Raw genomic sequence first — 576,716 nt, 5'->3', positions numbered from 1 at the left:
GGAATGTCTAAATTCAGTCACTGGGCAAATATCAAAAACCTTCTTTTGCCAAATACGAAAGATTTTCCATTGTCTTCTTGGCAAAATATGAGAGTACAGAGGATTAGACTGCAAATATAATATATTAAAAAACTAATGGTGTATGGACCTCTAATCTTTTCTTTCTAGGTGGAAGAGTTTCCAGTGACTGTTTCTCCTCTCTGTTCTTAATCTTGTGTTTGAGATGAAGATGTTTCTCAGATCTTTTCAGAGGGCTGTGCAAATCTCTCGCACCACCCCAACAGTTTTTGACTGGGCATTTATTGAAAAATAAAAGTTTTGCTTGGATTCAACTACATTTTAGCATTCATCTCCAAGCATTGGGGTGTGTTGGAGGACAGTAGCACTAAAAAGCAAAGAACAAATGTGGAACAAGATGGATGGAATAGAGAGCATCATATTTTATTTGAGATCTCTTGAGTTAAAATATTATGGCATGTGGAAAACCTGGGTCCAGTTCTCCCCTCTGCTTCCCAGCACTCTGATTCCAAGGCATTCTAGAAAAAAAAAAAGTATTTTTTATCTCATCTGGACAGTGTTATGCCTCAGATGAGCAGAGATTCACTGGAGTAATGACTAGCACTTTGAAGCCACCATTGCAAGAAAATTGCTTTGTCTTTCAGATATTATTTTTGCAGATAGGGACAAATGCACCTGTAAGCAAAGCAAGCATCTCTTACACAGAATCTTATTACTGGTTCTCAGGTTAGGATGCTAACCTGGAACATGTACACTGTCACCAAATTTAGATTTAGTCTAAGGGAGACATTTAAGTTTTTTGTTTGGCATTCTTGTCTCCAGACTGGATGAAGTCGGGAATCTTTCTAAATCAGTTACGGTGAATGTAAGGAGAGCTTGTGAAAAATCCATTCTCAGAACACCATTTACACTGGTTATTCAGGTTGCCTGTTAACAGATGGGAAATGATTGTTCAGAATCTCCTTAGGAAAAGCAGGAATTGAGTCTGGATGAGGTCGTATGTGTTTCTCACACTAGGGTGCGGGGAAGAAAGGATGTTCCTTCTTCCACACCTTTATCTGCCAAATACATTTTATTTGTTGTGAAATTGCTTCAACACATCCCAAACTACATTATTTGTAGGTTAATTAACTGTTAAAAAATTATGCGGTCCGAGCTGCTAGTTTACGGCCCTCTCTATCTAAATAAATATATATAATCTCCATTTTACTATTACATAAATAGTACTAGAAAAGAGGACCCTACCGTTCTGTTTCTTTGATATTTGAGTTAGCAGCACATGAACTGAGTCATGTTAGCTTCAGTATGCACATGCTTAGCTGCAGCAACACAGCGATTTAATCAAGCCTTCAAAGAAAGAGCCGAAAACATCCAGATGGATCATTATCTCAGTGAACAAAAGTGACTGTGAAATGGCTCCTTATGGTCAGTTGAAGAGATTTTTTTGCAGTTGTGTATATGAGTAAGTGGATATGTCTGAAGACTGTGAAGACTGTACAGTGAGAAAGCTAAATCACAGAGACGACTCCTGGGTTTATTGCTGAATCTGCTAAGTCTGGAGGTCAAGCTGACTGGTTGCTGCACCTGTGTAGTCACAAGACAGGCAGGAGGTAAACCCGTTCTTCAACCCGTTCTGTAACGGGCTGGGAGGCACCAGTCTGAGCAGCTAGTTGTTCATGCTTTTTAGAAATGCAATTCGGGCTCAGTCATGTATATTCTGAATTTCACAGTCAGGATAATTTGTTCTCCCATGCTCACTATGTAAGGACAATGGACTCTGTTTAAGAATTGAGCTTTTTCACATAAAATCAAAATAAGTAATAGTAAAAGATTGCATACAGCTGTTGTTTCACCTATGATGACAAAGTGTATGAACAGTTTGCTGGTGCAATGAGACACCAAAGAAAAAGAGAGTAAAAGCTATTATTTTCAATTCTGAAGTATATGCCTGAATGCTAAGAGCTAAGCAAAATTTCACTGTTACAGAAAAACAGTACTATTATTTTATTTTATTTATTATTATGTTATCTGCTAATTGTAATTCTCCATTGCTTCACAATACTTATTGCATTTAGGCAATCAAAATTTGTCTGACTTCTCTTAAACTGGATTCAAATAGAAAACCGAGAAATAAGCAAATGATTAAATGAGATCAATGAGAGAGATTTCTGAAAATTTTGGTTTTGATCTTGTCTTGAAAAGTTTCTGAGAGCATTACTCTGTTAAGCTGCTAGAGTCTTCATTAAAAATTACTCAATCTAAAAGGAAAACAAATATGCTATATTAACTAGTTATGATCATAAGAGCATTACATGGATGTCAAAAACTGGCATGTTTATGTCTTAAATTAAGCTCCATTAATCATTTTTCTTAAAATATTCTGGAAATAGAAAACACTGATTAGTATTTACTAAGACAAAGCTTTCTAATTCTGTGATAGGTCTGTTTATAACAAAATTAAATATTGAGATACAGTGATGTTACAAGTCAAGACTAATTTCTCACTGTGATAACATCACGCATTTATCCTTGGTAAGGTGGATTGATTTGCTAATTACAGATTAACCAGCTATGCCCTGGACATACATTATTAGTATGTTGCTTTTTTACATTAATATTGAATTTGACGACATTCTGATGTTGCATAGAAGGAGTGAGAACAAAATTTTCTGCCGTAGAATGCTATCAGAACTTCTTTCAGGGCAACTTTGGATACAATAGATAAGGCCTTCTAACTACGTTGTTTTTGCGCTGCACTGCCTTCCCCAACTTTATTCAATAGTTCAACTAATTGTGCATCTTTCTGCTTTTCCATGTAAGACAAGTTAGACAAATAGTCTAACACTGTTTTCTAACTTCTGATTTGGTCTTAACTAATCACTCCTGTAAACCAATTCAATTTAGAAATGAAAATCAATAAATATGGTGTATTATACTTTCTCATTTATTTCTACTTTTCAAACTACTCTTATTTTGGGGAAGTTACTATAATAAGTTAATGTTGCAAAAGAAAGAATCACAGAATCGTTATGGTTGGAGAAGACCTTCAAGATCATTGAGTCCAACCATAACCCCCTCAAACCATGCTTGTTCAACTATGTCCCTAAGTGCCTCATCTATGTTTCTTGAACATTACTAGGGATGTGTGGCTACCCACCACTTCCTTCGACAGCCGTTTCCAATGCTTGACTACTCTTTCTGTGTAGATTTTTTTCCTGATATCTAACCTGTGTCTTTTATCAGAGCTTCTCATAAATTTTAAAACGCTTCATTATATAACTCCTGAAATACATTTCAATATTTCCTTTATAATTCTAATTTCACTTCTTATCCTTATGTTCCTTGCTTCTGCTAAATATCTACTGATGTCAGTTACATATTATCTGCAAGAGGATTGTAGGTGAGATTCTCAGTGGAGTTGCTATTAAAGTTCTGTTTTGATTGCCTAAATCTTAATGAAATTCATAATTTCTAGGTCGAACAAGAAGCCATAGTACTACACGTATTTTAAAAGTCTAAAAAGAGTTGTTGGTAATTTAGGTCTGTTTCTCTAGGGTGAAGGAAGTACTGACTGCAGATGTAAGAACATTGGGTAAGTCACTAGAGCCTCCACCACCTCACCTTCCTGGTCTGTCCTTCCTGAAATGCCTAAAGCCATCCATGGCCACGTTCCAGTCATGAGAGCTGTCCCACCATGTTTCAGTAATTGCAATGAGATTACAGTCTTGCAACCACACACACATCTCCAGTCCCCCATGCTGCGTGCATTTACATAGAGGCATTTGAGCCGGGCTCCCGATGTGCCTCTTTCTAGCTGGGGCAGCTGTTAACTTGGCTATTGGAGCCTTCAGCAGTTCTCATATTTTGCTCTTTTCCCTCTCGAGGCTTCAGGCCTCCTTTGCTGGCTCTGGAGCTGGGCTGCTGCGAGTGGCGTGGCCATCCCCTACCTTGTCACCAGCTCCCCTGATGATTCTCCCCTCCCCTGTTGGACCCAGTTTAGAACCTTCTCGGTGAGCTAGCTCATGACCAAGCACCCTCTTCCCCCTTGGGAAAGACGAATCCCATCCGATGCCAGCATGCTTGGTGCCATGTAAGGCTTCCTAGTGCCAAAAAATCCAAAGTTGTGGCAATGACACTAGCCACGGAATCACGTGTTAATGGACGGTGTCCTCCTGTTTCTTTCCATATGGCCGTCAGCACCGGTGAGAATGGAGGAAAAGAAGACCTGCATGCCAAGTTCCTGATGGTGTGACCCAGTTCCCTGCAGTCCCTTTTGATAGCCTTCAGGCTATGCGTTGCCACTTCTTCTCCCCTCACATGTTGGTCTGTGGGTCAAATGAGGCTGGGAAGTTACCTGGTGACATCCTTAACCCAGGGCCCAGGAAGGCAGCAGACTTCCCTTCGAGGAGGGTCCCGGCTATGTATCGGACTGTTCCGATGTCAAGGAATCCCGCAGGACTATAACCCGCCTTTTCTTCCTCCTGCTGGTGGTCACAATGCAGGAGGTTTGCCTTTCAGACTATACTGATGTCTATGGAGGAGAGGAACTCCCACCATCGACTGCCCTTCATCCTCCAGGGCCTCGTACCTGTTCAATAGGGGTTCCTGGTAGGGTGAGAGGGGAAGAGGATTTCTCTCGCCACCTCGAGCCTGCACTTTTTTTCGTTCTTTGTCATCCTGGTTTCTTCTCCCCTGTGTTGGCTGGGTGAAGGAGTCTATATTTTCTTTTTGGTGCTGAGGGCTTCCCAGTGCCCGCTTGTGTTTTCAAAGGCCAGAGCCTGGCAGCACCAGCCCATCTACCTCCCGGACTTGCAGATACTCCTCGGCTCTTCAGCCTCCTCTCTAGCTCTGATTCCATATCGCACAGATCCCTCACAGGGCTGGAGTGTTCAACCAGAGCAGGCGTGAGGCTCCGGCACAGCCCGACACCTGACGACGGCCTTCTCCACGGCCCGCTCCACGGCCTGCTCCGTGTGGGTGCCTGCCTCCGCCTAGGCCTGCGGCCTATGCAGCCCCGCGGCCAGCGGCTGCTATGGTGCGTGCTTGAGGAGCCAGCCCCTTCACCCCACACGCTCCTTCCTTCATCCCACGCGCTCCTCCCTTCATCCCGCGCGCTCCTTCCTTCATCCTGCACGCTCCTTCCTTCGCCGTGCGCGCTCCTTCCTTCATCCCACGCGCTCCTTCCTTCATCCCGCGCGCTCCTTCCTTCACCCCGCGCGCTCCTCCCTTCATCCCGTGCGCTCCTCCCTTCATCCCGCGCGCTCCTTCCTTCACCCCGTGCGCTCCTTCACCCCACGCGCTCCTTCCTTCACCCCACGCGCTCCTTCCTTCACCCCGCGCACACCTTCCTTAACCCCGCGCGCTCCTCCCTTCATCCCGCGCGCTCCTTCCTTCACCCCGCGCGCTCCTTCCTTCACCCCACACGCTCCTTCCTTCACCCCGCGCGCTCCTCCCTTCATCCCGCGCGCTCCTTCCTTCGCCCCGCGCGCTCCTTCCTTCACCCCGTGTGCACCTTCCTTCGCCCCGTGCGCTCCTTCCTTCACCCCGCGCGCTCCTTCCTTCACCCCGCGCGCTCCTTCCTTCACTCCGCGCGCTCCTCCCTTCACCCCGCGCGCTCCTTCCTTCACCCCGTGTGCACCTTCCTTCATCCCGCGCGCTCCTTCCTTCACCCCGTGTGCACCTTCCTTCGCCCCGCGCGCTCCTCCCTTCATCCCGTGCGCTCCTTCCTTCACCCCGCACGCTCCTTCCTTCACCCCGCGCGCTCCTTCCTTCATCCCACGCGCTCCTTCCTTCGCCCCACGCGCTCCTTCCTTCACCCTGCGCGCTCCTTCCTTCATCCCGCGCGCTCCTTCCTTCACCCCGCGCGCTCCTTCCTTCGCCCCGAGCGCTCCTCCCTTCATCCCGCGCGCTCCTTCCTTCACCCCGCGCGCTCCTTCCTTCACCCCGCGTGCACCTTCCTTCATCCCGCGTGCTCCTTCCTTCACCCCGTGTGCACCTTCCTTCGCCCCGCGCGCTCCTCCCTTCATCCCGTGCGCTCCTCCCTTCATCCCGCGCGCTCCTTCCTTCACCCCGCGTGCACCTTCCTTCATCCCGCGTGCTCCTTCCTTCACCCCACGCGCTCCTCCCTTCATCCCGCGCGCTCCTTCCTTCGCCCCACGCGCTCCTTCCTTCACCCCGCGTGCTCCTCCCTTCATCCCACGTGCTCCTTCCTTCACCCCACGCGCTCCTTCCTTCACCCCACGCGCTCCTTCCTTCATCCTGCACGCTCCTTCCTTCACCCCACACGCTCCTTCCTTCATCCCACGCGCTCCTTCCTTCATCCTGCGCGCTCCTTCCTTTACCCCGCGCGCTCCTTCCTTCGCCCCACGCGCTCCTTCCTTCACCCCACGCGTGCTCCTTCCTTCATCCCACGCGCTCCTTCATCCCGCGCGCTCCTTCCTTCACCCCTCGCGTGCTCCTTCCTTCATCCCACGCGCTCCTTCCTTCGCCCCGCGCGCTCCTTCCTTCGCCCCGCGCCCTCCTTCCTTCATCCCACGCGCTCCTTCCTTCACCCCACACACTCCTTCCTTCATCCCGCGCGCTCCTTCCTTCGCCCCACGCACTCCTTCCTTCGCCCCGCGCGCTCCTTCCTTCGCCCCGCGCCCTTCCTTCACCCCGCGCGCTCCTTCCTTCGCCCCGCGCGCTCCTTCCTTCATCCCACGCGCTCCTTCCTTCATCCCGCGCGCTCCTTCCTTCACCCCGCGCGCTCCTTCCTTCACCCCACGCGCTCCTTCCTTCATCCCGCGCGCTCCTTCCTTCACCCCGCGCGCTCCTTCCTTCACCCCACACGCTCCTCCCTTCATCCCACGCGCTCCTTCCTTCACCCCACGCGCTCCTTCCTTCGCCCCACGCGCTCCTTCCTTCGCCCCGCGCCCTTCCTTCGCCCCGCGCGCTCCTTCCTTCGCCCCGCGCGCTCCTTCCTTCATCCCACGCGCTCCTTCCTTCACCCCGCGCGCTCCTTCCTTCGCCCCGCGCCCTTCCTTCGCCCCGCGCGCTCCTTCCTTCGCCCCGCGCGCTCCTTCCTTCATCCCACGCGCTCCTTCCTTCACCCCGCGTGCTCCTCCCTTCACCCCGCGCGCTCCTTCCTTCATCCCGCGCGCTCCTTCCTTCATCCCACACGCTCCTTCCTTCACCCCGCGCGCTCCTCCCTTCACCCCGCGCGCTCCTCCCTTCATCCCGCGCGCTCCTTCCTTCGCCCCGCGCGCTCCTTCCTTCGCCCCGCGCGCTCCTTCCTTCATCCCACGCGCTCCTTCCTTCACCCCGCGCGCTCCTCCCTTCATCCCGCGCGCTCCTTCCTTCGCCCCGCGCGCTCCTTCCTTCATCCCACGCGCTCCTTCCTTTACCCCGCGCGCTCCTTCCTTCGCCCCACGCGCTCCTTCCTTCACCCCGCGCGCTCCTTCCTTCATCCCACGCGCTCCTTCCTTCACCCCTCGCGTGCTCCTTCCTTCATCCCACGCGCTCCTTCATCCCGCGCGCTCCTTCCTTCACCCCTCGCGTGCTCCTTCCTTCACCCCACGCGCTCCTTCCTTCATCCCACGCGCTCCTTCCTTCACCCCTCGCGTGCTCCTTCCTTCACCCCACGCGCTCCTTCCTTCATCCCACGTGCTCCTTCCTTCGCCCCGCGCGCTCCTTCCTTCGCCCCGCGCCCTCCTTCCTTCATCCCACGCGCTCCTTCCTTCACCCCACGCACTCCTTCCTTCATCCCGCGCGCTCCTTCCTTCGCCCCACGCGCTCCTTCCTTCGCCCCGCGCGCTCCTTCCTTCGCCCCGCGCCCTTCCTTCACCCCGCGCGCTCCTTCCTTCGCCCCGCGCGCTCCTTCCTTCATCCCGCGCGCTCCCTCCTTCATCCCACGCGCTCCTTCCTTCACCCCACGCGCTCCTTCCTTCGCCCCGCGCCCTCCTTCCTTCATCCCGCGCGCTCCTTCCTTCGCCCCGCGCCCTTCCTTCACCCCGCGCGCTCCTTCCTTCGCCCCGCGCGCTCCTTCCTTCATCCCGCGCGCTCCTTCCTTCACCCCGCGCGCTCCTTCCTTCGCCCCGCGCGCTCCTTCCTTCATCCCACGCGCTCCTTCCTTCACCCCACGCGCTCCTTCCTTCGCCCCGCGTGCTCCTTCCTTCACCCCACGCGCTCCTTCCTTCATCCCACGTGCTCCTTCCTTCACCCCGCGCACACCTTCCTTAACCCCGCGCGCTCCTCCCTTCATCCCGCGCGCTCCTTCCTTCACCCCACACGCTCCTTCCTTCACCCCGCGCGCTCCTCCCTTCATCCCGCGCGCTCCTTCCTTCGCCCCGCGCGCTCCTTCCTTCACCCCGTGTGCACCTTCCTTCGCCCCGTGCGCTCCTTCCTTCACCCCGCGCGCACCTTCCTTCACCCCGCGCGCTCCTTCCTTCACTCCGCGCGCTCCTCCCTTCACCCCGCGCGCTCCTTCCTTCACCCCGTGTGCACCTTCCTTCATCCCGCGCGCTCCTTCCTTCACCCCGTGTGCACCTTCCTTCGCCCCGCGCGCTCCTCCCTTCATCCCGTGCGCTCCTTCCTTCACCCCGCACGCTCCTTCCTTCACCCCGCGCGCTCCTTCCTTCATCCCACGCGCTCCTTCCTTCGCCCCACGCGCTCCTTCCTTCACCCTGCGCGCTCCTTCCTTCATCCCGCGCGCTCCTTCCTTCACCCCGCGCGCTCCTTCCTTCGCCCCGAGCGCTCCTCCCTTCATCCCGCGCGCTCCTTCCTTCACCCCGCGCGCTCCTTCCTTCACCCCGCGTGCACCTTCCTTCATCCCGCGTGCTCCTTCCTTCACCCCGTGTGCACCTTCCTTCGCCCCGCGCGCTCCTCCCTTCATCCCGTGCGCTCCTCCCTTCATCCCGCGCGCTCCTTCCTTCACCCCGCGTGCACCTTCCTTCATCCCGCGTGCTCCTTCCTTCACCCCACGCGCTCCTCCCTTCATCCCGCGCGCTCCTTCCTTCGCCCCACGCGCTCCTTCCTTCACCCCGCGTGCTCCTCCCTTCATCCCACGTGCTCCTTCCTTCACCCCACGCGCTCCTTCCTTCACCCCACGCGCTCCTTCCTTCATCCTGCACGCTCCTTCCTTCACCCCACACGCTCCTTCCTTCATCCCACGCGCTCCTTCCTTCATCCTGCGCGCTCCTTCCTTTACCCCGCGCGCTCCTTCCTTCGCCCCACGCGCTCCTTCCTTCACCCCACGCGTGCTCCTTCCTTCATCCCACGCGCTCCTTCATCCCGCGCGCTCCTTCCTTCACCCCTCGCGTGCTCCTTCCTTCATCCCACGCGCTCCTTCCTTCGCCCCGCGCGCTCCTTCCTTCGCCCCGCGCCCTCCTTCCTTCATCCCACGCGCTCCTTCCTTCACCCCACACACTCCTTCCTTCATCCCGCGCGCTCCTTCCTTCGCCCCACGCACTCCTTCCTTCGCCCCGCGCGCTCCTTCCTTCGCCCCGCGCCCTTCCTTCACCCCGCGCGCTCCTTCCTTCGCCCCGCGCGCTCCTTCCTTCATCCCACGCGCTCCTTCCTTCATCCCGCGCGCTCCTTCCTTCACCCCGCGCGCTCCTTCCTTCACCCCACGCGCTCCTTCCTTCATCCCGCGCGCTCCTTCCTTCACCCCGCGCGCTCCTTCCTTCACCCCACACGCTCCTCCCTTCATCCCACGCGCTCCTTCCTTCACCCCACGCGCTCCTTCCTTCGCCCCACGCGCTCCTTCCTTCGCCCCGCGCCCTTCCTTCGCCCCGCGCGCTCCTTCCTTCGCCCCGCGCGCTCCTTCCTTCATCCCACGCGCTCCTTCCTTCACCCCGCGCGCTCCTTCCTTCGCCCCGCGCCCTTCCTTCGCCCCGCGCGCTCCTTCCTTCGCCCCGCGCGCTCCTTCCTTCATCCCACGCGCTCCTTCCTTCACCCCGCGTGCTCCTCCCTTCACCCCGCGCGCTCCTTCCTTCATCCCGCGCGCTCCTCCCTTCATCCCGCGCGCTCCTTCCTTCGCCCCGCGCGCTCCTTCCTTCGCCCCGCGCGCTCCTTCCTTCATCCCACGCGCTCCTTCCTTCACCCCGCGCGCTCCTCCCTTCATCCCGCGCGCTCCTTCCTTCGCCCCGCGCGCTCCTTCCTTCATCCCACGCGCTCCTTCCTTTACCCCGCGCGCTCCTTCCTTCGCCCCACGCGCTCCTTCCTTCACCCCGCGCGCTCCTTCCTTCATCCCACGCGCTCCTTCCTTCACCCCTCGCGTGCTCCTTCCTTCATCCCACGCGCTCCTTCATCCCGCGCGCTCCTTCCTTCACCCCTCGCGTGCTCCTTCCTTCACCCCACGCGCTCCTTCCTTCATCCCACGCGCTCCTTCCTTCACCCCTCGCGTGCTCCTTCCTTCACCCCACGCGCTCCTTCCTTCATCCCACGTGCTCCTTCCTTCGCCCCGCGCGCTCCTTCCTTCGCCCCGCGCCCTCCTTCCTTCATCCCACGCGCTCCTTCCTTCACCCCACGCACTCCTTCCTTCATCCCGCGCGCTCCTTCCTTCGCCCCACGCGCTCCTTCCTTCGCCCCGCGCGCTCCTTCCTTCGCCCCGCGCCCTTCCTTCACCCCGCGCGCTCCTTCCTTCGCCCCGCGCGCTCCTTCCTTCATCCCGCGCGCTCCCTCCTTCATCCCACGCGCTCCTTCCTTCACCCCACGCGCTCCTTCCTTCGCCCCGCGCCCTCCTTCCTTCATCCCGCGCGCTCCTTCCTTCGCCCCGCGCCCTTCCTTCACCCCGCGCGCTCCTTCCTTCGCCCCGCGCGCTCCTTCCTTCATCCCGCGCGCTCCTTCCTTCATCCCGCGCGCTCCTTCCTTCACCCCGCGCGCTCCTTCCTTCGCCCCGCGCGCTCCTTCCTTCATCCCACGCGCTCCTTCCTTCACCCCACGCGCTCCTTCCTTCGCCCCGCGTGCTCCTTCCTTCACCCCACGCGCTCCTTCCTTCATCCCACGTGCTCCTTCCTTCGCCCCGCGCGCTCCTTCCTTCACCCCGCGCGCTCCTTCCTTCATCCCGCGCGCTCCTTCCTTCACCCCACGCGCTCCTTCCTTCACCCCGCGCGCTCCTTCCTTCACCCCGCGCGCTCCTTCCTTCACCCCACGCGCTCCTTCCTTCATCCCGCGCGCTCCTTCCTTCACCCCACGCACTCCTCCCTTCATCCCACGCGCTCCTTCCTTCACCCCACGCGCTCCTTCCTTCGCCCCACGCGCTCCTTCCTTCGCCCCGCGCCCTTCCTTCACCCCTCGCGCGCTCCTTCCTTCGCCCCGCGCGCTCCTTCCTTCACCCCGCGCGCTCCTTCCTTCACCCCACGCACTCCTCCCTTCATCCCACGCGCTCCTTCCTTCACCCCGCGCGCTCCTTCCTTCATCCCGCGCGCTCCCTCCTTCATCCCGCGCGCTCCTTCCTTCACCCCGCGCGCTCCTTCCTTCACCCCGCGCGCTCGTTCCTTCGCCCCGCGCGCTCCTCCCTTCATCCCTCTCACATAGCGCCTCTCACACAGTTCCCCAGCACGAGCCTCCGCTCCGAGCCATTTTCTATGAGAGCTCATCTGAAGAGGTGGTTTCACGGCCCCTTTCCTGCTGCCTCTGCCCCCACTGCATTTAAGAAGAGTTTTTTTTTTTTTTCCAACATTTAAATGAAAATAAAATCAGTTATTTTTCTGCCTTCATTTTCTGCATCACCAACGCCCTTTAAGCAAACTGAAGCTCTAATGCAGCTGGACTAATCTTTCTTGTTCAATTATATACATTATAGACAGGGTTGATTTAGAACTGAAATTGGCTTAAAAAGGAGGACTTGCATTATGTGATTCTCAGAATGAAAGGTCAGGCTGCAGGCAGGCAGTTTTGTTTTCTGCCTTCTCTTATTATTCTGATAGCTGGAAGTTACTCGGTAAATTGTGCTGCAAAGCATCTTGCTAATTATAATGCTTAGAACCATTTTGTTCAGATTGCTTTCAGAGAGAGAATGAGTAACCACTGCTGTAGTATCATCCTTCTGACAGGTCATTTATCATGATTTTGGGGACTTGTTCATAATGTGCAAGGGTGCATATATCTCCATATGTAAGTGTTTGATAATTAATCTGCCAATAAAGAAACTTAGAATACTTGTGCCAGGAAGAATCAACTCAGAAGCTGCAAGGGAGATGGGTGATTAGAGTCAGGGATATCATAGCAATCTCACACCTGCATGCGGCAGCATCAGAGCACCAAATAAACAATAAGAAAGGAATGTATAAACATGAGCAAAAGTAAGAACTGAGTGGGCACGTGGTTCCTCTGTCTCGTTTGCACTGGTGGCCTCCAGAGTGAATGTTGTGCCATGGACCATGTGCCCATCACAGGCAGCGCTCCCGTCCCTACGGTGCTTTGAGAGCGTTCTGCTAAGCACAGCACCAAGAGGGCGTCCTCGGGGCTGCGGCCGCTGCCCGGAGAGGATTCGGAAAGCGGCACCAGGGGAGCAGTAAATCGGAAGCGGCCTCTTGGCGTTTATCACGTCGCACTCATTTCTCTTTGCTGCACATTTTAGCATGTCTGGGAATGTAGAGGATTATTTGAAATATAAATGTTATTTAAGGATGTTACCACAGGGACTTGGATTCTGGAGTGTTCAGACTCTCATTATCCCAGTCAAGCCAGCTCATTCACTCAGTGGTGCAGCTGATGATGCCACACTGATAGGGTCAGCAGAAAATTGTTCAATTTAGCACGTGTAAATATTATAAAGATGCATTTATCAAACAGAATGATTATGACTGTTTTTAATGCAGTGATATTTTCTTATTCTTTCAGTTTCCCATATCTGGTTACTGCAAGGCAAACTGCTGCCTCTGTGTGCACCTGGACTATGAAATATTCACTTGGATGCACAGATAAAACTTATACAGGCTGATTGCATGGCTTCCTTTAGGAAGTTCAGGGATGGACATGGCATAACTATTGACAAACTTTTCATAGACTGGCCTCTACAGTGATTTAGAGCTATTTTGCAGAATTTAGTTTAACATTTTGTCCATATTCATTTAGCCATTGAATCTTTCACTGACAGCAGTGTTCAGGTGACAGCAGTGAATTAAACCTGATAAGTAAGTCACACTTTTAATTAAATAAAATGGTCTAGTGTTGCAGTAGGTATGCATCCAAATGCAAACTGGCTGCCATGCCCAAAGGAACTGCAGGTGGGTTGCTGTTATCTAGTAGCTACTGTAAGATCATACAGAATTATGTTGCTTGGAAGAGACCTGCAGAGCTCATCTAGTTCATTATCTAAACAGGTCTAGTTAGAGAAGGGAGTTCAGAGTTTTGTACAATCAGGACTGGAATATCTCCAAGAAGGGAGATTCTTCGACATTTCTGGGCAGCCTGTCCCAATGTTTGTCCACTGTCATAGCAAAAACTTGTAAACTTGTATTTTCTTTTTTCCCTCCTTACATATATTTGGATTTTACCACATTCCATCTTGCATTTGTTGCCTCTTATCCTTACACTGTGTGTCTCTGAGAATAGCCTGGCTCCATCTTCTCTGCTTTCTGCCACTAGGTAGTTGTAGGCAGAAACAATCTCCCCAGAGCCTTTTCTTCTTTAAAGTGAGCAGATCCAGGTTTCCCAGGCTCTGCTTGGAGGTACACCGCTGACTCACATTTATGTTAAGAAGCACATTGATGTATCATAAACATTGATATATCATAAACGTACTACTGTATATGTGCAGAACTTGCTTGAATTATTTAAAAGGGAGGGTGCTGTTTTATTGGCTAGCTTTACTCAGCATCATTTGAAGCCCATTCGCACAGAAAACTTTCCGATTACGTCCATTTCTCTACCTACCTTATTCCATCCTCGATATGGTATTCTTTATCAATATTAAACATATTTTAGGATTAAAAATGCAATAAAATCCACTTACCTAATCATAGATTTAGAGCAGAACCAGATACCTTAGAAGAGGAAGACCCCTTTCACACATGCCAGATGATAAAATGATGATGCAGTGAAGGTCACACTTGTCTTTATAGCATGTTAAGTGATACCTAATTAAATGTTTATTCATCATTTCTTCAATTTTTTTCTTAGGGTGCTTCGTCTGCAACTTGAGGAAGCCAAATTTTGTAATTGCATTTGCTTTCTCTCCTCGATGCAATAACGTGAGTCAGCTGAAGCCTTTCCAACAGTGTAACTGATGTACAACATTCCTCCAACAGTGTAACTGATGTACAACATTCCCGGAGTAGCCGCAGGTCGCTGACCGTCTGACTGAGATTCTCAAAGCTGTTATTATTTGCCATTTACCGTGGAGGATAACTACAGTTTAAATGGTTGAAGTATATGATCAGCTGACTGATAGTGATGGACACTATTGCTTCCCATAGCTAGGTATTAGAAAAAGTAGTTTAGTTCAGTAATGCTATAGTTATTGTCTACCGCAGGAAAGACGGGTTGAGAGAGACATGTTGCTCAGAAGCACATACTTACAGATTGAGAAGTATCTCCAAATCAAATGTAAGTGTATTTCTTTCTCATATGATTATGTGAAAGTTTATTCTCACTTGTGGATTCAGTGAAGATGCAGTCATAGTGTAGTACGTGAAATTTCTGGGGTTCATGGTAGAGAAATACCATGTCCTTTCCTATATGTTTCTAAAATGCAAATAGTTTTGGACCAGAGCGAACATCTCCAACTATGCTGGGGTCTTTTTTTATAAATTCCTTTTCAGAAATGGCTGCAATTCTGATTAAGTGTGGCAGCTGTTAGTCGTTTGTGATAAACATAAATTGTTCTTGTATACACTCAGATAATTAAAGTAAAATAACCACTGCCACATAAAGCACAGGCATAGGTGGATGAAACCATTTCTGTAGGTGATACTCTTCTTGTTGCAGCCCAGGGGAAAAAGGGAGGCAGAAGTGAAAAACCTCAGGAATACTGGAGACATCAAGAATTCCCCACAGAGGCAATGGCAGTATAGGGCCAAAAAGAAAAACCAACCAAGCAACCAAAACACTGGCCGGGATGGGGGGAGAAGGAAGCGCTTTAGCATATAAAGGCAGTGATTTAGGGTTATAAGGAAGGAACTTGCATTGTGATTTTTGGTTTTGATATGTTCAGGAAAAACAGGACACCGTGTGCTATTTTGAAATAAATAGAACTGCTTCATAGATGTCTGACACCAGCAATTTCTCCTTGGTAACAGAAGAAAGATCAGCTTGCCTCTACGTTTTGGCTAAGAGCCCAGGATAGAAAAGAGAAGTTGCGTTTTATTCGGTCACCCTGGAGAAGATATACAAGCTGTGAGGCACACCTTTGAGGCGTAACAAATGGGCTCCGGTGAATTACTGTGCAAAGTGAATTCCAAAATGAAAGAGGCATCCCAACACTGCCAACAGCACCATCTCATTTAGGCTGAATAATCTCTCGCTTAGATGTCTTGGATGATCCTAACTGGGCCAAGGAATTTTAAGATAGATGATGTTCACATAACAAAATGTCTTGGGCTTTATAGATTGAGAGCAGCAGTGCGCTGTATATAAAGCAAAATCATGTTAGCTTGGAGGGAGTGGGAGAAGAATCTAAAGCCAAAAAATTTAAGAAATGAATATTCATGTAGTTAAATTCCAGCTGTTTCATCCAGCTGGATGATATTTTGTTTCAATACAACTGAAGATAAAGAGAGGACAAAACCTTCAAGTTGAGCTCATTCCATGAGAACGGATCCACTCCAGTTGAGGTTGAGGGCAGTGGGCTGTACAGAGAAGGCCACTTTCTTCTAATTCAATTCTGAATGACAGTTTGTAGGTAGGAAAAATGGTGTAAGAGGAAAAGGCAATCAGGCAGAACAGACAATCTGGATTTTCAAAGGAAAAACATTCTAGAAACTAAAAACCTATATTTTCAAAATCATTTTTTTTTCTCAGCCATAGATATGCAAATAATAAGTGAAATGTTCATGTAGGCCACGTCTAGGGTCTGTTTGTTTTAAAAATAATTTGATATCTCTCTGGCTAACTGGATCTTGCTGACCTCGAGTTAACAAAAGCATGACAAAAACAGCAACTTCCTTATTGCTCATTATTGCTTATACTGCCCAATCTGAGCAGGAAATGGGCATCCTGCTTCTCCTATCCGACCACAGCAAGTGGAGGGTGGAACGGCCCACACTGGGTCATGTACAACCACAGTGCAGCTTTGGCACAGCTTGTGTCAGCTTTCAATTTTTCCACATAAAAGTGAGACGAATAATACATTCTTATATGGAGTTCTAATTGCATTCAGGTGTGATCCTTCAAAAATGGTTCCCTCGTTGAGTTTTAATGCAAATTCCTTATTAATTCCACCAGAAATCTGCTACCCTTCTTTCCCCCTGCCTGCTCCACTCTGCCCAGTTGTTGTGATCTGCACTGCAGAAATGTTTCCTGTCCCTGATTTAGAGGTGCTGCAAAGATGATTCAATTTAATGGCAATGGGAAATATCCCAGCTGATGCTCATTATAATGCTTTCCATTATAGCTCTCTTTCTAATTACTAATGACTAATTTAGGTTAATCAGGCTAAAATGTTCCATGTAGTATCTCTTGTTGAACGTATAGTTCTAGTGGGTTTTAGGGAGGAGAGGAAAAGTAAAAGTCGTATTTAAGGTATGAATCTTGTATGAAAATTTGTAATTATATTATTAGACTATATCATGAAGCACATTCAAGATAGAAATAGCTATATGGAATTTAAGAATTTGGCAAAGAATTTGGATTATAAATATAAATAATATGTTAATATATCTTTTTGATGGAGCGTATGTTGCTTATGAAATTAATTTGATACAGGAATCTTGTAGATCTATTCTTTCGAGTTTGGTCATGAGAAGAGTATTTGGGGGAAGGATTGTATATGTGTATTTATATATGTATGGAAAAAGAGAGAGGTATTGTAAGTACTAAAATGGTGAGATCAATATGGATGAATAACAGGAATTTAAAAAGGAATTTAAATTTCCCCGTTTTTTATGACTCAAGTAAGAAAGGCAATATCAAATTTAATGTGAAGATAAAATATATTAACTGGATTTCAGTGCAGGTAGAGTGAGATTACTATGATTAGGATGGAGAGATATAGGAGATGTGTTTAACGTCAAAATATTAGATGTAGGAAAGGCAAGATGAAAACTCATTTGAACTGATGTGATGCTTTTTATGCAAAGTTAAACAAATGTTACCAGAAATGATTTTTACAGGTAAGGTAATTGAGGAAATGTCATATTAAAAATACTGTAAATAAAGAATTTGAGATCACATAGTATTCCTGGCTGGTAAAGCAGAGATTACAATTCACCGTTTTGCTCCAGTATTGTAAGGAAAAGGAATAAAAATAATGAATAAATAATCTGCTTACATAAAATGATTTATTTAATTCTTTTTTTAGTTCAATAATTTCAATTCATCCTTATATAATTAGTAGATGGGATCCTAAATCAAAATAACCAGATAGTTCAAGAGATATTTCTGCCCCAGGCCTGTAGTGACTAGGTTGCTTTCTGACAGATTTTTAGTGTTGAGGTTTAAAATATTAAATATGATTATCTTACTTGTTAAGTGTGCTATTTATTTCTGTTCTAATCCACTTTTTCATTCCATAGCTTGTAGCTCAGAAGTTGCAGAGGACACCATTGCCGAATCAGTAAATCAGAAACGTGTGCCTCCTTGAAGTATATGCATTTTTCTTCATGCAAAAACATTGTTTGTTAGCAGTTAAATGCCGTTTTGTAAAGCATTCAGCTGTCAGCTTTGGAATTTTATAAATATTTTAATATCTAAACTTGCCCTCTTTGCATTTTCTGTTGGCAATTTGCTTGAGAAAACAGGCCCCGGTATCCGTACCGCTTTGTTCTGCATTCTAAGGGGATGGTTGACAGATGTCATGAAGTGAAGTCAAAACAAGATCTCAGGCCTTTATGACCTTGCTGACATTTGGAAGGTGACTTAAATGCTCAGTGCTCATCACACACACACAGATTTGGGAGGGGGTGAGAAAAAACAGTTCTTAGGTTTCTTACAGTTCAGCAACGGATCTCTAAAACTCCATTTCATGTGAATTTTGTAAGTCTGTTAACATGGTTGAGCTTTTGTGGCCAGCTAATGTCCCTTTGCTGGAGGAATGTAAGAGAAAAGTGATTGGCTTTCCTATGTCAAAGATGATCCTTTAGAGAAGTATCTCTGCTTAGAAGTTGCATGTTTTCTTCCCTAATTTTAAAATGTTCATCCAAATTAATTCAAGTCTAGCGTTGTTCTTGTTGTTAAAATTAATCCAATCATTTCAGAACAAATGAACTTCTAAGTGATTTTGTTCTACAGTGAGATTCTTTTTATGTAGAAGACACAGGTATTAGATTCAGTCTCCAAACAAAGTTCACATTCACTCCCTGGTGGCGTAGTCAGAAGAGAAGAAAAAGGTATTATGGAGTGGAGTATGGGCCAAGGAATAAAGGGCACGCTTGGTGAGGAAATTATCTTCATTAATTCCACTATTCACAGAAAACTTATTTATATCGTGTAAAAAGAATAGCCCCAAGTGCTGCTTATGTAATTCAGCAAAAACACATTCCTTGTTGATATACTTCATTTCTTTGGAGAATTAGCATGAACGCTGCAGTCAGTAAAACTCCTTTGCTGATACAAGCCTGACCTAAATAGGGATTGCTGTACTGGTATATCTGTTTCTTGGAATTCTTTCCTTGGGTAAACTGGACTTAAGTAACTTGAGAACTAATCAGATTTCAAATAATTAGTCCTCTTCTATTTATCTCATATGAAACATTTGTCTCCTGAGTACGCATGCTATTTTTTACATAGCATTACTTTGGTATAGATTATATGCTTTAATAGACTGGGCAGGAATTTTAAATTTCATATACTTTTTCAGAAGAAATTAAAAATATTGTTAAAGATAATATAATGAAAATTTATCTACTGCAACTTTGCATGCCCACAATAGAAAGTTTGAAGCTTTGGGCTCTGTCCCAGTGTGTACATATACACATCCAAGTTGTTCTTTTTTAAGGTCACTTGCTGTCCTACTTCGTGACAGTAAGTGATGCCCTCAGCTCTTTTTGGTGAAGATTTTCTGTCGAGATAGTAGTCATCCAAAAACATGCTTGTTACCTTCTGGCTAAATTGTGACCGTGCACGATAGGAATTTTAAAATTTTAATTATTGAGTTTTTTTCTTTGGCATGCCTATACTCAGTATTTAAGTTGTATCAGAGTCTTAATTCTCCCTGGAAAGTTTGATTTCCTCCCTCCCCATCCTCCTCACCAGCACAAGCATGTCTAAATAAGTTTTTTAGAAATGTCATATGTAGTTTTTGATCTTGATTTTATCTTTTATCACAGCAAAGTTTGCTAAAGAACGTCTGTAGTCCTTTTGTCTCCTTACTGTCCCTCTCTCTGGAATGCAATCCCCGGTGTTAGAAAGGGGTACCACGTTGTGCGTACATAAAATGTGATGTAGAACTTCACTTTCCTCATTTCATAGCCAAATTCAGTCAAATCTCATATCAAATAGTTCACTCAAAAATGTTTATTCGATAACCAAGGATGTTGTGCATCATCCTGTTCTTCTTACTAAATGGTGTTCTCTGGTCCACTTCACTATTCCAAATAGTAGCAAAATATAGTGTAAAAATGAAACAGCATGTTTGGTACTTAGCTGCAGTACAAAGGTATATGATAGAATTCATCTCAGTGAATTTTATTACTTTATACTTGCACACTATTGCATAAGTGCAGGGATTATGTCATTGAAGATTGCTTGGCTAAGGAGGATGTACTGAAATGAATGTACAGAAACCCTCCTGATATTTCTTTCAAATTGTGATTACAATCATAGTAGGCAAAGTAATTAGGTGTACCTTTTGCGTAATTCTATCTCTTTCTATTTCTTTCCTAGTCTTAAAGTTTTTTCTAACATATCTGAGTGGTTCAATTTTTTTTTCCATAAAATTTCATCTTTAGATTTAAGAAAATAAAAAATATTTTTGAAAATAAAATTGTGAGTTTTTTCAGTCAAGAATAAAGCCCATATTCGCAGTATATCACATTGGAGAGGTATTGATTGGAATTCTGGACCCTTGTGTTCCCTTTACAAGAGCATTAGGAGGAAGCAGCGCTGCTGAGTTACACTTCTGGGGTGCTGAGGTAACAGCCACATATTCAACACTCGAGGGCCTTATTTCCATTGGCCTGTGTGTTTTAAACTCCCTTAAAAGCTGACCATAAGCATCAGCAAAAATTACCTTTATCATGGCCCTTGCTTTCCCAATCTCCTCAACCTCTTTTTCTCCGGGAGTATTGGTAACATGGCACAAAACTCACTATATTTCTCTCTGAAAGATTCCCTGTCCTTTGACAGGCAGTGACTCGTTTCCTCCTTTCTTTCCCCTGTCAGCAGACAGCATCCCTTCCTCCCACCCCTCATCCTGCCCAAAAGGATGACCTACCTCGTTCCCTTGTTTTCTAATCCAGGGGCTCTTCCTGCCCCGCTCTGTCCCTGCCCTCATTCTCGGCTCAGTCTCTCTTGGCTTTTCCTGATCACTCTGAAAATTGCTGTCATCATTCTATGGTTGTGCAGAAGAGACTAAAGCTACTGCTTTGCTCTCCAGCAAATGCTCTACCAAAACATAGATTTCCTTCGCAAATTCCTGACAAAATGCTCAACTTGTTTTTCTTTCTTTTTTTCTTTTTTCCCTCAGCACAATCTAACAACCTTTATTGATCCTGGTCAATTGGTCCTTATTATTAATCAGTAAGAATTGTAGGAAGAAATAATCAGCATAGAGAAACAGGTGAAACCTTGCTTTATTCACAAAAGTAAACTACCCCGGCCACTGTCTTGATACTGCAACTATGTTTATTAGTGCTTTTTAGCAAGTCCTGTATTAAATTTCCTGGTACTTTTTCTTTCCTGAGGTATGCATTCTCTTAAGTCTATCTGATGAGCTACAGAGCCCTGTACTAACCCAGAAATAGGATTTATGCATGTAAGTGCTGCCCATCTGCCAGCATCAGTCCTTACATCCCAAATACCCGTCTCCCAAATCTGCTCAGCAGCAGTTGTCCCTGGAGGCTCCTGGATTCAGGTGCTTGGAAAGTGACTCCAAGCATGACCAGGACATCCCACATTCCAGCAGGAATGATGCTGGCCCGTTTAACTCAGCTAAGTGTCCTTGGAGGACACCTACAATCCCCTGCAGTTCAAGTCTGGACCTTGGTGTTACTGTGATAGAATCTTTCATCAAAATGTAAGGAATCCAGATTTAGCAATGTTTCATCCTGATGGAATACATATTGCATCTGCCATATGTTCTTAATATATTTTAAGAAGGACTGTCTTCAATGTTTTAGGTGGACTGAAGCAGTAATTATATATTCACTGAAGAGTAATTATATATTCACTTAAGGCCTTATAAAGAGTGTGCAGGCTTGATTTCATAGTTTAACCAGTTGTCTGGGAAGGGTTTATAATCTGCTGAGATAGGAAAAGTTATGAGATTTTAAAAAATACATAAGTTGCATTTTAGGAAAGTGAACTTTAGAAAGTAAAAAGAGGTGAACTACAGTTCTGCTTCAAATAGTGTCCCTGGTTTGTCACTTTTTATTTTTTTCCCCTGTAGTTCTCATTCTTATTCCCAATTATCCCATTTAGTGTCCTTGATAATAATCAGCCTTTGCAGACCTAAGATCTCAGTTGCTTGAATTATAGAAAGTGGAAAACAAACCAAACTCACTGCTCTCCTTCAGCAAGGCCTTGAAGTTTGTGTTGATTTCAAAACATGAACCACTCACAGTATCCAACTTGTTTAACTTTATAAATCTGGGCAGGAGCGTGAGGGTTTATTTTGTCAGAATAGTGGGGAATCCAAGGGTTTTTTTGCCTAAATTTAGCTTCATTTATGATCATTTCAATTCCCAGGCCTCTTCCTGCTATGCTATGTACATCATCATCTTGGGATGCTCAATAGATCGCTGGCTTTCTAATGCTGATACAGCTGGCTGGCCACTAAACAATATTTTTATTATTTTCCGACCCATATGCCTTTTTTTCTATGATGGAAGGATTTTTAAAAGGAATGAAACCTGCTTAGGGAGATCTCACTTGAAAATAGAGAAAAAAGGAGAAGACAGTTCCGCAATGGTTTCTCTCTAACAGATAGAGAAATTGTTTTCTCTTGTTCTAATTGAAAAAAAAAAGTATTTGAAAATTATTGTAATTATTAAGCTAACTTTTTCTAATGCATTTTTTTCTCTTTTGAAACAGTTGAGAGTTTCTGATAAATACATATTTTTAAAGAACAAAGAATTAAGGTTATTGCTTGATAATAGACTGGTCATTCATTTGTACACAAAGTGCTTTTATTCTTGCTCAGAATTTGCATCTAATAAGTATTATACTACTGCTTATACTAATAAGTATACTATAGTATAAGTACCGTTCTTTTAAAAAGAGAGCACCCAATCTTTCCAGATATATCAATTAAAAAGCTGTGACATTAATATTATGTGAAGCCACAGGAGGATTGGATTCTTTACAGCATAAGGATGGCTGTCTGTTCAAAAAGAACATACACGAGTATTTACAAAATAGGCAAATTAAAGCAAACAGGCTTCATGTTAAAATAATGTCATTGGGAAGGATTTGTATAGACATAGAAGGCAAGAAGAAGAGGGGAAATTACAAAAATCTTCATTTGCATCTAAACATATTGCATTTTGAAACATTTATATTTGCATGCAAATTGAATATTCAATTAAAAAGCTTTAAGAAAATGAAAGTATGAGCTATATTGGGCATTAAGAGAAAATCTAGAAAGCTGAAACATCTTTTTTTTCTCTGCTATTCCCATTGGCATATGTGTTGTGATCTTTACTATTCTTCTTCTATTAAAGAATTATAAAAGAGTTTAGTTTTGATTTGAGAAGGTCATATACTGCATTGCATCACAATATTATTACAAGAGAGATATTTGAATTAATAATTATGTATATATTCTCCTTGATAAAATAACCAGAAAGATAAAAGAGGCAAATTTACTTGAAGATCATGGTCAGTTAAAATAAAAACTGCTTTTGAAAAGAGGGAAAAATATGGAAAATTGCTGCATAAATAGCACTTACATTTGGTTTTAAATTCATTTGCAAAATTATAACAGATAAATTACTTTGCCCCTGGAAATTGCATAATGAGAGCTGTTATGCAAGAGAATGCCTGTATTACCATATCGAAATAATCAGACTGATATGGCAGTCTGTCTGCTTTTATCTGTCTATCATTAAAATTTATATCTATTGACTAAACCATTGTTCATGAAAAATAACCTTATTTTTGCATAAAGAAATAATTTATTGCAAACTGTGATTCTTTTAATGATGTTACTGGGCTATTTCTCTGTTAAATCTATGGGAAATTCTTGCTGGCAAGTATTGGAAAATGCTTGAATACAAAAATAAATAAATCCTTCCAGAAAAAAAAAGAAGGTTTCCACACATTTATATCTATTTGTCTATAGGTATATGTCTTATGTAAAACGGCTTTATTATTATCAGGAAGGGATATACATGTCTAGGGAAAAACAAACTTCTAGTTGCGAATTTTAGGATTAATAAACTATCAGATGTCCCAGAAATATCAATGATTTACTGTTTATTAGCCTGTGCTTTAATTGTTGTAGAAACATCATGGATATCTCAAAATGTCCACTGGTTTTATGTAACTCCCACGCTTTTATCTCATGGCTTTAATTTATTTTTGACTGCTCCTTTGCAGCCTCAAGTACAACTGCACTAAAAAGAAATAGGATTGGGATGTTAAGAAAATAAAAGAAGCAATCAGAAAAAAAAGGGAACTATGGGCAAGATTTCAAATATGCATTCAGTGTTGATGTTATATTGAAATACAATAGACTTCCAAGCAGAATTAGGTTGTTCTTGTCACTGAGTTTGTAGAAGTTGCCCGCCGATGTCTGCGGTCTTGCAGCTCTCTGAGTGCAGGGTATGGAGACACACAAATGCCTGTGTCCGGTTTTACAGAACCCTGGTGATTTCCATGGATTTATGAAATAGCAGGAGGATGCTCCTGTAAAATGCTAAGAAAAGCAAATTCCGAAAGCAAAGAGGGAAAGTCCTGAAGCTTTGTCTAGCAGATTTGATGTATGGAGCTGACAAGGAAGCACCCAAGGAGAAACTAGCAAGGAGATCTAATCAATAAATGGAACTGAAAAATATCTGTGGCATTATCACTTCAACACTTAAACAGTTTCTTCTCTTGGTGTTATATTTCCTTTAACAAGAAACCTGAAAATAATGGCTGTCTATTAAGACCTTCCATATCTGGATATTTACTGTAAGATTCCTATGAACAACTTTACACTTTTGTCTAGAACTCTGACTCAAAAAAGCTGTTTTTTTACACAGATAGTAAAACCAATTGTTAATGTTGCTAGAATACAAGTGTATGGCAAATAAGATATTTATGTACTGAAAAATGTGCAATAAGAGATTGCATATTAAAATATGCAATAAGCCACACACGCTGAATACTACTTTAGAGACTTGAAGGAAGAGTTATCTGATTTTTAAGCAAGTGGAGATGTATACTTTCAAATTCATTTAATTACTTTCTAGTTCTTTCACTCTTGAAATTCCCCAGATATCCATTATCCTTTTTATATGTTCACATGTATTGTAATCATTGTAGTGATTACTTATGTTTGTATACAATTTTAAATATGGTGCTGTGACTACTTAGTCATTACTGAAATACCCCATTGTCAAAGTTTATTCCTTTTGTGCTGTAAGGAAGCATTTTTGACACCCCAACAAGCTCTCGTTTACTAAGTAGAATGTTAGTTGTAAAGATCCTTGCCTTAACTTGAACTTATCTTCCATGTTACTAACCAGTCTTTTCTGCAAAAAATAGTAATAATGCAAAAAATGGATTTTTCCACAGTCACAGCAAGATAATGTGTTGTGTCTTTCTGTAACACTCCAGAGGCAGTAGTGTAGAATACAGCATGAAATTTGATATTTTCTAACCGTTTTCCTGGGTGTCCTCTTTTTTTGAAAACTAACTTAGCATCTTTCAGCAAAATCTCCATTGAAAACCCTTAGCTCTTCTATTTTGGTATGTATTTGGAAGCTATTGTAGCCATTTCTGACAGTGTCACGTGTCTCTAGAGTCTCCTAGTGACTGCTAACGTTGACATTGGTGGCGGTTAGACCGGCCGTTGCCTGCGTGGAGCTGGTTCAACGATGCCTCCATCCAGATCCCCCCGTTCCTCGCGGCGTTGGGCGCAGAGCCCCTGTCCCTGCCCCTCCAGGTCGTTCTGCCCTGGACATTATGAGCAATGACCATCAAACGAGCAGGTCCCTCCAGCCGTGCCGTGTTCCCGAGCGCAGGACGAGCCCGCCGCCTCTGCTAGGCCACAGGTTGTGATTCTCCACAACTAGCTTTTTTCCAACAAGAATTCTGTTTTGTTAGTTTTATGTATTTATGGTAATTAATTCAGGAAAATACTGGGGGCAGAAGAGATTATGAGCCCTTTAGGGAACCTCCTTTGCTTATATTTTTATGCTTTACCCTGCAGCTCCAAAACCTGAATGCTATTAGGATATATAAAGACTGTAGTAGTTTTTAACATGTTTATTGGTATCTAGGTGTTCTCAAATGTATACTGTTGCACTCCAGATTCTTTTCTTATCTAAAGATAAAAGAGAAGTAATCAATAAAGTATATTTGTAAACTTTTTTTTAAGTAATATTTAGCAGAGTAATGAAAAATAGAATTGAAGATTTCGAAGATTATTTCTGAGTGGCACCTAGTGAGAAGAGCAAATGCTTAGTTGGAATTTTGAGTAAGGATTATGCTTTATGATACAGGAAGCGAGACATTATATAGAATTTCGAAAGGCTGCTTTAACACTGGTATCAAACCTTATGTGAGTAGGTGTATGCTTGCCTTTAAAATTATCCAGTTATTGTTCATTTATACCTATTCTACACTTATTTTCTTCCAAATGAGATGATAGATACGGTGTTGGTGCTTTTAAAGAGCCTGTGACTGACGTCTAGCCAACGTCAGTCCTGATATTCTGGCAGTTAGGAAAAGTAGCAGATTCTCTTGCAGGAGACAAGAACTGCCCGAGTGCACCCTAGGGTAGGAGAAACACCATCCGGTGTTCATGGTTCTTCTCATGGCTTTTTCTTTGCCATCTTCTGTCAGTGAAGTGAAGTGTACGTGGAATGAGAAACTCACTTTTATGGGGACTACAGAACCACAGTGTCGTAGAGCCCTCATACGTCCTTCACCTTGGTTTCCCAGACAAGGGGTAGCTCAGCTGCAGCTGCAGGCTGCAGGATTCCTGTGGGGCTACATGGAGGGTTTATGGAGGCAGGGAAGAGTCATTATTCTCACATATTCCTGGCCCATCTGCTCGGTGTCTCCTCTGCTCTTGACCAGTCCCGGCCCATTGCTTACCCAGAGCCTGCAAAACCATGAAAGGCAGCTATTGGCTTTTGTGCACTGTCTCAGCTATTGAGCAGGACATATTGCTCATTACTTTCAAACTTTAAGTAAAATTACCATTCAGTAAAAAAGAAAAGGTATTTAAACTGAGGATTTTGCTTTTTTTTTTTTTTTTTCTCTTTTTTTCCACATCTGCTGTGCATTATAATAATTACAAAAATTAAGATCCAGGACTGTAAAGCTGTTGCCAATAAAAAGTTATAAAATTTTCCTTCCCTTGCTGCCTCTGTGTCTCTCTGGGGTGTCAGTCTCCAGCTCTCCCCATGACACCCGCTCCTCGTTTCGGGGTCAGTCGCTCCTCCATCCCGTCCCCCCTACGGGCAGCAGGACCCAAGGTCTCTGCCTTCCTCTTCCTGCCTCCCTTCCCGCACAGCAGCGGCTTCCAGATGACTCTGCTCTGTCTTAGGTTGATGAGACCCTCGAGAAGGAGCTTCATCAACCTTTAATGAAGAATAAAAGGCTTCTGCTTCCCCCTCCCCAACACCCTGCCCCTTCACAGCTGTCAGGATCTGGGGGAAAAAAAAAAAGAAAGAAAAAGAAAGAGAAACGAAAGAAAAAAACATGAAAGGAGAATTCAATAAAACGAACACTCCTGAACTCCTCCTGTAGTGGGGCTACCCTTTCTTCTTTTTACTTTGTCTTTTCTGGCCTATTAACATTCCAATGAAACACACTCAAGAGCACCACAGCTGCCTTTGACCTGGGTTTGATTCATTGGAGCAGTCAAGTACTTCAGGAACTCAGACGAAGAAAGATTTTCTTTTTCTATTTCAGGAAGGCCGTGTGAAGTCTAATACAAAAATACGCATTTTGGCAGTTCCAGTAGTTCCATTTAATAACAAGAGACAATTTCTATAGCAATCACTATTTTTGGTAGTACCCTTCCTCTTCTTCTTTTTTTTTTCCTGTTTTCTTTCCCTTCCCTTGCCTTCCCTTGCCTTCCCTCTCCTCCACCTCCTTGAAAAGTCCTGTGATTAACCTTTCCAGACTGAACATCTAATGGTTTTAATAAAAGCATTGAAATCAGGAGTTGTAAAAACACATTCAATAACTCTAGGGATGTGATAAATTTTCACTTAAGTCTTTAAAATCAATATAGAATGTATTTGTAAAAGATACAAAGGAGGTTTTTATTACTGTTCTTGCTGCTCGACGCAGTCAGTATGACGATGAAGTTGGGTCTTTGAGTGATGCAGAAACATCAAACATAAATTGTCGTAATTCTCTCGACCTTAGAAAGCCGTGAAGTTCTTCACGGCGCTTCTCAGCTTCATCCTGCCTGGTTATATTAGACTATTTTCAGCCCTTTTTAGGTCAGAGATGTGGACCTTTATATGGCATCTTTAGGTTAGTTTTCTGACCACATATGAAAATACCAGTTAATGAGCATATACTGTTTTTTTTTTTTTTTTGAATCTTGGTTTTACTAGATTCTTCACTGATGTTTAGTACAAATGCTTTGAGTCCTCATATAACTTCTGAGTATTGCTAAGTTTTCCCTTTGAGAGACCATTATTTTCAGTTGACTAATAAAGTATAAAATCTCAAGATTTATGTTAGATATTGAGGTTTTTAAGATTTCCCTGCTGTCCTGAATAGTTTTTTTTTTAAGGAAAAATATATTTTTCTCTTGTTTTCTCTTTTTTAGGTGTTCTCTATTCAGACATTATAGTGTTTATTGGACTTGCTGATTTTGGAGAAATAAGTCTGTCTTTTGAAAGGTTGTGTGCTTACTGTAGCACACAACCATGACTTACAAGAGAGGCCAAAAAATCTCTTGCCTCTTACTAGTATATTCTGACAAGGCAGAACACCTTCCTGTTTTTTGAAAGAGGAAAAACCTAATCTATGAATCTAGTGGAGAAGAGAAAAGTTCCACTGTGTGCATCTATATTGACACTTGCCTACGCTTGCTTCCTAGCCTCTTTTTTTCTAGTATGGCTTTAAACTGTGAAGAATTATTACAGTTCTGTGCAAGCTGCCAAATCGGTTACTTCTAAAATAATATTTTACACTTGATTTGACTTTTAAGAACCTTTTTTTTTTTCTTCAAATTATTAAAACGTATGTGATGAGAATTCTCACGGGGAGCAGTAAATCTCATCTTTCCTCAATGACCTGCCTCTTAAACACTTTTCTTGTGCATCCGCTGCCCTTTTATTCATCTACTCAGCTGAAGTGCAGGGGAAATCTAGGGATTCATGTCTTGATTTTGATGGTCCTGCTTGCTAATATATTTTTTGTATTCTCAGCTAAACGCAAACTGAACAAGTAAATCCAAACTGATAACCAATTTCAGGAAAGTATTTTCCAGTACATCCTCCTGCTAGGCAAAGACCAGGCTCCTGAAGCATAGCTGCCTGGACTTTTACAATTTAATAGTTAATGCTATTTTAAGAGCATACATATATTCATCACACGGTGACTTGGATGGCTGCAGATGAACTCTATTGGCCACCCAAAGGTGCCAACTCAGCAGAATTCTGTGACTGATGCCAAGAAGATCTGCTGAGTCATCAAACAGGATTCACTCATTCATTCCCTGTGGGGCAAAAATACATCCCTGAAGCCAGCTGGATTCCTTAAAGTTTTTGTTTGTTTGTTTTTAACCTTTTCCCTGCTTGCAAGAGTAAATAAATAAATACAAAATTAACAAATTGTTTTTCCATGTTATTCAATAAACCACTAACACAAAGCCAACATGAAATGGTATATTTTCAGATTCGCCTGTTCCTCACATCTGTTCTATAGAATTTAGTCCGATATTTGTGAAGAAAGAAGGCTAATTCCCTCATTATTTTTCTATTTCCCTTTGCATTTTCTTTACAACCTTGTTTATATATGTTCGCATGTATGAAACAAATGCCAAACTCAGTTTTATGATCTTTTTCTTTTATTATCATTTCCTTTTGGAAGTGGCAGGATACACAATTCCCACTTTATGCAGTACTCCTTCCTTATTATATTTTAACAGGAAGAAAAAAGTAAATAAAACATCTCATATCTCCTTTCCCCAAACTAAAAGTTTTATCCCTAGAAGGAAATCCCTTGGATTAAGTACTCATAATACATGCAGGAAAGCAGATTTTTATAATGCAGTCTTATCATTTTTATCAATTCTTTTGGTGTATATTTTTCTATATAATGTATCCTGCAAGGTTTTATCACAGGTTAGATTGCATCATGGAAATAAATATAACTCATTTTCCCCAGTACTGTTTTGTCACTTTCTTTTTCCCGCTGTCTTGGGAATTCCTAAATGGTTTAGGATCTGATTCTGCAGGTTGAGTTTCACAGGCAAACTTCTCTGATTCCAGCATGGATTATGCTGTCCAATGAAGAATCAGGTGTAAAATATATTGGTGTTCTGTCTACAAATTAAGATGAAGGAGTTTTGTAATGGGAGGTAACGCTCAGAGAGACTGGAACGTGCCTGACTGTTTAACACCCAAAACACATGAACATAACATACGTACACACAAACACATAAAGAGACTTCTTAAAGGTTAATAATCCAGTTTCTGGAAACAAAATAATTCACCAAAAGTGGGATCATTGCACTGGAACCATTCGGCTTCCCCGGAGTTTTTCAGACAAGTTTCCTGTGTCCCAGAGGAAAGAAAGAACTGGCAAAATAGATGGATTTTTAACTCCTGTTCATTTGGTTTCCAAACATCAGGGAGATGAGATGATAGGTGAAGTTCATTGGCAATTTCAGGAAGAAGGAGCATGGGAGAAGGAGCTTGAGAAGGATCCTTGCATCAGCAGGGGTGCAGTCATCAGGCAGGACAGCTAAAAAAACCACCTCTCATATACTGGAACAAACAGGGGGAAGATGTTCAGCAACACACAGTGCTCTTGGCCGTTTCTGTTCTCCTAAGATTCCCCTGAATTACAGTGGTCTTATAAAAGCTGCATTTTTGTGACTTTTCCAGTCAAGTTTATACTTTCAAATAATTTTATCCCATTTCTAATAGAACTTGAGGGTTAAACTCTTACACTGCTTTCAGTAGGAAGTAGAAACAAAACAAAAACAAGGTGTAAAAGTCATGTCATCATTTCATCTCAAGGGCATCTGCTACATCATTTCTGTGAACTCTTTCTCACTGTAGTTTCACTCAAAGCAGTGTAACAGATGGTGCGTTAACCACCTCATAAAGAACTCGGAGTCTTCTTTGGTTTATAGGAATTATTAAATATTCTCTCCATAGATCATCGTTAACTACATATTCTGTAGAAAAAAAAGCAATAAAGTAGATTGAGTAGTCTTAAAAATTAATAATATGCATCCTTATGTTTTCCCTTACTTTATATAGCCTCCAAATAAAAGTTTCCCTAAAGTAACAGGAAAGAGTATCAGAGTATGAAATGACTAAAGAGACCGAAAATTAAAATTTTCACAAATAAAGAAAAATATTTTTGAACTCAATTTCAGTTTATCCTGTAAGAAGATGACTGCTTTAGAAACAAACATCACTCTGTGGTGAAACTGAGCTTTACGTATGACTTTATGTGTCCTGTTATCTTTGCAGAAAGAGACCTGCAAATTAATATACTGCCAGGGATGGATGCTGGAGGAAGGAACTGTAAAAGCCAATATGGAATATTGATTGTAAATTCTCCTTGAGTCTTTGCCCTCTGATATTTAATGGGGAAGTTGTTCTGTATTATGCATGATGCAGGTGGAGGGAGAGAAATAAATAAGTTACAGAGAGATTCCGAGGTGCAAAATTGGTCCCTGGTCTCGTCCCGTCGCGTTCTGGAGGAGCCCGTATTCCCAAACCATTGCGAGCCCCAGGACACAGGCTGGCTGGGATCAGCTGGTATTGCTGATATTCCAGAAGGAATTCTGCTGAGCCAAGCCAGAAATGGGAACAACATCGTGTGTCAGCTCTGTGCAGGCAAATCTGCATCAGCCCAAAGTCTGCATCAATGCTCTTGTTTGATTATGTCATATAATTGTGACACGTAATACACAGAGTAATCATTACATGAGTTTAGCATTTATAGTGCTGAATAACAAAAAATACCTGTAAATAGTGACTGAACTGAGTGACGGTATTCGCTTCTGATCCAAGAGGCCTGTTTGTTTGGTGTGCTGTTTGGTCTGTTTTATTTACATGTGGCTATCAACAACTGCTGGGGCTCCAATCAAACAGGCGTGATAGAGTTTTTAAATTGGTACTTTTAGGATCTTGTTGCTAGGGAAAGCATTTAGAATATGTAATATTATGGAGAAGGTTTTACACATGTTTGTGGACACAAAATCAAATCCCATTTGATAATTCCAGTGATGAGATTGCACACTGAAATAATTTCTGTAAAAGAGCTGTGCACAACCTCATTTAGATTAACGTATTCTGAGCATTAGAAGTAGATGAGTTCAGAAGAAAAACATCCAGAGGGCAAGGGACACAGTGCAGCAGGCTCTGAACGTTAATGTGTTAGTTGTTTTTTAACATGTAATAATGTGTTTTTAGGCTGGAGGTGTTTTTTGAAAACATAATACATAAAAGTGGATTTTTAAAGATGCCAAATTAAACAGTAAACTATCTGTTAGACTCCAGGAGATGATCTGCGAATAAAAAAATACATATTTACTGAAGAATTAAGAGAGTGTCTGTAGTTTTTCTGTCTGAGCATTGGTCACAGGTGCCAAAGTTTCTAAAAAATGAGTCCTTTTCATGCCAGTGACCTAAACTCCACTAAAGACACATGGAGAGAGCACAAGTAACATGCGACAGACAGGACTCTATGCAGAGGGTGCTGCTTTGCGTCCTGAGGTGAAACAAGATGAGGAACAGCACAAAGGCTGGAGGGTGAAGCTGAACTGAAAGAGCTCAACTGAATCTAATGGAAACTTTGCTGTTAACTTGAGGCAGATCCATGATTTTCTCTACTCTTCCCATTTGCGGCGCAGAAATGGAAAATCAAACTGAAGTTGTCATATGGATAGAGGAATCTTCCTTTAGACAAACACTTTCACATTTTCCTAACAGTAGCTTCTTCCATCATATTCCCCCCTTGATCCTACAGTATGTGTTAGAACAACTAACAAACCAGCCTGCTTGAATTTTGACTTACTGGGCCAAATAATAATGTGTTAACGTGATTTCTCTCATTCTTTCAATTAGGGGTTTTCAGAAAATTAGTCAAGTGGAAACTGAGAAGATTCTAAGGTCAGCTGTGCTGGGAAAAATGCTAGATTCAACTGCAGGAGTTTAAACTTGCAATACACTTTGATGATTATTCATGTTTGTCCCCATGTTTTCCTTCAGGAAAACAATTTTATCCAATAATAAAGTCAATAAGTAGAATGTTGACAGCAGAATTTCTTCCATTTTCTTTCAAAAACAGAGACATATAAACATGAAAATTGAGTCCAATACATGAAAATTGCTTAGTTGTACCAACATGCATCATTTACTCCTGAAAGCACTGATCTGCTTAGAAAATTTGTCATAATAAAGACAGTTTTCTTCACACTTAAAGAGCATTTGACTAAAATACACCTTTCACTTGTTTCTTTTCTTTTGTCGTCATGACATTTCTTTCTTTTGTTATTTACTCCTTCTACTTGTCATTCTGCTGCTCATTCTCTTTTGCAATATCCTATTTTAGACACATGATTAAAGCTGTGATTCTTACATAGGCCTATACTGTACTTTTGAAGACTAATGGTATGTCTACATAATCTTGTTATTCTGAAATCAATTTCAGCACCCCATTCAAGGATATGTAATCAAACCCCCTGAATATAACAGTTGCTGTTAAAATAAACAAAAATACTCATAAGTAATTTCTGTCCTGTTTTAAAACCAGGTGGTTTAAATAAACTCACTTTAAATTAACTTTGGTAAGAACTAAATTAGGATTGAGATATCTGCATGCTTTATTACCACCCTCATATACTACAGGAAATGCTTATATTTATATCTATGTTTATAACAGCAATATACAAAAGCTGCTGTTATGCAGAAATCTTGAATTTCTGCGTTTTATCACCACACAATTCCTTTTATGCAAACCTGTGACAAGGTGGTGGAAAACTTTCACTCCTTAAGTGCCAAAGCATAATATGCTAATTGATCTCAAATGTGCAGACTAACCAGACTACACTGCTCACAGAGGACGCTGCAATCAATCATATTTTAGGAAAAAAAAACCCATACTCTCATATTTACCTATGTCTATCGTTTGTAGAAAATAAGAAGCTGGTTCCTGATCTTAAATTTTAGCACAGCTTTCCTATCCACTGAAAGGAATTCTGCTTTTCTATGTAGCTTTCATGACTTCTAATATAGACCCTCAGTTCAGAAAATCCTTCTCCAAGGCTGTTCCGTTGTCTCCTCTGAGTGTTTGTTGAACCTAAAACAACCACTGAATAAAACAGAGATTTGTTGAATGATTTTCAATCTGAAAGATAAAAGGATGAAGACAGTAAGTATTCATAATATATTCAAGGAACATTCCTAATGAGGATATTGTTGCAGTGTGTCCTTAAAACGATTTAACCATGTGCCAAAGTCTTGGTTGGAGTATCCAGGTTAGGTATGTTCCTCTCTGAAGGCTGAAGCAAGACTATGTCTGTACACTGGAGGAGTAGGGGTTGAATTCATTTGAGTTCATGTTTTTGTGTCTATTGTAACTGCTTCTTTGTATTGAAAGTCTTATTTGATTTAGCCACAAGGATCAAAACATCTAACCAAGACTATCTAGAATATCCTTTTTTTTTTTTCCTCTATGCATAATGATGCTTACTGACAAAACAGCTCAGTTTGAAAGGCTCTGATTTATCACACTGAAACTTGTAAATGGAAACAACTAGCCCTAGGGCAAAGAGTAGCAGGAAAAAAAAGTGATTCCTCTGAGAACGGAGTGCCATGTAATGGCATTTGTTTTCCATCCTGCAATATTTTCATTTCCATTCTTTAATAATTGCAAGTATATGTAGCTAGGCTTAGACTTCTCATGGCTTTGGATTGCTGATGGCTACCATGTCAACAGAAATCTCATGTGACACATTCCCAAAAATGTGTTTTCACAGATGCTTTTTTGTAATCATTTGCATTTATTTATGCACAGCAGAAAGCCATCTTAAAAAATCATGTAAAAATGTCTGTCAAATGGATCCGACCCATGGCTCATGAAGCGCCACGAGTGATGATACTGCAAAGCTGAACGTGCATTTTGAGGAGAATGTCTCACCCTGCTTGTTTAGTGTTCCCTGAACACTCGTCTGGCAGCTGTAGATGGGATACGGGATTGAACAGTCCGGTCTGGCACAACATGTCCACTGTTACAGCCCAAAGTCACAGGAGAAGCAAATCCTCAGCTCACAGCTCCTAATTTGACGAAGAACCTAGAGTTCAGAACCAAACAGGAGCAACAGATTGCAGTTTCAGACTGGGCTTCTGTGTAACTCAAGGAATATTTTTATTTTCATCAAGCTGCTTGTGAGTATTAGCTGAAAAAGGGAGAAGAGCTCGGTGTTTTACCAATGCTCAAAGAAAAAGTAAAGTGAACCCTTTGAGGCAGCCCTGTGGGTGTGCCTGCATTAGAAATGTGCTTCCAAAGCTTTGGTTTGCATCACAAAATGGTGTGGGAGCGTACAAACTGCATTGCTTTTCGATTAAACTGATTTGGAAGCTGCATTCCTGCTCCTAGTGGGTTAGTGTGTTAGCTTTGGGCTGGGCCAGCATTAGTGCTTTGTAAAACCCTTCAAAGTGCACATTATGTGGGCAACATCCATTTCACTCGACAGATGTGCTCTTGGCCAATACTTGCCCCTTTAGATAGAGCCATATGACACCTTGTGCCTGAAAAAAAGTGCCTGAATCTACAATAACATAACTAAGCTTGACCCAAATGTAAGATCTTGCATCCAGAAAGCCTTTACTTCTCACATATTCAAGATTTTTTTCTCCCTTTCTGTTATTTCATACAAGAAAAGGTGGTCTGTATAGAAATATTGCCAAATGGCGCAGAATGCAGAGGCATATGCTTTAACTGGATTTATTGGTTTCACATGAGAAGAGAAATTGTGTTTGTTAGGTTGGTTTAAAGCACAAGTTCTAGTTCAGCAGTGGTCAAAAAGAAAAACAAAAACCAACAAGCGAAAAAAAACACAAAGAATCTACAAACCTGCTGTGATCAGAGACCTTGGCCAGTAAGTGTCACGATAAGGGAATGAATGCTGAAGGTGCAATTTCCCCAAAAAAGTAAGCCAGTATTGAAATTAAATGCTGTAAAAAAAAAGAAAGGAAATGATACAGTTTAAATAGTCACGCTATTGTTATCCCTCATTGTCTGTTTTCTCTGTTTCACTGCAAGTATATGCACTTCAAGGAAATGTGCTTCCCCATAGCTGAAGTGCTTCACTTTTATAGGGCTGAATTAATCTTACTGCTACTTTGCCAGTTGTCCAAGCTTTCAAGAAAGACTGGGAAAATGGTTGCTTAGTGTCTATTGTAAAATAAGAGGATGCACTCGAAATATAATCTATGCTAGTCTATGCTTTATGAATCAGAGAGAAGAGAAAGAGTAGAGGCTGATTCTGGTCCTCTTCCTAGCTAAAATCCAACTGCAGATTAAAAATGTGTTTAAAGCTACTGTTTCATATTGCTCTAAAACTGTATTTCTTTCTCTACAGAAAATTAAGATTGCTGCTTGAAATCTTTCTGCTGAAAGCAGAGGAGATCTGGGTCTCATTTGTTGGAAAATGACTTTGAAAAGCAAAAAGAGGACTTAATATCTTATATATTTCTAATATTTGGTATTCCTTTTGCCTTGGGTCGTATGAGACTGCACTTTGTCACCTAGTTCAATTTCGCGTGTGATAGAAAAGTGCGTAATAAAACTTACTGGATCTGGTGCTTAATGGAAGAGGCGTTCGCTGGAGGATGAGACGGTCACTTGCACCGTGCCACCTTGAGCTCCTGAAAAGAACTTTGGCCTAACCACAGATCTTGTTAAGAAGATGTCATGAAAGAAGAGCTCCTTAGATCCCACTTAGCAGAATGGTACAGGCAGAATGGGGCTTTTCATCCCCTCTCTGCCCACCTGTATGGATCAACAGAAAAGGGATCAGATAAAACTGCAGCCCTGATCGCATGAAGCCTCCTTGCTTGGCTTGCCGAGTTTACCACAATCATTTCCAAATGGCTGTCAGGTCTACCACTATTTTACCCCATAATGCTTCAATTCAGCTGCCACAGAGGTCAATGTTGTGATAACATGTTGGTATGAAGTATGCATAATTTGGCAGAGGAGCGTGTTTGGAACATAGCTGCGAAGATTGAATCTAATGATGGAAAATGTGATGTTGAGTAGTGCCAACTAAACGCATTCTGAGATTTGGAAATTGAGCGGGATTCCATTGTAATTGCAATAAAAGCAATTGAACAAAAAAGCAGATTTCTCATAATTCAAAAAACGTCCAAACGCTGCAGAGCAGTGCTATACGTGTGGGTATGAAAGGGGCACAAAGACCTGACAGTCTCTGTGGGTTTGCTCAAGGTCCCAAACAAGCTGGATAAAAATGCACGTGTAAGGAGGGAAGTGACTGACTTGAGTTCATGACTCAAAGCCTCGGAGGCTGTTCTTCCTATTGTAGCACTTCCCAGTGGCTACAAATCCAGAGTTCTCATCCCTTGAACCCCTCTGAGCTGCAGGTTTTCCAATACCTTCTCCTTTCTAAACAAACCTGACAGAACTTGCTTGTTTTCTCCAAGCGTATCTGTTGTTCCCCCTTTTCAGGTTGGTTCCTCCAGGTCTGGCTCTCCCGTATGAGCACACAGCCCACCTCGGGGCTCCCCAACCCTGTTCTTTTCCCAACAGCCCCTCTATCCCAGGATTTTCACTCCTGCTTAAGCTCTCGCGTATCCCAGCCTTGTTTTGCTTCCCCATTTCTCTCCCACCTCTTGCTGATGGCACTAGAACCCCGGCAAATGCAGGTTTTCCCTTTCTCCATATGCCTCTTCAAAAACCCTGGCTTTTGTTTCTAGCAGGGATTTAAGACAGCTTAACAAATATCCTCAATAGGATTCTGAAGGAAGAGAAAGAGGAAAAATAGACTTATGGCAGCCTAAAAATTTCAGCAGAAATCAAAATCCTTTCTGAGAACAGAGTATGCTTGTTCCGAGATGCTGTCTCAGCCTGTTTCTTCTCCATTATCCGAATTCTCTGGCTCCAGGGAAGTTTACAGAAAAGTAATTTTGTGAACTAATTACTAATGCTATCCGGCCAAATACAGCGCTTTCTTTTAACCACAGTGCAGGGGTGCTCTCTTTTAGCTTCTGGAAGCTCCGAACGGCTGCTCCTATCCCGGGATGCTGCTGTTCTATGGGATGGTCCTGGCTGTTCTCCCGGTAAACCCCACGCTCACGCTCTACACAATCAGAAATCTTTAGTGTCAGGGTTGTGCTGGGTTTTCTTTTTTCTGGTCTATTTTCAAAATGTAAGTTTTAATTTTCTTTTGTTTAGTTCATATGCTGAGATTTTATTTCATTTATTTTTATCAGAGTTTAATACAAGTTGAGTCTGTTTCATATAATTATTAATTTTTATATAAAGCCATTATTTAGCTTTAAAATAACTTAGCCAGTAAAGAAACTGTTCTTCCCTTCAAGAGTCTGAGGAGAGGCAGTTCTGTATTTTTGAGCTAAACAAAAGGATTTTCTAAAGCACTGCCAGATGCCTGGTATGGTTTTCAATTATTATAAATATTCTGAACTCATATAGCTTCTTATACTACAGTTGAACTAAGGTCATTTGATTCCATAATGATGGAATATTATTGCTTATGCAGTAATAGCATTACTATATAGCTGTATGTTCTAAAACTGTTAACCATTAAACCCCAGTCATTAATCCATAGCTAGGCTTTGGTTCCCCTTTAATGAGCCAAATTTACAAACTCATCAGCTCTTTAAAATACAAGAATAATCCACTGCAACACTTTTTCAAGAAAAACAAACACCAAAGTGCCAGTCTAGAGGCTAGCTCATGCTAAAAAAAAACAAATAAATAATCCCCTGAAAAAGAAGCTAATGTTCTTTAACATAGATTAGGAAAAAACAGAGTTTTCATAGGAACTTCCATAATGTCAGTGAACAAAATAAGCAATGCTTATATATTTTCCATTGTTCGTACTACACTGAATTACCTTGTCCCTGATATTCCACTTTCTTCCCTTACCGACCCATTGTAGCACCTCATGGAAGTCATGCCAAGATTCATCATGGTTCATGAAGCCCAGGCTTGGCTTGAAGAAAGGATTTAAAGTACCCAAATTGCTAGTTTTCACGTCTGAGATACTTTAATTGTGGTTGCTTTTTAATTCTTTTAATATATCAATGTATATTAATTGACATTTTATGTGTTAAAACATTAGAACTTTAAAGGTGAACCAATATAAGAGTTTATTCCTCATTGCCAAAGCAGCAAGACCATATTTTCTAATATTGATCTCGTGTCCAAACTATGAATAGGAGTGACCTACTATGAATAGAAGTGACCTAAGTTACTTTAGTGTTTTTATTTATTATTTCTCACTTTTAACATCAGTCTTTTCCAGTACGTAGCTTATATGAAATGGAAAGAGGTGAGTAATTTAATAGTGGGCTTTCCAGATAGGTCTGAGAAGTGCGTGTGCTTTATCAGATTGCAAGCAAAGTGGAGACTTTTTATTACTTTTCTATATTTATGGATGCTACTGCTATACAAGAAACCAAGATTCACTAAAAGGATAAAAAGAAACTCAGGAAACTGTAGCTGTAGTAAATTTGATTAAAAGAAACTCTACCAGTCTCATACGCTGCCTTTGAATATTCTGGGAACCTTTACTTGAGTCAGAGGTATGTGACCAAGGGCTAAGGAACACGGCTTTTACTGACATGCAGAATCCTTCATTCCTTCTGCTTCCAGCATTTCCTTCTCTGCAAAGAACCAGGATCTCTTTCTGGAACGTTACATGGGTTTGGACTTTTTAAATTTTTTCGTAATTACTTCTCATTTAGTATCACCTTCTCTCTTTCCCTTCCTGCCCAAACTGCTTTGTTTATCACTAGCTTTGAGACCTGTAACTTTTTTCTGAAAAAAAAACCCAACACGAAACAAAAAGCCCTGTTGTTACTGATAAGTTTACTCAGTTTCCCATGAACAATAAAGCTTTCCTGTACTTTTTGGCATCTGCTCAGACAGTCATGCAGACCATGTATTAAAATAGATTCCATTTCAAATCCTTTGGTTGGAAGGAAAGTGTCCAATTAAGCTTTGCTATGGATTAGCACCTAAAGCTCTATGGTTAAAAAAAAAAATACCCGTAAGTGGATAGGATACTTAAACGTGAATCCAGGAGGATACACCCTCCCAGGAGTCAAAACAACAACATTTCATGATGTGGATGTGAATGTGTTTAAATGAGATATTGGAAGAATGTTTTTAATCACTAATCTTCCAATGGGAAGAGCATGGGGCAAGCAATCGGAATTGTTTTAAGACAAAAAAAGGATAAATCTGTGAACAAGCAGCATATGAAAAGCTGCAGGAAATAACCCACTAAATTCTCTCTCTTCCAGTTGTGCACACCAACATCTTTTCCTATTCTTGGAACAAAGTACTGGGCTTCTACCTGTCAGCTCAGATTGGTTTCCATTGACTTGCAGTCCAGGGCACTGCTCTCAGCAGCAGCCACCGTTTGGTTGTGGAGCTGTGGGCAGAATTGGATCAGGAAAAAAAAAGATAAGGAGAGAGGGAGAGATGAGCTCAATATAACCCCCCCCCGCTGATCAGAACTTGCAAAACAGAAAAAATCAAAACAACAACAAAAACATACTTATCTGCAACTTAAAATGAAAAAAAAAAACTAATAAAATGAAAACAGTTGAAAACTGGATTTTAGTGATGTTAAGGAAAAGAAGATCAAGACATTTGGCTGCTGCTGTGCATCAATATACCAACAAGCCATTTTAAATTGCTGACAAGAGTATTACCATCCACTATCTTTCTTTCTTTCTTTCTTTCTTTCTTTCTTTCTTTTTTTTTTTTTTTAACCAAAGGACTAAATATTAAACTGAAAGACAAAACATTGATTGTAGAGATATAGGAAAATTACAAGTCATATAAAACATTGAAAACATCATTTTGAAGCTTTTGCATTGGAGCAGATTGTGACGAGAGATAAACCATCTCACAGCTACAAAATTACTTTTTCATGTAAAGTGGGTTTAACTGGATTCTATTTTTCAAGAAAAAGCCATGAGAAAAAAAAGGCAGTTTACTAATAGCAAGCTATGTTTTATTGCTTATTTTCTCAATAGATGCTGAGAATTTAGGAGATCTGGAAGAACTGAGGCTGATGAAGTAACTCTGCATCCTTTGAAACTATATCCATGAATGAATTCTAATTGAAAATCATGTTCTGTGATTTGATAAAATAGTATCAAAGTTTATTTGCTCTTATAATTTGCTTGCAGATTTGCTCATGTTTTATGGCCCAGCAGTGCTGCCTTTTTTAACCAGACCGCAGAAGTTGTGCTGTAATTTTCCAAGGAGATACAACGAGGAGCTGAGGAAATGGGTGTGCAGCTCATTGACAGTGGGAAGGAATGGATCACTACGTCACTCTTAGCAAGCCTTTCTTCTATTTCTTTTTTTTATATATATTCTGGCTGGTTTATGTCCACCTCTGTTAAGCACAGTGTAGAAGATCTCATGATTTTCTGTTGCTTCTGAATTATACATAAATTTATGCCCATGCTCAAAGTAAATTCATGAAAAAACAAAAGCTTTCTTTTTTTTTCTCACTGATGTAAATATTATGCTAAATACTAAATGCTTAGTATGCTTAAATTTACACTAGAACTACACAACTATTCTGTAAAATTCCAGAAAGCAAGGTCATTTTCTGGATATGCACACATACAACACTGAGCACGTCCTATGAAGCCTGCAGTTCCCCACAACTTATCCCAGGAGCAATAAAAACAACTGCAAAAAGGGACGGAAAATGTTATTCCATGCACTCCTTGCAGGTGAGGGGGAAAGACGGGATTTCTGTCCCCTGTTAAGGGTCATTCACAGAAATGGGAGGTTATTCCTTACGTAGAGTTTACCTGGAAAGTTCTCAGAAGCAAAGAAGGTTTGACACTTGAAGAGGCAGAGGCCATACGGATGGGTAAAAGTCCGTGGTCATATGTGGAAACTGGAAGCATTTCATAAATCTTATAATCAGTGTAAAGAAGTTTAACTGTAGTGAACAGCCTAGTTTCCAGCCAAATATTATACCCCAATATATACCCAGATATTCAGGGGGGATGGATAAAAGAGATTTGTTTTAATAGGGACTTTAGACTTAAAAAAAACACACGTGAGAGCAATACATCTATTTACTCTAAACACAACCTATTCAGCCATTTATAAACGCCGTATGTCCCAAAGTGACACCATAACCAGCAACGCTCTCAAGTGACTCAGAAGGTGCTTTGAAGTACTATGATTTTGGGGTTTTTTTTTGTCTTTAAACATCAATGGTCAAAATAACTGAATTACAAACAATTTATTTTGTCATGTATACCACAAAAAGTGGCTTGGTTTGTTTTGTTTTGGTCAGAAGAATGCCAATAAATGTTGCTTGGAATAGGAATTCTTACTTACGATGCGTATCCTCTGTCCTTCATGTCTGTTCAAAGAAACTGTTACAGTTTAGCGTATGATTTTGAAAATATGTATTGCACAAACAAATATAATCACATTTAAATGATTTTCAGTAAAGTGAGATTTTCAAGCTGAGCCCAAAACTGCCAAAGATAGGAATGGTCACAATTTGCTTTAGGTAAAATCTTTTCAGTGTCAGCCCTATTCAGAAGAAGCAACAACTCAGTGCAATATTCAGATGGGAAAAGAATAACTCTTTGACTGTGTCTGTGCTTTTGTGTATGCTTGTTTCTGTATAAGCCAGTACAGATTTTGGCAGAACGAAATCACCTTCATTTGCAATATTTTGTTACTATAAATATATTACAGCCTGCATGCACATGATTGCCTCTATGGTGTAAGAAGGTGAATTCTGCATTTGTGAGGAGTGTCTCTGATTGCTAATATTTGCAGCAGGTTATGTATTTCTAGAAACAGTCTCATGTTTATTGTGAGATAACCCATCCATCCTTCACAGCTTTAAGTTATGACGGTCTTTTGGATGCTCTCCTGGATTAGAAGTGCCTGACTGCTGTCCCTTGGTAGGGCATGGTTTTGTCAGATCAGTCTCCCCTGCCCTTGGGTCTCTTGTTTATGCTGGGAATAGACAAATTTTGAGATGTTTGGTTGTTCTTCTGGTCTCTCAAAACATGGAAGATTAGTGAATTCAGGGGTTAAGGAATCTACCGTAGATTGGGTAGCTGGGATTGAGGCTATAACTGCTGCTCTACATAATGACTGCAGGAGCATAGATTTAGTTCTTCATGATAAAACTATATTGCTCATAAAAATGTTGGGGTTCACTGCTGTTCTAAGAAATCTTTCTTGCTGTATATCTTGGAATTTTACACATTGAAATTTACACTTGGATCTTGAGGGAAAAAAGCGCCATTGCACTGTGCATGTTTTACAGACTAAATTAAAAATAGAGCTGTCTCCAAAATCATTGAGGATGAAATAGCTGCATTCACATAATTTGGTGCACCCTGCAAGCACTTCTGAGATTAGAGACAGTGTTTCACAGGACTTCTTATCACGTTTTTATAAGGAATGTGCATCAGTAATGACACAAGTTCAAGGGACAGTGAGAGTTATTAAGGATGTCATATGTGCATGCATACCTTAGCTAGGCAGGAGGATGTAAAAGAGTAATTGACAGCAAATGTTTGTGTTTCTTCCCTGATTATGTTTGATGATAGAGCAACTGTATGTTTTTTATACAGTTTGTATATTTAGTTAGAAAAAAGTAGAATTCTTGGGGGACAGAACTGTCAAGAGAAGTTTTGAGAATTCTGTCCCTATTTAATTTCCTGGCCTTTGTAGGATATAGATTTTCTTGAGTTATATGTGCTGTTTTGCCAGTTACCATTTTTCAATAAAATTTCCTGTTCTTGTGAGTCCTGACCCTTGGAAAACTCACAATTTAATCTTCAGATTGATTTGGCCTTCTGACACATTAATAAAAACCTTCCTGCATAAACATGTCTATGTTCTTCCATACAAGAAACTTGACAGCAACTTGTATTGCCCACAAAAAACCCCAGCTGATTAAACTAAAAGGTATCATGTGGAAAAATGAAACAGCTCTTTGTTAATGACTGCTGTAACGTTGTGCTTTTGAATGTGACTGGTGATGCCAGATGAAACATATAAGCACAGAGACAGGGATAAGGACTTTCCTTCCACACCTCAAAATAACCCCTAAATGTAATATTGTTTGTTGCCTATGGTGCTTCTTTTTGTTTTCCTTCCCCTTCCATTGGATGAATCACATGTTTTGCAGGGCTGTTTAACACATGAAAAGAACATATGGGGTATGGTAAACATAAAAATAAAAACAGTTACATTTCATATAGGCATTAAAATTCTTTTTAGAATCAATTATGGAATTTCAGTTTAGCTTGCTCTGTGGTCAATTATTCTGCTACAAATGCATGAATAAACATTGCAACCCCTTATGGGAAGAGCAAAATGATTCACGGAAATTCCAGTGCTAACTGAAGCCAAAACTGACTCAGTGATTGTGACAGTCCCCACAGCTTGTGGCCCAGCATGGCCAAAAGCAGTTGTTGCCTGATGCCATCTCAGGATCACAAACAGATTCTCAAGGAATTCCTTGCACATGCTTCTTGGAAGAGCTTGATTAATCACGTATTCGTCAGAGTGACTATGCTCCTAGTATTCTTTCTCAAAATCTTACACTTAATTCACTTTAATTTCCCCATAATTCTTTTTTTGAGGCTCGTATATGCTCTTCCTACCTCATTGAATCGGGTATTTTATCACCCCTTTCTATAACTTCTCCCACAGACAGCCAACATTTACTTCGTGTTTCCTCCTATTTGGGGCAGGCTTCAGACTGCCTCACTGTGTTTTCATGATCACCAAAATCAGCTAAATGCAGGTACCTAATACTTTGTTCCAAGGTCAGCTTTTTTTCCATTCCTTGTCTTTCTTGGCTACTTTCCTGGTTCTGTAGTTTTGATGTGTACAACACTGTCCGAATAACAGCATCTCACAGTGCAACTTGTGGCACGCTGCAAAATATTTTAGGAATATCTCTTTACATTTAAGTCTTGTGGTACATAACCTGTTTGATCCATATTGAGCACTAGAGGACAGCCTGTTGACCAGTCCAAGGTATAGCTGATTTTTTTGAGATATGATTGTATTAATACATATTCTTCATTCTCTAGATAAAATTACGGTTTGAGAATGTGTCCTCAAGATGTTCCATTCTTTATGTGCCTTTCGTGGTTATTTCTGTTACTTGACAGAGCTCGACAGTTGTATTTTCAGAGCCTAGGACAGTGTACAGTGAAATGAACAGATAATCTAAAAAAAATGGTTGCATACCAATGGGAGCCTTTTACTTCTTATTTCTTAGATATCCACAGAATCATAAGTTGTGAAAACTCGAATGGAATCTGCAGAAATTCTAATAATAAATAAATACACGTAAATGCCAAACTATGAGTACAGAAAAACACTCTATTTCTATATTAAATTTTTTTTCCTCAGCCATTTATTCAGGATCAATGTGTTTGCATTGCCAGTATTTGTGAACTGTATTTTTTCTTATATTTGGAAATCTTAGCGGGCAGATGGCAGACATCAGTTGATTTCAATTGATTCAGCTCACAATCTCTGTTTTCCTTTTGATGTTGCTGGGATTTTTTTAAGTGTCCTAATAAAGAGCTGAAACAGTCACAATCAGGTAGAAACTTTCCACCAGTGCTCAGTGTATTTGTGCTAGGTGCATATGCCCTGACCCTCTGTCTGCGCTGCAATCACAGTGGAATGATCTATCGTGATGAGTCATTTTCCTTTCAGATTAGCAGCATAAGAAGCCAACATTTTCATCTTTAACTCCCTTTCTTTCTTCAACATGAACTTCATAAGGTTCAGACCTTATTCATGTTGCTTTTTTATGAGCAGAGATATTTTAAAACTATTAGTTCGTTGGGTCATATTTTATAGTGCTCAGGTCCTAAATGGAGACTACCACATTGCTCATTTTCCTTCTCCCAGTATATAGGATATATAAATATAGGAGCTATAAATAAAAATCTTGAATAGTTCTCATGTCAGTTTTGAGTTGCATCTCCAAAAGATTTCTTCAGTTATTTACTCATTGATTGATTGATTGATTTTAATCTGACTGTTATTTAAGAGATAAACCTCCACACACTTCTGTCATCTCCAAGTATATTTAATGGAAGACAGCGAGGAGCTAGTGGGGTTTTTATCAGAGGTAGATGTGATATTTCCATCATTGCACACAATCTCTGAAAGGGCTGCCTACCAGGAACGTGTTGACAAGAGCAATTTGCTTAGCTTAATTGCCTGTCTTCCATATCAGCACAGGTAACTACATTGTCTACCGTATGTCTGAAGCCACGGCCCTTGCAGAAGACTTGATAGTGCCAAGGGATGCACTTGATACAAAGGCTACAGCAAATAATCTTCTTCAGGATTTACATCTCCTTTTTATCCTTCATGGACTGGTAGTTTTCAGAGCAGGCAAAGACAACCTCTTAAAAAGGCAGCAGTGACTGATGCTTATGTGGCTGCAGCTGAAGACTCATAAATTCTCCTCAGTAAACACTTTGCTTTTCTGATCTTCCTGGTTTGCTAGGATGATACCTCTTCAGAGGAAATGAAAACCTATTTGCCCCATAGAGGTATGGTTCATCTCTCTTATATTGTGGGAGAATTTCTTGAAAAGGGAGAATTTAGAGGAGAACCAGGGCCTAGCAGCAGTTCCGTCCTTGCAGACGCTCGCTGGGTCGATCTGCAGCTGCCGCTTCCAGGATGGCTGGTGCGCACGGGCTCAGCTCCTCCACGGCTCCCTGGGCAGCACAACCGGCCTCCTGGCAGCTGCCGAGGGCAGGAACGGAGGCTGCAGCGGAGCCAAGACCCCGCGGCCCAGCTCTGCTGCGCTCCCTGCGCTGGGCCCTGAGGAGCCGCACAGCAGCTGCCCACGGGGAGAGACACGGGAACGTGGCCGGGGCTGAGCCGGCACGGGGGGCAGAGCACTCCTGTGGGGTGAACTTTGCTCCAACTTTGCTCCTTAGAATGGCAAAACACACCTGCATCCCCAAAGTCACCCGCCTCCGAGGTACGACCGCTCCTCACCGAGCACGCGCTCTGGATTTGCGATTGACTGGGCCTTTAGATGAAAGCGAGAAACTTTTTCACCAATCAATAACAATATTAAGTAGGACTCTAGGCACTCAAGCTCCACCTGAATGTAAGGAAAAGTCTAAAAGGTGAACTAAGGCTGAAGAGGAGGGAAGAATCCATCGTAACTCCCGGGTCAGTCGATGGCTGATCCCCCTTCCCTCCCCTCGGACTGGAACGCTGCCTGAGGAGACCAAGGAGTGAGAGGGAAGATTCCATGGTAAATTCTGGATCGGTCAATGCGCTGATCCCCCTTCCCTCCCCTCGGGTTGGGACGCCGCCTGAGGAGACTCCAGACCGAGAGCCCTCTCCCATCTTCTGGGTGAGTGATGACTGCACATTTGTACGTCAGGGCTAGCTAAAAACCCCACGCTCTAGTAGAGAATTTCCTTTACTGACATCCGGAACCTGCTTTGTAAATGTTGCATTTGAATCAATCCTACTGTTTGTGAACTCAACTGCTTGTTTGGGGGGAGGCGATCGGGCCTGCGATCCATGGACTGTTCATGAATCCGATACTGCCGGGATCGGGTGTACGGCTAACATTGATATCTCCTTCCCTCCCGCTCCCCATGGCTTTCCAATTGCAACACATACAACTTCACAGATGTTTCTCCACTCTTTGCAATAAGCAAAACTATAAACAACTGCAGGATCTTTCAGAATTTACTGGTGTCACTCACTCCTTTTACAGAGTGATTTATATATGTTACTAATAGGAAAGAAAAAAGAGTGCTGCTTGTAATTGCTGCATTTAATGTGAGAGGCTGTTCTTTAACTGCCTTATTTGAGCTGAGAGGCTTCCACAAATGGAAGGGTCTCTCCGGGAGCAGATTTGGCTCCTGATTAAGTGACTGTAGTGGGACATAGTGCCTCTGCAAATGTACTGTACAGAAAAATTAATGGGTTTGGTTCATAAAAGCAATGCTGTTCTGCAATTTTAGGGTAATAAAATGTAGATGGAAAATTATATGATACTTGCTTTAAACCTCATTTTATTAACAGGATATGTAATACTCTAAAGTAACTTCATTTGTTCCTTTCCTTAGTTATAGCCCTATTTCTGAGCTATAAAATGGAAAAAATACACATTCATATATCACAGAAAGGAAAGTGTGATGCTGTCACAGTGCAAGTGTTTACATTGTGCCAGCAAGAAAATGCATCACATCATAAATGTAAAAACATCAGTGTTTCTAAGGTGGTGTGATACATCTACAGCAACCTCAGTAATTATTCATAAATCATTTGAAAATAGTTTGTTCTATTGGCAGTCTACCATTAGGACTCAGAGACCTTATTACAACAGTTATAAGTGCTTATTATAATATTTATTATAGGTCTGAGTAGGTCATATAATCTTTATATTAATAACCAGAGCAATGAAAATCTGCAAAACTGACAGAAACGGGATCAGTGTAAATTATTTGAAAACTTAAGGTAAGGGAAACGCATATGCATCTATAGATATCTTTTCCAGATTGCTCATTGGATTCGGAGTTAATTAATGCAGTAGGAAAACACGTGCAGTAAGAAGGTTGGACTGTAGTAAGAAATTCTATCATTTAAAATGAGGTTTTAGCTCATTAATTTTTATTCTGTTGCTAATAGCACATTTATGAAGTTGAGAGTGAAATTTCAAATTGTCCACGTCTTGTCTTGATTTACACTGTTTGCATGGGAATCTGGAAAAATAATTGATATTTTTCTAAACTGTTGTTTTGATCAACCAGTAAAGTGCTCTGAAAGCCACATACTTGCTTTCTTCCAGGAATTTGCCCTATTGCTCAGTTCTCCATTAGAAAATGGAGTACTATGCAAACTAGATTATTTCATATTATCTCAACACAATTCTGTCTTTAAAGACTCCTGACTTGTTTGTTTGTTTCTTTTTTTTTTTTTTTTGAATCACAAGTTTTATACCTACTGATATCCAAACTACTAAATAAAATAATGTGCACTGCAGGAACCTGTATCTATTTCTTTTATAACAAGTGGAGTAGTGGTTAATAAGCTATCATTCATAAGATCTGTTTTTGATAACCACTTTAGAATAAAATGCACTGCACACTAGCAGTCTAGACATCTTGCTAGAATGCAAGTCTTGGAAATTAGGCAAGACAAATTCTGGCTTGTATTTTACATATAATATATGCTTACACATGCATGCGTATGTATGTACTTTCTAAAATGAAAAGAAAAAAAATCCTTTCTTCTAGTATGCCATGAGGTCAGGATCAGAGCTTTTCATTGCATATGTAACTGAACCCCTTGTGCATTCACATTCTGAGCTGCATTCATCTATTTCTACCTTTTGCATCCAGTATGAAGAGAACAGTCATGAAGTTACAGGTGAAAGACAGTTTTCTTTAGGTCCTTCTTTTCCTTCCCAAAATGTTTTATTTTTTTTTCCAGAAATGTAGAATAGAAATAAAACACTTATGTCATTATTGAGCTTTCTAACATGGTGGAATTTCATACATAGTCAGAAGGAAAGGGATGCTTAACTAGCAAAAGATGAGGTGTTTCTGTTTACACAGTTTTCAACCAGCCATGAAGGGCTGCTTTGCAGAACTTCTTGTTTTTCCCTCTCTTCTCTCCCTCTCTTTCATTCCATTTGCAAGTGTCAGAGTCCAGGTCTTTCTGACCAGGCTCTTTAAGAAATTCCACACACAGAGCGTGCAATGTTTAATACAACAGTTCACTTCTGAACTATTTTTTGAACTACTTTTGATGTAACCAGGGATTTTTGATTTCGGAGAGTGAGACACTTCTGATAGTCTTTGCTTTACGTTCCTGGGTGGAGATATATTCATTGAGGGATGTAGCTTTATTTGTGTAGTTTTTCCTTATGTCTTTTAGTAAATAAAATTATTTTGCTCTTAAACATGACCCAAATCTTTTATCATGAAAATAATTAATATCTTTCTTAAGATGCTTGCAAAAGCTTCCTTATTTGAAAACGTTCTAAAGAGAATATATTTATATTAAAGGCAACATGAATTCTGGTTTCCAAACTTTGAGTACCTTCTCTCTCCACTGTTACTATTTTTCAAATCGTAATGTTGCAAATCAATATTTCGTTTTTAATTTATATTCAGCATTGTACCAATACATGGAAATCTACTTTTAAATCACTGACATGTTATGTATAAACATTGTTATTCAGAATTATTCAGAATAATTTGGTGGCACTGGAAGATGTATGTGCTTAGGTATTCAGTTACACTAAAAATAAAGTTCAACTCTCTCCATAAATGTTTCAAAGTTCCAAAGTGCTTCCATAAATGGTATAAAAAAATTGCACTCTGCTGTCCCAACAGATGCCTGTCAGGTTTACATTTATTTTCCTTTTATTTTTTTTTCTGAGATTTTATTTCCCAGGTAGTGTATGAACAATGTGTCTTTTCTTAGAGATTGGACAATTAAAATTGTATTTACAAATGACCATGAAGATTGATTCAATATCCTCATCATTAAATAGATACCTACACATATAGATACATAAAACAGTAGATATAGACACATTAAAAAACCCTGCATTTTTCCCCCAAGTTCATAGAAATGCTGGCTCTTAACTCTCAGTGGCTTTGAAATAACCCTAATTTTTATATGGCATTTGCTTTCAGTAGTAATTCAGTTTAAATACCATCAGATAAAGTGATTATTAGGTATAAATAAATAAATAAATAAATAAAGTGGGTACCAGAAACAACAAAGAATATACATACTCTTATTATCTTCCAGTCCAGATTCCTAAATCCTAGTGAAAATAAAATAAATTTCTAGTGCAGTGATTATGGCTGAAAGGGAGTATAGAATCTACAATGAATTCCTGGATCACACTAAAATTTCAAAATATTCTTTGTTAACTTGAATTTGTATTGGCATTGAATATAGCTGGCTTTGTTTTCTTTCTTGTAATGAAATGACACTTGGTTTCTAAAGCAACAATCGTCCCACAGAGGAGCAGGTTGTTGGGCCTCTCTCTTAGAACTGCTCATTACTCTCCATAGGGCCAAGGAAAATGCACATCAAACAGAATAAGAAGCTCAAATATTAGGAATATCATCACAATACCTGGATTCATTTTTGATCAGCTGGGTTACAGATTTTATGAGTTTCATAGTACAAGGGTGTAGATAAATATAACATCTTTTCAATGCAATATTAAGTGATGTAACCCCAATAGCATTTGGCAAATTTAGGCTCAAATCTCATTTATTTCTATAAGTAAAATTTTTCCACTCAAAGGGAAGTTCTTCTGTTGGCTCATGGAATTATTTGTAACAGTGTCAAACAGATAGTATTCAGTCTCACTGTCTGGATTTTAGTGATAAATACACTACTATTATCAGCACATGTAGGTGTCGTTGCTACAGTAAGTCGTAAAGTAATGATACGGCCAATTAAAGTGCTAAAAAAAGGTCGTCTATGTTTAGTAAGGTATTTGTTCAATTTATTTCATTATACAATCACCAAGATATGCTCTTCTTTAAATTTCTCATAGTGAATCAGATAACAGCTACTGGCAAAAGGAATGGACAGTAGTCTAGATTATTACTTGAGTCACAAATTAACTTCAATATGTGCTGCAAAGCAAATAGAAGGAAAAATCATTGTTGTGATGCCTCAAATGTTCTGCTTCTTGTCCTATGGAATGCAGTAATTTATTATGTTTCAGTGATAGCATTTTTTTTGCAGCTATAATCAACCAGGCAGTCAAAAAGAAAAAGAAAAAAAAAAGAAGAAAAGGATCCTATTCCCACAGAAAGTCTTATTCTAAATATAAACACCATAAAATGTTATAGTTATGCATTACTTTCCTGCATTGTATTATTTGGAAGCCACGCAAAGCAGAATAGATCATAGAAACAGGAAATCATGATCATAGAAACATGAAATCATTCCGTAAGTAGGAAGTAAGTTTACCAAACTGGTCCCACACACACATAGAGGAATCACACATCCAAAAGCTGCTGATGACATATGCATGTGTTCTAAATGTAAAAGGCACATCAGTGAAAACAGTGTCCTGTAGTGCCTGTACGCTGCTTATTAACTTCACAAACACAGCACTTGTCTGTGTCATGGTAACACCCCTCACTTCTGTCGACATGGCATTCTCTTCTTGTAAGTTAAAGATTGCGCACTTAATTCATTTTTATAATAACTATGATAAAAATGACAAGGTCTTTCAATCAATAAGGTGTTAATTGTAATATCTTCAGCCAGATGCCATCCAGCATGCTTTCACTGACAAAAGAGATGCGTTTTTTTCTACATGTCCCTATTCCGTTCCCATTTTAAACAAAGTATAAAAGTCATTGCAGTGGATTATCTCTAATCTTGGAAGCAAATCTGACCCCACAGAAAATACTCTGTAATATTTGGTAGCACAAAGACTGTTCCCAAAGTATTTTAAAAGTTTGAATTTTTTTTGGTTCATTGTTTGGTTACAGTTGCAAAACTGCTTTAGCTAAAATATACTAAATTATTGCATTCTTCCAAATAAGAAGTGGAACATTTGAGCTACCATAGACATGACAGTGGCAGTTCTCCTTCACCTTCCTTTGCTGCCCATAAATTTACTATTTGGTGAGAGGTAGAAGACCTCTCTCCTATCCCTTTTAAACACAGTGAGTCATAAATATGTCAAGGTTGTTTTACAATTTTTGCTGTTAAGGACTCACGGTTACTCAGACTCTGAGAATATTAAACACCTTTCTGGATGTATTTGTTACTGATCTTAAGTTTTCAGAAGGAAAGGATAGTCCATAAATCCAAGCTAATATCATTTCTGATATTGTTTTTCAACGTCTGGCAAAAATGAGCCGAGAATATAAGCAATAGTTTCCAGATTAATTCTAAAAGCGCATCTATCTTTCCCCAGTAACACTTCATTTCTCAGTATCTACTCTTTTTATATAACTGTTGATTTAATAGTGTCTACCACTGTAAGGAGCAAAAGGTAGGAAACAACGATCATGCAAAAGATCCGGTGCTTACATTTAATTCACCCTTGAATTATCTATGTATTGATCTTATGTATATATATAGATACAAATACGTATGTATCTATGTACTGGTTTTAACAACAGCAAAAAAAAAAGTCTTTCAAAACTCTTTGCAAGTAGTTGAAAGGTTAAATGCAGTGAGACATTTTTTATTAGCTTATGATTCCTGTTTTTTGAAGGCACCATAGAAGGGGAAAAGTTTTAGCTTATTTTGAAAGATGACAATATTCTGTTTTACTTGATGCTTTTACCAAAGCAAAGGCAGACTGGGAGAAAGTAGGACAAAGCTTATTAAAAAAGAAAACAATTAGGCAATGAAAGTTGGCATCATGGGGCAAACAGGATATCACGACAATAAATAAGAAATACAGGATATCTCCTGTATGGGGCATACGATTGAGAAATGAAGTAAAGTGACTGTAACAGCGAGAGGGATGTGACAGAGAGGGAGAAATCAGTGAAGGAAAAGAAAAGAACTGGAATTATCAGCAAAGTTATGGATAAGGAAAATTTTTGCACCGGCATGCTGAACTAAAATGAACCGGGCAGGAGATATGAATGCAAAGACAGCAATAAAAGAGAACTTTCACCAAAGAGAAGAAAATTATGCTTTGAATTTTTATTTAAATAACTGCAGACAGCTGCATTAAACAGAAAAAATCAGTGGAGTAAAACTTAACATCCGCTGTCTTGCACCTCACAAATCGGAGGATGTAAATTTGATCAAACTTCCCTTTCAGCAGTTGCTCATGCTTATAGTATGTCTGGTCTTGTTTCATGGTGTTTCAGGAGAAATCATCAACTAATTAAGCCCTTTGGATCTAAATACTTAGTACTATAAGGAAAGCACAGTATTTCTCTGCAGAACTTCCAATTATTATTCTGCAGCTACTTTATCCCTGGTAGCACCACTGTGATTGCAAAGGAAGCTGTTTCACAAAAGCACTCATATTATTAACATTTTTTGTCTGAATTAGAATACATTGGCCCAGCAGAGATGCCTGTCAATCACCACTCAAAATCTGAATGGAAATTTTATTACTTTTATCAACAATATGTAATATTTCTTTATTAGTAATAAAACTCTATGAAAGGGCAAATCTTGGCTGGATGATGGGTTTCAGAAATACTTTAAGGTAAAGAAGCTAAGAGAAAAAGGATCATCCTGTTAGAAGTTTTGAGAACATTTCTCTTAACTCTCAGTGGAAGTGTTGATAAAATATTTAGTAGATGATCCTTTCATACCAAAAGTTGTCTGAAAGAAGTTTCTACATGTAATATTGAAATATCAGCGATGACAGATTCTGCGGTGAAATGCACTAGTAATAAAAACAACTGATAGAAAGGCCCCTTGAACACACTAGTACTCAGTCAGTTTGAACAAGCACAAATGAACACAGTAAAAATAGCAAAATTTGCATCTGTCACCCTTCCCACCAGGAAAGCTTACCATTACCATGTACAGATAGATCAATTAAATAGATGTGGTAGTACCCACTTGTAATGTTTTTGTATTATCCTCAGATATTTCATATAGAAATTCAAATGCACGTTTGTCATTTCTGCTGGAAAAATAGCTGTTTCTCATGGTACTGTGATCGCTAAAATGCTTATGAATAGTTTGATACTGTTTTCCTAGGACTACTACAGGAAAACTACACTAAAATACAAGATTATTCTTTCTTAAGCCCCACTTCAGTTTCCATTAAGGTCTTTCTGCTTGACACTTTCTCTCCTTGGAGCTCAACAAGAGTAGAAGAATGTAGTCGTTAATTCTGCCCCTGCCCGCCAAATTACACCTGTAGAATTTCAGGCATTCAAAATGTATGCAAATTACTGTTAAGCAACACTCATTTGGCATCACTAGTCAACCTGATGCTTTGTCAGTTCTGGTGTGGAAAAGCAGCTAAATAATTGGAGTCCTTCCTGGCTTTCTCACCGAAGCAGAACTTCCCACTGCTTTTGCCTCTTTTATCCAGCAACTTTGAAGACCCTGTTGAAATGTGCACAGAACTTCCCCAAAAGAAACACAACAGCTATATTGACACAGAACCTCATAATTAGTGGCATAAATTGATGACAAAGATGGCAAGAAACTTTCCAACAATACTCCATGGGAGTCTTCATGTTAAGAATGGATTTAGTAGATTAGCGGTAGAGACAGAGAGTCTTAAGGACATTGTGGCGAAACCCAGATTGTTAATGACCCTATTACAAATAAAGCAGAAGTGCCTCTACTCTTTGTAAATTATCTGTAACACATTTCTCCTATTCACTATTCTCAGCTCACAAATGAACCAATTTGCCAAAGGAAGATGTAAAAGCTTTAAAGTGTTAGTATTCAGTCAAAACAGAGGTGTATTCTTCTATTCAAGCGAATTTCTTCAGAAATCTTTTCTTAATCTTTTCAAAGCTGTGTGGTACTTAGGCGTTCTTTGAAATGCATGTGTTGACTTTGTACAGTGTACAATTTTAAGAAATAAGAACATCACTGGCATAATGAATTAAAGACAGGAGACCAATTTTGTGATCAATGTGGGAGAATCATACATCTAGGAGGGAAAAGCTCCTCTGACATCCTCAGACTATGCAACACATAGGAAACCAGTGAAAGATCCATCATTACTGAATTGAGGAAAACCTCAGCTGCACATAAAAATATAAAAAACAATTAAGAGTTTACTGCTCTAGCTAAGAGCAAAGTACTAGCTACTACAGTAGGCTTTGCTGGACCAGACGTACTTTTACAGCAAAACTCCAGGCACCATCATTCAGGATACTTCCACAGAATGGGAACTGATGGGTTTGGCATATGAATGATAAAGTCAACTGAGCCCAACGGAGCTAAAGAGCTTTCAGTATGTCCGTAGGGAAAAATCAAACAGAAAAAAGCAATCATAAATGTTCAGCCAGGCAGGAAATAAAACATAGGGGAGAGGAGGAATTTTGAATTTGATTCATGATTTGATTTGCAGCTGCATAAACTCAAAAATGATTTGTCTATGCGTTCTGTACAGTTATTTGCTTCTACAAACTACCCAAAATATTCATGGTATTGCATTAAAATCTGCAAAGTGAGAAATAATGGAAAGGTGCTTATGCTATTTTAATTACCATACAGATGTTATGTGACAAAAAAAAAAAAAAAAAAGGACAAGATTTCCACATTTAGGCTAGTGGTCCTCTCTAAAAGCAGGGATAATGGGAATGCAAAGAAAGCTGCAGTTATGGGATTATCCACTGCCAGCAGACACTTCCTGCATTGTAACTATTAGATCCTCTCTAATATAATAGGTGTCAGTGCAGTACGTTGCTGAAGAATTCATTGTAATGCTGACAAGTTCGCTTTATGTCTTTTTTAAAATGTTTGAATCATTCATCACTGCTGAGATTATAATCTTTCGGACAGAAAAAATATTCCAGAAATATTGACAAATACCAAAGCTAAAATTAAAAGTTTGTTATACTCATTTACCAGCTTTTAAAACTATGCACATTTTTGATAACCACATAGTCTTATTTTGTGGAGTTAATATAAAAGTTGCTATAAAAGTTGCATATAATTAGCTTGCACCTTTATGATTACGTTGTTCCCATACTGATTTTATTCACAGCAAAGTCTCACCTCAGGTTTTAAAAACCATATATATCTTTCAGCTCATGAGTATTTCTTTGAAAGGAAGCCCATACATGCTTGATTTGTAATCTGAGCTAGGCTATTCTGTTTTTTGCTTTTTGTTTTTAGTTTGCTTTCTTTTTTAATGTAAATGAAAAGAGTATTTTAACAAAACAGGGTGTTATGTATACTATTCATATAAAAGTGTCATTCACTCCACTGACATTTAGGAATTCCCCTTGTTTACCAAAGGCCCATGTCAACCAATATTGGATGAGCAGTGAGGTACTGCCTTCCCAGCAGAGACTCCACGGCCTTTCTGGGCAGCAGGTCCAGGGTTATGGTTATGGTTATCCTCACCATAAAAATGTTTTTCGTCACATTCACATAGGGCTCCCTGTGTTTCGGTTTGTGCCATGGCCTCTGTTCCGTCACTGGGCAGCACTGAGGCCCAGTCCTCTTTACACCCTTCCTCCATATGCTCCCTCGTTCCCCCTCCAGTTTTCCCCAGGCTGTAGAATCCCGGGTGTCCCCGGCGTTCCTCCGGTGGGAGATGCTTCTGGAATGATCTTGGCAGCCCATTGTGGCCTGTCTGTGGTAGCCCCGTGTCCCTCTTGCGGCGCTCAGCGCTGGGCCCAGCGCCCCAGGAGCGGCGTCCCCAGGGCTGCGGCCAGGGGAAGGATCCCCTTCCTCACGGACAGCGGGAAATGCTCCTCCTGGCGCTGCCCGGGACACCCCCGGCCTTCTCGGAGACAAGGCCACATTTGCCACGTGGCTTCATGGCACTCAGAACCTCCCGTGCTTGTCCCACCTGTGCCGCAGCAGGAGGGTGCAATGGGGACATGACAAGTCTCGGTTCAAGGTGGAACTGAAATGATTCTCTGCTCCTCTCCCCAGGTGTTTCTCCAACCATGTGACTTTACCTCTGGTCAAATAATCCTACCTTTCCTCTCTATTTTTTTTTCAGAGCCCACTGTTTCATTTTTCTTTTTTTCTTTCATTGTTCCTATTCATGCCAGTCTTGTCTAACCCCTGAAGTCTTAACTCGAACTCCTTCTCCCTGAAATAATCACAAAGATACCAATATCCTGGCTCACGCATCCAGAATAGTGAGTTTAAAAACTGCTTGCACTGTAATAATGTGATATGGCAATCAAAATGAGCAAGACCAATCACACCGACAAGTCGCACAGCGCAGGAAGCGTGCAGGCAGACGCTATTTCAGCTTTTCTTTTTTTTTTTTCTTTTGAATTTTCAGTTGAATCATGTGCAGGCATGCTCCTTAACATTTTATTTAAGCAATACAGATTATTTTGTAATTTCACGTATAGCCTAGAGCTAAGAAAACATGCAAAAGAAGCACATCATGCAAGTGGAGTGCAGTAGAGTATCCTACTGCTCTCAAAGAAGAAGAAGAGGAGGAGGAGGCCGTCAGTCCCATGAGGAAAGCCATTTGTCTCAGTGCAGGAGGGGAACATTCACCCTGCACTCGCTAGTGGAATTCCTGGCATTTTACCTCTTCAGCTCCTTGAAGGATGGTCCAGAGGTCCCATCAGTCTTCGTAAGAAGAATCAACATGTGATAGCTGCCATAATCTGTGAAGCTACTTACTATTTCCTTAATTTTTGTCTTTTACACAATGCTCAGAATTCCTACCATTCAGAATTCTCTCCACAGTTTAATATCGTTACAGCATAGTGAGGCTGTCACATCAATCACCTCCAACCCAGAGTGCTTTCTGGCCCCCTGTAAGATATTGGAAATCAAAGGGAATTTGTCGCACACACTTCTGCCTAAAGTCCAGAACATGCAAATAATATTTCTGTAAGTAAGTGATTTTTGGTATTTTGTAGCAGAAGTTTTAAATATTTACCAAATCCATGCAATAAAGAAGAAGCATATGTTCTGCCTGACCAGAACAGCTAAGCACCATAGAATTCAAATATTCATTTGTAAAACAGTTTAGGAAAAAAAAATGTTTACAATAAAAGTGTAGAAAAATACATGCTGCTAACATTTTTGTTTTATTTATATGGTCATAAAAATCTGTGTGCATTTAAAGAAATAGGAATGTATTTCTATAATCAACTTTATAGCCCCAAAATAAATGCAATGTTTGGGGGCTAATAGTGTTTCTGTGAAGCGGAATCAATAAATGGTTTGGAACATTATGCTGCTAGGGAGAAAACGTACCAAGAAAATGTTGGGCATTATTCTGGAGCAAATAGGAAACATGTTTTGTCAGCACTCGAGTCCCAAACAGTACTGAATACTGGAGAAGGTTGTGTTTGCCTGCATACATGCTTAAAATTGTCTTAACGAATAAGGAATATAACTTTGTGAGTGTGTTGTGTTCATCAAAAGCATTGTATTTAAAATATGAACAATGAAATTACCTCTACTTTCTTTTTTTTTCCTTTTAATTCTTAGTGCTGCTATTGATCATTGTTTTCTATGTCATCTCCTTTTCTTTCACTTCTTCTTCCTTTCCATTCCCTTCCCCTCTTTGTTTCCTTTTCAGTTCTGTAACGAAAAAAAAAAACACACACAAAAAAACAACCTGGTGGACTCATTATTTAAACATATATATGCACCGAACCTAAAAGTACATGATCAAATAGTATCTTTCCCAGAAATAGGAAACTATCAATGATGTTTAGATTTTGAGCAGCATTTACTGAAGGTAAAGCAGTGAACAAATTATCTTCAAAGTAAAATGCTATGATTGAACTGAAACGTAACCCCTCTCATTTTATTTTGCATAGCTTATGTTGCCTTGTTTGGAACCTATATGTATGTGCACATATATATGCATATATATATATATATATACACATGTGTAGGTTTAAACTCCGTTGAGATTTTTTTTCCAAGCATATTTTTGTTTATGGCTCTAGAATGTGACTGCCCATTTCTTGTATATATTTCCACTGAAATCAGTTATGGGAGGTTTTACCTACTGTTTATCAACCTCCCAAATCACGCTTCCCATTTATGAAAAAACAAAACAGCAGTCACTTCCAGTTTTCCAATAATTTTGAAGACCTTATGTCAGCAACAAGTAACATTGATTTTTCATTCCATGAAACACAAGCTTCACTTAAGTTTCAACTATAGCTTAAAACTAGTCATCAGACATGTAGAATAATATTATATTTTGGAATAAAGTAGATATTATTCCTTTGAATCAATATTTTTAGATATAACCTGCTATAGTATCTAATTTTGGAAGTGGTTGATCTTTGAAGTCCTTAAAATCTTGTTTGTTATTTGAAGGATTTTTTTCTGAAGTTTTCTAAAATTAGGAATCTGGAAATCTATTTCAGAATGAGATATAGTGATTTGGATATAAGACCGTCACAGGGGACTCATACAGAAAATTTCCTAGCTGTTTGTATTAATCAACATAGTTAATTATCTGCTGCTAAAAAGTCTTCCCTATATATGAGGATGTGGAATTTGACAGGTGATTTTTTTTCTCCTCTCCTTTCTTTCCAGTTGGATTATCTTTAGAACGGAAATTTGACGGAAGGAGGGAAAAGGAGGAGGTGGAAAAGCAACACAAAACAGGTAACTCTTATCTTGAACAACATTTTATTTGGTCTGTAACCTCCAAAACAAGCTCAAAACAAAGCTGAAGAAAATACTTTCTGCATGGCTTACATAACATACATACCTTTATATATATTAGATGTGCTTATATATGTAACTGTGTGTATATGTATTTAATAAATAGTGTGTATATATGTGGATGTGTATATATATGTTCGTATATCATACGTATGTTAAATGAGAGAAGTAAACAAAGTTGTTTAGGGACTGAATGTTATTCAATTTATGGCACTCAGCTGTTTTTCCAATGATTTTCTTTTCTGATTAAACTGTGCTAGAAATCTGAAAATTCTGGAAAACTTTTCCACCTGCCTGTAGAATTCCTGGCATGATTTATATTCTGTAGTGAAGTCTACTTATCTACAAGAACAAATTAGTCATTACTGTGTGGCATTCAGAAACCCTGGGCTCTAAAACTGGCTATTTCTACCTGAGGAGACAAATGAGCAAGGAATGATGCCAGTAAAGAAAAGTGTGTTGCAGCTTTGAACAGAAATAGATATAAAAATAGCTTATAAGCATTAACTTTTGAGATGTGCCTCCGCCCGGAATGTATTTGGTCAGTCGCATCCTCAAGCAGCTTCAAGTTGTTTATCTCCAAGAGCAGGATCTGAAGGGTGAGTTTAGTTGCCCATGCCAGACCCTTCACGGAGTTCTGAAGGGCAGCCCTGGATATCAGCCAATAGTCCAGCTTTATAGCCAGAATCATTTCAAGCATCTTCTGACAATGTTATCTAAGCTGCAGGAACCCCCAGACACACAAAGGAAAAAAGGACCACAAAGGAAAAAAGAAAAAGAAAAAGAAAAAAGGAAAAAAAAATAAAAACACTTTAATTCCAGTATTGCCTCTGTCTACTAAGCACACTGCAAACTAGCATACCATATCTCTTCAGTAGCTTGAGTTTAAAATATTTCTTTTAACCAGGGACTGCAGTGAAAATTCTTCTTTTATTATGAACAGGTGCGAGTTTTGGGCTGTGTTTCCTGAACAGGAGTCCTCTTTTCTTCCCTGTGTCCTCCTAAAAAGGACTAAAAAGTACAGTCGGTTCAACTCTCCAAATCTTTCTTGATTTACAATACCCATTCTAAAAAAATATATTTATGAGGTCATTAACTGAACATTCTCTGAATGGATAGTATATTTGTGTGTACCCACTATACATTTGTTTGAATCTATGTTTTTCTGAGTGGAGCTGGTGTGTTTTTCCCCAAACGACTTAATAATCACTTGAGAAAACAGACCATCAGCACAGGGAAGGGAAAGGGGGTCATTTGAATATTTCTACTTGGTCATTTATCTTACACAAGTGACTAACAAAAGACTTATTTTAACTGCTGTATAAATATAAAAACATGATTCAGCCATGAAATGTTACTATCTAACTATTAGACAAGAAATAACAGGGGGAAAAGGAGTAGCCCATAGAAACTCCCTCAGCTCCCGGGCAGGTTGGCTGTAGCTGCTCTGGATGTAACAGACCTCTGTACATGCTCCCTGGAAAATTTGTGAAGTCTAGTGGATATACACAAGCTGGTTTATTTTGTTGTTTTTAATGCTGGGATCACTAGATGGTCTTAGAAGAAGATTCTGGATACTGAATAAAAAGGCAGTGGTTGTATATGGAGCTCTCTGACCTGGCCTCTAGAAAAGGCTAGGCACAAGGAAGGAAGCAAGGTACATTATAATGAATGCATCAATGTACACAAATTAGTTACATTAAGTTTCCATACTAGTTAACTGTGAGACAGCTGCAGCTGTAAGTGAACAGATAAGTTGAATCCCTTTAGGTATTTTTAAGCAAATGTTTGCAGTTTGAGTTTTTTAATATTGTAAGTTTGGACTACCTCCAAAATAAAAGAGCTTTTAATATGTTGTACAGGTGCACCCACAGAATAATATTTGAGAAAATGAAGCTTCTCTTTAGGGAGTCCAAAACTCAGGTTATATTGGCATAATTTTACCTTTGCCTAAAAGTGATCCTAAATTGCATGCTCAAACAAGGAAAATGTATGCACAAGTTTGCATAAGCAGGTACACATTTTGGGAGAATATATGCCTATAACCAGGGCATGTTCCTGGTGGCACATTCCTCTGCTCTAGTGAGTTGATAGAACGTTTATCACTTACCCATCAGTTAGTCTTCCTACTAATCCATCAGCGTAAGAGTTCATCTGAGCCTGCTGTAATTCTGTGCAGGCTGAGGAACAAAAGGAAAACCACATTGTGCAGCAGGTACTGATATACCTTGTACCCGTCTGCTGTCCTTTACGGTCAGTTTTCCCTTTTAGAGAACATCCTCACCAATTCCTCTATGCTGCTGGAGAAGAGCAAGTTGAGACAAAAGGCTGCACTTATAATATCTAGTGTGTGGTTAAATAACTGAAAGAAATGAGTTAGATTGAATTTACAGCATAGCAAATAAATTAAGTAAATTATTTTAAACTCTTTCATCATAGTAACAAAATATAATGAAAAAGATAAAAACAAGGATTTTTCACCCTCCCCTTTGATTCAAAATGCATTCAATAGACTATACATCCCACTTTTGGAAATCTCCTAGGTTTCCTCAAATCTGACAATCATACTAACTTAAGGTAATTCTGAGAAATTAAAACTGGCTGTGCTACTCCTTTGAGCTGTGTTTTATTCAAGACCAGGAGATATTAATCATTTGGATTTGCAGAACAGGTGAATCTCATTAACACAGCACATGGGAACAATTTAAGCTACTGATTTTTTATGCACTAGGGATTTCTCTATGAAGCCATTATTCTTGTTCCTTGTAGTGGTTCCGTTAACTTGTTTATAGATTAGGGGTTGCCTGGATGTTACAGATGTGGCTTGTGGTCTAGAAAGGTTGAGTTTTCTAATACAAAAAAATATGTTTAAGTCTTTTAAGACTTATTTTAAATGTTCATTAGGAAATTCCCACAGAAGAAGTATAAAAGAAAATAAGAAAGGGCATTGTGTCACTATTCTATAAGCAACCAAACATGTGTGTTAGGACAAGAACATGATTTTTGGAAGCAGAAGAATCTGGTATGCCTGGGGGGTAGAACTTCTTTGCCATTCAAATTAGTTAATTGAAGGAGATATAAATATTTAGCTTCAGTAAGTTTATAGGACTATTTAACTAATTTGATGTTTTTATGATGGTCTTGCGTTCTTTGTACAGCTTGAAACCACCACACAAAGTGTAAAGTAGCTGGAATATGGATTGATAATGTAATTACCTTCTAACTCTTTCCAAAGCTAAGCAGTTGTATTTGTTGGCTTACTTTTTCTACAGAGATGATTTCTGAACAATTTAATGTGCATTCACAAAAGAGTACTTTTTCTTCTATTTTCTGTTTTCAAATAGGGTAATAACTCATAGACTTCACTCTCTAAATTTTACTATTGCTCCAAATACTTTAATCCAGTGTCAGAAATAATGAATAGCTTCCTCCTCCACTCCTTTTCAGGGTATTTATCTTAACTGGAATGTTTCATAAGCAAAGCAATGTCTTTTAATACAAGTACACCAACCTGTCTGACACTAATTTCAATAAAAATAAGTATTAGTCTGTTTTCTGATATACTTAGAACAAGTTAGTTATTCTTTTGCTCTTTCACAACACGGAGGAGGGGCTAAATGCAAGGATGTAGACATTCCCGGGAGCTTAACAAATCCACTGATTCATGCAAAAGCTTTTCTGGATTTGTGCTAGAGAGGGAAGCAGAGACAGTGCAATGTCTGAGGAGGCTACGCAGGGGGGGCAAATCAAGCAGCCTGAAATGTGCATCTTGACTGTAAATATCCGTGTCAAAATAAGGAAGAAGAAGAAATAATAATAATAAATTGGGAATTAAAGTAGAAACTTGAGCCAGATATTTCAGAAGGGACTACAGTGTTGTTTTTTTTTTCCTAGTTCAAGGGTTTGTTTTTTCTGTTCAATATAGCAGTTAATAATCATTGTCCATCTAGCTTGGAAGACCTTGAGAACTAGAAATTTAATTAAGTTTATTAGTATAAAGTGCAAGGTCAGGCAGTTTGGGAATAATCAGAATAACTTGCTGTAAACTAGGGGATTAATTGCTGAAAGAGGGAGAGACAGGTATATTAATCAAGAAGCCTCTGCTGCCATTATGCTATAGCTGGGGGAATAGACATAAAAACTTGTTAAGATGACCATGGGAAGGAAGTGTTTTTCATAAAAGGGGAAAGAGAAAGAATGTTTTTACCTGCGTGTGCAGGGGGTTGGACTAGATGATCTCTAGAGGTCCCTTCCAACCTTCAGCATTCTGTGATTCTGTGATTCTAATCATATGTCAAAGTAAAGTAGACTATCCATGTTTGCTTCCTGTGCATATACTAGGAAGACCTCCTAGAGAAATCTACTTAAATAGAATTATTATGTCCTGATCATCTTTATGCCTGCTGTTCTGCAAGTTTATACACACACACTAATATGCATATACTCATATACATGCCTATTTTAGTGTACACTGTCTTTCCAACTTTGTGTGCTTCAAACAAGGTAGTCTCATCTGATTATAGTAATCTGTGAGTAATAGTGATAGCCTTGGCACTGACAAATTTGATTTGGAGCCAACAGTGTTTTTACAAATATATTTGCTATTTTTAAGACCTTTTTCTATTTCCCCCCTGCTTCTAGTTGTACTTAAGACATACAGAGATTGTGCAAACTCAAAAATTTGATAAACTCTGTGGGAATATTTTTAGTATCTAACACAATGTTCCAAGTTTGAAAATGTTTTTTTTTTTCTTTCAAGTTATTTATCCAATATTCATTTAAATGAGAATTAAGTGATGGATCTCTGTTGCAGTGGAATTCTGGGATGAAACTTGCTTTATTGACTACAGGGCAAGCTGCACTACCTGCAAATGCTGTTTAATAAGAAATATCCATTGAATTATTTGGGATGTAAAGTTAATAACATGGGACTGAATCAGAAATTGTGTGAAGGAGGGCAGGAATTTATATGTATTATTATGCATTATGTGCCTAAACAGTAAGTTGTCTGTCACTGTGATCATCGCATGCTGTCATACCGAAGGAAATGCTGCTGCATAAAGTCATGGCATTTCTTTCTCAGTTTCTTCCAGACTGTCACATTCAGAACATTTTTACAAACTTCTTGATACTGAATTAGATTTTTGGGGAATATTTGCAGAAATCTTTTTGAAGTTAGTACTTCAGGATCAAAACATGTGGATTTTGTCCCCTTCTGGCCACGACGATGCTGGACAGGGTTGGCACTATTGTGTGACAGCGCCTGTGACATTAGTGGCAGTGAGGTGGCTGGACAGCGTTTTCCTCAATGATGAAGTTCACAAAAGAAGCAGAGCATTTGGGGTGAAGCTGGGGAAAAAAAAAAAAAACAAGCAAAACTGGCCAGTTCCACCAGCAAGGAGGCTGTTCCCTGCTTGCACTGCCCCCCGTTCCTGATGCCGTTACCTAAGAGGAAGAAGGCTTGAAAGGACCAAAGATCCCATCCCTTCTACAGGGATAAGGAAAAAATCATTGGAGTGACAGCGCGAGGGGCTCTGTACCTGCAAAAAGTAAAATGGACATAAGATTTTACCTCAACTCAGAAAAACAATTTGAGTAGCGAGTACTCTTGAAGAGCTTAGAAGGAAATAATACATTTTTAGAATAATTTAGTGACATAGTAATATCATCTGATGCTTGCAAACTGAACAGTGAGGGGAAAAACAGTAAAGTCACTATTAACTGAATGTTATCTACCTGCTGTACTGAACCATATATTTTAATTATGGAATAAAGTGTGCAGTTTAATGTTTATGTACAAGACTCTTAAGACTATATTTTTTCTGTGTGGTACATTTAACAACCTTAAATGTTCTCTTAAGCTTTCCTGTGTGTAACTTGATGCATAACCTAAAATGAACTTCTACAGATCCGAATAAATACGGGCACTTGAATCAAGCTCCTTTTGTACTTCTACCTATCACTGCTTACTTGATGTGTCTAAATGTGGAACAAGAGGAATATTATCTAGACAGCTAAAGTTCTTACAGTAAGAAGCTGGCATGCAGCTGACAAGTGTAGCTTTAAATATAGCATTATAGATAATATGATATCTTCCAATCTATTATCATCTTTTACTTAAAATGCCCAATTTGCATAATATTTTTGAATATGTACAAATAATTATTTTTTAAGCAATGAGAAAGATCAGAATTTAGTCTTCTGTCCTGTCCAAGACAGCTTTATCATTGCTGCACTCGGAATTCCTTGACATACTTGTCAAAAGATAACGATACATTGTATTAAGTGAAAATATTCTTGGCAATAAAATGAATTAGAATTCATCCTCTTTAGATTCACTGTGAAAAACAATGCTTTTTTTTTTTTTTGTATGCACAAAGCTGTATCCCTCTCTAGCTCTACCTTGGCAAACCGTATCGGTCATGACTGACATGATCAAAACACATATCGACCTACCTAGATAAGATGCATTTATAGGTAATAATTGCATTAAATTATGATTTTTTTTTGCTTTCTTAACCCACAATGCATATAGCAGCACATTTCAGCAAACCCCCTAACGTTAGAGCTGTCACAGGGCCGTGTGTTTAAGAGCTTCTCTCTCTTGTGACTGTGATGCTGTTAGCCAGCTCCATGTGAGGTCATGAAGAATTTCTTCAGCACGCCTTTGAATCAGGTGAAACTCAAGGGCTACAACGTGTGGATATGTACTTGTCCCTTAAAACTTAAATCCATTATGGACCCGGGAGAAAGCAAACAGCACTCCAGCCTTCAAAAGAGCAAGAAGAAAAACCCAGGGAAATGCAGGCAGTGAGACTACTGCACCTCAATCCCTGGAAAAACGATGGGACATCTCCCGAATGCAGCTTTCAGAAACAAGAGGAATACAAAGGTGATCAGAGTGATCTTACCATCCTACCTCTTTTCTGCATATTATTTATAAAATCACTGGATGCGAGGTAATGTCCTATTTCTGTTTAAGTGATTTAGAATTCAAAATTGTCTTGGGAATGATTAACACCATTAACTTAGTGTCTTCAAGGATTTTTTTTTCCCTAGAAAAATAGGTATACAAGAGAGCAATAGGTATAGCAAGACATGCAGTATCTTGTGAACGCAGAGTAAGTTCAGCCTTTTTGGTGCTCCTGTTTTGTTCCTGTGTATCTTTATCTTCAGGGATTGATGGATATAAGGTTTAAATCTTTGTACCTCCATGGCTAGCTAAATTCTGGCTACTACACGCATAGCAGAAAATGCCATTGAACAAACTGAGTCTCAGAGCAGGAGTCAATCTCTAACAACTGGCCAAGGGTCTGGATAAGTTAGTAGAAGGCTGTGATGTTTGATGAGATTATGATACTATTTGTGTATGCTGAGAATTAAAATTGCTAGTTACAAATGTCAATACCTTGTTCCGAGTGACATGAAACTGCTTTTTAAGTTGTTTTCAAGAACGCTGTTTCGCTGCGGCCCCTGAAGAGGACATGTGCCCTGAAGTGAATGCTGGGCAGAGACAGCTCTGTGGCAGCGTGACTCTGTGCCAACCTCTCCAATGACCCTGGATTGAAGGGAGCTGGGAAGCAGGCACGCTTGGCTGGAATGCCCTGCTGCTGGGCTCGTCGTAGGCAGAACCAGAGAGGCTCAAACAGGCCCAGCAATACTGGAAGTTATAACGGGCCCAGACAACTCCGATCTTGTAATACACAAACCCTTCCTGTCCTTTCATTGACTCTACAAAAGCTTTAGAAAACATTCATCCAACTCGGATCATCCAATACTTAATTAAAATAATAGATCAGTTAATTGAAAGCTTATTTACTGTTTTTATCTCTTTTCTCAAGAAACTTAATTTTCCTGGACTTCCAGAGCAAAAGTAATAGCTTTTCTGCAGTAGTCTTTTGTTTACATCTTCAAATGCATTGCCTTTAGAGGCAATAATTCAGGCGGTCCAACATAACTGCTATAAATCCTCACTACACATCCACAAACTAAATTCCCAGAAAAATTAACATACTTGTAAATTATGTCCTTAGCACAAAGGAGATTGATGCTAACTCCAGGAAATTCTCCTGGTCGATATGGGTCTGTCCTGCTTGCAGTCTGGTAGATACAGGAAAGGAGCGAGGGGAGCTCCTGTATGAGCTGACTCACACACCAGGCGTATGACTTAGCCACAGGGTTCTGGAGTTTGACCTTTATGGTACATTTGCTTGAATATATTAAAAAATCATGTTTGCTCTTATATGTAAATATCTAAAAGTTGATCAAATGATATTGGATTTAGCATTGAAAAGACATGAGATTATTTTTCTATAAAGTATTTCCTCTCTCCAGACTTTTTGGAAAAACCCAGTTGGAATAACCTAGGCTGTTTTAACCATCTCGTGTTACTGGTTATTTTCACACATATTCTCAATTTTGCTGACTTTTGAGTCGCAGCGGACTCAAATTCCTGCCCAGTCACCCCCCTGCTCGACCTACAACAGCTCTAGCACGAGCCAGGGAAATTTTCCGTCTGTCACAAGATCCAGCTGTGAACTGCTGGTTTGGGCTTTTAAATCGTCATGGGAATATTTTTGCCTGGGTGTGATTATCTTTCTGAATTCTCCTCCACTTTACAGCTAACTGAAGAAAAACGTAACCAATTGCTGCAAGAACCAAAAGTCTGTGGGTGCATTGCCCATAGTTGACTGTTAAACTGTAGAAAAATTCAGACTAAAGTTTTTGTTTCCATGTGTTTATTACTTTATTTTCAGTATAGTCAAGTCTTGAAGGGGAACATATATGTTACTATGGTTTATATCAAGTGCGGTTAGAGAATTTTTTTTGAAAGATGATACTTTTCAACAGTTCATGCAAATTATAAATTTATTTTCAATAGGAGTCAAATCCTTTTCATAATGTTTTTACAGTAAGAGAAGATTGTTGGTGTGATTAATTTACGTCTATCCTTGGTTCTGTTTCTGGCATTCTTTGAAGATTTGACATAATACATGTTTTTCCGTGACTCTGATGAGTTCTGCTGAAGAAGACAGTAATATTATTTTGAGCTTCTTAATATTAATTTATTCTTGTAAAATATCTTGACAACCTTTCTCCTTTTATTCCCTCAATTTATCCACAGTAAAAACTTGCTGGATAAAACAGGGATGACTACAGAAACTTTGTCAATAGATTTTTTTTCCCATTATATTGTTGTATTTTAATTTTAAAAAAAGATTTATCTATAACTAAATGAGAATCCTTAGTTGTCACTGATGCCACTCTGAATCACCATAAGCTAATGATAATTCAAATGTATGAATTTATTCCCTAGTGATTTGGAATTCCAGGCCACATTAGTCACTTCTCTGTGCATTTCTATATAATCATTTCTCCTTTAGGTGACACGCAGAAAAGAGGATTGCAAGTCATATCCATATTTTCAGTTTCTCAAGATCATAACTCTTTATTTCTCATCCGTCTGAGTGAGTCTCCAAAATAGAAGTTGAATGCAAAAAAATAATATTAATTCAAATAAATAATTCTGGGAAAATAAGTGATTTGAAGCTGCTCTTAAAGCAAGCATCTCCTGCTAATTTGTAAGTAAATAAAATAGCAAGCACCAGGTCATATTTCAGGAGTGTAATATCTGTGTTTCAATCTGTAAGCTTTTTTTGTGGAAAAAATAGAGAAAGAAAAGAGAGAAAAAGGGAGGGAGGGAGGGAGGGAGGGAGGGAAGGAAGGAAGGGAGGAAGGAAGGAAGGAAGGAAGGAAGGAAGGAAGGAAGGAAGGAAGGAAGGAAGGAAGGAAGGAAGGAAGGAAGGAAGGAAGGAAGGAAGGAAGGAAGGAAGGAAGGAAGGAAGGAAGGAAGGAAGGAAGGAAGGAAGGAAGGAAGGAAGGAAGGGAGTGGAAATGAATGGGAATGGGAATGAAAATGTAGCAGTATATTTTTGAGGAACTGTACAATGACAGAAAATGACATGTTCTTATCTCAGTGAATACTAAAACATAGGAATTGCTATACTGAACTACAGAAAAAATAATCTAGCAAACTTAAAAGTCCCAAGTTTCACACAAAGCTTGTACCTTTGACCTTTCTGTGTATCCGTTATATCATATATTCAGAAATATTAAGAAAGATTATTCTTTTTTTATATGTGTTTGTTTAAAGTTTGCTAAATAATATTTTAAAGCTGTTTATGTTTTCTGTAGAAGATTATTCATTTGAAAGACCTGCTACTGCTATGGCAGGTTTTGGTTAAGTGCAATGAGTTGGAATAAAATCTGCAACCCAACTGTTCTCTCATTGAGGATACTGAATAGTAATATAGCTCTAAAAATACTTCTTTCAGTCTTTGTAAAAAAGGCAGCCACTTTCGCTGTAATGCAAGAAAGTAGCAGACCCAATTCTAGCAGAATTGGCTTGACACAATCAAAGGGGGACTTTATTTCTCTGTAACTTCTTTGTTACTGGGTTTCATCCTAAATCTCCTCTCCACTCCTAATATTTCTGTATATGCAGCTACCATAACTGATACTCTGCTCATTTGGGCTAGGTTGTACATATTCACACATACACTGTTACTGGTCTCTTCGAGGTTTCGGTTTATAGTCTGATTTTTTTTGCCTGATTTTTTTCTTAACAGCAAAAAAGTGGTTAAAACAATGCAAAGCAGCCATATATTATAACATTTTTCTGTTCCAAACTATCAAAGTTTCTTGAATGCAGCTTAGCCATATTTCAGTGCACCGTGTTTTGTTTTGTGTATACATTTTGTCAGTAAATTTCTTGTTGAGCATTTTATACTTCAGAGGCCACACTTTCAGTTTGGCCAAAACCATTAAATAAACTCACAATGAAAAATGTTGCTGAAAAATACCAGAAACAAAAATATTTTAGAAATTTAGAAGGCTTTATTTCTTAGGAAAAAAATACTAAACATTTTGGAACTAGATTGCAGGTCTGTTATTAATTCAAGAAAAGAAAAATGTATTATTAACTCATCCTTACTAGCAAGACATGGAACTGTCTTGTTTTCATTGATCAGTGGCTTCCTGTATGTAAGTATCTTTGCATTTTCCACACTTAGGATTCTAAACAAGCAAGTTTTATTCCCTACCTGGTTTTACAGTCTCTCTGGTGGGAACGTATAGACAGAAGATCAAAGAAATCTCTTCTATCCTGGATGCATATGTGTAACTCCCATAAACTTAAAGGGAATTTGCATACTGTGTGAAAACTGTCCCCATGGAGCAGTAAAAGAGAGATTAGTAAGCTCATTGGAGAAGGAAAAATCAGTCCCTCACATATGAAGAGATTTGAAATGTCTGTATTAAAAATAGAAGCAGAAAAAAAATCTGTCACATCTTAAAGCATATTGTGGGTTTTGCATTAATTCATAGCTCCATGTGTTATTCTCTCAGCAATGATTTCCTCATAGTGTCTTTTCTCTGCAAATTCACTGGAGGAGGTAATTTGTATTTTGACTTTACATGTAAATCTCCACATTACAGCAAATGGGGCCATGAATTGTTCAGTGCCATCAATTTTATGCATATTCTACTTCTGCGGGGTTCTGGCATTTTCCACTCTCCAGTAAGTCACTCACCAGTCACAGCAGTCGTAATAATATACCTAGTTTTTCAGTATGTGAAGCCTCCTATCTGAAGGTAAGCTATTTCAGGAGGTATTATGTTTGAAATGCTTGCAATATGTAAGACTTCATTAGAGAATGTAGAAACCTTAGAAATAATTTTTAATAAATACCTATCTTCTGGGTTATCAGTTATTTTTTGGTGAAAATATCTTTTTTGTTGTTACTTTTCTTTTCCTTTTCATCATATTCCACATAATTACTGATTCCTTTTCATGGTATTTTTTTATAATACAAACTGTAATTGGCAAACCACATTTGAGTAGCTCTGCAATGAAAGAGACCATCCAAATCACCGATGCTCATGGACGTCTTTCAGGAACTAAATTAAAGGCTGTTTTCTGTATGCCAGTGGTGTCACTCAGTGAGGAATGGGGACTCCAGGGTATATTTAAATCACCAGTTCCCACCCTGCATCACAGTTTAATGTGAGCAGTGTTACCAGCACCCCCTCAGACAGTCGTGCTGAGAACGTTGCACAGGAGCACATGCACAGCTTTCCGAAGATAGTTCCTCCAGTGGAATCTTCAGCATAATCATTACCAGTTTGGTTCAACAAAGCATAGGAGACATTTTGTAGACAGAAAAGACATTTGGTTGCAGGATAACTATGCTGCTTCTGTTGTCCACGTGGGAGAAGCACCGAGGTGTACCAATAATGTCTCAGTTATTGTGTATAAAGACCTTTTATACTAAGTTGGGCATCATTTTGCAGGGTACCTCTTGCTACTCAGTACTCAAGACACTGCAGTAGCACAGATGAGGACCACACCAAGGGGCTGATGCAGAGGGAGGCCAGGCCCTGCTGCTCAGAGCTCTTCCTGACGCAGCTCTTCTTCACACCAACTGGGACTGAAACAAATCCATAACGTTCTTCAGTTTCTACACAACTGCAGTGTTCTAGTGCAGTTCAGGCAGGCAAGGGTGCAGGAAATGTTAGATATTTTTGTAGTGCTTGTTACCAAGAGATAGTGCTAAATGATGTGGGACAAAATATGCACCTATATTTTTGAAATGAAGAAGGAAGAACATTTCTGTGAAGTCATCTGTGAAGTCAAACCTGAATATTCTTACACAAAAAATGGAGAAAAAGGACATTCAAAATTTCACAAGTTAGTAATTAGATAGTAAGTTAATCTGCTATGAGGAAATCTTGTTTGTCAAATTGTCTTATAAGGAGAATGTTGTTTTTGCATATTTTTCATGCATCAAATAACAGGTACAAACCAAATACAACACTTGCTGAAGATGCTGATTACTCAATGATCAAACTCAGGTTCATGATGGAATATTCTGCCCAGAAAGATGAGGATTTGACTGCACTCTGTTTGCATACCAACAGACTTCTCTTTTTTTTTTTCTGAAATTGTGGAAACTTCAGCCAGGTTTATTTTCAAGGATTATTGAAGTTCATGCCATCCACATACCTGTAAAAAAGGAAGAGGTGATATAAATGAATAAATTTTTCAACACATTTATGAACCAAAGGACAAAGCTGACTGCAGCCAGCCTCAGCCATGCAAGAACTCTGCCATGTGTCAGCCTTGCAAACTCCCAGACAGCAATTCTGAGAACGTTCATGCCACATGAACCTCTTGTGGTCAGGCCTGTAATTTATTGCTATATAGCAGATACTAGAGGAAATTTAGAAATTTGTATCCAAGACACAATTATCAGCTCCAAAACCTGCTCTGGGCTTCAATAATTGCAGTGCTGTTTCTGCCAGGGCACTGAATGTAAAATATTCATTTGGCATGTATGCAAAGCTGTTACTGTGGAAAAGCTGATGACCTTTGCCAATTATAAGACTGATGAAAAGCAGAATGGTGTGAAATTTTAATTTGGTGAAAAGTTGGAGATGGATGTTGATGTCTGAAGTCATAAACTCTATTAAGACAATGTAACATCTAATGTGAAAGCATTGAAAAGAAAAATATGAAACTATTCAGTTGATAATGCATTTAGATAATTGATAAAGTTGTACGTTTACTAATTCCTTTATGATCAATAATGAAATGAAATTTGTGTAATGCAAACTTATATTAGTACCTAGACTATTTTCTACGTATAGACTAGCTGTCATAAGAAGTGCCCCATCATTAATATTTTATATTATCCATAAGTTTTTATTTAGATATTGTTACATTTGAGAATTATTGCTAAAATTTGCCACTTCAGGTGGTAGAACAGCTAAATTCCTCACCTTATTCCATGACTACTTTTCTTTACGGAATAGCAGCAGCAGAAAAAAATGGTCTCCTTGTTGTCCTTTTCTACTAGCACTCTTCTTCTTACTGTCCTCCAGATTACCTCCACCAGGGCAGAGTTCCTAGTTTCTGGAACTTACTCCATGCTGTCCAAACTGCCTCCATTAGTGGTAAGGGGCCGTATCAGAGAGAAAAGGCTCAAAATCTTTAGGTATTCTTGCTTTCTGCTGTTTAAAGTTAATTTTTTTTTTTGAGATTTGCAGTCAATCTTTGCAGACAAAGCCACTTGAAATAAAATATCATCACAGGATCCCAGGATGGTTGAGGTTGGCAGGGAGCTCTAGGGATCCCCCAGTCCAGCCCTGCTCCAGCAGGGACACCCAGAGCAGGGGCACAGGGTCCATCCAGGCGGGTTTGGAGATCTCCAGAGCAGGAGCCTCCACAGCCTCTCTGGGCAGCCTGTGCCAGGGCTCTGGCACCCTCACACCAAAGAAGTTCTTCCTCACATGGACATGGAGCTGCCTGGGGTTCAGCTTGTGCCCGTTACCCCTTGTCCTGTCACCGGCCACCATGGAGAAGAGCCTGGCCCCATCCTCCCTACACTCTCCCCTCAGGTACTTGCACATGTTGCTCAGGTCCCTCTCGGCCTTCTCTTCTCCAGGCTGACCAGGCCCCGCTCGCTCCCTCTCTCCTCACACGACGGCTGCTCCAGGCCCTTCAGCATCTTCGTGGCCCTGCGCTGGCCCCTCTCGAGCAGCTCCAGGTCCCTCTTGTCCTGGGGAGCCCAGAGCTGCCCCCGATGCTCCAGGTGCCTCCCCAGGGCTGAGCAGAGGGGCAGGATCCCCTCCTGGCCCTGCTGCCAACGCTCCTCCTGCTGCAGCCAGGAGCCCATGGGCCTTCTTGGCCACGAGGGCACCCTGCTGCCTCGTGGGGAACCTGCTGTCACCCAGGACTCCCCGATCCCTCTCTGCGGAGCCGCTTTCCAGCAGGTCAACCCCTAATCTGTGCTGGTGCCTGGGGTTGTTCCTGCCCAGGTGCAGGATCTTGTCCTTGTTGACCCTCAGGAGGTTCCTCTGTGCCCAACTCTCCATCCTGTCCAGGTCCCCTGAATGGCAGCGCAGCCCTGGGCAGTGTCGGCCGCTCCTCCCAGGTTGGTGTCACCTGCAAACCTGCTCAGGGGCCCTCTGTGCCCTCGCCCAAGTCACTGCTGGACAAGTTGAACAGCACCGGGCCCAGCACTGACCCTGCGGGACCCCATGGCCACAGGCCTCCAACTGGACTCGGCCCCATTTATCACCACCCTCTGGGCTCTGCCATCCAGCCAGTCCTCAATCCACTTCACTGTGCACTCATCCAGTCCACACTTCCAGAGCTTCCCTATGAGGATGTTTTGGGAGACGGTGTCGAAAGCCTTGCTGAAGTTGAGGTAGGAAACATCCACAGCTCTCCCATCGTCCATCCAGCCACTCACTTCATCGTAGAAGGCAATCAGGTTCGTCAGACACGACTTTCCCTTGGTGGATCCATGCTGACTACTCCTGATCACCTTCTTTTCCTTGACATGCCTAGAGATGGTCTCTAGAATGAGCCGCTCCATCACCTTTCCAGGGATGGAGGTGAGGCTGACCGCCCTGTAGTTTCCTGGGTCTTCCCTCTTGTCTTTTTTGAAGACTGGGGTGACCTCCCCCATTCTCCATGACCTCGTGAAGATTATAGAGAGCGGCTGAGCAAAAACCCCTGCCAGTTCCCTCAGCTCTCTTGGGTGCATCCCATCTGGTCCCATAGATTTATGTGTGTGCAGTTTGCCTAAATAATCCCTACCCCAATCCTCCTCAACAAGCAGAAAGTCCTCCTCTATCCCGGTTATCTCGCCTAGCTGGCTCATCAAACACCTGCATCAAGAAGTTATCTGCAATGTTCTGCAGGAACTCCTGGACTGGCTGTTCCCAGCTGTGTGATTATCCCAGCAGACATCAGGGTGGTTGAAGTCCCCCATAATGGCCAGGGCCTGGGATTGTGAGTCTTCTTGCAGCTGCCTGTAGAAGGCCTCATCCACTTCCTCTCCCTGGTCAGAAGGCCTGTAGTAAACACGCACCACGGTGTTGCCCTTGTTGGCCTGTCCTTTAATCATCACCCACAGGCTCTCGACCCGTCCTCCCCTATACTGAGCTCCATACATTCCAGTTTCGCGCTCATGTAAAGAGCAACTCCACGACCTTGCCTTCCCAGCCTGTCCTTTCTGAAAAGCCTAAAGCCATCCATGGCCATGTTGCAGTCATGAGAGCTGTCCCACCATGCCTCAGTAACTGCGATGAGATCATGGCCCTGCATGTACACGCATCTGCAGTTCGGCTTGTCTATTCCCCATGCCGCGTTCATTTACATAGAGGCATTTGAGTTGGGCACCCAAGGTGCCTCTCTGTCTAGCTGGGGCAGCTGGAACGTGACCGTGCGGCCTTCAGAAGGTCTCTTGTTTTCCCATCTTGCCTCTTCAGTCTTAGGGCGCCCTTCACAGGCTATGGGGTTAGGCGGCTGTGAGCAGCATGGCAGGCCATGGCCTACCCCATAACCTGCTTCCCCGATGATACCACCCCCCGCCTCGAGTCTAGTTTAAAGCCCTCTCGATGAGCCCTGCTAGCTCGTGTCCCAGGGCTCTCTTTCCCCTTTGAGAAAGATGGATCCTTTTAGAGTCCATCATGCGTGGTGCCATGCAAGTCTTCCTGTTACCGAAGAAACCTAAATTGTGACGATGACACCAGCCACAGAGCCACGTGTTAATGGAGCATTTCCTCCTATTTCTTTCTATATTGCTGCCAGCACTGGGAAGAATGGAAGAGAACATGACCTGCGCCCTTGAGTTCCTAATTGTCTGCCTCAATTCCCTAAAGTCCATCAATTCCCTAAATTCCCTAAATTCAACACCCTCAGGCTACGTGTTGATGCTTCTTCTCCTCCCACGTGTAGGACCATCAGTGGATCATAGTCAGTGGGTCCAACCAGGCTGGGAAGTTTCCGGGTGACATCCTTAACCCGGGCCCCAGGAAGGCAGCAGACCTCTCTTAAAGGAGGGTCAGACCTACATATCGGACCCTCCGTTCCCTGAATTGAGGAATCGCCCACAACTAATAGTATAATACTATAACTCGCCTTTCTCCCTCCTGCCTGTGGTAACAATACGTGGGGTTTGTCTTTTTGACCGCATTACTATTTTTGGAGGAGAGGGACTCTCGCTAACACTATCTACTGATGGCCCTTCCTCCTCCAGGGCCTCGTACCTGTTGGCTAGGGGCGCCTGGTAGGGTAAGATGGGAGAAGGTTTCCTCCTGCCACCGCGAGCCGGGACTTTTATCCATACATTACTGTGCCGGTTCCTTCCCCCTTGTGTTATCTGGGGGATGGAGTCTGTAATAACATGTTGCTGGGCATTCCTTGGTGCCTGCCCCTGTTTCTCCCCTTCTGACTTAGATACTTGCGTATTTCAGTTAGTACGTTGTTTTATTTATTTATTTATTTATTTATTGTTTTATGGGCAGATAAGAGGTAGAGTAGGGAATTTATTTTCTATTCCAGGAGTTTTATAATTATTGTAAGGAGCAAAAATACAAAATACATTACAGTGTCTTGAAAATATCTTCTTATCTGAAAGCGTTAATGTTAACTATACCAACAGTAAACCAACCAGAATATTTTTGATAACCAATTTTATCAATTGGTTATTTTATCAGAACAATTTCATAAAGACATTAAGTATCCTTGCTTTGGCTTTTCCGTTTTGCTGGTTTAACAAGTGAGTTAGCAATCAAATATTCATAACGTTGTTAACTCACACATCTTTATACTTAGTATAGGAGTATACAGAAATCCTTAGGATGGCTCCAACCTAATTTAATTATTCTGATTTAAATAGTATTGTATTTGGCAATAGTACAGTTTGTCACTCATTAAAAGTCTGTATTTTGCAGCATGATTTTCAGGGTATTTTGCTTTAGATTTTCTTTTGCTGGGATGGCTCAGTTATATATTAGGCAATATAACTTATACATTTATTTTTGTACAGGTCTGTGGTGGAATTCATGGAAAAGGAGTTATCGATATTCATACATCTCTAATCACAGAGTATTAGTAGATGAATTATTGTATGTTTCTAATATATATTAGATGCAAAAGATATCCTGACTTAAGTAAAGAGTTGTCACATCTGTAACACCGATATAAAATCAAGTTTTCAAAGAAGTCTGCCCAGAATGCTTAAAGAGTTGTGTAGCAGAACTGAAGAAACAGATTTTTGAAAGATTTGGTTATTTATGAACAATTCTGAAACTGCAAACTAGCAAAGAGAGTGTTTTTGTAGCAGTTTAGACATATCAGTGAGCTTTATCTAGACAAACCACCTGACAATCTGGGCAATTTAGAGATTATGGGTTATATTCTCTGACCTAGATATGGGCTCTCTGTGCCACTCAGATGTTCCTAACGTGTGCGTGATACAACAAAAAACCAGTCAGCAGAGAAGATCCCGGATAAGAGGCAAACTCAGCATTGATGGCTCCAGGACGCCTGGGAGAGCCGGAGGTGGAAGAAGGATTGAGTGGCTGCTACTGTTTCTCCATCCTTCTTGGTAATGGAAAATCTGCTAATCTGCTGCTGAAAAACAGTTCATTAGGGATCCTGCAATGATTGAACCTGCTGAATAAGAGCTCTAAATGGTGTAGCATCACAGAGGGAGAATTTGCTCCTGGATTTTCCACTCTGCCCCCAGCTCTAAGCACAAGGAACAGTCCTGTTACCGTTCAATAACTGCTGGACTTTGTGGCTCAAGCACATTGAACACTGCTCTGCCCCTGGAGCAGGATTCCCAGCTGATTAGCTGCTAATGTCTCTTCTTGACACGCCATATATGCTGCACCTGAATGCCTTACACAAGCTCTATCACTTTCCTCTCAAATAGGTACAGGACCAGAGTGGGTTTTTTTCTTTAAATAAATATTGCTGCGACTACTGCAGTGCTGCACTGCATATACACATCTAGTCTGTTCTCCCTGCCCTTTCTCAAATGGCAACGTATGGATTTCTTACTGATGGTCCTGAACAGATAGAAGCTTTTCAAAGCTTCCCAGTATCTCAGTGAATGCACTAGCCTAGTTTTCTGTGGGCTTTTGGTTTTTATCCTGTTGTGTGTGTGTGTGTGTGTGGTGGGGAAGGAGGTGAAGTGCCAGGATAACTGGAGATGATTCTCTCTTTGCACAGGCTGTTTCAACAAGCCTGCTGTCCCTGGGTCGTACCTGACCCTCTGTGCACAGAAGGGAACACACCAGAGCCAATGCTGGCGTGCTGTCGGCTATTTCCTATTGGCCTCTCTATTGCCTGTGGCTGCAAATCCTGAGTCTGACAGCTGGCATTACAATCTTTTCTTCTAACAGCTGTCATTAAAATCTTGAGAATTTCCCTTAGTAGTTCCAAACATCTTGTCTTGACTGTATTCAGAAGTCACATTAGCTTGCTGGGAAGTTATTTTAAAATAATTTTGTTAAACATCTGCAAAGCCTTGCTATATTTAAGACAGATTTACAATATTGATTTTCCTAAAATCAAACTAAATTATATTGAAATGAGCTGGATTTGTATTGAATTGGAATGTCTATGTGGGATTTTCATGTGGTTTAACAGTGCATTTCTAATCTAAAGAGTAAATGTATATAACTTTAATCATACAGGAAGCACAATATAAAGACATATCTGCACTGAAGTCTGAGTTCTTTGTTAGTCTTCATCTTTGATGATATACTAGCATATTCTTTAAACCATTATTTGATTTTACACAGTGAACATTAAGCATGTATATCATAAGCAGATTCTTAAAAAGAATTTCAGACAAAGAAGGGACTAAGAAAGTGAATCACTGTGAAAGAATCCTAGAGTGTATGGCAAAAATAAACTAATAGTTTTCCAAATAAATTATCGCATAAACCTCTACAATCTGAACATTAAATTATTTTTGTAATTTCTCTATTCTACAGAATTATATTAAATTCTACAAGAAGATTATTAGTCAGAAAATGCTAATTTGAAATAAATATTTCCATTAGGACAAAAATATCTTAAATGATTTACAGTGTTTAGCAAGTGCTGGGAATTAGCAGTCCTGTTTATCTTACTGCAAGTTGCTGTTATATTTTTTGGGTTAAGCTGTTCTCTCTGTCCAAGTAGTTATCCATGAAAGAAAAACAAAGAAGAAACAGAATTAGGATACACTGAGTAATGCAATTAAAAAAAAAAAAAAGATTAATTTCCATGTTGAGAAACCCTCATGAATTTGGATCCCTGTCACTTTTTACAAAATACAGTATTTGTGTCCCTTAGTGCTGCATGGTATAAAACCAGTAATTTTTGGAGTCTCATGTTATAAAACAAGTTCATTATTATCACATGGTTGATTTTTCCTTGCCTTTCCTGAGCCCCATCTCAACAGATAATATAGATATAAAGGATAAATATATAAACATTATTCCCAGAAGGTGGAGAGATCAGGGATGAGATGTTACAGGCAGACAGGCTATAATCAAAAAAGAGTAGTTTCATTCCCATGATTTCACTGCTGGCCTTTGAAATGTTCTGGCTGTTGCATCACTGTTTTTGTGCCTGAGTCTATTTTTTCCCAGTCAGGGAATAGAGAAGGAGGAGAGGGAGGAACCCAAGTGCAGAACCTCAGTTAATGCTGCAAATAATGCCGAGACTGCGGGAGCGTGGAATGATGTCTAAAATCTCAAATGCCTTCAGTGAGAATAATACACCATGAAGACATTAAAGCAGCTTTTACTGCATAGTGCTTGGGTGTGCAGAAAGAACATGATCTTACTGGGAAAATTATTACTGTGCAAGTAACTTTGCTATGAGGATAGGGCTGGCTTCAGAATGAATTATTGTCACAATAGCTCACAGCAAAATAATACCTGATTTGCTGTGTATTATTGGCATTAACAACAATTCTGAGGATTTAGTGGTAACGCAGTCATAAATCCTATACAATGATGGAAATGCTGCAGAACGATCGCCTGCTGTCAGTGTAATGGCTGATGTCTAATAAGTCACACAATTTGTTTGAGTCTATTAGGGCTGTTGGAGTCCATTAGGTTCATTGTGGATGTCCATAATCTACTCAGCCTAGAACTTGACTTGAAGATTAGAGAAACCCATTGTGCAGTGTACTATAAATACACCATATTAAATATATGAGACAAAGTGTTTAAAACCAGATTTACTGAAAACGCCTGCAGTTCTGCTGTTCTGCTCTCATGCTGCCAGAGTTAGGAACTATACCGGATTGGTTCTGGTCATTGTGTAAATAGGAAACCTAACCGAAAATGAGGAGTTATGACAATCTTAAAACAAGGTATTGTACACTGTGCAATGGGATGCAGCTGTGAGCAATTGATTTTCTTTAGATGAGATCTAACTGGTGACTGATATGATATATTACGTTTGTTTCTTCATCTCTCTTCCCTCTTTTTTATTTCTTTTTCCCATTCACAGACTCCACAAAAATTGGAGATTTTAATCCAGTCATTTTTCCCCAAATTTTCATTTTGGAAAAGATGCTCTTCCTAGCTAATATTTTTTCCCGTGGGCTCAGCTGGGTGCAGCACTAAGTAGAAGCCTGCTTTGCTTATTAGTGGGTAATGTTCTGTGCACTTAAACTGCTTTGTTCTACTTGTAGCCACATGCTAGTATGGGCAAAATGGTGTTTTTTGAAGAGGCTTCCTTTTAGCAGGAAAATAAAATAACAGCAGGTCTTCTCATCCTAGTAATTAAGGTTCTCTCTGTATTCCCATTGCTAAAGAACTGCTGACTATCCAAAGAACATCTTGAAAGCAAAGTTCTCTGCCCTCTTAAATTCTTCGGTGATTTCCCCACTTTCTTCAGTATATCCTATTTGTCAGTGGATATGCAAGCAACAGTTACAGCTCACTTTAACAGATCAAAAAGTTAATTATAGTTGCAACTAAACCTGGGCTAAAAAGAGAGAAAGCTGTAGAAATAAGGAAAAAACACTGGACTGCACCAGTCTGAAAAGACAAAGTTTGTGCTGCAGTAGGCTGGAAAGCATGAACCATAAAATAGATATATAGGTGAGCAAATAGGTATCAAAAATGTATGAACGACTTGCACTTTTCCATGTAAAGATAAATATGAAACACTATAGCTTCATGCATTCTTCCTGCTAATTTCTGCATTACTGGTCTGATCACTAGCTGGGTAAACTGCGTTTAACTGAGTCTTGGGCACTCTCCCTACAGCACAGCCTGCTGAAAGAGGTTTAGGCTAGTGCTGGACCACAACCAAAGCTATGTGAGCTTTTCACGTTTGTTTTGTTACTAAATTTGTGGTCATCTCTTCTGTTTGCAGCCTAAATGACCACGTTTCCTTGCAGGCGCATTTCTGGATAAAAGCTTAGATGACATTTCACATCTTGTGTCTTTCTCCCACCTCTCCTAACTCAAAGCGAGCACGGAGGAGGGCAGGAGCTCCTCCAGTTGTGTCTCTTCTTCTAAGCAGTTGTGTGGCCTCTATTCCAGCAGCTCCTGTGAGCTGGATGCTTGTCACAAATGAGGTGGTGTGTGAAACCATCATCAATATTTATTTCCATCCAGTCTGCGTCACGACAGATCCTTGGAATGCCAAACTTTCTCACAGCATCTCCCATTTGTAAATGTCTGGAATGTTTCATCACTATTTTGCTGAAGTACAGAGAAATAAGTAAATTGCCCTAGCAGCACTATGTTATCACTAGCAAAGTTTTATATTTTTCTACTTTATGTAAGCTTTTCTTGTGATTTCAATTTGTTTTAATTGCATCATTTTTTGCAACTGTTTCACTAGCCACAATTGTCTTGTATAGAAAGATATTGAATTTTTTACATTGCACCCACATTTCTTAACTCTTCTGTTTGTATTAAAGAATTGGTTATATTATCAACACTGCTGTCCTCTTATTATACAGTATTGATTTTCTTTCACAGAATAGAGAAAGTTCAATAACCCTTGTCACTGTTTAAAACTTAGATTCCTCCAAATAAAGCACTTCATTGAACCAGGCAAAGTAGAAGGGCAGCTCTATTTGTGATAGGATAGATATGTCATAAGAAAATACTGTGTAAGAGTATGCAAGAAATAAGCATAAAACTCCTTTCTGTAAGTGTTTTTCCCTCTCCTTCAGGTGCTATATTCATGTCTGCTTCCTGTGCAAGAGGAGAATGGCAAACTGATCAAACCTGTGGTAGGGGTATTCTGTGCTGCTTAAACAGTTTGAGGTGACACCGAGAGCAAACCCTTAACACCATCACATAAACTAAATGGTGCAAGAATTTCTAACATCTAGAGACTTCAAGGACATTTGGAGACCAGAAAACAAGAAGCTAAAATTCTCAATAGTCGGAGGTTTTTTGTTTTGCTTTGTTTTTTAGCTATTGAACATTTTTCTGTCCATCCACACATATGTTGTCCCCTACAGAACTTCACTTTTGCATACTATGCAGGCTATAGCATGCACACTGTACTTCAGTTTCTATACTATGCAGTAGCTCACACAGAACATACAATGCACAAACACAGATTTCATATTGCAATTTTTATGGTTAGAGGCATAGAACTTGTCAAAAAGTGAATAGGCATTTTTTTTTTGCACTCGAGAGATGAAGCCTCTCTCCTCTTTCAGCACGAAGCTGAAAAAGCTTGGAGCTTGAACATCCATGTGTTGGTGACTCAGCTTGACGGCCTCTTGCAAGGGAGTGAATGACCTTCAGTGAAGTTGGAAAGTGTTCTCATTAACAAGAAAACAAACCAAAAAAAATACAAAAGCACTTACCAAAATAAAACAGTCACACATGAAACCTGAATGACCCCCCTAACAAGGGAAATGTGATCTCTGTTCATCTAGAGATTTAGTACTAAAGTAAATATTGCAGCTTGTATCTTACATGTTAGGATGCATGCTAAAAGAAGTTAAGACCAGCAAAATAGTCTAGAATCTATCATCTGCTCTGATTTGGAATATCTGAAATAAATCGATCATACAAATTATCATTGTACACAGTGGAATAAAAAAGAATACACTAAAAACACTAAAAGCATTGAATTATTTTTACTTGGATTGACATGAATCTCCTACTGCAAGTTGTTGTTCCTTTTCACTGGTGAGACAGTGTACAGCCCATCTCATGTCATGTCTCTCCTGTGTAGACTCTGTGGGGTTTATTAGGCAGTTCAGAAGCACTTGGTGCATGTTCCTCCTGCGTGAGGAGTGGACGCGGTGAGCACAGCGATGATGCCCAGGTGCAGCAGCCGGGAGAGCCAGGACTGCTGGTGTCCCGGTGCTGCGCTGCGGAGCGCTCTGTGTGCTGCAAAAGGAATCCAAAAAAACAAAGCTTGCTCCTCTTTCCGTATCAATAACAACAAAAAATTGAACAGATTTTAAGGTAGGTGAAAATGCTAAGTGGTTATGGGTCAGTAATGAATATCTCCTAGGACAGCTTCTAAAACTGCAGTCTTCCAAAATTCTTCTGAGTGTCAAGGTAGAACTGTGAAGTCAATCATGTTGTTTCATTATGGTATAGCTATCTGTAACTACTAATCTCTATGCCATATGCTTAACAGAACAAATTTAGAAAAAAAAAAAGTAAAAGCTCTTCAGAGGACCTTTTTCTTCTTTTTAGTTTTCACAATTGGATGAATAGGATGAATTTAGTTTGTATTCACGGGTATTTTCCCATAGATGTCAGTAAAGTTAACAGATAAGCAGCAGAAAATTCTGCCATGTCTTGCTCTCATTCTTTTTTCTGGTAAGTATTCTGCTTTGAATTAAATACTTTAGGCAAAACAGGTGAGAGAAGGAATCATCCTTGCCAGGTTACTGGCAAGTATGTAGTACTTGCTTGAGATAACACCTAATTATTTAAACATAATATAATACGGTCAAGAAAAGAGGCTGCATCTGTATCTGAGCAGGGTATCTATTGCGACTATTTCTTTCATGAGATTTGTGGTTCAAGTATTCCTGCAAAGCAGAGAGAACTGATTACAGATTTTCTCTGTCTGCTATATAGGTACTCAGATGAAAAGTGAGAAAACCACGTGAGACTTGGGAAACTTGTTTTTCTCATAAAAACTAGTTGGTAAATACCTACCAAATTCACAAATTTGTGATGACTAAAGCAAGCTTTTTCAAGAAAGTTGTTACTGAGCTCCTCTAGAATAACCTATCTGTAATTATAGGTCATCTTGTTAGCATTACTGCGCCACTCGAAGAAACCCTGATTGCAGAGAAGCTGATCATGAACAGATGTAGACTGTAACTAGTTTGTTATACAAAGTATGTAGCATGCATTATAGAAAATGTAGAAAACAGTGATGTTTGCTGTAATAAATATTATTTAAGATTATTGGGTTAGATTTATGCGTTAGGATTTTAGTAAGCTATTCAAGAAGTTTTATTATAGTGTCCTTCTAAAGGATATTTGAAAGCTCTTTTATTACTGTAATAAAGCATTATGTAAAAACAATACATACAGCTAGAAGATAAACAAGATTCTGCCAATTAGGTAAGCATATGATAACAATATACGTAAGGATTAAATTGCTCATTTAAGTTTAGAACCAGCTAACAATTAACATCTGTACTAGACTCTGTCAGATTTTTTTTTGTAATGTTATTCCTTAGCTATAAACATAAATTTATGATGTTGCATATGAACAGACAGCATACTTACTTATACTTGTATGCAATTATTGATATGAATCGGTGGCTATAGTTTGCTTCCTTTAAGCTGAAAATTCATGAACAACCTATTTCAAATTCCTATTGTATTAGAATGGGTTTTGTATGAATGAGAATAAAAGATTTTAAACTTCCCACAGAAAGCAATTATGAAAATCATGAACAAGAATATTTTTGAAAATATTAGTTCCCAGTAAAAAGTTCTCCAGATCAGGTCACTGCTCTTTGAAAAGAACACGTTTCTGAGTTTAACTGGGGAACTCTCTGCGTCCTGAACGCAGTGGGATAGTGGGCTGTTTTCAAGCCATGATATATGGGCACCCTAGTTGGCTGCCAAGCAGCTGTGCCACAGAAATCCTTGAAAGGATGGGGTTTCTGCTCTGCAGATAGGGAATGCAGGAACTGATTGAGGTTTCCATGGAAATCTTCTTTTAATGTTGGCAGATATCTCAAATTCGATGAATATTTCAGGGGTTACATACTCTTCTTCCCAAAGTTAACAAGCAGTAACTGCGACATCGAAGCATCCCTGGATGAGCTAGTCTTCTTCAGAGAATGGTGTCTGTCATGGGGAAAACCAAATAAACGGAAAACAAAGGGACCTGGAGCTGCTAGAGAGGGGCCAGCGCAGGGCCACGAAGATGCTGAAGGGCCTGGAGCAGCCGTCGTGTGAGGAGAGAGGGAGCGAGCGGGGCCTGCTCAGCCTGGAGAAGAGAAGGCCGAGAGGGACCTGAGCAACATGTGCAAGTACCTGAGGGGAGAGTGTAGGGAGGATGGGGCCAGGCTCTTCTCCATGGTGGCCGGTGACAGGACAAGGGGTAACGGGCACAAGCTGAACCCCAGGCAGCTCCATGTCCATGTGAGGAAGAACTTCTTTGGTGTGAGGGTGCCAGAGCCCTGGCACAGGCTGCCCAGAGAGGCTGTGGAGGCTCCTGCTCTGGAGATCTCCAAACCCGCCTGGATGGACCCTGTGCCCCTGCTCTGGGTGTCCCTGCTGGAGCAGGGCTGGACTGGATGTCCCTTCCAACCTTAACCGTTCTGTGATTCTGTGAGATAGTGAGACAGTGATTTTTTTCTATATTGATGAGAGTGGTTTTCTAAGGATTAAAGAATAATGAGATCTTGCAAAATGCATTTTGCTTTCATTCCTTGGCTCCATAATTTTAAAATGAATATCATAATAAAATACCTCCCTTTATATAAAATAATCATAAATATATATATAAATATATAAAATAATCATAAAATTATGATTTGTAGTTGAATAGCATTACAGAGATGCTAATTTGCAACTGGAGTAAATAATATTTGAAGTTCGTACTGCTGGAGTTGTCTTCCTACTTTCTCTTTGCTTCATCATAACCTTGGTGTGATCATCCAAGTTCTGCATCTGGTTTTTGGCAAAACAAAATTCATCACATTATGACAACAGTCATAAATATGCTTGGCCATATATTATAATAGGTTATGGAAGGGCATTTCTGGTTCTCCATAAGATGGCTTTTCATGTTCAAAAAGTAACATTTTTATTTATATACATTTTTCATAACTATAATTTAATGTGCTTCACCTTTACTTTCAACAGAGACAATTCTTTGAAAGTGTAACTCAGTTATTGTTCATAATGTGACTTCATGTTCATAATTCTGGTGAGTGAAATAAGATTTAGAGTATTAGTAATAATGGATTACCTAAACTGTGCCTTAGTAGATCATCAATCTTCGGTCTTACAGAGGAATAACAATCTATAAATTTTTCAATAATTACTGGTTAGCATAAAATGCCCAAACCCCCAAAGGTTAGCTATCTAAATTATTCACTAGCCTGCCTGAGTCAGTTTTCAGTTGTACCACTCATTTGTGGTGTGTTTCTTGTACTTTTCATTCTTCATAATGAATTTAATCTTTAGTAGCTGACGATGTAGCTTATTTATAGCAGGGAAAATAGCATGTCATATCCAAACTCATTTTGGTTTCTAACATCAAAATGACTGCTTCTCTTTTTAAAAAACTCAAGTTATTTTGGAACAAATTTGTATTGGATGACTCATTTCTGGATTTTATCTTATGTGAGATGCAACGCTTGCAAAGAGAATGTGTAATTATACATACATAATTTTCTTAACCCATTTTCTATTAATTTCTTCCCCACGCTTCTCCCCTCTTTAAATGAACACTGATATTTTTACATTGTAAGTTATGCGAGAATTAATAAGGGTTATATTGCACTAACTTCTTATTTTGTTAGAAATTGGATATAACTTTAATCACTTTAGGCTTGAAATTTTGGAACAAACGAACTTAGTAAAGATTTATTAAAAAAGAAAAATTCTCCAAAATAGGAGACTCCAGGACCTCTCTGGGCAGTCTGTGCCAAAACTCCACCACTGTAAAAGTGAAGTTTTCCATTATATTGAGGTAGAGCTTCTTGTGTTTCAGTTTATGCCCATTATCTCTTGTCCTGTCACTGGGTACCACTGAAAAAAATCTGTCTGTTTCTTTTATATATACCCCATGTACATATTTGTGTGCATTGATAAGATACCCCAGAGCCCTCCTTTCTTCAGGCTGAAGAGTCCCAGCTCTTTTCTTAGCACCATATATTACAGTTAGCATGTTGTCAGACATCCGAAGCTCATGACAATAACACTATGATGACCAGTTACAGCCTACTACTTATTCTTAAATCCATGGCTGGAAGATATCACAAAGTTCACAAAGAACAGGGTGCAGATTATCTCTTTGCATTGCTTACTACTTTAATATAATCAAGAAAATCTCTGCACAATTTAGTTTTGCACTGCAGAAGCATTTTGTTGAAGCAAGTGCAAAGTCTTCATAATTTCCTCACATATTTTATGTTGCAGTCTCTTGCTACATGCATAAGGTCTTCATGACTCAGCAACAGTTAGATAATTTCTGTTCTTTATATCTCAGTCTATCATGTTTGTGACTATGAAATCCCTTGCGGGATTTCAGAGTCAATATGCTATAAGGGAACAGAAAGAGAGTTTTCCTGCCCATTCTTTGGGAAGACATAGACGTCTGTTTTCAGTGTAATGCCAAGGTGATGGTTGTTGATACAGATTAGGAAATATTGGGTTGATAGCATTTTCTTTGATTGTGGTATTTGCAAAATTTGTCGCACCTTAAGTACACCTTCTTCTGAGACAGAGCTCATTTGTAAAAAATGTTTGGTATGTATTTTGGGGAGATGTTATTGTGTATTTACAAAGCACTTTGGTAGTGGAGGGTTCAGATGTGGCTACTGCTCATCCTTCCGAATTGAAGGAGAGAGAACTATTCCACAACATTCAAGCAGCTGGTCTGGGAGCAAGCTGTGACACACTCCCCATCTCCTTCTGAGGGAATGAGGAGTTGGAAGTACTCTATATAGGGAATTATTATAGGGAAATATTTTTTTTCCACTCTACATACAGCATTTCTAAGAGCATTTCATCCTTCTCTTATTCTCCCCTGCTTTTCTGTGCTCCCTAGTTTCCTCTAATTTTTATTCCACAATTATGTTCTTTAGGAGGGTGCAATAGCCATTCTTAATCTCTAATATACTCTGGGGTGTGTGACTATGTACATACATATATTTGTACATATGCATATATGTATATATATATATGTTTAAAAATAAACTTGACATAGGCATGCATATTATCTATTATATTATGCTGGCTCTCATTCCTACTAAGGCTTACCCCTAACATCTCTCTCAAGTGCTTACTACTATTTCAAAGTTTAAATTATTTTGTAGATTTTGTAACATGATAAATTCTTCTTCCATGTCTTTCTAGCCATAAGTACCTGTATAACATTTCCTACCATGTCCTCATCAAGATTTCCAGTGTCCCCAGGCCAGTTGCTTGACTCATGCATTTCTGGAGCCTCCAACAGGACATTTCCATCTCTAATTTTCTGTGTTGCTGAATTGCCCATTTTCTTTCTCCTTCTCTAGTACCAAGAAAAAAAAAAAAGGTACTTTTAAGGTACTTTTCTCCTATGTATCTATACAGAGGAACAAAAACATAACTATTATTTGAATTATTTTTGATATACTGAAAAGCTGACTAAATTTCTCTGTGTGTTTGTGAGTCGGTACAAACATGCAAACTATATCTTAAGCCCCTCTTTTATATTTTCAAATGCATAAAATTATTAAATGAAGTGTTCTTAACAATTGCTGATACAATCCACAGTTCTTCTATAGGAAATTATTGAAATATTTCATGAAGTATTATTTTGCTTTTTAAAACATTTTATCAGCTATAAATGAACAAAATGACAAGATCACATCTTAGTTTCTATATTGCATATTTCTGGAATAATTCAGATAACATTCAATAATATGTAATATTATTTATAATACATTTATATTTAATAATATATATATTCAATAAAAATGAATTCTATTTTTTCACACTTTGTCTTTATTTCTATTTAATTCTACTTTTCCATTAGTTACAGTACGTAGTTCATGTATTGGACTTGCATGCATCAACTGTGAGGACAAGGAAGGACAATTGTACATAGAAATGAACAGGGTAGGTCATGTTCAAAGCATTCTCAGTAAGACATTCCACTGTAGAGGCGTAGAAGCTGAACTATAACTCCACCTTTTCTTTTAAGTAATTTTTTATTTCAGTTTTTTTCTTACCACTGTTTGTATGCCTACCCTTTTCTTTTAAGCAGTTTTTATTTCAGATTTTTCTTTTCCTTTCTTTTCAATGTTTGTATGTATGTAATCTTCTGGATGTATTCTGGTCTATCAGTTTAGAAAGATTAAATATAAGGGTGTAATTTATCGAACATAAGAATGTTAGAATGTGATTCTTCTTTGGAGGGGTTGTTTTTATTATCTCTCCAGTTGATATCAGTACAATTTAACAGCTCAAATATGACCTAGAGAAATGGGGATTTCAGCTGATAGTTAATGATCTTCTGTGAAACTTTGACTTGAGGAAACCTTCTATGCCATCCCCTTGACAACTCTTTGGCTTGAACTAAGGATGGAATTGGTATGTGTTTTGGAAAAAAAATGCTTTAAATCATTCACTGCAGCTGTGGAAGGGTTAATTTTACACCTCTTTTTCTGCTTATTGACTACTGGTCAAAATCTGTCTGTCATGCCCAGTGGCACATTCCTCTGAGAATCTAGGTTAAGTGTTAGAGGGAAGATTATAACATGGAGTTAGCTCAGTAACTGGAGCGAGTAAGGCTGCAACCTGAATAGGAAATATAAGAACAAGCAAAACTGCCAGTCCTTCAAAACTCAGTGTTCTCTCTTACTGGAGAAGAATCACCTCCTTATCATCAAAAGGCCAGACTTTTTGTGTTTTCTGTGTACAACATAGAAAGGGACCACATCCGAGGCCTGGAATGACTGGAATATCCTAGTACATAATTAAAGTAACTGCTCACAGAGCTTTGTAAAGCCTTCAAATAAGAAGAAAATGGATTATAATGACTTGAGAGAGTTTAGGAGGAAGGCAGGAATCAGAATTTTGTGGAATTATTTCATAAGACTGCAATTAACTCAGAGAAATTGGGAAGGACAGAGTTGAGGCAAATACCTGCTCAGAACATTAGCTCTGCTTTTGCTCTCTGCAAGAGAGCAAATACCCGCAAAGAGTGTTTCAAGAGGCATTAAACAAGAATCCTCAGATCATTCAGCTTTAAACAAATAACTTAAATACTTAATTACTATAACAGTGAAATAAATTTAGACTTTTAAACTACAGTGCGATGATACCATTTACAGAATTTCTAATGAAGTAGGATATTGCACCTTAATTTCTTAATTTACATGTAAGTTCTTAACAACCTCTATTTTAGATATGTATTTAGAAAATAACCAGACTTACCAAAATCTAGTAACATCTTTCTGCTGCATAATTTAATGACTTAAGTCTTTGAGCTCTGAAGAATACCATGATATAAATTTTTCTGATTGTCGTATACAAAGTAATCTGGCCTGACAATGTTGACAATATGTCTTCTAATATTTAAGTGTAACTGCACTTTTTCTTCTTTTATGCTACCTAATTGTGTCTTATTCTCCATATAGGGTTCCACAGTGCTGTCAGTAGTTCTTCAATCCATTCCATTTATAAAACAGTAAAAGTCATTTGTAATAGCATCATACTGCAGAGTAAAGATTCAGCTTATTTGATCTGATCATTTGGTTGTAGGTTCTGCAATTCCCATTGATAGGTTAGTTTGAAGGGGTTTTCTGTTTGTTTTTAATCTCAAGAAAGATGTCTTTTTGGCATATTGGCATGTATGATTGCATGGTACATGTTTATGGGCTTAAATTCTTAACCCACTGGTTTATGTATTTACGGTTACAAGGTCGATTATCAAGCATTTGAAAGGAAAACTGTTGCTGAAGGGCACAGAGGAAAATAGTATGCTTCCCTGGACCAGGTAGTTCCACCAAAGCAGATGTACCCCCCCTTTTGGGGCTCTGAGTCTTAATCCTTTCAAATACAGTTAGAATCAGATCAAGATCACAGCTGCATTTATAGGTATCTGTGGAGGTCTAGGAGGGAATGTGCGTGCACAAAACCAAAATTTTGTTTTCTTTTTCCTTTCTTTTTTTATTAAGGTTGGAAGGGACCTCTCGAGGTCATCTAGTCCAACCCCCTGCACACGCAGGGTCACCTAGAGCACGTGGCACAGGACTGCGTCCAAGCGGGTTTGAAGATCTCCAGAGAAGGAGACTCCACAACCTCTCTGGGCAGCCTGTTCCAGTGCTCTGGCACCCTCACTGGGAAGAAATTTTTCCTTAAGTTCCTGTGGAACTTTTGGTGCTTCAGTTTGTGGCCATTACCTCTAGTTCTGTCAGTGGCCACCAGTGCAAAGAGGCCGGCCCCATCCTCCTCACTGCCTCCCTTGAGGTACTTCTAGACACTGCTCAGGTCCCCTCTCAGCCTTCTCTTCTCCAGCTGAACAGGCCCAGCTCCCTCAGCCTCTCCTCATAGGGCAGATGTTCCAGGCCCCTGATCATCCTTGTGGCCCTGCGCTGGACTCTCTCCAGCAGCTCCACATCCCTCTTGTCCTGTGGAGCCCAGAACAGGACACAATACTCCAGATGTGGCCTCACCAGGGCTGAGTAGAGGGGCAGGATCCCCTCCCTCGACCTACTGGAGACGCTCTTCTTAACCCCCCCCCAGGATCCCATTGGCCTTCTTGGCCACGAGGGCAACTGCTGCCTCATGGTCAACTTATCATCCACCATGACACCCAGGTCTTTCTCTGCAGAGCTGCTCTCCAGAAGGTCGGTCCCCAGCCTGTCCTGGTGTCTGGGGTTATTCCTCCCCAGGTGCAGGACCTTGCACTTGGCCTTGTTGAATTGCATGAGGTTTTTCACCGCCCAGTTGTTCAGTCTGTCCAGGTCCCTCTGGATGGCAGCACAGCCCTCTGGGGTATCGGCTACTCCTCCCAGTTTGGTATCATCAGCAAACTTGCTGAGGGAGCACTCTGTGCCTTCATCCAGGTCATGGAGGAATAAATTGAACAGGACTGGACCAAGGACTGACCCCTGGGGGACCCCGCTAGCTACAGGCCTCCAACTAGACTCTGCACCGCTGATCACCACCCTCTGAGCTCTGCCATCCAGACGGTTCCTAATCCACCTCACTGTGCACTCATCTATCCCACGCTTCCGGAGCTTGCCCAGGAGGATGTTGTGAGGGACGGTGTCAAAAGTCTTGGTGAAGTCGAGATAGACGACATCCACCGCTCTCCCCTCATCTATCCAGCCGGTCATTTCATCATAGAAGGCTATCAGGTTAGTCAGGCAAGATTTCCCCTTGGTGAATCCATGCTGACTACTCTTGAGCACCTTCTTGTCCTCCATGTGCCTGGAGACAACAGCCAGTATGAGCCGTTCCATCACTTTTCCAGGGACGGAGGTGAGGCTGACTGGCCTGTAGTTGTCTGGGTCCTCCTTCTTGCCTTTTTTGAAGACTGGCGTGACATTGGCCTTCTTCCAGTCTTCCGGCACCTCCCCCGTTCTCCAGGATCTTTCAAAGATGATGGAGAGCGGCTTAGCTATCGCATCTGCCAGCTCCCGCAGCACTCTGGGGTGCATCCCATCAGGGCCCATGGATTTGTGGGTATCGAGGTTCCTTAGGTGCTCTCTGACCCAATCTTCCTCTACCCAGGGCAAGTCTTCCTCTCCACCCGCTTCTTCTCTTGTCCCTAGAGCCTGGGGTTCTAAAGGGCTGCCCTTGGTAAACACCGAAGCAAAGAAGGCATTGAGCAACTCTGCTTTTTCTGTGTTATTTGTAACCAGGGTGCCCATCTCGTCCGCCAGCGGATCCACGTTTTCCCTGATCTTCCTTTTACCATTGTCATATTTGAAAAAACTCTTATTATTATTTTTAACATCTCTTGCCAGATTTAATTCCAATTGTGCCTGAGCTTTCCTTGTCGCATCTCTGCATTCCCTGACTACGTTCCTGTATTTCTCCCAGGGGACCTGTCCTGTTTTCCACATTCTGTATACCGCTGCCTTCTGCTTGAGCATTGCCACAAGCTCCCGGCTCATCCACGCAGGTCGCCTGCCCCCTCTGCCTCCCTTCCTACACACAGGGATGCACTGTTGCTGGACGTGGAGGAAGTGCCGCTTGAAAACTAACCAGCTCTCTTGGGCCCCCCTGCCTTCTAGAGCTCTAGCCCATGGGATTCTTCCGAGGAGGTCTCTGAAGAGACTAAAGTTGGCCCTCCTGAAGTCCATCGTTGCAAGGCTACTTACAGCCCTGCCTCCTCCTCGTTGAATCCTGAACTCCACCAACTCATGGTCACTGCAGCTGAGGGTACCCCCCACCTCCAGATCTCCTACTAGGCCCTCCCTATTTGATAGCACGAGGTCCAGTAGCCCACCTCTCCTCGTCGGCTCCTCCACAACCTGCGTCAAAAAGTTATCGTCGACGCTCTGCAGGAACCTCCAGGACTGTTTGTGCCTGGCTGTGTTGTCCTCCCAGTTGATGTCGGGGTAGTTGAAGTCCCCCATGAGAACCAGGGCCTGTGACCGTGAGGCAACATCCAGCTGCCTATAGAAGGCCTCATCAACCTCCTCGTCTTGGTCAGGTGGCCGGTAGCAGACACCCACCACAGTGTCTCCCACATTAGCCTGCCCTTTAACCCTTACCCACAAGCTCTCAACTCGCTCATCCTCCACTCCCAGGTTGAGCTCCATGCATTCCAGTTGCTCTCTCACATAAAGAGCAACTCCACCACCTCGCCTTCCCAGCCTGTCCTTCCTAAAGAGCACATAGCCTTCCATGGCAGCGCTCCAGTCGTGTGAGCTATCCTACCAAATATTTGGTGTTGTCACCAAGTATTTCTCTCTATAGATATGTCTCTCTTCTACCACTCTCTACATACTAACGCAGACACAACCTAAATGTGTCCATAAAGTCAACTGGCATAGAACAGTCCACTTCAGTGGACTGCTTTACCCTTCAAAACAGTTCCTCTAAACTAATTCCTACTAGCTCCCAAATAGGATTTCTATGAGGAGTGCAAGTTAATTGCACTCAAAATTGTATCAATGACAATTCTAACAATAGCAGAGAAAATTGAGACCCCTTGCCAGTAAAAGTTCTCTAGCAAAATGTTAATTTATATTTTGTTATATTTTTTGTTTATTTTGTTAATATTAGAATTACTATATGCAAAGGTCTAATACAGAGTGTTACATTTTATATGCATTGACTGGGAATGATTCCAAAAGATTGTACCCTCTTATGCCCAAATCAAATACACAATTGCCAATTTTTAAAAATATTACTGAAGTGTTTGTTTTATTTTAATCAAAATTTTTCTTCAGACAACAGGGAAACTTGTGCTGACTTTTCTTTCCTGCTCTGTTTTTGATTAGCTTTGCAATTTTGTGCTTTGTGCATCTGATTCTTTGTGACTTTGTCTTTTCATTCTTTCTCTGGCTATGTTACATGCTTTTCTGAGCAATGTTTTCCCCAATATCTGCACATGAAATATCTATTATTGTAAGGGTGTGATTTGAGGGAGATTTTACGGCAGTCATGCTCATGTTAAATAATGCAGTGTGGAGGAGAGAACAAAGAACGGAGACGTGCCTCAAAAACGACTATTTGTCAAAAAACATGTGAGGGGATGCAAAATCATGTCCAGAGTAATTCTTATTTACACAATGACAGCATTCACAAGAAAATAGGGAAAATTCAGGTTCTTGATTCAAGCTATGCTATGATGTGACAGTCAAGGGAAGGTAAGGGACAGAAGATTCTGATATTTTCAGCATTCATTTTTTTTTTTTTTTGTACAAAGGGCACTTTGAGAGATGGGTAACACAACCTTGGCTAAATTAATGGTGTGTGTGAGACTTTTAGCATGAGACATTTTAAATTTGCCCCTCTGCTCCCTTCTCCTTCTTCCTGCAATCTACAGAGAAAGGAAATCCCTTCAGTTCCACGCACGGTGATGTGAACCCAGTGACACCTCCTGCAATGGGGGCTGCTGCCCCTGCTCCATTCCCAGGTGATCCTGGCAGAGTCACTGTCTGATTCACTTCCTTGGCTCTGGAACAATTGACTGGCACTTGTAGCAAAACCCTTTTATCCCAGGCTTTTTCCTCTGGCATGTGATTTGGCCCAGAGAGGAAATGGTCTAGTTTAACTCTGACCTACTTGTAATTAAGTTGACAGCTTGTTCTTTGCATAGGCTTTTTATTAAAATCAAAGACCGCCCTCAAGCCACTAAGATTTGAACTAGCCCCTAAAGCTGTTTTAATATCCCTGATGGAATTACGGGGCAACTGCAGATATCCAGCATTTCTAAAGTGTTTTGAATGAGGGCAAACTGCAGCCAACTGAAACAGCCAATATGCATATCATAAATATTAATATAGAAGTAATTCTCTATGGAAGAATATTCTCTGTAAGAACATCAATATAAAATTTGTTGTAATCTTTCTTTTCAATGCAGAGTTAGGAAATATGCTTAATTAACATGGATTATTTTTCTCATAGTAAGCATGACTTTGAGAGTTTTTAGTACTGTTCTCCATCACAAAACTAACTAGTCTTTTCGAACTAATTTTACTTTCAATCTTGCTTCAAAAATATCATATATGATGATTTTCTTATTTTTAAGTATTTACTTGTAGCTTTTTTCTTTTTTATGTCTTTTGGTCTCCATGCCCTTCTCCCCGGAGCAAAGTCTGTATAGGAAATTTTAATTGCAAAAGAAAACTGAGTGCATCAAAAATCACTGTATAATGACCAGGATGTATAGTGTAAGTATATTTTCCTTATGTGTCTGGGTTTTCATTGTATAAATTAGAAGATTTTTGAATGGAGATTGATTGATTGCCAGGAAATTTTCTTTAATCTGCTTAGCCCTTTCTATTAGTTTTATCCTATAGCCAATACAATTGTATATTCATCCTCCTGTCAAGCAGACAGAAAAACATTTTCTTAGTGTTTTTTTTCTTAAGGTCACTATCTCAGATAAAATTGAATACTGCGGTGTCTCGGGGCTAAGTCAAGAGAAGCTCTTGCCTGTACATTGTATGACACCTATCACTGTATTTCTCTGACCTCTTTCCAGTAATATATTAAGCTTCATAAAAGTATCCCATCTACATGATTATTCCTTTATGCTCTTCTGTAGAAACAAAAAGGAAATAATATAAGTACTATGGTTCTGGAAGCAAGAGTTTCCTTTATAGATGCTTCCATATAGTTAGGTGGGAGAGGAAAGGAGATGACAGAGATGCTCTACCCTGAAAATGGTGAGGTCCTTAATTTCCAGGGAGATTAATTAACTGGTCTTGCATTTGACCAAGAAATTCCCTTTTTGCCTGTTGAAAAAGCACTCCCGTCTTGCAAAGTCCCCTTGGGAACAGAGGAGTGTAATGGCTTTAGCCTGGAGCACTGCTGGGTCTTCCAGGCCATCTGCATTTAAAAGCCTTTCTGAGCCTTGGTTCCTGCTCTGGCATCTCCCAACAAATTCAGGGTTTGCTGTCACATTGTCTGCTCTCTCTGAGACGTGTTTCTGTGTAACGCATACTTTGAGTCAGAGTAAAATGTGTGGTTAGTTCTTGTGTTGTACAAATATCCTGCCACTATAATGAATTAGAGAGTAGGAGTTTGAAAGCAGATGCATGCATCACACAGAGAGAATGCAAGGCAGGTAACTTAAAACCTTTCCCTAAAGGAATCAGGAATGTTTTAGCTTCTAATAAACTATAATTTACCTCAGCCGGGATGCAACTATTGTAACCTATTCCAACATTCCTGAGTTCATCATCCATCCTTATTTCAACAGTTCTTTTGCCCATTTGGAAACATTGAAGAGAGGCCATTGAGACTTTTTGACATTTGTCAGGACTCGCAGACTGTTAAGAAATATTTAGGTTCAAGTTGGGACAAAAGAGGAGGAAGATCATGTATTTCTTGTTTATTTTATTTTATTTTATTTTATTTTATTTTATTATTTTATTTTTAATTTTTTGCTTTTAACAGCCAGTAATATAGTGATGACAATAGTGTCAGAAACCATGGAGGATATTGCAGCAATACCTGTGCTATTGGAGGACTAAGCAGTAAATAGATGCAAAAATGTTTCAAATATCCTTTTCATTTTTGTTTTTTCCTTGCAAATTCCACTTCCAGGTTTTGCGAGTATGGAAATGGTTGCCTTTTATTGTGCCATCTGTTCATGACAAGGGACAGGAAGGATTTGAGGATGCTGAGCTCTTGCTGTAAGCGTCAGCCTAATGCTGCCTTGGGGAGAAATAATTTGGAAGTATCCCTGAAGTTACCTTGATAGACCAATCTTGTAACAAGGGGAAGGTTACATGAAAGAATTGACAGGTTGATGACTTGTTTTACTGAAATAACCATGATCAGAGAAGCTATTTTCAGTGGTTAATTTAACTTTTCTGACTTAAAGTATGAAAAAGTATAGGCTCTGAATAATCCAAGGTCAAATACTGGTAAAAATTTGTGATGATCCACCAGCAATTAGAGATCAAGCTCTAATTTCTTTCTCTTCCACTGATAACTGTCTCACGTTAGTAGATTCCGTGAATTTTCTGGATTTACTGTGGAGCTGCACATGAACCTTGTAGAGCCACTCATCCATCTAGCAAGCCGGGACTGACATTTGCTGTGAGACACTTTTACAGTATTTCCAAAACCACTCTATTATCCTTGAAAAAGAAGTAATTAATTTTCTCTGATTTTTTTAATGAATGTTATGTGGAGGGAAGGGGGGCTTTCCATTGCCTTTTTCGTTGCCTTTTTTTTTTTTTTTTGATCTTGTCCCCCTGCCCCTCCTTTTCTACATACCAGTGCCTCCCGCTCCAGGACAACATGTGCCAGTGCCATCTCTGCTCACCATCCTCCTCGAGCAGGACCACACGTAGCCTGGCATTCGGACTGGCTTCATGAATACTGAGGAATATGTTTCTTTCTCCTAGTTCTCTCTTTCCTCTGTCTTCTGCCCCTTTTTATTCTTTATCTTTCAGTGCAATCTCTGCCTGGGAGATCCCAGTCTGACCTTTTCTCTTCCTGAGATTCCTTGTGTCAAAATCATTAACTTTCAGATGAATTTGCTGAAAAGTTTTCATTTGGGATTTTTTTTTAAGTTATATTTGAAAAGAGGTGTTGACAGTGGTATTGCCCTGTGCTTTATTTACAAAGCTCTGCCTCTGTAGGAGATAAGAAATAAAACCAGGAGGATCAAAGTCTTCATCATCTGTCTGCAAACCCGTGAGTTCTGCGAGTTTGTTTTTTCTCTCAATTTCACCTCTTGGATTACAATTCCAAGAATTATAGAGGTTCAAAGGCACTGCAGGTTTTGAAGCAAGTTCAGCCGTTACCTAAAAGGGCCGATACTTTATGATGTAACAGAACATTACAATGCATCTGAATTTAAACAAATGTCGGTTAAAAATTTTGTTCACAATTCACTTGTTCATTAGCAAAACCCTGAATGTTTTTTAAGCTTTACTAGACATCTATCAGGAGTGTGGGAATGGCATTCCATGAAATCTGAGCTGAAGACCCTGTGCAAGGTTCCAGGATAATTCTCCTCAAGGCTTTACACAAACAAACGAAAAGAACAAAAACTGGGTGGGAAATGGCTCTTTGTTGTCCTTTATGCCCATGTAACAAATTGATATCAGTTGTGACATAGGGTATGTTAAGGTTTTTTTCCCTCCTCTCAGCATTTCCTAAGCTGATGCACGTATCACGGATGCCACATAGATGAACCTTTCGATAAGGTTGCTTCTTAGTCCAGGATTAGAAGAGGCGGGAGTTCATTGAGAAGTTATCATCTGACACATATCATGCCTACAAAACACAGGTGTGGGGAGATGGATGACACAAAAGCGCATTCGTGCTTTTTTTTTTTTTTCCCCCCCTTGGATTTGACCCCAAATTCTACTTAGCAAATTCCAGCTGAGGACTGCAAGACATTTAGGAGTAAAAGCCCAGGGGAATGTTATTAGCACTATAGTCTTCATCTGATGTATGAGAATCAAAACAGATTATACTGAGTCAGTGCTAAAAACTCAGGGAAAGCTCCATCAGTAAGCTGCCTCGAGCCTGCATATATGTTAAAATAAATCGGGTTTCAAGTACAATTCTTTCTTCTAGGTAAGAAACAACTACTGCTAAGGCTGTATTGCTAAACCACTGATGCTGGTTTTACCTCTTCACATTGATTCAGATTCAAAAGAAGATTGTGCTGCAGGGTTCAATTACAGAACATCTTTGGGTCTCTAATTAAATTATTTCTATTATAATTATACATCTTTTGATAATAAATCCTTCAGTTGTCTTTGAACATCTGGGAAGAGTTCAATAGTTTATTAGTGGGTAGGCTTCAAATTATTACAGAATCTTGACATTAGGAACTACATGTGGCTTATAATAGTAGATTAATAATAGTAGATAATAATAGTAGATTAATAGTAGATTATAGTAGATTATCTATATTTGATACTGTGGTAGGAAATTGATTGCATTATAATGCTTTTCTTTCTCATATTTATTGCATTGTCAAGATGGTTCATTTCAGTGGTGACTTGACCACAGTTTATCATATATTCAGGCAGAAAGTAGCGCTTTCATGGGATACCTTAATCTAAAAGACAGGCGTATTGCATCCAGTGACTAAAATTTTAAAGCTAGTAATACTTGTCAAACCATTTAAAAAATGGCAAAACAAAAAGCAAAATAATTCCACATATTATATGTCAGAAAAAGAATAATTTATTCTAGTGTCTTGTCTCTGCCCACAGTCTACAGCCAACATTTTTTTGCAGAATACTCTAAGCATGTAGTGGAACCTTTCCAGTCTTTCTATTTAATAGCGTTCCTTCCTTCCTTCCTTCCTTCCTTCCCTCCTTCCTTCCTTCCTTCCTTCCTTCCTTCCTTCCTTCCTTCCTTCCTTCCTTCCTTCCTTCCTTCCTTCCTTCCTTCCTTCCTTCCTTCCTTCCTTCTTTCCTTCTTTCCTTCTTTCCTTCTTTCCTTCTTCCTTCTTCCTTTCCTTTTCCTTCCTTTCCTTTCCTTTCCTTTCCTTTCCTTTCCTTTCCTTTCCTTTCCTTTCCTTTCCTTTCCTTTCCTTTCCTTTCCTTTCCTTTCCTTTCCTTTCCTTTCCTTTCCTTTCCTTTCCTTTCCTTTCCTTTCCTTTCCTTTCCTTTCTTCCTTTCCTTTCCTTTCCTTTCCTTTCCTTTCCTTTCCTTTCCTTTCCCATCCCTTCTCCATTAGGAATTTATCTTGTTGAATTTTTAGACATTTTGATGCAATTGATGCACTTTCAGTAGTGGAATATTCCTCACTAACCATTTGCCAATCCTCTTGTTTCATTTCAGTTTTTAGTGTGAAGTTTGCACTTCACAATTAGTAGTTTGGCTATTTTATTTCTCGCTTCATCAAGAACTCCTGACAAACATCTAATGGCCCTAGTGATTTGTCACTGTTCATTTTATCAGTTTACTCTACAGGCTCTTCTGCTGAAATTTCAATCATCTGACACATATCTGACACATACTTGCTTGGCACTCCTGCAAATGAAAGCTTCTGGCACGGAAAACTCTCCAAATGTTTGCAGAGAAAATAAGGAAGCAAATGTTGCTTTAATTTTCCTTTTTAGCCTTATCTGCTCTGATTTTTTCCTTACACCTTAATCATATATTGGCTTGAAGACTAGATTTTCTGCTTCAAGTGCATTTTGTGGAGGATTTATTATTTTTATTGCTTTCCTATAGGCTGTTCATCTTGATGATTAGCTATGCTGACAGTTTTTGGTGTGAAGTCTTTTTCTGAGACACATGTGATCTATTTGCCCTATATCATCATAGCATTTTAAAACAGCATCTCATCAGTCTGGCAACATTTTATCCTCGTTGCTGCCACTTTGCTTCCAGAAAGGTTCTCTGCTTTTATGTCTTTAAAATAAGGCTGCTGAAGCTACTGCTTTGGCTCCCGAAAGGATGGTGAACCGCAATGGCAATTCCTAGTGGAGAACTTCAGGATATTTTCTTCTTTTTTCAGGAATTTCCTCAGTCAGGAATTGCTGCTCTTCCGCTGGTTGTCTGACTAGTTGCTCAAGGAAGCAGCCATTCATAGTCCTTGCAGCCTAAAGACCATGTACAGCTTGCTCGTTGATAAATGAATCCCTGATGCGATTTACTAAGGAACACCGTTGATTTTTTCCTCATTATTATTATCCTTTATCAAGACTGTATTTCCATAAGAGATATAACAGAAATGCCCTAATTTAACCCCACAAAACTCTCTGAAAGTTTAGCAGTTTCTCAAAAAGTCAGAGTGCCTCATATTGGCTGCTTTTCATTTTTTTTTTTGCTGTGTAAAAAAGGGTGTTATCATAAATACCAGAACAGAGTTTGAATACAAGAAATCTTGGTTTGTGGCATCTTTTAGGATTGCCATGGGATCATGGGAAAATTCTAGCTGGAGAAGACTACAGGAGGTCCTTAATCCAACCTGTTATTCAAAGGAGCTATGAAGGAACCCAGGTCGCTGCAGGCTCCATCTAGTCAGGTCTTGAAGAGCCCCGAGGATGGAGGCTGCACAAGACCTGTGAACAGTCTGTTCCTTTGCCCAGATGTCCTCAGGTTGGGTGTTTTCCCTCATTTCCAGTCTGAAACTCCTCTGCTCCAGCTTGTGGACTCTCCTCCTACCACCATGCACAACAGTGAACAGCCGGGCTGCATTTTCTTGATGAAGCTTTGCAGCTAGAACTCCTTTCCTAGTTCTCTGTACAATACTGTGAATGTCTAGAGCCATTTTCTTGCCCAGGCATTAACCATCCTTATTCCAGGTGTTATCCTTTCCTTGTACTTTTCTGGTTTAGCATCCAATATTGTTTTGTTTTTATAAAATAGGTAGGAAAAAAATAGAATAGGTTACATTCTCATTTTTATCATACTTCCTCCACTTCACCTTCTTTGGGGGTTACATTGTTTTTGGTTTTCTAGATCTTTTACTTGATGTCTTTCTGTTTCTTCTTCCAAATTGCATCAGCTCTGGAACTGACTGGAACCAACTCTGAAAATAGTATGACTATAGCATGGATTGACTTTGCCACAGTTGACATGGGTTAAATAAAACTCTGCTTTATTTAATGGATCACTTTGGGTAGAATATGCACTTGGTGTGTGGAATTAGGCATAAAAATTGTGGAAAAAATTGTGCGGAAAATACTTTTTCACTGAATATAGAATGTACTTAGGAGTAACATCATACAATAGTAGTACAAAGAAAATTATTTGAAGATAATGACATTTACAAGTACTTGCTACCCTTAGACTGCTGTTTGACTTGATAGTTTGTTGCTTGCCAAGAGTAAATGCTTGAAAAATTGCAGAAGAGACACACCTGTAACCCTAGTTTGAGTCCAGTGAGAACCTGTCTTCTTGCTGAGTTGTGTTTTCTCTGTAGATGCATAGGTGAAACAAGTCTATAGATACAAACACATGCTCTGTATTTATATAGTCATGCACTGATGTTCATTTTGACCATCTTTTCTTCATTGAACTTTTGTAGATTAAGCAATAAATGGCAATAACCATTTAGGTTATCCTGTTCATAGCATTAAACACAATAGCTCTTGAATTACTTTACTGCCGAATATTTTCTTGGGCATGAAAATATCTTCAATTAAATCATAATGATATTGAGGAGATAAAGGTGACTTTTTTCCACCCTTCTTCATTTTAGTTATAGTTTATTATACAAGCATAGCTTAAAAGCTTGAACAAAGTATAGTAGATTTAAAGATACATTTTCAGATTTGATTTCTTTCTTACTGATATTTAATGGATGCTATTAGAACAGAGAAGAAGGACTTGAATAATATGTATAGCAAATGCTTTATAACACTACTCGATACACAATAATGCTAAATTATTTATAAATGATTCCATTAATTTAATCAGTGATTGGCATCCAAAGTACATTCTAATACAGACTCTCCAGTATATTGCCCTCCTGATAATCGATGGTCTCTAGATTCATGACCATTGAGTCATGTCCCACTGGCAGTCTGCGCAGTGGTTCCTCCTCTGTTATTTAGTGTCTTTTAACTCACAGGTTTGGCAAAAGGCACAGTTCTGCCAGAATTTCTACACTGCAATATGTAATTGTATAGAAATACTGTTGTTTTTCTTAGATTCACTCTTATCAATATTTTACAAATAGTATTTCTAATCTTTATAAACTGCTTTTCTTGCTGCATTTGACATGCTTAGGTATAAGAAGACTTGCATTGTTTTATTACTTGAATATAGATCTTTATATAGTTTTTTCCATATGCATTTTATTTTATTATAAAGGAGAGTCTAAAACCAATGCATTATTTATAACAAATCAACATTTGTTACAAATAGTGCCAGACAAAACATTGGTCCTGTAGAAACAAGATTACTCTCTTATTTTCCTATTCCTTCTTCAATTTCAGTCCTTGTCATCTGGTAAGCAGTTTAACTTCTGCTTGTGAAAGGAAAGTTATAACTGAATAATCAAAATGCAATATATTTAATTTGCTAAGAAGAAAATATAAGTATGAGAAGAAAATTCAACATTGCTGGCAAAGATTTTTCATAGTAAAGAAGGCATTATTCGAATGGTTTTGCTGTTAGGTATCCTTGGATTAGTGTAGTTTTTTCAAGGAGGTGTGAGGATAGTTTGAAACCTTTCTGAGATGGGCAAACATTCTTGTTCCTCTTTATTTAGATTAAAAATAAGAAAAGAATTGGCTGTTTTTTTTTTTTGAATAGATGATAAAGCCACTGAAGACCATAACACTCAAAAACTGTAGTATTAAACGCTGCTCCAACTGTGTGGTCCTGCTAACAGTGTAAACATCCTTTTATTTACTTCTTTATTGTACTGGCTCTTCTTTCTCCACCTGTCCCAAATTTTGCTAATGCCTGGAACTTAGGTGGCAGGTAGAACGTTTCCAGCCTTGTCAATTCTCTTTGGAATGATCCCAGTTTGGCTTAGCCTCCTCTCAGTGTTCCCGACAGTGGGATGTATCTGTTGGCACTGGCTGTTCTTCAGGGTGTTCTGGACACTCCGGTTTGAGGTGCGTGCACAAAGGCCTGGGCTGGGCAGGACGGGTGCTCCTGTCCCCATTCCTGCCATTCCCCGTGATGTCTGCAGGCACAGTAGTGTGGGGGGCAGACCTCTCTTCTCTCAGTTTATGAGATTTTGCTTTTATTTGGTTGATATTTTTCACTTGGTTAGACGCTAGTCCCACTGTTACGTAGTGGATTTGGGGTCTCCAGTGGGGTGGACGTTTGTCATTAAGCGATAGACGTCGCTTTCTTTTTCTCTTCTGTTTTTTTTCAGATGAGCTGGATGGAAGTTTGAAAGGGATGAATGAACCAAGCCCAGCTTAAAATAATTAATTCCAACTTTTCCTGTAGTCTAGTGAAATAGTGATTCGGTTCCTGGCGCTCATGTGACACTGAACACTCTACCTTTAAAAGAAGCAAGTTCCGGAAAGAGAAGGAAATCCATGAATGAAAATCACTGCATTAACAATGTAACCACCCTACTTTTCCTGCTTAGCGTGGAATGACACTTCTTATCTTGTATCTCCATTAACTTCATTTTTTTCTTTTTTTTCTTAACTCACATTTAATTTCTAATTAACTATAGAACTGGAGTTACTTTGAACCCAGATCCTAGAGCTAATCCCAGTTTTCTAGTGCAAGTTCACAGCTGATGTAAAATATTTGAAAAATCGTGGCCTGTCATTTTCTTCAGTCCTTGTTCATACACATGCATTTTTTAAAATAAACTTTCCTTCTGCTGAGACCACAAAAATCAGACAGGGAAAATTCAAAGCCAAAATTCCATTTTCCTAGCTTGTCTATTAACAAAACAAATCTGTTTTTTTTTTTCCTTCATAATTTATGAAGTTAAGAATACTTTTAAGTATTTTAGGTATAGTTATCCTGATTCTCATTTGGTATTAGTAACTTCCCCTCCTTCACACTTGTAGGATTGTGGTTACTTACTGCTGTTTTACTTGTGTCTCTTTTCTTCTTGTTTCTGCCTCAGTCAAAAGGAGTAATCCACCAGCCCCTGTTGTTTATTGCTGTTTTTTTGTACAGGTGGTTCTTTTCCTTTATTTTTAATTTAAAAAAATAGATAATCCTCTACTTTGTTCAGTTACATTTTTATTGTAAACTCAGTTCTTCTTCAGGTTCAAAATTATATATCCTATATCTCCAAGGAGATATGGAGGCAATTGTATACTTGTTATTCTGTATACATGGCTTAATATTGTTTGTACGGAAGATAATTTGTTACCTTCTCTGTTTTGAAGTAGTTTATGTAAAAGTCTACTTATAAATTTTGCCAGTGTCTAATGAAAGGTGCTAAGTGTTCACAATAGGTGCTCCACAGCTTTCTGGTCTGCTGTTCTTTTATTTACTTTAAGAAAAGGAACATATATATATAATGAAAAACTGAGTTATATACAGTCATATATGAATTAAATTTTCACAATTCTGTACCAATGTTTTCATGTGAAGATAGACAAAAATTGACAAAATATAAACAAATATTCAATAAACAAAAATCTAGGTGATTTCACAGCCATGCTCTTATTGCCTTTGATCAATTAGGTCATTGATTCTAGCTTCTTTATTATGTAAAATTCAAGTAGGTGAGGCTTATGTATACATAAACTAGTTGTATACTGTGAACACTTAGAGCTCCAGCTGGCACCTGAGCAGAATGTTTTGTGCTAGTCTGGTGCACAACATGTTCAGGGGCTGTAAATAGCAAATAAACTGCCTCAGGATGGGGTTGCTGGTGTTGATAATATTGGTGTGCCTGAAGGAATTAGCATCCTCGCTTAGATTCTGGCCCAATATGTTTTTATCCATGGGAGTAACATTTTCTCATTGGAGTATGGTAATCATCAAGTCTTTTCATGGCAGTAAAAATAACAAAAACAACTAAGGTTTTGCAAGAAAGAAAAGCCTTTGTTGAGAATTCTAATAGTGAAGAAATCATTTTCAATGTGGTTCTCTACAGACCAGACTACACAATCATGTTTTCTCTTTCTGTTTGTGTCTGTGGGTATTTTTTTTCCTTACAGTTTTAAATCCATTGCCTATATTGATTGAAATAAGCAAAACCCAGTAGAAAATCGACTAATAAGGCTGAGTGATGGGTGACACGATGACTAATGAGGCTGACAGTGTCCTGACAACAAGAAAAGCCCTGGTTGGCACCTGCTTAATAGGCACCTACAAGCCAGTAATTGGATGCAATGACAGTTGCAAATATAACATACATGAAGAATGCCAATTGTCTGTATTGTGTTTTTACTTTGTTTTCAATCTCTCTTCATTTGTGGTAGTTGTTCTAAACTTAAACTACTCTGTGCTTTTACAGTGCAGCAGGTAATCATTTAGTTGCAGCTAACAGCAAATAACTTTTATAAATGCTCTTATGATATATTGCTTTAGTTCAGAATAGGAGTCTGATTTATCTTGCCATCATGACACTTATCATATTCCTGAGAGCCTGAAACAATGTCTTTTGAAACTAATTTAGCAGCTACTGGAATTCTTTTGCTCCTACTGTGATATGCTGTTATTTTTAAAAGCATTTCCCATTGCTTTGCTTCAAAACAGACATACAGCAGCTCATTAGATGTAAGAATAGCTATTTGTCATATACATTTCTTAGCATTTAGATTCCAAAAAACATTGAACTTTGTTTTTGATTCCTTTCAAAAGAATCAGGAAAAGAAATGAAAGGACACGGTTCCATCTGTGCATTGGCAGCAATCTTAAGAGAGGAAGACAGACATTTTGTAGGCCAAGGAATGATGCTCTTCGACCTTGTGTTTTCATTTCCCTCATTCCAATAAGGGAACAAAATAAAAAGATGCTAAAACAACAATCACTGCAAATATTGTTAGTACAGTACAAAAGTTAAAAGAAGGCCAGGAGACCGTTTGCCCCTTCAGGATCTCCTGCCTATAGCCTGTTCTTGTTAACAAGTTATCTAAGTATCAGCTTCTCATTTTCTTTCATTTCCAGCGGTGTTCATCATGCCTGAATTTGCTGCCCATCTCCTTTCAATCCATTGCAGTTTTTCTGCAGTCTTTCTCCCTCCTACCACCACTTTTTATTCTACTTTTTTTCTTCACAGTTCTAGCTAATATCGTTTCATGTTTCCTTATGCAGTCTTTTATTTTGTCCCTTATTATTGCTGCAGCATTTCACAATCTGAAGTTTGTTTGTTTTTCTCTTGATGTAAATCTTTATCTCTGAGGTCTCTGGACTTTGGATGCAAGTCCACATCTGTCATAATGAGTACAGTAATTACAGATAAGGTTCAGGAATCCCAGGTAAATCAAAACTTTAGCAAAAGGAAACCTCTTTTGCAATGTGAGGAGATCTCTGTCTTTCCAAAGCATCACAGTTCTGTACAAATGTTCTTACTCTATTTTGCTGTATTAGCTTACTTATTTTCATTTTGTTTTGAGTATGTTATGTCAAATAATAATAGTTTGTCTTTCTGCTGCTCTTGTCTTCCTTACACCCCGATTTCCAGCTGATGTGGATTCAGGGTATAAAAAGAAAGATCCTGATACACTAACATATTAGGATATTCTTAGCAATTCCCAGGTCTGTATTCTCCCTTGTGTGCAGGTGTTTATGTCCAGGGATTTGAGGCCAGGGATGCCCAAGCGCTAAATGTTCAACAAATCCACACTCAGCTGTGGACACACAATATCAAAGGTCTAACGCAGGGTTACATTTCTCCTTGACACTGAGTTAAGTATGTGCAATTAATAAGCCTTGCTATGCACGCACAGAGTACTCCAACAGAGCCATTGCACAAACTAGCTGTTTTGATAATTAATGACCTATTTGGCCATTTAATGGACGTGCATATGAATATCCAGGTAACCCTGGATTCTTGCAACATCTTGGATTCTGTTCAGTAATATTTAAAAGTACAGTGCTGAGAACTGAGGATTGAAAATGCATTATGAAAAAGGCAGTACCCTCAACATAAAAATTCATAACCATATGTATGGCTCAGCTACATCTGAATGACTTCTCACTATTAAAAAACATCAGCTTTGGAAAACAAAGAGGGAGAGGGGTTATGTTTTATTACAGTATGTCACTCAAATGCCAGGCTTCAGAATAGACAGACCATACAAAAACAACTGATCTCTACCTCTGCTTTCCACACTGTGTTAAAATCCTGCCTCTTGTATTAAAAAATCTTGTCCAATTGTTTCTCTCTTAGTCTCTAATTCTCCTTTGCACCAATCTTTAGGATTAAATTTCAGCAATTCTCTGATCCATTCATATGTGTACTGACTATAATCAGGATGATATTGACTAAATTCCTCATCTTAAATTCAGTCTATTGTTAGTAGATTGAGCAGTAGAAGAGCAGAACACAGAAACAGAGATAGGGGTAAACCTTCTGCATTTTTCTTTCATTCACATTGGACAAGAATTAAATGGACATATGGACAAGAATTAAATGTCATATGGACAAGAATTAAAGTATCACATTTCCCATTTATTTTTAGAGAATATTGCTGTTTATTGTTAATTATTTATTATATATTAATATATCTCCATATGTTTAATTTATTCATAGAAGCTAAAAAAAATCCAAAACCATCAATAAAAAGGAAATGACTTTGTTTAAAATACTCAGAGAAAATTCAACTTCAGTGTGTGTATAAAGAACATGTCTTAGTTTGAATTTTTTATTGTAGCATATTACTTTTAAAATAAATGCAATGAAGTATAAATTCTGCAGTATAAATTGCTGTAGAGTCTTTAACTCTTTTCTGATGAAGTTCAGATTTTCTGAACTTCAAATCAGCTGAACAAAAGGCACAGAGTTTTTGCCTTTTTTTTTTTTTTTTTTGCTTCTCTAGTGTTAGGTATTTCAAAATATTTTAGCTGTCATTTATAATAATAAAAAAGAAGAAAAAAAGTGTATGTGGGTATTGATTTTTTTTTCTTGACATCCCTGTTCCTTTTCTCTAGGACAAATACGAAAAAATACTTATTTTTTTCACTAGGCTTCTTTTAGGGTGACTCCACTAACCTCACATTTATTAGCTGACCGAAATGTTGGTCCTTGCAGTTGCAAACGTGCTTTAAAAGCTGCATGTACTTTCCCTAAAATTTTGTATTGGAGATGCTATTTTTCTTTTCCCTTTTGATATTTACTTCGGTGAGAGGGAGAGAGTAGCTGTCCTTAATATTTCTTGCAAGACACAGGTAAAGGAACTAATAGCTCTGCTCAGACGTTAGGGGCTTAGTCTCTAGGAAGATAAATGTTCCTTTGTTCTTGTGTCATTTCTCAGCATTTTTGGGGTAATGGGACAATCTCCAGCTGATATGTCTGACAGGCACAAGATTTAGGAAAGAAACAGTGGTTAATTAGGAGGGATAGTGAACAACCATTAGACTGCCTTAGAGAGAAATGGGGCTCTTGTCTGTAAGGAGAACCAGAGTTATTGTTAGACCAGGATCAAAGGTTTAGAAACAATCGACTTAATTAAAGTGCCGTTTTCTGAAGGATCTTTTTTGATGTCAAATGCCAAAGTCTGCCCAGGTACTTTCCAAGCAGGGGATAAACTAGGCCATTTCAAGAAGCTTATGTTCAAAAGCCTTCTATTCAGCAAAACACTTAATCATGCACTCACCACTGAACAAATGCCAAGACTGAAACAAAAGTAACTCCTTTTTTTTTTTAATCTAAAATTCAGGATAAAAACATGTAGAGAAGAATGCATTGGAATGAAAGTCGGAAAGGATGCAGAAAAGTTAACTATGAATTTTATCATTTCCATTACATCGAGTCTTGCAATATGAAGTATCTTTTATGACACTAAAATGCCTACCAACTCTTTGGCTCTGTTTTGCAACTAACTGCAGTGATAAATTTGGACAAGGCACTAAGTGACTTTTCTATGAAGAATGGATTCAGTAACTGTTGCCCAATGTTCTTTTTTTCTCACTGCCATAGAAGTATAGGATTTTGTCTGTGATCTTACGTAAAGCAGATATATTTGTGTCTCCTGAAAATATGTTTGGTGCTGAATTTACATAATAACTTTTCAGAATTGAACTGTTAACTAAGTTCTTTTTTGAGAAATCTCCTTTTGCTTGGTGTAAAAGCAAACCACTATTTTTGAGAGCTACATTTAGGTGTTATACAGAACATAGAATCATTATGGTTGGAAAAGACCTTCAAGATCGAGTCCAATGTAGGCCTCTCAACACCATACCTGTTAAACCATAGAATCATACAATGCTCAAGGTTGGAAGGGACCTCTAGAGATCATCTAGTCCAATCCCTGCACACGCAGGGTCACCTAGAGCACGTGGCACAGGACTGCGTCCAAGCGGGTTTGAAGATCTCCAGAGAAGGAGACTCCACAACCTCTCTGGGCAGCCTGTTCCAGTGCTCTGGCACCCTCACTGGCAAGAAATTTTTCCTTAAGTTCCTGTGGAACTTTTGGTGTTTCAGTTTCCGGCCATTTCCTCTAGTTCTGTCAGTGGCCACCAGTGAAAAGAGGCCGGCCCCATCCTCCTCACTGCCTCCCTTGAGGTACTTCTAGACACTGCTCAGGTCCCCTCTCAGCCTTCTCTTCTCCAGCTGAACAGGCCCAGCTCCCTCAGCCTCTCCTCACAGGGCAGATGTTCCAGGCCCCTGATCATCCTCGTAGCCCTGGGCTATGTGGGAGCTATATCAATTAATTAGCAAATGTATCCTGTTTGTATAGGGCTAACGCCTGTATCTTTGGGCTTTTTGTTGCTGTAGTGATAAAGAATAAATAAGATCTTCAAAGAGAAAAAAAGAGGGGGAGCAGGTCAAAAGTACACCATGAATGTATTTATGGGAGTGACATATTCCTTGTAGCATGTCATGAAACTGAACTGAGCAAACAGTTCTTCCTAGGCAAACTTATTCACACTTAAACAAACAAACGAAACATAAATGGTCCAAAAAATGTTAATGTCATTGAGAGGCAGAGAAAAAACTGGCTGCCAGTTTTTTCTCTGCCTCTCAATGACATTAACATTTTTTGGACCATTTATGTTTCGTTTGTTTGTTTAAGTGTGAAAAGTTGCCTAGGAAGAACTGGTTGCTCAGTTCAGTTCAGGACATGCTACAAATTGAAATGTTTAAAGGAAAGAACAGAATCAATGAAAATATACTTGCTTTTTCTACCATATTTCTTCACTCCCTTCCTCTGCCCTCAAAAAGTGATGAGCATAAAGAAAAACTCATGTCGAAGAAACTGGGAGCACTGAAAGGAAGAGGAAGAGGAGAGAAGGCAAGGAACGAAATGGTGTGATGGTTCCTGACAGGACCCTTCGTGCGTCTCATCTTGGATGGCAGTGGGCAAGCTGTGGTCTCCATCACTGCTGTGTGCACTGGTGGGTCATCCATGTGCCCAAGAGTCACCACAGATGGGGCAGCCCCCAGGCCCCCCTGCGGGAAGGGGACAGCCTACAGGACTGATTTTCAGTGGTGATTGATTGTATCACTTAAACTGTACAAATCACTCTCCTAAGAAACACATTGGTATTTTATTTGATTTCAGGGCTGATGCTAGGGCACCAGGGTATTCGAGGAAATTAGTAGAGCTAAAGAGGTTGCTAAATTCATATGTGTGTTGTCTTAAGGATTAGTTGAATCTGCTCATTGAGGTGAATGTCTCGATTTAAAATCGAACAGACTTTAAGTTTAGTGTGAGCTTAAATAAGGAACAGGGCTGCTTGCTCAGAAGGGCCATTTGCCAAAGGAGTCCAGAAACCTTAATAACTTGGTGAGTTTTAAGCCTGGGTCTGAAAGCTTTTTTGCAGCAGAGAAGTCAAGAGAGTCGTATTGTAACAGTGTATATTGACAGAAAACGGGGATGCAACTTAATAGGTTATCTGTGAAGATTTGTAAAGATCGAGGACCTGCAAATCCTTAATTAGCTCTTACATTCTTCAATGACTTCTCTATCCTTTCAAAACTTTGTCATCGAATGCTCTTCTTTTTTTTTTTTTTGCCTTTTTTTTTCTTTTTTTTTCTTTTTTTCTTTCAGGAATTAACAGTAACTGTCCTTTGTTGGAAAGGCGAAAGGCTGATCTTGAGGGAAGTCTCTCAGAACAGCATGAAGTTGTTTCGTGGCTATTTTAATCTATGAATTATGGGAGTTGTGTGAGTTATTACAGACCACCTGTTTCTGTAAGACTTCCTGCTGCAGACAGATTTTATGGACACACACAATAGAACTTCTGCTTTCATGAACTTGTGACTGACCACATAAGGAGCCAAATGGTTGAGCTCATGTTCATATGCATTGAAACTGGATAATACATAGCTATGAAATCTGACAGCATATTCAAGGCAACATACATAAAATACACTGGTGGCATTTAAACTGACATTATAAGGGAATGCTTTTCCATTTGTCCTATTCCTACACATTCCATCACAAAGAATCTCAAGGTCCTGTTTTTCTTTAACATGGTGCCTACCTCTTATGCTCAGTGTTTTTCTGTGAGAAGCTGATTGGAAGTGCAGAACTGTTAATTGAGCAAGATTAAAATTGAGGATCATCTAACAAAAATCAGTTTTACTTTCCAAGAAGATAACAAGAGCATTATTTTTTCTAGAACAGTCTTTTCTAATGATTTATAACAGACAATATGTCAATAAGAATACTGGTATTTTCCAGTTGCTCACTTTGTCAGAGCTGTAATTACAGGCAAAATGAATGATCCTATGTCAAGAATTTTATGGCACTTTCATCAAGATGCTTAGGATTCCTCTGCATTCCTGCATCTTGGGAGAGGAGAAAGTGAAGCAATGTTATCAGGAACACAGCGTTCAGGTTAGGAAGTATTTGGCCACTAGCTGCCAATTCCTGCAGTCAGTTACCACTGGAAGGGCATTTGCTATTTGGCGTGCTGCCTTTTAACAGATTATAAATAACCAGAAACTCCATCTTGTAGGGTCCTTGTAGGTACACATTAAATAAAGCTGGAATTAGCATCCCTGATTTGAGTGGCAGCAGGAAGGGAGTGGTATAAGAGAGTATTAGCATGAGAAATGAAAACAACCTTTTCCCAATTTACAACAGATTTCTTGGACAATATAACCAAACACTGAAAACCTATTGCAAGTAATGTGGGAGCTACAGATCTCATTAAACAGGCAACCTTCCTTCCTTCCTTCCTTCCTTCCTTCCTTCCTTCCTTCCTTCCTTCCTTCCTTCCTTCCTTCCTTCCTTCCTTCCTTCCTTCCTTCCTTCCTTCCTTCCTTCCTTCCTTCCTTCCTTCCTTCCTTCCTTCCTTTTCCTTCCTTCCTTCCTTCCTTCCTTCCTTCCTTTTCCTTCCTTCCTTCCTTCCTCTCTTCCTGTCTTTCTTCCTGTCTTTCTTCCTGTCTTCCTTTCCTCCTTCCTTTCCTCCTTCCTTTGTCTCTCAATAGGGAACTGAAATAAGACATGTCTTACAAAAAGATACTGCTGTATTTTAACATTTAAAGATTAACCTTAGTTCTTCATTTCTTCTCTTCCTTTCTCTCTCACACACACAAACAGACATGGACAAATTCCTTGTTAATGATCAAACAATATTTGTGCATTCTTTAGTGTTACCTGTTCTCCTCCAGATGAGAATTTCTCCTCATCTGAGGAAAAGAGATATACAATTTATTTTGAAGAAAGAATATAGATTTTTCTTCCTGGCCTGTTAATATTTATAACACCTGTCAAACAGATTATATCTTCCAAGTTTACATGTCAAAGGATCAGATTTCCACATATTCCAAGAAACCTAGTTAAGGCATTGATGGTGTTATTCATGGTAATTATCTCTCCAAATATCAAGGGCCAGTCGGTCTGTGGTGGTGCAGGGGGATGGAAATTATCAGACACCTTCGGCAGCTGCTGTGCCGTGGAAATATTAAACTTTCCAGAGGCTGGAAGTGCCATTTTACAAGACCTGGGGCAAATGCGCTGCACGTCAGAGCGTGGAGCAGTATTTTGATTCTGAACTGCATATTGGATGCACAGGTTTTCTCTACTCTGCAATAGCGATTGTTTTTTCTACCACGGTTACCTAAGTTAATAATTTTCTTGAGCGCAATCTTGGCCCAAATTGTTTCTTTATTTCTATTGTCTGAAGACAATGGTAGAACACTTGTGTCAGAAGCACAGAAAGTTAGTTCTTTGAATTGCATATTCAGTTTTTCTAATTTAGCTTTGCCATGTTTTGAATACTTTCTGAGTGTGCATTTAGGAAGGGAATAACACATTTCAGGACTTAATCTCTGAAATGAATTCTGAAAACTACTAATAGTTATTGACTGATGAGTTATAATTAAACTAAATGGAACAAATTGCAGTTAGAATGGTTATGAAAACACTGCAGAAGGTCAATGAAAAATTAGTGCCTGCTTCTTTCTTAGGGACATTTCTTCTTTAATTTTTCTTGGAAAAAGCAAGGTTCTGCAAATTATTTCTCTGTTGCATTTAATTTGAAGTTTTGTGGCAGAAAGATCAAATTCTGACAGATTTGAGATGTATGCAGTTAAATAGAAAATAATGGTTCTCTTTGGGAGAAAAATAAAAGATAAGATTTATCATAGGGCGTCCTTGCAGTGTTTAACCTAGTAACATTTCTGTGTAACATAACTGTCCCAATATTTCATAGAATCATAGAATCATTATGGTTGGAAAAGACCTTCAAGATCACGGAGCCCAACCCTAAAGCCTCCAACCCCGTGTCTGCTCAGCCCTGTCCCTAGGTGCCTCAGCTGCAGTTTCTTGAACAACGAAAAAATGTCTATTTATTTCAAACAGTGTCTGAGTTCATTGCAGAAGAATTATACTAGGCATTAATTTATTTTTTATACTAATAGGTTTAAGAACTTGCACACTTGCACATGCTGTGTCCACCTCAACATTTTTTTTCTTTTTTTTATAAATCTAAAAATATTTTTAATAAAGCTTTTTTCCAAGTTTAATGAAAGTTTCAGGACTAACAAAATTTTTAATGAATAGATTGACAATTAACAAAAAGATATTAGAGGCCTTTTGCTGTTCCTATTTCACAACTGTAACCTTGTTTATTCATGGAATTCCTTGAGAACAGGGCAGGTTTTTGTTCCAGTGTTAGTCTGTTTTTATCCTTTATGGCTTTTCATCAAATTGAATTCTCAATCATTATCTCCAATCACTCAAAAAATCACCTATGGCCTCACTATTTCCCCCTCTTTTTCTTTTTTACTTGTTTTCTTGTTTCTGAGAATGCTGGTAAGATTTTTGATTACAATAATGAGTTTGAGACTACCTGCTGCTCACTTTTGGTCGTATGGGAGCGTTCCAAGTTTTGAAAGACACCTTTTGTTTTTGTCTCTACAGGTTTAATCATTAACTCTCCTGTTAAGTCTCTCAGTGCACCCAGTGATTTGGATTCTCAAAGCAGTCTGAGCGCCACTAGAATTTCAGCAGTTTGGTTCCTTCGGCACCCCCTAAAAGCCTCTATCCTGACCAGTTTTTGGCATTAGAGAAGCTTAGTTCCTGTGAGGAGCTTTCACATTTTCCCTCTCTCGGCACTTGTCTTGCAGAGCAGGAGCTTTCCCAGGGACACCTGCATCTCGTTTCTGTTCTGCTGTGAATTTCACACCTCGCTCTACTCACACTAGGTTTTTTTGTTTGTTCCTGTGTTTGTTTTCTCACACTCCTTTATGGTGTTATTGGAACAAACTTCATAAAATACAACTGTATTTACAAGTGTAGGATTGTTTGAGTTTATAAAAACATTATGATGGCTTTCAGAATTAGGCAATGAAATATGCATTCATTTCAATTATGTGATAATATATTTCAGGTTTTGCTGTCAAGTAATTCATGTAGGCACATTTTCACTTGAATCCACATTGAAAGTGTGACCTTAGTTCTCGGTTTTTCCCAGGATGTGCAATACAGCACTGCCAGGATACTGCAAAGATCACTCGGGTTTCCTGGGCTTCTTTTATCTTGGGTTGATTCATGGTTGATTCCTGGCTGCCGCTCATCTGCAATGACCACCTCGACATGCAGGGCCACCTCACTGCGATCTCACTAGACATCAGCTTTGTCCCTGCACCGCGACACAACCCAGACGATGCAGGACGCCCCGTGAAGCCCCTGCGCTGGTTTCACTGGCCGTAGCGCCCGCTGCTGCCTCCCCAGGGGGTCAGGGAAACCCCAGCCCCAGGCCTGGGGCTGCAGCTCACACACCCCGCGGGGATGCTCATAGCACAGGCAGAAAGGAGCTGGCAGGACGATGGTTCCAGCTGAATGAGGCTGGGCGTTTAAATCCGCTCCTCCAAGGTGGGAATTCCTGCTCTAGTTACAAATCTTCCACACTGGCCTTTAAACACTTCCTTTATTATGCAGGACGACAAGGTTTAACTAACTCCCACTCCTGTTAGCTGCGAATCTTCAGAATTCAGTGTCGTAAACAGAGTTTACTTTGTTTCCTCAACTACTTTGATGGGCCTCCTCTATTAGAAGGAATACTAGAGGTATTTCCTCTACTAAAAAGACTCCTGCACTTACCCTAGATAGGTTTGATTTTTTTTTGACTTCAGGCCTGCATCAGACAGCACTGAAAATTATGATATAAATATATTCCTGGTTAATATTGATCAAAACAGAGAATTTCACCTTTGCACTCCATCATAGAGACTGGGCAATGCAAACACGGTAAATAAATGCTCAGAAAAGGAACAATTTTGCCTGGATACAAGCTTTGTACAAAATTTGTTAAATGCAATTGAGCTTAGCCAGTTTATAGTTTGGAAGTCTGGGCTCCGTACGTTTCCTTTTCTTCAAAATCTAAATGATCTTTAGAGAGTACCACTTATAAGGATTTCTGTTTCAAATATTTACTTATACTACTAAAATAAATACCATAAACAATATTCAAGATTCTGATTTTGTGTACTGCTGACTTATGGATCAAATTAAATGATGAACTTATGCTCTGGTATGACTTATTTAATAAAGAACAAAGGTTCGCCCCTGCTAGCAAGGTTGCTTGCAAGTGAATATGACCTGTACGTGTTTTATTCATTGGTAGCTTATATAGACAACTTGCAACATATGGGTTATCCAGAAATGTTTTGTTTTGGAAATTTATGACTCGTTTTATGTGTAATTGATAGGCATTACTTCTACACCCGTGTTGATAACTGAAACATTTAGAAGACGGGAACAAGAGCAGCAGCAACAACAAGGATTTGTATGTTGCAGCTCAGCAGTGAGCTGATACGAGCTGGGTACCCAATTCTCTGCAGATTCCTTGCAATAAGGTGCACGTCGCCTGCACCCCCTCCAGGGCTGTGCTTCGTTAGTGCTAATCTGCATGCACAGCCAGAGCTCCCAGCGAGGCGCAGAGCAGGAGCTGCCCAATCTGCAGAGCACCCAGGAGCTCACGAGGGCCTGATCCGAGGGGTAGGATAAGATAGATAAGGTGAGTACACAGTGTCTGGTATGATGACGTTAGAATGGCCAAGACAGCAAACCAGCACGAAACACGACAGGAGAAAGTTAAATGTTCAGTCATTTCTAACATGTTTGAAGCAGTTTAGAGCACTGAAGCAAAATCAGTGTTTTGGGCAGATCTGAGAGAATTAAGGCTGGATTTTTTCTGAAGAAAAGATAAATAATGTGGCTTTTAAGGGTCAGATTGTCAAAATCTAAATTCTTTTACTTTAATTGCCTTATGATAAAACAGTTCTGGGTATTTTTAAGAACTCCCTTTCTAAAACACTCATATGGTGATAGCAGGCAGACACTTTTATAGAGGAGAAGTTCAGTGATGATAAGATACGATGCCAAGCACTTTATTTACCAGCACGAAGATTGCGGTATCGGGGCTAGCCTGGTGGACAGAGCACTGCAGACGAATCAAGAAGATCAGTCTCTTTCAATACTTCATTTGGGACATCATTCCTACTATGTGTATATATGTATATACTTGCAAACCTTCTGTGATGTTCAAAGCATGAAAAGTTAAACAAAAAGTTTTTTATTAGGCCAACTGATATAGATAGGAAAAAAAAAAGTATAGTCTTTCATGACTTTAAAAGGATATTTGTCTCTGTAATTCTTCTTTTTTCTTTGTTTTGTTTTCCCAACTCTGTCATTAATTCAGGTGGCATCGAAAGCAGTTAAAACACTCTTATGTGTGCTATTAGCCTCCCATTTTCTAGAGTATGTTATGTAATGAGCTTACTGAACTTGGCATTATGTCTTTGAGCAATAGCCCCCCACAAATTTTTCTTCTATAAACGTCTCTGGTTGCTTTTTGAACTCTTGTGAAGGCTCAGCATCCACACCGCTTTTGGTCAAAGAGATCCACAGATTACCTAAGAGCTGCATGAAGGAATATTACTGCTTTGTTTGGTGCCTTTTTACACAGAGCCAACAGGGAGTTTCAGGAGATGCCCCGAGTATTTCCTTTGATTGAACTAGCCCTTACTTTTTCACCTTGTCATTGCTATTCATTACTTTATAATCTTTTTCTTTTTTTACCTGTTGTTACTTTTTTTCCCCAAAACTACCTGTGATTATTCTCCATGCTTTTCTTGCATGCTCCCTTTTTGAGTTAGAGATACGGATGGTGCAAATTGCCCTGAAAACTTGAGCTGGTTTCGTACAATATTGTACAATACCATAGTCTTTTCTGTTTACTTTTCTCTCCTACTTTTTTAGGCTTCGAATTTCTTTTTTTTACTGCTTCTGAGTATTCAGGTGACATTTTCATTGAGCTATTTATTATAAGGCCGTTCATAAGATTTCATTCCTGAGTGACAAATATAATCTCAGAGCTCATATCTTTGTATGTAACATTAGGATTGCTTTTTCTCTTGTACTTCACTATACATTTGCCTGCACTGATTTCATCTGCCATTTCATTATCACTTTATTTTTTATGCAGTTTGATTTTTCTTTTTGTTATTACCTTGAAAAAATGAGTATTACCAGCAAATTTAATCCATTCACTGTTCCCTCCTCCTCTTTTCAAGATGATTTATGAATGTGTTGAATAGTAGCAGAGCAGCAAATATCCAGTATGACTTCCCTTGTGACTTTCCTGATGAAAATTATCAGTAAAAAAAAAAAAAAAAAAAAAACACTAAAAACACTCAATATTTTTCCTTCCAGTCATTTTCTCCTTGGTGAATATTATGATACTTACTTTGAGATATTTGATTGAGAAGATAAATAAGAGCCCGATATAGAAAATCATGTATATCATATGTTTTGAAGGTAAAATATCACTGTTTCAGATCACAAAGAGCAGGTTCCCACATGAAAAGCCGATGGAATATAGTGGCACAATCAGGCATAACGTAATGAAGCAGAGTGAAAAAATTAGAGAATGCAGAATAAAAAATAATTTCCAACTTTCTTTCACTTCCTGGTGAAGTGAAAGTAATTTCTCATGACTCATAAAAGCTTAATATGTATTAATTATATTTGTATTTTTCTACTATTCTTTGCCAGACAAAACTGTAAAATCATAAATGTTCCATTTCTTTCCAATTTCCTTCTTTTTTTGCTGTTCAATATTTTGCTAAGTGACAGTAGCAAAGCAAAAAGTAAAAATTAGTGCACAAGCAGTGTGTTTTTCTCAAATATAGAATAAAATGCACATTCATTATACCATTCCCCACAGAAAAACTTTTAAAAATTCATTTCAAACTTTAGGTTTTGGTTTTTTTTTTTACCTTTCTAACTTTTAGGGGAGAGAGGAAAGAGGAAGGTAGACGCCCCAGGTGAGTTCTGCCTTCAGTCAGGCTAATGAAGTATTATGCCTTAAAAAAGAAGTGAGCTTTAGGTAAATCTAAGAGGGTATTAATCCTGAACTAGACAAATAGGTATTATCTGATTCTGCTTCATATTTCTTTATGCTGTTTATTATTTGGAAAGTATTTACAAGATGCTCTGCCTTTGGCTGTGGTACACAGCATTAAGAACTGCTCTTACCTTCTGCCACTCATTCAAAGCAAAATTATCTAGGTTTAAAATTACCCCTTTTTATAGCTTATTACTGTTCTTTAGAGTGTAGCTCATGAGCATTGCAATAAAGAAGGAGATTATGGACTGTACCGGAGCAGCAGCTTTACAGACCCCGGTGCTCCAAGAGGGCCAGAATCCGCGTGGATGCAGCAGGAAATCCCAGGAGCTGCTGGCTCCGACTCGAGAAGGCTCCAGGGGCTGCCGCCGGGTTGGAGGATGCAGGAGGGCGGCTGCAACAGAGGACGGTGGTGCAGGGAATTTCCCGGAGGAGCTCGTATACTAAGACACAGTGATATATTTTCAAAAGCTTAACTGTAAGAGGATCATCTTCTTCCTGGTTAAGTCCTTTCTTTGCTATTTATTAGCGTTTTGGTGTTGACAACGTATGTGAATTGTGATGAAATTGTTTTTTCAGTTAGTGTCCTTCTTGCTCACAAAGAGACCATCAAATTAATGTAGCATAGAGAAGGAATCACATTTCTCAACACTGTCAGTGTGGTATTTTTCATAAGTATTTAATACCTTTTCACTTAAAAATAACCCCTTTAACTTGAAAAATGCACTCATGATCGGGATCATGATATAGTTCACGATCCTGATTGATTGATAATTTTTATTGATAGGGATTTTCTCAGCACAGATAAAATGTTCAACATTTCTACTATAATTATCCAGTGTCAGACTTGGAGATAACTCTTATAGTATTTTACTGCTTATACTGCTTAAACACAGAGATTTGTTTTTAAATATATATATATATATATGTTTTTTTTTCCTAAATAAGTATTTTGAAAAAGAGGTAGAATATTTTCATCCTTTATGGAGATACATATTTTATCTTTACATGACCAGTTTGGTTTTTATAAAGCAAACTGAATACAATGTGGAACAGCCTTTTCTTTGCATCATACAGAATTGAACAAATGCCTTTACAAAGTACTCAACACCAGAATAAATATGGAGTTTGTTGGTAACCATAATTGAGATTGAAATGTATTTTTAAATAACTTTTAGGACCACAGCATCCACTTTTGAAAGTATTCAAATTGCAGTAGGGAGAAACCTATAGAATTGACTAATTTGTAACATAAACATAGAATACTCATAACATGAGACTGCGCAACAGAGGACTGCAGCTAGGCAGCCAATAGAGACTATGAGGAAAGTGCATCTCACAATATTGACCAGTTAGCACCAATCGGTAAGAAGGAGATCTCAGAATATAGTAAATGAAAATTTTATAGACTAATTTAAGAGAAAGGATCTTACTGTTTTCTTTAGCGCCTTTTAAGAACTGAATGTTTGTATTTGTTTTTTAAACCCTGTAACTAGTCATTTTAGTGTTCTGACATGTCCCCATTATATGACTAGATAGACATGATATTTAGATACAGGTTTCCTCTAGAACCACGGAATCCTAATATGCAACTTGCTTTTGGTACTTTTGTAATCAAATTAATCTAACTCCAGATGCCTGCTTACCTCTTCTTGTCTTCCAGGATGATTTCAGTTCCCCTGTTGTATTCTTGGAAAATTTTTACAGTTTTCCCTTTTGCCATGCTCGGGGAGGAAGCCTACAAATGTCTTCCAGCCACAACTGGAAATTCACCTGACCAGTGCCTAAGTAAGTGTATATTTTTTATATATTAAGTTTTCCATGGGAAAACCAGTGGAGTATTTGTTACTTTTGTCACCTCAATCAACTATATAAAATTTTAAATGAATATGTGGGGTTGGATATCATGATTTTGGGGAATGGAGTGGGAGGTATTTGGGGTTTTTTAGTCAACTTCACACTGGAATAACCTAAAGTCTGGCTAAACAAGGCAAGGATTCAAATTACACAGAAATGCATGGAGAACTCGGGCCTAATAATTTACATCAACAACCCTGGTTACCAAGTTCTTAACTAGCAATTATGAGCAAGCACTTTTATGTTTATTTTTATACAAACCTAACAGCCGTATTGTTGATATAACTAGTTATATTGCCTTGGAAAGCTGAAGGCCTTAGCTGGCAGTGACAGCAGTTAATAAGTCCAAGCATGCTACACAAGATATAGGCATTTTGGAATTTATTTTAGACCATCAAGTTGATCCTTCTGCTGTGGGTTTTAGTGACATTGAAAAGATTTCTAAATGTACTTAATGCAAGTCCATGGTGAATCCTTTGCCTTAAAACAGCAATCTGTTCCCTTCTAGGTTCATCTTCAAATATAGAATCCCACATGTCTGCCTTGTCACAATGATAAAATGCAAAATAAATATAAATTGCATTAGACCCAAGCATAAAACAATTCTGCTCTCTTCTATAAAGCCAGCTGTTGGGTAGTATTTCCTGTGGTGTGACAATCTAATGTAATTTAGAGGGCACATTTCTTTTAGAGTAAAATATCGAGAAAAAACCTCAGAACATACCAACAAAGAATTTTTGGTACATTCAGTAGGCATTACTAATCAATTCCTTAATTATACAAAATTTTTCTTAATTACACTACTAATTTTAAAGTCAAATTGACTGTCAGATTTTGCAGTAGAAAAGTTAGAAAGAAAACATAGTTTTTGGGGAAATAGCTAATATGTCTTTTCTTCATATTGATATTTCACTTTTGTGCTTTGATTGCTGGCTTTTTTGTGACATTTTTAGGGATGCTGAGAAGTCTTATCTGCAATTTAAGACATGTTTATTTTATTGGAGCATATAATGAGTTAAACCCAGCTTCACCTTGAGGTTTCCTTAGAAAGTGATCTGAGCATGTGAGCTTACTTATTTTAGGACACTCTGCCTTCATGTACCCCAGAATTGTACAAATGGTTCCTATATAGAATTCAATCAGTAATGATGAAGACAAAGGGATTACATAGATGCCAATGCACAGATAATCATATGTATAGATGCTTACTTTGGTCTTGATTAAATTAGTGTCCAGGTAGCTGACATATACAAGAGATCACAAGATACACTGTCATTAAAATTACATGTTGCTATAAAAAGAGTACTCTTCAGTAACAAAAAAAAAAAAAAAAAATCCTGGTATCGGCGAATCAGAGTATGACTGAGATCCGAAGGACCTTTGGAGATGATCTAGCCCACACAGTGTTACCTAGAGCACATTGCCAAGGATTGTGTCCAGATTGCTTTTGAATATCGCCAAGAACGGATACTCCATAGTTGGGTTGATCCCAACCTTTCTGTGTTCAACCTTCCTTGCTTTTCAGTACGAGGTTCAGCAGAGCGCCTCTCCTCGCTGGCTCCTCCTTCAAGAAGTCATCATTTGGGCTCCCCAGGAACCTCCGGATTGATTGTGCCCAAATATGAGGCTACTTCCAGCTGTCTGTAGAAGGCTTTATGTCCTTCTGCTTGATCAACTGACCTGTGAAAAGCAGCCACAACAGTGTCACCTGTGTTAGTCTGCTCCTTCATCCACGCCCATAGGCTCTCAGTCAGCCCATTGCCCACCTGTAGGCCAAGCTCCACTCATTCCAGCTACTGTCCCACAGAAAAGGCTAATCCTTCTCCTCCCCTTCTTGATTTCTCCTTCCTACGGTGCATGAAGCAACCCACGGCAGCATTCAGTCACGCCACATCCCACCACAGCTCCGTAATTGCCATGAGATCCCAGGCTTGCACCTGCACACAGGTCTCTAATTCCTCCTGTTTTATTCCCCATGACGCATGAACTTGTGTATAGGCTCTTCAAAGAGATATCTAAGCATGTTAAAATTCCCTAGAAGGGATCTAAGAGGCTTCCCCATAGTATCGTCCTGTACGCATTTCCTTGTCTGTTTGTAAGTGCTTGAAGTACCCCCACCTGAGCCCTGCTTCTTCACTGCGTATTCTCCATAACCCTCTTTTCCCATCTTTTCTAGTTTGAAGCCCGTCTTTCCAGATTAGCTAGCCTGTTGGCAGCGGATTGCAAACACTCTCTGCAATGTTTCATTTAGAAGCAAAAATATGCGACTGCTTTGGGATCTGCCACTCGAGGATGTGTAATTGCTTTTGCCTTCAGGCTGTGCTGGAGGCCATACCAGTTAGGGCAGACAGTCACAGAAATACTCTTTTTCTTATTGTGGGTGCTAAATTAATGTTTTTATTTATTTTTTTAAAGAAATCTAACATGAATTTTTAAGATTAATATTCATAAATTATTCCTCAACATTGATAAACACTATATGTGGTGCACTGTATTTTCGGTTCATTTTTAATCTAGTCGCTTACTTACAAAAGATGACCCATGCTTTAAGTCATGAATGGAAGATTTCCAAGACTTTTGTGACAAAAAAAATGATAACAGAGCTTTGAATCAGGTCAGACACTATTTGTGAAATGCCTCTTATGTCGGAAAAGTACATTTTCTACTGCTTATTTTTAAAACTTGATTGAGCACTGACTTAAAATGAATTGTCAACTCATCAAACAAAAGTTACCGCTATCTCCTGAATAATTTGAAAAACAGTATTCAACCAGATAAAATTATTCAAACAGCAAAACAGTTGTCAAGCTCAACAATAAAGTATTTTTTTATCTTAAGTAGTATGCAAAACTTTTTCTTCTATTTCAAGTGTTTTGCTATGCAGATAAAAGGGACCTTGAATTTAAAATTTGCAAAAAGGGATTCTTGACAGTTGAACTGTTACTTTTAACTTCAGAAGGTCTCAGATTACTAGTACTTCTCCATTCAAATGTACTCAATTTGAATGTTATTACTTTATTTTATTAAAGCAGGACTGTAAAAAAGCATTAACATATGTATTTGCTATTATGTACACTGTAAATCTTCATTCAAATTTTCAGGGAGTAGCTCATCAGAGTTCTATGTAAGTTGAAAAGTGCTATGTGTATGGTTTGGGATAAAGACTGCAAAATAGCTACTGTAAGAAATATAAATTGCATGGCGCCTTTAATGGTAGTAATAAAGCAGCAGCTTTTTTTTCTGCTTACCCATGGTTCCAGCATTTGAGATTTCCTGTTGTTCATATAATTTTGGGGAAGGTTTGAAGTCATGTGTGATTTAGGTCAGATTTCTTTTGGATATAAATGTTAATGGATAGGCGTGAGACACAGTTGAAACTTCATGCTGTATATGTTTATTCATTAGGTAAAAATGGAAAATCTTGTGACTGCTACAGCAAGTTTTCATACAGACCTACATTTCTTTAGTCATTTGCCTAGAGTCAATATTTAACCCACACATAGCCAGTATTTGATTTGGTGTGTATGATAAGCTAATATGTGTCTTGGAGCCCAATGCTTGCATTTTTAAATATACTTTTATATAACTATAAATAAGGACCAAGGCGCTTGGTTTGATCGCAGTGTTGAGCCTTAACCCCATTTGGGGAATTTTCAACTCAGGATCACTGATGTCAGAACCATAGCCCATGTTTAGACTGCATGGAGATACATGGGGCAAGAAACCTTAACATCCCGGTTTGTTGGCCACCACCCTGAGAAAAGCCTCCTGAAGGTCCCTGTCAATGTGACTGATTCTCAGTAGGAGGCTGGGTGGGAGGGCTGGAAGGGATCCAGCCCTTCAGCTGCTCTAGGTTAGGCAATGCTGGGAGGAGAGGTCTACCTCGTACCCAGCAGGGCAGCAGAAATGCGGGGATAGAGTATTTAGGACTTGCTTAGGTTCTAGATAAACTGAATTGTCCAAGCTAATGTCACTAATGATCTGGTTAGCAGTCCTTTTTCCAGTAATTCTGTAGTCATATAGAATGGGTTTATAAACAGAAAATCCCAATTTGTGGGATTGACATAGACTTGATGGCTAGTCTCCACTTTGCTGATGTACGTTGCAACAGATCTGTCTGACCAGTGCTGACATATGGAGATGCTGAGGGATGAATCATGGAGGAAGCATATGGATTAAAAATTTATGACATTAAAATTCTCGCAGAAGCAGAAGGTGGCCTATAGGAACAATTCATAAATAGCCCCCAAGATATCCTCATTTCACTCTACCGAGTCTCTTTGCAAGCTCACCACTGATATCATGCAGTTTTTAAAAGGCCATGATAAGAACACTTGGGAAAAGAGCTGGTGACCTGGCAATTAGGGTGCAGAATTAGCTTGTTTATCCTATCACACTCCTACAAAACATGCTGATCAAACTGCCCATCTTTCTCAGGCAATTCTGTGTTAAGCTACCAAGGCTATTTTGTACACAACAAGTCTACAAAACTATGTACACTTCCTGAGCTGCAGTTTTATTACCAACTCCACACAGCTTCTGCCCATTTAATTTTTTTCATGTCTCTTAATATCTCTCATTAAAAAGCACAAAGCTGTGCAAGTGGCAATCGCATGAGAAGCACATGAGGACCCTGCAGTGGAACCTGCAGACAGTGCGAGCGGGTAAGTCAGTGCAGTGCAAACCCGTGCAGTTAGGGCAGCAGTTTGTCACGCAGGGAGCAGCCTGCACAGGGCACCGGCTCCTGCCGCTCTGGGGTGGCCGGGCGAGAAACCAGCGCGGAGGAGCACGCGGGGAGCGCCCACGGGGCCCCATCCGCTCCCCACGGCGCTGCTGCCGCTGCCGTCGTTGCCGCTGCTGCTGCTGCTGCTGCCGCTGCTGCTGCCGCTGCTGCCGCTGCTGCTGGCGCTGCTGCTGCTGCCGCTGCTGCTGCTGCTGCTACCGCTACTGCTGCTGCTGCTGCTGCTGCCGCTGCTGCCGCTGCTGCTGCTGCTACTGCTGCTGCTGCCGCTGCTGCCGCTGCTGCCGCTGCTGCTGCTGCTGCTACCGCTGCTGCTGCCGCTGCTGCTGCCGCTGCTGCCGCTGCTGCTGGCGCTGCTGCTGCTGCCGCTGCTGCTGCTGCTGCTACCGCTACTGCTGCTGCTGCTGCTGCTGCCGCTGCTGCTGCCGCTGCTGCCGCTGCTGCTGCTGCTGCCGCTGCCGTTGCTGGCGCTGCTGCTGCTGCTGCCGCTGCCGCTGCTGCTGCTGCTGCCACTGCTGCGGGGCCGGCACCGCGCGCCCCACAAGAGCAGGCCGTAAGCGGCTCCAAATTGAAACCTTCTCTGCAGAAAACTGGGCAGCTTCTGGTATTGCAGCTCCTTGGCAACTTTGTAGGAAGAGTGCATTAATTCAGCAGCCATTTCCCCTCAGCTTTGACAAAAATCATAGTTGATGAATATAAATATCAAAATGATTATTACCTCAGTATTCTACGAGAGTTCTTTTATGTGCGCATGATCTGTACGTAGTACATACTGTGTGCATGTGCAGGTACATGCATGCCTCACAATTCAGTCACATCTCATGATCCACTTTCATTATATACAGAGAGATGCATTCACCACAATTCAGCTTCCATTTTTTTCTTCAAACTACTTTTTTGGTGTTTTCAGTTACAGACATTGCTTTAAACAACAAGTCTGTTATCTGAAAATTCTGGAGGGTATAAAATATTTAGAAATTTTTGGTTAATTTGTTTGGGAAAAAAAGAAATTTTTAGAATTCATTGACTTGTTCAATGTGTATTTGGTGAGATATGATTTTGATGCTGTAACTTTTGTCTTTTGCTTTTTTTCATATAATTTAAAAATTATTTTTCCCCTCTTCTTTTCCCTCCCCTCTCCCAATTGTTCAGCAAAACAAAAAAAATTTGAATTGAATGACATAAAATATTTGGGGTTGACAGCAATTAATTTCAATACCACCCCCTGTCTGATTTTGGTTTGCCTGCAACAAACTGTTTCTCATAGTTTTTAATCCCTTCCCCCAAATCCATTTTCCAGCACCATCTCCAAGGCACGAGCTCAATACTGAACATGTAGTAATGACAATTCATCTCTGTTAAAACACGCTTCCAAATCCTTCTAGTCTTATAATTTTTACCCTTGAACTTTTCTTCACCTATATTTGGGCACATAGGTAATGATATTATTAAAATAAAACTAATGTCAACTACCTTTTGTGAAAACTTTCTTCTCTGTCAATATATTCCCTTAAACTATTTTTAACACTTTTTATTTATTTAGATCCTTATTGGGTAGGGAAGAGCTCCTTTTATTTAGGGAAGAACGATAGGTAACAAGGCAGCAATGTCTAGACCACATAGGCGTACACACTGTGAATTGTCAGCTCCCGATTGTAACTCTTTTGGAAGTATGATGGTACGTCAGTACCTTATTTTATATTAATTTATTCGTGTTTGATCTCCTGTCCCTGGATAGCTGTTGCAAAGCAGAATTTTCCCTACATGGATGAGAAATCCATTCGATTCCATATCAGAATTCCAGGGAGCCAACAAGGGAGCAGCTGGGGCTGCTGCTGTGCTCCAGGTGACGATCCTGGGAAGGAAGCTGTTCTACATAAAGGGAGGGAATAAAACAAGACCGGAGGCAGGGACAGGAACATTTCCCTGGCTGGAGCGCCCAGCACGGACTCGACCCCCAGGGCCTCTGCCCTGTTTTCCTGCCCCTCTCAGCGCCCGCATCGCTCTGCTGCTTCTTCTTACCTGCTTTTCTGCAACAGAACTTCCTGATCCCTGCCAGGACCCCAACAGAGTTCTTCAAACTCCATCGATATCTTATTTCATCCCTCTTATTTCCCATGATTGCAGTAAACTGAATTCTGCCTGCACGGCTTCAGCACTTGGGGCAGCCCTCAGCATACCAACCCAGGATGGGAAAACTGCTATGCTGTGCAATTGATCCACGTTTGTGTTTTGACATTTTAAAACCTCCCTCTGAAGTGTTACACTGAGGTTGCTTGGTTTGTTCTGTGCATTAGCAAACGGCTCCTGCTTTCACGTGCAGTTAGACCTAAACTGCCTCCCCACTGGAACCACTGAGTTTGCAGCTGAACCAAATGTCTGTCCACCCATAAAGTGGGAGCAGAGTAAGTGAGTTATGATCAGCATTTGATTACCTTGGACCCATACCTAATCACACTAAAGTAACACAACCAGTGACAATGTACAAGCAGTGTAAAATACTGGAATGCTACTAATATCATTTTGTATCACAATTAAGCACAAATCTATAAATAATAATCCTAACTGCAAGTGGGCAAACATAGACCTATACAACTGTAGCTGTACAGGTGAAGTGCAGGAAAGCATTTGCCAGTGGAAAACTATGGATGTAGAACAGGTGTGAAAGATATCTAGTAAAACTGAAATACTCTTGCAGAGCAGGCAGAAAAAGTGCTTGATGGAACCAAAATAATCCTGCAGAATAAGCAAGAAACATATTGGCAAAACCAGGGCATGTCCTGAACTGAAAAATAATCTGAGCTATATCAGGAGTACTGTGTATCCGTCTCCTTTTCCTTTGGGGAAGGGAGCAAGTAACACAAAATAACAGTGAGGAGCAAGTTGGGGAGGGAAAACCCTCCCTCTCAAAGGCCTCTCAACACCTTGAGATCAGGGACCAAGCCTAGCAAGGACAGTAGCCAGAATCAGCCTGATGATATGGGAGACTCACAGCTAATGTAGGGTAAGCTAGTTAAGGACTGTTTGTTTGAATATAAATAGTAATACTGATTGGAAACCAGTAAGAACTTATTAGCATTAACATAACTTTAACATAACATTAGTACAACGTTAATCATTAACACAAGCATTAACAGTGCTTACTGCTAGTGGATGTCAACTCAGCAAGGCTGTTTTGAAGCCTGAAACTGGCCTAATTTGTCATTTTTTTAAAGCAATCACTGATTAGAGATCACAGAGATCTCTAATTCTTTTAATTAAGGTGTATATGGTTATGTATATATATTTATATGTATTTTCAATTGCAGTGAGTTCAAGACCTCTGTGATTAGGGACCACAATAATAAAATTTGCAAAGGGAGAGGGCCTGCAAGGCTGAATTTAACACCCTGCTGATGTTAAGCCCAGCTTCTCTTAATCAGGAATGCAGGAAAAATGAGGTTGTACTTGTGCTTATAAAAGATGCTTGTATCTTACACTGGTATCAAACAGCAGTGGATGCATTGCAGGAACAGGGCACTTTCTACGTCAGTCCATGACATGTCAAATGTATAATAATGTAATACATCTGTATACCTCCAAAAAAGGCATAAATAACAATCAAATAGACATGATTTAAATATACTTTGTGTTTTCTATTTGTCTGAATAAAATGATAGACTAATAAACCTATCAAAAGAAGCAAACCAGCAGAAATCTACACAAGCATAGTTTTTGTTGTAGCTCCTTTGGATAAATCCAGGTCTGTTTTTTAATTAGATTCATTCTTCTAAACAGAATGACACTTAAGAACATTATGGTGCATAGAAAATAATAGAAATAAAGAAAATATTTTTGAGAAATAAAAGAAACCATTTATAACTAGAATGTTCTTCATTAGAAGCACATAACTTTCTAACAATCAATTTTGTTTTGTTTTTGTACCTTAAATCCTTTTGCTTGAAAGGAGAGCTCTTCAAACTCTTTGGAAAACAAATTCTACTCTTAACAATAGTCTCTATGCTGTCTAATTCACAGAATTTCTAAATATTTATAAGTAGCTATTATTGGTCATGTACTGTATTGCATCTTTTTTTTTCTGTAATGACATGTTATTTTTAACATTAGAGATTATTAGAGTCATAGTACAATAAAAAAAAAAAAAACTTTTGCAAGTATCTCAGAAAATGCATCCAACTTCAATGCCTTTTAAGTTTCCCAAGGAAATATTTTAAGTTCCAGTCATGTAAAAACGCTATTACTAATCCTAAACACTTTAAGCAATAAATGCATTAATATAGTCAACAAGTCCTTTATGAGCAATACTGAGTTCAATATAGTTTAGAAGAAGATACTTTTGAAATGTTCTGAGTCAAAGCTATTAGTAAACAGCTTGATTTGAATTGACAGGGAAAATATTCATGTAAAACAGTGCAACTGTGTCCACATTTTTAGGGTTTTTCATTCTGAGATTTCAGTAATGTCAACTAGCCATATTTGAAGTTACACCATTTATGTAGATGTTAATATAATATGACCTGACTTACAGATAACCAGACTGGTCGCCAAGTGTCTTTCATGTGTGGCTTCTGGGAAAGAAACACTTCTCATATGTTGTCTGCATGGATTAGGAACATTCACTTGAAACATTCATACTATTGTTGAACAGATGTTTTTAATCTTACAGAATCAGAGTTCATTGGAGAATACTTTCAAAGAAGGAAAAAATGGAGGCAATAATAAATGTGGCTGGCAAGGTATTCACTTTAGGAAAATGTGAGTATTGATAAGAATATAGCCCCTGATATTCTGCTCTGCTTTCCTACAAATACAAAGCACCCAGACAGAACATGAAGCATATGTGATACTGTCACAATTTTATATCATATGACCTCCAGTCACTGATGAAATCCAAGTCATAATCTAGCTCTCTGATGATAAAAACCATGTATAAGTCATAAAACTGCCCATAAAATGTTCATTTTGGTATGATGTTCTCACTTCTACTAGGTGAAATACAGGAATTCATCTCTCCTTTCAGAAGGTCAAGTCAACTCTAATGGCAATTCTTTGCCATCCTGTTCTGATGCACTTCTGCAATTATGGATTAAAATTTATGTTCTCTGAGTGGCATAATCATAAAAAATCACTAACACAACAATAATAAAATAATAGATGTGAATATAAAACTAGGAATGCACTAAACATTGTGAATTAATTTTCAGTTTGGCAGTAAAAATGCCTCTCTGAATCTTTCATTAAACATTAGCTCTACGTACAAAACAGTTTTTTTAGAATTAGTATGACTAACATTTAATAGAAATATATGATTTTTTTTTCATGTGACAGTCTATTTGCTTGCATGCTACCTTGATTTTCGTGTTCAAAATGTAAACAAAAACAGAACCACAAGGACCAGTAAACTCAGTAAACTATTAAAGCCATGAAATCTGAGAGAATGTAGCCAGCTATCAAGAACTGCATATACAAATGCATACGAAGACATGCATGAAGACATTTGTCATCATTAAACGGGCACTTTCACATGGAAAGAAGCAAACAACCTGGCATTAGCTCTAATCTCTCTGGCTTTAGTGAGCAGTGGGGGTGGCACAGACACAACCCACACAGCACCCCTGTCGTGTTCGAATTACTACAACTGGACTGAAAGTGAATGCAAAGCACTGGGCTTTCTTCAGCTTACTTCAAATTGCAGTAGATGCGATTCAGGGTTTCCTAAGAGAATACAGTAACTAAACAGAGGGTTCCTTATAGTCTTTTGTAATTGCCCTTTTTTTTAACATTCATTTCACTACAGAAGGCACTTGGTAGCTCACCAGGCATGGTTTTATAATGGGCTATTGTTCTCACTGTGCATCTTCCTCACTTGGAAGTAGTACTAGTGGAATCTGGTTTCTGATTGATTTTTTTGTATCATGGTTGACAGACTTTTGTAATTGAATTTTGCAAAGCGTGTGACATCAGTTTGGTTAGCGTAGCCTCAGATAAGAGCTGGCTGTTTGTGTCTCTTTTCTTTATTCACTCCTGTATTCAATGTTTAGCTGACTATTCTTTCCCTGAGCATATTTTGAGGAAAATCCATTAATACTGTGAAATATTCTCATTTTAAAGTGATGAATGCCAAGCTTTAAACATTTTACCTTGGTATAGCTAAAGGTGAATGAAAACTGCATTATTGAAATCTTTTAATATGACATTTTACTTGTTCACTCAAAGTATATATATACTAAAAATCCTCTTCAATTAAATGCCTAATACTTTACTACTGCTTGGTAGACTATATATGCTGTTATTTTATATAGGTGCAGCTACACCTCAAGGCTACACCTAGAGATCAGTAATAAAGAACTAGTTTCTTTCATCTTGAAAGGTTTAGAATCTAGGTAATATTTCAGAGGAGCAGAGGTCTAAACATCTTGGCCTTGTTCCAGGCTCCTGGCTGCCCTATAAAGCAAAGCTCCACCAAGACATCCAGCAGGATTTCACCTACATAAATTCATCCTTTCTCTTCTTTCAGCCATCCCAACATCTACATTTGTTGCCTTCTCTCCAGACTCCTGAAAATTCAATACAAAATGGTATCATTATTTATATCTAGGTGTTTCCATTCTAGCTTCTTGATGCTTCACTTGGAGGTTGAATTTTCTCCAGTGATAGTCCATATCTTCAGGAGTGAAGAATTACTTTATCACCATCTTTACTGAAGTTCCAAGTCCGTAATTCTAAGCAGCACTGTATGATATAACCTTACTGGACATCAAGGGAAGCAGTTACAAATAAATGCATTTCAATACTGTTACAAAACAAGCAAAAAAGAAAAATATAAAAAGAAGTTCTTTGTCTGAAAGTCCTGTCTGCCTGCGTGAGAATGAATTTTAACGTTAATTTGTAGTCCTCCCACTACAGTAAAAGATATATAATGGACATGTTAGCAAATTGTCACATTTAATCATATGTAGTACTTTGATTACAATTCCCTCTTCCCCCTGCAAAAGCAAACAAACCAGAAAAATAGGCCTCGAACTGAATTGCATCTACTGCAATTTCAAATAAACCAGGAGAAAGGAATCTCTAGGAAAGTTTATTTATTTATTTATTTATTGTTAACTACATAGACAGCTATATATTTCCTCACTGAAAAGAAGCCATCACCTGCTTGCTGTATGATCAGTAACGAAGGCAATATCGAGACTGTTGCAGTCCTCCTGCACCAGGAACGTGGTGTGATTTGCAGCAGCAAGGATGGCAAGAAAGCACAACCCTGTGGGCTGGAGAGAACACCTGAGAGAGTATCTCTATTTTATTTAGTCGGTTTATGAGAAGGAGAATCCTTGGCTATGCCTACTGGGAGACAGGTAAACTGGGAGCTCGTACTCTTCACTGAAGCAGCGATACTGCAAGTGTCACAGAAAAAAAAAGAAGAGTTTGCTCTTCTCATGCAGGGTGCATGAAGAAAAAACACCTTCAATATCCAGCTTAAAAAAAAAAAAAAACTTCAAACTCCAGCTATACAGAGGATGTGGATGGTACATGTGTGAAGTGTTGCAGTTTGAAAGCCAGAGTGCTGGTGGTAGCGGAGGAAGGAGATATCAAATCAGTATTGGATTCACAAACAGTCTGTGGATCACAGGCCCGACCGCCTCCCCCCAAACAAGCAGTCGAGTTCACAAACAGTAGGATTGATTCAAATGCAACATTTACAAAGCAGGTTCTGGATGTCAGTACAGGAAATTCTCTACTAGAGCGTGGGGTTTTTAGCTAGCCCTGACGTACAAATGTGCAGTCATCACTCATCCAGAAGATGGGAGAGGGCTCTTGGTCTGGAGTCTCCTCAGGCGGCGTCCCAACCCGGGGGAGGGAAGGGGGATCAGCGCATCGACCGATCCTGAATTTACCATGGAATCTTCCCTCTCACTCCTTGGTCTCCTCAGGCAGCGTTCCAGTCCGAGGGGAGGGAAGGGGGATCAGCCATCGACTGATCCAGAATTTACCATGGAATCTTCCCTCTCACTCCTTAGTCTCCTCAGGCGGCGTTCCAGTCCGAGGGGAGGGAAGGGGGATCAGCCATCGACTGACCCAGGAGTTACAATGGATTCTTCCCTCCTTTTCATCCTTAGTTCACCTTTTATACTTTTACTTACATTCAGGTGGAGCTTGAGTGCCTAGAGTCCTACTTAATATTGTTATTGATGGGTGAAAAAGTTTCTCTCTTCCATCTAAAGGCCCAGTCAATCGCAAATCCAGAGCGCGTGCTCGGTGAGGAGCGGCCGTACCTCGGAGGCGGGTGACTTTGGGGATGGAGGTGTGTTTTGCCATTCTAACGAGCAAAGTTGGAGCAAAGTTCACCCCACAGGAGTGCTCTGCCCCCCGTGCCGGCTCAGCCCCGGCCACGTTCCCGTGTCTCTCCCCGTGGGCAGCTGCTGTGCGGCTCCTCAGGGCCCAGCGCAGGGAGCGCAGCAGAGCTGGGCCGCGGGGTCTTGGCTCCGCTGCAGCCTCCGTTCCTGCCCTCGGCAGCTGCCAGGAGGCCGGTTGTGCTGCCCAGGGAGCCGTGGAGGAGCTGAGCCCGTGCGCACCAGCCATCCTGGAAGCGGCAGCTGCGGATCGACCCAGCGAGCGTCTGCAAGGACGGAACTGCTGCTAGGCCCTGGTTCTCCTCTCAGCTCCTCCTTTCAAACAATTTTTCCATAACATGAAAGGCAAAACTGTCGCCTAAGCCTTCCTTGCAATGCTCAGAAAGCTGCAGACGCTGGTCCTTGGCTTTGGAGCATCCAGGCTTCCACTGGACTACAGACCTTGCTCACCCCGGGCTTTTCAGCTTGACCGTGGGTTTGTCCAAGGAGACAGGTCACCGTGCGCTGGCAGCTATTGGGCTAGGGCAGACCCTGCTTCGTGTCACCAGAGCTGTTCGTCCCATCTCCTTTGGGCACTGTGAGGCTGCACCCACGTCAGGAAGGGCCCTGTGCCCCCGCGGCGCCCGCTGCACCTGGGGCCGCTCACCCTGCTGCTCCCTCCACTTGACGCAGTCGAGGTGTGCCCCTACCGTATTGTTGAGTTGTGTTAAGTGTGACTTGGTTCTTATTGGGAGGACAGGCTTTCCTCACTTCTTTCTCTTCCTTGACAACTTGCCCGCCCCAGTTGTTTTGTAATATTGGTTGAATAACGGTACCTCCCACTGAGTCTGTAAAATGCACTTCAACTTGTGTTTTGCCATAAAAATCTTTTGGGGAATTTTTATCCACCTTGCCACCACGATTCCTTGCTTTTGAACTTCTGAACTTCCATAGGACATGTTATTACTGGAACTGTCTTTGAAGATGGGCCAAGACTGCTCTTAGAAGCTGTCATCTCAGAATTATGTCCTTGATGAAGACAATAAGCATTTTCTATAGTTAGTCCTTCACACAGATTATAAGTAGAACGAACACAACTTCCAGAAATTTCTGAATTTTGAAAGGATTCATCTGTTAGACACAGGTAAGTGAGCTGATCCCATGAGGATAGAATGATGGGCTATATATGAAGGGAAGGTAGAAATTAGAAGTGTTGGAAAAGAGAAATGATGTGAATGGAGCAGCAACATGAAAATCTTGGTTTTCTTCCTTAACACTGCAAGCAAAACACTGAAATTAGGGTGGGCCAATACTCAAAATCTGCCAAAGAGTCAAGGTGTAACCAGACTATTCCTCAGAAATCCTTCAACACTGCAAGGTGTTGTATCCTGTGAGAAACCTGTAGGTTTTTCACCTCATTTTACAGCTAGACATCTGTCATGATATGGACTGACAAGGAATTTGCAGCTGTGGGTGCACAGCCAAGATTCAAACAATATCATACATACATTATGCATTTGATTGCTACCATTTGATTACACATTTGAATATTAACATTATACATTTGATAAGGATAGGTCCTGCATGAGAGGCTTATACTTTAATATATATGGAAAGCATATCCTCCTCAAAATAAACTTAGCAATTGTTCTTCTAGAGCACCTTTTACAAGTGCCCGAGACCTTCTGTATCTGGAAGTTAAATTCTACATTTTTGTTCTTAGAGTAAGAGTGATTGTTTTGTTCGGTTGGTTAAATTCTATTACGTATTTGGCTTTAGAATTTCAGCTGAATTGCTGAGCCTTTTTTTCCACATGGACAGAATGGTGGTAGTAGGGAGGGGAATAAATAACTTTCCTACAGCAAGATCTGTGTGATTGAGTATGGAAGAGCAGGGCACTGTAACTGCTGTTTATTGCCTGTACCATTAAATAGCAGTTAGTGTTTTTTTTTTTCTTTGTACTTTATTGAATAGATGGGATTCATTGATCTGCTTTCTCTCCTAATTTGCCCCTTTCTCATATTACATCCCCTTCTATTTGGCTTCTCTGTGAAGAGTACAGATTTACTTTATGTTTTCATGACCTTGAAGGTTTCCTGAGGTCACTAGTCAGGTTCCATCTTCTATTGTATCCCCTTGGAAGGACACATTCCACAGTTTTGCCTTTGTATCTACGGTCAGATTTAACTCTGCATTGAAGATAGCTGTGGGAAATATCTTGTATTTCTTTCAGATGTCAAAACTGCTCGGTGATAAAGCTTTCGGGGGTTACAGGTGTAAGTGGCCTTGTTTCTGGGATACTGTTGTCTTGACAGCTGTGGCAGACTAGTACCTGAACAAAAACAAAAACAAATGTTGTCCAAAAGATGTCCTCATGAGAAGAATATTCTGAATGAAATAAAATCATGTGCTAAAATTGGAGACAAGGCTAGAGAGAATGACTTTGCTTGAAGTTAGAAAATTTGTGCTACTGTTATGAAGAAAATGGCCATATGTACTGAATGCCACAAAACTGGACTTCTGCTGATTGGCTTCTGTGTACAAATAAAGGAACTGAAGGCTTAAGTGGTTGAAATAATATATACAGGATTCCCACTAAGAAATTCCGTCGTTTTAGTCTGAATACACACATTTTGATTCATATTTTCTGATGCCCTGCATGGTGTCTGATGCATATATTAAAAGGGCACCTTCCTCCATGTACTCCTAGCATTTTTCAAATAAAGAAAAAATTAAGATGTAATTTTTAGGAAATTCACAATGAAGCTAGAAAGCCAGAAGAACGCCCCATGCATCTGATTGCCACTTAAATGCCGATGCAGTTCTTTGTTGAAAAGAACTAACTGAACTGTTTCCAAAAAGGGACTGTTTTGTGGTGGAGGTAACGAATATGAAAATTTAAAAGAACAATATAAATAGTAAGTGATAGGGTATATAATGTATCTTCCATAAGTTTTAAGTTTCAAAAAGATGTTCTTTAGTTGTTATTTGGGTCTTCTCTGTACATTTCTTATCCTTTTTCCACATTATTTTAGTATGTTTATAATGCTTAAAACTCAAAAAATTTTAGATGCCTTTTTGAGGAAAGAAGGAGAAGAAAGTAAGGGGGTAAGTATGAGAAGGGAGAAAGTTTACCTTAAATTAGAGACAACATAAACTGTATTTATAAATTTAGAAGAATATGCTTTCCTAGGCATTTATTCTGTTGTTTGGGGGGAAACAGATGATTATGTAAATAGAACAAAGCTGTTCTCCTAACTAGAGATTCATTAAAACATGCACATGTCCATAATCACTGGCATGATTTATTACTGCATAAAGTATCACTTCAGCTGTTAACTGCAGAGTGGTTCTCAGGCATCACAAATAAACCGAGCAATAAAAATCTGAAACATATTTTTTTACTTGATAACGATACCATAGTGTTGTCTCTTCACAAGTGGGAGAGCAAAATTGATATGAGAACAAATTCTATGGACACCAGCGGATTATCAATGGCTACCAGGAAGGGTTGTTATCGATACTTATCTACCAGTGTCAATGCCTGTCGATATTGATACCTATTGGTAGATATGGAAGTGGATAAGAATTAATGGCTGTTGAGATTGAGAGGTGTCAGTGCCTTTTGACAGTGATTGATATTGATAGATATTGATACCTACTGATAGCAATTCCTATTTATAGGTATGGAAATTGACAGGCATTTATAGAGATTGAGATGGCACCAGTGGAAGGGTTGTGTACAGCCCCGTATAGACCAGGGATGCCAAGGGCACGCCAAAGGAGATGCGTAGCTGTGGCCTGCTTGCTCCCAGGACAACTCTGTCTTCAACGCTGCTCATGGGGCCAAGCTCAGGGCCACCCCTGTCACTAGTGCTGGCGCTAGGGTTAGGATTCCCACAAAGCCCACGGCAACAGTCGGAGCTGGGCTGCCAAGGGCAAGCCCAGGGAAACGCGGGGCTGCAGCCACCCTGCTCCCGGGGCAGCTTTGTCTTTAACACTGCTCACGGGTCCGTGTTTAGGGCGCCCGTCCCATACATTGTAGGGTTAGTGTTACCTTTAGGGTTAGGATCCTCATTAAAAAAAAAAAAAAAAAAATCCTGGGAGCAAGCTGGCTGCAGCCCCATATTTCCTTTTGCATGCCCTCTGCAGTCCCACTTTCCCTGGTGCTGTAGTCTTAGAATCCCAATCCTCACCCTAAATATTGGTGTAATTAGAGTGTTAACTGAGTTTGACCCCATTACGCCCCCACCAATCTTAAATGTTTTTTTGGGAGGAAGGTCTTTGCAGCTCTGTTTTTCCTTCAGCATACTCTTTCAATATATCTATCTCACTCACCCTCTATTTATCCCTCCTCTAACCCTAATCATACCCCTAGCCTCTCCTCAGATGCACAATTGGGCCTATAGGAAAGGCTTAAAGAATTTGTTTTTACTTATCATTATCTATCTGTCTTGGTAGGCACATATAGGTTGTAATCTGCTGTCAAAGTCAAGAGGTATCTATTTTGATTCACAGCGATCATTATCTATAGATATCCTTCCCATCGTGTATACATTAAATTTATTTTCATTCAACCATTTTATATTAAAATTGCTCACTGTTGATCACCATGCGGGCATACTGATATCAGAATTCTGAGAGCTGAATTTGTAGGAAATCAAATTTTAGTATTAAAACTTCACTGCATAGATTCTGCTATTCACATTTTTAAAGCATGTTGTGAGATTTGGAGCTATATTAGTTTTTTACTCATAGACTGTGTCCTTAACCTTGGAACTTTAGTCCTTGTTGAGTCTAAAAATAAGCACAAATATAACATCTTTGTATAATTCTATCATCTGTGGTTTTTAATCATAGAAATGTATGTCCAGACATACTTCACCTACTCTTTTATTATTTTTTGTCTTCAACTTTGCCTTCTACTACTTTTTGTCTTTTTGTCTTTTGTCTTGTTCAGGACACAAGAGACAGGTAGTCCTGTCAGTTCTCTACATTGACCTCAGGAATAATGTTTGTTCTACCTTAATAAGGACTCACCTTTTTGCTCATTTAACCCTACAATGTTTCAGCTCTTTAACCCCGCTGTGTTTCTCACCAATTTTTAATGGAAAAACAGCCATGGGCCATGGACCATTTCAGGTTCCATCTCTTCATCCCATAGTCTTCCCCCTATCACTGCTTTTCTTGGATACTTGACTGCAGAGCCACACATGGTGCCCTTTTAAATCACATGTCCTGATATATAGGAAGGACAGTCGTGAGCCACAGAAAGGAAAATTCTCTAGGTTTGGTCAGTACATGATCTTTATTTCCCATTATCTCTTTAAGTTAAAAACACTTTTTGAGCTTTGCATTAGGCCCACATTGGTTAGACTGAGGTTGAAGACTGTCTTTTTAGGCACAGAACACTTTTATGTTTCTTCTTTTGTTGCTCATGTTGATTTTTGTGAGTGAAATATAGGCAAATCAAAATCAAAGGAGGAAGGCAATGACAGATTATGACCTGCAGAACAGGTGTAAAATGCCAAATTTTGTTAACATTACTTACATTTCTAATATTACTTAAAAGTCTCTAGAAAGATTGCTTTTTAAAGTTAATTTTACAGGCAGCTATTCTGCCTAATTAATTTCTATTTATTCAGTAGCCAAAATGCCAGGCTGTTTGGCTGGATAGATGCTAGTAAACATGACAGCACACTGTTTACGCTTTAATTATCAAACTCTTGGTATCTATAGCAACAGAAGGACATGCATTACATAAAAATAAGAAGTTGCACATTTATTCCAAAGCTAAAATATATCTAATTAAGATGTAAGCTCCCAAACATTGGACTAAATCAAATCAAAGTTTCAGCAATGGGACTACAGATTATATTTGTATGGAATGTCACCCTTAAGTGTTTTGGTTTATTTTCCCATAAGTATCTTTCTAGCTTTAAATCAAAAGGCAGGATTACACCTTAGAAAATTTAAAAATTCTCCCATTGATTTGACGGTGCAAGAATTTCCTATATTTGGCAATTTGTGAGTTAGTTCCTAATTATGTCTCCTATGGGTGAAGGAGATCTCAGTGAAAACCTCCTATTGAAAGTCATACTATTGTATGACCTATTCTATGTTTAGTGATTCTAAGATCAAAGTGTTAACTGTTATTTTGTAAAATCGAATAGCCTTTACTCAGCCTAGAAAACCTGACAAGCAATTCAATTATCAAAGCAGACAAATCAGCTGTACATTGCACAGCTTTCCTGGAGAAAGCTTCGTTGGCTGCCACCTCATGTCCAAGCTTGCGTGCATGCGAACAAGGACAGCAGGGGTTTGCAGTGAAGCATTTCCCTTTTATAGCAAGAACTTCAGATAATCACTGCTGATGAATTTGCATGGAAAAGAAAACATTAATAAAGCAGTAAAGAGACATAAAAGTAATAAAGAGTAGTAAGTTTACAGGTTAAAAGCAATACTTTAAAAGGCATCCAAAAGCCAACTGGAAGTGAAGCTGTAGGCAGTATGCAGAACACTTTTGTTAATATGCAAAAGGACAGGCCTTTTTCACACTTGGTGAAGTCAGTGGCCAAGATCTAATGCTATAGGCTCCATAAGAAGATTTTAAAAAAAAACATGTTGAGAGGAGGAAAAGTGTCCCTTAAGCAACAGAGAATAGAGATGAAAAAGAACAGCTGCACTTTCTTGACTACATGGAAATGTTATCTTACTGTGGGCTACTGAGATAGGTCCTAATTCAATAAGTTACTCTGTGAATTAAAGCTTGGCCCTTTCAAGTTTGGAATTGACTTAGACACAAAATCTCACTCAGTAGTTTTACAAGCACTCCCTTAAAAAAAAAGAAAAAGAAAAAAAAAAAAAGAGAGAATTAGAGGTCTGGAGTCTTGGATACCTGGGTAATGATATTCCTGCTCCAAAACATTTGATTTCCCTGCTAGCTGCCAGTCTCTTCTGGGGTCCCTTCTAAATGGTGATGTTATCCAGGCTTAGCTGGGCTGAGTCCTGAGCATCAGCTTCCAGCCCAGGTGCAGCCTTGCCTGGGTCTTGTTGAGCTCTTGTTGAGTCCACTCCATCCTTTCCATGGAGTTATAAAACTGTGTCAGCCACGTATTCCCACAGCCCGCCAGAAAGATCTGAAAGGAAAAGTAGCAAAAGTCGGGATTGTTTAGAAGGCTGAAGTGTCCAGAAGATGATTTTCTTTCAGAGATTCCCTTCAAAATATAGAGGTCCCAGACAGGAAGAGGCAAACCGAAAATAGTTCACAGTCGATTTCTTCTCATGGGAACAGTTTTAGTGGGAATCGTTAGGGGAATTAACCTAATCCGTTCTCCTAATGAACTGAAGATTGTAATCAATGTATTCTTTTCTAAGTGCTGGAGCTTTTAAGTCTACCAGTTTGAATTAAAAAGGGAAGGTGCTTATGCTTTTGTTCATAATCTCCACACATTCTTTCTGGGACCAATGTGACATGATGGCCATGCTATTTTGCACTGGTTAATGGCATGTTACTTTTTGATGTGCTGAGTATCTTTGCATCATATGTAACTGGACAAATCTCTGGTTAATGATCTGCCATTTCCATAAATATTTCATTAAAAATCCTTTATTAGAGTTATATTCTTGCTCAGTTTGGTTGTTGCTTACACTATAATTTCCCCTCCCTGCTTATCCTATAAATGATAGAATCTGTCCTATAATGGTTTTTTACTGGCATAAAGTGAGAAATTAAAAATTGGATTTACATCCCTCTTGCATAATCAGCTCTCTGGTTATCCTTTTATAAAATTAATATTTTTGATACCACTACTCTCTATTAAATTTCAAAATTCTTCTTCATTAATTGAGCACAGCTTCAATCTTTTTTTTTCTTGTTTTGTTTTTGCTGCTTTTGAGGTTGATGTCTCTAAGATTAAAAGAAACTTGGAAAAAATAAGCTTTAAAAGAGCTTTGATCTCCTAAGGTGAAGCATATTTTTGGGCAAGACTTTTTCCTCTGAGGCGTGTTAGCGGTTGAATTGATCTGGAGGGAAAAGAAAAAAGAAAAAAAGGCGAGTGAGAAAATGAAGCGGAAGGAAATGTGGGAACTTATAATGGAAATTAGACTTCTGGTAGTATTCAGGATGAATTAACAGCCTTTTAAAACATATAAGGAATTCAGGAAGAGTCCCTTGTTCTCAATTCTCTGAAGAAAGGTTGCCAATTTCCTGAGCAGTAGAATAAGAATTTGGCATGACAAAGCTTTTTCTTCGCTTTGATGTAAGAAAATACTCTAAAATGAGTCACTCCTAAGATCACAAACTAACCAACAATTCAGAGAAATGGAGAAAACATATGCTGGATACTCATCCAAACAAATTCCTGATTTTTTAGAGACGAGTTAAATTCTTCAAATGTTTGTTTATAGTCTAGCGACACATAGCAACCTTAACCTAACAATAAGACATTTCCTTCTAGGCATTGTGCACTTGCATACTAGGATTAGCTTCTGTTCCAAAGACTTTACTATGAAAATTTAGAAGAAGATCAAAGGGTAGAGTTAGACAAAAGAGCTCAGTGGTAACCTGACAGAGGCAGTAAACTGTCAAGGTTAGTATAAGGAGCAGCATTTTTCACAACAATCTTTTTAGAAGCCATTATAAACTACTGTATTTGTAATTCAGCAAGAAAAAAATTGAGAAAGGATTTGAAAACAGTTGTTGCTTCATGAGTTTTTTTTTAATGTATTTATTATTGCTGTTGTTGTTTTTTTTTTTCCTTAGGGAACTTCCTGTGCATGACAGATATCAATTTTTTGCTTGCTTACTAGAAGATAAAGTCTTGGAATTATGTTTATCACATATCACAGCTTTGCTTTTAATGTTGATGATAATTAATTACATAGGTTCAAAAGGAGTTACATATATGACTGTCCTTTGTGCCTTTGAAAATCTCACCTTCTATAAATGGTTTAATGAATACCAATTAATTTTGTTAGAGATATTGAAATAAATTTGCATTAGCAGGAAGGGACTGTTAGTTTTTTATTTCTTTTCTCTGCTTTATGAGAAGTTAAAATCATATTTTTCTATCACAGAATGACAGACTGTTTGATGTGAGAAGGGACGTTTCGAGATCACCTGGTCCAAAACCCCACCATCATTGCCTCGAGGAGGATGACCTACAGTGCAGACCCATGTGCAGATGGCTCTTAAACATCTCCATGGATGCAGACTCCACAACCTCTCTGAACAACCTACTCCAGGGCTCAGCCACCCTCACAGTGGAGAAGTTTTCTCATATATTCAGATGGAAATGACTGTGCCCGTTGCATCTCATCCTGTCACTGCTGACCACTGAAAAGACTGTGTCTCTGTTTTTCTGATGTCCTCCCTCCAACTACTATACACATTGATATGATCCCCCTGAAGCCTTCTTTTCTGCAGTCTAAATGGTCCAGGCTCCTGCAACCTTTTCTCAAAGGAGGGCTGCTCCAGTCCCTTCATCATCTTAGTACGTCTTTGCTGAACTTGCTCAAGCAGCTCCATTTCTCTCCTGTACTGTGAGGTCCAGAACTGGACATCGTACTCCAGGTGCAACTTCAGCATGTCTCGGTAGAGGGGGAGGATCACCTCCCTCACCCTGCTAGCAACACTCTTCCTAATTCACTCCAGGTTCCCACTGGCCTTCTTGGCCATAAGGGCACATTGATGGCGTATGCTCAACTTGTTGTCCACCAGGTCTCCCAGGTTCTTCTCTGCAGAGCTGCTCTCCAGATGGCCAATCTCACCTGTCCTGATGCCTGGGGTTAGTCCTCCCTGGGTGCAGGACCCTGCGTTTGCATCTGTTGAACTTTATGAGGTTCCTCTGTGCCCAGCTCTCCAGCCTGTTGCAGTCCCTCTGAATGGCAGGATAGCCTTCTCGCACATCAGTCACTCTGCCTGGTTTTGGGTCATGAATAGACTTGTTGAAGGTGCACTCTGTCTTTTCATGCAGGACATTGATGAATGAACTGAACATAACTGGACTCGATATTGAGCCCTAGGGGACACCACAGGCTCCAACTAGACTTTGTGCTGCCGATCACAACCCTCTGACCTCTTCCATTCGGACAGTTCTCAGTCCACCTCGCTGTACCTCCATCTAGTCCATGCTTTCTGAGCTTCCTGTGGTGATGTTGTGGCAGAGAGCGTTGAAAGGCTTCCTGAACACAAAGGAGACCCCGTCCATCTCTCTCCCTACATCGACCAAGTCAGTTATTTCACTGTAGAAGGCTATCATGATTTCCCCTGTGTGAATCCATTCTGACTACTACCCATCACCTTCTTCAGAGAAGGGTATGTTTAGAGTGGATAAAGAGAATTTTGATTTTTTTTTTTTAGTTCTGTAGTAAGTAATGGAATACTTTCATTCTATAGCTCAAGGTAAAATTAGTGGAGTTTTCTTTTGCTTTGCTTTGTTTTGTTTTTCCCATAACTTAGACCTGGGAAGTTAATGCAACCTCAATGTGTCTGGCAATAAAAGGAGAATCTAGACATGGATTCATTTAGAGCTGATAACAAACTTTTTTAGGCTTTCTGTCATTGACACTTGCTAGGGCAGAATAGCTCCTGTTCCTTTCATATGGCACAGTCCATAAAGTTTCACAGGCCTCTTAAATTAAACTGGGACAATGTCTCAGGCTGACCCATTCCAGTGATTCTTAATATTGCATTTATTGGAAGAATAATGGCAATAGAAGGAGAAGATCTGGACAATTTCCAGAAAGAAAAAAAAATAGTCTAAGTGAAGCAAATCAATATACAAATAATATTACCAGTCTTTGTGGCTGCAGACTCAAAAAATGTGCAGTCAGAAATCTGAAAGACTAGAAATCTAAAAAGTCCCCTTCTCAAAGCTGTAATTTGTTAAAATTATGTGTCTCGAGAGCTTGATTCTTGACTCTCAAAGGCCTGGAGATGATGTTACTGCAGTAGTTATCAATCTCAAAGCCCATCAAATGTCCTTTGGAAGGCACAGGGATAAGGTGACAGTGACTGACTAAGATTGTCATCTCCTCTTACTGCATGGACACAGAAGAAGTCTTCTCTTTTGTTCAGAGGAACTGTAATTGGAAGGGCTGGAGCTGATGCATGTTACCTGATGCATGTTACTCTGGCTCCTTCTTTCCAAAGAGGAGAGGGGGTCTCAGGAAACTACTTGCTGCTGAGTAAAGCTTTATGGCAGGCAAGTGTTAGTTGGGCTGATGCCATATCATTTTCCCAAACTAAAAGAAGGCTGCATTATAAGAAAATAATAAAATTTTTACTAAAGTGAAGACCAAATTGGAGATAGAAGCAAAAGAATAGATGAATGGGCTCCTGGCTGCAGCAGGAGGAGCGTTGGCAGCAGGGCCAGGAGGGGATCCTGCCCCTCTGCTCAGCCCTGGGGAGGCACCTGGAGCATCGGGGGCAGCTCTGGGCTCCCCAGGACAAGAGGGACCTGGAGCTGCTCGAGAGGGGCCAGCGCAGGGCCACGAAGATGCTGAAGGGCCTGGAGCAGCCGTCGGGTGAGGAGAGAGGGAGCGAGCGGGGCCTGGTCAGCCTGGAGAAGAGAAGGCCGAGAGGGACCTGAGCAACATGTGCAAGTACCTGAGGGGAGAGTGTAGGGAGGATGGGGCCAGGCTCTTCTCCATGGTGGCCGGTGACAGGACAAGGGGTAACGGGCACAAGCTGAACCCCAGGCAGCTCCATGTCCATGTGAGGAAGAACTTCTTTGGTGTGAGGGTGCCAGAGCCCTGGCACAGGCTGCCCAGAGAGGCTGTGGAGGCTCCTGCTCTGGAGATCTCCAAACCCGCCTGGATGGACCCTGTGCCCCTGCTCTGGGTGTCCCTGCTGGAGCAGGGCTGGACTGGGGGATCCCTAGAGCTCCCTGCCAACCCCAACCGTTCTGGGATTCTGTGTGATTCTATGAAATCTGATCTGCACGTGTGATCTTTGCTGACGCTGGCCTTATCTGAGAATGAACCACTTATCAGATATTATTAGTTATCTTTGTAGCTAATTAAACATATTTCTCTCTCCCTTAATCCCAAGAAAGGCATAATTTAAAAATGAATCCAGGAAATATATTGTAGAAATATTATTTGACTGACAATTGGCAATTTAATTTTGTAGCAACCAGCAGAGAGCAGTGCCACTTAGCAGTCCAGATATGATTGTATTACTATCCTGGAAGTTTTTTCTGCATAAACTTAGAAAAAAATCTAGCTAAGTCATTTGTAATTTATAAGAGTTATGATCATATGCCTGTTACAAATTTATGGTTGTTTACCTTGGAAATTAAGCAGGTGCAACTGGAAGCATTTTGGATTGTCTGAACAAATTTGTTCAGGGTGAGACCCAGCAGGTTTGATCTTTGCAGGATATTCTATACTGTACTTAAATCTGGAGTAACTTCATGGCACGTGGTGTACATGGCCATAAATAACAGGTTGCCAAATTAATCTGACTGAGCAGATTAAGTACACTATATGTACTTAAGAAAAAAATGCAGGTTGTGTTATTAATCATGTCTGCCACCTGAATGTTCACATCGAGTGGCTGCAGCTTTCAGGCCTGTGCTGTGAACATACCCGAGTCCAGTGATGGCTCATTCTGTTCCTTGTCCTTCTGATAGTTTGCCATGGTAATCTGTGGCATGCCATGAATACGCTTCCAGAGGAATGACAAGTTATAGATTTTAAAAGTGGCATCCCCACTGTAAAAGAGTAAGACCCTACTAAAGTGGTGGCTGGACTATAACACACGCATTTTACTGGGTTAGCTAGTACAGACTTCAGCTGCTGTGAGCTCAAGCCGTAAGTTCTTTTTCTGTACCTGGCTGTAAGTTAACTTCCCAGGAAGCACATACTCTTACAGTTGATGCTCAAAGCCAATAAAGTAACGTTGTGGAATATCTACTGTTACTAATGGATGCAGAATTAGGGTCTTGGGGACTACCTAAATGTACAAAAAGGACTTTTGTATGAATTAATGTCAAAGCTGTACTGTTTGCTCCCATATCATGCAGTTAACCCTAAATACCTAATATCTTATTAACCATTAACATTTCTGAGGAATTGAAAGGTTGCTTCAAGAAGATGCATGTTTCCATGCAATAACAGCAGTCTTTTTAAAAATCTTTTCTAATCCTTTTTAATTCATGTACAGAGTTCGATAATATAGATTGGAATTATGAAACAAATCTGCTTCTAATGAAACATCTTCTGGCAGGTATATGACATAAAAGGTCCTAATACATCATTCTCATAAAATCCAAGTTGCATGTAGCAACCCCTGGACAAATGAGGTATTTCTCCGTAAATGATTCATTAAACCGATCAGTGGCACTGACCTGGAAATAGTCAAAAAAAAGTTACTATGCAGTACTTCAAAGGGAAGCACCTAACATTTGGATTAGATGCCTGCTGCCTGATAGTGTGTGATCTTAAGTGCACCTAGAGAGATCAAAGCTCTGAACAGAGAAACTGTTAAATCATTTGCCATGTTTTGTGAAGTGACTGGCTTATGTAAAGCTGTGCAACCTTCTTTGTTATCTTAAGCGATCTCTGTAGCATAGCTGGTAATGTTTTATTTTTCTGATAATTGCTGCATATAATATAGCTCTGCACGGGACTATGAAACGACACGGTGGTCCGGGGAGAGTGTAAGCCAAGGTCAGTCGTAGTCACCCTCCTGCAGCTGTAAACCTTTAGGAATTGAATGGATCGAGGACGTTGATGAGGCATAAAGTTGTAAGAAAAAAGCAATCCGATTCAGGATATAGACTCTTGCTGCCATCTTAGCAGTGAAGTTTGAGCTGTGTTCTGCAGCCTGACCTGAGTGTTAGACTGAACTCCACTCCGTGTTCCAACCAAGTGGGCCTAAAGATCTTTCAGACACCCTTTTCATGCATTCATAATGTCAAGTAAACATAGACCAAAAGTAATTTGTCTTCTCCACTCATCTTCTTTAACCATAGTTCTGAGTTTTGTTGATCCTCCTTTGCTATAAAATAAAATTCTCATGGAGAATATTAACCTAGTCGCATCCAAAGATCTGTAATGTGCCAGTTTCTTTGGTGAGCTGGTCAGAGAGATTTCTGTAACGTCTGTGACACAGCAGCCACTGCTGTTCTGCAGAAGTTGGTGGTTAAGTCACAGAACATAAAGGTTTCCTATTTGTCTACCTACGTAGTCAATTACATATTGTCCAAAACGTAAACCATTTTAACCTTCTGAACACGTTCTAAGGATAATTTCTTAAATGTTAGTGTGCAGAGATGTATTTTTTAAAATTGCCTTGATGGAGTAAACAATTTATTAACTGTGTTGGTGGAAATGGTTTTGTGTGAGTGTATCTTACACTATTTAATTTTTTTTTAGTTGTTTCACTTACCTATATTTTGAATTCTCTGAAATCTTTTGAATTGGATTTAATGAACTGTGTAAGAATATTGTAATATGCAAAACATGAAATAAATCAATAATGAAATATTTGCCAGCTTCTTGTAGTGAGAAGACTATCAGGCTAGTGAGAAGAGGGAACAAGGAGTATTTTTAATGGCTATTCTAGCTCAGTCGTTACTCAATGAAATTCCCAGCACAAAGAAACCCTTCTAGCAAACATATTCTCTAGGAACTACCACAGAAGGGCAATAGAATCAGAGGCTGTTCAAAAGCGTAGCCAAAGAGTAAACTGCAAGTTGATTCCCATCTGCCTCAGGCTCCTTGACAGACCATATGAGGACACCATCTCCTCCTTATTCAATTTTTATATGGTAGCATGTGTTGACAAGTAATCAGGAAAGTAGAAAATTATTTTGACACTGATGGACATTAAGATGGGAAGCTTTTAGATAGTTTGCTAATTTAACTTGTAAGGAAATTTTGAGGCTTGTCTTCTCTTGAATTAGTGTATGAGATAGCAATTGATTTTCTGAAGGACACCTTTGATACCACAAAAATTTAACTGTAGAATATCTCTTACATGTACCAGACAATTTTAAGTCCAGACATTCCAAAGATGAGTAGCTTCACTCAGTATTTTTCCCTTGTTACTCGGATTAAAATAATAAAATAATCAGAATTCCTGAGACTTTTAAATAATTTTTTCTATGCCTTTTTTTTTTTTTTTTGGTCTTGCTCTACTTGTTTATAATCTGCTGAAAATTCCTTTCTGGTTTTAGGATTTTTCATACTTAAAAGAGATGGAGGGGGGTTATCTTTAAAATAGAACAATTGACTAGGTCAAATATATAGAAAATGAACATAAAATATACTTCAGTGTAGAGTAAGTCTTCTGAAATGGGTTAGGATACTGATACAGGCCACAGAAGTGGTCCTCACTGGTAGGTGTGAGAAGTGTGTCAAATAATTTGTATATTATTTGTATTCACATAATCTGAATCGTCTCTGCATGGTACTTAGCTACATTATTTTCCCCCTCTGCAACAGCTGTTGTCCAACTGCACTGAAAACTGCACTGCAGTGCAGTCTGAAATTTAGATATCTATACTGAAGTAATTGCCTGTGTTCCTTATCTAATCAAAGAAATGATGTATACTCTTCCAGAAGTCAGTTCATCTGATCTGATTGAGGAACTGAGATGAGTGATTTGGGCTGGACATACTCACCATTGAGCCACTGAGTGAAGGGAAGCAAATTCCTCTTTGAGCCCTACAATGGATGGAGGACACAAGGCCTGAGCCCTTGGTGTCATTGGGTTCGGTGGGAGCTGAAGTTCTCCCCACTTACACCAGCACCCTGACTTGTGCTCCGGGTGTCTCCCCTGCCATACAGCAACATAATTCCACAGTTTGCAGAAATATCACACGCTTGGTAGGGATTTACATTCCTAAAGAGCAGTGATACTTCTATGTAATCTTACTTTTTTTTTAATAAACAAAACAAAACTCTTCGGAGGTTTAGTACAAAGTACTTCATCATGCACAGGTAATAATAATGTATTATAAAAGAATGGCAAATATCAGTGAGCAGTATAAGGATGAATTCTGCCAACCCGAGTCGCTTAACCGAGGAGCCAGACTCTGTCCATCGTGTGTGTGTGCAGGTGTGGTACAAGAACATGCACACGTCTCTAGCAACCCAGAGGGAGCATTACACATCTAAAAATGTGATTGACTCCTTTCTGGTGATTCTATGATGATGATTGATTCCAGTTGAAAAATTCTATGTATTTATGTTCAGAAAACTGTAGGCACAAAATGCAGGTTCTTGAACTCTTCCCCACAACTGGATTCAGTGACTGCTACCCTGCAGATAACTGCATGTTACCACCGTTTGCCTTCTAACAATATTTTCTCTTCCTAAATTATGATTCATGCAAAAAGCTGTTAATCTTTGGCCAAAAATAGGCACAGAAGCTACAGAGAAAGACGTGACCCACAACTTACATAGTAGGGATGCAGAATTCCTGGAGTAGCTGAGCTCTTCTGTGGATATAGGTATGGTTATTTATTTCTCAATGTACTTTCGATTATGGCAATGTGAACATGATTCACTTTGAAATTTGATGCTGTAATTGAACCCAAAGAAAGACTCATACATGCCTACCTATCTTGTTTTGAACAGCACAAAATCTTGAACACTAATATTTTAGAGGGGCTCTTTACTTATGAATCAGTTTCCTTAAAGGCCTGAGCTGAATTCTTAAGATGACACAAATCCACCTAACAGAAGAAAACTTCTGTTGAACTTGATAGATGTGAGAAATGTAGCAGAGCAGGTTTAGATTTTTTAAAAAGCATTTATGCAGTAAATCACACCAAACTGTCAAATAAATATTCACTGCAGGGTGGTGGGCTTTGTTTATATTGGTTGATGCCTTATGTACCTAGTGATAAACAGACTGAAATATCAAAAACTTCCCGATCTGGTTTTGTGTAGTGGGAAACAGCAGAACACTGCTAGCAATGGGGAAAACTGTGATTTAAAATGGGAAACATTTTTTGATTTGGAATTTTGATCTAATACAAGTCAGCGTTCTTTAAAATAACTTAACTTTTGCTGTATTGTATAACTCTCCTATCTAAATCTACTCATATCCTTATGATAATGATTAAAATATTTCTAGCTATTAAACCATCAGCCTAGATGGTTTATCTAAGTGCTATAAGAAGTGAAATGCTGCAATTCATTTTGACAGTTCATTTTGTCAGTATATCACTTTTAAAATTGAAAAGTCAGGATTGCTTCCTTCTTGGTATACGGATAAACTGATTTAACTGGCCATAGCCATCTACTTATTGTGTCCACAGCACACAACATAAATTCAGAAGAGCTTGCACTTATGCACATCATTATTTAATATTTCACATTAACTCAATCTGCTGGAAACAGTCATATTTACTATGAAAACTGGTATTTAATGGCATGCATGAGTATTTCAATATACCATTTGTTAAATTGCTTTGTCTCATGGTACAATTAATTCCCCAGTTTATGGAAGGTTCACCCAATCTGTGATACGAGGGTAAGCAGAATTGATGGCATCCACATTGCTGGCATGGTTTGTTGGTGGAACCGCTCACCTCAGATTTCAAATGGAACGACTTCTCCTGCAGACTGCTCCACCCACCATGTTCTTGGGTGTATCTTACCCATTCCTGGTTAGCCTCATGATGCTTGACAAGGGTGAGAGCTAACTGTCTGTAGGTGTGCATACTGTGCAAGGTGCCCCTGGTCTTGGGAGATTGGGTTTGTTCTTCTGAAAGTGCCTGAAAACTAAGAGCTCAAGGAAAAGGAGAGGTTCCTGGAGGAAGCCTGCCCATGGGGCATGCTACAGAGCAGCAGCCCATCCTATGTGACTGAGAAAAAAAGGCTTGTGTGGGGAGAGCTCTGAGCTGAAAATGTGGGGTATGGCCCCCGCAATGTTATCAGCTGTTACAAGAGCCGTGTTACAAGAGCAGGACGTTAAAAGACTCAAGCGGTGGCGCTGAGGAATGGGGCTCCATGCTCGCTGGTGCAAGTGGGCTGCGTAACCAGGTGGGTTATTTCAGGGTGTATGAGAAGAGCAGCAAGGAGCCCCGATGTGAGCGGGTGGCAGGAGCTGGCGCCGTTAGAGCGACGTTCTGCAGGGGAGGCTGGAGCTGGCACCATCCTGGTAGCGATTCCCAAAATGCTGCCAGCTCTGTGCTTGAGCAGCGAAGGCGAGCGTGGTTCTGGAGTGCTGCTGTGCAAATGAGACTGTGGTGTGGGAAAGGAACAGAGCTCAGAGTAATAGCAACGGGGAAATATTTGAGATGATGGAACACATGAAGGAAGGATGGGCAGTATTTTAACCAAGACAGATCCAGGCTGCTGACACTGAAAACTGGAAAGGCCAATGAGGATTATTTAGACTAGAAACTGGGAAAATGTTAACAAACATGGAGAAACCCTTCATTCAAACTGATTCAACTTTGGAGGGGATGAGGGGGCTGGAAAATGTCCTGTATACCTCTATTTGTTTATTTGTATTTCTCCACTGGACCTTCCAGAAATGAAGAAGACAATTGGTTTGTCTGAAATGGAAGCTAATTAACCTGGCAAAGCTAGAGGAAGAGCAAAATTTGCAAATGCTTGTTTTTACACCAAGGCTAGAAAACAGAAAAATAGGGGCACTTAGAATGTTTGGTATCAAATAATAACCCTTAGGTAAGAGGCACTTCAAAGACATGGTGAAAGGAGGATAATTAATGGGATGTAATGTTGCCAAGCTACCAGCTTTGTAAGGATGATGGAATGAGGTGTGCAGGTGGGGGCACTGTACGTGAAGGAGAATAGAAAATGTAACAGAATGAAAATATTGGGGAAGGAGCACTAAGAGTCCTTGTGGGTGGAAATGCCACGCTCTAAAAAAATAAAATACTTGGATGGTGTTAGGTACTCCCTGCTGAGGGAGACATTAGCGATTAGGTAACGTTGAGAGTGACTAGAGAAGCTGCAGGTTTAAGGTAGGATGCAACAGTGTGCGATTTTCACTACCCTCATGCAGGCTAGATCACGGCTGCCTCAAGGCACACGGGAGATTTTGTATGCAATAAATGGCTGTCTCCTAAAACCACTAATCTGAGAACGTTCATGAAAAGATGCCACTCAGGATTTGGTCCTGGGTAGTGAAGAGGATCTAATTCAGAAATTCTTAGTTGGAGAGCACTCTGTATCACTAATCACAATCAAATTAGACTTAGTGTTTCAGTGGAACAGAGCAAATCAAATAAATCTAGCATACATGCATTTGATTTCAGGTGACGGGATTGAATAAAAATGAGGCAATTGGAAAAAAAAAAAAAAAAAAGAATATTCCATAAAGTGAGAAACCCGGAAGCAGCCTTTGAGGCTCTTTGAAGATTTGAAGATACTGCATTAAACACCCAGGTAAAGTGCTCAGGAAAAGGAATGGTCAAGTAGCCTTATGTAGCTCAACAGAAAAGAAAAGGAGGCCAGTATATGGAAAGGATTGACTTTAAAAAAGAAAAGGCAGCCTAAATGAGGAGAACAGTAAAGTCATGGGAGATAAAGTGTGTACAGGAGATTATAGAAGACATAAATGAATACTCAATATATTGATTGAAAAATATTTTTAATAAAAAGGTTTATTAGCACTCTATAGGTAGGTAGTCAGCTAGGAAAGTAGCTGGACTACTCGATGACAAAGGTGTTGAAGTGGGATTTGAGGATAAACGCCGTAGCATAAAAATTCAAGATTTTTTAAAATATATTTTGTATGGCTTCACAAAGCAGTTTGGTTTATGAAAATCCATGCAACTCAGGCAGAATAAAGCAATTGTGTTTCAAAAAATGGTTTTGAAATTCATGAATTTTAAAAGAAAGAAAATTTATTGGAGCTTTCTAACATATATAAAAAGTAAGTGATGCAACAAGTTCCAGAATAGTAAGGTCTGGAGCTAGAGCTGTGCTCAGGGGTCAGAGATGTTAGTAATTAAGCATTTCCAAAATGCAAAAGGAAGCAAGCCAAAAGACTGAAAAACACGCAAGGACAAATAAATCTTTAGATCATATCACAGATTTGCTGAGGAGATACGTTCCATTTCTTAAACTCATGAACAATTGTCATCAAAATGGCTAACCAGTCTTCTGAGGGGGACAAAATTATAAACGTGGATGGAGAAAGCACAGGAAACGCATTCAAAAGCCATCATTTACTTGTTGCCTGGATACACTGTGAATCATCAGCAAACTTGGAGGCAGCTTACAAGGCGTCGTACACTGCAAAGCACTTGTTCTTTATTCATTTCAATAACTTATATAAGGCGTCATCTTTAAATTCCTTTTCTAGTATAGTTATTTAAAGAGCTGCAGCTGCAAATAAGATGTGACTGTCATAAGGAAGTTCCTTTCAGCTTGGTTTTAAAAATTGAATAGCCGCAGAATGTATGCAGTTTGCACGGCTCTGCTGTTCATTTCCTCTATGTAATTCAGGTTTATGAGAATAATACACTTAGTTTGTAATGTAAATGAAGTTATTATTCTCCCCCAAAATGCGGTCGCTACTATTAAGTAAGAAGTGTATTAAAAACTCATAAAAAAGAGCATATGTAGCGTATGTAAATAACCAACAAATATTTCAACCAGTAATATCACTAGAGAGAAGTGATTTCACACAAATTAACTGTCTATACTACAAAACTTTTCTATAAGTAAGGAATGATGGGAGCTGTAGAGTATATACTAAAAATCATTTATGCAAATATGATTCCCATTAAATACCACCAAAAAACCCCCCGATTTTTCCTTTCAGAACATAGGGAGCAAGAGCAGTAGCAAGAGCTGTGTATATGCATGCTGTCTTGAATTTCTGTCACTGCATAGTATTCAGACACTGCATTCATGCACACACTATTATGATTTTATAGGATAATCTCGAAATTTCGCAAGTTCTGAAAATATTTGTAAGTCTGTCAAGTCAGTCGTGCTTAACTCATTCAATACAAATAATGATCTCAAAAGCTAAAAGCACACAGTAATAGTGTCATCTTGACAGGTGATCAGAACAAAGTGTATACGTTCATAGAGTCTAAAAGGTAAAAGAAGTTTGATAGCTGCCGAAGGAAAAAACAAGAAGAGCCACCACCAGTGTTAATGGCACATTGTGAGAGGTTCCCCAGCTCAAGTTATTGTTCCTGCATGTTCCTGGAGTAAAGCTCGAGCTGGAGTTCTCACTTTTCACTGCAGGTGCTTACATACACTATGTATGCTGTATACCTGTATGTGCTTCTTGAATAAGGGAAAGTGAAAAGTTTATTATTCTCAGAATAGCTGCCAATATATAAATTTACCTTCACTTAACCACAGCTAAATTTATTTATATGTTAATTTAAAATGCAAGTTCAAGGAAACATACTCTGTAATGACAAACGGTTGTGCCATAGAGTCGCAAATTTCTTCTGCTTTGTTAATTATGTCATTCTTAGAATCAAAAAATGGAAATCAGAATACTATGTTGATAAATTACCATCCTCAAAAAGGAGCAGGAAGATGTTAAGGATGAAACCAGGGCAGGTTAAGGCGAGTCCACACCTCAGCATTGATGAATTATTTAATATCAGCTTCTTTTATGCTGCATTATGTCTTCCCGGGGTAATATCCTGCAGCAGTGAACTCTGTCCGGGCTCAACCTGTTCCACATCCTTTGCAGATGGCTTGCTGCTGTGGAGGATAATGGGAATAAACAAAACTGCCACCTCCTGCCAGTCGCAAGGGAAATTAGGAAAAAGCAGCAGAATTGCATTTTAAAGACTTTCATTGTGGTCTTTCAACTTGATGCAGACGGTAACGTTTTATCCCTGAAACAGTTTTATTTTAACATGATGCTAATTATGTCACATGAACAATCTCCTGAATCCTACAATGGCCTTAGAATGTGTTCAATGTTTTCATAATGTTATGGCATGAGAAAACTTTGATCAGGATAGGCTTCTTTCAAAAAGAGGGAATTTGAGAAGTAACGAAAATCAGTGTAGGTCAACAGGAGGTATTCACAGACAGGGAAGATCCCATAAGGAAGAAGCTAGAAACTGGAAATTATTGGTATGGCAGATTTAGCTTCTGTTTCACGTTTTTAAAAAAGAACATTTTTATATTCTTTTTTAAGTCCTTTATCATTTTTGAAGTGTTTAAGTTGTTATATCTACAAGTTCTGTTTAAAAGAAACCAGGTGAACCAAATAAAAGGCAACAATACGCTTTCTCTTCATTCATTCACCATTACAAGTGTATGTGTCCCTGTTATATACTTTTGAGGCTCTGTTTTAGCTATTATTTAAAAGATAACATTTTTGGTTGATAGTGTATTGAAAATTGGTTACTCTGCCAAATCTGAAGTCCTTGACATTTTCTTCGAGACAGACACAATTATTCCTTCTGTTAATTTTTTTTTCTTTTTCTTTTCATTTTTTTCCCTAGAATGGTCTTTTTTCTCTTTCTCTTCCCCCCTCTGTAGTGGAGATGGAAATTTCTGTGGTCTGTAGAGCCACAAAAATCTCTTGTGGGAAGCAGAGGCCAGACCTTGGGAAAGAAGATGTTTCCCTGCCTAGGCTGAGTGATGAGGAGCAGGGATGCAGCTGCTCAGCCCGGTTCACAGGCAGCCCCCCAGAAACCTGTTGAAGCGGCTGCTCGGCCGGCCTTGTAGCCAACTGAACCGCAGACGTCCTCCAAACCAGCTTTGGAGGTCAAACACCTGGGAATGAGGAAGAAGAGGAGGAAGGCAGGACCCTCGAATTGAGGGCTGGGACCCCCCGACCGGTGAGCGCACCTGCGCAACTCGAGTTTGTCCGCCCCCCGGGCTGCCTCCTGGGTTGGACTGACCCTGCGTGCCAGGATGCACCGGGCACAGAGAGGACAGTGAGGAGCGAGCGGGGGAAGAAGAAACTCCTGACTCTGAGGCCTGCGCTGTCTCCGTGGGAGCCGGGCAGCAGCTCTCTGCTCTGCTCTGCAGCTCAAGAGGATGTTCGGGCCCAGATCGGCAGGTATCACCTCGTGAGTAGTTATCCATACTTGGCTTCTTTTATGTGCTTTCACCTGGATAAATGCTTGATGCAGTCACCTCGTTCTGGCTGATTATTGCCGAATCCCGAACCCATCTGGAACACCCTCCTTTTTTATTATTATTAGCTATTATTTTTGAAAGAAACGTAAGGTAGCAGGTTCTTCAGTGACCCAAGAGCCCCTGTGAGTAATTTATCCATTTGTTCTGCTTGTAAGTGACCCACAAATCTGCAGATTTTCAAATTTGCAATTGTTCAACATATCGTAATTACAAAAACGTTTAGCTAATCTTTGGTTATATGCTGTTCTTTGTATTGCTGCTCAAAAAATAAGACTTCTCTTTTACCAGAATGTTGCAGTCTTATACTGGATTTCCTTGAAAACTGCATCATCATCAGCACTGATCCCAGCAAAGCGGACTTGCTGTTAAATGTCATGAATTACTTTTATGACCTGCAAACATGTGTCTCCTTCTCGTGCTGTCAGTTTGGGTTTGTCCTGACATGATATTGTGCTGTAAGTGCCCAGACCTGAAGGTTGGGGAAATGCACAGACTTCACTTTGCAACTCAGAGACTGCTGAGGAGCTGCTTGCTGACCTGGAATTACACTGTCCATAAACTCCACCTTAGACCTCAGAAATCACCTGCACAGCAATTTCCATCGATAATCCAGGTTTTCACAAAGTCACATTTTCTCACAAAAACGTGTAGTTGAAAAAAAATCCTGAGCAGCATTAGGCACAAGGCACTGTTTGCCTTTTTCTGTGAAAGCTGAAATCTTCCTTTAGTTGTGTATATGCGTCATTGCTGAAGCTGTTATCTTATTACCAGCTCCACCAATCATGTAGATATTAAACTCAAACATTTTAAACTGCATGACTTCCTCTTCATCATATTAAAATGGAGTCTCCTTCTCTGGAGATCTTCAAACCCACTTGGATGCAGTCCTGTGCCACGTGCTCTAGGTGACCCTGCGTGTGCAGGGGGTTGGACTAGATGATCTCTAGAGGTCCCTTCCAACCTTAACCATTCTATGAGTCTATGAAATCATGTTGCTGTGTAGCAAGAGCACTGCTGAAAATCTGAGTAAGCTGCCCACCCACCTAGATCAATATTTGGCCTAGCTGTCACTGAATGGGAGGAATTTAAAGTCTTGCCCATCGTCATCGCAGTGCAGTTAGGGGAATATGACTTGTTCCCTGCAGATTTAGGGCAAGTTGCTGAGACAAGATCATAGCGGCCACAGAATTATGTTACATAGAAATACCCATCTCTCACAATTCCACCTAAAATAATATTCCTTATGTACTACCTGGTCTTACTGTCATGTCTTATTTATACTGGGAGAGTATTTGGAAGCCTAAGTCACAGATGAAGGCATAACTGTCAAAAATGTGAAACAGAAGGACGTTCTTTATGCCAAATAAAAGTCTAAATTCACAGTACTGTCCCTCAGAATTTAGAACATTTCATTATGATTTTTTAAAACAAATTCAGATCATCAACAGAGTAAGACAAAGGGTTTCCCAGCACAATATGTCAAATGAGTGTCACCAGGCTGCTGCCAGCTTTTAGTGGAATTACTCAAGTCAATAACACTCCGCTGTTGTACAGAATAGTAATATTTACTAAAAAACATAACCCTCACTTGAAATTAAAAAAAAAACAGTACTTGAATAAAGCAAACAAACAACAACACCTGTTACAAAATAACTCAGAGCAGACAGTACTGCTAACTGGAAAAAAATAAAGCCAGTACCCATATTGCTTTTATTTATTTTTATTTTTTTCTTGGCATGCAGACTCGAAGTAACAGTCGATTAAATGACTTATAAAGGATGCAACTAAGAATCCTGTGGGTTGTTTCATCAAGAAACACAGACGATTTGGATATGAATTTCATTTTGAACAATTCCTCACTCTAGTATAGAAAGATGGATAATCTAAAAGCACCTCAGGATACAGAAAAGAGAAAAATGATGTAAAGACAAAGCCCAGAGAGCACCTTAATATGCCATCTCTTTGTGCCCTCCAGCTCTGCAAGGATAAAAGAAAATCCTTAAGAAAAGGATATATCTGATGTTATGACTAAAATCTAAAATTCTCTACTCAGACACACTAGTGTGGAGCTGGTGGTTCATTTTGATGAATTGTCCTTTGGAGATGCCTCATTTTCTGTGAACTTAGGAAAGACCAGGATAAAGGTCTGAAAGGCGCTTTGCAAATCAGAGCAGAACTATTTATGAGGGATAGTTTATACTGAGAAAAAGACTGATTTGATTGAGCGTAGGACATAAGTAGTCTCTGATATAAAATATTTTCCCCACGAACAGGGACCCTGGAACCACGCTTAAATGCAGATCGCTTAAATGTGGACCCCTCGAATCTGTATCCCGAAGGTGGAGTCAAGGAGACAGACGGAGGGTGGAAGTCGGAAGCAGGCAGGTGTCTGCGGTAGCAGATAAGCTGGACCCAGTCCGGATGGCGCTACGGCCGGACCTGCACCGGTAAGATCGCTCTCAAGAATGGATAGGGAAGCGGCACTCACTTTGCTGGGATGAATTCTCGCTAAGCGAGAGGCCGGCGTGAGTACGAAGAAGCTCTATGAGCTATACAAATGGGCTAGAGACAAGGGACACCTGCACAGCCCTGAGCTAAGGCTCAGTGCCACGGAGTGGCGGGAGATAGGGGATTCACTCTGGGATGCGACCATAGGAGGGAGTAAATCAGTGAAAGATATGGACAGTACGTGGCGAGAAGTTATGACACATATGAGGCAGATGGTGGCAGAGAAGAAGATGGCCATGGCGGTCTCTGAAATGTTGGGAGCTGAATCTCCCCTACCCACAGACACCACCCAAATATTTGAAAATGGGGCGGATTCTGCCAAAGGGATAACAGGCCCGGTAAAACGTCAGCAGCCGAAATTGCAGCTGGGACAACCCCAGCATCCCAACAGCCATGAAGTCTGGTCACAGGATGGGAGCTCCGGCTGCCACCCTCGCACAGGTCCCTGCTAAAGTCTGATAACTCGGATTCTGATGAGGACCGGGGAGGCAGCGATAAAGAGTCGGGACATCCGAAGCCAACACCTAAACCAAATAGACTGCGGCCGTCTGACCGCCTGGTTGAGGAGGCGGAAAGGAAAATGTTCCAACTTGAGGTTGGGGGTGGAGAGGCTAATAGCGCTGTCCCGGTGGGAGACACGCAAGTTATAACCTCTGGAGGGGTGGTCGTGTGGCCAACAGCCCCTCAAAGCAGGTGGTCCGGAGTCATACGCGACACTATCCTGGAGGGGGAATGGGAGGCTGCGGCAGCGCTTGCCTGCACAGTAACCATTGTCCCCATGGGAGACAGGCAGTCTGGGCAAAGTGGAAGCCATTTGAGTCGAAGTTAATACAGCAGTTACGATCCACAGTTACAGAATACGGGCTTCACTCAGAGCCAGCTAAACACAGGATCAATTATGTGTATGGCTCTGAGGTAATGACTCCCAATGACTGCATGACCATAGCAAAGGTTGCACTTACACCCGCGCAGTATTCACTCTGGGAAAAGGAATGGGAAAGCCAGGCGCGAAAGGTGGTGGCGATGCCCCGCGCAGTGGGGGACCCCTTGTATGGGGTCCATATTGACATGCTTTTGGGTTGGGGAACCTATAGTGACGCAGCGACACAGCTTACCTTCCTGATGGCAGTGCCGAATGCCGTGGCAGAGGCAGCCAAGCAAGCCCTGTTCCTGGTGCCCTCTGAGCGTAAGGCCCTGTCTTTTACCACAGTACGGCAGGACTTGCAGGAGCCACACTCTAGTTTTGTAAATAGGCTCGTACAGTCTCTGGAACAAGCCCCTGAATTGTCCGAGGAACTGCGCAAGCAGATGCTGCGAATGCTCTCGTATGACAACACGAATTCAAAGACCAGGGGTATCTTAGCAACTCTCCCAAAGCACACCCCTACAGAGGAAATGCTGGAGCAGGTTGCTAACAGCGAAACGGGGCAGCAGGCGGCTTTTGTGTCTGAGGCTGTTAAGGGGGTAGTATCTGCGCAGGCGGAAATGCTACAAACCGTAATGTCTGCTCAGACTCAGGCCCTAGCCGCTGCATTGAAACTCCTCACTGGGAAGGGAAGGGAAGGGAAGGGAAGGGAAGGGAAGGGAAGGGAAGGGAAGGGAAGGGAAGGGAAGGGAAGGGAAGGGAAGGGAAGGGAAGGGAAGGGAAGGGAAGGGGCCCTAGGGCCGGATATGTTACCTGCTTTCGATGTGGCAAGCCCGGTCACATGCGCCATGCTTGCTCTGGGGTGGTCTGGTGCGACCAGTGCCAGGTCAGCTCCCATTCCACGTTAGCTTGCAATAAATCGGGAAACGGGAGACAGAGCGCGAAGAGCGGCCACGCGCAGACAACAATGGCGGCTCAGCAGCCAGGATCAGGCAACCGGCCACGAAAGGGAGCCTGGGGCTCGACTTGGCAACAGCTGTAGATGTGACCCTCCTTGACCAACGGCCTGTAAAGGTACTGACTACAACATATGGGCCCTTGCATGAACCAAAACGGCAATATTGGGCCTTGCTTATAGGACGCTTGTCCTCTGGTCTCAAAGGTCTACTGGTAATACCAGAGGTCATAGATGCTGACTTTACAGGCCAGGTGCAGGTTGTTGTCTACACTCTGCACCCTCCCATTTATGTTCCAAAAGGGAGCCGCACAGCGCAGTTAGTCCCACTGGCCAACATGGTGGCACGAGTGACCGCCAGCCCCCCACCTACCTTACCCATGAGGGGAGATTCGGGATTTGGATCCACGGGAGAAGTGGTATGCCTCACCCTAAACATGAGCCAGCAGCCTACCCACAAAGTTATAATAAGGCACGGTCAGGAGCAGCTTGCCCTTGAAGCGCTCCAGGATACGGGCGCTGATGTTACTGTTTTCTCCAGTTGGATCTGGCCCCGCAACTGGCCCTTAAGACAGAGCACCTCAGGGGTCGATGGGGTCCGGGGTGTGGCTACAGCTATGATAAGTGTCCAGGCTGTGACTATTATACTGGAGGAAAAGGCAGCCCAAACTCGAGTTACGGTGCTACCCCTGCCTGATGGTGTTAATGCGCTGATTGGACGAGAGTGCATGACCCAGTGGGGAGTCATACTTGCTACCCCAGACACGTTTTTTTGGCAGTGGCCCCTGCAGAGCAGCCCCCCATCCTCCAGCTCACCTGGATAACCAAAGACCCAGTTTGGGTTGAGCAGTGGCCACTAAGTAAAGAAAGGCTGCAGAAGAAAGGCTCACGAGCTCGCGAGAGAACAGTTGAAGGCCGGCAATATGAAGCCCTCAACTAGCCCCTGGAACACCCCCATCTTTGTGATACCAAAGAAATCTGGAAAATACCGCTTGCTGCACGACCTGTGCAAGGTCACCCATCAGATGCAGGCAATGGGAGCGCTGCAACCAGGCTTGCAATCTCCATCAATGTTGCCATGTGGGTGGCCCTTGTTAATTGTGGATCTGAAGGACTGTTTTTTCACTATACCCTTGCACCCTCATGACACCCAGCGCTTCGCGTTTACTTTACCCTCGGTCAATAAAGAGAAGCCAGCCACGCGCTTCGAATGGACGGAATTGCCACAAGGAATGAAGAATAGCCCTACTATGTGCCAGCTATTTGTGGCCACGGTCCTTCAACCCTTACGGCGCCTATGGACTGATACAATAATCTATCACTATATGGACGACATTCTGCTGGCACGAGAACGTGGTTTTTCGGGTCATGATGTGGAGACCTTGAAAAAATTTTTAGCGGCGGCCGGCTTACAAATTGCTCCGGAAAAGGTGCAACAGACGGCACCCTGAAAATATCTTGGGTGGATAATCACCGATAGCATTATCACACCACAAAAGACGACCCTCACCACGTCATTACGGACTCTCGCTGACATTCAAACCCTCATGGGGGACCTTCAATGGGTGCGCCCACTACTGGGCCCCACTAATCAGGACCTCACACCCTTATGACTGCTGTTAAAAGGAACCCATGCAGCAAAATTAATCATGCTCTCACCCGAGCAAGAGCAGTGCGTACACCATCTGGGACACCTCATCTCCACCCGGTGGGCAGAAAGAAGGCGACTTGATCTCCGAGTAAGACCCATGGCTCTTTCCAACCAGGATACAGTGTGTGCCAGCATCATGCAATGGCAAAAGAAAAAGGGCGGGAGACGACATCGCTATTCTGGAATGGGAGTTTCTATCCATGCAGCCGAAAAAGAGTATCCAAACCCGGATGGAAGCACTCGGCGAGGCAATTAGGAAAGGACGGTCCAGGGTTCTAGTGGTCACGGGCAAAGAGCCCCACAGCATACACGTGCCACTAACATCTGCAGACTTGGAATGAGTGCTCCAGAACTCTACAGCGCTGCAAATGGCCCTGCTATGTTACCCTGGTCAGATCTTGTCTGATCTCTCATCAGGGGGAGAGGGGCGTCTATTCACAAGATACACGTGGATTGCATTGCCTAAATGTCAACCTACACCTGTAAGAGACGGAATTACTGTTTACACTGATGCAGGGAAGGCATCTCGACGCGCGACCATTACATGGCACAAGAATGGACAATGGCAGCAGCACGTACTGCTTGCGTAGCCGGAGGACACACTTCAGACACTGGAATTGGCGGCTGTAGCTTGGGCGATGGTGACGTGGCTCTCTACCCCGTTGAATGTTGTCTCGGACTCCTTGTATGTTGTAGGGGTGGTCCGACGCATAGAAGATGCGTTCATAAAGGAGACGCTGAATAGATGTCTGTTTGAGTTATTCCTGCAGCTGCGACGAGCCGTTAAACAGAGGACTGCGGCCTACTGCATAATTCATATCCGTAGCCACAAGTGGCAGGACGGGGTTGGGGAAGGAAACCACAGGGCAGATCAGTTGGTCAGTGCGGTATCCTCCCGGGCCCCAGTGAACCAATTTGGAGCAGCCAGGATATCTTACGAGCAGTTTCACCAGAATGCAAAAGGGTTGCGATGCCAGTTTCCGCTCTCCCTGTCGGAAGCCCAGGGCATTGTGCGAAGTTGTCCTCCATGCAGCCACCATGGCCCTGGCCTTGGCATTGGGGTTAATCCAAGAGGGCTGAGAGCATTGGAATTATGGCAAATGGATGTTACACGTGTCTGAGTTTGGGCGACTAAAATATGTCCACGTGACTGTGGACACCTACTCTAAATTAGTGTGGGCGATGGCGCAGACTGGTGAAAGGGCAATACATGTCTACAGGCACTTAACCACTTGCTTTGCAGTCATGGGTGTACCGGAACACATTAAGACGGATAACCATCCCACCTATACCAGCGAGGCCGTCCAGCGCTTCCTACTTACCTGGGGGGTAAAGCACAAAACTGGTCTCCCCAACTCCCCGACCGGCCAGGCCATAGTGGAAAGAACAAATAGAACACTCAAAGATTACTTGCAGAGGTTCAACTCAATAGCAGACCTGGAAGAGCACTTGGACAAGGCTCTCTTTGTGCTAAACCAACTTTGTGTTTTTGGCGACAATACGGAGCCGCCTGTTGTAATTCATGACCTGCGTCAACGTGGGGACGGTCGCAAAAGAAATGATGGTTCATTATCATAACTCGCAGACAGGAATCTGGGAGGGTCCTGCTACTGTCATATTTAATGGTCGAGGGCATATGTGTGTTTCCACCCAAGCAGGTCCACCATGGGTGCCCAGCAGATGGACCCGAGCTGCGAGGACGGAAGGGCCACGCCAGGAGAAAGGCAGTCTGCCACAAGCTCGAGACGAAGTGCAAATCGGGGAAGCTCCAGAAAACTCTGGTGGGGAACAGCAATAATGATGCTGGCAGTGCTTAGCCTATCTGCCGCAATGCCAATATACTCTCCAGGAATGTATGATCCTAGAGAGAATGTTTGGGTCACGTTGGCGCAGGCCCTAAATACAACCCACTTTTGTGCTAGTTTTGCTACTCCTAGCACCCCCTTTTTAACATGTCTAGTCGGGGTGCCAGTGAACGAGACCACGTGGAAAGCTTTCTGGGGTGCGGTTTTGGCAATGCCGTCGTTGTGAAACCACGGAACCTTGAAAGCTTTAACGTCGCTCCAGAAATTATCGATGGGATTTTCCCATTTCGATCTCTGGAGTCACAACCTGCCTGTGGGGCCTGAACCGCAAGAGACAGAGCTATTAGACTCCCTTAATGCTTCTGCTTGCGTTTATATCAATGCATCACAGCGGGGTTGTGCCTCAGAGTATGGCGACAATTGTTGCGATAATACCTCGGGGCCCACCTGGCTGTTCCCAATCGGTAACAAGAGTAGTTGGGACCAATGGTGTGGAAATATGTTCCACAATTCCTCATATCCGGGATCCAGCCCTGTGACCCCTCGAACATTGCCTGCAGGATACTTTCTCATATGCGGCAATCGAGCTTGGTCTGGAATTCCATCAAAGCCTATAGGGGGTCCATGCACAGTGGGCCAGGTGAGCATGGCCCTGCCCTGGGTATGTCCCAATAGCACTCACTCAACTAGAAGGGTCATACAGCGGGCACACGGACTGGACGAGACATGTGGCGATAGCGTCTGGCTATGGAACGTCTGGGAAACGGTTCTGGCATCCTTTTTTCTCCCGGGGGTCTCTGCTGCAAGAGCACATAAGAATTTGGAGACGCTATCTTGTTGGGTAGTAAAGCAGGCTAACGCCACAAGTCTGGTCCTTGGTGAGCTAGCTCAAGATCTTTCCACCGTCCAGCACGCAGTGCTACAGAATAGAGCAGCCACAGATTTCCTGTTGTTGGCCCATGGGCATGGTTGTCAGGACATCGACGGGATGTGCTGCCTGGATCTTGAAGACCATTCGCTATCCATACACAAGCAAGTCAAACAGCTCATGGACCACTCCCAGAAGATCAAAGAGGACGTCACCTTGTTTGGGATTGACACCTTATCAGACTGGTTGGGTCTCGGGGGATGGCTCAAGTGCCTCATCAAAACGGGACTCCTGCTTTGGTTATTGTGCTTGTTGTTCTGTGCTTGTTTAGTTGTGCATTATCCTGCGTTAAACGAATGATATTTTCCATTTCTAATCAAGCCTGGCTTGTGCAAAAGAAAAAGGGGGTAATTATAGAGGAATGGCTAGAGGGTCGGGGCCATGCTCTCCCGGGGGGCCTGCACAACCCAGGCCTTCAGGTGGAGACTTGCCCTGACCTTTCCTTGAGCCGGTAACAAGAGGGAACTGGGCTGCCCAGAGGAGTGAGCCGGGCACGTCGGCACCCGCGGGTTGGGAGGAGCCCTGTTGTGGTCCGGGGCACGGAGACACCACGGCAGCCAATGACAGTGCACACGAACGTGGGCTGTAGCCAATAGGGAGCTGTTGGGGGGCGCGTGCGCACCACGTGGGCGAGGTTACACTGTATAAAAGTGCTGTTATTGCGTTAAATAAACGGGCAAGATTCTTAACTCACATTGAGTGTATGTCTTGACTCCAGCCGACTTTCAACATTTTGCATAGTTTCTTCAAGTCACATTAGTGGTAAGAGTTGAGAACAATGTGTACTATCTGGAAGGTGTAATACCCTCAACAGATTTCTGTGTAAAAACTATCACCTAAAAGCGTGATGCAAAATATCACTTATTTTCTGGAGAAACTCACCTCCTTATTATTGTTCTCTTATTTCCACTCTAGGGAATTTTTTTAAAAAAACATTATCCAACACTTGGCTGTCATTGTTCCCTTAATTATAACTTTGTGCACTGATAATTTATTGCTTTGATCAAACTTGGACTGACAGTTTTGTCCAAATGTAAGCAGTGTAAATTTCGATTATTTTCTCCAACAATGAAACGCTGAATTGTCTCTCTGTAAGTGGCATCCACCCTGTGCCTATACAAACACACCTGAGCCCATTCCCAGCCACTCAACTGCAGAGTCTCTTTCTCTCTGAACATTTTCTAGCATAATCTGTTTCAGTTAATACATAAAGCCTTTGTGGAACAATTTTATTTCAATTGAAGACTTGAGATTAATTTAAGATTATTTTAGTCAAACTGTTTATGTCACCATTTATGGCACTGACATTAAAAAGTAATAATCTCATAATTTTTGTAGCACTCTTTAAAAGAAGCCTTGTAAATTCTTCTGTGATTGGAAGTTTGGTGGAGGCTTTATTCCTCCCCATTTAAACACTTCTTTGGTGTTTTGACAGATCTTATTTGCTTTGGGGTATTGCTGACTGAAATAAAACTTCAGTTTTATAAGCAATAAAGTAAGCAAAAGGTGTTCAGATTCAAACCAAAACAAACTGAAACAGTGTTAAGGAGGCAGGGCAAAATCAAGTTGTTGTAATCAAGATGCTTCATTCAGTCAAATTTCATGCAAGAATGCAGCACTATTAAAAAAAAACTCCCTTTTTTATTTATTCTTTTCAGTGAATTAAATCTTCTCTGTATTAGATCTTGTGGTTTTGGCACTTTTCCTTGTAATATTATTGAATTCTCTCACATTTCTGAGAAAATCAAGGTGTATTTTTAGAAATGCAATGGGTGAATTGCACAAACATGAAATAAAACTAATCTTACAATGTTGTAGCTATTTCTGTAGTAGTCCTACGGTCACTTTTGAACAGCCTGATATATTTTGAGGCCAAGTATAATTAGGGAAATATGTATTCTAATTAATTAATTTGAAAATAGTCTTGGTAGAAGAAAGGTTATGATAAGTGTTTTGACTTTGGCTGTATGCTTTTGATGAACGGAGATGTTTAACAGTTTTAAAAAGGCTCCATGCATACGAGTCACAGAACAAAAGGTTCAATGATAATTATGGCAAAAGTTTGCTCACTGCATGACTTCTGTCCTTGAAATGCTATGACGATGAAACAAACCCAGTTTAAAGATTTGTAAGCCGTTACTCTTGTCTGCATGTTAATAATTATCACGGGTGCAGGAGTTCATGTTTCAAAGTTTGCTTTATACAAGGGGATACATTTCAGTTATATGTTGCTATACCCAATGCTGTGTAACTCTCCTTGAATAATAAAGAACAAAAGTGCTGCTATAGTCAATGTCTTGTGACTTTGTGCAAGAGCTGCTTTAGCCCCCAGCTTGTTTTACTATTCCCATAGCTCATATGGACTCAAAAATAACCACAGTGAGGTGAGACCATTAATTCTTCCCTCTGTGCTTTTGCATGGAGCAAAGATGTGAAAAGAAGGGGAAAGGTGGGGAGAAAAGCAAAGCTATTCCTCAGGATGCATGTGGCTGATGTGCTTTCCCTGCACCCAGGGAACAGCAAGGATGAAGCGTTTCCTTTTCTTGTTATTAAGATTTACTTCAAGACAATATACAATTCATGCTATACCCACAGGTGCCATAGCTTGACTGGATGTCCCTAAGGAAAGACCAGAGAGCAGAGGAAAGGAGAGGAAGGAAGCAGGAGAAGAAAGGGAAGAGGAGCTTCAAAATAAGTATTTTTTTAAATTATTGTAGTGTCTCCTTTCCTGGAGAGAATGCCTGAAGGTGAGCGTCTCCCTTCTCATTCTAGAATGTTCTTTGTATCTTAAAGGCTTACATCTTGCTACTGGATTATATTCCAGGCACCTCATGGGTTTATTACTACCTTGTACTCAATGAATGCCCATCAACAGCAGTGGGGTAGATAAATGTCAGAAAGGTTCCTTGAATTTGGAACAGCAAAACTTTGCAGTGTCTAAAAGCTCTTAAAAAAAGGGACTTAACTCTTGGAATCAACTTTTTTGGGGAAGTTGGAGAATGTGTTTCCAGTCTGTCCTAACTGAATCATGAGAAATGATAGTGGTAATGCTTAAAAAAATAGATGGCTACTCTGGCTGTCCTTAAAGGTGTGAAGACCTTACTCAAAGTGAGCAAATTTTTATGTCATTCGTGACTCATGGTTATGAACTGCTGGATCAGAAAAGGCAATTAAAGTTTTGAGCCTTGGTATAACAGAATATGCTACTTTTGGACAGTGTTCAAACTTATGCACTTAACAAATTGATTTTTGGTTAGACCGAAGGAATGTGAGGAACATTCCCCTAGTATGGTCAGAAAAAATACCATTTTAATAGCTGTTTAAATCATGGTTACTTCACATTTACATTACTTTACATTTACTTTCTTATTATCTAGTTCAGACTTATGGAATTCAGGCTTGTGATGAATTGGTGTTGATTGATTAAAGGCTTTTTATAGGAGAAATTCCAAGCGTATCTTACAGATATTAATGAAGAAAAATAGTTACAAGTGGGAAGTTTGGAACTGCATGTAGGATACAGCCATTTGAGAATTCATTGCTCCAATTAATTTTAATGTTTAGGTGGAAATTTGGGAATATCTGAAAACTTAGAATGTCTCACGTGAATCTCATTTGGGAGGACTTCTCCCCTAAATATTTCAACAGAGTAGCAAAAGTGTAGTTCTTTCTTTTTTGCTTTGTATCCACCCAAATTGCCCTCAAATTGAAATAAAATTCACAAAGGCAATGCTTGTTATGAGGTAATATGCTAGAAATAATTGTCATGACAGGATTTTTTTTCTTTAAAGCAATATCATTTTTGAGTGTCATCATGAAAATTTTTGAGAGGACAGCTAAAATACATAGTTATATAACCTTTAATTTTTAATTAAGCAAAACATTCTTCTATTTCCATCCAGCATAGCTTGAAACTATAGCTCTAGGAAGCTCTTAGGTATCCCAGTTTTGTAGTCCAGAAATGGCTCTTTTTCTCTCTTTTGTGTTCTGCTGAAAGCCACAAGATTTCCCTTTTGTCATCAGAGTGGAGGTATAAATGTGTTTTTATTTTTTTTCACTAATGAAATATGTTTATGACTTCCAGACATACATCTTGCAACATTCACACTGGCTTCACATCCTGAAACGCTTCATTCTTCAAAAGATTACACGTGTAAGACAGGGAGGTTGAGGGAGGCAGGATAAACAACCGTATTCAGTGTGACTTTCAAAGAGTCACATAGCATCTGTCAGGAATTATGTGAAAATTTCCTGTTCTTCAGCCTTTAAGTAATTCAGTGGAGCCTCATAATTAATTTCTGTCTGGCTTTCTGAATATTCTTCTTTACCCGTGGAGACAAGATGATGATGTCTTTTTGCATCATTCCTGGAAATGCCATTTGTTATTTTTATGTACAGATTTATTAATAGACACGGACACAAATTTGGAAGCAGTTCACATTCTAAAATTTCACCTGTGTTCTTCATTTGAACCTGTCACTCACTGAATGCATCAGTGTCACTTACGTCTTGTAGTGGAGTGTTTCTCCCGCAGCCTCGGGCAATGCCATCGTCAGTGCCATTGAAATATGCTCGACATACGTTGCAAAGTTGACTACGATGCAGTTCAAAAGGTGACTTTACCCTGACTCACCTGAAGCTTTTAATAATTTACAATTTAAAAGGAATTGTTGATGTGTTCTATTGAATTTGACTCTAATACATTTGATAGAAGGTTATTTTGAGGATAAGGCTTAGATTTTCAAAGTTACCCCCGATTCTAGGTGCATAACTGAATACAAGTGACTGAAGGCAGCCAAGAACTCACAGTTCTGAGCCACCGCCTCACCTGCAACACCAGCTCAAACCAACCTCAAAAACATTAAACCAACGATTAAATAGGGAAGCGTACCCCCTTTTTGCTCCTTCTCAACCCCCCGCAAAAAAAAGGCTCAAAATATAGGATGCGATCAATACTTGAAACTATTGCTTAAAATATGTTGACTGTTACTACTGAATTCATCCTGCACATTTTGACATTAAGGTGAATAGTAGAAGAAAAGGCCAGCTGTAGACTTCAGCAAACTCCAGCCACTCTCAACAATGAGTCCACCCATCTGCTATATAATGGAATATAATTTGGGCCTAAAATCATAACATTGTGAAAATTATCTATATGGTCACCCTGTGGGAGCAAAAAGTAGCAAACACTTTGTGCTATTAAAGTATCCTTGCCGACTGTTTGCTTTAAGATAGAACTGACTGAGCAGGAACAAGCATAAACTTCAGCTGCTTCAGTGAATAAAATTGCACTTTTTGAGGCTCAGTGGCCTGGATCCTGAAGACACTTGCCTGCATTATTCTAATCATAGTGAAATCACAGAGAAAAGCCCCCCAAAAGAGTGAAAATCCCTTCCAAGGCCAAGACTTAGCTGCATGTGGAATTCTTCATGCAGATATGTGTATTCGGCCCAGAAGTAAAGGGAAAAGAAAACAAAATTTTATTTTTTTACTTAACATACTACCTTCCAACCCGCCTGGATGGACCCTGTGCCCCTGCTCTGGGTGTCCCTGCTGGAGCAGGGCTGCACTGGGGGATCCCTAGAGCTCCCTGCCAACCTCAACCATCCTGGGATCCTGTGATTCAAGACTTAGAGCTGTGGAGTAGAGGTGCCTAAATAAGCTGGTAGTGTAACAGATCTCTTGATAATCTTTTCATGGAGGCCACTACATTGTGGTCTGTCCATGGAGGTCGTGTCCTAAGGACTGTGTGTGCCTGTGCCCTGCTCCGGGATGTCAGGCTGTGCAGACAAGGGGGTGTTTGAACCATAAACCATCTGCCTCTGCGTCTCCTGTGCTCCTCATGGGCCATGGCCGACATCCACAGCAGTCTGCGTCGTTTGTTTGTTTATCTGAAACACCCCAGTGTCAGGTACGTGCTCCTGCTCAGCTGGTTCTCTCCATGAATCCCAAGTGCATTTGTGTGCCAGGTGCTGCCCGTGCGAGGTGTGCAATGGGAGACAGGACGTGGACACGAAGAGCCCCTGGGCCACTGGAGGATGGTTAATGCCAAAAGAGATTTGTGCTTTTCTCACCATTCACTTAAGCTACTGCTTAAAGATATTGGAGGGAACCACTGTAGTCATTTGCTCTGCAGAAGTAAGAGGAAGCCTGAAGGAAGACCATGAGTCACTGTGAGTCCCTCCAGAGCTCTTAGCTCTGGCCTTGTGCTAATATAGCCCTGTGCTATATTTTAAAATATAATTATTAATGCAATGGTTGATAAAAAATATACAGTCCCTTTTCAGGCTGCAGATGGAAAAAGAATCTAGAAATCCCTTCATGAAAAAAAATGTGAAGCTTCTTCTTAGGCAGCTAGTACTATAGATAGGCCAAAACAGCTTTTGATATGTTGCTTGTTCTTGCTGCTTTCATTAGTTAGGAAAGTGTCTTGCAAAATACTGTCATTTCAAAATGTAAGAGAAGATAACACAAAGTTTTTAACATGAGATACAAGGAAAAATGCACTTTAAAATGTGGATGTGTTTCACTCAGCTTCTAAAGCGCAGTTCAGCCTCCTTGAAGTACAGCTGACCTCAATTTGTCTGGTTCATGCTCTTCCATTACTTGACACATACTTCTGTAAAGAGAAAAAATATATATATCTTTACTTTTATGTCTGAATACTTTCATTTCATCATTGCCATAAGATTTCAGACAAAGAATAAAGTTGTGTAGAGGACCAAGGACCCATCTGAGGCAAGACAGAAAAAAAACATACCAAAGAGAGAGAGAAAAAATAAAAGAGGTAGTCAGACAAGTAGGAAATATGAAAATGAGCAAAAGAAAGAACATAAACATAAATCAGGTGTGTGGCGTATTATCAAACTGCCAGTGCACAGGGTTGCTTTTTGCTTGTGTGGGTGATTGCTGATCACTAGTACTGCTCTTCATACTACATTATTTTCAATAGCATTACATCATCTTCTCAGCAAGGCTGCCTCACATTTTTAATACCTATGTAAGGTACAGCACTACTATCTCATTGCTTTGGAGAGTGCTCTGCTTCTGTCCTTTTCTCCTGCGCCTTTTATACAAACACATTCCTAGTGCTTTTCCTGCGTAGTAACTAAGTGCTACAGTTAAATTAAGACCAGTGACTCAACCTCTTTCCTTTTTGCTCTTTGCAGAAGCCAACTGTTCTAATCAGTCCGTCTGCTTTAGCGCATTTTCAGAATACCTATCACCCTCATATCGGAACACTTTTATCTGAATACCTATACAGAGCAATAGATCAGATCCATACCTGCCAACAGTATTTTAAAATCCTCCTGTGACAAAAGTGTCAGCTAGGTAGGTGACAAGACTAACTGTCTGAGGAATGGGCACGGATTTCCACAAACTTCAGCATTTCTGTTCGTTTGGTTGGAAGGCCATGACAAATGTGAGTTATTTTCATTGTCAACAGACACTAAAATGGAATATTACACAGATGATCACAATGAAATTGAATTTTCCAGCAGTTACCACAAAAATATATCTGAAAATGCTACCAAAAAAAAAAAAAAAAAGAAACAATCAATTGAAGAGTGTTTTATGGCGCTATTATAAGCAGTGGTTGGCAAGTGTTGATTCTCATGGCGTTGGTACAGGGTAGTCATGATAAAATAATCCCACAGAGATGTGCAAGTCTCCACATAGATGGGTTATCTATGACATGCTGTATGATTTTTTATGCTGTGTGATGAAATATCTGGAAACATCCTGGAGACAATTCTGAAACATTCTGGAAAGCTCTGGAAAGCTTCTGGAAAGCTTCGCAATACAGGGTCTCCCCCCAGAACCGTGCATCTTGCACAGCACCCAAGCGTCTCGATGATTTGAAACTGCTAGGAGAATTACTGCATGACGTGGGAATGGGTCGTCACCTAAAGCACGTTCGGGCGCTGCCGCTGCCGCCAGGACACGTTGTCCGTGCCTGGGATACGCTCCCCGCAGGCCCCGTGGCGCCCTGGGAAGGCGGGCGGGAGCAGGAACGGGGCAGCGGGGCCGTGAGGCGCCGGCCGGGCCGCACCGGCGCCGCCAGCCGCCCCGTCCCGCCTGCCCTGCGGAGACACCCTGGAGATGTGAACAGTCAACAGGAATGGAGATCCCTTCAGAGCCTTACGTGGCAAAATGCGTACAGTTGTCTTCACAGGGTAGTGAGCAACCATAGATGCTGGCTGGGATTTTTCCTTTTGGCATAACTCTCATGACACAGATAGCGTTACTTCTACCATCTCAATGAACTGGCTTCTTACGCTGCTGTGAATATAACAATGCGTTCACAAGCCCTCGATTTGCACAGCTGTTTCAAGGGTAACCTAAAGAAGACATTGTTTTTGCAATCTCTGTTTTATTTTTACAAAATGCAAGTTCATAAGTTCAGATGGTATCCTCATCACTGTCTGAGACATGTCAGATTTGGGATCCCTACGTGATGTGGAAATCTTTTTCATACACCTTTTTGAAACCTAGGAAAGATGCTTTAACTGTTTAATTATATTTGTCAGCCCTTCCGAGTATGATATTTAATGATTTTTTATTTCTTTTTTTAATCACTATTTAATTGATGTTAATTTTACTAATAGCTATGTTTACTTAAAATGTTTATTTGTGTTCTCTTCTGAATATGATCTCAGGTCAAAAAAAGGGAAGATGGCCTTGCTTCACTCTCCTAGTGATTAGTCATGTTGTTTATAGTTGTGAATCTTGCATAGTGCAGTACACATGAGTTACCCTTCCTGAAGTAACAAATACCACTGTCAGCTGCAGAGGTGTTTTGCTTTCAAATTAAGTATGCAAATGTGATTGCAGTTGAAAGTCATCTGCTTTTATTGTCAGGTAATTATCATTCACCCACTTCTTACAGCTTTTGAAAGATAACATTATCCCCTACCTTTTAATGGGATTATTTTGTTCATTCTTTCTCCTCTCTAGGTATTGAAGTTCTTATCTATCTTACTACCAAACTTTGTTATCATCTGCTAGCTATATATGTATATTTATGTGTGCAGACATTTTAAAAGGCATTGGCAAGAAATATAGATGTAAGGAATGGGGGTTTTTCATATTTTAGAATCTTATGTAATTTAATCCACAATTGCACATTTTTATGGTTTTACTTCATGCCAGAAATTCCAATAAGTGACTGTGGGATAATTATATTTTGAAAGTTAATCATTTCGTACCTTGAATAGAACTCAATCTGATGGCAGTTTGCCATTTCTATTAGAAGTAAAGAAGACATTCTTTTTACAAATACTGAAAATCTTGGGGTTTGTTCTTGTCTTAATGATGTAAACAATCGTAAGTTGTCCATTGAGTGAAATGTGTCCTTATTTTTTTTCTGTTTATCAAGACATTTAGGTTTGTTCCTTTCAGTTCTGCTAGGTTCTTCATGAAAATGCAAAGGAGGAAGATCCTGTGGGATGTCATATTCTTCCATTCCAAGGACAACTACTCTTTCCTATCCACTGTGTTCCACTTAGTATTTGATATCTTATGTTTTCTTTCATCCTCATGCAAAGGAACTTAGAGACATTTATGAATATCACCATCTATATCTCTTTGGGCATATATTGACTTTTTTAGCATCTGCAGAAGCTTAACCTGCTATCATGAAGTTAAATTCTTAGAGATTCATTTATCTAACAGTTATAGCATTGGCTGTGATATAAGTAGTGACATGATACTAAGGAAAACATCCTATTCACCTTCTCATTTTCCACCTCCATGTTAATAGAGACAATGGGTTCAAATTTAATCTTTCTTCTTCTGCTTCTAACTTTAATCTGAAATACTCTGAAGCTGAGTATGTCTGTACAGGGATTAGAATCAAGATAAAGCAGTCGTGCTGGATTCTAGTTATTAGCAATTTCCACAGATGTCATATATTGCCTCAATTTTACTTTATTGTACTAATAAAAGGGATATTTCTGTGCATGGAGATATAGACTATCCTCCTGCAATTTAGGTATTCTACTGTAAGCAGTCTTATGGATAAGTACTTAGGGACTGCCACTTTCTTCAAAGGATTTTCTTAATTAAGACAGTGCATCTGAAATTAAAATAGTGCATAGGTTGCATTAATTAAGTCATAAAACATGCTCAGTCTAGCTGATCTGTGCCACTGCAGAAGCTTCGATCGATCAGATTTTGTTCTCTAATTCAGTAGTTCACATACATATCCTGAAACAGAAGATCATTAAAAATACCTAGTTATCGGACTTGAGCAGTCACAGCAGTTACAGATTTTAGATGACTAATAGATTGAGAAAAGATCTCTTCTGGGTTTACCATGTGATTCTACTTTACTCGGATTCCTGAAGAAACGCAGCATAAGGCCGTGCTACAACAGCTTGAGACCCCTGTGCTTCGGTTATTAAATGGGATCAAACAGGAAATTAAAATCCAGAAGGGTCTTTGTATCAGCTGGAAGTTTTCTTGACCAGCTGGAAGTTTTCTTGACTTTCGAGTCCTGAATACCCGTGCGGACAGGTGTAACTATATGCAAATGCCTCACACATTGCAAGTTTATGTATGGCCTTTCCCCTCCACGTCTTGCGCTTAGATTGTTCTAAAGGGTCAAAAAAGGAAGATAATTGAAATAATCCAAACATTGTGATATAATAGATATGATCCTGTTTTTAAAGCACAGCGAGCGCAGGGGTCACCGCGGTGTCTTCTCCCTCCGTGTCGTTCCACACGGCTGGCACGGACGGCGCCGAGAGCAGCCGAGGAGGCCGCGTCACCTCCTGCCTCCTGCTGTGGCTCTGGCACCTCGTAACAACGAGGGTGTGCGGAGTAATCTTGTCAAAAGACTCACAACATTTTATACATACCGAGAGATATTTCAATCTTTTTTTTTCATCTATGTGCATCGACATTTTATGTGTATATATATATATATATAATATATATATATATATGAAACTCTATGTATGTGTGTGTGACTTGACTGGCTTTCAGAGTAACAAAGATAAATATTGCTTATTAGAGAGAAAAAACGTTTCCAGATAATTTACATATTGCTTAAAGCTGTGGACAGTAAGTATAATCAAAAAGAAAAAAAAGAAAAATAGAACATTTTTTTCTCTTGGTGGTATTATTTATTTATTGTTGCTATTATGCCTACAGATAGTGAGTTATTTGTTTCATTATCTTTTTGTACTTTCTAATAAACAAAATCATTATATACAGAGAGCTTTGGACAGTATGAAAACATGCTAGCCTTTAAACAGCTTTGTAACATTTTGGCTATTTTCGTTTGCTCTACAACAGATATTAGTGATGGTATCTGAAGTAGAATCACCCTTTTTTTTAGGCACAGCCTGAGAAAATTTTAATTTTATTAATATTTTGAAGCAAGTAGATCAAGGAGTGAGAAAATTTATAATAATATATATTAACAGACCCTGATAATGCAGTTCTACAGTACTTTGCATATATAATCTTTAAGGATGAACATTGAGACTATCTCTATTTTACAGATTATAAAATTGAGCAATAAATATGATGATGACAATTGGTTATTATGGCAGTGCTGGTTAGCAAATTTCCCGGTTTTGCCTTCGCTCTTTACACTCCCTCTTCTGCTCTACTCCAACATCCAATCAGTAACCGCGCCGTGATCAGTGATGGAGAACAGAGCGGTGCTCGTTACGCAGTGCGGGACGACACGCGGAGCACGTGAGGAGCACACGAAGAGCACACGGGCAGGGAGCTGCTGCAGCGTTCGACCCGCACACTGAATTGACCTGGCAGTGCCAGGGTTTGACCCACACACTGAATTGACCCGGTAGTGCCATGGTTTGTCCCGCACACTGAATTGACCTGGCAGTGCCATGGTTTGTCCCGCACATTGAATTGACCCGGTAGTGCCATGGTTTGACCCACACACTGAATTGACCTGGCAGTGCCATGGTTTGTCCTGTACATTGAATTGACCCGGTAGTGCCATGGTTTGTCCCGCACACTGAATTGACCTGGCAGTGCCATGGTTTGTCCCGCACATTGAATTGACCTGGCAGTGCCATGGTTTGACCCGCACACTGAATTGACCTGGCAGTGCCATGGTTTGTCCCGTACACTGAATTGACCTGGCAGTGCCATGGTTTGTCCTGTACATTGAATTGACCCGGTAGTGCCATGGTTTGGCCCGTACACTGAATTGACCTGGCAGTGCCATGGTTTGTCCCGTACATTGAATTGACCTGGTAGTGCCACGGTTTGTCCCGCACATTGAATTGAGCTGGCAGTGCCATGGTTTGACCCGCACACTGAATTGACCTGGCAGTGCCATGGTTTGTCCTGTACATTGAATTGACCCGGTAGTGCCATGGTTTGGCCCGTACACTGAATTGACCTGGCAGTGCCATGGTTTGTCCCGTACACTGAATTGACCTGGTAGTGCCATGGTTTGACCCGCACACTGAATTGACCTGGTAGTGCCATGGTTTGTCCTGCACACTAAATTGACCCGGCAGTGCCATGGTTTGACCCGTACATTGAATTGACCTGGTAGTGCCACGGTTTGTCCCATACATTGAATTGACCTGGCAGTGCCATGGTTTGACCCGCACACTGAATTGACCCGGCAGTGCCATGGTCTGACCCGCACACTGAATTGACCTGGTAGTGCCATGGTTTGTCCCGTACACTGAATTGACCCGGCAGTGCCATGGTTTGTCCTGCACACTAAATTTACCCGGCAGTGCCATGGTTTGACCCGCACACTGAATTGACCTGGCAGTGCCATGGTTTGACCCGCACACTGAATTGACCTGGGAGTGCCATGGTTTGTCCCGTACACTGAATTGACCTGGCAGTGCCATGGTTTGTCCTGTACATTGAATTGACCCGGTAGTGCCATGGTTTGGCCCGTACACTGAATTGACCCGGCAGTGCCATGGTTTGACCCGCACACTGAATTGACCCGGCAGTGCCATGGTTTGTCCTGCACACTAAATTTACCCGGCAGTGCCACGGTTTGACACACACATTGAATTGACCTGGCAGTGCCATGGTTTGACCCGTACATTGAATTGACCTGGTAGTGCCATGGTTTGTCCCGCACATTGAATTGATCGGGTAGTGCCATGGTTTGACCCGCACACTGAATTGACCTGGCAGTGCCATGGTTTGTCCTGTACATTGAATTGACCCGGTAGTGCCATGGTTTGGCCCGTACACTGAATTGACCTGGCAGTGCCATGGTTTGTCCCATACATTGAATTGACCTGGTAGTGCCACGGTTTGTCCCGCACATTGAATTGACCTGGTAGTGCCATGGTTTGACCCGCACACTGAATTGACCTGGCAGTGCCATGGTTTGACCCGCACACTGAATTGACCTGGCAGTGCCATGGTTTGTCCTGCACACTAAATTGACCCGGCAGTGCCATGGTTTGACCCGCACACTGAATTGACCTGGCAGTGCCATGGTTTGACCCGCACACTGAATTGACCTGGTAGTGCCATGGTTTGTCCCGTACACTGAATTGAACCGGCAGTGCCATGGTTTGTCCTGCACACTAAATTTACCCGGCAGTGCCATGGTTTGACCCGCACACTGAATTGACCTGGCAGTGCCATGGTTTGTCCTGCACACTAAATTTACCCGGCAGTGCCACGGTTTGACCCACACATTATATTGACCTGGCAGTGCCATGGTTTGACCCGTACATTGAATTGACCTGGTAGTGCCACGGTTTGTCCCATACATTGAATTGACCTGGCAGTGCCATGGTTTGACCCGCACACTGAATTGACCTGGCAGTGCCATGGTCTGACCCGCACACTGAATTGACCTGGTAGTGCCATGGTTTGTCCCGCACACTAAATTGACCTGGCAGTGCCATGGTTTGTCCCGCACACTGAATTGACCTGGTAGTGCCATGGTTTGTCCCGTACACTGAATTGACCCGGCAGTGCCATGGTTTGACCCACACATTGAATTGACCTGGCAGTGCCATGGTTTGTCCCGCACACTGAATTGACCTGGTAGTGCCATGGTTTGTCCCGCACACTAAATTGACCTGGCAGTGCCATGGTTTGTCCCGCACACTGAATTGACCTGGCAGTGCCATGGTTTGTCCCGCACACTAAATTGACCTGGCAGTGCCATGGTTTGACCCGCACACTGAATTGACCCGACAGTGCCATGGTTTGACCCATACATTGAATTGACCTGGCAGTGCCATGGTTTGACCCGCACACTGAATTGACCTGATAGTGCCATGGTTTGTCCTGTACATTGAATTGATCCTGTAGTGCCATGGTTTGACCCGCACATTGAATTGACCTGGCAGTGCCATGGTTTGTCCCATACATTGAATTGACCCGGTAGTGCCATGGTTTGGCCCGTACACTGAATTGACCTGGCAGTGCCATGGTTTGTCCTGTACATTGAATTGAGCTGGCAGTGCCATGGTTTGTCCCATACATTGAATTGACCTGGCAGTGCCACGGTTTGACCCGCACATTGAATTGACCTGGCAGTGCCATGGTTTGACCCGCGCACTGAATTGAGCTGGCAGTGCCATGGTTTGTCCCATACATTGAATTGACCTGGTAGTGCCATGGTTTGTCCCATACATTGAATTGACCCGGCAGTGCCATGGTTTGACCCGCACACTGAATTGAGCTGGCAGTGCCATGGTTTGTCCCGCACACTGAATTGACCCGGCAGTGCCATGGTTTGACCCGCACACTGAATTGACCCGGCAGTGCCATGGTCGCAGTTCCCGTTACTGGTGACTCGTTTCACGCATGTCTATGGTTTAGACATGCGGGTCGCTTTGAAAGCCTTCAGAATGAAAGGTGTTCCCAGACATCTGCCAGTGTTTCCCACATAGGTGGAATCAGCATTTCCCAATGAACAAGGTCAATAAAATAACAGAATTTACCTTCAGAAGAATTTCATTTGGCACAGAGATCAAGTCACAGAAATAGAACTACTGACAATTTCTTGCTATGAATAAGCTTTCTGGCTATGAACTTGGCTGGAGTATGATCAGCACGGATGCATTTAGAAAGAAAAACACTATTTCTTCTTTTCACAGGTGGTTCAAAAATATAGAAGAATCAATTTTCATCTTGTTTTATATTGTTTTGAGTAGATTTTTAGCAATTAATATTGGGTGTTTGCAGGTGGATAGAAGCAACTCATCAAAATTTGCCACTACATAAAGTACATATTTTTCTGGAAGAAAAAAAGGCCATTCCATCTCTCTCTTCCTTCCTTTTCTTCCTTTCCTTCCTTCCTCTCCCCTCCCCTCCTCTCTTTCCCCATTTTCCCTCTGCATTCCCTTTTCCTGAAACCCGCAGGCAGGGCATTCTGCAGCTTGTTGACAGGAGGGAACTCTCGCAGCGATGTTTTTACTGCCTGTTCTAGCCGCTAGCTCAGTATCTGATCTAGGTCACTGATGCACAGGGCTTTACGTTTTCATTTTTGTCCTTTGCTCGTGGGAGAGCCATAAAGAGATTAAAGGGATAATGGGTCTGATCCAAAGCCCTCTGTGGGTAATAGCACGGCTGACAACAATTCTGTTTCACAGCAACTTCTGAGATTTGGGGATTTGTTTTTATTCCACTTTGGAACAAAAGCAAAACCTTTCAGACATTTTTGCTAATTGAAATTCTTTTGAAATAGTCATTTTGAGTAAAATACGATCTTTTTGAATCAGGAAGAATTCTGTTGCTTGGTAATCAGAGCAGTGGTATGGAGGGAGAAGGACTCATGATAGTCTCCCTCTTCTCCATATCATAGGATCATTTTTTTCATTCCAAAACTAATTAAATTAGTAAAGTAATAGTAAAACTTCATACAAGCCCTCAGAGAATTAAGTAGGAGGAAAGAAAGAATTTTTCCATCGACTCTACTAGTCTTTAAATTAAAATGATATGGGCAAATATGGACATTCCTCTTGTTTTTAACATGTGATAAAATGCACTAATGCACTGATTTCTGCACCGTAACCCACACATGGTGACAGGACAGAGCTTCTTTAGTCACTCTTAAGTGCCACACTGAGTAGTGCTTCTTTTAGTATTGCTTTGGTACAGGTAGCTCTTTAATAAACCTAAGTTACTTCCCCCATTTAATTCCTAAATTATAAAAACAATCTTTAAAATGCTGGCTTAAAGGAACAAAAATGTATGATTTTTTTCAGGCTTTACAGTCTTTTTCTTAAATAAATTTGGCATTGATTTATGAACAATACAATACTAATGCTGAGTGATAATCCAGAATGGATGTCCTATTTGTAAATCAAAAGGATTCATTTTCACCTAAAGATATATCTATGCATAATTACATCTGGGTCATGTATGTCATGTATGTATATCACAGACATCACATTCAAAAGATTTTCTTTTAAATATAAACGTTAGAAACTTCTAGAAGTACATAATTGGAAGCTTCAAAAGAACATTTTTTCCTTTGTTTTTATTTTCTCTTGATTTTGCTAGACTTTATAGAAATTTCAGTCCTGAGGATATGAAATAAAGAGTATTCTCAACAGGTGGTGGTTGCTGCTCATAGGAGCTTTGGAGCAGGATTACCAGTGTCCATAAAGAATGTGGCCATAAAAGTTATAAACTCCATATTTTTCCCACCTTTTAAAAGGCCCTTCTGTCACAACTCCAGATATTATGAATGTTTCCAGCTTGATTTCTCCTACCATGACATTTCTGTTTCTTTTTAAGATATTTATTCATAAATTTACAATATCTCAGGTTGACCCTGTAGGTTGACCCTGATGCTAGGATCATTGAAGCACTTTTACAAAACCTTTTCTTCAAAGCTCTAATATATTTTATATTGTACAAGTTGTTTTAAAGAATGGTTTTATATAATATTTATATGTGAATTAAAGACACCTAGAGAGAGGAGCACTCAAAAATTAGCATTCAGTGTTTCGGGATGCTGTTACAATATTTTACATTATCTCACGATTTTACAATTGGGATATTTTCCTGTATTCGGAATATTACAGTCTCAATTGAGGAGTTTTGGGGACTGATCATGTGCACACACGCACACAGCTCCCTGCGAGCCTCACCAACTGCTGTTACAAGATATTACTTGTACTCTTTGCAGTTTTGAGGAGCTTTCTAATTTACTGTTGCACTTTTCCTGCTGGAGTCTCACATATAGCACAGGCAGAACGCATAAATAAATATTCTCACTTCAACACTCCGAGTGAGCAACAGTGGATAGGAGAGATTAATTGACAACCCTATGAAAAGCAATCCGAATTAATATGGTATCTGGGAGTTGCTACCTGGGGAGTACGGAGCTCGGTGAGGCTGTAACGTGGGAACAGCTCAGGGCTGGAGGATCTCAGGGTGTCCTGGGACTTTGCCCTGTTATGCCCTATTACCAATGAACTAGTGTTATTAAGGGCACTCGGGGAACCCAGCTTCATGAAGGATCTTGGATTATTGCCCAGCCCAGAATACCAAGTCCAGGAATGCAGATGGGAATAAATCTGAGTTTGCCAGGTGGGTGTAAAAGGTTTTCTGAGGTCCATTTTAGCTCCAAATGTCAATCTTCAGAGTCTCTCCACAGAATCTTCATGTTTAGGCTGCTGTTTTAACAGCATACTTAATCTCAGGAGACTCTAGAACGCTTCCTAAGTGATTCTCCTGTGTGATCCAGGAGCTTAAACCACTTTGTGACCATGGAAAGACACAAGCAAAAACCATAATTTAGACAACAGAGCCATAAAGGCCAGACGGAACCTTTTGTCTGGCGCAGGATACTTCATATAAGTGGCGGTTTCTTGAATCCCTCTCTGTTTATCAGAAGGAAGCTTTATAACAAAAATTACTATATTACTATGTTTTGGCTTTGACGCTTTTTAAAAAATATATATATTTTAATTTATCAGAATGTGTCTCTCATTCCTCAAGTGGCTTCATGTTCATGGTCCTCTCTCTGCAGAGGTGGTGCGAACACATTGGCGGTCAACGTGGGGTTTGCAGGAGCGGCCACCCCGTGCCCTGGAGGGAACGTCCATCCACGAGCACCAACCTCCGCGCGTCGGGATGAGGGGAGCAGCGCTGGGAACGTCAGCGCTCATCAGCGCTGCCCTGCGTCCGGACTGCAGCTCCTCAGCACAGCCTGGATTAACGGCTCCGCACACCTCCTGCTGCAAACACCAGCAACCGGATTTTGTCTTAATTAACCTGATTCCACTGTAGGAAATCCAGTGCATTAAAAACACATTGGTAGGAAGTCACAGTGGCAAAAATCGACTTGACAGAATTGTGTTTGGAGGTAAACATTGAAAGAAGCTCATATCAGAGTGGAAAATGTAGCTTTTTCTGGTTCTGAATTACTTCTCATTTCATTGTGCTGAATAACAGAAGAAAACATAATAAATATTTTGACTGACTTGAAACTTTTTTGAGTTTTTATTTTCCTGGAAAATTTTGAGATATTTTATGTTTGTTATTTATTTCATTTGCATTAAAATATCAGCACCAATAGTAATCTGATATAACTGCTAAATACTATAATGATTTAGTTTAGCCTGTGTCACATATGTTTCAAATGTTTCAACCTGGTGGGTTATGTTCGCTTCTTTGAAGAAGCATTAATCAAAAATGGAAAACAAACATAACCTAACCCAAATTTAAAATATTTTCTATTAAAAATATGCAGAGTACATAGTATTTTCTTAAAGCAGTCATACTAATATTGGCATAAAACCTAGCTGACTGGCTAGTGTTACTTGGAAAAACAAACAACCTAAACCAGAAATTTATATTCATATCACTGCAAATTCAACTGCTACAGGTTTTACTAGGGATTTCATAATTTTGCTATACCTCTCTGACCCATTTATACCTAGTCTTCTCCCAACAACACCTACAGTGAAAATAGGGAAACTGCTTTGATATGCATATTCACCTTCTTTTTATTTTCTATTTTTTAAGCTGAGGCCCACTTCAAAGGCTTGTTAACCCTACTAATGAAAATATCCAACTATCACATACTGACATGCAGTTTGTTTTCATCATGAGCTAGCTATAATTAAAATCTGAGTAGCTGTGTTAAATTATGGCTATTTTCATCACATACACAAATAATACTGTATCATTTTTGAGAGGATCAAGCCATGCTTCAGAAACAGTTTACTCTTCTGAAAGAAAAAATATTCTAATTCAATTATTTAAATAGTAATTACTTCCCTCGGTTAACCATTCATTATGATAAGTTTACTAAAATAATTAAATGTCTACAGAAGAGGATAAATGATTTCTGTTTTTTGTAAATATTTGTAACAAAGGAAAACAAAGTGTCTTTATTAGCTAATGAATAGCTAGTGGGCACGATACAGTAAAATTTTGCAAAAATGCAGTGTGAAGCTGATCATGTGAGCCCAACTTGCAAGTCACTTATGACAGAATATGGGATGCATGCTGTTTGTAGGTAAAATAGAATTTAAAATGTAATATCACAAATTTAAGGCTATATCTCAGCAACCCTTTTCTGGATGGCTTGTTTTTGTCCACAGAAATAGTCGCTATGGATATGGAGAAACTATATTACTTGAATTGCTAAAACGATTGGGAATGGCTAAAGTTATATCTAAAGACAGTCACTGTGTTTCCTCTGTTCTAGTAAGTGCTGCTAAAGCTTTTCCACAAATGTCTAAATTAGCGGCGTTCCCTCTGGGATAACGCAGGCAGCTCCAGGGCACTGATCTAGCACTAAGATAATTCAGATGTCAGTATTAACAGACCTCCTGTATAGCTTGAGAGAGCTACTGAGTTTCTTCCCTTCTTCGTTTTACTTCTATCAAAAGTATTTCATAAAGATATAATATTTATAGAGATGTAATATTGGAAGACAGATTATTACTGTAACAGACAAGCAGAGGTGGAGAGTCAAAGTCACCGCCAGCTTTTGTTCCAGCTGGTTGCCTCTCAGAAGGAACACCTCAAAGGTACTATATCGCAGACTCCTTCCTTACATAAAAATGAGATATATTTCTTGCAAGTACTGCTTATACTAATAAAAAAATAATAATTTCTGAATGTGTTGCTGTGGGCGTGTTTTTTTTTTTTTTTTTTTTTTTTTTGTAACTGAGCAACACAATGCCGGAATTGCATGAGGATTTACATTGTCCTGGAATAAACAGCTCTTAGGAAACGCTGTGTCAGAGATCAGAGATGGAGCTTCAGCTCAGTAGCTTCATGGTTTTGTAATGAGTGATAATCTTCTGGTATACGCATATATGTTTATATATATATGAAAAAAAGACATTTTGCACTAGAACTGCCTTAGATTCTTCTGAAAAGCGGCAGGCCCTGCTTCACCTAGTAAACATAGTGATCCATCCAGAGAAGCAGGACGTACGGAATGTTTTCTGTTCATGCCGCCCGTCAGTGCCCTGAGGGCACTAGTGGCCCTGGTGGCCATTGCAGCTCGCCCGCACCCTGCCCACGGCCCAGGACCCCGTTTCAGCTCACCCCGGTGCTGTGGGGCCCTACGTGGGACGTGGGCAGACCCGTCCGCAGCCCTCAGGCCCACACGTCCCCTGTGCGGCTCCCCGTGGTCAGCCTGGCGCCTTCCTCCCCTCTCCCTGAGGCAGCCGCGCGGCCTCCAGGGCTGTCACAGGCCCAGCGCACCCCGGCCATCCCCAGGGCTCCCTGCAGGCTGCATGGACTCCCTGCGCTGAGCCCAGGGTTCCCAGGCTGGGTCCCTGCCCTGGTTCTCTGTCCCTGCCCTTGCTCCCCGTTCCCTGAAATAGCCCCGTGACAGCCCAGGGCAACTGAACCCCTTGACAGCAAGTCCCTTCTGTGCGCAGAGCTCTGTGAGGTGAGCGAACACACAGCGATGGGGCACTCATAAGCCTCAGGCGCGCTGACCAGTCTCACCTGGGAACCCAGGCCCCAAACCAGGCCCCAAAGTCCATTTCGGCCCAGCCTGGGGCCACCTGCCCCCTAATGCTGTAGTGGTGCCAGTCTCCAACCCGCCTGCAGTCCCATCTGGCCAGGATTCCCAACCCCCTGGCCTGTCGAGGTGCCCGATGCCCAAGGCTGGGCTGCCCTGGCTGCCCCGCGCTCCCAAGGGGTGGAAGGACGGGTCCTGTCCTGACGCCGCCCAGAAAAGTGCAACTGCTACAGAAATCTCCCTAGCAATGTGCTCCGAAAAGCTATCCTGTAGCAGCACAACAGGTAGGTGAGACCCCCAAGGGTACTTGCCCTGAGGTAGGGACGAAGGAACAGTATGAAGGTGCTGTAGCGCTATCATTTGTGTTAGACTGAAACACAAATGTGGCACCCAACATTGCTTTTTATGGGAGATCAGTGGGAGGATAGAGAGTAGATAACCAAACTGTTATTGTAGTGAATAAGTAGACTGTTAAAAATGAATACAAGGCAATGCAATACGATACAATAAAATAAACATGTTAATAAGTTTTCTGTTATTGTTCTTCATCTCATTTTCATCTCTGGTCAAGGCCAACATGGCAACCAGCTGCTTTTCTAAAAGATATCTACACAACGAAGCTTAAGGCTGGGGACTGGCAGTGCTGAAAAGAGATGTCTAAGTAACGTTATGACAAGGGGTGAGCAAGGACCAGAGTCATAGAATCATAGAATCATAGAATCATAGAATGCTTAGGGTTGGAAGGGACCTCTAGAGATCATCTAGTCCAACCCCCCTGCATACGCAGGGACACCTAAAGCACGTGGCGCAGGACTGCATCCAAGCGGGTTTTGAAGATCTCCAGAGAAGGAGACTCCACAACCTCTCTGGGCAGCCTGTTCCAGTGCTCTGTCACCCTCACTGTTAAGAAATTTTTCCTTAAGTTCCTATGGAATTTTTGATGTTTCAGTTTCCGGCCATTTCCTCTAGTCCTATCAGTGGCCACCACTGAAAAGAGACCATCCCCGTCCCTTGGCACGGGACTAATGACAGAGTGAGGAGAGCAGGAAGTGGCACATTCAGTAGTTGCCATTAAAGCGTTTTGGGAGCAGTACCTAGAGCACTGTCCGGGGCTATTTCACACCTGTGAGTGACAATCCATAGGTAGGAGGAGTAACAAGCCCATGAAGAGCATCTACATGGCGGAAGAGCAGTGTTTATTATTTGGTAGCTAGGGATCTGGAATACTTGACTCAGCTATGGTTCTGGGTCATATACTGTGGAAACTTCGAGCTGAGGTTGATTTCTTCAAGAAACATCTGTATATGGTGAAGCTCCCCTGGCCCAGATGATTTCCCTCCAGATTGTGGCATAGCTCTCACCTCCAGACCACATATATCACGGCAGAAAATCTACTTAGATTCCACAGGACAGTCAGACTCAGATTCAAAGCACTTTCCTTTGCACTTGCGTCCAGGATCAGCACACAGTCTTCAGCACTCCATCCATAAACACATCACACGTTCCTCATACCGATACCTACATCCCCTTGCAGCCACTCGTCGCACTCAGAGCAAGCACTGAATTCCCCCCGGTGGTTTCACAGATGGGCTGGTTTCTGCGTGTGACCGAGGAGGGCAATGGAGCTGCCCCTGCTACCACAGGGAGGGACGCGGCGGCGGCTGCCGTCGGGAGGGCACCCCATTTATACACGGCCAGAGCCATTCGCCCCTTCTCTGGCAGCCACAGAAACTGCTCCTTCTCATCCTCCTTTCCTGACTTGGGGCTATGAATGAGTGTGAAAAAAATATTGAGCTGTCTGGAAGCATTTGCTGATTAAACAGACGTTGCTCTCTTCATCATCCCATAGGCAAACACTTGGGCCAGGCTGAAGATGCAGGGAAGACCATGGTCTAATATATATCAGAGATTATCTGCAACACCTAAAATTTTGTACCTAAGTCTTTATACCTTTTCACAGATAGTTCATGTTTCAATTTTGGGGCAAAATTATATACTGGGCATTTTTGGGGAAAATTATTATTTTCACGCCACCCACACAAACCATCTCAAACTAAGCACACATCAACACTTACTTTAGTCCAGGAACATAGCAATTGGCTTATGGTTGTATCCACAAACATTTCAAAATAGTATAATCCATTATATTATTTGCAGATGACATTCCATACCTGATTCCACTATTATATCTTTTAAATAACTCTTTTAACATTACAAAGCTAACAGATTTTTTTATCGCATTCTCAGTCACATTTTATATTTTTGTCTTTCTTATGTATAGAATGTAAATTAGTTATTTTTAAATTATACATGTTTTTTATTAGCTATTTTCTATCCAAAAGGGTGCGGAGGTGGGAAACAGTTTTTGAACATTGTAACACATAAAATGATTTTTAAGAGCACAGAGGTTAATTTTATCTTATTTTGATGAAGAAATAGGATAATAGGATAATGCTTAGATAAGTTCTTGCAGAGAAAAAATGTGATTGATAATTTTCTTAGATTCTACTGACTATAACCTATGAAACTGAGCTTGCCCTTTCTAATTTGTGATAATTGATTATAATAGATTTTTTAATAAGACAGATAACATAAATAATTTCCCTGAAACTAGTTCTCATATTCTCTTATAGGTTAAAAATACTCATTCTCCTATAGGCTAAAAATACAGATGCAAGCCAATTATAGACTGGCATAAATAATAACAGTGCTGAGAAAGCTGTACAGACTGCATATAAAATTTGGGATTAAGAAAAGAGCTTAAGGCTATGAACATCACAGCCTGATTTCTTTGAGGTATTCTACTGTTTGGTTTCAACATATGTGGGTTTAAATTCTCCAAGCTTTGAAATTATTTGAAAAGCTCAGAATAGCAAAAAAATATTAATATGGAATTGCTAATATCCTGTTTACATGCGAAGAGAGGAATTTAAATGAATAAACAGATGCAGTTGCAGCCCAAACAAACCCCCATGTCTCTGTCTGGGTCTACATGAGTGTGAGCTTTAAATGGATTCACAAGAACTCTTGAGAATCAAGCCATGGCAGTAAAGAATATTATGGAATATAGCTTCAGTTTTCTGGCCACCCACAGACTACTAAGGCTATTTTGGTCTCCACCATTTCTCCAGTCAGATTTTAAGATTGCAAGCCATGGTGAAAAATGACACATTATTTTATGTAAGTGTGCCAGACCCGTCCTGGTAAATCACTCTCCATACTTTCTTGGAGTTCAGTTTAGTCTAGGTGTGAGGAAATGAGAGGGAACATGTTCATAGCCTTTTCTGGATTCAGCTGTGTGAATTATTACTAGTCTGTGAATGGAATTTAAAAAATAATATTAACTCATCACAAAATGGGGATGTGCGCTGAGTTTCTACTGCAGTATAGAAAGTACAAAGGGCCTGATGTTCATAGATGGCCTTGTGACCTAGTTATTATAAAATATGTTATATCCATCCTTGAGGGAGTTACAATTTCCATATCTTTTCCAGAAATAGATATTGAAAATATATTAATTCTATTCTGATGGAAACAATAAAAATCCCATCAGTGCTGTGATATTCACTTCGAGTCTTCTTCTGATATTCTGCTTGAAGGTATCACTTTGTAAGTCGATAATGTCTTTTAATTGAATACTTATTTTCATGTGAATAAAGAACTGATACTTTCTAAGAAACGCAGACACATTATGAGGTCTATTTATGATACTTTTTGACTAAACCCCAATTTTCCTGCAAATGAGCATCATCTATGCCTAATGTCCAGACAGACATTTTCATGCTCAAAATGGGGGAGGGAATGTCTTGCTTTTACTCACAGACTAATGACTGATATATTCAAGCTCATAAAGAGCTAGGTTCTGTCAAGGAAAAAGATAACGGTGGTTAGACCGGAATTACTACGACCTGCTACAGGAATGGATGGCTGCCCACTGTCTTGCACTGGCTTTGGATAAAGGTCTTTTTATCTCTCTTTTGCACTATGTTTCCTTCCTTCCTTCCTATCCTTCCTTCCTTTTCTCTTTCCTTCCTTTCTTTCTTCCTTTTTCTTTCTTTTTCTTTCCTTCTTTCTTTCTTTCTTTTCTTCCTCTTTCTTTCTTCCTCCCTTCCTCCCTTCCTCCCTTCCTTCCTTTTTCTTTCTCTTTCTTTCCAGCTGTAACTTCTTCGTTCTGTCCTGTTTCTTCTCCAGCTCTTCCCTAGTGAGCAGTTACATGTGAACAACATAGACACAAATGTCTGGCTGCCAACGCCAGCCTTGCTGCCCACGGTCAACGTGCCCTGTCCCGTACCTGGAGAAGAGCTCGGGTTGTGCGGAGGGGAGGGAGGACAAACAGCTGCTCCCCGACAGAGCCAGCGCCGTCCCGCAGCAGATGCCACCACGTTCTGCCTGTGTGACGGTCTTCTCTCCAACCGGACGTTTCTCAGCCTTTTAGCCACGTCCTGTTGTGCGGCATTTCTTAACAAATACTGCGCATGCTACACAAAAACACGTCTGGCTCACCCAGCCTGGCTTTAGATGTTGATTCACGTTCTCAACTGCATTTTAAACCTGTTCGGAAAATGAATTCTATGCAGGTAGAAATCCTGTGTTTGTGCTTGTGTTTGTGTTTGTTTGTGTTTGTGCTGCCTAAAGGGCAAAAACAAACGGACAAACAAACCAACGATCACTAATATTGTATAGACCTGAGAGGCACACATACTTCATACGATTATGTCATGATTCTAAAAAATCGCACGCTTTTCCTCCTTTCCTCTGGTTGGCTAGAGTTCATCTTCAGTATATTCCTGCTTTTAATAAAACTTGTAACTACAGATTGCGTGTTTTAACAAGCATGAGAAGAGACGGAAAGTCCTTGCAGGAAAACTGCAAAGACTCTATCTTGTGAAAACCAAAGTTTATTGCTTAGGTGATCAAGGGGATTATTACCCTTCGTGCTCGCGCAAGAGGAGGGGGCCAGGCCCCCCGTGCACGCAGCTGCTCTTCCTGCAGCCGGGGGAATACGGCGTGTGTTGGCTAATCCACATCCAAGCCTGCAAGTTGGTTTGAGAAGCTAAAGCACATGAAGGTGTTCCCTGTTGGAACTGCACTAGAGGTATCCTGACAGGGAGAACTGGCTCTCCTCGGGACAGGGAGGAGGTCGTGAAGGATCGTTCATATCCACTTCATTGAAAACCTGTGCTCCCAAGGGCAGAGCGTGGCCTTCTGCCAGGCCATGAGCTCCAGCGCTGCTCTGCTTCCGTGTTTGACTGAGGAGCGTTTTGAGTTCATTATTTCTCACTCATTATTTCAATTCTCTGAGATATATGTATTAGGACTTGGATGATAATATATATAGTTGTAATCATTTATTTTTTCAGCTTTGTCAGGAGAACTGCCTGTTCAGAAATTCAATCTTTCAGCAGAATCACAATAGGACAGATAACTTGGTTAGCTCTTATCTATCAAGAAGTCTGGTAACATCAATCACTATTAAGAAACTGGGAAAAAATAAGGATCAGTATCTCTAGATGAAGACCGAAGTGCAAATCTATTCAATTAGGCATGAAACCTATCACTGCATAATCCTGTGCATTTATCAGCTCAACATTTAACCGCACTCTTCACAGCAACTCTATTATCTTTGCATTTAGCTTACGTGAAGCTGCCTTCTAGAATCCTTTTCCCTCTTAATGACTCACTGCACATTACTGAAGTTAATATTTATAAAAGGAATTCATAAGGAACAGAAACATTTTTGTTTGTCCCAGCTTGGCAGAAGGCTAACCATAAAATGTAGAAACAAAAACAAAAGCAAAACACCAAGAAACTTCATTCCAAGAAGCCTCAACAACTGTGTAGAGGAAAGGGGTGGAAGAGGAGCTATAGAAAGGCAAAGCTAAGTGTTCTTTCGGCAGTCGTTTAATTTTGATCCAGCACAATGATGATCCACGCTTCTCCAAAGAACAACATCCCCGCGGCTGGAACGGGGCCCGGGGGACACAGCGAGGGCCACGGTCGTTATCCCCACATCAGTACATAAGCACCAGGCTCGTACCTTGTCTACCCAGGTGGAGAGGAGCGTCCCGGCCGCACCTCTCACTGCCTCTTTACAACGGGGGGTTGGGTATTTCTGGGCTTGGCAGCTCCACACGCGTCGTGGGGACCACACGAGCCGGCCCCGCGCGGCACGGGACCCTGGGCAGCTGGGACGGGGATGGGGACAGGGAGGCAGGGCCTCCCCGAGGTAGGGGAGGGGAACGGGCAGCATGGACACACGGACACACGGACACACGCACACACACACGCGTGCGCACACACACGCACGTAGACACACATACACGCACACACACATGCACACGTCCACACACACACACGTGCAGACACGGGCACACACACGGGCACACGCACACACAAGCATGCACACACACACATGTGCACACAAACGCGCACACACGCACACACATACATGCACACACATGCACGCACACACCCACACACGTGCACACAAACACGCGCACACATACACACACACGCACGGATGTGCACACACACACACACGCACACACGCACACACACGCACACTAACACACACACTAACACACACACACGCACACACACACGACCGATCCGCCTCGCCGCCCCGTCTCAGCCCATCCCGCCCGCGGCCGCAGCGGCTCCGCACAGCCCCTGTGATCGCGGCCCGGCGCTGCCTCCCGCTCTGGGCCAGGAGCTGCAGAGCCGCGCGGGGCGCGGGCAGCACCCCCGGGCCGCCCCTCCGGGCCCTGTCCGGGCCGCCCCTCCTCGCCAGGGCTCGTGCAGGGGTTTTCTCCCCCCGGGAGAGGCCGGGCTCCCCGCGGAGGCAGGAGGAGCGCGGCCCAGGGCGCTGCCCGCAGTCCGGGCACGGCCGCGCCGCAGGGAGCCGCGTCCCACAGCCAGGCGGTGACACCCCGTGCACTACACGGTGCTTCATTCCTCCCGCCTCCCCTGCTCTCCTGGCCTCTTCCTTTGGAGAGGAGAAGCCCCCTCATTCATGCCCCGCTTCCCCTCCTCAGAGCGGCTGGCACGGACCCTGTCGCTGCCGCGTTTTAGCTGCCTCCGCTTGCAGCTCCTCTGCTGGACCGAGGCTGGAGGAGCCGGTGCCCGCGGCTGCGGCCGCCCCGCTCCCCGCTCGGGTTATGTGCCGCCGTGGGGAAGGATTAAACGGGACGTGGATGTTTGGGCAGGACACAGCCCCCCCAGAAAGCGAGGCTGGCCGGTTAGGAGGCCCTGCCTGATCGAGAGGCGACGGCAGCATCCAGAGAGAAACGGCTCTGCCGCTTCAAGCGAGTCTGTCAAAATAAACCCCGCACACAATTTCTCCTAAATATGGGGGCCGATATGTTATATTTGCCGTCTGGCAAGCGATCAATATGTGCCCGCTCGCGGCATGAGGAGAAAGCGCATCCCGGGACGTTCGGCGCGAACAGGGGCGCGATGAGGCGGCGGGCAACACAACTTGGCGACCGGGCGGGAGGGAACGTCTGCTCGCGGGGACGGCGCGGAGGGGAGGGAGGCCGCGCGCCCACCCCGCGGCACCGGGCCCGGCAGCTCCGGGCGGCGGCGGCTCCGGCTCCGGGTGGCGGCTCCGGGTCCGAGTGGCGGCGGCTCCGGCCCCGCTGGCGGCTCCGGCCCCGGTGGCGGCGGCTCCCGCGCGGGCCTCGCGGCTCCTAGCGCCGCGGGGGCGGCCCAGGGGGCCGGGCGGGCAGGCCGCGCTGTCGGCCCCGCCTCGCGGCGCCCGGCGCTCCGGGCCGCGGAGGGCGGCGCTGCCGCCGCCGCCGCCTCCCCGCGCCGCCCGCACGGGGCCCCTCGCCGCCCGCGCCGGCGGCTCCGCGCCACGCGGCGCTAGCGGCCCGCGGCGCGCGGGCACCATGGGCGCGGGGCGCGGGGGCGCGCCCGCCGCCTGAGCCCGGCGATGCCCCGGCCTCCGCGGGGAACATTCCGGACGCCGCGCGGAGAGCTCCGCGGAGGGCGAGCGGCCCCGCGCCTCGCTGCCCGAGGAGGTCGCCCGGCGGGAGCACGCAGGCAAGTGAGTGCCGCCGGCCGCCGTCCCCGCGCTGCATGCCCGCGCTCTCGGGGACTCTTGTGCTCCCGCAGCCCCGGGCTCCCTGCCCGCGGCGCTGGGAGGCAGCGCTCCCGCTGCGGCGGGGTGCGAGGCGGGCGCGGGCAGCCCCGCTGCGGGGCACGGCGGCAGCGGCGCCCGCCCGAGCGCTGCGGGGAGCAGCGCGTTGGGGCCGCGGTGTCCAGCGCCCTGGGCTCTGCGCGGCCGCCCCGCGGGTCCCGAGGTCCCCGGGGCCGCTGCCCAGCGCGGGCTCCGGGAGCAGCGGCAGGATGCGCGTGCGAGCGCTCGGGACGGGGCTGTGCGCTGACACAGGGAGCCTGAAGAGTTCTGACCTCTGCGCCTTGAACTTCCCTGCGTCCTGCCCGCTGGTTTTCTTTTCCTCTGAGATGCTGCTGCTGTGAGGATGTGGCTTCCCCAGCTTGCTTGTTTGCTTTAGCCCATGGATGTTTACGGCTCTGCTTGACGCTGCCATGAAACAAAAAGTTAATGGCAGTATATCTCAGTATAGAGAGCAGCCAAGGGACTAATTGTGCTGTTGGAAAAACTCCCCTTCGGAGGAGCAGACCCACAGAGCTGTAATCGCTGGCTAAAAACGCAGAGATCCCAGAACAGCCTCGTGACGCTGCAAGGAGCACAGTCTCCTGGTCACCTTTCAGCGCAGCGCATGAGCTAAGCAGCCTGCCTTCCCCGGCTGCAAACGGCTGCCTCCGAAACACAGCGCATGAAGAGCTGGGTCCTGGGCAGACCTGGGACAAGACAGAACTTCAGACCATGTTTAATTAAGTTTACTCTTACTGGTTTCCTTGGCATCTTCTCTGTGAGCCTGAAAACAACCATCTCTTACAGTGACCTTGCTGTACATCCTGGTCTAACACAAACGCGTCAAGGAGTAAAAGGAGTTGCACAGATTTATAGCTGAGCTCTGGTGTTGCGCTAGGAGCTCAGGCAGTGCCAGTGAACACGGTGGTTCGAGCAGAGGCACTGGGCATGGTGAGTGTGCGGGCTCGGGGACGCAACTCAGCAACAGTGATAAAAGTGGAAGTGCAAGGTTGGAAGCAAACGCTTCTGTGGAAGTACCAGGGTGTGTGAAATGTTTGTTGACTTTTGGGCATAGTTTTTCTCTAATCAAAGAGGACTCCAGCAAAAAGTGTGTGTGTGGCAACGAGGAGGGGGCTGTCAGAGCTTCCCAGATTGATGCACTTTTATTTGCTGGCACTAGTCATCTGAGAGGCTGTAAGGAAGGGATCTTCATGTGAGCTGAAATGCACATTTCACATGGATGTAATATTAACACAGGAAGCTTGAAAGGCATTGGCAGTGTTGTGAACATGTAGCTAACTCAGGTTCATAGCAAAAGCAGCCTTTTCCCGTGAGGGTGGGTGAAGTTTGCTGTGGATCGGCAGTGGGAGAGGATGTCACTTTGTCTCAGCAGTTTCAGGAGAGCTTTGCTGCGGTTCAGATTCCCGGCTCTGAAGATAGTGTGAAACACAGAATAACTGTTGCTAGGCACTGCGGCACAAGGCTGTCCGTTATTTAAAATGCTGGGCTGATTTCTGTGGCTTATCAAAAATGCATATTTTTATGAAAGCGTAGCTCTGGGTTTACTGTAGTAATTCCCTTCTCCGTTGCAGAGTGGCAGGCTTTCCCTGAGTGTGTGCAAGGGAGACCGTGCAGCACCGAACACGCACTGACCTCCAGTTCCTTTGGGCTGTGCATTACAGCCATGGCTTATAAAACTAACATAAGCAACTGCTTATACCCGATTATATAGATAAGTGGTTTTTGAAAATTGCGTCAGCTTTGCCACTTCTAATGTAAGCTACAGAGCCCTTCTCTTCCTTTTCTTTTTATTCTTTCAAACTAATCTAATGGTATGCTCAGTATTTGCCTGGAGAAGGAGAAAACATAATTTAATGATGTGTCATTTGGCTTTGCAGTATCTTGTCCCATTGCTGTGGTATAATCTAATGAAGGTCCCCATCACTGGATTAAAGAACATGCTGCTCTAGACTTTCATTTATAGCCAGATTTTCATTCTGCTTTATGGACGATGAGCCGAGTTTTCACAGAGTCTGGTAGAAGAAAGAAGCATTTCTTTTTCTGTTGAGAGTTTGAAGAGAAAGGGGAAAGACCTGAGGTTTTAAGGAAATAATTACAAAATAACAATTTCTAAGATACGGACCCAAACTCTTTATTTTTGTGCATTTTCTTTCTCCTTGAATTGGTACTTATTAGAAAGTGTTTCTGCATATTTATGTCTCATATTAAAAGTGTGTAGTGCTTAATTTTAAAAACTCAGGAGTGTCTGTCATACAGTTACTGTAAGGCTTTGCTAGCATTGCTCTGTATCCTAGCTTTTTTTTCTTTCTTTTTTTTTTAATGTGAGATTTGCAAAGTACACTATATTCAACTTTATGGAATGCACTTTTATTTTTATACCATGCCGATTAATAGAGAAGATGTTGATTTGATTTAGAAAGCCCAGGGCAAGCTCAGAGATTACGTTCCTTTGCCGTTTTTATTATTACTGTTATTATTTAATGCATGCTCAGACATTCTGTTTGGCTTGTCCTTCATGAATTGACAAAATACCTGTAAGTAAAACTGAACATAGCAGGAGAAGGCTTGTCTAGCCAGTCTCAGATGAGTGTGGTATTTTCTATTTACTTATCTTCAAGCAAATACTAAAAAAGGTAGCCCGTAGCCTGTTCTTAGTTTTTCCCCACTCTAAAGTTCTTGAATAAGTACCACTTCTTCATGCTTGTAATTCAGCACTGGTTCTTGTATCAGAGCTACTGGAAGGGCTGTGATAACTGTCAAACATTGGTCATCCTCGGGTTTGCTTGCATGCACTGCTTGAAAAGGTGCGGAGTTGTAGCAGATAATAAGAAATGTGGGATTCCTTTAGTACAGAGTCTTTCTGGCCTCTTCTCGTGGCTGTGCTTCCAGCCCAGGTTACCAGGGACAGGGCTGGGCAGGCTGAGCCCCGTTTCATCGACACGTACCTCCCACCGTCGCAGCGGGGCTCAGCCCTGGCTCTGCTGCCCGCCGGCACTGGAGGCATCAGGGAGCCCGTCCCGTCACTGTGCTCAGCCTAAGCCTTGTGCCCTCCTGTTCCAGGCCAGAGGAGGGAGAGAAAACATTCATATTTAAAATCAAAAAATAAAATATGTAGAGAAAATGTAATGTAGATTATGTCTCAAATACGCACTGGAATCAACAGCAGTGAGTGCAGCGGAGGCACTGTCAGGGAAATTCACATGAATACTTGGTTATCCAAGGGAGGGAGTATCCGTCCGGAGGGACGGACTCGGTGAGTGGCTACCTCGGCCCTGTGGAGAGGAGGGGAGCTGTGTGGGACGGACACCAACCCCTGCGCCCCGGCGGGCCGCACCGCAGCGGGGCCGCCGCTCGCGAGGCACGTGGAGCCTTCATCTCCGGTCAGCAGCTCGTGTTGGCCAGATGGGTAGCTCATGGAGCCTTCATCTCCGGTCAGCAGCTTGTGTTGGCCAAAGCGGTGGCGCACGGAGGTTCCATCTTCAGTCATCGGCTTGTGTTGGCCAAAGGGGTAGCGCATGGAGGTTCCATCTCCGGTCAGCAGCTTGTGTTGGCCAAAGGGGTAGCACACAGAGGTTCCATCTCCAGTCATCAGCTTGTGTTGGCCAGAGGGGTGGAGAGCTCAGCCGCATGAGGAGAGTCTCCGAGTGCAGGAGCCAGAGGCGGGGTTGTTTGAGAACGTGGCCTCAGTGATTCACTGAAATAATTGGGAGAGGAACAAAAACAACAACAACAACAACAATTACAAAAATAAAGTGCTTGGGATAAGATTAATTTCCTGACATGTAGGAGGCTTCCCTGGCCAAGAGCTGAACACCACATGTCCATTTTGCTGTGAGAGGGGAGCTGACCCTACCTAAACAACACAAGCCCTAAGATACCAAATACTGGAGCTAAATACTGAACTGATGCTCAACTCCATTTCAATGGCTACTGAAACTCCTATGTGAGGTGCAGCGGAGAAAAGGAGATGGATGATAGTTTACCATTTTAACATTTACATTGATTCCACATCTGTAAAAGAGCTCATGGTTTCCCAATTGCTATGACTGCAACTGATCATTTGGAAAGTAGTTATGATCTCTATTTAATATCAAGATTGTTGGATTTTTTTTTTTTTCTTTTTGCTATGGACTACTTGTTAGATCTTGTTCCTTGCCTCACTGGGTGAGACCTTGGTTCAAAGGTTTGGTTCAAACCTTTAAAGCTGGTGGCATTTGAACACTTCCAAAGTGCCCATTGCGTTAGCAATGCTGCTGTTAGCAGAGGTGCAGCAGTTTGCCACGTTATTTTGAACCTCGGGTTTATTACACGCTTTTGTTCAATCTCAGCATGCTGTTTCAAAGAGTGGACAATTTATTGGTTTTTTTTGTTTGTTTGCTTTTGTGGATGTTAGAAATTAACAGTAAGTAAATATTACATTGCTGTTTCTCAAATAATTTAAATAATGATTTAAATAGACTTACTGTGAAAATATTTGTAAATAAAAGTCATGCCTTTTTTTTTTCCTTTCTATCTGTTGTATTAAATTAATTAAATAGCATATATATCGATCCAGAAAGAAGTAAGAATGGGAATGGTTTTGAGACATTGCTCTGGTTGTTCAGCTTTCTCTCCAAAGCTGAAGGGAATTTGCGATCATCCTGTGTACATGGCAGACTCTAGCCAAGGACATTGGTCCCATCTTCTGATTCTTTTCTTGGCATCTGAGGTAGTTCTGTTATTTTTATTGAAGTCCATGGAAAATGCTGTGATTTCAAGAGCTATAATGCTAAGATTTCAGAATTCTTCTCAAAGCTTAATATTCATTCATGATAAAATTATTTAACATTATAAAACATTGAGTCTTAATCACAGAATTGTTGCTGAAATTCTCCTTTTGAAATGCTTTGATGCTCATTCTAAATATATCTTTATTTAAAATTATGTGAAATAGCTTTTTCTAACTGCTCCATGCAGCAGAATGTTTTGATTGACTATTTTAATAGTCGTGAATAATGAACTGTATGTTTCAGCTTCCGAAACACAAATGGACATTGATTTTCTTTGGCTTGCTTTTGACCCCTAAAGAAGTAAAGCAATTAGAATTTTGCTTGCAAGAGAACTCACTTCTCTCTTGCCTATCATTATATATGTATTCTAAACGGCGTTTGAGAACAGATCTAAGTTCATCAGATTTTGTTCAAGTGAAGAAGGAGGGGAAGTCATCAAGTCGGCGGTTGCCTGGGAGCTGCGGGTTGTGTCACAGGCAGCCTCTGCCTGTGCGCGTCACCGGGCTGCGTCACAGCCCCGCGTCCCCGCGCAGAGAGTTCACAGGCAGCGCTCACACAGGTGTGCGCATCAGCTACAGCACTGCGTGCGTTGTGGTGGCAATGTGCTGTTTGTCCATCCACCGCAGCTGCTGTGTGCTAGCAATGCGCACAGAGAACTCTTCACTCAAGATAGATTTTGAATAAAAAGCAGCATCAAGGCTATGCCCCTATGACTTTTCAAATTTGGAGAGTCTTTATTCTAATTCTAAGGATTATGTGTTTTGCTCTTTTATGGAACAACTTTATGAGCACAGAGTGCATTATATAATAAAAAGTGCTCTTTTCAAAATCAGCTTTAGGCTTTATAAAATGGAGAAATGGATTTAAAAGCTGTCTGGGGTTGCAGTTCCAAGGAACCGGGGCTGTTAACACATTATGAATGTGACATGATTGGCTACCATCAGGGGTGCAGTTAGCAGCAGGACTCCCCGTTGGCAACCTAAGCAACTCTATTAATGTAAGTGCAAAAATAACTGCCTTATTGCTTCTTCAGCTGAAGTAACTTCTCAGTCAAATATAGTGACATTCACGAAGGAATTTAACTGGAAAAGCTCGCTGAAACAAAGCAAAGTATAGAGAAATCACGACATCATTGTTTGGCTCTCAGCATGACTGGCTGTCTCATTTTCCTTTAAACTGCATTTCTTTTTAACTGGATGTGGACAAGACCTTCCAGGACAATGGAATGCACAAGAACTGAATTTCTGCACCATGTCATTGGTGTTCCAGTTATTTTATTCTGAAGCATCTGTACTAATGGTCCATCAGATGTTTTCTGTCACATATTATTATATTACAGAGTTGTGAGCTTGTCTCAGTTTTTTCTTCTGGTGTATTATTTGAAATCATCTTAATCGTCAGATTATTAATCTCATTTATGTGACATGTTTTCATTACATTAAATAGCTTCCAAGCAAGAGGAAACTGATCTTACTGATCAGTGTCTGTACATTTTTTTCTTGCTATATTAGTATATAGCTTCTGAAAATCGCTTCTATATGTATATTTTTGCCAGTTGCCTTCTTATTTTGAAAACAGCAACTTTCTGTTTTTGGAAGATGAGTTGTATAGTTATTTATTGCGTGCTTTGACTTAAGGAGAAATCCCCTTTTCAGTACCTGTGATTTGGTACTCCTGTTTATCTAAATGTCTCTATTCAACAGTCCCATTCATGTACATCATATTACCTTTTTTTCACCTCTTCATGATGATATTATAATCCCTTGCATATTGATGTTGCTGTGTTACCTTTTCCTGAAATGAAAATCTCAAGGTTAATATGCAACCTTATTTCTTTTCCTCGTGTAATATAGCGTCCATCTGGTTGATCTTCTCAAATTTGTGATTCGGTAGTTTCTGTGCCCTACTTCTGTTTATCTGTGTATGAATCTGCTAAGATTGACATATTATCCATCGCTTTCTGCATGTTTGCACAAACGAGTCTGCGACTTTTTGAAATGAGGCTCTGGTTTTGGCTTTTATAATTATTCTTTGTAATTGCTCCTTGGAAAATTTAAGAAGAAGATATTTGGGGGATCGGTTCAGTATTGACAAATGGCAAGAATATCACACAGATTTTGTGATGAAGGTATGTGGAAGCAAGTGTGGGATGCATGTAATGGAAGAATGCATTTCTGAGGTAAAATATGAGCTCAGATGGTGTTTTTTTGTTAGCTTTCTGTTTCTGCCTTGTGTCTTTTTATCTTGCCAAAAGGAACCTCTACTGGATTTTGCTGTCTGTTTTCAGGAGGAAGCCTAGTGAAGCCGGTAGATTCAAGGCAGTCGGTTTCTTTGTAGGTAGTGAATCCAATCAAAGCTGCCTGGAAAAGCTGCTTTGAACCCTACCCGCCTCCCACAAATGATTTATTTGTTTGTTTGTATATTTATTTATTCCAGGCTGGCACAGCCTGCTGCTCAGTCCTGGTGCTGAAGGGCTTTCAGATTTCCTGACGACATGTTTTGTGCAAACAGTTTGTCTCCCATAGACACTGACCACTCCTTCTGCAAGAGGCAGTCCTTAGAATATCGCAGCGTCTATACCCAATTACGTTATTTCCTCACAAATTTGTATTGTAAGAGTGTTTGCTCTGAGTGACTCAATCAGGAATACCTGTGTTCAGTGTCAGGAGATGTTTATATTCTTGCTGCATTATGGGCTGATGCCTTCCTATCTTACAAAATTGTACTAGAGAAAAATCAAATAGGTTTTCTATGGGGAAATAATAGGGAGGAATTAAATCCTGTTCTGAAGGCGCCTGAGAAGTGTCCCCAGTGCGTGCCCTCTAGTGCGAGCAGGGACAACGTGTAACTTGACACAAGAAATCACGATAAGGTATTTGGTGAACAGGCACATGTCTGAATGTGAGTTCTTCTAAACATGCAATTGCTGACCTCAGATATTGTAACTGGAGAGAGACACGTTTGCTGGAAATTCCTCACCCTAATGCATCCCGTGGGAAACATCAGTGATAAATGCAGGAGGTATTCTTTGAACCTTAATACCGAAACCTTAAAGTAAGTTTACAGCACCTTTTCCCTCCTTCTCTCTTAAAGGAAGTTATTTAAATAAACCTCTCCTTATGTTGGCAAAATGTTTACCAGATACAGTAGCAGCTTTTAGTGGCTTATTATTGCATTATGTTATGAAGTGAATCCTTAATGACCATTAAACAGATAGAGTGTCAACCTCCTTGTGTTATAAGATGCAGATAAGATGCCACTTTCTAATGAAGATGTTCATTAGGAAGAGCAGCAGTAAGTGTTTAAGGGTAGGGAATGCTGCTGTTTTTCAGCTGGGTTTTTTCCCTTGCCTTTAGCACTTAGCAACATAACATGAAATATTTCTTTCCCTGATAGCTACTGCTGGGATATTACCTGGCACCATGCATACAGTATGCAGTATGCATTCCTTACAGTTATTTGATGGCCACAGGACTGATACCTGATACCATGCATAATTGGGGTAGTAAACATAAATAGATGGTGTGAAAGAAAGCAGAAAATACAGTGGTTTTGCTTCTGCATTCTTTATGCTATGATAAAAGTTATACATGACCCTATAAAGACGAAAGGGTGAGTAGCTGCGTTTCTAGAGGAGGCAGTGTATGTCTTGGCAAACATCCTGCTTCTGTTCTTCTGCTCTTTGTCACAAAGGATCCCAGAATGGTTGAGGTTGGCAGGGAGCTCTAGGGATCCCCCAGTCCAGCCCTGCTCCAGCAGGGACACCCAGAGCAGGGGCACAGGGTCCATCCAGGCGGGTTTGGAGATCTCCAGAGCAGGAGCCTCCACAGCCTCTCTGGGCAGCCTGTGCCAGGGCTCTGGCACCCTCACACCAAAGAAGTTCTTCCTCACGTGGACATGGAGCTGCCTGGGGTTCAGCTTGTGCCCGTTACCCCTTGTCCTGTCACCGGCCACCATGGAGAAGAGCCTGGCCCCATCCTCCCTACACTCTCCCCTCAGGTACTTGCACATGTTGCTCAGGTCCCTCTCGGCCTTCTCTTCTCCAGGCTGACCAGGCCCCGCTCGCTCCCTCTCTCCTCACACGACGGCTGCTCCAGGCCCTTCAGCATCTTCGTGGCCCTGCGCTGGCCCCTCTCGAGCAGCTCCAGGTCCCTCTTGTCCTGGGGAGCCCAGAGCTGCCCCCGATGCTCCAGGTGCCTCCCCAGGGCTGAGCAGAGGGGCAGGATCCCCTCCTGGCCCTGCTGCCAACGCTCCTCCTGCTGCAGCCAGGAGCCCATGGGCCTTCTTGGCCACGAGGGCACCCTGCTGCCTCGTGGGGAACCTGCTGTCACCCAGGACTCCCCGATCCCTCTCTGCGGAGCCGCTTTCCAGCAGGCCAACCCCTAATCTGTGCTGGTGCCTGGGGTTGTTCCTGCCCAGGTGCAGGACCCTGCACTTGTCCTTGTTGACCCTCAGGAGGTTCCTCTGTGCCCAACTCTCCATCCTGTCCAGGTCCCCTGAATGGCAGCGCAGCCCTGGGCAGTGTCGGCCGCTCCTCCCAGGTTGGTGTCACCTGCAAACCTGCTCAGGGGCCCTCTGTGCCCTCGCCCAAGTCACTGCTGGACAAGTTGAACAGCACCGGGCCCAGCACTGACCCTGCGGGACACCATGGCCACAGGCCTCCAACTGGACTCGGCCCCATTTATCACCACCCTCTGGGCTCTGCCATCCAGCCAGTCCTCAATCCACTTCACTGTCCACTCATCCAGTCCACACTTCCAGAGCTTCCCTATGAGGATGTTATGGGAGACGGTGTCGAAAGCCTTGCTGAAGTTGAGGTAGGAAACATCCATGGCTCTCCAATCGTCCATCCAGCCACTCACTTCATCGTAGAAGGCAATCAGGTTCGTCAGACACGACTTTCCCTTGGTGGATCCATGCTGACTACTCCCGATCACCTTCTTTTCCTTGACATGCCTAGAGATGGTCTCTAGAATGAGCCGCTCCATCACCTTTCCAGGGATGGAGGTGAGGCTGACCGCCCTGTAGTTTCCCGACTCCTCCCTCTTGCCCTTTTTGAAGACTGGAGGGACGTTGGTTTCTTCCAGTCCTCCGGCACCTCCCCCAACCTCCATGACCTCTCAAAGATGATGGAGAGCGGCTCAGCAATGACCCCTGCCAGTTCCCTCAGCTCTCTTGGGTGCATCCCATCTGGACCCATAGATTTATGGGTGTCCAGTTTGCCTAAATAATCCCTACCCCAACCCTCCTCCACCAGCAGAAAGTCCTCCTCTCTCCTGGTTCTCTCTCTTGTCTCTGGGCTCTGTAGTTCATGGGGACCAGCCTTAGCAGTAAAGCCAGGAGCAAAGAAGGCATTTAGTAACTCTGCCTTCTCTGCAGCCCCTGTCACCAAGGCAGCCTCTCCGTTCAGCAGAGGACTAACATCTTCCCTAATCTTCCTCTTGCTGCTGATGTATTTGTAGAAGCCCTTCCTGTTGTCCCCAACATCTCTCGGTAACCCTAATTCCAAGTGGGCCTTGGCCTTCCTCATTGCATCCCTGCATTCCCTCACAATGTTCCTCTGTTCTTTCCATGCGTCCTGGCCCTTCTTCCACGTTATGTACATGCTCTCTATCATGTACATGCTCTTTTTTGTCCTTGAGGGGAAGGAGTGGTGCCTCCTAAGATTGCTCTTTTACAGGAATTGAAATATATCCTCGAAATACAGACTTGCTGTTAATGCACAGGAGCTCAGCCTGAAGCTCTGCCTGTCTAATCCAGAACTCATGTCCTAGAGTGTCCCATAAATTCCTTATATTTAAAGCAGGAACTCATGAGCAGGAATTTAGTGACATCACTAAATTTGCAGATTGTAGCAAATTTTATGATTTGCTACAGATTGTAAAAAAGTGGATTGTAGCAATTGTGTCACTCACATCCGCAGGCCCATTTGAGCATGAAGTTGGGATGCACTTAAGGCTATCTTAGACTTGGCCTCGTAATACACGGGAAGCAGAGTAAAATTGTGAAGCCTTCAGGTTGTCTCTGGTCTCACTGCAAGCAAAGGTGAAATAAAAAGCACCAGGATTTCTCTTCCTTTTTGCTTCCTTTTTTTTTTTTTTTTTTTTTTTTTGCTTCCTTTTTGCTCTTTTATGCAAGTATGTGCATGTGTCTCTGGACAAAGATAAATGCTGCAATAAATTGGTCTTTATGTATACACCTGTTTTTTCTGTAGGCTCTATGATGCTCCAATATCTGTGGAGACTGAGCAGAGTTCTGAATCTTACTTCGTAACTAATTTCCTTAGATAAATTGGCTGGACAACTTCCTTTCCAGATAGTAGAGCTGGAAGAAATAGCTAGAACCACCTCAAAAAGCAACTCTAAAAGTATCAAGGTTTGTGAATATAAAAGGTTATGAGGTTTCTAAATACTGATTCCGCTTCTGAGAAAGTAGATGAGAAGAAGGCTTTTTTTCATGGATCAAGTGTCAATACTACTTTAGTTATAAAGTGATGCACCAGATAATTTGCTGCCATAAAATGAGGAATATAAGTTTATCTTTTCTGGGTAAAAGTATTTTAGATCTTTCAACAGATAGAATATCTGCAGGCAGTTAAAATGCTAGGGAAAAAATATCTACACAAAAATTCAAGAAAAGGTTTGCAATTACGGCAGCAAAATGCTACATTCTGCTACGTAGCTGGAAATGCTACTGGAGGGAAAACTAGTCCTTTGTCTTTTTTTTAAAATAAGCATCTGTAGTGGTAACCTATACTTATGCATGTATAAACTGTCCTGCTTTGTGTTCAAAATCTATAGTTTTCCCCCAAAAGCCCATCATCTGTTTGCGTGTCAAAGCTTTTTGTTAGCTAAGTTTAAAAAGAAGACATAATTATATAAATACCATCTTTTATTCAGAATATTTTAACACCATCCATATGAAATACACTCCTGTATTTAGAAATTATGAGAAAAACAAAACATGCTTTTTAAATACCACAGAGCAGCATTAGACATCAAAATTACAGTCTTTTGTACAAACTGATTGTTTTCACAACGCTGGGGCACATTTGGGATGCAGATTAAGGGCAATATCTGACCTTTACTGGATTTATTTACACAGTCAGAAACTCAAAGTGAGTACACTTGCAAGATGCTCTGGACTAGGAGTAACACGAGTAACACCTGTCTATGAAGCCTGTGAGATAGTCCCTCCAGAGACTGCAATATCTGGACTGAGGTATTGTTTAAAATTGTAAAATAAAGAGAAAGCAAAAATCAGCAAGAAAGTAATATATAGAAACCATTACTGTAGGCAAGATCATAGCTCAGGGCTATATGCAGCCATAAGATGGCTTGGGAACCTACATAACCAGGTAGATTATTAGCAAACATGCGGAAAGGACTGTGCAGATATACTGAATAATGCTTATGGAGTAGCAGCATTTGACTTCTCAGTTGTCCCATTGCTCTTCCTGCCCCTCCTAGATCCACACAGCAGGTTGAATTTAAGCTTTGAACCTATGGAGAATGGCTGGATCGAGCATATGAGCATTCAGAGCAATGCTACATGACACCGATTCCGTTAGCATCCCGGTTGTGTTAACTTAGAGGAATTGGAGATTGGTCAAAGAGTTGTCTTCCTCTCAGCTCCAGTATCTCATCTTTTTGTTTCCTCAGATCAGAACGTGTTTGTTTATTTGATAAACAGGTTTCTTTATGCATACATTTTAGTGTATTCTCATGGCTATACTTACCAGGGTGTGAATGTTCATATTTTAAGTCAGCAGTGGTTTTGACTTTCATCTGCTCATGTGTATGGCATTATTTTTGCAATGCTGTGTGCTAGAGCCAAGAGAACTGAGAACAGCCTGAGTTGTCTTTTGTGCCTAAGTGTAGAGCTGAGGAAACAGCCTGAATATATAAGCCATCAAAAAGAGATCTTGCTGTTAGGGCTTATAAAATATAAAGAAATATTTTTAATGTTTCTTTTTATTATTTTAAAGATGGAAACCTCGACGCTTCGCCTGCAGTAGGTATTCAAAGTGAAGGACATTACTCCCTGTAATCAGAAAGCTTCTCACTGCTGTAGCTGCTGGAATGGGCATGTTGCGTGTTGTTCCATCCGTATACGTAAATGGTTGGTGGGATAATCCTCCTTCTTACAGCTGATTTCACTAGCAGCCGGCATATGCGTGCTTAGAAAAAGAATGCAGATGTTTTTTCAGGGCATGACAGGGATGGCACGCGACTGAATCAGCTCTGCCTTGGCCAGAGAGAGGATGTTCCTCTGCAGCACGCTCGGTTTTCATTAGTCTGGGAAGCCTTTGGTTTACTGAAGTGCACAAGGCAGTTTCTGAGGAATGAAACGATTTGTGTAACTGCAGCTTCCGTTTAAACAGCTACCTGTTACCGGGGCCTTGCTGGAGTGTCTCTTTAAAGGAGAGTAGGTGATGCGTATCACCTGGATTAGGTGATTTCCGTGGCGGCAGCCCTTTTCTCTGTGAGGACTGTCCGTACTAGGTGCCGTCGCGCCGCAGTGGGCGCGCTGCCGCGGGCCCTGTGCTCCTCTGGCCGCCTTTGTGGCAGCCCCACAGCGCTCGGGCTCCGTTGGCCGCCATGTCGCCGTCAGGCGCTTCCCGCCTCCCTCTCGGTGCGCACCCAGGCCTGTGGGCATGGTGCGCTACAGAGGAGCCCCGGCAGCCCCTCTTGATGGATGGGGGGTTTCGAAACCCACCATCACTCATCGTTCCCCACGGCCAGGCCGTGTTACCCGTGCTGCTGGCTTCGTTGGGCTTCCCTAACGCACGTGGTGGCCTGTGCCTGTGCTGACACTCACTCAGGCATTCCTTGCCATGCTGTGGACCTCCTCAAACGCCATCCCATCAGGACGCGCATGGAAGGAGCAGTCTGGTGGCCTGTTATTAGGAATATCTTTAATCTTCCCTCTACACGTTGGCTACTTCCTGTCTTCCCGCACATCAAGCTCTTTGTTTTCCAAGGTTTTATTTAGTTAAACAATGCCTTACGTTCCATGTTTAAGAATTAACCTAAGTTCTTCTCCTTGCCACTTTTTATCTAGCGTCTGAATAGACCTTCCAGTGCCTTGAAACTTCCATGATATATTTTTTTTCTGTCTCAAATGAAAGAGAAATTTCTTTTAACCGTCAGTTGTCGTCTTAGCTTCTACAAGGAGGCTTGCAGATCATTATCATCTGGAGCTGATTTCAAGCCTAAATGAGAAATTTTGTTAGCAGTTCATTTTTACTAGTTTTATATATTTTAGTAGATCTCAACATATATTTTTTGCCTTTTCTTCCATCTTTTTTTTTCTCCTGCTAATTTGCTAATTGAATTCAATTATGGATGCTGTTGTGGGTTAAAACATCCTGTCAGAGAGCATGAAAAAAATATTTCATGTTTCAATAGCTACACTTGAATATTTAATTCACAGCTATTTAACTTACATTTATTCAGTGAAATTGTGGAGTCTGCTTGATGTGAATGTTTTTAGACACTTGCCTCAAGGCAATACATCCCAGAAAAGGATAGATTACCTGGAAATTTACCTTCAACTTGATAAAATATCCTTGTTTTTGTTTATGGATGAGTCTTCATTATTTGTGGAAGTGTCATGACAGTGGTGAGTTTAGGTTTCCTAGGCCTAACCCTGTCTCCATTGGCTCAGCAATAGAAAATCCAAAGTGTTAGGAGTTTACTTTAAAAATACAGCAGAGGAACTTAACAAGATCTCAAACAAATCAAATTATAAATATCAGTGTGTAGGTACAGTACTTTAAAGAAGTGCCTTGCTAGAGAGAAATTTTACCCTCGAGTCCCTGTTATGATGATACAGCGCATTAGGAGACTCAAAAAGAAGATCTGGCCTCGTTGTGCTCTGTCTTTGGGTTATACCACAAATGACATTTCTCAGGTTTTGTAGTCCCAATACAGCGCTATTGGTGAGCATGCTGTTTGAAGAAGGAAGATGCAAAAACTTTTTAGCTAATAAGCACCTGGAAAGTTGCTCAAGGTTTTGTAGGCTGATCTGAAGCTATGTGAACAACTGATAGGAAAAAAAAGGGCTAAAACTCCACTGAACATTAATAACACAGTTGGAAAAATCATAACAGGCCAATGTAACTAGGTGCAGTGCTTTTTGTTAGCAACATTTAAGTAAATTTAAACTCTTCAAGTTGTTAAAATCTAGTTGTTTCATTTTGGCAATGTCAAGTCTACTGAATAGAGCAAGATCTTAATTGTGAACTAGAACTTCTGAATTAGATTTGCTCTGTGATCACCGCATACACTCGAACAAGCCACATAAATTTCTCTTGGCTCATTTATCCCATTTGACGTAAATTCATACTTCACAGGCACATGGGTTAGTGCTTTGAAGCTTCACTGATGAATGGTTATATAGAGGCTTATTTGCATTAGTTCAATACAGTGAAGATGTATAGCATGCTGGATATTTATTTACCTTTGCATTTTTGGTTTCTCAGAAATATTTTAAATGATCTAGATCATGTGTCTAATTTCTGTAAACTGTAAACTGGAAGTCATTGCTTTCTCTGATATATTCTTCCCTTTTGAAAGAACTTTGGACAAACCTCAAAAATAATCTGATTTCTTGCAGGAATTTTTAAAATGAATTTGCCTAAATCTATTCCTGACATAAATTATATTTGAGATGAAGTCATATTTGCTTATTTTCAGTCTCTGTCTTAATAGATACTCTCCAAGGAAGAACACTTGGAGGTCTTAGGACTCACACACAGTAATAAACACTTGAATGATCTTTCCAGCAAGAGTTTTGCCTATGAACAGTCACAACTGATAAATTGCTTTTATAATATAACACTGTAAAAGAAGAAGGGGAACTTTAAAGGCAACCAAACAAATGGCTATGTAACCCATACTTTTTAGTACAATACCACAGTTCTGCCTTCCTTTTCCCACTTTAGTATTTATTTGCAAGAAAACTATAATTATTTTTTGTTTTGATACAGTGCCACATTTTTGCACATATTTGCACTGGCTGAGCCATCATATTGGTCCATTTTGCTTGTTTACTTGCTATTTTCATTACAGAAAATTTAGAAATGCCTTAGTGGTAGGGAAGACTATAATTGCAATCAACTATGTGCATATATGTGTTTTATACATGTATTATATTCACATACACATTATTATATCAGTTTAATCTGAAAAGCTTAGGTAAGTGGTTTCTTTAATCTCATCAGCATAATTAACACTCCTTTGTAGATCAATCTGGTGTGATCTTTGTCAATTAAAAAAAATAATATGCACGGCTGCTCTTATTTTTACAACACTTAAAAATACATAAGTTGGTTTATCTGTGGATATTAGACATAGGGCTTTCTTTCTGTGTTGTGCTCCATGCCCTAAAGCTGTTGTGCCCAGCTGATGAGGTGCTCTGTGCCCTTACATGTTAACAACACAGCCCCACCGCGCTGCCGTCACACCGCTCTAACAGCCCTTGGGCCCGACACGAGCGCAGGTCTCTGCCTTCAGCATGGGCCAATGCAAACTCGCATATCGCCGACCTCCAGGCAGCAGAAATGCTGAAAACTCCTGCTTTGCGCGTAACTAGGGTAGTCTTTTTGCTGGGGCATAGTATTTTATAAGGATATTGTTGATTTTCAGAAATAAAGCTGCTATCAATAAGAATCATCTGCTTTGATAGAAACCAGAGGGTTTTTTATCCCAGTCCCGAAAGGGGAGAGGGGGAGCTAAAATGACTTCACTGTCCTACCAAATGCACACATAACGTAAAGGCCTCCAACGTGTGGGGAATGTGCATGTAAAAAGTCATTCTGCTTACACAGTAATTTTCATTGTATTGACAGTGCAAGAGCTTTGTCCCCCTTAAAGAAAAGGTTCAAAGGTTCACAGCGATGAAGAACCTGTTAAGATTGTCTCCCCCACAGCACATTCTTAGTGACTCGTTGTGCTGAGTGCATCCATGAGCAGGTGTATTAATCACTGGTGTGAGATATTAAAGCACTTAAAACTTGTTATGTTTAGCTATGCTTGCAGACATTGCTTGCTCATTTACAAAGTTTTTGATTACCACTGCCTATGCCTCTGCAGTTGTCTTGTTGTGAGGCAACAACTATCATAGAATCATAGGATCATGGAATGTTTAAGGTTGGAAGGGCCCTCTCAAGGTCATCTAGTCCAACCCCCTGCACCTAGAGCACGTGGCACAGGACTGCGTCCAAGCGGGTTTGAAGATCTCCAGAGAAGGAGACTCCACAACCTCTCTGGGCAGCCTGTTCCAGGGCTCTGGCACCCTCACTGTCAAGAAATTTTTCCTTAAGTTCCTGTGGAACTTTTGATCCTTCAGTTTCCGGCCGTTTCCTCTAGTTCTGTCGGTGGCCACCAGTGAAAAGAGGCCGGGCCCATCCTCCTCACTGCCTCCCTTGAGGTACTTCTAGACACTGCTCAGGTCCCCTCTCAGCCTTCTCTTCTCCAGCTGAACAGGCCCAGCTCCCTCAGCCTCTCCTCATAGGGCAGATGTTCCAGGCCCCGGGTCATCCTTGTGGCCCTGCGCTGGACTCTCTCCAGCAGCTCCACATCCCTCTTGTCCTGTGGGGCCCAGAACTGGACACAATACTCCAGATGCGGCCTCACCAGGGCTGAGTAGAGGGGCAGGATCCCCTCCCTCGACCTGCTGGAGACGCTCTTCTTAATGCAGCCCAGGATCCCATTGGCCTTCTTGGCCACGAGGGCAACTGCTGCCTCATGGTCACCTTGTCGTCCACCATGACACCCAGGTCCCTCTCTGCAGAGCTGCTCTCCAGAAGGTCGGTCCCCAGCCTGTACTGGTGTCAACTATGGTTGACGCTCAGACTGGCTCTCCTTGAGGAGATCTTTAACATAGTGTTATAGATTATCTAATGTTTTCTCTTGGCAAGAAATAATATATGTGAAACCGCAGTGGATTACATTTATTAAATAGTCCTATGGTTCCACCATGATGGTATCTTAGTGCAGTTAATCACTAATTCTGTCAACGGGGCTTCTCCCTGTCTTCACTTTATGTTCAGGTGGTCTGTTGTAGATGCATTAATTGCCAGTAGGATTAAAAATTGTGTCTCTTTCATCCAGCTGGGCATTTGCACAGAACTTTTAGGAAATTTATTGCTGATACGAGTCCCTCATTGGCCCATTTTTCTGAAATTAACTGAGGAAGAGGCTACAAACACGTTAATGCTTCAGAAGGTATTCAGGCACCCAGGTCTGGTCTCACATATTCACTCATGCGGAGGTGCTTGTGCAGTATGATAACACAAATGTCCTTTTCTAGGCAGTCGAATGAATAGTGATGATTGTGCCAACGTGCTCCATGTTTTCTGTTGCACTCTGCAAGTTTTATTTATGATGTTGCATTTTATAAAGTAAAACAATTGTGAACATTGGAAGACATATTCTGGGTTCTAGTTAAAGCTTTTGTGGCCAAGTTGGTACCTGGGGAATGCTATTCATTAAAATAGTTGGGAATCCGAGCCATAGAGTTTCATTAATTTTGATAAGTACTTTTTGAGTTATGACTCAAACTGAAAGAATTACTTCAGTATTCAGCAAAAGGTCTAAGAGAAATCATGATCGGTTACAGTAGACACTTTGCAAAGAAATCAGTTTGATGAAAGGCAGAAAGTCTTCTGGCACATAATTCTGGGCTCTATAGATCATCATCCCAACAAAAAGATTAAAGCAATTTAGAGCTTAGGAGCTTTGAACTAGAGCTGTCCAACGAAATGTCTCAAGGCGCAGAGGAGTGAAACCTCATTCCCATGCGCACTGATGAAATTCCAGAATTTCTGTTTGTGACTGCACATCTGTAACCTTTTCGCTGTCCTCTGGTTGGCATGTGTCTGTCTTCCATGCCAGATTTCCAGTTTATGGAAGATTAGCTAATATTTTTCATTCTTTTAGAGAGAAATAGAACCACTTTGTACTGTTTCCTTCTTGTGGCCGTGTCATAGAGGATTATGCAGTGGAGGTTTTAGTTTGTTGATTAGAAATTTGTCCTCTCCAAGCTCCACAATTGTTTTGGTGATACCTCCCATGCAACCAAGAGCTTAAGAGAAATTACAAAGTTTATTGGTCCTGCATTTTGGAGGAGAAGGTCACCCCTAGAATTATTCTAACCCTCCGGTATTCATGTAGTGCTCCTTGAAAATTAAATGTTGCAGTCATATTTTTAAATTATGTTAGAAATTTGTGGCTATATCTGAGGGAAAAACTTCTCACTGTTAGCAAAATTGGCATATTATGTAAATTGACTTCTTTCTCTTGGTTTTGTGTGCAAATAAAAGGCAGTATGCTGTCTGAAAGTGTAAAATTTTGCTGTATAGCTTAGTGTAGTTGTTGTAAAAAGACTAAAATTTCTCTGAGATAAGTTCTAGGTTTACCTCCTGGCAAAATATTAATGAATGTTATGTATCTCCAGGAGACTGGGAGCCTTATCAGACTTGGGAATGCTGAAAACCATTTGTGCACATGAATTTTTGAAAGTGCAAAAAGTGAGTGTAATAACATGATCTGTGCTCCAGAGAGTTGTCATAAACACTGCAAAGAGGGAAACTGCCCAAATACCTCTCACTTGTCTACGTAAAGAGCAAAAAGAAATCTGAAAAATATGTAATTCACCTCGGACACTTGAGTGTCGTGTGAAAACTGAAAGCAAATGTGTAGCCAGACATGTGGCAAATAGAAAAGGTGAAAAATGGAATCACTTGCATTTTTTTTTACATTCAAAGAATAGAGGTTAATTATAAACAAGTAACAAGACAAGCACTCGGAAATCTTGTAAGCACATCCATGACATTAACAAATAGGACAGTATTTGTTTTTTAGCAAGAAGACGATATATTTTTTTTAATGTGCAGTAGTTAAAAATACTGGTGATTTACATTTCTTTTATGTCTTTATATATAAGTAGCCTGCATTGCTGAATATGTAATTCCTCCTCCTTATATTTTTCCTCTTCTATTTAGCCACTCAGTGTGCTTAGCCAAGCAGCAACTGAGAAAGTAAGTTGAAGCTGCTTTTGTGCTGTAAAATAACTTTCCTTTACCAAAGGCCGACATATCACTAGCTTAAAAGTTGGGAAACGGGTCAACCAAATTTAGCTTGTAAATGAAAATGGTGAGCAGTGACTAATAAATTTGTAGCTCATTGAAAAAGATAAGCTAAATTCAGAGGAAATGAAGCCAAGAGCAGGGCTCCAGGGAATATATAATGCACTGTGATATCATTTCCAGTGGAAGCTTTATGAATAAGAGGGTAGAACATATTAACAATTATGCCGATGGCAAGGACTAAATTGAATTATAACTGCATTAACTGCACTAACAGTTTTCCCCTTTTCTTTTCCCTTCCAACTATTATGAAATTATTTTCTTGCAACAAAAAAAAGAAATATTGCTAAGTGAGCATATCATTCACTCTTGACTATAATGGTTATCCATTGGTTAATGTGGGTAATTATCTTTTGGGAAAATACAGATTTATTTGGTGACATCTAGCCTAGGGCCTGGAACAAACGAAACACAAGCATCCAGCTGAGCAGTGATGGCATTAGTCATTTTGAACATCCGTGCTGGAAGAGGATTGAGGTTGATCACAATGTGTTTTGTTTTTTTTTTTCTGTCCTGCATTGGAGAATTTTTTCAGGATTCTGCTCCTAAGCTCCTGAGCATTAACTGACTGAAACAGAAGATGGTTTCTGTGTGAAGTGTCATTAAGTTATCCCATGAGAAGAGCAGCGTTTCCGTGCACCTGCACTCCGTTTGTGCGCCTGGCGTTCGGGGGCATCCTCCGCGCTGGGGAGCTCAGAGCTGCAGCTCCAAGCGATCCGAACCGCGTCCAAACCCAAACGAGTCACGAGCCATTCCATTACCACTGGACAAAACATGTTCCTGGTAGAGCTCTTGGCTGATAAACTTGACTAAGCCTCTGTAATTGAGGAATGAAGCATAAACCATGAAAATGTCACCCAGAGCTAGAAGGAAGCGCGTGGATGAGCTGACTTTGCTCTTCGGAGTCACACAGAGACTCCCACCACCCGTGGTCAGCCTGGAGAAGGCGTCTGCTCCTGACGGCTGCTTTATGAACTGGAATCTGAGAAGAGGATGCGGTTAATCCTGAGCAGTTCTAGGTGACCTGGGGTACTTCTGTTATAATTGAGTACCTCTCTTAAATAAAACAAGGCTGCCTTTTAGTAATTGATAAAATGTCAGCATTTTTGACTACTGAGCTTCTTACCTGCTTGTGGTTTATTTTATTAGTAATGCCAATGTTATCTACACATATCTTCTGCACCTTGTATATATATACACATTTTTACAAATTATCAACTTATTTGTCTTTATTTTGCATGCAGTTAACACAGTTTTGGTACTTTTAACCTAAATTTTCTCCATAATTGTCTTTTTATTTCCCTCTCCTTCTGATTATTATTTATTTATGGGCTTTTTGCTTGTTTTCTCCATTTCTTTGCATTTTAACATTTTCTGTTCTTTTTATCACTTTTTGTTTTGTTTCATTTTTCTTTCTTCTTAGATGTTGGCAATCACAGAAGTGGACACAACTGAAAAAGATTCTTTGGGTATGTCATGGAATGGCAGTATTTCAAATAGCATTTTCAGAGGTATAACTGAAACAATGAGGAGCAAAACCAATTAAAGAGCTTCATCTCATCAAAGAACATTGCACAGCCATTTTCACATTGGTCATGATGGAAAACAACCAGTCAACCAGTACAAACTTAGGTTTAACAGATACTCTGAGTAAGGGAAAAAGAGATATATGAGTGGACAGCAAGAGTTCATGCTAAAATGCAGCTCAGGGATGGGGTTCCACCTTTGACAGTGCCCTCCACCCTTATTCCCATTTCTAGCTAAGATTCTTTGGGCTTGCTGAGAAAACAGGCGATTCCTTTATCTTGGGCTCTGTTCACTCCTGCTGGTTCCTTTACCTTTGGGCTCTGTTCTCTCATGCTGGTTCCTTTACCTTTGGGCTCTGTTCCCTCCTGCTGGTTCCTTTCCCTTTGGGCTCTGTTCCCTCCCGCTGGTTCCTTTTCCTTTGGGCTCTGTTCGCTCCTGCTGGTTCCTTTACCTTTGGGCTCTGTTCTCTCGTGCTGGATCCTTTATCTTTGGGCTCTGTTCGCTCCTGCTGGTTCCTTTACCTTTGGGCTCTGTTCTCTCCTGCTGGTTCCTTTACCTTTGGGGCTCTGTTCCCTCCTGCTGGTTCCTTTACCTTTGGGCTCTGTTCCCTCCCGCTGGTTCCTTTCCCTTTGGGCTCTGTTCCCTCCTGCTGGTTCCTTTACCTTTGGGCTCTGTTCCCTCCCGCTGGTTCCTTTCCCTTTGGGCTCTGTTCCCTCCTGCTGGTTCCTTTACCTTTGGGCTCTGTTCCCTCCCGCTGGTTCCTTTCCCTTTGGGCTCTGTTCACTCGTGCTGGTTCCTTTACCTTTGGGGCTCTGTTCACTCCCGCTGGTTCCTTTACCTTTGGGCTCTGTTCTCTCGTGCTGGTTCCTTTACCTTTGGGCTCTGTTCCCTCCTGCTGGTTCCTTTTCCTTTGGGGCTCTGTTCACTCCTGCTGGTTCCTTTACCTTTGGGCTCTGTTCCCTCCTGCTGGTTCCTTTTCCTTTGGGGCTCTGTTCACTCGTGCTGGTTCCTTTACCTTTGGGGTCTGTTCGCTCCTGCTGGTTCCTTTACCTTTGGGCTCCGTTCGCTCCCGCTGGTTCCTTTACCTTCGGGCTCTGTTCACTCCTGCTGGTTCCTTTACCTTTGGGCTCTGTTCGCTCCTGCTGGTTCCTCTATCTTTGGGGCTCTGTTCTCTCCTGCTTTCCCATCCTGGAGGCCGGTTTCCCGTCGTGACGGTGGCCCCGGGCGGCGGCGGGGCCCGGCGCTCTGCCGTCCTTGCCTGGCTCCACCATGCACTCACGTACTCCGTTATTCTCCCACACGTGTGCACTGGAGGATAAATCCGTGGGTGCCTTTTGGCCTCCATACAGTAAGTTAACGTGATCAATAACTCAGCTGTCAGCTCCTTTTCCTCGCTTGCGCTTTTATCTTATTCTCTGCATTTCCTGGTCATATTGTAAGTGGTCCTTTTAAAACCTTTTGCCAGCTCTACAGAAAAAGATGATAAATTGTCCAGCATCTTTCTGTGTACTCCATGACATTCTGTTCCTCTAAATAATTTACTAGCAAAGAAATTGCAGTGGAAGTGTGGCTCTTGTTTCTTTGAAATGTTCATCTTGACAATTTATGATCCTTGACAAAATATTTGTCTTGCCTCCAGGAGCAAAAATGAATCAAGGGGCAGATCTTGAAACTGCATGAGTGGGTTCACACAACTTTTACATAAAAGACATTTGGATCACAACTAACTGAAATTGAATCATCTCAGCTGAAATGGTAGATTTCCTAAATTCTGAAGGCAGGATGAAAGAGTTGGAGTGCAGAGTATGTGTGGGAAATTGTCACTGAAGCTGTCTGAAAACATGTTCTGAAGAACACACAGCATAACCTGTTTCATGTTTGCTCTGTTAATTTGCTGTCTTGATCAGAACTCTTTAGAGAGCCCTATTTCAATGTTTTTGTGAGTTTTTATCAATTAATCATAGAATCATAGAATCATAGAATCATAGAATGCTTAGGGTTGGCAGGGACCTCTAGAGATCATCTAGTCCAACCCCCTGCACACGCAGGGTCACCTAAAGCACGTGGCACAGGACTGCGTCCAAGCAGGTTTGAAGATCTCCAGAGAAGGAGACTCCACAACCTCTCTGGGCAGCCTGTTCCAGTGCTCTGGCACCCTCACTGGGAAGAAATTTTTCCTTAAGTTCCTATGGAATTTTTGGTGTTTCAATTAAAGCACTTCATCAGTAATTTTTATTTCTGCAAAGTGATGTGAAAATAATAAGTCATTATTTCTTTGAAAGGTATTTTGCAATGATCAATTTATTTGAAGGTCCCAAACATTCTGTTGGTTGAACACAAATTGAGAAATTATCCAGCTAACCACCTTTGCATTACTCTGTCTCCATGCACATCACTTGCAGTTGTCACACACACACGCACAGGATTTTTTAAACCACACTCATGCCTGACTGAGAGCAATGGTATTTTTCAAATCTTTTACAATAGGCATTTTCCTATTTCTACAGGAATTAAATGTATATCAGCATTGCTCCTGCCACCTGGGAAGCCACAATCTGTTTTTTTGGCTGTTTGGCAAAGCGGGTAAAAGAGTCAGTTCTTATTTCCAAAGCATTCCCAGGAAGTGGATTATCCCTTCCAATTCCTTTTGTCTGTGCAGTGAAAAGTGTGGTGAAAAAAGATGTTTAAGCTATCTATCTTCCTTGTTCTGCTATTTGCCATAAGTAAAAAAGATCACATAAGTAGATTATATTTTAAAATACACCTATGTTCATGAAACCATCCTTTAATTATCTATTTTCACCAGTTGTTATAGGATTTGGGCACGTAGAGAATTTTTATGTTAGCTTTAGGATTTTGCTTTTGTTTTATTTTATTATTCAACTTCCTAAAAAAAAAGGTAAATAAAAAGTTGTTCAGACCGTTAACACTGACTTTTAAAACCAATAGGTATATTCTTTCTTTCACTTCAGTCATAAAAATATCACGAGGGTCTGATACGATGGCAAACCTGTAGAATACCCATCCATGGTGTGCACTCACAAGAGCGTTGCACCATTCCCTGAATAGGACGAGGGGCACTAATGAGCGAATTTGGATTCTCCTGTATTTGCTACATAATGAGTAGCCCAGGATTTGTTTTTCTCTTTTTTTCTTTCTCTCTCTCTCTCCTTTTTAATTGTCTAGCTAATCTTGAGGCACAGGAAGAGGAATGCATGAGTGGTCCTCAGTCGTGAGCTCTGTCACATTTTCCAGCTCTGGAGGTATAATAATAAACTTCCCATCTTGTATGGAGGACATTAGAATGTATTAGTCTGTATTGTGACAAGTGAGACAGCCTGATGATACGGATAGAAAGGTCAAGGAAGAAACTTTTTCAATCACTCTGTCATTTAGATGGTGGTTTGAGTAAAATAAGGCACAGGGACACAATATGAATGAAGACAGTGAAATTAAGTTGTGAACATCCATAACCTACCCTGAAGAAATACTGATCTCAGTGTCCCATGGTGAAAAAAATGTGAATTTCTAGTATATTTTTCAGCTAGCTTTCCTCGTGTGATATATGCATACAAAATATGAGTATTTTTGAAGATCTGTTTTACATACATCAATTTTATTTGGTTTGATATAATGAATCTATGTATTCATAAGGGGTTGAAAACAGCATTTGCATGCTTTTTGCACACTCGTTAAAGGGAATAGAATAATTTCAATACATACTTTTGTATTAAAGAAAACGAGTTTAACCTGATGCTTGTCAAAAACCAATTTTGATAGTTCTACCAAGTGGAAACTAAAGATACTTACCATCATCATCTATGAACTGGCCTGACTGTTCTCAACCTGCCACTATATACCTGCACTGAACAGATGGAGAATTTTTCAAATCTGTTTCATTTCTAATGGATTATATATATGCAGTCCTTCAGTGGGAAAGAAGAATGCTTTTCCTGCTTTTTCAGATATTTTTATAAAATACCTGATCGGTTCTGATAGTGGGAAGCAGAGAATTCAGGGTTAAAGAGACCAAAATGAATCATGCACTCTAGATATGAGCTATTGCCTTATTACCATGCAATAAAAAAGTACTTGTAGGATTTCCAGTATGTATTGATTTAACAGTTAATTTGTCTCAGCTCCTTTCACTCTGTGAAATATTGACAGTTTTCCTTAATTAATCTCACACAGGCAGTCATTAGTTTATTTGTCTTAGTGAAGGTTCTTGAGGTGTTTACTCTGTGTGGCTGTATTGTAAAACTTGCTTAAAAACTTAAGTTAAAAACTCACTCGTGCAGTCCTGTTCAATTTATTCCTCAATGACCTGGATGAAGGCACAGAGTGCTCCCTCAGCAAGTTTGCTGATGATACCAAACTGGGAGGAGTAGCCGATACCCCAGAGGGCTGCACTGCCATCCAGAGGGACCGGGACAGACTGGACAACTGGGCGGTGAAAAACCTCATGCAATTCAACAAGGCCAAGTGCAAGATCCTGCACCTGGGGAGGAATAACCCCAGACACCAGTACAGGCTGGGGACTGACCTTGTGGAGAGCAGCTCTGCAGAGAGGGACCTGGGTGTCATGGTGGACGACAAGTTGACCATGAGGCAGCAGTTGCCCTCGTGGCCAAGAAGGCCAATGGGATCCTGGGCTGCATTAAGAAGAGCATCTCTAGCAGGTCGAGGGAGGTGATCCTGCCCCTCTACTCAGCCCTGGTGAGGCCGCATCTGGACTATTGTGTCCAGTTCTGGGCTCCACAGGACAAGAGGGATGTGGAGCTGCTGGAGAGAGTCCAGTGCAGGGCCACAAGGATGATCAGGGGCCTGGAACATCTGCCCTATGAGGAGAGGCTGAGGGAGCTGGGCCTGTTCAGCTGGAGAAGAGAAGGCTGAGAGGGGACCTGAGCAGTGTCTAGAAGTACCTCAAGGGAGGCAGTGAGGAGGATGGTGCTGGCCTCTTTTCACTGGTGGCCACTGACAGAACTAGAGGAAACGGCCACAAACTGAAACACCAAAAGTTCCACAGGAACTTAAGGAAAAATTTCTTGCCAGTGAGGGTGCCAGAGCCCTGGAACAGGCTGCCCAGAGAGGTTGTGGAGTCTCCTTCTCTGGAGATCTTCAAACCCGCTTGGACGCAGTCCTGTGCCACGTGCTCTAGGTGACCCTGCGTGTGCAGGGGGTTGGACTAGATGATCCCTAGAGGGCCCTTCCAACCTTGAGCATTCTGTGATTCTATGAACAAGTATGCTCCATCCTGCTGTGGTAGACATACAGCTGTGTAACTATTTTTAGTTCATCTTTTATTTTTACTTGTATATTAAAAAATCTGAAAATAAAAGCTGAAAAAATAGATTTTGCAACTTAATGGAGCTGCAGAGCTGCATATGTTTCCCTGTATTCTGAAATGAAAACAGTGTACTATACCTCAATTCTGGAATAATTTTAATTACAGGAACTGCAGCGTAATATCCATTTAGAAGAGCTTTGTGTTACAGCAAATGACTAAAGCTAGGACATGATTCATTTCAGGTCAGAATTTGGACACTATCAAGCACATTCACAGTTCAGAGATCTCCTGGAAAGTAAAGTACCAGTTCAGGAAATAATAGAAATCTAATCGATCTATCCACCAATGGGGTTCTCCACAGTCACAAATTGATTTTAATGTCAACTCCAATCTGTTGTTAGTTATTGAGGCATTTCTCAACAGACAGGGCCTCAGTGATTTATTTTTTGTTGAGAACTGAAGTGCTGAGTTCTTTTTGGATAGCACATGTGAACACACTGCTCTCGAGATACGTTACCTGCTCTCTTAGAGCATGTCCTGTTTATTGCTGTGGCCTGTGGTCCTGATGCTCCGTTGGAGTGCTGATTTTCTCTTGGAGCCCCTGAACAGAGGGATTGGGTGGCCTTTGTGAAGTTTGCAAAGCTCTTGGTCAGAGGTCTGCATGGGGCAGATCTCCGACCACAGGAAACATCCTTCAAAATATTAATGCACATTTGTAGGTTTTACAGCTGATTTACTGTTCAGCCTACTTTTTTTTTTTTTTTTTTCAAGATGATATTTATTCTTTTTTTCCCATGGTAGATGTGCCTGTCAGGGGTATACCTTGGTATGTCTTTCTAATATTTGATGAAATACATCCTCAGAAACTAAAATAAATACATTTCTTTGCCTTGTTAGGCTAATTATTTAAATACATGGTTTATTAAATATAACTGAATTAAGCTTGATATATAGCCTTTTGCTTTTAAATCAGAAAATTATTTTCTCCCCTTTCCTTTCTTAAATAATCTCTGGGAAACCTCAGTTTATAGCAATTCAATCCAGGAGTTATTTCTCATAATTAAACAATGAATCATGGCAAGTGACCAAGGAAATGTTCTCAGAAATGATGCCTAAAAAATTTTACCATGAGTATCACACCAGTACAGTCACTGTAGCCCATGTAAACACACAGGCAAATGTGTTATTTTCCATAATCTGATCATAAATTTAAAGCCCAGTCAAATATCTCGCTTCTATGATAATATAGCAGCTTATTCTCATTGTCATTAAGGCCTTATTGGTCAGCAATAGTCATTAAAAGCATCATTTTTCTTGAAACAGATTATATGTATATTTTTTTTTTGCAATGATATTCCACAGAATGACAGTACAATAAACTGATTTGTTCTTGCTTCTGTGAGACATAGTGGAAAATAAATCTTTATTTCAAGAGGAAGAAGGAAGAAAGAACAGGCTCGCTTCTCATCTAATTGACTGTGTTGCCTGTTGCCTATGCTTAGTTAATTCTAAATACATTTCCAGCGGTTTTTCATGAAATAGCAAGCAGTTAGTTCCAGCAGTGTATGACTGTGTAAACATTTGTGCTTTTGCGTTAGCAGAACTAGGTGACAACAGCAGGATCCACATGCCAAAAAATGTGTGACAGCTGAGGTGGGACATGTCTGTTCCTATGTGAATTACTGCATTTCTGCTGGCCCTGTGATTTCTCTTATCCTAGTCAATGGCTTGATATACGTTGGGAGGACTGCAGCTCCCTAGTTCTATTACTTTCCCTCTGACCATTGTAGATTCAACACTTTTAACTGAACATTGTAGAAGGGAAATATATCAACCAGATAACACAGTCCTTGCATCTATTTGCTGGGTAAACATCAGAGTAAAACATTAAAAGCTTCAATATAGGACTCAGAGTTTGTTGTAAAAGGTAAACCACGTGTATGATACTTTTAACTGTCTTAAGAGTTACAGCTTTATCAGTTAACCTGCTAAGATTCCTTATCAGATATAAGATTCTGGGCATACATATACAAGTTTTGACAAAACTTTACGAAATTCCAATCCGTAATTGCAACCCAGAGTTCTGCGTTGGAAGGATGTAATTCAGAATCTCACCCTGGATTTGAGCTCTTGGTTCTAAACAGAATTCGCTCCCACGTGGGGTGGCATTCAGTGGACCCCCACAGCAGTCTATTTTAGGTTGCCTCATGGATAAGGCCCTGGCCTCGTAAGCCAGGGGCTGCGAGTTCACCTCCCGCCTGAGGTGATGCCCGTTCTGACCATGGATTCTCTTTGAAGACTCCCCCGGTTTGCAGGAGGGTTGGGAGCCACCTTGGTAAGCAGGGCACGCATGTCTTTCTTTGCCAAGAGTTTGGCCAGCCTGGTTAGGAAGGCTTCAAATTAGGCCTCAGGGAAGGGGAGAGTTACAGGGCCAGGGCAGACGGTGTAACTTGGCTCAAGTCAGGACGCCTGCGTGTGGCTGGTGAAGAGTATCCCGTGGAGGGCCCTCTTGCCCCGTGTTGGACACCTGCGGGCTTGGTTACCACCTGGTAATGCCTGTACACACGTGCATGCGGCACAGGGAGTAACCAGGAGGACCTGGACGGCTGTGTGTGCTCACCGGGCCGTGGTCTCATTGCCATTGCAGAGACGTGGTGGAGCAGCTCACACAACCGGAATGCTGTCATGGATGGCCAGGGGCCTTTTCAGAAAGACAGGCCACCAAGGTGAGGTGGGGGAGTTGTCCTTTACATGAGAGGGCAACTGGAATGTATCAAGCTTTGGCTGGGCGTGGACGAAGAGCATGTGGAGAGCTTATGGGTAAGGATTACAGGGCAGGCTAGCAAAGGCGACACTGTTGTGGGTGTTTACTGCAGGCCACCTAATCAGGTAGTCAGTGAGGCCTCCTACAGACATCTGGAAGTATCCTCATGATTCCAGGCCATGGTTCTCTTGGGGAACATCAAACACCCTGATAGAAGGGTGGGGGGTCAAAGAGCTGGTTGAAGCATCGCCTCCTCCAAGATCAAGATCAGCACATCCCAGAAGTCAGACAGATGGGGTAGGAGATCTGTATGGATGAGCGAGGAACTCCTGGCAAATCTCAGACAGAGGAAGGAAGTGTACAGAATGTGGCAAGGAGGTCAGGCTCCTTGGGAAGAATATAGGAATGCAGTCAGGGTATGTAAGGAGGATTAAATCTGGCAAGGCATGTCAAAAGCAGCAAGAAGGGCTTCCTCGGATGCATCAGTATCAAAAGGGAAAAGACTAGGGAAAATATGGGCCTGATGCAGACTAGAGTAGATTACAAAAGATACAGAGAAGGCGAAGTTAGTGAACACATTTTTTGCTTCACTAAGGCCAGCCGGCTGGAATCCAAGGCGCTGGAGACAAGAGAGGAAATCTGGAGAAAGGAAGACTTGCCCTTGGTTGAGGAAGATCACGTTAGGGATCAGCTTAGGCAAACCTGATACCACAAATTCATATGCCCTTATGGGATGCACCCAAGAGTGCTGCGGGACTGGTGAATGTTATTGCTAAGCCACTTCTGATGATCTTTGAAAAGATCATGGAGAACAGGAGACATGCTTGAGGACTGGAAGAAAGCCAGTGTCGCACCGGTCTACAAAAAGGCCAAGAAGGCAACTACAGACTAGTCAGCCACAACTCCATCCCTGTAGAGCGGATGGAACAGCTCGTCTTGGATGCCATCTCTAAGCCTGGGGAGGACAAGAAGGTATCAGGAGTAATTAGCATGGTTTCACCAAGAGCATATCATGTTTAACCAATCTAATAACCTTTTATGATGGAATGACTGAGTGGGTAAATAAAAGGAGAGCAGTGGTTGTTGTCTACCTTGACTTTGGACACTGTCTCCCATAACATCCTCATAGGCAAGTTCAGAAAGCATGGGTTAGAGGAGTGTGTGGTGAGGTGGACTGAGAGCTGTCTGAATGGCAGAGCTCAGGGGATTGTGGTCCATGGTAGAGTCTAGCTGGAGGCCTGTGGCTAGTGGTGTCCCTCGGGGGTCAGTACTGGTTCCAGTCCTGTTCAATTTATTCATCAAAGGGATGAAGGGACAGAAGGCACCGTCAGCAAGTTTGCTGATGATGCCAAACTGGGGGCAGTGACTGATACTCAAAAGGGCTGTTCAGTCGTTCAGAGGGACCTGGACCAGCTGAAGAGATGGGTGGAGGGGAACCTCAAATGCAAGTGCCGGGTCCTGCACCTACAGAGGAATAAGCCCATGTATGGGTACAGGCTAGGGGTTGACCTGCTGGAGAGCAGCTCTGCAGTGAAAGACCTTGGAGTCCTGCTAGACTGCACGTTGACCATGAGCCATCAATGTGCCCTTGTGGCCAAGGCGCAAGTGGTGTCCTGGGGTGTATTGGGCAAAGCATTGCCAGCAGGCCGAGGGAGGTGATCTTCCCCCTCTGCACTGCCCTGGTGAGGTCACATCTGAAGTGCTGTGTCCAGTTCTGGGCTTCCCAATAGAAGAGGACAGGGCCAGCCATAGGACAAGAGGCAGTGGATGCAAACTGACGCACAGGAAGTTCCACCTGTGTTGGAGGAAAAGCGCCTTGACTATGAGGGTGCCAGAGCCCTGGAACAGGCTGCCCAGAGAGGCCGCGGAGTCTCCTCCTCTGGAGATCTTCACACCCCGTTCCACGTGCTCTAAATGACCTGCATCTGCAGGGGACTTGGACTAGATTCCAAATGACCCTTCAGCCTTAATCATTCTGTGATACTGTGATTCTGTGAATCTGTGATTCTGTAATTCTGTGATCCTATGTGAGAATTATCAGAGGAAAGGCAATTTCTCTCAGAGTGAAGGCATTTATTCAGTGTTTGGCGTGCTTTGAGCACCCCTACAGTTGAAAACATCGCTGTAGTCTCCCCTCTCATATCTCATTTATCCTGCTTGGGCATCGTCCTGGTGTGGTGGCACTTCGGAATTCTATTATGTCCCCTGAGCCTTCTCTTCTGTTAGGAATACGTCCTCTTGCTTCACTGGTGAATGATATTTCGTTTGTATATTTTAGTTCCAGAAAAAATCTTTGAAAAGGGAGAGATACGACCTTCATTCTATGGAGTTTCTGTGGATAGAGAGAGGAGACTTGTATTCCATTACAATAAGTCCCAAAGCTCTGCCCTCCAGGCTGCCTTGTGTCTCTACATATTCCTTTGCTTGTTTCTTTCCCTGAGACGAGGGTAGACCCAGTCTAACTTTTCAGTAGCTTCATTTTCTTACATTTAAGTATTTAAGTATTCTGTACATTATTATGCCTGTTGCAAAGACTTAGATCTTCAAACAGTTTGATTTTGTATCTTAGCTTACCAAATAAGCTCAATATATAGAGATTGGCTGCAGCTTACACACAATAACCACCTCCTATCTCATCCTCCCCGCCCCAGCAGCAGAGTTGCTACAAGATAAGATGAGCACTGCTTTCAAGCTTAGCTTTGGCGTTTGTCACACAGCTGCTGTGGAAGTGCTTTATACTTCAAAGGACTGCAATATTAATTGAAATGTGCATTGGAAAAGAGAAATGAAGCAAAAATTAATTTTCCCTACCTATGTAAGGAGCTTTGGAATGTGGTACTTTTAACTGCCAAAAGTGTAAAAGACTGATTGTAACGCAGGCAGCGTGACAAGTCTTTAGGGAGATGTTTTGACTATTACAGAATGCAAGGAGTATCTGTCAGAGGGCAAGATTACAGAGGAGCATTTGCATTATTCAGCCTGTAGCTGAAATGAAACTACATTTGGATTCAGGGTGATGAAACACTTATGAGACCATTGATGAGATTATGCTATGAAGAGGTTTTGTAATGCAGGATAATAAATAACTGGATTATCTTGTGAGATTCAGCGGTACATAACTGAGATCTTGGAGGAAGGCTGTAGAGTTCTTACCTTCTCCAAAAGAACAGAGATAATGGCAATAAAACACTGTTAGTGCAGGATGACTCTATTTTTTGTTTTACTTACTGTTGTTATGCAATGATGTAACAGTCAATAAGATTTGTAAGTCACAGGTGATTTTTCCCCCCCTTGTGCTTGTGAGAACATTAGTGGGGAAGACAAAAACGATTCAACAACATTTATTTGGCTGTGTGCTTAAGTAGAGCTGTCTGGCTATCAGCGATTGTTTGACATTTACAGTTTTGTGACCTGTTAGAGTTTTGTGTCTGCTGATCAGAATTTATTTTGGATTATTTGTGATCCCGTAGGGAAACCTTTCTAAAACCAGTTGCTGACTTACATCAACTGTATACAAAAATCTGTTATTGTTTGATTCATATTTGCAGTAAAATAATTTCTTACTAAAGAAAAATGAAATATTCTCAAAGAAAATATACCTTAGAGATCACATTAAAGATTGTTTTGAAAAGCCTTAAAACTGACTTAAAAATAACTTCATGGAATATTATTTTTCTTGTCCTGTTTGTTCGGAACATGATGATAACAAATATTTGTTGAGGAGGATCAATTTGTGATTTTCTTCAATATATTTTTATGATGTTTAGAGCCAGAATCATGCTCACCGATTCGAACTACGGCTTAAGCAGTAAAGAATATAAATTTGCTACTTTGACACTCTAATGATAGAAAACTCTGAGCAAGTAGTAGCCAACAAGGAGGTAAATAGGGGAGAATTCTGGTATAGAGATGCAGGGGTTTTTTTGTGCTGTTGCCATTGTATGCAAAAGTAGTTGTCCTCAGTCCTGCTCCATAAAGCCTAACGTTGTTGTAGGCATCTTCGCCAGAGGTCTATGATTTTGGGGAACACCTACATTTTGCTCTTTTTTGTCCTTTAAATTGTGTTAGCTTATGAGCACTATTGTGCAAATGAGGATGCGACAAACTCTGCAAATCTCCTTCAGTTTGTGAGTCTTTTGGTCCTCATGCAAACGGAGTCTACTCTGTAATTTGTTTTTTCCCGTTGCCAGTTTTACTGAGACCTTTTTACTATTTTGGTATTTCAGTTTTCTGATTTCTTGCATTGTGTGTGTGTTCATGCACATCTTGAGTCTGCCGAGTCTTTAATTACCAGTGGATTTTTGTAGTTGCAGTATTGATGATTAGGTAATTTGCCAATTCCCTGCGGGAAGTATTGTCCTGAATTATTTACATTGTTACTGTGCTCTTAAGAAAGTGTACAATTTTGTCCCACACAGGGAGATCCCATATGTCTACAGTGCATCCAGGCTCTCCAAGTCATCTTATCTTCTGTGGGTATTTGGAAACAGTAAGTGCAGTTTCATGACAGACCATCTTATTTCTAGAATGGATTAAAATGGAAACAACTAAATAAATCTGGGAAACATCAAAGCCTAGAAAATAGGAAATGGAATAATTAAAGGTATTCTTTTGCAGCATCTCATGATTCTAAAATACAATGTATTAGTGACATGTATTAGTATTAGGCAGTATAGCAAAGAATACTGGTAATATTACGAGTCCTGGTCAATTCTGCATCCTCCTGCTCTTACTGCAGACGAGCTGAGAGCAGGGTTGCCTGCACTTCTCACTCGGCTCAAACGTAGGTCACTGGACTTTATTATTAATACTTTTTATTCAAAAAACTGTCAACAAATATGCATGACACACACAGTTTTTGTGTCAAATGCAAGAGCAGTAGCAACAAAACTGTGTCTGCAGACATCTTCTGTGTAGACACCATCTGGCCTGTATGTAACTTTAGGATTCTATTAATAAACAAGCGGTTTTACAAGTGGTACATTATGGAAATCTAATTCACAATTTCATGTAAGGCAGAAGAGAAGCCTTTAATCTTTCAGAAGTTGGTCTAATATAACTTATTAATTATTGCTCAGCCAAACTTGTTCCAGCTTAGAAAATCTTACATACTCATATTCAGTTATTATAACCACACCGTAAGTACTTTCATATCCAAAGATACCAACTTTCTACCTTTTTTTTACATTGCTCATTGTGACTTCAAAGGGTATGAATTTATATATCTAAATTAGGACCTTTTTGATGTTTTAGTCACAATCAGGGAGTGGAGATCTGCTTCTCTAATGCGGCAACTCAGGGCACCTACATTAACCTCCTCCCTGGTGGGCTCTGAGGAAGTGTCTCTGCATCTGCTGCTGTTATAAGGAAGCCTGCAGAGTGCTGTGGTCTTGCTTAGTCTTGCAGTATAGTGAACGTTTGATGACATGAATGCTATTGTGTGTGTATGTTTTCCTGCACATGTGCTACTAAACTAATTCAACACACTAGCCTATGGCTTGATATATGAAGGTAAATCTGGGATTTGAATAGTCGAGAAAACTATCTGTTAGTCAGGTACATTAGAGAGGGTTCCATAATGAACACCTTTTTGTTTATAAAACATACCAATTCCAAGGAACATCACGATTTACAGATTTTATGTTAGGATAAAGTAAATGTGACTGCAGCTGTTATTTGACAAGAAACTTTGGGTAAAATGAATAATATATTGTTACAGAGGATATAATAGTGACATGGGTAAAACAAGCAAAAGTGGACAGAGAAAAGCACAAAGGAATATTCTGGAAAAATAATCTTTGCTTCAACAACAGCACACTGGTGCTTACAACAGGTTTGGTGCTAGGAGCAAGTCTGTATTTAGTGCAACCCAAGAAAAGGGCACTAGGAACAATAAGATATTTGGGGCAGAATCAAAGGAAAAAATGAAATCCATGAGAGCAGAAGACACATAAATGTGCCTTGTTGAGTAACCAAAAGGTAGATGATGTCAATGAAAACACATCGGGCCGTGTTCCAGGCTGTCAGTGTATAAACAGGATGCCAGCAGGAAGCATATAGAGCAATTAAAATGTGCCCAAGATCAGCTTTCTATCAGCGCATTTGCTTAAGACATCAGTGCTAAACAGGAATCCCAATTGCAATTAAAATAATATAAAATAAACAGTGGTTTTTTTTGCATTTACATGAACAGTTATGTATATCTCTGACTGCTTCAGTTTGATTGTGCTGAGTAAGTTAAGGTTATACCACTACTATGACTGCTGCTCCAGAGGAAACAGTTGAGCTCTGGTCTGCCTGCCTGTCTTGAAAATTAGTTCCTCCTGAATAATGCCAGTGGTATTTCTGGCACTGTTCTGGGAGGGAATCTAATTTCCTGAGCTATTTAAATGGCGGAGGTTCTACCTCGGTGGAGCTCCCTGCGCTCAGGAGATCTGGTGGCCGCGTTCCGCGCGGTGGCTCCGGGGCGGCTGGGAGCCCTCGCGGTCCCTGCGCGTGCCCATCGCTGCGGGGATGCTGCCATGAGCAGGGTGCTGGAGGACGCGCCGCGCGCCCTCCTCGGGGTTCTGCCTCCAGAGTGTGTCACAGAGTGTCTCTACAAACATCTGTCCATTCACAGGAAAAGAAGGCTTAATTCCTCATGATGCATAGCAGAAAACCATTCATACAAGCTTATTTCTTTGCTCTTTGAACATTTGAAGGGCTTGGCAGAACCACACGAGGCTGACTGAATTCAATCTTCTTCCCAGTGGAATGTCATTGCTCTAGCAAAGTCCATGAGTGCCGAGTCCTTTTGCCTCTGAAAACTAATCAGTAGTAAGTGCTCCCAGTCTATGAGAATAAGATGTATTCTGTACCCTCAAGATACCTGCCAACTCCCATTCAACGTTGTGAGCACAAGGATTCTCATATGTTCACAGGGTTGACCACATTTCTGTCCAGGTAGACCATTGCCCTGGTTTTGCAAACATATTCTGGGAGAAGTAGAGCAACTGACTCCCGAGGGAAGTCCTTATTTTACGGTGCTTCTCATGAAGGTTAGCAGCTGTAAGTACAGAAGCAGCAGCAAAGCAATGTAAGATTGTTTGCCTCTCTGTGAAAGACGAGAGATTTATAGATCCCATAGACCAGATCCACTGTGCAAGAAAACTTTTGACCAATCCCCAGCAGTGGGGGATTTTCTTTGAAGAAAATAATAAAAAAGAATATTTGTTAAATGAGGATATTCATGTAACATATTTCAAAGAAAGCACTAGTTAGAAGTCCCCGAACAATGAACCTTGTGCTGATCTCTCAGTGTGAAAATGCTTCTGTGCTTTGCTATTGCATTGAGAACTGTTGGAATTGAAATCTTAACTCAGATTTATGAAAATGCTGTGCTCAGAGCTTGTACTTTCAAAATAGAATTATAATGCCTCTTACATTGGTTTTCTTTTTTTTTTTAAAAAAAAATCATTTAATACATTGTGAGGCTCTTCTAAGTGTCCATATATAATTGTGGTGACTTGCACAAGTATCTTCCAAAGCTCCTAATTTAGAGTTTGTGTGTTCTTGGAAGCCGTGGCTTAAATCAGACTGCCTTCCCGTTCCCGGTTTGGTAGGAGGGTTGAGAGCAGAGGGTTGTTCAGCAGGACTTGGGTGATCTCGTCCGAGTGACGGAATTGAGCTGGGGTGGAACAGCTCAAGGAAATACCGTTGGGAGAGGAACGTTTTTGCTGTATTTTAGTTAAACAACCAAGGGCCATTTGCCCCAAGCAAAGCTCATTCAATCTCCCAACCATCCCAACCCAACCGTGCAGTAGGAACCATACAAATTTATTTACACTGATACACTGATAATGCAAGGTTAAACTTTTGAAATTCCTCTCAATCAGCTGTGGTATAAATGTCCTGGTCTTTCTGGTCTTCCCGGTTTCTTTTCCTTGATTTTATCTAGATTTATTTCTATTGTTTTGATATATTTCCTAAATAACTTTAAAAAATCCTCAGTTTCTCAGCTGATCTCAGCTTGGAATAATGCTATTTCCTGATTGTACAAGCTATTTGAGGTTAAATACTCTAAAAGCTGTTAGATACACAAATTAAATGGTTACAATGATCATGAAAATACCTTACATAGATCTATTACAAATGAATATATGAGAATATTTTGATATTTCTTCATTTTTATATATTCAAATAATCTTTTTATAGTTGTAGTACTGGAAATTGATGATGCAATAAATAACTTTACATGTTAGGCATCTTTGCTTGTGTTTGACTTTCAGAAAAACAGAATTTGCAGTAAAAACAATATCCCAGGTATTTTTGTTCTACCCTCCATTTACATTATATATATGTACATGTGTATTATTTCATGCATTATTATAGGTATGTGTAGGCACATTTATACATATTAAATATATAGTCCATTAATTATTTACAAATAAACTTTTGTGATGAATTTAATGTATTTGGACTTACTTGCAATCCAGCCAGTGAGTATCCACTAAACTGTGCAGCAAATGGCAAGCAGTATTCATTTACTATGCTCTTTCAGGGATTTTTTTCAAAATCCTTTTTAGATAATTTGGTGCTTTAGGATTGCAGATGAATGCTTACAGCTGTGTTATATTTCACATTCCTTTTTCTTGGTGCTCACTTTCCTATAAGAAAGCAACTATGAGCTTAGGTTCACTAAGCCTTACTCCTTATTAAATATCACCATGACCAAAGAAGAGCTTGCTTTCCCATTAAATTTTGAAATATTGTTTCAAATTCTCTTTTTTTTTTTTTTACAGTTGTTTTACACAGAAGATTTTTTACACTTTTTACTCTCTGAGAGACTGAAGATATTTTAGGTACACACTGTATTGTATTGTATTTTACTGTAGTCCGAGATTGGATTCAAGAGAACAGGCTGTGCCTTCCACGTATCTAAGTTAATTGGCTCCTCTCGGGGCTGATTTTACCTGTTTTTTTCTCTTTGAGTCTGGCGTTTCTGTTGTCCCCTGGGGCCCCGTTGCCCCTCCAGCTCGTGGACCTCGAGGCTCTTCCTTGCAACCCTTCAGCATTGCCTTGCGGTAGCCTCATCCTTCAGGGTTGAGGCACCCCTGTCCTAGAGGAAGACCGAAGTCTGGGTCTTTATGCTACCAAAGAGATTTCTCTGGAGTTGTGTTCCACATTGTGAACAGAGAAAATGCCGTGTGAGAGGTGTTACCTTTGGTTGGGCAGCGAGTGTCGTTGCTCAAGCAGAAGACTCTACTCCATGTTCATGTCGACCATGTAGGTTTCCTCTGGTGTACCAACAGCTGATGGCTCTAGGTCAAATGAAAACGGTAGGTCAGGGGTCTTATTTGTGTGCCGTTTAGCCTAACCTGTTAGCAGATTTTTTGCTTTTGACCATTTCATCACCCTTGCACATTGTACAGTCCTTCAGGGAAATGGATGGTGGAATAAAGAGGTAGCTCTTAAAAGAGAGGATGGCATCCAGCACTAGTCTAATCTAGTGACTGTCACACACAAGTTTAATATGTCTTGCTCAAAATAGTATTGTTAGTGTCTGTTGAAGAACAGCTTAACTGATATTAAAGTTGTTAGTGTGCTTGGTGTATTTAATGGCAAATGCACTTTATTTTTTAATAACATTTCCCTGGTTATTTGCAAACCCTAAATGAAGTGTTAAGAGAGTCTGCCCAGTCTCAGTGACAACCATGGTGTGCCACAGGAACATGATAAATGCCACGATAGGGTTTCTAGAGTTAAACTGGTAGATCTAATTTAAGATTATTTTGTTACCTTCTGTTTCAGCTTTGAGTCCACTCAGTTTATTTTCTCTGTTCAGCATCGTAGCAGAGACGTGGGTATAGGTTCTCTCCCATATTAGCATTAAATAAATATTTGCAAAGTCGCTCCTACGTTAGCAAGCTTCTTGAGCAAGGTCCCTTCTGGTCCTTGGCAGTTTTACAACAGCTATTCATCACCCTCTCCAGGATTTCCATTTTTATTCTGCTGGAAGCTATTAACGATGTGCCATGATCTCCAGTAATTTGAGCTGTTGACAGTGTTTCTAAATTTATGTGTTCCTGTTTTCTTCAAGATATCCGAACTTGAAGAGCACACCATTTGCAGTGATTACACAGTAGACAGAATGACTGAAAAATAATTACTGAATTCATATAGTTAACTATTATATTTATGCAATTTATATTAAAGTAATACGTGTATCTTGGCATATTAGTGTTTTTAGTGACTGAGTAGCTTCAAATATTTATGGTGTAGCTGGTCCCTGGAATGCCTTTGTATCGCAGAAATTGTGCTTTCAGGACAAGATTTTGTTAAACACAGGTGAAAATGTCTTCACTCAAGATTGGTCATTTTCAAAATTGGAGAAATTGAAATATTTAGATTTTAATCTGAATTCAGTAACCTTTTTGAATAGAATTTGGATTGTCCAATGTAATGCATATAAAAGAATACCGTATAAGGTATGTAAGATATAAAAATTAAAATACTGTGTTTTACAAGAATGAAATGGTCTATACATAAATACGACTTCAAAATTTTTTCCCTCTTCTTCTTTTTTTTCCTTTAATACTAGCCCTGGTTCCCAAATGTCCTGCCTCCCTGGTGTGCTGTTCACAATGTTTGCAGCACCCAGTGACGTGCACAATTTGGAGCTGCTTGGAGGTAGAAGTGTTCTGCATGTGTAAAATGGCTCGAGTGCATGCGAGATGTTCATGTGCAGTAATGCAAAAAAAAAAAAGGTGGAAATTATGAATTTGTTTTTACTCTGATTCTTTTTTTTTTAACTGCAATTCACACTGATATATACCCGAATATTCAGTTCAGACAACTGTTTTCTGTCTTTATTCTCTATATGTGGAGTGGAAAAACGATATATTAAGTGTCTAGAATAAATTAATGTGGATTGGAAAAATGAGCAATGTTTCTCTTGCCTTTTTTAGTATGTTGTGGTACTGTGTGACATCCTAAATATTCTGAAAATTTTGAATATGATTAAAAACATGGACTATTTTCTAGAGGATATATTTATCTAAAATCCATAAAGTGTGCTACAAAAAAAATCAGAATGTGCAAAAAATAAATAAATTCTTTCTTGAATGATAAATGAAACAAATCATGGGCTGAGTGTTAAAATGAGAGACAGTGCTTCTGAATCCCAAATTTGTGTATATCAGGAATTAAGAGGTTGTGGAAGAATTGATCTAGTGTAACAGAGCTTGAATATTTGGTTTATATTGAACCTACAAAAAACTTTTCAACACAAAATCTAGCATAGAGCGAGTTGCTTGGGCAGTATCAATACATCATCAATTAATTATGGCCATCCGCTGTGGACAGAAATGCAGGAGTGCTTTATAGTTGCTAAGTTATATTGTGCCAGGATGAGTGGATCTCGTGAATAATGGTTCAGCTAATGGTGTGAAGCAGCACTAGGGCAGAATGAATACTTCTGGTTATTAATCAGTAGCTGCTTACAGATCTTGTGCTATAGCACAAGTGTCTTCCTTAAGGATGCCACAGTGCTCTGGAATATCACCATAGCCTTTTGGACTTTGGTTCAGATGAATATTTAAATACATGATGATTGACTTTAACCTTGTGATTAAGCCTACTTTTTTTTTGGCAAAATCCATAAACAAGTTATTACTTTTTGTGAGATTAAGTCCTATTGAGCTCTGCAGTATTTCAAAGGAAATCGTAGTCCTTCCAGCTGAGCAGCTGATTGCTTCCTCAAAAAGACTGATTTTTTTCTGTAGTTGATTTCAAGGGTAGGAAAGAATATAGCTATAAGGGTATAGCTATAAGGGAATTTAAAGTAAGAAAGATATTTCCTATGCAGATTAACTAATCAGGAAAAAAGGTGCAAAGTTATGCAAAAATTTGGATCGGGAATTATTCAAACGACCAAAGTTGAAAATATAATTGCAAAAGTTTGGCTTGTATCTTAAAAAGTTACTGTAATACCAAATTTATGTTAAACTTAGATAATTCCAAAGATAAGTAAAACTTTGGCAAGTGAAATCTTAAATAGGGAATATACAACAAGTAAAATATACAACAAGTAAAGTGGGGGATCCTGGCAAAGCACTTGGAGGGCAGCAGAGCAGCCTGGGTGCACGATGCCCTTCTCCAAGAACAGCATCTCTGCTGCAAAGGGCACTTTGAAATAACAGTGCCATTTCAGGTACATGGATTGTTTGCAAACATGTGCCTGTTTAATTAAGTGTCCTGAAATTAACTGCTTTTCTGGGATCTAAATCAGCGTGTCTCCGTGGTCACCTGGCAGAGGCCAGCGTGCTACCAACTCTCTCCTTCATCATGGATCACCTCATAATTCTTATTGTTCTACCTCTTATAGACTTTTTATATAGGCTTCTATCATGTGTAATCTAAGAAAAAGTTTTGAGAAGAAAAAAAACACTATTTTTGTTATAAGACAAAAAATAAATTAGATGAGATAGTTTTGTTCTGAAATGAGATAAAGACAAATACCAGTTCTCATTTGTCTCAGAGAAATAGCATTGAAGAACAAAGACACAGGGTGCCTGAAAACCACCACAAAACTTTTGAGAGAATAACTTATGAGAAGTACTGGAACAATTACTGAAACATGACTGCTAGTGAGTACTTGAGTTTGGGACCGAGTACAGCCAGTGCAGATATGGCCTGCACGAAGAGCCAGCCTGATAAAAGCTTTCATGTGCCATACAGGTAATGTAAGATACGTAGGAGTAGGGAGTAATTAGAAGTATACGTGAATAATAATAAAATGTCTAAGCTGGAAAGCAGCTCTGAGGATCATATAGGGCAGCTTTCTGCTGGACGCAGGGCCTTAGGGCTTTGGATTAGGTTATCTAAGGCCCTTCCAGGCAGAGCCGTGAGTGTTTCTAGAGAGAGAGACTGCAACCCTGGCAACCTAATCCAATGCTTATTTGCCCTCACGTTTAAAATATTCACACCCCCCATATCTATGTATTCTCCATAAACTACCTTCTGACTAGATCCTTTCTGAGTTTTCTGTTCTCTAGGCTGAACAAACTTCATATTTTCTTTATTAGGTTCCCCAATGGAGTACTCATCTTGACCTTCTTGAGGACGCTTCCCAATTTTTCAGTCTCTAATTTGGGACACCCAAGTAAAGTCAGTTGAAAATACTGAAAATTTTGAATACTTAGAAATGACTGAGGAAAGCTAGGTTCAAATCAAAAGCAAACATTTCTTCCTAGAATTTTCTGAACTTTTTTGCTCAGTTAAGTGTGCCTGCTAGCAGAGGTAACATGCTGTGAAAGACAAGCCTTATGTCATCTGAAAATGACCGAAAATTCCTCAAACACTAAGATTCACACTTGACAAAAGTTTAACTCTTGGCAGGGATCAAACATGAAAGTTGAGTCCTTTGGGTTGGTTGAAGAGCAATTAGTTAACTTCTCCTCATGCTGAGCTTCAGAGTGCAATGAGAATGTCTTGGAAAAATTGTTAAACATACATATAAACCCACCATCATTTTAATACTCACCTGCCTAAACTGTTGTACTTAGAAGTCGTATCCTTCTCTTGTATCCTGAAATACACCCTTGGGTATCATTTTCCGCCTGTGTGTTGAGATAAGGTCCAGTTATGCAGTTTGTTTTGCTCCTGCGTTACGATTTCCTTTCAAGATTACCATACAAGGAGGAACCGAAAAGATGTAATGCAGGTGCCAAGAATTTGTAGCAATTTGGGTGTACATAGTATTTGTTGTCCAGTTGTAATGATATAAAAAGTTGTCATGGAACCCACAACGATTATGTGGTACTCCAAAGAGCTGGAGGTATTGAAAACATGGTTGTGTTCCTGGCAATACAGCGTTGTAGGGAAAGAGTTCAGAAAGGAAGAAAAGAAGCAGTTTGCAGTAGGCAGAGGAGCCGTAATCCGGTAGCATGTGGGACTAGTGAAGGTCCCGTGTGAGAAACAGAGGCCAGAAATGAGATGAGGTTCCGGGGTGCTGTGCAGGGAGCGCCTGCTCGTGTCGCCATGGTAGGTGCCGTGCAGGGAGCGCTGGGCTCTGTCACCATGGGATGTGTCCGTGCAGGGAGCGCCTGCTCGTGTCGCCATGGGAGGTGTCCATGCAGGGAGCGCTGGGCTCTGTCACCATGGGATGTGTCCGTGCAGGGAGCGCCTGTTTGTGTCACCATGGGATGTGTCCGTGCAGGGAGCGCCTGTTCATGTCACCATGGGAGGTGTCCATGCAGGGAGCGCCTGTTTGTGTCACCATGGGAGGTGCCGTGCGGGGAGCGCCCGCTCGTGTCGCCCGCAGCCCGGGGCGGCCCCGCTGCTCTCCGTGCCCGTGGACCTCCTGCCAGCTCCTACCAGTGCTCTGCGCTCCAGAGCCCCGGGGCTGCGTTTCCCTCTGTCCCTGCTTTGCTCAGAGCTCCGTCCCGCGGCGCAGCCGTCCTGAGTGTCCAAGACGCGTCCTGGCACTTCAGCTCCCCGAGACAGGGACGTGCCCATCGCAGAAGCTCTGTCTTGGAAGGAGGTGCAGTTCTTCCTGTAGAATGTCTCTGCAGCCAGGATGTGTGCGGGTTTGATACACACGTCCTCTTTTCTTCCATTTCCAAAGAAATGGTGTGGTTTAAGAGAAGGCAAATGTGTGTTTACGCGTCTCTCTCCACCTTCCCTCCATCCTGAAACTTTATGAAGCAGTTCACCTCCATAATTCTCTTCCCTTCTGATTTTCTTCTCCTGTGCAATATTCAGCATTTCAAAAAGAAATGCTACTGCAGGTTCAATTTACAATTACAATAATTAAAAGTGTAATCATGAAAAGCTGATTTATATTAAACCTGGATTTAATAGCTTCTGGTTTATGTGAAAAGAATTGTGGAACGTTCTCTGATTACTTCTGAGCTCTGTTTCTATAGCTATTTAAGTCTGTAAGATCCATATAGATTTCCATAATGGATGTCTTTACCATGTACTCACTTACATTTCTGGTTTGCACATGGGATAGGCAGTTATTACACAGCGTTCATGTTTTTCAGTGATGATAACTTCATGTTGATTTTCCAGTTATGTTTCTGTGAAATTTGGGTTGAACAGGGGGCCTATTTATTTTATGGAGTTTAAGTGAAGCGGCAGCATTTCCAGAGTTCGTCTGTTTCATTTTTTGACATTCATCAATTTTGACATTCACCAATAATCTGGTAGATAGTTTTATTGCTGCAATCGTTGTCCACAGTGTGTAGCAGGGTCTTGCTGAGTATAACGCCCAGGGACTTTTTTGTTCTACCTAAGGCTTAAAAGTATATTAAAGAAATGAAGACATGTCTGAGATCAATTATAAGGAGAAAAAAAAAAAGAAGAAAAAACACAAAACCACACAGATTGCTTTATAATGGCACTGTATTTTAAATGGAGCCACAGGTGATATCTTGAATAAAAGATATGTAATTATTCAGATAGGTGTTATGTCACTGTGGTTGTGTTCAGCTATATTCACCTTTGTATATTCAGAAAAAAAAAAGTGGTGCTGCTTTTCCAGAAATACTGTTTCTAAATCATTTTTTTTTCTTTTAATTATTATTCTAAATCAAAATGTAATAATTCATTGTTATACAAGAATGGTGAGGCATTGAAATACATGTAGAAGGATAAAAGATTTTGAAGTCACAGTCTCCGTCAAAGAATGTCTAAGTAAATTAATGAGGCTTTGGCTCATTTGGCTAATGACCCAACTGCTTTTTTAGACCATCCTCTTTCTAAACGAAAGCAAAGCCAGAGTGCAGAGTGAGGATAACCTGCAGGGCTAGTGGAGAAGTGGGATCAGATTGATAACATGTAAAGAGTAGCATGGATTTAATCACGGGTAAGAGCTAGGGATGGATTAAAGAGTGATCTCAAGTCTTGTAAGTACTTGGAAATATCCATGCGTTCAGAATTATCAATCTGCGTGGTGCTTTGAGGATCAAATTCCTTGTGTCTAACTGTGGGAAACGTGCTGCTGCTGAGTGAAGGTGTCAGTGTGAAATGGCAAACAGGTGAATGTATGCGATTCCATATAGCCGCATCAGGAATTATTACTATATTAAAAGTATTGTTTTTGTCTGCTCATTGTCCATATCTTGAAGTAAAGCAGGAATTTTTGTAGTAAAGGTATTCGTTCTGCTGAACTGACACTTTCTCAATTATAGATTTTTTTTTTGGAAAAAAAAAGTAGGAAGCTTACTCATGGTTGCAGGAATTATTAAATCAGATTTTTTTTTTACAAAGTAATTTACTCATACACAAAAGGAGTAGTTACAGTTCTTAGTAGCTGTCCAGACATTAGGACCATGCAGTTCCTCCCTTTACATAATTACATCGCTAATGAAATGAACACTGAATGTCATTGCTTACTTGATTTTGTTGTTGTTGATGCAGGAACGTTGCTGCCAAGGTTCCGTATGGAATCATGTGCTTTCCCTGAAGCTACTCAGAGCTGCAGTGGACAATGTAGGAAATCTCTAATGTGCTGTTATTGCATAAGCTGTTCAAAGGAAAAAATAAACAGACAGAAATAGCAGTTTTGATAGTTTTGGACTTTGGCAATTAGGCTTTTATTTATTAATTTTATCTTGTGTAGCTGTACCTTATGAAATTTTGGAAGTTAACAACAGCAGCTCCTAAATTTCATTTTGTTGCTTTTATCTATATTCTTTGCTTCTGGAATGCTCACTGTTTACTGATATAACAGATTTTTATTAGCCTTAGGTCTGTTGCATAGTAACTGTTTCTGCATATCCCCAGTTGATGCTGCACTGCGCTTAAGAGGGCTGGCTGGAGGCCTGTGGCCATGGTGTCCCGCAGGGTCAGTGCTGGGCCCGGTGCTGTTCAACTTGTCCAGCAGTGACTTGGGCGAGGGCACAGAGGGCCCCTGAGCAGGTTTGCAGGTGACACCAACCTGGGAGGAGCGGCCGACACTGCCCAGGGCTGCGCTGCCATTCAGGGGGACCTGGACAGGATGGAGAGTTGGGCACAGAGGAACCTCCTGAGGGTCAACAAGGACAAGTGCAGGGTCCTGCACCTGGGCAGGAACAACCCCAGGCACCAGCACAGATTAGGGGTTGACCTGCTGGAAAGCAGCTCCACAGAGAGGGATCGGGGAGCCCTGGGTGACAGCAGGTTCCCCACGAGGCAGCAGGGTGCCCTTGTGGCCAAGAAGGCCCATGGGCTCCTGGCTGCAGCAGGAGGAGCGTTGGCAGCAGGGCCAGGAGGGGATCCTGCCCCTCTGCTCAGCCCTGGGGAGGCACCTGGAGCATCGGGGGCAGCTCTGGGCTCCCCAGGACAAGAGGGACCTGGAGCTGCTCGAGAGGGGCCAGCGCAGGGCCACGAAGATGCTGAAGGGCCTGGAGCAGCCGTCGTGTGAGGAGAGAGGGAGCGAGCGGGGCCTGCTCAGCCTGGAGAAGAGAAGGCCGAGAGGGACCTGAGCAACATGTGCAAGTACCTGAGGGGAGAGTGTAGGGAGGATGGGGCCAGGCTCTTCTCCATGGTGGCCGGTGACAGGACAAGGGGTAACGGGCACAAGCTGAACCCCAGGCAGCTCCATGTCCACGTGAGGAAGAACTTCTTTGGTGTGAGGGTGCCAGAGCCCTGGCACAGGCTGCCCAGAGAGGCTGTGGAGGCTCCTGCTCTGGAGATCTCCAAACCCGCCTGGATGGACCCTGTGCCCCTGCTCTGGGTGTCCCTGCTGGAGCAGGGCTGCACTGGGGGATCCCTAGAGCTACCTGCCAACCGCAACCGTTCTGGGATCCTGTGATTCTGTGACTAACCTAATACACCATTTTCCTTTACAGTAGTGCTCCACATGAATAGATCACACATGGTTTTGTCTACATTTTCCTAGCATGAAGCTTTTTTTCTTTTGATTTTCCTTTAATTTTTGTTTACAAGTAGTCAACGTTAAAGATCTATAAAATTTCTCCTAGCAGAAAGGCAATCTATAGAAGTGTGAAAAAATAATTAGTACATGTGTATAAGCCATTCCAAAGGATAGGCATGAAAGAAAATAAGTTAAAATTGGTCCTCTGAGAAAGAACACATAAAAACACCCTGTCTCTCTTTGTCTATGCCTATGGTCATGGTTTGTTTGTTGTATTAATATTGCATTGGTTGCTTTTTTTGGTTGTGAATTGTTTTTAAGTGTAAGATAAATCAATTGTTCAAGCTGCCGAACACCTCATGGGAGAACATGGAACAAACTCATTCATTATCGTGGTGATATTTCCAGGGAAAACAAGTTAAGCACGTGGGGCCATAAAAATTAAATGACAGAAACAGATACTTAAGGAGTAGAAGGCATTTAGGCCAAGCTATATAGATCCTTTGTCCAACTTGTTACTCCTTGGGGCATCTTGTTAAGAAATATGGTCTTACTGATGATAAATTTTGTATCTAATTACTTTGGTAACTTCAGATGGGAAAAACAAATGTGTTGCAATTCACTGAGTACGAATGTTTGGAGTGGCCTTTGTATATCTTCTCCTTCAGCAAATCAGATTATTCTGAAGGAGTTAGAGAGGTACCTGCTCTTCTGGAGTTGCACCTGATGTGCCTTCTCCACAAGTCTTCTGCCGTTTGAGGAAAACATGACTTGGTCCTTCTCTGCTTTTTTTAAATTTCTTAATAGTCAGGTTCAGTTTTCTATTGGGACAAGGACCTTTATATCACTAATTATTTAACTGCTCCTTTGTATGTCGTTGAGGTCTATTCTAGCAAAATGTAGGATAAAATACCTATTGCTTAGTTTTGTACAGAATTCATTTCAGAGACATTTCAGGGAAAAAATATCTTTAGATATGACCAGAGTTCTCAAAGTGACCTTGCTCGTGCGCTAACACTTCTGCCTTTGCAAAGGTGGTGGCAGCTGCTCCCATTGTCACCGTCTGTCCCCGTCTGTCCCTGTCTGCCTGTTTGCAGTGCACTCACCGTCCTTTCTCCTTGGAAAGGACTTGCAAACAGAGGGTCCCTGCTGGAACCAGAGTTAGATTATTGTAGATAATCAAAGACAGCTACGGGCAGAGCTTTTATCTGCTAACGCTCGTTAAACAACAGTGCAAGGAGGTGGTGCAATTCCATTGGAGAGCGTATTTGCTTTTGATTCCATATATTCCCTGGCTAGGTTCCTCAGGCTTTGTTAAATCACAGGATTTAGCCTAAGTACATTTCCTTCTAAGGACAGAAAAGGACAGGTCAACTTTCTCCATCATAACTTACCTCTAACTGAAGTTAAATAGCAGTTATTTTGTTCAGCTTTGAAAATGGAAAACATCTTACTTGATTTCAGAAATAAAAATGTATTATGGCAGCTTTGGTTGTAGTAAAATGGAAGCCATGTCTGAATTGTGCCTTTTTGGGGGTGTCACACAATTTGAAATAGAAATTAATTTGTGAAAAATTCAATTAAGACTGTCCATTGAAGTACTTGGTGTTGGCCATATCACCAAGGGATTAGTTATCAAATTTCCCCACTCTCTTTCCTTACCAGTTTCACTTTTCTTCCAACTCCTTACTTGGAGATTTTTGTTTGTTTTCTTAAATGAATATATTTGCGTGTAGAAAATGAATATTCTCCTGATTATTGTTAGGAATAAAGCTGCAGAACCTCCATAAGATTTGTGGCAAAAATATTACCTAATTACAGATCAATATGACCCCAATAATTGTTTAATTTTTATGGAACAAAACTGTACTAAACCCTTAGTATGTTTGGGCTTGATGCAAATAATCAAATATCCTGATTCACTTTTGTAAGAGCGATATACTGCAGGTAGGGGAAACTGATAGTTTAGACTAGAAGATAATACTTGTAAATTGAAATTTTTGTAATGCAATCACTTATATCATCTCTACTTGCATTTCCCTTTCTTTGTATTAAAAAGAAATCAGGGTGTCCTTTTGAATTATAGAAGTCTAGAAACTTCTTAAAAGAATACACGCTTTTAATGGAACTTTGAAAATTTATTTATTCACACATTTGCATTTGTTTGTTATGACTTGATTTCAAGGCATTATTGTTTTTCTTGTCCACTTTTGTGGACATCTTGAAGACACAAAGCATTTTAGGAAGCCCTTAGTACACAGGCCTGCAGATCAGTGCTGTGGAAACATTGCCAAAGGGAAATATCCGTTTATCGGTAAAGAACATCTGCTTTTCTAGGAGAAAAAAAATAATGTGTTAACTTGTGTTTTCCTAACAACAACAAAAAAAGCTTTGTTAGTAGCTGGAAGCAGCTCAAGAAGTTGGAATCAGGTTTGGAGGATGGCTCAAGAAAAGTCATGCCGTTTAGTGCTTTGCAACTGCCATCTACCTCATAGTCCCTGGTAGCTTTACCTGGCTCCTCTTCCAGCAGATATTTAATCCAGAAAAGTGGCTGCATGTGATTTATAGCCAGAGCTCAATTCTGTTTCATCCAAGGGATCGGTAATATCTAAAGCATCCTTTAAGGTACAACAGATAAAACAGGCTGCTCTAAAGCAACTTTATCTCCTAGGGGGATCTGGCTTTTTCTTGAGGTTTATGAAAGAATTATCATTACTTAGGGAAAAGCACTATTCCATAGAATCACAGAATGCTCAAGGTTGGAAGGCACCCCTAGAGATCATCTAGTCCAACCCCCTGCACACGCAGGGTCACCTAGAGCACGTGGCACAGGACTGCGTCCAAGCGGGTTTGAAGATCTCCAGAGAAGGAGACTCCACAACCTCTCTGGGCAGCCTGTTCCAGGGCTCTGGCACCCTCACTGGGAAGGAATTTTTCCTTAAGTTCCTGTGGAACTTTTGGTGCTTCAGTTTGTGGCCATTTCCTCTAGTTCTGTCAGTGGCCACCAGTGAAAAGAGGCCGGCCCCATCCTCCTCCCTGCCTCCCTTGAGGTACTTCTAGACACTGTTCAGGTCCCCTCTCAGCCTTCTCTTCTCCAGCTGAACAGGCCCAGCTCCCTCAGCCTCTCCTCATAGGGCAGATGTTCCAGGCCCCTGATCATCCTTGTGGCCCTGCGCTGGACTCTCTCCAGCAGCTCCACATCCCTCTTGTCCTGTGGAGCCCAGAACTGGACACAATACTGCAGATGCGGCCTCACCAGGGCTGAGTAGAGGGGCAGGATCCCCTCCCTCGACCTGTTGGAGATGCTCTTCTTAACGCACCCCAGGATCCCGTTGGCCTTCTTGGCCACGAGGGCAACTGCTGCCTCATGGTCAACTTGTTGTCCACCATGACACCCAGGTCCCTCTCTGCAGAGCTGCTCTCCAGGTCGGTCCCCAGCCTGTACTGGTGTCTGGGGTTATTCCTCCCCAGGTGCAGGACCTTGCACTTGGCCTTGTTGAATTGCATGAGGTTTTTCACCGCCCAGTTGTCCATACTAAAATATGAAGTACTGTTTGTTGGGGCCTTAGTAAGAATATATAAGAAAGTGGAGTTTGTGGGGAACTGGATCGACGCCTAGCAACCGAACACCTGGAGGAGAACCAATCAGCTGGGAACCTGTAGCCAATGAGTGCTGCTCCTCAGCGCATGCCCACCTGCACCGGTATAAAGCCCTGCTACAGACAACAGCAGAGAGGAGTTGACCTCACTTTGTGTGGAGGTGTTGTTTGCTCTGGCTTGTGGAGAGGGCCCTGGCACTTGGCGCGAGAGTGACCCTCGACATCTGGTGACCCCGACGTGATCGTGGGCGGCGTGATCGTGCGAGAACGCGAGGGATCTTGCTGGAGAAAAGCGGATTGTGACCACGACCTGGTGAGTCAGAATGGGAATTGGCGCATCTAGAGTGAAAGTTGCTGCAACAGCAATGGAACATGATACTGTTGAACGCTTCGTAAGGCTTGCTCAAAAAACTAAGATTGAGGTCTCGAAAACCGAGTTAACTGATTTATTACTATTTTGTAAGAAGAGAAAAATCATAGAAGAAGCTTCCCAAGCATATAAATTTGAATTATGGGAGCGAGTAGGAAGAGAACTATGGGACGGTGTACAATTAGGCTCGGAGGAAGCGTGGCGCCTCACAAAGACATTTCGTCTAATATGGCCTATGTTTGAGCGGTTAGTTGCTATTGCGTTTTGGGAAGCGCTCCATGGAGAAGAAAAGGAAAACGGGTCTGAAAGTTCTGAATGTGCCAACAATACTGAGCCAATTCAGTGTAAGAAAATAGATAATAAGAGAAAGGTAACCTCACCTAAACAGGCATGTCCGGTAACTTTGGCCGAACAAGAAGTATGGGGGGGAGTGGATGAGTATCTCCCCCCATGGGAGGGGGAGGAGCGACCACCCCCCACAGCACCTGAATGGGAAAAGCGACCACCTCCCACAGCGCCCGAATGGGAGGGGGAAAAGCGACCAACCCCCACAGCGCCCGAAATGGAAGTGGACCCAGTTAGAGTACCGATCCCAGATGGATCGGACGATGATAATGCCGTAGTTCAAAACATGCGACAAGAACTTCGGGGACAGGCAGAGAAAATGACAGAATTATTAGAACAAATGCGGCGACTAGACGGTGGGTCCAAGGCCAGAGATGTGAAGGCAGCCTATAAGGCTGCCCATAGGGCTATAGTCGAAGGGTTGGAAAATGTAGACAAACAATTAGAGCAGTGGGAGGCACGAAAAGATGCCCCTAAGATTCAAAAGAAAGCAGCTGGAGCAAGTGACCCAGCTGAAGAAGGATTGTTGCCGGAGCTCCCAGCCACTTCCACTGCAGGTGGAAGTAATGATCAGGAAATGCCACCTGTTAATCCAACATTTAATGCGGGAGCACGGTATAAAGGGCTCATAGAGAATGCTCAGTTACAAGGAGAATTTGTATTTACACCACTAGCAGCTCCTGTAGTAACGGGAGCCCAGGGCCCCAGGTGGGAACCTCTCGATTGGAAATTTGTTCAAGGCATACAAAAAACAGTAATGCAGTATGGGCACGACAATAAGTTGGTGAGAAATCAGGTCTCCGCCCTGTTTAAATATTCCCATATGGTACCTGCGGATAGCAGAGCGATAATGGAGCTCCTGCTTTCCTCTACCGCTTACATGCTTTGGTTAGCAAAATGGCAGGAAAGATTAGAGGAAAAACAATTGGAGAATCTAAATCGCAGTATGGACGATCCATTAAGGGTTGCCACCCTTGATCAACTGATGGGCACTGGGCGTTACCGGGCAACCGAGGCCCAGGCAGCGCTCCACCCCAGGATACTACAGCAATCAAAAAATGCAGCGCTAGCCACTTTTCTCGCACTACCACAAATAGGAACGCCACAGTTGCCATACACCAAAATAACGCAAAAGCCGAATGAGTCTTTTTTCAACTTTGTTGATCGACTGAAGGAAGCCTTGGATATGGCACCTAATGTGCCTGCGGAAATGAAAGCAATATTGGCAAAGGATCTAGCAGTTCAGAACGCAAACCAAACTTGCAAGCAACTGTTAGCTACTTTGCCACCAGGAGCTTCAATTGTCCAAATGATAGAGACCTGTGCCCGAGCGCCATTGATGGAGGAAGAACAAAAAGCAAAAATACATAGTGCGGCTTTGGCCGCAGCAATTAAAGGAGAAAGAATGTCTAGAAAGGAAGACAAGAGATTTCATGGGACATGTTTCCTATGTGGTCGATTAGGACACATGAGGAGGAAGTGTCCCAACAGATTCAGGATGGAGGATATGGCCCCGAGAGGATTTAATGGGACCTGTACGAGATGTCAAAGGTTCGGGCACAAGGCAGCGGAGTGCCGATCACGGTTCCGCAAAAACGGCACGCCGATACAGGGAAACGGGAGTCGCCGCGTTGTGAGGGACGCGGCGAACAAGTATCCCCAGACAATGGCTGCCTCCACGAACTCTCCGCCGCAACCCGAGGAAGTGCAGGAGTCGACCTCTCTGTGGCAAAATTCACAGTGATTAGAGACTGACGTGCACATATTAGAATTGATGTGCACTGGTACCCTGGGGAGGAGCTGAGAGCCAGCGACCCCCCCCCCCCAACCACCACCCTCTCCTTCTTCTCCCGCCCCCTGAGCCGTGGTGTCACTGGGAGCAGGCCAGGGCGGGCGGACGAACCGGACAGAGTAATGAGCAGCGGATGGAAGGGCAGACTTGTGGTCCTCTCAGAGGTGGCAGTGAAGTGCAACTTTAGCACGGGAAAATGAGTGAGCTTGACCAGTTACGCCAGGAGGCCGAGCAACTGAAAAACCAAATCAGGTTTTAGGAAAGCATGTGCTAACGCCACCTTGACTCGGATCACAGCCAACATTGACCCTGTGGGGAGAATTCAAATGCGTACTAGAAGAACACTCCGGGGACACTTGGCTAAAATTTACGCAATGCACTGGGGGACTGATTCCAGGCTTCTAGTCAGTGCCTCCCAGGATGGCAAGCTTATAATCTGGGACAGCTACATCTCCTCCTAGCTGGTTATGACGACTTCAACTGCAATGTCTGGGATACACTGAAAGCTGATAGAGCAGGTGTCCTTGCGGGTCATGATAACCGTGTCAGTTGCTTAGGTGTGACTGATGATGGAATGGCAGTGGCAACAGGATCGTGGGACAGCTTCCTCAAGATGTGGAACTGAAAAGAGCGGCAGACTCCGTGACTGGAAGAACTTTCCAGCGGTTGAAAACTAAAAATGATAGCATATCCAGTCTGACCATACTAACTTGGACCCCCATCCTCCCCAGCTCCAAAGGGCAAGATTTTTTCCTTCCCCTGTTGCTGAAATGAAGAGCACAATTACCTTTCCAAGAAGAATTTCTGTGGTTGTAAGCAAAATGAAATTGTGTATTCCTTTGGGACCATTTTCTTTTGTCTTGGGAATTTAAAAATGAAACATTATCATAAAAGTGTGACCAGAATGATCATGCTTGTGTTTGCAACTATGTTTTTATTTGTAATATTTGATGCATGATATTGCCAATTTTTTGTAAAAAGAGGGGAAATGCTGAGGATTACAGCTATGTTAATTTGTTTTTTGTAAATGTTGCAATGTTTATTGCTAATTTTTCTTTTTTGGAAAAAAGAGGGGGAGATGTTGGGGCCTTAGTAAGAATATATAAGAAAGTGGAGTTTGTGGGGAACTGGATCGACGCCTAGCAACCGAACACCTGGAGGAGAACCAATCAGCTGGGAGCCTGTAGCCAATGAGTGCTGCCCCTCAGCGCATGCCCACCTGCACCCGTATAAAGCCCTGCTACAGACAACAGCAGAGCGGAGTTGACCTCACTTTGTGTGGAGGTGTTGTTTGCTCTGGCTTGTGGAGAGGGCCCTGGCACTTGGCGCGAGAGTGACCCTCGACAACTGTTTCATATTAAAACATGCAAATGACTAATTTCACAGTCATTTTGAGATTTTACATTTATTCTTAGACCTAAGAGCTTAATGAGTAAACATTTGAAACCTTTGACCTCCCATATTTTATCTCAGATACATTACAGTAAGCGTTGGCCTCCAGAACCATCGCATGAGCAGTGCAGATTTCAGAAGAGAAAAACAATATTTTCCTTTTCTCAGATGCTGTCAACTTGCTGATATCCTTGGTGAGAATCTAGAGCTGATCCTGCTTTTCTTTTTTCTTTTCCCCTGAGACACATGGCTGGGAATTACGGTATGTATGGATGATACGTACAGATGATGACACGCGGGTATGATACCTGCGTATGCTTGTGGAGAGGTCTCCCTACAAGGGAGAGCCATTCCCTTGAGCTCCGGCATTCGTAGGCCCCTTCAGAGACACTCAGCTGAATAAACAGGGCCAGCGAACAATGTTTTGCTGCTCTGTTCCAAGCACACATGTTGGAAGAATGGCTCCTGCCGAGCATAAGGACATTTATATGTCCTGATCGTATTATTTGCTAGGCAGACAAGTTTTCTGTAAAAAATTTTGCCTTGTAATTTTTGCCATCCAATTCCTCTTAGTTTTCTAGCATTTCTACAGCAAAGGACATTCTCTGATCTCACTGAATATTTTTTGTGCTATAGCTAAGATCCAGTTATTCAGTATCGCGCACGTGGTGGCGGTCGTGGTGCCTCGGGTACATCCTGCATTTGTCATACACGGCCTGTCAGTGAACGGGCTGAGCTGGCAGATCCTCAGAGCTGTGACAGGTCCCGGTCCCCTGCGTCTGCTCTCGTGTTGTGCCCTGTGTGCCTCATCTCCCTACCCGGGGCTTCCGTCTCCTGGGGATGCCCTTTCCTACGGTCCTAGTTAGAAGGGCAGCTCTCGGGAGCAGCGGGATGTAGGGCCAAGCAGAGCAGAGCGAGAAGAACCTGCGGCCTCAAGGGAGCGTGAGGACTGTTACGGCAAGTGTACAATAACCAGCAGCTCACGTACCTGCTCTCTTCAGTTTTATTTTCTTCCTAAATTTTTCGGGTTAGAATTCTGAGCAGTTTTCCTCTAAGTTTGCCAGAAGGTTGTCAAAATCCGTGCTACATTTTTGGAATATAAGCTGTTACTTGAACTGATTGCTGGCCAAATATAGCTGCTGAACCCGTTTGTCCATTCCTGACTCACTGCACTTGAGCCAGTCTGTCCATTCCGACACACTGCACGCTTAGAATAGACAGGAGTTAAATTATGGTTCAATTCTTCATAGAGATAGGAAGATACGTCGCAGGAGGTGCTTTCTGAATGGCAGAAATGATGCATAATTGCCTTATTCCATTAAACACAGGACCAGTGTAATCTGCTAAATAGATGAAAAATAACTTATTTATAGAAAACTAGTTTTTAGTCTTCTATTGACCCCTACTACCTAGTAGAGAGACGCCATAAAGCTGTGTCTTTGTAAGGTTTCTTTCAAAAGCTTGTAGAGTTCATGTAGGGAAATGCTGGCAACCCAAGCACGTGCAAAGTCCTTGCTGCATCTACCTCGCTTTTGTTTCATCTTTCACACATTCCCAGACTTTTTTATAGTTACTGTCTAGGTATTTTCTCTTTTTCAAATGCACAATTTTAAGAATGCTTCTCCTTTTTCTCTGCTGCGTTATCATACGATGTCAAGAATACATTATTAATATGCACTGAACAAACACTGAATATAAAGGTGATATCAAACCTCTAATTTCAAAGAATTGTGATAAATTTGGTTTTTAGAAGTTGAGTTTGTGATCAAAACCATCAATTAGCATAAAAATTGTCAACTTTAAGGCAGGTTTTACTCTAGAGGTATTAACCCTATTTCTGGGATTTTGCCTCTGTCTCTGGATTTGAATAGAGGTGTCACAGAGCCAATGGTAAAGTGGCTGGAATTGAAAAGCCTGCGACCTGCCTACCTGTAGGGTTATTCTTACCTCTAGATACTGGTGTCTCCCCCGAATGCAGGGCTCTCAATTCCTATCTCATGCTCTTTGGAGGCTCCGAGTATCGTGTCAAAATGTGGACTTTTCACCATCCAAGGTCGTTTTTCTCTTGGCACCATTTTCAGCTTTTTGCAGACCTTCTCTTATGCACCTGTGCTGCCAGCTCCGTAAGTATTTAATAATGCACTTTATGTCAGGATGTCAAAGTATAGCTTATCCTTTCATTATTGAGCACTTCTGTGTGTGGATGACATGCTTTATTTTCATAAGAAGGAAAAACAGTTTGACTGCTGAAGCTTTCCTTTTGGCAGTGGCAAAAATGTACGTCTCTTTCTGCATCAGTGAAAAATGATTCTTTTTATGCTTTCGAATATGCAAGACATTGAAATTTGTTTTATGTTCAGACTTGTTTCTTTTCACAGTTCACGTAGTTTTCCTTTCCAGTGAATGACTCCTCCTTTGGAGAGAACATTTCCTTATTCCAGCAGTCATTCTGGTTTGGCATTCCAAGCTCCGGGGCTCATCAGCTGTAGATCCTGGGCAGCGTTAGCGCCGTGCTGGGCCAGGCAGTCCCGGTATCTCACACACCATGGAAGTCTTTTCGATATGAAGCTTTTTCCTCCTTGCCCTGTGCTGTCTGCTGGAGGAGCCGTGTTCCTCAAGGTTGGGTTTCACGTTCCAGCTGCGGGAACGTTCTTCTGTCTGAGCATTGTGGTACACAGTGTTTGTGCACGTGAGAGCGGCGCCGGGCTTTTCAAGGCCACATCCCCTGCACGAGGGCAGTGCTGAAGGACACAGCAATTGCAGCCCCACCGGTAACAGGTTTGGTTCTGCCACCCACCCAAGTGGGCGCTCTGCGTAAGAGACGCAGTTAGAGCTCGTCTTTGCCCCAGCCAAGTTTTATTTACTAGCTCATTACACAAAGATAAACAAAATTGATGTGAAAACTTACATGAAATGCATCCGTATGCCTACCTTCCTTTTACTACATTTCAGTTTTTGTTTCAGGGCACAATTAGAACAGCAAAATTTTATCTACACTACAGTTAGTACTATATCCAGATAACTCATTATATCCTTAAATTTATGATTATAGAAACAAAATAATTCTTTTAAATATTTTCACAGTAGGTTTTTGTTTGTTTGTTGGTTTGTTTGTTTTTTTAAAATAAAGACAAATCTCAATTAAGTTATTAAAATGAAGTTTTTTTTCCCCATGTGAAGAGTGAAATACTCCCTTATAAATATTTTCACAGTTTTTTTTAGAAATGTAAATATTTTCTGAGCTATGAAGTTACTAGTAAGAACATAAATTATAGATAAAGAGATAATTTTTTTATCCTCTTGGATATAGAATTAGAATTAGAATAATTAGAATAATAATAAAATAATAAATAATAAATAATATAAATAAATAAATAATAAAAATAATTAGAATTCTGCTTAGCTGGTGTACGTAAGGCCTCTGGCAAGGTGATAGACTTACTCACATGACACTGGAAGTGTATGAGAGGCCTGTCCTATAAAGTGTGTGTTACAGGGAGAAAATGGAAGAAAGGGCAGAAATCCAGTTTCTAAGTGCATATGCAGAGCTCCTTTGCATAGGAAAAATTGGCATAATCCAGGTCAAAAAATCTGCAATTTGCTTCAAAACTTCCTGCAACAAAATGTGAACAAAACACTTAAACTTTTTTTTTTTTGACTTTTCCTAAAGAACATGTAATCTAATCTTTGAACCTGTTTTCTCGAACATATTACATATGCCTTTGCATGACAGTTGTCATGACTGACTTTGATTGATTACGTTATTTGCATTAATCCTCCACCTTTCAGTCTCCTTCAGATTTTCTTTCCGTAAATATGGATTGTACTCAATGGCAGACACTACTCAGAAGTCATAAAATTTGGGCTATTTTCAAGAAATTAATGATAGAAGTGGGGAAACAAAACGCTATGATGCATTACCAGGAAAGCAAAAGCTGCAGTTTAGTAAATCTTTTATTCAAAAAAATAAATTTAGGATTTACTTTACCTCAGCCAGAGTAACTTAAGTGATTATGCTTTATATGTCCTCGCATGGCTTATTTATTTCTGAGAGAAGATCAGTTTTTTGTCTGTTTCATGCACTCATGAGTACTAATACAGCACTGTATTTTTTTGTATACTTTATATGCAGGTGGATAAAATGTGGTGAGTGAGAGAGAACAAGTAGAGCAGGGTTAGGAGTTACCAGATCTCCCTTTTTGCTGTGATGATGGATAGTCATTCAGATCCTGTGTCCTTGTTGATGTTTATGTTTGACAGAAGGAACATTATATCCCATATAATTCTTCATTTAAGAGCATATTTGTCAGGAAGAAGTTGCATTTTTTCTTGATTTTATCTTTTGTATGTGTTTAAAAAAATCACAAAATCCTGGTTCTATCAAAATGAAACTGTTGATTATGTTTGTTGAAGTTTCTTGGTGCTCTGTCACAGTGCTGTGCGACAATGCCTGTTTCTTTCGCTTGGTGCTACTTTGCTGAGAGGCGCTAACGCCGACCATGGTCGTGCTGTTCCGCGCAGCGGTGGCCTGGGCCCGGCCGCCCCCTTGGTGCTGCAGCACGCGGGGCAGCGCGCGCGTGGAGATGCTCACGGATGCTCTGCACGGAGCCAGAGGCCCAGTCGACAAGCAACAGCGGTGTTTGTACCTCATGTAACCGTCGGGGTGTCTTGTACTCACGAGAACTCAGAAACTGCTTTAGAAAATGTTCGAATCCTCTATTTACCTTAATTTCTGGAAATGTAGTTCATAGGTTAAAAATAGGATGCTTTAGATTTCTTCATCTACGCCTTGCTATTAGCGGCTTTCAGTGAAGTTCTCGTATTCCAGTGTAGTGCTGGGATATTGGGAGCGCGGATGAGCCGCGGCGGGAGGAACCCGTCTGCGCTGGTGGCGGCGGCGCAGGGAGCGTGTCCTGCCCGTGGTGCTGGGCTATAACAGAAAGCTTTACCAGGTTCCATTGCTCTTTTCACATTACCTAAGGGAGTGATCAAGAAAAAAAAAAGACTAATAGTTCCTTTGAATATATGATTAAGGTGTATGAACAAACAGCTGGCTGATCGTAATGACACATAAGTGAGTATGTTGAATGGAATGGAATTACTCTTGTTTAAACACTGAGCACAGGAGTAGTAGCACAAAATACAGTAGAAAAGGCAGATTCCTTAAATGTTTACAGACCACTGTAAAGAAGAACCTGTGTTTGGACAATAAGAAATAACAGCAGGAAATTCCACAATAAATAAAGGTATTTTGAGCATAGCCATATCATTATAACATATTTAGTGATCCTATTTTTAGGCAGTTTAAGACTCCAAAGATCAGAATTGGTCATGTTTTAACCTCCTGTCTTTGATAATGGATGGCATTTTTCTGCATCAAACTAGTAATGACAGGTCAATAAAGGGTGTTCATTTCAGCAAGACATCAAATCGTGCCTCAGATACACTTAAGACAAAGACTGTATTGCACCCTGCATAAGTCACATTAATGCTTAGCAACTTTCTTAGTTATTATGAAACCTCATTGTTCGTTTGAATTTGTCTGACTGCAACATGCAGGCATTGCTTCTTATTTGTTACAATATTTCACAATTTAAAAAGTAAAATACTCTCTACTGCAAAATGATTGAATTCAAATATTCTATCTTCAGATGGCCCAGCACTGCCTTTTGAAAAGTAACTAAAGATTAACATCCACAAATGACATTTCTGGATTTCTAATATTATGATCTTAAAATATGTAATCCCTGGGGTGGGTGCTGTTTAAGAACAGCTGTTTGTGACCAATTCAATTTCTGTTAAGTGAGATAGATTACAAGAACAGCTGGCTATCACATTATTAGAGATTAAGTCTTAGAGACATTGCAATTAAAATAATTATGTTATTGTTCTTTTCTGGTGACAAAAAAGCTGCAGGGGCCGTGGAGATTGGCCTTTTTCAGAATGACTCTATACTGGAAACAGCTAACTTCTGTAACGGAGGAGGGATACATGCCTGGGCTATAGCTTTCCAGTAAAGTAATTGCTTAAAATATGTTTCTTCTTTGTTTGCTCTTCCCCTAAAGTAGCTTCCCACCTGGGGGTGTAGCTTTTGGAGACAGTACCGTGCATATACAGAGACGTTGAGAACTGCCCTTAAGTAAGTGTTGACTCTCCACTGTCATTAAAAGAAGTGCAATGCACTATAGAATTTGGATTCTATCAATCAGGATTTTTTTTTACTTGCCTTTTCTTTCCAATCACATTATTTTTAATTATAGAATCATAGAATCATAGAATGCTTAGGGTTGGAAGGGACCTCTAGAGATCATCTAGTCCAACCCCCTGCACACACAGGGTTACCTAGAGCACGTGGCACAGGGCTGCGTCCAAGCGGGTTTGAAGATCTCCAGAGAAGGAGACTCCACAACCTCTCTGGGCAGCCTGTTCCAGTGCTCTGGCACCCTCACTGGGAAGAAATTTTTCCTTAAGTTCCTATGGAATTTTTGATGTTTCAGTTTCCGGCCATTTCCTCTAGTCCTATCAGTGGCCACCACTGAAAAGAGACCATCCCCGTCCTCTGCACTCCCTCCCTTGAGGTATTTATATACACTGATTAGATCCCCTCTCAGCCTTCTCTTCTCCAGGCTGAACAGGCCCAGCTCCCTCAGCCTCTCCTCACAGGGCAGATGTTCCAGGCCCCTGATCATCCTTGTAGCCCTGCGCTGGACTCTCTCCAGCAGCTCCACATTGATGGCAGGTTTCAGCAACTATTGCTAAGATAGCGTGGAAACTCATCTCTAGCCTTGCACAGTGATGCCACTATTCTCCTCATCCTTCTCCTGCCACTGGAGCCATTCCACAAAAACAAGCTGCTGAGAGATTGTCTTGTGCTTCCTCAGTATTCCTGTGTTGCTTGCATTTCCTCATGCAACTGAGAATATTTGACATATACCTCTCAGTATGAATTGAACTGATTTTCTTTCCAAGGCCAGTCTATTGTCATTTCACCCGGGAAAAGAACCTTTTTTGAAATGCCAGCTTTTGTGTTATTTTTGTTAATACCAGATGTGCTAGAGTGAATGAAGGAGAGAGCGCTGGAGAGTGGAGACGCAGGAAGAGCCTTTTTGTGCTCTGGGCTCAGGAATGACCGGTCTGATGAAGATGCAGAGGCTGCCAGAGAGGCCAGCGCTGCCGCGGAGCCCGGGCGGGCTGGGACGTGGCTGAGCGCGGCCCCGCGGATCCCAGAGCAGCAGCCTCTGCCCCCGATCCCCTCGGGAATGCAGGGAGCTGGGGCTCGTCTCCAGAGCAGCCTCTGCCCTCCGGTCCCCTCGGGAATGCAGGGAGCTGGGGCTCGTCTCCAGAGCAGCCTGGGCCCTCCGATCCCTCGGGAATGCAGGGAGCTGGGGCTCGTCTCCAGAGCAGGTCTGGGCCCTCCGGTCCCCTCGGGAATGCAGGGAGCTGGGGCTCGTCTCCAGAGCAGGTCTGGGCCCTCCGGTCCTGTTGGGAATGCAGGGAGCTGGGGCTCGTCTCCAGAGCAGGTCTGAGCCCTCCGATCCCTCGGGAATGCAGGGAGCTGGGGCTCGTCTCCAGAGCAGGTCTGGGCCCTCCGGTCCCATTGGGAATGCAGGGAGCTGGGGCTCGTCTCCAGAGCAGGTCTGAGCCCTCCGCTCCCATTGGGAATGCAGGGAGCTGGGGCTCGTCTCCAGAGCAGCCTGGGCCCTCCGGTCCCCTCGGGAATGCAGGGAGCTGGGGCTCGTCTCCAGAGCAGGTCTGGGCCCTCCGGTCCCGTTGGGAATGCAGGGAGCTGGGGCTCGTCTCCAGAGCAGGTCTGGGCCCTCCGATCCCTCGGGAATGCAGGGAGCTGGGGCTCGTCTCCAGAGCAGCCTGGGCCCTCCGCTCCCATTGGGAATGCAGGGAGCTGGGGCTCGTCTCCAGAGCAGCCTGGGCCCTCCGATCCCCTCAGGAATGCAGGGAGCTGGGGCTCGTCTCCAGAGCAGCCTGGGCCCTCCGATCCCCTCAGGAATGCAGGGAGCTGGGGCTCGTCTCCAGAGCAGGTCTGGGCCCTCCGATCCCCTCGGGAATGCAGGGAGCTGGGGCTCGTCTCCAGAGCAGGTCTGAGCCCTCCGCTCCCATTGGGAATGCAGGGAGCTGGGGCTCGTCTCCAGAGCAGGTCTGAGCCCTCTGGTCCCCTCGGGAATGCAGGGAGCTGGGGCTCGTCTCCAGAGCAGGTCTGGGCCCTCCGCTCCCATTGGGAATGCAGGGAGCTGGGGCTCGTCTCCAGAGCAGGTCTGAGCCCTCCGGTCCCCTCGGGAATGCAGGGAGCTGGGACTCGTCTCCAGAGCAGGTCTGGGCCCTCCGATCCCTCGGGAATGCAGGGAGCTGGGGCTCGTCTCCAGAGCAGGTCTGGGCCCCCCGATCCTGTTGGGAATGCAGGGAGCTGGGGCTCGTCTCCAGAGCAGGTCTGAGCCCTCCGATCCCCTCAGGAATGCAGGGAGCTGGGGCTCGTCTCCAGAGCAGGTCTGGGCCCTCCGATCCCTCGGGAATGCAGGGAGCTGGGGCTCGTCTCCAGAGCAGGTCTGGGCCCCCCGATCCTGTTGGGAATGCAGGGAGCTGGGGCTCGTCTCCAGAGCAGGTCTGAGCCCTCCGATCCCCTCAGGAATGCAGGGAGCTGGGGCTCGTCTCCAGAGCAGGTCTGGGCCCTCCGCTCCCATTGGGAATGCAGGGAGGTGGGGCTCGTCTCCAGAGCAGGTCTGGGCCCCAGCGTGTTGCCAGGGACCATCCAGGCCCTGGGGCCTGTGGCGCCTTGTGGAACCGCTGGATGGACTGAGCGCGGAGCTGGAACCCGCTGCCCCCCAGCGCCCGCAGAGGCGGCTCCTGCGCGCCGGGTCGCAGCGCCCTTCGCTCCCAGGTCCTGTCAGGAGACATCGAGCGACCGGGCGTCTTGTCAGGCTGGATCTGAGCGCAGGGAATTACCAGCTGGACTGGAGGAAAGGGGTGCAGAAAGGACAAAAATTAATATGTCTGTAAAAGACACTCTGCAAAAAAGATTCTGAATAACCTTTATGTGGTTTTTCAGATGCAAAATGTCACCCTTCATTGTAGCTACATTTCAGAAATATTCATCAGAACTTCAGCTTGACTCAGTTGAGATTAGAGAGCTTTCGTTTTTAACTCCGACCTGGGCAGAAATAGGTGATCAATATTGTTAGCTAGTGGAGCTGTAATTCCTCATGTGATGAAAGCAAAATGACAGGTAACGAAAAATATTTTAGTATCTGGAAGTATTTTTTTTTCTGGAAATACTGAAATGCAGTCTTCTCCCAAAGCTCTTTTCACGGGTGCCTTGAAATGACCTCTAGCTGCACCTGAGTTTGCTGCTTTTGTTAGGGTGGCAGTCGCTGGAATTACAGCAGCGGATATACAGGGACCAGTGAGAAAAACGTCCCCTCCCATGGGAGAGCCTTGGACAGGGCTAGGGGACCGGAGGTGCATGTCCCTGAGCCTGCCTACTCATGTGACATGTTGCATTCCTACAGCAAATACGCTTCCGAAGATGGAGTACATCAAACAGATTAAGGAACAACTTAAATAGCTGTGGCAGTGAGTCAAATGATAGAAGATGCAGAATTTGAGAAAGTACAGACAAAAAGCAGGGAAGGTGGTATTCAGTGACGGCATCAAAGCATGTGGGGTAGAGATGCGTATTCCAGGAGGAACAGCAGGGATTTGGAGATTCAGTGGTAGTGATGTTCTTCCTGTTCTGCTGCTATTTCTGAAGTGCACATAGGGAGCACTTTTTACTTAAATAAGATCTAAGTTAGACAAATGCAGTTCTTTGATGTCTAAAATTATGCGATTAAAACTCTGAATATGCTCTGTAATTATCCAAGAACAGTCATATTTAATATTTATTCACTGCATTTATTGTGTTGACATGTCCTTTTGCTGGTAGTTTTTTTTTTTAAACTAATAAGTAACCTGATATTTACCTGAATACAGAGATGGCCTAGCACATGAACAATTGACAATATTTTTATCAAGACTGATATTAAACATAGTGATGAAGATAATCTGTCTGCCCCGCTTCCTCCCAGTTGCTCCGTTGTCCCGCATGTCCCTTCCCAAGGCAGGATTGCAGTCCGTGTCCCGGTTACTCCTGTTGTCCCAGCGCTGTGCGCTCCGCTCCACGTCTGGCCGTGCTGGGCTCGTTGCACTGAGCTGTACGGGGCTCTGCAGTGTCATCCTGCCGCTGTGACAGGCAGCTCCTGCCTGGCCTCCTGGCGCAGAACAAGCAGAGCCGACGTGAACTGGGGAATATCGTCAGGACGAAAAAAGGAAACCCAAATCCTAGGACAAGGCGCTCCATCAGTGCACATCTCCCGTGCGCGTAGACGGTTGTGTAAAGGGTGAGCTGGGCCCTGCTGAGCACGTCAGGTTTTTCTGGGGAACATGAACGCAGTGGCTGAGGAGATGCTCTGTTTGCTTCCTAAGGAGTCACTGGTGGCACACAGAAGATGCAGTTAGAAGATGAGGGTGACATTATCATTCTTGGAGGGCCGCAGCACGAGGAGGCAGAGCTGCAGTTACCCCGAACATGTAGCGTGTGTCCTCTTGAGCGAGCTCACCTGCTTGCAAACCAACCGCATCCGCAGCCACTTTCATTTGGATCAGTTGCTCTGGTAACATGCCTTTTACATAAAACATTTATACAAGATACAAGGGTTTTTTTCCCACCATGTGAAACTTTAATCTCCTTCTCTGCAAGCACTGACAAGATTGGAAGTAGCTCATACTCTGGTGAGGAATTCATCCTTTTCAGTGTTACAGAAAGGCAACGATTATCAAATCTTGTTGTTCAGAATATGTAAATTCCATCAAAAAGCTTGAAGTTTTAAAATGTCTTTCATTTGTTTTTGAGAAACCTTCATGTCATGATTTTCTGTCACACCTAGAATTCTTCCCTGAGGTTTTTTTTCATTACAATTAGTGTGCTTTTCTGGACAGCCCTGAAAGAAACTAAGTTCAATGAGTCATATGAGTGACTGCGATGGTGAGTCAGGTCGTGATCGCTGTCTGGAAGGGCGGCCTCATAACGGTGCTGATAGCAAGGGCAGCCGCGATTTCCAAACGGGTATTAAAACACTCATTAGGAACTGCACAAAAGTCACTGCTCACCTCACCTCCATCAAGTAAAAGCTGTCAGGTAGTAATACTTTTTTTTTTTTCAGTGACTTGGGCAGAATTTCCTTGAGCATGCTAGTGGCAGTATATTCTTCATGACTTTGCCATTTCTCTAAGATATTTCATTCTTTACAAACAAGTGAAAATTGAAACAAAAATACATGTTGTTGCATATGATTGATTTCTTTCTTGACAGCCCAGAAATGATTTTTTGTCAAATTTTATTACTCAAAGTCCAAGAGTCTTTGAATCTACAAGATACATATTAATATAGCTGCTATTTTATATGGAGGCCAAGCCACCCTCGATCATGCCTGCTCTTTTGGTATTGATAATGAAAGCGAGGTAAATTCTTTATTTACAGAGTATCTCCGTAACAAGTAAATAACTGAATATATCCATGTGTGCATACAAGTGTGTGTAATTATAAACTGGCTTCCATTCCTATAGGGGGTTAGAGATCCCCTGTGGATGCAGGTGCATTTCTGTTGCTATTTTCTCAAGCATGTGAAAGACAGAATTTGAAATGTAGATGCTGCATTTCAGGTTGTGTGAACAAATACCTTTTATAGAGAAGTGAGAAGAAATGGAGAAGTGATAGCAGAGCTACAATATGTTTAACCTGTTAAATGCTGTAGGAAAACTGTATTGATAGGGAGGAAAAAAAAAGGGGGTGGGGAGAAAGAGACCAAGATCTTTATGAGAAGCAAATGGTAAAGGAAAAACACTGTGTGAAGAAGTCAGGTGAGTCTAGAGAGCGTGGACAGCCCGTGTGTGTTCAGAATCCAACCTTCGGAGTGCCAAACAGGCACAGATTTCCCACTGTTATTTGCAGTAGATACAATTCTCTGATGCAAAGAAGTAAAGCTCTAAACCCTTGAGAGGGGATCCAAGAGGCAGAGATCTTACTGAGGGTGATCTTCAGGTGACCCTGTCAGGACTATCGTGACGATCAAGGAAGACTGGACGCGCTGAGGCTGTATTTTGGGAGAAGCGGAAAACTGGGTTAGTACACGCAGAAATTCCTTTTGCAGCTGGAGACATGGATAAAATGTCACAATTTCCAAGCTCACTCGAACAGGCAGCCAAGCTCAAGGAGTAGTTACCACCTGCTTTGAGGCACAGCGTTGCTGGTGCTCCCTGTGCAGGTGGTTCCAGCTGATGGAAGGAAGCGTGCCGACGGCTCGGGAGGTTGGCTGCGAGGGGAATGTGCCGTTCATGGTCATAGGAAACCCAGGGGGGTGCAAACCCCTGCCAAAACAGGGTCAAACCTGGGAACAGCGCGGCCGTCGGCAGGTCTGTGGACAACAACGGGACACTCCAAAGTACAGGAGAGAGGTTCTGGAGGCAGACTGTGCTTTTAGAGGTACGAGGTTTGATACCAATAGGTAGATTACAAATATCTAATTACATCAACATGTAGCATTGACTCCTGTGGATGAAATTCCATGCATAAAGAAGAACGGTACAACAATAATATTGAAATGACAATTTTGTTTGCTATTTTATGCCTTCATATAATTATGAATGAGAACTGAGAAACACTAATAGACAGAAACCATGAAGGTGAAATGTACAGTAATAATAGGGAGTTGGATTGCCTCAGTGTAAACTGAGTGGATGTCAGGATGGGAAATGAGATGGAGGCAAAATTGTTGGTAGCTATTCAAAGAGCTCAGAGGAGAGTACTCTTGCTTTAGTATAACGCATTTCCTTAAAAAAGTAATGCAGTGTTTGGAGAATCACTTTGAAGCAGTGGCTATAGAGAAAAGTTGTTAGATCTCAAATCCAAAATGCCTTTCGCCAAATTTCTTTACCAGATGCTTTTAGAGCCAAATTGGAATACATAAGAAGAGCTTCCTACAGGTTGGTAACTAGTTAAAAAATAGCAAGAGAAGGTTAGGAATATTGGGTATTTTTCCCAGCGGAAATAAATAGTTGTTCTCCAGGCTTTCTTTCTCAGGACACAGATGTGATCATGTCCACAACTATAAAGGGAATGTGGGAAGTTTAATGAAAGGTGGTTTAGAACTAAAGGGAGCTTTTTTTTTTTTTAATGAATGAATAATGCTACTGTGGAAGTTATTGTTATACAGTGTGAGTTCAGAAAATGCTAAGAGATGAAGGTGAATTCCATAGAGGAATATTAAACACAAATACCCTTGTACACAAATGTAGGTATGTCTGATTCAGGTCCGAATAAACAACAAATTGCAAGTAGATGGAAGAGTAACTTAAAGGACATAATTGTCTGTATTTTATATACTTTGCTGTATGCTACAGATTGTTTGTTGTGTATATTACATGATTCACGTTGTATGCTTTCCTAGGTGTCTGCTTGGTGTAGATTTGAAAAGATACGAGGTTAGAGATTTCTTTTCTTGAGCAAAATAAAGAGATCCTTAGATACTTAAGATATATCCAGAATTCCAAGAATTGCAGTCTGTCTCTGAATGAAATTCTCTTTTTCATATCCCTGATTCCCCCTGGCGCCGGGGAGCGCTGCGCTGCGCAGGATTGCCCATGGACAAGCAGCAGGTCTAGCTGCAGCAGGTCAGGTAATCCCAAGAGCACAGTTTATGCACCAAAACTTCTTGTTTCCATAAAGGGCTGGCTCTAGGAATAGAAACGGTGAAGATAAGCGTAGCTCGGACTTTCTGATGCGTTTAGGCTGCGCAAAAATGAAAGGCTGGGAGGGCTGGTAGGGAGTTCCCCAGGTAGGCTCTTGGGAACGGTGTCGAGTTTCGCACTCTTTCTCTTGCTTCTTACATTTGCCAATATCTGCTTCAGTCTGGAAGCCACAGGCTGGAGGTTGTACCAGGTGCGATGGACTGAAGCACATTCCTGAAACAGGAGGAGAATTTGGGGGCATATGCCCGAGACATTTCTGAGTTACTCTCAAATTTGATTAAACAATACAGCTATCATTTTGTCCTTCACCCTCTTCTTTTGACCTAGTAATTATGAAAATAGTTATTATATAGTTAAATAAAATGTAATTATAGCCTGAATGTTATCATTCAGAAAAGCTTGCATGATGGTGATGTGTAATGTTAGTGTTATGATGCCAAATGACATCATTAGATTTAGAATTATCAAAATTCGAGTTGAGCATAAGTGTAATATATACATATTATGTCTAATATAAATTTGTAATGCAAAATACCTGCAAAGCACAAGCAAGCATAGTAATACCAGCTATACTGATAACAACACTGCATATGAAGGCTTAGATTCAAAAATATTTAGAAGTATTTTTTTTTTGGTAGTTGCTTTATTTTTCGTACATCGAAATTGGGGATTGTGTTTCTTTTGGGGACCCCAGTGATTAAAATAAACGTATGCATTGTGTGTCATAAGTAAGTGAATGGTCACCACGAGGTATTACTGCACCGAAGCCCCTCGCTTCCCATCACTGTCCACACTTCAGGCTTCACTGTAGAAGGTAGCTTGAGATGCATGTTGTCCCATGATATGATTCTTAAGAGGGTTTTCTGTTAAATAAAGATTCTGATTCATTATATGACTTTCTGCTTAAAAACTCTGTTACTTTCATGCATTAGTGATAGAAAGGAATAACTAGAGGAAATGTCTTCTTGAACGTTGATAAATGAAGAACTCTACAGTCTATTTGTTACCAGGCATAGAGCTGCTATACCTAGAGATGTTTGCCTAAGCTCTTACTTTTATAAGGAAAATTCCTGAAATACAAGAAGCTCAATGATGCAGCACAGATCTGATGAATACATGTAATTGAAATGCCAAGACTATATTCAGAAGATGTCTTAAATATAAAACTCTATTAATTCAGTAAATGAATACAGCCTGCGCTACCTGCTTCATTGAGCAGAAGGCAAGATTATAGGAAAAAATAATTCTGAAACTGGGTCAGTGGAGCTTTATGAAGCTTAAAAAGGAACAATAGAACAATTAAAAAGAGCGTTAGTAGTTTCAGATTCTGTTATTTAAATCTAGTCAAAATTCAAGTTTTCATTTATGATTATCTGACAATTAGAATGAAAAAATACAAAGATATCTTGAAGGGAAAGATTCCAGAAATAACTTAGAAGTCCTGGGAAATCAGGAAGATCATGATTAAAAATGCTCTCATTAGAAGACTGAGTTTTTGACTCTGGGAACTGTTAATCATAGTGGACTGAATGATAGAATGGGAGAAGTAATATGAACATCTTTGGTGATAAAGTTAATTATGATGAGGGGAATTACCAAAAGAGCAAAGCAGATGAGTATCCTGCTGCTGTTTCTGGTATCAGACTGTGCTCTGATGTGCAGGGCCTCATTCTGTTTTATTAAATTCTGCTATTAATGCATGTTTCGCAAATTGAGTACAGGCTGGTAAAGAAAATCCTGCTGGAACCATCAGGGGAGTGTTTTGGTGGAGAGGAGCCAAAGAGGCACCTGTCATCTCCCGTATGGGCCGGAGCGCTTTGTGCGCGGAGCTGAGCGGGGCAGCGCCCGGCGGGACGCGCTGCGGGCGCCGGGATGGAGCGGAGCGGCTCGAGGGCAGGGAGGGCCCGCTCTGATGGCAGCGCCATCGGCATTGCCATCGCCATCGGCATCGCGGGGGCTCCCTGCACCCCGCCTACAGGGACGGGCTCTCCTGTGAGCGTAAGGGAAACTCCACGGATTTGTACAGAATAGTTTTGGTGCAAGAAAAGGGACTCCAAACATTACAGACAGAGAGGACAGAGCAGGGGAAGATCTGGGATAAAAATGGAATGGGATAGTGAAGTTCTGGAGCAGCATTCCGATGAGGGAAGGGACCAAAGCTCCAGCTTGCGATGCATTCCAGAGGAAGAAAATGGACCTGCCCTCACGGTAAGTCCATTCCAGTCCTGTGACCCTATCAACCGCGCACGTTTCTCTTCATCACTGGAGTCACTAAAAGATGCAAAATCCCCAAGTTCAATGTACTAAAAATAAAGTAGGTCCAAAAAAAAAAAACTTCTAAATATTTTTGAGACCATTATATTTCAGACCTACAAAGACATAAAGTAAAAAGATGAATTTCAAAGGTGTTAAATTTGGTATGTCTCACTGAGTTCACTGGAAGGTTTGGTAAGTCACCCCTCAGTTTACTCAAGTGTTATAACATTTTTCAAAATATCAGGAAATGAAAATACCAGGGATGTGAAAACAAGCAGGCTTTGTACTGGTTTGGCCTATGAATACAATGGGTCAGACAAGAAATCTCAAATAAACATAACTTTTATTCAATATCTGTTTTCTAAATACTTTGCCTTTTAAGATTCGGTTAAAAAGCAATAAATGTTTTCATAAATCTATCACCTGAGACTACAATATTTCCAACATTTTAAATAACTGTCTGTGAGGGACTGTAATGTTATTGTAGTGTTACACAAACTTCCATAGCGGCTTCAGAAATCTAACTGTGATTCTTAACTGAATAATTTTGCAGTTTTAGTACCTTATTGAAAATAAAATATCAATACTTTTTAATGATTGCTGAGTTGGTAATAATAATAAAAGAGAGTTTCAAAATAGTGAATTTCTATCTTGATTCTACTGATAGAATATCTCTTTTAAGTGCAAAATTTAAGTATATGTTGCTTAAGTGGCCAAATTCCTCATACAAGAGTGTTCCTGGATATCCAATGGACTTTAGCTAATGGGATTATGAAGAAGAAAGATGCTTTTTTCTCTCTCGATTATTCTCCTTGTTAATGTATGGCTTTTCTTCTACTTCACATATGGATCAGTGAGAAGTTTATAAGTAGATCCAGCTCAAAGGACACAACTTCTAAAGTCATGAATAATCAAAATACTTATTAACAAAAAATCATTCCTGTAGGTGTTCTATCCCTTTTCCAATCACTTAGGCCAGGAGTTTTACAAAGAAACAGAATCTTTAAAAAATCTCCTAATATAGCAAGCAAAATCTTAATCATAATTATATGAATATGTATAATTATATGTATAATTATATGTTATTCTTATTCATTTATAAGAAGAAAAATAAAAATTCTGACTCCCTATGGACAAGAATAATAGTATATTCTCGATTGAAGCAGATCAGATTTTGTACTTTCACTTCTGGAGGCTTTTGTCCCCCAGAATAATAAACCATTTCAAGAGAAAATCATTTTATTCAAATTATTCTACTACGATGATTTTCAAGGAATTTACTACTTATCTCTCTCTTATCATTCTGAATAGCCGCTTCCCTAAGAGTCTGTAGTCTTAAATTCAAGTATAATGTTGCTATACTTCAGCTGAAACTATAATCTTTGTATTCATCAGTGTGTTCTAATTCGTGTACATTAAAATTTTTCCTTACATTAAATGGAAAGGAAGAAGATGAATGTGTTAAACACTGCAAGGGGTAGATAATGCATCTCTATTAAAAATTCAATACCTGAAAAAAAATAGTTTCTTTCATCTACACTGAATACTTCATGATGTGCCAAGTGAAGAAGCAACTAGAATCTCCGTTCCATATTCTGTTATTTTAGCTTGCTGCCAGGAGTTTGGGCCATGATCCGCTGCTCCTCCTTCACTGCTGATACTCGCACTGTTCCTTCAGCTCCGTGGTGTTTAGTGGTCCACAAAGGCTTTACCAAGTACCATGTATTATGCAGACGCCTCATTTGTGATCGTGTATTCCAAAACCCTGAAGCAGCAAGGGTAGTAAAAGAAGCACAATACAAAAATAATGTTGTGTCTTCAGATATGAGATTACTATTGTACATTTTTTTTTTAATCATTTAACTCTGGAAAAAACAACAAGACTTGAAAGTATAAAAAGTAGTTTACAACTGAAGTCACTGCATCTTAACGTAGTTTTTATTTGCAGTGTAGACCTATTTGTTCAAGGAGAGAACGAGGAATCATCCTGGCCCTTCCATCCAGGCCCTTCTCATCCTGGCAGTGTCTGACCCTACGCAATTAAAGCAGTTTGCGGGTCTCACGCCAGGCTGGTGCTGAGCTCCAGCACCCTTCCCGGGCAGGGAAGAGCCCTGTTGGGCGGAACGGGGCGCCCGCCGGGACCGGGCGGGTGTGCGTGCGTCGCCGCTCGCCCCTGAGGTGATCCTCGCGGTGACGGCCTCACGCTCTCGCCCCTGAGGTGATCCTCGCGGTGACGGCCTCGCGCTCTCGCCCCTGAGGTGATCCTCGCGGTGACGGCCTCGCGCTCTCGCCTCACGCAGAGCCCGCAGGAACCCCTCGTGGCAGGGGCCCAGCACACGCCTGCAGGGCGGGAGGCACTTCACTCCGCTGTTATTCATTCATGATAGGTGTGTTTGCCATCTGAGGAGGCGGCAGGCAGAAGATCCTAATGAGCTGGGAGCCCAGCAAGAGACCTGGGAATCAAGAGCCTCTTCTTGTCGCTGTGGCAGATGTTGCTTCTGCGAGCGGCAGGAATGATTGCTGTCTGGATGGGCTTAGGATGTGACAAGTATTATCTGCCTGGAAATTTGTCACGCTTAACCCCTAGCAAAGGCAGAATAAAGCTTGTCAACACAGCTATAGCCTACAGATATGTCGGCTTGCTTCCCATCAAAAATCTGTGAAAGTTTCTTATTGAAAAATGCAGAATTGAAACTGTTCAGGCAGTTTGAATCTGGCATGTTAAATAAGGCTTAATTGCCTTTAATTGTAATAACTCTGTGGAAGAAATGGCACTTTAAGAATATGCTTGCATGTTTATTTATGGGAGAGGGGTTTTATTTGTTGGCCTAGATAAATGAAAAAAGTTATAAATTCATCAAAGCTCACATGACCGTTCAATCAAGGATTGCATTCTTCAACACTTCTCCCTACCTTCTTTTAATTGCATTGTTTACTGGATTATACTTCTTTGTAGGGAAAAATAGCCTTGATCCAGCTAAAGTTAATTTTGAAACAGAAACTCTTATCTCCATGTTATCTCCTGGAACATCTGCCCTATGAGGAGAGGCTGAGGGAGCTGGGCCTGTTCAGCCTGGAGAAGAGAAGGCTGAGAGGGGACCTGAGCAGTGTCTAGAAGTACCTCAAGGGAGGCAGTGAGGAGGATGGTGCTGGCCTCTTTTCACTGGTGGCCACCGACAGAACTAGAGGAAACGGCCAGAAACTGAAGCACCAAAAGTTCCACAGGAACTTAAGGAAAACTTTCTTCCCAGTGAGGGTGCCAGAGCACTGGAACAGGCTGCCCAGAGAGGTTGTGGAGTCTCCTTCTCTGGAGATCTTCAAACCCGCTTGGATGCAGTCCTGTGCCACGTGCTCTAGGTGACCCTGCGTGTGCAGGGGGTTGGACTAGGTGACCTCTAGAGGGCCCTTCCAGCCCTAAGCATTCTATGATTCTATGATTCTATGTTATGGAGAACCTGTTCCATCCACAGGATGATCATACTCTTCGGTGGCTTCAGCGATCCAGAGCTTTGAGGAGCTGTGGGAGAGGGAAGACTAAGTTTGTTTCTTTTAAAAAACAAAACCACCACCATCAAAAAAACGCACAGAAGAAACAGCCAAGGGGGACTGAAGAAGGGAGAGTGATCAATCAAAAAGGAGCAGGAACCTGCGTTACAGGAGTAAAGCATTTCGAATCTTGCATATCAGAGTTGGTAAAGTGGTGATGCTGTATTTTATTGCAAAATCTAAGAAAGCTAGATAATAATAGAAACAGTCTAGGTGTCTTGTGTTCCACATACATTGAAGTATACTTAACTTTGTAGATTTTAAACGTTGAATGTGTTTGGTTTGCACTGAATAATACAACATTGCGTAGGTGTACGTTAGAAAGAGATTTGGATGCCTTGCAAAACTGATGCAGGAATGATAAGAAGTCTTGTTCTCTGGTTGTTGGACAATTTCTTACAATTCAACATATTCATCTTGATCTTTGTACGTTTACATGTTTGTGTGAGTGTATGTTTAGGTATATATGTACATATGTGCCTAGATCACATGGATAAACAACAAAGTGATATTTAGAATATCAGTGACTTACCTTATCTGCCTGTTCCCTAAATTAGCTCTAAGACCTGCAAACTACATAAAAAAAATCCTGAAATTAATCTCAAGATACCTATTTAAAGATAGACCTTTAAAAATTAACAAGCCACTGGAAAATACATGAAAGATGTGAATCATTAGAGATAGTACTGCAGCACATATTGAAAATGAAATCTTATGTGATGACTGCCTTTTATATGTAAAGAAAATACAGTTTCTTCATATGTCACAGTGGGATTAACTAAATCAGCTGCCAGTGATGCCACTGTTAAAGTAAGTTAATTATTTTTTGGATGCTTGTCATAGCTAACACTGAGTGGATTACAGTTTGCAAAGCTAGAAATAGCTTCTTATAGTTGTTCAGCTATAAGAAAGATGAAAGAAATGTCTGACTGTCTCTCTTTGGTGATAATTAAATCTCAAAAGATTCAGCATTTTGTGGCGCTTTCCCCCTGCCACCAATGTCATTAATTTCTAGTTGATCTTTCCTGAAATTATTTGAATATGTTAATTTATATTTCAAACAAATATATGTACTGGATTGATTAAAAATAACAATTGATGGGACAGAGAATGAAAAAAATGTGGTGGGCTGTTACAAATTGTGTAGGAGGTGTGGGAAGGAGAAAAGACGGGAAAGGGGACAGGTCTGTGTAGAATAGCACTCCCTAGGACGAGAAGATTGACTAATTTTCTTCATTTCTGGTTTAGGAGTTCTAGACAGAGCTATGGGTAGTGGAGCGTTCTGCAGATTCAATACAGCATCTTGTTTTATGTAACAAATAGGTTCCCACCTATGTGTTCAGATTGCCACAAGAGTCTTGCAGAGATACAGACATCTGTGTTTAACACACAGCATCCAGCCGTACGTAGAACCATGAAGTTAAATCATAATGCTGCATTTAGTGCTGTAGCACTGCAATCTGGAGAAATTTCTGGATGCATCTGTAGGTTATGAAAGTGGATGTTACAATGAAGCTGATTCCTGGGAGATTGAAAAAAGAGCATTATTTAAGGTTTATAATACAGCATTATTCACCCTTAAGAAACAACAGAAGAAAGAAGAGGGCTAAGCTTGAAAACAGAAGACCATGTAAGTCAAGATCAGACTATATCCATATTCTGTTTCTTTCAAACGTCTCTAGAACACTTGCCCTGAATTTGAGGGTGGCACATACACTTAACCAGTGCATTTTCCTTTTCCAAGCCCTCCCGGAAATGTTATAATTTTTCTAAGAAATTTGCTGACCAAGAGGAAGAGAGGTCTCTGAGACTGATGTCTTGGAAAACAGCATTTTAGAGCAAGTTGAAGCTTCATGACAAGAGCCTTGGGCTTTTTATTTCAGAGCTGTCGAAAGTCTGTAAACAACTTACATATGCCACTTGCTTAGCGCCAGCTGCTTGCAGCCAGGTTATCTGAGTCTGCAGGAGCTGCAGGGCAGAAAATGGGGTGTTTTGTTTTGTTTTGTGCTGTGGATTGCTTTTCCCCCTATTGTCGGAAGGCTGATGAAAAGACTGATGTGTGTGAAGGTTATATATAGGTTAAAGGAACACCAAACCGATCAGTTATATTTCATTTCCTTTGCTGTTTTCTGTAATGAACAAAAAATTTTTGAAAAAATGTCATACTCTCCCTTAAAGGTTGGGAAAAATGCCTGTTCTGATGAGTGTGGTAGGCCTTGGAGAATGCAATACACACATGTATAAATTCAGTTTACTGAGGCAGCATTACACTGTCTTCACAGGCTAGTGATAGGGCCACGTACCAGTGATGGTACAGGTGTTTGTCACAACCTGATCTACAACATTTATCCACAGTTACCTTTCATAAAACCTTTTCTGCAATTGTCTAACCAATATATCCATGACTACTTGTGGTACCCATATTGTTCCCTCACTTATGTTCACTCGAATTAACAAAATATATGCAGCTGTAGAATATATAACAGACTGCATAAAATCTTGAGCTTGAAAACTACATTTTTGGAATCCTTAATCCAGAATTTAATTTGGAATTAAATACTGTGAGGCAGTATTTAATATCAATGATAAATACACTTATTTCCCTATAGTCTTTTGTTTTCAGCATGTTTTGACGGTTCACTTTGGCTTACAGGGTGTTGGCCGGCACGAGTCCTGCCTGGAAGGGTTGTTGCTAAACGAACAGGTTGGAGCGTTAAACCCAGATTGCAGTCAGCACTTGCGCAGCAGTGAGGGACGAGGCGCCGCTCTCGGCCCCGTGCCCTGCGTGTTCCATCCCGGAGCCCCGCGGGGTTCCACCCTGGGAAACCTGCCCGCAGGCCGCTCGGAGCGGCTGCGCTGGCGCCGCTCTGCTCTCGGGATGGGAACTGCTGGGGCAGTCCTGAAAGATAATTCTGTTTTATAATACATGCCACTACATACTACTACTGCTACAGAAACACTAACACATATCTGAAGTAAAAACCAGTCTCATCAATTACCTCAGCAATTTGTAACTAGTTTTTTTTCAAATTAACCCTTGCCTAGCTAATTAGAAGTCTTTTATGTAGTGAGACTGCGTGTGTGACAACTTAAAAGATTATAAATATAAAAGAAGCTGATAATTTTTTGTGGTGGGGTGGGGATGTCCCTAAGAGATTGTAAGTCTTTCTTAAATAAAATGTTAGAACATCCTAAATTCATGCTTTGAAGTTCTATTTCTTATGTCCTTTTCCTTCTACTATGCCTTTGACCTGCCAGTGCTCTCAATGACTATGGCAGATGACAGGAGATCTGCTGTGGATCCAGTTTTTGGTGTTGTGTATCTGTGGGAGGAAGGGCAAGACGGAATTTTGTGCCCCCGAGACCTCGTGTAGCTTGAGCTTCCCTGGACGGTTTCGTGTCAAAGGATCCTTCATTTTCCTGCCAGCCAAGGCAAAATAACGCGCTCGTCTTTCTTACCGAGTGGCTTGGGCAGGACGTGAGTGTGACCGGGGGGCCGGGCTGGTGACTCAGGTCTCCATCCCACATCCACTGCCCATGCCGGCTGCTGAGTGTGCACGTCACTTGCTCATGCTGGGGTGGAAATTCTTTCAGAAACAGTTATGAATTTCAACTTAAACTGCAAAAATTGGAAGCAATGAAGTGTGCAGTTAACATTTTTTTTCCCTTGGTTAACATTTTATAATTTTGGCTTCCCTGAATTTAGCACAGTATGCTGGTAAGCATGAATTTCAATAATTGGATCTGATTCTCTGATTCTATGATGAGGCTTTTATGAGTCATTAGAGAATGAAACACTTTGCAAAGAAAAGCAAATGGGATCCTGTATGCCGTTCATGGGGACTGGTGGTCCTTGTACAGGCCTCGGCAATGCTGAGGACACCTTCACGGTCTGTTTTTGGGGCTCTTTTTGGTCAGATTACCTTAGTGTTGAAGACAGATGTGGCATCAAAGCTTCACCTTAAATTTTAGATGACTGCAGGTTAATATCTTTCAAGTAAATATGACAGGCACATTGCTTTGTCAGTGGAGAAGCAGAGCAGGTTTGGTTGGTTGTTCTTTGTTGCTTGTTTGATGTTAAAGACGTGTTAGTGGTTTTGGCAGCCGTTCCTGTTTTCCTGTGACCTGGGTGCAGTGTCTCTCAGGCTGCCAGTGCCCCCTGCTCCTCCGCGTGGTCCCCGGGAGGTTCCCGAGGAGGTTCCCAAGGAGGTTCCCAGGAGGTTCCCAGGAGGTTCCTGAGGAGGTTCCCAGGAGGTTCCCAGGAGGTTCCCCAGGAGGTTCCACAGGAGGTTCCCAGGAGGTTCCCAGGAGGTTCCTGAGGAGGTTCCCCAGGAGGTTCCCAGGAGGGTCCCAGGAGGTTCCTGAGGAGGTTCCCAGGAGGTTCCCCAGGAGGTTCCCGAGGAGGTTTCCAGGAGGTTCCTGAGGAGGTTCCCAGGAGGTTCCCAGGAGGTTCCACAGGAGGTTCCTGAGGAGGTTCCCAGGAGGTTCCCGAGGAGGTTCCACAGGAGGTTCCCAGGAGGTTCCCAGGAGGTTCCACAGGAGGTTCCCAGGAGGTTCCTGAGGAGGTTCCCAGGAGGTTCCCAGGAGGTTCCACAGGAGGTTCCCAGGAGGTTCCTGAGGAGGTTCCACAGGAGGTTCCCAGGAGGGTCCCAGGAGGTTCCTGAGGAGGTTCCCAGGAGGTTCCCAGGAGGTTCCTGAGGAGGTTCCCCAGGAGGTTCCCCGGGAGGTTCCCAGGAGGGTCCCAGGAGGTTCCCAGGAGGTTCCTGAGGAGGTTCCCAGGAGGGTCCCAGGCAGTTCCCAGGAGGTTCCCAGGAGGTTCCCAAGGAGGTTCCCAGGAGGTTCCCGAGGAGGTTCCCCAGGAGGTTCCTGAGGAGGTTCCCAGGAGGTTCCCAGGAGGGTCCCAGGAGGTTCCTGAGGAGGTTCCCAGGAGGTTCCCAGGAGGTTCCCAGGAGGTTCCTGAGGAGGTTCCTGAGGAGGTTCCCAGGAGGTTCCCCAGGAGGTTCCCCAGGAGGGTCCCAGGAGGTTCCCAGGAGGTTCTCAGGAGGTTCCTGAGGAGGTTCCGAGGAGGTTCCCAGGAGTTTCCCAGGAGGTTCCCCAGGAGGTTCCCAGGAGGTTCCTAGGAGGTTCCTAGGAGGTTCCCCAGGAGGTTCCCAGCGTTGGGCCGCAGAGCTGGGTCAGGTAGCGACGCGCTGACGGGAGGTGGTTCTGCCTTAGAAGAGCTACAGGGAGAGCGAACGGGGAGCGGCACTGCTAAAAAATAATGGGAAATGCCAATGTCTAAGTTAAAGCCTGAACTTTACCTTGGAAGCTTTTGACTTAGAAAATTGCCATATTGTATAGTTTTTTGAGCCTCGTGATTGTACTAACATATGGGTATATATTTTCGCATGTTCTCATACCATTAAATCTTCGCCTTTCTCAAAAGCTGTTGGTGCTATGAATATTCACAATTTCGTTATGTTTGATGGCTTAATTTACATTCATCTTTTTATTAGAGAAATTCATGATGCCCTATGAATCAACGTTTGCTGCTTGTACTGCAGATCATCATGTTTCAAAAAAGTCACAGCAATAAAAGTAATGAGGACAAGGAATACAATTGCTCATACTTTGAATGTGAGTAATTTTCCAAATAACATTACATGATAAGGTTGCTTTCAGTCGCTGGATTTATACGTGGTAGCAGAGAGGATCTTTTCCAGATCTATTTCCATTATTCAATAATCTGTACGGTAGGTACTTCTGGATACCATACTGCTTGAAAAAAACCAAACTGCTGCTTGTTTATAGCCATAAACAGTGAGAACCCTGGTTTTTGGGAAGCTTTGTTCCTCCCTTCTCCGAAGGTGAGCCTCAGCAGCCCTTGAGAGCTTGGCGGGACACACTGGTTTTAGCGATGATAGAATTTGTCAAATACCTGGATTCTGTGACTTAGTCAGCACTAAGTCTTAGTTCATCAGAAAGGTTCGTCCCCAACGTTAATGCCAGGGATCAGTGTCTTCAACTAAACAAACCAAAACGCTGTGTCGTTTGGGCCGCAGGCTGCTGTCGAGGATAATGCTACATGAAATGCAAAATCCCTGCAGTGTGTATATTGATAGTGAATCCCTGCAGTATATGTATATTGGTAGTGAATCCCTGCAGTGTGTGTATTGGTAGTGAATCCCTGCAGTATATGTATATTGGTAGTGAATCCCTGCAGTGTATATATTGATAGTGAATCCCTGCAGTGTATATATTGGTAGTGAATCCCTGCAGTGTATGTATTGAGAGTGAAGGGAAGCCCTTGTGACGCAGGCTCCTTGGGCCCCGCGGGCTGCAGCCTTTGGACAATAATTCCTGACCCGTGGTGTGCCAAACTGCCCGACCCGTGGGAGCTGGACAGGTTGGTTACGTGGCCCGAGACTGCGAAAGGACTCAATTGATTTAAATAGGCTGTTGTTTTCAGGAGGTTGTCCTCAGAAGGGGTTTTATCTGGCCAACCTCCTGTGTTGTTACTTAAAGAAAAAGATGCAAACATGAATCAAAAGATCTCTTAGATTTATGGCCTTAGGATGCAAATGATCTTGGATACATCATGTTCCTGCAGCTGGAAGGCTAAAAAAGACCTTAATTTAAGGTTGTCACTGCACTGAAAGATGCTATGTTTTATAGGAAGAGCTTCAAACTATTATTTTTGGAAGAATGGAAAAAATACCCTCCATTACATTTCAGTAGATGCTTAAAATACTAAAGAATTAATTAAATTGAAACAAAAAGCTTTTGTGATGTTTTCATACAAAAGCTTTTAATTCAAAAATTTTGAACAGACCTGAAAGACTGGAAAATTTTGTTATTCTTAATTTCTTCTAATCATTCTATCACTGCATATATCTGAAAAAAAAAGATAAAATGAGATGCTCTTGCAGTCCTTTCCTGCTAATAGCAGTAAACCAACATGAAAGCAAAATAATTATAGTTAACAATACGTACAAATTATTAGGTATGTTAAAAATGCATCAGTTATGTAGGACAGCTATGGAACAAAATTCCAGCAGCCACTGAGGCCTTTGTTTGTCTAATACATACTTTTCCAGGTTTTTAACAGTAATGTGCAATTTCAGCCTGCATTGCTTTCACTAGCTGGAGTGGGGCCTCTGTAACCTTGAATTCAACTACCCCCTGGACAAATCTGAAGTGCGATATTTCATATGTCATTGCAATCAAAGGAGAAAGACTTTACTAACTTTACAATTGGAGCTGACATACTCTGCCTAAGCACATTATCTGAAACTTCTCTACATGCCAGAAATGTTTTATCAAGGCTTATCATATTTCTAGTATTCATCTGTAAAGGAATAGGCTGGTAATTGATAGGAAAAGGGAACATATACATTATGTCTGTGTGGGCCCCAGCCGGGGAAGGCTAAATACAAGCTTAAACTTGATTGCCAACTTAAATATATATTATATATTATATATTATATATTATATATTATATATTATATATTATATATTATATATTATAAATATATAATATACATAAATATATAACAATATAATAGATAAATAATAGATCATTATGCTTTATATATAATATAACATATAGATATAAGAATATAAATATTACATATAAACGTTATATATGAAATATATAGAAATATATTTTTATATATTTATTTATATATATATATATATATATTTACAGTTTACATAATTATATCCAAATTTTCTAGCCCTATGTGTACAGTTTTAAGAGTTATGGTACAAATCAGGCATGTATCGGCCACCACAAAGCATTTTTTTCAGTCATAAAGCAAATGGAATGGAAAGTGCAAGGTTCTTTTCCTCTTTTTGAGAAATCCTGACCTTCTTTTAGAGGTCATATAGCAACAAATATGGCAGCAAAGTGAAATCCAAGCTGTGTTTGCTGAACGTCCCGATGTTCCCCGTTGGTGGTGACTGTCGCTCCTGCGGCAGGCGGCTCTGCCGTTCCCTGCGCTGGCCCCGCCGGGCGGTGCTGCCGGTTCTGCCGGTTCTGCGGCTCCGCGGGCTGATGGTGCCGGTTCTGCGGCTCCGCGGGCTGATGGTGCCGGTTCTGCGGCTCTGCGGGCTGATGGTGCCGGTTCTGCGGCTCCGCGGGCTCCTCCGGGTCGACCCGGGTGGCCCTGCTGCGACACGGGGCCCTGCCGCACGTGCAGCCGCTTCCTGGCCTTTCTGTCACGTTTTCAAAGCATTTCATTGGAGTAGGAGAATCAAAAATACAGGGATGAATCACTGAGTCGACAGGATTTAATCCAGAATTTTATTGCATTAAAGTTAAGCCTAATTTAAGAAAGTGTAGTATTATAAAGTAATAGTATTTTTGATTTCTTATGTAATTCTATTTTTATAATTATATAACTGCAGTAGAATGAGATTGTTCTAGCTGAAATTCTATTGCAAATTGGTAAATGGAAAGGTAAAATTAAATCTATGTTTCAAAAACAGAACTTAGAAAGCAATGCAGCATCTTCTAGAACTTCTACACTGAGTTCTTCTTATCATTTTTACGCGGATTCTCTGTGTTATCTGCCTTAAATTGCTGTGTATTTCCTTCTACTACAGGCGAAATCTAATTTTCCATATTTTTGAGTCATTGTATATTTACTTACTGCTCGAGTGATATTGTCGCTTGGAATCTAGTGATAACACTAGGATAAAAAAGCTTAATTCCCTAAGCACTTGTGTGGAAGAGGAGTGCTTGCCCTCGGTCAGCCCTCGTCTGAACACCCGCGATGTGACACGCGCACGTTCCGTTCGTCATGGCATTGTGTGCCAGGATTGAGGGTCAGCATGTTGTCCGCAATGCTGGAATCCATCCTCAAACGTGCGCTGGGGTTAAGTTGCAATAAAGCATGGATTTTGGTTTTGTGCAGGTGCTCAGTGTAACCTACAGAACTGAGCGCACCGAATGGCAGAGCCGGGGGGGTTGAACAGTGCCAAAAAGTCTGGGTGGAGGCGGCAGCTCGAGGCGGCCCCGGAGCCAGGGCCGCTCCAGGCCTGCGAGGCCTGTCCATCAAAACAGGGGATCCAAACACACACGGCTTGGGATCCAAACACACACACGGCTTGGGATCCAAACACACACACGGGTTGGGATCCAAACACACACGAGTTGGGATCCAAACACACACGGGTTGGGATCCAAACACACACACGGCTTGGGATCCAAACACACACCTTGGGATCCAAACACACTCACACCCTGGGATCCAAACACACACACGGGTTGGGATCCAAACACACACACACCTTGGGATCCAAACACACAGATTGGGATCCAAACACACACGAGTTGGGATCCAAACACACACACGGGTTGGGATCCAAACACACACCTTGGGATCCAAACACACACCTTGGGATCCAAACACACACACGGGTTGGGATCCAAACACACACACGGGTTGGGATCCAAACACACACCTTGGAATCCAAACACACACCTTGGGATCCAAACACACACGGCTTGGGATCCAAACACACACGGGTTGGGATCCAAACACCCACACCCTGGGATTCAAACACACACACACCTTGGGATCCAAACACACACGGGTTGGGATCCAAACACACACACCCTGGGATTCAAACACACACACACCTTGGGATCCAAACACCCACACCCTGGGATTCAAACACACACACACCTTGGGATCCAAACACCCACACCCTGGGATTCAAACACACAGCCTGGGATCCAAACACACACACCTTGGGATCCCAAACCGGGAGAAGTGGCTGATTCCCCAGAGGACTGGGCTGAAGGTGTGAAATGGTACCCAGTGACAGAATGAGAGGCAATGAGCATGAATTAACACACAGGATATTGCACTTTGATATAAGAAAGCACGTCTTTATTGTGAGGGAGAACGATCGCTGGAGCAGTTCCTCCAGAGAGGCTGTGGGATACCCATCCATGGAGGTATTTAAAAGGCATCTCTACATGGGCCTGGCAGCGTGCTCCTCTTGAGCAGGAGCGTGGACCAGAGGTGCCTTCCAACTTCAACCCTGTTTTTTGTGATTTTTTTAATGTTTAGACAGCATGAAGAATCAGTTTACCTCAAATATTATTGTAGAAGAATATTTTAATTAGGCTTATAAGTATTGTTGAAAAAATGATGAATTTTGGGGAATGTAGTCTCTCTCTCTCACTAAAAAGAAATATGCAGTAAATTCTGAGCAAATCCATGTTGGCAACAATGGGCTTTATTTTAGTCTAATTGTGTTAATAGTTGGGTATCTTACAAGAAATAGTGTAATTTTTGTCTAGACATGTTTTACATGGGGATGAATGTAATTGCCCTTTTGACTCACGGGAGCAGGAAGAAAAATAGCATCTGTGAAAAAAAAAGGTCAAAAAAGAAAGTGTGGATATGAGGCATGAAGAATCCCTTTTGCTGTGGAATCAACATGCAGACATTTGTCCAGATCAAAGCAGCCCAGCACCACCAAGCAGAGCCCAGAGCAGCCCCTGCAGCCTGCCGTCCCCGTTGGCACACGTACCGCCAGTCGGTTCAGTAGTGCGGGCTCATCCGCGTTCCCAAAGTTTGATAGAGTCCAGCGTGACCTCTATTACGAGAATGTAATTAGTCTACACTAATGACCCAGCCAATAAGGATCTAGACTCCTACTTCCCTTCTCCGTTCCTTTTTTCCGTGCTGTACTGCATGCACCCATTCTGGAAACAGATGGCATGTGAAATGCGTAATAACGTATCTGGAGAGATCGGTCCCGTTTCCTGGTACCCTTACAGAATGTGGGACAGTACAGAAAGCAGCTAGAAATAATTTGATCCTTCTACTGTATATGGCTTTGCGATAGCAGAATTAGTATTCTCGTGTGTCTCGAGTATGTGTCTGTGATGGCAAATATAAGAAACACGTCTTCAAGATGTTACTGTTTTCACTAGCCCAGCACTTATTTCAAAATTACAAATCTTTTTTTATTAATTGTATGCTTAAAATTAGTTTGCTCCCTTGATTTCAGTAACCTATAGTGTAAATCAGGTGTGAGTAATGAGGGAAAAATGCTCCATCGGTGTTCAAGTTCGCTGAGATCATGGTATAAAATGCAGTGTTTCCTGTTTTTAAATCTCGTATGTTTACATAAGTTATTTAATATCACAGTAATTAAACTAATTGCTCTATACTGCCATATAGTAATTGCTTTAGAATAATAATAATTAAAAAGCCTTTAAAAACAAAGATGTCTTTGCTGCAAGGGCATAGTCCTACTTGCAGTTCCCAAGCACAGAGGAGATTGTTAAATTTCCAAATTATATTTTAGGTTTTACAACCTGCAGATTTTATGGTGAGTGTAATTGTATTATACTTCAAGACGTTTGAAGGTTTTAGAAGATGCTGTACTTAAAAACTATGTATGCAGCAAATGGAGCTAGAGATGCTTAGCTGTCAGCATGCTTTCACTTAGGCAATTAACACTTTCTCAGACAACGTTTAGGGAAGGTTAAGGACAGGATAAATCCAGGGATTGATCTTGATAAGTAGGATAGATAAGGCTTTTCTGTTCTGAAGTAGATGGGAATTTGCCTTTCTGCATGCAAGTCATGCCACTCGCTTTTGGAGCTACAGAACAAGCTTGGGAACCACTAATTTATTAGAATCGATTTAACTGCAGAGTCCTAAACTGAAATTCTTCCAGAGTTACTTATGTTATATTAGAAGAGGTTGAAAATACTGATGAATATAGAATTTCTACATACCACAACTCCTCCATATTTATGTGATAAGTAGTTCTGAGAAATTTTGTTGTTTTTTAGGTAAGAAAATACAAATTATTTATCTGTTTATTTTTAACTTTCATAACTGTAAAACAGAATTATGAAGGAGTAACAAGTTAAAAAAGAAGCAAGTTAAGTAGTGGAAGTGTGCATGTAGACTACCTGAAATGGATTTTTTTAATTTTTATGAATGTTCATTGTTTTGATATTCCCTTACACTTTAAAGATGTCTTAAATATCCTTCCATATTCATCAGGATCCTCCAATTCATATGAAAGTTGATAGGAAGAAGAAATACAAAAGAACAAAACAGTGGAGCTGTTGAAAGAAGAATAAAGGATTAAATTAAACAAGTTTGCCTGGGGATGTTGCTTTGTTGCTTTTCTTTTTCTGTGGTCAGAAAACCTGTAATCTTTGTAAATGAAATGTTGTTGTTGGCTTTCTCCTTATTATATAATAACATAGAAATATTATTTCCTTGGAAAAATGCTATTTGAATAGAAGTTCTGCCCAACAAAGGTAAGAAAATGGAATATTTTAACTTAACTTAACTTAACTCGTCCATATGGTCTTTGTTTCTGCGAGTTTTGGGTTTGGACTTCAGTTTGGTTTTGTGGTCTCCGTATCGTTCATGCCCGTGTTCATGCTAAGCGAGATTTGCCATGAGCTTGAGAGCTGGCTTGAAGTGGGGACCTGGCTCCACGGGGTCTTGTATTTAGACCTGGTCTTGCTGTCCGGTCCAAGTATGGTCTCAGTCCACCTGCAGCTGTCCCGGACAACAGTAATCCCGGCCCGACTAAGCAGCAGTGAGGGTAGACAACACACGACTCAGGTTTCATTGTGCTTATTCCATTTTTGCCCTCATAACGTAGTTTAGGATTTAGCCTGTTGCCTCTGATTAAACCCATTCAGTAAATGATTAGAAAGAAATGAGTTTCTTTCAAAAAGCCTGATTTAGTAATCGGTATTCATGATTAACTAACCAGTAAGCAGAGACACATACATGGTTAAAATTAAGAACATGTGGAACTGAGTGAATACTTTTTGGAAGAATGATGTTAAATATTTGTTTATGCTGAACTGAATTAAATTTAAGCTCTAAATGTTAATTAAAGTTGTTTAACAAAGTAATGATTTCTTGTGAAGTGAAATATGTTAATCTTTTAAGAATTCAGTTTTGTTTTATGTCAGAGTGGCAAAGTGAAGGGGAAAAAATCTTTTATAAGAATTTCTATCAGATTCTTTATGTGTTTTTTTATATATAATGAATTATTTGGAAAGCATTCATGAGCTTTGTTAAATGCCTCACTTCTGTGAACTCTTGTTAATTTGTTGAAAAATCAGATTTTAACTGAAAATTCAAAAGTTATGGCAGCTTAATGAAAGGAAATAGAGTTTTTAGATTTACACAGTATTCTTGCCATCTGTAATATCCCTAGGTTATAGACAGGTAAACTAATTATTTTCTACTTATTAAGCATGATTGATAAATCTTTTATATATATACATATATATATGACCTCATAGCTAGAAATTACTTAGTCTTTAGGTTAAAAAAAAGTAAATAATTTTAACACCAAGAGACTAAGTATCATTAAAAACCTTGAAAATTATATTTCCCCTTTTCTCCTTTACAAACTAATGCCATAAATAGTGGAAGATGATGTATTGATGTGAGTAGAAATATTACAAATATTACAAAAGATACATTCCTACATTTATAGTCCCAAATCTGGGTTTGCAAGATCTAAATTCTACCCTCCATTTTCATTTAAGGAAACATTGAGAATACTAATTGCACATGAGGAATAATGTTTCAACTATGAATTAAGAAACTATTTTCTGCTACTCAAGGCAAACTGAAAACTCGCAAGGGACATGAGCTAGTTACTATTGACATATGTTTAGTTTTCAGGAGTAACATTCAAAACAAAAACGTTGTTGTCTTGAACATTGTTGCATTGTGTGAAACCTTTTTAACTTTCTTACTTTCCTATTATCATCCATTCTCAGTGCATTTAGTCTTTTTCCTCAGCATATCAAACAAAGTTCATAGTCACTGCCCCATGCTGCCACTTGCTTAATAGCTGTGAACTGTCAACGCGGTAAGCTTGACATAAATGAATGTACAAAAGGATCAACCAGTGATTTTTCCTTATTGCTCAAAAATATTTTAGCAGAGGAAAGTAGCATCTTAGGAGAAATCTCCCTATTTCTTTCTCACAGAATCCCAGAATGGTTGAGGTTGGCAGGGAGCTCTAGGGATCCCCCAGTCCAGCCCCTGCTCCAGCAGGGACACCCAGAGCAGGGGCACAGGGTCCATCCAGGCGGGTTTGGAGATCTCCAGAGCAGGAGCCTCCACAGCCTCTCTGGGCAGCCTGTGCCAGGGCTCTGGCACCCTCACACCAAAGAAGTTCTTCCTCACATGGACATGGAGCTGCCTGGGGTTCAGCTTGTGCCCGTTACCCCTTGTCCTGTCACCGGCCACCATGGAGAAGAGCCTGGCCCCATCCTCCCTACACTCTCCCCTCAGGTACTTGCACATGTTGCTCAGGTCCCTCTCGGCCTTCTCTTCTCCAGGCTGACCAGGCCCCGCTCGCTCCCTCTCTCCTCACACGACGGCTGCTCCAGGCCCTTCAGCATCTTCGTGGCCCTGCGCTGGCCCCTCTCTAGCAGCTCCAGGTCCCTCTTGTCCTGGGGAGCCCAGAGCTGCCCCCGATGCTCCAGGTGCCTCCCCAGGGCTGAGCAGAGGGGCAGGATCCCCTCCTGGCCCTGCTGCCAACGCTCCTCCTGCTGCAGCCAGGAGCCCATGGGCCTTCTTGGCCACGAGGGCACCCTGCTGCCTCGTGGGGACCCTGCTGTCACCCAGGGCTCCCCGATCCCTCTCTGTGGAGCCGCTTTCCAGCAGGTCAACCCCTAATCTGTGCTGGTGCCTGGGGTTGTTCCTGCCCAGGTGCAGGACCCTGCACTTGTCCTTGTTGACCCTCAGGAGGTTCCTCTGTGCCCAACTCTCCATCCTGTCCAGGTCCCCCTGAATGGCAGCGCAGCCCTGGGCAGTGTCGGCCGCTCCTCCCAGGTTGGTGTCACCTGCAAACCTGCTCAGGGGCCCTCTGTGCCCTCGCCCAAGTCACTGCTGGACAAGTTGAACAGCACTGGGCCCAGCACTGACCCTGCGGGACGCCATGGCCACAGGCCTCCAACTGGACTCAGTTCTCCTTCACTTATATTCAAGATTATGCCTCTTAAAAGCTTTTAAGAATCCAACACAGGAAAATCAAATTAGGAATACTGCAAGAAATATGTGTATAATGCAAGTCTGATCTTTTTATAACCATCCAGTCTGAATGGACTGAGAAGGCAATAAGCCAGTGCCGCAGACAAACCAGGCACTGTTCACTAGCTTTGCTTATTATGATCTGATTTAGAGGTTTAAGCATTTTACACTTAAGTGTCTTCCCCTCATGTTACCAAAATCTACACCTGCTTTTACTATCTTCTTGGTGGTGGGAATAGCCTTTGAGATACTCAATGGCTGGAAGTCATCAATTCCTACAGAATACACTTAAAATTAATTGCCTTTTGACAATTCACAAGATTAAGGTTCAAATACAAAGATCAACAAAAAGTAGGACTTCACCATTAGGTTCTGGTATGTGAAAAGACGTGACTGAAATGCCGGTCTTACAAACCTACCTGTACTTTGGACTGCGTAAAGCTACCACGTTCTTCACATTCAGCATGCAAGTGCTGCAGGAGGAAAACAGCCTCTTAGGAAATACCAAATAGGGTAAATACGGCAAACTCATAATGTGGGAAGTGTTGGATTTGGCCTGTGAAATTGTTTTGTCCTCCTGACCATAAAAACTTGTTTCATCTTTGGTGTTTCCTGAAAGTTTGTTATTATATTAAATTGCATAAGAAAATTAATGGGTTTCTATAAATCAAGAGGCAATAAATAGTTTGGCCTTTCTATTAGCCATTTATAAATGTCTACTTTGCATTTGTTCTGAGGCTCATAGATTTAAACCCAGGAGCAAAAAGGAATTAATAGAATCAAACCTCCCCCTGCATTATGAAACCTTGCAATCATATTCCTTGTGTCAGTTGTACTAAACACGGTGTGTGTTCCACGCATATTCTCAGCTGGCAGAGAGTCTTGCCCTGCGAGTGATGCTGTTAATGAACAGGTGGAACTATAGGCGAGCATCGGTGTAGAAAAAGTTTAGAAATTCACATAATCAGGCTTGCTACCTCTTCAGAATTGTGACAGTGAAAAAAAAAAAAAAGGTGATTCTTGTTGGAATTTTAAGAGCAAGAGAATTTAAATATATTTTTTCTTCTGTTGAGCAAGTTCTAAGATGAATAGAAACATTGAAATGAGTACAACCGAAGCACAAAATAAACATGAAAAGTGTCTTTATGAATGACTGGAGTACTATAAATTATTTAAATAATTTCAGCAACAGTACCATGTAGTCTGAGTGTCCTTTTTTGTGGGTGTTTTCAGAATTCATTTATCTGAACAAAACCTCATTTTACCAAGCCCAGTATTAAGCCTTAGTTAATATGATAAAGGCCACAGAATAAAGATTTAAGCAAATCATGGAAGCTGTGTTTTTATAGGACAGAGAGAAACCATGTTTAGGTCTGCTGACATTTTTTGTAGTAACCCAATGACTTCAAAGTGAAACTTTAGTGCTTGTATCGCTTCATACCTGGTCACTACAGGGAAAAAAAATCTTGGTTTAACATATGCAGTTTGCTCCAAAGATTCATTTACACCATTGGTTTAAAGTGTGCAACCAGCTTTTCTTTTACATTTCTTCTTTGACATTTTCATCCTTACACCTACTCGAAGTCCTCTCAGTGCTTTCTACTTATGTCTCAATGCAGCAGTGGTGGCTGCTGACAAGGACATGATTGCTTCACAGTCCTGGAGTTGAGGAGCCCCCGTGGGCTCATTACAGTAATTAGAGAAACAGGAAGAGGTGCCACAGATCCCAAACAGAAGCGGGTGCAGAAGCCTCCAGTACTTTCATCATGGAGTAGCCACCTACCAAGCCTCGGTATCGCTTGGCCACCTCCTGCTTGGACGACAATTCATGTTAAAGCAGCATTGAGCAGCCTGGGGCCGCAGAGCACAGTCTGCAGCTCAGCTCGTGACAGCTCATGTCAGCACCACGATTTGCTGTGGCCATCAGAGAGTTTTTTTTTTTTTTCCATGAATTATTCTACTCTTTTGAAATTGTAATCCCTCTGGACATTCCATGAAGCAGAAGGTTAATTCATCTGCTGAAGCCTTGTCTGTTCATTTTTCTGTTGAAAATTTGCACTGGGTGGCCACATTTTTGCATCTGGGTGAAAAGTGCACATCACTTTGGCTCATCTCAACCTTGGGTTGATATTCATTTCATTTGAGGTCATGTACCTTTCAGAGAAAAACGACAACAGTGTATAGGCTACTGCATAGAAGCTTCTTGGGATGTGGGACCCTTTGCAAAGTGGGGAGTTAATGCTCTGTCTGTCACTAGGTTGGGAGGATTTCATAGAATTATTTCAGTCTTTGCAATAAGATAGCATCCCACGTGATTTTTAGGCCTAAGCTTTAAAACTTAAGGAAAATCATATACTTTCAATCCATATAGTGAAGATGATTAAAAATGACCTCAAAAGTATGAACTTTGCCTTCAAATACTACTCATGCATTTGAATCTTACAGAGATACTCCACAGATACTATTACATTAGCAATTCAATGTTCAAATTGACATTTATACAACTGTGAGATGGATTGGTTTAGTTATGGAAATTTTGAGAGTGAAAGGATATCACATAGTGGTAACAGTGGTTCTTCTGTCTTCATTAAATAAAGTTTAAGACTGTGTTGTCACTTACCAAATGTCAAAAATCAAATCCAAAACACAAAGAGGAGTACCTAAGGAATATCTGGATTATTTTTGTGGAATTCTGGATCTACAGTGTTCAGGACAATGCTGAAACTGACACAGCAAAATTTCAGAATTTCATTTTAGAATTGGAATAAAATAAATGTACATAAATCCTATATGTAATTTATATTATGCTTTCCCTGCTCTATGCTGACTTCAGCTGTTTCTCAGTGTGTTTTTGTTCCTAACTTGGACTTTTGTGAAAAGACAGTTATATCCCTTCAATATCTCAAAGTGGTATTTTCATTTGTTTTCCTTGCTTTGCTTCTTATTCTTGTTACATTTAGTCTTAGTTACATTTATGATGCCGGTTGCCACGCTTTCCCTCTCTCTTTTATTTCAAAGAGGCCAGTTTATAAAGTTACATGCTCCATAACTTTGTAAGGTTTTCCACAAAATCATTTTCTCCTTTTAAATGCTCCCTTAAATGACACCTCCTGCAATAAGCATGTAAATTGTATCTCACTGAGCATCTCTTGGGTGTGTGGTCTTCAAAGTCAATATTTGGATAATGGTCCTGTAAGAGGCTGTTCCTTTGCAATGAAATGCCAATTCTGTGGAGGAAACAGAGAATGACATAAATAAGAACTGGGGCACGGCCTGTGCTGTGGCAGATGCAGGTGAGTGTTCAATTCAAAGCCAAAATAATGCAATAAGGGAGAGCAGCATGTGAACAAATGTTAAACCCAGACCTTGTTCCTGGAAGCTCTAATAATAGCCTGTTCCAAACTTGCTTTCCTTCTTTCAGATTTTCTCGGTATCATAACTATGTTGGTTTCTCATAAGTTTAAAAAGCGCGTGGTGTATCTTACGTATTTTCATAAACTACATGGTATTTACAGTTATCAGTCTTTAATTTCTTCTTAAATGCAGTTCAGAAATGACAAATGATGTTAGAAACTCTAGAAAGCTCTTAAATAAATTAGTTTAACCATCTGGAAAATATTTTTGTGCTTGGCAAAAAATCACCACATATTGTGGGATAAATACAGTAAAATATTCTAAATGATAAAAATTGACAGTGTAGGTCAGCGTAGAATGACATTTTTTTAAGCAAATTGGTCTTGAAAGCCTAGAGAACATAAATCTTTGTGTGAGAATGTTGTCCCAAAGCTTCTTTTTGACATAAGGTAGTTTTTTCTTCTTTATTTGATTTTGCTTTGCTCCTTTATTTGTGTGCTACGCTCCTTTGCCTTGATACTTTGTTCTTTGTGTTCTGTGTGTTTGCTTTTCATCCTTCTTTACAAAACAAACAGGATGGAATATAGAAAACAAGCTGGAGAAGAAATGACCACAGCGAGTATTTGCCATGAATTATTGAGGAGCAGGACTGTGCTGTTGGTCATTGTGCCCTTCAGAAACCAGCACAGAAGGTTCTGTGTCCTCCTGCTTGTGACCGTGCCAAGTCTGGACCCGTGTTACAGGTTATACAGGTTATGGGCAGCAGGAAAAACACACAACTCCTGCCCCCACACTTTGCTGCTTTTACCTTATTCCAGCACCCTCAGCCTTTGTATGTTTTAAGTCCATGTCATGGCCACCGTTTCCCTCAGGACCCATCAGTACATGTGCTGTTGGATTGTATAAATGGACTTAAATGGATGCAAGACTTGGCTTTCATTAGGTTACTGAATACGTCAGCCTTGCTGGGCCTCTGAGATCACTTGGAAATGATGAAGTCAGAATTTACCTTGTCAAGATAGGAAACATCACGACATAACTGCCATTGCTGAATAAAAAGGCATTTGTGAAGCATTGCGGAAACAGTTTCAGGACTTTACTGCCATAAAAAAATAAATAAAAGTAAAATCAGGATCATCAGCTATTTGACAGTTACAAAAGATGACTGCTGGAACTATATTGCACCATGAAGTTTACAACTTAGAATATTTTCCAGTCTATTTTGCTAATTAAATTTATGGCAACAGTAGTAGTGACCCCCAAGCTGAGCTGAAACAAAGGAGTGGATTTCTTTGTCCTTCTAATCCCAGTTTCTGTGGATCATTTCGTATATATATATATATATATATATATCCCCATAGTACATATCAATACAGATGTGTATGTGCATACATACATGTGCACAGGTGTATATATATATATATATATATACACATGCACACATGCACACAGACACACAGTCACTGTGCAGCGATTCCGTAGTTACCAGCCATTCCCAAATGGGCCATTCCAGCTTGCTTGGCTGCCTGTTGTTGTAACATTACTTATCTTTAATACAGCCTAAGTGGGATTGATCTCAGCCACCCGAGAGGCATTAGTAGAAGAGGATTCCTCTCCTTGCAGGGCACACGTATAAGCTAGATACAATGAACCACCCTCGGAGATGTCCCTCCTTCTCTGTCAGCCATAGGGAAACTAACGATAAATGCTTTTTATGTTTTTTTTTAACCTGAGCCTTGTTTTACGGGGTGTTAAACCATGTGAGATAGATACACTTCATGACAAGGGCAGGGTTCTTGGCATCCTGCTGCTCAACGTCCTACAGCTGCAGACACGCTGCAGCGGCACGTTGTGATCCCGGGATTTGAACACTCCTGCATCTCCCGAGCACAACCAGGTGTAACCGGGGGTTAAAGCCGGGAAAGGGAGGGCTGTCCCGAGGCTGCCAAGGGGACCTGCTGGGGGCCACTAAAACAGCCGCGATGGCAACCGGGTGCTGCATTCCTCAGAGAAAGGGAAAAGAGAGAAAAACGCTGGGAATGACGGACGATCCGCAGCAAACTGCTCTTGAAGAGCAGCAGAGACGGTCTCAGCTACTTATCCTGTCCATGACTAGAAAGACTAAGTCATAGAGGAAAAATGCTTGAAACTTCTAAGGAAACTTTTAAGAACAATTCTCCATTCCTCAGTTTTATTAGGACTTTATTTGAATGGGATACTCTACAATACAAAGGTTTTGCAGTAGTGAAATATAGTTTCTTATTGAGAAATAAACTCTAGTCTTTTGAAAAATCTTTTCATTTTTCTCCTTCAGTTTTCATTGGAGAAACTTTCCCAGCAGCTATATGAATGATAGGCAGAATTTGATATTTTATTTGATATTTTTAGCTATTTTTGTATGACTAAAGGCATTATTTTGTTCCTTTTTAAAGATCTTTTACTAGGAAATTTCATTTCTTCATGTGTATGGTACAAGATATGTAAAATAAAAGGGAATTATTTAGCGGCAGAGATAATGGTGATTCCTTAAAAAAAAATCTGCTCATATTGAGTAGAGTTAGTTCATTATTTTGAGAAGAAAATCAGCTCATTTTGCATCCTCCTTGTCCTATCTCTAAGAAATTCAGTCTAAGTTGCCAACATGCCTTAACATTGCCAATGGCTAGTGTAATTCTAATATCGGAGAAATGCTGAATGTGCGTTATTTGTCTTACAATAGTGTTGTAAATCATCTAGTGTCCTTCTGCTGATGTAGGATTACGATGAAAATCTAATCTCCTTGCTCTAAATCCAATCACAAAACTCCTGTTTGTTACATCCTGATGTATTTATGCCTTTTGGGAATCATCCACAGTGTATTACCCATCAGGTAATGCATAGGGTTGCTTTTTCACCTGAGTTATTAATTCATTCCAAACAGGATGTTTTTGCTTTCCATCAGTCTAACAGTGTCGTTACCTGTGTTTTACAGCCATGGTCCAGGTTATTGCTTTGAGTTCCTGCCCCAAAGAGAAGCAGTGGTGCCCGGTGGGGTGACCGTGTTTGCGGGCATGGAGGGCATTGGCTTTTCTGACATGTTTGCTGACTGTGAAACATTTAAAGGCATTTCAATGTACAGTTACTATAAGGTGAGGTTTCTCCCATTTGTTGCGCACAACATTATGTATAACCAGAGAAGAAACAATTCAGTACTGAATTTCCTTTATCTTTAAAGACCATACAAGAAATTGCAGAATCTTTTTTCTTGGGCAAACCCTTCTACTATTTTAAGCTCATTAAATATGATACACTTATATCAGAATTATAATGCAGAGAAAGGGAAGGGCAAAATACTTGGGCCTGGATGAATCCTCTCTAATGCTAGGAGTATGGTGTGTCTAAAGCTGTAACTCGTATCCATTGCACTCAGTGAAGAGAGAATGTCCCCACAGACCAGGAAGGTTTAGATGGGGCCGTATGTCCTGCAGAAGTTTCTTTGCGTTTGCCCTCTGCCCTCTTTCGTTTATTCTTTTCTCCACAAAGGGAGGAGAAGGTGGGATCAGGGCTGACATCCAGGGCAGTGCCCATTGGGCTTCACTTGTGTCTCTTGCAATCCACCTTCATGGCAAAATGCAGTTTTGGTGGCCTTCCACTGAGTCCACATTTAAAACACGTATCTGTTCTTCCTTTTCCAAAACAAACACACACGTAGGGAAAAAAGTGACAACTGAAAGAATCTGCTTGAACGTCCCTACTATACATTGAGCATAGTGAATCACTTAGGGGCATCCCATCTAGATAAGGAAATCTAAAATCACACAGAATAGCGTACTACACTCAGCCAGTTAGCCGAGAACCAAAATTCCCTTATGGCTAACCTGTCCTTACTGTACATATATGTGTGTTAACTTATTGGCCGCTTTAACTGCTATAAACACATAAGTGCTGGCCTCAGAAAATTATAAAAATAGTGAAAATATTTAAAATATTTAAATATATTTAAAATACTTAAAATGCAAAACAGTTTCTCTCTCACTGCGAGCAAGCATGTCCGTGACCATGGGAATTCCTGGTCTGCACAATAAAGCAGGTGGTTTTAGTCTCTGTGGTTCAGAATTGCTCATTAACGATGTGGCAGGTCTGCAACAGAAACGTGTTAGTCTTAGGCACTAGACCACGGTATCTGAGGGAAAACACAGCATATGGGAAGGCAGAAGAAAGTGGGTTTTGTGGGAGGGTTTTTATGAAGCAGGGAGTCTCTGTGGAAGCGGCCCAGAAAGTTAGAAAATCAGAACTGATCCAAGCACAAATGGATGACGAGACCCACCGTGACTGTGGAGAGGGATGACAAACGACTGTAGGTGCTACAGCAAAGATGCACACCTGAATGTCACCTTCTCTGTTGTAACTGACATACACTTCCTCAGTGCTTCATCAAATTCAATTTGTTCATATTGTTCTGGTACATAATACAAACCCGTCTGGATACTACATGGCTCCCAGTGAAAGTCAGTTGACACTTTCTTTTCCTTTTTGTGGTTAAGCCTTAAAAATTATGCCTGTTGCTATGACACTTCTTCTACTCAAAGATTTATTCACTACGTATTATTTTGATATTCCATGCATCTGATATCTAGTTTCTTGCTAAATTCTGTTTAAAGGGAGATTTGCGTTAGTAACAGGATTTAAAAAACCTAAAACGATCAGCTAGTAATTTCTTCTGAAATGCAGAAAGCAAAATCTTCTTTCTTTTGAGTTGATGATAAACTCCCTCAATGTTAAAGGAGTTGGGCTTCTGCTTCAGTACATCTTATTTGCCATAATCATTCACGTGGTAGAACTGTTTAGTCAGACTTTGGAATATTTTGTGTGCCTTATTAACAGTGATAGAAGGCAAGTCATACAAAGAAAAAGAAAATTAAAGAGGAATGGGACAGAAGGGAGCATAGCTTAAAAAAAAAAAAGTGGCTTTTTTCAATTGATTGAGATCTTGAACTCCTGTCAATAAGTTTAAAAGATTCTTTATGATGACAGTTGCTGAAGTATATTCCAATCAAGACTCTTCCTAGCACACTGTCATTACAGAACGCGGAATATGAAGCTGGTCTGGCTCCTGGGATTGAATGAGCTCCCAGGAGAGCGTCCTGATTACTGTGCAAACGGCTCTGACTAAGCAGGTGTTGATGGAGCTGGTGGGAATCGCTGAGCCCGTTTGGAACTCGGCAGAGAAACTACAAGAAAATGACTCTGACAGTGTACCAGGAAAATGATATCCCAGAACTTCGGCAGAGAGACCTGGAAAGCAGAATCACGTGCATAAGTGAAGAGAATGAGGTTTTTATTTGTTGAAAGAAAGAAGCCAAATATATGTGAAAGTATTGAAATGATATTATAATTTTAGTTAACTTACTTAGTTTCCCATATTGATAGTTCAGTTAGATACCTCTTTTCAGTTTTTGTTTTACCATAGATCTATTCTACCGTTCTTATGAAGTCATTTCAGAAGAGATAGAGAAGCCCTGTTTAATAAAACGTGTCACAGTTATATAGTTTTGTGAAATATGCTGCCTTGACTTCAATTCACCTAACGCTGCATCACTTGTGAACCCGAAAGACACTGACAGAATATTGGAAAATGGGCTAGCCTGCCATTTAGAAAAAATAAAAATAAAATAAAAACTAAAAACAACCAAACCTGCATTATCCCCCAAATTATTATTTTTCATGCTCAGCCTCCCTGGGGTTTTGTCTTTCCCCCTTTTCCCTGCTGCCCCAGGGAATTCCTGGAGTTGGATCATGTGCGGCCTCCGGACGGGCTGAGTGGACACGTGGAGGTAGATGTCCCTTGCAGTAGGACCAAGGTGCAGGATGCCAGAACGGAAACATGATAAATTAGAGGATTGCTAGGATTATTAAAACGAATAAAAACAAAGAAGAAATCTAGAAATGGAAAACCCAAAGCTTTCCACCCAAAGTCCAAATTATATGTTACAGAAGCACTCCTTACAGAGGAACATTGCAGATGAACAGCTATAAGAGTATATGTTGAAGAAGTATGATTTGAATTTAGCTTTTAAATAATAAAACTTGATGACTTTTTAAAACCTCACAAATTGAGGGGTTTCAACATGTAGACTAGGAAATGTTCATTTTATTTGAAAAAGGCATTACTGGAACTAGGTAAAAATGGAAGATTGAAATGGTCTTGGAAAAATTTTCTGATGGAGGTTGCTTTTGGACTTCAGTTATTGACTAAAGTGGGTGATTAAATATTCTTTTTAGAAATAAATTTAATTCAGGATTTCTTTTTTTTTTTTAATGGAGCATCAATTGCATCAGTTCACTGTACAGAAGGCTGCACTGTACGAGAGGGAGAAGGACAAGTGCTTCTGGTCCGTTTGGCTCGAGTTCAGGCTAGTTCAAGGCTAGTCAAGGTATAAAGGTTTTCCTTCCTCCCTGGCAGAAGCTGAGGAGAGATTTCTAACCAGATGAGAAGGTTGACAAAGGACCTGAGTGCACGTTGACTGCAGCAGCCCCTGGGGCTGCGAGTTCACCCAGCGGGGCTGTAGGGACCTGCCAGTGCTCCGGGAAATCCCAGAATCACAGAATGCTCAAGGCTGGAAGGGACCTCTAGAGCTCATCCAGTCCAACCCCTGCACACGCAGGGTCACCTAGAGCAAGTTCCATTTGCAGTTTTCTTTGTAGGAGAAACTCGTTTTACTTAGTCCGGAATGTGCATTGCATATTCCAAATTAATTGATACTTTGTTCAAGGCAGTTTCTGTGTATTTGTGACCATCCAGCATCCATGCCCACTGCAAGACCCTCTGGCAGATGCCAAGTTATTGAGATGTACCAGTTATCAGCTGGTTACCCTCAGAGTAGAAAGCTAGAGAGCCAATTCAGGGTCTAATTGGGAGGAGTAGGAGAGGCCTAACGAGGAGCAGGGAAGAGGCCTGGGGAGGTGAGAGCTGCGTCTCACAAGGTGCTGCCCATGTGGGGACGTTGGCAGTACCTGCTGTATGAAGAGCAATTTGCTATATGATCAACAGCCGTGCCGGAGATAGGCAGGTCAGCTGGTGACGGCCAATGCCTTGGCACCCTGTGATGGGGATGGAGCAAGAACTGAACCAGCAGGCAGCTCCGGAGGTTCCACAATACTGTGAGTTAGGGATGATCAACTCCCTCGTCCTCTGAAGCCAGGAAACCTGAAATGGCCCTGAACTTCTCTGTTTTTCTTGCTTCAACATTGGAGTACATTAAAACTCATGGTATTATGAAGCAGCATAAATCAAAGCTAAAATATGTTCATGGAAGTAGTGTAGGAATCTGATACCCATCTTTGTCTTCCTTGTCCTTTCCTTATCTGGTTGCTAAATGCATGAATAAGTGATGGGGAGTTTTATAAGACTAATCTAAAGCTTCTCCTTGATGAGCGGCAGGAAGGGGGTGTCAGGAGCAACGTTCTCACCACTTCAGTCGTCCTGGGTAGGAGAGCAGGAAATCTTTTTCTTTCCCAATTTGGGCTGTGCATCTGGCAGAGCAGTTCTGCTTCCCTGCTAAAAATACCTCAAAATCAAGACTCACTTTGAACACAAAACTTTCCTTTTGGCAGTAGATTTATTAATTCCTTTTATGAATTGTAGGTGTATATGCAGCTTATATATACTTATATATAATTGTACATGTAGGCACATAATCATACATTTATATTTATGAACCTGTAGAAAATTCTTCTTTAATTAACGGATCCCAGACACCTGAGGATGGTGCAGCAAGCTGTGCAGAGCGTTTCTGTCTGCTCTTTGGCACCAGTGTTTCAGCAGGCTGCTTTGGTGCAGACTCCCATCTGGAGCTGTTGTCATTCACAAAATTCTACAGGTCAAAGAATTTGTTAATGATTTCTTTAATGGTAATGCCTATTGCATCTAAGACTAATTTCGATTAAAACAGGTTCTAATAAGTTAGCATTAGGTTTCCCCTAAGGTCTTTGAAATGATCTTGCTCTTCTTTTTTTCTTTTTTTTCTTTCTTTTTGATATGATGACGTTCTCAAAGCAGGGCTTCATGGGAAGGGCGCCAGTTTTGCATCCTGTTCTCATTTGGTTTGCCATCCTGCTGCTTCATCCCTGCCACCAAAGAGCATGTATTCTCTCAGGAGATGGAGAGGAGCCAGGCTGAGTAGTAAATAGATATATATTTATGAATAACGTGAAAAAAAAAGTTTCAAAAAAAGCTTGAAGGATGAAATTCAGAAATCATTTCTGGTGTGGGACAGATAGGAGATGCAAACGGGCACTCCTTGCTGTTAGTTTGTGCACAAAGAGTAAATGCTGAGTTATCTCAGAGGTCCAGAGCAGGAAGCAGAGTGTCTATGATAAATAAAATTGGATTTAGGGTAGAGATTAATAACCTGACAGACTTGCAGTGGAACTGATTAGCCCAAAAGCTGAGCCAGACACAGGAGTTCTGGGTTATTCTAAAAGGATAGAGTGATATAAAACTCAAATGACTTATTAAAAAAGAAAAAAAACCCAACCACAAATGTCAGCACATCAGGAACTCTGTCAAGGTTTGAATAACTTAATTTATTAAAAATGAAATGTTTAAAGCTAGATGTAACTTGCTTTCAACATTTATTCATTGACTAATAATCTCTGATTTGTGGGAAACCCCATAAGAGGCATTTTTTAATATTCTAGAAAGATTTGGAGAGAATTTATTTTAATGAAAAGTATTAGGCTTTCTAAAGCACTGTGCAGAGAGAAGTATTTTCTGGTCTTAATCAAATTTGTAATTCTGGCTTTCTAGATTTTCTTCCAAATATGTAATTCTCTTTAAACTGTTGTATAAAATGCTATATATAGATTACAAGCTTTTTGAGGATGCTTATTTCCAAGGTAGAGTAAGACAACTATAAAGCATTAGGCCTTTTGGATATCAGTCCAGAATAATTGCCAGGAAATTTCGTAGGGATTTATCATGAGTTAAAGAAGTCCTGGGATTTAGGGTGTTTTGTTTGTTTTGTTTTGTTTTTACCTTAATTACAAGCAAAGTTAATGTTAATCTGTTGTGGAGATTTGCAGTCTTTTAGCTGCAGGATTTTGACCATAATTGGGAAAAAAAATAAGATTTAGGTGGGAAATTATATACTTCCAAGAAAACAAAAAGAACAGATTTGTGAACTACCTTTTATGAAAAAAGAAATGTGAACTAAGCATTTTAACATCCTCCAAAGTCTGTTCTTTTGTAATAAGTTATTGCTATAATAAGTTGTTTATAATAATTTTATTTATACTGCTGCTACATTCTTAATACTGTCAATGAGCACTTCCTGTTTGTTTTCACATGTTTTGGTGTATCTGCATGGTTTGGAGGGCCACATCTTCTACAGATAATATTCTCGTGGTCAGTACCTGCTGTGAAGTCAGGTTTTGAGCATCAAAAACGTGTCTAAAGGGAAAATGCCAGCACAGTTTATGCAAGTTAGGCCCACAGTACATCCCTGATTACAGACTACTGCAGTCTGATGCAAAAATGTCAAGGCAACTAGTAAAATTTTCCTAAAATATGAGATAAATATGAGATAAAACAACCTTGATTCAACAAATGTTTGTACTGAAATGAGATTTGGGGCAAAACCTGAAGATACATATTTATGTGGGACAGCTTGCAGAAACAGGCAACAACAACAAAAATCCTCAACATTTTAATCAGCTTTACTAGTAGAGAAACGTTTATTTTGGAAATTATTTGACCTTTTTTTTAGTGATTTTTTTTAAACTGTACCCCGCAACATGACCATGACTTTGCCATCTGGATGCTATTTAATAGTAGAGGATGATACTTTATAACAATTAAAATGAGGAAGTGAACTGGACAATATATTGTGCCCAAATTCACTTGTGGGAATTTTGATTTAAAAAATCAGAAACTGGCCGAGGCGAGGGAATTGCTCTCCCTGAGAAAAAAAGTTGAAATTCAGTTCCTGATTCATATGTGTAGGTGCAGAGTTCAGAAAATACAACCTGCTTTTCTAGTAATAACGGATTGCCAAGGTAAAGGATAACTTGGTTTAAATTCATTATTGTACTGGAGCTTAACTTTGTGTAAAAGCTCTCTTTACTGTAAATCAAACAAAAATGCAGTCAGTGTTGGCTGCTGAACTAACCCGCGTTTATGAGCTGCACTTCTGTGCTAGAAACCACCGAAATTCCAAGATAGGGAGAAAGTTCCATATTCCAAAAGGATCTTTCTCTTCAAATGACAATAATAAAGCATAATAATAATCGAAAATACCTGAAAAGGAAAATAAGATATGGGAAAATCAAGGTAGTAACATTCAAGTTGAAAATCCCTTTTTCGCGCAGTTTCCATCATGGTGAAGAAGCACGGACTCTGAGGTGGGTTTGTTGGAGCAATGCTGTCTGTCTGATCCGGATTACAGTGCTGTGGTAAGGGAGTGAAGGAGTCCACTTTGCTTCTTACTGCCTTTTAATTATTTTCTGGGAGCATAAAGAGCATTGGGGCCTACTTTTTTTTCAAGTATATTTTTTGATAATTTGATTTGATAGTGAGTATATTCACCTTTGCACTGCCAGAAGTAATGCAATTTATATGTAATAGATTCCAAAAAAAAAATCAAAAGATGAACATGTAAGCAAGGGAAATCGACATTGTTTTTTTCTTTCTGAACCATCAGTTGTAACTGCAGGATTGCACCGACAACCTGTTTCTGTGGCTTTCCCTGCTCTGCAGTGAATTCTCTTTTGGCTGCTGCAGCGGAAGGATGTATGAATTGAAACAATGAAATCCACAGATATAGTCAATTGTTTTAAAAACATAATTAATATATAAGTTTAAAAAAGCTGGACTGCTGAGTACCTTCTCATTAACCATATTTTGTTCACTACAAATTTAAAAATATATTTCCACAGTTCTGTGTTAAAAATATGCTTGCTTCTGGAACTGCTTCAACTGACTACTAACTAAATATAGATTTCACTCTTTTTTGAAAATTCATTGCTTACATTCTCTTCAAAACGTTAGATTTTGAGAAATCAAGTGATTCCCTTTAAATATGAAGGGGCAGTGTTCCTGCATTTTGTGTGTGCTAGCAGAGACTTCGAGAAGCTGCTGCCAGCTAGTGAACCTCCTAAGGGTTTGATTTTGTTGCATGTCTTGTTTGTATTTTATTAGTGGTTCTCTGACAGTACTTTTGCTGTGAGTATTACAGGTAGAGTATTGACAACAAAATGTAGCAAATAATTAAAAAAAAAACCTGCTCTGACGTTAGGAAGAACTTTTCTACAATGAGCAGCAATGTTCTTGCAGCTTTTATATCCTTTCCTAGTGGTAGAAGTGGCAAGTTTATTCTACAGCTGTGATATTCATAATGCTATATTAATTTTAGGGGGAAGCTAAGTACCTGTTTTAAAGTAATCATGACTCTGATATCTGAGTTTTCTTGAAGTTATTATCAGTCCGTAAGCTTGAAGAGATTCAGTTGTATTGCCGGTTTTTAGTGTTTATACATTTAAGATGCTTTAAAGTCAATAATTTATTCAGAAGAATTCAGCAAGTCACAGACGAACGGTTAAATCTATTAAATATCTTTTAATTCTATGCACCATATTGCCACTTGTGCTTAGTTTATACCATTCATTTTTCTCAAACATATATTATACAGAATTATAGTTCTTAATTATTTTCCTGAAGGTCTATGTAGTGCTTTTGTTTTGATTGCTCTGTTAATGTAAGATTTTACTGTCATGTCTCCACTCTCCCATTAAATTAACTTTTGGCTCTTGTTCAGCAGCACATCCGTTTTCTGATGATAGATCAGGTTTGTGAGCAGTGTCTTAGAGCTTAACAGTATAAATGTGATTTCTTTGTGCGAATGATCTTTTAAAATGTTGAAGCAATGTAAATTCAATACCGAGAAAGATTCTTTCCTCCTCATCATCTTTTTATTACCTTCCTTAGCCTTTAATTTAATCAGTTTTCTGACAAACCATTCTTTAGGTGTTCACAATCCCTCAGACTGTGTCTTTCCTCTTTCTCACCTTATTATTCTTTTCCTTCTTTGTTTTGATCTATGTGCTTGTTTTTCTGGAAGCATCTTATTCACACTCTGCACCTAATAATAGAATTTCTCCTGTTCTCCTGTTCTCATGCTCACTTTACCCCGACTCTTGGCCTTTGAGTTCTTTCCGTGTCAGTGAGGGCTGCCCACCCTGTTCCTCCAAAACATCCTTCTCTTTCTCATCCCGCCTTTCCCTTCCTGGGCTTCTCCGCTCTCCGCTTCGTTCCCGTCCGCGGTTCTTGAGCGTTTTCCTCCTGCGTTCCCAGCGGGTTGCTCCAGACCTCTCCCTGCTCCGACCGTGCCGGTGTCGCTGTCCCGGAACGCTGCTCCCCCGGTGCGGATCCTCACGCGGTGCCGTTTGTGCCGTCGTTCCAGTCCTGTGTGGGTCACGTTCAGGTTCTTCCCAGAGCCAACTCCTCTCTCCCTCAGAAAACGTGATCTCCTTTCCGATCTCCTCACCTCAGCGTCATGCTCTAAATATTTCCCAATTATGTGATGCTGCTTCCTTGTTTTAGCTCCCTATTTTAGCCTAGAGTTTTATTTTCATAGATTTTAGCTTTCATAGTAGTGCTCAACAGAGCACCCTTCAGCTAAGGACTTTACTGTTTCATGAATACTTATCTTCAAACTCAGAAAACACCTTTCTTTAAATAATGCCGCATTATGCAATATTTTATACTTGTTCATTGAATCTTATTGAAGCTTTGTGCCATATCTTATCTTGTGAAATGCTCTGAAGAACTCATTGAAAAGTGTAATATTATTGAAAGTGTGATTGTTATTATTAGGAACTAGTAAGAACAAATTTAGAAATCCTTCTAAAGACACCCTTTATGCTTTCCTTCCCGTCACTTTGGGCTCTCACCTTGTCATGCGCTTTCTGCTTTACTAAAGGTATGATAAAGAGGCATGCACAATTGAACAGAACAGCTCCTCAGAACCCCTTCTGATTGAATGTGTTGGGAATCATGATCCAGCACTCCTGGAGTTGAAGGAAACTGCCCGTATTGAAGCAGAGTAAAACTCTGGGCTCTGTGTGAGTTGCTCAGCTGGGCATCCTGTCCTTCGAATTATTTTAATTACCCAAAAAGTATCAGGGATACACTAATGGGCAGTAAACCAAATCCGTAGTGTTGCATATGCACAACGAAGGAGCTCTGTGAATGAAGGAATTGAATGATAGTGGTAGTTAGGGAGCACATTTTGTGTGCGGAAACGGTCTCCAAAGGAGCAGAAAATCCACAACAAGAAATCCTTATGTCTCTGGTACCCCCACAACGTTCTCTAGGTTGCAGAACTACAGATGCATTTTTCCTGTTGATGTAAATATTTATGCACTTAGTTTGCACATTGAAGCTATTGTTTTCTTACTTTTGGTATAGTGATATATAACCCCAACTGGTTCAGCTTTGACTTCAGATGTGATTCTTTAACCCTGTAGAATGCCCTTTCTTCTGGCAAGTTTCTTTTCTTTAGTCGAATTCTTTTGAAACTGATATTTCTTTTGCACAATTAGGTATATTTATGTATTCTGTAATGTATGCCATACCACTACTGAATAGTTAAAAATGTAAATAGATATGACATATAATGATACGTGTCTTCAATAGTAAAGTCAGAGTTTGAAAAGTGCAGAAATGCAAGCATTAGGATTCTCTGTGCAGCCTTAATGCAATTCCTAATCCATAGTTGGTAGGATAAAATCTGTAATTGGATAATGATTTATTGAAAAAAAACAACAAACTTGAACACTGTCTCATTAAAAGTGGACAAAAAGTGCAGTAATTCAACATCTCCTTTTCATATAAGGTCACTTTGCTGTATTTATTCCAATCTATCAGGATTCCTTGTCCCCTAATACTGCCAATGGCTGTTTTGTTTTGTTTTGTTTTGTTTTGCATTGCTGTGGTAGGTTCAGAATGCTTTATAATCTTATTTGATAATAAAAAGATTTATTTTTATAACATACCTATTATGTATTTCATTTGTTCGACCCAGACTTCAAGTATTACCTAAATAAAACACATGCCACATCCCAGGAATAGAATTGTTTTATAAGGAATGTTCTAATACCACTAGGAACGTATCAAAGCGGAGGGGATTCACGTTTCTTGCCCAGGAGTCGTGTGGTTCTGTTGGCATCTGCTGTTTCAGACCTGCCCATACTGATTTAACTACAATATTATCCGCTATTCCCTCGCGATTCCGGCTGTGACTGAGGAATTCGTCCCCAGAGCACAACCTGCCCCGTGCAAAGAGCGAAACAAGTTCCGTGAGGAGAAAAATGTGACAGGGAAACACGTAATTAAAAATATGTTAACACGTGTGTACCAAAAACCTGGAAGTAATGTGCCCTGGGTGGCTCAATGTTATTTTTTACTGGCGCTGGAGTAATTGACTGAAATTATAACATTTTTGATGTGCCTTTTTAAAGTGTTGTTTTTCTCTTTCTCAGTAAGCTGAAAAATCCGAAGTTGAACAGTGCATTCCCGTTCCCAGTTCAGCTTGACTGTTTTCAGTCAGACACTTGGTTGTGTCACCGCACAGCCCTACAGTCGGAGGTGACGGTGTGTGACGGTGTACGTGGAGCAGAGGGAAGGGGTTTCCCACGGACACGCACCACGGGTCACACACGGACACACGGACGTTTCCGAGTGATTTTCCGGGTCTTTGCTGGGTCCTGTAGGGCCACAAAGGCCTCAGAAACCCTGGCTGGTTTGCAGCCTGTTGGGCCGTATCCTTAGGCAGTTCCACACTTCTTTCTTGGTCTGTTCTCCACCGCAGTTTTGTTCCTCTTTTTCTGCCACCACCTATCCAGATCACAGCATCTTTTCCTTCCAACCATTCTGTGCAGCACAGGAAGGGTTATAAGAAGGAAGAGCCCTTAAAAATATATATAGCACTTCAACGGGACAGGAAGCCTGAAGAAAATAATACTAGAGAAAAATCTACTGGCTCCTGTACCTGTAGGGTAAAATTCCCTGGTGATAATATGAAAACCAAAAAACAACAACAAAAAGCTGGAAACACCCTGTTCTGGGTACTGTTTGCAGCTGAGGCAAAAGATGTTGCATTTCAGCTGTTCTAGCTGGAATGATGCAAGTTTAGGAGAGAGACACGTCTGTAAGGAGAGATACTGACCTGTGTTCTTGTTTCAAAAAGTAGTTAACAGATCAGCAGATGGCTGCTGAGCAAATGCAGAATTTCCTGTTTCTTCACAAATATTGAACATTAAAACTACTGGTCTGGTTAATGGAATTGCAATTAATTCTTCAGAAGTAGAAGGAGAATTGGAGGTGATGTGACAGCAGAGAAGGAAGAAGCAGAAAGCTGATCATGGTCAAATTGAATGATATTAAATTTTGTGTGAAAGAACAAAAAAAGTGTGTTTTGGTTTTCTTTAGTTCCCAGTGTTGTGCATATGCAGTGATTTTTCTTACTCAGTTTAGAAGGAGTTTAGTGGCTGAGTGGACTTGGCGTTTCTTTCAAGTTAATTAAATAATTGCATATATTGAAGTAGATGATGCTTTACTGTCCTGTAGGTCTCTGCAATGAAGAGAAGTAAAATTGAAGGATAAGAAAAGCTGTTATTTTGTTATTATTAGAACAGACTATTCCTTTCGCTAGTAATTGCTTCTTTCTAAGTACTCTGAAGCAGGTGGTGTTGGGGAGTGTTGCATATTACGGGCTGTAAATACAGTGCAGCTTTTTGTTTGTTTTGTTTTTAATCGATAAAGTAACTGAAACTCGGGCTTGGACATCATTCCCCATCAGGGTTAATGTTTTATGAAGCGAAGTTCACAGAGCCCTTTGAGCAGTTTCAGCAGAAAATCCTTGTGCTGACGTCCTGGTCCTGTCCTGTTCCTCCGGGTGCCCTGCTTTGCTCCTCTTTAACGCGGCCCCTTTCCCTGCATTCCCACGTAGTTCATTCCTTGTGATCTGCCCCGATGTCTTTAGCAGAGCCCTTGTCTTTTCTGCTAAGATTTCACCTGAAATCTCCTTCAAAACTCGCAGCTTTGGAGCTTATGCTAAAGCTCCTGGGTTGAGTGACCTGAGCAAAGGAATCCCTGGTGCAGAAATTTGAAATTGCTTTGAGAGCAGTGGCTGCACACATGAAATCCGGGAGGAGCAGCTGCCCAAATGAGCAGATCAAACAAAGCTAAAGATTTTCATAAAGCAGCAGCCTTGGAAGTAATTCAGATTGTGTGACAGGAGCCAAGCGGAGAACGACTGTGAAAGACACTCGCTTGGAGGAAAATGATTCGCTTGGAGGAAAATGATTCCCAGGATGAACAAGCTGCAGAGCTGGTGCCTGCTGCATCGATCCAAACCCGCGAAGGAGGAAATGGGAATTACCAACAGGAAAACGGGAATTACCAACAGGAAAACGGGAATTACCAACAGGCGCAGAGCACGGGCAGCGTGGGAAAAGGGGAGGTGCAGTCAGAGAGGAGAGATGAAACAGCCACGTTGGGGAGAGGAAAAGAGATTGGAAAGATTTTCTGTCAGTTTTAGATTACGTAAGTGGAAAATAAAAAAATAAAAAAAGAAGAAAATACACAAGAGTCTGGCTATAGGAATGAATCTTTAATTTACTTTTCAGATATGTGCCACATTGCACATATTCCTTGCTAAAACGGTAGGAGAAAAGTAAAATACTTAAAAAGTTACTTAGATTGCTAGCTTTACCATGGTCCAACTGCCTAGAGTGGGACTGCAGCTCCGACAAGGGTGGAAAAGGAAAGCTGTGTAACTGGACAAACCATCAAAATTAATTTGAAATTTAAAAATTGAATCCTGTTATAAAATTGAACTGAGACTGAGCTAATGAGCACATGGTGACCCAAACTGTGCTGTAGTGGGCTTTGCAAACCAAGGAGCAATGTGAGAACCCTTAAAAAGGAAAGACAACCAAGCAATTATATATCGCAATCTGCAATTCTTTCTGGTCACACATTAATAACATTAATAACTGAAGCAAGGGATTGCGTATGTACTGACAAATACTTTTTATTTGGGTTTTATTTCTTGTATTAATGTAATTTATTTAGCAAAAGAAGACATTTCTTTTGAAAAAAAAAACTTGCTATAATGATGAAAGTATTCTGAACTCATTAAATCTTTTAAGTATCTTGATTCCTGTTTCTTCTCCTAGCATTATGTTTTTAAGAAATTGAACATTATTGCAAAAGTACCTTATTAAAGACTTTCTACATAAATTAATTTTGATACTAAAACAGCAATAAAAAATTAAAAGTGATACTGACAATATTTAACTTGTTTTTCTGCAGTGCAGGTTTAGCACCTCACTAACCCAGTTGTCTTGACAGAAATGTGTCCATGAGTGGTGAACGGTGAATGTGTCTGTATATTTGATTTATTGTGAACATTTTGCTCTTACTACACATGTGCTATGTAAAAAACATTGAGGCTCTGGTTCACCAAAATAAACCATACAGCTGAAAGATCCACGCGTGCTGCGTGTTGAGACCCGGCAACTGGTGATGCTGTTCGAACCAGCAAACCCCTGGAAAATAGTGCAAATTTTCTGCTTTACAAGAAGAGAAAAAAAAGGCAAAACAATTTTAAGCACTTACTAGTGAATTCAAGAGAAGTAACAAAATGAACTGCTGAGAAGCTAAATAAACTGCCACAAATGGAAAATGATAGAAAAAAGGAACTCAAAGTAGAAGAGTGAGTGAATGAGCGTGATTTGTGAGTTAGTGCAAAATACAACCATTTTAGAGTGGATTCAGGAGTTCTTGAAATACAGATGTGCTTTTGATGTTCGTATTGATGGGTTGCTACTAATGTGATGTCCCTGTTTGTCAGCCATGACCAAAATGTTGAGGGCAATCTGTGAAAAGACTTGCTATAAAACCCATGTTTTCACATCTATAAAATAAGTATGAAGGGATTTTTTTATTATTATTGCAAATATTTTCATTATCTGTTGCTATGCAGGAAGACATTCAGATTGTGCTAGATAGCAGTCAGCTCTGCTCATATTGGTGTGATTTGTACAATATTCTGTCTAAATCCTTCACAGGGCAGAAAAGCTGGGACTGTGTCTGAGAGTTTCCCATGCAGCATCTTCCAGCTTCAGACTGCAAAATTCTGCAAAATTTAGCAGTAATATAGTGAAGCTAATTGCAAGAATAAAGGAAAAAATAATTTGAAGCATGAGTAAAAATTCAAAAGTAAGAAAAATGAAAACAACCTCACCACACAAATATTAATCACAGTTGGATAAACAAAGGGTAAAAAGGGAATAAATCCAAGCCCGAATTTAGGAGAGTGATTACAACTCAGGCATTTGCACTGAAAACACCTGGTGTGAATATTTCTGCTTCCTAAACTATTTGCAAGTAAAATAATCATAGTGTCTAAATTAAAGTCATTAATCAAATATTAATTATGTATCATCAGATAGTCTACCACTAGAATTGTATGAATTTATTCTGCAGCATGAAATCTTGCCAAAACATCTTTTTCTGTCTTGTATAATAACACTGCTGAAAAGTTGTAGTTTACTTAGAGTTCCTGCAGTTTTAAGACTTTCTTTAGCTCCTACACAAGCATTATATTTCTACTTTTTTATAGTTTAGCCATATCATTTGCCTGTAATTTGGGGAATTAACTACTATATAGTCTAGAAATCTTTTTAATGACATTTAGAATTTTGTTTGGTTTTGTTTTGATTTTCCAGTGTGGTAAGAAAGTCACTTTAAAAAAAAGTACAAAATCAATCAGTGTTTGGGGTTTTGGATATTATTTTTGGTACGTAGTTCGTTCAGTACACTTTTAAGGTTATTTCTCTTTCCCCTGTCAGTGTTTTTCGGTCTTTACAGTTGAGTGGAAAGAAAGCATGTACTAAATATCACCAATAGGTTACTAGCTGCGTTAGTATGTATTCTACTGAATTTAAGCCTCCTCCTGTTTATAGCCAAGGCATCTAGCAACATTGCTAGTACTAAGGAAAACTACAATTTTACATGTTACAACTTTGTTGTCCATTATCGAAAAAACATTTTTGCAAAAGTACAGAACCATGAAATGTCCAAGTACCTCACAAAGCGTTTGCAAAAGGCTGGGTTATTACAACACGAGTGGTCTCAGCTCTGGCACTGTGGGTTTTGAGGAAAGGCTCTGAAACCCGAACAGCGTTCGTGTTCCTTAAAGCTGTGGAGCCGCAGGACGTGCACCGGCCGTCAGAACTAACAGAAATGCCCCAAAATGCCCCTCGCCTTCGGTTAAGAACTGAAAAGAAAGGGTTCTCTGCAGGGAATAACTGACTCTTCACTCCCACATGTGCATTTGAGCAGATACATGTTCATAATTTCTCAAAATAAGAAATGCATGCATGTATGTATACATCTACATTTTCTATCCTAAAAAATAAAATAATTATTGTTTTCTTATTCCTTTTTCATTGTTTTTAATGAAGCTCAACTGGGCTCCTTGTTCCCCAGGCACTGTTCTGTAGCATATTATAATATCAATACCTGTGTATGTTTTTGAGTTGGGCCTGAGGGCTCAGCTGGACCTGCCTGGCCATGGTCTCGGAAAGCTGCTCCGGGTCCGTCCTGGCCCCGCGTCGGCAGCGACGTTGGCCCGGGTTGGCCCGGGTTGGCCCCACGTCGGCAGCGACGTTGGCCCAGGTTGGCCCAGGTTGGCCCCACGTCGGCAGCGACGTTGGCCCGGGTTGGCCCGGGTGGTCCCCAAAGGGGCCTCCACCCCCCGCTGCTCTGCGCCCCTATGGAAACTGCTTTGTCAGCACATTCCGAGCACTGGAACCAGTCTGAGAGACACGATGAAAACTGCTGTGTCGTTTAGTGCATTATGACCTCATAATGTTTAATATCATTCTAGTTACTTTTGTTTTAGTAGACTAATTAATGCCCCTTTTTGGAATTAGGGTATGAACGTTATTAGTGTATTGCTATTGAATGCCACTAAAAATGAATTATTTTATCTATTAGCATTTTAATTCTCATTCACAGTCTCAGATATTTACTATAACAAAATTTGCATTAGATTTCCTCTAATTTATCCTCTGCTATACTCATATATCTCCAATTAAAATATATTGATCATTGCGAATTGTATTACTTGCACTTTCAAATTACTTACAAGAAATAGAATAAAATATTATACAAGATTATCTCCCGGACAATCTTTATATATATACACACACATATATGAGCTCTTTAGAACCATTTCACAGTCCATAGGAGCACATCAGTGGTGGCCCCAAACGTTCTCCCTTCAGGGCCTGGGTCCCCGCGCTGCGCAGGGAGGGCAGCGCATCGGGAGGGCACCGCGGGCAGAGGAAAAGGAGAAAAATCCCCCCCGTGTCCCCAGAGTCACTGAGAACCAAAGAAATTGGCCAAGCCCTGTTCACCGTGTCTTGGAATACGGGAGCTCAGCTCTGCATGGCAGCCCGGGTTAGGATTCAGGAATAACACAGGGATTTCCATGCCGGTTGCCGCTGCAGCAGCAGCCAGACCCGTCCAAGGAGCCTTTGGGATCCTTTGGATCCCCCGCGATCCCGGGGGCGCTCCGGATGGGATCGGCCGCCCCGCTCGGGACTGGGTGTCTATGGAAAACTGTCCACGGCCCCTCGGCCCTGTGAAACTCCGGCCTTTGCAAAGGGCAGAGCCTAGAAACACGGGATTGTTTGGGTAATTTAAAAAAAAAAAGGGAGAAGTGAGACAAGTGTTTTAAAGCTTCACTCAGAGGGTAAAGTAGGTCCATTTGACGTCTAAATTTATCATTTGTTCTATGAGTTTCCTATATGACAAAAGAGAAATCACAGTGTCTGTTTTATTGTATTTTTTATACTTACGTTTCTATATTGTACCTTAATTTTATATTTGAAATGCAAGCACTAGTCCATGATGCATCTCAAAGCACGTCTAGTTGTTTAGGGTGTGTTGTAGAAAAAGCTCAGGTTGGAGCTGGAGCCCACGTTCCTGCTCAGTGCAGGGGCAGCAGAGCCCTTGGTGACCTCTACGAGAGCCACGTTTGGGACCGTTTGTCACATGCCAGCCCAGGGACGCATCATGCGGTTGGCACGGGGCAGTTTGTTGTGTATATCAGGCCAATATCGAGCGCCTGGTGTGAAGTGCAGGGAGGCTTCAGGCTCACGGCGCGGGTTCAGGCATCCCTGGAATCACAGGTTGGCTTTTCGTCGGGCAGGGCTCGGGCTTTGCTGAGCAGCAGTGCAGGAACCGCCCTGGGTTCACTCTGCAGTAACACTGGTCAAATATAGCCCTAGTTTGAAAATGCAGAAACTGCAAAACACTTAAATTTGGTAGATTCCATACTTGTTTTGTTTCCAAATATTCTGAAATATATTCTATAGTTGCTGTTGGGCACTGTGAGCACAGATTTAAAACAGACGTTCCTGGTTTCTTAAAGGTTCCCTATTTATCCAAGCATAGGGTCCTGTGGAAGGTAAGATTTCTTGGAAAGAAAGGAAGGAGGGAAAAAACCCCAAACTGGAAGCCTTTGGTGTGGTGTCCCTGCATCCTGAAGAGCCGATGTCCGGAATCACTTCACAGCGCTGGGATTCTTGTGCCTGGGCTGTTGGATTGAGGGAGCATCGGGCAGCGTTCTGCTGCAATGCAGGAGAAGGGGACATCCAAAGGGAAATTCCTGTGACAAAAACTGCGGCTGGTGTCAGAAGTGGAAATGGAATACGAGATGGATGACTCAATCCAGAAAGGCACTTCAGCCTTGGGGAAACACTGCAAGTGCTTCTTGGTTAATGTGTAATTAAAGGCCAGAAAATATCTTGACGCCCCAAAGGAAAACAAAAATACAGAACATGTGTGTTTTACAGGAAAGTGGAAATTCCTTTGCTGATCACAAATCTTTGTAAAAGTCAGGAAAAGAGAAGGATGGCACTCAGAGCCCCTGTGATCACAACTATGACCTTTCCTTCCTGAAACGACTTAATGAGTGAATTAATGAGTTAGTTAAGAATATAGGACCCTAGACAAACTAGGTATGTTCTGTAGGTGGCATGAAATAGTAAAAACTAATTAACTGAGTTCACAAGTTTCTTTAATTTTGAAACATGCTGTAGTAAATTTCACTGCAGTTGTGAAGTTAAGAGCAAAAGAAAACTGTCGCTCTGGGTGAAATTCTAAATGAACATTTCTTTCAAATATACATATGATAATTCATGTATTTGAAAAGACTACTCAAGAATATTAAAGAATATTAATTCCACATTTATTGTTACATTTATTTTATATGTTTTAGGAATATATAGTAAGAAAAATAAATAAATGGAAGCTGTGTTTCCTACTTCATTGCGTTGCTTACTTCACTTTGTTTGGTAAAGTAAGAATGATTTATATGCTTGTTCCAATTTAACTGAATGTAATTTAAAAAAAAAAAACAAGTAGGAGTTATTTTCAGATAATTCCAACTCACTGTTGTTAAATGCCAAAGAACTAAAGTCTTAAAAATTCTTTATATCTAAAGGCATCTTAACACAAATAAATTCTAATTCATCTGGAAAAAAAGCAGTTTTACCTTTCTGTTAGAATTAGATAGTATGGTAAAATAATACTATGCTGTTATTTTCCAGAGGGATTAGCAAAAGAATGGGAGAGTGAAAGGATGAGAAAAAGATGTCCTATTTGCATGTTCATATCTAACATAAACAGAAGCAGTTAGTTCATGAAAGAAACAACTTTAAAAAAATAACAATCTAAAACAATTGGGGGATTTAATATCCCCTTCATATACCCATTTATTCACATAAAGCATCCATATATAATAACTTCTATCACAGAACAGTACACACATGTTTTGGGGTATTTTTTAGGCTACTCAGCTGGATTCATTCTGTTTCTAAGCTTCATATAAAAGCTCGGATGTTGGGCTATTCATTATACAGTTTTGAGCTGTAAACCCTGGTAAACTATCCAAAAATGCAGCTGCTCTAACAATTCTAGTCTAAAACAATCTCATGCAGAGCCAGCACTCTTTTCCCATGAGCAAAATCGCTCTGTAACTACCTTTTAAAAGAAATCTCAAAGTGAATTTATGAAGAAACTGCAAGCCCAGATCTTGTGTAAGATCATGAAAATCCTTCTCATGTGCGAGATCATCAATAGTTACTGCAGTAATGAACTGGAAAGGAGAGGAGAAAAAACAGTGTTGAGCAATTCCAAGTGCTCTTTTCCCTATATCAGTGCATCCCATTGTTTATATTTTTTGTTTGCGTGGGAGGCCGTAGTCTTTAGGAAGAGGTGAGAGTGTTTTCATGTTTGTGATGGTGTGGAGACCAGCACACAGGAAGGGGTGGCTTGGCACGTGTTAGCGATAGTGCAGCCACCTTGGAGCCCTGCCCTCCTGGTCCTAACTTAATTATTTAGTCTGAAATTGCAAAAATGATCGTCAGCAAATTATGCCCCACTGTGGTGAGGAGTAACGGTGCTTCCCTTCAATACAGGGATTTTAAAACTTTACATCATCTGCAGTGAGTCTTATTCCTCACACCATAACTAAGAAAGCTTTGCTCCGTGCTCTTCCGAGTTTCCAAGAGCCTTCTTATGGTATATAAGAAACATAACAGGAAGAAAAGCAACAACGTCTCCTTGTTTTTCACATGTGAAGGTGAACATGAAATATCAATAAAATATGTGGTATTTGCCTAGGTGATAGAATGACAGGTTCTGTGGCATAAGTAATGTAAAGGAAGAATCTCTTTGTCATATTGCTTATAAAGTGCCAGCTAATATTTTTTATCATAGAAACAAATTTTTAAGACTCAGAAGTTTTCAAATTTGTGGTGTTTAATTATTGTGGTTTATTTTTTTTTCTTTATCTGTAGCTGTGTACATGTGAGTGGTCCAATGAACCTTGTGTGTAATGCCAGAAGAGCGTGGTGTTTGTTCTGCTGTGTTTATGGCCATTCTGGCTCAGAAAGCTTTGTTTTAATTTTCTATGCTCAAATCCGTCAGCTGTTAAGCAGCTAAATTCAGTGCTTGGCCATTATATGCTGAATTGTGCAGATCCCCACAGTCGGCCAAAATTGAGAGCTCAAAAATGGGAGTGATTTCAACCCAAATTCTGCCCATAAGGGCAGGTTGGGCTTTGCTGTAGACAGCTAAACACTGCTATTCTTCAAAAGTGCTTTACTGCATAGAATGAAGTTCAGTAAAATATGTGTTTAGGACACAGCTTGGCCAATAGAAGTCAAAATAGGCTCATTAGTCCCACACGTGCTGCATAGAGGAACCGTTTCTAGCTCTGTCTCTACCATTAGAAAAACGAAATAAAATAAAAAGAGGTCTCCCAGCGATTAAAATGCTATATGCTACATTGCTTGGCTCCCTTGTGCCAACCAGCCAACCAGGTGGTGACCTGCGGTGTCGGGTGGTGACCAATGGCCAACATCTCAACAACGCATGAGGAGCTTTCCTACTGCCTAGGTAAATTGGGAAGATGATAAACACGTAAAAAAGATTGCAGCTTTTATTTGCCATGGTCAAATAAGCTAGACAAATTTTTCCTATCTTAGAAGTAGCCCTAAAAGGAATTTGTGTGTTTCACTGTTACGACTTTGCATGACCTTATCCCTGGAACTTTGGAGTCTGCATTGCACAGAGTAGGAATTTTGCAAGAATTTGATCATAGGGAAGTACCAAGGAGTCTTTAATTACTTTTTTCTATTTTGACAGCATGTGAAAGATACCACAAAATGGCAAACAAAGTAGTGTGGAAAAAGTGCCAAGATTTTTAAATGGTCGTGGTCTTCAAAAATAACAAATACTCTGAAGAGACATTTAATGAAAACCATAAATGTTTACACCTTGTAAGTAAAGTATCTGGAATGATATCTTATAAAAACCAAAATGATGAAGAGTAGCCTTCTGCAACTATAGTTACTGTTCTTTGGATTGTGAATTTTTCTTGCCGATGTGCTAAGCATTCAGGATATTCAGGATTCGCCTTTCCAAAAAGCACAAATATAAAGTTATGGTATTCGCTAATGTTCTTAAGACTTAGGTTCGTTGGATGTCGGTTGAATTCATGGTGTGCCTTCAGTGTATTTCAGGCATCAAGATACATTCTAACCTCAGAAGAATTTATGTATTTACAGACCAGGGAAAGGGTCTTGTCAAGGTTCTGGCTTTATTTCTATCCATGTATCTTACTTATTGCTACTGAAAAAAGTATAGAGTTTTCTATGCTTATTAGTGCTTGCAGATTCCTTCTTAAATATAATGGAGAATGGCAGCAAACTATATTCTTTAGTCTTTCTATTCTTTCTTATTTTTTTCGCAGATTGCAATGCACTATAGCTAGCATTCTCATCTATCTAAATCTATATAAATATATCTATTTGGATGTATTTAAAGCCTGGAAGTTAAATACACAGCAGGTTACAATTACATATCGGGATCCATGCTTTGATTTTTATTCCTATGCTAAGATTTTAGACACATATTGTATATCAGAAGGAACTTGGGAATGGTAGAAATTCTCATTACCTTTAACTATAGTTCTTTATCTCCCTCATAAACCTGTTTCTGTAAGAATTATACTGTTGCTAAAAAAGAGAAGGGTAAGAAGATAATATGATCTAGCCTCCCTATAGCTACATGTCCTGTGTGTTAGGTTTTCATATAAGCTTAGCTATGCTATGAAGCAAAAATCAGGTTTTGCTTCTCAATCTGCATCCGTTGTAGACCTGCATTTCACAGACCTGTTGCGGGGTGCAGAAGGAACGTGGCTGTCGTGATGTGCAGTGCCTTGGTGCTGAACACTTGGGTGGCTGGTAACAGAGGAGCTCAACGGAGTCTACGGCCCCAGTGCAGCCGAGGCAGCCTGCGGTGCTGCCGTGCACAGGAAAGGCATTTTAATGCATACATCCCTGTCATGAAATCATGAGTGCTTCAACAGCTCGGAATGGGCCAGGAGCCTGAGCAAATCTTCGTAAGGGCAACCAAAATTAGAACCAGCTAGATCATGCCAATAAAGAGCTGAGCTGCTTTGTTTCGTGTCCCGCTTTCCATTAAGGAACAGTCAAATGAACTCTTATTAGCAGACATCCCTTTGTTTTCTCTATTGTAACAAGATGCATTATAATTCTGATCTGGGAATAGAGTTTACATCCTTCCTCGTGGAGCTGTTCATCCAAAGCAGCACTAGTCAATGAAAACGTTACACCATCCTTTGCAGAAGGATGACTTGCCTTGGAGTCTGTCTCTTCCTGGGCTGTCTGATCGCAACTACATCTGCACGTTTCAGTTTTCCTTTTGACATGTGTTTTAAGGAAAGTGATTGCATTGCCTTTATTACTATAGCTGTTGATTATTTAAACCAAAGGGGTTCAAAAAATCCAATTATCTTCTCACTGTTTTGTAGTTTAAGTTTCACACTTTGTTGTTGTTGTTGTTGTTGCAACAGATGAGAGTCTGTAGTTGGCTTCACATTCAGACTGAGCTTGAGTGACATTGCACAGTGGAATGACAGTGCAGCATCTGAGCATCTTTCCTCCAGGAAAATCTTTCATGAATTCAGTATTACATGTGAATGTTTGAATTGCCGGTTTTGCAAGAAAATGCTTATTTATTAAGAATGGTTTTGATTTTTTTTAAAATGATAAAAGTATACTTTTATCACTTATTTGAAAAACTACACATTTTGGGTAAGTTCAGAGAATTCTTCAGTTTAATCTCTTTGGTTTCTGCAAAATAAAATTTTCATTATCTTTAATACTGGCTGGCCCTGGTTATCTCAACTACATTTCAAATAAGCGTAGCCCAGGCAGTACTTAGGCTGTAAAGGATTATGCCATCCAGACAAGCGGGGCTCTAGCAAGAGCCGCAGAGCACGGGAGTGTTTTACAGGGCTTGTCCTAGTGCTCTGAAGCGTCTGGATGAGGGTGGCGGGGGACAATCACCCTCTGAATGACTCCAGGTCATTATCAGCCTAATGACTGATCAAACCAGGGGTGGTCAGTGCAGGAACAGCAAATACCACCCCGACCTTTACCTTCTAAAATGCAATTGCAGGCTATGAAAGCATAAGAGCAGCAGTGCAGAGGAACTAGCTCACATCCAGGATTTATCTAGCTCACTCGCCAGTCAGAGCTGGAAGAGGATGTCTAGCCATGAACAGGGCAAGTGTGTAGAATATTTTATACCAAAACTTTAGCAGAATCCAATCGTTTTCTCATCAGTTTCCTTTCAATCCCATGCAGCTCCCACTTTGGTGATGACGTTCCCGACGTTCCCTTGTGTCTGAGCTGAGCCTTGGCCTGGTCAGAGGTTCTTCCCATGGGAGGATTTTGACCACCCGCCGGGCCCTGACGTGCCCCATGTCCTGCCCCATCCCTGTCCTTGCTGGGAGCAGGGCCGGGGGCTCCGCGCGGTACCCGGGATGCAGCCGGATCTGCAGTCAGACGCAGCAGCCCAGGGACGGTTCCGTGTTGGTCCCTTTTCTGGACAGGGTTTGTTATTCGGCACTTAACTGCAGTTTTGTTACAGCTGTGTATTTGTAGCCCTACATTTTGCCTCTTGGTAACAGTGGGCAGGGCAGAGCCCACCATTTCAGATGTACAATCACATTTTATTTCTCTGAGATGCATCACTTTATACCCCTCTGTATTGAATTTCACAGAATTTTATTGTCTTTAAATTCTATTGAACGTTTTCCCAGTGCCCTTTGCCCTTACTGAGTCACAACACGTTTTTTTTGTTTCCGTGCCTTTCCGTGAATTTATCACTGTGCTGAGCAGGTCCCAGTACCGATGAGTTCCTTCGGATAAGGGAAATTTCCAGACATCCCTACATTCCTGTTCCCTATTGCTTACATCCTATCTGTTCCTATCCAGGCAAGAACCTTCCAGTTTCTGACATGATGGATTAATTTCTATAAAAGCCTTTTTTGCTTCATTTGTCTATAGGAAAAACAAACAAACAAAGCAAACAAACAAAAAACTCTCTTCTGTTTTAAGTTTAATCCTCCTCTGTTTTAAGCTTTAAGAATGAATGAATGCTCAATGTGTTTATGTGGATTTTCCCTTTCCGTTTTATACATCTTCCAACTGCTCAAGCAAAGACAAGGAACAACAGTAGCAGCAAAGCAAACTGATTCTATGCAGAATGACTGTTTTGCTTTTCACACTAACGTTAAATTCTCTGGATCAGAATTTGATCCTTTAGGAAATTTTGTTTGTATATTGTTAAATCTTTATGCAATGGTTGGTCAATGTTTGGAGAGCTACATGTTTCTGATTCTGATCTGCATGGGTTTTCATAAGAACTAGTTGGAATTTTTGTTGGAATAGTTTTACACTGGTTTACCAGAACATAGAAACAAATAGACCTGCTTATTTATCTATCTATTTATTTATTTATTTTTCTGGTAAAATAGGAGAACCTTGTCATTAAAATGATTCTGAACAATTATAAATATTCCTCAAAAATATTTTAAATTAATTTCTCTCTGCAAGTGATTTGAGAATACCAGGAATATTCAATCAGAATTCGGCAAGGCAGTGTCTCGGGTTCTTTATTTTTGACAAACCTCTTATTTACTGAAAAAAATTTAAAAAAATCAGAGCACACACCTGTTACCTAAGGAAATTAAATTCGGGTCCCTATTCCAACAGGCGTTTTAAAGAGAAAATGAAGCAAGCTGAAGCAGGATGCCCTTCAGGAAATCCACATCATTCTAAGGTGTTGTGGTAGCAGGTCTGTCACAAGGATGCAGGAATAGGATGTTCAGGTTCTGAAGGCCTGTATTAGTCTTCGAAGACATTTTGACATAAATGGAAAATAAGACTTTTTTTCTCATCGGGAATGGGATGTTTTCTTGCATGTGCATTTGGCTCTTAAAATTCCCTATTTCTTGCAGGCATTCCCACATCTTTTTCCTTTAGCTGTCTTCTGGTTGTGCAGGTTGAGTCAGGGATGGCCAAAGCAAAGCTGGCAAATGGGGATACAGCAGGTTTTTTTCAAGGCTTGCAGTCAGTGTGAATGCAGTTACAGCTGTAGACCTCAGAATATAACAATATTGGTAAGGCAAAAAAAAAAAATCACTACAGATTACAAATGCATGAGAGAGAGTATTATCACTGTATCTCTACATAATGCACTGAAAATTGCACTTTATGTCCTGCACAGAAGGCTTAGTGAAGAAAAAATGAGTAGTTTAGTCAGAAACTAAGCAATGTACATGTACAATTACTGTGCCAAGGATTGCAGTTTTATTGTGCATTGAAGAGCTCCCAAATACACTATAGCTGCAAGAATGTGCAGAATTATGCTGTTCTAGCTGAGCAGCCACAGGCTACTGCGTTAATGCTGATACTGTCTTGTCAGTCTCCATAATTCTTTGAATGTTTATCTGGAATACTTTAGAGGTAAAATCTAAGTGTACTGATTATGATGGTTATGTCTGGAGAGCAATCCTACACATAAATGCAATTTCCGATAAAACTTGTGTAATCTGCTCACAGTTCTCTTCTGTTTATACTGACACTGGTCCAAGCATCACTAACCGTGCAAACACTAGTAGGTGTGCTCTAGCCACAAAATTACTTGTTTGTCAATTGCATAATAATATAATTATCATTATTATATACACAAAGCATTTTTTACATTTAAATATGGATTGTAGTATAACAAGGCTATGTGATGTTGCAGTGTTCATGCTGGACAACAGACACCCTTGTTCAGAAGTGAAGAACAAACTACAGGACTCTCCTGAATGGGCTGCCTTCTTTTGAGCATTTGGCTCTGAATTCTCTCCCCATTACTTGGGGCCATTGCTTTACTGTGCCACTCTCATTCTCCTGTGTCCAGATAAAGTTCTTGAAGTCTGTATTCATGACCTGTGCTTGCATATGCAGCGTTCTTCTGTTGTTCCTTCTCCTCCTTCGCATCCCTAGGGAAACCATCCTCAGTCCATGTGTTAACCATCATCGTGGCTGCAGCTCCAGCAGTCCCTCCTCTGCCTTTGGGAATGCTTTAAGGGAACCTGCTGGCCTGGGCGCCTTGAAGCTGCCTGAGTCTAGGGAGTTTGCAGCAACGGCCTCTGGATCCACTGCCCAAGACACAAAACATTATAAAAATAGGATCTGATCTGGAAAAAAAAATGTTGAGCCCAAAATTAATATCTAGAAAAAATGATTTTTTTTTCAAGAATAACTGTATGGAAGTGCACATGCTGTGGTGCTGTGGAGAACAGCAGCCAAGATCGTGTGTTTGAAATCCAAAGCGTTTGGAAGAAGGAGCAGGAATCCCAGTGTGAATCATTCCACAGGAGTTTGCAGGTGGCAGCAGGATGCATGGAATGTGGGCAAGCAGGGGACGGGATGGGGAGGATTCCCAGCAGGACTGCCCGTCTCCGCAGCGGGCAGTGTGCATGCCCAGGAATGCCGTGGGAATCCCGTGTGTCCGTCCCGGTGACACGGGCACCTGGACAAGGAGGGCACCGGCAGCAAGAGCTCCAGTGTCCAAACAGTCACTAACTTCAGCAGGAAGCGGGAAGGCCTTGGAGCAGGCGGTCGGGGCACTCGGAGTGGTCTCATTTACTCTCACATAAATACAAACATAAATATGTTTGTGTGTCTGTCAGTCCCTCTGGAGCTAGGGAGCTTACCACGGGAAAGATGCCATGTGTTATAGACAGGGACCTGCTGTTCCATTAAATAAAATCACATTACATATGCGATTGGAAGGGCTTGCATTGGAAGGGCTAGGAATGAATACATAATATTGTTTAAAAATAAAAATATCACGCTTCAAGACAGATGAAGAAGCTTATGATCAGAGTGATGAACTTCTGTTTGTCTGCAAGTGCCTACCCTTCTTTGTCCAAGAAAAGCTCCTTGGCCTTAAGAGGTTGATAGAATTTGGCTAGTTGCTCTGGGAAATACAGAGAGACTGGAGCTCTTCACATAGCATTCCAGAGGAACGGGATAGCTGTTCAAAACAGGATTTTCTCACTCTTTGTGAGGACTGAAATGTTTGGAGAAACAGCAGGTGATGGTTTCCTAGGATAGCACAGTTAGTCATAATAAAAAATCACCACAAGTTTATGATCATTAAGAACTTCTTTGGGGAGTGATATTTTTGTCTATCTTTGTCAACCGAGGTGTTGCACTGAAAAATGCAACAATCTTGTGATGATTCTGGTTCTGGAGATGATGTCTGGAAAAATAGTAGAAGAAAATGTTGACCCTAAGCAACCCTAAGCAAAAGAATCTGAACCCGTTTAAAAAAAAAAAAAAAAAAGTTACTGGGGAAACTAAGTTTCCAAAGAACTCTAGGGGAAAAAAAAAAAAAAAAAAGAAAAAGGTTTTCTTCTTCATTTTTCCACTGTATTTTCCTTCAAATTCAGAAACAAGAGCTGAATGTGAGACTAAGGATGGGTTAAATGGCACTGAGTGGCACTGAGCAGTCTGGATCAGCTCCTCCATGCAATATCCATTTGAGTTGTCATCTCGGTGGAAGATGGGGTGATTGAGCTGCCCGTTTCAGCCCTCTCAATGCAGCAGCGGCAGCTCTGCCCTCGCAGGGGCATCGCGGAGCAGGGCAGGAGCCCCCGGCTCTCCGTCCTGCCCCGCTCCGGCATTCCCGCGTCCTGCCCCGCTCCGGCATTCCCGAGTCCTGCCCCGCTCCATCATTCCCACGTCCTGCCCCGCTCCATCATTCCCGCATCCTGCCCCGCTCCGTCATTCCCCTGTCCTGCCCCGCTCCATCATTCCCACGTCCTGCCCCGCTCCATCATTCCCGCGTCCTGCCCCGCTCCATCATTCCCGTGTCCTGCCCCGCTCCGTCATTCCCGTGTCCTGCCCCGCTCCATCATTCCCGCGTCCTGCCCCGCTCCGTCATTCCCGAGTCCTGCCCCGCTCCGTCATTCCCGCGTCCTGCCCCGCTCCATCATTCCCGTGTCCTGCCCCGCTCCGTCATTCCCGTGTCCTGCCCCGCTCCGTCATTCCCGTGTCCTGCCCCGCTCCATCATTCCCGCGTCCTGCCCCGCTCCGTCATTCCCGCGTCCTGCCCCGCTCCGTCATTCCCGCGTCCTGCCCCGCTCCGGCATTCCCGCGTCCTGCCCCGCTCCGTCATTCCCACGTCCTGCCCCGCTCCGTCATTCCCGTGTCCTGCCCCGCTCCATCATTCCCCCGTCCTGCCCCGCTCCATCATTCCCGTGTCCTGCCCCGCTCCGTCATTCCCGTGTCCTGCCCCGCTCCATCATTCCCGCGTCCTGCCCCGCTCCGTCATTCCCACGTCCTGCCCCGCTCCATCATTCCCATGTCCTGCCCCGCTCCATCATTCCCCCGTCCTGCCCCGCTCCATCATTCCCGCGTCCTGCCCCGCTCCGTCATTCCCCCGTCCTGCCCCGCTCCGTCATTCCCGAGTCCTGCCCCGCTCCATCATTCCCGCGTCCTGCCCCGCTCCATCATTCCCACGTCCTGCCCCGCTCCATCATTCCCGTGTCCTGCCCCGCTCCGTCATTCCCCCGTCCTGCCCCGCTCCGTCATTCCCGAGTCCTGCCCCGCTCCATCATTCCCCCGTCCTGCCCCACTCCATCATTCCCGTGTCCTGCCCCGCTCCAGCATTCCCGAGTCCTGCCCCGCTCCATCATTCCCACGTCCTGCCCCGCTCCGTCATTCCCGCGTCCTGCCCCGCTCCATCATTCCCACGTCCTGCCCCGCTCCATCATTCCCGCGTCCTGCCCCGCTCCGGCATTCCCGAGTCCTGCCCCGCTCCATCATTCCCACGTCCTGCTCCGCTCCGTCATTTCCGCATCCTGCCCCGCTCCATCATTCCCCCGTCCTGCCCCGCTCCGTCATTCCCGTGTCCTGCCCCGCTCCGTCATTCCCGAGTCCTGCCCCGCTCCATCATTCCCACGTCCTGCCCCGCTCCGGCATTCCCCTGTCCTGCCCCGCTCCGTCATTCCCGTGTCCTGCCCCGCTCCATCATTCCCGCGTCCTGCCCCGCTCCGTCATTCCCCCGTCCTGCCCCGCTCCGTCATTCCCGAGTCCTGCCCCGCTCCATCATTCCCGCGTCCTGCCCCGCTCCATCATTCCCACGTCCTGCCCCGCTCCATCATTCCCGTGTCCTGCCCCGCTCCGTCATTCCCCCGTCCTGCCCCGCTCCGTCATTCCCGAGTCCTGCCCCGCTCCATCATTCCCCCGTCCTGCCCCACTCCATCATTCCCGTGTCCTGCCCCGCTCCGGCATTCCCGAGTCCTGCCCCGCTCCATCATTCCCACGTCCTGCCCCGCTCCGTCATTCCCGCGTCCTGCCCCGCTCCATCATTCCCACGTCCTGCCCCGCTCCATCATTCCCGTGTCCTGCCCCGCTCCATCATTCCCACGTCCTGCTCCGCTCCGTCATTTCCGCATCCTGCCCCGCTCCATCATTCCCCCGTCCTGCCCCGCTCCGTCATTCCCGTGTCCTGCCCCGCTCCATCATTCCCACGTCCTGCCCCGCTCCGGCATTCCCCTGTCCTGCCCCACTCCGTCATTCCCGAGTCCTGCCCCGCTCCATCATTCCCGAGTCCTGCCCCGCTCCGTCATTCCCGCGTCCTGCCCCGCTCCATCATTCCCGCGTCCTGCCCCGCTCCATCATTCCCGTGTCCTGCCCCGCTCCATCATTCCCCTGTCCTGCCCCGCTCCATCATTCCCACGTCCTGCCCCGCTCCGGCATTCCCCTGTCCTGCCCCGCTCCATCATCCCCGTGTCCTGCCCTGCTCCGTCATTCCCGAGTCCTGCCCCGCTCCATCATTCCCACGTCCTGCCCCGCTCCGTCATTCCCGCGTCCTGCCCCGCTCCATCATTCCCGCGTCCTGCCCCGCTCCATCATTCCCCCGTCCTGCCCCGCTCCGTCATTCCCCTGTCCTGCCCCGCTCCATCATTCCCCCGTCCTGCCCTGCTCCGGCATTCCCGCGTCCTGCCCCGCTCCGTCATTCCCGAGTCCTGCCCCGCTCCGTCATTCCCCCGTCCTGCCCCGCTCCGTCATTCCCGCATCCTGCCCCGCTCCATCATTCCCCCGTCCTGCCCCGCTCCAGCATTCCCGAGTCCTGCCCCGCTCCGGCATTCCCCCGTCCTGCCCCGCTCCGGCATTCCCCCGTCCTGCCCCGCTCCATCATTCCCGCGTCCTGCCCCGCTCCGTCATTCCCGCATCCTGCCCCGCTCCATCATTCCCCCGTCCTGCCCCGCTCCGGCATTCCCGAGTCCTGCCCCGCTCCGGCATTCCCACATCCTGCCCCGCTCCGGCATTCCCGCATCCTGCCCCGCTCCATCATTCCCGAGTCCTGCCCCGCTCCATCATTCCCGAGTCCTGCCCCGCTCCGTCATTCCCACATCCTGCCCCGCTCCGTCATTCCCCCGTCCTGCCCCGCTCCGGCATTCCCACGTCCTGCCCCGCTCCGTCATTCCCGCGTCCAGCCCCGCGGTTCTGCACGGCCTGCGAGCGGGCAGCCGCGCTGCGGTCCTCTGCCCGGAGAAGAGTCAAGAGAGAGCCCACGTGCACATTTCAGTGCACATTTCAATGCCTGCAGCTTTGTTTTCTTTCCTTTCCCTTGTTTTTTGGCAGCTTTTCGCTATAGAGACATCAGGATCTGAGATGTGAGGAATCATTTGCAAATATGCACAACCCCGTGTTGCCTGGGCCCATATTCTCGTTTTCTGTGAGTTTTGCCCAGCTCCGGTGCTCCTACTGCAGCCTCGCCATGCGGATCGGCCGGGGGCTGCAAATAGCATGGCGGATCCCAGAGAAATTTGATGAGGATTTTTTTGGCTAGAAAAACAAATTGAGTGAAGTTATAAATTATAGAAATTATGCATAATTCCTCAGCTCAGCTGCTAATTATTTAAGACACGTAGCTTGCTTTGTCTGCCTCTTGGTCCCTCACCAACTTCAGTGAGGTAATGAATGCTGATTTAGACATTCCCTACCTTTCCACCTATTACATAGTGATGATGTAGGAAATACTATGTGATTGCAGTTTCAGCATCTGCACTTTTTTTTGCTATAAGATCTAAGGACATAGACAGCTCAAAGGTGGTAATTAATGTCCATTGTTAAAGAAAATAGGTGAGCTCTTAGGCATGCAAATTCTTCCCTCTTCATTTTAGGATGAAGAAGTAAAAATATAGCTGAAGTAAGAGAGTAAGTAAGAAAGAAGTAAGAGCATAGTAAAATATACATATATATGCATAAAATCCTGATTATTTTCAAGTATAGCGAAGAGTATGAAATACATGAATCAGACATGGGATTAAATGGAATTATTCTCTTTTCTGTATGTGTGATTTATTATTTTCTGCAAGTCTTAATGCATCATGGTATCATCAGTGTACTTGTCAGTAGTGTCCCAAGCCATATATTGTTTCTTCTTCTGTCTTCTCTCCATGTACAATGGAGTGGGAGTTCTTTGCTTGATGTTTTTTTTTTTCCTTTTAGCATATGTGTATTGTTGTATATTTAAGTTGAAAAAAAAAGATTAAAAAGTGTCCTTAATTGCTCAGTTTGCTGGTGCATAGTGATGCTCCACAACAGTTCTGTATCATGCACATGGGCAGAGATTACCTTTCCTGAAAGAGAACCGTTTTGTGTCAGGTGTGAGGTCATAACATGCAGTCGTTTTGTCTGGCACTTCTGGAAACTGTAGCTGTTCTGAATTCTGGCAGGGAGATGCCTTCCATGACAGCAGTTCTGATGATGTCCCATATATTATACCATGCATATCATATATGCAGTGACGAAATACAGGTGCCTCAGGAGATTTATGTTCTCGTTGGGTTGTAGTGGTGAAAGGAAAGAATGCGACTTGTGCATCAGGCTCACAGGGAGCTACTGAAGAGATACCAACAAAATGTTGAACACAGCTTCTCTGAACTGGGACATGTAGGTGAGGCGCTTAGGGACATGGGTTAGCAGGCATGGTGGTGATGGGTTTGTGGTTGGACGTGATGATCTTCAAGGCCTTTTCCAACCGTAATGACTCTAAGATTCTAAGATCCAACATAAAGATGACAACAAAGTCATGAGTATGATTCTATACCTGGAAAGTCAGTATATAGAACCTAGGTTTGATGTACCACCTTGGCCAAGTTTTTATTGTATGTATTGTAGCGTTCTCTCTTTAATAGTCCAAGTATGTCCAGTATCTCCAGTTTTACCGCATGCTTGTAAGTGAAGCATGGGGAATAAAGAGGTGAATAACAGGTAAGGTTTCTACAAATGAGAAAAAAAAATCTCTAATTTAAAAAGTACTACATGACAGCACAGTTCTAGAAAAACATCCAGAAGTACATTTCAACGAAGGACTGAACAACCCTGATCACTGCAATCCTTTAACGCGGGGAGATTTCATTATGACTTATTCCTTTTCTTGTTTATTTGTTTGTTTGGATTTTATTTTTGGTTTCTGATGGCTTTTCTTTATCCATGGCCTGATTTTCTTTAAAGCACTTGGAACGAGTCAGTGACACTGTAACAGTTGTATTAAGCAGACGAAACACTGTGCTATTTAAATGTTACTAGCACAAAATTAACACTTGAGAGTGTATTTCTTCTGGAAGTTTCCCATAAATGTTAAAGTTAAAAAAAAAAGCCTAGAATACAAGGGAGATCACAAAAAGGGGCCTTTTAAGCAGTGCCCTTGGATCCTTGCGGTATCCGTCACTCAGTGCAACCTTATCTCATGGTCAGCTCCTCGGAGGCCTGCAGAGAGGAATGGAACAAGGACATGGCTGTTTGCCCTTCGTTCTCTAAGAGGAGAATGTCCCTGAAGAATCTAAACTCACTTTTAGCTGCCTCTGACCTAATGTTCCATCTCCATGACACAGAATTTTCCCCAGCCCCAGGTATGGGCCTGTCTCCGGAGGGTATTCCATCAGCTGTGCACACATGCTGAACTCCTACTCCAGGCAGCCTTTTGAGAAACTTTTGAGATCTTACATTGTGGCAAATATAAAAGTGTATCTTGGCATTAGCAGTTTTAGTTTGCATACTGTGCTTTCCATAACACTTGTGTGTCTGACTTTTTAAAGACTATAATTTGAAAGATTCAGTGAAACTGTTACCATTTACAGAAGCTCTAAGGAGAGTTGCACTTTCACATTTAAAATGTCCACAGAACAGTGGATTTGCAACATAAATTGCTGCTTTCGTGTGGTTCCATTTAATACTAATAATTTCCTTCCACAGCCTGTCCAACTCAAATAAAACAAAGCTATTTGCTGCACACTGCTGTGATCTTAGTGACAGATTCCATCAAAAGAGATGTGCATGCACTTTTCCTAACATCCAAGTTTTGTTCTATTTCCACGGTGATTTTTTTTTAGTACTCAATTATTTCTGACTAAAAGAATGATGTTTCACCATAGAGATAATAGGTTACACAGCAGCAAATAATGTTGTTCTTCAGTAGGAGTTCATGTCTCTGTACACCGCCTCTGTATCAAAAATGGGGAGTTTTTATTGAATTAAGGTTTGGAGAGATGAGCTGAGTTGCAGTTGTTGTACATAGAATACATGATTAAACAGTGTTATTATATAAAATCTTAGCTGTTTTATGTAATTCCATATTGCATTTTTCCATTCCTCATCTTTACCAGTGTTTCTGAAATGTTTACTTTACTTAATCTCCCACGTGCCTTCTCCTGTGCCTGAATTACAACTGCACCTTTCCTTGTATTTGCAGCTTGGGCCAGCAGTATTCAGCTGGCTTTGTGGTAAGCTCCGTTCCTTGTGCACATCATCCCAGAGTGAAGAAACCCTTTGCTTTCCATAAGCTCTAGAAAACTTTCCTAAATCTTGTAAGGCTTGAAAAGATGAGGCTTGTTTTGGGAATCAAAGCACTTAAGATGCTGTGCACTCTCATAAATAAGAAATGTGGAGTTGGATTAGCAAGCTGACATCCTCACTGTATTGTATAGAGGGCAGGAAGGATTTCTGGAAATTTTTGAAGTTTGAGTGAAATGGAAAGGGGACTTTAATTATTTTCTTGATCATGGTATATAATTTTATATCTGTCTTGCAGAATGACAAAGGCTTTAAATTAATATTTTCCAGTAAGAGAGAAGTTAAGAGGGATCAGCCCGGGGTACAGAAGTGGCACTGGGATATCAGTTCTCAGATATGCATATGTATATGTATGATCACAAAGCATTTGGAAACGGGGAACGTGTTTATTCTGTATAGCTGCTAGCAAACAGGACAAGGGGACAAGGGGGAGCTCCGGAGGGCCCTACGGAGAGGCCGGTTCCTCGGGAAGGGCTTCCTGGGGGATCCTCAGGACGTCCAGGCCAGGGGGGGCCTCTCCTGCCACCTCCTGCATCACGGGGACAGGACGTCACTCGGAGGTGACTCCAGGGGCCGGGTGGCACCGTGTGCCGCTGTGCGGGACAGAGCCACAAGGAGCTGTCCTGGCTCAAGGCCTCCCCGAAAACTGGTTTATTAAACAGCGACCCACTCATATGGTAAAGACCGGAGCTGTGTGGTGAAGGACGAGGCATTTAAGGAGGCGCTTTCATCATATAAAGGCTACTATGGCTGAGGGTTCCTAACTGCAGACTTTATTGGTCCCATTTCTTCAAATCCACTGAGGGAAACAGGGATCTTGTTACAAATATGGATATTTATTTGTGTAATCTTGTCAAAAATTTCAAAAGCTCGATTATATTCTGATTTTTGTTTTATTTTAATTCTGATTATATTTTGGCATTTTAATAACTTTTTTTAAGTAATGGGGAAAATGCTTATAATTTTTTTGCTTATAATCAGCAGAAACAGTGGTGTATTATATTTTCATAATGATTTTTATAATATTTAGGGTGCTATTTAATTACTTGGATGGGAAGATAATGAATCATGCTGCATACACGATTTGTCTGTTGTAAACATTTGTAATTTACATTAGAGTAAGCAAGTAGATAGATGTGAAATCCTGAAAATATTTATTTGTACTTCACCTAAGAAATGTAAATAAGGAGAATATTTGCACATTTAAGTGTCAGCCAAATAGCAAAATTGGTCAATACCTCCAAATTGATCCTAGACTGAAGCTTTCTTGAATCCAGCGTGGTCATCTGGCTCTTATTTTCTGAGCAGTCCAACATTTGTAGCCTAAAATATGTTTTGAGAACATGTTTATGAAGGTTTCCTCTGTACTAATTAACAGGGTTCACCTCTTATAAATAGCGATTCATCATATTAATTGTATGATCTAAACTGACCTACAGAGTTTGTTTCTCTCCAGTGATAGCAAAGACTGCACCGGTTAAAGGTCACATTGATGTATATGCCCTTTTTTGCCAACTCTGAGATGAATTAAATATATCAGATGCAAAATAAAAATTTAGGGGATGATATAGTGAGAGAGGGATGTGTAATCAACTGTTGGGACCAACCCAGCATGTGAAGAAGTTTTCAATTCTTTTCCAATTTCACTTTCTTTATCTCATGCCCTAAAATATTTAAAGATTTTCAAAACTGATTCTGAAAGCACTGGGGAGGGTGTTATTGTAAGACTAGTGTAAAGCTAAGGCAATGGAGAAAAAAAAACCCACATATCTCCTGCTATTCTCTGGAAACTAAAAGACTCACATTCATTTTTCATTTTCACATAGGATAGAACTTAGTAGAATTGCTAGTCTAACAGAAAATGACCCCACGTGTGCCTCTCGTGATACAGCAAACTTCAAGTTATATCAGGGCTTATATTGGTTTTGGCTTGGACATTTTCCTAATATAATTCTTTGTTCTTGCACAGTTTTACTGAGAGTTGTACTGTGTTTTTTTTTTTTTTTTTTTTTTTTTTTGAGCCTAAACTGGGTTCAAGACAGGGAGCTGTTAACAGTTTGTTTGCTGGGCTCTGGTAACTTGATTCATATCTAGACAAACACCATATTTAGGGGAAATATACGTACATGTCACCTGGAATAGACATGAATAGACATATGGCTTGAATCAGCATTCTCTCAATTAGCATCACAGGTTCAAGGCTGATGAAGGGTTGGAGTAAGACATATGTTTGCATGAATTCAATCTTTAAAGGTCAGCTACACCATTTATGTGGAAAATTAGAATCAATATTTATGCAACAATATGCCTGCCAAATAAAATTATAAATGGACCATCTCTGCTGCTAGCCTAGGTGTATCTTAAAAATTGAATGTTGGAAAATAAAATTAATTTACATTCAGGCAGAAGAGTTCTCTTCTGTCTAAAGAGTTCTTAGAAGAAGGATGAGACTAGCTATACTATCTAATTGAATAACTTTATTCTGTTTAATTTCAATGTTCAGCGTGTTTCTATGTTTCTGGTATCCATGGATCCTGATTTCTCTTCTTTGTGAAGGAAAATAACAATATCGCAAAGGACCATCTAACTTTGCCTGTGCTTGCTAATTTAGTGCTTTCATGAATCTCTACTAATTTAAAGCCTAGAGAACCTGAAGTAAAGCAAATACTTCCGATTGGTTATAGGTATGTATTAAACTTCTAAAATTCATTTTGATGGTACATAAGCAAGTTGTAGGTTTGAATTTGTGTTGGTAGAGTGCGCTATAAGTAATTGACAACAGAGCTCTCTGTGGATACTAATAAAAGAGTTAGTGAATGCTAATAGTGCCTTAAATTGCACAGCGTTACTGTAATTCCTAAGAAAAGAATGAGGGACTTGTTTGCCTCAGGGAAAAAGTTCATAATGCTAAAAAATAATTTTACTTGCTTTGTACTTCTGACTGCATCCACATTTAATAATCTGCTCTGTGCACTGACTGATCTGCAGGGCATAATGACTGCCCTTATAAAATCTGTCTGAGGATCTTTTCAAACGTCCTCCCCTGAGTGCTTTGACACCTTCTGCTGCATTAAGAGGGAAAGCAGAAGCCGTGGGCCCCTCTGGGAGCCATGTCAGTTGTGGTCATGTTGTTCATTGGGATTGTCCCTGAAGAGCCCTGCAGCCTCCTCCTGCCCCGTCCCGTCCCGTCCCGTCCCGTCCCCACGAGGCCGGGGACACCCAGGGAACGTGGGTCAGCCTCCCCCATCCAAGGACTAATCGCATCCTTCGCAGGGGGCCTCGGGTTCTCTCCACATGATTAATAGACCGTTGTCTGTTGTAGGAATTGTCTTTGTATTTTCAGGAGAAATAAGAATTAGACTCTTTTCCCCAAAGAGTGCATTCTCCTCCATGCTGTTACTGGTATTCTCCCTGTGCACTGCTGCTAATCCTGCAGTCTAACGGTGAACTTTGCTGCGCAGGGATTGCGCAGCAGCCAGGCCGCAGCCTGCACGGTCCATAACATCATTCTGCAGCGTCAGACCCGTGTGCCGTAGGGTGCAGGACGTCCTGGAGATGAGCTCCCCTCGTACTTGAGAGGCTTTTGACTGACCCGTGAACATCTACAACGGGAGACGACTCGGAGGACTCAGAGACAATGTGCCCATGAAACGCAGGGCCAAAGGCAGGGGATGGCAAAGCACAGCTGTTTGTGCAAAGAAAGCTGAATTGAGATCAACACCAAGAGATAACTGTTGGCCTCGTTGGCCATAAACATCTCTATCAGTTGAGTGGATCAACTGACTGTATCTCTACTGAGAGGATCATGTGCAAAATGTTTTCCCCTGAATTAACTAAAAGATTGTGAATGTCCACAAATTAGGAGAAGCAGGACTGGAGGGAGGGAAGGATGCTATATGTGGCTCAGCCCAACATAGAATATAAAAGCTGAACATTTAACAAAAGAATTTTGGAGAAAACAAGGGGCTTGAGAAGGTTTCAATCGAGGTTTTCCCTCCTGATGACTCAGGACACCCAGCATCATGACAGTCAGCATGTTATAGAGACCAGTGACGGGAATCACAGTTCTATTGTAACTCAATTCTATACTGCAGTAACTATATTCTGCTTATATGGTTATAAATATTATACATTACTTATATATATTGCATGTCTGCAACCACCTAGCCTTTATTAATGTTCCATCACTATATGATTTCTTGATGGCTGGGAATGAAATCTTTCTCAATCCGACTAATTTTAGCCAACATTCATCTTCCCTGAATAAAAGCAAAAAACATATACCAGGTGACTGGGGCTAAAGGTCTGTTTTGCTTTAAATTATTAATTGCTTCTGGTCAGCTTACAGTCTTCAGTTTTGATTATGTTGTTGCAAGACAACTATTACAATGACTCCCTAAAAAAACAAATCTGGGAATAATATATGTTTAACATTGCATTGGAGGCAGAAATCTTTTAAATTAATTCTTTCAATTTGCAAAGTATTTATAAATTTGGATGCAGATTGTATACTATCTCTAGCATAGAATATACTCAGAATTCCCAAATGGTGTTCTTTTCCATGAATTCGACCTCATGAAGGATTCCATAAATCCTCGTTTACGAAATATTTAATTCGTAACTAGTTCCAGATTCTTTACTAGTTGGCTTTACTGCTTCAATAATATGAAAGGCCTGAGAATTTATTCTATTGTAAAGGATATTATCTGTATAGTATTATCATTGTCTGCCTTGACTTCAGCAAGGCTTTCGACACCGTCTCCCATAACATCCTCATAGGGAAGCTCTGGAAGTGTGGACTGGATGAGTGGACAGTGAAGTGGATTGAGGACTGGCTGGATGGCAGAGCCCAGAGGGTGGTGATAAATGGGGCCGAGTCCAGTTGGAGGCCTGTGGCCATGGTGTCCCGCAGGGTCAGTGCTGGGCCCGGTGCTGTTCAACTTGTCCAGCAGTGACTTGGGCGAGGGCACAGAGGGCCCCTGAGCAGGTTTGCAGGTGACACCAACCTGGGAGGAGCGGCCGACACTGCCCAGGGCTGCGCTGCCATTCAGGGGGACCTGGACAGGATGGAGAGTTGGGCACAGAGGAACCTCCTGAGGGTCAACAAGGACAAGTGCAGGGTCCTGCACCTGGGCAGGGACAACCCCAGGCACCAGCACAGATTAGGGGTTGACCTGCTGGAAAGCGGCTCCGCAGAGAGGGATCGGGGAGTCCTGGGTGACAGCAGGTTCCCCACGAGGCAGCAGGGTGCCCTCGTGGCCAAGAAGGCCCATGGGCTCCTGGCTGCAGCAGGAGGAGCGTTGGCAGCAGGGCCAGGAGGGGATCCTGCCCCTCTGCTCAGCCCTGGGGAGGCACCTGGAGCATCGGGGGCAGCTCTGGGCTCCCCAGGACAAGAGGGACCTGGAGCTGCTCGAGAGGGGCCAGCGCAGGGCCACGAAGATGCTGAAGGGCCTGGAGCAGCCGTCGTGTGAGGAGAGAGGGAGCGAGCGGGGCCTGCTCAGCCTGGAGAAGAGAAGGCCGAGAGGGACCTGAGCAACATGTGCAAGTACCTGAGGGGAGAGTGTAGGGAGGATGGGGCCAGGCTCTTCTCCATGGTGGCCGGTGACAGGACAAGGGGTAACGGACACAAGCTGAACCCCAGGCAGCTCCATGTCCATGTGAGGAAGAACTTCTTTGGTGTGAGGGTGCCAGAGCCCTGGCACAGGCTGCCCAGAGAGGCTGTGGAGGCTCCTGCTCTGGAGATCTCCAAACCCGCCTGGATGGACCCTGTGCCCCTGCTCTGGGTGTCCCTGCTGGAGCAGGGCTGGACTGGGGGATCCCTAGAGCTCCCTGCCAACCTCAACCGTTCTGGGATTCATGTGGTGAATGCCTTTCTATCAGTATTTACTGCTTATGGATAGAAATATCAATGCAAGGTGATTCAGATGGTCTAAAACTGACCTTTTTTTTTTGGCAATAGAAGATCCGTGCAGAGAATCGGTCCACAGTTCTAAAGATGTAAAGTTGGGAAAAATGAATATAAGCATTTTTACCAAAAATTCAACTTGAAATTCATAAATTCATTCACACTTTTTTTTCATAGCTTAATACATACATTATAATAAGTATTTTCTGTATTTGTTCCCTGAGTTTATTAGGTTGTATTCTTTGTTTGTCAGTGTTTTTTCAAAGATTTTTTAAAAACCCTATGTCCAAATAGGTCTCGGCTTTATAAAATTTTCATAATTTATGCAATTATGAAGCTCATCTCAGCTTCATATCGCAAGCTTTTTTAAAAAAGCAAAGTTATTCAAGATTTTTTTCTGCCATTCTCCAAGTACATTACGTAAAATTGCTTGTAATGCATTTTTCCATTACTTCATTTGATATTCTCTTCTGCTTATATCTAATCGATATATATTCTGATTTTAAATGCATTCGTTCATAATCCATATTATGTTGATTATTTACTAATTATTCTAACTTCCTATTATTGTTTTTCTTGATAATTTTCATGCTATTATAATTCTTTATCATTTGTGCTTCTTCCACATTCTGCTTTAAAAATTGCTTTCTATTTCTTTGTCGTTTTATTGGCAAACTTTTTTCCACGCTTTCTGATCTTTCTGATCTTTCCACATTTCTGTTCCTTCTAAATTATCTTTGCCTTGAAATATTCAGATCACATTTTATCCTTTCTCATTTGCATTAAATTGTCGGTGTACTTAATAACTTTCTTTAGTTTCACACATACTGATGTATGTACTCATCACGTACTGATGCTTTTTATCTTAAAAAAATCACATCTCTAAGTCCATTGCTCTTCATTCCTTTCATTTGATTCTATCACAAAATATTTTTGTAGGCCAGCTTTTTCTTTTTTTTTCTTTTCTGTTTGTGATCATCTTATTACTGATAGCCAATGTATCAGGCTTTAGGCTTTTTTAAGTGTCATTTTTAAAGGCTTCTTACAAACTGTCTGTAGCACAGATAAACTAAGACTACTGAGTTTTATCTGCAGTCCTTTCTATCTACTATTATACCCCATTCATTCCAATTAGCCAAGTTTTAAAAAATCCTCTAAAGCATAGTTCAGAATAGCTTGAATCCAAGTTCAGAATAAATATTTTTTCTACCATGAAATTTGATTACAGTTTCATTTTCTGTAATCCAGTCCCCTGTTTTATGAGCAAAGGAAAAGATGTCACAGTACAGGTCAGACTGTCCCTGGGTGGTTTGGCAGCTGATGCAGTACTGCTTATCAAACGTCTTTCAGGATAAGCCCTTCTGCCCTTGGATCCGCTGGGATGCAGGTGTTTGCTCTGCAGTCACTGCTTTCACCCCTCGCCTCCTGCTACACCCGTGTTCACTGGTATTTTGTTCACCTTCTGGCTCTTTGTAGCCAGTAACTTGTGCATGGAGCAGCCTCAGCAGCCAGGATGAGTGTGAAGGGTGAGTGCAGACACTGCCTCAGGGCTTGGTGATGGTTAGTTGTAATGAGGTTGTCTGAGCTGAGGTTCTCTGTGCAGATAGCATCACCTGAATTGTGGAGTCCACTCTGTAGACGTGGTATGAGAATGACCATGACTTGCGAGCAGTCCTACTCACAGCCTTTTAGATAGGACACTGTGTGCTCATCTGGTTTGAAATATAGATACTTGAAGACACATTTAAGAAAACATTGCCCAGGCAAAAGTTTGGGTATCTTCTAACTGGCAAATTTTGGATGTATTTTGGGTGTCTTACTGAAAACTTAGATCTAAATGTTTTATTTAAAGCACAGTAGAAGTCTGTACTATAGTAAGAGCGTCAAAGATCTCTAGATCCAATTCTAAACTCAGCAGACTAGCTTGCTTTCTTTATAGTGGAAAAAAATATATAATCAAATAACTAAAGAGTAACATATATGTAAAACACATCCATGTGATTTCGTGCAGCAATACCAAAATCCTTATCTTTATTTTGTTTCTTTCTTCTCAACTCATGGTTTATTGTGCTGTACTTAACAAAGGGAGATTCCAGGGAGAGATGGATGAGTTCAGAGAAGGAACCCTGTGTGTGAGTGAAGGAACAGCAAAATAAATGGGCAGTCACCCAGATGGGACATACTTAGTGGATTCCAGCTCCAGGATGTTGAGTGCTACTTAGCAGTAAGGTAATGACTCCTTAGTGACGTGCAAACTTTGATTTTCAGTGGTAACTTTTGCAGTGTGGGAGTATTCATGCATCCCAATTTCCAAATTTTATCCAAACTAAAAAGCTAATAATAGATATTAATGCAGATTATATGAAGAGGAGGTTTTGCCTTGTTTGTTTAAAAGATGTGGTGGAGAATATTGGCTGGATCCTCACAATGTTACTAATCCAATGGCTCTGGGTAACTTTCTCTATTGTATCGTGTAAACTCTTAGAGTCAGGATCATGCACCTTTATTTGGTTTGGTGACAGAATTTCGATGGAGTTTTCCTAACTATGAATTACTGTATATGCTGCATGGGGACATATTATGGATTTCTTTTATATGTTCTGCTGAAAAGTAGTCCCAACATAATCAGTTGATTTCTCCATTTCCTTGAGTTTGTGACCCATGTCCACTTCAAAGCATGTCCCTAATTCATATTTATTTATTGTTTTACGTCTGTCTCTTCACACTAGCATAGCTTCAGATCAGCCACTATCAGACTCTATTGATTTAGATACATTTGTGGTTCAAGAAAATACCCCAAATTTCTTAATTTTATGAGGGGAGAGAAACAGCCTTCTGCTTTAGCAACTGCTTGTGCATATGTATTGAATAGCTACTTTGAGGGTGTTATGATGAGCTTGCTTATCAGTAAAAATTACTTGAAGTAGTCTCAGATCTCAATATCTGTGATTCCAATTAGGAATTTAATAAATGCTGAAACCTTTTTAAATCTTTCATTTATTCATAACTTAGCATGACAATAAACAGCTGATGATGGTGGAGAAATTCAACATTTTGTTTGCAGAACCTGCATCTGTTACCATGACCTGTTTGACATCAGAATTCATTTTTAGTTTCGTTGTTTTCTAGCCTTGTTCTTCACAGTCAAAGGTAGGCAACTGATTTTAAAGATTTTCCATGCAGAAGGAGGGCTAAACATGTTTCCATTGCTCCATGCCCCAATAGAACTGCCAGGTCTGGTCAGATAGAAAAATATCATAAAGGATAATATAAAAGTCTGAGATACGGATTTATTGGTGTCTTACTTTATAAGTCTTACTAGACCAGCATTAGAATTACAGATACTCTTTCATACTTACTGCATGCATTGTTTGCTTTTTAGTGGTAAGCAAAGAATAAACAGAACTAATCTTCATCTGAAGCCCGTAAAATGGCATCAATATTTTATCCTGGCTATATCAGATTGACAGAAGAAGCTAACTATGGAAGTGGCACGTGAGGGCTTGAGCTGATTCACAGGCATGGGCACATGTGGCCTCTTTGCCTTTAGGCTTTTGGAGCGCAGGTCCTGGCTTCTCAGGATGGTGAATCTCTCTGTGCAGAGGTTTCTTGGCCTGTCTTCAGAGCTGCTTTATGAAAGCAGATGGTTGCAGACTTTTGTGACTTTGAAACACTCCATCCAGCATGGAGGCCAAAAAACTGAAATTTTAAATTGAATGTGTTATTTTTTCATAATCTTTTTTTTTTTCAATAGAAGTTTCATTCATAGAAGAAAAGATGATGACTGGAAATAAATCCAAGTATGCGGGTCTTGGAGGTTAATCATTTTTAGGGGAGATGATAGAGATACCAGATCCATAATTTTATGCTTTTGATTTATTTTTCATTTAACACTTCTATCTTTTTTAGGCTATGGGAACTTCCTATGTAAATCAGTAAGTTATCAAGATTTATGATTGTGAGCATGAACCGCGATTCCTATATAACAAAGCAAAAATCTGCTGTGATCATCACTGATGAAACACTGCTGATGATGAAACCATTTGTGCATTTTAGTGTTTCTTGAGCGGATCTTTTACTGCTATAACCCGCGTTTCCCCTTCGGTGCTTCCCTGCCTTCTCCCTCGGCTGCAGGAGGGCACTGGGTCTGAGTCCCAGCAGGAATCACTCCACCGGGATGCAGTTTGATACGGGCTGCCTGCACAAGGGCTGTGGCCAAGGAAGGCCCTGTTTCGAAGGGAATTTCATTCTTCTGATCAACATTTGCATCCTGCAGCTGGAAAACTACTTGTGCTTGAATACCCCTGGGCCCCTGAATTATGGCACAGTGTGTGATGGAAACCTACCAGTTTTAGGAAGGGTAAGACTTTGCCAAATGTACATTTTATAATGTCACTTAAGCAAAAGTCAAGAGTTAGGAACTTTATCATTGCAACTTTTCATCATTGCAAAAACAATAAAAATAAAGCTATGTCGTACAAGATGAACAAGACCCTGCAAAGGACATCACTTTTTTTAGGTACCCCATATTAGTTATGTGAATGAAGAAGCAGAAAGCAGAAGCTACTATTTACAATGTGGACATTACAGCCATTCATTGCTGTTTCTCTCTTTCCTTTTCTTTATCAGAATAATAGCAATAAAAAATGGACAGAGCTCCATCATGTTCCTACCAAAAAGAAACACAGAGCACTTATAGAGCATTCGATGTTCAATGCGAATAATTTTATATTTTCTTTAGACACAGTGCCAACTGTGAATACTATCAACAGCAGCAGTAGTAATAAATAACCTAAATAAAAACAAAGACAGCAAATTGGTGGACTAGAAATTTAAATAAAGTGTGGGTTTTTCCTTTTTTAGGCATCCCTGTTCATGTTTATAGCAACTTAATATCTCCTGGGACATTGGGTTTCTGTGCTGCATTAGTTTGGCAGGTTTACTGTATAGGGTATTAATATTTTCAAAGAGCTTTTCAAAAAATCTCTGACTCCCCTATTTCCTCTTTCTTAAAAGGAATGTGAGAGACTTTTCTTAGTTTCAGTTTAAATGTAAATAATAATAAAAAAATCTATATGAACAATATCTATATAGAGTGCCTTCATATCTGATATGTACTGTGACTTTTTGTTACTGAAGATTAAAAAAAGAAAAAAAAGAAGACGTAAAAACTGAGATCTCACCTGGAATGTGAAATTGCAGGAAAAGAAACTCTGGGAAAGAGGGCTGGAATGAGCTTGGAGAGGTCGTTCTGTACAATGCTTCTCAAACGTCATCGTCTGTGCTCGAACCATTCTTCTAAAATTTTTATTTAGTTAGTTCTAAGAAAAAGAAGAACAAAACATCTGTCGTGACAGAGGTTCACAGCTTCTTTAGATGATCAACCTCTCTGCTGAAGTGGTTCTGAAAATGGAAATTCTCAGTGCTAATCTCCCTCACGGAGAACTGATCCCATCACTCTTCATCCATCCCGCGGACACTCACCACGGAGAGCTGTTCATTTCCATTTGCTCTGTTCTTTCTGAATGTGAATGCCTACAGACATACAATCTGCATGCATAGCTATATAAATCACATATGTGTATATATAAGAAGATTGCTGATTTATCTTCTTTCATTCTTCTCCATTCTGGGTGAAGAGGACCCCAATTCTCATAGTCTTTCCTCGCAGGCCATAGCTTTCAGGCCTGCTATCGTTCTTATTGCGGTCCCCTGAGCATTCTCATTCTGTCCACATTTGATTTTTTGGTGTACTGCCCCTAAACACAGAAGTACAGAGCAGACCAGGAGAGGCTGCAGCAGTGCATGAGCAGATAAATGCTCCTTTATTCTAGTTACATCAAGGACAAGATAAACCACCTGCAATCTTCTTTCCTAGACTTGTAATAATCTAAGTTTTCTATTTTCTCTGTTTTCTATTTGTATATTCACGTAATGGGGCGCATATATATATATATAAGTACATATATATATATATGTTTTCCTTTCGGCAAGGGCAGGGAGTGGGGAAGGAGCAGGAGCTCCTGCTCCCACGTGGTGGCTCCAGCCAGGGCAGTGACCTTGGGATGCTTCTGTTGTGACTTTCGTGGCACCCCATGCAGTGCCCTGCAGACATGCTGAAGTGCACAGCCAAACCCCTCTAGCAGATATCCATCACTGCTGTGAATTTTAAACATTTAAGACACCTTTTCTGCTTTGATTTGTTACTCTATGTTTCAGTAGTTTCATCTTCTGTTTCTTTAAGTGAGTTTTTTGAAAGAAAAAAAAGAGCATGCAAAGACAAAGAGAATATCTCATCCACCTGAAGAATTCAAATGTAATTTTGCCTTTCATAGAAACTTAGGGGTCTTAATGAAGATGAGATTTGCTTTTTTTCTAAATTAACTGAAACCTCGCTCAAGTAGTTGTAATGCAAACTGGAAAAATGTGTGGGTATACTTTATAAACTGTGTATGCTTAGTGCTATTGCAGAGCCCTGAAGATTGCAGTGCCCAGGGAAAAACGACACGGGTTCAGTGCAGCACCATGGGAACGGCTGCTTTTCCAGTCAGTGCAAGCTCTGTGTTCTCAAAGCTGGTGTGTCCATTTGGACACGTCTAAACCTCACGTGTTCTTACAAATTAATAAGTGCAAAATACTATGGGCTGCTGTGACGAAATTAAAATGTAACAGAAAGGAATGATTCACTTTGGATGTTTCCTAGTTTCTCCATAGTGCAGTTTGTTGATAGGGTAGATACCACTTATTTATTGGGAAACTGATAAATACATTAATAAGAAATAGTTTCTTTTGGTGAACAGATAGCTCAGTAATGGGTATGACTGTGTGGCTATAAGTGCAACTTCAGTAGCTTTAACAGATAAAATGCATTTCCTGTTGGCTTTACCTTACAGATAAATATATTCTGTTGCATGGACAAACTTCTTTTTCGTTATCCTGTATCCTGCGTAGGTTTCAAAGAAAAATGATACCTTTGAGAAATATACAACCTTAATGAGATTTTCAGTAAGTCTCACATTAAAATTGTGATTATGAATCTACTTTTGTAGCTCTGATTTTTGGAATTTACAACCCAGGAATACTAAGCTAAGCTACAAAACCCCTCTCCATTTATTTTCCTGCTTACCGGTAAATCTAGATAGCTTCTATACATCGGATATATTCTAAAATAGGCATATATTATCAACAGTTAATAGCTTTTTTTTTGATTTGTAGATTTTTATGTTTTTTTTCCATGGATTTTGTGTCAGACCTCTAAAAGGCTGTTGGTTAACAACCCGTAGTGGCGCGTTGCCCTCTTGGTGAGCTCCGGCAGGCTGGGTGCTGTGCTGGGGCACGCTGCGGGCCGCGGGGCCTTCCTGCACCCCGTTGATCTGGGGGTGCTGTCCGTGCCCAACAGCGACCGACAAACACGGGTGTACGGTCATTGCTGCTGGGCTCCAGCTCCCAGGGCAAGAACTGCCCCGTTCATACATTACAGAAGATGCACAGATATTTGGATATCATGTTACATTACGTTTATCACAATATAACTTTTTCTGTGCTTAAAGACTCCTTAAAGTTGATTGCTTGTGCACCAAAACATCTTCACAGCTCACATACCTTTTTCACGCCAGTGGCTTAGCCTGGCACATGATACACTCTGCTCTAAGGCTGGTAGGTCGTAAGGCTGCAGAATTACCGTGCACTGCTTACCGTATACAACAGCAGACAAAGCTGTGTTCGAAAATTGAAATATATAGGAAATCTAAAATAAAAAAGAGGACACTAATTTCATCTTTAGTCCAGAGCTTTGGAAATGACAGGGAACTGTATGAAAGCACAAACTGCTACTGATTCAATATCAGTATTTCCTAAGTCCCATCGAAGGCGGCGGCCCCATTTGACAATTGCTCTTATGTTGTGTGAATCGAGTTTGCAGCGCTTCTGAAAAAGTCTGTCAGGAAATTAAATTTCAAGCAAGAAATAAATTAAGCATTGAGACTGCTATGCTGGCTTCCTTATTCACTGAGGAAAGCCTCAGTGAATACTGCTGGTATTAATAGCATTTAAATGAAAAGTAACACAGATTTTTTTGGAATTATCATCTCCAGTGTAACTATTTTTATGCGTAACAAAACATAAATGCACTAAATTAGGACTGAGAGAATTTTCCAATTTATGATATTTTAGAGCATCGCACTGGTAAAAGGCATTTACCGCTAAAACAGATTTTTTTGGCCAGCCTGTGCAAAGAAAAGGGGCCTTGCATTTTGCTCCTATACTTGAGACTTAGAACTAAGACTTTAAATGTTCAACCATCAGCTTGTTCCCATTACTGCTACTGGGAGGAAGGGGAGAGGCTTTCTACGAACAAAAAAACCAACAGAATATGGTCTGGTGCCGTTGGTGCCTTTGGTTCATGATGCTCAGAGTCTGGATGTAACCTGAGAGCACGGTGACATGATTGATGGACTTCATACCTAGAGAAAATTACTATTTTCTCTTTAAAACTCCTAGCATGTCTTCCGTCACCCTCCACTACAATTTTCTTATCCTCTAAGAACGGGACAGATTAATCCCCCATATCACCCCTACCCTGCTGCTCATGTTTATTGCTTACCCAATGTTGAATAAAGAAACTAAGTAGGATGCATAAAAGATTCAGAAAGTTGGCTCCTAAGCATCATTTGATAATCAATCAGGAGCATGTTCAAGTTCTCACTATTTGGCATCCAAAACTGAAATAGATGGCTAGAAAGAATTTGTTCTTTTGCTAAAATGAACATATAAATGCAGTTTCCTATATATCAGAGAGATTTTACTGTTTTGTACTATTTCAATTCACATTTATTTCAAAAATAGAAATAATCTCACTTTAATAAATTTAGTTAATCACAGAATCACAGGATGGTTGAGGTTGGCAGGGACCTCTATAGATCCCCCAGTCCAACCCCTGCTCCAGCAGGGACACCCAGGGCATCTGAAATAAGCACTGGAAAAATCTGCATAATTAGTAATTTTGAAACTGCAGTAAGCTCCATGAGTTTCAAAACAAACAAGCAGAAGCATATGTAAGATTTTAAATTAAAATAAAACCCTACAAATATATTTTCATGAAGTCTGATCATCATCCCTGGCCACAGAAATGCAAAATACATTTTTTTTTTCTTCAGATGGGATAATTTTTGCATTTGTAGGAAGCACCGAGTGTCATTACTGTCACTTATAAAAGCCAAAGCATTAGTTATCCTTGCTTTTACATCCCTTGTGTGAAGGCAGGCCGTGTGCCTGGAGAGGTGTCAGCCCCAGAGACAGAGGCAAAACCAAAACCTCGCAGTGGGGATGCCTGGAACACGTCCTTAAAACTGCTGCTGTAAGTGAAGCTACGGGGCTCCAATGTAAGGACTGTAACCTGGTGTCAGAATGCAAATATCTGACAGAAGCAGTGATCTGGGGGTAATTCTTTAGTTGCATTAATTAATATAGCTTTACAGAACTAAATGGATGGAGGAAAACTGTGAGGATTAAAATTTTCAGTATTAAGTGAAAACAGCCTCCTGAGGAACACAAAGTCCTTAGTGTGCTTGGAGATAATGGCAAAATTCCCACTGAATTCAGCAGAAACAATGTTTCATCCTCAAAACTGAATAAAGGAGTCCTTACGGCTGATAGCAAAATATTCTTGGTGTCTAGTAGTTCTGTGTTGAATTAATAGAAAGACAAATTTAGGAACAATAAAAGTAGAGGACATTTTTATGAATAGTTCCTGCTTTAAGTTACCCATGATTTCTCTTAGATATTTGATACATCAGTTTAAATATATCTTGGTTTAGGTCTTCACTTTTTAGCTCTGCATGATTTTATAAAATAGACCGAAAATTATGAAATGATATCTATATAATGCTACCTTAAAATTAAATAACATGATCTGTAAGAGACCTTTAATCATTTAATTCATTCACATTCAGAGTAAATGCTATTGCTTGCATAATATATTCAATACTTATGAATATCATAGAATAATATTATAATCTATGACTTAATTATATATACTTGTGAATATATAAAAACACCTGCACAGTCATTGCAAGTTAGTGATAGACACTGCAATGTAAGGCTTTAATATAGGCCATACTTTAGCTACACTGGTATAAAGACAGGGTGAATTTATTATTTATTCTTCTCACTGAATGCTTTATCTCATGCTTTACTATACAGCTTATATTTATGAAATAATTTTAGCAATTATTAACATTTTGCTTCATCGTTGTTTTCACTTGCCTTGTAAAATTGGTCATTATTTTTGTAATCGTCTCCCAAACAGGTGTTCATTCATAGAGCTGCCGATGCAACGTTTCTGTAACAACCTTCATAGAAGTCAGCATTTTCATAGAAACGAAACTCATCCAGTCCCTTTTGCAGCAGTTGTCTGTACATTAATTCCATTTCAATAGGAATGTCCCACCCCATTTGGTTGCACAACACTGGGTTGAGAGAATGGTTGTCTTTCACTCCAGGGTGACTATTTCAGTGGCTTTGGAGAAAAAGGGCAATGTAGTTGTATAAATTAATCTGATTAAACATTTGGCAGGGTAATGAAATTATTATGTGGCATGTATATCACTGCCAAAGGCACGGAACAATCCTACATAATTATGGCCATAATTCCAGCTTCAGTAAGATATTAAATTTTATAGTATATATGATATGTTCAGTGAAAAGAAAAACTGTTAAAAATATGTTTTGAAGAAAGCTGCAGCATTTGCTATAGTACAATAAAAATGTAAATACAGCTTTTAATTATGTGTTATAGACCATGGATATTCTCAGCCACTGATGATGTAACGGGGACACAAGAAAACATTTTTGATCTGCAGGTGGTTGAGCACTGGTGCAGGTTGCTGAGAGGCTGTGGAGTCTCCATGGTTGGAGACACTCAGAACCCAGCTGGACGTGGTCCAGGTGCCGCTGTTTGAGCAGGGACATTGGACCAGCAGAGCTCCAATGCTCCGGGAGACGCAGTGCAAGCCCTGGTGTGTGTGTGTTTGCTGAAGAGACCTCCTGCCCTTTGGGGAAAGGCTTTGGTGGTCACGGACCTGCAGGGAATGAGGGTTCCTGAGGTGTGCGCTGCTCTCCCCTTTGGTGGTCACAGACCCTCAGGGAATGAGGGTTCCTGAGGTGTGTGCTGCTCTCCCCTTTGGTGGTCACAGACCGACAGGGAATGAGGGTTCCTGAGGTGTGCGCTGCTCTCCCCTTTGGTGGTCACAGACCTGCAGGTAATGAGGGTTCCTGAGGTGTGCGCTGCCCTCCCCTGTGGTGGTCACGGACCTGCAGGGAATGAGGGTTCCTGAGGTGTGCGCTGCCCTCCCCTTTGGTGGTCATGGACCCACAGGGAATGAGGGTTCCTGAGGTGTGCGCTGCCCCCCCCTGTGGTGGTCATGGACCCACAGGGAATGAGGGTTCCTGAGGTGTGCGCTGCCCTCCCCTTTGGTGGTCATGGACCTGCAGGGAATGAGGGTTCCTGAGGTGTGCGCTGCTCTCCCCTGTGGTGGTCATGGACCCACAGGGAATGAGGGTTCCTGAGGTGTGTGCTGCCCTCCCCTTTGGTGGTCACGGACCCGCAGGGAATGAGGGTTCCTGAGGTGTGCGCTGCCCTCCCCTTTGGTGGTCACGGACCTGCAGGGAATGAGGGTTCCTGAGGTGTGCGCTGCTCTCCCCTTTGGTGGTCACGGACCCGCAGGGAATGAGGGTTCCTGAGGTGTGCGCTGCTCTCCCCTTTGGTGGTCACGGACCCGCAGGGAATGAGGGTTCCTGAGGTGTGCGCTGCTCTCCCCTGTGGTGGTCACGGACCTGCAGGGAATGAGGGTTCCTGAGGTGTGCGCTGCTCTCCCCTGTGGTGGTCACGGACCTGCAGGGAATGAGGGTTCCTGAGGTGTGCGCTGCTCTACCCTGTGGTGGTCACGGACCCGCAGGGAATGAGGGTTCCTGAGGTGTGCGCTGCCCTCCCCTCAGTCTCCATCTCCTGCCGGATGGAAGGCGCCGCGCTCGTCGCTCCTTTGCCTCACATGCAGCCCCTGCCCCTTCCCAGCCTCCTGGGATGGAAAAGCTCGCGAACAGGGAGTTCTACCCGGCCGGCAGCGCCCAAAGGCCATCGAGTGCAATACCAACCCGATTGGGTTCTAGCACTAAGAGTAAAATGAAGCCATCTGTCCAATCTTTCCCACCTGTTTTTGCAGGAAATGGTTCCTTCCCAGCCTTTTGCAGAGGAATGGCTGTGTTGGGACGCTGTGAACTGTTCTCCTGTCCCATTTCTTGGGGTGGTTCTCTGTCAGCTTTCTTTAAAACTACTTTTTTTCCCACTCTGATGATTTTTTGTTTGTTTGCTCGTTTTAATCTTTTATATGAATTTAGGAATATGGGGAAGGAGATGATTTGGCAGTGCTGTACAACTGCATTAGCATCAGGTGTGGGGACACTACAGCATTTTAAAGCATTTTAATGCAAAACTTGTATTCTTGATATCCCATCTCCTCTCCTTTTTTTTTCCTTGCATTTCCTGTCTTTCCAATGCGACTTCCAGACAACTCAAAGCTTTCCCTGATCTGATGCCTTGTTGTTCCATGAAGGAAACGGTGCGCTGAGCCCGAGCCAAAGCTCGCTGTGCTTGGTTTCCTTTACTACAACAGATAAAAGTGAATAGATTATTGCTAACTTTAAAAGAGCTATTTGATGGCCTTTTGTATGTGTATATATACGCAGAGATGGTGGATTTTTGCTTTTGGTTGGATGATGATAGGTTTACAGTAACATACTGAAAGCAACAGTAAAATATTCCCACTATCAGTGTCTAATGTGCATTAAAACATTCTTAATTCTAAGATTAGGTAGTGTGGCTATTTCCTGAGATTTTTCACCTGCTTTTCATGGCTTTTGGCATTTGGATTTTGGAGCTAAATGTTACACACAGATAGGAGTTTCTGATTATTGATTTTTAACTTATTCAGTGAAAGAATAGTGGGCATAAAAAGGAAGATACTCTTCTGTAGCGTATTAACTGAGATTAGAGCACTTGCTGAACTCTGCAGCAGAAGTAGCAAAAATAATTTAAATAACACCTTACTTTCTGTGTTAAACTTCATATATTGACCTTTTTGCTAAATTCCTCTCCACAACTGGCTTTACCATCAAGAGAATTCTTGAGAGAACTCTCTAATGCTTCTCAGCTGCCTTTAAAGTACAAGTGCTGTATGTATATGGTTCAGTTCAGACGCCGTATATGCCCTGTCAGGGGTATCTCTCTCAGAGTGTCTCTCTCTCGTGGTGCTGGAGCTCTTCAGTCTCAGGCTGGGCTGACGGGGTAGGACGCAGCAAGTGCCCAAGAGCCGGATGCTCCTGACGGGACACGAGTCCTTGGCGCCATGGCCAGGAGGAGGCGGCCGGCCCCGTGCAGCTGCTCCGGGGGAGAGCGCGTGGAGCACGTGGAGCACGTGGAGCGCGTGGAGCGCGTGGAGTGCGTGGAGCGCGTGGAGCACGTTGAGCGCGTGGAATCATAGAATCATAGAATCATAGAATGCTTAGGGTTGGAAGGGACCTCTAGAGATCATCTAGTCCAACTCCCCTGCATACGCAGGGTCACCTAAAGCACGTGGCGCAGGACTGCATCCAAGCGGGTTTTGAAGATCTCCAGAGAAGGAGACTCCACAACCTCTCTGGGCAGCCTGTTCCAGTGCTCTGCCACCCTCACTGTTAAGAAATTTTTCCTTAAGTTCCTATGGAATTTTTGATGTTTCAGTTTCCGGCCATTTCCTCTAGTCCTATCAGTGGCCACCACTGAAAAGAGACCATGACCGTCCTCTGCACTCCCTCCCTTGAGGTATTTATATACACTGATTAGATCCCCTCTCAGCCTTCTCTTCTCCAGGCTGAACAGGCCCAGCTCCCTCAGCCTCTCCTCACAGGGCAGATGTTCCAGGCCCCTGATCATCCTTGTAGCCCTGCGCTGGACTCTCTCCAGCAGCTCCACATCCCTCTTGTACTGTGGAGCCCAGAACTGGACACAGTACTCCAGATGTGGCCTCACCAGGGCTGAGTAGAGGGGCAGGATCACCTCCCTCGACCTGCTGGAGACGCTCTTCTTAATGCAGCCCAGGATCCCATTGGCCTTCTTGGCCGCGAGGGCACACTGCTGCCTCATGGTCAACTTGTCGTCCACCATGACACCCAGGTCTTTCTCCGCAGAGCTGCTCTCCACAAGCTCGGTCCCCAGCCTGTACTGGTGTCTGGGGTTATTCCTCCCCAGGTGCAGGACCTTGCACTTGGCCTTGTTGAATTGCATGAGGTTTTTCACCGCCCAGTTGTCCAGTCTGTCCAGGTCCCTCTGGATGGCAGCACAGCCCTCTGGGGTATCGGCTACTCCTCCCAGTTTGGTATCATCAGCAAACTTGCTGAGGGAGCACTCTGTGCCTTCATCCAGGTCATTGATGAATAAATTGAACAGGACTGGACCAAGGACTGACCCCTGGGGGACCCCACTAGCCACAGGCCTCCAACTAGACTCTGCACCGCTGATCACCACTCTCTGGGCCCTGCCATCCAGCCAGTTCCTAATCCATCTCACTGTGCACTCATCTATCCCACACTTCCGGAGCTTGCCCAGGAGGATGTTGTGAGGGACGGTGTCAAAAGCCTTGGTGAAGTCGAGATAGACGACATCCACCGCTCTCCCCTCGTCTATCCAGCCGGTCATTTCATCATAGAAGGCTATCAGGTTAGTCTGGCAAGATTTTCCCTTGGTGAATCCATGCTGACTACTCTTGAGCACCTTCTTGTCCTCCATGTGCCTGGAGACAACAGCCAGTATGAGCCGTTCCATCACTTTTCCGGGGACGGAGGTGAGGCTGACTGGCCTGTAGTTGCCTGAGCACATTGAGCGCGTGGAGCACATGGAGCACGTGGAGCATGTGGAGCACATGGAGCATGTTGAGCACCTTGAGCACGTGGAGCACATTGAGCACCTTGAGCACGTGGAACACGTTGAGCACGTGGAGCACCTTGAGCACGTGGAGCACATGGAGCACGTGGAGCACCTTGAGCACCTTGAGCACGTGGAGCACATGGAGCACGTTGAGCATGTGGAGCATGTGGAGCACCTTGGGCACCTTGAGCACGTGGAGCACGTTGAGCATGTCAGCAGCTCGGGGCTTCTCCTGGGAGTCCTCATCCTGCTTCGATGGACGAGTCCTGGCATAGGTTCATGAGACGTGAAAAAGAGAGGCAGTGTAGACGTAGGATTAGTCATTGCTCTCCTTTAATGACCCTCTGAATTTCAATCTCAAAGCAGCACATGTTTTTAAGATGCTTTGTTCGATATTTTAGAGCAGTATCTCTGAGGGTTTCTGCTTGGGGAATTACGGGGTGCAGAGTGTAGGTGGGTGAAGCCTCGCTTTGTTTGAGCCTTACCAGGAAGCACGAGAGCATCTTCTCAAACCCGTCCTGTGGCTTAAAGCACCATCAGCTCACGGTGTCGTCTCACAGTGTAACAGGGGAAGGACAGCCAGCTGCTAACCACTACCAGGTTTGTGATGCATTCTTTGCAAGGAAACGTTAGAGAAAACTAGGAATTTGGCCCAGAGCCTACATTCAAATAATGGTAGTATAAGCTGATTGCACATTTATTTAAGCAGTGATGCCATATTAAGAAAAAAGTCTAAGAGCAATAGGTGTCATTTTGGATGCAGCTCATCCATCAAATGAGCTGCATATTGAAAAAAAAAAGGTGTTCTTCTAATGACTTTACACAGCAAATTTTGCAGTGTGTCACACTTGGCAATTTTTTCATCTTTTTCCGAAACCAGAACTTTTCCAGGGGGTGACGAGGCAATTTCTAAATGTTGTCCTGCTAACATCTCATCATACATCTCACCTCACTACACAAGTGAATACATCAAATAGACTTAAGTTTGTTGTTTGGTTGTTATTCTAAGTTTGGGGGAAAGACACTCATGTTTTCCAGTGTAGCCTGGTTTTGTGTTTTTGAACTATCTTCTGATTTGGGAGAGATGACTTTTGTATCTGGAAGATTAAAAGGAAGAAGGAAAAAATGCTTTGTCTAGGTAGATAAAAAGGCATATTATATTAAATGGCGCACCACTGTCCAAAAGTTGATAAATGTAGTACCTGGTCTTCTGAATTTAGAAATGAGCCATGGGAGAAGAAGCAGCGTACCTGAAACTAAAGCATTTACAGACAGTTGTTCAGTCCTGGCCTTTGAGCAGCTGTGTGCTGTAAGAGGGTTCTCACACTATACTCCCAAAATGAATGCATTTAAACTGCATTAAGTGCACAGCATTCAGCCATTTTATGTAGCTTTTTGTCATAAATAGTAGGAATTTCAGTCTAGGGAGGAATTCCAGCAGAAATTGATATAAAGTCCTGTATAACTGTAAAAAGGTAGGAAAAGAGAGACAGAATTTAAACAGGATAATAGGGATGTATGGATAGCTTTTGGAGGTGGTAGGATGACAACAGTGAAAAGATTAGATGTGAAAAAGATAAGTAAGTGCATAATTTCATATATTTGTTATTGTTTTCAGGATTTTATTTTATTTTATTTTATTTTATTTTATTTTATTTTATTTTATTTTATTTATTTTATTTTTATTCTTGGCTCTATCAGCACCTGACATGTTTTAACAGATTTTGCATAAATAAATGTTAGTTTTTCAAAATCTTTTTCACATTGTTAAATTAGTTCCTGGTCAAGAATATACTAATTTACTAAGTTGTATTGATGAATGAATTGAAAGTCCTTTTAAAACTGCTGCATTACATTAAGTACCTAAATTTATGCTGTGTTTGTAACACTCTTACTGAAGACAATAAAACAAGGAAGGGTGATCCAGTAAGGTTATAGAAATTAAAGAAAATAAGCAGTTTAGAAATAATAAAGAAGTTAAAGCTAACCGTTCAGGTCCTAAAAAATGAAAAAATTATCGTACTTAAGAATATAATCTGCAGTTAGTTTAAATATTTATTACTTCAGCTTGCAATTCACCTCTCAAAACCATCTCATCTGAGTTTATATTTTCCTCCATAAGTTACATTTTTTTTTCCAGTTTTGTGCTAACGCTAGTAGAAATTCACCTAGATGTTCCTTTAAAAATGCCGTAATCAGAGAGTCCTGCAGTCGCTGTGGTTGGACGAGGTCTGCGGGTCACCGAGCCCAGGCACAAACCCTGACCCAGGTCCCTGGGCGCCTCCGGGACGCGGGTCCTGGGCTGCCGGGGACAGGACAGGGACAGGGACAGGACAGGACATGGACATGGACAGGGACAGGGACCCCGTCACCCCCGCGCCCTGCGCCAAGGCTGCTCCGCTCTTTCGCTGTACAAATTGTTTCTAATAACTGCCCTAATGTTCCAGACCTTACCAAAACACCACCCTGATTTTATACCTGGCCTCCTTTTGTTCCTTCTTTCTTTCCCTACCCAGAATGGTTAATTGAAGTGCTAATGATTTAATGATCCAGAAATCCTTTTCTTTCTTCTTTTTAGAAGAAATTTGAGCAGATTTTACTTGGACATTACTGTGATGTATATATGTATTTCTTCCTACATAATACATGCAGGGGAAAGACCAGGTTCCAAACTAATATGGTGTAAAAGCTGTTGATTGTAGGCCCTGCTGCCTGTCCCTTTTCCTGGATTCCTGGAGCAGGAGGTCTGGGAATGCCGTGTCACACCACCCTCAGCCTCCCCTTAGCACTGGTGTTATCGCCATGGAATACGGGGGCTAACTCCCAAGGGCAGCTGAAAGTATCTCATGGCTTGAAATTCATCTTTTCTTCCTATCTCCTTTAGAACAAAGGATAAAAGAAGACAAGAATGAAAAAAAAAAAGTGGAGGGAAGGATATAATATAGCTTCTAGATATTCCAATATTGTATATTAAAAGCTTTTTAAAATGTTAGCTTTTGAAATATAATTTGTTTTGAATCAGTGTGGTCCAGGATCAACTGAGTGACAACTAAAGCAACTAAACTGGTTTATATTGCATTTTCAAGAATTTTCTGTCATATTTATTATGGAATGTGTGCTTTACTCTGCAGTCTTGTAAATATGAAAATTCCCTCTCTGAGACACTAAAGTAATTTCTGTAACAATCTGTAAATGCCAGGGTTTTTTAAACAGTATTACTGATGTAGACTATTCCAGATACCTCAAGTTCTAAGGATTTGCTGTTACTCTTCAAAGATGTCATCTGGTATCTTTGCATCATGTGCTAGTAACATTTATTAATTATGACACGATCAAAATTTTAGTTCAAATATTACCGACAAATTAAGAAGTCTTACTGAATCGATTACTCCTGGAAGTTAGATAATCCCCAAATAATTTTGTGATTTTATATATATATATAGGGAGAAGAAAATTTAATCTTAGCAGATGTGGATCCTTAGTTCAGTAACATATTTAAATGTGTTTCTAACTTCTAACTTTTAAGCACTGTTTACAGGAAAGAAAAAAGTTTCTTGGTGAATAAATAACTGAACAGCCCCTTTAGCTATATCCTTAACTTAAAAGAATGTGAGAAATATTATCCCATTATCTACTTCCAAGATACTGTCATGAAGCCTTGTAATATTCTGCCAGATATTAAGTGATGGTTAAATAAAGATGTATTGTATTGATTTGCACTATGGTATCATCAAACTTTTATGTAGCAATTGTGAGGCTCATTTTGAGGTGAATTTTATTATGAAGTTTATTTTCTAAACAGAGAAACAATTAATACTCTTATTAGTTGTGGCAGGTTGTCAGTTATTGGGAGAGAGATCTCCAGTTTGTGAGGAGACTGGAACAGCTGATTTTTGATGAAGAGCTAAAAGAGGAGACGCAGCTTTTCCATGCTCTTCCAAATCCCCGTGTTCTTGTTTTCTGCAGCCTGAACACTAAACCCCTGTCCCAGGCATCAGAAGCTGTTTGCATGCAGAGAGCCCTCAGAACCGGCTCTTTCTTCCTTGTGTGTTTGTCCAAGCAGGACAGACCAACCCGGCCTTCGCCAAACTGGAATACAACCCATGGTACAACCCTTGGGAGATACCACGACCCACCCGTTCTCCTGCAGGATGCAGGGAGTTGATCCAGAGCCGGGTCACAACAGGCTTCAAGGTGAATTGGGGAGATTCGAGCAGGTCGTGACGGAGATCGGATAAGCTCAACAGCATAATAGGTTTTTCCATTGGCTGTGGAAAAGTTCTTGGCTATGGAAAAGGCCCCCTTGTCTTGGCATTCCAAGGCTGCCCACATCCAGTCCAAGGACAGAGGAGATGTTAGAGCAGTTGAACATTGTCAAATACATGGAATGGGATTGAAAAATCCCTTGACCTTGGATGTCTAGGAGAAGACTTTGTTTAATGTGCTGGTTAGACTCTGCCGTGATGGGGTGAACTGTGGTGTTTGCCCATTCACTGCACAGCACCATGTGCATAGTTGTTGCTATTTTTATTATTAATATTGTTTATGTTATTATTTGTGTTTTTAACATGTGTCCTCTTCTGCTTTTCTCACTATCTGATTGTAAGGATCAAAAAGAATTGTGATTGAAACCCTTGGTGGATGTCGACCCTTCTGGTCCTTCCCAAGTCATGCTCACATTACAGATAGTCAGGAAGATGCTTCTGGATCCTTTGCATATTTTATAGGTTAACTGATCATGAAAACTGCTACCTGAAAAAAGCAGCTATTTTTACAAAAGGAATGTTACGCTCATAGGAAAAAAAAAAAAGAAACATCAAAAAACTCAAAATATTTCCCATTAAGTGAACCGTTCTTTTAAACACAGGCTGACAGTTGTTGAAACCACAAAGAAATACCAGAACCTGGAAATGTGCCGTTGCTAGGGCAGCTTCTATCAGCAGCTCACAAAAGAAACCTGCATTTCCAATGCAGAGTGTTTTCCAAAGAGAAGCATTTCTCCAGCTTCCCATGCAGCATGCTAGGCTTTGTTTCTTTTTAAATTGGTCTCCAAGTGTCACATTTTTCAAAGGAATCTGTGAAAATATGATCAAGTCTCGTGGGCACAGTAAGACACAATATTCTGATGCTAGAACCATCCCAAAGGGCTCTCAGTAACATGGCACATTTATATTTTACTTTTTTTTTTTTTGAATTTCAACTAGGATAAAGCTGTTTGATACCAGGGTTTCCCAGACTGGTGTGTACTGAAAATGTGTTTATTAAGTGGTAAAAGGAGTCGTTTGTGTTTTGCGAACCGTGGGCAGAGGAGCCCTTAGCAGGTCTGCAGCACCTGCTGAGCCACGGGCGCGCATCGTCCTGCGCCAGGTCTAACTCAGGTCTAACCTCCCGGCCGCTTCCAGCACGTCCTTGCAGGCGGCCCTGGTGGCACTGCTGTCCCCTACACTGCGAGCAGGAAGCCAGCCTTCCCCCGGGATACAGGGACGTCAGCGGTTCCCAAAAATAGTCCCGTATTTTGTTCTGCCGCATGATCTTAATTGAGCTGAGCTTCCTGCCTTAATCACGGCTTTGAGACAGGTTTGCCAAAGCCCAGATGCTCCTAAACACGTCACAGACCCCTACAACACCCATATTCACTGTGTAGGGGTAGCAGTTGAGGGACACTGACCTCATCTGCTCCCATGCAGTGTGTCAGCAGACCTCCGAGCACAGCGCCTTCTCCTTGGGTTTCTCTCCATGGCTGCAGTATTTCTAAAATAACAAGGATTACTTTTAAGCAGTGGTGACTCAGGAAGTCCCCAAGGCCGCACTGCAGTCATTTGTTTTCAGTAGGCACATCATAAGAAATGAACTATGATAATTCAGGTAATTTTGTGAAAAGATTTTTAAATGTGAGACAGTCATAATAAACACATAAGAAAAAATGTAAAGAAAGTGTCTCTGGCTCTTCCTTATCAGCATTATTTCTTACAGTCAACTTATGCCTATGGTTTACTTTACTTCTTATAGTTTGTTTTTTTCCCTCCTGGTCTGCTGAGCCAATAGAGAATAAAGCAAAATGAAAAACAGTTGGTATCTTTCATATACCTAAAAAATTTGCCTTCAGCATGCCAATCTGAGTTATAATATGGAACACTATTGTTTGATAAAGATAGCAAGATTTATCTCAGAGAAGGTGGGTTTATTCAAGTTTTTGTATGAGAACAGCTCCGAAAAAGAATATAAAATGGAAAATTCAAATGATTTTTTTAAGACACGTCTTCTTATTTTTCTCTGAGGTAAAGATTTATTCATTACTTATTTTTTGAAACTAAAACTTTTATTGCCCTTTACTATCCTTTTCCTGTTCTCAACCTTACCTTTCTTCCCATCTTTTTCTTTCTTTGCTCCTTCTCTTATCAACAATCTCTTGTTCTTTTTTCACATTTTTCTCGTCTTTTTTCCTCCTTTTCATCTTTCCTAGATCTCCTCAGACCGTTTTCGTGGATAGTTTGGAGGAGGTTCTGCTCTGCTTGGGGGAGGGTTTGCTGGAAAAGGATCTGTCCCTCCCTCCAGCACCGTGTCCCCCAGGAGGAGCAGACAGACCCTCTTAACTCTACTCTTTCCATTTCCTCAAAGAGATTTTAAAGTGAGTGAAGAAACTGGTGCCCTGAACTCTGTCCTCTCACCCCTCCATTGACTGAGTCGAGGGAAGTAAAACGATGAGCAGAACTCCTGCTCAGCCTCAGCGCACCGTGTGAATTGGAGACGTTCCTTCCTGCTCTTTAATGTGCCGATACAGATGTACATCAGCCATATGCATGAGTCTGAGAGACGTGAGAAAGACTGCTGGAGACTGAGGTCCGTTTAATTTCAAAACTTACATTAAAAAGGTTTCTTAAAATTGCCATTGAGGTAAGGTAGAAGTTAGAAAAGGCTGAAAATAAGAATTTCTATGCAAACTTAGTCATCATATTTGTGTGTATATACCTTATGACCTAATTTTAATTACAAAATCACAATTTAAAATGTTCCACTGGACCTCACTTAGAAGAAAGATAACTTAAAAAAAGAACAGTGATGAAACACAACAGCACATAATGCGGCATCTTCCTGTGCTCCCGTTTGTGGGCTGCCTTTAGAGCTGTCCTTTGAACTGCCGATGCAGCTCTCACATCTTACCCCTTTTTGTGGGTTTTGAAAAGATAAGCTCCTAGTTTACGCTTATCCTTGCTGATGAAACTGGGTCTGAAGTTGAGAGTAGCTGTGTAACACCGCCTTCATGCACAGTATTTAACTTATCCTCCAAACCTGGTGGCTGTGAGAGAGCTGCCGCTCAAGAGCCATCCCCACGCCAACCCCTGGAGCGTCGCCTGTTGTGCTGGAGCGTGCGGAGCGGCCTGGACGGAACCCGCGGGGGGACAGAAGGAGCAGGTTAACGGGACAGGCAGTAAATTCCCTGGCACGCTTTGATTTCAGTATCCTGCACAGCAGGTCAGATGAGATGCTCCACGCGTTCTGCTCATGCTCTTCCTGGTGTCACTTTTTCCACATGATTCCAGTTTCTCCCACGCCTTTCCCAGTCTTCTGTCTGCACAGGGCAGATTTGCTCCATCATCTCTCACCTACATTTAGTGACTCCTACTCTTCCTTCAGGGCTATTCAAGTGTTACCTACCTACACTGTTTTATTGCAGTCTTGATTCTAGTATTTACATCCCTGAGCTTGTTGCAATTCACCATTTTTCCCTCCCTAATGGCTATTACCAGTTTTGTTTAGGGATTTCTTTTTTTTTTTTTTCCCAAAAATGCTATATACGCTGTATACTCTGTCAGTTTTATACTCATCTGTTCTTATAATGGAAGGTCCAAACAGCTAAAATCTGGCAAACTTAGGAGGAGATAAAAAGATAGAATATGTAGTGCATCCATGAAAGGAGTTATCAATATTAGTCTCACCTTATTATAATGAGATAACACTTGTGAGCATTCAAGACTGTATAAATAACAACAACAACAAAGTCGTTATTTCTACATTATTATTTATTGCTGGACCTTTTTGGCATATTGGTCGGTTCATCCGTTCTGTCACTCTGTGAGCTCAGGGGCACATACAGTGGAATGTAAACTGAAGACAATTAGGTAGGAAACGAGGAGACCGAAGGGAGTGTTTCCATGTTTTATGCAGCTGGTGGAGCAGAGATGGCTCCATGAGCTGCCGTGTGCCCTGCCGGTCCCCGTGCTGGTGTCCCTGGTGCCGCTCGGGATCCCGGGACCCCGGCACGTTCCCAGCTCTCCAGGACCAGCCCTGGTCTGTACAGCAGCCCGTACGCGCCGTTGCTCCGCACGGACCCCCGCAGCAGCAGCCTCTCGACGGTGGCTGTACGGACCGCGACGGTGACCGTTTCCACCACCCTAGGAAGGGCTTCCCGAGAGCCCTGCTCCTGCCACGGAAGCAGGGACACCTGCGGCCTCATTCAAGCTTTTCTTTTTCTTTTTTTTTTTCTTTTCTTTTTTTTTTTTTCCTTCTGGCTGCTTATCTTTTCGTATTTAATTTCTGCAGGACTTTGGTTGTGTTTTCCTATGTGACACATTTTGCATATTTCAAGCTCTCTTGTTACACATGGTGACAATGTGCCACTGCAGGAGCAGTCTGACAACAAACAAACTTGACTTGATGATATTATACCCAGACTGCTACAAATTCCTGCTTTCTGCAGTTCAGAGGAGTTCAAGAGGCTTTTGCTACCATCATATAAAAACTCAAGTGGAAGACTTAATTACATTCATTAGCTCTGAGCAATGTTTTTGGTGTTGGTTTCCCATAAACCCTGGATTCTTATATTTAGAATTCTGCTATGCAAAAAAGAAACAGGGTGAGGACTCTGAAAGAATGACCATAATCTCTCTGACAGATATACTTTCCTAGCTCATGTGCAGCTACATCTTGTTTCTCTTGAAACAATGAATAATATGTTTCATTCTTTCTTAATTTGAGGAAAATAGATGTTTTAATGGTAGGTTTCAGACAGTGGTGCACAGATTTTACCGGTGAACATCCTACTTGTCTGCCCTTCTACATAGGCACTCTTCTTAGACAGGAACAGCACTGTTGATCGCAATATCTGGTAATAATCATGACGCTGAGCTGCAAAAATTCAGGCTTCCGTCTAGGGCAATTTAAAATGATTAAATTGCCCAAATTGCCAGATTATTATTTAGATAGTTAGTTGATGAACACAGTTATTTATGGAAAATCTGTATGGTCATACCGTAGATGCAGGAAAACACTGTGAAGAAAATCAGTGACATTCAAGGATCAATGACCTACCGCAATAAACAACACAAAGTTGTACCTGCAGTACAGATCCTTAGCTGTCTTTAAACAAGAAGTATGAGATTTAGCTCCCATGATCACCAGTTGCATGGGGAGGTATTTTTCTTGTTCTCTGAAGTTGTATCTGGCTTCGAGTGTCCAGGTTTAGTGATTTAAGATCAGTGTTTCAGCAAAAGTGTTGATTTATCAGAATAAAGCGGTACCTGGTTCCTTCTGTTTTAACAGCTTGTACTGAGTGCTTTATCATGCAGCGTCGTAGCTGCTGCTTCCTCATCTTTTCATGCAGCTTCTAGACATATTCACCAAACTTTTTTTTAATCTTCATAACCCAATTCCATATTCAAATAATCAGCGAAAATAAACAAGTGAAAAATGAGGGGCAAGTGTAAAAATGAACATCCAAGAGCATAGGAAGTCAAACGATGCCACTGAGCTGTTGTTTAAGTCCAGTGTCATTCAGTACTACCCTTGGCACCCTTATCCAAAGAGGTATCTTACCCAGATAGGAGTTTCTGCCACACATCCAGAACAAGATTAGGATTCACACCTATGGGCGTATGGGAAAACGCAATAAAACACTGCCACTTTTCTGTCATAAGACAATTACAAATTCATAGAATCATAGAATGCTGAAGGTTGGAAGGGACCTCTAGAGATCATCTAGTCCAACCCCCTGCACACGCAGGGTCACCTAGAGCACGTGGCACAGGACTGCGTCCAAGCGGGTTTGAAGATCTCCAGAGAAGGAGACTCCACAACCTCTCTGGGCAGCCTGTTCCAGGGCTCTGGCACCTTCACTGGGAAGAAATTTTTCCTTAAGTTCCTGTGGAACTTTTGGTGCTTCAGTTTCCGGCCATTTCCTCTAGTCCTATCAGTGGCCACCACTGAAAAGAGGCCAGCCCCATCCTCCTCACTGCCTCCCTTGAGGTACTTCTAGACACTGCTCAGGTCCCCTCTCAGCCTTCTCTTCTCCAGGCTGAACAGGCCCAGCTCCCTCAGCCTCTCCTCACAGGGCAGATGTTCCAGGCCCCTGATCATCCTTGTGGCCCTGCACTGGACTCTCTCCAGCAGCTCCACCCTCTTGTCCTGTGGGGCCCAGAACTGGACACAATACTCCAGATGCGGCCTCACCAGGGCTGAGTAGAGGGCCAGGATCACCTCTCTTGACCTGCTGGAGACGCTCTTCTTAACGCACCCCAGGATCCCATTGGCCTTCTTGGCCATGAGGGCAACTGCTGCCTCATGGTCAACTTATCATCCACCATGACACCCAGGTCTTTCTCCGCAGAGCTGCTCTCCACAAGCTCGGTCCCCAGCCTGTACTGGTGTCTGGGGTTATTCCTCCCCAGGTGCAGGACCTTGCACTTGGCCTTGTTGAATTGCATGAGGTTTTTCACCGCCCAGTTGTCCAGTCTGTCCAGGTCCCTCTGGATGGCAGCGCAGCCCTCTGGGGTATCGGCTACTCCTCCCAGTTTCGTATCATCAGCAAACTTGCTGAGTGAGCACTCTGTGCCTTCATCCAGGTCATGGAGGAATAAATTGAACAGGACTGGACCAAGGACTGACCCCTGGGGGACCCCGCTAGCTACAGGCCTCCAACTAGACTCTGCACCGCTGATCACACTCTCTGGGCCCTGCCATCCAGCCAGTTCCTAATCCATCTCACTGTCCACTCATCTATCCCACACTTCCGGAGCTTGCCCAGGAGGATGTTGTGAGGGACGGTGTCAAAAGCCTTGGTGAAGTCGAGATAGACGACATCCACCGCTCTCCCCTCGTCTATCCAGCCGGTCATTTCATCATAGAAGGCTATCAGGTTAGTCAGGCAAGATTTTCCCTTGGTGAATCCATGCTGACTACTCTTGAGCACCTTCTTATCCTCCATGTGCCTGGAGACAACAGCCAGTATGAGCCGTTCCATCACTTTTCCGGGGACGGAGGTGAGGCTGACTGGCCTGTAGTTGCCTGGGTCCTCCTTCTTGCCTTTTTTGAAGACTGGCGTGACATTGGCCTTCTTCCAGTCTTCCGGCACCTCCCCCGTTCTCCAGGATCTTTCAAAGATGATGGAGAGCGGCTTAGCTATGACATCTGCCAGCTCACGCAGCACTCTGGGGTGCATCCCATCAAGGCCCATGGATTTGTCGGTATCAAGTTTCCTTAGATGCTCTCTGACCCAAGCTTCCTCTACCCAGGGCAAGTCTTCCTCTCTCCAGACTTCTACACTTGTCCCTAGGGCCTGGGGCTCTAAAGGGCTGCCCTTGGTAAACACCGAAGCAAAGAAGGCATTCAGCAACTCTGCTTTTTCTGTGTTATTTGTAACCAGGGTGCCCATCCCGTCCGCCAGCGGACCCACGTTTTCCCTGATCTTCCTTCCTGTTCATATATTTGAAGAAGTTTTTCTTGTTAGTTTTAAAATCCCTTGCCGGATTGCGTTCCAACCGTGCCTTAGCTTTCCTTGTCGCATCCCTGCATTTCCTGACTACGTTCCTGTATTTCTCCCAGGGGGCCTGTCCTTTTTCCATGTTCTGTATACCATCGCCTTCTGCTTGAGCATTCCCACATTGATAAAATCAAAATGTTTGGGCCTTATTCACCTAGTTTCACTCCCACCAAAGTGAGGAAAAGTCAAAATGAAATAATGTTTGAGCTATGAGGTTCAAATCTTGGGAATTTTTTGCCCTGGGGGGATTTAAAATGTGCCATTTCATATTCAGCATAGGGATTGGATTCCTTTCACATATGTCTGTCTTGTTAGTTCAAGCTCTGTCAAGGCTTGCTAGAGATTCTGCTTCAAGTTGTGGCATATGAGGAGACATGGCATCATTTCTTAAGAAACCATTTGTATTTTCATCACTATATGTGAAAAATTTCAGTCAATTAACAAACTGGGAATTTGCGATACTTTATACCCTTACGCACATATATTGCACATTAATCCACGTATAAAGCATAACAGGTTCACAAGCTTTCCACAATTAATTAAATGAACTTCGTCCACACTACGTCTGGCATTACTTCTCTTTTTTAATATGTTTTTAATTGCCATTGCCATTTTTGTTTACTAGTATTGCAATTTTTTTGATCTGGCACATGTGCATATATAAAAGTATGTATGCACACATATGTATATTAGATATTTCTACATGGTCTGAAAAATCTCAAATAAACATTTATTTTACTCTTTTCCTTTAATGAAAGTTAAGAGATAGCAGAATAAAATTGTTATTTTTAAGCTTATATGATATGTTCATTATCTTTTAAATTTTATTGAGGTACTATCCCATTCTGCAGTATTAATGGTAATGTAAAATCAATAATGGATGATTCTGTCCATATCACAGAGGCATAAGCAAGTAAAAATGCCTTTTTTATGTTAAAAGTATACAGATATTTTAAAAATTTCTGATGGAATGATATTTTCTGCAAATTCTTCTGGAAATTAATATATCTACTTTTTTTTTTTTCTCCTAAAACGGTAAATGCTGCTATGCAAGTACCCTGCAATACGCACATCCAAATCTTGCCAGAACAACAGAGCAAACAGCATAACAAAACATTTTTTGAAGCTGATCTGGCTAAACTTGTGCAGATAAATGGAGGAATAGTCCTGCCATCAGTGAGGAAATGTAAAGTATGCTGTGATATTGTATTTATGATTTATTAGTCTGAATCTGAGATGGCAGATTTAGGATTAGTGGGAATTTTGTACACGAGTTTTGTGCCAACAGAATACAGTTCACAAAGAACTACAACGTTTAGCCGAAACAAATTTAGCAAGTATATTATAGTGCTCTCTTACTGCATAGTCTGCATAAGTTCCTTTGCTCTGTGAATATACTTCTCAGAAATATTTTGTGCATTTATTTCCTCTTATGTTCATACAGACCTTTTTCCACTTGCCTATTTGCAAAGCATGTTATTGCACAAATTACTTACACTTATTACACTTATTTTGCACAAATCTTACTTGTTTTGGCCATAAAGGAAACCTCTATAATTATTTAAATAGGTATAAAGGTATATATTGCCATATGATTCTAACGTCTAGTTTCTCTGAAGCTGATAGGGCTTTTCCTTATTCTTTTTCTTTTTTCTTTTTCTACTAGCTGTAGAATAATGTGGTAATTGAGAGGGCATCACCAAGGTAAAACTTCCACTGAACTATGGCAAGCATTCCTCAAGCATTCCTTGCCTGCACGTTAATTTGAACAAGCATGTTCCACTTTTGAAGAAGTTGAAGTCTTTAGTTTACTTTGGTATCCAAGTGATCCCAAGAACTGTGCAAATGGAAATCTCCCAAGTCTTTTTTTTTTTTCCTTTAATAAAGTGAAATGAATAGATGCAATCACTCCAAATTATTTGCATTTGCCATAAGGGTCAGAGACACAAAATTTGTATTTACCTGGGGAAGACCTGCCTTGCCACATCTCTTTTGCAAGGGCAGTCAGTGTCAGAAGGAGAAGCAGCAGTCCTCAGTGCCAGATAGAGAAGAACTTGAGTTCATCGTTGATACAAGGCACTGTTTTGTGCTTTGAGAAACCTTGAGAAACTGGCCTAAATCCTGTAAGTTCCTACTGCCTCCAGAGCGGGTCAGATATGGAGATATTTATCCCCCCGTTTGGGCTTGAGATCTGTGCTTCCTGTCTTAGAAGTTAAGGATGTAACTATATGCAGATATGTCAAGTGAATCACCCAAAGAAAATGTAGCAAAAGCAAGAGATTGAACACAGATGTTTTTCTGGCAGTGTCAGGCTTTATCCTAAAGCCAAGCTTTCCTGCCCGTATAGCAGTTCACAAAACGATGAGTGTTAGCAGTCTTTTCGTGCCTGCGATCCAGCCTTGCCGTTTTCCAAAGCTTCTCCATTAATGCCGCTTTTTTCCTCTGAAGGATTGGATGTTGCAGTGCTACCCAGGTACTTCCATCATCTTGCTTTTGCCCATGCTTGACAAGCCAAGCAGCATGGGGTACTCATCAAGTCTTTATGTGAGTCTTTTTTCTGGGGGCACTACATATTTATTAGTACAAATGATACTGCATAAATACACTGGCGCCCAGCATACATTCATTCTGATAATACTGTCTTCTGGCTCATTGATTCTTGACAAACTTTATGTTTATGCAGTGAATCCTTAATGGGGCTTGCTGATTGTGAATCCTTGCTATTAAAACAATAAATTATGACTGTCAGGTAAATATTTCTCTTGTTTTAGCCAATGTAAAATGAATTAAACATTTTAAAACCTTGTTAGCTACTAATTACCAACTTCAGTTCTTTTGAAGCATGAGCTTCACTAGGGGTTGGACATTTCATTGCCAAGCTTTGTTTCCTTGCTGACAAAGTGACTGCACAGCTGCAGCAAGTCTAAATTCATCTTAGTTTTGCCATGGGTGCTGGATGCTTGCAGTACATGCAGCTTAGGGGCCTCCAACTTCCTGAACGTATTTCAGTTGAAATTAATTTATTAAGGTGGTAATTTTGTCCTGTCATGTGTAGAAAGTTCTCCCTATTTTGAGCTTTATAGCTGGACTAAGGTTGTGTGCACATCTAGGGACTGTCTGTTCCAAAATCATTGAGAAATTTTACACCAAATCACTCTAATATAGTAATACCCTAGATTTCATTAAAAAGTAAGGAAATAATTCACTGAAATGATATCAGAAGCTACTTTAAATTATTTGTATTTGTTAAAATATTGTTTCTCCATGATTTTTTTGGGTGTATAGAATATTTTATTTTTATTTTGTATCAGTAACCTTGAAAATGAAGTGTTCCTTTTTATTACTTAAATAATATTCCATTTAGCTCATGGCATTCTCAACATTTAGAAACAAAATATTTAATATTGCTCTTGAACGCACATGTTTTTTTGTTTTGTTAGCAGTTTATGGAATATGTTGGAATACGGTGCCATGGAGCTGCTTTTTGAAGTTACATGATTCCACCCCTGGAGTACGGGTTGAGGAGTGAAGGAGCAGGGCACTGCTCGGGTGCTCATTGCGTGTCCTCAACGCAGCCGTCCCTCAGGGCCACCATTGCCTTCAGCCGCACCATCCTGCTCCAGCCATGGATTTCCCTCCAGAACACAAATGCTTTAATAATGCAGCTCGGCAAATGTTTTCTCAGTGTCGAATAAACTCCCGTTCCACCAAGGGGGTACCACAACCTGTTCCCAGCCTGTCTGCCACGTGTTTTTCCTTTGCGTGTGTCAGCAGAGATGAGCCAAGTACGTTTGGTATCTCCTGTTTTGAGCAGGGAGTAGAATTCCCGGCTTGCAGGGAGTAGGAAGGAGGGAAAGCAGCTTTTCCAGGCCTGCCTGTTCCTGTCCCTGCCTGCAGGGGTTCCTGGACCCGTTAGAGGGACCCGCTGCTCTGCTGCCTCCCCTGTTTGAACCCCCGGGTCATGGGTGTTTGAGGAACCCGCGTTCCTGCTCCTCACTGCGAGCACCCGCGGCCTCCCCTGTTTGAACCCCCCGGGCCGTGGGTGTTTGAGGAACCCGCGTTCCTGCTCCTCACTGCGAGCGCCGCCGCGGCCTCCCCTGTTTGAACCCCCCGGGCCGTGGGTGTTTGAGGAACCCGCGTTCCTGCTCCTCACTGCGAGCGCCGCCGCGGCCTCCCCTGTTTGAACCCCCCGGGCCGTGGGTGTTTGAGGAACCCGCGTTCCTGCTCCTCACTGCGAGCACCCGCGGCCTCCCCTGTTTGAACCCCCTGGGCTGGGGGTGTTTGAGGAACCTGCGTTCCTGCTCCTCACTGCGAGCGCCGCCACGGCCTCCATGCCGCAGCCCTGGGAGCACCAGCAGGTCCCGCTCCACCTCCTGGAGCAGAGCTGCTCCCCGAGGCAAAGCCATGGGCAGAGCCATGGGCAAAGCCATGGGCAAAGCCATGGGCAAAGCCATCGGCAAAGCCATGGGCAAAGCCATCGGCAGAGCCATCGGCAGAGCCACCTCCAGCCGGAGCTGAGGCTGGAGGGGTGACATGACGGTGACATGGAGGAGGGCGCCCAGGAGAGCGCCAGGGCGGCCGCTCAATACGGCGGAGGGCGCAGGGCGAGGAGGGCACGGGGTGCCCGGGGCTACCCACGGTATTCGTCAGCAGGACGTTCCACAGCCTACGGTTTTGAACAGCATTTGCTTTATCACCTCCTCAAATTATATTTGTGCTTGTTGACTCTTTTCAGGTACTATCGGAAAACATAATTATTAATTATTAGGGCATTTTGTCAATGTGATAAAAATTCTGTGTGATGGGTGATATATACTCTTATAATTTTATAATCTAGAGAGTTTATTTGCGATTGAAATGCTGGAAACTTGAAGATTCTGAGCTGATGTAAGAGACGGTAAAGTTTGTAAAGCCTAAATACATTGCATATTGTAAATTAAAATTGTAAATGAACATTTTATGTTCTGTTAATTAAGCATCCTAATTTAAAAATTGCTGACAGACTGAAAAAGAAACATGATAATGGACTTAAATCTGCTTGTGTCCAGCTGAGGAGCAGTAAGAAATAAATTATACTGAAGCAGTGTCAACAATTTTGGAAAGATTATTTGCTGATGCTTGTCGAATACCTGACCAATATGTACACTGACTGCAAAAGGTGTGATTTTTTCCGAGATTTGTGTAGCTCCAGATTTACATTTTGGTCAATGTTTTGATAGTGATAGCTCTTTTCACAAATGGTGAATGATTGTGTTCAATCACCTGTCTCAGTGGAATTTCCGAGTGCAGTGGTAACAACGTGGGCTGTTCCTATGGGAAATGAACGTCAGCGCGTTGGTTGTCTGTGCGTTGCCTTGTGCCTTGTCCTCCCTCCGTGTGACTTGGCACACGCAGGGCTCGGCGGGGCCCTCGGCCGGCCGGGTCCCTGGGCAGGAGGGGTCCCGACTGCAGGGCTCGTCCTCGCTCCGGACCCAGGGCTTCGTTTGCCCTCACGGTCCTCAGAGCAAAGTTAGGACACTACGGTTCCTGCCTTTGGAAAACAGCATTGCCCTCGGCATTTTAAACCAGCAGTGGTATTTAAACTATTGTAAAGTTCTGGTTTGCCTTTTTTTTCTTTAAAAAGTAAGCCCTAGGAGTTATTTTAATTCATCGGCTATACAAACAGCCACGGAACTTAATTGCTGACTGAGGAACTTAATCATTCTTGACTCTTTTTCTGCAAATATTTCTGAAATGAAAAGATAAATAAATGGAACTAAACAGAAAAACAAAGCAAACAGAGCCAGAAATACTGAGTTCACAGATATAGATAGGATATAGATCAAATGTGAGCTGAGAAAGCATTAGTAAGGACTCTGTGCAATGCTTCAGTGTCTGTTTTTAAGATATGGAAGTTCCAGCAGGCCAAGATCTTTTCAGGAATCTTTTCTAAGGCGAATAAAGCTTCCTTGCAAGTTCAGTTCACTTGGTATCTGGAAAGAGGGGCTATAAAAACAGCAAGGGAACATACTGCATTGCACAGGAACTGTCCCACAAGAGAGTAAATCTTCAAGGTGAGCAGGAAATAACGACGTGCCGCTTCCAAATCCCTTCACCCAGCCAAACCAGGCTGGGAAAGGAAAGGCTGTGGGACTGCGAAGCAAGCAGAGCCTTGTGGATCCACAATAGGAATGCCAGACATGTGCAAGTGCTGGGGTTCAAACAAAATCAGTTCGGGGCATCCAAACAAATTAAGCAACATGACTTTTTTGAATGATTAGTGTTTGCATTTTTGTACTAAGTAAGGTCTATTCTTCAGTTGTATTTTAAACTTAGGCTGACACAAACAAAAATTCTGTTGCGGCTTTGAGCAGTCATTCAGAATAGTAATAAAATGCTTGATGGAAAGGATTTCTATTACAGGTTTTGTTTCTCAAGCCATTAAATAAAATGCCTGTTTTGCCCGGGAAGAGTTTCCTGGAAGTGTTGTTCCTTGATGCAGCAGTATTTCTACTGCAGTAGGGCAGTGTTATTAGCCTCTGATTGAAGCTTGTTCCAATAACATTTTCTCATAAATAAATGAAGGTGTGTGCATTGGGATGACATACTCCAGGCAATGGCCTAGGAAAGTAATAATCGCAGGATTTGGTGTGACATTTTGCCAGTGCTCTCATGTAGTCCTGACTTTTCTAACTTTTTTTTTTTTAACCTAATAAGTATTTCAGCAAAGTAAGCTGCTATTAAATGATGCTGGCCTTCTTGGAGAGATTATGTATGCTAAAAACATGCAGTTAGATGAGAGGTATTCATGCATGTTTTTAATTAGGGGAGGAAAGATAAAGTGAGTTTCATAGCGGAGAGAGCATTTTGAAGAGCTGCACTTGGTCATTCCCTTCTGGGATATTTCTTCCAAAATTCTCCAAGTTCGGAAAAGAAATGAAAATTCCCTGAGCGCTGCGGTGAGTGTGAGCGCTGTGCAGGGAGGAGGCTGCTGAGGGGAGCGCTGCCCTCGCTGCTGTGCATGGAGCCAGGCTGCAGCCCGGAGCTCCTGACGCTTCCAACCCCTGCAGCCTGGAGCGTTCCTCCTTTGAACCAGCGACTGTGACGGGATCTGGCCAACAACAGTGCGATCGCTTTCTGCTCAGCTCAGACTGCTAACTGCTACACTTTACAGTATCGTTTTCATTGTAATGAAATCTTTCTCTCTGTTTTAGACAAATATCACTTGCTGTGCCATAGCACATGGATTTCAGGACCGCCTGTGAAGAGGTAGGATCAGATATTTTTCTTTTCAAACAATATGAGAATCAAAATCAATGTTCTCCTAATCCTTTTTATATGCAAAATCTTTTTTTTTACCTTTTTTTTTTTTCTGAAATGAGAGGAATTATATAATCACTCCAATGCAAGTTACTCACTGGATCCCTCTATGGTGGCTGACAGATTTGGTAGGGGAACACGAAAGGCTTTTCCAAGGTGGACTCCCTACTCGCCCTGGCCCCATCCTCTCCCAGGTCCCTCTCCGGGGCCGGTACGGGTACAGGTGTCTGTGCTTTGTGTCTAATGGAAAGCCTGAACATGAGGAAATACCGAATGGAGCCGGAATCTGCCTATCAGTGTTGGACAAGATGAAGGGGAAAGAAGGTGCATGAGGGCAAAGCCTGTGAACGTAACCAAAATGAAAAACAAACAACCAATAAAACCCCCACAAACCTGTGTTTCTGATTTGATGCATACTTTCATTTGATTTGACTCTAAAATATATGTAGTTTCATAATATCAATGCAAATCAAGGCAGTTCACTTCAAATGGGGAAAATGCTTAGGTTTCTGTATTCACACTAATTTTGCCTTAAAGAAAGTAAATGAGATCTACTCTGTAGATGTTAACAGAATACATTTACTAAATGATTGATAACTCTTTCAGTATGTGCTCACAACTTCAGAGGTGGAGGCACCATAAGAACCATTCACAACAAATTAGATAATGATGTTATTTTGATTAAACCATAATAAAAAGTACTTGCAACCTGAAGTTTGACCATAATTCCATGACTCTGTGATAGGAAAGTAGAAGTGAAGAAATGGGAACAGCAGAAGGACCAAGAAGTCATTGCAGCTAAAGAACAGTTTTGCAGCTTGGCTTTTTGGCTTGAGAGTCAATTAGTATAAGTTAGGGGGAAATAATGGGAAAACAAAACAAAACAAATTAAAAAAACAGGCTAAATTATATTGAAACATGGCAGCATCTGAAAGAAACCATAGGGTCAAAAAATGATGATGTTAGTGAAACTTACCTGTGGAAAGGATATCACGATGATTGTCCAGGATGTGATGTGTCAGGCTTGAATACGTCAGAAGACCAATTTAAGATCTAAATTCCATAATGCAGTATCTATCTCCCTGATTACTAGCCTTGATAGATGGACTTTTTTTTTTGCGGAGGGCAGTTCTTTTTTGAATGAATTTACTGACCAGAGGAGACAGATGCAGTTTATTTTCGTGCAGTTTTATGTTGTTATTAAAATCCCAGGCTAGGAAAGATTATTCTGTGGCTGTTCCTCATGGTGATTATGTCTTTTATGGTCTATATATTTAATTCTAAGCTGGCGATTTCCCCCTTTGTAAATGCTGTGCCATGCTGTCAAATAGCAGGGCTAGTATTTCTAATGCTTTCATTTTTTTTTAAAGCAGGTTCAACTCATAATTTACTCCCAAAATCACAAGATGGAAAAATGAAAGGCAACTTGCTTAAAATGCCTGTGGAAATGTCCTGTGATGGCAGACTTAGGTTTCTGTTTATGAAACATTGATACATGCACATGTTCACACTAGTTTTCAGTTTTCTGTTATCACCCTGTTTAGATTTCTTCATTTCAACTGTAATGACTGTAGTGATGATAATCCACTCTTAGTAAGGACACTGGCAATTCACATGTCAAAATTTCTTGTCTTGTAGTGTCAAAAAGTATTTTTTTCTTTAAAGAAGCACCTTAGTTCAGTAAGAACTTCACATATATATTCATATATATATAGGTGCGTGTGTATATATGCATTTTCAAATGCCTCATTTACATATTAAATTAATCAGAGTGCATGAAACAAGCAAATTCCCTTTACAAGATTGTTCTTTGGAGAAATCAACTTATCAAGACTGCGATAGCCAAATACCACAGCTGGCAGACCAAGGAGAAAGGAGTTGAGCCCAATGGAGCGGTTCGGTTCCGGCTGGCGTACGGAATCCCCGTGCAGGAAACGTGCCGTCCTGTGGATTGTGCAGTGTTGCTCCCTGGTAGAGCAGGTTTGAGCGGGTCTTTCAGCCCTGAATCACAAACTGAATAGCTCTGCGCGTGTCTGAGCTGCTGCCCAGTTTTGGCACTCCACGAGCTTTAACACAGCGCGAGCAGCGCGCCCCGGACCGGGTAGCTGGAGCGTTTGGAAAGCGCCGCTGCCCAGCTCTGACAGCACCCGCACCCCTGTGTGCATCGTTGTCACCCGCACCCCTGTGTGCATCGGTGTCACCTCCACGTTGGAGCTCGGGTTTCCTCTGGCACTGCCCTCCTTGCCCTTGGAGCTCGGGTTGGGGTTTCCTCTTGCATTGCCCTCCTTGCCGCTATGTGACCATGACAATGCCCCGAGGGGCAGCGGGGACGGCAGTGCCACCTCCGCTGGCGCCATCGGCTCCTGCATCCGCCGCGCTCCCGACTGCGCCGGCTTCCTCGTGCCGATCTCGGTTCCAGGGCATCGCAGAGGTGGTTGTGCAGCAGGGCACGCTGGCCAAAGAGAAATGAAAAACTCAGCCACCTTGAAAGGAGTGTTTGAAGATTTTTAGGTTTTTTTTTCTTTCTCTTTCATTCTTCCTTTCCTTCATGGACTTATCTATGCCTAGATAGCTGGGAAATGTCAGGGTCTTTTTCATGTGTAACTTAAAGAAAAGCAAACTGTCTTGTTTTATTACCGTAGGGCAAAAGAATAGCCACAGTAACATTAAAAGTACATATTGATCCTGTGAAAACTGAAAGAAGACTTAAAAAGTCAGAAATAAGCATAGTTTTTTTTTCTTAGCATAATTAACAAGGAAAACAACAAAAAGGAAAAAAAAGTAAAAATAAAAAATATTCTGGGAGAAGGTCTGCCATTATCCTTGTATGGGCTAGATAAAATCAAAATTTACAAATTTTTGTTTGACGTCCTGCAAAAAATGGCTTTGGAAGCAATAGAAAGTTTTAAAGTTCCTTCTATAATTTAGTATTTTTGTATGCAATTAATAAAAATCACGGTGCTAGCCTATATGTGTAAACTGTAGCTTTTCTGTGTATTTCCTCTGAAATTAATTCTTAAATATTTTTGAAGGCCTTTTATATCACATCAAACTGTTAATGCTATATAATTATTTAGAAGTTCCTTTCAAAAGTGTAAGGAAGGGCCAGATCTTATAGAAAGCCGAGGAAGCCACAGAGTACACAGTACACATAGTGCACTTCATAGACTAAAAACATATTTGAAGCATTTTTTTTTCCATTGCATTGTTGCTAATAATGATCCGAGCGTGGCCCAACCATAGGAAGGGGACGTGTGTGACTCTGCAGAAGCACCTGCCTTGGGGCCTGCTCTCCCTGGTGGTCTAAGGCAGCCAATCCAGCACGGGTTGACAAAGCAAGGCCCAGGCACGATCCCGCGCGGCCGTCCCAACGCTGGCCGTGTCCGTGCGGGACGGGCAGCAGGTCCCGCGTTCCCGCGGGGACAGGACGGGCAGCAGGTCCCGGGTTCCCGCGGGGACAGGACGGGCAGCAGGTCCCGCGCTCCACGAGGACAGGACGGGCAGCAGGTCCCGCGCTCCCGCGGGGACAGGACGGGCAGCAGGTCCCATGCTCCCGCGGGGACACGAGCTCTGCCGAGCCGCCATCCTGCCAGCCTGAAGCATGAAGAACGTAGGAGGTACAAATGTAAGCAGGACAGTGTTGCTGGAAATTTGGGCTCAAAGGTGTATCTGCTTCATAAATGTGGTACTCTTGTCTGTCCATGTCTGTAGCGAGGCAGTGCAGCTTATTGCATGGGAGCAGGAGGGCAGCCTGGCACGGCCGCGCGCTGACAGCTCCCGCGGCTCCCCCGATGTGTCCCTGCTGTTTATTGCTGCAGGACCCTCTGACACAGCGACACAGAGAAGCCCGGAAAGGGAAAATTTAGCGGAATGTCTTGGTGGAATCCCCTAAAAAATTAAAAACAGGAACAAAAGCTGGAATCAGCCAGAGCTCCTCACCGGCCCCATCCCAGCCCGTCAGATGTGAGAGGTGGCCGGAGCAGGGCCCAGGGCAGCCTGGGCCACCATCCTGCAGGATGGGTGCTCATGTGCCCTGTGATTTTACAGGAAAGCGCTCGATCTTGCCACTCTGCATGAGAGTGCAAGAATTCGTATCTTTATTTGGTTCAACCTCAGGAAATTAAAAAAAAATCTGTAAACAAAAATGAAATATAATAGAAAAGGTTAAATGGCAATCTTTGTTTGCAAGGCTCATCTTGAGCTCATGCCATAAAACCAAACTAAATTTCTACCATCATCTTCTAGGTTCTTCTCCTTTACATGTTGTTTTGGCTGTTTGGTAGGAGATGAAAGTGTGTAACATAATTGAGGATTTGAATTTTAACTGTCTCATAAACGCAGTTCCATGAATCCCAACAACGTTAATGTGGTTGGTTACCTTCCAGAGCGCGTGATGTCAGTGAGATCTCTGAGCCCGTGGGTCAGTCTTGCAAAGGTCTGAAATGTTTTGCTATTCTCACGCTTGGTTTCCTTGCTCAGGGTGAATAAACTCTGCCCACATCCATTTCTAAATCAACTTGAATCTTAGTTTATTCTGGTGCCTAGTGGTGTCCGATATGGTTATATGCACCTCAATTCCCCCCACAAAGTCCCTCGCTTTGTGCAGGAAGCCTCTCTGCAGGTTTTACAGAGCAATCGGCCAGACCAGCCCCGTGCAGTGGAGCAGGACGGAGCTGCAGGACGCAGTGTATCGGGGGAGGCAGGTCATCCTCTATGGCCGGGGGAGGCTTCTCTGCAACCTTCTCCGCAGAAAAAGCAGCGTTTTGTGCCTGTCGGTGTTTATAGGCAGCCCCTTCTGCTTAGCTTCATTTGTAGCTTTTTGTGTTCACCTTTCACTGTCATTGCCTACTTCACAAGCTCTTGGAGTTAAGTGGCTTTTTTTCTGTATACAGAAGTTATAAGGAAAAGGAATAGGGAACTTAGCTATTTCGCATTCTGTCTATTTAAATAACAAGACATTTTAGGTATACTAGTTTTTATCACGTGTATTTTTCTAGTGGCGTTGGATATATAGCTCCATTGATGATCCATTTATTCCATTGCTTTGTCCTTTAAGACCAGCTTCTATGTCACCCCATTGCAAAGACACTTACATTTTGGAACAGGGATGTATGAGTTCTGAGCCAAGCTTCCCCCTCTGAGTTCCCCTTTCGGCGTGTGGAGTGCTCGTGGATAAATTCTGCTGATCCGATCCTGGTATCCAAGAAAAAATGCTCTCATGAGTGATTGCTCCACATGAGATAGAATTAACAGAACGGAGGTTGTCAGTGCAGAATGTTGTACAGAGCTATTTAGAGGTTTGTCCTTGACCTTCTACTTTCCTTAAGGTAGAGCAAGAGCTATTTAAATTTAGAACTTCTAGTTGCCTACCGCCAATTGCATATTTGTGTTTTACTCTGCTTTTTGGTGGTGCCGGGTGTTTTTTCTCTCCACGTTATGGTTATAAGGTGCCAGAGCATATTATGGGGAGATCTTTCAAATGCTTTTTCAGGCTCTTGCTTGAAATGGAGCCTTCAGATTAAGCCAGGTCTTCTTCAGCAAAGAAAGTCACAGCAAGGCTTTTTTTTTTCGCTTGATCCATTTTTAAAAGAGCTTTTACATACACTAAGTTGAAATCTGACCTGAATTACGATACTGGAAGCTTTCTTATTGTCATTGATAAATCCAAGAATTGAAATCATTTTTATCTATGACTTGTTTCTGGAATATATATATATATATATATATATATATATTCAGACAGCTTTAGTTATATAATTTTTGTAAAATGTGCATTGTAACAATGAATTTTTAGATGATGTATAAGTTTCTTATACCAAAAATGACCTACCAATATGACTTTTACAAAGTACATAAGGAGTGTTATTTTCAAAACAGCATTCAGGGAAAGATTATGAAATACTGCAGGTAGTTACTGCTCAAACCTTTTATGTAAAATGCCAAAAAAACAGTAGTGTAAAAGTTATTGCCACAATGACACAGTTATGTCGATGGAAAGACATTTATTGTACATTGAAGAATCCTGCAAAATTCCCAACTTCTAACCAGAAATAAAATACAGAAGCATGAAGTCAGTTACTAGAGGAAGTTTCGTTCTTTGATGTCTTTTCTGTTATACTGAAATGCAGCATCCTCTTTTGAAAAACAACAGAAAAGCTGAAATCAGTGTTTTACTCACAGAGCAGGAGCTCACGACACGTTATAGTTGGCTGCTACTGGATACATTTAGAACTGGCATTTTTTTAGGAATTATTATATGCCTTCCTTTCTCAAAATCCGATGTAATATGCAGGAATATCAGGTTTAATGTCATGTCTAAGTAAGAAATTATTTAATCTAGTGTTGGATAGTATGAGAGTAGCTTCTCTTAAGCAGGAGTTTCCCTATTTGATCATTAACAAAATATGATACCAAAATCCCCCTCTACTGCCTCCTACCCTGACCATCGTTATTTTATAGTCCGAGCAATAAACAGATATAGCAACCCTGTTAATAGCTTTCCATATGTGCTGACATGCTTCTGTTAATGGTGCTGATCTCTAAGCTGTGTCTGTTATTCCATTTGCTGCAATACAGTTGTTGGCAATACAACTTCAATACAACTTGCTTACCAAGGCAACTTTTTTTTTTCTCTCCTGGGTTCCTTTCCTGAAGACAAAGACAGGGATTTGTTTGCTGCAGGATGGTAACCAGGAGCCTTTCAAAGTGCGGCTGCACTTAGCCAAAGATATTTTGATGATCCAGGAGCAGGATGTGATCTGCGTGTCTGGTGAGCCTTTCTATTCTGGTGTAAGTAGCCTTTATTTCTTCTTTTAAGATGCCCTTTGTAAAATTACTGGGTGTGAATGTGCACATGTGTGTGTTTGACTCTTACAGCTTGGTATTTCATTGTATAAATTAACACCGAGTTTATTTTAATGTATCATGTGCTGAGACTGAGTCTAGCACTGCTCGTTTATGAAGCAGGTCTGCATTCGTCCTTAAATACACTTAATGCTCTTAATGCAATAACGGGTGTCTCTTCCTGGGGATACGGAAACCTGACTGCGCTCGTGTATCTGGGTGATCCCCCAAGGAGATGAACAGTTCATGTACAACATCCCCGAGCCCTTCGGGATGGAGGGGCAGGAATGTTGGAGCGCTGCCCTCCGTGGCACCGGGCGAAGCGGCGGCGCCAGCGCCAGGTCCCCTGGGCCAGGAGAGCGCGACCGGCACCGCGCGGTGTCACCGTGTGCCCAACGCCTGGGGAGGATCCACGCCGGGGTTCGTAGGTAAGGAAGCGAGTCCTGGAGACAGTTATTTGAAAGGTTTTAAAATGTTACACAATAATATTTTAGATTTTTGAAGTATTATAATTCTAAGTTTATATTTAATTGTAGAAAATAGCTAAATAACTTAATAGAAATCATTTACTGTTCATTTCTATAGGTATTTCTGTAGATACTGTAATTTTATTTTATAGACATAGTTCTACAATTTGTTGGAAAATATCATGAACATTGTGTTCTCCATTTAAGCTGAATAAAACTATCGTAGGTTTTCATGTTAAGTCTTGTAAGACATAGCACTGTAATATCTTTTTATGTAAATACTTTCTGACTACTATTAGGCTTTGTATTAAAAATTAATTCCTGCTGTTTCCATGTTCCTGTATCTTAATGTATGAGTGTAATAAAAAGATACAAAGCATAAAACAGAAAAGAAAAAAGATAAAACATTTATAATGTTAGTTCTGTGGAAGACCAGTGGTGAATGCGTAGGAAGATCCACTGGACTAAAACATCTTGAGACAAAACAACTTGAGGCTGAACATCTCAAGGAGAATATTTCTGAGTTTTCCTTTGAGGCAGGAGGGTCGCCCTGTCCTCGTTGTGTCCATATACATGGGGTTAATTTGCAGGGACTGATTTTCTATTTGCTTTTTGACAGTTTAAAGTATAGATTTATTCATATGGGTGCATGGAAAGTGGACGTTTCTTTTAACCAGCCAACGTGTCCTGTTTCTTTCAGCACCATGAAGGTCCTGAGCAGCTCAGGCACAAGGGAGTCCTCGAGCTGGCGCTGGGCTGCAGCTCAGTGAGCAGCACCACGGCTCCAACCCCGGCGTGGGGGCTTATTAAGAGATTTTATCACTCAGAAATACGACTTTCATTAATGTGCTTTGGTATCTGTTACTTCTGCTGAACGTGGCATTTAAACGTCTTCATGAAATGCGTGGGTTTTTTTCACAGCAAGACTTTCTTTTATAATTTTACCCTCTTTAGTTTCACAGCAGCATTGTAGAAGATAATTTTCTTCATTGATTATGCTGTCCTATTTCATTTGCATAGTGAATGCATAACTCATTAACAGATTGGTATTAATGCGGTGATGAGTAGTTTCTTTTCCCTTGGCAGTTTTATTGTTTAGATGGTGACTTTTGAGTCACTGATTCCCTGATTTCCTCTGGGATTAAGACTGGGTCTTGGCTCAGTAGGTTCATTCTAGCTAAGGATGATTGGCATTTAATGGACAGTTAGCTCTCCTTTTGTCACAGGCCATTTACATCTTCAGAATCATCTGCTTCGATTGTTTGGCATGATTGGATCAGTCCTACAGGCTTTCTTTTTCCACTTTTTTCCTATTTTTATGCCTGATGTTATTGGGTTGCTTTCTTGTTTGTGTATTTGTCCTACCTTTTATTTTGCTTGGTTGAATTTGCTGTGTTCTTAGTGTCATTCTGGATGACTGACCATGTCTGTTTTTCTTTTGCAAGCTTTATTCAGTGATCTCATCAGACTAGTGGTCTGATTAGAAACTAACACTGAATGTTCCATAAAATAAGACTCTAATTGAAAAATATGTATAATTTGTAATTGAGGAACAATAGTGTTGTTCAGTTTTACAGACAAGCAGTCGAATTCCTTTTAGGTCTTAATAGTCTTGAGATAATTTGATTATAAGTTTACTTTTCAACTCTGTTTAGGAACTATTTAGGAACCCAATGCTATTACTCTGTTTCCAGATGAGAATAGTGTCTTTGCTGTTCAAGTATGAAGCAATTTGAACACTCTCTGTGTTGGTGAGACCTTAAGCAGGTGTTTAGCATTCTCTTGGTATCCTGATCTGCATGTTGTGGGATAATGCAAGTGAAATCAATGGACCCTAGTAGGCTGTGGGAAGGTATGAGAGGAGGACCTCATTTTTAATATGGAATATTCAGTTTTTAGTGGAAAATTATCGTAATTTCCCAAAACTAAAGAGATGCAAAGAAAATTTCTTCTTTCTTTATGTACAATTTAGATAAAATCTGTAAAAGATTGCAAGCAGCATAGGATTAAAACAGTGTTAAACTCTAGCAAGGAAAGCTTCTCCCTTTCTTTAGCAGCTTGAACCATGCCAGTGTTAATAAGGTTCTTGCAGCCCTTGTACCTGTAGCAATTCCCTTAAGTGTGTCTCTCCAAATGATCATGGACGAGATCTAAATTCAAGCATCAGTTTCACCAATAGGTGTTGCAGAGATTTCTTAATCGAGACATCATGAAAGATTTCCTTTATGAGAGAGAAAACTGCGCTCTGTGCTGCTGTGCGATACCCGGTGCAGATGGGGCTCAGGTGCCAGTGACAAAGGCCGAGATGGGAGCGTTTTGTGGAAGCGGCGTCTGGGCAGCCCCGGTGCAATCCCTGCAGGAGGGGCTGCTGCAGCGTGCGGTGTGCGTGTGTGGATCTGTGTGTGCCCAGGGTGTCCACGGATCTGTGCGCGAGGAGAGTGACCGTGGGGCTGGACACTGCTTTATCCTTAGGGTACTGGACTGTCACAAGATGTCACAAAATTGTGCTATTTCAAAATTGTAAAACACATTGCTTTATTTCGATCTTCAAAAATCACCACAAGAGTTACTTGTGGTACAGACCAGGCAGGATTTTTGTTCTTTTCATCAGAGGAGGGAAAAAAAATCCCTTGAAAACAGCTTAGTCACCAGCACATAGGAGCAGCAGCACTGCTGGCAGAAGTGCCAAATATTTTTAATTCATAATTCCTTATAAACATATCCCTTGAATTACATGAAATGAACCTCACAGAAGTTTGCCACATGCCGTTCAAGATGTTAGTGTGTGCTAAGGCAAACCCCAGTCTTTTTAGGTGTATAGACTGATCTAACAAGGGGCCTGTGACAGATCATGATGAAAAGGGAAGATAGACCTCTGAAATATTCTATGTTTGATCTGACTTTTTCTAGGAAAAAATTTAATCTTTACAAGTGTGTAACACATCTGAATAATTTCTATCACCTCCTGTGAACATCTACAATTCAAGTAAATGCATTATTGTGTTTTATCAATAAAAATAATGTGTCTTTCCAGGGAGCTAGATTTTTTTCCTTTTTAATAATCTTTACTTGTTTGCTAATTCCTCCTCAAGCAAGCATTTTTTTTCTACTAGAATGTATTTGCGTATAATCTCCATAAACCCAGGATATGGCAGTGTGCTGTCCAACAAGATGGATGATTCAAATCAGCTATTGTTTTTCTAAAAGATCAAAAATAAGCTAGGAGCAGATGGCAAAATGCTAACACCTTGGGTCCTTGCATCATTTTCTTAATTTAAGGATTCTACTGAAAAGTCATGGAATTGTCTGAAATAAATAGTAGTAACTCACCTGAGGAAAAGACACATTTGCTCTGAGTATTCAAACTCTATGCTTAATTAAACTCCTAATTCTTTTAGTATTTTTGATTGAGGATCTTTGTGGAAGATTGATGTGAGGATCATTCATGCTTTCAATACTAATACAAAATTAACCACAGATGCACGTTTCTGTAAATTTGTGGTGCAATGACTCTCATGGAATATTATAGCATTTCTCTAAGGATTTGGCTGAGTTTGTTACAAATGTATCTGAATGGGACTTATGGGCTATAATTTGTTCTTTTAATAGATAGAAGACTTTCATCAATAAATACTTTTTTTCAAGGTCAGAAAGTAATGCTAACTTAAATTCTGTAACAGTAGCCAGATTTGATTTCTAAGTTTATTAGTCTCACAAAAATTCTTTTTTTTCTTGTAAAGATAGCTTAGTTTATCTGACTTTTAATTTTATCCTCTTGCTTTTGTGAAATCAAGTATATTAAAAAAATTGTAACTCTATACAAACTCCATATGTTATTTCAAAAAAAGTTGCACTGACTTTTCACTTTGTAAACTTCACACAGTTCCATACTTTTTTCAAAGTAAAGCTATTATTTATTTTTAAGTATATATTCAGAATATGCCACTTAACTGTTACTTATCTGACCAGTCAAATGATATTACTTTTGCCTTTCTTGTACATTTTTAGAATTGTGGATACTTATTGGGAATTAATTTTAAATCTTTTACTTTGGAAGATTATTTTTGAGAGTTTAAAATTTTCTTTCCATGTATTTTGGTGTATTTAGAGCAAGTCCAATTAACACTGGCAAAACTGATAAGTAGAAAAAAATGAAGGAAGAAATAGAATTTTAAAATAATTAATACTCGTGTTGGGTTTATTTCCCGTATTGTGTTTAATTGTGCGTTTAGCCGTGTGTTAACATTAAGCTGAGCTGGCACCTTGCAGTAGGGTTTGGACAAGCAACAACTGAGGCAGATGGTTCTGCTTGCAGGCAGATGTGGTGGGAAGGGAGCCAGGGCTGGATCCCTGGGGATGGTGTTGGAGCAGAGGGATTCGCGGCATTCCCTGCCCCTGGCATTGCCAGCCATGGAAACACAGTGGGATTGCCAACCTCAGCTGAACCACAGGGCACTGTGCCCTTAGTTAGTGTCCTTAGACACTGACAGAGGTTGACCCCTGAGTTTGCTGCCAACACCTTGATTATATCTATGTATTTCCTTATTTATTTCTTAAAACTGTATTCGAATGGTTTCGCTGTATTTCTTTCTGCGATTTTCCCTATCACTGTCCTATTGCATGTTTGTCCTGAATATACATGACAAATGCACAGTACTTTTCTACTTACTATTTTCCTCCCCCACATTCATATTTTTTCCATTATTTTTTTCAAAATTGTAGTTCCTCTGTGTCTGGTCCGTAGCTGAGTTCTTGTTTTCTACCTGAATTTGGATAAACTCTGTAACCGTACACAAAGTCCCAAACTGAAAATACAACATTTATATCTTGATCAAAGGGTTGAATGTGGAAAGCTGAAGTTTCAATCCTCTTAGGTCAATAGTGTGAAGAGTTTTGAAGTTTCTTGATTCTGTTGTTCAGCTGCAATTGTGTAGTTCCACAGAGGAGTGGAACAAGTTATTGGAATGGCATATATTTGACAGAATAAATTGGAAATATTAGTAATTAATCACTATTATTAAGAATCAATCAAGTGAACTCTGCTTTATACCCCACTGTAGTTAGTATGCAATATTTCAATCTTTACTGTGCCTAAGCTTTAAGCTGCTATAAATAGCATTAACTCTTGACAGTATGTAAATAGTTTATAATTGCATAAGGTCCCATATTTTCTCTCCTTGATTATTTACTTTTTTATGTTCTCACGTAGTCATTTTTACTCATATCTTATTTATGACAATGTCTGTGATCCCAGGAAAGTTAACTGCCTGTTTATGCAGAAATTTTAATAAATTGTAATAAAAGCCTATAAAATACTGTTTTTTCTTTCTTGGCAGCACTTTTAGCTTTGTCTCACAGTCAGTGAACATCTGTTCATTGAGTGAAGAATTTTCTGAGTTTGAGGCATAGAGAATAATGACAACTTGTCAACAGCTTTGAGCGTTTGAATAAAATGAGAACTGCTTTAATGGTCTTCCAGGAAGCAGCTTCTAAAACACTCCTCTGAATCTTGCTCTATCATCTTCTCTGTTAAGCAAGATGTGATAATGTGGTTAAAAATGTGATAATGGGATTGCAATGTCACGGGATGTTTTCTTTGGTCATTGTATCAAATAATTTTTCATTGGAATCACTTTTATTCGTGTCAGCCCACAGATGAGGTTGCTTTTGGAAGTTGCAGTGTATATTGAGTGCAAACTCAACCAATGTACAATATCAATACAAACTACCTGTGTAAGGGACGAGACCACCCTTCTGAGGGGCTTTTAGGTCGGATTCATCTTTCCAAGGATGTATTTAACACCTCGGCTCTCTATTCGGTGAGGGGCAGACACAGTGTGAGAAGATGTTTATCATCTAAGGAAGGCACCAGCAATGACCTGCTTGGATTTAGGATATTTGTTTTTGTCTGCTGAAAGCTAGAAAAGCTGAGCTTGAACAATGCATAAATTTTAAATGACCTGACTTTGGTTAGATGAGTCCTATTCTTTTTCTTCTAACCTTTTGGTTAAAAGAGTTATTGAGCAGAGCCAAGAGCTGATCCTGAGCCAAGATTCTGGAGCAATGAAATGTGCGATTCTTCTAACAGTCTGGAGAAGACTTTTCACTGTGAGTTTAGTAATCACAGATTATTAATTATCAGTTACTAATGGAATGTATAACATGTATAACATGTAATGCCAGGTTCAGATTTAATTATTTCCAGTTTCCTTTTAGATGGCCCAAATTGCACTTGGCATATTTCTGTCTTGGGTGAAAGACAGGATATCTTATTGACAATTTACATGTGTGCTTGTGTGAAAAAAAAAAAAAGATAGTTTTTAAAATGTTATTTTGCAGGACAACCTTCTACTAGGCTTTTTAAAAGCATAGCTCTAGCTTAGAATAAATTCAGATAGAACAGTTTAATTTACTGGTACTAGTAATGTATAATGAACTACAAGTTTTAACGAAGATTTATGCTCTTCACTGGTGCATATTTACTTCTCTTCATATTTCACTGTACTATGTTATTCTTTATTCCGTTCATGGTCAATTTAGCATTATCAAGACACTTTACCTTAATTCTTGAGACTGGCACTTGTTTTTAAACAATTTCTTAACAACACCAGTATTTCCAACTTGAAAATGTATCACAAAAATACATTAGAACATATTTCCCATCCAGCTTTGGTTCTTAACTACATATTTATCAGAGCCTGGAGCTGGAAATGAAGCCAGGTTAGCAGATAAGAGCCAGTAGCAGAACCACAGAGCCGGGAGAACCCTATTTCATGATCCTGTGTGTAAGGTTAGACCATGCATCAGGCTGTGGCCCATATTTAAACCCAGTTTTTCCACAGCACTAGTTGTGGTTGAAATCTCCTGATGGACATACGGTTTTTCTAAGTGCAGTTTGTGGCCTGAGGTGAAATATCTTTGCGATCTGAATCCAATTTCTGGCTGCATTAGTTTCACCATGAAGGTTTGAATTGAGAGTGAAGAAGCCTCTCAGTCTGGCTGAGCAGCTCGGCACGGTGATGGATCAGCTTTGCTGTGCGTTTTTCTACTGCCATGCTATGAGTTCATTTGTGGGTGAAAAATATGAAAGCATAATTTTTGATAGAATTCAATAAAATAAAATGAAAATTGTGTCTATCTAACAACAAAATTACATGGTTCTTCCATAGAAATACCAGCCTGTAAGGAAATAAACATAGAGTCACTTAAGGCAATGCTTTTTGTCTTGCCATCAAAATCACTGAACAAGTTTATCCTTGCTCCTTCTGCAGTTACACAATTCATATTTATCATAAATATGAGAAAGAAAGAAGACGGCTGTATTCTCTCCCCAAAATGGCAATATCAGTTTTCCAAGGCTGTTACATGGTTGCCCTCCCTCCTCTTTTTCCTTCCTGTGGATGATGGTGGTATCTGCTCTGAGGGGCTGGCGAGGACTCTGCTCTTGGGATTTGTTTGGCACAAGTCTGAAGAATGCTTTGTGCTTCTGATCACTACTTGGTAGCCATGAAGACCAAATTATAGTCCAGCCTTAACGTGCTAAAGAACATTTGGTCTATAGTCTGAGCAAATCTGAATGACATCTATGATGATTGGGTTGAAATGTGAGAGTCTCTATTTAGATAAAATGCATGTTCACACTTGTGTTAGGCAATTATATGAAGTAAGGTGAGTATAAAATACAGACAGTATAAAGAATTGAGAACATAAAAATCATAGAATCATAAAATCATGCTGGTTGGAAAAGCCCTTCACGATCATCGAGTCCAACCGCAGGCCCTCGATGCCGCCCTGCTGGACCATGGCCCCGAGCGCCTCGTCGTGTCCGCACAGTCTGTGTCTGCTCATCTGCACAGATAGATGGGGCTTTTTTTTTTTTTTTTTTTTTTTTTTTGCTGCTGACTAAATTGACTGATCTTTGAGAATAAAGTCAACGGGGAAGACTGAAAAAAAAGTATTTTGTTTTATGTTAGCTTTCATTTAATGTTAGTCAGTATCCTAGCCTATGAGGTTTATGTAACAAATTTTAAGGATGAACAATAAAAAGAAAAAATGGGGTGCTTTAAATAATGCTGTCCGTAGCACCCTTTAAATCATCTATTACAATTTGTTAAGCCATAGCTGTTAGGTTAAACAGTGGGTTTGTTTCTATTAGCCTTTAAATTTGGATCAGGAATGCACTTTAAAATGAATTTCTGGATTATCTGCACTTATGCTTTTATTCACATCACTGAGTGCTTTTGAAGTGTACAAGCTCTGTTCCTTTTGGATGAAACTAAACTAGAAATTGTGCAGCTGGGGCTCTGCAGCCTCTAGTGCTCGTTGTGCCCACGGGACCAGCCAGGACCCCTGAAGTGTCCTGGGTTGTGGGTGCTGAGTTTGACAAGGCTGCTGGGCTCTGCTGATCCGTCCTGGGTGGTTGTGAGTCTGGATGTTGCTTACACGTGCAGGCAGCAAGGTGTGAATTGAACCCAAGATTTTCTTTTTGTCTGAGGCAGAAGCTCTAACTTTCCTCCAGATTTCATCTTTTACCCCTGCACCATGGGTTTTGTGGAATTTTATCATTCGGGAATTTACAAGTTGAAATATTTTCTCATTATAATGAGAAAAAAATGATGTAGGAGGATGGCATAGAAACATTCTAGTGTGACTGTTGATGTTACCCCAGAAAATATTAAATGTAACTTTTCTGATTTAACTTTTTTTTTCAGGAAAGAACAGTAACAATTAGAAGACAAACTGTGGGAGGATTTGGATTAAGTATAAAGGTAATATTTTTTGTCTGTTACACAAAAAGTATCTTTGTATTTAGCTCATTTTAATTTTAATGATGAAATGTTAATGAAATTGTATTTCAGAGGGCTAGAAACAATAAAGCAGACATTTAGATACTGTTACAGCAGGGCAACAGCAGCTACACTGCCCCGGGGAATGGACGGCAATGCAAAAAGCAGCCCCTTAAGATTCGAGCTGAGCGACTCTGTAATAAGTTTGGATATGAGACCTGAGAAGGGTTTGCAACTGCACAGGCTGTTCTTTTGTTCAACAGCACTCTAATTTAGGTCGTTATTAATGAACACTAAATTAACATGTCAGGCACATGGAACAGCCAGTAAGTTCATCATCAATTCTCCGACAAAGGATATCGCATTAATTCACTGTAATTCAGTAATAGGACAGAAAGTGTTATTGCTTTCCCGTGTTGTTTATTTTGCTTTTGAGATCAGGCAACTCCAGCAATTTATCATATTACCATACTTTTCCTTTTCTGAGGATGATTTAAGAACCTACAGAAGTGTAGGTGATCCTTTCTAGGGGAGGGACGGATTGAGAAAGAAAGGAGAAATTAATCATTTTTGTCGTTATAACCATTCTAAGACCGTATATTGCCATGATTTTGAAAACCTTGCTTGAATCTCAGGATAGAAATCACAGCATTAATTTTATATTTCTTCTAAACACAGTAATCCTCAACCTAAGGATAGCTATGGGAAAAGTAAGGATACTTCACCTGAATGCAAAGAGCTTTAACTTATGCCTATAAAGTGAAAGGATAGACTTTCCTGTGAACATCTGCTAGTACTGACCTTCCTTATAAGAAATGACTCCGAAGAGAGTTTAATGTGTCTTTGTGTTGTCATTGATAAGAATATTGCTGAATAGAAATACTAGTTCTTAAAATATGGCTTGCTACTCTTCCTTTTATCTTGTTGGCTCACTGAAGACCTCTGTTCAAGGAAAACTTGCAAAGTTGTGGCCAAAGTTTCTCAGGAATGCAGTCAACAGTGCACAAGTTGTTTCCTTGCAATGTCACTGTAGGTGATAAAGTAATACAAAATATATGGGCCAATGAAGTTGTGTTTAGCTAATAATAAGAAGTAACTGGTTACAGTAAGTAGTAACCAGTTGTTATTAATAATTTTTGACAGTTAAAAAGCAAATTAGATTAGTAAAATGGATGCTTTAGTTATACAGTAGAATGGGTTATCTTTTAGTATAAAAAATCTGTGACAAACTGAAGATAACTGTTTTTTTTAAGCATTGGGTAAGTCGTAGCAAATAAAATATCACTGGGAAATATAAATTAAAAAGAGACAGGGGAGAGAGTCTTGCATTAAATTACTTTAATTCCTCGCATTTTCATAGCATACTCATTGCTTTCAAGAAATTTCTGCAGAGTTCTGTGAAGGAAATGTAGAAAGTGTAGAAAGTTATGCGTTATTCAGACTGTGAAAACTCAGTCTAGAAAGGAATTTCTAGTCTGGTCCCCGTTACTCAGGTACCAGCCCTGCTAGTCACCGTGGATATTCTGTAGCTATTGCTACTACTGTAAATATTTTACCTTTTTTTTTTCTTCCCATTTTCAGTATTTTTTTTCCAAAACCTCCCATATAGTACTTTTTGTGTTGTAATATTCTCAGATCCTTTGAGGATGAGCGTTGTCTAAGTGCTTGTGTTCCGGCAGAGGTGCTTTCCCTGGCAGAGGTGTATTTCAGCAGGGGAAGTTTATCCAGGATAGGAGTTCTACACAGTAAGCTGTCCTAGTGACTAATGGCTCTCATTTCAAAATATTTGCAGTCTTTTAATATGAATTTGCCTAATTTAAGCATTCAGCTCTGGGATATTTTAATGCATTTTTTCTGCTAAATTAAACATACATCTACTATCAGAAATTTCGTAATCAAGTGACCCTTTAACTTTCTCTTGTTTAGATTCTTGGAGGTATCTTTTGTTACCCTGCGTGTTCTGGATCTTTACAATCAGATTTCTTTCTGAAGAGCAGGAGGACAGAAAGTTAGTAATTCCAGAAGGAAAATCCCCAGTTATCCTCCAGTGCTTTGTCTATGCGTTGAACTCTCTTCTTAGGTGTCATCACCTGGCTAGACCAAGTAGAGTTGTAATGATCTTCTTGTGAGACTGAATGTTACCGCAGCTCCAGAATCGAGCCCTTTCAAAATGATTACAATGAATTAATATCATTAATATCATTAATAAGCCAGCTTGCAAAGGAATAGCCATAGATAAAATCAATGAGTGCAGTGTAATTTCAGGCAAATATCACGTCTCTGACAAGTTTGAGATGTGGAGATTTGCCACAAGAAGCTGTTAAGGGTATGACTTTTGAAAGAACATTGTGTTGCTCCATAACTGGAGAGAGTGCAGTGTTCTTGGGGAAACAGGCAAGAAAATTGATAGCTCATTATATAAATCAAACTTTACTGTTACAAAGTGAACTCTGGCTGCCAGGACTCTGTACAGTGCCATTTACCTGTCTTTATTTCCTTCTTTATATGAAGAGCAGCATCGCAGATCTGCTGAGATTCAGTTTGACTTTCAAATTCTGACTTCATTGAAAAAATTTATAAACCAGGCATGTGCACCATAGGACTGGTATCAGCATTAGTCAGTGTTGCATATATTTGGGAAGTGACATTTTTGTTCCAGCTATACTCTTTGATTAAACTGGACCAGAAACATTTAAAGCGGGCCAGTTAATAATGGATATTGGACTTGTATTGCTTAATCACTGGCATAATTCTTGGAACAGCTTTTGGTTTATGCCAACTATCATTCTGCGAGACAGTTCCTGAGGCAGATCAGGACTTTTCCCAACAGGCAACATGTTTAAAGTCAGACTGCTTCAAGATTGTTAAGAGTTTATCCACATAGACATGTGCATCAATAGGTCTACTGAGGCTAAAAAAACAGACCTATTTGGAAGGAAACAGATGTTGCCTTTTAGCATTTTTATAAAGATAGTATCTTTATAAGATATGATCCTGCGATATCTTTCTTTTACATATAAATAATATATATGTAATTTAAAAGATAGTAAATAAGAGTGAACTATATTCAGCTAATATGGGCTATTGAACTTTCTGTGTGTTCCACACGATGTTCCCTGTATGCTGCAACGCCATCAATCTATTTTTTATAGATGCCCTTTGTCTCTTTTCTATCAAGAAACAGTGACATTTTGATTATGGATGGAGTGAAACATGAAAACAGCATTTGTCAAGAAAAGTTATTATTTCTAACTTTTTTATTTCTAAAACTTTTGAAAAAAAAAAAAAAACCCTTCCATACGTAAAAATCGCAATAACAAAAAGTCTTTCAAACTGTGTGGTTAGACACTCTGAAAGGAGATACGGGTGGCCATCAGACCTCGAAAGTACTGCCCAAAGTGCAGGACTGTGATCTGGGCACAGCTGCTCATGGTTAAAGCTGGGTCTACCCGGTCTAGCACAGAAACGTCTCCACCGGAGGGGAACTCCAGTTTGTTCCAGGCAAATATTTGAGCAGTTTATGTTCTCATGTGACTTTGGAAGAACGGGAAAGGGAATCAACACCACTCTTTGGGCTGCTCTTAGAGGGCTGAGCCATTAACCCTAGAGGCCATTAATTGATAGCTTTTCATTCTGCTCTATGATCCGGGAATGTAACTGTATGTCCAGAGTAGACGTAGGACAACTATTAACAACAGAAAAGTAGCCAAAGTTCCCAGAGCTTTCTGGAGTGTTTCCTGAGCCAATAAAACCAGAAATTAGACATCCATTCACTTGTTATTCTGTAGGAGAGAGGGTTTACAGAGGGATTCTGTAACAACACAGGTTGAAGAGTCGATTTGTAATATTCATCAAGATGTTGTCAGAATATACACAGATCTTTCAATCTGCTGTGAATGGTTAAAGATGACTGATTGTAGATCACTGGCCAGCTATCTTCTCTTTCTCCACTTGGACTTCTGTTTTTTAGACTACTTATTTTGACTTTGGAATAATTTAAAGGGAATCCTCCGTATCAGTGGCCAGCTGCAATGAGAAAGATTCATTTTCTTTGGTCGAACATTACTAGTTAATTCCTGAAATCTCCTGTATAGATGGATTTAGATAAATACAGTGAGTGAGGAATAAACAGGCTAGTGTGTCTTGTTGTTAAGAACAACAGTAACCTCCCTGTTGAGTGGAAAGCTGAATTTAAGGAGTTAGAGAGTCAAGTTTGCTGAGGAATAGGCCTGTGTTGGTTATGTTGAACTTTATACCTCGGCCTCCTTGGCTTAGCTTCAACTGTCTCAGGTGGTGCAATCTCTGTGTAATTTATTGGAGGCTTAGGGAAAGAACTGACACCGTGTTTTAGAGGGATTTTTTTTTTCCTGTTCTTTTTAGAAGCTTAAGAGAAATTAAATGTGCATGTAGCGGAGGAAACCCGTAAAGGAACGATGATGGGTCTTATAATCTTAGTGAGCTCAGACTGGTTATCTGAAGTGCTGCTGCTTTTCCTCTGGTGAAAACCTTGGAGGGTTTTCACCCCACACGACTTCTCACCTTGAATGCTCCAGTAAAATGAAGGTGGACACATGATCTTCACCTACAAAGTGAACACCGAGCTCATCTCATACAATGCCAGTTTTCCTATAAGTATGTAATCGTAACATCCATGCAATCGCTACTTACTCAGGGTTTTTAAGAGCATTTTCATTGAGAACCGGTACCAGAAGGAACTCTAATCTCATTTGAAATTCTGCAGTTTCATAGGAAATTTGGGTTCTAGGACACATTTGACATGGTCCGAGTGATGTGTCCTTCCTTTCTCCAGAAGAATTCTTTACAATTTCTTACATGGTGTGAGGACCTGGACATAAAGGAGGGAGACAAAGACTTTTTTTGTGTGATTTTCTTGTTCTTTAACAGAAATAGCTTTGTCATGCAAAAGTCTTTTCAGTTTCAAACTGAAAATTTGAAGTTGTTTCGTGGGGAGTGGATATGTATATTCCTTGGAACATAAAAATATCCAGAATTGGTCCATTCCACACCTTGAATCGGAAGTGTTTGGATCTAAGCAAGCCATGATTTCTAAAGAAAAGTCTGGGAGCTGAAGAAGAATAAACAAGTGCTTAATCAACATTTGAAGCAAAATTGCAGTGTGGCAGTCATTTCTGTTGATCCAGATATGTACAGGTAAAATCTAGACTTGCATTTTGATGCTGATCTTCAGAGAAAGGGTATTTTAAACCCCCATGCGTATTTGCCTTCGCCCCTGTGCTCATATGTTTCGTTCCTTCTTGTTTTTCTTTCTGATGCTTTATTCTGGAGAGTATGGATGTTTCTAGTCACAACAGGATAAATTGAAGGAAGCAAAAACACTTGAGTTACTGTTGAATTATGGTCCAGCTTTCCTTTTTTTCCCCCCAGATGCTGAACACCTACTGTCCTATTTCTTAATGTTTCCCTTTCTGATTCTGGTTCCTTATTCCCCTGCTTTGTTCACTCTTTGTGCATGTATGACAGAGACAAGAATAAATGAAAGGTGCTTTGAGAGGGAAGTCCAAACTTGCTTTTTTGGTCTTTTGTTTACCTGTGTCTCGCCAGCACGGACACTAAGTCATCACAGTGGTTTCTGTTGTAGCGTGATGTCCGTTTTGCCTTTATCCTTTCTCATATTATTCTGCAGGTTCTGCAGAAACTGACATATTTTGTCTTCAAGTCGTGTAAGTTTTGCACATCATTCAATTAATTTCCTGAGCTAATCATATCAGATGAGAGCACAGGCAATAAGGAATTAATTTACAATTAAATATTCTATTACTAAAAAACAGAAAAGAAAATACAGGATCAGAGTTGTTTTCTCAATTTCTCTGAAAACTTCAGTTATGGAAAGGATAAATCATAATTTTAAGAAAAAGATATTTCCAGTGACTGATGAAACTGTCGTTTATTCTGCTTTCAGGGTGGAGCAGAACATAATATTCCAGTGGTCATCTCTAAGATTTCCAAAGAACAAAGAGGTGAGTGTCAAATGAATAGACTAAATTTTGGCATGTTTCTTAAAGTAGTGATACATTAAGTCTTGAGATTCTTGTAGATATCTGTGACATACTGAACTCTCTTTTGCTTAGAAATATCCTCAGTAAAATACAGAAGTTATGTTTGGAATATTTTTAAACAGCCTGCGAATATATCTATTAAAAAAATCCTATAGAGTATTATTTTAAGGAAAAACTAGGGGAGTATTTTGTTAATGAAGTTGATTTACAGTTTAAGACGATTCTAAACCCTGCAGCTTTGTGCGTGTTGTGTTTGAAGAGGCTGCTGCGGTGGCCGCAGCGGGGGGGATGTTGCTGGTCCCGCCGGAGGGACCGCGCGCGTCGCCGTCCCCGCGGGCCGGCGGTACCAAGGACAGCGGGTCCTGGCACCGGTACCAAGGACAGCGGCTCCTGGCACCGGCACCCCGTGGCGTTGCCACATTGCGTGTCGGACTGTGCAACACCTGCAATTCGTACACAGGAAGAGTGGCATTGATTTGGGTTTGGTTTAGCTTAACCGGATACTGTTATCAAATTCGCTTTTTTGGAGTTGTTGGAACAGTATAATATGTACTAGGAAGAAGAATGATGGTTAAACAGCTCATCACATGCTCACTGAAAAAGATACCTGTTAATACCTGTGGTGTTTATTTTTATGTATACTTGTGTAAATATGTAACTCTTACCAGGCAAACTTGTAAGGTCTTAGGCTTGGAGGCATTTTTCTTCTTCTGTAAGGCACTAATTCTGGAATAAAACAATTTCTGGCGTTGAAAATGTCACATTCATTCACACACAGATGAAGAGTGGTACAGGAAGGTCTTATTGTACTGGGAACTGATGCCTGACCTCGAAATGCAGGATGTGGAAGTTGTGTGTAGGGAGACTATAGAGTAAAATCAAATGAGCCCCTAAGGGAAGGAAGGAACTTAACCTTAAGCAGATGATACACTTGAATTCCATCCTTTTCAATATAAAATAAGTATGTAATAGATAGTAATGTGTATTACCTACACTAGCTATTAAAATGCTATCAAGCACTACAGAAAAAATAAGAAATTCAGACTTAAGCTTAATTGAACACACAAAAGTGCATACTGTTTTCTTTTATTATTGTCATTATTTTTTGCTATAGTGCTTGACAGATTATTTCTAACTTCAATATGTAATTGAGATATAATCTCATTTACTGCTCCTAATAAAAATACTGCTGATTTTTAGAGTGTCAAGTGACATTTCTTGTAGAGAAAGAGCCCATGCAAGTGTTAGGCCATCTGGCAGCGCTAAGGATTGTGGATACAAAACCCCTGTTTAACCCAGACCTTGTGCCCCAGAGCTTTGACTCTCGGTTCTGCCCTCTGCTTTCCAGCTCTTTTTAGACCTCTAAACAATAACGGGGCCCTTGGAGCAATTTCTACAACCAGGGCTGTTGCACAGAAAAATGCTCGTCATAAACACACAACCCCAAAATTAATATATGTAAGCTCAGGGTCTAAAGCAGAATAATGAGATTTGCATTTACCTCTTTTTTTTTTTATTATCCGTCAGTATTGTAGTCATCCTTCATCAGAACTAAATGACTAATACCAATCCTTCAAAGAAACACTTTAATTTATGTGAATATCGATGTTGGTCCATAAAAATAAATCAAAAGTTTTTAGATTAAGGCATAGGTCAGACTGTGATGTTTTGGAATGCTATGACTCAGTAATGCCATATCATTTTCTACTTAGTTCTCATGTTAGGGGTTAGTAATTTCTTTAAAGGCACTTAAGTAATTTCTGTTTTATTCCTTCTATATTTATAAAGTATATTTAAGTTATGTATTTCTGTAATACAGCTGAGTAGTTAAGGAGTCTAACTGTAGAAATGTATTTCGTAAATTGCCTTACCACTTACACGTTATCATGGTGTTTTTAAGATAAAATTCAATTTTGTTGGTGATTTTATACAGTATGTTTTATAAAAGAGTGTTTGATTCTTCAGCATATAAAGTGCATATATACTCCACTGAGCTTATCAAATATTGGTGGACCAATTACCAAGTTTATTTGGTAAAAGCTTGCAAGTTAAAAAATGTTCTTCATAAATTCCTCAGAGTCTGTAAGAAAAAATTTCTCAATTTCATTTAAAAAATAAACTCAATTAGGACCTCGTTCTGCAGTCATGTCCTATTTAGAAGAGTGATTGCAGTGTGCCATACCTCACCATACAGACATAAAGGATGCTACAGACTAATGAACGATGTTTCAGCCTTATAATTCAGATGGGCAGACTCTTTCATAATAGCATTTATTGCTGATATATTGTAAATAAATAAATAAAAAGAATCTGGGCAATTTATTTAGAAGTGCTTATTTAATTAATTTCATTTTTATTATTTTTAAAATGCTAAGGTTGTGTAAAGATATGGGATGAAGTAGAAATATGTGTGCAAATGCAAATGAATGAAAATGCACTTTCTGTTTTCAGCGGAACTTTCAGGATTGCTCTTTATAGGCGACGCAATTCTACAGGTAAGTAAAACTGCAAATTCCTTTATTTATGATTTTCTAAAAAAGTATAATGAAATCTGTACTTATGAAATGTAGAGTAAGTTTTCTCTCTATCTTTTTGATAACAGATTAATGGAATTAATGTGAGAAAATGCAGGCATGAAGAAGTGGTGAGCTCTTCTCTTTTTTAATTTTTTGTCTTTCATAGTTATTGGGATGACACTGTGCATTGACAGCAGGGCACTGGTATCAGTCGCATCATTGTTATTTCTAAACCAATATGATGGTATCTTCTAGCATGGAAGCAGCTTAGCACATAAGCACAGTCTTTTCTGTGTAGATTTGCCTAGCTGTCCTTTGGTAGGTTTTTATATTTTAGAGATTTTCATTTTATTATCAGAATTTTGGCTGTAAATATTCCAATCTTTCTTCTTTTGTGCTGTAGCTATCAAATTTCAGTAGTGTTACTCCTTTCTGTCTGTGTGAAGTCATTTTAATTTGAAAAACTGTCATTTGCACAATGCTGGTGAGTTGTAATCCTTTTTAACCCCACTTTAAAATCCAGGCAAAACTGTTCTGCCTTTAGCTCACTTTTGATGCGCCTCTCCTCCAGTTAAGCTGTTAACTGTAGGAAATTAAAACATATATTAACTATTAAGAGAATGATTTCCAGAGAAGCCATGTGCGTTTCAGAGCTCTATCCACCCTCAGCTAGAAGTATCTTGTGCTTTTGGTACACTTGGTTTTTTGACTCTTCATAAGTAGTTTAAGAGGCAGGAAACTCATCAAGGAATGCCAGAAATGAGAAGACTACCAAGTGAGATACGTCATTAAATCCTGGGTAAGCCTATGGAATTTACAGTAATCCTATATCTAAATGTTTGCCGACGTGGCGTTTTGTGCAGTGCTGGAGAGGCTCTGCACCCAGTCCTACCTTTTCTGTACGACGCTGAGGGTCATATATGGGGTGTAGGAGCTCGAGTCAGCAGAGCAAGCAGTGATGGAATTGGAATTCCTGCATCGAACCGTGCATCGTTCTTCAGAGCCTTGAACGCACCACCTCTACACACGGGCTGGCAGCCACATTTACAGTCCTCGTGAGCTTTGCCTTTGCTACAGGGATCAGATTCTAATCTTTTATAAGCTTAACTCTACTTATTTAATTTAATATGCATTAACATGATAAAGCTCTCAATGGGATTGCAACGGGCTATTAGAGTTTCAAGACATTAAAAAAATTATTAATAAAAGTGAACACTTTTATACCTACAAAAGCATACTGAAACCTGGTATGACAACACTAGGAATTTTTTGTTCTGACACAATATCTAACTATTAAACTCTTAACTATTAAAATAATACATAAATCTGCTTGCTACTTATAATCAGATATATGTACGTTCTGGGAAAAAAAAAAAAGTAAAAGCCAGAAGATGCAGAGTGAATAGAGCAGCATCATCATGCATTTTTTCTTATACCTCACTCGTCCAATGTAATCTGCTTCTTAAACTCGTTATAGATAAGCTCTCAGAACAACAACAACAACGACGAGTTGTGATGTCTTGCCAATTTTGAATATATTTTTGTGTATGTGCAAAGGTTCACTCTTAGGCATTTAAGAAGCAGATAAGTTATTAAGAATATCAGGGATAATTAATTACTAAGAATAATCCTTAAGAAAATTTTAAAAAAGTACTGGGCAATACTTAAGTAAGATAATAGTCCATATGACATGCATAAAATATGCAGCAGAGGAGTTACAAGTGCAAAATAAGCATTAAAAACAAAGCAAATAAATTCTGACTGCTAACCCCATAGATCTTTTTTAAAATATCCACTGTTGCATGGTCCTTGCATGTCGGGTAAATGCTTTTAAGCACAATCGTGCAAATCCCGGTGCCAGTTCTTGGTGCTGCGGTGGTGGCAGACACCGTCACGCGTCGGGCGGTAGGTTGTGGGTTTAGGGCTGTCTCCTGGTAGAGCACAGGAACATCGGAGTGGTTTGGAAGCAGGAGCTACAGGTGGGATTCAGGCTGCAGAATGGAGACCAAGTGACTCGTTCCAGTGCTCCTGCCTTAATGTTTTATAAAATAGTCTTTATGAACGAATGTGTGTGCAGAGTGCCAAGCTGAAGCTGCTCATAGCAAACTCATGCTTGCTATCTATAGTATCTACTTGCTACCTATAGATACTTGTATCTATAGCCCGCATGCTGTACAGATTGATTCCTGTTCTTCAGTTGAAAAAATCAGGTCTGCGACTTCTTGCCCTTTGCAGAGACATTTTAAGCAAATGTCACATCTTCATAGCTCTGCAATAAAAAGTCTGTGACACAGGCAGTGCAGCCTGTTGTACTGTAGAGGTGATTAATTGGCCCTGACATTTCACTGTGCTTTAATGATATATATCTTACACAAATAAAATTATTTTTCCATTTGAATTTCTAATTTAAGTAGTTTAATCTTTAATTAAAAAGTATTTTTTAGAAAAAAAAATAAATTAATTAATTTATTTTCTCAGTATTTATAGTTTTAGGCAAATCATTTAATTTTGAGTATAGTTTTCCATTTGTACACAGTGGAAGTTATTCAACATAAGGATATTGTGAATTTACATTAAGGCTGAGTGTCAGCTTGCTGTTCAGGTAGGACCTCGTCTGAATACCACGTAACAGTGTTTCAGTCAGTGCTCTCCTTGGAGAGTAATTTGAAAAATAAAATCTAATTATCCTCTTAAAAATGTCTCTCAACATCATATTAACAGTTTATCACAAAAAAAAAAAGAAATCATTTTATAGATGAATTTGGAGGGCTCTGTATATATATATGTATTTTAAATTTTGCATGAGTTTATACTCATTCTACTCTGTATTTATTCATTATTTCCTTTCTAGTCCACTCAACATTCCACTTTACAAGATTTTTCAAAGCCGAGGTTAGGGGTGACGTGCATGGACAGGCGTAAAACTCTGCACTTGGGTCTGTTGAGGTTGTTCCAACAACGCGTAACTTCCCAAGCCACACGCACACAGCCCTCAATGGACAGGATAGGCTATAAGCTTGGGAAAATGTGTCTATTGCCCTTAGCTCCATTTATTGTCCAAGCTTATAGCAAAGATAGGATGATAAACTGTTGTTCTGGTCGCACACAGAGACGTTTTTACGGTTCTAGACCAGCCCCTGCACTATTAACAAGGTCAGAACTCCGGGCGGGAGCCGGAGGCTCTGCTGGGAGCTGCGTCCAGCCCAGGGCAGCAGAGGATCCATCCGAGTGCTGGGAACATCGTGCTGGGTCCTGCTCTCCTGGTGGGACCGGGTTAGGGCAGGACAACGTCCGAGGCCACCTGCAAGAACGAGTTCCAGTCAGACCAACGGGGTCCGTGAAGGCAGGAGCAGGAGTGAGAACACTGATGTGTTTTGAGATGTGACGTTTGTCGTTTTTATTGTGCATAAAACATCACGGCGCGTATCAACAACAAAGGTTATCTACTGCTGTGGTTTGGGGGTTTTTTTGAATTGTAAGGTTTTTTTTTTCTTCTCTTATGAAATAGTATTAGAACAAAAAGGAAATGAATGTGAAATAATATGCTATCTCTTAGAGATTTGAGGGAAATCCAGGCAATGTTTCTAATAAAATTAGAATTTGGATATAAAGGTCTTTCTCGTGTGCCAGTTTTACGACTCGGGTGTGATCCTTGGACAGCAGCAGGACAATTTGTTGTCCAGGAAAGCTAGCATAGCAGAGGGTAGATAGATAGGTGTCTCGGCTGCACGGGCACCGGGACCACGGCGGGTTTGGTAAAGAACCGGCCGTTCTTGTATCGTCGCGGTCTGCGTCACCCATCCGCTGCGTTCCGATCCAGGGGACGTTCCCTGCGGATTGCCCTGGAACGGCCTGTCCAGGGGCACTGCAGGCGGCTCCGGTCTCCCCGTTTGTGCTGAGCGGTGACCGCGCCGGGTCGCTGCAAACCACAGACGTTCTGCAAAGCTGACAGGAACCGTGGGCGCTGACCTGCAACCAGGAGCTACTGAGGAGAGCCTGAGCAGATCTTTGTTTTTAAAATTGTGCTTTAATTCAAACTGTTTTTTACACCCATTATGAATAGTTACGGTATTTTTTTGGAACTCTTTTTAAACAGAAGAATGAGCATACTATAGTTAAAGGACAGGATGGGAAACCAAGTAATCCGAAATCTCACTCGATCTTGACTTTGACAGATGTATTTTTTGGAAAATTATTTTTCTTGTTATCTTCATTTCCTTAACTGTGAAACAGACCTAGACTACAATCAGGTTTAGTTCACTAAATCATGCAAGGTGCTCTAGAATCTGTTGGCCGAAAGAATCCCCACAAAATCTGTTCTACTAATGTTTTGCTATTTGATGATGATGATGAGAGCAGCCTGGAAATATATCTTAACATCTCATATTGCATGGCAGAGATATTGCTTTGTATTGCACATGGCATTTAGCCATTTAACCTCTTCCCTTACTATGTGGGGCCATAAAATACCGAGGCTGTGTGTTCAGAGCTCCTGAGAGAAGACTGTCATAATCTTGAAACTGAAACTTTTTGGTGGTACAGCAGTTCTATTCACAAAAGGCCAAGCTATTCTCCAAGCAGGTATTGTTTTCACTAGATACTATGGGATTATAACAGTGCTAACACAACCTTAACAGCATCTGTAGCTGAGAACATCCATAATAATACGTTTACATAATGTTCTTATTTTGATCATTAAATTTGGAGTTAATAATAGTCTGTTAAATACTTCGGCATTGGTTTAGAATGATAGAATGATCGTTTATCAAGTAGAAAAAAAAAACAGTAGTTGAAAATACAGTACTGTTTATTCCATGTGGCAGAAATTCCTTGCATGAGGATACGTTCTGGAGCAGGGGAGTTATGTGTTTTCACACACTTATCTAGTTCTAGCTTTGCACTTCAAAAATATACCAGTCTGTGCTGCATGTTTTCCAAATGTTTTCTAAAGATACTTGCAAATATATTAGTTATTTTAGTAAGAATCCATCTATTAAGGGTACTCGTAACTTGTAATAAAAAGGGATGCAGAATCTTGGTATGACTAATGTTGAGTCTGTATGATTAATATGATCATTTCCTTATTACATAGCTGTGGTCCTCAACGCATAAAAATAAATAAATAAATAAATAGAAATAAAAAAATGGGGGTTTAGTGGGATGGAGTGAAGGAGAGAACCAGTTATTGGAGGGGGACGTACTTCACGTAGCTGCTGTCGCTTCCCCCTTTTGCGTGTGGTTCTGTTGGGCTGAAAGCCCAAGGTTCTGTGGAGCAGAGAGCACGTGGCAGGGCAGGGGTTTCACAGTGCATACCATCACAAAAACCTGCTCTGAGTCAGGGTTTTTGCTTCCATAGGAATCAGAATGAAGTTTTTTAAGGTTTGTTTATATGTGTGCCTGTTTTTCCCTCCAGAATCCTTTTTTGCAAGATTTTATTCTGTACAGTATTTCCCAAGGGAGGTGTAACTCTGTGGGGCTTTGGTCAGAGATTACACTTTGTTTTGCTTTGCCATGTATTTGCTATAAAATAATCATATAATTTTTTGTTTGTTTGTTTTACTTGGAATAACTACTCAATAACCTAGTGAGACTAGACAAGAACAGCACAAAAAGCACCTAGAGCCACCAGGACGAGGCCACACACATACACAAAGCATTCTGTGGGTCAGAAGTCTGATGTTGGAAGAAAAGAAACCTTCAATAAGTATAACAGTTATCGTCCCTCGTCACTAGTAAAGAGTTTGCATTTACCCGTGTGGAATACAGAATAACAGTAATTTCTGTAAGCGGATGAAACAGCCGCGCGCGGTTGACACTGCGAACGCCGCAGCAAAGGCTGCGCTGCAGGAGGCACCTCTGAACCTCGTGTGGCCTGACAGGACCCAGAGAGCGTCGGACCAACGAGAGGCTGGAAGCACCGGGCAGGGCATCGTGTCGTTGGCCTAAGGACCCCGGGTGGGAGGCACACGAGGAAGTGCAGATGTGCAGAAACACGCAGACAAACATAGGGTCTTCCTGCGGTTACAATATCTTATTTCTTCAGAATTGTCATTGTACAATCAGATGGGTGCAAAGAACAAACTTTTCATCCAGGATATATCTAACACCTGTACATATTTTAGGACTTTTAGGATTTTTCCCCCCTACAATGGGTCTTTGTCTTTTGACAGTTTGTTCGGTGGAGGAGGAAGAGGAAAGGAGAGTGGATCCTATGTATTTTTCAATAGTATCCAGTGATGAGCAGTTCCAGACAGATGCCTGGAGGTTTCCAGATGCCCACCCATACCTCTCTAGTGTATGGTCCAGTGTGGTACCGCTGTTTTGGTATCTCTGTGTCAGCACTGGGCCTGTTCTGCAGATGTTCTTTTTTCCCTTAGTGTTGCCCTGGTAGTGCTGCTGTCTCTGGGTTCAAATTGGTGCTTCCTCTTTTCCATTATTTCTTTTGCACAGCAGTGCCCAGTACAACTGGTTCAGCAGGAGGAGCTTCACAGATCACTAGAACTGCAGATGTGATGGCAGAAACAAGAAACTTTCCAGTCACATTTCCAAAGAACACTCATTCTCTAGATTTTAGTGCAAAGGATCTCTTTATGTTTTAGGACAAATATCTGCAGTAGTTGCTGCCATCCTGTACTATTAGTGTTTTTTTGATCTAAATGAGAAGTAGCCAGGGATGACTGATTAAATGTCATTACCAGGATAATGACATAGCATTAAATGAGGTCTAGTAAATGTACATAGTTCTGTTCTACTTCACATGCCCTTGTCAAGCCAATACTGATTCAGAATGTATCAAAGGTTCTAATTATGCTGACCCATTAAGAGCAAAGTCCAAGGGAATACGTTGATCAGACGTACTAGGCATATTTCTGCATTCCCTGAATACTGAAATGCCTTACCTTCTTCTAATATTCTGAATATAATGCATTTACATACTACATGAAAAGACATACATAGTTCAGAATATCTTCATCACCTCTTAATCATTTTAACAGTTATTAACATCTTTTAAACTGTCGTATTTACATGAAATATAATACAAAACTCATTCAAAATTGCCTGTATATTTCAAGATACAGTATATTATTTCTGAATTACTGATTGTGGAGAAAAGTGTTGGTGAGACCTAGCTTTTTCCATAAATAATGCTAAGGGATGAAAAACATGTGAAAGCATCATTTTTACATAATATATTAATTATCCTTCCATCAAGCAGTAACTATGGTCTTAGAGTAAAATGAAGCTACTGCACAACATGACAACAACAACAAATCTTTGAGACAAAGAACTCCTATACTTTTCCAGTTACAACATATGGAGCTTTAAAATTTGGCAATGCCTAAGCATTCCAAATTTTAGTCTAACAAATACTATTACAGCTCTTTAATATACTATCAGTTGTCAAAATCTTTATACCTCAACCAAAAAATGTTTTCTAAATGGAAGAGTATGCATTTTTTAATCTTTCCATAAAAATAGTCCTTGATTGCTTTGTGTTAAGTAGCATCAACATTGTTTGCTTGTTGTCTGAATTTTTGTAGCACCTGGTAGCAGACAGGACATTGTAAACCAGTTACCGAGGTTTGAGGGAGCTAGAATTTCTGAAGGTGAGACCTGGACTTCATGCATTCACTTGCTAATATTCTGACATATATATCTAGTAGTAATTTTAAAGAGCATTTTGTTTTACCCTTGTCGAGGTTGCAATTTTTGCTTCAGAAAATATACCCACTCTTTTTAACTGTAAATAAATTACATCTTTGTTGTAGTCTGTTATAGTCTGAAATGATAATTAACTGCTCACAAGAGTAGATTTCTGTGGGGTTATTGCCTAATTAGGAAAATGGAAAAAGGTAAAATGAAAGATGCAATGAGGTAACATTAAATGTGAATTCTGGCTAATGTGATCATTTTAGATGAATATATCAGATTTTTGCTTAGCTTTGAAAGTTAATAGGACCTCAAGCCATAAACTGATAAATCTGTAATTCAGATACATTTTTGTAAGTATACTGAAATACAAATCCAGCTTTTTTATGACATTGGCATTGTTTGCTAATCTCCTTCCTTTCCAATTTGTATACCTTCCTGTCTGTAAATATCCTCCATTTAATTAATATCTGATGTGAGTACCCCCAAACTGAGTGTTGCCAAACCCCTCAAAATTCAGATCCTAATGAAAATAATCCAAAAATTCTTGAGACAATAATACGTCTCAAGATATTTGGCTATTTTATTATACCCAATATCTATGTAACTATCCAGCTATCAGCAAAATATCTGTATATATGCCTAAAAGTATAAAAGTGCTTTGTTAAATTGATGACTACCTTTTTTTGCAAAGAACAAAGTCTGTTTCTCAAATTCAGCTAGATGCAGTAGTATAATAGTACTGTGGCAGAAGAACTGTCATTGTATGGCATTAAGGATATTCCTGTGTTTTCTCCGTTTTCTCTTTCCACTGAGTGTATGAGTGTATTCCCCGATGTAATAAAATACCCTGCTTAGACTCTGCGCTACCCAGAAGCTTAGAAGAGCATGTATTGATATAAAACATTACTTGAAAAAAAATTATCTAATTATGCTTTACTTCATAGTGAAGTTGATAACATTTAGCACTGAACAAATAACAGTAGGCTCGTGCACTAATATTTATTCAAATTTGGAATTAAATTTGATTTTAAATTCTTTAAGACTAGTTGTGTTCATTTTCCTTGATCATTTATGGGCTTGTGCTTGATTAGAATGAATATTCATGAAAAGTAAATGCTAAGGTCATATTTTCCAACAGCAAATTTTATATTGAATATGTAAATGTGAAATTTGTCCTTAGCTGTTTGTTTGACCCAAGGCTTGCAGATTACTGTGAACAAACCTGTTTTGGGACTGATCTTTCTTTCACCCAAAATTGGGCCTCTGCCTGGTCACACAGGCAATTCAAAGCATGTTTTCAAAAAGCAATCCAGCAAATGCTTAAACTTTTCTCTATTCAGAAGAGATTAAAAACATTTTTAATGTTCTTCAGCATGCTATGGCAACAGGGTCACTTTCCATCTTCAAGCTTTAGGAGCACAAGAATGCCATGCACTCTATATAGTTTATGAATATATCTGTGTTTTGACTATTACCAATCATATCTTCACAAGCATGGAGAACAAGACTTACCTGTTCAGTAAATGTGTTAAATATTTCAAACAACACTCCATTGTGGGTTAATTGTTAGAATAAATTTCAAGTGCATGAATAGTTTGAATGAGCAGGGGATTCTCATATGTTTAATAGACAAGCAAATTGCTTCAGTGTTTTGCTAATCAGAGCTAGAAACCTTAGACTCTTTAAGTTGATTACTATAATGAAAAAATATAAAAAGTGCCATATAATCTAACTGTGAAAATAAAGAACTACGAATGCCTTAAAATGGATAATTTCATTTGAATTATTTCCTTCTACTGAGGAGGAGATATTACCTGCAAAATTTGGACCCCTTAATTCGAAATTAGTTAGTTTATGACTAATGAGAAGAGCACTTCCACTTTCAACCTTACTTTAAAAAAAAAAAAAAGTTGAAAAAGTCAGGGCTTTCACTCTCAAACTTTTGTTTGTTCTAGCATGCAAAAAACCCCAATAATTTTCATAAACGGATTCATCGTCTTACTTATTCCAGTCTTACCTAGAAGGTCTAGGAATCATGCAGATATATATGGTGCAAATTTGTTTATTCTGTGAATTAGATAAAATGCAGTGATGCAAAGCAATTTTCTTAATGTAACACTAACAAAGTTTTCAGTCTCTGAATATATTGTGATGCTTGGTATAGGGTTTGGAGAATCTTGATTGACTAAATCTGAATTTAAGTGCTGAATTATTGCTGCTGACTTTGAGAATGTATACATAACCATCTTCAGTTCACTTTATGACTTTCTGTTCAACAGTGTTAGAGCTTTAATTAAGGCAGCTAATACACTATATGTAATCGTTTTGAGATTTATGAATCCTTTACTATGGGCTCTGTGCCATAATATCTTCAGGTAAAATCCTGATGTTCTGTATAAAAGATGTTGATATTTTTACCTAGAGTCTTGGCTTTCCCATTTAGTTTGTCAATAATTCCATGAACGAAGCTCTGTCAGAATTCAGTGTTTTTGTGCCAGCTCCTAGCATCAGGAAGTGGCATTCCAGTATAATTTGGTTTTTGGCAGATCACTTGATCAGTGATCAGTCAGAAACTTGCTTAATTATAATCAGAAGAATCAATGATTTAGTGTGGAGTGAATCATTTAGTGTGGAGTATTTAGTATTTACTGTGGTAGGTATGTATGACAATGTATTTTGTCCTAAATATGCTTCATAGTTCAAGTTGAAGAGATAGATTGTACCTTCACTATCAGAAAATCTTGTTAGAGAATAACAATACTAAAAAATTGTTGCTACAGAGAATTAATAAGTTACAGATTTGGCATGTTCTTACCTTTTTATATTAAATTAGACCGAAACTACTCGAATTATACTATATGGAGGAGTAATAAATGTAGTTTTCATCAGAACGTTATGCAGATATGATCAGTGGGAGGAATTTCCACATATTAATTAAAGTATGCTCTAGATTTTTGTTTAAAAAGAGATTTTAATTTTTACATCTTGTATGTAAAATTAGATCCTTGAGGGTAAAAAGTAATCATTGCTTATTATAAAGAAGTTATATGCAAAGCTATTGGAGGTTATTTAGATGTTCTTCAATGTTGATTTTTTAAAAAAATATTCCCCATAACACCAGTGGAAAAGAGGAAAGAAAAAACTTGGCTTCTGATTATTGTAAAGTCCAACACACCTTATGCCTAACATAAGACAATCTCTGTATGTGGTGGGGAATAAGCACACTTATAAACAAAAGAGAAGTGTTGTTTTGTGTTCTAATTCTAGATTTTGGTGAGTAATCCTATGACGAATAATAGAACTAATAATAGAAATAATAACAGTTTGTTTCCTGCTTGCTACAGGTTGTGTATTCTGTTAAAAGCACAGCTGGCTGCACAAAAGACAAACCGAGGATATTACTTTGACTTGGTAGCTTATTTTCCTGGAAGTTGCAGAAGATATTTTGTTTGGACAAGCTTTGGGGACACAGGAGGTAGATCTCAGGGAGAGAAGGAGAGTCCGTAGGAAGGTTGCAGCCTGGAGGACACTCGTAGTAGAGCAGTCAGCCGCCACGTAGGGAGGCTGAGGGGCCATCCCCAGAGGTGACAGAAGGAGGTTCCTCCAGCAACTCAACCGCTGTCAAGAGTTGTAGACTTTCTAAGGGTCAGATTCAGGAAAATGTCCTAATTCTAAAAAGGCATAATGAGCATGGGAGGGTGCTTATCTTTTTTTTTTTTTTTTTTCATAGTTCTGATTTTTATCCATTTAGATTCTTTTTTTTGTCCTAGTATGCTTTTTTTTTTTTTTTTTTCTAATAATAACTGTGTTTGGAAGTCCCCACTTCAAAGAAAAAAGGACACTCATTAAATTGAGCTTTGCTATATCTCTCTAGTCTTTAGTTGACTTTGAGCCCATAACAGTTTCTATAACTATGATGAAAATTTCTGCTATTTTTGCTGTCTTTGTGATTTGCATAACACTTTTCTCTACTGAACCGCCCACAGTAATATTTAGGTGCCTTGACTAGGTTACTGTTACCTGGGATGTGTCCGCTCCACCTTGGCTGGGGGAGGCCAACACAATCCCAGCAGACCACGGAGAGCAGCCGTGTGCACAGCAGGACCCTCTTTTCTGGCTACTTCTTTAATAAAGCCCAATTTTGGGTACGCTGGCATGAATATAAGGGATTGATGTTTCCTGTTTTTCAGAACATCACATGAAATATTTGGATGAGGAATAGTAAAGCACGCGGAGTTCTCAGTTTTTATAGACCAGTTTTGAAAAGTGAAATACCAATTCCTTGATTAACCTACCTTTGGCATGAAGCTAATGGCCTTCTAATGAATTGATATACTATGAACTATGATGACCAGTTAATGTGGTCTTTAATAAAACAGAAAATTAGAGTACAAGACCTAAGAATGCAAATTAAGCACTTAGTTTGCTTATAGCAATACATTTTCTGGGTAATGCTTATTATTACTGATGTGATTAATGTAAGATGAATATAAAAAAGCTTCCAGAGCTTTACAGACTTTTTTTCCCCCTCAGGAGTTTTCATTGTTATATTTTACTGATACATTCTGATATTGATTTTGAAAGGATAAACACGCATCTTAACAGTAATTTCAGTGTATTGTTATTCTAATTGAAAGATTTCTAAACATTTTAATGCTTATTTGGGATCGTAATAATGTTTCGAAAAGAAATGGTGCTGGATCTATTGGACATTTTAGTAAATATCTTGTTTCACAAGTTTTTGCCTTGCAAATTTAAAAACAGATTTTTCTTTCAAAAAAGTGGTCATAAATATATCACTAGAGTAACGGTATTTACTTCTCTTTTTCACTTGGAATTACACTGGAAAAGAAGTTACAGGAGTCTGTGTCTTCTGTGTGGCTGTTATTTGATCCTGTGTTGCATGGTGAAAGGTTTGGGAAGGCTGTGTGTTTGAGAATTAATTATATTTTTAATAAATTGCTTCTAAAATTATTCACTTTTTCCTACATCCTCATTACACATACGTTACCTGCATATCATTATTTTAGTCCTTTCTTGTGAACTAATTGTGTAGATGTATCTTAGTGTGAATGGCGTAGTCTGCACGTAGGCTTGAAATGTGGTTACATCTTTACTCCACAATACACATCACTTTACTCCATCTTTACTCCACAATACACATCACTTCGTTTTCTACTAAAGCCTTACATACAACTGATGAGGTCGCATGTTCACCATGCTCTAAAGTCCATGAGACCCTGAAAGACGAAGGGCAAAGATCAATGACAGAAGCCCCAAGACACCTGTGATCAGAGGTAGAGGACAGGCACCTGTGAAAACCCCTGCTGTGTAGCTGAAATAGTGCTGTCACCTGGGATCAGGAGTGATTCCGTTTCCAAATGGTCATTCTGATGGGACTGGTCAAAAGGCAGCAAGCCTTGAACCGCTGTATTGCTCTGAAATGATCTTTCATATAGCAGTAACTGGAGGGTTCACTGAGTGAGTGCTACCTTGATGCAGTTCCTGCCTCGTCCTGCAAGCCCTAAACCTTCATCTGCCAATTTCCAAAGCAGTTGCCTAGTGGTGGGCTCCGTGGGGTCTCTGTGACAACTGTTAATACCACTGTAGCCTCCTGCATGGAGCGGCCTCGGTGCGGAGCTCTGAGCAGCGAGGCCGCCCCGGCCCGTCCAGCCCTGCGGCCCCGTCCTGCCCTGCGGCCCTGGCCCGTCCTGCCCTGCGGCCCCGTCCTGCCCTGCGGCCCCGTCCTGCCCTGCGACCCGTCCCGCCCTGCGGCCCTGTCCTGCCCTGCGGCCCGTCCTGCCCTGCGGCCCCGGCCCGTCCTGCCCTGCGGCCCCGTCCTGCCCTGCGACCCGTCCCGCCCTGCGGCCCTGTCCTGCCCTGCGGCCCCGGCCTGTCCTGCGGCCCCGTCCCGCCCTGCCGCCCGTCCAGCCCTGCGGCCCGTCCAGCCCTGCAGCCCCGGCCCGTCCTGCCCTGCGGCCCGTCCTGCCCTGCCGCCCGTCCAGCCCTGTGGCCCGTCCTGCCCTGCGGCCCGACCCCGGCTTGGGGAAGCCCCCAGCTTCAGGGTGCTGCTTGTTTGGCTTGAAGTGTCTCCTCGAGGTGCTGCAACCAGGCAGCAAAAGGGTCAAAACTCTGCGTATGGTAATGTCAACGTGCATCTTCAGGTGTGCTGGGTGAACGCATCACTGCCGTGATGGAACAGTGTTCTAGTTTACATCATTGTGTGTACAGCCATAGGTGAATTTTCTGAAAAGGACAAAAAGCCGTGATAGTTTTAACCGTTAGGTTTTTTGTTTATCTTCTATGCTTGGTAAATGCTGCGATTAATATTAGATCACGGGAATTTACAACTTCTCATACATACACTGATATCTGTTTGTAATGTGAATGTCCTTTAGTGTTTAAATACACGACTCCTTGCTAAACAAAACATTTGTTTTGTTTTTCTTTCAAAGTAAACATGTTTCAAGGAAACGTGTATTTTCATTGAACCTTCTAGCCTTGGACTTTTATGACACTGTACTGTATCGTGTTTTCTGATAATATAATATGTATTGTTCAATTTGCAGAGTGTCTAGGAAGGTTTATTCTGCTTTATTTCTCAGATATTTATAATTAAGATATTCGCTAGAGAAATGGATTTTGCTGTAAAGTGCAGTAAGGAGTGGAATTTTATCCAGGTGTGGAAGCCTACAGATCTTGAGGAATACACAAGTCTTCTCATTTGGTCTTTACCACTTTATTGGTGGGTAAATTTTACGTGTAATTTACAGTAGGTTTATGACTTAGTCAGGAAAGAATACGTATTGAAGCCAGAGGAAGGTCGTGCCCTGGTGCTTCCACAGGATCCCAGAACGGTTGAGGTTGGCAGGGAGCTCTAGGGATCCCCCAGTCCAGCCCTGCTCCAGCAGGGACACCCAGAGCAGGGGCACAGGGTCCATCCAGGCGGGTTTGGAGATCTCCAGAGGGGACAGGTGCCTCTTTACCCCACATCAAGATTTTTCCCCATTTCCTGAATATATTGAGAAAGACTTTATATTAGAAATATATGCAGATATTTCCTTGAACTAGAAATGTTATTAAAAAAAAAAAGTTAATATCATTATGAGCATTATTGAAATTGCTATTCTTTTTTGTTGTTGCTATTATTATAATTTTGTTATTATTATATAGCAAGTTTGCTTGGTAGTATAACATGCCATCATAATATTTACCTCTTTAAAATGACCCTTTGAAGTCTTTACATTTAATGTAATGAAAATATGGATACTGTTGTTTCAGAAACTATGTTTCTTTAGCACAGTTACTACTTCAGAAAACAATTGTTTTCGCTTATCTCACCTCAGTCGTAAAGAATTTATCTCAGTTTCACACAAATTGCCATATATGAAGAAAGAAAATCCTAACTAGAAGATGCAGTATTTTTGTTTTGAAATTTTCAAGATAATGTCTATATTTATTCAGAATTACTTTTCCTTCAGTAAATATTTTCTTTTTCAATGTTTAAAAGTTGGATCAAATTACATTTTTCCAAATACTAGAGAAAACATTTCAAATATTTTGATTTGATAAGAGTGTAGAATGAAAAAGCAAACACTTTTCGTGACTTTCATTTTCTTTGAGCAGCAGTGAACTTGAAATCACGTGCTCATAGGGCTGCAGTTCTCTCGTATTTAAAAGCTTTTCGTATACAGTAGGGAAGGGGCTCTGGTTTTTCCCAGGACTGGTGTGGGTTACTGCTGATGGCTCCTGCTGTCTCTGGAAATTGCAGTTTGACTGTGCAGGAAGTGGAAGGCGTCAGGAGTGCTGTTGCTTAAAGAGTCGCTTCTTATTTTAGAAGAAAGCCATTCATCGTGGACTTACTGAAGTCATCAAATAAATAGCTATATTTTACAAGACATACAAAGTGCTAGTTCTTCTAATGTGTTCTGCCCTATGCTGGAGCTCTTTTTTTTGCTAGAAATGGGATCAGTAAACTGCTGGTACAAAAGGTGAGTGAGTAAGAACTTACTTTAAATTCAGTCACCCCTTTGACCAGGCTTGAGAATTGCAGTCCGAGTCCTACCCTTTAAAAGGCTTGTATAGAATGTTATTAAGTGTATCAATAGAACTAAGGTGAACAGTGCTGAGGGTTTGAGTCCAAGGGTGGTTATTGCGGGGAGGCTGGTGAGAGGTTGGAGCTTCCCTCGGCCAAAGCTCCTCCTGGCTGCAGGGTCTTTGCTAGACACTCTTGGTTGAACGCAGTGAATGAGTGACTGGAGAGTGAACGTCGAGCGACGTCTCTTGTGGCCTTAGCAGAGCCTGAAAACCTCAGAGCGTGACTTGTCCTGCTACGGAACGGCTTTTCTAGGAGATGTGAATTAACATTACAACTTAGTCTCATTCATTCAACTTGATAATTAAAGCGGAAAAACTATTTTCTGTTGTGTTCTCTTTATTTAACAAAAAGAAGTCATTGGCGCTGCAAATCAGTGAGAAATCAGCAATTGTAAGCATTATCTCTATTAAAAATATTTTTGAAAATACAGACAGTTCTATAGAATAAAAAGGTGGTGTGGATTTTTTTTAATTTGCTGACAAAACATGGTACCACTTTAATACTGCTGTTCAGCCTTTTGTGACCAAAGATCTCCACAGTTCTCTTTTTTTTTTTTTCTAATTTTAAATAACCACTGTCCTGGAATGGAAGCAAAGCAAAATACCTCATTTAAGTTTGTTGACTAAAATCTGAGGAATTTAATGTAGTTATACCAGAATATACAAGCAGGTTTCAAAATAAGACAAGAAATCCTGAAAGTTTTTTCAGTGACTGAAATTTCTTAATATAACTTTGTTTCATTTTATTTCATAGAAAATAATAGAAAATAAGAACAGAAAAGGCAGAAAAATAGAAAGCAATCCTTAGCTTTTTAGTTTTTAGTCTGCATTAGTTTTTATGTTGCATATCGTATGTGATGGGCATTGGTAAAAATCAGACAAGTTATTTACTCTGATCAATCTAGATTTAAGTTACCGTATAAATCAGAGAATGTGCTGTAGCTCTGTAAAGGGTGTATAAAAGATTTTGACAGTCTACTTCCCTCTTATGTTTGAAAGTAAATATTTCTTGAATTATGACTGCAATAACCAACTATCATCAAATATCTATTTGACAATGTATACAGAATAAATGTATCTTTATATATCTTTATTTTTATAGCAAATATCAATTAGTTTGCCATTCATGAGCATGAGCTTCTCTGGTATACTGTAAAACTCTTCCTTGGTATAAGTAGATTCCTGTTATTCCTCATTCTTGTTGTGCTTGGAGAGGAGACACTATGGGATAGTGCATGAAAGATATCTAAGAAAGAGCCTTGAATAGGGACACGAGGAAAATGAATCCTATAGATCACTCTTGATTGAAAACAGGTCAGTATTTGTTTCTTTTTTAAAAAATTAAAGTAAAATAAAGGTAAATTTTTCAACAGAGAGCTTAAAAAGAGTAATGAATTAATTTAATTAAAAATCTCATTTTCTTCTACTAGGCTTATTTCCTAGAATGATTTTGATAATGATTAGAAAGTAAATGAAATGGGATTGAGGGCTCATGTGTCTTCTTTGCCGTAATCATTAGCTAGCTCTTTTAGTCTTTTAGAGAGTTTCTAAACTCTTTCTCTTTTTTTAGAGAGTTTAGAGAAAAAGGTCACAGCAGACTACTTAGGGCAACTTCTAGCCTTACCAGAACAATATATCATCAGATGAAATCATGTAGGCTTATGGCTTGTCTAAATCTCGGAAAAAGAAAAATTCTGGGGAAGAGTTTACTGACTCAGCTTCTTTTACAAATGTTATCCAATTATCCTTAAACCTCTTAAAAGGTGACTCTGTAAGTTAAAGATATTAATGCTGCAACTTTTCTTTCCTTTTTTTTTTTTTTTTTTTTTGCATATTTAACAAAGCGGAGGGTGGCTGTATTTTTTCTGCACTTTTCCCATCTCGTCAACATCTATCATTTCAACGCAGAATACATCCCAGTAATTACTGCCTTGGCAATGGCTATTGCAAACAACAGGACAACTGCATAGGAGAAGGATGACTCTCTTAGGAAGCCTAAGGATGCACTGTGGTTTCTGTGGTGTCACTCAGGACCTCTGAGTCTTGATCTAAACTGTTACTACACGGCCTACAAGCCGTCCAGGTTCCGTGAAATAAAGGCTACTTACCAGCCCTGTGATATAAAACATCTCAGAAGGGATGTAGCTTCATTAAAGAAGCTTGTATTACAGCCGAAGGTTGGGGAGGCAATGTGAAGGGGTGGATGATTTTCTCTGGGGTGTTTGTGTATGTTTATTCACACACATGCATACATTGCACACATACACACACACATTGCAAAGTGTGATTTGACAACCACTGTACTGTCCTAAAGAAACAAGAACCTAAACATTCATTAAAGGTTTCAGGTGCTGAATGAAATATGCTGTCATCAGATTGTTACGACTGTAGCAACCAGAGCGGAATGGGGACCGGTTGTGTATAAATCTGAGTTTACGTTTTTCGCTAAAAATTACTTTAAGTTAGCTTAACATAATGGAATGACTCCTCTTGAAAGCCCCACATTATAGCTGCATATAGCTAAATGTGCAGAATTGCTTATTAACATGCTGATTCCTATGTATAAATTAAATAATAGAAATCCTACATAAAATAATTGATTGCAAGAAGAAGTATATAAGAACGGTTACTTGCATTTCATTCAAATACCATGAAAATACAGCAGAAATGGAACAAATATATCCTAGATGAAGACAGTTGCCTAATATGGCACTCTGGCAACATTCCTCCAGCTCTTTGCACAAGACGTGCACTCACCAAGGGAGCAGCGTGGTGCAATCTGGAGTCTCTGTAAGACCAGGAAAAATCAACCCTTACACAGTTTCTAGCTAATAAAGTCAGAAGATGTTTCCTCTCTGAAATCCGATAAATTTCACTCTCTTATTTCAATTTTGTCTCCACATAAGGGGCATTTTGCTTCGGTGCTCTCGTGCCTCCGCTGCTCTTCTCCGGCAGGCATCTGGAGTTCCCCTTCCGCAGGGGCTCCAGCGAGTTTCTCATCACAGGAAAACTAAAGATGGGAACAAGAGCAGCAAGTGCAGCCGTGGGGATTGCAGGAGGGCTGGAGCATTCCTGGGTGATTTGCTTGTGTGCAGCTAACAGTGTCAGGGCGCAGTCACAGCTCCAGCTGGGAGCAATTAGGAGGCCAATTCCCTAACGCTAGAGTAAGTAGGTGCAAAACAGACATAACAAGCTTTTCTTCTTACTTTATCCTCTAAAAATATATCACTGCATTGAGTTGCAAGGCAGTCGTGGTCTGGTGGGTGAAACCTGCGCGCCCTTGCTTACATGTGCAGTTATTTCAGCTGCGTGTTTATTCCAAGCCGTCCTGTTTGTATCCCCCGCAGGTTCAGGTGCTTCGCAACGCCGGGGAGGAGGTGACCCTCACCGTGTCCTTCCTGAAAAGGGCTCCTGCTTTCCTCAAGCTGCCGCTGAACGAAGACTGCGCATGTGAGTGCTCGCGGCGCGGGGAGAGCGGAGCGGCAGAGCAGTGCGCGGGGCAGCAGAGCAGTGTGCAGGGCACGCAGTGCGTGGGGCACGCAGTGTGCGGAGCAGCAGAGCAGTGTGCGGGGCACGCAGTGCGCGGGGCAGCAGAGCAGTGTGCAGGGCACGCAGTGCGCGGGGCACGCGTGGATCCTGGCGTTCCTCAACGTCCCGTGCACTGATCGGCAGCAGGTTGTGCAGCCAGGGCTGGCGTGAACACGAGCTGCACGTCCTGCAGGGTTGTGTTGGCGTCCGCACCAAGGGCAGGGTGGTCACCTCGGCCTGACAGACCGGCCAGGCCCTGGACCTGCGCGAGGGGTCAGGGCCGCAGTTACACCAGCGCAGTTCTACCGAGTCAATGTAGCATTCAGGTGCACTGCATCTAAAGGCATTTCTCAGGCAACATCTGAGAGTATTTCAGTTTGGAAGAGTTTTGTTTTCCAAAGATGAAAATGAGATTTTGTATTTGGAGGGCTTAACTTCTCATTTTAGAACTCAGTGAGAGGCTTTGGTAGAGGTGTGTCTGTCCCTAAAAATGAATATACCTGATTAGTATTTTGTGTAAGTCCAGCAGAATTGTAGTCAATTAGCCCCGTGAGAAACCTGTGGAGATTGCTGCTTTCCCTTAATTATATCAAATTATAAGTGTGGGTGCATAATTATAGCCAGTCACAGTATACTTAAGCATCTAGGTATGTGTGGGCTCCTGGCTTTACTCCTGCCTGTTTTCCTTCTGTTTCTGTTTCCTAAAAGGGTAAAATTATTGCTTATTTTTTAAGTTATAAAGCAACAACTACTTAGCCTTCAATTTTAAGTTAGTAGTGCTCAGCCCGAGTTATAAAATAATTTTTAAACAGTCTTTTGTTGAGGTGGTGTCTTTACTTCTTTTGCTCACTCACACATCACGTTTTAGAAAGTATGACTAGATAAAATTGAGAACACCAGAAGTATTTTCATACTCCTTCATACTCTCCTTCTGTTTCCAAATTGCAAAACCTTTTATTTTGTTGTTGATACCAGGTGGAACATTAACACACGTTTAGCAAAACACCAGGGAAAAGTGTCTTGATCTAAAGGAGGCTCCGCTCTAAGTACAAGTTAGTGTTGGCCACTTTGCAGGCTTGAAGGTCAGAATCTGGCTCATGGAGTGGGGTTGAACTGAAAAAATATACGAATATCAGAGAAAACAAAAATGGATGGAGGATGCATAGATGCACACACAGTTGAACTATATATATTAACAATGGTTTTTCTGTGTTCGTGTTTGTATTAGGTGCCCCCAGTGACCAAAGCAGCGGCACATCTTCCCCGCTGTGCGACAGTGGTTTGCATCTCAACTACCATCCCAACAACACGGTGAGAGCTTGCACAGTGTAGTGGAAATAACTGGGAACAGACAGCACAGAAAGAACTCTGATTATTGTTGGAAATAAATAGGCAGCTCCACAGGGGACAAAAAGAGGTACCAGATACTGTGGCTAGGAATTAAGCCACAGTACAGATCAGACCAGTTGATATTATACCCTAATTACTATTTTTATCTCAGCAATAGGGATTTAACAAAAGTTTGTTCTAGCCCTATTTGGGCAGCGTAGGAGTTTAAATTAGGTATATTTAAAAATGGCAAAGAACTTTTCCAGAACACCTTTTTTCGAAGATGTTTATTTATTATTTAGAATTTTTGTTAAACCTCTTTCAATCTACTAAAGAATGGTAATGTCATGGAGGAAAGTCCATAGTCTATCCAAAGTCCATCCCTTAGAATGAAATTCTACATACAGATCTATATTCAGATTTTTAATAAGAGATTCTTGGTTGCCTTTGTAGTATTGACAAAGTTCCTAGGAAATATAAAATTTCTGTTATTCTATATAGCACTAAAGGGGATTTTGGTGTCTATTCAACCAATGAAAGCGTTTGCATAAACTAAAGAATTACTGAATAGACACCCCAGTAAACAGAATATTTCTTTTATATATATGTATAAAAATAAATGTTAGAATTGTTCAATAGACCTAACCATTTCTATGTTCTGTGTATCTTGCTATTCTATTTAACAGGTTTTTAAACAGAAAACAAGAGATTCAAAAGTCAATAGCAAAGATATTAAACCTGATTATAATCTGAAATCTTTGAGTATAAATCAGGATTTATACATCTGAAATCTTTACAATTTATACATATCTATATGTCCTGGAATTCATAAAAATGGGATAAAAACAGTAGGATTAGGGTCAATTAATATTAATAAAAATATTTTAAATGCAGCATCAGAAGTAATGACATATAAATGACAAATGTAAAAAGGTTGTTGCAGTTTTTCCTGCTAGTCACTTCAGTTGTAGCTTTGCTTTAAGGATAAAAATCATTCTGAATCCTATTTTTGCATGTGTCAAAACTGATCTAAATTAGCTACAGTTTCTACTTGAACTGAAACATAAGTCTTTTTCTTTCACTCAAAATCAGGTATCATGAGTCTAATTCACAAGATCACTAAATTAAATTCTTACACTCATGAAAGCCCTGTTTTGAGGTAAATTATTGTTTGTAATGAGCTTGTCTCTATAAAATCTTTGTTTTGTTTTATTTAACATAAGTGCAAGATGTATGAACCTATATGAACACCACAGATCTCAGCACTCCATGGGTCATAGAACTCCATAGATCTTTGCAGAAAATCACATCAAAAGGTGTATTTTTTTTGTTTTTTAACATTTATTTTATAGAAAATACAGGTAAGAAATAAGATGAAGCCTGAGGCAAAATTAAAAGCCTAAGAAATGTAGAATCTGTAGCTACACTTTTGCTGATGCAGTAAAAGTACTGAGCATGCTTCAGGTATTCCATGTGAGGTGTCTGCTTCTTCAGGAAATAACTTCTTGACCAGCATCGTTTCATATAAAACTTTGTGGAATAGGCACTATATGGGTTCTTTTATGTGTTTGTGTGTGTGTTTTTATCATAAATGTTGGTCATTAAAAGCATTTCTCAGTAAACAGTCTAGATTCATTAAAAAGCCCTGTGATTAGACTGTGGATATTTAAATACTCATTCTTCATAGATATGATGAATGCAGATTAAGCTGGATTTTATTATGAATAGTACCTTGTATAAATAGATCAAATTCAAATACTGATTCCTAGGCTTGAAAACAATTTTCAGTACATGTGATAAATCTCATTCACAAGTACGAGGCTTTGATGTGAATTTAGTGTAGACAGATATATGTACATATGCATGGGGCCAGGGGAAGTAAGATGAAATGAGTTAGGATTGCTTAGTGAATAATTTATAACAAACCTGTATCCTGAGTAAAGATGAAAAAATAATATCTGATAATGTGATTCGTGTTAAATATTCATTTTTATTTCTGACTAGTCATCTCAATAAGATGATACAGTTTATTTTTCCCAGGAATTTAGGAATTCAGGATACTGTTCCTCTAAACATATTGATACTTAATATAGGTGGGGTTTTTTGTTTGTTTGTTTGTTTGTGAAAAACCCAGTGCTAGTTAAATCTGATGCAAAAGGATTTGGGGAGAGCAAAGACTGTGCTAAATGAAACCTGAGGCTTCGATCTCTCTCGCTTTCTCTCTCCAAATCTGTGCTGATTTATAATGAAGCTCAATGCCAGAAGGAACTTTTAAATGTTTTTCAGGATACATTATCATGTTCCTCGTGGCCAGCATCCCCAGGACTTAGATGGGAAAAACGATGGTGTGATCTCCGACTAATTCCACTTCTTCATTCACGTTTTTCCCAGTACCTTCCAGGATCAGATTTGTGCAGGTAAAGAAGTTCAGAAACTGTTCACTTCTTGGTGGAAAGTAGCAATATTTAGAAATCTGTCACTTTAGAGGAGTGGCATTATTATCTTCACCATAGCTGTTGGAAATGCAGAACACGGGAAGTGTCCTCATGGTCCCTGTAGCTCCATCCAGACCCATATTCTGCTCTACTCTCGGGCAGGACCAGGTGCTGAGGAGGACATGGGATCTTCCTGTTGGCATCTAGCAGCCAGCAGCTTTCTCAGCCTCAGTGTGCGCTTGGATCATCATAGCTAATAACTGCAGATGTTCTGTCTGCAGGAGGTTTGGTGTTTTGGTGACCACGGGGTGAAGTGCTTGTGGTCAGGGGCAACCTCAGCATCCCGCAGAGCAGGATGGGGTCTGCTTGGGACATCCGTGAGGACGCCAGCCCAGGGATGAGCCAAGGGAGCAGTTTGCAGCGGGTTCTGAGGGCAGGAACGGGCCGGGGCGCGCGGGACGGCCTGCGCTGGCCAGGATGAGCCAAGGGAGCAGTTTGCAGCGGGTTCTGAGGGCAGGAACGGGCTGGGGTGCGCGGGACGGCCTGCGCTGGCCAGGATGAGCCAAGGGAGCAGTTTGCAGCGGGTTCTGAGGGCAGGAACGGGCCGGGGCGCGCGGGACGGCCTGTGCTGGCCAGGATGAGCCAAGGGAGCAGTTTGCAGCGGGTTCTGAGGGCAGGAACGGGCCAGGGCGCGCGGGACGGCCTGTGCTGGCCAGGATGAGCCAAGGGAGCAGTTTGCAGCGGGTTCTGAGGGCAGGAACGGGCCGGGGCGCGCGGGACGGCCTGTGCTGGCCAGGATGAGCCAAGGGAGCAGTTTGCAGTGGGTTATGAGGGCAGGAACGGGCCGGGGCGCGCGGGACGGCCTGTGCTGGCCAGGATGAGCCAAGGGAGCAGTTTGCAGCGGGTTCTGAGGGCAGGAATGGGCCGGGGTGCGCGGGACGGCCTGTGCTGGCCAGGGGTGACATCCCCATCCCGATCACGGCCAACTCGCTCAATGGGCCATTTCTCAATCCTAGATCTTGTACAATTGGAGGTCCCGTTTTCTTACCTGCCGTATCCTTGCTGTCTCCATTTAGGGAAAGCTCTCTGTAACAGGGATTATCCTTGTTACCTTTTTCTTTCCTACTTGTAATGTATCTTCTATGAGATAAGGTGACTGGAAAGCCAACAGGATCCCTCCTGATTTATATAAAAGCATAATAACCATTTCCATTTTCTTCTCTGGTCCTTTTGTAATACTTCCTAATAACCTGCTCCTTCCCACTGATGCTGAGCACTGAGCTGACGGTTTTCAGAGAACTATTGGTAGTAATTCTTGTACCTATTTCTTGAATGTGAACAGTCATAGTAGGGCTCTTAACTGCATATATATAATTAAGTTTGTTTCTACCCTCATGTACTACTTTGCATTTATTAACACTGACTTTCATTGCCACTTTATCACAGTGAAAGTTGTCTGTAGTGCACAGTCAGCTTTGGATTTATTGCATCGTATAGTCCTACAACTTGACATTGTTTAACTTAATATTTCACTAGTTCAAATCCCTTATTATCAAAGTAATCTTAATAGGAATCAAAAGGAAGAAAGTCGCATTCTGGAATTATTACCACTTTTCAAGTGTTATGCATTTAAAATGAAATGAAAGTAGCTACAAGGTCCAAGGAGGCAAGGTATCTAAATATGATCATAATGGTTAAAAGATTTAAATACCAAAGTATTGCATTAATTATTTTCACCATATAAATGGCAATTATATATATATATATGTGTGTGTGCTATATATGTATAAAATGAAGTTTTAGAGTAGCAACCTCTCTGAGTTCTAGCTTGTACTTCGTTAACTAACAGCTGTGTATAGCTTCAGAGTACGTTAGTCTATTATTTTGATCTCTAGCAATTAGTTTAGTCTTAAATTAAGCATATAGGACTTAATGATTGTGAGGTTGATTGTAATAAACACTGACTTTGCTATACAGCCATCATGTCTTCCAGCTCTTCTTTCTTTTTTATCACTTTGGTGTTGGAATCTGGGAGGAATAGTGGGTCATATTACATCCTGGTTTCTCATCAGGCACTGATGGTTTAAAATTTCCTCTTCCTCCATGTAAACACACATACTGCTAGAGAGCACTGAGTCATATATATTTGCTGATAAACACCTTTTTTTTTCCCTGTAATTTTCTCCACAAACAGATCTATATTTCATCCATTTCCTCTTTTAATACTGCTACTCAATTAGCTAATAATATGTTACTACCAAAATCTCATTACTGACAAACAGGGAACATGCTATGTATATAGAGCAAAGGATATACAAGAATAATGTTTTAACGGTCTAATTGTCCAAGTTAACCAAGTTAACAAAATAGCCTTACTTATATTTCTGCCAAGATTAGGTATAAATGCCTTCCTGGTGTATTTTCTTAAGTGTTATCCTTACTCTTCCTTTGCTGCAGTAAGTCCTGCAGTAACCTGTTGCCATCTTCCTCAATTTATGATGACCCACCAGTACCTTGAGATCTTTCCCATAAGGAGTGTAATATTTCCTAAAGATGGGAGGATGCAAACATGGTTTTCACCTTTAGTTTTGGGTTGCCTTGGGATTATTTTATCACAACCTGCTTCCCTCGTATTGGTTCTCAGCTAAAAGCTGCAAATTGCACAGAAACCTCCCCAATCTCAGGGCTGTTGCTTGTTACACATTCACCACTCGGATCTGCCAGCCTTTCCCTGACGTTTCCACAGAGCTTAAGCCAGAGCAGGTTACACATCACCATTGGATTGCTGAACCGTAACCAGGTTATTGCACAGCGCAGGTGCAGGGGTTATCGTATCAAGCTCTTTGAAAACCATCAGCTCAATGTTTAGCAGTGGTTGAAAGGGAAAATAATTAAGAGAAAGAAGCATAAAAGGTCCAGAATGATAACAGTCAAATCTGAGGTCTTTTCTGCTCTATGCTTCAAGGAAGACATACATTGAATGGAACTACTCACATGGAAAATTAGGATATATGCAGCTATTCATAGATTCAGGGCTTTAAATTCAGTTTCTTTATCAGTAAAACACAAATTTCATTTGTGTGTTATAGAACTGGTACATTACAGAGAAAATTTATTTTTAGGAAGTGATGATATGCCCGAGATTCAAATTTCCAGAAAACAAATGTGTAAGTGTATTTGTACTATGTTGCATATCTAAATTCTCATTCATGCCTTCAAGAGCTATGTTAATATTCTCATTTTCTCCTCTTATACTTTGTAACATGAAGGTGTAAGAGTGCTTCATGTTGACAGTGACGGGAATAATGTTTTTTGCTTTAAAAAATGTGTAAAAATTTTTTATATTGCCAATAAGACAGGCTTTAAGGGTGTTTTTAATTAGTGTAAGAACTTTAAAATAGGACTGTCTTTCAAAGTTTGTTTCAAATGTTGCCTAACAGTTTTTTATGTTTTAGATTTTGAAGACTTGCTGTCATTATCACATGCATTATTATTCCTCATAGTCATGCTTTTTTATGGTATGCTAGAGATATATGAATTCTAGAGGGTGTTCGGGCATTCATGTAAAATTCTGGGCAGTATTTAATATAATCTTGGAAAGTTTATTAATTTCAAATATAACTCTGGAGCACCAGAAGGCCCTCCAAAATATACAACTTCCAAGAAGATTCCAAGATATATAGCAATATATGAAGTCATCTAGTCTTAACTATTTTTGCTATAGTATGATTTTACTAATCAAGTTTTTTTTAATTTAAAACAAAACATTTTCTGATTTTACTTTTGTTTTGTTTTACATCATTTGTGTAGTAGTACAGAGTTTGGCTGACAGAATATTGTTAGAAAATAGCTTACAATAATTAAAGAGTAAAAACATGTTCAGAGGCAGCAGGTATCTTGTAGCCTGGGCTTCTTGACTCCTGGACTAGAGCATCCTGGACAAAGGCTTTTCCTGCACATACACAGATCAGATATGTAGGAATAATCAGCTTGATATTCCCTAAACCCATGTGATTCCCAGCGTTCATGGTGTAAGGGAAATCTGTGCATCAGAATAAAATCCAGGGAATCTGGGCCATCCTGGATCTTCCACATTTATGCAGGATAGTGTCATACTGGAATCCTACTGTGTACTACAGAGGGCTAAGGAGGCACAAAGGATTCTGTTCTTTTTCTTTTTTTTCTTTTTAAGAAAAAGGTAATCAGCATATTTGTCCAAGTATAATGTTCTGTTCTTTATGTAATTGATTATTTGCCATTTTATCTGGAAGATTTACTGTTTGTCTTCATAGCCCTTTAAAAAAAATACAGTAAATAAATTTTTATCTACTTTACCTGAAGAAAGGTTAAATAACTATTCTTCAAAAGCCTTACCTGATCACTATGAAAATGGATATTTCTCTTCTGAATTGTTGATCTCGCTTTAAAGCAAGTTGTGTGCAAAGGCAACTGAACTGATAGGCTCGCTGACGGATGTAGGTAAACCTGCTCTCTGCGTGCTCATGCACGTGTCTTATCCGTGTCATCCAGCTCTTATCCACGGTAGGATATGTCAGCTTTATCCTGCAGTCATAGCTGCTCTCATGTCTGGGTTTCTCAAAGCAAAGGCTCTATTTCATTTTAGTGTTTCTCCTGTCAAGGAAAAGCCTTTACTTGACACAGATACAGCAGACACCTTAGTGCTTGTTATAGTTACTAGCTCTACTTTTGATATAACTTGAATCTAGCTTTAAGAGGTAAAAGATAACTTTGTAGAATGGATATCTAACTTGAGATGTCAGAAGCTGTCGTGAATGACACTCAGTTTTGAACTGAAGATAACACTGACTTTGCATGAGCCATTCTTGAAGAATCTGAATGGTGTGTGTCTAATTTTCAACTGTGAATATGGAGCTCTGAATTCTATGGAGCTGCTGAGTTCTGAAGCCAAACACATGAGGCTGTTAGCCAAAGGCTGTTAGCCAAAAAGGCTATTTGCTGAGGAAATGAGGTCTGGTGCTGGTTTGGCACCTGAAAGTTTTCTCTTGTTTTGTAATGGCTCGGCACTTGGCTGTGCCAAGCAAGTCTATAAAGCAGAATGTGTGTGAGTGCCCAGAATGGCAACGGGTAGAGACACCTGGATAGCCACTGCTTCTGTCCATGGATTCCATTGCAATTCCACTGCATTCTGCTAATCATCCAATATCCATAAATGTAATGGGAGAAATCATGAATGCTCTCTGGTCAATTATTAATTCTCCAGCCTTTCCTTGAGCATTTTAGAGAGTATTATTTACAACCAAAACACTATAACCAAAAGAAGCCAGTAAGGGGTATTCAGAGAGTGATCTTACTGCATTTAAACAATATCTTAGAAAAATGAAACAAGGTTGTTGAGAAAAAGTGTGTTCCACAGAATTTCATGAAAGGTTGTCTACAGTGTCCAGTGTCTGTTTTCCTTCCCTTTGATCTGCAGCGATAGCATTAAACTGAGTGTTAACTCTTTGTGTGTATCCATCATTTCTCTTGTTTAGCTTTGATGTAACATACAGTAGGCTAAGGTGCCATGGCGCTATTCTATATTTTTTATAGCTGTACCATCTGTAGAGACTTAATATACTCTGAACTGACCTTTTAGCATGGTTATTTTAATATGTCAGATATTTATAAAGCAGGAAAAACAGCAATTTATCAATGTTCAGTGGCTAACCTTCATTGTAATTGAAAGAAAAGCTTTTCTACAAGCATTGTTAAGATGCTATGTTAGAACAGATGAAATTTTTTTCTGACCTGATCTGTTATGACATGTCTATAGGCAAAATGCGTTCCAAGTAATTGCTGTGGATGGGGTTTGCAGTGGAATAATTCAGTGTCTCTCTGCTGAAGACTGTATTGACTGGCTACAAGCAATAGCAACTAACATTTCCAACCTCACAAAGCACAATGTAAGTATGGATCCAAGTAAGCCAGAAGGTTTCCCAGTCACGTTTGATTACAACTGTTGTAAAAGCCTAATGGGTTCAAACACAGAATTATCTGCATATAAACAACGCTTGAGGCTGCCTGAGAGGAGTCAACTCAAGTTTGTCATCAAATCAGACTGTGAGAAATCACTGAACGAGAAAACATTCTCCCCTACAGGCATGTAGTTCAATTCATCACTATGAAAAATATATGCTTTTTAGCAATTACCATCCTGGGTTGGGAATCAGGACCAGAGAGGAGAAAGTCAGGTGTGATGGGTCAGCAATTACAAAGCAAAAGGGTATTCTGTAGTTCATTCTAGTTCATTTATAGTCAAAAAAATAGAGAAAGTAAGAGAGAGAGAAAAACACCTTTTTATAAAGTCTTTTCTAATAAGAACTGAATTCGGTATATTAGCTATTAGGTCTGTTTAGGTATCATTGTAAAAAAGGAGAAATGAAACACAAGAGGCTTCTGTGGTATAAATACAGACGTTCAGCAAAGATTAAGCTCATTTACACTTCACGCTCTGTATGATTTCATCTGTGGGATAGATATAATTTGTGCTGAAGCAAGTGTAAATGTTATGACAAAGTTTTGCCAAACTACAAGTCAGTTCAACCGAAAACTTTTCCAAACCCACTTATGGTGTATTTTTGCCTTTGGTAGATTGCATGAGGGTTTTCCTTTAGAGCTCAGTCAGATGTCTCTCCTGTTTTCTCAAAAAGTGCAGAACACATGGGATATCTCCAATATTTTAAACTGAGTTATAACAAGGAAGCTCTTGAGGACTGAATTTATATTCTCTCAGATTTCTTAAATCTGCTTTAGCCTCCTAAGCCTCCAAATTTGCTTTTGTTTCAAATACTGAGAACACATTGAAGAAAGTTGTATTTCTTGGAGATTTATATTCAAGATACAAAGAAAGTGTATTCCATCTGGCAGCAATATGTAAAAGTCAATGTTTTACAGAAACGTGGCAGACATGAATTCATGAGCCATCTGCAAGCTTCCATGCAGTACAAGCCAGCTTTATTGCTGTTTATTCATCCTTACAATTCTGTTGCTGTATAGAACCTCCTGCCTTGCTGGGCATCCTGGCAAATGAGGGTGCTGGTTTTTTACTATTATCGTCTTGTTACCAGACTATGAATGATTCTTGCTCTCTGAAATAATGTATCTCTTAACCTGCTAACAATAGATGGGTGCACGCTAATTTTATCTCTTAATGGTTTATGCAGCTCTGATGAATCTCTAATTTTGATTGCTTACTACAGCTTCACTTTTGGTAATGCATTGCAGTTCCATTATATAGTTTTAAAAAGGAGGATAGTTTACAGTTCTATACTAGTTTCCATAAATTACAGAAACAATTGGAACTAATGCTTTGGAAGATGGAAATAGTTATTTACACAGTTCTTATGCAAACCTTTCTATTTGCTTTGTCCTAAGAACAGTCAGTAGAGTACCTGTGGTTTAGCATTAGTCGGCCTTTATGACCATTATCCATGAACACACTTTTAGATTTGTCCTACTTGTTCATTGCTGGTATGAATTTATGGAAACTGATAGGGCTCTCCTGCTCCTAAAATACTCATACTTTTCTTTAAAAATGCCATTCACCAGTAAGAATTAGGTATTTGACAGCACATGATATAAGTGAAAAAAAGAAACATGAGAAACACAGGGGAAAAAAGAAAACTTTTAATGAGGACAATGACGAGAGATCCTCAAATTCCTTTCTTTGCAAGATGGTTATCGACACCCACATCCTGTTGAAGTCAGCATTATTTTTCCTCTGTGAGAGGCAATTACGATATTGCTCATAGTAGATTCTCCCTCAGACTTGCCTCCAGTACCAGGGAAACGAAGAGATTAAACAGTTTGGCAAACTGAAATATATCTGTTCTGCTGATTTTTTTTTTTGTTTCGCTTCTTATTTCTATCTATTTATGCCAAACTATTATTTCTTTAATATATCATATGACTCATAGAAATGTAAACTTCGGTTCTGTGTCACATCTGCCTTTTTGGAACAGAAGGAAGAAAAGGAAAACAAGAAGGACTCTAAAAAACTAAATTGCTTATAGAAACTTTTCCTTTTGCTGGTGTGTCAGGTTCCACAGTGGAATATGGTGGGATCTGGGTGGGATTTATCATGCCTACCTTTGAAGGTCTCGAGGTGCAATGTTCTGAGAGTTATCCCTCTGATTTGCTCTTGAAATCTGTTCTAATTCCCTCAGGATATGCCTTTTTGTTCTTCAGCTGGTAAGACCTAGGGAGCCTTGGGTGCTTGAGCTGTCTAAGGAGATGTGTACCCGTCACTGGGCCCTTCGTGGGGCCAGAGACATAGTTTCTCTGGATAGATCTAGCAAAGGAATGCCTGGATATTTTGACAAAAAGAACATTAATTTCAACCAGAAAAAAAGCATCTGGTAGTTAAAACACCACGAACAAGCCTTTCTTTCCTCTAGGTATCTTACAGAGCTGTGAAACATGTGTCCCTGGCTCCAAAGTATCTCCAATAGTTCAACAAAATTGCTATCAGAGTAAACTGAGGATCTTTTTTCTAACAGGACCGAAAGCCATTTGGCACAAAGGTGGTATGAGTCAACTGCAAAACCAGCAGTATACCCAATACCTGCCAGATAGGAAAAGGGTAATAAAAGATAGAGGGCAAAACCAAAATATCTTAACATTATCATCTTTGAAAAACAGTATTGCTAACTAAAATCAGTAATGGAGTTTGTATTGGGGGATTTCTGCTTCAGACTATATTTGTTGCTCTTGCCTGTCCTTTTCTCTACAGCAGATTTTTATATAATGAGTGCAATGAAATGCCCTACTGTGAGTGCAGTGATGCCCTCTTCCCTTTCCCCTTCTATCATTTCCTTGGAAAACAGTACAACCATAACGCATTTATGCTTCTTACCTTGGAGCTGGCACTTGGCAAAGAATAAACAACAAAACCTCAGAAAATAGGCAACTGAGCTAAAATGGTCAAGCAAGAGGAAAGAAAACAGATAATTTTAAATTTAACACAAGAATTCCCATAAGATGTTACAAGATTTATGACAATATTTTACAGTAACTCAACCTCAGTCCACAGTGAAACATCTAGTAAATCTTGCAAGATATCATGTATTGGTGAAATTAGCTCTACATGTCTCATTTCTCTGGTGCAGCTGGTTTACTGCAACCAATAAGAACTTACTTTGGAATGCTTTATTAGCTGAATAAATCTGTGTCAGTCACACGAAATGAACAGGTTTTATGTTTCAGGTTTTTTTATCTGGGATACTGTGACAGACCATCGGGGGTGTGTGGATGCCCTGATAATAGTCATTTTGGAGTTTTCAGTTTTTATTCTGGTTTGCTTGCTTGTTTGTTTTCAAAAAGAGTAAGTCAGCTCGGCATGCCCTTGTCTTGTATTTTGTGCAGTTTGCTGCACTGCATGTCTTATTTGACTTGGTGTTGCCTGGATCCTGTTGGCTATACCCTGTTTATAACCTCTTGGGTATACTGATTTAGCTGCAAAGCAAACACACCATTTTCCACACCCTGGTGCTGTTCCTGCAGTATGTTTCATGTGCACTTTTATAATGTACCTGAGTTTATATAATGTACCAGGGAAGCAGCACAGGGATGGCAGCCAAGGGAGCAGCCATGGGCTCTCAGCAGCCTGAGCGAGCTCCGGAATAGCCCCTTTCCCTGGAAAACCTGCAACAGGGAACTCTGCCCGGCACAGTCGGTGCAAATACCGACCATGGCGGCAGCACACACCACAAGGACACGCGGTTTTGGTGTGCCCTGCACATTGTAAACCCCAGTTTACACACTGGGAGCTTTTCCAGCTAAAATAAAATGGACCAAACTTCTGCCACATATTCAAACTCTCTGGTTTACTGTACAAATGTACAGTATTACAAGACTTGCAGCAAAAATATTTAATAGAATATGGCTTCTATTCTGCCATAAGTTACTACAACTCCAGAATACAAAAAAAAAAATCAAATAAAATCAAAAGCAATTTTTAAAAATATTCTTCAAACAGAAGAACTACAACTTACCCATGGAGGGTTAACCTTTCTAAAAAAAGCTGCATTGATGCAGAGAGAATATTTTTTCCTGCTTTGTATGTATCATACTAGCACAAAACTAAGAATAGCAGCATTTTCACTGATTCATCTAATCTTGGTAGTCAGTCGAATTTAAATTTTAGTCTTATGTAAGTATGGAGATGAAAAGAAAACATCAGCATATATAATATGTTATTTAATCTATATTGAATTTATACTTAAGCATTGAGATTCTTTCTCTCCCTTTACTCCATAACTGTTCAAGACTTTACTTAGCTTGAATAACTGACAAGTTATAATAAATCTATATTCTGGTTGGTTATAAGCCGTTTTAGAGAGATGTCATACCTGCTCTCAGCATCCCTCCCCTGCATAAAGGATAGCAAGGAACCTTCAATTAAGGAAAAATAAAACTCTTTTCATTGATTTAGAATGGGCAAGGATGACAAGAATAAAGGAGTTGGGGCAGTGAAATGTGCTAAGCCACTTGGGTTTTTGCGGAGAGGCAGCGTGTGGAAGACGACAGTCATCTTTATAGGCTGCCCTTTCCTGCCAAACGCCAGGCTGCCCTCCCAAAGCAGCTGGAGCCGCGCGGCTGCTTTAACCCAGTTTTTCTTGCCCAGGGAACTGTTCAATATTCCACTGTTGGTTTATTTTGAGTGAGTGTGTTTGGCTCCTGAATCACAAACTGCTGTTGATAAAGCAACATTTGGAAACTGGGGAACTGTCCGTCCTTCTCTGCAGTCTGGAAACAAATCATGAATATGATTTGTATTTTAAAGCAAGCTTAGCTTGTCCCCATTTAGCTTGTATTTTTAAAAGGTGGTTACATCAACTGTGTCACCCCTCTTTCAGAATCAATTAAAAACAAAGAATTAAAATAAATTGAAATACATTCAGAGAGTCAAAAAACACCTCAGGGGATACATTATTAGTAGGCTAAAGTGTTGGAAGCCCTTTCTTCATTTGCTTGCCTTGCTCCATGCAGTGCTGCACACATGCAGCACATTGTAGGAGTAGGAGCTTGTCGTAGCCTCGGGAACGAACCAGAGCCCGAGGACGAGGGAGAGGTGGGGGAGAAGGCAGGAATCGGAGCGGGTCGGGCACAGCCCGGAGACAAGTCCCGATGATGGGAAAACAGGAGGATAACACGATCCACTGGGCAGGATCTGCTGCGGAGAACACGAGCGCAAGGGCTCCCTGCTCTGCACTGACGGGATAGTGCAGGGAGCTCCTCAGGAAGGTTCTTAGCTCCCTGCAAGAGTTTCCTGGGTCTCTCACATGTTAAGTGGCAGGAATCTGCATGGCAAGGTCTAGCCATGCTATGTGACGTTCTTTGCTATATGGCATAATGTTTCTGAACATATTAATAACATGGTTTGGATTATTAGCAAAATGTCCCTATATATATATATTTTTTACTTCATGTGGGTAATTTGTTATTCATTCCACAGTTCTACTTTATGTGACAGTTACCAGCTATGCCTAGGTAGTCTGTGAAGACAGCACTTTATAACCAAAACATATATACCAAATTGAACTTGCTGAATTCTAATTTGTTGTCATTTATCCTGTGATAGGATAGCCAGACATTCATTTTCAGGCAAAGAGAGAAGAAATCATCAAATCCTTCTGGAAAGGAGGCAACAAGATAGTTAAAAAAAAACTCTGTTCATCTGCCCTGTGACTGCTTAATGATTCACTATCATAAAATAGAACATAAAATCCAGCTAAGAAAGTGCTTGGTGCACATTAACCCTCATGCATAGTTTTACCAATATTAGCAAAAAGCTGACGTAAAGTCAACGCAAATAGAGAATTTAGCTCTTTAGCAGATAAATCCCAGTTTTAGTCACCAGGCTACTTTTCAAATGGTATAAAACTTTCTTTTTTAATGCTTTTAATCACTAATAGATTATTCTGCTCCTCTTTTTATGTGATTCATTGAAGCCAAATAGATGTCCAGTAAACTCAATGTGTTTTTCCTCACATTTAGGTAAAGGGATAAGCAATTTTTTCTTTAGATCAAATTTTTCAGAGTTCAATTTGAATATGTTCTGTCAATCAATATAGAGATGATTATCTGCATGTTTCATATGCTTTGTACTGCAAGAAGTCTCACGACAAGCAGAGTAAATAACAATGTAATATATCCATATTGCAAAAATATTGTAAGTCTATTCACCAATCATTTTGATTGGTGAATGATCATGTAAACTTATCACAGTTTTCCTCAGAGAAAAGTCTTCTGCCTAGGAAAAGACATTACTTTGTTCATTATATTTACTTCCTAAGATAAACTTGTAAGGTAATAATAGTAGTAATAATAATAATAAAAGATGAAAACTTCTTATGGCATGGCAACATGTTGTAGCTTCTCAAGCAATTCATCAGACAACAATTTCCAAGGAGTTTTAGCAATTCCTGCTTTTGGCATCTCATTGCCAAGGATATACAACTGTTATTTATTTATTTTATTTAGATAAAAATGTTGGGATTTGATCTAATTTAACTAAAGTAAGCACTATTTCACAGAAATGTTAAGTGTTTGGCCCTGAGAGGGAGTGTTTGTCTCCACCCAGCCCCCCCTACACAGCCAATGGATAAAATAACATGTCTTTGAGGCTTGCAGAAAGGGATCCAGTCCTCCTGACTTGGGCACTTACTGCTGTTCCGTTAACTATGTGAAGAATGTAAACATCTCCAAAGGGTAGCTCACTCTCCCTGAATTAGGTACCTACCTCTCTCATTTCTATTAGGGAATGGCAAGTGGGTATTTTAGAATTGAGAAGTCGAAAGGTTGGAAGAGTTATCCTGGCGTGACCCGGGAGGTTCCAGTGTCACTCAGCCTGGTTTTCTAGACCCTGGCCAAAGGAAGCCCCAGACAGAGCCGGGCTCCAAAAGCAGCTCTGCACGCTGCCTGCAGCAAGACTCGTAAAATCCATGTGCACAGCAGAAAGGAAAAGTTTCTTTTCTAGAACATGGCTCTCATCCATGCTATCCCTGGAATAGGAGTGCTGCTTCCATGCAGCAGATATCGAATCATAGAATCATTATGGTTGGAAAAGACCTTTGAGATCATCAAGTCCAACCGTAAGCCCTCCACACTCTACCCATTTGCTTTGGGTGCTTTTCTCCTTCAGCCATCTCCCCTGTCCAGGGTAGGTTATCACCTATCAATCACAACTGAGGATGGACACAGATACTCCCATAGTGCAGGACATGCAGGTCACAGTGCCGTCCCTCCAGGAGTTCTTTTAGCACAACTCTGAGGCTGGAAATAAAGGGGGGAAAGGCGAGCAGGAAGTGTGGAGAAGTAAAACAAACTCCTTTACCCAGATTTGCCATTGAATTAAAAACAGGCCTCAGAGTTACGTCTTCAGCTAAGCCACTAGGCATTTTCTACATTTGTGACTATCTATCTGCTTAGATTTTTTCCTTGCAATCCACAGTTTACAAAAATGACAAGGTTTTCAATTTTTGAGATCAAATTGAAGATGAAGCATGTTGATATCTTGAAAAGATGAATTGCATGTTATTTGCACTTATTAACTTATGAAATTGTGGTTTGCTTTGGACTGCAAGAACTATCGATACAGCAAAAATCTATACTTTTACCTAAACAATATCTTTCCCCGCTGAAATGCAATTGGACAGTTAGTTGCTGTTCTGAAATATAATGACAGATGGACTTTCAGTACAAGGTTTTTGACCTGCTGGAAAGCGGCTCCGCAGAGAGGGATCGGGGAGCCCTGGGTGACAGCAGGTTCCCCACGAGGCAGCAGGGTGCCCTCGTGGCCAAGAAGGCCCATGGGCTCCTGGCTGCAGCAGGAGGAGCGTTGGCAGCAGGGCCAGGAGGGGATCCTGCCCCTCTGCTCAGCCCTGGGGAGGCACCTGGAGCATCGGGGGCAGCTCTGGGCTCCCCAGGACAAGAGGGACCTGGAGCTGCTCGAGAGGGGCCAGCGCAGGGCCACGAAGATGCTGAAGGGCCTGGAGCAGCCGTCGTGTGAGGAGAGAGGGAGCGAGCGGGGCCTGCTCAGCCTGGAGAAGAGAAGGCCGAGAGGGACCTGAGCAACATGTGCAAGTACCTGAGGGGAGAGTGTAGGGAGGATGGGGCCAGGCTCTTCTCCATGGTGGCCGGTGACAGGACAAGGGGTAACGGGCACCAGCTGAACCCCAGGCAGCTCCATGTCCATGTGAGGAAGAACTTCTTTGGTGTGAGGGTGCCAGAGCCCTGGCACAGGCTGCCCAGAGAGGCTGTGGAGGCTCCTGCTCTGGAGATCTCCAAACCCGCCTGGATGGACCCTGTGCCCCTGCTCTGGGTGTCCCTGCTGGAGCAGGGCTGGACTGGGGGATCCCTAGAGCTCCCTGCCAACCTCAACCATTCTGTCCTTAAAAATGTTTCTTGAACATGATGCACCATATGACAATTCATACTCGTGCCTAAATACGCCATTGTTAAGTGGCTTCAAAATGTTTTACTCCTTTTTTTTTATAAGAGCTTTTCTATAAGAGTTTATAGTTTTGTCATAGGAAAGCCTGAAATATACATTAAAGCAAAAATCATTTTTAAATTTACTTATAGCATCTTCAGTGTTATGATGTCACACTCTCTGTGTGCAGCGAGAAGGTTGAAGTTCTTAAGAAGTTGAGGAGGATTTTGTTGGTTTTTAATTCTTAAAAATTCTACCTGATCAAGGCTTGCAGGGTCAGATCTAAGGAGAAAAAAAAATACCAAAAATTATCACTATCTCGGTTTAACCCTGTTGTTCAGAATTGAAATAGACTTCTAATGTAGTTCAGTTCATCTTAAAAAAGTCTAGATTTGAAAATTATGTGCTTTCACAAAAATCCATACCCTATGATTTTGGTACTTTGACATATTTGTCTCTTGGCCTGCCTTACAGTCATGGTCTCCCGGACTTCCACTCTTCTTTATAATTGTATGTGCCCGCCTTCCTTTATTTCCTTTTCGGAAACACCACAAAATACTTTAGAAAACCCCTATTTTTGAAGACCTTTACTTTAAAAAAGTCCCATTTTATAATGGCATAAAATTGAATTCTTAGCTTTGAGGTGAAATTGCAGATTAACAGAAGGAATTGTTTCTTTAGAAGGGAACTAAAGTCAAGACTTTTCAAACTTGTAGCTCAGTAGTTTTGTAATAGAGGGAGTGTTAGGGAGAGTCCAAGGACGTGGTCTTTACAAACAAAAAAAATACTTTTTAATATTCCTATTAAGTGAAATTTGAAATGATTAATTACAAGGATGATTGGTGAATTTTCAGCAGCGTACTGAAAAAACAAGGTAACTGAGAGTGGCATACAGAAACAATTTTTTAATTAGCATCAGATTTAGCAGTTATGTTAATATCTGCTTTGTTATCATTTGAGCCTATTGTTTCAGCAGTTATTTTATATTATGACAACTAAAGGATTTAAGCAGCGTAGGTAATTTTTTTTGCTCTCTTTCAAGTAGTATATTGTCTGGTGCTGTCAAAATTGTTTAATAAATATCACTGTCCCTCACATCTCTGAATGAACAAATATATGTAATTCTTAAAGAAAAAAAGAAAAAAAAAAACGAAAAAAAAAGAGATGTGAAATACAGAAAGGACTACATGTTCCTGTAATTTTATTTCTAAGCCACTTGAACTAAAGTAAACTGGTGGGGAGTGGGAAAAGGGAAGAGAGAGGTTACTAGTAAAGACGAAAGAAAAACTTTAACTTCCTTGCCTCAGGTTTGCAAACATCACATTTATTTACCAGCAGTAATTAATTAGCTCTATATATTATTGTACAGGTATTTAATATATTTTAAAAATCACTAGCTCCATTTCTACAGGGTATTAGGTTCTGTCAAGGAAGTTAGTTTTCTTATGCGTTATATATAATTGTGTAAAATTCCCTCTTTCTTTCACACTTTTGCTACCTATTTTTTCTTATAAAACACTGAGGCCAAATCATAAACTGCAGAAGTTGTTATCTACCAAAGTGGTAGGTCCTAAAACTGCAAACCTTGGCAATGTGTGAACTCTTTGTGGGCAAGGTCAGGAGCTTGCTGATAGACAGAAATAGTGGCAGTAAAACAGATTTATCTGCAGTATTCAGCACACTAGAGCTGATCTTGTATCGGTCTGAGAAGCCCAGGCTGGCAAGAGCTTGAAAGGCAAACGACAGAAAGACTAAAGGAACAAGGACCTCCAAAATTGTGAATAAGGAATCTGGGTGCCGGAGGCAGGGATTAATCAGATTCCAGTATATCACATATAGAGCAAAGTGATGGTCAGAATGCAAAGTCTGTTATCAAGCTTTTGTTTTGTGCTTTCTTCCTTTTCTTCTTCTTTTTCTTTTTCCTTTTCTTTTCTTGTTCTTCTTTTTCTTTTTCTTTCTCTTTTCCTTTTCCTTTTCCTTTTTCTTTTTCTTTTTCTTTTTCTTTTTCTTTTTCTTTTTCTTTTTCTTTTTCTTTTTCTTTTTCTTTTTCTTTTTCTTTTTCTTTTTCTTTTTCTTTTTCTTTTTCTTCTTCTTTTTCTTCTTCTTTTTCTTCTTCTTTTTTTTCTTCTTTTTCTTCTTCTTTTTCTTCTTTTTCTTTTTCTTCTTCATCTTCTTTTTTTTTCTTTTTTTCCTTTTTCTTTTTTCTTTTTCCTTTTTGTTTTTTTCCCCAGTCGTACTTTTTAATACTGCAGCTCAAATCCTTAAATGGAACAAAAACTTCAGATATCTCAGTGCTTAGGACACTAAGTAGGAGTTCTGGCTTACACTTCCCTTTACAATGCAGGCTGAAGTGAGGAAAGATACCTAGAAAGGGGAATACCTAATAGCAAAATTCCTTAAGAAATAGGCAAAGGAATTATATGAGAAATTCATCAAATGGAGGAAATGAGGAATCAAAGGCTGTCACTATGAATATTCAAAGCAAATCAGGGAAGTCCACAATATCACAGACAGTGAAGGAGAAAGACCTGGGTAAAGAGAGGATTCTGTGTGTGGATCTTCTTCATAGGGAGGGCAGGGATACATTACATTGCTGCTATAAGAATGTTCAAACCTGTTGACAGAGGGAAAAATAAAATGAAAAACTTGTAGACTGGCAAAGATGGGAGATTAGTGATCACTGTTCCCATGCGGGAGAGCTGGGTTGGCCATGAGTGACGCTGTGGGAGATGTTCCGCCTCCCAGAAGCTTCAACCTGGGGGATGTTGCCAAAGCCATCCAGCCACATCAGAGTGAGCTCAGGCTGCTTTTTTGTGTGGGCATGACTCTTCAGTGTGAGCCTGAGCAAGGCAAAAGTGACTACAAGGTTCTTGGGGGAAGGCTGAAGGGTTCAGAGGCTGTTATAATGTTCTGGCCAATCCCGCTGGTCACGCAGGAAAACTGTGTCCTGGGAATGAATGCACATGTGCACACGCAGTGCCACCAAGGAGAGCTCTGGCTTCTTTGGCAGCAGGATGATGTTTAAGGAAGGGCAGAGTGAAATGGAACTATTTAGCTCATCAAAAACAGTAATGTTTCAACCTTAGAGCCATTACATGGAGAGCCGGCGGTTTCTTCATCGTTTCTGTGGTGGATTGGGTGAGATGTAATGGGCTTAAACGGAAGCCAGAAAGATTTTTTATTTTTAATTAGGAAAACTTGCATTGCTAGGGAGAGTGGCACTTGCTAGCAGTGACTAACAAGGCTGTGAGAGTGCCGGTGTGAGGGGGCTTTACAAGTGCTTCTCTTTGGTGTAGTTGTAGTGTTAGCAGACTCACTCCAGTGCCTACAACAACTTGGAAAAAACAAGAGAATAAAACAAACCATGACAAATATATGACCAAATTGAACCTCAGTTTCTTAGGGTTTGTATACTATAGAGTGGATATTGTACTGCAAAAAAAAAGAAAGTGTAAATGAAAGGTAGACTTAAATAGGGTGTTATTTTGGGTATTTAATTTATTTGAGAGAGCATGAAATCTGACATGTTTTAAAGAAAGAGTTCTGCATATAACCAATTTTCCACTGTTTTGACAGTATTTTTTCTGCTAGAATAATGCAGCGTTGCTGTGTTGCAGGAATAATGTGGTGGACAGACAGAGGCCTGCAGCCGTGTTAGCCAATCTTCTAAACCAACCCTGCTAAATGCCCATCTCCTCACTGTAAATCTATATCCATACAGTGCATATGCATTTCTTGAATTTTTGTTGTGAACTTTTATGATCATTATACTTCCTAATACTTCCTAAAAGACAAAAACATTCAGATCTGTCTCTATCTGTATGCATGTTGCCTATTGTTTTTCGTCATCTATATTTTATTACAAGCAAAAATACTATAATGTATTAAACAAGTATCAGCTTCATGTGCCATATTTAGCTTTCCAATGTATTTTGAAAAAGAGTATCCCATCTACAAAGACTATTCTGACTTGATCAGTGATATTTCATAATCATATCTAGCACATTTAGTAAATAAAATTTACTAAAATTCTGTTTTTTAAAAAATAAAAAGATTAGGAAGAGGAATCTAGAATAATTTTATTTCAAATCAAATTTCTTCATGTATTAAAAGTAAGTTTGGTTTCATAATTGCTAGAGTACAACACATCTTGGCTCTGGAAGCAATGTATGTTTTCTCAGCAAGAAATGAAGTGGAATTGAATATCTGCAAATTGTTTAAAGATTTGCATAGGTATCTATTTTTCTTCAGTGGACAGCAAAATTTCTTTGAGAAATTCAGAAACTTTTTTGAAAAAAATTAAGTATAGAAGATGTAAGTTTTAAGCTGCAGTCCTATAACTGCAGCATCAAAGATGTGTGAGAACTAGCATTGTGCTTTTGTCTTCATGGCTCTCATTATAATTTCGTGTTTTACAAGCAAATCCAGAATTTCCTTGTCATGTCCATGCACAGTACATCCTGTGCTAGTAGTGTTAAGTGCATAACTGGACCCTTTTTGATGAGGAAATAAAGCAATTTTGATAATATGCGGACTCAGAGTTACAGTGCAGCTAGCCATTTTTCCTTCTATAATATTCATTCATAATTGATAATAAATTTATGTAAATTCTTAATATAAAAATCTTTTCCTTTCGTATCTCAATTCACCTCGCCAGAAGGAATTATTTGTAAGCTTTTTTTTTTTCCTGAAACTTATTTGCCGCTTACGGAAAGTGCAGGTCCTTTGCATGCTTTGTACAGCCGGCTGATCCAAGGGCAGTTAGCACAGTAATTCAACAGACACTTGTCTCAGTCACAGAGCTGCTTTTCACACTAGACCTCAAGACTGGTTAAGGTCTTTCTCTACTTGTATGTAGGAATAAAATGAAAAAGATTAGTTCAAGTTTGATTAGAATGATGTATAAGAACTTCAAATGTCAATAACGAACTGGTTCAAATATCCGTGACAACTATTTTTGCATGTCTGTGACAGCAAAAGTTACAATTCCCGTGGTCATTGCAGACACCTGATACTCTAGTGCTTCCATTAGTTGCTGAGGGATTTCCTGAATCGGGCCTATGGTGTCGTAATCATCCTGGCCTCCTCAAATTCAGCTGATCTCTTTTTGTCACAATTTATATTTTTGAATCTAGAAAAGATTTGGCAACATTATAAAATAAGTTGAAACATCTATTGTCTTGTTTCTCACTTTTATTCTCTTTTAGAAAGCAGTGAGAATGTGTCAGCCTGCAGGATCTGCTCAGAGCAGACTCTGAACCGGAGGTCGTGTTTAGGCGTAGGCGTTATTCGGTGCTGGATCCAACCTTTTGCCACCTCAGCAGACCTCACGTGGCTGTGCTACCAGGCGCTGCCAGCTGTTCTAGATAACAAGGCTCTCTTCCAAATACATGTTCACATATTCTCTTTCCTCCTCATGGAACTTTACACTGAGTTCATTCAGGCTGAATTCATTTGGTCTTGGGAAAAATTTCAGGCATGAAAATACTGGAGGACAGGGCAGTGTTTCCAGCTTCCCAATCTAGCAAACCTTTCTATTGTTTATCAGGTAAAATCTGCTAATGGGTGACAGAGAAAGGCTTCATCTCTGCGTGTCAGGAAGCAGGAATAAAATTTGCATGGAATTATTCTCCAGAATATATTGTCAGATCCCTTGGCAGATTGTAGATTATACAAATTTCCAGTCTAGGTTCTAAAATCTACTGCAGCTTGTAAGACCAGCACCAAGAGGTTCTAAAGGAGGTCTACAGGCAGTATATATTTCATGTGAAGTATTTTTTACCCACTGATTCAGGTTTCCTTCAGGTCTTCTCTAACTTACTGCTGTTGTCAATTCACAAGCACTCTTAAATAAGTAAGTTTTACAACCTCACTACAACTTACTCTTACATTGTAAATTGCCACATGAGCCCTCTAACATCAGAACCTTATAAACTCTGAATATTTTCAAGCTATTTATTATTAATTTTCAATTTCCTCATAAGCATAATTACACAAAAAGGGTGGATTAATATTTTTTTTTTCCAAATTACTCCAAAGTGTTATGATCTCACTACCTGTTTGCAGTCGCCTAGCATCCCAATGGTGTGAGCTCTTTAGGTGCGTTAGTATGTGAGATAATGTTAAAAACTCCTTAATGAATTTACATTCTTGTCAAACTATTATATTTTAATTAACTTCTAATTAATATAAATGAGCCGATATGAAATGCATAAAACTGATAAAGAAGGCTGCAAAGTCTAAATTGTTCAGGGAAATATGTGGCCAGCATAAATTAAAATAATAAAGGATTCTTTTTTGAATTGGAAAATTTCTTATGAAGAAGGAAACCAGCGAAGTCTTGAGAGCTACAGGCTGCAAGGAAAAGGTAGCACAAATGACACGTGAAACCGAAGGGCAGTTGAGCTGCCATCGAGTCAACCACATGGCACTTGTCTGGGCAACCAACAGGGCTAGCGCGGCTTGCTGCGGGCCACCTGGAACACCTGGACCCCACTGCAGGTGGAGTGTCTGTCTTGAGGGTCTCCTTGGAACTGTGAACCTCGAGTTTAGAACATGGTTCTTCAGAAAGCAGAGGTGTTTCCAAATATATGACTACTACTACTTATTTATTTATTTTTAATTAGGAAAAATTGAAAGCAGTGTCCTTATCTCTAGGTCCTACTTCCCTTAAGATTTCTTGGGGCTCTGTGTACTCACTGAAAGACACATTTCCTAATCTTCTCTTGGGGATCCTGTGATTACATTGGAATAGCAAATTTCATTAAAATAAATATGTAGAAAAGGTCAGACAAACCCATAATAAATAGCAGTTTTGAGATAATGCTTTAAAATCCTCTTATGAGAACTTGTAATGATATTTACTTAAAGAAAGTCTGAAATAGCAGCTCTCAGAAGAGTGAACAATTCCATTCATTTTCAGCTGAATGCAGAAGTTTAAAATGTTTTTTTGCTGGGCTTAATCAGATGCATTCCAGCAGAGGACAGCAAAGACTGGGAACAGTTCCCATGAACACATATGGAGGGTGGTTCCACCAGCCTCGTCATTCTGCGGGATCAAGGCAATAAAAGACAAAAGTTGTGACTGTTGTGTAAGCATGAAACTGAGCCCTGAGCTGGCCCTGCTCAGGAGGGACCTACCCCGTGCTGCCATTGCCTTGTTTCTTCTGCAGATCAATGAGCTTTCCTAATGTTCACCACTGTGGAAACTGTCCATATATGTGAACATCGGGTGCACAAAATTAACTGAATTGTGGCCGTGGTTCGTTCTTTTCCTAGCATCACTTTATGTCATCTCCCTTGGTAGTGCCATTTATGGCCATGATGTCCTAGTGTGTTTGCTCAGGTGGGCAAATTTTTGCAATACAGCTAGCCACATAGTTTCATACCCCCATCACAAATTAATTGTGCTTCAAACCAGTCTTCTAAGAGCTCCCGCTAAACCCCTCGCACGCCTCATCTCCTGTCAACATCACCCGCCTGTTTGCTGGTCAGATGCAACGTGCTGCAGTCACCTCATTCGTGACCCTTTCTGCTTGCTCCCATGTTTACGCAATCACAAAATCCCACAGCTACGTTCGCTACAGAATTCTTAGATATTTTGTCTTAAAATATGTTCATGGGAGCTGTATCAGAGTAGAGTTTAACCCCTCAGCTCCTGCTCTTCTAAAGCTAAAACAGAAGCAGTTAGTTCTTGTTAGCATCAGATGAGCTTTCCTGATGTTTCCTGTATCTTCCTGGCAGAATTTGTTTTCTGTCTTCTCCTTTTGACCTCTCTTGTGACTCTCCTGATTCTTTACTACTTTTATGGTAGGAACCTCCCTCTAATGAGTTTCGTAAGAATTGATTTTCTTTCTTAGTGCAATATCTGTCAAGGTGTTTAATTTAAAAATATTACGTGCCTACGTGTTTGTTGGTTTATACTTCAGTGTATCATACATCTGTCTTCTGTTTGTTAATCACCTGGAAACCAAGAATTTTACTCATTTGGCATCCGTTACACAGTGCTGTGTGCTATTATTGTGCTTAATAAATAATAACACTAGCATGAATGGAGTGGGAATGGATTACCAAAGGAGGATTTCTCTTTTAGAAAATGTTCTGTCTCAAGTAGTAGAAGATATTCTTTGCTGTTTTATTTTATTTTTTTTAAAGTTTGCCTTTATATTTTCATTCCTTTGTGTCTGCATCTTCTGTGGATTAAATTTTACTTAGTCTGTTTTGCAACATGTCAGGAAGAAGAATTTTTGCTAATGCTTTCCTGCCAATATTCACAGGACAATGAATCGTTTAATTTTAAATGTTTATGAGGTTTGCTCCATAATTGTAGGGGTTTTTTTTGTTTTTTGTTGGTTTGTTTGTTTGTAAGTATAATACCCAATATCAATATAAGTAAATCAACACCTGGTCAACGTTTAGTGGTTCTTGAATGAATCATGTTTTATAAATATTAGTTCCAGATAGGACAAAACCTTTGTTATGTCACTTGCAAATTTATACCGTAATCAAAAATAATGTACGTTAAGCCAGACCTTAGAAATCATCCTCATATTACCTGAAATATAACAATGGCTGTTCTAATTCTGCAGAGTTGCAACAGCTAAAACAGACAGGAAACATAGGTGCTTAAATCTTACTCTCAAAAATGAACTGGGAATTTGTGAATGAAAAAATGAGAATTATATGGTGCATTTACATTTCCCAGGCATGTCTGAAACTATAAAAGGTTCCTAATGTACTTCAGGACTGTAAAAAATTTCAATCTCTCTAAGTGGAGTAAACAGAAATGCATTCTTTGAAATATCATAGTATTTCATATGTGACTCCATCTTGCCTTTCAGTATTTCAGTTTTTTTTTGAAAAATAAAATCTCTTTTCCTTGACAATGTTATTTTGTAAGTTAAATTTTTCACAGTACTGGCTGTAGTCTTTATTGGGTATAAGAGAATACGCAATTGTGACAAGGATTTTAAAAGTATGTACTAGTACTGACTGGATTTTATCATACTAGAGTATTTCATGCATTTCATTTCATTTTAGGAACAAATCTCCAAAGCCCTGAAATCTTCACATACAAAATCTTTACATCACACAAACTATGTTTTTTACCCATCTTCTGAGAAATTGCATAAGATAGTTGGTGTCTGCTGAAATGTGGATTTATTGTAGTTTACAAATTTGTCCACAGAGCATCCTGGCTCTGCTAATGCTTCCTCTTAATTTACACCATGAGGGAAGGATGAAACTGAAGCTGATTGATAACACGTGTGTGAAAGGGAGCTGGAAGTGTTCTTATGGATTATGGAATCGGGATGTGTGTGAAAGCCAACCTGAACCCCGAGCTGCTCTGGCCAGGGAGAACTGTCCTTTGGTCGTGGAGCTGTGGGATGTCCGTGGAAACCCACGGACGGGTCCGTGTCCGTGTCCGTGTGAGGAGGGGACAAGGGCTTGTCATTGCTGTACGGGCTGGCAATCACCGGGTCTCTAACATTTAATGCTTGTTATTCTAGTAACTAAGCATATTTATTAATCTTTCCTTTTTATTCATTTTCATAGATAAAAAAAATCAACAGGAATTTTCCCGTAAACCAGCAGGTAAGAAAAATAAACTTTTGAGAGGTTTAATTTATGATTCTCATTTAATCTGTATTGGAACTGCCGGTGCATTTTTCTAGCTGAGGACTTCTGTGTAGGTTTTCTTCACGGAGCTACGCTACCTCCAAAGCAGCAATTGCTTTTCCACATGCAAATGGGAACAGGGTTTTCCGTTACAATAAGCTCATGCCTAATTTTTTTCAAGTTAAACTAAGTTATTTACTGGCACTAACTTATGTTTGCGCTCATCTACTTTAATATAAAAGGGAGAATGAGACTTATGCTTTAAAGATGTAACCACTATTCATGCTTTGTTTTAGGGTTTTCATTTTTAGAGGAAGCTATGAAATGTCATTACATTGAAATTGAACAAAGTAGACAATTAATTTTGTCTATGATGATTATTCCAAACTTTAAACATATTATCTGTTTATGATGAAGAGGTTTCAGTGTCTTGTTGTATGCCATATGGAAAAAACTTAGTCATCTTGTTCAATATAAAAGCAGAAATACAACAAATTCTGGCAGAGCTCTTACATGCAAACATAGACTCATAAACAACTATATTGCACAAGAAGATAGTAGGTGTATAAAAGTATATAATAGGAGCTTTTATATGTGATACATATGCACTGATATATACATATATATGTTTATGTATACATGTTTATGTACATATATTTTTGTTTTTTAATTGGCAGTTAAAGGTAAAAGGAGGAGGGTATTGTCAAATTAGAGTACAGAATCCAATCCTATTGGAATTCCTATGGAAGTGTATTCTTGATTAAAGCAGAAATTATTGTGAAATGATGGGTGGACCGATAGCGAGGGAACAAATGAACCTCCATAGATGTGGGAGCATCTACAGCTGTCACGTTGTTAGCTAAACATCTCGAGGGTGGTAGTAAAACAGAAAGAGAAGAAGTGATTAGAAGAGTTTCTTGTTACACACAGCATAGCAGCTTTGGTTAAAGGCAATAGTGTAAAATTACTTTTGTCTGAGATTTTATTGGAACATGCTGGGAATTGACAGTTCAAATGTGAGAGCAGTGATAAAAAAGTGATAATTATATAGAAACCATGGCAGTTTCTAGCTGTTTTGAGAATGGTGTTAATATGTCTAATAATGGTTAAGAAAGCGGTGCAAAAAAATGGTGTAAAAAGAACATACAGACATGGTGTTTTTAGGGAAGGCTGTGGGAGGAGAGGAGAATAAAACTTGCATGAGCTGACGAGGGCGAAAGGAACACTTAGCGATTAAGATGTGAAATTAAATATTGGCAACATTTTGAATTAAACTGTGTTTTCTCTGTGTGTGGGCTACCTGTAGTACCATCTAATAGAATAACAGAAAATAGCTGAAAAACATAATAATTCAGTACTAGAAACAAAATGCACAATCAATAACAAACATAGGGCTTGCTTTATCGTAGACGGAATGTCATAATCCCGGAGGAAAAAGGCTGGGAGCTCTTGGCAATGAGGCTGGAACGGAGGATCCCGGGGCTGCAGCTGCGGTGGCCGGTGCCGTGCCGGGCGGGAAGCAGGGGGGTCTCCTTCCCGGGAGCCCCTCGCTGCCGTTCCCGGGAGCACGGCGATCCCAGCGCCCGGGACAGCCATCCCTGGGTGGGAACGGGTGGGAATGGGGAGCGCGGCCCTCCTGCCGGCCGAAGGATGGGCCCATCCTCAGCAAAGGGCAGCGTGTGCGGGAACGCCGGCACCCGGCTGCGCTCGTGGAGCACCAGGAGTTTGCAGGGAGCAGACCCCAGCCCCAGGCACACTCTGTAGCTGCCAGGGGAGTCACTGCCGTGACAGTCCGCTTCACAAAACCTGATTCTTGCACTGCTGCCAGCTACTTGAGGATATTGCTGTGCATTAAGTTGCTATTTGTGACTTACGTGGATATGGTATAGACTGACTGTCCTGCCATGGAGAAATTCTTCAATCTGTTTTAGCTACGCAATGAAACTCTCAGTTTAGGTTTAAATCTTAGTCTTACCTTCAGCTCTATCCCGACATTTAGAATATGTTTGCTAAAATGCAGCTGGGAAAGTTTTTCTTTCTGATTACACTTTTAACTTATTTTAGTCAGTTTGCCAGCAACAAAAAGCAAATTCAATGCCTGGCAAAAAACAGACAACGGCCTTTCCATGTTATTGAATTCTGGCTGTGTTAACATAGATTTTCACAGATGGTAAAAATATCCTCATGCTTCTATACGGCACAGACAAAAAATGAAAATAAGCAAAGAATCTGGACAGATTGATTACAATGTGTGATATAACAAATACATAATACAGGAAAATAACTAAGATTAAATAAAGATGAGACAACTATTCATTAATTATTTCTCAGTTCTATTGTGTCAATGAGATATTGCCATATTTTCTTTCAAGGTCTCAGCATCCTGCTAAGGGAATACCTTGGTGTTTTAAGTTGATCACTTAAGCAGCTGCTGAAAATTCCACAAGGTGTCCAAATATACTGTTTAACCTATGATTCTTTCTTAAAATCCTGTTTCTAAAAGTTAATCTACTCTGGCTGTATGTTAGACACAGAAAGCCAAAATAGCACAGCAGGCAGTGAGGCACATGAACGTGTCGGAATGCTCTGTCTTCACACAACCCTTAGTTTTGTATTTGCAGGGTTATCAGGTACTTTGGGCATCTCTTTCAGGAAGAGAACGTTTACTCCCCTAAACCCACTTGGAAAAGTTTTCTTTTCCAAGGAATGACAAATATCTTAACACGAGGTGTTGCTGTTGATACTGCGTACATTTTTTTCCCACAGGGAAGAACATGTACATTAGCAAAAGAGGCTTTCTGTCCATCTCAAGTTTTGCAAAATATTTTTCTATATGTTTTTCTAATGCCTCCCTCCTAATGCAGTGACTCAGATTCACACCCGTATCGCTGTTTTCTCAGCTCAAAAGATGGTTCTGCACATTCTGCATTTCCTCCCGTGTCTGTACGTGTTGTCTGCTCACTCACTCACCCTCATGGGGAGCTGATTACCTCCAAGAGAGATTGGAGCCTCAAGGCAGAGCAAAGGATTTTAAACTTTCCTTTCTTATACTAAATCTCTCATTTTTATTTAGAATTCAGCATTGAGAATTGTAATACCAGTATTTTGTAGACATATTTATGTTTCATTTGAAGTTTATAAGTACGCATAGAAATTTCCGTTTTATTTTACCTTTTCTCTTTGGGGCTCCATCTGCACCTGCTCCATCTGTAATATGGAGATAGTGATATTTAACAAAATCATTTATAGACACAGTTTAAAAGTGCTACTGTTTTAATACCAGAAACGGGAGCTTTGTTATTATAGCATAAAGTTCTGTATGTAGGCAGGATGTCGGCTTAATCTTTGATCTTAAAACACTAATTTGGGGTTTTAGCTTTTCCTAATAGCCTTTTTTGGGAGATTTTTATAAAATATTCATGAATATAAAATATTTGTAAAATATTAGACACTATTTCATCACATTATAATATTAATAATCTTCTAAGGAGGATTGCATAAATTTTGTTCAGTCTCATACTCATGACTTTTAAAAATACAACACAAAAAATATATTATTTTTTATCTTATGCAGTTAGATTGTGATTTACCGATCATTTCATGAAACTCTGTACTTCATTTGGGGGCAGTTCTATGATTTATGGGATGTATCCCTCTATAAAAACATATGATGCTTAGACACTTTGCTTAAAAAATAAAGGCAGAGTAAGAGAGCTCTGATGTTGTTGCAAAAAAAGTCCCAAATCCATGGCAATGAATACTGAGAGATGCCGGAGACTTGCTGACTGCTGGCAGGGTTCATCCCGCTTTTGAAGAATAGCGAAGTGCAGGATGAATGGAACAATGTTGTGAACTCTGCTGCTGACTCCCAGAGGGCTTAGGCGTATGGCAATGGAGGATCCTTCGGGATGGCCTAGATTCACTTTTGTCACCAGGTAAATGAAAACAAGCTTTATTCTAACGAAACAAAGAATTAGAATCATGATAAAAAATGAGTTGAGAAGGAAAAAGAAAACGGTGTTATCTGGAATATACTGAGTATCGTGCTGTTGATCTGATCATCTGCTGGGTTTTTTGACAGCAGCTTTCCTGTTTTCCTGTGTGTTGCTGCCTGCCAGAGTGGGGCTGCATTCTGGGTATGTTTCTCCAGCCGGTTGTACTTACATACCACTGTTTGCAAATTAATCTTTAAAGCAGTTCCAGAACAGCCCTGCATCTCCTTATTTCACCATAATTAGTTTAGTAAGATTTTCATCTACTTTAAGTACATGCAAGAATGAAAGTTATACATGATTAACTTCAGTCTTTTCCATGCCAGATTTTCTACTCTGTTTAGGAAGTCAATTAAATTATAAGTACTTCCTACTCAGCTTTCCCATATGGCATGATTTACATTATGAAGCTCTTCTGATGTTCAGAATAGCTCACAAATTAGAGGAATGAGACTACCAACAAGACTATATTGTTGGTTTCTGCAGAGACTGCATCTATCAGACTATAGATGCATGTGAGCAGCTGGTTTTTATCATTTATATTCTGTTCTTAACTGACTTCCCGCCTTGTCTTCCCCTTCCTTCTCAATCTCCACAGACTATCAGAGTCTTCTCACAAGTTATAGTCATTTTTATCCCAATTAATGACTGAGAAAGAATAGCAGGATCCATCTTTTCACGTCTCAGTATCTGCTTATAAGCAGTAGAGGAGTCCTGCTGTTCCCAGAGCTGAGTGCCATACCTGACAGAAATCCGTGGTTAAAATTCTTTTACAGATGTTTTTAGGATGAAAATATGTAGTGAGAAGTTTGATATGCCATTGCATTAAACGTTAGGGGAGATTTAAAATGGGCAGGTTTAGAAAATCCTGGACTACTACAAATGTATTGTGAATATGCACTGTGATGTGGTACCCTGTGTATAGTGTGGCACTGTAAGAAGAATAAAATAATACTAAGGGTGGCTTACAAGGAACAGTATGCCGTGCATATTTTAAAATACATTCTGACACAGATATGACTGCCTTAATCAAGCAACAAAATCAAAACTCATAGAATCAGAAAATAACTTAGATTTGGACAAGATAATGTAGGTCATTGCTGTGGTTAAAAACCCTGGCCAACCCAGATCAATCCGATTGCTTAGGACACTGTCCAGTCAACTTGTAAGTATTTTTGGGAATGGAGATTTCATAATATCTGTAGCTACTAAACTGACTACTGAAAGCATTAAGTGTGTTTATATGCAATTTCTTTCACATAATGCCACAAGGTAGATGTACTGAATAGCTGTCTTTTTGAAGACCTTGCAGGTTATATATTGCAGAATTCATTTTCAGAATATTAATTTATTTTTATAAAAGAAATATTCATTTATTTTTCAGATTAGCTCTAGCACTAGTGAAAAATGAATATTTTGGGTATAATTTTTTTCAAATACTGTAAGTTTTATCCATGCAAGCGTTAGTTTCTAGAAATAGTCTTCAAGGCCATAAGACTGAAAAACCTATGGCTTGCACAATACTCTAAGATGTGACATATGGCTAAGGAATATGATAGGAATATAAATACAACCACTTTGATGAGATCACTTCTCTGATTCTGCGATAGTTACTGCACTGCTCATTTTTAGATCAAGTAGAATGGTTATTTTTAATGTAGAAATTGTTTAATTAATGGTATTGTCTAATGATCTGAAACTCAGTCAATTCATCAGACAAAAGATTCTTTGATGTAATTAATGAATGATATAATTGCTTTAGCAAGTAACTCGTTATTGCATTGATCATTACATTTTTATAATATCTTGATTTTTTGCCACATTATTAACTGACACAGGTAGTCTTGGCGCATGACAGATACTGTGCTCTGCTGTACTGAAAGCTTCTTAATCTGTAGGTTTTCACATTCTATATAAAATCTTTCTTGTTTTCAGGTGTTACTAAATAATCCATCAATAGATACAACTTCTGCATTATATCCCTTTTTCTTAGTAACCTTTGCTGTTCTGTGCTGATTCACACTTACTGGCAATACTGATGGCTATAAAGTAAAATAAAAAATTAAATAACTTTTTGTTTTTGTTTTAAAAGAGAAATCTATTCTCATTAATAGTTGTAAACAACTGCTGAGTAAGCCATACCCAGGAGATTAATATATCATTTATCATTGTGTTTTTGACTGGTGACAGTTAATGCTTGATAGTTTATATATACAAGCTTATTTTATGAATTCGAATTGTCTCTGATTGATAGGAATTACTTCATTATATAAATCTCTTGAGAATGTAAAACTTGAGTTCCAAATGGTGTTTTAGCTTTCTCTAATAACAAAATTTTCACCTTGATGCTCTGAGAAATTATCTGCTTCCATTATAAATTTATCATTTTCATTTCATAATAAAAAAATTCAGCTAGCCAAGAAATGAACTTTTATAGACCTTCTTTTTCCCAGCTACATAATGCAAAATCATGGCGCTGGTTGTCCCAGGAAGGAAAAATAAAACACTACTCTTGCTTCTCTTGTCACACGCTTCGTTTAAAGTAATGCATTAACTGACCATGGACTAGGAAAGCTGAAAATCAGTGTATTTGTGCAGGAAAAGGATTCTTTGGTTTCTAATGTAATTTTTGCCTTAGATTTGTATTCCAATTTCCATTATTCCAGAATTTGGAGTAAAACATGCACTATTAGTTTTCTGTTCCATGTTTGCTCCTCCGGGTAGTTTCACGTTGCGGTTGCTCCACAGCCAGTGACCGCGGCAGCGCCCGGGGACAGGAACATCCCCTGTGTCACACCCGGAGCAGCCATTTCCCTCTGCTGCTTTCACATGCATTGAACTGTGTCTCCAGAAAGGGAATACACCTTTGAGTACTGCAAAATCTGTGTTCTAAAAATATTTGCATCATATTTTGATAGTTTTTCGTAGCAATAAATAGACATATTTGATTCTTATGCCTATTACAATGCCTACTGAAGGCAGTAGTATTTTCCCTTTTCATTTCTGAAGGCATTGAGACAGGAACAAAACAATGAAATCCCAGTAAAATATCTCCTTTGAATAAATCAGTAAATACAGTTAAAATTAGATAGATGATAGACCTTAAACCTTTCACTTAGAACAGCTTTTCAGAGTGTAAATATTTTAAAATATGTTTTGCATTTCAGTTGATTTATAGACTCAGAAATTAAAATCTATCAATACATAGATTGCATTTAAAATTATGTTGACAGTTGTATGTTCTGTTGTTTGTGAGTTTGGTTTATTATTCATTATTTTTATTTTCTTGAGAAAGGCTTGAAAATAAAATTACGTCTTTAGATAGCTTTTTCCTCTTTCAATTACAAGCATTGATTTACTTTTCAAAAAAAATGAATGAGTTGCTCAAAGGCAATGTAATTCTGTTCTAAATTCGTACAATTATTTTTGGAGATTTTATTCCATATTTATTATTCTGGGAGTGTATAAGTAGCTACTGTGTTCTGAGAGCCTTGAGAAAGCCTGAAGAATAGTTTAAGCTTACAAAAGTCTCCTTTTGATGATCAGATACATCATAAAATAATGGTTTCTCACTGAAAACAGCAAAAGATGTTTTTCAAATATTAATAGCTCTTTTAAACAGCTTTTAAATATCATCATTTAAATTATAAAGAACTGAAAGTTGAAATTTGATTCCTTGGTCTTCAGCCAGTAACTATGAATTAGCATTATTCCATACAATTTTGCTTCTGGTTTAATCAGAGAATGAAGCATTTAGGTATTATGTTCTAAGGCTGAATAGTGGTATATACTTACATATCTGTACTGCTAATTCCATGAATGCTTTGAAATTCAAACTCTCAGTTGTTTAAACATATTTATAAGTCAGGTCTTGTGAAGGCACTGTTACCAGTAATAGGATTTCTGTCGTATATATTTATTTTACATTGTAAACAGTAACACGAGAGACATAGAGAAGAGCTGAACTTTGAGTGTTCCCAGTTTTTCTTGCTGTGTGAGCACTTTGAATGTCAACAGCCCGTTCTGAAGACATTTTATTTTAATATTAAACAACACTCAAAACTTCCAGCAGTCTGATCTATTACCCATCATCTGTATTTTTGTGTAATGCAGACAATTGGTTACATCTTCCCAAATTGGAGGGAGCTCAATGAGCAGAAATGTAGCATGTTTCAGCATGTTAGCAAAGCAGCCACATGGGTAGCATGATCTTCACAGCTAGATAACATAAATTGTCCAAGTTCCATTCACCAAGCCTTATCAGAGAGCAGAAAATTGATATTAAAACAGGATCTAGAATCCAGGCATTGAAATCTAAGTACCCCTGGGGAGAGCTAGGAACGATGAGCATTGCTTTCGTAAGCAGCGTATTTGCACTTGTACCTGAGCAACGTGGATGCAGAACTGCTTTTCACCCCGTGGAGACGTCAGCAGTCTGACCGGCTCTGTCCTGCCACTTGAAATGCTCTGGTTTCTTCATTCAGCTGTTTCATTAGTCTCACCTGGAGTAACAAAGATCATTGGGACAAATTGGCATTAGAAAGAAGCGGCCATAGCCTTTAGCTACATTACCTGATACAGATATTTTTTGTTTTATCCATATATGCATATATTTTAGAGCCTCAAAACTATATTACATTTACAGGGTGCACATTTAGGAAAAAAAAAAAAAGATTAATCAAAGTATAAATCCTAACTACAGTCAAGCTGGTAGCTTTAAACTGTTTATTTTCTTGCCACTTGAGTGTTAAGCTTTCTGTGTTGCTTTGTTATCTTTTAAAATCTTCAAAAAAGCAGAAATCCTATCCTCTGCTGAGGTCTACCACACTGCTTGTGCTTGTTCATTAGGTCAGAAGGTGAAAAGCTTCTGAAACGTGGACACCTTCTGACAAATAGGCAGGGAGACCTTCAATTAAGAGAGATACTAAGGTTGTGTATGAAGGGTGGTGATGACAATGCCATATATAATAAGTTTTTAGCAAAGAGCTGTATGACCTGGTCATTATGAAGGAGTTTGGATAAAGATGCTCTGTTGGGACTGTCAGGGAACATCTGAAACGTCTCAGGGCAGCTGTAGATTTGTTTGATGGCAGCGAGATGATGTCCCCTCAATGGCAACCCGGCACCAAATGAATGTGCTACACTGCTCTGAAAGTGAATTGTGAGCAGATAAACAAGGGAAGAAAGGAAATTTAATGAAATGAAGAAGGGACATTGCTCTACCTCCCACAAAAGATGTGTTGTTTCATCATCCGAATATACTCCCTATTAACCAGGAAGCTGAGCACAATGTTCAGCATTTTTTCCATGACCTAGCTAGTTTACTTGATGAGGTATTTAAAATTTACCCAGGACTAGCATGAGATATTTTTGTAAAGATCTCTTCTGCTAAATTTGCAAAAATAAATTAATGAATATTAGTGTCTAATTCAGCAGTTTGCATCCAAATTTGTCTTTGTAAAAACAGCTGCAAACAGTCTTTCCTGGAAAAAAAAAATCCTTAGCAGAGAAAAAAATGTATATTTCTAAATTCTCTACTAAGTCAAACAAATTTATGTAGTAGTGAAGTTTAAGTACATACATTTGTTCTTTGACCTAAAAAATTTGAGAAAGGCAAAAGTCCTTGGTCCAGTCCTGTTCAATTTATTCCTCAGTGACCTGGATGAAGGCACAGAGTGCTCCCTCAGCAAGTTTGCTGATGATACCAAACTGGGAGGAGTAGCCGATACCCCAGAGGGCTGCGCTGCCATCCAGAGGGACCTGGACAGACTGGACAACTGGGCGGTGAAAAACCTCATGCAGTTCAACAAGGCCAAGTGCAAGGTCCTGCACCTGGGGAGGAATAACCCCAGACACCAGTACAGGCTGGGGACCGACCTTGTGGAGAGCAGCTCTGCGGAGAAAGACCTGGGTGTCATGGGGGATGTTCCCAGATGTTTCATATAACACATCAATATTGGTTAGAGCTCTTGGAAATAACAAGCTCCAAGCAATTTTTGGTACCTTTAATAACTCCCTTCACTCTAATTGTGGCATTATTTACAAAAATACTCTATGCTTTCAGTGTTTTTTTTCAATTTTCAGATACTCAGACTCTTAGGGGAAAAATTTGTATTACTCAGAAGGATTTTCTGCTTTCCCTGGGGCAGTTCAGTTTTAAACCCCTGTATATTAGTTGTATTAAGACTTAAAATCTATACCCAAAGTTGATCTGGTAATGTAATGGCGTTGTGATTCTTACCAGTAAGGAAATTAAACTATGCTACAATATTTTCTAATCTTATTATCTCCCATAAGTTAAGAATAAGCAAACTCCTTAGAGAATGACAAAATTGTACAAGTAGGTGGTTCAGGGGTATAGAAGTGATCTTTATCCATGGTGGTTCTAAAACATGTAAGACAAAAAAGATAAGGTACAACAGAGGAACACTATTTTGAAAACAATTCCTTTATATCTTTCAATATTTGCATTTTTTTTCTCTTTTCTTCTTTGTTATGTGGCCAACTCATTAAATATTTGGTAGGCCATGGAACCATGAATAGTACCTGTGGAGAAAAGAATTTTGAAGTATAGAGCACATTTCATTCATTTCATTCACATTTCATTCAAGCTGTTTTCTAAATTTTGATGTAAAATGTAATATTTCCTGACCAATTTAAAATAGCCTTATATAAGATTAAAAATCAGTTAATTTATTACATTTATTTATCTTTTTATCTTTAGTCATATACACTCAGAAGTAGCTGTGTATACACACATGCATTTATGTTCACTGCCATGCTGCTCCAAGACGTGTGCCCAGAGAGTTACACAGGAGCCCAACTGACTGAGCTGAGTAATTTAATGTTTAATATGCCAAATCATTGCTAGTTTACAGCCTAAAAGCTAGAAATAGGTAGGAAGAATGACAAGAAAGTATTTAGATTAATTAATTTCTACTTAGGGCAGGTCTAAACTGTAGGGCTACCAATTGTTTCTGAAATACACATATTTCGAGTTCATAAACATAGTTCATAAATTCATATTTCATATACTTCATAAATACTCTGTGCTAGTAGAGAATATTATCGAACTATGAAATTATAATATTAGTTTGATATTCCTCACAAAAAATAAGGTAGATATGAGTTTACTTATGTGCGTTTATTTACTTGGGATTGAGATTGGTACCTGGACAATCTGCCAGATTTCTGAGTGTGTCAGTATCAGTGTCAGTAGGTAAAGGAATGAGTCTTTGTCAGAGATGCAGCAGCAGATGAAGATTCAGATTTGGTGAAAGGAGCAATTTCTAAAAAGTAAAATTAAATAAGTCTTACTTATAAAGACAAACCGCTACGAAACTGGTTGAAAAGTGTTCTAAGTGTGTGTGTGCATGGCACAGGGGAGGAAGATTACTTTGCACATTTTGTGGTGAGATTTTTAGTGCCTGGTTTTAATGAACTTTATTTTCTTTAACAGGAATGTAGTAAAAAATATTTTACGCATTCCGAAAAATAAAAAACATTTATTATTCTGGAAAGATTAGCAGGATCTTCGCAATGGCTAAAAATTCTGCTGGGGATATTTTAACCACATTTTAGCTGAACAGAATGTTTCTATCATCCATCCAACTTGTCTATAATGAATTACTCTGTTGACTTTGAAAACAATTTCTAACCCAGCATAAAATTGCTTTTTTATATTCAGAACTGCTTTTTTGCCAATGATCACACTAGAATCATATTTTTATTCTCATTTTAGTGAATTCTTCTCACTTTTCTGCTGACAATTGACTCTAATGAATTTTGGGACAGTTAGACAGGTTCAAGGGTATTAAAAGCAGGATTGAGGGAATTATATGAGTTTCTTATCCCTTGTCATATTCTTCCCAGTGTGGTCTGGCATACTCATTTATTCCCTGGCTCCGTGTTTATTCCCTGGCTCCTTTTCACAGAATATGAGCATGAATGTGCAAGTTCCAAGATAAAAAGCTATCAGTGCATCTGTTCTGATCTTTGCATGGTGTCTCTCATTCAAAGTCACATATATTTCACAGTTCATATGGGGAAAATGTTCTTGCATTTTTATCTCCTGCTTGCTCCTAAAATGAAATAAAACTCATATTAAAATGTAAAGAATTATCTCCAAAAATAGAGAGGACTTTTTTAATGCTATTCAAAGCATTTAGCACTGTGTTGGACGGGTATGAAATATGATGCCTTATAGATTATTATCTTACTCGTGCTAGGGTGCCTCTGTGCTCTAAATATATACAAAATTAGGAGTACATGGATCTTTGGCTGAGGAGACTGCTCACTTTCATTTATCATTTAAATACCGATTTTTTTCAACTGTACTTTATTTAACTGATAGACCATAATAACTTATTGAATCATTGTTACTGAAGAAAAAGACACTAAATAAACTAATCTGGGGCCTCTGTTTGATTTTGAGGTATGAGTTGCTTTAGGCAGGTTAGGAGCTATTTGAGCTGCAAAAATTGTCTTTTAAGTGGGTGTTATCACATATAACTTTTTTTTCCCTCCTAACATTTGTTGATAATTATTATAGTGACTCACAGAAATGTTTCTGAGCTTAAAAAGATAAATGTACAAAGGACTTATCATGTGCTCTCATTTTGTGGTTGCGATTTAACTTCCACACTTATAGTGTCTATTGTTTAAACATTTCTTTTTATATAGAATCTCATGAAATTCAATAAGATTTTGGGCTAGGTCAACATGTGTAGGACCTGTAAGTTCCAGATCTCATGAGTCAAATTTTATGTTCATTTGCATTTTACATAGAGATGAGTTGTTATTCTGGAAAGTAGTGATCCCTTTCCAAGTAAATAATATTCTTATGCTAATTATAGTCAAAGCTTTTTAGAAGACAAAGATAAAATGCTTATCAGTAACATAAATGGTGCAGGGCTTCGTCTTTATCTCACAATCTCACAAGTAAAAAATAATCAATTTCCAAGCTTCATCACGTAAAAATGATAATATTTTATCTATCTTCATCTCCTCAGGGTGGTTAGTTAAACTAAGACTGTTGCAGGAACATGTAATTAAATTAATTATAAATTATTTATTAAGTTTTGCCCTTTTTTCCATAATCTAGCCCATATTATATTAATCCACACGTGCAAACAATTTTTAAGTGCTCCTAATTATAGTTAAACAGACTACCCTTAACAATTCATTTGTTAATAGTAAGCATGTAGGGCGAAAGAGAAATGTGCTTTTTGGTAATAAATCCTTGCAACAGAAGGAAAAATCAATCTAATTTCTCCTCACGAGTAGAAGAGGCAGGGGAGAAATAACTAAAGGAGCAATTGCCTTAAATTTCATGGCTGCTATGGTATTAAGGCAATCAAATGTGAAATATCAATACATCTGCAGAGCATGAGTGACTTTATCCTGTTATTCTGATGAATAGTAGAAGTAGAAACCTTATAAAATGAAGTGAACAATGTGTGAAAGAAAAAAGAAAGGCCCTAACTGAACACAGATTATTTGTCGTGGTACAATGACATTAGATGTCGGCAGGCAAGATGATATCTAACTGTGCCCAAATTTAATGAAACAACAACAATTTAATGAAACAAGATGGAACCGAAGCAATTCAGTATAATTAAAGTATAGATGCCTCAATTTTTAGAAACGAGAGTCATCCATTCTTTACCTGTTACATGGAGAAAAACGTGCCAAACATTCACATCTTTTTATACATTTTTTTTCTCTGCTCTGTATCCCCTCTCTTTTACTCTGCACACTCCTCCTTCTGTCAGAGGATTAGGAGTTTGTACTTTTTTTTAATTTTATTTTATTTTTGCATTGAATTGCACATGAAAAAGCAGGAATGAGGGAAATCTGAATAAACATTCAGAATGAAATCAGCCTGTCAGGTTATCTTTCTGAAATGATGAGATTTCAGGGCATGGCAGTTCAGTCATTGCATGTCAATGTAGCGTCAAACGCTCAGCTCTCGAGTGCTTTGGCATTGGCTCCGTCTTCTTCTGGAGCCTTACAGCCTTGCAAAATTACAACACCAACAAATACCATTGGTTGAATCCAAAACTATCCTACAGAATCGTTGTTTGCTCTGAGCAATAGAACTGAGTGTCCAAATTTGATCGTAACTGTGGGAGCCGTGGACCCTCTCTCTGAGTGTGTGTACGCAGAATATAAAGTACGCAGTGAACAGCCAGCAGGGAGTAGTATTATCACTTTAGATAGGGAGAGTTTGTAAAGGCATGAATTTCAAGTGTGCAGCAATAAAATCCAACAGAGAAATAGTGTTGATTAATAATAATTAGCTTGTATAACTAATGTATAGCTTGTATAACTAATGTATAGCTTGTATAACTAATGTAATTAGTAATAATTAGCTTGTATAACTTGTTTCTTTATCCAAAAGTATGAGATATAGGTTTTCAAATGATAAAATGTGCTATTTGGAGATTAATAGGTGCATTTAGGCAATATATTTCAGCAAAGCTACTATTTCATTGACTATTAATATGATTACATTTATTTTTCTTAGTTTAGTTTCCTTATATTTTCATTATTCCATGCACAATGCACCAGGACATTGGAAAGGGAAGGACCCATACTTAGTAAGTGTAGGAAAAAGCTTCACAAATGTGTTTAAGATAATAGATCTGTTCCATTGGATGCTCTGCATGAAATATGAGTGGATCATCTTTCTGCAGCAGTAGTGCACCAGTGCAGACCAGAAGTTATTGTTCACTATTAATAGCATAATTATAAATCAAAAGTTGCACGATGCGTTTGCTCCTTTTCTCAAATGTTGGCATTGTAGTGAATAATGCCCTATTCTTTGCAGATTTATATAAGGTTTCGCATGTTTTTTTGATAGATGGATGAGTGGTGAACTTTATCCTAAAATGGGTTTGAATATGTCATGGTTCCTAAATTTATTTCCAAAAAAGTGCACATAGTGGTAAAAGTCCAAGGTTTTCTAATTGCACTTCAGCTGTGAATTAAGAGTGTTCAAAATAGAGTGCTTGCAAACAGGTCGTTAGTTCCCTGTTCCTATGTGAGGAAGTTCAAAACACCTGAATATGAATTTTCAGAGGAAAGAAAAGTAGCTGCTATAATTTAGATTAAAAAAAAAAAAAGTAACATCTGTGTAACTGTGAATTCATGTTTAGAAGATCTAGCTAGATTCGTAACATCTCCTTAGTGGTGGCCGGTGACAGGACAAGGGGTAACGGGCACAAGCTGAACCCCAGGCAGCTCCATGTCCATGTGAGGAAGAACTTCTTTGGTGTGAGGGTGCCAGAGCCCTGGCACAGGCTGCCCAGAGAGGCTGTGGAGGCTCCTGCTCTGGAGATCTCCAAACCCGCCTGGATGGACCCTGTGCCCCTGCTCTGGGTGTCCCTGCTGGAGCAGGGCTGCACTGGGGGATCCCTAGAGCTCCCTGCCAGCCTCAACCGTTCTGGGATTATATAAAAAATTAACCTTCCTTACAAAGATATTTCTCTCTGGAGTTAAGCATTTAAGACAATTCCTAAATATGCTAATAGATGCAATTACAAACATGTTATGTATGCTGAGAAAAAGGTCAAATTTTAAAATAATATAAATTAGGTGGCATTCCTTTTTAAGACAATACTTTAAAAATGCAGTACTATTTTCAATGAAGCAGTGTATTTTCTAACTAGATTATTACAGTAAACAAAAATTCTGAACTCATTCAATCAGTAGGATGTGTAAAATTGATGTGCTCCAGCATTTTTGCTCTTTTATTGCCATAAAATCCCATCTATCTGTATTTCTGTCTATTTATATGTTCTTCTTTTGATATTTTTAATTGTGACTTGATTATTTATTTCTGCTTAATGGTTCCTTACCCTTCACTTGTGTTAAATTTCTCTGATGTAGTTTCTCAGCAAATATGTAGCATTCAGAGAGATTTTATGGGATAGTGTATCTTTAACATCTGTTCAGTATGTGTTTTAGCTAATTTGGGGTATTGCTAATATGATACATATTTGTTCTGATGTTTTCAGATTGTTATAACATGCTTTCTTTATACAAGTGTGAGATCGTAAGTGAACTGCCAATAAACTGTATTTTATCAGGGGTTCAAGTCTTGTAGCTATGTGAGATTTGACAGACATCAGCTTACTTGTGTGAAATATGTGCAATTCATTTGAAGACGATATCTGAGAATTTTGCCAACATTATTGCTTTTTCTGTCAGATAGTCTATATGGGCTGGACGGAAGAACGGGAACAGGACTCCCTTCAGGACCGAATGTACACGCCAAAGTTTCTAGCACTGAGGGGATCTTCTCTTTACAAATTTATAGCACCTCCAGTAAGTATGTTTCTCATATTTAGCAGGAATAAGGGCTATTAAGTATGGTTCTTTTGTGTAATGTTTACAAAGTTTTCACACTCATTCAGTTGACAGGTTATATGCAGCTTATAGCACAGAAAAGTTCCAGGGAACATGGTGTGGAAGTGACAGGAAATAGCTCCTCAGCAGGTGGTTTTGCAGCTAACAAGTACTTCTTTGCCCCCACTTAACAGGAGCACTTAGAAAAAAAAAAAAAACAAAAGAAAAAAATACTTATACTAAAAGGGGATTTTTCATTTCCCCTTGGCAGGGAGAAAAAGGCTGAAGAAAAATAACTGATTTTTATTGAATTATCATTCAAAAGGCAAACTACTGCAATTTAGGAAAATATCCAAGCTTTTTGCATGCTGTGGAAATGACAAGGCTTGCAGAACATTATCTTTACATTTCATCCTGAATGTAGTGCTTTTTTGCTGCTCGGGAGCACCAGAAGAAAGGTAGGAAAGCAGATGTTTAGGTCAAATATATTAAATTATATTGAAATTTGACTGTAAACACAGGGCACAATTTTGTCTGCTGTCTCATAGCCAGCATTGTGTTGTACATTTTTATGATGTATCTGTACTGCAGTAAATGCAGTAAAGTCTGGGTAACTTTTAAGTCCCTGGCCAAGGAGCCGGGAGCCGTGCAGGGCTGTCAGCAGGGAGAGCAGCTCCCTGTGCTTCATTTATTGGCTTTGCTGGATCACTTGTGTGAGGGGCTGTTTAGAGGTATCTTTCCAGGTCCAGACAGAAGTCATTTCCTCAATGAAGCAGCTCAAAGCTGTCTCAAAGCATCAAGTTTTCCTACCGTTCTTCAGTCACTGCTCACATTTCCTTGGTTAGCAAAGCATTTAGGGTCATATTATAGAACACAAAGGATGGAATTAAGAATGGAATGGAATGAGCTGAAGCTTAGTGCTCTACCTGCTCAGCCCTGCTAACAGAGGCCCACTGATTCAGTACTTTATTTATATTTAGATATATAATATATAATAGTATAATATAGATATACATTATATATAATTAACAATAATATAAATTAATAAAATAATATAATTAATAATTAATAATTTATATTTATATATATATTATATATATAATATTCAGCACTTTATTTATATTTATATATATATATACATATATATATATATATAAAACACTCTCTCCCATTAGGATAGGAGGGAAGAAGAATGATAAACACACTCCTCAAGGGACACGTGGAAGAGAAATTCTTAAAGAACTTTTGTAGATGCATGTCATGTACTGCTTGCATATTTATATGCCCCCCCCTAAAATTATCCTTTTCAAAGACCTTTTAAAAGGACTTCTAAAATCATGCTTTTTGTATGCAAATTTTGCATTTATAGATACGCTTACCATTTTGCAGGTAAAGGGGTTCATCTTTTCCAGGGATTATGAAAGATTAAGAACAAACTGTTTCAAGGCTGCAGTTTCACGGCTTCTAGTTATGGGATGTGTAGACTAATTTTATTAGAATAGGAATTCTGTTAATTATATTTGTAGTATAAGCTCCTTGGATTAAGTTGTTTGCTGAACAGAGATGTGCTGCCAACTTTCTAACCAGAAAATCAAATTAAAATATCTCCCTGCTCTTGGGCAAATTATAGCGCGTTAGAGCTATGTGTTTAAACAGCACGCACTGCTGCTCCCTCACTTTTTTTTTCTTTCTTTTTTTTGATTAATGATACTTCTTTGTATGTTCAGGCATAAAAACAATTGCTTTGGGGCTGCTCCTCTGTTCAACTTTTTAAGGTTTTTTCTTCATTTGTAATCCAGGGGACAGGGACAGCTCGACACGGCCCGCAGGCAGCAGCCCGGCCCCCAGAGCTGCTGCTCTATGCATAGATCTGCTTTTCTAACAAATTTCATTCTAAATAAATAAAAAAATACTTCTTTTTTTTCCCTTTTTTTTTTTCTTCCAAGGTCACAACCTGGGATTGGACACGAGCAGAGAAAACATTTTCAGTTTATGAGATAATGTGCAAAATTCTCAAGGTATGACAAGAAAATATATAATAATTTACTCTGTTGTCAAGCTAGTAAATAAGCCAGAGCTGCAACTAGAAACTTTATGTAATGTGCAGCCACCTTGCAGAAGGAGATCTGATCTGTCCCCTTGAAGCTAATACCAGAAGTGCATACAGGACCAGGAATGCTTCAAAAGGCATGGCAAAACTGGAAATAAACCAATCTTAATTGAATTCCCAGTCTTGTCCATGGGAAACTTTTATTTTTCCGGAACATATTATGTGTTTTGTACTGAGAAAGAATTCCATGGCTTTACTGTGTGGATGAATCCCACTTGTATAACATTTCTTTTTTTTTTTTTTTTCCTAACTGAGCAGCTAAGAAAATAGAGCCTGATTTCACTTGCAAATGCACAGGTGTAACTCGGACTGGCTGCAGCGTAAGGCTGCACTTAGCAGAGACCTTAAAACATGTAATACCATGCTAAAGACGTTCACTGTATTTCTTTCAATTTCTTCAGTTTGCTTGAGCCTTAATATATTGGAAGAACTAATGAAATATGCATACAAGTAACTTTGTCAATAGAAAATTGAATAGAGCCATTATTACACATTGTATTTCATTTTTCACTCAAATTTAATTCAGAATTATATATATTGTCTTCTCTCTGTTTTAAAAATAATTAAAAACAGTTTTCCAGATGTACAGTGCTTCTCAGTCTAAAATTTGAGGGAAAGAGAAGCAAATGAGATGAAAAGCTGTCTCTTTCCATTCGTTTCAATAGCTTTCCTCTGTACCCGTGCAAGCAATTTGGGGCAGGAGCAGGATCCGTGCACTGAGGGGTGCAGAGTCCTCACTGGGGCAGCGCATCCCAGTGCAACGTCCCATCGCTGCAGCGTGTCCACCAGCTCCAAGTGGGTGCAGACAGTTTTACTCTGTCCGAGTGCTCCTGCAAGGAGGGCACTGACCAGAGAAGCCCCTTGTGCTGGGGATGGGGCATGAACAACCCCCAGAACCGACTGTACCGGGTCCCTCCGACTGCCCCGGCCTCGGGACCGGGGAGCTGCAGGGCCCCGTGTGCACCGAAAACTGCGAGGGTGGGACCAGGGCACCTCCCACAGGAGGGCCTGTCCAAAAGCGTCATCGTGCTATTTTAATGTAAACATACAAAACCCAGGCCCTACGGATTTGTGTCCTTTTGATATTCCTTTTTCTTCTTTCTGTACTTTTCTTTGTTGATATACTTTTCACTCACTCATTTTTAGACATTTTTCTTTTTCTCTCTTCTCCTTTATTCCCTCTGCTTGGACACCAGTTCTTGTGGTTTGTTTGTTTGTTTGTTTGTTTTTTCTTCTCTTTTCTTTTTTTTCCAGCTGTATAGCAGGAGATTAAACAAAAGCAAACAAACAAAAGAACAGCTGAGGAGTACAAGCCACAAAGCAGTAAAACCTGAGACAGGGCCTCTGCTGCACAGTTCTGTGGAAGGGCACGGAAAAAAAAGTTAAAAAAAGTAAAATTGTGTTTTCCTTATCACTTAGTTCTCCAGACTGTCTGGGCAGAAATGCCCTTCTCAGACTGTGTTAAGGGAGGACACTACAGCAGGGAATTCCTCTAAGAATTCTTTGTGCAAGTGGTGCAATTTCAGCAAAACCTTGATTTATTACCTAAAAGTAGAATTACAGCTTAAATGATATAGTGATATCCTTTTTGTGATTCCTTATCACTTTATTCATAATTAATTATTTCTTTATTGTTCTTAAGCATGGTCAAGTTTATAAAATGTTAAAGTGTTTCAGATAGGTTCCTTTACTCATTAAAAACTGTAAATGATAGAAGAAAAAGTAAAGTAGAAAAATCACTGCAATAAAATTACACCTTCTCCCAACACTGGAATATTAATCTTCACTTTCTTCCAGTCTTCCACAGTGGACATTGTAGATGTTAAGCCTGGTTTGGCTATATATGAAAGCAAGTAAAAACAAGAAAAACATTTTCCCATTAATACTAGGAAATTGAGTCTCTGTAGAGGCTCAGCTTTTTGTTTAGGTTTTCTGCCAGCATCATAAATCTTTCTCCTCACTTTAGCTGTGTGTTTGTGGACACATTTGTACATGTTCCCAGAATGTTACTGGAGCAGACACATCTAGGAAGAAGCCACTGCTGCTTTGTGGTCACCTTCAGATGTCTTCTCTGCTGTGATACCTCACAGGCTGCGTGACTTTGCTTTCCTAAGAGAATGATCTGAAAGTCAAAGGGCAGGCGAACAGGAAAGGTTTTAAAGGGATTACATTCTCAGGGATTGATAGACAGCACGAGAGTTTAGGAAGCCTAATGGAAAAATGAAGAAAAGAAACCTGGGCTTTTCTTACGGAGGCAGTTCCCTCTCCTACACTTCCCGTTCTTCCGAAGGAACAACTGAGTTCATGTCATTCTTTTCAGATAAATTATCCTTTCAAATCAAATTATTCCGTATTTCTGCTTCAAAAGACACAATAATTTGTTGTGGAAAATCCAAGAAGATAATGAGGCCCATCTGAAGGAGAATATAATCCATCAGTGTCTCTTAAATGGTTTCAGTTCCATACTCTGGCCAAAATTCATATTATTCTGGTTGCATATTTCCTAGAATTAAACATCACAGGCCATTCCTGGACAGGGAGCACAGTCATCGGTTTTAGAGTGATCATTGCTTTTTGTCTGGGGCCAAGTTGGCCATCTGGTGCCATCCCACACAATTCCTCATGTGGCTTGAGGGTACAGGTGAGGGAGCCTCCTGATCCGCAGCTTTCCTGCAAGGACCTGGTTTGGAGGAAAGAAGAGTTTCACGGTGTGTATTTGGCCTGTTTCTCGTGCCAGGCTATAGGGTCAATTCACTGTCCCCTTCATTCTTAATTTGTTAGCAGAGGTGCAGCTTCTACTCCCTTTAAGCAGACGAATGTGTAAGTAAATGGCCTGTGCCACTCCATGTGGACCGGGAGTGGGAAGTTGTGTTTTACAATCAATATATCCAACACATATTTCCTTCTTTGCTGAACAGGCTGCTGAACATGAGGAGGAGATAAAATATAATGTCTATGTGGAGCTTTCGTCAGGCTGCTGCAATGTTTCACAGCTCTCTACAGCCAGAAGGGATGTGAGTCCCATTAATTAGTCTGGGGTCATGTCTAATTTGCCAAATGACTTAGTAAAAACGATCAGATCTGTTGCCGATCTGAATCCTCACTATCTACTTGTTTAGATTGGAATAAGATTTTTTTCCCTGTTTTTAGACTTCTGGTTATCAGAAAACAGCATGCAACATTCCCCAGAGCATGCTAACTTTTTCTCTTGCTATATGCTCACAATTTCCAGCAAATGTCCCTTGTGCTAAAGGATAGGACTTACTACAAAGTCTGTCCCAAAGTATTTTTTTCTCCTTGTTCCATTCCCAAATCTGAGTTGAATTAACTTTAGCAGAGTAGTTTTGATTAGAAACACTCGCTTCAGTGACAGGATTTTCTTCATTTGGGGAGCTTTGGAGTTTCTTCTCCATGACAGAAATGCTACAGTGGAGAACACGAAGCTCCTGTTTACACAGTGATATTTCAGTGATTTAATATGGGAGAATACTTCCACTTGTGACAGTAAAAATATTAGAGCACTAAATAAACATTTACATCTAGAGCCAGCAGAGGACTTCACTGGTTTCATTGTCAGGAAGGGAATGTAGGATGAAAGCGTTCAGTAAAACCCAGAAATGCTCTGCCATCACGATGGCTGTTTTCTTCGTAATTCCCTGTGCGCAGAGTCACTTTCCCTTCACAGCCCGTTTCAGGGTTTGGTTCTTCTCAGGAACCCTGGGGAACCGGGTGCCTTTTGCAGCTGTCAGGGCTCACACGTGAGGCCCTGGAGCCGGGTTGTCCTGCACCTTAATGGAGCTGCCAGAGACGATGGCGTGATTTACAATTAATGAAGTGCTACTTATAATAGACCTAATAGTAAATTACTATTTGGCTATTTATGTATTTTAGTTTGCTTCATCAGAATACCAGGAAAAGCTAAGGATACTTGCCCCAAGCAAGAAAAAAAAAAGTTGCTATTCCTAATTTGATTAGAACTCTCTAAATTATCACAATGACTAGGAAAAATTGAAGCATAAAAGTAGATTTAAAGGAGCTCTATTGTGACACTGGAAAATGTATTGACATAAATTAGTTAATGAGTACTGATCCCCTAATTAAATATTTACAATTTTGGAGAATAAACAAAGTTTAAGAAATGACAATCACATTCATACACTACCAGAACAGCAGTGCAGTCTTGTGTGATTCTGCTAAAACACTTCACACACACTCCAAAGTGCTTAGGAGGACTAAGCAATTAATCCCTTTATGAACATGTTAATCCTACAATGAGATTTGCAGCCAAAGCTCAGTCAGGTGCAGTTCTTAGAAAAAGTCACGAGTGGTTGAGTGATTCAGTTCCAAACAGCTGAAGAAATTTTCCGTCCTTGGTTTACCTGCTCTGCTAAATTTAAATGTATTTAATGTTTCTAGGGGAAAGAAAATCAGTTTGAACCCTAACTAGAGTTATGGTTGTCTTGAGAGACAAAAGTCATAAATGTTCCCCATGTCCATTAGCGTTAAGGCTGTCATTAAGCTTGAGTTAGACAGTGCAGGAGACACTGCAGTGCAGTGCACTGTCATCCAGCACCGGCACGGGGCCCGGCAGAGGCTGCTGGGTTCGTGTCAGCGGGTCCTTGCACAAAAAGCAGCTCCACAAACCTGCTGGGACCCCCGGTGTGAGGCTGCTCCTGCCTCGGACAGAGCCATGGGCTGGATCCATGGGCTGGATCCATGGGCTGGATCCATGGGATGGATCACCTCTAGTGTGGTGATGTGGAGAATCAGGTGTCAGGTCGTTCTTCAATACGTGTGCAATGATTCAGTCCCTAAGTATGCGATGTGTTGATTTCAATACATTTAATGGTCTCAGAGTGTTAAGGATGTTGATGTTCCTATACTCTATGGAACGGAATCTCCCTTGAAAGCAAAGCAAAAGCATGATCAGTTATATGACAACTGCTACCATGTAAAGACTTGTAAGCTTGTTATTTAAGACCCAGAAAAAGATAAGTATTTGAAATGTGAAGTGTTAAGTAAAGCTTTCACCTTAATTTCACCTTTTCTGTTTCCTTTTAACTGCAGAGAAGATTTTTCTATCAGTTTTTCAGCAGCTCCCTCCCTTTTTTATCCTTTTTTAAGATGGTACAAACTGTCTTCTCTAGAGAAAAAACAAAGTCAATTGAGTTAGGCTGAGGCTGCCACTGTTTCAATTTGATCCTATTTTCTGGAAGAAATAACAAAGTTAAACACACAAACAACGGATGCAGGAAAACCCTCCTTCAAGTTACTGCTGTGGCCTCTGTGCTGGCTGAAGGCCCCGCGCCAGCCCCTTCCTTCTCCTCCTGGCAAAGCTGCTCCATCCTCCATCCAAGAAACTGCTTTTTTCCTGCCTCTCTAGGCAGGAGACCGCAGTGATGTTACCACATCTTGAGAGGCAAAGCCAACTTTATTCTTCATTTTTAACTTTATTTTTAACATAAGGCTAAAGGAATGATGAAAAGGAACAGGAACAAGGTGTGAAATATGAAGAATTAATGAGCACAGGCTGAAAGAGAAGATTGTGTCTTACATCACGGATGCTGCTCAAGATTTACCCAGGTCTTGGGAAGAATTAGGTTTGTTCTGACCGGGGCATTTCCAGGATCAGAGTTATAAGAGTTGGGCGAAGCCGCAGCCGTGGTGGATGCGATGGCAGAGCCGCTTCCCCGGCTCCTGCAGCTGCAGCATCCGTGTCCATCCCGCTCCTTCCCCGCATCCCCCTCACTAATCCCAAACCTGGTTCCGCTCCAAGCACCTTCCTCCTCTGCTTCTGCTCACGTTTAGCCTGTTCCTCCCACATACCCACCCTACCCATCTCCTCTATCACTCTATTTCTGGTCAAATATAAAGACCGGACTTGAATTAATTTTGAAAACAAATTTATTAATTTCCTAATGAATCATTATTTTGCAATTTTATCACAGGATTCTTTTCCCTAGGCACTTCTGATTTTTCTTCAGAGCATGTTAGCAAGTAAATATGAAATACCCTCTTTTACATATTTGCTGAGACATACAGACATCCAACAGAAACGCTTCCTCTGTAGTACCTTAATTTATTCTCAGATTACCATAACGTGTTCATAAGGTGTCTGAATAACTCAAGAATTCTGCTGGAAAAGTAGTGTGTAGTCATGTAAGTAGTGATTTTATTATAATGAATAAACAAGTTAATTGGTAATTTTACAGCCTTGAATTTTACCAGATTTAATGCTTATCATACTAACATTTGAGTCCCTTACAAGGAAGGTATGGGGGGGATGCAGATTTCTTACCTTTAAAATAAGTGCATCTAATTTTGAAGAACTCCCCCAAATCTTTCACCATGTGAGAATTTTAACAGTTTGAAATTTGCACAAATTATTTTGAATTTAAGCGAAGTGTTTAAGTGAGAAGCCTGTGCGTTTTGTGCTCCTGGCAATTTCATTTGTTGCAGTCTTGAGAGCAAAGGGCTGCTGACCCATTCCCCAAGAGCTCCCACTGCCGTCCCTCCCTTCATGGCCTGCCTCTTCCTTTATTATTGTTCCTTTTTTTTTTACTGATTCCCATTTACACCCACCTTTTTGCATATCTTCAACCTGTTTCTGCCCATGTTTGCCTTCTTCATACTTCTCACCCTGCTTTATTCTGCTTTTACCCCACCTGTATTTTGCCCTAGTACACCATGTGCATCCTGGCTTTGCCGGTCCTGCCTGGTTATGTAAGAGATGTTTCCTCCCACCTTGCTGCTTTTCTCTTTTTCCACATAATTTCTTCATACAATTTTGTCCCCGAGTCAAGTCCTTCTCCTCTTCTCTTTGAGAGATACAAAGGTTCAGGGTTTCCTGTACTCGTTTCCCATCGCGAGTAACACAGCATCCCTGGGAAAAGCAGGGACAATCTTCTCTTTCCCTACACCATGGGGATGGAAAAATCCTCAGTCGCTTCATAAGCTGGACCATGTCCAGAATGAAATCCTCAAAAAGGGAACAGTCCAATTTTACTAAGGGTGCCTGAACTTTTCAGTAGATCCTAACGTGGGTTTTTAAGAGGGCAGCCAAAGCAGTCACTAGTCACGATCAAATATCAGACTGAATCACTGAGGAACAGAGTTCCTGGAATGTCCTGGACTGTTGCTTTGTGTATGTGTTTAACACAGAAAAATCCACTGCATTTCTTTTCCTAATTTCTTTCACAGGACTGTTCAAGATGCTTAACTAAAAATATTAACTAAGATATCCTCAGACAGACAACTAACATGGAAGTAAAGTTGCTGTCTGAATTATATATTATAGTAATATTTGTTCCTCAGGGATTTGACCTTGAACTTCATTTCCAAACAATAGCAACTCAAATTTTATAGACATCCAAAACTTTAATATCTCTGCAAAGGGTGGCTGGTACTTTTAAAAATTGCTGTCTGTGATTACATTATTTTCTGTTTTTTCTTTAGAAGAAAATAACCACTATTGCTTTTATAGAAAGTATTAAAATATTTTTTTCCTAAAAGTTCTGCTTTATGACAACTTTGGAAAATTGTTCTAATATGACATAAAATTAAAAACATTTTTAGGTAGAGAATATTAAGATACAATTATGGCTCTGGCTTACAAGAAATTTATGTTCAGATTCCTGTTCTGATTAAAACGCAAGTCTTTCAGTCTATCGCCTTTTAATCTGGCAGAATAGGAAATTAATTTTAGGTTCTAGCTCACTGCGGTAATTAACAAGTTAGAGGGAATCTCTGTGTCTATTATGCAGTAAAACTGATCTTTCTAATGGAATTTAATTGTAACAAAAAAAAAATCCTCTTTCCTCACAGGAAAATTCGTTTAATTGTCCTGCAAGAAAAATTACTTTGACAAAAGTTGTCCATTAAATAATATTCTGTTCAGTTTTAGTTTTATTTTATTTGCTCTGAAGTGGATCTGTTCTTTGCTGCCTATAAGCGCTACTAGAACCATCTCTACAGCAACTAAGGGGGAGGCCAGAACGGTGTTTCTGGGGTATCAGTCAAAAAAACATGGATCATTAGAGTCTCTCAGAAAGAGGGATTTTCCTGTTCATGTAGATGCATCTAGTAAGAGGAAGAGAACAGGCACAAGAGATAATATAACCAGGGCATTGATGCCTGTGAGTGTAAGAGCATCATCTGATTAGTTTTTACAGCCTCTATACCTTGGAATTATTGCACTCTTTAATTGATGGGAGAGGATTTTTTATCTTCAGAGAGTAAAGATACTGCGTCTGAATCTTGGTTCCGATAGTCCACTTGGAGTTCTGCTTTTCAGAACTGCCCGAGCTAGTCAACAAAGGAAACAGGTCTTGTTTATTCATTCCATCTATGCATTATTAACAATTAGTATAATTAATTTAACAGACTTGAATGTGTACTTCATTTTGAAAGCTGCAATGAAATCGTCCTAACCGTCAAGGTCTCCTTAGGCTGTTCGTGTGTATAACTCTGACTGGGCTGTTTGTGAACATCTTACATGGATCGCTGATCATGTCAGAAACTCCTTACCCGTGTCATTAATATTTACGTTCTATCTTCCAATTCCTCCTTATACTTCATCTAACATTGCAGGTAAACCAGCCTTTCATACAGTTTCTGAGCACCTCTGCCTGGATATAAATCATGCCATGAGCGTGGGAGCAGACCTGTTTGTGCCTCCTTGTGCACAGATCAGGATACAAAGACCTCAGCTCCCTCATTCTATAGCAAACATTGAGAGCTTCTTGCATCCTAGAGGAGTTCACTAGTAGCCTAAATATGAGTATTTATTGGACTCATTATGGATGAAACGAAAAGGCTTGGGTAACCAAAAAGGAGCAGCGTGGCTGCTAGAGAGGACAGAGAGACCCTTTCTCTCAGAAGAGAAAAGGTTCCTTCTTCAGAAGAGAAGATGATGTCACTTCTCCACCATAAAGAAGCCTTATACCTTAATTTGAGCAGGCCTGGCTAATGAGCCATGCTGGGTTCTGTTAGACAAATTTACTGCTCTCCCTTAACACGGACATCGTTATTAATTAGGGAAGCAGGAGCCAGACCGTTCTGTCAGCAGAGGCGCTGGATCACCTTGGAGCTGGGCATGAGCCAAGGGCCTTCCCAACACTCAGTCCTTCTGCAGGGCGACTTTCCTTCCAGGAGGGAGTTGGGATAATGCTGTAACTTCTGTGACCATTTCTGCTTCCGTGCATTGTAGTGGCTCGCATTAGGAATGACAGGGATGCACCTGATCATTTGCATTGTGCAAGAGTTCTTAAAAAATCATCATAAAATCAGCTAAAGTCCATCATTAGCTAGTAAGGGATTACGAAAGTGCAGCGTCACAGCAGATTCTTAAATAGGTAGAATAACATTTTATATTTTAGCCCAAATGGTCCATTTTCTAAAGTTAATTAATAAGGATTCCTGCTTGCTTCAGCCATGGCTGTGGGACTCCTGCCAAGTTTATCTTAAATTTGCAGAGACTTTTGAACAAGTCTTAGGATTCTTAAAATTTCACTGTGAGTTTCTGTCTTCTTGAAGACACCATTTTGTCTAAATTGTTTCCTGCAGTTATCCACTGTACCTATTGAAAATTGGGTTAGTTCTGTAAGTATGGCATATAGTTTTCAATTTTTACATATGTGAACACACACAAAAGGGGTGGCTGAAATATTCCTCTCTCTCATGTGCAAGTCACTGCAGAGAAATCCTGCCTCCACTGGTGGGATCCTTTATTAATCAAAATATGTCCTAATTTCCGTATAAAAATAGCATTTTTTTAATAATATAGACCAATTTAGTTCTTTCCATTTCCATCCTCTAGGAGTAATGAAATAATTCATAAAATTCAGTACAATTACTGCTTGCAATGCCAGTAATAAAATGCATGTTTTTATTTAACAGATTCAAAAGAATATTCTGAGAATTTTTATGCACTTTTCAAAGGTATTTTAGTAAGGATCAGTCCCACTATACCTTTTAGCACTTTCATGTGTCCCAGGCTGCTCAAAAAGTCATCTCTTTGCCTTGGCTACTGTGTTTTTCTTGATAGGGAAAAGCCTGATAGGATGGGAGAAGCTAACAGCATGATTTAAAAACAGTCTAAATAAAGAGATATATTCTGGAATCCAGCTTTGTGGTGAACTGCCTCGCGTATGAAGAAGGGGCTGTGAATCCAAGTGCTTTGAGCAGCAGCTGTTCCAGGGATCCACATACCCTAGTGTCCTGCTTAAATGAGGTTAACAGAGATTCATGCAGGATTACATTAGTAATAACATTTTTTTTCTGTTGACCCTTGTCAAGAGGAGGTGCAGATGAGTTCAAACTGTTTTTAGTTTCCTGTTGGGTTATGGCTATGAGGAACTGCACCCTCCTCATGGAACGGTGTGCACTTCGTGCATTAGCTCTATCAGATCCGTTATCCCGGCGCGTCCCTGTGCGGGTTGGCGGGTCGGGTCGTGCCGTGCAGAGCAGCAGTTCTGCCCTCGGGTCGTGCCGTGCAGAGCAGCAGTTCTGTCCTCAGGTCGTGCCGTGCAGAGCAGCAGTTCTGTCCTCGGGAAGGGCCGTGCAGAGCAGCAGTTCTGCCCTCGGGTCGTGCCGTGCAGAGCAGCAGTTCTGCCCTCGGGTCGTGCCGTGCAGAGCAGCAGTTCTGTCCTCGGGAAGGGCCGCGGTCCCTCCTGGGCCGCTCCTGCGGTGCGGAGCTGTCGCCGGGTGCTGATGATGTGTTCAATGTTCTTACATGGCCTCACAAGATTAAGCCCTTGTCGCAGCGCTGCTGCTCTCTGCGCTTGGAGGCTCGATGTGTTCAATGAGCACCGCTGTCATTAACAACAACCCAGACATCATGACCTCCGTGTTGAGCACTGCATAGGGCAGGTCAAGATACACCGTGAGCAGAATGACATTTCAGTTCCAGCAGAGGCCCGAGTGAGAAAAAAAGCACAAAAGTATTTGTCATAGGAGATAGGCTGTTATTTAGCTTCACTCAGCTAGTTCCTGCATAGCCCTTTGAACACTTGGAAAAATGTTTTGGGAAAATTACTTATTTTTTAAACTGTTATTTTTAACAACTAAATTCCTATGTTCATTCTGATCTTTCTATTCATGAATTACTGATATTGAGGTGCTAAACTTAGGACTTGAAATGTAGGTTAGGGAGGAGATAGCTCTGCTAAGACGGGTGATTTCTAAGTCCTAGCTGTGCAGTTTTGTCACGGTGATTGTGCAGGTGATGGAGTGTGTTGCCTCCGTGGCTGCTTTTGGTAGAAGCTGTAGAGGAAATCTGAACCAGACTCTTTCACGCATTATCTGCTATCCTGGCTTTCTTGAGCAGGCGTCTCACAAGCCTGCTAAATGAAAGGGAAGACGGAATACAGCGCTCATTCTACCCATGGATCCTGTCCAGGATCGATGGTTTCATGGAGATCCCTGTAAATGTGTTGGCTCTTTGTGTTCAGAGTCTCCTTGCAGGGCAAAGCCCCCTGCAAGATGCAGTTATTAAACTCAAAAGGAACCATCCATGGGATGTTTGTGTTCTGTGCCCGTGGCAGCGCAGGGGCAGCATGAGCGGAGGCAGCGCCCCCGCAACGGTGCGATATTGTTAGAGCTGTGCCCTAGCTGCCTGTGCATGGATTCCCAGATGTGTTTGCAGGGACAGCTGGGGAGTCTCTGATCTGCAGCAGCTGCTTTGTTGTAATAGGGACAAAATTAATTAAAATTGTGCCTGCAAATATTTTTTTTTCACAAGGATGAATTCTATGCCAAATTTTTTGCATAAAATGCATCTTTTTTCAGAAAAAAATTGTGAAAAATTTCAGCAATGGATTTCCTGGTTAACTAGGTTATTCTTTGATCTACTGTCAATTAAAAAATGCCCGCAAACATTATTTGTTTTTCTGTAACCTCATGTTCATCATATATTGTTATGTTGAAAGTAAAACCAAAAATAATATTTTTTCTCCCAGTTTCAAAGCCAGCAACCTAACCACTGACAAGCGCCAGAATCTCCATTGACAATGTGCAACAATGAACTTATTTTACTTTGGATTTTGTAAGCCATTACAAATATGGCCTTGTTTTGTCTGGCCTCCATAGGGACAATAGGACAGGTGGATTTTTTATATTGTTTAAATAATTCTCTTGCTTTCTTTGGCAGCCTTCCACACTAAGATAAGTGAGTACACTAAGTTAGAGAAGGTGATCTTTGTTAATGTCTCTCAGGTGAATGGAAAGATTACACGTTTTATAGAATTTATCTGTTTTGAAAGCTCATGGTAATATGTTGAGAATTGAGTTGTTAGGATGTTTCAAACTATGCCAGAGTGTTCTGTAAACCAAGATACCCTGTGTTGTTCTGTGCCATTCTGAAGACAAGTCTGCTTAAGATTCATTGAGATGTCAGCGTTTAGGCCAAAATTCTAATTTTCAGTTCCTGAGCTCTCAGTAGTTACCTCAGCATTATAACTTTTGAAATACCATTAAAAAAAAAATGCTAAGTTTGAGGCATAGGCAATTGTACTATGAAATATTAATTGATGTATGCCAGATTATATAACTTCAGGTTTTCATCAGGACAGTGACCTACTGGACCGAAGGAAACAGTGCTTTGGTGTCCAGTCTGAGACGGGAGAAGATCTCTACTTTTCTGTGGAACTGGAGTCTGACCTAACGCTATGGGAAAAAGCCTTCCAAACAGCAACTTTTTTAGAAGTCGAAAGGATACAGGTGAGGCCTTAATGATTGTTTTTCGATACATTAACAGATTATAGTTATCCAAGATAATGAAGCAAATGTAAGAAATTCAGTGACCTACTGAGTTTTCAAATTACTATGCATATAAAAAAGACAACACAAAACCCCCAAACCACTTTTTACTTTTCCCATGAAGTAGAGAAGATCGGAAGACCTGACTTTGGCTATTATGGATGGGTGACCCTTATTTGTTAACTAAAGTTCATGGATAGAAGACAAAAACCATCTTATTGTATAAGGGACGAAAGAGCTCTTTAACTAGCCTTTTTACATATAGTTTTACACACTGCTTTTTATGTTTATGAGTGACGTAGAGAACCTTGCAGGAAATAAATTATTCTTGCAAAAAGCAGAATTGAGAGTACCTTGAGTGAGAGTACTCAGCTGATTATAATGATGACAAAACTGAACCTGAGGGGTTTGTTAATACTTTTTTCACACATTTTTTGTTCCTTGTGTATCTCCTCAGTTGTCAGGTGACCCAGCAGAGATGGATGATATTTGGGGGTGGTTTACTATTGGAATATTATAGCAAAATTGCGTATCAGAGTAGTCTTACTTAAAATAACTTTGTATTTTTCATGTGACACAAAATTACAGGTTTTGGCTTAAAATAGTTGGAAAAAAAAATCATGATTCACTTAATCCTTGTTGTTATATTAACATTCTAGTCATGAAAACACATATGGTTGGAACACGCTTAATTGATATTGCCATGAGTTATGCTGTATACTCCCTTAAAAAAAGTCATATTAGCATATTAGCCTTCTCAAATATTGGTTAATGCCCACTTTCTCTGCACTCATTTTCTGAATCCTCCTGTGAAAACGGTCTCTGACAGTTGTTATTTAGACAAATTGTTAGTTATACGTTAGTCCTCTCCCGAACAGTAAAGCAGCACTGCAGATGGAATAAATATATGCAACAGATACCGTTGACACAGTCTGTTTTGGAAAAAGCTGCACTGCTGTCAATTTTAATATGTTTTGCCTTTAATGAAAGAGGAGACATTTTTTGTCATTAACTAGATGCACTTTATTACCTCTTTAGGAGCTATTCTCATCCTTTTATTTCATCATTTGATTTTGTGCTTTCGTCCCTCAGTTTCTTGCAGATTCACATTAAATTTATAATAGACATTAGGTTTGAATAGTGGTACAATTTTTCTCCAAAAAAAGTTCTTACAAGAACATGAAACATGATTTCATTGTTCTGCGAGGGAAAAAAAAAAAAAAAAGCCATGTTCAAGGTCAGGTACTATTTTAATTTTTTATTAAAATTTTCTTTTATGCAGTCATGTTCACAGAAAATGTGCAGTAAGTAATCTCATTACATATACTTTTAATTTTGAATGAAAACCCAGCTGTACACAGGTTTATCTTATGGTGAAATCATGTCATTGTGAAAATATAACTGTAATTTAAAACAGCAATTAAAATTATTCAAAAGTGGTGTGCACTATGCCATAATCACACAAATGATAATAGTGTTTCATAACTAATACAAATTGGCATAGCTCAGCTGAGGTTAATTGTGGCCTGTTTTATGATGTATTTCTAAGTAATATATTACAAATCCTAATATTGTAAAAGATGCCTTGGCATAAACAAGTAACAAATTCAATCTAAGACTAAATTTACAGCTTTTTTCAGAGAAATATTTACTACAACAACAATAAAAAGCACAATTTTATTTAGAAACAAAATATATTAGAGGAAGAAAAAGACGGTAAGGGTCATAATGGTTTGGCAATAATATATGTTACAATTTATGATAATGTAAGGGTGCCAGTAGAGTATGCTTCAGTTACTCTTTAATTAGTTTTCTTTAGCATATAAATACATTCTAATCCATTATCTTATTTAGATACTAAAACAAAAGAAAAACTCAAATGGATGCCCTTTTTCCTTATTATCTTGCAGCATCTTTCTGTGACGTTTTCCTGAAGTTCCTATTTTATGCTAAAATTTTCATTCCTTTTATCATTGATTTTTTCTTTCTTTCTCGTTTGTGCAATAGTTGCTTATTCCCTAATATAAGAAATATCCTGAAGTTGCAGTGTGGCACAGGGTTAAGTTTGTCTCCAGTGAATTTGAATCCAGGTTTGAAAGTCTGAATTAAACCTTGGCCCTGGTTTACAGTGTATCATCCTTCCCATCGTTTGAGTTGTGCATATTGAGGGAGTAGAGTCCAGGGAACGTGATATTTTGGGTTGTCTCATTCAGTACTGGACCTGATGAGTTAGTCATAAACACAATTTAAGGTTTCATATGGTGTGAGGAGACAAGGAGTAACTGCTGAAGCTCTCCTGCCTCCTTTCTTTTGAGGGGAGAGGAGGATGCTTCAGTTTTGATAAGCTGTTCTTATAGGGTGTTTATACACTCTATGTGAGAAATCAGTGTTTTAGCAGTCACATTTAGGTCTTTACGTTGTGTAGTAAACGTGGAGGGTGTTGGCCTTGCTCTGTCTCGCCGATACCCGCGCTGCGCTGTTTCCCCGCGCGTTGCTCCGCGTTCCCCACACTGTGTGGGGCAGTGCGGCTGTCCCGGCGCACCCCGGCCCCGGGCGATGCCTCCTGCTCCTCGTGGCTCCCAGTTTGATCATCCCAGGCCCTGCGCCGAGGCCGCTCCGTGCCAGATCGGGGCCGCTCGGCCTGGTGCCGCGCGCGGGACACCCTGCGCGTTGCCATAGCCCAGCGGGACGCTTTGTGCTCACCTGTGTTCAGTCCTTAGTCCTGGGTACGTCTGTTCTAGATGGACGGGAGGCATGGGAAAAACAAAAAAGTTGTTCTTTTATTCCAAGGTAACAAAAGAATTGAACAAAACTGCACAATTTTGTTTTGCGTGTAGAACATCAGCATTTTGTTATGTGAGAATTCATTAAGTGGATTCATTGGGAAGTGTATTACTTTCCATTGATGCATCCTCTTTTCTTTAACTAATGAGATGTTGCCAAAGGCAAAATCATCATTCTTTCTGACAACACACATTCAGGATCAAAGTTAGCATTTTCATAGAGGCGTTATGGTGTAGCTGCTCCAAAAAGAACCAGTCTTATTTGCTGATATAAACACAAATATGATATCACTCTGACAGCACAGATTTTGTAACTGAAGTTCCATGCATTAATAATTATAATGACTGAGTGCAAATCTGTGCTGTATGAGTCCACATTTTAGACATGTAGTAAAGTACACTGAGTTCTTTCAGTGCTGGAAGCTGCCAGAATAGACCCTCCATTGCTTTGTATCTCAACAGCAGCAGCAGGAAACCTTTTCTGTAGGGATGGACAGTTACGGCTTTTAGACACCTTTGGAGAATAGCACAATAACATATGATTGACTGTTACTCAGCAACAGTGCAAAAACACCTTGTAAGTCATAGGGAGGCCATGGGTTGCTTCTGCTTCCGAGTCACTGCTTTAAACTTTGTCCGTGTGCAATAGATACCACTGGATTTGAAACTAGCATTTTTGAGCTTCAGGACATGCACACAAAATTTATCCAAAAAATGAATGCACTTGAGGCCTGATTTGATCTATGAAAGAAATTCACACATATTTCAGTTCCAGGAAAGTAATGTCTATTTAAACATGAGAAGATTAGTTAACTCTATAGCTGTGAACTTGTCTTCCTCCTTCAGTGTGAGCATTGGTAAGTCTGGTTTATCTCAGAGGAGCTGTAAAGGAGCCATTCAGCTTCTTGTGTGCTGGGGTACCCGTCTAGGTGCATAGCCAAAGAACATACAGGACAACTGAATTATCCTTAATATTTTCCTTCATAGTCAAAACGGCATAATGTCACATGCCTTTGTAACACTGATAATTTAGTAACTTACATTGTGTCTGTATTAATAATTTATATTTATTATCTTTGACACATTATAGACCATACAAGTCTTTTTTTTTCTCACTTGGTACCTTTAATGGATACATAGAGAATTGAAAAATATAATTATATCTCATTTGGTATGAAGGGCAAAAAAAATATAAAATAAGAATGGCCTTTTAAAGCACTTACTACATCAAATTTGAAAATAATTTAGCACTTTGACAGGTTTTGTGGTGAAAATTTCCAGTGTATAATTTTGAACCTGAAGTCACCCCTCTGGCACAGCAATAATTTTGATCCTGAAATGTCAGCACTATATATCTCATGGCATGTATCAAAATCAGATACTGTGGAAATAAATAGACAGTTATTTTTAAAAAATCCGTAAAATGGAAAGTCTTTCAAAATTTCAAGGTTTTCTCATAGGAACTTTAGAGATGTAGTAGCTGAAGCAAAAAGCTATTTCATATGATTACATCAATTACTACAGCATATTAAATATTGTATTTTTCACTGAGATTTAGGAAGACATCAAAAATAAAGAGCATACCAAAGAGATATTTTACTTCTTTTTTTCTTACAAAGCTGGATATATTAATGTTTAGAGGAAGACCCTAGGTTTCATCTTCCAGAATGAATATGGGAGTTCAAGAATAATGAAACTTCCCTTTTAGCAGTTGTCATTGGTAAGACACTGAGGCTGTTCAATCTGATTTATTTTTTCCTTAGTGGAAGTAAAGTCTCTTTTACAATACTTAGAAAATTTCATCACTGATATAAATCCTTTGATTTGAGATATAGTTTCAATGAAATGGCCTGTTTACACAGAAATGAATTCTTTTGGATACTAAATTTGAGGTATGTACATTATAATAAAGCCAAAGAAGGAGTGGCCCCAGAAGGAAGCTGAGGAATGTGCAGTGTGGTGACTGTTTTTCCTTTCCTGGTTTTCCTTTCCCAGTGCAAGACGTATGCCTGCGTTCTGGAGAGTCATCTCATGGGGCTCACCATTGACTTTAGCATGGGCTTTGTATGCTTCGATGCTGCCACAAAGGTAAAAGTTTGAGTAGTTTCCGTCATATTCTTATTATACTCTTTCTTATGCTTTAGATTAATTGGTTAAGTCTTCCTTAAAAAATGTTGGTTTTTTTGTTTCGTTTTTTTGGTATTGCAACAGATAATCTTATGTCAAATCTCTCATGTTCTATTTTAAATTTTGGGGTGATTTCTAAACGATATGAGAAGTTGCATTCTGTGATGTGCTTGTTGTTGGAAAGTCAATGCCAGTATCAACTTGAAACAAGCATCAAGTCTTTATTTTATAATTTTACATGAAAGTCTGGAATGATTTGGTTTGATGTTTCTTTTGCTGCTGCATCCTCATTTTGAAAGGAAATAAGCTTTTTGGATCCAAACTGACATACACTCTAAAATGAAGCTCTCTTTCTTTTCTCCTGTACATGAGTGGGTCTCTCTGTTATTTTAGCAATTTTCCATTTATTTTGAGGTATGTTTATTTAGGCCTCTTTAAAAGGAGAAATGTCATCGTACAAATGTGTTTTGTTCTGCTGCATTCCCCCTGCATCAGCACTGCACAGGATCAAGGAGGGGCAATATTTCAATTTAGTCAACTGTATGCCTCGTGCTATTTGCATCAACCTCAGGAAAAAAATCAGTACAACAGAGGAAATAGTGTGCTATGTCAAGCAAATAATGTGCCATCAGTTTCTACATTATATTATTGTTGGTCAAACCTCAGTGAAATTACATAGTAGGTATGTCCACATTTACATTAATTGCTAAAAAGTACTCAAATTTAAGCAGGCTTTACTGCTGCTGTGTGACTGTGCCATTTATATTGTACAGAATTTCTGGAGACATTGTCTTGGTGAACAACGTTACCTGGAAACATTGCTGTCCTCACAAGGGGATATTTTTGTTCTTTCATTGCAAAGAGCAGAAATATATTTCAAATATTAAAACTGACAGGATAGTTTTTAGCATTGGGAACAGTTTTGCACTTGCCCCTTTTCCATTACTCTTTATCCTGTCTCACGCTCCATCATCCACTCATGTAAACGTTATTAATGAGATGTCACGCCAAACTCCAACATTAAAAGCTGTGCAGTGAGGAATTGGTATCAGTGAGAGACCGGACTGGGCAGCTTGGGAGCCTTGCCTGGTGGCAATGCCTCTGTCTTCTCTACTCCAATTGAAAGCGAATGACCAAGTGACAGGAGATGCACGGTGCAAGACTGCAGGGATGAAGCTTTGATGACCTGATGACAACCAGAGGAAAACTAAGAAGGGATTTTCCATCTTCCAGATCTCTCAAGCTTTTGAAGGCCAATAAAGCATCATAAGTCAATTTTATCAATCTCTCTCTCCTCTTCATGTCTAAAGCAGCAGAATGAAGCTGTTCCCTCTGGAGAACATCATGCTCAGCTCCTGCAAAGTTCTGAAATTTTAAGCCAAGCATTAACTGTAGCCAAGTGTCTGGGGATCTTGAGAGTCTTATGTGGGAGCTTGTCTACAGAGTTTGCAAGAGATTTAATCAAAGTGAGAAAGGGTAGCAGATATATGAAGGAATTGCCTTTGGAAAAGGAAAAGCTTCATAGGCATTGTATTGACAAAAAAGAGAAGGATAAAACACCTCATGAGCTGCAGGAAAGACATTTGTATTGTAGAGAAAAGGTCTTAGTTGCAAGACAATAGGGTATATAGTGCATCCTCCCTCGCGGACAGAGCATCCCCTCCTCCTCCTACCCTGCCATCCTTGCACTGCAAAACCCATTTGGCTGCTGCGGAGCAGCCTGGGCAATCCCGGAGTTGGCACCACGCGTTCCCCTCGCTTCCATGCAGGCTGCAGGGAAGAGCAGCAGGATCCAGGGAAGAGCAGCAGGATCCAGGGAAGAGCAGCAGGCCGCAGGGAAGAGCAGCAGGATCCAGAGAAGAGCAGCAGGCTGCAGGGAAGAGCAGCAGGGTCCAGGGAAGAGCAGCAGGATCCAGGGAAGAGCAGCAGGCTCCAGGGAAGAGCAGCAGGATCCAGAGAAGAGCAGCAGGCTGCAGGGAAGAGCAGCAGGATCCAGGGAAGAGCAGCAGGGTCCAGGGAAGAGCAGCAGGATCCAGGGAAGAGCAGCAGGATCCAGGGAAGAGCAGCAGGATCCAGAGAAGAGCAGCAGGCTGCAGGGAAGAGCAGCAGGCTCCAGGGAAGAGCAGCAGGATCCAGGGAAGAGCAGCAGGCTGCAGGGAAGAGCAGCAGGCCGCAGGGAAGAGCAGCAGGATCCAGGGAAGAGCAGCAGGCCACAGGGAAGAGCAGCAGGCCGCAGGGAAGAGCAGCAGGATCCAGGGAAGAGCAGCAGGCCGCAGGGAAGAGCAGCAGGGTCCAGGGAAGAGCAGCAGGATCCAGGGAAGAGCAGCAGGCTGCAGGGAAGAGCAGCAGGCCGCAGGGAAGAGCAGCAGGATCCAGGGAAGAGCAGCAGGCCGCAGGGAAGAGCAGCAGGGTCCAGGGAAGAGCAGCAGGATCCAGGGAAGAGCAGCAGGCTGCAGGGAAGAGCAGCAGGATCCAGGGAAGAGCAGCAGGATCCAGGGAAGAGCAGCAGGCCGCAGGGAAGAGCAGCAGGGTCCAGGGAAGAGCAGCAGGATCCAGGGAAGAGCAGCAGGCTGCAGGGAAGAGCAGCAGGCCGCAGGGAAGAGCAGCAGGATCCAGGGAAGAGCAGCAGGCCGCAGGGAAGAGCAGCAGGATCCAGGGAAGAGCAGCAGGGTCCAGGGAAGAGCAGCAGGATCCAGGGAAGAGCAGCAGGCTCCAGGGAAAAGCAGCAGGCTCCTCTTGGTGTATCAAGTCCAAAACCAGCTACCTGCCATGTCCCTCTGGTCCCCAAAACTCCTAGCATTGCCCACGTGCTGTGGCAGGAGTGATTTCCCCTAAAAAAGAAAAAAAGCCTCTCTTACCTTTTTAAAAGTTAGACATCTCCTAGGTTCACCTCCACTTTTTACACTTAAATGTATTTTCTGCATTTCTTGTCCTCTCCATATTTGCATTTTAGTTTTTACTTGCTAATTTTTCTCTTAGAAGTGAGGTTAATTGTCCTCCATGGAGAAAGGAGGCCGCGTTTGTGACATTTGCAAGTCCTGAGTATCCTGGAGGTTTGGGGGTTTGTTTTGTTCTTATTTGTAGCAGAAAGCCAGGTAGGCAAACACGCTGTAAGATAAGGGCACAATGTTAGACAGCATCCCTACCAGAGGAATGGCACGTGCTAATCCACATGGAGACCTTATATCCCGTGCACAGTGAATGCTGGGGAAAAAGTGTAGAATAGTGGCTCAGATTTTTAAAGTCCTTATAGACTCTATATTAGAAGAACATTTTATTTTATTTTATTTTATTTTATTTTATTTTATTTTATTTTATTTTATTTTATTTTATTTTATTTTATTTTATTTTATTTTATTCCCTCCCAGAATGGAGTATTCTAGGGGTAAAATCCACAAGGATCACAAAATTTTTAGTTCTATAATCAAAACATAAAAACTTATTGGAGAATGTATTTCAGGAAATTACCATTAAAAGGTTTCTGTTTTTGAGAAGACTCTTTCATTCATCTCACAAAAGTTTCATGAAATGTATGTAACAATAATTATGTGATATCAAAAACATATTATATTCTCCTTCCATTAGCAGATGAAAAACAGACAATATAGTGCCATAGAAGCCTAAAACCAAACCAAGCCAAACCAGAGGGGGGAGTACTCCCTTTGAGGTTAGGACTATGTACATACAGAACCAGATTTTTGTGACTTAAATGGAAGTTGTATATAATCAAAGCTGATGCTCTTTAGGTTTTCTGATCAGATAGAACTCTTTTTTTTTTTTTTGTCCACAAAGTTCTTTAAAAGTTTTCAGGCTTCTGATATGCAGTTCCTTATTTACCTCATTCACAACAAGGGTTCTATAATATAGAAATTGTTTACATTTTGAAGTGATAAAAAATTATATGTACCCTGCATTATTTTGAAAGTAGACTATGTTGTCTGTCTTAAAGCTTTCAGTTTTGTAAACAGAAAGTAATTAGTATCCTCAGAAGCCTACCTGAGCTCTGAGTTTACTTGGTTTGTATGTTAGAATAGAGCAAAACGCCACAGATAGATAAAAAGGAGGATACACCGTTTTGTTAATAGTAATAAGGCATTAGACAGTGTAAGATGATAAGGAGAGATCTAAAACAGTTGTTAATGCTGAAGCAGATGCAAGGCTGGACCAATAGGATAATATACGTAGACTGTGTATATGAATATAAAAATTGTATGGGTTAAGGATTAAAAGTAAATGTATTTTCTGAGCCTATATTATCAGGTGTTTTTGAGAATTATTTTCCCAAGGCTGTAGTTTCTATCAGAACCATTCTTGCCTGGGAGCGTCTAATGGGGCCTTCCCCATCAGTACTTTGCAGGATTTTCCTGAGTTTGGTCTTCCTCAGATTATGTGTGGACAGCACACATGTACCAAATGCACCAAATGTGGCCCCAAAACACACAGGAACAGGGAGCATTCACCAGAGCAGGAGCTGCATCCTGCTTACCTGCTGGAATCCCCTCCCACTGTGAAAATATAAAATAGAGACTTGAAGCATTCAAAGCCTCCAAAAAGAGGAGAGAAACGAAAACATATAGTTCATCATAATTTCTTGCCGAATGGCTGCTGCAGTTGAAACACTCAGCCAAGCCACAGGATGAAAAGTCCTTTTAAATCTGTTTGAAACGTGTCAGCTGAGTTTTAATGAGTACCTAAGCAGAAAAATCATTGCCTATTCTGCACTGTTGTATCAAAAGATGAAGGACATAAATCTTTGAGCCAAATAATTGTTTAGATCTGTTTATTATAATGATGACAGCTTGACTTTCTGTCTAGGCTGGTAATGTTCTTCAACAATTCTGCTATAGTTGGAGAAACTGAAACAAAGTAGAAGTATTTAATTGCATAAAATAAAAGTATGGGGCAGGCACTCAAAATCTCTTTGGCAAGAAAATTTGTAAAAACAATAAAAATGAAATCTATTTGTAGGACAAGGAAAACATGAATTACATTTAAAATTAACTGTGAATGTCTTGCAAATATTTAAATACATATTTGTATAGCAGGACCAAGCAAAAGTCCTAGCAGCCATTGCATAAATTAACAAAACCAGAACTAAAGACAAAAATGCTATTTAAAATGTTGTACTGCTCATGAAAAAGATACTTATATCTAGTAACATCTAATTCCTTATAAATTACGCAAATTTTTACAGTTGAAAGCCCACTAGACTAGTATTTTCCACAAGACAGTGTAGTATGGAAACTGCTATTCCCTCAAGGATTTCATCATTCCCAGTGTTGCCCCAAATGGAACATAAGAATAAACTTCCTGATCATAACACAGTTACACCTTTGGCATTGCATGCTCACTTTTATTATTTTGTACTATTCATAGCAATTCCAAGCTCTCTTTTGGGGGTTGGACCTGAACTTCAGGCTGTGTTCCATAGACTCCAGATTCCAGCCTTTAGTCCTTCTAAAATAAAACCACAGGTGCAAAATTTTCCATGAATTCAAGGTGGATCCTTGGCAAGTAATTTAAGAACAGATAAAATGAATATCATTAAATGTATTGAAGGTAAGTATTAATAGGCGTTTTTACTGTTCCCCAGAGTAATGGCTTGTGATCATTCTTGAGAGCAGGATACCAGGATAGATGATCTCAAGAAATATACTGGCAACAAATGTTGCCCAGTCACCTCTAAAAGGAAACGTCCACTCTGAAATGGCAGCCAAGATAACTATCTTGAAGAAATTAATTAGATAACATTATTTTTTATGTGGAACAATTCATAATTACCATACTCTCTGCAAGAGTAATCAGAATAAAACACTAATGTGAACAGAAAGCTTCTCGAGATGACTTGCCAACTGCATATAAGCAGCAAAATAATTGTTGGTTGATGGTAGTTGTATGTTAAGTATGTGCTTAAAAATAATTATTTTCATGGAGTCTTGAGTGAACTGTGTTGGGAAAACCTTTTGTGAAATTAAACCTAACTGTAGGAGTCAATAAATGAATCTTGTGCGGAATTCAAATAAGTTTCCCACACCAGTCATGAGCCATAGAAATTTTCCAATTTTCCTAAACTATTGCAGTAATAAAGGTACTAAGTCTACAGCTATGGTTCCCAGAATAGCTTGCACCCTTGAATTTGCAATTTATATTAAATTTATGTTGCTGCTTTATTGTTTAGCTTCTATTGTATGATAATTACACAATTACACAATTACTTCTTTTGTATGATAATTACACAAAAAGTTTGAAAGCATAAACTCAACTTATATATTGTGATATCATTAGTCAAGTAAGATGGAGCGTTCTAAATAAGACAATTTATTTGCTCTATATGGGTTCTAGATTAATGTTTCCTAGACAATTTTATATTTTCTTAAACATTTTAATTATCCCTTTGCATCAATAACCAATTTATTTCATGTCCATTTTTTATTTTTTTATTTTTGATCTTTTTAATTTGTGTTTTGATTTTGACATTTTAAAAAACACATTTCAAGTTAATAGAAAGCTTTTTTCAGCATGCCAGACTAAATTTCACAAATATCCTAACAGCCAAATTCACTAGGAGTGCTCAGGAATGTCTGTAGAGGGGACAGTCCCTTTCATCATTCTTGCCTTTCTACACAAAAGCCGTTTGTTTCCTTCTTTACTGTCATTTAATCTTCATATACATATCTTTAAATATATACTTTGCTCTAGAAACCTAAATTAATGGTACACACTATCGCTTGTGATAAATGAATTTCAACTCAAACACATCACAGTTCAATAAGAAGACGTTAAACTTGCTTTCCTGGCTGCACAAACCTGCAGTAAGTACGGGTAGAGCTGTAGCTGTCAAAGCGAGTTCTGTAGAGCAAAAACTGTGCTGTGCTGTGACTGTAACTGCTGTGACTGTGGAATAAATCACAGCCGTTTAAGCCCCATTTACTCTCACTCGTTTCCTGACTGACAGCTCGTAGAGCCAATTGTAGCTTATCATTTGTCATGCTGCTTTATAAACATGCCGTGGTGATTGCTTGAAAGCAGAATCAACAGTTGTTGAGATACCTGGTTCAACCAGGTTCTTCCGAGGTTGCAGAGAACACTTATAAACTGTTTATAAACTGCCAAACATAAACATGGGCACAAGAAACGTTTTCTCCCTGCATATGAAGAAGTGTTAACATGTACACTGCAGTTCTTCCTCTCTGCAGCACTCCCTGGAAACAAAAGTCCAGGGCAAGATGCGATTTTTTTTCCATTTCATCGTTGTTTGATGGGCAGCTACAACATACAGCCCAAGCAGATGTCACCAAGTGTTTGACTAAGATTAAACTCTGTCATACCATTATGCATTTTCAGTAGTGATATAGCTGGAGTGAAAAGGCCAAGTGCCTAAGAAATGCCAACTGGAAGTGACGGCGTGTGTTTTATATCAAAAAAATGTTTGTGGTGCCAAAAGCATATGTGGAATTTTAAATCTTATTTGGTAAGTATCCTTGCAGCTTCTTGACTGCTAAGATATTTCAAAAAATGCCCATTATCTTTAAAGAAATTCTATTTATTTTAATATTTGTTTATTATGAAGCAGTAGCATTAGTATCTCACAAAAAAAAAAGTTGTGTGTGTACCTAATATATATGTTTTTGTTCATACTGGCATATTCATTAAATTTGTCCTTATAATATAATTACACACATTTACATCATAGCTTTTATGAATAATTTGTGCACATGTTTGTGTGAGTGTATCCTGCAGTGTAGCTACCTGCAAAATGCCATGTCTGCACTCCATCATATTTACTGTTCATTAAAATGGCAAAAATGTACATTCTTCAGAAGAAAAAAAAATCATTCCTGTAGAGGACTTACAATAAATTTAAGTGTTGCTGAATCATATGGTGATGTGAGAACAAAGTAACAAAAAGCTCTAAAATTGCCCCTGAGGTGCATATCAACAAAGCCCCATGTACCAGTCCTCTATTTTCCTGCAGACACATTGCACACTTCATCAGAAAAGAGAATAAACAGTAAATAATGCTGCAACTATTTTTTTTTCATACCAAAAGGCTAAAAAGTAGCACAGAACAAAATTTCCCTATATTTCTTTAGTTACAAACTCCACCTTTTCTAAGGATACAGACTGGAATGTCTGTCTCTCTATTCAGCCAATATGTGTACTGAATATGGAAATACACAGCAGGTAAAAAATAATCATCTTAAGTTCAGTAACAGACAAGGCAGAATTAAGGTTACCTTCATGGTGATGATTTAATACAGTAGTTCTTCTGAGCAAATGTTTACTCCCTACCTAGAAATTTAAGTGTTGAAAAACTGGCTACTATAATGCTAAACAAAAACGGTCAAACAAATTGGTGCAATCTTGTGTTCTATGACTAGAAAAAAGCTAATTTAAGTAGCTCATCCATCAGTACTAAGCAAATAAACTAGAGTCTTTTAACTTTCAATGTAATTGACAGTGTTGGTTGCTTTATTGGGACTGACCTTTCTTGCTTTATGCCTTTGTCTCATTTTTGTTCTTTATAGTCTGTGTCCTCCCTTGTCTTCCTTTTACAGCTATAAAGCCACAGCAGTTGACAAAGAAAATTGCTTGAGACCATAATTCTTCTGTGTTAAGACCCTCTCAAGAGATGGGTAACATGGTAGAACTGGGGATGAACAAGGTTTTTATCCTGCTTAGTTCCATGCTGCTGCTATCGGTATGGACAAAATGTCACTTTAGCAGACTGCAATCTCTCCCAATTAGAGATGAGCCAGATGCAGGAGTGCCCCGGGTGCCTCCAGAGCCGCCTCCTTCCATTCCTGGAAACAGGGGTGCACAGGGCACGCAGCTCTGCACCTCGTTTCATGTGTGTGACGAGCTCTATCCCTTAATTTACTCAGACAGCAAACATTAGCTTGAGAGGCGTCCACAGGAGTTTAGAATAACTCTATAATACCTACAAGATGAATTTGACCGCAAAAGCTGAATAGAAACATGATTTAATCAGTTCAAGACTACAGAAAAAAAAGAGTGGTGAAAATGACAGCTATAGCTTTTTAATCTCTGAAAAAAAAGGTAAAGAAGTCTTTTATTGAAGCTAATGTTTGAAAAGCAACATCTGACATTATCTTTTAAAAAAACTTGTTGCACTATTTACTCTGTTTACAGCCGATCTGAGATATAGCCATCCAATCATAAAATTTCTGAACAACCTTTTAATTTTTTTTCCAAGTATCATGCTGAAGCCAAATAGTTTTTTTTTTTCATTGTAAACGCTGTATGATTTGTGCCCATACAAAGTATACAGAAAATGAGCACTTTTGCACACTGGTAGATGAAATGATGTAGTTGCTGTATATGATGCAAGCACTATTCACAGGTTCAGTAAGTGTGCACAGTCTTTTGCAAAAAAAAAACAGAATAGATCTGCAGTGCATAATCCAATATAGAAGTGACTCTTTGGTAGTAAAGATCCTTATGTTTGCCCAAATATATTCCTAGTATCAAAAAGCCTATCTATCCAGCCTAAATTGTTCGGCTATTGTGGAGCCACTTGTAAGCAGACACTCATATTTCTATGCATATTTCTTGGAGTATGGTAAGTCAAAACACAAACAGACCCAATTGTGCTGTGTTACTATTATAATTTTTATTTAGTAATCCAGTTTCTGTTTCAAGGAAATCAGTCTCCTTGACTCAAAACCATAACCAGCCTTCCTAACTTATATCCTAAACTGAGAAAATTGTGATACATTCCTTATTTCTCTGATACCATTATCTAGGTGGGAAATATCTTTCTTTTCATGGGATTATCAGAAAAAATCAATACCTCCTCAAAATTTTGTGTAGCATAGTTCAGGAATATGAAATGACAGCGGTGAGCCAACTATCATATGTATTGACCATGAAAGTGTTTCCTAAGTCTTTTGCCAATTGTGTGTTCTAGATTTAGCACCAATTTTAATAGAATCAACAATATAATTTTCCTCAATTTTCGTAAAGTGGTGCAGATGGTGAAGTCAATAGCTTTTCTTCCCTGTTCTGTCACTATGTTGCATCGATATAGTAGCTATAAAATAAACATAGGCGGAGAACAACCTTGGGGTAACTATAACAAAATACCTCTAGCAGAATCAAAGGTAAGGACTTGGTTACAAGGACTGGAATAAATAAGCTCTGGATGATTACTCATAAATAAAATACTTATCCTTAAAATGTTTTGGGGTGGAGTCTTGGCCCCGCATATGTCTAAAGAAAAGAATCCTTATTACAATAATATCATTTCAGACTAAGTCTTATTTAATGTCAGCTGCCTGCGTTGTTCCTCTGCCTTGTGTTCTATTCTTTGAAATTAATTTCATCGAATGCTCTAACCTGTAAACTCTAACCTTAGTAATCTATGAATAGCAACTGGAAAAGGATTTATCTTGTTTGTTTTCAGCCTTGTGCATGGTGATGCTTGTTCAAAGATGCTCTCTTCTTGGGGTGCATTTCTCAATACATAGATGAGCCGCGCGTGTGTGTCCCTAATGGAATGCAGTATGTGGACATATATATGTGAACTGTGAAGCTGATGGTTTTTTAAGTATATTCAATAATCTTAACCCTAACTTTCCGGATTAGAAGACCTGCTGTTCTGTCTGTACTCCAGTGCTGGAATTCCGCTGGGAGTCCAAGAACACAGTTAAATAGGGGACACTGAGTTCTTACCTGGATCTTCCATCAAGGAATGACAAGGTCGAGCACCTGGACTTGAGAAGTGACTCACGAGTCACTCACTAGGCGGGACGTAACCACCCACTAGTAGTTTTTGCCAATATTCACCACAGACTATTACTGATTTTGGCTGAAATTTGTACTTAAAAGAAGAAATATCCATCTGGCCCAGCTGTCAAATCTGTTCTAGGGCCAAAGTGCATTTCTTCCTGCATATTGCATACACAGTCCTATAAATTATGGTCAGTTATGTAAGTTAAGCACAATTACTGCAGATTATACAAAGAAAGCATTTGAAGGGAATGTTTTTATTAGCTAAAAGCAGCCCTACTGGAACACAATAGAACGTTTAGCTCAGTAACATTGCATCTGCAGACCAGTAAGTATTTCTACTACAAATAATTTTAAAAATTGATTTGAGAGTAGTTTTATGACACTTTTTTACATATTTTTTTGCATAAGCCAGCATGTTTTGCAGATGTATTTACTGCTCAGAAGTCAACTTTATATATTTGTACAAAATTATATCAATCTATTTTATCTCTTGCACTGCAGCAAACATTCAACAAATTAGTTGAGGAATGATGATTTGCAAAAGCATGGAAAAATCCTTCACCAGGCTTTGGCAATGGCATTCATAATGGTGACCCGAATGCCCAAGGACACTTATTCGTTAAATGCAGGAGAATTAGCCTTCAGCATCAGAATTCTGAAAAGTGAGCACACTGAGCACTGTGACACCAAAATCAGGAGCCATGCAAGGTGGCAGAAGGTGAAATACTGCCTCCCATGTGATTATGTCACTGCTGTAGCTACAAGCCTCTGAATGATGAAATGAAACCAGTAGTGGTAATGCAGGGAATCCCAAAATGCTCCATTTTCAAATAGGACACAGCTAGGTGTGCATCACTGTATCTGCTGTGTATGTGTATCGTGTGGGTCTGGCTGGACACAGCGCTTTACCTTCTCAGTAGACACAGAACTAAATGCTTGTTACTGGGCATGTACTTAGCTAACTCACCTAACTTTAGCTATCCAGAATTTGGACATGTGCTTTAAGTTATTTGTTAGACTTCTTTTGCAGGCAGTAGTGAAACAAAGAGTCTCAGCAGTTGTTGCCAATATTCACCAAGGCATGTTTCTAAATCCAGAATGTAACAGGGTCGGTAAGCATTCATTCCAGTTCAAATCATGTGGGAGGAAATGTCCTGCAGAAATTCCCTCCTTGCCACAAAAGAAGTAGCCAGAATGATGTGTCTGTTCACAGTGCTTTGTATTCCTCACTTAACTTGCAGCTCACAGCATTTTCCCCTCACTTACTTTTGCAAATGGAGTTCTTTTTCATGTGGACACTTAAGAGAAAAATGTGTGCAATTTGTTGAAGACCACTCAAAGGAAACAGCTGGTACTTACATTTGGAAATCATTTCTTAAATTATCAATGGCATTTTTATTCCTTACAATTTAGATAAAGTGGGCATAATAGCCTCTTCTAAGTAGCCTATTGGATTCTGAATTCTAAGAACTTGTTTTGATGGAAGAAATGTTATCTTATCGGGTATAGTCTCAAGAAGGATTTTTCCACTGCACACTATAGAGCTGATTTTGCAGTGTACTTAAGTGTCATTGGTAGGTGGGTATCTCCAATCCTGATGTTACGCATAAACTGAAGTGTGATCCTGAATCATTTCTGTGATTTTGTGTGACTATTATTCTTTATTTGCTGAGTGAGAGTGAAGCAAGTGGCAAAGCTGCGTGGGCAATGCCACAAAATACTGTAGTTCTGTGAATCCTTCATCTATGCTCAGTCTTAATCTAACAGAGAACAGAGCCAGGCACCCTGAAACTTTGCTTTCCCATCTAAGGGCCTTGTTACTAGTGCACAAATGCTGAGGAGAGAGAGTTGGTAGCACCTTTCTGTGGTTGTTCTGAGATAAAGAGACCGTCTTTGCCCAGTTGGGACATGTAAGGATGGCAAAGATGGTCTCTCTAGTCTCATTTCTCAAATTACATTTACTTCAGAAAGGGAAAGGTTGTGATTTTCTGATGAGCTTTATTAAGTTACATGGACCTCTAAAAAAGGTGGTTACGATGTACAGTCAACTGAATGGTATGCTGTTTTGCTTTGTTTTGTTAAACTCATTGTCCATAGAACACAGGTAGACATGAAAGATGACAGGAATTACACACGCTGAAAGATGAGGGAAGCTATTCCATCTGCTGTAGCAAAGATTGGAGTGCTCAGGAGGGCAGCGTTTCCAAATAGGATAAAGTTTCACATAAATTGTCAACTCCTCTAAATGTCTGAAAAAAGTCCTTAATTCTCTTTATTCTGTTGGGAGCTCATCTGTTATTAACACACAAAATATGAAATTGGCAATGAGCTTAGATTTTTTTTTATATATTGTTATATTCGCTTACAAACATTCATGTCAATAATGCAAAGGGTCACATTTGTCATACTCATTTCTTTCATTTGTATTAATGAAGAGTTAAGATAATGTCCTTCTTTTTCCTCTTTCAGTTACTAAAACAATTAGGAACAGTTAAGATAATATCCTTTTTTTACCCCTTTAAGTTACTAAGATGGTTACAATCATAGATAACGTTATTTAGCTTGGTGCAAGTAAAAGATTTTGCCAAGTATTTAAAAGAAATCGAGATATCTTGAAGCACAAGGACCTCCATAGATTTATGGAAGTTGAGATTTTGATCTCTACCTAATTCTGTTTAATTTCAGCTCAATACTAAGTTGTTAACCATATAGTCAAAGGGCACAGATGAGCTACTGAGAGGAATTCATTTACAGGCCATTAAACAAACAAAAAAAATGTAACATCAGTCCTTGCCTTAAGTTTTTATGTTGTCCAACAGCCGTGAAATTAATGTCTCTGCCAAGAAGCAGCGTGGTGTGAATGAGGATGACCTTATAATTATGTGAAATACCACTCAAACCACAAAGGAAAATTTCATTGCTTCCAATATACCTGTTTAGGAAAACATATTTTTCAGTGATGTTGCAACTACTTACATGGAAAAAAAAAGAAGAAAAAAAGTGAAAAGAACTGAACTCTTCTGCTCTCATGAGAAAAGAATTTAAAACATAGTTTGTCTACATTGTCTACATTAATTCACATTAGATTCAAAAACACAGAAACTTAGAAAATGTTCCTCTAGTTAGTTTTGTATTTTATTCATTGTATGTTTATTATTGAGTGTCATTAGTCTTTTCTTCAGTAACACAACGTGTTATAATGACTTGAATGGCCACTATCAGGTTTAGAATTAGTGATCTCAAATCCCCTGTTAGAACTTTCGTATGTAAACTCAAAAAGAGTTCTTATTATCGAGTTGCTTTTTGTTACCTTATCATTTTTAAATATATATTTGTTTTCAATATTATGTGCCCTTTATACAAATACAAACATATTTTTTTATTCCTCTGGAAATAAAAAAAAGAGTAATTCTGTGGTAGGTATTTCAGGTGAAATAAGGAGTCAACAGATCTTCAGTGAAAACATCCTTATTTAACCTTATTTTTTGGCAAGACAAATTTACTGACTCTCTTTTTTGTTTGTTTGTTTGTTTAATTGGTATTAAATAGAGATAAAGGTATTTCTGAGTACATTTCACAAATGTATTCACACTGATCTGAATCAAACACTGTCAAATTATAAATACATCCATGTGATGAAAGGGACAAGACAGCACAAACTGTTTTAATTATGTACCGTATGGAGATTAAAAGGTCCCATGGAAGGAGACCCACTTTTTAAAATATACTTTTCCATAATAACAATGCTGACTTGTGTATGTTTTGTTTCTTCTAGGCTGTACTTTGGCGGTACAAGTTTTCCCAGCTCAAAGGTTCTTCAGATGATGGGAAGAGCAAAATCAAATTTTTGTTCCAAAACCTAGATACTAAACAAATTGAAGCAAAGGTAAAAACAATGCATTCTTTGTATTCCTTAGACAATATGCATTCAAAGCAGGTATCCAAGGTGGTAGGAAAAAGAGAAGTAAATCAATGAATTTCTTGAAAACTTGTAGATCAATGTGTGGAGTCAAAGATTTAACTAGCAAAGAAAACTGACAGAACTGTTGTACCATTTAATTGAATTGTTTGGATTTCTGCTAGCTTAAAGTGCTTTTTAAAGATGTAATCACAACCAAAACAAACAAACAAACAAAGACTCTCCATATGTGGTTTTAAGCACGTTTACCAGCTCGCTTCTTTCTCCCTTTGTTAAAAGTGGCTGAGAGTGGGAATGCCCTTCCAGCCCGCACTCATACCATGGTATTTCTAGTTGCAACGGAAATAGTGCAAAATATATCCTTAGGTCTGTATGTGGACAAAAATCTGTTTTTCTTTCTTAGAGTAAAAAGGTTTGGAATAACACTTATCCCCTTTACTTTTCAATAAAATATTGTGTATGTGTCAAATTCAAAATTAGAAAATGACTATTTTCAGTTGTGCTTTTGATGTTATAGTTAATTTATGAGAAAAAGTCACCCTGAGATATTTATGACTAATTTGACTGTTGTCTCTTGAGAATGTGGCATTTACTATCCCAGTATTTGTGAGGAAAAATCATCTCTCTAGAACTTAGATAACTGGAGCTGAATTTGGTGTTTTTGATTAGAATCACAGAGTTTGTGTAAACATAAAAAGTACTTTCTTGTCCAGCTTTAAGCCGCACTTTTGATGAAGAATTTGCTCTGTTAGCTTTTTTGTCTGTGTCAGAGCATGATAATGTATGTTAATGAAATACATTGCACTGAGGGAAGATGTGAGATAAAAAGAGTTAATAAATATTAATCAAGTATTTTTTTCCTTTCTACCTATCACTGTTTTGTATTTTTTTCCACTTAACAGCTCTTTATTTTATTTTTAACAGCTCTTTATTTTAATGTTATATTTAGTATATTAAAAGTATGCAAAAGCTCCTATTAAATCAACAGCAGTGAAGAGTAATGTAAGATGCTTTTCAGTACCTTTATATTTTATTTCCTCACAAATTTAAATAATTTCTTATTATTTCCTTATTATAAGTTGTTTTAATGGTACAGAATTTCTTTTCTTTCCCAATAAGACACCATAGCTTGACAATCAAATGTCATAAGGAATATTTTCTATTAAGCAAACAACTGGAAACTTTTATCATGCTTCTAAGCACAGCTGCAAGGTGGAACTCATCATGACTTTCACGTTATCTGTCTCCTATTTCCTTATGTTAACACAAGATTTTACAAGTAGTTAAATTAATGATTCAGTACTTTTTTCAAAATTTTCTTAGCAGTTGAAGAATGTGACAATGCTTCTATTTTCAGGAAATTTAAAATATGTTTTAATATACCAAATGCAATACATAGTACAAATTCTACATTTTGAAGAAGTGCCATAGTTTTCATCACAATGAAAACTATAGTTTTCACATATATATATAAAACATAGTTTTCCTCACTATTTTTTTAAATTAAATTTGTAATTTCTTTTGAGATATCCTTGTAACTTTATGGTACCTATTGTTGTTCTCAGTCATACTGAATACCACTTCATTTCTAACAGATTTTTCTCAGCTTTTGATGGAGGTAGAAAACCATATCTTCTACCATATGCAGGTAGAATATTATAAAAACTGATTAACATCCATATTAATATACTGTTGCATCTCATTAGTATGAGTTTAGACTTCCTTACTGATCAAATCTGAAGTAAACATTTTTTATTTAATTTTCTTCATGATTGAAGCATGCCAATTACAAAATGATCAAAGAATGCAATATCATGTTTTCTTTGGGAGGTGCTATGGCACTCGTACACTGTTGCACTATTCCAAATTGTTTATATATGGCATATGTTGCTTAATCTAAGAAATAGATTAATAACCTTGGCTATAAAATTAATTTTAATTACTTTGAGGTCATATTTTTTCACCTTGGTCAGTTTAAAATTCTTTTAGCAATCTCCATCAGTATATACTGAGCCTTTCATGTATTTAAAGCAGTGAGAGAAGGTGGTAGCCTTTCTATTTTTGTATTTTACTAGCATCAGATACCTAGAGATATCTCTATTTTTGGAACTCTGTAGTCATTAAGAAGTGTTAATCAGATTTTCAGAAATGCTTATAGAGCCAGATTTCATGCATACTGTATTTAGTATGATTCGTTTGGAATCAGATGATGGGGATTTTCTAGCACATCTGCTCGAGGCTGTGGTGAATATTCGTAGCCAGAGCTCCCACCCCCTGTTAATGCCGTTCTGCACTCGGGACAGCTTGGACCCCGTCTCAAGGGTGGAACAGGGTAACACTCTTTAGGTAAAGATAATTTTTGTGGCTCTCCCAGACATGTAATGTGGGGAATATAATGAAATGGGAGTTCACAGCCGGAGCTCTCCAGACCTGAGGAGCCCTTGCCCAACATGTTAGATGTCTTCACTGTTGCAATTCCTCGCAGTAATGAGGAAGCAGGGCACGGCAGATAACTGTGATACATCTTAATATAATCAGCAGAACTGAGATTGCATTTCTCCTCTTCATCATTAATATCATTATGCTGTACACCTACCTGGCTGCAGTGAGTGCATGCATGATTCGAGACCCGGGTTCTTGCCTCCCAGGCCTGCTTTCCTCTATCTCTGAGGTGCAGATATAACACCGAGTGGATGTGTTAATGCATTTGGGGCACCATAATTCTGTTACATTCAGCAAATATGAGATGACCCAGCCACAGATTGTTTAAAAAAAAAAAAAAAAAAGTTGGTTTCATCATACAGTTCCTTCCCATAAAAATACAGTTAGATCAAAATCTAAATGCTTTCCTTCTTCCTTTGTGTGCAATACTGCTCATCTTGTGTATCTTGTGATGCTGTCTCTTAGCTGTGTGGCTGTGTTATGCTCTTTTTGTGCAAGAATGTCCTTTAGATTGAGAATGTTTTTGCTATCTAGAGAGTGAAGAATGTCACCGTGATCCAAATGCCATTTTGATCCAAAATCTCCATGAAGTTGTTAATGTTCTATAAATACATTCAGAGTTGTAGGTTGGTATTACCTAGGAAAAAACTGAATAGTTATGCAGCAGCATTTAAATATTAGCTATACTATTTTCAAGTATGTCCAACATCTCCTTTGTATTCTGGTGGAATATACAGAATTATTAGTACTAATTTTAAAAGAATAAAAGAAAAACGCTTTCTGATGGAAGATGTAGAACCATATCCATTCATCAAAGTCAGCCTTGCTTTCTCTGTGTTTTGGAAAAGCAGACTTGCCACCAGAGTTTACATTCTTAAGTAGTGATAGATATTCCTCCACTTCCTAGTATTTTTAATAATTTTAGCAAAGATTTTAACAGAGCACTTCATGCCTGACTTGGCTCTGAGATACATCATGTGCTATAGATTAGTTACAGCTTTACCAGATATGCTGGTAGTCACTTTGGAAGTCACTTAACATATTTAAACATTTGCCCTATTCTCTCAGACATTCTGAAAACACTGCTTATTTTTCTACAGAGACTTTATATTGATGCTATTGTCTGGCCTCTCTGTAAGTATTTATGTTTCTTTATAGACTCCAGCAATTCTGCTCTTACAAGTCTGACATTAATTGCCATAGGGCCGTGCTAGTGGGACCATGGCAGGATGACTGGATGCAGCCACCCAACTTTGACAGACCGTAAGGCAAACCTAAGAGATTTGGGAGGAGAGACACTTTTAGGGCCACATTAATCACCGATAGCCCAAGAGGCTCCAACCTGCAGGTTATTTCCCCGCTGTCACTCAGCTGCAGACATTGCACAGGTTTGTCCAGCCCAGACGGGATTCTCTGACTGAGAGCTGCAAATTAGAGCTGTCAGCTTGGAAGAACGTGGAGTCTGCAGGACCCTCTGCTTCATTCTGCTGTATTTGTGGGTTTGGTGGGAAAAAAAAAAGATAATAATAAAAAAAATAGAAGGGCTGAGCTTATTCCTCTTCTGTAAGACAGAAAGGAATTAATTTATGGACCTTACAGTCTATTTACCTATTCAGAGTGCCCTTCCTTATTCTTCAATTACAGCTGGCCAGTTGTTGGACCACTGCAATGGAAACTCCTCTGATCCTTTCCTGACACCAATGCAGAGTATCTTCAATCTACAAGGGATTCTGTTTCAATGTTCATATGCCTTAAATCTCAGAGTATACATATAAGATCACTACAAGTTTTCTTCTTGCATGCAATTTTCTTTTTTTTTGTAAGAAAACACACAAATAAATATTTTCTGTGAACTAAAAATTTCAGTGTTTCTTTAGAATGAAGAGGATCTGATACCTAGAAAATTAGAATAACAGCGAAACTTTCTAACTGAACTGAGCAAAAAAAAGTGTGCATATTTGAGCACTACAAAAGAAAGCATATTTTTGTTTTCTTACACGGTGACAGGATAGTAAAAAGTAGCTTCTGTCTCTGTTTTTGATTTTCTGAACTTTCAGGGTTTTTTCACAGATTAACGATTTTCTTAGTAAAACAGACCAATTCACACCGCTGTGCTTCATCGTCCTGGCTTTGTTCACAGGCTGGCTGAAGCCCAGGCTGAGGGTTACAAAAACGAGCTAAATACGTAAGGCAGTTCATCAGGGTGAAGATCTAGTCACACCTTTGGCCATTTGAACACAGAACAAAATAGGGCTGTTTTAGTAAAGGAAGAGGTGTAACTTTAAAGGATTTAATATTAAACGCAGTGGCATTTAATTTGTACTTGAAATTATCTAGACAAATAGCCTGAGATGCTGCTATTGCACTGTGAACAAAATATCCAATTTCTAGTGCATTGCAGAGTATCTTGATGTATTCTTGCATCATTTTCCAGACTGATATTTCTTCTTATCTCAAGTATCTTCTCTGAAATATAATCTTAATTTAATTCTTTTCCTTTGATTTTTTTTTCTGTGAACTTTACAGTACCCTTTGATTTTAGAGTATCAGCTTTAAATGTTTTTAGGTATACAACCTTAGATTTTGTAAAGATTGATTGCTCAGTTGCAGTGATAGCACTCAGTTCAGGTTTCTGAGCTACATAAGTTTGTTATTCAAGTTTAATTTTTTCCACATGGATTATCTATTTTCCTACCTAGACCAAATCAGATTCCTTACAAAATGTTAATATCTAGAGACTGCCTAGTGCCAGCTCTGATGAAATAACGGATGTTTCTGCATATCAGCTGGTTACATGTGGATGAAAGAAAAGATGTTTCTAACAATTGCTTGAGTATGTATTGTATATGTGATAATGACTGCTTTTTTGATCCTGTCTTCTTTTTCTGACTTTGTCTGTCAATCCAGATTTCATTTTGGAAAGTTAGTGTAAATCTCAACGACTCCTAATCTCTGTGAATTCTCTCTCACAACATTTTGCTGACTTATGTTTTCCTTAGCATAAAATGTGAATGTTCAGATGAATAGTGTTGAAACATCCAATATCATGACAGCAATGTTGAGTGATGGTAGTTCAGTCCAGAGACAGGTTGGAAGGACAGCTGAAGACTAGAAGGGACACTGATAACCTTAGAAGAGTAGAATTTAAATCACGTTCAGACAGCAGGCTAAAAAATGGAATAACAATAAATTCTGTACTTATGCATGGACAAGTAGATGAGGTTTAAGTTTGCATTTCTTATCTTTATTATATTTTTGCATTCACATCAGCGTTTTCCCTACAGGTAGCAGTCCTAACGTCTTGAAAGTTTTTTCGGGGTCTGTCCATTTCCTCAAAACTAAACTAAAGAAGGTTTTGCAATGCATAATGCCCTGGTGGATGGCAGCGTAGTTAGACAAGCAGCTGATTAATGACATGAAAAGGTGATTGCAAATTACTTTGCAAATGGGTAGACAACCACGCACTAGTGCTGTGGGTCCTGCTCTGTTGTTAAATTCTTAAACAGACTGACATTACTTTGAGTCCCTGTTTAAATATCACTGAATGTGTGTGTGGAGTTAAATTCAGTTTCTAATTAGAGTCCCCTATTTCATTCAGCACAAATAGTATGTATGTGTCTATGTGCATACTAGAAATAGGAATACAGGTTCGTGGCAAACAGAAATCCAACATTTACTGGTTTCTTACATATAATGAGTGTTCCTTCTTACATCATTACTATTAATAATAGTAAACCAGTATGGTCTTTAGAGGATATTCCCTTGCCTTACACTTATATTGAAGGTCCATTGAGCATGGGGACTTCCCAATGTGTTACTGTTGCAGAAACACCTGTGAAAACTGGTAATAATAATAATAATAATTGTACTAATATACTGTGAATATTCAGTGTCCAGTAACCATAATTAGAATGTATATAAGAACTTTCAGCTAGGAAAATTACTTAATTGGCTTGAACAATTCTCAAGCTACCATGTTAAATAGGCTTGTTCTGCTGAGACAAAGGGGGAAAATGTCTTTCTGTGTGTAACACATGAATATCGTAAACATTTCAGTGTTCCAGTGAATATTTACTTGCTCATCCTAAGCACAGGATAAGTAATATTAATAAAATGGGTTAACTGAAAAATCCATTCATTTGAAATACTAATAATTCTCAGTATGAAGTAGTTTCCATAATTTCTTGTTTCCTCATCCGTGAATTTCCATTAATTTTCCATCTAGGATACATATCTTATTTTGAATGTTGAGGAGGGAAAAAAAACTATGACATAGTTATAAAAATACACTTCTCACAGTGTCTAAAATTGAAAGTGTTCCTAAGCAGATATTTTAAACTGATAAACATAGCAGATGTGTGAAAGTTGGCATTAACCTTCTTTCTTGAGAACTGATAGTCAGGGGAGTTTAGGAAGCTCTTGGGCAGTTAGAGGTTCCTTTCTGAGCATGTCCTGAAACCGCAATGGAGCTGCACGAAATTCCACTCGCTGGCTCCGTCAGAGCGTTCCCTCCACATCCAACCGGCTGCTTCCCAGCAACTGCCGCACGTGCACATGGAAGTTGTGTGAACGTCCCCACGGGTTACCTAGAGGAACCCTCCTGGAAGCCTCAGGAGACACAACATTGCAGGTTGAGATCAGCTGGAGACGTTCGACAGTTTTGGTTGTATTTACAAGGTTGTGAATAATTTGTAAGCAAACAAGAAAACTCTGGCGTTAGATACCCTGCAAATACAACCGTTGGGCAGAAAGACAATCCGAATGCATCACAGATGTGCTGTTACTGTCTTAATCTTGCAAGACACACACACGTAAATGTAGGCAATGCATAAATGCAACAGAGATAGCAAGTCTGCACTGCAGCCTAACGTATGTATGTATTCATGTACCTCATCTTTCAAGTAGAGAAACTGTTTATTAAATCAAAATATCTTTTGATTTGGATCAAAACAACATAAAAATATCATATGTATCAAAACCTAAAGAAGACCACAATCCCTGTGATTTTAATTGATCAAATACAATCAGTTAGCCAAAAAGTACATATATTCATAAAAACATAGGGCTTTTTAATTTCTTTCCTTTGTGTTGGTGTTCAAAAGCATCTCAGCTAGTCTAATAGCATATTGAAGAATTATAAAGAAATGTAAGTTAAAGGAAAACAAAAAAGTGATTTTTGTTTGTTTGTTTGTTTAATTTTGCTAGTATGTTTAAAACCTAAAGTTTGTTCCAATTTTTGGTCTGATAATGGTAAGACTCTAAATGAAAATCGAGCTAGAATATCATGGTGTGATAGTAGCCCAGTAGCCCCAAGACATATCGGAAAATATGTCTCTCTTTTTTTTTTCTTTTATTGACTATGGAGTCAGAATAAGTAAATAATAGCTATGAGTATAGACTGAAGTGACAGATAAATGCAACATGTGGATCTCAACATTGCTGATCTTTTCAGAGATGCTGAATAGAAAATAGTAGCCCAAAGATATGTGTACTAATATGGTGCATTCATTCCCTTTCCATACACATCAGCCTGCTAACAGTGCCAAATTTGCATGACAGGAAAAAGCTAATATATGGTATTTGCTTCCCGCTCCTTCATCAGATAATGTTTCTGCGGAGGCATTTAACTCAGAGCTTTATTTGTATTAGCCTTCATGCAACTATTTATTGGATGGGGATAGCTCAACATCTAAGTTCCCATCAGGCAGATACCAGGAAAAAGCCTATCAAACTATTAAAACTGCTTCTATTTGAATCTATTCATTTTATGGGATGACTTTAGTGATTTTTCTTTTCTTTGATTGCTGGTTTGTTTCGTGTTTAACCTCTTTTCCTTCACCTCCAGGAGCTGGAATTCTCCAACCTGTTTGCAGTTCTTCACTGTATCCACTCGTTCTTCGCAGCCAAGGTGGCTTGTTTGGACCCTCTGTTCGTGGGCAGTCAGGCCACAGCTTCTGCTGCTCCCACAACCTCTGGTACTGGCAAATTAAAGCATACCACTTGACCCCTCACACTGCCACTTACAAACAGGACATAACCGTGTATATACTCATGAGAGTTAGACCTTTGGTGAACCGTGCACATGGAAACCAGTCTTGGGAGGAAAGACATGTTGCAGTATCAGCAGATAAATGGTCGCATGGGATCATAAATTCATCTCTGTTCTGCAAGGCACCAGTAAATACTCCTAGCCAAAACTCCAGAATAGGATGGATATGCTTTTAGTATGATTTGTACTTACATAGTGCTTTAAGCAACACTGCAAGCAAAAGAGTAAATGATGCAGTGAAGCACTTCGGTATTTAATAAAATTTTCAAATTGCTGTAATAATATACAAATAGAATTGTCCTTTTCCTGTTTTCAGATGATTTTATATGACAATATATTAAACCCTTAGTATGGACTTAATACCTTACTGCTATATTGTAAATGACATAAGAGCAAGCAACGAGCATATAGTACCTGGTGACAAGGAGATGAGCATGAAAAGGCATTTGTGAAAGTATCTCCTTAAATAAGAAAGCACTTTAAGCACTGTTGTGTATCCATATTTGTGTCTGTGCATTGAGTCATGCTACTGTTTTTTATTTTGTTCTTTTATTCTGATAGCAACAATGACAAAGGTAGAGTCATATTGGACTGACACGTTAAAAAAAATCCATGAACGTTCCCTCTCCCTCACATAAAAACAGATGTGATATAAATTTAATTTAAAGCATAAATTAACTACAGGTGTGTAACATAGATTGTCCATTATTTCCTTCCTGCTTTTTGTTGATAATTAAATTATGTAACTCTAGTAGTCTTTGTTCACAAGCTTTGATTTTTGAATTTGTTGCAGACACAATCCACCTAATGCATTGTTTCCATGTATAATCTTGATTTCACATCATAAATGCAATTTCTCTACCACTCAGGCTCTCAGCAAAATAGACATTAAACATTATGCTTGAAGAACGATTCCACCCTTTGAATTCTTAATGATTTCCTTTTTTATATTGTTAGTAATAGACAGGGACAAATTAAGTAACTTGTAAAGATGTAATTGGTGACAGAATGCATAATGTCTTTGCACAGTTAAAATTTTACATCACTCTGGACCACCACTACTAGTTCAAAAGTCAAATGTAATAAATCATGAGAGCTCTAAATTTTAAACTAAAAACTTTATTTGAATAATATTTTGGAAAATAATTTCATTTGGGGCTAATTTCCACACGTTAGTGGACACGGCAAAATATTGGAAGAATACGTGTGATATACCTGAAAGAGTGCAAGAGATGGGCATTTTTTGAAAGGCAGGACAAGAGAAATTAAAACATTGAGGAAGAACAATTGGTGCAATTTCAGCATGTGCATAATATTTAAAATATATTTAAAATATATTTTTAAATATATTTAATTTATTTAATATATCTAAATATATTTAAACTATAAAATATTTTAAATTTTGGGAGGATTATATTTACTATATTCAAATCAAAACTTCCTGTATGTTTCTTGTTTTGACTTGTTATAAAAGCACATAGCAGGTTAGGCTTATGGATACACTTTGCCTGGTGCAGCAGAAAGACTAAATGTTTCACATCCACCTCTTCATATTAAAAGAATTATAAGTGAATAGACAAATCCAGGGGGAAGCATTTTCAGAATGAAGCTCTATAGAAAGTATGGCAGGGACAAAAACTGAATGAAGTATAGGGACAAAACATGCCTCTGCCACTTTGCTTTGTATTGGAAGTATTTGGATTGACATATATGAGAGACTGTCCTTGCAAATTGTGGCCTTGAAGTATAGGTGATTCTGATTTCAAATAATCTGAAAAACATCATTTCTGGGAACTCTTTATCTCTTTCAAGTGACTTGAACAGGCGCTTGCCGCGGGAGCTGGGTGGGTGCCCGGTTCTGGATCAGAGGGCATCGTGCTGAGTGTCCCCAGTGTCCAGGGTTTCACAGTCAGTACGTGGGGGGTGTGCGCGTTTTTATGGATCCTCTGTCAGTAACGGGGTCAAATCCTGGTTTCTGAATGCCGTTCCAAACTGCCGTGGCTGTCAGTGGCATCTAGGATTTGTTCCTGAGAGATTATAAACCCCAGATGCTTTGAATCTGAAATTGCAGTGGTCTCGGGACGATGGCTCAGACATTTCCCTTGTCAAGAAAGCACATACTGGAAACACAAATTGTGACAGGACATGACAACGCTGAAGAGGAAAGCGCCACATCTGCTAGGAGAACTTCTCCTTCTCTGTGCTCTCAAATCAGCTCCTTCCTTTTAGCACCCAGCCACAGATATCCCTGTGTTAACACCTAAGGAAACACCCATGGCAGTGACAGAATCCAAAACTAAGCCCAGGGAATGTTTGGGGTTCTGGTGACACCCCTGTGCACAACCGTACCACCGCAACAGGCAGATGTCTTAAGTGGCCTTGTTTAATGTGCTTAAACGTGAAAGTAGCGTATTCGAGAAACAACAGGAGCTCTGCAGCTGCAAACTGCTGCAGATCGAGGGATTTCGGTAAATGAAACAATTAGGGGAACGGGGCTTTGCTCCGAACTGACCTGCTGAAATCACTGCAGGGCCCTGAATGCACCAGGGTCTGCTGGAAACCTGTGTCACACTCTGCCTTTAGAACCGCTGTGCACAGCAAAGAGAGCCTTTCCTTACTGGTGTTAAGCTCAGAATATTTAAGAGACAGTAGCCTGCAAATCGGTGCTGTGATTTGTTTTATTTTGTTCCTTTAAAAACAAAACCGAAAACCGAAAACAAACCCTCTGTATTTCCAGGAGCAAAACTGATGGGGCTTAATCCTCAGTCTCGAAAAGATTAAAGTGGCAATATAAGAGCATATAACGGGTAGCCTTGGCTGCAGCCGTGTGCTGGTTTATCCATCCAGCAGGTTCTGGGCAGCTCATAGACACTGAGAGGTGGTTCTGCTCTCCAGGCCTGCCCTCGTGGAGGAGGCTGGTGGAAAACTCAGCCAAGAGATGGGGAGGGCAAATTTTAAATTATAAATAGTCCTGAAATAGTGAAATATCATCTGCAGATATATTTAATGGCCATATTTTTCATTTAAATACACATAGGAAATTCACATTTAAAGCATTATGAGTTTCATACACATATGTCAAATGGCAGACTTTCTGTTGCAGTCTTTCATTTAGTATATAAGAAATAATGAATATTTTTATTTTGTAAGCTAACAATGAAGGTAAACACAATTATAATGAACTATGAACTATCATTTTCTGTTGAAGCTCTGTAATCAAATGAAATTATTTTGATGAAAAAATGCAAAGCAGGCAAAATAAAATAAATCCATAAATAACCCATAAAATAAAATGTAATTTGCTCTCTTTGTGCTATTATATTGAACCTTAAATAAATTTACTAAAAAAAAAAAACTTTATGCATATACATATAGTACTGTGCCTATTGAAGTCATGTTAAATAGGATACCAAAAAATATATAGTCCTAATTATAACTGAAAATATTTGGGTTGACTTACTTTGCTTTTATGATGAAAATTATGTTAATTAAGGACAAATTGAAGTTTGTGGACACCTGTTGTTAAGTGGGTCACTTTTGATGATCAAGTTCTTAATTTTAAGATTTGCTACTCAGACTAGAACTCATAAGAATACAAAATAATAGTAAACAGTACCGATATGCTATGAGATTAAATTAATGAAAAATATTCCGTTCAAAATCAGCTGTTACTCCTGAAGAAATGTATTTGTTTACTTTGTGTGCTTTCACAGAAGCAGTTAAACACATGGGTAGATAGTTGTAGATGCTGCAGCCTGCGATTTGAAATATGATTTAGTTTATTCAATGCCTTAAGATGTATCTTACATCAATCACAATATTTAAAAGGCTGAAGATCTTTTGAATGTACAGCTTTTGACCTTTAAAATGCAGTGGTAGCTACACATCAGTATCCCTATGTGTGCATATCCTGCAGTATTGCCTCTACCTAAAACAAAGATCAGTCTTCATTCTGCTTACAGCTATTCCAAGGAACTCTTTGGAAAATGTTATGGATTAATATTAAACATAAATCATTGTATCACACTTTCCATTTTCTTACAAGGTCTGCAATCTGGAAAAGTATAGTCCCTATAAAAAAAAAATTAAGCTGATTTTAAAATGCTTCAGGCAGCTCTGAGCCTTTACTTTGTAATCACGTCTAATTCTTTCATGTGTATTAATGCACAGTTAAAGTACTGTCCTTTTTATTCCCCAGTTAGGCTTCCCAAATTCAAGTAACTGTCTTAGTAAATGAAATGACTAAATGACTAAACCAGACCTGGAGGTTCTCAGCAGGAGCCTTCCAGGCAGGGCCGTAATTTGGACTGATAATAATGTGTTAATAACGTGTTGTGCAGTCGGGCGCCTTCCCTCTCCCACGCCTGCAGAGCTGCTGCTGCATGGGCAGCTGTTTGGGGCAGAAAGAGCCTTTGCAGTAAAACCCCTGCGTGTTGCAATATTGTCCATACCACAGAGCAGCCCTGGAGCAGGCGAGCTCCAAAAACCAAAACCAAAGCCACATCCAACGCGTCCCCTCTCCAGCGGACGCGCAGTCCCTGCAGCCAGGCCCGTTGAAAGGGACAACCCTCCGCAAGGCTGCTGGCCCCGCAGCCAGGTCCTGTGTCCCGGCGGTTCCTGCTGGTGCATCCCACGTGCAGCAGGATCCCTAGTGAGCGGAGCCTCCACCTGGGCCGAGGCTGGACGGAGCAGCCCCTCAGCAGCGCTGCGGGCGGGCGCAGGGGATCCCTGCATGCAGAGAGGCCACATGAAGGCGATGGATCATCCCAGGGAGGTTTCTCTGCATCACCCTTCTCCTGCTCCACAACGTGGAGGAGCAGGACCACACAAAATGCCACCCTGTGCTGGCCGGTCCTCGTCATGCTTTGTCTTTCTCCCCTTCTGTCACAAATTTGTGCATATTCCCTCTTGTGTTCCCATGGGTACCCCCCTACACCCGCCTGTCTCTGCTCGGACAGGCAGCAACACCGGTAGGGCACAACCGGCATCACCGTCACGGTACCCCCACCAGAACAGTGCCAGGAGCGCGACCAGCGCTAAGGTCCAAGGGAATAAAGTCAAACCCGAGTTTATTGCTTTCCTGAGTAAAAAGGATTTTGAGTGCCCTTTTAGCATCTTCCCAGAATAGGGTCTGTAAGGCCAACTAAGTTCTATACCCTTGGCTTTTTATAAAATTTGTCTGTTTTCAAGGAGATTAACTGAGGCAGCAGTTCACAAGCTATTGGAATCACTAGGAAAAAAATAGGGAATAAAAAACAAAATTTCTATTTGGATTCTGTATATCATTGCAGTACAGTAGTTTATTAAAACACATTGGACATAGTAATACCTACACAGCATTCCCTCCTATAATATACATACCTTCCACTTTGTCCACAGGAAGCCCAACTTTATATCATAGAAGTCTTGTATTATTCAGTATATACTAATATATAATACATGGTGTGTGTCTATATGTGTGTGAGTATACATATATTAGTATATACTAAAGGAAGATATTCGGTATATATTAATAAGTTACATAGGCATACAAATCTGTGGAACTTTACAGTCAAAAAAACTTAATCTTATAATACTATACAGAAAAATATGTATATTAGGTGAAGAAATGGCTATTTTTGCAGCAGATGTACAATCTCGATATACAATAATAAATTGATGAACATTAGCTGAATTACATATTTCTTTTGAATTTTCAGTTATCCTTTAGCATATTTGAAATACGTCATAAGTTTTAATTTGTTGTGGAGAAAAAGAGACTGAACAAATGTTAAAGAAAGTGCTATATATTTTATAAATATTAAAAATTTAAGAAAAGCTATTGAAATTATTTATTTTATTTTCAGTTATAGTTTTGTGGTTGTTTGTTTGTAATATGTATTTGTGACAAACATAAGTCACCTAGTTGTTTAAGCTCATTAATGTACCACTAATAAAACCCTATCTTCTGTTTTGTTTTTGTTATGTTTTGTTTTGCTTCTTTTTGTAATGGAACATAACAGGAATAATAGTAAATAAATACTTTTTTAAACTAATCTTTTGTATTCAGTCAAACAGCATGCGAATTTTATATTGTTGAAAGTCTGTCTGAAATATCCAGGGAAAAAGAGAGTGGAGGGGACTAAAGTTATTTCCCAGCACCCAGTTTGTTTGATCATTTAATGGAAATCATCACAACTCCTTACAGTTACGACCATCCCACCTAAAGCAAACCACCCACCTAAAATCTAGCTGTCATTTTGGAAATCCCGGTCTCTTTCCGATGCCTTTGAAGCCCATCTCCAGCAACCAGGTTATTCTACCATTGACATTTAAATGCTTAAAGATGGGTGGAACGAGTCTGACACTGACACTGCAGCGCTTGAAGGTATTTTTTGGTTCAAAATTGCAATACAGCAACTTTCAAATAGTCTTGGAACAGCCAGAGCAAAATCAATTTGGCCCCATGCGTGCAGCAGGACTGGCTTGTTTGAGGCGATCAGGAGCATATTTCATATTTCATATTTGTGTGCATGGAGAGAGAAGCTCCGTTTTGCCTGTGTTTTTCCCAGGCCGAGGGCAGGAATGCTTGGACGAGGAGCGATGAGCCCCTGTTCCCATCCGGAGCGCTGCTGTCCAGCACTTTCCTGCTTCTCCAGGCTTTAGGGCGCCGTCCTCGCCACCCTCCTGCTGCTTCCCGAGGGCCGATCCCAGCCGAGATCCGGGAATTCCGCTCGGACGGGCCTGGCCCTTCCTCCGCACAGAGCGAGTCCCCATTGCTGGGCAAACCTTCCCGCTGGTTGAACGTCTTCTCCACCCCAGAAGGAGGAAAAATGTGTTTCACGTAATCGCGAATGCGATGAAGACCTTGTACTGTAAGACTTTCTCAAAAGGAAATTCTTGATCCTCACTCCTTGATGCCAGCAGACATAACCCATCTGACATCACTCAATTTCTTGTGTTTCAAGATCATTCAGTGAAAAAATACAGGAGAACGGATTTTAAAAAAAAAAAAAACGAGGTCAAGAGGGCCTTAGAAAATTTCAAGATTAGAAAAATCTTGGAAGAGAATATGTTCCAAATGTACAGGTGTGCTGCCACAGCTACCATTTCCACTTAAATAGGAACTACATTTTCTCTAGGGAGCATGAACTCACACAAAACTTTTTTATTCTGTAAGCAGACATTTCCTCGAGCGTTATCATTCTGCAATAACATCTTTTCCTTCTTCCCCACTGCTTTTGACCTTATTTGGAAATTACTGTCATCAAAGTTTCTTAACATGACACCCTGGAACATGTTCCATTAAATTCATGGTACTTCTGTTGCATGATCATTTGCTCTTCATGCCCTACAGTAATTTATTCTTCCATCATGTAAAATGAATTGAAATTCACCTACCTGTGCATTTATCGATTAAAGTTAACATAGCGTAATAGTCACATCTCATCACTGACTTACTTGCAGAGTTCCCTAATATTTGTTTTCCAGTAATTTAGCATTGCTATTTTTATATTTGCTTATGTTTGCTTAGCAATAGATGGTTTTAATTTTAAAATATTTTTCAATTTAAAATATTTTTTTCCATTAAAGGCCAAAATATATTGTTAGTATAAACAGAGAACTAAACACTTTAATTTCCTTATCACAAAAATGTCCCCCATAGCGCTGTAGTTCACATTTCCATGCAATTACTCCGGAATCAGGAGGCAGCTCCGCTCCCCGGCGCCCGCGGGGCAGGAGGACGGGGCTGCTCCCGCCGCCCTCCTCCCAGGCCCCAGGAGCAAATCTGATCCCTGCTCCTCGTCCCCATGGAATCTGCTCCCTGCTCCTTGACCCTGTGGAATCTGCTCCCTGTTCCTTCCCCCCGTGGAATCTGCTCCCTGTTCCTTGTCCCCCCGTGGAATCTGCTCCCTGCTCCGTGTCCCCCCGGAATCTGCTCCCTGTTCCTCGTCCCCATGGAATCTGCTCCCTGCTCCTTGTCCCCCTGTGGAATCTGCTCCCTGTTCCTTCCCCCCGTGGAATCTGCTCCCTGCTCCTTGACCCTGTGGAATCTGCTCCCTGCTCCTCGTCCCCCCGTGGAATCTGCTCCCTGCTCCTCGTCCCCGTGGAATCTGCTCCCTGCTCCTCGTCCCCATGGAATCTGCTCCCTGCTCCTTGACCCTGTGGAATCTGCTCCCTGTTCCTTCCCCCCGTGGAATCTGCTCCCTGCTCCTTGACCCTGTGGAATCTGCTCCCTGCTCCTCGTCCCCCCGTGGAATCTGCTCCCTGCTCCTCGTCCCCGTGGAATCTGCTCCCTGCTCCTCGTCCCCATGGAATCTGCTCCCTGCTCCTTCCCCCCGCTGGAATCTGCTCCCTGTTCCTTCCCCCCGTGGAATCTGCTCCCTGCTCCTTCCCCCCCTGGAATCTGCTCCCTGCTCCTCGTCCCCCTGGAATCTGCTCCCTGCTCCGTGTCCCCCTGGAATCTGCTCCCTGCTCCTTCCCCCCATGGAATCTGCTCTCTGCTCCCTGTCCCTGCGGCAGCATCGGCCTCCTCTGCCGGCCTGATAATCTAGGGATCCAACGCGAGGTTCCCCTCAGCAAAACGTAATAGTTTAGATGATTGCTTACCTTCTTATGATTTTAGGTTTGGTTGGCAAAGAACGGAACCTGGCAGGGGGACAGGAGCACGGTGACGCATCAGTTTTTCCAGCTGTCAAAGAATTTGCAGCACCTAAGAACTGGCAGTTCTCAGCACTTGGGCTTGCACTACATCAGTGTCACCCTGGGCTTTTATACCGCTTCCCCTGTTGTGTCTGGCACACGCACAGACCCTCACAACGTGACCCGTTAGTTCATCTTCAAACCCGGCTCCGTCCAACCTCCCCTCGAGCCCCCGCTCCGCGCGCCCGGGGCAGCCCGGCTGCTTCCCTGGGGATTCCGAGGTAATGAACACGTAATAACCCTGCTCCAGAAGGGTTTCCTCCACCCCTGGACAGCCCAAGTATCAGCTACTGCTGCGAACGTTAGGTGTGACAGGAAGCCTAAGACCTGTGGAAAATCTTAAACGTATAAGCACAGAAGAATCCAGTCCATTGTCTCCCTTCATGCAAGGCAGAGTAGATATTTAATAAATATTACCAGCATATTCACAAGATCTGCTCTCTTTTGCTCTTTTTCCTCACCAACCAATGCATTGAATGACTGCAGCACTAAAAACCCTAGACACGGTTCTGCCAAATGACAACCCCTTCTCTACAGATTGAGCCCTGTGTTTTCCAGGGAAACTTCACTGCTTCCCGGGGGATGCCTGGGCAGGGGCCACACACTGGATAGAGCCTCACACAGACGCGGCCACCCTGCTCCTGTGCCACCCGCTGCAGGGTGACAGCCCTGCAGAGCGCCCTGCCGCAGCCTTGGTGCAGCCTTGGTGCAGCCTTCCCGCATCCTTGGTGCAGCCTTCCCGCATCCTTGGTGCAGCCTTGGTGCATCCTTGGTGCAGCCTTCCCGCATCCTTCCCGCATCCTTGGTGCATCCTTGGTGCATCCTTGGTGCAGCCTTCCCGCATCCTTGGTGCAGCCTTCCTGCATCCTTGGTGCATCCTTCCCGGGCACGGGCAGCGCCCACGGCCCCGGCCCCTTGAGGCCTGCAGACATCCACACGCAGCTGCAAGGGCAGGTATGGGCTGACGCCCGCAGGGTTCGGGATGTTGGAGGCTCTGCTTGAGCCAAGAGTCAGGTTCAGTAAAGCACTGGACACACTGCGTGTGGCAACAGTTGTAAATCACCAGTGTGGAAGTTATTTAAAGTGAGGAAGGCCACAAAGGAGGACATTCCTCCTCGATGACGCAGCACAGACGCAATGGCCCCTGGCAGGGGCGCTCCACGCAGTCCGTGTCCCTGATCGGCCCTGCAGGGACAACCGCAGGTAACAGCGTTTTAACTCCTTTCTGCTCTCTGGGCTCTCTGAATTGCAACCTGCGCCTATTCCAAACTCTGTTGCTGCAGGACTGAGGATTAGAATGCTTTTGCTAAATGCTGAGGTTGTCATGTAAAGCTGTCTCCAAAAAACGGGATTTAAAAAAAAGCTCCCCAAAAGCTGCATCAAATCCCATGAGATCCCATGAGCCCTAGTGAAAAGACAAAAGATAAACTTCTTATACAGGCAGATCAAAACTGTCACCTTTCACAAAGATACAATCAGAATGTCATTTTTTACCTACTTTGCTTCAAGACATTAGTAAGGGAAGAGGAACGGTTTCAGAAAGGTCAAATCCTTTGCTAAAGCAAGGAGAATGTGTGGTGGCGGCTGGTTGTGCTCTTTTTTTACTGTAAACCTGGCAAGTGCCTTTCTGGAGCAAAGTTTTAGATTAAAGCGACATAGACAATTTATATGAATGTAAATTCACAGACAGATGAATGTTTGCAAGAAGCATGAAGTTTAAGTAAGTGATTCGTCATATCACAAGAAAAGCCAGAAATTCAGAAGCACCTAAATCGGTGCCAGGCGGGTGGCTGGAGCGCTCCGGCTGCAGAGCAGGAGCCTTCCCTGCTCAGGAAGCCACGGGGTCCCGTTCCCAAGGCAGTGCTGGGAGATGTCCCAGGGAATCACAGAGTCACAAGGACCCACTGTGAGGGACCAAGGAGCTGCTCAGACGGCAGGAAAATGTGCATAGGGGTATAAATTTGGAAGAAGGATCCCGAAACACTGAATCTTATCCTGATTCCTTAGGAAATCATGTCATTTAACACCCCTCACGATTTTAATCCTCCTCTTAAAAGTAATACTTTTTCACTTCCCTTCCCTTCCCTTCCCTTCCCTTCGGGTCTGCTGCTCTTGTTGGAAGGCTCTCCAGACTCTCCCTGCTCTGATGGTCTGAAACCATCTTCTAATTTCCAGCATAAACCTATTCGCAACTCGTTTATCTATTTGATTTTCTGCCAGCATTATCCTCTAATTTAAATAGTTATTTTCCAGCTCTGGTGTCAGTCCCCTCTTCTCTCTCCTTTTCCAGATATATTTATAGCAAACAATCATATGCCCTGGCAGTTTTTACTTTGCCTGAACACACACGCCCAGCTCACGCAGAACACATCTATGCAGCGCAGTGGGGTTTGGTGCAGAGATCCCTGCGCTGGCGCTGGCTCCAGCCGATCCATCCAGCTGTTGTGGTGCAGGAACACGGGCTCAGAGCCGGGAGCAGCTCATCCCGTCAGTGCGGGTCGTGGTGACAAACCCCATCCGTCACACCGTGACGTTGCTGCTCCGGAGCCCGCGACGGCCCCGGCAGCTCGGGGCCCTCTGCGTTGCTCTCCTGCTCAGTGCAGACATTCGCTAACCAGGTTCCCTGGCTTCCTTCCACATCAGCCTAATGGGATGTGGTCTCACTTTAAATCTGCCCCAGCTTGACTTTTTAAATGTTTTTTCCCTGGCTCTGTCTGCTTCTTCACTGTGCACCATGCTCCAGATATGCTCTCCCTTACGTCCTGCACTATGGCCATATATTGTGTCTATCATCTGCAAAGGCTGTGGCTGGTTGCAGAGTCACCCCACGGCCACGTCACGCTGGTGACCCACAGGACCCTGTGAGGAGCTGGTGCATCAAGGACCTGCTTGTTCTTCCAACCATGTATGAGCGCTCTGCTCATCACTAATGAGGACGGGATGTGGGAACAGGTCAGTTTATCACGCAGAAGATGAACTAGCAGTCCTTCCTTCCTTCCTTCTTTCATATTACTGGAATCAGGGAGAAACGAGTCATCACTGTAAGAGTTTGCTTGCAGAGAGACAACTCTGATGGGCGTCGGGCTCAAGATGCAGATCAGGATGCAAATATATTTTTTCTTCCTTTCTGGGAGAGAGGCCAGAGGATTTATATTCTAGCACACCCCCCTGCCCATCTTTTGGCTTCCAGCCATGTCTGAATGGAAGAAAATAAAAAGCTGTGTAAAGGGCAAAAGAGAACGAATGAAAGGCTCACAGAAAAGCTTTTCTTTATGGTCTTCCAGAGGTAAAATATCTTCAGCATTTATCAAGTCTTGTTCCATCTTCACAATCAGACAGTTTAGTTCTGAGTGATTAATCTTTGCTTTTTTTGTCCCCCTGGATTATATTCAGGCAGCCTTGGTTGGGACAGAGCTCCAATGACAAAATCATCATTATGTTCTACACACTTTTTATTTAAGCCAGAGCAATCACATTTTTCAAAGCTCATTCAAACTTTATGTGGACGGTTTTTAGAACACACAAAGCACAGAAAGAACAGCAGGGAAAAATTTAGAAGGGAGGGGTTTTCCCTTTTTGTCTCATAGTAAATACGTACATTTGAGCAAACAAATTTAAATATAATACGATGTGTTGGTTGCATTGGAGAATGTTAAATGGTTGGACCCTGGGAGGTGTCGCTGAGCTCACGAGCAGTCTGTTCACACGAGCTGGTACCAGCAGCTGCTTCAGGAAGGATGCTCCTTCAGCACCTCTCTGCATGCAAGTCTAACATCAACACGAGCGTTTGTTCACTGACTGAGGGTCACTTCTCACTCCATTTACTGTTGTGAGGTCCTGGGTCCAGAATGTAATTGAGAGGAAGGGAGGGAAGGAAGGAAGGAGGGAAGGAAGGAAGGAAGGAAGGAAGGAAGGAAGGAAGGAAGGAAGGAAGGAAGGAAGGAAGGAAGGAAGGAAGGAAGGAAGGAAGGAAGGAAGGAAGGAAGGAAGGAAGGAAGGAAGGAAGGAAGGAAGGAAGGAAGGAAGGAAGGAAGGACATTTTCAATTATGATTTGGGAACAGTAAACACTTCCCCTATCAGGCAGACTTCTGCTCTTTCCTTCTATTATTTTACAGGAAACTGCATAGAAGCCACACAGCTGAACAGCAGACAACAGGGAAGATCACAGAAGCACAGAATAACTCAGTCAGGAAGGGAGCCCGTCGAGTTCAGCTCTGTGCCCTTCCAGGTCGGGGCATGGCAGAGCACTGCATCCAAATTTTGTTCTAACCTTAAATTTCTTTATGGAAGTTCCGCACTTTTATGATGAATAATAACCTGAGCTAATAACCTGGGCCTTAAGGAATGTCAGGAGCCTTCAGTCCATTTCCGCTAGAGAAGAACAAGAAAGAAAGATTGCCTTCAGATAGACTTCTTGCTGTTCAACACTTGGACAACATGGTTCCTGTCTGTTATGTGAATATAATACTGCTTTAATTATAATATTTTTAATTATATTAATATTGTGATTCCTACACATTTGATCCTCATAGTTTGACCGATCGGTCATGTTCTACACCGGTTGGATGAGGTGAATTGGTGCTGCAGCCTCCTTATCCATCACTTCCAGGGTTTATAAACCACTGCCACATCCTTCCTCTGGCCTCTCCTCTCCAAACTGAAGGGTTGCAGCCTCTTTAGTCCCTTCTCACATGGAAGCTTCATTCCCTTGACCATTTTATTTTTCTCCTTTATATGTTGCCTAACATCATCACACCATTCTTGACCTGCAGAGACCAGAGCTGCACAAATACACGAGTTTTATTTAGCAGGTAAATGATGCCCCCTGTCTTACCCTCAGCGACTGTTGTGACAGTTCTCCATTCCGGTAACTTTTGTTTCTACTGCTGCACATCAAGCCAGTTATGTAGAAAACTTTTCACCTCCACTCTTTCTTAATTTCTTGTTCCAAATTCAGGCTCATGGAGCCACAATTTAGATTTATTTTCTTAAATACATTGCCTTATATTTATCTCCACTGAAACTCAATTACTATCTTCTAACAGAATAATTTATTTGGTGAGTCCCTTTGGCGTACTTGATTATTGGTATGGCTTTTGACTACCCATAAAGGATTAAAATGATGCACAAGCTCGCAGATGTACTGCATAGTCTCTTCTCCAAGTCATGAGGTGTTGAATAAGACTGGTCCCTGGAGGATGCAACTGCTGATTCATCTCCATCCTGGAAAACAATAGTTAATTTCTAATCTTTGCTCCCAGTCTTTTTAAAAATATCTTTTCCTCAAACCTGGTGACAGCTCAATTTGTTTAGGAGACCTCTGTGTGGAACACTACCAGAAGCTTTTTCAAAATCCAGTTACATATTTTTGAATATATTTCCTCCACCTAGGTGTTAATTGAAAACCTCACAGATGTCTAGTCGGCCAGTGAAGCAGCAATTTCCTTTCACAGAATGCATTTTGCCTCCTTACAAAACAGCATTTGATGGATGTGCTCAGTACTCATCCCAATAAACCAATCTACCTAAGGAGATTTGCATGCTTGATGTTTTGCAGTTCCTGGGATCCCCTCTATAGTCCTTTTTTACATATAGCAACATAAGCAGCTGCAGATCTGCCATGGTCCCCTGCTACAGCAGCAGTTGTAATGTCATTCCCCTGGTCCTTCAGTTTTATGCCGGAGTTCCTTGGCTGAGAGGCATTTGGTCTGGGTGTCTTCTCATCGTTTAGCACCTGTGTGCTCACATTGACATTGTTCCCAATACCAAGACCACATGGTAAGTGTAAGAACCTCCTCAGGATCCCCAGACAGAGAATAGATTCAGTTATTCTCTTACCCCAAAAGCATTTTACACCATTAGTTATTCTAACTGCTTAATGACAATAATGTATTAAATTATTAAATCATGATTTTTTTATATATCTGTCCCTGCTTTATTTTCTACCATATAAAAAACGATTTCCTAACAGTGCAAACACATACGTAAAGCTCATAGCTATGATTTTTAGTTGTCATATTTTAATCTTCTATGGTTTCTGAAGGAAAATAAACTGCAACACAAATGTCTTCTATTTGTTTCAAATCCTAAATGACAGTAATTCAAGGAAAAAAAAAAAGTAGAAACTCTTTTTTTTCTATTTTTACTTGTCTTTTTTGAATTCTTACTTACAGGAGATCAAAGTCTCCCCAGGGTGCCAAGTTCACAGTTTGAGAACTCCTGCTTTAAACTTAAAGTATTGTGAGGTGTAAAGAAAGGAGACACCTACAAGAGTGTGAGAAGTATCTCCTTGTGGTTAGTGTGAATTATACATTCTTTTGTTTTACCAATTAATCTCTCATGAGGTTTTTTTATTACCATTTTTTTTCTCTATAGGATAAAGCAGACTAAAATTAGAAATGAGGATAAGATGATTGCTGGTTTTTCCCTGGTTTCTGAAAGGAACTTCTTCCATCTCCAAAAGATTAGCTAAGCAGTCAGAACTGTGACTATGGGATTAGGAGAACCTGAACTTTTGATCTGAATATTTTGGCTGTTTTGCCATTGCCAAGTCAATTACCTTCCAGGAAAATTTTCTCATCTGCAAAGCAAGCAATCTTAGAATACTAAGATCTGCTGAAGAAGGGTTATTGTGTATACTTAAGACAATGAACATAAAATGTTCCAGCGAAAGTAGCATGTCAGTGTGATAGAGCCAGAGAAAGTCAGATTTACAACTCATCCCTCTGTGTTTAAAAAGTGTCAGGATTTTATACAAAAATATAACATGCTGATGATATTTTCATCACAAATAAAACTTGTCATCTAAATCAAAGTCAATATTTTCTGCCACATAACAACTTGTTCATGCTCAGAGATTTGAATCCTTAATGAAATCCTTAACTAGAAGAAAATAGGTTTTCTATCAATCACTTTCGATTTTAAAGAATAAGGGAAAAAAGTGCATCTCTCCATTTTAATCTTTTAAAAACCTGTTTAGAATAATCAACTATCTTTTGGAGGGAAATATTAATGACTATTCATATTTCTTACAAATATAGTCACCAGCATGGTCTCCTTATTAATCATAAGGAGAAATATCTTTACTCAGAGGTGGAAATTTTTGAATTATTGCTGTTACATTACCATGAAATATGCATTCATTTTAAAAATAATATAAGATAATTTGTGTTAAATATTTTTACAAGAATGCAAAATGTGAATTTCAATCAGAAACAGAATAACTTTTAACAGTTCACATTTTTTGCCAAGTCCTAGTGTCAAGCATACCTTTGGAGATTTTATATAACTCTTAAAGTAAATTGAATATTAACAAGCTTAAAAAAATGCTATATTTTCCCAAAGCAAACAGAAAAAAAAAATAAAACACTGTAACGCAAACTCAGACAGCTTGCTGAAAATAATAACATATGTGAAAACTATGACCCTTAACAAGAACTCAGTTTTTTTTGCATCATCTTTTACTAATCGGTGGTTCTCAGTGCTCAGCACGTCTCTGAAGATTACCATAAAATCAACCAGAACCTGCAGTTTGTCCATGATGTATCACAGAAATTGTGTGGTTATTAGTAAATTGTGTGGAAATTAGTAAAACTTCAGAAAAGTATCAGCATGAAAGGCTGAAATTCATTTAATCAAAGTTGGGCAGTAAAGGGGTTTCTACAGCCAGTTCTTCTGGACTTAGATATCTTCTACTTGGAGATTTGAGGAGAGGAAAAAAAGCTGAGGAAGAGCTTTCTAAAGTTACTTCCATGGAATTCCTGCAAAGAGTGGCTGATAGCAGCTTATGGCTATATCCTGTCCTTCCCTAGAAGCTTCCGTCCAAGTTCTTTGATCTAATTTGAACCTATCTGTCACGCACAGAAACCTTTTTGTTTCTATAAAGAAAATGTCTGTGTATTTTTTACTTCTCAGATAATTCTTTTCATGCCCACATCCCAAGTAGCAAAAACATTGCTGATTTTCACAGTGTTACTGTAAATGTGATACTGGAGATATTGCCAGATAATGATGAAAAGAGGCCCAGTGCAATCTTTGCAGGAAACATTCCCACAGCTCTGCCCTCCTGCTCCTGCACAACTCCTCGGGGTGCCCAGAGAGCTCGGCTCCCTCCTTCCACTGTTGCTTAAATAAGAGCAGAAGATAAATGAAGCAAGAAAATGCTTAGAAGGCACATAGGAAAAAAAGGAACAAAAAGGGAACATAAAGGCATAACATTAGTCAGGGAACAGCTTAACGTCTCTATGGGAAGGTGGCAGTTTCCCAGATATAAGCAAATCTCAGGGTAAATAAATTCCTCACCAAAATCAGTGAGCAGGAAGGCTGAAACATTCTGTCTATATTTAATGGCCTGTGCATAAGTTGGAGATGTCTGATAACTGCATTCAAGAGGAATGTGCAAAAAGGGATTTGGGAACAATATCTTTTAATTTTATGGGAAGCCTGAGCCTTTAAAATGGTCGGAGAAAACATAAAAGTATTTTTAAAAAATGAACCACAGTCCTATTATTCTTGCATGCTTCAATGAGAAGACTGGGAGAGAAATACTCTATGTAGTACAAATAAAGATCCCGTTATTTCGGTGAATAAACTAAAGCAAATGTCTCAATTATGTGGTTATCTGTTGCAATGTTTTTTCCCTGGTATCGCACAAATACTAACCTCAGAACTAGGGATACTTTCCTGGAATGGAAATCTATTCTGATTTATTTTATAAAAAAAAACAGATCCAACTGCAGTTTTTAACATTAGATTTCTTCCCTTATGATCCAGTGGCTACCAAGATAAACCAACACCATTCTTAATGCAGAGATTGAGACTCACTCTTAAAATCTGCTGCTACTAAAATGCTTTATTAAAGTATTGCAAAGTATCAAGTAATTTATACATATGTTTTTTCATTTCATGCCTTACTTAATGAGGATGGTGCTGTAAGTTCAACAAATCAGGTCCAGTTAATCCATATTCATGTTCCTGGATCTGTTTTTTTTCTCTTTTTTCTTTTTTCCAGCCTGGATCATGGATTTCTAGCCCCAAACAATGTCCAATTTAATAACATGAAAGTTTCTTCATTGTTTCGCTTATGTTGGCAAGCTTTTATTCCCTCTCAGGCCAAACTAATTCCATAAGTTGACAGAAGCCAGAGGCATCAAATCTAATACTTCTGGCATTACCTCTTAATGACCCTTTTGTGGGCTATCCTGAGTCACCTCCTATTTGCTGTTTGGCTCATCTTAGGCAATTCCAGGTAAGAGGCACTTAAGTCAAAATATTTGTACGGAACCCATGGGTCAGCCTATAACATTATCAAATGATTTAAGAGCTCTCCAGATGAGTCACCGCATCAGCACTGCATTGATGAATCCTGCAGAAATCAATAGCTCCCCGCATACACTCAGCAATTTATATAAATGTCCTTGCATGATCTAGAACTGGGGCCAAAATTCAGCATGCTGATAAAATTACATGCCAATAATTGCTTTAATTTTACATTTGATCTTCAAAATGCAATAGTTCATCAATCTTACAGACATCAGTGAGAGTTAAATAAGGATAATAGCTGCAGGACAAGGTCTTAAATATTTATTTAGCATCTAGAAATTTTCTTTCTCCACAGCCAAGATGAGTTTCTAATTAAAAGGACCTTTTGAGAAGTGGTGGAAGGAAAGGTTTGAATCCTTTTTCTCTCCTCAGAAATGTTGATTATTGATCTTGAAACCAACAAAACATCAAAAACACATTAAACTTGCTTTGTCTCAGCCAAAAAGAAAGAAAAATACATTGATTTGTGGAGGAAAGGCTTCCCCATGAAATAAAGAACAGTTATTTACTTCTGCCTGTGATGGTAAAATTGCCCTCTATTGGTGTTGTTCCTTTAATTTTGGCTAATCCTCAAGGACTATGTGCCTGGGAAGCCACTGATGCTAGTGGGAAGACACAGCACATAAGAAGTCGTTGGATCATCCCAGGCTTTTGACCAAATATAACTGCTTGTTCATGCTTGCAGAATCAATAGCAACCCAATGTGTGCCAGTCAAGCAGAGACAGCGCATTCTTCCTTTTGTTTTCCAGGATGTCAAAAACCCGGAATGCTGGACAATTGTACCTGGAGCCGAGGACTCTCCTACACTGATCTTGAGTATCCATCAGGGTTGCTAGTTTCCTGCATAGCGTGTCTTGTCGTTTTGATATTTGCAAATCAGATACTTGTAACAGGGTTATAGAGATGTAGTTAGGATTAGCAAATATGATATTTGCAACTCGCATTGGGAAGACATGCTTTGGTTTGATATGTTTAGTGCACTGGAATCGAGGAGATACTCAAAGTGGCAATGCACAAACCCCATCCGTCCCTGACTCTGCCACCCATGGTTTGAAGGATAACTTAGTCCTAACTTTATTAAAGGGGTTTGCAACTGCTCTCCATGAATCTAGTATTACTGCTTGCTTTCCTCTACCTAAACCTGTAGAAGACCCCCTTCCTATGGGTATCCTTCCCACTGACACAGCAGGGAGCTTGCTGAGGTTGTGGAGAACACTGGGTACTCTCCATATAGTGAATCCTTATTCTCCAAAGAGAGAGAGAAGTGCTATGCAGTTTAGTCAGCCATTTAATTTGTCTACTATTGATAAGACAATTTGCACTTACTATGAAAACAATAGCACTGCAACTCTTCCCCGTAACTGTATCTTATGGGGAGCAACAGATTTACAACCTTGGGGATGAGCAACCCCCACTCTGCAATATAGTCAACCTATAAATGCATCCTGGTGTATACAGTGGAAAAGAGGGCAGGATTGCCCCCCGCAACATAACCATAACTTAAATTGCTCTTGGTTTGGAGAATTTCACGAGTTCACGGGTTTTACACCATTTGGCCCAGGATTTTCTTTCGGTTCAGTATCAAACAAGTCAGCGTTGTGGTATTGCCAAAATGTGACAAATTGCTCCAACTGGGAACAACACGATTGGGTCAGACACTATTGGCCAGTTTACATTTCCCTAAAAGTAGGCTGTCTGTGCCATAATCACAGCATAAAATATAAATCAGTAAGTGAAGACTTTGTGCCTCGTAATGATTGCCGTATAGCTTCTGGTGACGCTCCGGCTGGTTTGATCTGGGCCTGCAGTGATGGCAATATGTATACCTCCTTATGGGCTGGATTACCTGAATGCCAGTGTACCTTGGGCCTTCCAACATTGTGCCCCATGTGGAGGAGAACTCCCCTCTGACCCCACTGGATGGCTCGAGCAAAACGGGCAAAAACAGAACTGTCAGGACATGTAGAGGGTGGCAGGACCCAGGAGCAGCCACCCGCATAGCCTGGGGAACGGAAGGATTTTTTGGATTTGGTCGTGCTACTGTGCAAACGCGGTTACGGTTAAGTAAGCTAGCCTATCAAGTAGAAAAATCAGCTAATGCCACTGATACCAGTATACAGTTGCTCAGTCATCAATTACAAGCCACATCAAAAATGACTCTTCAGAACCGCATGGCACTGGACTTGATGCTGTTGCACCAAAATGGACTTTGTGGCTCCCTGAGCCTCTCCAGTACCGACTGCTGCATTTATATCCCTAATGTTACACAGGACCTTGATATCCAACTAGGGAAGATGCAACCGGTGGTGAAAGACACCCATGAACTCTGGGAATCAATGAACACTAGTTGGCTGGCGAAGGTGTTTAGTTGGTTTGGATTTGGTGTCACTGGTTGGATCCAAAGTTTAATCGGATATGTGGTGATGTTCATTATGATGATGATTATCCTACGTAGAGCAATATCCTGTGTAAAATCTACCATAATGAAAGCTATTAATGTAAAGCTGATTCAGGTCACTGCTTATATCCCTTTACAAGCAGATGACCCAATTGATGTCCCAAGTGCTAAGACTCAATATGCAATGGTAACTGGAGTCACAGGGTGCATACAAAGTTTGTTACAATCATTACCTACCATTCTAACTGCAATCTCTGTGGGTATATATATATATATATATATATGTATATATATATTCTTGTAGAAGTAGACTCCCTGCCTTTTTTGTAACTCTCCCCTTCTAATGTGCCAATGTGCAATCACTCGCTTAACTGCATCATGTTTAGGCCATGTAATGTTAACACCTAAACAACTCCATGTGAAGCTTGAGTGACTATAGTCACCGGGTGGATAACGTGGAAGCGTTGTTTGAAATCAGGAGCTGAGAGGAGAACCAGGGCCTATCAGCAGTTCCGTCCTTGCAGACGCTCGCTGGGTCGATCCGCAGCTGCCGCTTCCAGGATGGCTGGTGCGCACGGGCTCAGCTCCTCCACGGCTCCCTGGGCAGCACAACCGGCCTCCTGGCAGCTGCCGAGGGCAGGAACGGAGGCTGCAGCGGAGCTCTGAAATAAAGAACAGTTATTTACCTCTGCCCAGGAGGTCTTTGCAGTATACATATTGTGAAGAGAAAGTCTATATATTATGATTTTGTAGACAGGTCACCATTACAAGCATGTCCATATTGTGTTAACTAATATTACCATAATGATAGACAGCACTGTAGCATTTGATCTTACCATAGTGTTTTCTTTTCACGTATGTAGCAACATGCAATTACAGATGATAGCAAATGTTCAATTTTAATACTGACTTCCAGTGTATACCAATGGCAAACTATTGTAAATGGGTAACAAAATGTCTATATTCTCCAAGACTACAGAAGTTGACACCAAAAGACGATTCCCAAATTTAGGATCTCAATTTGCACTTGAGAAAACTGTATGAGGGATTACAACCCCCAAATCAGTTAATCTTGATTTGGGAGAAAAAAATAATCAGCTAAGTATGTCATGACATCATACAGCGCTGCCTTAGAAATAAAACGTAAGTATTCATTTGGAAGTGTATTCAGAGCCAGAAAATATCTTGGAGACCATTTGGGGACCAGTAAAAAAATGTCTTTGACAATTTGGACAGTTAGTTTTATAAAAGCATTTATTTTCTCCTCCCCTCCCCTCCTCTCCTCTCCTCTCCTCTCCCCTCCTCTCCTCTCCTCTCCTCTCCTCTCCTCTCCTCTCCTCTCCTCTCCTCTCCTCTCCTCTCCTCTCCTCTCCTCTCCTCTCCTCTCCTCTCCTCTGCTCTCCTCTCCTCTCCTCTCCTCTCCTCTCCCTCTCCTCTCCTCTCCTCTTTTTTTCTTTTTAAATAAATAGCATAAGATCTATCTGACAGAAATTCATGGCAATACATTCGCCTCATTCATGCCATGCTGCAATGCTCACAAGCAAACCAGGAGTCTGATATGACTTCAAATAATGTCATAATCACGTTGTAAGGATATCAAAGAATATTAGTCACCCAATTTAGCTTATACTTCTAAGGAAAAAATATGTAAGCAGATCTAAATCATTGGGCTAAAATTTCATGCTGTATTACCACTGAAGCAAGCAGGAAATTCTGATGACTCCAAGAGAACAGAAATTTTGGTACTTAGAATAAATGCCTCGAACCTTTATTACGAAATGATATTGAAAACACATATCTAGCATAAATTTCAGGGGCGTCAGCCAAAAAATAGAATTTATATGCTTGTTTCTGAGAAACTGTTCCCACTGCAAAACAATAACAGATTTTCCTCCCCATGTGTATAAAATTTTTGATTGTAATAAAGAGATTTGTTAAAAAATTAAGTATAGTTTTGTGCCACTGTCTACAGTGTTGTCTCCCAGCAAACATCCGTATTCAGTACCTACTGCTTCCTGGGCACTGGAAATGTGCTGCTTTCACTGTTCTTTTGTTTTGGTCTTATACTCCTACTTCTGCTCTTAAATCATTAATTAAAATGGTTCCTGACAAAAAATGGCCCACGCTGCCTCCAAAGAGATTTCGGGCCAGATGAAGGATTTTGCACTGACCAGGACCCCTCTCAATAAGCAGACCAAATGCTGCCGCCCTGCTCTGCAGGGTAAGAGAGTTCAACTGTATATCTGAAGGCTACACCATGCCAGTTCATCTCAATGACAGAAAACAATATCAGAAATATTTAATTTAGCAGGGTGATGCAGCGTTAGAGGCTTTTTCCTGTGTGTTAACAGAAAATCACTCCCAAAAATCAAAGCCCTAATTAGAACTAAAACTTTGCTTTAATTTATCCCTGTCTACAGACATTTCAATGGCTGTAAGCTCAATGTTTCACATTTAAGATGTGACTGTTGCTGCCAAGACTTACAGTGTCTCATCTATTATAAAAGCTTTGGATCAGATCTTTCTTATGGGAAATCACATAAGTTTAGGGTTTGTCTGTCAAACATTGATCCACTTGCACATGCCAAGGGTGCATTGAAATAATGAGCAGGAAGAGAAGGAAGGGCTCCGGAGCTTTGCATGGGGTCTGCTGGACCGTCTCAGGATGGAGGAGCCCGCGTGGTCTGCTTGGAGAAATTCTGACATCAGCAGGACCAGGGCCAGCAGAACAATAACACTACACACGGCTCTGATAACTTTGCTATCTTGCCATACTTGGGATACAACAGAGCATTAATGCAATTATAGTAGAATTTAGATATAAATTTGTTTTCTGGTCCCACTTGGTTATTATCAAAGTATTTTAATTACTCAGCTAGGGAGATAACATATACTGGAAATATAAAACAAAATTTAATCATGATATATTTCTTCAGAGTATAGTATGACCTATGGCCTTTGTGATAGAATTAAATTATTATCATAAACTGTACTATAATCCTTCATTCATTAGAGCTGCTAAATAGATGCAATAATTTAACAGCTCTCCTTGAGTCAACTAATGATTATAAGTAGTTAAAGACATGAGAAAGGTGGTAAAATGCAACAATGTTTTTTTTCCAGCACATAAACAAGGTAAACCAACCTAATGAGAAGATTATTAACCTTTTTCAGGGAAGCTTTCACAATATAGCGTTGTGATCCATATAAGGATAAGTTCATGTATTCCAAATGCATTATCTTGAGATGAATGCTGGAGATAAAATGGACATAAACACGTCATCTATGATCTTATGGGTGGGCAGGTCATGATCTTATCAGATGGGCAAATATATTTGAGGAAAGTTTGTACATAAGCTGTTTTGAAAATCTTTAATAGAGATATTAAAAAATGACAATGCATGGTAATTAAGGGTCTGAAACATATTTCAGTGAGTTAACGTTTACAATCATCTTTTGTTTCCATTTAGAGAATATATTGCAGCTTAATGTAGGAGGAGGTCTGATTCCTAGAACTCCTACCCATGATGTGTCTTATGATGTGCTACAAATCATTTTCATTTGAGAACCTAGCAGAACAGCTCTAACATCACAGTAGGCATATTGATAAATTAATATGTCAAGTTTCTTGAAATCTGAACAGTAAGTTACAAGCTCCAAGCTATTTGTTATTGCTACTTTGTTCTAACTCGAACAATTTTTTTTTTGTATGTTGGCAGTAAACCTAAAAGCAGAGCCTTCACAATTAAAATTTTAAATGAACATAACCAAAAAATAAACACATATGTGTTATGAAAGTTTGTGCACTAGTAATTCTGACAACTTTTATGGGAATATACAGGAAGAAAGATCAATAGGGCCAAGGATGAAAAGAGCAATCTGATTGCTTGATGGATAAAGGATTTTCTGAGGTCAGCCATTATGGGAATATATAGGATGGTCAATAAGGATCACCTGGTGACGGTAAAAGAGATGTGGGGACATATAAGGCACCTCTTGAAGATTAGGGAGGGCCCTTCTCCGGATTGGTCACGGGGCTGCTGGTGCTCCGGGGTTGGAGGGAAGGTTGTTGAAATACCCTGGGCTTGGCAGGAGCTGCTGGGCTGTCCCTGCCCCTCTGTGGTCTCACAAACTTTCAATGGTTGGTTCAGCGTTTATGAACTCAGCCACCTTCAAGTGGTGTTTTGCGTTTTAATTTCTACTTGTTTTTGGGAATAAACTATATAGTTTGTGGAAAAAACATCTACCTGAAAAATAAAACTCATTGGCTAGGGAAGTTAAGCCTTCACACAGTGGATGTGTTTTCAATGCCTGTGGTGTTCACAGTAGGCTGGGGCTCTCACTGGGGAATCTCCCAGATCACATCCCCAGCAGCAGCAATAGTAGAAGTATTAAAGTAGAGCAGCGTTGGGTCGTTCCAGATTGCTGAGTCCTTCCCTTCCCTGACTGAGCCATGAAAGCCAACAAGCTGGAGCAGACAAAATAACCTTCAGACTCTCTGCAACCAGAGCCTCTCTCAATGCTATTTGCAACCATGCAGGTAACAAAAAATAGTAACGCAACAGCACGACATCCTACTTGGCTGTTCTTCTTCCCCATCTTTCCAAAGAGGATAGTGTCAGCTGGACTGACAGCTGGAAAATCAGATTAGCCCTGACGTTACCAGACTGCAACACCAATTCACTACCAATCTTTATTAATAACTCATATGTTTTCTTTCTCCATTCTATTCCCAAGTCCTTTTACTTCCCCCCTAAATCACATTTTTTTTCCATTCCAGCTCTAGAGGCAATAACCTAGATGTCTGAGCTGTGAAATAAAAAACCTAGATAAGCAAATTTACTAATTTTTTCACTGTCTGCAGCTCACTATAATTAGCACTCTGCACTGAACAACAGGCCATGTTAGCTTCATGCAGACATGCACCCGCATCTAAGCATACAGTATCATTTATCTATTTTTCTCTGTATATCTGTAGTCTACACACTGTATCTTCAGAAAATACTATCAGAGTTCCACTAGTGAGGATTTTAACTGATAATTTTAATGCATTTAATGGAATTCATGTTGCAGTATAAGTGGAAAATGTGAATTTCTTACTACCATCAAAGAAGGGCAAAATGACTCCTGTATGAGCTTAGCTTTTATAATGTGGCTGCTTTATTCAGTTAGTGGATGTTATTTAGTATTACCACATATACTCACATAAATATGATATTCTCTAAGGACATGCACTTTTTAGCTCAAAATAAAGAAACAGAATCTTTAAAAAACAGGAAAATATCAGCATGTCTGTACAAGATCAAGAATAAACAGAACTCTGACACTCCAAGTGAAGTTTCCAATGAAACATTTCTCATTATTAAAGGATATTTAGTTCTAAGCTTTTCAGCTGTTCTAAATTAAGATGTCCTGTAAAAAGATCACAACCAAATTTTCCTATTTTGCATTTTATAAATATCCGAAGATAATAAAAAATAAGTTCCTTCTGGAAAAGAACTACATCAAAATCACCCTGGAACTGTCACAAAAATTCCTGTCTGTTTCTGTCAGGGCTTTCAAAGGGAGATGTACGAAGTTCCACATCTGTGTACACGTTTATGAATCTTCTCAAGAGGGTATTTGTAATCTCCTTTGGAGGACTGGCTGTAACCCAGACACATGAAGCTTAATGTATTCCTTTATTGATAGCTAATCTACCTTATTGTTCTAGGCAATCGTTTTGCAGCATTGACCTCAATGCCATGCTGTTCAGTTTAACCCTGTTGCATAGTTTTTCTCTTTTTTTGGATTATTTAAAAAAATATATAATTTTCTGTTCCTAAATATAATTGATTGCTCCTTTCTTTTAGAGTGTAAGATGCAGTGAAAATTCCTGATCTATTATTTCTCTGCTACATATTGCTTCATATATTCACAACTTTTTTTCTTCTTCATTACCTTTATAGTGAACAACCACAGTTGTTTCAATCCCTCAAAAGAAAAGAAAATAAGCTGAAAACAATAAGATGACTTTTGTTGAAAGAGCAGCATTGAAATTGCAATATTATGTACACTCCAATTAGGAAACTTGAATGTCAACATGTAATTTATGTTCTGTTCCTTTTCTTTTTTCCTCTCCTGTGTCAGGCTGAATTTTGCTCTCTCTAATTACATTATCGTATACTGTTTTGTTACAGAGCCCTTCTGTCTTGTTAAGATCACAAAATGGACAGTACTTAATGAATAATTATTCAATATTTTGTTTTCTTCTCATCATTTAAAGTCTGATCCATGCCTTATTTACTGCACACTATTAAAATCCACTTTAAAATCCACTTTAAAGTGGGAGTTATTAAAATTCTTCTGGGTTTTGCTATGGTATTCATCACTATAATATTCGGACACTTCTGAAATAGGAGTGGATAGAACTGACAGATGAGTAGGCATTTTGCTTGTTTATGGACAGGGAATCAGGACACAGAATGAATAGCAGCAAAAAAATGTCCACTCACATTTGCTATCAGTCTTTCAGAACAGATTAATACTCTGCAGATCTGCATATGCTTAAAGCAGAGTGTCACTGGCACCGTTGGGGTGCCCCCCATATCCAACTGCAACAGTGAAGTTGTGGAAGAGTTGTTTGAAAGCAGGAGCTGAGAGGAGAACCAGGGCCTAGCAGCAGTTCCGTCCTTGCAGACGCTCGCTGGGTCGATCCGCAGCTGCCGCTTCCAGGACGGCTGGTGCGCACGGGCTCAGCTCCTCCACGGCTCCCTGGGCAGCACAACCGGCCTCCTGGCAGCTGCCGAGGGCAGGAACGGAGGCTGCAGCGGAGCCAAGACCCCGCGGCCCAGCTCTGCTGCGCTCCCTGCGCTGGGCCCTGAGGAGCCGCACAGCAGCTGCCCACGGGGAGAGACACGGGAACGTGGCCGGGGCTGAGCCGGCACGGGGGGCAGAGCACTCCTGTGGGGTGAACTTTGCTCCAACTTTGCTCCTTAGAATGGCAAAACACACCTCCATCCCCAAAGTCACCCGCCTCCGAGGTACGGCCGCTCCTCACCGAGCACGCGCTCTGGATTTGCGATTGACTGGGCCTTTAGATGAAAGCGAGAAACTTTTTCACCCATCAATAACAATATTAAGTAGGACTCTAGGCACTCAGGCTCCACCTGAATGTAAGGAAAAGTATAAAAGGTGAACTAAGGATGAAGAGGAGGGAAGAATCCATCGTAACTCCCGGGTCAGTCGATGCGCTGATCCCCCTTCCCTCCCCTTGGACTGGAACGCTGCCTGAGGAGACCAAGGAGTGAGAGGGAAGATTCCATGGTAAATTCAGGATCGGTCGATGCGCTGATCCCCCTTCCCTGCCCCCGGGTTGGGACGCCGCCTGAGGAGACTCCAGACCGAGAGCCCTCTCCCGTCTTCTGGGTGAGCGATGACTGCACATTTGTACGTCAGGGCTAGCTAAAAACCCCACGCTCTAGTAGAGAATTTTCTGTACTGACATCCAGAACCTGCTTTGTAAATGTTGCATTTGAATCAATCCTACTGTTTGTGAACTCGATTGCTTATTTGGGGGGAGGTGATTGGACCTGCGATCCACAGACTGTTTGTGAATCCAATACTGCCAGGGTTGAGCTTATAGTTGACCCCACTATTTGGGAACTCAATTCGCTCCTAGGAGGGCGATCGGACCTACGGTCCACTAACTGTTCGTGACTCCTATACTGATTTGATATCTCCTCCCTGCTTACCACCAGCGCTACGGCTTTCAGACTGCAACATTTCACAGAGGTAAAGGCTCCCAGGAAGCACCACTGAGATAAATAAGACCTTTACTACATCTGCTCTAACTCGGCAAGTGAGTCTGGTATATGCTAAGAAGAAAAGCTAGCATCCCAACTGTTATGGAGGAAACTTTCCCAAATCATTGGATTACATCTGCACAGAAAAGAAACAAAGAAGCACAGAGGAGCTCTCAGGAATTTTGCATGCAGCAAATAATGCATTTGGGACAGGACAGCAGAAGGTGGCAATGAGGCAGGTAACAACGACAAGAAAGTCAAGCATATTGGCCTGGGATGACAAGACAAACAAGGCCATTGGCAGCTTATGCCAACTCTCCAATTTAGAAAGCAATAAGTAGTGACCATATTAACACATTCCCCGTCCTGAGGGAACACATTTATAACCATGCAACACTGTGGAGAAGGCCAGGTCTAGGGTGAACCTGCTAAGCGCAAAGACCGAGCTGCCAGCTGGGACTCAGCAGCCTCGACTAGCTGGAGTTTCCTCTTCACCCAATCCCTGGCAAGGTCACAGCAGGACTGGTGGGCTTCATCGGTATGAGTGCGTTCTGGGCAGAGCACAGTTGTGTGCCGCAGGATGAAGATTGCTTCCCACTTGTGAGACCCATCCCACTTAGTCAATAAATATTATATTTAATGTCACTGAAGGGTGTAGTTCTGCCTTTATGCTTACTTCACTCTTAAGTTTCCAAATAGTGTTCTTGTTTTGGAGGATTTATTTTCTGTTCACTGAATGAAGGACCTCAAGGACAGTGTACTGAGAAAGAAAATCCGCCAGGACAAGAGGGTAATAGTTGCACAGGGAGTTGTTATTCCTTGCACTTTCTAGCTTTTGAACTATTTTCTTGTGTGTCTAACTGCTGTTTCAAAACTTATGCCGTATATATATCTGTGCCTATGTATATAAGGCATTAGACTTGCAAAATACAAACCGAAAAACAAGCATGCTGATTTTCACAAAATTCAGAAGCAGGATTAAATTCAGCACACAAAACATTCCTATTCAATTTGATTATTTATACTGAGTACCAGTATTTCTCAATCATGAGGCAGTAATCTTATTCTTTATATTTCTTTTCTATTGGCTTGAAATTCCAAGGCTAACTTTCAGTTGGACTTCTAGAAGACGCTGTCCCCACAGTATGTCTAGAAGACATTGTCCCCTCCCAGGAAAGGCACCGTGAGATGTCATAAGAGAAATGCACCTGAGTCATCTTTCTTTGAGATATACTGCAGGTAGTGTTACCTCTCGAAAATTGAAATAAGGTGTTTGTTTTTGAAATAAGCATTTTTTTTTCTGACCCTAAATATTCTGAGCACCCTGCTATGAATGATAACCTTCTCTGAATCTTGTTTGCTATATTCTCTGAAATGTTGTATACTGTATACTGAAATGTTTTCATATGCTGTTGACTTTCCTGTCCTTTCCTAAGATTCTTCTTTTTTACTGAGTGGATGAAATTTTGAAATGGGGTCAATTTATTAGTAGCAACTAAAATAATTTCCATCCTGAGCAATCTCCCAGTGATACATAAGAGGCCACAGCTGGCATTTTCTTTTTTTCTCACAGCTCTGGAATCACTGGAAATTACATGGTGTTATATATAAAAAGGCTAAAATTAGTAACACTGTTGTAACTTTTAAGCTGTCAGCTGCCTTCGTGAGCTGTTGAGATGCCCCTCCTGTAGAAATGGGAATCTCTGAAGGGGAAGTTAGAATAGTTGAGGCAGGAGCTGTAATGCTTCAACTAGGATAAGTCATCTAAGGCATATTAAGCACCCTAGGAAGAGGGCACCATTTGCTCTCATAAAAAGTGCACGTGCATGACATATGAGAAACATATCCGTCAGAAAACCATGAATTATGCAAATCATTGGGTAGTTTTCTGTGTGTCATTTAGGTGGCGTGTTCTCTTAACTCTATGGCTGAGTCACAGAAACATCTGCCAGTGCTTTAGGTAAGTTTCTAAAGAGTCCAGGCTGAGAAATATTATTGCTAGATTACAGGCTACAAGACACTTCCAAATGAGATGCTGAAATTTTGTTTGATTTAGTTACTTTAGTGCTTAATCTCTAAACAAAAAATGCTAGGGAATCAAGTATCAAGTCTTCCTAAATCTCAGTCCCTTGAGCATTTCAGTTTTTGGGAAATGCTCAAATCTCACTTAAATCACAATAATATGTCATTCAGCACTGAATGTGAATGGTATGACCTGTGGAAGAAAAAATGGTTACCAGCTTCTTCTGTAACAACTACTGATCAGCACAGTCAGTCAGGAAGCAGGAGACCCAGGATCTGTGCTAGGGTCAAATCCTCATCACCTACTTCACGGAGGAACAAAATACAGAGAAAGAGAGGGAAGAGTACTGCTGACAAACATTAAAAAGTGTTACTGTTTGTGTATTTGATTACAGGATTCATAGGGGCAGATAAAAGAGACTCCTGGTTATAAGTCAGGCGTTATCTTACCTATTTTTTAATATACTCAGTCTTGAATTTTGATCTTCCTTTATCTTAAAACAATTAAAAAATAATAGTACGCGTGCTTTCAGGTTGTAAATCTTAGCGTCTCAAGACTGTATTCAGAGCTATTGCAGAACGTCTCGAGTGGGGCACGCCAAGTGCAGCCACATCCCCTTCATCCCAGGAACATTGAGCAGGCTGATACTCCTGGGACATGCTGAGCTGGGGAACTCGCTGCAACTTTCCAGCTTCTAGGAAAGCATATGAGATTTCAAGTATATTTAACCGCATTCTGAGAATGTAGAGAAATTGGTATCATCTGTTCCCCTTCTCTTGTCTCTGTGCTCTTTTCTAGTGCCCTTGTTCCCACCGGAAAGAAATCCAGTTATCTCAAGAGAAGAAAAATATTCTAGGGGGTCCCCTGGTTGGGATAGCAAGAAAAATGGGATTGAGCCTTTCTAGCTAAACATTAAGGTGGAGGAATTAGGTTATTAACTCCAGATATAGTATCCCATTTGGCATCTGAATAGGTTTGTCAAACTGAATCTTAAGAGTTGGAGCAATGTGGGGTTCAACTCTCAGTTGCCCTGTCACCTTGCAGAAGCCCTCTGGGCTCTCCATATGTGGCAGTGTGTAATTAAATATTTCCATGTTCTTGAGTTACTTTTAATTTAGAATGAAATATATAGTAGTGCTGGCTAATTACCTGGGGACTCTGCATGTTCTCATCTCAAGGTCTCTGTGAATAGAAGGACACTAAAAGATAGATATTCCAGGACTATATAGGGAAAATATGTCCCTTTGGAGGTGGCAGGGTGAGGGTTAATGAAAAAAAAGGATATTTTAAAACGTCTAGCTTGAGGAATGGTTTGGTGGTGACCTGCATTTCTTCCTATCTCCTTAAAATCACCTTTGTTTCCATGGAAACAAAAAGAAAGCGGAAACACTAGGTAAATCCAATAGATGGATAGAACGCTATACTGCTGGTATAGCAGTTATATATGTTCAGCAGAAAGAACACATGGAGCAAGCAAACAAACAAGGGATTCTTTACTGGCAAGCAGTGTCAATGATGACACCAGAATGATATTATTATTATTAACATCTCCATAAGAAGATATATATCACTAATCCAGGGAGAGTGGCATTTTTTTTTCCCCTAAGTGATTTAAGCAGAGAGGAGAGACCAGACTTTTTTGGATATATTTGTTCACTTTCTTTTAGTGGCATAATGGATGATCTATGAGATCTATTTATCTATGAGAATATTCTAAGAAGTATTTTACTTTAGAGATCAGAGGGAATGAGCACATTACTGTAGACTCCAAATCTTTAGATCCAGAACTTTCTGAGGGGCTGAGGAAAGGACTAGGAAGAAGATTGAAGAGGGATAATGTGTGGAGGCAACATTGCCTAGGGAGAGCAAGAAAAGGTCACTGTGAGAATGGGACTAATCAGTCTGTGGGCTGTGGATGCTCTGTTGAAGCTCAGTTCCAGCTGCACCAGGCTTAACTGCAGAATAGTAGAGCCTAAAACATTATCTTCATTCCTTATTCTGTCGTTGTGCTGGCTGCTGCGTAAACCACTTGCACAGCCATAGCTCAGGAGCCACATTACTTATTTAGAGATATTGCTGCTGCATGTCAGTGCTGTGACCATTACAAGCCTGGTCCGGGAGGTAGATCTCGTTATACGGGAGGTCTGGGCTCGAGTATTGGGCCAGAGACTGGCTGAACCAGGCTCAATTCCCTGTCATCAATGGGTTTATCCCCAGTTTCTCATCACCACAAAAGTACCTAAAAAGGAATAACACGTACACACATGCTGTGTAGTTATCATGCAGTCAGCCAATAGATCTTGCACATGCCCACACTCTCTCATCACTGGTGTAGGAGGTGAAGCAAAGTAAATATGAGGTGAGTATATGGAAAGGATATTTCAGAATACAACCTCAGAGGGCTCAAATGTGCGATTCAGTAGTCGGGTGCTCATCCTCCTGTGTCCTGTAGGACTCGGGATCCTAAAGAAGAGGAGAAGGATTGGTTGGCTGATAGCGATCATGGCTCATGTCAGTGAGCCCTGCAAGGGATATATTCCTACCATGCCAGAATTAGAGTAAAATCATACCCTTGGTAAAACACCCTGGCGTTTTTTTGTTTGTTTGTTTGCTTGTTTGTTTTTCCCAATGTAGACTGCTGTGTAGCGCTACAGTGTTTCAAATGCCTTTCACACTTGGCAGGTGGATTTTAGATTGTCCCAGTGGTTTGCCTGATAATTTCCCATTTTTCATGTGGAAAATCCCATGTGCATGATGTTTTTGAGTTAGGTTTGTGAAATCAGTTTCTTTTCTTCTACAGGCAAGCTATTGCAGTATTAAACAAGGGGAAAAGGAAGATAAGAGCCCTTCAGGTGCTTCTTGAGAACTATCGCAAGTAAGCCATCATTTATGTTTAATTAGTTTATTTTATTAGCAACAGTGCATTTAGATGAAGACACCCTGTAACGCTCCTTTTGCACTATCCTGTAGAAAATACATACTTTTTTGAAGAAGGAATAATATTTCCTGGTTGACTTTTCTCAGCCAAAATAAATTACATTCTGTTATAAAACAGATATTTTACATATTTACTGCTAGACAGGTGGCCTCCTTATTTTAATCCATATGCAAAGACATGTTCTTGCATCCTCAATGGATGGTAAAAATAGATTTTCATTCTGAATTTTGGAACTGACAGTTTTCAAGGGCAAAAATTATGTAATGCCTATTCTTTGAAAATTAAATACATAGTGATCTGAGACAGAAAAGCAAAATCTCTAGAAAATTATATTTTACAACATTTTCTTTCCCTATTGAATTCTTCAGCAACAAAAGTAAAGTTATTGGCGTGACATGCCAATACAATTTGTTCTCTTTGACAAGCACTTTCCACATCTCTTAAATACATTCATCAGTAATTACACTGCTTATCCTCAGTCTATTTTTCACAGGCAAATATACTCAAAGAAAGTAAACAATGGTTTCTAGCATTAGCTCTGCCAGCTCAACACTTCCATTGAATTAGCTGAGGAACAAGCCATTTCATACAATTTTGTTAAAAATCCTCCTTTGGTTTTATGACAGTGTGAGGAGGTTGATTGAAAAACACCCAGTCTCCCCGAGATCCAAGCAAGGAGAAATAAAATCACAATATTTCTATTTAATAATAAGGTATAACAGCTAAGTGCCAATGTATCTAGTTAGCACTTTTTTGTCTAGAGACATTGTTAATTATCATTAAGAATAAAAGAAACTATGAACCAATCACTGCAGAGCACTGCAGAGAAATATTATATTATATTATATTATATTATATTATATTATATTATATTATATTATATTAGGATTCATGCTACAAAATTCATACTAGAAGGCTGTATTCTATACCCTGTCTCTTTTAAGGGTTTTTGCCACTTATTAAGTTATCCATTATTTCCCTCTGTAATCAGGAACCCTTTGAATTTGCTAGTGCAAACTCAACTTGATTTTCCAAGTGAAAAGAGATTAATGAGAAGCAGATGCCCCACAGTCTCAGATGGCCAAATACAAAGTATCCATTAACTCTAGCATGACAATACTGATAGTCTTTGTGGTCCAATAACTTATTCCAGACACTTAAGTGTAGGACTGCAAACTATTTTTAGCTACAGGCTGCTACAGGCACTTGACTACCAGGAAAGTGTACAAGCACTAGTTGAAATACTCGATATTAAAATTACACAAGCTTAAGGGGAGATCCAGATATGACCTAGGCATTATGATAGTGCTGTAGTGCTGCCATCCCATAAAAACTGAGTGGGATTCGGAGTGAATGGCTGGGCACTGAAGTTTGAAAGTCACAGATGTCACACTGAGAAGGGAAATCTTAAATCAGTCAAGCAGAAACTGCCAGAAAAGATATTTCTCATCTGCATTTAAGGACAAATCTCATTTCCGGATTTTGCAGCCTCTGTGGATAAGCAAAACAAAGCTGGATGTCTTCTGCATTCCCCCAGGGTGCTTATTTGTATGGACAACAGGAAAAGCTATAGCAGTGGTCTTTTCTCACACCTTATCTAAGAGAGTCTAAGCTCTTGATCCCCCCCTTCCTTAAAAATACTAACTTCACCCCTAGACTTTTAGATGCTCTGAACAAAGCTTCCCTTTGGAGTTTCTCATTTTTGGAAATTTGGCCAGATGTAATGAGTTCTGGGGCTGGAAGAAGGCAGATGAACAAGACGATGTGGTCATGAGAAAGCAGACCCACTGCACCTCAAGCCATTTACACATTTTTACCACAGGCAGCAAGCAAACAACAAACAAAAAATCACAGAAGCAGATCTGACATTTGAGTGTATCTTATTTGGGGTGAGAATGCTAAGTGTGAGGATATAACCATGTTCACCTCGTTTTTCCTTCTTCTGGTTCCATGATTCTTGTTTGCTTGAGCGTGAGACAGACACAGTAGGAAACTGTTTCTCCTCTCATCCAAGAACAGGTTTCAAGGAACTCCCTAAAGCTCGTATCTCCCTGGGCAGAGACAGGAGCTTAACTCAGGTTGTCCACTTCCCGGACAAGTAATGTTCTAGGCCACCAGGCAATCATGCAAGCAATGCAGGACGGTCATACAAGGTCATTTAGCCTATTCAGTCTTCACAGGGCTGAATTTGAGGCCAACTGTTTGCAGGCTCAGTATTTGCAGCAGCCAAAATATAGCTACTCAAAAACACACCACGAAACTTTTAAATATATAGGATGCAGACACCTAAGTGGAGTTTTCTTGATTAGTGTCCCTGTTGTAAGGCAAACATACATCAGATGAGGGGCACTTTAAATGCCTAATTGCTGTTTTGGACCCCAATCATTTGTGATTTAGTCTTCCTAGAATGTTATATAGAACAGTTTTCTATTACACTAATAAAGTGTAATAGTGAAAACGAATTGCCATAAAAAGTGGTTTATGTCTAGTTAGCTGAGGACACAAATAATTTGAAGTTACCTCTGCATGATTCTTCATAGACTAATAAAACTCTATGAATAATGTACGGTATGTTTTTTTTTGCATACTAGATAGGAGAAGTATGCATTGCCGAGTGGAAATCTAAGTAGATTGACCAAAATTCCATAGCTAGGTAGGAAAGATGGAAGAAAGCACATGTGAAACTCACTTCTTGTCTATAGACAATCTGTATCTGCTTTTGTGCACCTTACATTTACAGCTTGTACCACTTTCTAGACTTAGGTAGTCAAAAATCATCCCTTCAGATGTATCACTATTGTCCTCCAAAGCAGTTTGTGATTGAACTTTTAAAATATTGAGTACTGGAATGAAAACCATTAGAAACCTATATTTCAATATTTACAATGAGATGAAGAAGCAGAGAGTAAGAATCCTGTTTTAATATATGTCATTACCCTCTTCATATATGTTGAACTGAGTGCATAATTACTACAACAGCATCTACTGCAGATGCTTTTACTATGCTTTTACTATTAATGTCACTATAGTGACATTAATATCAGGTGCAAGTGACTTTGGAAAAGTTTCCTTGAAACAGAACTTTGTTTTCTTTACCAGGATATATTTCAGGTCTTCTTGAATTTGGACTTTACAAGTTTTGGGTCTTAGAAAGAGCATCACATTTTCTCCTGACCCTGAGTGATCATTTTTCAGAATAAAAACTCTGTTTACTAATTTCTTTATTCATATGTAGTGAAGACAAGGTTGATGCCGCACTTCCATCACTGAAGGCAGAATGATAGAGCTGTCCTTTTTTACACTTTGACTTCACACTTTTCCCTAACCTAGACTTACACTTGAAATCCCACACAGTGTGAATGCTATTCTGTTTGGTTCCTCAGCAAGTATTTTGGCTTGCCAGAAATCTGCCATTCTGCATTGCAAACAAATAGGTAAGCATTGAGAGTTCCTTTTTTCCTTTTCTTTCCCTCAATATGCTTGCACCCTTGTCTTGAAGGCATTACCATTCATCAAGAAGATAGAGATTAGATTGGTACATCACTCCATCATTCATGAGTGAATGAGCTGACCCAGCAAACAATTTTCCAGCAAACACAGCCACTCTTTGCTGGATATTGCCAATCACGGAGCTTTTTCTTCTGGAAATGGATATTTCCTGGGGAGAGCTGATAATGGTTTAGCTGTGTTTACTCTCTACTGGCAGTGACCATATATTGCCAGGTTTCCATGGAGCTCTTCAGTGCAATGTAATAAAACTCCCTATCATGTTTTCAGGTTGATAACATATTCCTGATGCTTTGTATCCTCTACAGATAATGTGCTGCATGGTTGCAGTTGTCATTAATGATAGGTAAGCACTATTTAATATACAGCTAAGGAGATCATTATGATGGTTTCAGCAGCAGACTCTTACACAATATTTTGCTGAAGTCAAAAGCAGAAATACAACTGAAACTTGAATGTGACATCATCATCAATGAAAATGACTTTTAGATATGTTGTTATTATCTAGAAAGAGAAAGGTAACTGTCAGGAAGGGATTGCCTATACCACTGCTCAGGTATATAGTTTGATAACACTTTTAGCATGAATGTCTCTAAAGTGCATAATTAATCATGTTATGACAGGGTTATATCTTGATTCTATACACATCATTACCCTTATCTCTAAGAAGGATATTATCAGTGGGTATATATACATTTATGTTCAGCACATAATGACAAGCTACATGCTCAGATTGTGCTCTAACCAGCAACAAGGAATCAGATCTGTCAAGGAAACTTGAGTGAAAGAGATAATAGATTTCACAACATCTAAAACAGGAGGAAGTAATAATGGGAAAATAAAAATCATTAGATTTAAGGAAAAATGACTTCAAAAAACTAGGAAAGCTATTGGCCTCTTGCCTCAGGTTTAGTTAAAGGGGAAAAGGCACCTGGCAGCATCTTACAGAATCATACCAAGGTCACAAGCACAGACTATCCCAATGGCTCCTTCATCCCAATGAAAGAAAATAAAATGTGGAAGAGAAATCAACTTTGCTAAATCAAGAGTTCCTGTCTGACGTCAGAGAAGGAACATATTTAAGAAGGAAGATATAAGTGGAGAACAAGTTTTATTGCTACAGCTAAGTATGAAAGTACAGCTTGAGAATATAGAGACAAAATGACTTCAGCAATTTAGGAATGAGCCTGGTAGTGGAAAGGGAATGCTATCTACGGAGGATACCAAGGAAGTTTAATGACTTTTTCCTTTTTTTGCATTAATCCTCAATACAAAAGTCAGATGAGATCAGGTAGCTTATAGATTGAATTCTTATAATAAAGGAGAAAGACCTCAGAGTGAGTTAAGGAGAGTGACCTCAGAGTGGGTTAAGGCTCCACAGCATGCTGGGTTCCTAGATAAGATGTTTTCAAATAAGGAAGAAGAAGAAGCATCCTACAGTTTGTAAGAAATAGCAATTCTTATTCGTTATCTTTGAGATATCACTGAGTATGAATGAGGCACAAGGGGAATGGAAAAAAGATTTCTGTATTTACTTAAAAATAAAGAAGAAGAAAGAATTATAGGCAAGTCAACATTCAATACTTGTACAAATGATCGAAAAACTATTTGTAAGCCCCTGGAAGGGAACAAGGAAATGAGTAACAGCCAAAATGGATTTGTCAAGAAAAACACATGTCAAACCAATTTAATTTCCTTCTGTGACAGGGCAGAAAACCTTCTGGACAGGGAATAGGCAGTAGATGTCATATATCTTGAATTTAGTAGAGTTCTTGACACTGTTTTATGACATCCTTATGAGCAAGCCAAGGAAATTTGGTGTATAGAAAAAGTGATTGGAAAGCTGTTCTTAGAGAGAAGGTACCATAGTTCTGTCAAACTGGAATGATGCAGTGAGCACGGGTCCACAGTACTCTCGATACTGACTGGAGGTATTGACTGTTTGTGCTGCCATCCCATGCTATAAAATAAGGAATTAAATTTGTGGACAACATTAAGCTGGGTGGAACTTCAGGTTAAGAAGAGAATCAGTATTCCAAATGATCTTTACAAATTGGAGGTGTGACCTGAAAAATTAGTCTGGATTTTAATAGGGATAAGTGCACTCAGTTGAACAAATGTATTACTTTGAGGTAGCAGAAAAGTTCTAGGAACTATAAAGAATCATGAGCCAAAGAGGAATCGATGACATAAAGCTGTAGAGAGCATGCAGACAGCATGTCTGGATGCATCCATTTTTCCATTTGTTCTCCTCAGCTTCAGGAAAACCTCATCTTAAACAGTATGTCTATTCTGGCACACTGCTCTGCAGAGAAGTAGCAAACTACTAGGAAAGAGCACAGGCAGAATTAATTAATGAAGCCAGAAATTCTTCATTTGCTTCTCCCTTCCTTCCTGCCTCCCCCTGCTTTTTCTCCAAAGCACCCCAAAAAAGGGATGAACAAAAAAACCAAACAAACAAAAAAGAAAAAGGCAAAATTGACAGAGAGTCCAGCTAAGAGAAAAGGATGAGCAGCATCAGTCAGTCTAGGAAAGCAGTATCACTTCCAAGGTGTCTTCCAAGGAAATGGCTCCAGAAATTGACTTCCTATTCTTTGAATTTTGTCACATATGTTTAGAGGCTAGGAAAATTTAGGGTTAAGCTGTGCATGTTAAGCTCCTGAAAGCTTTTATTTTCAAAATGTTTCTAAGAATTATTTTCAGAAGTTACTTGAACACTTGTGAATCTAAGTCTCACTGAAAATTAACAGAAACTGAGAATAAAGCGCTCCCAGATCTGAAAAAAGCACTTAAATGAATTTTATCTTGCTTCTTTATCTGTCATCAAAAACTGTAGAATTTAGAGATTCTTGTTGATTCTTGCTGATTGTCAAAACTAACGTTTCAAGGGAAATGTTCAAAAAAGCATGTTTTTAGCTCTCTGCTCAAATACTATGGCGTAGTATGGACAACAGTCCCTGTGAAAAAAACAAGTTTAATCTTGCTTAGCATTAGACAGTAGCACAGTATCAACAGGCTACTCTCTAAGGAATGCTATTACTCTTCACAGATTCTGCGTTCTATTCCTTTCTCCCTAGGTTCATAGATTGCCTTTTCCCATAAGAGGCACTTTCTTTTGAGACTGGTATTGGTGTCATTAAATTATGCTTCTTTGAAATGAATAATGATTCATCTGTAACATCAGAAATCAAAAACATTCAGTTTCAAGATTTATAATATTTCCACTGTGTGGGTGGAAGAACAGAAGAGAAAAAAATATCATGTACTCTAGTATTATACTTAAATTTTATTTTCCTAAATGCTAAAACTACTCAAACGGGAATAAAATACTATCAAGAAAAGTGAATATTTAATGAAAATGTACCTCTGTTAGGAAATGTGTGTATGCTTTGAGAAAGTCAAAATTGAATAAAACATTCAAATTAAATTCTAGACATATGCTAATAACTTCCCAATCAACTCAATCATTTGTCTCACTTGTAGCAGAGACAAAAGCAAATGTCACTAACAAGTGTGCTAAATGCCTTGAATCTCAAGGCATACTGTATATGCAAAAAGATACCTGTCTTTTGAAAGAATATTACTGTAGTATGTCACAAAAATGAATCTTCCCTGCTTACTGGCTTTGTAAATGGCCAGCTATTCTCATAATAGATATACAGACATGCCCGTTTTAACTCATTCATGCTTTTGAGACAGATTACTTCAGAGGTTTTGTTAATTTTTGTGGACCATCTGGGGTAAAATGCATCTTAAGTAACTAGTGCATACGAGATCTAGCTGTTTGCATCTGGCAACATGTTTTGTGTAGTAATTTAGCACTATGGAGACTACTCACCACTAATTAGCAGTTTGCATTAGGATAAGACTATCCGATTCAGCAGCAGCCCATAAATATACTAGAATCATTTTTTTATGTATTTTTAAAAAACCACTTAACTATAGGAAGCAATAAGGTATAAATAGCTTTACCCTTCTGCCAGGGTAATGGGAGAAACAGGCCTTAAAAACAGGCAGGATGTAATTAGCAAGATAGAGTTTACATGTCTGTGTAGTTTAATTTCTAAAGCCCTCTATTTTGGGGTATCTGTAGATATTGTACATTTGTATCTTGGCAGAACACTGAGTCGTCTAGGCATTGCCTAAATTATTAAGACAACTCTTTTCTCTGTCAGCACATCGCATTCAACTGCAATGATTTAAATCATCAGAAAAGCAAAGTCCCCAAGATTACTAACATCACATAAAACCTTTCAGGGGATACTGATTATTGTCAGAAAAATGTTTCATTCAGACACAGAGGGCCTAAACTGACAACATGAATGAATTCTCGTTAAAGAGCGAGCAGATTTGTGAACATGCACAGAGGTAGGCTGCTAACAGTGGAATAATTGTAATTAAATGCAAAACTAAACTTGAACTTTACTGACCTATTAAATATTGCAAATTCACCATAGAAGTTGCTATTGGCTATTTGAATGTCTGCAACAATCACATTGTGATTAAATTTATAGAGATTTTGGCCTTTGTTTTGCTATGCATCTAGATCAGCAGTATTTTTAGAATTTCGTTTTTATTTGATTAAATATAAGGCATTTTCAGCTTTTGGATCTCACATGGCAATATATTAAATGAATGTTAGCAATAAGTTATAAGAAAAGACTGTGCATATGAACAAACAAACCTAAAATTATTTTTTTTCAATCTTTGATGACTGAAATCTACTTTTGGATTTCTTTTTTTAGTAGCTATACTTCTAGAGTCCTATTTCTCTCTACTGCTTATATTACCAAACATTAACTTAATTTCCTCCACTTCTGTTATACAGCATTTCGTCTGTTACAGCAGAAATCATCTGGAACGCATGGAGCTCGGCATAGGCGAGGATGAAGCGCGAGTCGAGAGCCTGTGGGGCTCCAACAGAGGCGACACTGCAGAGGGAGTTTACTGACGCCTACTGACGAGGAAGAGGAAGTGGATGAGGCCTTCTACAGGCAGCTGCAAGAAGCCTCATGATCCCAGGCCCTGCTCCTTATGGGGGACTTCAACCACCCTGATGTCTGCTGAGATAATCACACAGATGGGGGCAGACGGTCCAGGAGTTCCTGCAGAACATTGTAGATAATTTCATGATGCAGGTGGTTGATGAGCCAACAAGGAGAGGGGCGTTGCTAGACCTGATACGAACAAACAGAGACGGTCTAGTTGGCAATGTGAGGGTTGGGGGCAGTCTGGGCTGTAGTGACCACGAGATGTTGGAATTCACGATCCTATGTGGAGGAAGCTGAGCAAGAAGTAGGTTGGCAACCCTGGACTTCAAGAGAGCTAACTTTCACTCTTCAGGGAGCAACTTGGAGGACCCTCCCCTGGCCAGGGTCCTAGAAGGAAAGGGAGTCTAGGACAGTTGGCTAATATTCAAACACTACTTTCTCCAAGCTCAGGATTGGTGCATTCCTGCAAGAAAGAAGTCCAGCAAGACGGACAGGGAGACCTGCGTGGATGGGCAAGGAGCTGTTGAGTAAACTTAATGAGAAAAAGAGCATGTACATAATGTGGAAGGAGGGCCAGGACACATGGGAAGAATAGAGGAACATCGTGAGGGAATGCAGGGATGCAATGAGGAAGGCCAAGGCCCATTTGGAATTAGAGTTAGCGAGAGATGTTGGGGACAACAGGAAGGGCTTCTACAAATACATCAACAGCGAGAGGAAGACTACGGAACATGTTAGTCCTCTGCTGAACAGGATGCAGAGAAGGCAGAGTTACTAAATGCCTTCTTTGCTCCTGTCTTTACTGCTAAGGCTGGTCCCCGTGAACTACAGAGCCCAGAGACAAGAGAGAGAACCTGGAGAGAGGAGGACTTTCCGCTGGTGGAGAAGGGTTGGGGTAGGGATTATTTAGGCAAACTGGACACCCATAAATCTATGGGTCCAGATGGGATGCACCCAAGAACACTGAGAGAACTGGCGGGGGTCATTGCTGAGCCGCTCTCCATCATCTTTGAGAGGTCATGGAGAGACGGGCAGGTACCGGAGGCCTGGAAGAAACCAACGTCCCTCCAGACATGCCATCTCTAGGCATGTCAAGGAAAAGAAGGTGATCAGGAGTAGTCAGCACAGGATTCAGCAAGAGAAAGTTGTGTCTGATGAGCCTGATTGCCTTCTACGATGGGGTGACTGGCTGGATGGACGATGGGAGAGTTGTAGATGTTGTCTACCTCGACTTCAGCAAGGCTTTCAACACAGTCTCCCATAACATCCTCATAGGGAAGCTCTGGAAGTGTGGACTGGATGAGTGGACAGTGAAGGGGATTGAGGACTGGATGGATGGCAGAGCCCAGAGGGTGGTGATAAATGGGGCCGAGTCCAGTTGGAGGCCTGTGGCCATGGTGTCCCGCAGGGTCAGTGCTGGGCCCGGTGCTGTTCAACTTGTCCAGCAGTGACTTGGGCGAGGGCACAGAGGGCCCCTGAGCAGGTTTGCAGGTGACACCAACCTGGGAGGAGCGGCCGACACTGCCCAGGGCTGCGCTGCCATTCAGGGACCTGGACAGGATGGAGAGTTGGGCACAGAGGAACCTCCTGAGGGTCAACAAGGACAAGTGCAGGGTCCTGCACCTGGGCAGGAACAACCCCAGGCACCAGCACAGATTAGGGGTTGGCCTATTTATAAGGTCACCCAAATTTATAAGGTCACCCAAATTTATAAGGAAAATTTATAATTTATATTATAAATTTATAAGGAAAATATATAAGGAAAATGTCTCCAAGTGTACTTGGGCAGAGTGTTTTTTGAACCAAGTGCAAATATGAATGGTGAATCTAAGAGGTTTTTTTTTTCTGTGGTTATGTCATTTTTTTTCTTCAGCGATAACTGCTCTGTTTTTTTTTTTTTTTCCCCCTTTGAAAAGGGAAAACAAGGCAACAGAAGGAAGTGGATGACTATTCAAAAAAAAAAAAGTTATAATGTTATGACTTTCAGCCTTGGATATGAGAAGTGATTCATCTAAAAGGAAACACAAATTTGCTTCAAATATTTAAAAGTAAGCATAAGAAAGTAAAAGTACTTTTTTCATAGCATGTATCATGGAAAACAATAAATATTGCTTTTTGAAATACTTGTATAATTGATAGCTGATGAAGTAATTCCTGTTGTTTTATTATCACTGTGAATAAGTATATTCATAGCACTTTGTCACTCTGAAGAGGGCTTTGGGGGGCTGACCTGGAAATACTTTTCTATTCATCCAAAAAGAGAGAAGACATTCTCCAGAAGAAATAAGCAGAAGAAACTATAAAAAATGTCCTGCAGAGTTGTCTGTAAGCAAGAAGCAATATCTAGTTTCACACATTGGTGCTCTTTGGTGAGGTAAGTAATTTAAAAGAAGGATAACTGCTTCATATCAGGCACTGAAATTGCAGAAAAAAAGATAACCTAATAGGCATCAGAGACGAAAGTCTTCCTTTTGCTTGTCTGGCTCTGTGCAGACCCTCAGAGCAGACCCTCCGAGCAGACCCTCAGAGCAGACCCTCAGAACAGACCCTCCGAGCAGACCCTTCGAGCAGACCCTCAGAACAGACCCTCAGAACAGACCCTGAGAGCAGACCCTGAGAGCAGACCTACAGAACAGACCCTCCGAGCAGACCCTCAGAACAGACCCTGAGAGCAGACCGTGAGAGCAGACCTACAGAACAGACCCTCAGAACAGACCCTCCGAGCAGACCCTCCGAGCAGACCCTCAGAACAGACCCTGAGAGCAGACCTACAGAACAGACCCTCCGAGCAGACCCTGAGAGCAGACCTACAGAACAGACCCTCAGAACAGACCCTCCGAGCAGACCCTCAGAGCAGACCTACAGAACAGACCCTCCGAGCAGACCCTCAGAACAGACCCTCAGAACAGACCCTCAGACCCTCAGAACAGACCTACAGAACAGACCCTCCGAGCAGACCCTCAGAACAGACCCTCAGAACAGACCCTCAGACCCTCAGAACAGACCCTCCGAGCAGACCCTCAGAACAGACCCTCAGAACAGACCCTCAGACCCTCAGAACAGACCCTCCGAGCAGACCCTCAGAACAGACCCTCAGAACAGACCCTCAGACCCTCAGAACAGACCTACAGAACAGACCCTCCGAGCAGACCCTCAGAACAGACCCTCAGAACAGACCCTCAGACCCTCAGAACAGACCCTCAGAACAGACCCTCAGAACAGACCCTCAGACCCTCAGAACAGACCCTCCGAGCAGACCCTCGGAGCCCTCGAAGCTCCTGAGCACCCGTTGTCCCACTGGGCAGGCCCTGGCCGTCTCCTGTCACCTGATGACCTGGGTGACAGCAAAGGGTGGTGTGAAATACATTTAAACATTTAAACACCCATAAACCACTCACGTTTTTGGTTGTTTCTTCTTCCGTTTTTATGAACTGCATAACAGTATTTCCATGCATTGCAAGGGGAAATACCAGTTAGTGCAGGCATTGACCCATACAGACCTGTTTGTATCAGCAGTGGCTATGAGCGCTGAGGGTGACTCTGGTCTGTAATCTTTCATCTCTGTCTTATCAGCATAGACCCAGGCAGTGTCACAGTGACTGAAATCTGCCAGATTTACTTTGTTATGTTCAAAGCATGTCTAGTTACTCAAGAGTGTTCTATCACATTCATTTAGCACCGCTCCCTCCCTACAAAACATTGAAAAGTAGCATTGTGCCATGTTAATTTCAATTTTTCAGATTTTATATTAGTTACAAATAGTAAGATCACTAAACATATATCTGTTAGCATTAGGATTTTGTTTTGATAACCCACCACTAAATTATAACAGTTCAATCAAGCAAAATCATAACCTAGATAACCATAAAATGTGCTTGTAAAAGCAAAAACTGGGGACTGTTATCCTTTGGATACGGTAGTTCAAAGGACAATCTAAGTGCTAAGCAAGATAATTAAGTATTCATCAGTCATTAACCATATTCATTTTAATAGCAGCACAAATTATCATGTCATAAGGGAAATCAAACTTCTACCATTAATAATCTCAGTCTTAACAAGAACAGCAAAAGTAAGACAGAAAGAAGACTATTTTTCTGTTGGCAGATAATTAGGAGTTTTTTCACTTTTAGTAGATTTAAATAATAATGACAGAACATCTACACAAAGAATTGGGGCATCCCGGCCTGAATTTACAATACAGTAATGCCCACAGTGAAATTAGTGGAGACAAAAATAATTTCCTCAAAAAAAAAAAAATACGTTTAAACGTAAGTTTTAAGGAGGAATGCTTGGCAGATAACATATGACCAGCATCCTCTCAAAAGCCAGAAGGGAACATGAATAAAGAAGAGAAAACCAATAAGGTGGGAAGGTTGTACAGAACACTGAGAATATGAGAGCCAGCAAAGGAAAGGAAGGCAGAGATATAAAACAAGATAAGACCATGTGAAGTTTTTAAAGATGAAGTTTTCCTAGAAACTTAAACATATTGCACAGAGAGAACAGCAATCTGTGATGAGATTTTTAGAATGAATAATGGTGCTAAAGGAAAGGAAGATAAATTACACAGTTGGATTTCGAATGCAGAGGTGAGCTGTTTGGAAGTCGGAGAGTAAACAACGTTAATCAAACTATGGCGTGTCAGTGATGTGTATTTAAGAACATATAAAATTAGAAGCTATCACAGTGCCGAACGAGCACTGGGATGAGAAGAAATTCCAATCAAATAGTAAAAAAGACAGAGGCATGAGGACTAGAACTAGGTTAGTAAAGACTGGAGATATTGTCTTCTCCGATATATTTACTGGAGAAGGACTTCTGTGCAATCAGTACCTCATTCTTGTAGGATTCCTCGCACGGTGTACCAGAGGCCTGTGGGTTGTACGTACAAACGTATGGATTTATTCCACAATACTTCAGAAAAACACAGAGCCAACTCTCTATTGTACTGCTAAAACAGATTTTAAAATTTGACCCCAGATCCCAAGAAACAATGCAGAATAAGTGCAGAATGAGAATCCAGCAAACTGCATAATGATCGGGAAGGTAATATACTAATAAATTACTTATTCGGATGTAAAATGCCAATGAGCAGAAAAATGGTAAAAGGAAAAACCTAAAAACTAACTAATTTGTGAAAATTAGTGAGGGGGGCTAAGCTGGAAGAATTGGAGTTACAGGTTTTCTGGGATAACACTTATACAACCTCAGGAATTCCCGCTGTGTCCCAAGGCCCCGGGATGCGGGATAGCAGGGAGGGAGCCGGAGGGCGCCGTGCCTGGCGGGACACGGGGTTTGTGTTTCACTGTGCGGAAGCTCCGGGGCAGCCGCCTCCGTGTTCGGCTCCCGCAGCCGCCCGGGATGCCCAGGAGCGCGCAGAGGGAGGAACCGGGATCACGGCGGATCACAAGGGAGCGCGGAGGAGGAACCGGGATCACGGCGGATCACACGGGAACACGCGGAGGGAGGAACCGGGATCACAGCGGATCACACGTGAGCGCGCAGAGGGAGGAACCGGGATCACGGCGGATCACACGGGAATGGGCAGAGGGAGGAACCGGGATCACGGCGGATCACACGGGAGCGCGAAGGGAGGAACCGGGATCACGGCGGATCACACGGGAACGCGCGGAGGGAGGAACCGGGATCACGGCGGATCACACGGGAGCGCGGAGGGAGGAACCGGGATCACGGCGGATCACACGGGAACGTGCGGAGGGAGGAACCGGGATCACGGCGGATCACACGGGAGCGCGGAGGAGGAACCGGGATCACGGCGGATCACACGGGAGCGCGGAGGAGGAACCGGGATCACGGCGGATCACACGGGAACGTGCGGAGGGAGGAACCGGGATCACGGCGGATCACACGGGAGCGCGGAGGGAAGAACCGGGATCACGGCGGATCACACGGGAACGTGCGGAGGGAGGAACCGGGATCACAGCGGATCACACGGGAGCGCGGAGGGAGGAACCGGGATCACGGCGGATCACACGGGAACGTGCGGAGGGAGGAACCGGGATCACGGCGGATCACACGGGAATGGGCGGAAGGAGGAACCGGGATCACGGCGGATCACATGGGAACGGGCGGAGGGAGGAACCAGGATCACGGCGGATCACACGGGAGCGCGCGGAGGGAGGAACCGGGATCACGACCGGTCACACGGGAACGCGCGGAGGAGGAACCGGAATCACAGCCGGTCACACGGGAGCGCGGAGGGAGGAACCGGGATCACAGCGGATCACACGGGAATGGGCGGAAGGAGGAACCGGGATCACGGCGGATCACATGGGAGCGCGGAGGGAGGAACCGGGATCACGGCGGATCACACGGGAACGGGCAGAGGGAGGAACCGGGATCACGGCGGATCACACGGGAGCGCGGAGGGAGGAACCGGGATCACGGCGGATCACACGGGAGCGCAGAGGGAGGAACCGGGATCACGGCGGATCACACGGAGCGCGCGGGGGGAGGAACCGGGATCACGGCGGATCACACGGGAACGCGGAGGGAGGAACCAGGATCACGGCGGATCACACGGGAGCGCGGAGGGAGGAACCGGGATCACGGCGGATCACACGGCAGTGTGGAGGGAGGAACTGGGATCACAGCGGATCACACGGGAACGGGCAGAGGGAGGAACCGGGATCACAGCGGATCACACGGCAGCGTGGAGGGAGGAACCGGGATCACAGCGGATCACACGGGAACGGGCAGAGGGAGGAACCGGGATCACAGCGGATCACACGGCAGCGTGGAGGGAGGAACCGGGATCACAGCGGATCACACGGGAACGGGCAGAGGGAGGAACCGGGATCACAGCGGATCACACGGCAGCGTGGAGGGAGGAACCGGGATCACAGCGGATCACACGGGAACGGGCAGAGGGAGGAACCGGGATCACAGCGGATCACACGGCAGCGTGGAGGGAGGAACCGGGATCACGGCGGATCACACGGGAGCGCGCGGAGGGAGGAACCGGGATCACGGCCGGTCACACGGGAGCGTGGAGGGAGGAACCGGGATCACGGCAGATCACACGGGAGCGCGGAGGGAGGAACCGGGATCACGGCGGATCACACGGGAACGTGCGGGGGGAGGAACCGGGATCACGGCGGATTGCACGGGAATGGGCGGAGGGAGGAACCGGGATCATGGCGGATCACACGGGAGCGCGGAGGGAGGAACCGGGATCACGGCGGATCACACGGGAATGGGCGGAAGGAGGAACCGGGATCACGGCGGATCACACGGGAGCGCGGAGGGAGGAACCGGGATAACGGCGGATCACATGGGAACGGGCGGAGGGAGGAACCGGGATCACGGCGGATCACACGGGAGCGCGGAGGGAGGAACTGGGATCACAGCGGATCACACGGCAGCGTGGAGGGAGGAACCGGGATCACGGCGGATCACACGGGAACGCGCAGGGGGAGGAACCGGGATCACAGCGGATCACACGGGAACGTGCGGAGGGAGGAACCGGGATCACGGCGGATCACACGGGAACGTGCGGGGGGAGGAACCGGGATCACAGCGGATCACACGGGAGCGTGGAGGGAGGAACCGGGATCACGGCGGATCACACGGGAGCGCGCGGAGGAGGAACCGGGATCACGGCAGATCACATGGGAGCGCGGAGGGAGGAACCGGGATCGCGGCCGGTCACACGGGAACGCGCGGAGGAGGAACTGGGATCACGGCGGATCACATGGGAACGTGCGGGGGGAGGAACCGGGATCACAGCGGATCACACGGGAGCGTGGAGGGAGGAACCGGGATCACGGCCGGTCACACGGGAGCGTGGAGGGAGGAACCGGGATCACGGCAGATCACATGGGAGCGTGGAGGGAGGAACCGGGATCGCGGCCGGTCACACGGGAACGCGCGGAGGAGGAACTGGGATCACGGCGGATCACATGGGAACGTGCGGGGGGAGGAACCGGGATCACGGCGGATCACACGGGAACGTGCGGGGGGAGGAACCGGGATCACGGCGGATCACACGGGAGCGCGCAGAGGGAGGAACCGGGATCACGGCGGATCACACGGGAACGTGCGGGGGGAGGAACTGGGATCACGGCGGATCACACGGGAACGCGCGGAGGGAGGAACCGGGATCACGACGGATCACACGGGAACCTGCGGAGCCGCAGGGCGGCCTCCCACCACCCGCCCCAGATCCCAGCCCCAACACAGACCTGTGGAAAACTCTGCAACTGTCTCTCCTCTTAAGGCAATCCAAATAATTGTGTTGAAAAGGGGAGTTATTCAGTCCTAGCATGTATTTTAATGTATCCTATAAGTGGCATCCAGATTTAGACCTTTAGAATGCGTTCAACTGAGGCTCTTTAGAAGCGGTTTACTGTAACATATACATTAGTTCACCATGTGGAAGAGTCAATCAGAATTAATGAGCCTATTTCCCCTGGCTATTTTACTTAGAGGGTTCATGAATATCAAACTGCATGGCAAAACCCCTGGATTAAACTACGTGTTAACAAACACTTGCTCTCTAATGCTCTTTTCTTCTGTTTTGCTCTTCACTGTGCAGGATTCAAATTACTTGTAACCTCAAGTACACCCTCAAAATTTGTCAACCCTGAATAACTCACCTGTGGCTTCTGGGATGGGTTTTAGTTATGGCCATAGCTCGTGTAATGTTTCATTTGCCTGCATTGCAAGATCCCTCCATACAATAACCCTCAGGATTCAGTATGTGAGCCAGGCTGCCACCCCACCTGCCTGCGGTTCTGGTCATCACAGTTGCCCTGGTTGTATTTTGCTTGGTGTATGGTTGATGCAGGGTTACTAAACCGTCCTGAATGCTGCTACCGCACGTGGAGGGCCCCTTGGAGAGCGCCGGGGGGGGATGTCCTGTTGGTGACCAGCGCCAAGGACGGCAGCAAACAAGGAACCCGGGAGCAGCCGGGAGCCGCTGCGGCGCCTTGGGCTGCTGGCCGTGCCCGCACACCCGCACACAAACACGGTGCTAAACCCGGCCTGTTTGGGGCTGCTGGGAGCTGCTGCGGTGCCTTGGGCCGCTGGCCGTGCCCGCGGACAAACACGGTGCTAAACCCGGGCCGTTTGGGGCAGCTGGGAGCCGCTGCGGTGCCTTGGGCTGCTGGCCATGCCCACACATCCGCACACAAACACGGTGCTAAACCCGGGCCGTTTGGGGCTGCTGGGAGCCGCTGCGGTGCCTTGGGCTGCCTTGGGCTGCCTTGGGCTGCTGGCCGTGCCCACACACCCGCACACAAACACGGTGCTAAACCCGGCCCGTTTGGGGCAGCTGGGAGCCGCTGCGGCGCCTTGGGCTGCTGACCATGCCCACGGACAAACACGGTGCTAAACCCGGGCCGTTTGGGGCTGCTGGGAGCCTCTGCGGTGCCTTGGGCTGCTGGCCGTGCCCACACACCCGCACACAAACACGGTGCTAAACCCGGGCCATTTGGGGCAGCTGTGGTGCCTTGGGCTGCCTTGGGCTGCCTTGGGCTGCTGGCCGTGCCCGCGGACAAACACGGTGCTCAACCCGGGCCGTTTGGGGCAGGGACGCACACTGGGGCTCCAGTAAACTCTTCGGGGTCCCTGCCTTACCGCCCTGCTCCGCGCACACCCGCAGGGACAAACTGTGTTTGTAGGGGCGCAGATCAGCCGCGTGTCCAGCTCAACGCTGACGAGTGTCTGTCCAACAGACAGTCCTGCTGTTTAACCGCGTTTGCAGCAGTGAGTTTGTTTTAATGTCTTCGGGTGAGGAGGCGCGTGGTTTGGGTTTGGTGACGCTGATGCCTGTTCAGAAAGCAGAATTTGCAGATGATGATACCCACGCCATGCCCAGCCATGCGCCAGGGCTCCCACGAACCACAGAGGTTATGTGCAAGTTCTGGTGCCTCACAGGGCATTTTTCCTGAATCTGATAGTTCACAAAATTCATCTCACTTGTGCTGTGCCCACAAGAGAAGCCTGTTTGCAGATCTGCACAGGTCTCTGTAACTGCATCACTTAAACAGATTGGAATAACTTTTGCTTGTACCTTTCCAAGCACTTGTCAGTAAAGATGTGCCCTAATGATTATAATATGACGTCTGAACTCATTTTCCTACCTCACAGTTCGAAAACAATAACAACTTTGAAATCTTTTCCTTAGGCTCATTAAGCAGAGAGTTATTGAAGTAGAGATTAAGATTTCTTACCAGCTTTTGTGTTACACAAATCATCTGCTTTGCCATTTGTCTAAGCTATTTATTAGCTTTCACAGCTATGGAGATACTCAGTGATATACTCAAAACTTATCAATTGCTAGAAACTGTTCATGATTATCTAGCACTCATTGAATAACAGTTATGCACATTATGTTAATGATAGATCCATTGTTTTTTTTAAGAATCATTTCCCATTATGTACAATAAAAATATTTTTCTTCTCCTGTAATTGTTTCTTGGTTACCTGGTTTCACTTTTTCAATACAGATGATGGACAGACATGCTGAAGATGGTTGTTTCGGGGTGATAACTGTGCCTTGTAATATCCGTGCTTTTTCTGCACAGAGATGTGACAGATCTGGGGAAAAAAAAAAAAAAAAAGCTATGAAAAACAGCAAAAACATTCCGTATCAGTTGATAGGTTATTGTTCTTTCTGCTTGCTTTGTCAAAACACTCATAACCTCCTCCTACCCCCACTGGAAAAAACACATTTGACATGTGACTGTGCTGTATAAAATGCTAATTATTAATTTTGTTTCTAAACACAATATTTAAAACACACATTCTAAACACAGTACTGCCTTTCGTAAGTCACATAAGCAAACTATGGAAATTATTGTAAGCCTTCAGGAGTTTCTTCCTTTACTTATTATGTTACAGTGTAAGTATTTATTCTGTTAATAGTTATAAAAAGGTGTTTTGAAAACGTAGAACAAGTAAAAGGGGTTAAGTTAGAAGGAGGTAGAATGATCATAGGAAATTTAAATCACAGAGTAACTGTAAACAACTTTTTGGTTTTAAGTCATTTCTTGTTTCTAATTTTAGTAGAAGCAAGAGTAAAATGTGTCTTAAGCAGAAAATAATGTAGCCATTGGTTTTGGTACTGCCAATAATTATAGACCAGTTAACTTTCAGCAATCTGTGGATTTCAACTGTGTTTAGGTATTTGCAAATTTGCGTCCATGATTTTTGACTATTTTGAAGGAAGGGAGGAGGTGTACCACTAAAGTTTCTCAATAGTCACTGCATGACTGAAAGATCTAGAAATCTTGACTCATTTATTTCACTTGATCTATATTGTTGATGTTTTGTCATTATTTCCACATCCATCCTTCAATAAAGGCATTCATCTGAAGACTAAAAACTCGTATATTATAATTCCGTCTTTCCAATAGCATAGCTGTAGTCTAAGTCTAGGAATTTGCAACTGTGTGTGCAGACTAACATAGAATAAATGAAATATTTTGAGGAGAATTTTATTTTCTGGAAGGCAGTATTTATTACCCAACAGCCTCTCACTTTTATAAAATAAACACACACTGCACATGCTAATTTTAGAGGGCAAAACCAGTTCCTGAGGCGCAATCCTGATTAAGAGGCAGTGTTCAACATGCTTTAGCCAAAGAGCAGCTCCAGGAGGCCGTGACTCATGGGCACGTCGTTGAGTCATGGCCCCTTCCCTGCGTCTTTCTTCTTGTCAAGGATCTGTATCAGCTAATGCCACCTGTGAGGATATCAGCGCTGCAGTGGCCAAGTGGAAGAAAACCCAACAGCAACAACTGTGCATATTGGTGCACCTGATACCACGGGCTGAGTGATGTTGTGCAGGGGTCTGAGTTTATTCTGAGGGACCTTTCCATGAGTCCTCATGCTGATGAAGAGTCCAGCTCCCGTTTCAGGGCAGTAGGTTCCCACCTACCTCCTTTTAAAGGTCTAGACCGTTGTGCTGAGGCACGAAGATTGCTTTGATAGACTGGATCAACAAAGTGTCTTAAAAAAAATCCTCATCTAAATTATATCTATTCTATAGAATTATATCTATTCTATAGGCTATTCTGACCATAGCCTATGGCTTTGGATTATAAGATGAAAAACAAAACAATACAACGTCTCTAAGTACTAATGACGAAATAACTATGTGTTCATTTGTGAAAAGGCCATATTACCTTGAGATATTGTGTTTTTAATGTCTTTGTGTGTTTATTTCAGGCTGTGGCATTAAAAGTCCTTGCATCTTACTTTACACTGTTTTCTCATAACAAATTCTCTCTTAAAGACACAGTGTTTGACCCTTTGAGGTGCTCAGCTTTCTAAATTGAAATTTAAGTCTTTGTGAATTAGACCTTATAAGTTCAAGTCTGCAATAGCTCTGTAGCACTGGTTTACTTCTATGCTGTTGAGTTAGCATGACTTCATGGCTAGTAGTTACATTATAGTTTTCATGCAAATGTGAAATTTAGTTGACTTGGCTGAAATTTATAATAATAACATAAATATCATGAGGCCCTTGATTGTTTGGAACTCCTGAAAATTGCATGTTTTTCTGAATCACTTAGAACAATCTACTTGAAAGTCAGTTTCTACATTTTCACAATAGTTTGTGTTTCATAATTTCCTTCCCTAAACGACAATTACTCAGATACTGATTCTGCTCCATTGCTATTGCCATTGTCATTGACTGGTCAGACAACATTATGCAATATTTCGCCACTTCTTCCTTACACAAACTTACTTTGTCAATAGCAATTTGGGCTTTTCTGCTTTTCTTCACTTTTCAGAAAGAGAATTTGTAATTAACAATTCTAGATATTTGCATTTAGTGTAAACATATCCTTAGTTTTGCATCATCAGGACTTTATGTTTGAAGTTTTTAAGTTTTTTTTAAGAATTCCTAGTTTTTTGGGGTTTTTTTAATGCTCTGGTTGTAAAACAGGAAAACCAAAGAAAAATCAACCATTTAACAATGTTATTTTAGTTAAAGAGACCAATCGAGTAAGGAGGAGAATCTTCTTAATGACCAAGTCGATACCTTGTAAAAGAGGACAGAAATAAATAGCTGTATATAAGTTCAGAACAATAAACATAACTTTGAGAAAGAGAAGGAGTCAGTCTGCACAGTAAGGGCAGAGACCGGGGTTGGCATCTCCTTGACAACCAGGAAAGAGATGTCAAAGATGCGGATTCTTGTGAACAATCTTCTTCCACTAGCGGAGGAAAAGGGATGTTTCCTGCCGTCCACAGTTTGTCTGGGAAAATCCACCGTGGCACTCGGTGCTTGTTTAACTTCACTTGTACAGCTTCAATAGCGTGACCCAGAGTGCCAAAATAAAATAAATCTGTAGAATCCATGAAAATTGGTACTTTTTCATGATATACAAATCTCCCCAAATGTCCCTTTATCTCTAACATAAACAAACTCACACATAGCACTTTTAAACAACAGAAAAACACAAAAAGCAATATTGTTCATATGCTATCTTAAATGTTAAATCCTGAATCGTTGAGACTGAGAATAAAAACTTATAATTCTATTAAATGTTAAAAATCATGAAGAAAATGAAGTCTATGCTGACAGTTGGGGCCATCAGTAGAGCATGGATATTTTCTCATTCCTGACCCACTCCTAGTTTATTTTCTCACAAATGCAGAACTCCTCTGTGCGTTTCGGCTTGCTTGCTGCCAGTTTGACTGTGTGTGTCCCGTTATCCTCATTTTCTAGTAATTTTCTTCCCGAACTCGTGGCTCCTTCGTGCTCTGCCCGGCCGGCCCTGCCTGTTGCTGCCCCCCGGGTCCTCCCTGCACAAACAGGAACCTCTGTCCAAACCTGCCCATTGCCCAGAGCTTTCCCTGCTCCGAGAGGAGCTTTTCCCTAAAACATCCCGGCCACATCTAGAAGCAGGAAAAACGGGTCTTTAATCCAACCTCAGGCAACTCCACATAAGTGCTTATGAAGCCCTGAAACGTTCTAGCTCATTTTGAAAGCAGGAATCCAGCAAGTATTTTGGTGTGCTGCCAAGTTTAAACACTTTGCTTCCAAAATTGTATTTCACATTTTGTGCAGCAGATTATATTCTCTTTTCCCATCTATATATTTGATTCAACCACAGTTTACCCTAAAGCAGAGGTTAAAACTCTATTAACACATAGGTCAGTTTTATTTAAATGGCAACAACGACCTATGACAGGAGAATATTGAGTTGTAACTGGATCCTTCTACTCAGTCGGCTGTGTTGCTTTAGTTGAAACCCATCAGCAAGTGCCATCATATCAAATAAGAAAGAATGACATCTAGCACCCATCCTCATTAAAGGCAAAAAGGACAACAAAAGTAAGTTGCCAGCTTCTCCACTGCAGTATTTAATAAAGTGAGTAGAACTAATGAATGAGAAAAAAAGCTGTCAGCAAAGTGTTTTCACATATATAAGAAGAACACCTTGCGTTTTGCAGAGGGAGGCTGAGTTGCACATTAAATGCCCTCCCATAGGAGACAGGATTCCACCGCCTTCCAGCACAAAATGACTGAAACAAATGTCTCAAAGCTCAATTTTTATTATTATTTTTTCAGTTAATGGCTGAAGAGATCCCTGTCTCAGAGCTGTGTTGACTCCAGGATATATTATCTCCACTCACCTCTTAGCAAAAAGACCTTATGTCGTTTTAGTCCTTGTCTTTGTTTTTACCTCTGTGCAACATTTCGACCCTTGTTTCCAATATCTTTTTTTTTTTCTTTTCCTATTTTTAGTATGAGTTTTCTCAAGAATTTTGGGAAGCCAAGGGGAAAAACACTCTGGTTATAACGAAATCACAGTGTCATTGGAGCGTCAACTGCTTCCTTTCTTCAGAACATTGTGGCCTTATCTTTTGAGTGAGGAAAGGTATAAACTAATTGCTGACATAAACATAATTTCTAATACATATGGTAGGGAATTACAGTGTTCTCAATACATGGAACACTGCGAGTGAGAACTGTTGTGCTTATTTGGAAATCAAACCCATAAGTGCATAATTTTTTAAACAGGAGATATAGATGTTTTTTACAGTTTTACTGTTTGTCCAGTGTATGAATAATTTGAGTACTTTAGCTTAAGAGTTAACTGGAGTCTATTAAAGAGGCAGTTAGAGTATTTAGGACATAAATATATGTGTATGTACGTATGTATATATGTATGTAGAGGAAAAGAAACTATCAATAAAATAGAAATAGAAATAGAAATAGAAATAACAATAACAATAACAAAAATAAAATAAAAGTAGAAATAACAATAATAGAGAATTACAACATAAAAAAGGAAAGAAAATTCTATTTTTCAAGCTTCTATTTGGTGGCTTTAATAATCTTCTCCTTCTATAAACCAAGTGGGATTTCTATCTATTCTGGCAGATGCCATAGCTAAGCCTGGCAGATGCCATAGCTAAGTCTGGCAGATGCCATAGCTAAGCCGCTCTCCATCATCTTTGAAAGATCCTGGAGAACGGGGGAGGTGCTGGAGGACTGGAAGAAGGCCAATGTCACGCCAGTCTTCAAAAAAGGCAAGAAGGAGGACCCAGGCAACTACAGGCCAGTGAGCCTCACCTCCGTCCCCGGAAAAGTGATGGAACGGCTCATACTGGCTGTTGTCTCCAGGCACATGGAGGACAAGAAGGTGCTCAAGAGTAGTCAGCATGGATTCACCAAGGGAAAATCTTGCCTGACTAACCTGATAGCCTTCTATGATGAAATGACCGGCTGGATAGACGAGGGGAGAGCGGTGGATGTCGTCTATCTCGACTTCACCAAGGCTTTTGACACCGTCCCTCACAACATCCTCCTGGGCAAGCTCCGGAAGTGTGGGATAGATGAGTGGACAGTGAGGTGGATTAGGAACTGGCTGGATGGCAGGGCCCAGAGAGTGGTGATCAGCGGTGCAGAGTCTAGTTGGAGGCCTGTGGCTAGTGGGGTCCCCCAGGGGTCAGTCCTTGGTCCAGTCCTGTTCAATTTATTCATCAATGACCTGGATGAAGGCACAGAGTGCTCCCTCAGCAAGTTTGCTGATGATACCAAACTGGGAGGAGTAGCCGATACCCCAGAGGGCTGCGCTGCCATCCAGAGGGACCTGGACAGACTGGACAACTGGGCGGTGAAAAACCTCATGCAATTCAACAAGGCCAAGTGCAAGGTCCTGCACCTGGGGAGGAATAACCCCAGACACCAGCACAGGCTGGGGACTGAGCTTGTGGAGAGCAGCTCTGCGGAGAAAGACCTGGGTGTCATGGTGGACGACAAGTTGACCATGAGGCAGCAGTGTGCCCTCGTGGCCAAGAAGGCCAATGGGATCCTGGGCTGCATTAAGAAGAGCATCTCTAGCAGGTCGAGGGAGGTGATCCTGCCCCTCTACTCAGCCCTGGTGAGGCCGCATCTGGAGTATTGTGTCCAGTTCTGGGCTCCACAGGACAAGAGGGATGTGGAGCTGCTGGAGAGAGTCCAGCGCAGGGCTACAAGGATGATCAGGGGCCTGGAACATCTGCCCTATGAGGAGAGGCTGAGTGAGCTGGGCCTGTTCAGCCTGGAGAAGAGAAGGCTGAGAGGGGATCTAATCAGTGTATATAAGTACCTCAAGGGAGGGAGTGCAGAGGACGGGGATGGTCTCTTTTCAGTGGTGGCCACTGATAGGACTAGAGGAAATGGCCGGAAACTGAAACATCAAAAATTCCATAGGAACTTAAGGAAAAATTTCTTAACAGTGAGGGTGACAGAGCACTGGAACAGGCTGCCCAGAGAGGTTGTGGAGTCTCCTTCTCTGGAGATCTTCAAAACCCGCTTGGATGCAGTCCTGTGCCACGTGCTTTAGGTGTCCCTGCGTATGCAGGGGGGTTGGACTAGATGATCTCTAGAGGTCCCTTCCAACCCTAAGCATTCTATGATTCTATGATTCTATGATCAAAGTCTAGCTGAATAAACGCAAAAGGAAAGAAAATGTATCTAAAATATGAGTTGAACACATAAACACACACATGCACACCTACGCAAGTATGCAAAAAGGTTTTTATTGGCGCAAATCAAATAATATAAATGAGCTCACTGAAACAGAAGAGGATCTCAACATTACTTTTATTTCTAGAGAAGTGAACATGGACCGTAGAAAACACATCTTCCATTTCAAACTCACATCTTCCGCTTCACAAAAGCAGCAGGTTAGTGACAAAGTCCTTTAAAATGGCCAAGGTTGGGGGCAGCAAGTCGTTAAAGCAGGATTAGTCAATACCTTGTTATTGTCCAGCCACCACCTCTGAAGAAACAGGATTCAGGTAATTTCTTAAGGCTATTCACATAGCTAGGATATAAAGCTAAATTGATGGACAATTGTCTCTGGTTTATAAGTAATCAATGATTTTTATAAAGAAATTTGGCAAGTTTGAGAGGGAAAATACTGAAAGACCCCTGGGAAGTACATGCATGCATTCAGATGCACACACACAAAACACTGCTGCTGGTGTGTTGGGAAGGGTTGTCCTTTCTCAATTCCTCATCCTTGTTCAATTATTGACAATCAAGTGGAAGCGGTGACAGTTCTTTGAGCTTTGATTCAAAAACTGTCTCCTTATAAATTAAAGAAGTACAGCACCCTTTCTAGAAAAAAAATGTTATGTGGATTGTGCTCTCAGAATACTGAATTATGATTTTAAAAACATACATGAATACTAATATGAGACTGATATTGGCTCTTCTGTTATTATTTTTATGTGATGAAAAAGCAATGTTCAAGTTCAGCATCAGATACTACGATCCTTCTGACTCGGAAGAGAAGGTGAAATATGGTAATATAATCCCTAGAAGCCAGTACTTTTGGACAGTGCAAGCCCATACTGCAAATTCAGGAATAAGAAACCCCGGGATCAGTGAGAGTCCTGCCTGCTGCAGGGAGCAGCTCTGCAGGGAACTGCCTTTGGCTGCTGTGTTGTGCTGGGGCAGAAAGATCAGCTACAAGATTAACTTCTTTTCCATAAAATAGAGCCTCTTTCTTCATAATGAAAATCTGCCAGTCGTCCTGCCATCTAGTGGCTCATATTTAATGCCACTGTCCTTGCTTAAATTTGGATTCCTTAAGACCGTCTTTCACTTAAAGCAAACAACCCCCTTCAGGCACCTGTTTGAAAGCTAATTCAAGCCACGAATGCATCAGTTGCTAATGAATTACTTGCTTTGCAAGCAACTTTTGACTGAATTTTTTGACATTCAGTTCATTTGGGCATCGATATAGGGAGCATCCTGTGGTATCATTCCCATGATTTCATGAATAGGTAATTAACAGTGAGAACTAAAATAAAATGCTGAAGAAGAATTTTACCACTTTATTGAAATAACTTTATTGGGACTTTCTTTATTGCTGTGACAATAATGAACGGTTAACAAGAATTAAGAAAAAAAAAAAAAAGATAAAGCAATGCATCGATTATCCTGTACATACATGTAAACATATGTTATAAGAACATATAAAGAGGATGAAGACATAAAATGCAAAAAGAATACATTCCCTGTGGTGTACTTAAATCAAGGACAGCCTGAATCTGTAAGGTCACAGGATGCAGTATAAACTACGGAGAATTAGCAGCTTGGTCTGGAGCTGGGCTGGTCTAATCCATTTGCTCAACCACTACGCAATTAATCTGAGATCTAAACACAGCCCGTGGACAGCTGGACATGAGCAGTGTGCTTTAAAAAAAAAAAAAAAGTCTTTCTCTCGAATTGCTTACATATATTACTGCAACATTATTCTCACAAAGTTCCCTAGGTAACTAAAAAGTGATTTCAGTTCTTGACCCACATGAATTAGAAATGTTTAGCTCTCCCTTTTTTTAATTGAGGTAGAAAATCAATAGCTTTCACCGCCTCTTTGTAGGTTTTTAGAAGACCTCTTCTCATTAGTCTCATAGGTGTTTATGTGCTAGAGGGCTTAATTTAAGTCTGAATAGAATTTAAGTGTTGCAGACTGTTGGAGGAAAAGAATATTCTGTAAATCAGGCTACAGCAGATTTACCCTGAAGAGGAAAAGGTGAAAAAGAAAGTAGCAATGTTATATGAAACTTTCCTTTGAAAACTTGCAATAAATTATCTATTTAGAAATGTATTTTACATTTCTGCAGACTGACAGAGGATTTTGTCCATGTAAGGCTGATTTTTATATCTTGCACTATGAAATCAAAGCCAATTCCTCATTTTGACTGGGCAGTTGAAAAAACCATACTTCATGTTTAGCTGCATAGTTTCATCCAAAAACATAGCAATCTTTCCCTACTATTGCTCCTTTAATGAACGTGATCTTTAATATGGTAGCATCAAAAGTATTTCATTAATTGACGTCCATTAGTGAGTTTTAAAAAAATGTGTTACTTTACAATTTAAAGCTATTTTTTCTGCTTTCTTATAAAACTGTTGACAGCAGTGTGCATCTCTCTATCAAGCACATTCACCCAGTAAATACAGCACAGGAAATTTTCTTGTGAAACTGGGGAAAACCAACACAAGATGATTTCATTCTACCTTGTTATATTGTTATGAATTTTATGAATTTCTTCCTTATATTAGCATTAATGTTAAGCATCTTTCTTTCTTGTTTACACAAAAAGCAGCTTGCAAATTGTATGTACAAATGTACTTTCAGTTGACTGGTTGCAAAATTGCCATTATTAAAGTAAATCAAGAGCTATTGAATGTTTTGACTTTTGTCTAATAACACAACTCAAGTAACATTTCTTATCATTTTTAAAGAAATAAGCATTTCTATCTGTGAACATATAAGACCAATTTGCAAAGAACTAGAAATCTGTATTTTATTTTATTATTTTATTTTTATTTTATTTTATTTTATTTGTAAACACTATTATTTTATGCAGGAAGCATTTCCACTTTGAATAATACTTCCATTTCAACTTAAAGAAAATAAATATAGGCTTATTTTCAAGGTACTCAGCTGAATTTAACACCATTGAAGAGGTAAGCAGGCCAGAAGCTTTCTCTGTACAGCAACCGATGAAACCTCCAGATTTACTTACAGAGTTACCTGTGTAAGTATAGTGACAGTTATCTGTGTAAATAGTAGTGCTTAAATTAAACATTTGAAGTCTTTCATTGGCTTCAAATGGATAACATCGAAGTTCAAGCTCCTATTCTTTATCTCCTCTGAGATTGCCCTCTGTTTGAGTGAGGGCACATCTGACACGTCACCACATTATCAAGGCTTGCCTTTGATTTTTACTTCCTTTTAAGATTTCTTCTCATTCGCTTGTAAAACTTGTTTTCTCCTTCCCTTCCAAGTTCTTCTTTCATTCTCCTAATGTAGACCAACAAAAGTGATAGAGAACATTTTGGGGGGGGAACTGTAAATAAACTATCCTGGTAAGTAGAAATTTTTGGCTAGTAACTGGCAGTATAAAAGGAGACAATCTATAGGAGGTCAATGACCATATTTCTGAAGCAGGAATGACTTCCCAGGTCCGAGATTGAGATCCAGTGTGCTAACATAGCTGATGAACCTGCATTTGGTAACAAGTTAAGACCTCATTGATCCAGTAAGAGCAAATAACACTTTCTTTGATATGGTGGAAGATGGCATTATTCTTCTTGCCTGTATCTCAGATTCTCTGTCAGTTCAGCATATAGCTCCTGCTCTAAATCTCTTCTGGATAGGAGACAGCCTAATGCAATTGGTGCAAGGCATTACCTTCATTTTCCAAAACACCATACCCTGTGGATGAGAGCAGTCCAAAACCCCGCACATCTCAGTACCAAACTTGCCACCATTGCCAGTCTCAAATTTGACAGTCTTTTGTGTTAGGTGTACTCATTTGAACAAATTATCAGGGCCTAGAGCACACTAAATGAACCACCATTGTCTGTGTCCCAGTTGGTTTCATATAGCAAGAAACAGATTATTTAGGAGTTTATGAATCCAGTTTTAAGGTTGGGAACGTAGAGTGAACAGACACTTCTCCACTTGAAAGTTTTATTTCTGTAGTTATTGAAGTAGCTTTCCCATATTGTACATGTCAATAATATATATATACCTCTCAAAACCATTATGTAGCTCATGGGGTAGAAGAAGTGAATATTATAGACCCAACAGCTGAAAAACAGCTGAAAAATGTGGCCTGGCAAAAGAGTTGTTTGTTACGTGACTGACAGTTGGCTGCCTACAGTCTTTGCCCATCTGCTCTTCCTCCCCTCTTGTGGTCCCCTCTCTGGTCACTGAATAATTGACAGTGATGCAGTTTTAAAATAACCAGCAAAATTGAGGCTGGAGATCAAAGTCCATGCATATCACACAGAATAGTGATATTTCTCTAAAAAGCAAAAGAAATCAGATGGTCTCTGTCTTTTTAATGTTCTACACAACTTTTGGTTACATAACCATTGAAGATACTGAACATCTATATGAAATTTAGAGTCCTCCTCTGGTACACTGTTGCCGATCATCCCAACTGGATCATGGCATTACCTATATCCAAAAAAAAAGTAAGGCTGTTACTTACATCCAACATTTCCAGCATTTATATTTTGTCTCTGATTTCATTAGATACAGCCAAAAGTTATCATTATGATGAAGGTCCTGCTCCCCAGGACTGAAATGTACTAAAATCTATTTTTTAAATGCTATTCATATTGAGGAAGATCAAAAAATTGAAAAGGGCTAATGTACAAAATTCTTGATTATTGTCAATATTCTGCTGGTGAAATTAAGTGACTGTCCTGATCTGTTTTAGATTTATATCTAGGAAACACAAATAAAGCCAGAAAATGAAAGGCTAGATCTTTTGAATATACCAAATGGGGTCTTTTTTATGTATATAATTATTTCTATGTTTCTGAAGGCTTCCTGAACAACATATATTTCATACACATGTGTTTATAGATAGAATATGTTTGAAATTAATTATTCATTATTAAAAGATATCACCCTCAAGTCTTTTCTCACTAGCTTATTTTTTAATCATTTTCTCAATGTGATCTTAACGCTTTTGCAGAAGGGCCTATGTAAAAAACAGCTGAATTGGGATGGTCTTATCTGTAGACTATTGCCTATGTTGAAGATGAAAAGAAGCACTAAGCACATGATATATATTATCGGTGTCATCATTGTAATTATTTTATCAACATAATTAAGTCTCAATCAGTTTGAAGCCACTAAGCACTGTAGCAAACATTGCAGTGCAACTAACTGCTGATAAGAATTTAGATAATGCGTCTTGCTAAGTTCTGCTACAGTCAAACGCTCTAATGAAAGGTATTTTCCTGAGCAGCTTTGCTTTGTTTGTCTGCTGCTGTGCCTTCAAAACAGAAAAATTAAACCTCACCTTTGGGTAGTTGAACTTCTAAAGAGAATATAAGATTATCTCCTGCTTTGTTTAGACAAAAACTTAACAAAAGAGCCAGCATAGCAGGAGCACAAAAATGAAAACAGACAACTCACCCATCCCACATTTCTTCAAGTGTTTGTTTCAAGAACTGCCACTCAAACACCTCTTTTCTCAAACTCTCTCTCACGTACCTGCATGAAGCGGGTCAGAAAGCTGAAATTCAGCCTTCAAAAATGTCTCACGGCAGGAAGAATTTACCATTTGATCTTTCTTTCTATTTCATGCTGAGAGAGAAGTGTTTCATTTTTGCAAAAAAAAAAAAAAAAAAAAGGTGTTTGGATGGCAAAAATCGGTATTTAATCTCAGGAAAAAAAAAATAAAAACCTTTGAAATTTATCTATGAAAGAGAAAGATTTTTTAAAAAAATCATTCCTTCCTCCACTCTGTTTCTATATGACTGTTTCTGGTAAATGACTAATCCTGTCATAGCAGACTGGACAAATGCAGAGACCAGTCCTAAGGTGGATGGAAGCTTCACTTTTTCATCTTCAAAGCTGCATTCTCAAAGTCTCATATGCATGCATATTTAAGGATTAGGTAGAGCGAAAAATCATTGATAAATGTCACTACCATTTTCAGTATTTTCATATTGTCATTCATTGCACAATGAAGAAAGGTGTGTCTTTTTGCTTTTTAAAGAAATTAGTTCATACACACATTTCATCCAGAAATACATTTCATCCAGAGAATATTAAGATGCTCGGTCTTGGCAGATAGCAGATTTTTTGCCATTTTCAAGGAACACTTTTTTTTTTTTTTTTTGGTCTATTGTCAGGAATTTCCTAGAATATAACATTAACAAAATTGTATGTAAAAAGATATTTTATTTCTGTTTCTCTTTCTCATGCAATTTTAGAGAACAAGGAAGAAATTACTTCAAGAGTAATCCACTCCCTTTCTTTGCTAGAATTGTTGTCAAGGGAATGTGATGTTAATTGAAAATTCTTCTCTTCCCTTAGGTACTCAAATTATCACATCATAGGATTAATCCTTCATGTGAATTTGATTACTAATAAAAAATTACCATTTTTATTTATTGCTCAGTTTAATTATTAACTTCCTTTATCTGCTATTTGACAACATTTGACTACATTGAGATGAGAATCACAAATACCAAAGAGAGATTAATTTGTCCCAATTTATGTCCCAATTAATTTATTTTAGAATTAAAATGATTCTTTGTACAAGCACTGTCCCATTATTAATGAAAACACTGTTACCCTGTGCAAACACTAGAAAGTAGAACACATGTTCTTGAATCAAAGAAGAAAAAATAATAAAAACTATTCTAAAATCAACCGAAATGGAGTTCAGGACGACAACAATTTACTCTAACAATATTGTCGAAAACTTAAAAAACTTATTTTCTACAATGGAGGACCTCATTTCTGAAAGAAACAAATTAGATTAGTTGAAATGAAAACAATATATATGCTCCAGTGAAAATATACATACGGCTTTATGGATAAACACAAGCTATATGTATAGATACAGGTTTACTTCTGTATTTACAGATGTATAAACAAAAACAGGTGAATATATTCCCATGCACGCATACTCATATTATATATACACTTATTTCCATGAAGCCAAGTGGTCCTTATTTTTCATTCAGTAAGTCAGAAATAACCTTTAGTTGTTAGGAAAATGATATTTTAGTTAAGCATGAATGTTTCTACTGGATTTGATGTTACATTCAAATTCAAAACTAAGTTTGACTTTGCCAGAAGGCCAAAAGGCAGATATAATACCATATGTCAGCTTCCCCACTGCTCCAGAAAAGCAAATGAAATATCCTGTGCCAGCTTCTTCACACAGTAAACATATGTAAAGCTGTTTGTAAAATTTAAATTTAAAAAGTATATAAATATCAACGGCAAACTTTTTTTTTCTTATTTTAGTAATAGAAAAGTAATAATTCATTAACCTGGGATGAATAAAATTCTCAGTATATAATCTCTCTATTCATTCAAATCCTTTGGAAGCAGGAATTTAAATAGGACACAAAATTCAAAGGCCAGAAGAAAATGATGTATCACAGTTCATCTCCAAACCAAAGCAGCCTTGCAGTGACACAAACAACATATAAAGCCAAAATATTTGATACAGGTCTTTTTTATTTTGTTCTTTTGTTCCTCAGGTAAATTCAGCCTATAAGGTTTAAAGCTTATGGTTGTTCCAAAATAACAACCTACTTCACCTCCCCCCCCCAAACAAACAAAACCAGAGGACAGAAAAATACAGTTAGCTCTGAATAGTTAAGAAAATATAATACCCAACAGGTACCATATTATACTCTCTATATAGCTTTATAATACTAACCTTTAATAATACCTTCATAATTAAATTGAAGTTGAATTAATGTCTGAATTATTTAAAAAAAATGTTTTGCTCTGGGAAGTCATCTTTCTGTTCTTAAAATTTCTATGCAACTGCCTATAAATTTAAAATGAAATAAATTTGAAATGAATTACCTTAAATTTTGGAAAGTATTATACCGAGTAAGTATTGTACTGAACCATTTGTGTTGTGAGAGGGGTCTGATCCAAAAGTGTTCATGCAGAGAACATGCAGAGAACCCTAGTGTGCAGTATTTATACTAGGCTAGCCTTAGGGTTTCATTCAGTTTCTACTCTGCTCTATAAAGAAACATCTGTCTGGGCTGGTAAAATAGCAAAAATAAAGATTCACCATATTGAAGCACTGGGGGAACCAAAATAATCCTTTGAAATTTTCCTGTTGAATTTTTTTTGGGAAAAAAAAAAAAAGAGAAAAATAACAACAACAAATTGTTAAGAAAAGGCAAATGATCCTGCCTATCCCCAGAATCAAACGGCACTTTTGATCCTTGTGGTAGATAAGATAGTAAATATCCTTTACTCCTTACTTCTATTCATATTATGATAATTTTAATCTGCAGTTCTCTAATATTCACACATTCTTCAGATTTACTTGCATACTTTCATTAAGCAATTATGTCTTGGCCTTTTTTATTCTTAGGAGTTTGCTCAGATTTAATTTCGCTTCCAAAATATCTTCTACCAGAAATAGTCATGAAAGTACAGAAAATTCTATGCTTGCAGGAAAAAAAACAAACCACCAGAAGAGCCCTCCTATTTGATTGTATGTGCACAGTGCTGGAGTGCAAGATTCCTGTCTGCAAATTCTAGCCCAATGCCTTTAAACAGAAGCAGTTTACTATCTTTTCAAAGCAATTCATCTAACCATTCTGTTGCCATCAACTCAGAATTTCACTAATAGCAAAGCATAAAAAATGTGTTATTTTTAAAAATATATACCTACTACTAACAATTAGAAATGAAGCCTAGGGACTCTCGCAGTTTGTCTTAATAAGCAATTAATTTAAATTAATTTTAAATAACTGAAAGCAGTAAGGAGTGCCATCACATACTTGATGCTCAATGATATATCAGGGTTTTCTGTAAAATATTAGAGGCAAATCCCTCCAAGATGAATGCCAGGAGTTATTAGAATCATATTAGTCAGAACAAATAGATTTGAAAGTACACACACAAGGTTTACTGGAAGGGGAGAAAAGGTTTACTGAGAGGGAAAAAAGAATCATCATAGAATCATAGAATCATAGAATCATAGATCAAATCAAAGATCAAATCAAAGATCAAATTAATGGGATTTTATAGCGAAAACTGCCTTGGGAGAACTTCACTGACATTGAGATAGGATTCTGCTTTCTTGCCATTTCACAAAAACATTGCCAATTAACCTGAAAGTAAGATGTTTTGCAAACAAAGTGCTCTTGACAGGATCTTCTCAAAACATTACTGTGCTTGTGCAACATTCCTGCTGATGCCGTGGTCCCATCGTCAGCACGTTTGTGACAGGATGGAAGCAGACTCCTGTGACAGCTAGTGCAGAAATGAGCTTCTGAAGTGAAAGAACTTGAATTTCTCCCAGGGCAAATAAGAAGTGAGGATTAACTTACTATCTGATGTTCTTTTAAAAAAGATATCTGTCTTCACGCAAATTAGAAATGACGATTTCTTCCCATTTGTCATAAGCGGTTAGTGCTGAAGGAAATGAAGTATATTCAATTGTTTAGGTAAATCACTTTCTAAAGAGTGATTTAAGAGTAAACATTCAATTTATCTGACCCTTTTGAATAGGAAGTGAAGCATTCTAGAAGAGTATGTTTAGTTTTCCTGAGCAAGAAAACCTCTTTACTTGACTGGATCTGATGAAGTAGTTCAGCACTGATCAGACTAGATCTGATCCGTGGTTGAGATGCCTCAACATTGATTCTCTCAATACATATCTCAATAATACTTCTGAATGAGTGAATTTCATTCAATAATTTATTATTGCAAAGCTGATATACTAAATGGTTTGCTGATAATAACTTTTCTGCGATTTAAATTTAAAACATTTTTTAAATAATTATTTCCTAAGCTTTCAATTATATACTATGCCTAGAAAGTGTGAAAATAAATCAAACTAGGTAACTTAGGGTCATTAAGGGTCATTAAGGGTCATTTACAAATAAGATCTTGAAATAGGATACACAGTTAGGAAAACATCAGGACTCCTGTGCATCTACGTTGGTCCCAAAGATTTTAGGGGGTGCATAAACGCATGCCTTTATATGAACCCTCTTCCTCTCTTCCATTAAAACTACATGAGAAGTATAATCTGCTTTCTGTGCTACTGTGGAAGAAGTTTATATGAACAGAGCAGTATCTCATGTGTAACCACTTTCTTACATAGCTCTCTGCACAGCTGCTTATATGACATTTTATAATGTCACAGGAGTCAATTGTTCTATTTAAAAATGATAACCAGAATGACTTCTAATCTCAGGTCCCCACATACATTCATGCTTTCACATTATCTCCATCTGCTGTTGTGGTCTCTTTTAGGAAATACAATGATATTTCTCAATAATACTGCAAAAGCAATAGGAAAGAGATTGCCCTGTAGTTTAATTTCAGCTTGCTGCTGCTCATCCTGCACTCTTTACACGAGCAAAGCTTCTGCTGGAGTCACTAGAAGTCTGAATGCCAGAAAAACAAAAATTGGACCTTCTGTGCAGAGAGGGAGCCCGACCACTGAATGACACCTGGAGCTGCTGAATGCGGTTTCCTCATCAGCTATCGGTATTTGTAGTTCTGCACCTACAGATATTTTGCATCACCTGCTCTTTGTGTTTAAACAGTATATTTTGGAACAGAAAAGAACTTGTTCGGAAAAGAACAAGAAGGAGCTTAATCATTTCATATACTACCTGTATTTGATAATATAGCTGTTAGGAAATGTATTGCAAATACTTCTCAGAGAAGCAAGAAGTAAGAGAGTAATACCATGCATTAAGCTGCTAGGCTTCTTATGACATAAAATCTTGCAAGTCAAAGGAAAAAAAAGATATCAACAAATTTATCAAAAACTAACAGTAATAAAATTTCTTGCTCTTCTATTTTCTTGGCATCTTTCTCCTTATGCATTGCAATGTACTATTTTTCATAATTAAAAGCTCTCTGAAGTCTAAAAGTGCATTTCTTTAGATACAAAATTTTCTACTGTTTTTCAAGCTAACTCATAATTTTCAATACTACTGTAAAGGGAAAGATAAAAAAGGAGAAATGTCAAGTAACTAAAACATGTATTTTAGCTTCTACGTGCAAAAAATAACATAGTATTGAATTATCTATTATTTTAACTGTTAACTATTACATAATGCCAATATTGTACAAATAAAATGGGTTCCTATTACTGGGAGGACACAGCACACAGCAAAGAAAAATATAAGAAAGAGCAAAAGAACAAGAACAGGTGGGAAGACGGCAATAAAATTCCCACGGCTGATTCCCGCGGTGGAAGGCGTTCCTGGGAATAAAGCCGTGGTCTGTCTTGTGGGCTGGTCCGCTCCTTCATCTTGCAAAATCCATTTCTCTTTCTCTACAACTGCGCTCACAAGCAAGACACTGTTAAAGCTTCCCAGGGGTGACTTTATGATTAAATCCACGGCCTGTTTCCATCCAAACAGCGGCTCCCTTGCCCTCTGCTCCCTAGAGAGGCCCCTCTTGGGAAGACCTGGTTGACAGTATTTGTTCAGCAAGTTGAATCTCTTTGACCTGGAGGCCACAGAAAGCCCTGGAATATGGTTTCCTTAGTACAAAAAGCTGCTGGAGTCTGCACATTTTTGTGCTTTGTGAAAAAAATTACACTGAGGAAAAAGCCATTTCAATTTTCCAACCAGACACCCCAGGAGAAAATACCTATCTTGTTATAAGAATCTATATGACATTAATGTGCCAAATTATTCAGCCTTCTTGGACCATTTGGTAATTAAATATTTGTGATGCACATAAGAAAGAAAACAAGGAAAAAGAAAGACAAAGCAGCAAAATAAAATAAGAGATCATTGGGTATTATTGTTAGAGCGTTATTGTTAGGCAAAATCGGTATCACAACACAGAAAGAAAAGCTATAGTGTAAACATGACAAATACACGAATAGTGCAGAATGCTGGACATGGGTAAAATGTTACTCAAAACCTTCAAATAGGAAAGTATCAAGGTTTTAGGAAAAGTTGACAGATAGGACACAATTGCTAAATACAGTATGAGGGAAAAGATCTGCTTTTTCCTGAAATATGAAAAAATAATTAAACTTGAGGATACAAGTGGGATGGAAACCTATGGGTACATTATGACCACAAGCAAATTTAAGCTGGAAATTGGGAAAAGACTAGCTAATTTTAAAGTGAAATTTGATCAGTTTGCAGAAAAAATTGTATGAAAGTGCTCTTCATAGCCAAAATAACTTCTTATGGATTCAGAAGTTCTGTTTAACCTCATACGTCTTCAGAGTCTGTTGTCTAACAAAAAAGGAAGAGAATTGCATAAACAAAGTTGGTACACTTGAGTTATACTTTTTTGATTTTCTTAAGAAAGTTCATATTACAGTAACAATTTAGTTACAGACTTGTCTCAGCCATCACTGAAACATCACAATGATATTTGAAAAGTGGTCGTAAGCACTAAAAAGGTCACTTTGTGATGGAAGAGAGGCAGGAAAATGGTTTCAAGAAGGAAAAGTTTTGAGGAGGCACTGCCAAGGTAATCCAGGTACAGATAAATAAAATGCTAAGCACATTTACAATAAAGATACACTCTTAATAAATAAATATCTTAATTTTTGAGTAGCAAAGTCTTTCATTTTATGATCTAAATACAAACTTTGATTTTATATATAAGTGTACATACGTGTGTAAACACACATATACATGCAAACATGCTCATATATACACACATATATGAAAACATGCCACTATCATTTAGCTGAACAATTACACAAGCAGGGACAATAAATTGAATGATCGATGCTTTAGTCTGAATTATTGCTCTATTCCAAATCATTTATGTGTGATGTTCATGTGGAAGTTAAGTAATAAATGAAAGAATGGGTGGCATAATTTCTAGATGAAAAAGAAAAGACGGGTTGGAATACGGTTAGTGATCAGTGTTTGGTAGTGATTATTGTACAATAGTGATTAGTATTCCTGCCTTAAATACATCCCCTAATATTGTCAAAACTGAGCAAAAATTTGAAAAGAATACACATCTATCGAAGTCTGGCCAATCTTACTTTCTTTCTAGGGGGAACTTCATAAATAACATGTAACTATTAGCAGAAAGAAACAGAGTCATAATTTTTGTTGAGTTTTATCATTATGCTGTTTTTAAAGGCAGATAGGCCAGTCTCTTTTTGCAGCTTTGTTTCATTTTGCTTTGTATGATGGAGGAGTAAATTGCAACCATCTAGAATCATCAGGTGATACAGTTTGCTCATATCTTTAACGAAACATTACTAAAAACTATGTTCGTATATCACATAATTTTATGAAAATATCTGTATTTCTTAACATTTGCTCCTGCATGTTGCAGTGAAGGCCAATTCATTCACAGAAGTGACATATCATAATTAGCTGAAATATGTTATTCATGGAATTCACTTAGTTGTAAACTCAAGGTCTGTGGATTTTAGGTTTGAGTCCAGACTTTGCTTTAGATTGTGACTTAATTTAATAATATCTATTGGTCAAATGATTTTAAATGAGCGATCTCCTTATACTTTAATATTTAAGTAGGTTGAAATAAATATCTTTATGACAAGAATTATGAATTAGAAATGATTTCATGTAAGATTGTCACTTATAGTCTGCAACTTACGCTCCAAGAGACTTTTAACTCTTAACTCAAAAATAGTTTGAGAGCATTGGATTAAGTTTAATCAAATGTCCAGAAATCCATAGATCTTATGAAAATTATAGCTTAATGGTCTTTCCTTTGTTGTACTGAATTTTCACATATCTTATTAATAACAAATAAAACGTGTTTACAAAATGTTCAAATGACCAGGAAAAAAAGTGGAAAGAACATCATTCTTCCTGAAAAATGATTTGCACAAGTCAATATTTATATCAATCGTTAACTGAATGAATCAACCCACTGTGTCATTCATGAAACATAACCTTTTTTTCAAATGGCATTTGAAGGTTACAAAAACACATTGTTCTACTCTTCAGTTCCCTAAAGCCTCCTTGGTTTCTCAGCTGTGTGGAGTTAAACCATATATTTAATTTCAATCCTGTATACAAAAACAGTCTTAATGATGGTACCTGCCTTTTTCAATAGTAGAGGGGAAGGGAGAATTTTCAATCCCCTTACGTAATGAAGATATTATTACCCAAATTATGCTCCTATTTATGAATGTGAACGTTATTGTTACTGTACTATGCTCTCAGTTACATAAGTAGTATTTTCACCGTTTATGAGAAAATGCAATGTAGCAATTACAACATAAGGTCCTGTGTGCTTGATAATGCAGAAAGTAAAATCAAATAATCATTAGGATTTTCAGACTGTCAGATCTTTGACTGTTTGACTATAAATAGTATAAGTGTATCAAAACCCTCCAAAATAAAACACAGCATAGCAAAAAGTGAATGTTATATGACTAAGTTCTAAGGCAGGACTTTTATTTATATATTTTGTGTCAAATTTATTTGTCAAAAATATATTTAAATGCACCCCAAAACTATTCTAAAATTCTATTTCAGTAGTATTCTCCAAACAGTTTCATCTGAAGAAGAGAAACTGGATTTTGTTTTTATTTTTGGTCTTGATTCACTAAGCTTCTGAAGAAGGATGGCCCCTACACTTTTATTTACAGAAAAAAATTAAGAAAAGATTTTGGATTTAATATGACTTAACCCTTAATCATTCCTTACCTACTGCAATTCCCTGCATAGCACTAGAGGCTGTAGCTGATGCTTAAGATTCTTGCCATATGCCTTATGTGACCCCTGGGTCGGACAAATACCAAGTGAGAAGCACACCTAGAATTTTTCCAGGTCCAATAAAATGTTTAGCTGAAATTCAAGCAGTAATTCAGGGTTTTGTTTGTTTTGCTTTAGTAAAAACATTTCAAATGCTTATTTAGGATCAGACCACATACTTTAACCACTGAAAAACCAATAAAAATTTGGATAACTCACATTATTCAACATGCAAGTAACTTGAAATAGATAAGTTTAAAGTTCATTGACTTAAACTAAGAGATAAATTAAGAAGAGGTTCTTAAAGTGAATCTTACAGCAGGCATTTGAATCAGACTGTTTGTCTATATTATCCCAGTGGGTTGTCAGTTTCGTATTTTAATGATCACTAGTAAGGAAAATGATCTATGAAATTAATTACTATAGAAATTCAGATTTCAATAAAGAATTTCCTATATTTAGTACATATTTCAAGTCTTACATATTAGCTATGTATTACAATTGATTAGCAATTGTAATTGCTCTTGTTAGTACTAAAAGCCAATCTGTTGAACTAATAGTTTCCAGGAGACATTCCCTTTTGTCTCATTCCATTACCCCGTTCCCTGCTCAATGTTCTCCTTCTCCTACTGAGTCACTAATTGCTCAAAGTGTAGACAGTCTCATACAGAAATAAATTAGTTTGACTCCTTTTTCTACTAGATTTTCTTTCTCTACTAAACTTTAGAGTACCTTAATGATATCTTAAAAACCTATAAGATTTATCTCCAGTGATCAGTCATATTTCGTATTTAAGCCTAAGGTAAATAAACTTTTTAACTGAATGTGTCTGTGTGTGTGTATATATACGCTAGTTCATAGGAAAGATACTAAGGATATATGTAGACATATATCCTTGTATAGGATGTATATAATATATCCAGGGATATATGATAAACAATATTGCAAGAATATTTAGAAAAAATTCATAGCGTTTTGCCAACTCAGCAATGTTCTTTCTACTCTAAACTCATTTTCTCATCTAGAAGTGAATGAAATAAGCAAACTGTCTGTAACATTTTGGATGGGATTCAGAAATTATAAGGATGTCTGCCCCTTGCTGCTCAAAAATATTGAATGTCTTTCACATAAGCAAAATGGCATTTAAGCATATCTATGACATTAAACATTTTAATTATCTTCACTTTCCTTTTTGTTTCTTTCATTCTGTGTTTAAATAGTATTTTTTTTCCCCCAGGACTAGCCTGGAATGAGAAAAGTATGCATACAGATGCTTGCTTGCATAAATACAGAATGCTGTAATTCAAGAATAATTAAAATTCTGTCAGTAGATTAGTATTACTATAAGAGTGGCATACATGAGAGATGACTGGTCTTTCAAGAAACATTTCCATTTCACACATACAATGTATCGTCACTTAAAGCAAAATTCTGTGAGACAAAATCATGAATGTAAATAGGTTTTTGGCCTTCACTTTAAAGCTTTAAGGTATGCATCTTAATGCATCAATACAAATACTGCATAATCAGTGACTATCACAGCACTTTGAGTCTTTGCAAGGCATATTGAGGTGCTTATCCTTACCCTAGGGACTAGCACCACTTTCAGCCAACCCTCCACTTAATGCATTTGCATTATCTGTGCCAGCTTTTGAAAAACTATGGTACACTATAAGCATGCCTCTGCCCCAGCAAGCATGACTGGCCTCAAAATTGAGAGGCAAATAAGGTGGCATATATAAAACTCTTGGGTTTCATGGATTCAAGACTTTATTCCAGGATTTAAGAGCTAGCAGTATGCCTCTTTAATAAAAAATGTATCTTTGTAATCTATGACTGTGTGATATACTTAATCTATGATTAAGTATACAGCAAACAGAAAACAAGGTGAGGTCTCTGATAGCTATCACGGCAGTATATGCCCAATTCTCTCTTGCTGCATAGATCACACTACAGAGACAGCAAAAAGCTGGGTAGAAGAGTCACAAGTGCCTTTGGTTTTTAGCTTGCTAACTATGTGCTCTCGAACCAAGGTAAAGCAGGTAAGTACAGGAGTGCAATCATAAGGACTGATGTGCTCATGCTAAATGTGAAGCTAGAATCTTGATTATTTTTTCCTCTCATGAGATTTCTAACTTATTTTTCTAAAGAGAAATATTTAAGTCAGCTTTAGAGCTGAACTTCCCCAGAGTTTTTACTATTTCAGGAAAAACCTTAAGCCACCAACTATGAAAAGGTTGTTATTATTATTTTCTAATAAAACTGTTCTCATAGGACATTTTGGCTTCTATTCACAACGAAATAAAAGATGAGGAAAAAAAAATATGTATTTTTCTCTACTGAAAGGAATTTTAAGAAGCACGTTCTAAGCCATATATTTAAACAGCAATTTATGGAATCAAAAATGTTTAAGTGAACACTGAACACTGTTATTATTACACGTCTGCCCTGCCAGCTTCCACTCAGGATTGAACCGAGAGGCGTATTTCCCAAGCCCAGACCATGGGATGGATTTGTGCAAGGCGTCTCAGAGGAGCAAGCTCAGCTACACCCACTGTCTCCAAGCAGAGACGAGCTCCAGGGCACCTTTTAGCAATTGTACTAGTTAGCGTTCACTAATTTACCTCCACCCTTCTTTATCCTGGATTATATAACATAAGCAGTATAATTGTTTTTGTTGAGATTGTTTGTTCTTTACCCACTTTGTCTTTTCTCTCTTACCTGTAATATTAATCACTATCTGACAACCATAAGTACAACAACATATTGTCACACCATACCTCAAGGAGTTGTTAATTATCGCTACTGAAAAAGCTCTGTCTGTCAGCTCTATTCTTCTGTTTTGCTTAATCCAAATGCTTCAAGATTTTTGGTCTCCAATCTGCAGAGGATACTACTTCCTCGTACTTATTTTTCAGTTCTAAAGTACTTAATGATGGAAGATATAGCTTTGATTGAAGAATTCATTCTAAAAACAAAGACCTTCTTACAGTAAATGAAATCAAGCCATTCTAAACAGCAGTTCTCCCTATGTAGACAAAAAGCTGTAATATATTGGTTTTTCTTCCTATAGCCACAAATCAAATTTTACACAATCTCATACCATCAGGGTGTTTCTTAGACTATGCCCCTTGCAGTGAGCATATCTGAGTGACACATTCACTTCTTTAGGGAAAAAGTTTCCAGGCCTCAGTGCTTGAGAACAGTCGTTTTGATAATGAGTCCTTCATTGTTTCCCCTAACGCAAGAGTTCCATGTTCACACGTTATCAGTATGGAACTGAAAGCTAGCAATAGCCCAATGATTTCTTATATAAACTAAGTTTGAAAAATAAGTAATTAAGATGACAATAAACTAAGGTTTGAAATAGATTTGAAGCTCCTGATTTGCTCTCCTGTCATGATAGAAAACTGGTCAAACAATCTGGTGGCCACCGACAGAACTAGAGGAAATGGCCAGAAACTGAAACACCAAAAGTTCCACAGGAACTTAAGGAAAAATTTCTTCCCAGTGAGGGTGCCAGAGCCCTGGAACAGGCTGCCCAGAGAGGTTGTGGAGTCTCCTTCTCTGGAGATCTTCAAACCCGCTTGGACGCAGTCCTGTGCCACGTGCTTTAGGTGTCCCTGCGTGTGCAGGGGGTTGGACTAGATGATCTCTAGAGGTCCCTTCCAACCTTGAGCATTCTGTGATTCTATGATTCTATGTGGATTTGAGCACAAACTGTACAGAAATGGTTGCCATTGCTCTGACTGGGTATCTGTTGTCACACAACAGTTTTCAAAATCTCTGAAATTTTTCACTCCATCTAGGGACAAAATTGAGATTGTTGTCTCCCTCTGCCCATATGCATAGAAGATGCATACACTCCAAATAGCCTTGTGTTCAGGGACGTGGGTATTGGCTTGTTCTGCTGTTCGGCATAGCTAAAAAATGAATTTGAATTGGCCCACGTCATCCCTGTCTATTTTAAAAACTCAAATTAGTTTAATTCATTTCTAAGTCAGTGGAATGACTAAAAGTAAAGCTGCATATTTTCGTTTCCAAATCTGCAAGACTTAGTATGCAGCCTTTTGGGAAATATACAGTGCCTCCGTCCCCTTATGTGAGGTTCCCACTTGAAAATACCTGGATTTGTTCTGTAGCAGGTCAGATTATAGTTCTAGTTCATAGTTCTGTCTTTTATCTTTTATCAAAGAAGGAGTCATCTCATACTTCGGTCTTTGTCTCTGCTGATATCCTCTCATAGGAGAACTGTGGAAGGTCATCTCCAGAGCATGGGGTAGGAGTTCAAAACGGTTCATCTGCCCTTTTGCTTGTGCTACTGGATGTGAGTTTGTGAGAGAAGCCTAAACCAGAGTTTATGGGAATGTGGCCCAAAATGTCCCCTTTGCATTTGATTTCCTCCAAGTACTGAAGTATAATCCCTTTTCCCATTATACTTTAATCCTCTCTGCAGGTCTTAACAAGTTAAACTATTTACAGAGAGTAATCGGTTAGATCCATAAAAGGTTTCTAAAGTTTTGTGAAGAACACATATTGTTGGTTGAGTGTCAGATACTTCCTGAATTCCAAATTATCCCTTGCTAATTAAAATGTTTATATAATTATTATTGG

At 40.8% G+C, this 576,716-nt stretch overlaps 1 protein-coding gene across 3 annotated transcripts; it reads left to right on the top strand.

Annotated features, from left to right (window-relative positions):
- The first annotated feature begins 196,982 nt into the window (after window positions 1-196,982).
- On the top strand, window positions 196,983-498,832 carry SNTG1 (syntrophin gamma 1). Of its 3 annotated transcripts, XM_088536357.1 has the most exons (18): window positions 196,983-197,017; window positions 367,609-367,663; window positions 374,369-374,503; window positions 383,736-383,792; window positions 389,752-389,809; window positions 392,300-392,343; window positions 392,451-392,492; window positions 411,462-411,564; window positions 412,871-412,953; window positions 415,258-415,388; window positions 421,201-421,330; window positions 439,417-439,455; window positions 455,685-455,801; window positions 457,769-457,840; window positions 470,497-470,649; window positions 475,467-475,559; window positions 490,129-490,239; window positions 498,560-498,832. In XM_088536357.1, exons 2-18 carry the CDS (start codon window positions 367,637-367,639, stop codon window positions 498,716-498,718), a joined length of 1,554 nt encoding a protein of 517 aa, XP_088392483.1. In that variant the 5' UTR covers window positions 196,983-197,017; window positions 367,609-367,636; the 3' UTR covers window positions 498,719-498,832. The 3 variants fall into 3 exon arrangements, with proteins under 3 accessions (XP_088392483.1, XP_088392486.1, XP_088392485.1); XM_088536360.1 differs by lacking the exon at window positions 470,497-470,649; XM_088536359.1 differs by lacking the exon at window positions 490,129-490,239.
- The last annotated feature ends 77,884 nt before the right edge of the window (window positions 498,833-576,716 follow it).

Source organism: Tinamus guttatus, unplaced genomic scaffold (genome assembly GCF_059628265.1).
Source record: "Tinamus guttatus ecotype Peru unplaced genomic scaffold, ASM5962826v1 Tinamus_guttatus_pri_ptg000659l, whole genome shotgun sequence".
NCBI classification, from domain to species: domain Eukaryota; kingdom Metazoa; phylum Chordata; class Aves; order Tinamiformes; family Tinamidae; genus Tinamus; species Tinamus guttatus.
This window is presented reverse-complemented; position numbering and strand designations above follow the sequence as displayed.

What these genes read in the sequence shown, in the direction of transcription:
- SNTG1 (XM_088536357.1), top strand. Translation starts at nt 367,637, where the DNA reads ATGGATTTCAGGACCGCCTGTGAAGAG. An exon ending in GATTTCCAAAGAACAAAGAG is followed by an intron (nt 389,810 to 392,299) that starts GTGAGTGTCAAA and finishes TTCTGTTTTCAG; the next exon opens with CGGAACTTTCAGGATTGCTC. An exon ending in AATGCAGGCATGAAGAAGTG is followed by an intron (nt 392,493 to 411,461) that starts GTGAGCTCTTCT and finishes TATCCCCCGCAG; the next exon opens with GTTCAGGTGCTTCGCAACGC.